This window comes from Prionailurus bengalensis, chromosome A3 (genome assembly GCF_016509475.1).
Source record: "Prionailurus bengalensis isolate Pbe53 chromosome A3, Fcat_Pben_1.1_paternal_pri, whole genome shotgun sequence".
NCBI classification, from domain to species: Eukaryota; Metazoa; Chordata; class Mammalia; order Carnivora; family Felidae; genus Prionailurus; species Prionailurus bengalensis.
In genome coordinates this window covers 128,820,114-129,396,829 of record NC_057354.1, presented here as the reverse complement: position 1 = coordinate 129,396,829, position 576,716 = coordinate 128,820,114, and the positions used below count along the sequence as shown (strand labels likewise).

The window sequence follows — 576,716 nt, the reverse complement described above, 5'->3', positions numbered from 1 at the left end:
ACAGAGCTGATCACACCCACTAACAGCCCCCAGCAGTGGCAACTCCATGAACAACTGTTACCAGTGAAGAGTCTCCATGGGGCCTCATCATCTCCTGCCTCCGGGAGTCTAGTAGTACATAGTGACTTCCTCAGTTCTGTCTAGAGGGAGACTACACCACTGTTCTATGCTACAGGATTCTACTGAAGATGCATTCTTTTTGGAACTAATCCACTCGGGAAGTCTTGATGCACCTCCAGTTCTCTCCATGGTCCCCCAAGGGCCAACCCAAGTTCGTGACACCTCCTGTCTTCAAGTGCTCTCCCAGCCCATTCACACCTCCTGGAAGCACAGTGCATTTGGGTACCCAGGGCTTGGTACCCAGTGCATTTAGGTGTCCAGTGCATTTAGGTACTGAGGGCTTGGTACCCAGTGCATTTGGGTACCCCGTGCATTTGGGTACCCGGGGCTTGTTACCAAGTGCATTGGGTACCTAGTGCATTTGGGTACCTGGGGCTTGGTACCCAGTGCATTTAGGTACTGAGGGCTTGGTACCCAGTGAATTTGGGTACCCAGTGCATTTCAGTACCCAGGGCTTGACCAGAGCCTAACCTCCCCTTTGTCATATCCCTTTCAGCAGGGCACTACCTCACCGATATAAATTGTGCTTCAGAAATCACTCTGGATACCCATAGATTCTCAAGGTACAGATACCTCTATTAGGGGCTACTTGCTTACTGTGTAACATAATTTCATGCTCTATCATAATACTTAAATGCCTTCCTGAAACTTATAGAGAAGATTTAAAAAATGAGCAAAATTAGGCACACATTGTATTATTCCCCCCTCCCCCCCCAACTTGAAGTACAATAGGAAGAAGCACATCCCCAAATCAGACATTTAAATTCTAGTGACCCCCAAAATTTTTTAATTAAAATTTTTTAAAACCTTCATATAGTCTAGCCATTGCCACCTCATAACCTAAAAAGTCATTTCCTACCCATTGGCCCATCTGATCATCATAAAATTCCTGTTAAACAATTCAGTCATCCTAATGTAACTCAAGTGAAAACAAACAAGGATCAGCAAATTGAAGTGATTTTCCCAAGGCCATCTAACTACTGAGTGACAGTCAGTATTAGCATCCAGTTCTGAGGAGGGTTTGGCTCTTAGTTCAGGGCTGTCTTCAATGCACCAATAGCTGAGGGAATGTTAAACTACCATCAAGCATGACCTCTGGTTAGTGACAAATATCATAAATGCCACCAAGTAAAAATATTGTCCCTTGTTTCCCAAAGATTAGTGGAAATAGACAAGAAACCATGAATAACTGCTCTCTTGACCAGTATCCAGCCATCCCATGCATACATGATAATCTATCTCCACAACATTCAACAGTGGAGAAGCTGGCGACTCCCTCACAGACCGACAAATACGTATCACACCATCAGCCTCAAGTTGTTTCCTTGGTGTAGTAAATACCCATTAGAGAAAGATCTGCCTATTTCTTTCAAGGTTGCTTTTAGAAAGCCTCTAACTCTTGGCCCAAGATTCCTAAATTTGAACTGTTAAGAATACTAATCATCCCGAGAGCTTCCACCGAAGGTCTTTGTGGCTGCTACTTCAGGTAGGCTCAATAAACAATGCAGGAAGTAATCGTTAAGGCCCAAACTGTGAAGGATGGATGATGTCTCCACACCTGTGGTGAGGCTCAGATGTCCCTGTGCACTCAGCAGTTTGCACTACAGGAGAAGAGCCCCCAAATTATGAAATTCAGAGCTTATACAGGGACTGCTGACACATCCACCCATCATCCCTCTCAGAGAGAGAGAAAGAGAGAGAGGGAGAAAGAGAGAAAGCCTATATTTTACTCTGGAAGGCAAACAAATCCTGTCAAGGGAGGGGAGGGCAAGTCTCTAACCCAGAATATAAACAATTATCTGTGGGGGAGATGAAAAGGTGTCTCTAAAAAGCGGAGCGAATGGATCTGGAGGAGAGCAGGCATCTTCTCTCTCTGTAGTTGGTCAATTTCTATTGCACAGAAGGCCTGAAATGGGCAGGAACACCAAGAAATCCAGGGAGGATTGTGTTCTAACACTAATCAGTCTAGCAAAGAACTATAAACCCAGGAAACATATTTTTAGACCAGGTGATATCTACACTGCTCTCCAGCCTAAACAAAAAGAAGAAGGAGGAGAAGGGGAAGGGGGGAGGGACGAGGGGGGGAAGGAAGGGGGAAAGAGGACGATGGAGAGTAAAAGGCCCTTGATTTGGGAATCCTCTGACTCAGAGGACTCTCTGAGCTGCTGGAGAGAAAGGGAGGCAGCAGGGAACTTCCTCACTTACACCCTCCAGATCTCAGGGACATCCTTTGCCTGGCCTGATAGCTGAAATGAGAGAAACCAGTGTGAAGGACACTCAACCAAGTCCAAGTTGCTAGTCACACAACTCAAGTTGGGACCTGTCTTTGAGCGCTGCCCTGGCTCAGCCTCACTTCCCAGTATGGATGCCTCCCCCTCGTGTTTCATGGCAAATCATAATCTTCCAACAAGCACTCACTCCCACCGCCTTCTTTGTTACTCAAAACAATCCTGTGAAAGTGGTAGACCCACAGCTAGAACTAGCTCTGTTTTATAGATGAAAATAGATTGTAGCTCCAGAGGAACAAATGACCAACAAGACTGCACACGTGGGTGAATGGCAGCAACAGAATTTAAGCCCATTTCCTGTGTGGAGTTTCTGTGATTTTGTGCGAATGAAACACCACTTCCTGATACCTACACTAGAGCAACACAACCATGAGATGTTAAAATTTAATAAATAATTTTGCCTCCTTGTTGGGTCCTTAAAACAAGTATGATTATTTTCCACAGCATCGGCTTGGCTTGTCATTGTGGTTGCTATTGCTTTAAATATTTAAAAGATCATACAATAATTTTGGTATTATGAAGCTTGAACGTTTCACATTGACATATGAGTTAAAAAATTGGGTTGCATTTTATCCTCCTTTCTTAATCAAGGAGTTAATCAGTTTATTAATAAATGTCAGTTGCAATGCAAGACTGTTCCTAAACTTTGTTCCTAAGTGTGCGAGGGTGAAAGTTATTTCTGCACATAATATATACATAGGCCCAACAAAGACAACCTTAATTTCTGAGAATCAGATAAACACTGTCTTTTTTCCTGAAATAGCAGTTGTTTTGCCATTGTTTTGCACATGTTTTTTGTTCTTTCTTTAAATACACCTGACTTTTAGTTATTTTGCACAGAACTTCATGCTTGTATAAGAAAATATTTCACGCAAAAAGTTGCAGCCTTTGAGTGCTGTAAGTTTGTCCACCAACTGTGATTATGCACTTTACACAATCCAATAAGCCACAGAAGAATCTGGTTCAAAACATACAGTTTAATGAAATGGTAATGATTTCATTAATATATCAAGCCATGTCTAACTTCTTTCAAGGAACCTAAGACAATTTATATCCACTCTGAATGCACAACAAGTTAATAGTGCAATTGGCAATAGATTAAGTGCATTCTCTACAGAGTCTTGATATAGATATTTTTGCAATATCATTAGAGATTGTTGTAAAGGAACATGAAATGAGGTGTAACATTGAAATGGCAGAAAATTTATTTTTGGTGTTTTTTTTTTCTGGTTATAATTATACATGAGGTGAATAATTGAGCCAAAATTCAAAGACCTACTTATTAAAGGTTTTATATTCACAGCTGCCTAACTGCCTTGTTAAAAAGCCAAAGTACTTCCTTTATATCCCTTCATTCATCGTTCCTTGGAGAAACCTTCGTTACAGGGTAGGCAGAGGAAAAGGGGCTGTAGTCAGAGAGATAGAAAGGAAACCAGGATAGTGCACAGACATGGAAATCAAAAAGGGTTGATAAGGCAGTGATACGCTCTGAGGGCCTCTGTGCCAGGCAAATCATAAATACACCATTCTATTTGAACATGATAATCCTATTTAGACTTTACAATTATCACCCCATTTTACAGATAAGAAAGTGGAGGTTGAGGGAGCTGTCCAAGGTCATAAAGCTACTATTGTAGAACTGAAAGGCGAACTTTATTTTTATTAACTCTTAGCTGCATGCTCTTCCTCGCTCTGCCACACTGTAGGACATCTCTCCAGGGGAAGAACTTCCAAAGGGAAAGAGGGTCAACAGTTTTAAACATCCTAAAGTGGTTGAAGATAATGAAGGCAAGACTTGAATTGAGAGTCATGACATTCTCAGTAACACTTTCAGGAACTGATGCCTAGAATTTGTGAATGAGGAAAACACATTGCAAAGGGGTAGGGGGGGGGGGGATGAGGAACCAAGGAGAGCAAACGTAGAAACTTTTCTTTGAAGAGGTGTGTGGTGAAAGGGCAGAGAAGACACAACAGGACCCAGAGAGGATAGTGGACTTGAACGAGACTTCTTCGTGATGGGAGCGTGAAGGCCGAAAGGGGGGCTGGCCATGAAAGCAAGAGCAGTGATAACAGAACAAGATTCCACAGGAAGGGCAAAGGCTCTGTTGAGGAGGATGGTGAGAGGAGTTGGAAGAAAAACAGAACCAGTCAAGGCAGAGAGGGCGTTAGAGACAGAGGAGAAAGCTACAAGGACTCCATTCTGAGAGCAAGGGTAAAAAAGGGGGAGATTGGGAACATACAGTATAGAGTTTGTTCATCTTGCTGTAGGGTCCTCAGAGATGAGATATGACAAGTGGCTTTTACGGGCAAAATAAGTGTTGGGTGGTGTCTCCTTTATTTTGAGACATCCCAAACAAAACTCGTTGGCATGGTAGGGGAGAAAGCACTATAATCCTGCTCACATTAGATCCTGAAGCTATGGAAGTCTGAAGCAGAAAGATGAGCTTAAAATCACTAACAGATTAAAATCAACCACCACTTACCCAGTGCTCTGCACCAGATGCTATACAAAAAGCTCACAATGCAGAGATAAATAAGGTGGTGACCCTGGAGAAGCAGAGTCTAGTGGACGAGGCCAAGGTATAAGTAATTATCACCCATGATGAGTCCTTGAGAGGAGGAAACACAAAAGGGAGTAATCACAGAGGAGTCCATAATATTACGTTACCTCCAGGGCCTGCCGCATAGTAGGATCTGCATTGTGTTGTCGGCTGAATTAATTAATTCTGCCTGAGGGAAGGCTTCAGAGAGGAAGTTACAGGTATCATAGGCCTTGAAGGATGCATAAAACACATTCAGTCTGGTTGAAATGGACTCTGGGGGCCCAACCTAGAGCTAATTTAAACATCCACCTTCCTTGGCCTGATTGAAGGGACATAAAGACTTCTTAGAACAAGCAGATCTAGGCTCACAGGCATAAAGAGACACACAATGGCTTAGCTCCTGGCTGCTGATAGCTGTTGGAAGGCTCTGGACAGCCCTTAGCAGGTTAGGAACACCAGATTCCAAAGGGCCATATGCGTGCCTTCTAACAGAGGTTATCCCAAGGCTCTCTTAGGTCATGGAGAAAGAAGAGAAGCTTTTTAGTCAGGAGAACTGGATCTAAGTTCCACATTAGCCATTGACCACCTGAGTAATCTTGAAGGCTCAGGTTCCCCAGAAAACAGACTCTGAAATGGTGAATTGTGAGCAGATGGTTTACAGGGGACTGCTCTTGGGAATGTCACCTGAACAGAGTGAGGAAAAGACGACTGGGAAGAGGGAGAAGTTGAATGAGCACGAGGCGTCAACAGCTGCTGCAGGAAAGGGTGCCTTGGTTTTCAAGGAGACAGAAGGGTGACGCGCCCAACGATATCAGTCCTGCTGGCCTAAGGAAGGGACAGTCCTTGCCACTTGGAGTCTATATGTTCCTGCTTGCTTGACCTTTCCCAATTGATTTGTAAGAGGCATCTCAAACTGTGTAAATACTCCCAAAGGAAACTCTATATTTCTTCCCCACCCAACCCATTCCTCACTCAGTCCATCCTATCTGTAAAATGGATTCATTGCCCATCAAGCTGCTAAGGCAAAACACTGGAAAATCATCCTTGAGTCCCGTCTTTACCTTTCAACTGCCTCCATGTCCGATCCATCCGAAGATCTTGGCAACCATAACTACCAAGACTTATCCCATGTCTGTTCACTTCTCGGGTCTCTACCATCGCTTCTGAGCCCCGGCCAAGATCCTCTCTCACCTTCGGCACTAGGTGGCCTCAAAACTGCTCTCCCTGCTTCCGTTCTTGCACACTATACCCATTCTCGTCATATCACCTGGAGTCATCTTTTTAATACTGTTAGACTACCCTTGGTTTTTGAAATCTTTTTATTTCATTATGTGTACACATTCACATACATATATAATTTTGTGTGAAGGTTATTATTCATATGCTTTTTTAATTAGTCTTTTTTCTGTTCCTTTTTTGTCTGGTTCTCCCATCTTTCCCCTCTACTACATCAGCCTCCCCACTCCCCAAACATCACAGTCCATGCTGATAAGCTATGTTTCTCCACGTCTGTACCCATGTTATTCTCCATTACTTCAATCCTATGAGATATATATGGGCATATACATATATCTGTATGTATATGGAAGGCATTTTGTCAGTTTCATTTACAAAATAGAACCCTAATATGTATATTTCATGCATCTTGCTTTTCTCACTCAACAATACTTAGTGGGAGGTCCTTCGAGTCAATACCTAATTCATTCCTCTAAAGACCACATAGCATACCATGGTTATAGTCTGTGCCATATGTATCATAATTATGTGCCATCATTTATCTAATGATTGCCTTATGGTGAGTATTCGCCAATTTGTTTCCAGTTTTATTTTGTTGTTGTTTTGCTTTGCCATTATGAATAACGCTCCATGAATCATCTTTATTTATGAGTCCTTATATCTTAGGAATTTAATCTCTATAAGAAAGGTCACCAGGATTAGGTCAAAGAATATACGTACTTTTAATATTAATAGATGCTGTCCATTGCTTTGTAAAAAAGGCTATAAATTTTGAAATCTCCAAGTGAAAACTGAAAGTGCTATTTTCCTTTCATACCTGCCAAACATCAGTTTTATATTTCCCTTTAATTTTGCCAGTCAGTGGGTGTAAAATTATGTCTCATTGTGATTTTAATTTCCATTTCCTAAACTGAGAGCTCATTTAAACATCAGTTAATGTTTACCGGCCACTGGTATTTGCTTTTCTCTGAATTGACAATTTATGCCTTTTGTTCATTTTCTTAGTGGTTTCTTGCCTTCTTATCAACTTGTAAGAAATCTTTGAATATTCAAAATACCCATGCTTTGTGCATTACTGCAATAAAAATATTATCACAGCATATCTTTGGCAATGGACTTTACTTGTGGAGGTTTTTTTTTGTATATACAAAATTTTAATTTTCATATATTCAGATATGCCTTCATATTCTTATACAGCTTTTGGGTTTGCAGTGTTAATTAAGAGGGTATTCCCAGTTCCTACACTATACATGTCATTTTCTATATTTGTCTGCATTAAACTCTTTAATTCATCTGGAATGTATTTTTGTATATGGCAGAGGATAAAATATGGCCTAGGCTGGGTGTCTGTTTTTATTTTCTTTCAGATGAACAGCTGGCTGTGTCAGCACCATTTATTAAATATTAAAGTCCCCCATGTAAAATAGGCATATTTACAAGTTCTCTATTTTGTGTCCCATTAATCTACTTGTCCATTCATAAACTAACCCCATACTGACTTGATTACAGTGGCTTTATGGTCTAAGGGTACCTAGCAAGGCAAATCTCTACTCTCTAATTGGCATGACCTTAACATATAATACTAATTAAGGGTAATTAGCAAGTTTGTGATAGAAAGTCTTCCTAACTAAGAATAATGTATATATTGGGGTTAGGCTGCTTTTTTTTTTGCATCTTTAAATAAAATTACTGTAGTTTTCTTCATATAGATTTACTGCTTTTCTTGTTTCATTTACTCTTAAGTGCTTTAGATTTTTGAGTATTATAAATGAATTTTTTTTCCATATCAGATGAGAAAAGCATCAAATTTTTGTAGGTAACTTCTATATCCAGCCACCTGACCATAGTCTCTTAATAACTGCAATAATTTCACTACCGTCTCTTGGGTTCTCAAACATAAAATATATCATAAGCTCAACAATATAGATTTGTTTCTTCTTTCCAGATGTTTGTTGCAATTATTTTACTTTCTTGTGTTTTGGTGTGTTTGTTGTTGTTGTTGTTGTTGTTGTTGTCATTTTATGTTGAGGTACATTCCCTCTAAACCTACTGTGTTGAGAGTTTTTGCCATGAATGGATGCTATGCTTTGTCAAATGCTTTTTTCTGCATCTACTGAAATGATCATATGGTTTTTATCCCTTCTCTTATTGATGTGATATATCATGTTGATTGATTTGTGAACATTGATCCACTTAGAATCCCTGGAATAAATCCCACTTTGTGGTGAGTAATTTTTTTAATATATCATTGGATTCAGTTTGCTAGTGCTTGTGTTGAGGATTTTTGCATCTATGTTCATCAGAGATATTTGCCTGTGATTTTCTGTAGGGTTTTTATCTGGTTGTAATGGGTGTAATTTTGGCCTTATAGAATGAATTTGGAAGCTTTCCTTCCTCCTATTTTTTTATTTTTTTAAGTTTATTTATTTATCTTGAGAGAGTGAGCAGCAGAGAAGCAGAGAGAGAGAGAGAAAGAGGGAGAGAGAGAATCCCAAGCAGGCTCCTCGCTGACAGCATGGAGCCCAATGCAGGACTTGAACTCACAAACTTTGAGAGCATGGCCTGAGCCAAAACCAAGAGTTGGATGCTTAACCAACTGAGCCACCCAGGGACCCCCTCTTCTATTTTTTGGAATAGTTTGAGAAGACTAGGTACTAATTCTTCTTTAAATGTTTGGTAGAATTCACCTGTGAAGCCATCTGGTCCTGGGCTTTTATTTGTTGAGAGTTTTTTGATTAGTGATTGAATTTCATTGCTGGTAACTGGTCTGCTCAAATGTTCTATGTCTTCCTGATTCGGTTCTAAGAATTTAACCATTTCTTTCAGGTTATCCAATTTGTTGGCATATAATTTTTCATGATATTCTCTTATAATCCTTTGTATTTCTATGGTGGATTTTCTTGTGTTTTTGTATGCACTAAAATCTCCCTGACCATGTTAAGTAATGGAGGGAACAGTAGACAAGCTATACAGTTCCTGATTTGATTAAAATAGCTTTTCCATTTAGAATGATGTTTACTACCAACTTTTCGTTGTTAATATTGCCATGGTTGTTGTGTTCAGTCTTGCTCATACTTACCTAGTTTTATTTGGTTCCCATTTTTCAAGTCTTCATTAGGAATTGCTGCTGAATCTTACCAAGAGCCTTCTCAGCATTACAATGATACAGGTTTCTCCAGCAGTTTTTTGATATCGTGAATACTGCTGACATATTTCGTTGATGTTGAACCTTAGTTTTCTGGAAAACAGCTCTGCCTCATCATCACATATTATTCCTTTGATACATGGCTGGAATGTATTGACGGATATTTGGAATGCTTGTCTTTACAGTAATGAGGGTGGTTGTTTTTTAGTTCTGTGGAGTAGATGGATTACCACAGAAGAAACCAAAAGATGACGGAAGGTCTACCATTGAAAAACTCATCAGGAACCCATGAGCTCCCAGCTGAATTTCATCTGACCTTTAAATAACAGATAATTGCATTGTTTTCTAATCCAGCGACTTTCAAACTTTGGTATGAGTAAGAATCATTCAGGGGGCACCTGGGTGGCACAGTCGGTTAAGTGTCTGACTCTTAATCTCAACCCAGGTCTTGATCTCAGGGTCATGAGGTCAAGCCCTTTATTGGGCTCCGGACTGGGCATGAGGCCTACTTTAAAAAAAGAAAAGAAAAAGAAAAGAAACAGAATCACCCAGGAAACCAGGTGGAAAAAGTAAATAAATAAAATCTGAAGCCCAAACCCTGCTGTACTTCAACAAGTGCAGGACTCGATACCTTTTTTTTTTTTAGTTTTTTTTTTTTAATGTTTATTTATTTTTGAGACAGAGAGAGACAGAGCATGAACGGGGGAGGGTCAGAGAGAGGGAGACACAGAATCCGAAACAGGCTCCAGGCTCTGAACTGTAAGCACAGAGCCCGACGCGGGGCTCTTGAACTCACGAACCGCGAGATCATGATCTGAGCCGAAGTCGGACGCTTAACCGACTGAGCCACCCAGGCGCCCCCAGGACTCGATACCTTTAATTAGCTTTCCAGGGGATCCTGACACACACCAATGTTTGAGAATTTCTGTTCTAAATCATTTAAGATGCTCCCAACTCAGGGCGCCTGACTGGCTCGGTTGCCGATTAAGCAACTGACTCCTGATTTTGGCTCAGGTCATGATACAGCTCAGGTCATGATTTCACTGTTTGTGGGACTGAGTCCTGCATCTGACCCCATGCTGACAGCTCAGAGCCTGCCTGGGATTTTCTCTCTCTCCCTCTCTCCCTGGATGCCCCACCACTACTAGGGCTCTCACTCTCTCTATACAAACAAACGGACAAAAACTCCCAATTCAACTTTACGAAGCCAAAAAATTTTAAGACCAAAATCACATAAATCTAGAGCATTTTTATCTTTTTTAAAACATAAATCAGATTGTGTCAATGTCCTGCTAAAAATGTGAATGGTTTCCCATTGCACTGGAATAAAACCCAAATTCCATACTCTGGCCTATGACGCCCTGCATAATTTCACATGCCATATTCCTCTGACAGCATCCTGCTCTCTACACCACAGCTTTTCTACCCTCAAACCCAACAAGTTCAGTCCACGTTAGGGGCCTTCACAATTTCCTCCACTCAAACACTCCTCTCTGCATGTTGACATGCTCACTCCTTCTCAGCAGTATCAGTACCAGCCTAAGGGCAAGGCAATCTGTCCCTTGGGGCTCCTGGGTGGCTCAGTCAGTTAAGCAACTGACTTCAGCTCAGGTCATGATCTCATGGTTCCTGAGTTCCAGCCCTGCATCGGGCTCTGTGCTGACAGCTCAGAGCCTAGAGTCTGCTTCAGATTCTCTGTCTCCCTCTCTCTCTCTACCCCTCCCCAGCTCATACTCTGTCTCCTCTCTCTCTCTCTCTCCCTCTCTCAAAAATAAATACTTTTAAACATTTTTTTTTAAAGTCTGTCCCTAACTACAGTCCTAAAGTCGGTCCTTATCTCTGATGTTTTCTCTTTTATTCTATCTGCCTGTTTAATTCCCTCTTTCTCTTTCTCCCCTATAGAATATCACCTCCATAACAGCAAGTTGCTCATCTGTCTTGTTCACCACTAAATTTCCAACAACGAGAATAATTCACACTGAGTGAATTAATTCGTTCCTTTATTAGTGTGTAGGCTTCAGGAAGACACACCTTTGTCTGGCTCATATATGTGGCCCCAGAGCCTGGTGCTCAGGAGGCATTAGCTCAGGATATGTGTGCTCAGGAGGCATTAGCTGAATGAGCAAATGAATGCTTGTTGATTTTGTCTCAGCTCCAAAATTCATAGTAGAGGGTAGCTGATTTCAAAATATTGCTTTTAGAGCTTGTCAAGCACTAAAAACTCTCTAAGAAACAGGAGGGGAGACTGGCCTTAGGAAGAACGTCCCTCTAGGAGGGTCCAGCTACAAATTCTCATCAACGTGTCTTCTCCCAAAGGTGAGACTACCCTTAAAACCATACCTGAACTATGAATCTTAAACCAAAATAAGCTGAAAATGGTCATCCGGTACACTCTCTGCCGTCAGGTTCACCATCATTATTTTACTTTACAGATAGAGCTTGTTAGTAACAAAAGAAAATAGAGACCTTGGGATTAGAAAGGGGGGGAAAATGAGGTAAAAATACACAAGTCGAACTAGGGAAATTTCAGCGAACTGTTGGGACAGATAAAGGAATTTGAAGAAACCTATCCCGGGGCCGTGGAATACACCCCTGAGTGTGCTGAGATGAGAAGTACATGGAAAGAGCTGACGGTGTCTGGTCAGGATCTCATGCTATGTGTTGGCGTTCTTGTGTGTCCTGCTCGGGTATCATCAGGTGACAGCAAAAAGCAGGTGAGGGGTGGGAAAATAGAGTTATTCAGAAAGGGGACTGATGACTGGAGCTAATATCATACTGAATACCAAAGATTTGCCAAGACAGTAGATTTCAGGTGCTGTCCTCACAAAAAAAAAAAAAAAAAAAAAAAGGTAACTGTATGAGGAGATGATATGTTAATTTCTTTGTAGTAATCATTTCAATACATATATGTATATTAAATGACCACACTGTATACCTTTAATATAAACAATTGTTATTTTAAAAAAATAAAAGGAAAAAGGATGGAAAGGAAGCAGTCAGAGGACAAACGTGTCTTCCAGCCCCTCTCTGCTGCTGACTATCTGAGAGGCTCTGCCAGGGCCCTTCCCAGTGTTTTCTGTTAAATAAAGGGCAGTGGGCAGCATGGGGAGGGGAGAGCCCTGAGGAAGAGGAAGGGGAGGGGAGAGGGAGGAGAGGGAGAGCAGAAGGGAGAGGAGAGGGAGAGAAGAGGGAGAGGAGGGGAGCAGAAGGGAGAGGAGAAGGAGGGGAGGGGTAGCAGGAGGGAGAGGGGAGGGAGAGGAGAGGGAGAGGAGAGGGAGCTGCTAGATGCTTTCAGCTCAGAGTCTCAAGTCAAATATTTGCAGTATTCTCTCAAACACGGCTGAGAATTCAAGAAGGATATCACCTAAAAAGGATTCATTCTTCAAAAACTGTTGGCAATTTAGTCTTCTGAAAGGCAGTCTTTTTAGTATGAAAACAAATTCAAGCTCACAGCCTCCACAGCTTACCGGGAAGGAAACTTTTCAGCATGCTCTTTCTGCTCTTAATTGATTTAAGCATCTGTCTGTTGTCTTCAGAAAATCATCTTCCGGGAAAGCAAGAAAGTTGATATTTTTAAGCCCAAGTTTTCACCTCAAATCACCTGGAAGATTGTAACAGGAAAAAAGAGCTGGCCATGTTCTGGAACAGCTAGTTCAGGGGGATAGAGCATAGGATGGGAAGGGGACAGCAGAAGCAAGGCAAGGGTTAAGAGAAGGTCAGAGTCTGAACTCTCTGGGCCACAGTCATGCTCGAAGCCAAAGCAGTGGAGCTTTTTAAGTAACGGGACAACTGGTAGAGGTTTGAGCAGGGTAAATCCAAACAAGGACGTCAGAGGCACATACTCTGAACACTAACAAATTGCCAGACACGAGAGTTCTCGCACCCCACCCTGGCCTTGGTGGTGGATCCCTTTCCAGATGCCACAGCCAAGAAGGAGGCTGGAGCAGGTGTGGGAACCCCCCTCTCGGCCAGGATGAGAACAAAGGCAAAGAGGCATGCTCTGTGCATGGGGTACAGAGAGGACTCCAGCTCATGCCCTGACCTTTTCCACCTCTGCATTTCTTGTGTAGAGACATTAATACAGCTTTTAGTGTTCGTGCTCTAGAAGGACTTCTCAGCCTCAGCACTATTGACATTTTGGGTCAGATGACTCTTGGTTGTGGGGCTGTTCCGTGCACTGTAGGATGCATAGCAGTATCCCTGGCCTCTACCTAATAGATTCCAAGAACACCCCTCCCTCCCAGTTATAACAACCCAAAATGCCTCCAGATATTACTGATATCCCCTAGTCAAGAATCACTGCTAGGGGCACCTGGAAGGCTCAGTCGGTTAAGCATCTGACTTCAGCTCAAGTTAGGATCTTGCAGTTCATGAGTTCGAGCTCTGCATTGGGCTCTGTGCTGATAGCTCGGAGCCTGCTTCAGATTCTGTGTCTCCCTCTCTTTCTGCCCCTCGTCCGCTCTCTCTCTCTCTCTCTCTCTCTCTCAAAAATAAATAAACTTTTTTTAAAAATTAAAAAAAAAAGACTGCTAGAGATTATGTGGGTCACCTAGCCTCTCAATTAAGAAGTAGAATTCTGGGGCGCCTGGGTGGCGCAGTCGGTTAAGCGTCCGACTTCGGCCAGGTCACGATCTCGCGCTCCGTGAGTTTGAGCCCTGCGTCGGGCTCTGGGCTGATGGCTCGGAGCCTGGAGCCTGTTTCCGATTCTGTGTCTCCCTCTCTCTCTGCCCCTCCCCCGTTCATGCTCTGTCTCTCTCTGTCCCAAAAATAAATAAATGTTGAAAAAAAAATTAAAAAAAAAAAAGAACTAGAATTCCTAGGAGCAACAACCCCAGCCATTTCTCCTTTATCGCTCCTACTCCCTTAAAAACCGAGTTTTGAGTCTCAGATCTGCCACTAAGCCTCCACTCTATCATTTGATTATAAATGTAAAAGAAGAATAGCATTTCGATATGTTTTCATACAATTTTATAGGTTCTATACTAATATACCAACTACTGGCAGTCAAAAAGTATGGAGAATCAAAAGAAAAAAAGCATTAAGAATCTCACGCTTGGAATTTATGATAACTGATGTGAGACTGAGAGCTACAGAGGTTGTTACCAACCAGGGATCTCATGTAATTAACTGCAGGCCCTGTCACTAAGCAGCTGTGTGGGCTTGGACACGTTGTTTGGCATCTCTGAGCCTCCGTGACCTCATTTTTGACCTGAATTATTTAAGGACCATAATCTCGAACTTTCTACAGTCTGTTAACGAAATCATAGTCAAGCTGCATGACATTCTCAGTGAATGTTACCTGGAGCCCCTCCAATCTTACTTCTGGCTGAGGCCCCCAGACAGTGAATGCCAACTACACTCGCAGGGCATGGTGAGGTAGAAGACTGGGCTAACTACCCACACCAGCCATATTGGACGTCATATAAAGGACAGGGAACACTGGAGAGAGGATTTGGGACAGGCCATCAGTGTTCGATAGTTCTTCCTCCTCCCAAATTCCAAGCCTGTAACAGGGGCTTCAAGACCACCGGGAGAGCTCGTCCCACATCCCCAGAGTTTGTGGGACACAACCCACTCATCCCTGAGAAATCTGAAAGTCAAGGGCACTGTGGCTGACACCTGCCCACAGGACAACCTAGCAAAGAGAAGCTGTGGCCCAGAACCAGAAGAAATCCCCACGACACAAGGTGTGTGACTAGATGGGAACACCATGAGAGAAAACTGGCTGGGAGTTATCCTAGAGCCTGCCCAAAGAGACCTCTTAAAAACCCAAGGATACCTCAGCCAGAAAAATCGTAGACATGTATCCCCGAATGGCCAGGATCTTCACCACTGTTATCAAGAGCCAACCAGAGAAGGGGGCCAGAGGGCAGTGCTGGCTCCACAGTGTGGAAAGAGTTGGCTTCTTTCCTGTCACACTCCACATGGCCCATTGGTTACACGGGTAGTCTGCACCCAGACATTACTGTCCTCCTGGACTGCAGCCTTAACAACCAGCAAATGGACATCCTCTACACTCAAAACAGCCTCCACATCCTAGTCTATACCCCACTCGTCTCAAATAATTAGACTCTTAACTCACTAGTGCCTGGTCACATTTTTTAAAAATTTTTCTTTACATAAGTAATACATGAATATATCTACTTGTTAAAAATTCGGACAAAGCTTATTAAGAAAAATACTCTAGGGCCCGGTGAAACCAGCTCTTCCTCAGGGAAAACACTATTACCAATTTGGTTGTTTTCATTCAGCTTTTCCCCCTGGCCAATCACACAGAAACCGAAACAGAGAGTATGGTTTTCTCGTTGTTGTTGTTGTTGTTGTTGTTTTTAGCATAAATGATACATTGCTCTATATTTTAATTTTTCACTTAATAACATTAGTCCAAGGTCTTCCCACGTCAGCATGTATGGATTAATTCATTCTTTTAAAAAAAAAAAAAACTATCTGTAGTATTTCATAGTATGGTTGTACCAGCATTCCCCGGCTGATGAGTATTTAGGCTGGTGTTTGTTTGTTTTCTTCCAGGTTTTCACTCATAAACAATGCTGCAATGAAAACTCTTGCAAATGTTTACAAGAGTTTATAGATAATTTACGTGTTTCAATGTTTCCTTAGAGCAAATACCCGAGAGGTTGAATTGCTGCATTAAACACGCATACGTATTTTAAATTTAGGTAGAAGTTGTGAAATTGCTCTCCAAGAATTCAATTCATACTCCCACCAACAATAAATGAAAGGAGTTGCTTTTCTGTGCCCTTTCTAATATCTGAAGTACCAATATTTGGGCTTCAATATGTTGTGTTTTTTTTAATGACATCTCATTTTTGTTTTAATTTGCATGTTCTTGGCTACTGATGACCTCAAGTCCTATTCACGTTTGCATCCCTAATACCTAGCAGAGTCACAGACATGAAATCAATACCAGTATTTTTATAAGGTTTTCCAAATGCAATCGCAATGGCAAAAACCACTTACTATATGATATGTTAGGAGGTATGCTAGGCACTTTATATGCATTCCTCATTAATTCCCTCAACTCAATTATTTTTCCTTCCTATTTTATAATGAAAAAAACTGAAGCCCTGCAAAATTAAATAAATTTCACAAGGTCAAGATAATCAGACACTACAAATTCCAGCCCAGGTTGGACTCCAGAAACTGAGTCACATTTCACCTCATCACCCCCAAATCTTGGTTGAGCACCTGCTCTCTGCAAGAAGCTGCAGGGGGGGCCTCAGTTCATTAATGCTGTGCCCACTCCAAGCACAACTAGAAGGGCCTAGAGTTAAGTACTGAGCATCAGCATACAGTGGAAGTTAGCACACAGCAGAGAGCTCACGGCCACCAAATGCTCTCTCCCCATGCACACTTGCTACTCACTGTAATTCCTGACGATGAGAAGGCAGCGCTCCATCCCTATCTGACAGATGTCTGAGTCTCAGAGAGGTTGTGATCTGTCCAAGAACAGTAGTAGGAGATGCCAACTGTCTGTGGAGTGGCCTAGGGTAGGAAAACATTTGGAGTAGCTGAGGGAGGTCCCTGTAGGCTGAGCAAGCAAGGAAGGTTCTGGAAGAACTTGACAGAGGCCTAGAATACGGGTAGGCTTATGAGGGGACATGGAACACAAAGAATCAGTTTGAGGCTTCCAAATGCCAACATCAAAAGGGCAGGAGTATTGGTTCAGATTCATGAAGGTGCTTTGTTCTTCTCTATGGTAGGAGCTATAATCCCTCTTTCCTCCACTACCACTAAAGTCTCTGGACACATCCTGAGATCTTGCCCTCAAGAACCCTCATTGATTTATTTATAATATAATATAATATAATATAATATAATATAATATAATATAATATAATATAATATAAATTTATTGTCAGATTGGCTTCCATACAACACCCAGTGCTCATCCCAACATGTGCCCTCCCCAATGCCTGTCACCCATTTTCCCTCTCGCCCACTCCCCCCCATCCACCCTCAGTGTGTTCTCTGTATTTAAGAGTCTCTTGTGGTTTGCCTCCCTCCCTCTCTGCTTGTATCAATTTTTCCCCTTCTCTTCCCCCATGGACTTCTGTTCAGTTTCTCAAGATCCACATAGGAGTGAAAACATATGATACCTGTCCTTCTCTGACTGACTTATTTCACTCAGCATAATATCCTCAAGTTCCATCCATGTGGCTGCAAATGGCATGATTTCATTCTTTCTCATTGCCAAGTAGTAGCCCATTGTGTATATAAACCACATCTTCTTTATCCATTCATCCGTTGATGGACATTTAGGCTCTGTCCATAATTTGGCTATTGTTGAGAGTGCTTTTATAAACATTGGGGTACAAGTGCCCCTATGCATCAGCACTCCTGTATCCCTTGGATAAATTCCTAGCCGTGCTATTACTGGGTCATAGGGTAGATCTATTTTTAGTTTTTTGAGGAAACTCCACACTGTTTTCCAAAGAACCCTTATTTTAAAAGGTTGGCATTTGGGCCATAAGAGGGCAACATGGGACCTGAGGCATACTGCTTTGGCTCTGCTTTGGCTTTGGGTCTCTTTCTCTGATGACACTAATCATGGAGTCCCACTGGGGCCTGTCACCCCCCTTTATAAATTCCATCAGAGTAGGGACCAAATACTCTTCGTACCTCCCCGCCCCATCCTGACTCTCTCTGCCTACAGGATCCAGCATCACTGCTACCAACACAGGCACAGCACTGCACAGTCACAGGCTTTCTCTCTAGCCAAGAGCGGATATTACTTACCTGATACCGGGAACTTTTACCATATGAGGGATCTGCTACTAAAAAATTAGTATAGAGTAACTCACAAAAACGAGGTGAAAAGGAATAATGATTCGGAATTGGAAATAAATTATTCCAAATTGCCAAGTTTTACAAGCAGACAAATACGATAACTGTCACAAGATCTAGAAAGCAACATAACCATCTGCCTGATACACCCCAACAATCTTTTTTTCTACATTTTGTGGCTGCATGCTCTCTGATCCTCCTTTCTTTTGACCATGGTTGGCTACACCTATTCATATAAAGACAAAAAAAAACTAATGCAATCTCTCCTCCAGCAGGATTAATTAATTTTTTTATTAGTAGTAGTCGGGGCACATAAAACATGGGACTTTATATACAGACATACTTGCTGATTTGATATCCCTGCAGATTAGTATTCTACAAATACAGTTATTCTGCGAAATTCCACTTCACGTGATTCTCATCAAAGTAGAGTGAGTTTAAAATTATATACATTATCGACTATATTCTCAACAGGAAAACTTCCCATTTGGTCACTGAATGAAAACCGGACATCCCACTTAGAGTTTTATGCATCTCATGACTGGAAGAATTTCCCACAGCTTCCGGCTCTTTCCATTTCATGTCTGGTTTCTCCTGTGCCACTCACACAGGTCTGATGCCTGCTGCCACGGAATGTGTTCATACTGCATTATGACCTCTGACCCCACACCTTTGTGTTCTGATCCCAGTTGAGTCAGCATGGGAACCCAAGGAGGGTCACTGGAAGCCCTGACCACCCCCCCCCCCGCCCCAGGGCAAGCAGCAGTAATTTATCCCTGAAAGTGACCAGGATCATGTCAATATATCCCACTGAGCACAGCAAAAGCATCCCCCAAATCAGTCTACTTTGGCCAATCCCACAAAAGCCTGTCGCCACTCCATCCCCGCTCCCCGACCTGAGGAGAAGAGATGAAAAGGAAACCAGGGTGGAGTAAAATGACGGTCTTAACCAGTTACAGGTATAATATCTTACTTTTGCAAACTTTACGGAAAGACCTGATCATGTGACCATAGGGTGAGGGGCCCTGAAGCTTCCTCTTCATTGGCCTCTTGGTAAACCCACCTCTGCTATGGCACCTGGTTCCACGGAAAACGTGAGTAAACCTTTGTAGTAATAACCGACCTCTTGTGAAAACAGAAATAGTGGAAGCAGAAGACCTACATTTGAATACAGACCCTGACTCTGACTAGCCAGGTGTCTGCCTTAGCCAGGGCAGGCGGCTTATCTTTGTTGAAACTTAAGTTTCCTGATCTATAAAATGGGAACAATAGTACCAGTCCAAGGAGCCCTTGCACAGCGCAATGAGAGCGTCGAGCACACAGTGGGCATGCTCACTTTGCAATAGTTGCATATTGAACGAACAGGTTGAAAAGGGACAATCAGGAGGCAAGTCTCGGCTTCCTGTGCTAACAACCTCTTAAGTGCCTTCGGCTCAGAAGCGTTCTATGATTCAAAATCCCCATAGAAATAAGCCGGGGAAGGATTTAAAGAAATGGTTACATATGATTTTTCACAGGCTAATCTGTGGCTCCATGTGGGTCAAAGAAGATTAAGGGCTCCTGGAAATTCAAAGGCTGATTACTTCAAATCCCATCCCAGGAGTCAAGGGGATGCAGTCCAGCTCAATATTCTGTGCACAAGCCAGAATTTTTAAGAGAAGCATTTCAGGGGAAGCTAACATAAGGTGAAGGGTTTCCAGAAAGCTGTGACTTAAAAAAAAAAAAAAAAAACTCCACTGAAGCAGAGAGCTACTCATGGCCTCCACATCACACCCAATCAATCGGTTCCCTCTCTGAGCCTGTGGCCATGTCCCAACTCCAGCTCAGGTGCCCCTGCTACTGAAAACCAATCTCTCCCCGCAGCCTCTGAGGCCCGGGGAAGGCAGAAAGGGCCACCCTGGAAGCCAATCATGTCCTGACTTCGTCACTTCCTACCCAGCTCCTCCTCTAAGCTCTGCCAAAGGTGAGGAGGTAAGGATGTGCTGCCCATAGAATGGGGAACAAATTAAATGGCAGTTTCAATCTTGTAATGGTCAGGCAGATGGTGACATGAGTAATGCCTCGTCAAGAAGGTGATCCACCTTCTCTGTCTCTGGGGAGGAGGGTAGATCCGCAGAGAGGGACAGAGGGGAGTGGCGAACAAGCAATCAGGGAGGGCCTAACCAGTGGGTAGGCATCACTCAGCTGCCCTGCAGGCTGGCCCAGCTCAAGGCTTCTGGAAGACTCCCTGGAGCTTGAAGTACCTATAAGGAGAGAAGTCTGCGAGCCGAGAGGGGGCTCGACAGCTCCTTCCCCAGGGTACAGTGCTACTCATCGCCAGCATTTCCTGCTGGCCCACCGAGAGTCGGACACATTCCTTATCTCACTGAATCCTCACCGCAGCCCAACAAGTATGACCACAGGTGGGAAAATGGAGGCTCAAAGAAGATAGCGAGACTGGTCCAGGGCTCCACAGAGCCCAAATTCATAATCAGGGAAGGATCTCTGATGGGTCTAAGGTTGCAGATTGGCTTGTTTGGTTAAGCAAGTCTTTGCCCAGTCTTAAGCATGTGCCCATGTATGACCTTGAACCCTAAGAGGCTCTGAGGAAGGATAAAAACTTCTTGGAAAATTGGTCAGAACCAGCAAAAAACAGCATGATGGTGAAGTTGTGCTGGCCAGACTCAGCAAACAGACCTGTACTCACAATAACCAGCCAATCTTCAACTATCACCTGAAGGTTTGTATAAACCCACCATCTACGCTTCCTTCTCAAGCTCTGAGTTGCTGCCTTTACGAGCCCCGCCTTTGCCTTTGACCTGGGAGACTGTCCACAGGGCCACTCCCTGCCAGACCTCCCCTCTACTAATCAGTCCTAGGTCTCACAGCTGTCCCTGGTCATTCTTTGAGGTTGAGTCCAAAGATCTCTATCCCGTGGTGCCTCATCCCTCTGAGGGTGATGCTGGCCTACTTTGCCTGGAGGTAAATTCAGCTTAATACTCACAGGTCTCAAATTCTGCTTCTCTTTCATCAGTGGGTTTTCCTTGAACTACTGCCTAATTAAGCTTTCCTCTCCAGGCTTAATCCCCTCCAATCTAACCTACGATCCCTGGCAGATTAAATGTACCAAAGCTTAGCTTTGATCGTGTCAGCTTCTCCCCAGAACCCTTCCACAGGAGTCCCCTTTGAATCAGGTCGGACTCCCAAAATCAGTATTCACATCACTGTGTTCAAGCAGAGCGGAACTGCCTAATGTTCCTTGAGCAGAGAGCATACCTCACGCTGTTGAGATGCTCTGCTCTGCACACGTGGTCTCACCATGATGGCACTCCAGGCCTGGGTGAAGCTAGAGAGGCCTTTCTGGAGGAAGGCATTGCCGAGTCTCCATGGTAGGAGTTTCAGGAACCTCCTCAGGAATCAAAGTAGACGGGTACCAATGCGGACATCTGGGTCCGTCTCCGGGGGAAGCAGAAACCACATACGGGGCAAATAACTGAGATCCAGGAGCATTCTTGCTCTCCCACATTTGTTCTCTGTGTCTGTGTTCTTTTCCCGTAAAAACCCTTTTAACAAAAGTAGCGACAGGGCAGGGGGGCCAGAGGGATGATGTGTCAATATCCCCCTTGTAGGAGGCGGAGGAATCCCCAAGGGAGGCGGTGGTGTTAGGGGAGATCATCATGAAGATGTGCTTGTTGGTCCACCCATGAGGTGGACCTAGGCCATCGGAGGCTCCTCATCTCCCCTATCCTCAAGGCTGTACCAAGGACATAGTCTTGAGAGAGTGATGCGGTGCTGAGACCATCTAGGTGACATACATGACTGAACCCAGCTAAAGCCTTGATATAAACTGCTAGGCTTTGGTGGGCAGGTACACAGCCCTACTCACCTTGCAGCGCCCAAGCCAAGCCTCATATATAAGTTCCCTTGCTTCTTAAATCTGACCCCTCCCCATCTGGAGTGGCCACCTCCTTCCTTCTCTCTGCTCTCAGAGCCCTCAGGCGGGTTACAGGTTATTCCTGGGAAGCTCCCAAAACCAACAAGTAGCTGTTGAAAGGAGAATAAACCAGGGTGAATGGCTCGGGTGAGCCAGAAGGGAAGGCGTCTGGGACAGGGAGATGTCCTAAGTGGCTGAGACATGGGAGGGGCGTCCGGATCTGGTAATTCATTCAGGACAGCAGCGGTCAGTATTCTTTGACTGTATACCAGATGAAGGAACAACTGAATCGTGACCAGAGGAAGAATCCTCTGCTGCCTAGCACCTGCCCAATGGTAGACCTGTGCGAACAATGAGCGTGGCACATTGGTGCCCTTGGTGCCCCTGCACCATCATGATGGTGAGAAGCATTGATGACATTTCTTCCGAGGGCGCTGCCAGCATCAATGTGCTATACCTTTCTTTCTTTCTTTCTTTCTTTCTTTCTTTCTTTCTTTCTTTCTTTCTTTTTTTCTTCCTTCCTTCCTTCCTTCCTTCCTTCCTTCCTTCCTTCCTTGGAATATCTCACCATATGCACAGATTTCTTTCTTTCTTTCTTTCTTTCTTTCTTTCTTTCTTTCTTTCTTTCTTTCTTCCTTGGACTATCTCACCATATGCACAGATTTCTTTCTTTCTTTCTTTCTTTCTTCCTTCCTTCCTTCCTTCCTTCCTTCCTTCCTTGCTTCCTTCCTTCCTTCAGTACTGAATAGAAATAAGCCCTGGGAAGGTGGGATCATTTTCAGGGCTGAAAGCACACGTTGCAAAGTAGGCTTTGAAACAGACTCTATTTTAGTGACTGAAAGTGAAGTGAGAAACGAAGGTGATTTGTGTTTGTGCTTCATATGTTTCTCTATTTGCTTTAAACATGGACAGTATTTAATAGCACATGCAGCTTCTAAATCCTCCTGATATTTTTGGAGCTGAGAATTGCTGGAGGCCTAAGCATAAAAACTCTGTCCAAATTGGTTCCTTTGGTAAGAAGAGGAATAACAAGGAAGGGAGGGGACCCTCAGAGGCTGGTGGCCTTTTCTCTGCATTCTTGTCGGTCTCGAAATGGGTAATTACCATCCTCAGGGTGAGAAAAGGCAGAAGAGACAACGTCATGCACCAGCTGGAGCTGAGTAGTGCAGCATTAGTGACCGCTGGGCAGTTTGGTTCCTCTCTATGATTACACAGGGTGTTGATGAGAATAGAAGAAAGCAGAGTGTGCGGAGAGGGGAGCAGAGAAACAAAATCACTCCAGGAAATCGGGAGAAATAAGTGACATGAGCAGCAATCAGGCTAATGACCAGGGAAAAAAGGAGAAGGAAGGAAGTACAACTTTCACAGGGAAGCTGTTGGCACTGGTCTCATTTGCGTCTCTTCCGAAGGGATGACCCAGGATGAAACCAACTCAACGCCACTCACCAATGCGCTGTGCGTTCTCCAAGGAGAGGAGCCCCGAGGGGCTGTGACCTTGACCACACCCCCTTCCTCACCAGAAGTCATCCCACACCAGGTCCAAGAGAAGCCAGATACCCACAGGAACTCTGGCCTCCTGCCTGATAGCAGTCAAATCAGTAAGTGGAAGAGATTCTGGAATCTTCCTATGTCAATTAATAATTAAATTTGGCAAACCATAACCGAAGACTTAACCCAGAAGCCAGCAGTCTTTGTCAGAAAAGGGCCAGAGAGTAAATATTTCAAGGCCACACGGTTTCTGTGTCAGCTGCTCAACTCTGCCATCATGGCATGAAAGCAGCCAAGACAATACATAAACAAACAGGTGTGGCTGTGTTCCAATAAAACTTTATTTACAAAAACAGGCAGCAAGCCGGATGTGATCCACAAGCTGTCGTTTGCCAACCCCTGAGTTCAGTGATAATAACAAATCCTATTTGACAGCACTTTACCATCTAGGCAGCGTCCTTGCCTCCTCACTGGCTCATCTCATTAAGTTGTAAAGAGGCAGAGTAGGGATTGCTAGACTCATCTGACACACAAGGAGCTTGGGGTTCACAGAAACCAGTGCAGGGCACAAGGTCCCACAGTCTAGAGCTTTCTCAAAGTCAGATGTTAGCATAGCACACACTGCCAAGGGCCTATGACCTACAGGATAAGTCCTACCCTTCTTGGCTCAGGCCACAGGGGTCCCCCGGCTCTGGCCTCTGCCTCTCCATCCTCCACCCTTTGTTGAGATCTCCTAAACCCCAGCAACTTCAAACAGTATGGCATGCCCCAAGTCATCGCCCTGTGGCAGTCCCCTGGGCCTTTGTACATCCTGCCCCTGACACATGAAAGCCCAGCTCCATTCTCCACCCCTTACTCCAGGAGTTCTTAGGCAGGCCAATGTGCTATCTAGAGAGGACCCAAGAATTCTCCCAAGAGTGACAAAACCTGGCTTCTCATTCTAGTTCTGCAAGGGGGTACATGGCCCTCTACTGGTGAGCCAGCCCTCCAGCACTCAGTTCAAGGTCTCTGCCAGAGGATGCCTCTGACCCCACCCCACAGGGCACCAGGGCTCCTGCTCACATCTGGGTGATCAAAGCCCTCTGCACCCCCAAGTGTCAAGTCTTACTGTTCATCATCTGCAAACTTGGGTGTTCAGGCAGAGACCCTCGTGTCCACCTGTGTCCCCAGCACAAGGCTGAGGGTCTGGGACGGAGCCAACCATAGTGAATGGTGGTTGACTGGATGGATAGAAGAACGAACCAGAGGACAAGGGTCACAGATGAGGAAATGGAAAAATTCTCACACGACCATTTCTAATAAAGGGTGAGGCTGAACAGAGGGAAAAATTTAAAATTTCCGGGGTACTTGGGTGTCCTGGTTGGATGAGCAAATGACTCTAGATTTCGGCTCAGGTCATGATCTCACTGTTCGTGAGATGGAACCCTGTGTCGAGCTATGTGCTGACAGCAAAGGAGCCTGCTTGGGCTTCTCTTTCTCCCCCTCTCTCTGCCCCTCTCCTGTTTGCGTGCGTGTGCTCTCTTTCTCTCAAAATAAAAAAAAAAAAAACCATTAAAAAAAATTAAAAATTTCCTTTGCTATGACATAAAATTTAGACAATTCCCCAGTGGTGTTTCTGATGACTTAGATTCCAAATAATAAAATGAGCATTCTATGAGACTGCCTGTTAATATGCTGATGTTGCATGATTTGTAGGTAAGGAAGGGGGAGGGGAGAAGGTCTGTGCATGGTTGAGTCCCCACATTGATGAAGAATCGGTGACAGCTGACTTGACAATAAACTCCCGCTCCGAACCCCCGCAGTCCAATTATTTCAGCTATATTCAAGCCTATTGGTGCTACACATGCAGAAGAATGAACAGCAAAACTGTATTAATGAGGTTCTTCATAAGATAGAAAAATAAATGCAATGTGCAGCAAAACATACTAACAGGGGGCTCAGTGGAGTATAGAATTAAGATTTCACAAAATAACTACAAAGGCAGGGTTCATTTCTGGTGTGGCCAGGGAGAATATGGAGGGGAAAAAAATTAACCTAGGAGTCAGAACACAAGCCTTTGTCCTGACTCCCCATCTCTAGCAAATGACTTTACTTACATAAGACTCAGCTTCTTCATCTGCACAACATGGGTAATGATCAATGCCCTGCTCACCTCACAGAGTTGTGAGGGTTTTAACAAGATGACCTCATTTTCTCAACTACAGATAGCTATAAAGAGGCAAGGTGTTACCCAATGGCCCAGGCTTGCTTCTATTCAACCTAGCAATTACCTTCACTGAAGGACAGCAGGATGCTTCCTGTACGAGATGAATTTGGCCCATGTTTTGCTTTCAACACTGAGACTTCTGTTGGAAATTAAACCTAAATGCACTGGCTAGCACCAAAACATAATTGGGGAAAGGCTAGCATGCCACAGTGAAATGCTACACGTTAACAGGAGCTCCCAAAAGGATGGTGTATCGAAATCAGATTTCAAAAGAAAGAACCCATTCTGCTCAGTTAGCAAAGACTGATCAATTCCTAAATATGATCTCCCAAAATAAATATCAAAATCTCAACCATGTATTTTCCAGCTTTCCAGAAGCATTCCAATTAGACAAATTGATCCAGGCAGCGTTAATTGACCAGCCCCACTGGGTCAGACCCTGTGCTGAGACTTGAAAATACAATATGCTCCGCTCTTGAGCTCCTAGGCTAACAGCAAACCGGTCAGGAAGGGAAAGTATTCTGGAATGGTGTGACAGGAGCTAACGCTGAGGAAGCACAGAGAGGGAAACCATTCTCTGCACATGTGTGGGCAGTCATCCTAACCACCAGGAACACCGATCCACTGGAGTGTCCCCACTGTGCTTTGTTTATCTGAGATCATGGAAAGGTGCTACCCACACCCCCACTCAAAAATGCCCTTCCTGGCATCAGATGCAAGGGCCTGAAACCCATTACTGGATTTCAGATAAAAAATATTGCCATTTCTAATTTTTTCAAATCCCTGCTGGTCTTGGGCTGGGGAAGAGAGGATTGTTTCTCTTTTTTTTAATGTGAATTCTAGTTAGTTAATATACAGTGCCATATTGGTTTCAGGAGTAGAATTCAGTGATTCATCACGTACTGTTTCAAGAGAACTCCAAGTGCATAATCTCAGCCAATCCCCATTGCACTAGAGTGAGATAGGCTACATTAATCCAGTTAGAGAGGAAGGCACTGAAGCTCAGAAGGGTTAAGCAGCTTTCCCAATGTGGCACAGCCAGCAAATCCTGAATCCTCCCCTCTCGAGTCTCTTCAAATACTGCACACCTCAAGCATCACAGATTCCATTCCATCCTGGGACTCCCCACCCCCACTCTTTAGGGTGAAAGAAGTACAGGTGAAGCAAGTGCCCTTCTATTCCTAAACTGCTGATGTTTATGTCAGAAGTAGGTGTTAAGTTTTGCCAAATGCTTTTCATGTCTCTGTTTATATGATCATATATTTTTTCTTCTGTCGTCTCTTAGTAAATTAGTCAGACTCGAAGTGTTAAGCCAACTTTGCATTCTTGACAAGATTTCCACTTGGTGGAAGACTGATTTACTAAAATTTTCTTGAGGGCTGTTGCATCTATGTTCACAAGGATTATTGGTTCTATTTTCCTGCAATGTCTTTGGCTTTAGTAGTAGAGTGATGCTAACAAGGAGCTCGGTGGAGCATAGAATAGAAGACAAAGTCTCTTCTATTTTCTGGAAGAATTTGTAGAGAACTGACATTATTTCTTCCTTGAATGTTTGGTATCATTCACTGGTGAAACCATTTGGACCTTTAGCATATTAATCATAGTTCTCCCTGCAATTCCTCGTCAAATAGTCTCTCCATCTGTGCGGTATCTGTGTTGGATTCTGATGGTTGCTCTGTTTCTTGGGAGCATGTTGTTTTTTCTTGCCTTCTCTTGCCTTTTCACATACTTCATGATCCTTTGTTGAAACCCAGACATGAGCGCAGGACAGGACAGACTGAGGTAAATCATTGTAGGTCTAGAAAAGGACACACCTTTCCTTTGGCTGGGGCTCTCATGTGAGGGTTTGCGTTAATCCAGTCAGGTGCTGGGCTGGGCTGGAGCTTTGTCATTGCGTCTGTCTTGATGCTGAGTTTTGGTCTCCCCATTATGCTGTGTTTCAGAAAGGCTCTCTTTCCATACTCTTGGTCCTCTCCTGTCCCTCCCCAACAGTATCCCGCTGTCATTTGTTACTGAAATCTTAGGTTGGTGGGAGGGATGGGGGTGGGCAGACCCATCTCTGTAGTTCTGATTAGCCTGTACTCAGGCCTGGGTTCCTGGAGTGTGGCCTTCCAGGAGCCCCTGCCTCCTCCCTTCTGCAGTTGTGGGCTCCACACTGGATCCTTCCCTTCCCTGAGGACGAGCAGAATGGCCTTGCTTGGGGCCCCAGATGCTGAGTGACTCTGCAGCAGACATGGAGGGAAGGGTGGGGCCCAGTTCCTGGCCCCTCCAACATGGCCGCTGTTTCTTTCCTTCACACCTTGTGCCCGAGTCCCTCATACAATAGTCGGGGTTCATAGGTCTGTGGGAAAAGCCTGCAAGTGGGTCCAGACCCCTAGTGTCAGCAGCCCCAGAGGCTTGGCTCTGTCCCTCCAGGGCATGCCCAGCCCTCACCAGTGTGTCAGCTGCTCTTGGCCAGCTTATCTTGCTCGTGGGGTGCCTGCCCCATGGGGGATATGTTCTCACACCTCCCCCGCCCCTCCAAGGCACAGCCTCTCCTTGGATTTCCCCCAAGTCCCTACCCGCCATGACCTCGGTCAGCTCTCCACTGGGTTCAAAAGCAGTCATGAGTTTGAAGGAGGCCCAGCCGTCTCTCACTGCAAGGGCGGTAGCAATACTCTGCCCCCTCTCTCCATCCTGGGATAGAGGCCAGATTCAGTATCCTTCTATGGCTAATCTTTATTTTAGTTCTAAGGTTTAATTTGAATGAGCTGAAAACCTACCTTCACTGAAATGTCTTATTCCAATTCACACAAATCGTAAAACTTAAAAAAAAAAAACTTTAAAAACTATCCTCATATGTCTAACTCAGAGAAATATCTTTTAAGCACGGTACTCACATAATTACAGAACTGGGGGGGGGGCGAGATGGATGATCACTTAGACCCAAAAAACAAACTCTGAACATTCCGTATTCTTTAGGCTCCTGAAGCAATTAAAATGAGAATCATTTGAAGGCGGACAGAAAGCAAGTTTCCTTTCTGGAATAACAAGAAGGTGGTGCTCCTGCGTGGAAATAGAAAAAGCGTTCTATTTTTATTTATTTTATTGTTTGCCCCTCTAATACTGGCAGTGGCTTTATTTTTAGTTCACTCCTAATTAGTCGTGCAGAAGAAGTCAGACTCAGTGCAAGGTGGAGAAAAGAGTTATTCTAGGCAACTCCACACTCACGATAACCTGGAAGGTGCTGAGCGAGAGATTTAACTCCCAGTTTGCTCAACGCCAGGGCATTGGTGAGGGGTCACCAAGGAGGTGACTGGGCCCTGAAGGGTTGGGTGCTGAGAGGCAATGTGAAGGCAGGGCAGAGGCCCAGGATCACAGTAAAGGGTTCCAGAAAGACCCATGAATCAGTGAGGTGGGTGTCGGCAGGGGCAGAAGAGAAAGCCAGGGGTCCACCGGAGGGCGGTGTGGGGAGTGTGCATTCCGTCTGCCAGGTGCTCTAAGGGGCTGAATCTGTTGAGCAGGATGGATGCTCAAGGGGTGAGGCTGGCGGTGAAGCAATCAGGGTCTCCCCTCGGTGCTGGCAGGACGATTGAGAGAAAGGTTGGAGAGCGATGACACAGGCAGAGGAGCAAGAATGGCTCGCGCCTGAACTGGGTGAGCAAGGAAAGGAGGAGTCAACGGCGGCTGAGGTTCTGGGCCTCACATCCGCCTTAGCAAAGATGTGGTGCTAATGGGGGACAGGTGGCTGAGGCAGGCCAGGCGGCGGCCGAAAGGGCTGGGCACGGGCCAGCGAGGCGGATGCTGTGCCCTGGGAGGGAGCCCACGCCCTGCAAGCAAGAGACCTGGGCTACCGCCTCAGCTCTGCCCCTTACCAACTATGTGACATCAGGCAAGTTACCCTGCCTCTCTGTCCTAGCTTCCTCAGCTGCAACACGGGGATACTGGTCTCAGAGCATTCTGTATGCCGAAATTAGAAAACTGCTAGAAGAGGGGCTCCTGGGTGGCTCAGTACGTTCAGCGTCCAACTTCCGCTCAGGTCATGATCTCATGCTTCGTGGGTTCGAGCCCCGCGTCGGGCTCTGTGCTGGCAGCTTGGAGCCTGGAGCCTGCTTCGGATTCTGTGTCTCCCTTTCTCTCTGTCCCACCCCCGCTCCCTCTCTGTCTCTGTGTCTCTCAAAAATAAATAAACATTAAAAAAAAAAAACTGCTAGAAAAGGCTTAGCGTGGTGCCTGGTCCAGAGCAAACAGAGATTGTTCTTTAATCCCGTGCCCCGAAAATGTCTATGGAAATCTTCCATGTGCCCAGTACTCTGCCCAGCAGTGGGGCCACGGCAGGGAGGAAGACAGTCATTGTCCCCGCCCTCCGGAGCTCGAAGGCCCCCAGAACTGCCAGTGCAGGGAGAGCTCTGGGACTGGGAAGGAGTAAGCTGGTGCACAGAACAAAACCACCCCTGCAGCGGGGAGAGGAGACAGAGGAGGCGAGAGAGCAAAGCAGCCTGGGTATCGGGTGATGTGTCCCCTCCGTCCACTCCTGACACTGCCTCCCTGCCCTTGAAGGCCCTTGTGCAGGGCAGGCCCAGGCCCTCATGAGAAGCAGCCCCATCTCTCTCCACCCACCTCTGCACAGGCTACCTTCTCCATCAGCCTTCTCTCCGAGGCCAGAAGCGCCAACCGCAGCAGGCTTTCCAGCATCAGGAAGCAGGATGGATCAGCTTCAGGCTCTGCCTGGTACTGACTTTGGCTCCCTTACTTCTCCCTCTCTGAGGGCCACTTGCAGCCTCAATCCTACATCAAGTGCTAACTCCTGTTCAGTCCCAGGTCAGACCGAAGGGAGCCCGGCTCAAAATCCAGAGACCACCACCATTTCGAGGCCGTGGCCCCCGCTCTGCCTGGAACTCGGTTCAACACCACAGCTACTCCCTTCATCCTAAGACCAGCAGCTCAGCCCTGCCCTACGCTGGGCTCTTTGCTGGGCATATATCCCGAGTCCTACACGGACTGGGCGGTGTCCTCACACTAGGGCTCAGCCGGATAAGACACTGCCTCCCACCACGAGCTCTGTCTGGGACGATAACAGGCCACCAGAAGGCACTGTGGTCAATGTGCAGCAGAGAGAAGGAAGTGCTGGGGGACACAGAGGACAGGCTCCCAGCCCAGCCAGGCGAAGGGCCTGGCAGGCAGGGAAAGAAGCCGAGAGGACGGAGGATGGGTATTTAAGGAATTGCACCCTTCTCAGTGCAGCTGAGCCTTTCTCCAAAACCTGGAACGTTGCCTCGATCGCCAGTTCCATCCGGGACTCATCGTCTGTGCCCACGGCTCCCAGATGCCAGTCGTCTGCCTGCCAAGAGCTCAGGTGTCACCTGCTCTCAGACTTGCCACCATGCGTCAGCCACCTGCAGGGGCCACTCTGCTCCCCCGCCCCAGGCTCTCCCATGCCACCACCTGCTTGGGCGGCCTTGTCTCACCTCGTTTGTCACAGTGCTCTCTGGGGCACTGCCTCTGGGGCTTTCCTGTCTCCTGCAGACAGGAGGACCCCTGCTGCTCAGTGGCTCTCAGCTCAGCGCACCAGAACCCAGTGGACCTGTCCGCTCTGTGCCGGCCCCCAGGACATGGCCCCCCTGAGCTGCGACTAGGAAAGGTCTGCCGGCTATGGGCGCCTCCCAGAGGTGGGGGGTGGCTGGAAACAACCCTCCTCCCAGCACTTCGGCACCTCGGGCCTGTGGACCTAAAACAAGAACCCCTAAGCCATTTGCTCTCCGTAATGGTGCTGAACTCTGCCGGTGGAGAACCTGCAGAGACACATGTCCTCCTCCGGGGCTGCCATCGGGCAAGGGACATAAGTGCCCACTGCCTCGCCACACGGGAGCAAGGCTGGCCATGCATCCAGCTGGGGGGGGGGGGGGGACAGGTGAGAGGGGTGTGCAGACAAGCTGGTGACAGAGCCCAGAAGCCAGCAGATACCTGGGGAGCCAACAAAGAGGGACACACAGAAGCTGGAAGAAACCTTTGTCCGTGTGTGTGTGTCAATACCAGAGGCACTGGGGACGCCCTCCCAGGTGCCTGCTCCTGGCAGCCCCAGCCCCGGCCGCAGGGCTGGACGCCTTAGGTGCCCTGGCCTGGAGCCCCCACACTGGATTTTGCCTCCTCAACTGAGACTCTAATCGATGTTCCCTCTCTCTGCACCTCAGCTGTATCATCCATGAATAACCCGAGGCTTCAGCTCTTTCCACAACATGAGGTCTCTGTGACATGCTTTCCACTTCACATACGTCACTTCTCTTCGCTAGTGCTGTCCCGTCACCAGCCCCAGCATAACCCCCCACAACACTCCCTCTGAATGCCCGCTGCATTTGATACGTGCTTCCTAAAAATCTTTCTTTCTCTCTCTCTCTTTTTTATGACTAGGCTTGATCTCTGCTATAGGTCTACAATCCTTTCTCTGAAACCTGAGGGGGCTTCAAAATTCAGAGTTTTCCAGATTTCAGAAAGGGGCAGAATGAACATCATGTCTAAGGTGTGCATGGCACCAGCTACGTTTTAGGAGGCGCCTGGCCACTCGGCATTAGCGACTCCGCAGCAAAGCATACACATGGGAACCTGCACCCAGAATGGGATCAGGGTGACTCAGCTCAGCTCAGAGCAAACACCAGGACTGCTGCTACAGGGTTGAGAGGCCGCGGTAGGCGGTGTGGGTCACGGCAGCACGGGGTGAGCCACGCAGCCCCCTGGAGCCCTAGAGGGCTACAGGCCAGTGGCACAGAGAGTTTGTACAAACGGGGCTGCTGGTGACGCGGCTGCTGGACAGAGCCCAGCCCGGGCATCCGGATTGGGCTCTGCTAGGGTTTTTGCCTGCCCCGTGCGGATGTGGGCAAGTTCTGTATCCTGAGCCTCATTCTTACGTTCATCAAGAGACCACGATACTGCCCACGGGCTCATAATGACAGGAACGAAGGAGGCCGAGAGCGATAGAAATCTAAGGAATGGCGGGAGGGTCCTCTGGGCCTGCCCAGCCCTGGTTTTCTCCACTGGATCATGTTAAGTGAGGGTCTGCTTGTCCCCTCCTACGCAAGCCCCTCAGGGCATGTGCTGAGCTTTTTCTGTCCCTATTTCCAGTACCTAGAAGAGAGCTTTGCAACAAATGAGGATTCCATAAATGTTTGTTGAATGGATGAATGATAGATAGAATGAGTCATGGAGGATGTAGTCAAGGGTTACTTGGTGGCTGAACAATGAACACATCCCACATCCTCTTGTCCCCCTCGTGTTCCACTGTCCTCTGAGCAGCCACCCTTGGCCAGTGACAACCACTGTGTCAACACCTGCAGAACTGACTGTGCATCAGTCAGCAACCTCAGCAGAACTGGGTGATGGGCACCCTGCCAGGTGAAACAGGTGCAGAACGTAGAGCCACAATGGGATTTCATGGAGACATGAGAGAGAAGAAAGCCAGTTACAGACTGTGGCAGGAACACTGATTCTGAGTTGGACGCATCTGCTTGTAAATTCCAACTCAGCCCCTGGCCAGCTGTGGTCCTGGGGCAGGAGCCCTGATCCTCGAAGGGCCTCAGTTTCCTGTTTTCAGTGAAAATAATAACGAAACCTGCCTCCCAGAGTTGTTGTGCATATTAAAGGCACAAAATAAGCAGCCAGAAGGAAGGTGTTATTATTTTACAGTGCAGACAATTGCTCTTTAGAGTGAGATGCAGTCTCATACCATCACCGTAATTAGGTTAATTGCTCTAATATATATTGCAATTAAGGCACCATATTTGTCTCGGGCATTTTATCACATATCACTTGATGCCATTCTGAATGTCACGGAGGGACTTTGATCAAGTCAGTGATTGACAGATGGCAAACATCAATTAAGGAGCAACCAGATTTATTTTGTCCTCCTTGCCTCCTTCTAGAAATACTTTTCGAACCCTCGCAGACTGTTCAACCCCTACCCACTTTTTCAAGGGCCAATTAAAATGAAACGTGCCCTAGGAAAACTTTCTTTCTTGTCCCCCAGCTGTAAATACCCTCTCAGCCCCATGCACCTCCCGTAAGGCCCCATCACTGTATTACCGTGACCGTGGACTTCTCTCATCCCCCTTCTTGATGTGGGGCATCTGGAGGGCAAAGGCCAGGTTTGACTCATCTTTGTCTCTCTGGTGCTCGACACAGAGACTGGCTCTTAAAATACCCTCAGCAACTTCATATAACCCCATTATATGAAGCTGGGAGAAGAAAGAAAATTTCCAGATCCTGAGTTGGGGAAAGCAAACTAAAGCAAACTAAACACATCGCCTCTCAACGAGAAAGAATGAAATCTGGCCACTTGCAGCAACGTGGATGGAACTGGAGGGTATGATGCTGAGTGATAAAGTCAGTCAGGGAAGGACAGGTATCGTATGTTTTCACTCCTATGTGGATCTTGAGAAACTGAACAGAAGTCCATGGGGCAAGAGAAGGGGAAAAATTGATACAAGCAGAGAGGGAGGGAGGCAAACCACAAGAGACTCTTAAATACAGAGAACAAACTAAGAGTGGATGGGGGGGTGGGGGAAAGGGAAAGTGGGTGATGGGCATCGAGGAGGGCACCTGCTGGGATGAGCACTGGGTGTTGTACGTAAGCCAATTTGACAATAAATTATATAAATAAATAAATAAATAAATAAATAAATACATAAATACATAAATAAATAAATAAAAATTTAAAAATGAACACATTGCCTCCGTCTTCAGTGGGACACTTAGGACCTAGCCTGTGCCCATGTGCTCACCTTGACGGCCATAGTTTTTGAGTCAGGTGCGATGGCCCTGGAGATGCTGGGGACTTTCCACAAAACCCCAGGACATGGAGAATGTTGACACAATCAACTTCTCAATCCTGGACTTTTAAATACTCTTTCCTCCAATCCGACCTAAGAGAACAGTTGTGGTAGAGGCTGGCTTCACGGTGCCTCTCTCTACCTCCCCTTTCATGGGCATCCTTCTCCCACCTCCCACCATGCAAGAGAAAGATACACCTCTTCCCCACCTGAAACCCTCCCAGACTGTGCTATCTTGGAGCACGTAACAAGGAGAGTGGAAGCTCTCCGAGTCCAGAGCCTCTTCGGGCATGGGACAACAACCACCTGACCCATCTCGCAAAGACATAGCTTCCAACAGAGTTTACTTTTTACGTTTAGTTAGTAAGCATAAACATTTGTAAGATGCAGCTATATATAAATGGCAAATTAAAATTATTGTAATAGTAATCCAGGGCAGAAGAAAATGTTGACACTTAAGAGCCTTAATAATTAAGGGAATTCACAAATTATATTTCAAAGCATGTACATGTCTTTGTGGCAGAGATGTACGGTAGGGTGATTAATAAAAGACTTTAGGTGTAAAAATACATACTATGTTCACTTAAAACCCTGAAGGGGGGGCACCCGGGTGGCTCAGTCGGTTAAGCGTCCGACTTCAGCTCAGGTCACGATCTCGCGGTCCGTGAGTTCGAGCCCCGCGTCAGGCTCTGGGCTGATGGCTCAGAGCCTGGAGCCTGCTTCCGATTCTGTGTCTCCCTCTCTCTCTGCCCCTCCTCCGTTCATGCTGTGTCTCTCTCTGTCTCAAAAATAAATAAAACGTTAAAAAAAAATTAAAAAAAAAAAAGGGGGCGCCTGGGTGGCGCAGTCGGTTAAGCGTCCGACTTCAGCCAGGTCACAATCTCGCGGTCCGGGAGTTCGAGCCCCGCGTCAGGCTCTGGGCTGATGGCTCAGAGCCTGGAGCCTGTTTCTGATTCTGTGTCTCCCTCTCTCTCTGCCCCTCCCCCGTTCATGCTCTGTCTCTCTCTGTCGCAAAAATAAATAAACATTGAAAAAAAAATAAAAAAAAAAAAACCCTGAAGGGGAAAAGGAGTGGAAATTCAATATCAAGGATAAAAAGGAACAGTATAAATCTGCAGCCGTTAAAAAATAGGTTACTCGTGTTGTAGTTTTAAAGATGAATAATGGTGAGTTAGAATCAGTATGGTTTTTATATTCCGTTAAATACATTAAAAGAAGGGATGGGACATTTTTATTATAAAATGTCAATAGTTTACAGTAAGCCTGAAAATTACATCATTTGTAGCTCTTTTTAAGTATGATTAAAATGTTTAGATATATACATTGATTTTAAAATTGTTTTAGGGCTATGGCATGTTTCTCTGATCTGGATTTCTACATTTTAACAAATAACTCTGTTGAAATCTGAGAAAGCAAAGGCGAAATGGGGAAAATACTGCAATAGGCGATGTCCCACCCCACCCCCTAGATTTATATGTTGAAGCCTAACCCCCAATGTGATGATACTTGGGAAGGGGGGGCCTGTGGGAGGCAACTAGGTCATGAGAGTGGAGTCCTTACAAATGGGACTGGTGCCCTTATGAAAGAGATCCCAGAGAGCTCCCTCCCCCCTTCCACCTTCCGCCACCCCTGCCACTATGTCCCTGAGGACAAAGTGAGAAGGTGGCCATCTGCGAATCAGGAAACAGATCCTTACCAAATACTACCTCTGCCGGTGCCTGAATCTTAAACCTTAAATTTCCAGCCTCCAGACTGCGATAAATAAGTGTTTGTTGTTTAAGCCCCCCATTGGGTTTTTTTACTGTTTACTTATTCGAGAGAGAGAGAGAGAGAGAGAGAGCGAGCATGCATGTGGACAGGAAAGAGGCAGAGAGAAAGAGGGAGAGAGAGAATCCCAAGCAGGGTCCATGCTGTCAGCACAGAGCCCGACAGGGGGCTCGATCTCAAAACCATGAGATCGTGACCTGAGCTGAAATCAGACGTTCAACCCGCTGAGCCACCCGGGCACCCCTGGGCCCTGCATTCTATAACATTCCGTTACAGGAGCCTGAACGGACTAAGATAATACCCATGAAATTAGAAAGTCAAAGAAGTTAATATGGCGTGTGTAGGGGCTAGCCCCAGATTCTTACCCTGGCGAACACCTCCAAGTCACCGTGTGACCTTGAACACCTCCCTTCCCTTCTCTGAGCCTCTGTTCACCCACGAAATGGGAGAAGTAGACAGGAAGTTCTATAAAGCTCTTTGTAGGTTTAAAATACTTCATCACCTAATTTCCTAGAAAGCAGACCCAGCTCAGAGAGGTAAAATAAAGCCTCAACAGATTTAGTTTGAATTCAACTCCTCGGAAACAACTCTCCCCAGTCCTGGATCCTCTGAAGGAGACCTGGTGTCCTTCCTCCTCATGGTGTGGGACCATCTCGAGGTCTAGTGACCAAGAGGAAGGAGGCTGGGGTGCACGTGATGTCCTCCAAGCCTTCCCAGGCGGCACATTTGCCTGAAGACCAATTAGCAAATGAAAGGGAGAGAAAGAGCAGAAAGAATGGACCTCTCTTCTTTCTGAGCCCAACTTCAAATCCAAAGCAACAAATGAGGCCAATTTACCTGTCTCCTCACAGTTAAAACAAAACAAAACAAACAAACAAACAAAAAAAAGCTAGCTGCTGGAGTTTGGAGGCCTTATGGTGCGGTGGCTGAGTGATGTCCCCAAACCAGCCGAGACAATGGCTGTGTCCTGGGGGTCAGTCCCCTTAACACTGGACTCTTCGACGTATGCACTCTTTAGAAGCATTCTGCTCGATATTTACTGATTCTACAAGCTCAGCCTCTGCGCTGAGCTCTTTACACAACTTCTCTTTCCATCATTTCATGTCTCAAAGCTTGAGACAGGTGTTGTCTCTCCATTGCACGGATGAGGAAATGTTTGTTCAGAGAGGCTAGGAAAGGTGCCCCAGGGGGTCAGCTCCTGCAGCCTGCAGTGTTGAGGCCACATCTGCTGGTTGCTGAAACCTGGGTTCGAGTGCAGTTCCACGATTGGCCACTCGGGGACGCACTGACACTCCCAGAGCCCCATCTCCCTGGAAAAGAGGGTAGGCGGCCACCGCAGCTGCCTGTGGCAGAGGGGTGTTCTTTTCCAGTAATGAGAGGATAACACACATAACGGAGTTCTTGTCTCACATCCGCCTTTGGAGTAGGAATTTTCTCCTGTGCACTGTCCGGGTAGGGAAACTGAGGCTAGGGGCGCAGAAGTAACTTGCGTGTACACAGCAAGGGGCCTAACCTGACCTTGAATCCTGCACAGCTGTTATGATAGATGTGTGGGGTGCCCAGTTTAAGGGAACAGATGGGAATTTCACATCGGCATCTCCGCATCACTCAGACGGACAGATGCACACTTCTGATCCTTCTTCTAAGGAACCTCCAGATGGTCCAGCTGAGTATGACATGTCAAGTGCGCTCCCGGATACGTCCTCCAGAGCACCCATTAAACAATGCTTGAAAGCAGCAATTTCTATGCTGAGCTCCACTAACCGCCAATGTGTTTACAAAATGTTAAAACTGACTCCAAAAGGAAAAACAAAGGAAAATTTGGGAGAAATCAAATAAATGTGGGACCGGGATCATCACCCTCAAAGATTCAGAGTGTCCATTAAGATGTTCAGAGGCTTTTTAAAGCCCTGTAGCAAAGGCATTTGTTTAACTGAGCTACTGCCTCTGGCTTTGGCCTATGTCATTCATTATGTCCGGCGTTTGGTAAATGACATTGGTCAATGGCTACCTGTGTGATCTTGGGGTGAGATCGCCTGAAACACTGATATAAAAGGAAAAGAGAGAGACACTAAGGATGAATCATAAGCAATCGGCAATGTTCTAGGGGAGAGCGGAGAAAAAGACCAGTCAAAAGTTTAAGAACCTAGTGGAGATACGATAGAAGAAATAAATACTAAGAGAGAGTGGACGTTTATGAATCAAAGGAGAGAGTTTCAGGAAAGATGCATTAGCACGGTATCTGCCATTGAAGGATGGAGCGTCAGGCGGACATGGGAACACCAGTGGCTCCCCAGACAACGGGGGTGAGATACAATCTCACCAGCTCTTCCTCTGCCTTCTCCTGCTCCTCTTCCTCTCCTCTTCCCTTCCTGAACAATTCAGTCCTACAGCCATTGGGTGGAACTGAGCCAGGTGCTGGGGGGGGGGGGGGGGGGGCAGGAGGAGCCACTGTTCCCGGTGAGGGGCACGGGAGCCAGAGAAGGAGGACGAAGTTTCCGTGAGCCTGGGACCGGGTGGGAAGGGATGCCCGGAGCAGGGAGTCGGAGCCTGAACCTGGGCAGCAGCACAGGCTGGGAGGCCGAAGTCTGGCCAGGTGGGGGGACTGTGTGTGTGGTAGACACGGGTGCAAGGCTGGTTACCCACAGGGCAAAGATGAAAAAAGACAGTCCATTACCAGAGTGGGAGTCGGATTTCTCACTTTCAGGGAAGGGAGTTACAAATACGGAAAGGACGAAAACCAGAATGAACTTTCTGTCTTAGACTGAAATACACCTATTGTGTGAATTTATGGTTTTCAATATCCAGCGTGTCCCGAAATATAGGTATAGTTTTAAGCTTTGATAACTTCAGACTATAAATACTGCAAAGTTACAGAACACAGCATTTGAAAGATTAATCATTTACGTTTCTTTTACATGTTATTTAGTTTGTGAATTTTGAGCTACGAAGCGTCCGTTTTCTCAGTCCTTCTGAAGATGCAAAGCAAAATTTTATAACGTATTCAAAATTTTCATAATTAAGAGAGTGTGATGGAAAGTTAAAGAATTAAACTTTCAAATACTGGTTTTTTGTGTGTGTTTGTAGTCTTTATGCTTCTGACATTATTAAATCTTAAAATGCCACTAAAATCATGGCACACTATATGCAAATGCTATTGGGGTGATACAGAGCTAAGGAATGTGCACGTGTATATGTGTATTTGTAAATACACATATACTATTATACTATACATGTTTGTATTTTTCATCTGCAGATATCAGTGTTCTACATGGCAGAGATGAACACCACTAACACCCAAATCTTGGTTTGTAAATACCATTCTCCATTAAAAGGAACACTATGTATACAGAAGATGCTTGAATAAATTAGCCTTAGAAAACCACAGCTTCACCTCTACTCTATTCTTGCCAAAGATGCATAACCGGAACATAATCGCCAGAGAACATTAGACAAACCTCAACTGAGGGACAGTCACCAAAATAACTGGCCTGAAATCTTCAAAAGTATCATAGTCACAAAAGTCAAGAAAAAGTGAGGAAGTGTTCCGGACGGAAGGAGACTAAGGAGACAGGACACGAGACATACGAAGCAGCCCTAAAAACATTGCATCTGCTCTTAAAGACATCAGTGGAGCTACTGGCAAAACGTAAAAGGGATCAAGGGTTGGCGACTTTTTCCAGTCTTTTTCAAGTTTAATTCAAGTTTCAAGTTAATCAATGTTAATTTCATGGTTTTGTGTGTATGTTGTGGTTATGTGCAAGACTGTCCTTGTCTGTAGGTGTGACAGGGCACCAGGCGGGCAACCTCCCCTCAAATGATTCTGGAAAACAGAAGTGATCTGCACTGCACTTACAACTTGTCCATAAGTTCAAGGCTGACTTAAAGGTTTTCCCAGTGAAATGAAAAGGAAATATTGATTCTGAAGACACTCCATTTATTCACCTGCCAAATGAAGTGTTGGTGGCTGCCGAGGCTTATTGAGAAGACAATAATGTGCATACGTTTTTCTGTTGCCTAGGAAAACACCTTGCAGACATTCAATATGAAGTACAGAATGACTGGAGGGACAGTGGAATACAAAGAAGCCTTGGGGAAGGTTGGATGAGCCAACGGCAAGAAGGAGGAAACAGCAAACCAGTTCTGGAGCAAGAAAGACCTCACGGAATTTGAAGGCAAGGGACTAAGGATGCTGCACTCACTTCCCCATTTTGCTGGCATTTGCCAATATCGGCAAGGCCAATGTAGACTAGTTTCCCCCCTACCCTGTGAATGGCAGGCCCCTTGGGCAACCAAAGAGAAAACACACACCTTTCTGCCTCCTTCCTTCCCTTTAGGTTCCCATATGCAAGGTCAGTGTGCATTCAGAAATGAACAGTGTACCTTTGTTGTAAACACCCAAAATATCAAGTTAAAAAAAAAATTGGTTGAGGGCTGCCTCGATGGCTCAGTTGGTTAAGGGTCGGACTCTTGGTTTTGGCTCAAGTCCTGATCTCATGCTTCATGAGTCTGAGCCCTGCATCAGGCTCTGTGCTGGCAGTGAGGAATCTGCTTGGAATTCTTTCTCTCTCTTTCTCTCTCTCTCTTCCTTCTCTGCCCTCTCCCACTCACGCTGTCTCTGTCTCTCTCAAAATAAATAAATAAACTTAAAAACAAGTGATGGGGAGCTGAGTGGTTGGGCAGAAGAGGAAGAGAGACTATTCTTATACCCTTTGTTATCTTTTCAATGGAAGATCGTGTCAGTAGATCAGTGATTCTCAATGGAGGGGGTAGCAGGCAATGTTGCCCCCTATAGAACATTTGGCAATGTCTGGATTCATTTGGATTGTCACAACTGGGGAGCAGGGGTGGGGAAGAGAGGGCATGGCTGTTACCAGAATCCAGTGGGTAGAGGTCAGGGGTACTGCTAAACAGCCTACAAGGCACAGGACAAGCCACAACAAAGAATTATCCAGTCCGGAGTGTCAATAGTGTGAAGTTTGAGGAACCTGAGAAATATACACAAATTAAAAAAAAAAAAAAAAACTTTGGCTACTGCTTTGAAAAAAAAGTTTTTTAATGTTTATTTTTGAGAGAGAGAGACAGACAGTCAGAGCATGAGCAGGGGAGGGGCAGAGAGATTAAGAGACACAGAATCCGAAGCGGGCTCCAGGCTCCTAGCTGTCAGCACAGAGCCTGACGCGAGTCTCAAACCCACGAGCAGCGTGATCATGACCTGAGCTGAAGGCAGACGCTCAACTGACTGAGCCCACCCAGACTCCCTGGCTGCTACTCTGAATAAAAATAAACATACCAGAGATCACTGAGCAGATGGCTATTGACGTTTTAATGGGCTGAGCCGTAGAGAAGACAGAGGATGTAAGTTCCTATTCACAAGGCGGGCATGACAGGGTACTTATTGTACATACAGCCACTTATTCTAACCTAGGCCATTGTGGTTGGGAGGCAAGATGAAGTCCTTGAGGCACAAATGGCACTGGGTAAAAGGAAGCGGCTGGGATGAAGGGGTCAGAGGCCAAAACTTAATTTGGGTTCTATTGATTACTACTTTCACAGCCAGCCAGGAACTTCCACCTTTCCCCATCTGTAAAAGGCAGCTAATATCCTCACGCGGTCATCCTCTGAAGCCTGGATTCTGGTGGCCCTCACTCCACACACAGGCACCACATAAAAGCAGACCTGGAAGGCTGGCATTTGTGTTAAGCGGCAGCCCACATCCCCCAGGATTCCTTCGCTCTTGTTCCTAACAGCTCCCATTCTCCAAGTCCTTGCTTCAAACACCAGCTTAAGTGTCTGCTGCAGGCCTGTGTGCCTGAGCAATGTTCTAGCCTCCCTGCAGGCCTCCGAAGCCTGTCTCAAACTCTCTGTGCTTGGCCCTGTTTTGGAGCATCCCCCAATCTTTCTGATCCCCAGCCCTTGCAAAATCTGTCACGAGACTGGGGTTGGTGCTGGTTGCACTAGTACATCGTGTTGAGGTGCAAGGGTCACTATAACATGACGGAAATGGAAAGAATCTGTAGACTCAAATATGCTCCACATGTGGGGAAGTTATTCTTGTTAAGACAACCTCTCACTGTGTCCCTCACATCCTTAGAGCCCGGCACAAACCGATGCACAACTGATGTTCAGTAAATGCTTCCTGTTGGTGAAGGTCATGGGTGCAGGGTGGGGAAGGAGGGGAGAAGTTGAAACACAATGCCCAACCCCTCAAAGCTTACACACAGTGAGGAAGGAGGACAGAAGGCTCCAGAACCAGCAGAGAACCCTAACTGGAAATGGACAGGTGGGACAGGTGGACATGTCCCCTTCAGAGACTGTGTCCCTGAGAGTGCCAGCGGCCCCAACATAACCAGCAGAGTCCTCCCTGTGCACGGACTTGATTAGATCCACCCTGGGGTACTGAATTTGTATTTCTCATGATATACATATCCAGAAATCATGCAAAGAAGGCAAACAGGGCTGAGATACTCTGGACTTCTTCCTAGAAGGACAGACTGAAGAAACCAGAGATGGTGGCCCTAGAGAAGAGAGGCATGGACTAGAAACATTCTGTGCAACCCTGGGGCCTGAATTGGGATGATGGGGAGGATTTCAGCTCAACGTCAAGAATTTTCCAGTAATTAGAGTCCTTCCGCAGCAAGAAGGCTGGGCTATGGGGAAGTATGTACTCTTAGATGTGGAGGATTTCAGCTCAACGTCAAGAACTTTCCAGTTCCTCAAAAAATTAAAAATAGAACTACCCTATGACCCAGCAATAACACTACTAGGAATTTATCCAAAGGATACAGGAGTGCTTATTCGTAGGGGCACACGTACCCCAATGTTTACAGCAGCGACTTCAACAATGGCCAAATCGTGGAAAGAGCCCAAATGTCCATCAATTGATAAATGGATAAAAAAGATGTGGTTTATACATACAATGGAATACTACTTGGCAGTGAGAAAGAATGAAATCATGCCATCTGCAGCAACATGGATAGAACTGGAGGGTATTATGCTAAGTGAAATAAGTCAGTCAGAGAAAGACAGATATCCTATGTTTTCACTCATATGTGGATCTTGAGAAACTGAACAGAAGACCATGGGAGAAGGGAGGGGGAAAAATAGTTTCAAACAGAGAGGGAGGCAAACCCATAAGAGACCCTTAAATACAGAAAACTGAGGGTTGAAGGGGGTAGGGGGTTGCAGGGGTGGGGAAAATGGGTGACGGGCATTGAGGAGGGCACTTGTTGGGATGAGCACTGGGTGTTGCATGTAGGTGATGAATTACAGGAATTTACCCTCAAAACCAAGAGCACATGGTATACACTGTATGTTAGCTTGACAATAAATTATATAAAAAATAATAATAAAATAAAATAAAGAAAGTAAAGTAAAGTAACTTTCCAGTAATTAGTGTCTGTCCGCAGCAAGAAGGCTGAGCCACGGGGAAGTATGTACTATTAGTCGTGAACAATGATAATGGAGAAGGATGCTGGAGCCGCTTCAGAGGTCCATGCAGAGGCTGGTCACTTAACACATCAGACAAAGGCCTAATCACGGGTAGGTCCCCAGGACCCCATGCTTGCTGAGTGATGCTCAGTGAACCACCTAATGCCCCGGGGCTCTGCTCCATCCTCCATGAAAGAAGGATAATTGTATCTGTAAGCATCAAAGTGAAAGAAGATCTGCACGTTCGCTCGCCCTGCACAGGGTGTGGACTTGGGTTGCAAGTCTCCCTCCCCCATGAGATGTTCTCCGGAATGCAGCTCTGCCCCACCAGCGTCCCTGGGGGCTCACGTCTCAGGGCCACCATCTGTGCCAAAGTGAAATTTTCTGCGGAGGAAACAACACAGAGAGAGCCCTGGGTTTAATGAACTCAGTGGACTCCCCGGGCTGTCTGCATGAAGATCAGATTTGATTGAAAAGAGGGACATAGTACAGGGCCTGCAGAGCCCTTGAGCCCTGCTCTGACGCGGGCATTCACAAGGCAGGCGCCTTCCTTCCCGCTCAGGGGGTCTGCGGCCATCCCAGCCTTCCAGGGCCAGCGGCAGGTCAGGGAGCACGTCCAGCCAGGTGGGGCGGCGTAAGGAGGACAGCTCTCCAAGTCAGGGGTCCCAGGGACCCTCTCTGAGGCTCAGCGTTTCAACTGTCAAACAAGGGACAGCATCATAATCCTCTTTGAGGCTACAGGGAGGGTTACGGGAGACAGTGCCGGGCACGGAGGCACGTGCCCACTCCCCCTGACTGCCCAGAAACAAAAACAGTGTAGCTGGGCAACATGGGACAGGAGCCTCAAAAGTATAAGACATCGGCTACATGTCACATAAATCAGGTTCGATTATTCATGTCACGTAAATCAGGTTCAATTGTTCATTCAATTATTGTACCAGTGTAAAAAAAATTACAATTATTTCACCTATACAGAACCCTGAGTACTCGCTTCTGAGAGAGGCTGAAGAGGACAGATATGAGGACAGAGAGGGATATGGTGATAAAACTGTGTCCTAGGGGATTTGGAACCAGAGACACAGAGCTTGCTCCCCTGGTATAAAACCCCGCCTAGGTATAGGTACTCGAAAACACACATGTGGGCACAGACACCCACACATGCACACTCACACACACTTGAACCCAAATAGGCCTAAAATGTTCACTGAGAGGCAGCCTGGTGTGGAGAAAAAGCAAAAGCTTTGGAGTCCAAACTACATCCTGGGTTTGGAGTTTTCTTATTAGTTTTATGACTTTGGGCAAGTTTACTCCTCCAATCTTCATGATAACTAATTTTCAAAGTCATAGAGAGTAAATTAAATCATATAGGTAAATCGCCCAGCCTAACGTGTGATTCGTAGTATTTGGTAAGTGGGAGTTTTGGGTGGTAGTCCTTTATTAATGCATGGGATTGCATTAACATGTACTGTGTGTTGAAGAGTCCCCCACGTGGGCGGACAGCTCTGAGGTCACATGGGACACAGTGGTTGGAGTAAGAACCCATAGGTCCCGCTCCCAGTCCTGAGCTCCACCCACCTGCTCCTCTGTGAGTGTGGCTCCGAGGGAGACCCACCAAGTGAGAGAACCCAGCTCCAGCCAGGAGCCCTATCAGTCTTCCAGCTCCCTCCAAGTTATTTGCGCAGAGACAATCCAGCAGGAAGCAATCTCAAATGTTTGTTTATGGAAACCATTTGTTTGCAAAATTCCTTTTTGTGTACATCACTAAAACTCTTCATTTGTAATTCCCCATCTGTGGCTTCCAGAAAAGCAAACCTTAAGGAAACCTTAAAGAAAAGTGTCACATGAGTAAACCTGCAGAAATATACATGAATCAAGAGGGCCTGGCAGGGAGGAAGAAGAAATCCAGGGGCCCAAGCGAGACAGGGTCCACCAGCACCCCCTAGGATGGACAGCGGAGACCCCAGGAAGCCCCCTCCAGACCTCTGCAGTGAGAAGAGAAGGTACCATCTGCTGGGCGTTAGCGGGGCCATCCACGGTTCTGGCTACCACTGCTGTCACCAGTAGGGATAGAATGGGTCCTCCAGTTCGAGCCCCGCGTCGGGCTCTGGGCTGATAGCCTGGAGCCTGTTTCCGATTCTGTGTCTCCCTCTCTCTTTTCCCCTCCCCCATTCATGCTCTGTCTCTCTCTGTCCCAAAAATAAATAAACGTTGAAAAAAAAAAAAAAAAAGAATGGGTCCTCCAGGGACTCACTGTAGAAGAACAAACCTGTATTGTTGCTGTCCCAGCTGCTGGCACCTTTACCATTTCCCCCAAGACTCAGGTTTTGCAATCTCACCTGCCACAGCTTTGAACCAGAGAGAGTATCTTCGCCATTGAGCTTGAAGGCTACCTCTCAGACTATCACCTATTATCCCGTGTTATCACTACACAGAAAATGGACTCGGTCAAACCACACAGAGCAGTGAGACGCAGGGGCTGCCAATGGGGCTGTTTATACTGGAGGAAGGATATTTGAAAACCCATCTCAGAATGTAACCCAGCATGATCCTTTTATATGCAATTATCCCCCAGTTTGGCATGAAATTCAAATAAATGTTTAGAAATGCTCCAACCTCCGGATGAAAGCTATAATTAATGTATCAATGATTTTTTTTTCTAAAGGGCATGCAATCAAAAAGAGGAGCCAGCATATTAGAGCAATTAATGGAAATTATACAGAGTTGTGAGGACAATGGGTTTGCATTCTGGTTTTAAACATTTTCAGGATTTAGACACTGTCAGGTCAAAATCTGTTGTGGCTGGAACCCAAACTCTGATTAATGTCTGTGGCTTATGAAGGGCAAATGGCACAGGCAGGGTGAACTTTACAAATAGTAAAAAACAAAAGACAAGGTCCTGCCACATGGAACTCAAAATCTGAACAATATGTAAACTAAACAGCAGATGGAAGCTGAGTTTTCAATCAAAACAGTGTGGACAGGGAAAGGACACTAAGTCCAGGCAGGGGTGGGGAGCTTCTGGAAGGACGGAAATGGAGCCAAGGTTATCAGCACAAACAACGCCTTGTTGCCAACATTGGGTCCCTGAGCCACGCGTCTTTGCTGTTCCCCAGCAGCCAACTTCCGATGGCTGAGCTGTGCCACAAACATTCCTGTTTATTATATTATCAACGCTCGAACTGCTCTAAAATCACCCTTCTCCTGCCCTGCAGGCAACTCAAGGGCAAATGCCTGACTTTGTATTGTATCCCTCAGCTCAATGCCTGGCAGAGTAGATTCCCAGGAAATGCTTATGAAATCATATTAGATTGAGTGCTCACTTCTCACATCTATTTAATTTTTAGACAGGGTCTTCTCTTTGGGCTTCTAGAAATGTACATGCATCTCCCAAGACTCCCCGTATGTTGCCTCCTCCCAGATGCCTTCCTGAACTGCCACAGCCCATGGTAACTTGACCCACGTCTTAGCTCCAAAATCATTCATCATCTCTATATTTCTTTAGGTATCTCTACCTGACCTGAAAGCTCCTGGCAAATGAGGAGAATGTCTTCTTCATCTTTGCATCTTTCACAACTGATTTTTTAAAATATATTAGATGTTATGGACTGAAGTGTGTCCCCCAAAATTGACATGTTGAAGTGCTAAGCCCTGTACATCTCAGAACGTGTATTTGGAGATGGGGTCTTCGAAGAGGTCATTAAATGAGGGTCTTGAAATGAGATCATATGGGTGGAGCCCTAATCCAACAGGACTGTGTCCTTAGAAGAAGAGGGAGAGACACAGGACTGTGTGCACAGAGTAACGGCCACGTGAGGTCACAGCAAAGACATGCCTATCTGCAAGTCCAGGAGAGAAGTCTTCAAAGAAATCAACCCTGCCAGCACCTTGATCTTGAACCTCCAGCCTCCAGAACTATGGGAAAATAAACTTCTATTGTTTAAGCAAAGGGAGATCAGAGAAAGAGGGATAGATTCAGCCTCCAACTTCTGAATTTGACAAGCACATTGATAATTTCCAGAATACTAGAATCAAGGATATGCATAAGTTAACTGTGAACACCAATTTAGGACAAGGCAGAAATGACTTAAAGTTGACAGACTTTGGAAGGAAGAGAACTGGAGTTGAAGCATAGCTCTGTCCTTTATAGGTCATGTGTCATTTCAAGTCCCAGGACCTTTGTTTGCTGATATTTTTTTCCTCAGGTTTGAAAAATCTCATCTAGTGTAAGCCCGGGACTGCTGTGAGCATTACTGAGTTAATGTGGGTAAAGTATCTACCCCACTACTGGCACATTCCAGACGCTGAATTAAATAGCAGCCATAATTAAGAAGGCACCCAAGGTGGGAAGGAAAACAGAAATTCTGGAGACACCGAGGATGATACGTGCTCAGTATATGCTTTCTTGGAAGGTTCTGGGCCCACATCTCTACTGAGAGCCTTCACTCACGCTGGAGTAAGAGGCAGAAGTGATGAGTCCTGACGAGGACTCTCCTTGGCCAAACTTTTGCCAGGCTCCTCCAAGACCTTGATCCCCCAGGCCCCATCCTGGGACCTTGTCCTCAAGAGCAAGAATCCTGCTACATCAGTGCAGTGAGATTCTCCTACCGTCAATATCTAGTCATCCTTGATATTCGGCCAATTCCTCATTTCCCTTTATCCCCCCTGAGTGACATCCTATCACTCTGGCCTGGCTTCAGCAAGAATCCAGTATGGTCAGCTTAGCAAGAGTTCCCCTACCTTCCTGGTAATTTTCCATCCACTGACCCCCCTCAACTCCATCCCTTGGCTATAAATCCCTTACTTTATCCAGAGGGGAGCCCCATCTCTCTCCCCTATTTACAAAACCCCATGGCAGCGGTCCTTCCAATAAAATCTTCCTCACTGTCTTTAACAAGGGTCAGAATAATATTTTCTAGCAGTCCAAAGCTCACTGTGTGGGCTTGAATACAGTCTCCTCTGGGGGGCAGAAACAGCATCCTAATCATCATTTGAACCCCCGTAACTATCACATGGCAGTTCTGATAAACTATACTCATAATAGTAGCAGTTGGTAAGCATAGGAAGAGAAATCGTCATTCCTACTCAGATTTGCTTTTCTAAACAGCAGGCTGAATTGTTCTGACCGCCCCAGCCAGAAACCACCCCTCAGGAAGGTGCCTGCCCCTGGCTCCTGTCGATGCTGGATACATCCCCATATCTCCCAATGAGAGAAGAATGTGAGGACACACACACTTCGCCTCTTTCCGTCTGGCTTGTCAAAACTCTTGCAGCAGAATGCTCAGGCCTCCCTAAAATAGCTCCTGATTGCCATGCCCAGCAGAAAAGCTGCTCTGGAAATTGTCGGGTTGCCCAGAGAAGCGATTCCATCAGTCATGACAAAAGCCTATGTTGTCCCTCAACCCTCCAGCCTGAAATGGTTACCTTCAGAGCCTCCTGCGTCATGCTAATGAGTTCTTTTTCTGAAAGATCTCCATCTTTCAGACCACCAAGCTTGGAAGTCATGCTCACAGTGGGAACTACAGCTCTTAGGGTTTCGTGAGGCTCAAGAAAAAAAAAAGCAGATGTGGGAAAGAATTAGGGAAGATGGCAAATGTCACCACTGAAACCGTTTTCCAAATTCCGAAGGATTAAAAGCCAGGAGGCTTTTCTCACCTCATCTCTGTAAAATCTCCAGTCATGTTCAGGGAGAAAGATAAATAATTACTTTTCAAGGCTGTTTTTCCTCAGCACCTACATACAACATGGATCCAAGCGCAAAGATAGACCAATGCTTGACTGAAAGTAGAGAAGCATTATGACAGAGAACCAGGGGTGATGCATGGAGCGGGAGTTGGAGTTACCTGGTTCTTGATCCAGATACACCTGGGGCCCCTTGGATGACATCGGCGAGGAAAAGTGCCCCTGACCCAGGTGCACCATCTTTGGTGAAGACCTCCACCATGAGGGGGTCAGAACTCTTTATTTAAAAAATGAATTCACTCGGAGCACTGGGTGGCTCAGTTGGTAAAATGACTTTGCCTCAGGTCATGATCTCTCAGTCTGTGAGTTCGAGCCCCGCGTCAGGCTCTGTGCTGACAGCTCAGAGCCTGGAGCCTGCTTCGGATTCTGTGTCTCCCTCTCTCTCAGCCTCTCCCCTGCTGATACTCTGTCTCCCTCTCTCTCTGCCACTCCCTCGATTGCTCTCTCTCAAAAAGAAATACACATTAAAAAATTTTTTTAGTGAATTCACTTTTTAAAGTGGAACTCGATGGTCTGTTGAATTGCTGTCCCCCATGGGCCTGTTTGCTGTGCAGTGTCCTGGTTTTTTTCTGTAGGTTTCCCATTTGAGGGAAACCAAGGGCCGGGAAGAATGGCTCTACAGCCCATCTCACTGGTGCCCCACATCCCGCCCCCAACAGACCCAGTTCTCCCCTCAGACGTCCACCGCTGAGGCCCCTAATCAGGCCTTGGTTGGCTCTTTTTGTGTGCCTAGGCTCCATCCTGGCCCCTCTCGTAGCATGGATAAAGCTCAAATGCATCCACATTTAGACTAGAGGACTCCACAGTGGCTGCACCTGCTGTTGGCTCCTTGCTGCTCTACAAGCTTCATGTGTCAGCTCCTCAACAAGAGCAGGCACATTCTATGGCTCCCCTGGGCCTCCCAGCCAAAGGCCAATCAATTTTCCTGCCCTAGGTAATGGCTCTGTACCAGGACCACCAATCCCCTGCCTTGGAAAACTCCATCCCCCCTCACACCAGGGTGTGCCCTTGTCTTCAAGGCCCGCACCGCCATCACAGAATAGGCGCCTTAGCACATTTCTCAGTGCACCGGTTCATCACACCTCTGCTCCATTACACCATGACAACATTTCTTTGGAAGACCACAATGGAAAACAGATCCAGTGAAGCTCCTTTGGGAAAAGAAAAAACGGTACCTTCCTAGCCTGCTCCTTTATCTTGCAGCAGCCCACACAGGGCCTCTGATGAGCAACTTAAAAGCCAACGATTCTAGCTCTAATTCTTCACTTTGGCAGACGGAGAAACGGAGGCCCAGGAAACAACATGACTGGCACGAGAACACACAGTGGGTTAGTCGTGAAGTGGGTGTGGCCACAGCATCCAAAGTCGCCCACTCCAGTGTAAACCCATCCCGCATGCTCTTCTGATGACGTAAGATCAACACACCTCCACTGAGAAGAAGGATTTATGTTCCCAACCCAGAGGAAGAGGAGACAGACATTCCTAGTAAGACTAACTCTTTAAACCAGAGGCAGTTTGCCCCTCCCCCAGGGGCAAATGTCTAGAGACATTTTTGTCACGACTATTCTCCACTGGCATTTTGCGGGTAGAGGCCAGGGATGCTGCTCTCCACCCTGCGACATACAAGACAGCCCCCATCACAAAGGATTGTCCAGCCCCAGACATCAACAGTGCTGAGGTCAAGAAACCCTGCTTCAAGCCATGGCAGAAAAACACCAACCAGAAGAAGGAAGACACATGGCTTCACGGCACACTAGAGGGAGGATGTGGATTGGTCCTGTCTAAGAGGACAGTACAATACACATCTACACAGTGTCTTCGTCAGCTGGCAGTGAGGGAGAGAGCAACAAAGATCTAATGAAAACATTATCAAGGGAAAAAATGAAGTGTACTGATTAAATCTTTGTAATCTAAGAGTTTGTAGAGTAAATAGACACGCAAGCAAGGATGGATACACATACGAATGAACATTTGCATTTTTCTGCCTAATTTTTCAGATGGATCTCTAGAAGAGATTCCTGTTTCTAAGGTCCTGGCAATATTTCCTCATTACTTTCCTAAAGTGTCACCAGATAAAACCCCCACCAGCAGTGCATGAGAGTAGCCACCTCATGGCCCTTGCCAATATTTTTTTGCCTTATACTTAATCTTTGTTTATGTAGCAGGTTAAACGGTCACCTTGTTGTGTTGTTTTCATTAACGTTCGTAATGCTAAGAATGCTTTACTTGTTTATTGGCCATTTGCATTTATTCTTCAGTGTATTTCCTGTTCAAGTCTTTTGCTCATTGTGTTCATTAGAGTTTTAGCGTTTTCTCATTGATCAGTATAAATATTTTTATATATAAATGTATGAATCCTTTACCGTGACCGTAAATATTCTTCTAATTTCTCATTTGCCTTTTAAATTGTTTATGATGTCTTAGTAGTAATGAAGATTCTTAAAATTTGTTATTTAGTCAAACCATTTAATTCTTTATGATTTCTTCTAGAGAGAGGACTGCCTCTTTTAACAGTCCTTAACTGCCTCTTTTAACAATCAGGTAAATAGTTTCCTATTTCAACCCTGGTGTTGTCTTTATAGTTTTACAAACATTTAATTATAAATATTTAAAATCCTCAATAGGAAGCAATAAGGGAAATGGTAACTATATTGCCAGTTGGAAGTCACAGAGAACTGAAAATATGATATTGATGTTCCTCATCTACAAATGAGTATGTCTTGGGGAGCCTGGGTGGCTCAGTCAGTTGAGCATCTGACTCTTGATTTCAGCTCAAAGTCGTGGGATCAAGCCCCCCATCAGGCTCTGTGCTGAGTGTGGAGCCTGCTTAAGACACTTCCTCACTCTGTCTCTATCTTTCTGCCCATTCCTTTCATACGCATGTTCTCTCTCGAAGAAAAAAAATAATTTTAAAAATTAAAAATAAAATAAAATAATAAAAAAAATGAGTATGACTTCCCATTGTATTTATGACTTATTTTACATACTCAATAGACCTTTTTAATTAAAATAGAATTGTAAACATCTAAGACATATAAAAATGTATAAGGAATAATATAACAAAGTCTCCTGTATCTCAGCTTTAGGAAATAAAACCATATCAATAGACAGGGGAAGGCACTGGAGGCTGCCCCCAGCCATACCCCCTCCCTGCCACACTATAAGTAACCATAATCCTGAACTTGTGTTTATCATTTCCATGCATTTCCTTTCACTTTTATTGCTTAAAAAGTAACAGATAAATCAACAGAATAGTTCAAAGAACTCAAAAATAAATCCAAGTTCCTATGAAAATTTGTGCAATGTCATAGGAGACATTTTAAACCAATGATAAAAACAATGATTTAATCAAAAATGTTGGGATGACTGGCCAGCTATTTAATAAAACTAGGCTGGATTTCTATCTCATTCCAATATAAAAATTAGTTCCATTTGGATTAATAATATAAACATGAAAGAAAAAGAAGGAAAGAAAGGAAAAGAAGAAAGAAAGAAAGAAAGAAAGAAAGAAAGAAAGAAAGAAAGAAAGAAAGAAAGAAAGAAAGAAAGAAAGAAAGAAAGAAAGAAAGAAAGAAAGAAAGAAAGAAAGAAAGACAGGCACCAAGTGGCTCAGTTGGTTAAGCGTCCAACTTCTGGCTCAGGTCATGATCTCATGGTTCACGAGTTCAAGCCCCGCGTCAGGCTCTGTGATGACAGCTTTGGATTCTATGTCGCCCTCTCTCTCTGCCCCACCCCCGCTCACACTCTGTGTGTGTCTCTCTCTCTCTCTCAAAAATAAATAAACATTAAAAAAAATAAAAAGAAAGAAACAAATATGAAAGAGAGAGAGAGAAAGAAAGAAAGAAAGAAAGAAAGAAGAAAGAAAGAAAGAAAGAAAGAAAGAAAGAAAAAATATAGAGGAAAGAAAAGAATATGTGTATAATCTCAGAATGAAGAAAATCTTTTTAAGAAAACTATGACCACAAAAAATTGTAAGGAAAAATACCAACAAATTATATTTTGTTAAATAAATAATTTTAAAGAATCCATGGGGGTGGGAGAACCATAAAGTCAAAGACAAAGATCTGTGGAGGGAAAGATCTACAACTCATGTGACAGATACAGGGCAAATTTCCATAATAAATGAAGAGCTCTTACAAACTACTATGGAAAACCTGAAACCCACAACAAAAAAACAAGTAACAGATTTCAAGGAGTGTGCTCACACACACACACACACAATCAATGGATATATAAAGAGGGTCAATAGAACTCACAGTGAAAGAATCCAGTATATCTCTTTTTACCTACGATAATGGCAAGGATTAAAGGATGGACAATACCCAGTGTTGGAGAGGATGTGCCACCTCTGTTAGACCCAGGGCCCTTGGGTTCCAAGCCTGTAAGTCTTTCCCCTCTATTCCACGCCAACAGCAAAGGCCAATGTGCCTTCTCTCTCCTGGTGATATACCATCTCACCCATGCTAATGTGGAGGAGGCTGAATGGTAGAAAATATAAAGAAAATGTCTGTGAAAATGTCTCCCAGGATCAGACTTGGATGGGGACCTCCATACCTGAGGCGACTGCCATTGTACTGTGGCATCAGGTTCTCAGATACCTTCACCACTGTTGGCCAAGTTCTCAGTTGAGCTGTCCCCAATGGATTCCTTCAAAATGGCTGTCGCCATGAAGCAGGCTAGTGGAACACTGGTGGCTGTCCGTCAGCACTGATTTAGAGGGCCAGTGCTTGTGCACCCAGTCGTACATTTGGATGTCCTACCCATGATTCCATACTTTGTTAGTCCCTGTTTCACGAAGAAACAGAGCAATATTTCACAACTGCTCAGAGCTTTTAATAGGAGCTGGTAGGGGTGCCTGGGTGGCTCAGTCGGTTAAGGGGCCGACTTCGGCTCAGGTCATGATCTCGCGGTCCGTGAGTTTGAGCCCCGCGTCGGGCTCTGTGCGGACAGCTCGGAGCCTGGAGCCTGTTTCGGATTCTGTGTCTCCCTCTCTCTGACCGTCCCCCATTCATGCTCTGTCTCTGTCTCAAAAATAAATAAACATTAAAAAATTTTTTTTTTTTAAAATAGGAGCTGGTAGGATTGCTGCATCATAATTTAAACAATCAAGAATGAAATTAACAACCTTATTTATGCTATACAATCAAATCACAAATTACACAGAGAAATTCTGTATTTTTCAGTCAAGACGTCTCTCTTTTCTATATGTTATTTCACAAGGCTTACACCACTAGGCTCTGATGTTTTTCCAGCATGTATGTGGTCCAAGCATTTAGTCCAACAAACTTCTTTCTGTGTCAGTCATTTGCTAGGCCCTGGGATACAGTGATATGAATAGGACACCACCCCCTCCTTCAAAGGTGTTTCATGTAATAGTGGGAGCATGGATGAGGTGCTGATATGGTCTTGAAGTGTGTGATGCCTTTGGGAGGAGAGAGAGGGGCAGGAAGGTCATGGAGGAAGTCTCTGGATCATGACTTTGAAAATTGCATGGGAGTTTTCAAGATGTACAGAAAGAGAAAAGACATTTTGGACATTGGGCCAAGCATGTGCAAAGGCCCTGAGATATAGTTGGACTCGCAGAGGCCTAATGCTCAGAGTAGATTGTCAGTAAATCATCTGACAGAATCAAAGTTTATCTTGCAGGCAATAGGGAACCCTGAAAAAGTTTCCAACAGGGAGTAACAAGGTCAGATGAGTAGTTTCCCTATGGTGGCTGGGACGGGAACAGAGCTAGCAGGGGTATCACAGTATTACTATTATGAACAATAATGGGAATATTAATGAAGCTAGCATAACACATTCTCTCTCAGGGCACCTTCTTTTACTGCTAGAAATAAATAACACCTTGTCCTACATTGGGTCTTTCTTTTAGGAAGTTCAAAGAAACTTGTTGACTTTGCCTCTTTAATCTTTTCCAAATTCTCTGAGAGATAGGATGAGGAAAATGACACTTCTATTCAGGCACTCACAAAGACTTTTTGAGTCTAGTGTGTGTGAACTACGCACATGAAGGGCTTTGATCTCTTTCAATATCACCCCACCCTCTTCAGGGGAAGAGGCCCTAATCCCTGGACCTTTGGGGTGAGGACAGAACTTTCAGACTCTAGATCTGACTGCAGTAACTTTCCCAAAGCTTTTCCTCGTAAAAATTTGAGACCACAGAGAAAAAAAAAAATGAAAATCACAGACACAAAAATCAGTAGTTATTCCATAACCCAAAGATGATTACTTTTCACATTTGGATGTATTTCCTTCTGGTCATCTTGGCCACATAAGAAAATCAGGGAGGATCCAGAAGAATATATAATTTTGTACCCTAATAAATTTAGATCTTACACAAAGTAGAGTGGGACACAATAAAATGTGCATTACATAGGGAGGAAAAAGAGGAAAATGTACTGCAGTTTAAGATGACCCAGTCCTGCCAGACAGGAAACTGCACACAAGTGAAGGTCACATCCACAGTAGCTTTGCTAGACTGCTCTCAGCTAGGAAAAGTGCAATGAAGTTTTAAGTTACAGGGGACTAACGAGGTGGCCTCAGAATCCCCTCCAAATCCTGGATAATCTGACTATGAAACCGTGAAATGACAAAGTACCAGATTAATCTCAGAGGCTTTAACCCTGATTAAGTTTGATTCTTCTGAAAACAGGAAATGTGAAATTTTGAATCAAACCAGGGTGAAATGAACTAATTCAGCCGCTTAACCAATGACCTTGATCAAAACACTGAGCTTCTCTAACCCTCAGTTTCCTCGTCCATAAAGTGGGAATGATATTTCCTTCCTCATGAATGTTTAGGAATTTAAAAGAGAGAATACTTAGGCACGCAGTAAGCACTCAATAAAGATGCTCCTCACCATCCTGTCACTTTCTGGTCCCTAAGAAACCAATCAGAAGCCACCACCCACTTTTGAGACCTCTGGTGGGGGTCTATCGGGTCCACCACCTTCATTCCTCCTTTCCACACACATTCCCAAGGACGCAGGACCTTCACGTGCCCTCTACTCACCTGGATCCCTCCCTGTCACCCCTGCCACCACCTCTGGAGCAGCAGAGCCTGAATTATGACATGTTCACTTTCTGAAGCTCTTTTCAGGAAGACCTCCAGTCGTGCTTCCATCTGATGTGCCCAATCCATTCCCGAGAAGTTCTTGGCAGACGTTGCCATCCTCCCCTGGGCTTCTGCTGCCCTCGGCACGGTCCCCCAGGTAGCACACACTCCTCATGTTGCAATTCTCCTATTTCTCAGCCCTCCGACAGACAGTGAGCTCTTCGAGGGCAGAGCTGTGTCTTTGTCATCTCTGTAGAGCAGGTCCCCATCTCCAAGGGCCAGACACAGAGTAGATGGCCAATACCTGCTTACAGAAGGAGTGATGCTTATAATCACTCAATCTGTATGGCATGACTTTTTACATCAGCAAAGCAACAGCTCTTCTTTTTCCATGTTTGACTTTGATATAGAATAAAGGAATAGAAGAACTCAAGCCTATAGAGGTTCATAGTAGATGAGGGGACCAAGGAGCACAAGCCAGATCCTCTGCCCCAGAAGCCAGTCCTGTCACACCACAGACACGCTGGCAATGCTCCAGGCAAGCAAGCAAATAGGTCTTCTCATTCAGCACTAGTGGATTAGGCAGGCTCTTAGCTGGAAGAGGACAGCACGTTCTCCTCCAGAAGACCTGAACCATCACGGTTAATGCCATCTTCTTTAAGCCCAAAGGGCTCCCATACACCTAGACATGTTTTATTAGATCTGAGCTGGTGAGAATAAGACCTGGGTCCACACAGATTCAACTTCAGAGCAACACCATCCTTAAACACTCTCATGTGCCAATTACACTTCCTGCTGCTCTCCACAAACATTGGTCTCATGACTAACACTTGAAGCCCTCCCCAGTTTGGACAAAAAGAGATCTAATTGTTCTGGTTGTCTATTACTGCATAACAAATTCCTCCAAAGCTCAGTGTCTTAAAAAAAGTGCGGGGGCAACAATTGACTATATCTCATGATTTTATGGGTCAAGGACTTGGGGAAGGCTCAGCTGGGTAAGTCTTCTGCTCCATATGGCATTAGCTGAAACTATGCATTGGAATCAGCTGGCGGATGGGCTGGTCTGGAGGACCAGATGGCTTCAGTCTCATGTCTGGCACCTTGGTGGGGATGGCTGGAGGGCTGGGCACAGCTGGGCTGAAGGGTCATCATGTGACCTATCCAGCACGATGATCTCAGAGTAGTAGTCAGACTTCTTACCTAGTGGCTCAGAGCCCTTAGAAAGAGAATTCAAGGAACCCAGAAGTATAAGCTTCCAATTTCTTAAGGTATGTAATAGCATCACTTCCATCCTAGTCTATTGGTCACAAAGCCCACTCAGATTCAAAGGGTTGAGATAGAAACCCTGTATGTTGGTGGGAGGCCTGCCAAAGAATTCACAGGCAACTTTAATCCTTCAGATGGAGAAGGACTATCCTGCAGAAGTGGCCAACTTCTTCCCCCTGAATTCTCTCTGTCTCTCAGTGATGCTTTCACAGCCATACCCACGGTCATCTCTGTGGAGCTGGTCCCTCGCTCCAAGGGCCAGACACAGAATACACAGCCAATACATGCAAAATCCATTTCCCTGTGAACCCAACATCCCCAGGCCTCAGTGGCCTGTGAGGAGCAATGGGGTCATGTTTACTTCAATGTAGGATTTTGACTAGCATGCCATCCCTACCTGTACGGTTGTTAAACCTTCACGGTTCACTCTCCACCAGCTACTTCTGGGAGCTCTGAGGGGCTTCTCCAAGAGGGGTGTTTCCAAGATGGTTTATTCAGAAGTAAGTCCTCCCAGGTTGTTCCTTACCCTTCATTGAGCAACTCGGCCTAGACACAGAGATAGAGAGACAGAAAGAGATCTCACATGCCACATTCACATACCTCCTACCATGTTACCGGGACCATCCAGTGGACCCCAACAAGGCCACTAACACTGCACAGCCAACAGTCCACAGGCTTCCCGGACACTCATACCCTCTTCTGTCCCATGACCTCTTCATCCACGGATGCTACCCAAGAATCCCATTCTATAGAGAGCTGCTCACGAGGCAGCCACATCCTTCTTCAGGCCTCCTCACCGGAGAGAAGCTCTGTGGGCCCGCAGGCTCTCTCTCTTCCCCATCCCATGTAGTTACGGCCAGGGGCCTTGTCCTTATGGACCCGAGCCCAAACTGCCCCACTCAGTGTGTTAGATGCCTGCCCTCATCAACCGGAGTGATACAGGTATGGCTCTGACTGGTTGTGTCCTGAAGCCTAATCGTTTGCGACTTTGGAAGCCACATCGAAGGCCAGCTGTTTTTGTCCACCCACGGAGGTTGCATTTTCCAGAAGGCACAATGCCACAGCCAACAGGGTAGTGTGGAGTCAGGCACATCTGGGTTTGAGTCACAACTCCCTAGACGTGGAACCCTCAGAAAAGTCTTTCACCTCCCAGCCTCGGTGTCCACGCCCGTGAGACAAAGATAACGACATCTGTCCCACGGGGGGATTGCAATAATTAAATAAAACAATTTAATGTAGAATCTGGCTTTAAAGAGTGCTCAAAAATAATAGCTATTAAGAAAGTGAGGGCAGTGGTAGTGGTGCTGGAGGTATTATCAGACCGATTTACCTAGTTCTGACTCCAAGCCCTCTACCGTGCCCGGGGCCTAGGACCATCTGTGACTCTGTGTCACCCACCTCCTGTGCCCGGCTCAGCTCCATCTGCTGTCACAATGATCTGTGTGCCAACCTTCACCCCCTCGCCACTCATCCACCAGTTCATTCACACACAACACGTGCAGAGAGGTAAGGGACAACGTTTCCCCCCCCTTTGAGGAGTTTCTCCTCCTCTGGAATATTTCCATTCACACAGGTCTCCCTGTGGTGGGCATAGCAACCCAGAAATAGGGCAGCAGATATGTGAAGCCTGGGGCAGGTATGTGGGGTAGAGCAGAGGGGAGGTGACGGGTGCCACCCGAGGGGCAGGGGCCAGCCACTCCCCAGTGCTTTCCTCCCAGTACCCCACTGTCCCAGAGCCTTGGAGTGGGTGGGCTTCTGCTTCCTGCCTCCGAGCTCGCACTTCTGTGGCTCACAAAGGGCAGGGCCTGCCTCCCCACCTCCCTATCTCCCCAGCGTGAGCCCTGAGAGGACCCAAAGCTGATGACGGAGTACACAGCAGCAGCCTTTTAGCGTTTTTTAACTAAAAGCTGGGTTTTTGTTCTCCCCTACCCCCGGTTTGTCTGCAAGGAACAAAATGTCCTAGTCTACTCCACATAAAATATGTACCTCCTTCAGCACCATTTGCAAAAGTGTTCTAAAATTGAAAACTGTTGTGGGCTAAGATGGTCTGCCCTCTCCTGCGTTTTTTATTCTGTCTTAGAATTCTGCCGTGATGGAGGAAGCACAGATGTTCAATACAGGTAGAGCCCGCTTTTACCAACATAACACACAGGATCATCAAGCCATTTTCACCCATCACGACAAGACTGGTTTTTCCAGATCTGTACAGATGCATCCGGGAGGGGAGGGGCATTCAGGGGCCCCTGGAATGGCTGAGCAGTTTGTAAAAAACCAGCCTGTTCTCCTGAAGGTGAGACGAGAGAGATGGGAAAACATGAGCCCTGTAAGGATCAGCGTGTCAGCCTCGGCTCTGTGCTTCCCGGCTCCGAGACCCAGGACAAGTGGCTCAAGGTCTCTGAGCCTGGTTTAGCATCTACAAGATAGGAACCAAAATGCACACAGTGGTAGGTTTGCCAGCTAGATCAAATAAGAAAACATATAAAATAGCTACCATGGTAAATAGTACATGGAAGGCACTCTACAGTTGCTTTTGTTGTCATGATAGAAGGAATGTTCAATGAATTACAGCTCTCGTTACGTAATTAATCTATCATTCCCATGATTTGTTCTCTGAAGAGCCAGCATTAGAAACAGCCCCGTGTCTGATATGAACTCTATCCTGCTGACTCCAGATCACCTGCTGGGAGTCCCCATGCTTCTTCAGTTCCCGTCCCTCAAGGCAAGACAGAGATCCCAGCGCTCATTAAACTAACACATCGTACCCTCTATCTTCCCGTACTGGTCTCAGGAAAAGCTGACACACACACACACACACACACACACACACACACAGGAAGAACTTCTCACGGAGGACTGTGTGCCCCTCACCCCCACATCACCCACCCACCTCTCTTTCTCTCCCATTCATGGTGAAAGACAAAATTGCAGAACACTTAGATACTATAAGGCAGAACACATTATGCTCAGGTACTGTAAACCACTTTAAAATTATTCACTATATAAAAATCTATTGGTTGGTTTACTATAAAGATTAATTTTATGTGCCAACCTGACTGGGCTACATACAGGGTGCCCAGATATTTGGTCAAACATTATTCGGTTTCTGTGAGGGAGTTTTTAGACGAGATTAACCTTTACATCAGAAGACTGAGTAAAGTAAATAGCCCTCTCTAATATGGGTGGGCCTCATCCAATCAGTTGAAGGCTTCAAAAGAACAAAAAGGCTGAGTAGGAGGAAACTCCTGCCTGATGGCTTTCAAACTACAACATCTTCCCCCCATCCCGTCTTTGGACTTGAACTGAACTGAAACTTGGCTCTTCACAGGTTTCAAGCCTGTCGTCTCCAGCCTGGAACTAAACCATCAGCTCTCCTATTTAGTCAGAAATTCTCCAGAGAATTCTGACTAGTCCATCACTAGATGTTGTTCTTGTCTGTGCATTAAAACGGGCATCTGAGTAACTTCTAAGCAATACTGGTCACATACTAAGAGGTAGTTAAAGAAGATAAACTGAGGGGTTTTTGAACGTGATGTGTGTAGTCAGGCTTTTCTCCTTCCTCGCTCTGCCCTTCATCCCTAACTGGTCAGGCTAATGGTGTTTGGCTACAGATATTACAGATAAGGAAGACAAAGTGCCCAGCTCGCTTCCCCTACAACAGTGCCCCTAGAGGAAGGAAAATAGTTAAGTGTCCTCGGGAACTCGTCAGCCAGTCACTCTCTGAGGCACCAAAAAAAAAGAAAAAAAGTCAATCTTGAAAATCAGATCCTTTTCAGAAGGACGCTGGCCTTGGTAGAAGGACCGCCACCAGCCAGTGATAGCAAAGGAAAGGAAATGCCAGCTGGTGTGACATTGACGAAAGTGAAGACAGAAGCCATGTCACGTGGAGCTGGCACACATTGACCTGGGTGACACGTGTTCCCAGCTGTTCTTTTTCTAGCTCACGCCTTCATTCACTCCTTCATGTAGCCACAGGACAAACACTCACTGAGCTCCCGTGGTCCCAAGCTCCTGCAGCAGGGACTCAAGAGGGCCTGACTCTGGCTAGCTAGGTGGCACAGGAGCGGGAGACGCAAGGGAGGGGAAATCCTTTAGGACAGGAGGCAGCGTGTGCGGGCCAACAGTGGGTGAGTCAAGGGCAGGGAGCGGACAAGAAAGAGCACTGATCCGGGAAGGCGTCGGGAGGGAGTGCCTGCCTCTGAAAGAAGGAGAGGTGCGGTGGGCGGGCGCAACAGGGATAGGGACAGCTCTCAGGCTGAGAGTCACAGTTTCCCGGTCCAGGAGCAGCAGAAGGTAGCCATGCTCTTGTCTGGAGCCACAGGGCAAAGTGCCAGTCAAAGAGTTTGCACCTGATACATGACTCCACAGGGACGAAGAATTTTGGAGTGTGTCCTAAGAGCTGTGTTTTCAAAAAATCAGTCTGACAGGGGACATATTTTTTCCCAATTTCCTATTTTTCTGTTAAATTCTTTCTTTCTGTTTCTCTACAAAGGCCCTGATGCTGAACATGCAAGACCTTTAAAAGTGGAGAAAAAGGTGACAAGAGGCAGGTGTTTCCCTCCTATGGTAGAGACTTCTGTACATGTTTCATGTTTCCCACTGGAAGGAAGGTTTCTTGAGACTGGCGGCCAGGGCTGCACATGAGCCCCCGCAGAGTCTACGCCCTGCCCCTGACACGTTGCACAGCCGTCTGCAGGGGGGCCCAGCAACTTCCGTGGGCTTTCCCTTGATGCTTCCTATTCAAGCACAGGATGAACCTTAGGACCACAGGATGTTAGATCTTGAAAACATCTCTTCCAATCTTACAGAGGTGGAGACAGAGAGTGGATGTGAACACCACCAAGCAATGAGTCCATGTTGGATCCAAGACAAGAATCCAGACCAGCTAACTTCTGGTTGAGTGTTGTCCTCACTCTACAAACTGACTGGGATGGGAGAGAGGACACCTGCATTCAGGCCGATCGGGGGGCCTGTAAGACAGACGGGGCTCTACCGAGCTATGCCGATCTACGCGGCCAGCACCAGACAAACACAGAGCCAGGGGATCCACCTCCGTCCCCACAGCCCCGTCCCCATGGCAAAATTACTCTCTCTCTTCTCCCAGGAATGTTCCCAGCCTCTGGAAGGCTGGATCTCATTATGCCAAATTACAAATGGTTTTGTAGTGCTTCGTGAACGTTAGAATGCTTCAAGGTCGACAAAATGTAATTGCCTCTCAGTATATGCCCAAATAATTATTTTAAAGTCCCTAATCATCCCGGAGTCACAGAATACTCTGGACCCTCTCTAATCCAATTCTTCATTTTACATATGGGAAAACTGAGGCCTGGGGGAACACGAAAGACTTGAGACCTGCCCAGAGTGGTGTTCCCAGCAGTGGCTTAGAGCTGGGGCCACTGGCTCAGAGACCCACAGACAGCATGTGGCGGGGCATACAAGGCTGGGGTGCGGGAGAACGGGGTGCACTACAGGGTGAGAAGGGCTGCAGTGAATGATCCAGCAGTCGTCCTGACTCAGCTCCAGAAATTGATGTGGGGACACACTGGCTCAAGGTCACAGGGAGTTCTTTCCCCAAAAAAGCTGAAAGTCAGATTTTCCTGTTGTCAAGAGTGAGGATTTTTTTTTAACCTTCTATGGGCCAAAAGCACGTGTCTGTGGGCCAGGGGTGGTAGGCACACCAGGTCCAGCCGTGGCCGGTCTCGTGGTCTCTGCTGCCTTGAGCGCTGGTCTTTTAAGCCTGATTGAGGGGTGATGTCACATCTCTTGAGTCACTGGGGACACAGAGGCTGTGAGTTTCTAACTTCAGCTCTCTCCACCGAAGCTGACCCCCTCAGTACAGGCAACTCGGACCTCTGGGTGCATCACTTCGGCTCTGTAAAGAATGGCTTCCCAGGGACGTACAGTCTTAAGTAACCTTGACATAAGACATCTGCCTGGGGACCATAACGGAATGTGATGGGCTGATCCCAGCATTAACATTCCGGTATCCATGTAGGGCCCAGGTGTTTTCAGTAGCATAGCTGCAGGACAGTCACCCAGCTCGAGCAAGCTATAAAAACCCAAAGAGAAACCGCGAGAACATCCCTTTACACTTACGCCCAAACCCCACTGTTGTAAATTACCAAGACATCTATGAAATGGTGCTCCAAATTGAAAAGTAATTAAAACAGGAAAACATGGCCTCATCTCATTATGTTTCCCTCACTGGGGAGAACCCACCTGAGGCTGTAAAATCCCTCTGGGTAGGTAGCCAGCTAACGCGCCTGCTGCCCAGATGCAGATTTACGTTGACATTTCTGCTGACAAAATGCCCCTCTCCTTATTTGGAAAAGCCACAGGAAGCCAGAAGGCTTTCATGCCGGGGCTCTGCAGCCCTGTAGTAAAGGCATCTCAAACAGTTTTCACCCTGTAGCCTTAGGTAGCCTACACTGTGAGATTCGAGGGGGATGTCCTTCTTGGCAGTCTCCTCCTGCACAGAATCCTCCAGCTGACGCTGTGTCCAGCTAAGTCCTCAGAAGCCCTGAGCTCTGAAAAGAGTATGGTACCTGGTGCCCAACCCTCACCTACACCTGTAATTCAAAACACACTCCAAGCCCTAACACAAACAAAACTTAAGCAGTGATAAAGTCAAAATAGCCTTTTCCTAGATAACTATGGTTAAAAACTTCTGGATAAGTCCATGAAATCGGAATCTTTTTTTTGGTGCCCCAAAATGTCCAGGATACCTGTTGAGCAACTAGCGACTGAGTTTTGCAGAAACAGGGTCTCAGTGAGGAGAATAAACCTGGGCCACCCTCTGACACAGATACTGCCACGAGGGCTCCCTTAGGGGTCATCTAGTTCAGTGACCTTCACCTTTGGCAATGGAAACAGTGGCCCCGTCCCAGTAGCGAGGTGTGAACTTGATCTCAGAAATTTCCAATATGCCGTACTGCCCTATTTTGATTGCCAGTGAGCAAAATGCCCACCCAACAGGCAATTTAAAGATTGCCACGTAAGGTACGCTTTGGATGCTTCTCATATGAACTCCTCATTCCATCATTGAATTGCATAGCTGGTGGTGAGTCAATTTGCATACATTTCAAAAAACTTACCTGCTCTGGCTTCAGGAGCCCAGCGTGATAAATTATGCACCCTTGCCAAAGTAGGGAAGTGCATGCTCCAATTAGTTAGGAATGCAAAACACAATTAATTAGGTATGCAAAACGCAGTGAGTCCTGGACCTGAAACAAAGGAAGAGAAAGGGAGTTCAGGGTAAAAACAGAAAAAATATGCTCCCAAAGAAATGAAGTCATTGCTTCTACTTTTTGTCCCCTCCCCACCTGGATGTGCTCTGCAAATATGTTACAAGTCTTAGTTTTCTTTTTAGCCTTTGACTCGTTGACATTCCCTGTTTCTGCAGTGATGTACTTCCTTCACCAGGTTCAATGCTCCCTAGCTGTGGATGCAGTCAGAACTTCCTCCAATGTGTCCAATTCACGGATAATTAGTCCAAACTAAAAACATAATCTGTTCAGGGTAATTGACTCTATATGAAGTCAGGTTCAAAAAAAAAAAAAAAAAAAAAAGGAAACATGTCTACTTTGGGCTTCACAGATTTGCATATGGCATGATTATTTCTTAAACCAAGTTGAAATCATATGAGGTCTAATCCCCTTTTAGATCTGGTGGGTCACTGCCGAGGGAGGAAGAAGCAAGCCGAGTTCCATAAACAGAGCACTGAATCTTTACGCAAAACTCAGAATTTACGTGGAATTATTCTAACATGTTTTGGGGGGTTACATTTACTCAAACACAGCCAAGTGTTTATTCCTGGCACCAGAGATGTTCAAGGCCCTCCACGGGCTGGCCTAGCCACCTTTAAAACCTCAATTACTGGGGCGCCTGGGTGGCGCAGTCGGTTGAGCGTCCGACTTCAGCCAGGTCACGATCTCGCGGTCCGGGAGTTCGAGCCCCGCGTCGGGCTCTGGGCTGATGGCTCAGAGCCTGGAGCCTCTTTCCGATTCTGTATCTCCCTCTCTCTCTGCCCCTCCCCCATTCATGCTCTGTCTCTCTCTGTCCCAAAAATAAATAAACGTTGAAAAAAAAATTAAAAAAAAAAAAAAAAAAAAAAAAAAAAAAAAACCTCAATTACTGATAGTAATCCAGGAAATGAACTGAAATTAAGAAGGTACTCTTGTATTTCTGCCTAGCGGTGTTCACAAACATGTTCAAAACATACTTTGTAAGTTCCTATAGGAAATATAAATTGGTACAAACTTTCGGGAAAGCCAATTGGCAATAACACTTGGAGTTACTGGAATTACTCACAGTAATTTCACTTCCAGAGATGACTCTAGGAGAGTAACTGGCAATACTGACCAAGAGTTTCTATAAGGAAGTTTATCATAGTGTTATTTACACGTATGAAAACTTGAAAAAATGTAAATGACCAACATTAGAGAATTAGGTAAATAAATTATGTTACAATCAATGGTTAAATATTATGAAGCCATTTAATATGGTGTCTACCAGGCTCCAGGCTCTGAGCTGTCAGCACAGAGCCCGACGCAAGGGTCGAACTCACGAACCATGAGGTCATGACCTGAGCCAAAGTCGGATGCTTAACTGGCTAAGCCACCCGGGTGCCCCTTTTTTCTTTTTAATATAGAGAAACATTGTATTTTTCCAATTCATTACAATGCAAATGTATTCCTCTTATAATACAAAAGAGTTTTTAAAAAGAAAAAAGACAATTCTTTATACTTTACAATACTTTATAAATGTAAACTGTTTTTGAATTATAGATGTTATCAGTCAGTTTCTAGCTACTAAGTTAAGAGACATAGAAAGTGAGCTGTGTTAATTTTAATAATAGTTTCAGAAAGATATACAATCTATGGAACCTTCGTTCCTAGCCAAACTGGAAAATCAGCTTCACATTTGATGGATCTCATTTTAAAACATACAAAAGGACGCTTCTATAAAGTAAAGCCCGTAAAAAAGTCATTTGCTGAGACCTGTCATTCCTGTCCAGTTCGGCCCTGGCTAGCTATTAAGGTAACTGTTTGGAAAGAACATATTCCCCTCTCTGGTAATCAAAATGCATCTTTTCCTCCATCTGTCTCATAATGAGAAGTCATAATCTTCTTTTTATGACATCACCATAAAAGACATCAATGGAACAAAAAAATACCTTGCTCCTGGTAATAATAGTGTTTGTTATGGAAATTGTAAAATGTTCCCATATAGGTGCAATCCCCTTTAATTAAGCCTTGTCAAAGAATACATTTTCAAAACATCGAAATCAGATATCGCAGAGCCATGAACTTGCTGTCTTGGAAAAAAAAATGCACCTCAGGGATTAAGCTTGGGGCTGAATCAATTTTCTTATTAAGAGGCTGCATGGCTCAGGACGTTTGCAACAGAAGCCAAGCCAAGCCTCTCACTTTATGTTCAGCCTAGCAGTCCAGAACTGAGACTCCTTTGAGCTTACGATCTGGGGGCTGATGGTCCCAAAGACTGTGCCAAGCTTCCCTCAGCAGGCTGAACCCTGTGGTGCCCCCACCGGCTCCCTCTGCCGTGCTCTCCTCCAGACTGAGCCCTAATCTGACCGGAGAGACAGGGTAAGAGACCCAAAGGACTCCCACTACTGACTCCGGGATTCGGGAAGTTCCCAGAAGAGGGGAATGAGGCAGTCGTGGGCCCAGCCACATTCTAAGAAGAAACCATAATTTTCTTTTCATGTTACCTAACCCTTTTATTTAAATTTTTTTCAAAAATTTTAAGAGTGACATGTGTGCCCCATGATTTTAAAAAAATTACTAAAAGGTACAGTAAAAATCTTCCCTATGGCCTCTGTGGTTCACCTTTCCCACCCCTCTTAGGTAACCAACAGAGATAGCCTGGAGTGTATCCTTCCTCACTTTCCTCCCATGCTCATAAAACATACATGGGGGGGGGGGTATTCAAATAAGGGCATTCACTTAGTCCTCCAGGCCAATAGCTATAGATCTGGAAAACAGCATTTTCTCTTTTTTTAATTTATTTTTAACATTTATTCATTTTTGAGAGAGAGAGAGAGAGAGAGAGAGAGAGAGAGAGAATGCATAAGTGGGGGAGGGGCAGAGAGAGAGGGAGACACGGAATCCAAAGCAGGCTTCAGGCTCTGAGCTGTCAGCACAGAGCCCAAAGTGGGGCTTGAACTCACAAACCATGAGATCATGACCTGAGCCGAAGTTGGATGCTTAACCATCTGAGCCACCTAGGTGCCCCAGAAAACAGCATTTTTAACCATTCAGTTCTGATCTCCTGAACACTCACTCTGTAACAGGTGGTAAGCTGCAGATAGGACCTGGGTGGGGGCCTCTATCCTGGGTGTTCCTTTGTAGGGGGACAGACACATGCCTGTAAGAATGCCTCAAGGAGGTATGAAGTCAATGCCAAGGAACATCCAACCACATCACCCCAAAGTAACAATGAGAGCTAGGTCCAGAAGGATGAACAGATCTCACCTAGGGTACAAGGATAAAAAGAGCATTCCAGGATGTAGGGGCAGCATGTACAGAGGCATACGGCCATTAAAAGAAACAGTAAGAAGTCTGGTAAATCTAGAGCTGGGGTTTGTGGTGGGTAGTGGGCAGAGCAGTGATAAGAAATGATAATGGATATTTAAGCTAGAGTCAAACCTAGGAAAGGCTTTTTGTAGCAGACCAAGGAATTCACTTTTTATTCGATAGGTAATTGGGAGCCACTGAAGGTTAAGAGCAAGGAAGGGGCCATTGCAAAGGTGGAAGTCAGGAGGAGGGAGGACCCTGGGTATCTTCCTCCCCATCCCTGCTTCCTGGGGCATCTTTGGATGTGACTCGTCTCCTCCAGGGTCTCAAGGCCTACGTGACATTTCCAGACCTGCTGAAGCTGCCACCCTCCAGTCCCTGCTTCTAGATAACTGGTAACAGCATCACCTCCCCTGTTCATCCAGCCCTTGATCTAGAAAGGGATTCCTGCCACTGCTAATCTCTGGGCCGTTCTCCGGATCTTCTGCTTGGCTGTGGGTTCTGTCACTTCCTTCACCCGTGTAACCAATTCCCTGCTGAAAATTCTGCTAAAATACTTAGAGTGGTTCCTATTTTCTGCCAGACCTTCACTGATACATAGTACTTCCATTTTGTCAGGATATTATGAGGCCATTAAATTTGTTTCAGAAAGGGTTTTAGTAAAGTGAAAAGGCATTTATGTTATAATATGAAAAAAATCACAAAATACAGACCCATCTACAGTTATCACCTCAACTATGTTTTTAAAATGAGATTTTTTTAAGACCACAAAGGCAACGTTAAAATGTTTATAGTTGTCTCTGTTTTAGGAAGTAGAATTTTTTTTCTTCTTTTCACTTTTCCATATGCTCATAATTTTCAACAATGAGCATATTTTAAAGTCGTTTTTTTTTTTTTTTTTCCTGAGAAAGTATTTGAGTATTTTTACTCAGGATAAAAGTAGACAAGATTTTTTTTTTTTTTTTGTAAACAAGTGCCTTGAAGTTTAAATTTGTGGCTTATGTTTCTCCAATAGTTTTTAGATAGGTTTTTGAAAAGTTGATTCAGAAACGCTCACATGGTACAAGACCTGTGGAAGGGGATTTGGAATATCCAACAAAGGTAAATGAATATTTGCCCTCAAAGTTTATTTATTTATTTTAATGTTTATTTATTTATTTAGAGAGAGAGAGAACATGGGCAAGGGAGGGGCAGAGAGGAGAGGCAGAATCCCAAGCAGGCTCTGTGCAATCCAGAGCCTGAGGTGGGGCTTGATCCCACGAACTAGGAGATCGCGATCTAAGCCAAAATCAAGAGTCGGATGTTTAACCAACTGAGCCACCCAGGTGCCCCAGCCCTGAAAGTTTATTTTGTAAAGCTGTCGTCTCCTGGACGGAGTCCGACTGGGAACCAGGCACATAGCCCATGACTCCCCGCTTCCCCAGCTGTGCGTGAACAGGCCGGAAGGAGCCACGCCGCGTCCCCTGCCCCGGCCAGCCCTCTCTCCCGCTGTCTCCCGCCACCACCAGGAGGTCTGGAGCGAGCAGGACCTTCCCTGTGCACATTAATTCCCCTCCCCCTCCCCTGATGAACATGGCCCGTGGTTCAGTCGGAGGCCACGTGGTCCCCTTCCCCCAGGCCCTGGCAGGGAGCGTAAACTTCCCCTGAAAGCTGGACATGATTACCTCGTGGGTGGTTCTTCCCATCTGCTGTTCTGCATCCCCACCGCCATCAGAGGGCAGAAGGATCACAGTGTCTGCGAGCCCATAGGAGGCTGTCCCAGAGGACGGGTCTGGAAGCAGTGCCCGGGTTCCCCAGCCCTGGAGCTGCCCTGACCCAGCACAAGCACAGGCCACGTGAGGCTTGACGGGGGGCAGACACTCGGGTCTGGACTTAAGGCACCTGGGCCGGGTGCCAAGAGGCCTATCAAGACACAGAGCTTGTGGCCTACCTTTGGATCAGTTCTGTCAAACCAGCTTTTCTCGAGATGCTTCGCTTTAACACAAAACAATAGCTCGGCTCAGCCATACAAATATGAGCAGTTGCCCTCAGCCCCAAGGTTTTCCAAGCCCCACATTCACTGCTTTGCCTTTTCCAAGTCAGCTGGTCCTTTAACATGAGATGGAATACTGCCCCCCCCCATTCACCAGCCGATCAAAGAGAGACAAAGACAAATTAGGTAATTAACAGCCCTTCCTGCTGTGATTCAAAGCCACAGCTGACATCCAGACCCAGCCTCCTGGGCCCCCAATGCAATCATTAGTGGCCCTCATTGAGGCCATTCTGGGGGCCACAGGAAAACTCTCTGCAAAACCAGTAAAAAACGAGAAAGATCTTTGGACACTCAGAGACAGTCCTGCAGCCCAGGAGCCCTTCTTAAGGCCATCCCAGTGCTTCACACCCCCAATCCGCCTTGCGGAACCCACAGTCTCTGAGACCAAGGACTGTCTGCCACCCACAGACAGCAAGATGCCATGCCACCAAGCACCTGTGACACTCGGGAGCCGTCAGCAGAGCAGGAAGGAGCAAAGAAGGGACTGGGTTTGCATCAGTAGGTCTGAGGCTCAGTCTGAGGGTTTGTTCCCTGAGCTCTCGGTCGTGATTCTCATAGGCCATCAGCCACTTCACCCACGATACAAACTTGCTCTTTCTGACCTCCCTAGAATCGATTTATTACCATCGCAACACAGACAAAACCAGGGAGATAATCTTCATTGAGAGTGAGCATGGGAGAGAGACGCACAAGGAAAGAAGGAAGGAAGTGGAGCCTAAAACAAGGGAATGGGTGAGATTTGGATGCATAGCCATTATTATAAAGGTAATCCGTCTACTCTGAACATACATGCCTTTGGCTTTAAGAGTGAAAAGTGTTCAGAATATGGAATTTTTAAAAAAGTCTCTTGTTCTTCCTGCCGCAGCAACATGACCAATATTACACACAGCTACAATATGGCAACACGGCGGTAAACTAAATTGCGTTCTTTGTCAGAAATAGCTTTTGGAAGATACACCAAAATTTCTGTGTAGGAACATTTGGGGGAAATGACATTAGAACACATTCTATAGTATCAATGTTTTTCCAGGCAGTTGAATTAAAGTGTGGATGTCTCCAACATGTCCCGTTTCATGGATTTGGATTTGAGGTGTTTTATTCCAGAGCCGCGTGCCTCCTACAGTTGCTCAGGTTGTGCACTGCACAGTCCAGAAGGCATCGTGCACGTTTTAGTCTATGGGATGTGTGCCCCTGACACTGTGCAGTGCACATTCTGGGACCATGATGTAGTGACCTGAAATGACACATGGGAAGAACTGATTTATATAAGCCATGAATGGAAAGTTGTATTGGAGAAGATACAATCTCAACAATCAATTCTGTAATAGTAACTGTGTTTTATGGGAACACTACAGAAACATAACCAGGAGAATTGAAAAACAATTCCAGAGTGAGGTTACAGAGATAGCATCACACATGAAATTTATCCACAGCATCATTTACCAGCAGGCTATCGCAGCAAGGAAATATAAGACACTATGTGCACATAGTGTCACAGAATACCATTCACATGATTATATATAAGGGGAAAAGGATATTTGAATAGTTGAATTTTCACAAGTCTTCATAACGATGTAAGGTATGACCATGAACTTCTTTTGGAACGCACGGTGTACTTGAAATAGTAACTGAACTAGAAGATGGGTTATGCATTTTTCCTTCACAAAGAGTGTCAAATTTGGCGACCTTTTCTGTGATGATTCAGTGGCTCTGAGCAGTGTGCCACAGGTTGATTTTTTAAAAAAAATAAACACATTTAATCTGACCCTTTGGGGTGAAGAGTGAGTGATGAAGTAACTGCTTTGCTAAAGGAACTCAGACGGAGAAGAATACTTTTGAAAGCATTTCCATCCCTATGTGATTTTCTTACCAATATACTTGATTATCAACTATAACAACATTCACATGTGCACACTTAAACGGATGTCTGCAGCCTGCTTAAAATCTTCCAGATGAAGCTTCACTGGGTTTTGGACCCATTTGTTTAAAAATGTAAAAATGAAATATCTTCCAATTAGTTTGCAAGAATAACTGCCTGACATCAGGAAGACGGAAATTTACTAGCCCAATTTCAACAAAAACCTTTGCATAATTGGTGGATGGCACTGAAAAATGAGAATCATGATTTAGTAAACACAGCCGCCAATGCCCTTCTTTCATGTGGATGGACGCCTCTTTGTAAGGAATCCTTTTCAACTCTGACAGCCACTAAAGCCAAGTTTTTTTTCTTTTTTTTTTAAGTTTATTTATTTTGAGAGAGAGAGAGAGAGCATGCGGGAGGGACAGAGAGATAAAGAGAGAGAGAACCCCAAACAAGCCCGGCATCACCAGTGTGGAGCCCAACGCAGGGCCTGAACCCACAAGCCGTGAGATCATGACCTGAGCTAAAGTCAGGTGCCCAACTGACTGAGCCACCCAGGCGCCCCAAGCCAAGTATTTTTTTTTATAACTGAACTTAGAACTTTGCTACCTTGCTATGTCATCTAATGTTAAAAATTTGAAAATGAAGCATATCCAGCCTCAATACTGGATAAAATATCAATTCTAGGGGGAGCAGGGTGGCTCAGTGGTTAATCATCCAACTTTGGCTCAGGTCATGATCTCATGGTTCACAGATTCAAGCCCCACATAAGGCTCTGTGCTGACAGCTCAGAGCCTGGAGCCTGCTTTGGATTCTGTGTTTCCCTCTCTCTCTGCCCCTTACCCACTCATGCTCGCTCGCTCTCTCTCTCTCTCTCCTCTCTCTCTCTCTCGAAACTAAATAAACATTAAAAACATCTTTTTAATAAAATCAAATATTAATTCCAGTGCAGAAAACAAAAAGTGGCAGATAAAAAAGGATTTTATAAGGCAGAACCCCTGTAGAAACTCATTTCCCTGAAAGATGATAGAGGGTGGAAGAAGAAGGTTCAGGAAGGAAGGTGGACCTCAGTCTTCAGCGAATAATCTGAGGGCTCCTGAGTACACAATCCATCTGTGAGAGTACAGATCACTGGGGCTTCTCCCTAACCCTCCAGAGGATGCCTCTGCATGGCTTTGGGGCCATTTCTCATGCTCCCATGCTCAGTGACCTGCCCTTCAAGACCCATCTCAAATGTCCTTTCCACGACGTTCTCTAAGCCATGAGTTGGAGGTGAGTTCCACTTCCCTTCAACCACCCTGTTCAGCAGCACAAGTATGGCCTGTTAGTTAGGGAAATTCCGAAAGAAGAGGATCCTACGTGTCCAAGGGTAACTACCCACAGTGACATGAAGGAAAACCTCAAAATCGTGAGAGAACACGCAGGTTCAAAATCAAGGAGGCAATAAAGCATCAAGGTGGTGGGCTGATCCAGGTGCGTGGTCCAGGACTGCATCCATACACGACACTCTCCACCCAGGCTGGTGTGCTCCCGTCCCTATCACTCAGTATGCCGGGGCGGGGGGGTGGGGGGGGGTGGGGGGGGGATCAACTTGTAGCCATACATCCATTTAACAATATTTAAGAAATATAGTCAGATATTGTCAGATGCAGGGCCAGGCTGGGCACTTTCTACCTGATGATGTAGTTATTTCTGCTCCTCCCTGAATTCCCCTACCCAACAGTGCTCCTATAGGGCAGACCTCTGTTCAGATTCACAACTCCATGGGGTCTAGGATAAGGGCCCTCGCAGGTTTGATGAAGAGAGAGGGGATCTGTGAGCCCATCGTGAAGCCAAGGGACTCTCTCCAAAACGAGAGGCAGCTGGCTTGATTGCAGGTTTCAGCTACCCTAGGATAGCTCTCTCTGTTTCCTCCCCCCACCAAGACTAGTTTTTGTCTTCATGTCAGACTAACCTAGAATAAGTGCAAAGAGCAAAAAGATAATGCGGTAACAATTCCAAAGTGTTTTCCTTGTCTCTACCCTTGTCTGGACCTCTGCTCTGGCCGGATAATCCATAGGCCTTGAACCAAGACTCAGTCAGACTGTTTGGAAAGAGGTCTTATTTGTTGAGGCTTACAGCTTTTGGAGGGTTGCATGTGGAACATTGAGGAAGGAAGGAAGGAAGGAAGGAAGGAAGGAAGGAAGGAAGAAGGGGAGGGAGAAAGGGGAAGGGGAAGGGGAAGGGGAAGGGGAAGGGGAAGGGGAAGGGAAGGGAAGGGAAGGGAAGGGAAGGGAAGGGAAGGGAAGGGAAGGGAAGGGAAGGGCTTGCCCAGGCCAGCCAGCAGCCAGTCAGTCAACAGAATCACCCTGATCATGGGTAAAGAGGAAGAAAATCAGTCTCACATGGGTCTGCTCCCAACACAGCCATGTTCTTAAGCCTCCCTCTGAACCTTCAGTCCTGTTGTCTGTGAGACTAGAATGTTCCTCTGCCCTCTTTCACTGTTGTGATGGTTAACTGTATGTGTCAACTTGACTGTGCCATAAAGCGCCCAGATTAAACACTATTTTGGGGTGTGTCTGTGATGATGTTTCCAGATAATATCAGCACTTGAATCATGGACTCAGTAAAGTAGATTACCCCCTCCCCCAATGTGAGTGAGCATCATTCAATCCACGGAGGGCCTGAATAGAAACAAAGGCAGAGGAAGGGAGGATTCCTTCCCTTCCTGTCTGTTTCTTTGAACTGAGACATTAGTCTCCTCCTGCCCTTGGACTGTGAATTACATCATTAGATCCCCTGGTTCTCAGGCCTTTGGACTAAAATTACACTCCTGGCTTTCCTGGGTCTCCAGCTCACTGAGAGCAGATGGTGAGACTTCTCAGCCTCCACAATCTCATGAGCCAATTTCTCATAATAAACATATGTCTGTATATCTACCAGTTCTGTTTCTTGTGGAACCTTGACTTATATACATGTCAAGCTTCCTTTTGAAAAATTTTACTGATGCCTCACCCTAAAAGTAAGGTCCATATTCAACATCATTACTATCACCTGAGGAACATCTTAAAATCCAGATTCCTAAACCTACTGATTCTCTGGCAGGTGACACATGCATTGAAGTTTGAGAAGTTTTATTCTATTCATTCAAAAGGCATACACTAGGCACTTAATCTTTGCCCTCACTGTACTAGGTTTTTCCTGAATGTCTTCACTTAGTATAATAGTTCTTTATCTTCCCCCACTATTACATTGCGAGATACTGGGGAAGAAGGACCATGTCTTACATTCCTTTGTATCATTGGGATGTCTGGCACAGAAAAGTTGCTAACTAAATGGTTTTAGATTAAATGATTAATCAAAATAATGTCTCTATATCTCTGGAGAAGCTGTATTTTTTCACCTGAAAGTTTCATTTCAAGAGTTTAATTCAGGGAGCCTGGCACTGGTCCCAGAAATGAAGGAAGTGCAACAATTATGGTCTGGTCAGAACAGAACTGTCACCTCCATGGTCTACACGGCTTACATACATCACACGTCCAAAAGAAAAGTTAGCTATTTTGAGGACCATATAAGTTTATTATTATGAAACTGACTAGCAACTGAAGATCATGATGGTGTTCGCGAAGCAGCTAAGTCCAGCCTTCCTATCTCCCCCATTGTGCACCAGTGAGAAATTAGCTTCTGGATGGAAGGTAGGACTTGTAATTATGCGTTCATTTAAGAATCACTTATTGTCCCTCTAACCTGCACTCAGCTGTCTGCTACACTCTGAGATACAGAAATAAAAGACAGGCTTCACTTCCAGAAGCAAACTATGTCACAGGACCACTTATCTGCTACATTTTTATTAGACTGAGGATGTCTCAGCATAGAAAAATCTTTCTGATACTGCACTGATTCGGTCACCCAAAGTTTTTATGGTCCCTCCCCACTTTCTAGAGGGTAGGAGATATCCTCTATGGCTCATTGAAGACACCATTTAAAATCCATTAAAGAGTTCAGAACCAAGGACAGAACTCTCTGGCACCTGGAGACAAAAATTCAGGTCTAGTTTAATGCAAACATTTAATTAGCCTCTACCTACTAGGTATTTCAAGCTACTCGGGATTCAGGGATTAAGGAGGCACAACCACAATCCTATAAGAAGCCCCCAAATATGGCTGTGACAGGGACACAGCACACATCTACAGTGTGATGTGACAATGATCATCAGTCATGTTCAGATGATATTTCTCCCCTTGTCCTCCAAGATCGTCAGAACTTTGTCAGTCGTGTCCTTTTCCACAGAGAAGGCTGGGGCTTGTTTGGAATCGAAGTTGGCAAAATATTTCACAGATTACGATTGTCTTTTGCCTTAGGCTACATCTGTCCAAATTGGATTTACTTGAACAACGGGATAGCTATTACAACGGCAGTCTTTCAGCCCTGTAATCTAATGAGATGGCTTTGGATACTATTAAAAGTTAAATCAGTCGATAAATGAAATATTAAAATCACCAGAGAATTGGCCCAATGTACAAAATATTAACACTGCAAGCTCTAAATCAAGTGCTGAACATGAATTTTAGCCAAAGCCATTAAAAGAGTGTGGACTCTGTCCTGAATTTTGGAGCTGGGCCTGAGGCGAGTTTTTCAAAACCTCAGGTTCTCCTCTTGTTGGAGCCTTGGTGTGAGAGAGGTCCACACCGAGGGCTCCCTCAGGACACTTGACACTGGAAAATCTCTGGAGCCCACGACATTTGGGAAATGGTGCATCAAATCATAGGGCAATGTGACGAGTGCTGTATCTATTAGTCATCACATTGCCCCACTAGACCATGATGGCCTCGAGGACAGGGGCTGGGTCTCACTCACCTCTGTATGCCCTTCTCTTAGCGCAGTGTCTTTCGGAATACAGGTGCTCACCAAATGTTAACTTCAATCTCCTTCCTCTGATTCCTTCTCTCCCTTCCTCCCTCCCTCCCTCTCCCTTTCTCCCCTTTCTCTCTGGGTGCCACAAGAGCTCCCTGTCAAAGCTGTATGCACCCTTTAAGGCTCAGTTCAAACCCCACCTCTTCTTGGTGTCAGAATCACACTCTCTTCCACAGTCAACCCCTCCTCACATGGCTTGATGTTTGAACATTTCTTGCACCATTTTTTTTTCCATTGAGTTACAGTTACCTGTACAAACACATATCACTGTCTTTTTTCAGGTTCTCCTAGACTCAGGCCCTGAGACAAGGATCCAAGTTCAAATGGTTTACTTGGCAGATGGAAGGAACACTTGAATGGGAGCAGCCTAGAAATACAGGAAAGAAGGGTGGTAAATAAAAAGTGTGGTACCAAGCCAGTTGCCAGTAGGTGACTGGTACTTTATCTCAAGAGACAGCTCTGAAAAGTGGTATAAAAACCATCCCTCCAAATTATCCACCTAAGGGGCAAGATAGCTGGGGTATTTATACACCAGCTTCCAAAAGTTCTTACTTAAGGACTGCTCCCAGAGATTGCTCCCCAGTACATCTAACCTGCCACATTACAGCCTCCTTCTGTAATTCCAGGGGGGAAAATTCAAGCACAGGGTAGGCTAGGTCTCTTCCCCCTACCACCTCCAAATTCATATGTTGTAAGCCTTAACCCTAATGTTACTGTATGTGGAGATAAGGCATTTAGGAGGTAATTACAGTTAAGTGAAGTCATAAGGATGGAATCCTAATCCAATAGGATTGGTAGCCTCAAAAGGAGAGAAAGAGAAGTCTCCCTCTCCAAGTGCATGCACCAAGGGAAACCCATGTGAGGACACAGTGAGAAGGCAGCCATGTGCAAGCCGGGAAGAGAGCATTCAGCAGAAATGAATTGGCAGGAACCTGAATCCTGGACTTTCTAGCCTCCAGAGCTATGAGAATAAGTTTCTGTTGTTTAAGCCACACAGTCTGTGGTATTTTGTTACAGGAGTCCGAGTGTTTGGAGGGTTGTACACTGAAAGGTCAGAAGAATATGGGAGGGACACTGAAGGTATCTCTTTTGTCCCATATACAGGACCGTGAGTCCAAGAGCTTCAACCATGCAATGTTGTCTTCCCTGAGTACAAACCAGAGAGAGAAGGGAAGCAACACTTCTTGAGCCCTTACTACATGTCAGGCACCATCCAGACATTTAAAAAAATCTACTTTATTAAGGCATCATTCACACACAATAAAATGCACACATTTTAAGTGTAAAATTTGGTGAAATTTCACTAAGGTGCATAGACATGTAACTCCCCCCACAATCAAGATATGGGACTCCTTCTTTCACCCAAAGATTCTCTCGTGCCCCTCTCCAGTTAATTCCTACCCCACCCCTGGTTTCAGGTTACCATCGATTTCTTTCTTTCTTTCTTTCTTTTTTCCTTTCTTTCTTTCTTTCTTTCTTTCTTTCTTTCTTTCTTTCTTTCTTTCTTTCTTTCTTTCTTTCTTTCTTTCCTTCTTTCTTAGGGAAAAAATGTGTATGGAGGAGGGACAGAGGGAGAGAGAGAGAGAGAGAGAGAGAGAGAGAGAGAGAATCTTAAGCAAGCTCCACATTCAGCATGGAGCCCAATGTGGGACACAATCCCACAACCCTGGGATCATGCCCTGAACTGAAATCAAGAATCCAGATGCCCAACGGATTGAGCCACCCAGGTACCCCACCACTGATCTGCTTTCTATAACTACTGATCAGATTTCTCTTACCTAGAGTTTCATATAGAATCACATAATATGCAGTCTTTTCTGTCAGGTCCCTTCTGTCTGCATAATGTTTTTTGCGAATCATCCATAATGACTTATGTATCAACAGTTCATTCTCTTTAATGCTAAGCAGAATTTCATTGTATGAATATATCATAATTTATTTGTTTGCCCACTGGTGGACTTTTGGGTTGTTTCCAGTTGAAGCTATTGTTAACAAAACTCTTATCAATATTTGTGCATAAGCTTTTCTGCAACAAATGCTTTTATTTATCTTGGGTAGCTTCCAAAGAGTCAAATTGCTGGGTCATATGGTAAGTAAGTACATGTTTAACTTAATTAATTAATTAATTAATTAATTAATTAATTAATTAATTTTGGAGAGAGCGCATGAGTGGGGGAGAGTGGCAGAGGGAGAGAATCTTACCGGCTCCATGCTGTAAGATTGGAGCCTGATGGAGGGGCTCAATCCCACAACCCTGGGATCATGACCTGAACTGAAATCAAGAGCCAGGTGCCCCAGTGCATGTTTAACTTTGTGTGAAATTGTATGCTAGGAATTCTTAATTTATCTCATTTAATTTTTTCACCACTCAACAATGAGGGTATAATTAGTCCTGCTTTTTGAGTACACTGAGGCTCAGAGAAGGGAAATACTTGCCTAAGCTCATACAGCTGGTAAGGATGGATTTGGGATACACACCCAAGTTTATCTATCCCCAAATCCTGTGTTTTTTTCATGAAATCAACCTGCTTTCCTTTACTGACTCAGCAAGGAGGACTTGACGTTGAACCTCCCCCCACCCAAAAAAAAACAGATAAAGACTTACATCCTTCTAATCTCTAAAACTACCTAGTCCAAGAAAGGTTAAATGATCCCATTGGGGTGAGGCAAGCTTGGGATGGAGAAAGAAAGATGATTACAGAGGCAGAGAACTTGGCTGGGCCAGACTTAGGACAAGCACAAAGATACTACCAGCTACCACAAACGCTGCCAAAACGGAGAAGACAAGCTTATACCTACCAGTGTAGAGCTCCTAGTTCTGAAAGCTATAAGTGATTTCCTACAGCCTGACAGGCTGAAAATATAACCAATGAATAATGAAGATGAAAGAACCAGTCCTTGCTTTTCAGTCAGCATCTGAGAAAGAGTTTTAAAACTCTGCCAGTGTCGAGGCAGCAAAGTGATTGCTGACCAAAGCAATCTAATCAATTAAAACCTAGTAAATACTCCTCCACACAGGCTTCAGAACTCACAAATGGGAGAATCTATTCACTGGAACGAGGAAGTAGTTGGGGTCAAGTTCAGATCTCTACAGTCTGTAAGGGTGGAATTGACCTGTATGGCAAATCTGTTACTGCTAAAGATGCCCACTTTGGCTAAAGTCCAGAAATAGATACTATTAAAAATGCATTAGAATGGCCATGTTCACATCTCTATGGCCAACTGAAAGCCTCTGCTCATATAAAATGAAGCCCCCTCTGTATATTATAGTCTTTCGTGCCTGTCAATACACAATAATGTGCTTGAATTTCATAGAATTAGAGTTCTTGAAAAAGTGGGGAATATTCCGTGAGTGCATGGCCAGTATAGGAGATTAAACATATACATTACACAACAACAACCAGGAATCATACATGTTAGTGTGACCCAGTCACCCTGATGAATCACATAACTACTGGGGGTCTCCGCCTTGCCACTTGGAACTAAGGGAAACAACCTCTAGGCAACTTACCTCACGGGATGCTCTAATGTATGCCAGAAGGTGCTTTGGGAATAAGTGGTGCTGTGTTAATGTAAGGTTTTTAAACATTTAAATTGCTTAGCTATTAAGTGCTTCTCTGTTTGTGTGAATTGTTCATTGTTAAGATGTATTTCTGGCAGATGGAACACGTGTTAATCCCTTTCCCCTCGAAAGGTCACTAAAATGGCAGCAAAATCATTTTAAAAGTGTGAATCCACAGAGACGAAGGGACTAGTACAGGAAACCACTGGAAGTAAGAGAAGTCGATTAATTTCCAAAGCTGGAGGAGAGGCTAAGGGAAGCTTCACTCAAGGACTATATATTTTTTAATATGAAATTTATTGTCAAGTTGGTTTCCATACAACACCCAGTGCTCATCCCAACAGGTGCCCTCCTCAATACCCATCACCCATGATCCCCTCCCTCCCACCCCCATCAACCCTCAGACTGTTCTCATTTTTTAAGAGTCTCTTATGGTTTGGCTCCCTCCCTCTCTTAACTTTTTCTTTTCCTTCCCCTCCCTCATGGTCTTCTGTAAAGTTTCTCAGGATCCACATAAGAGTGAAAACATATGGTATCTGTCTTTCTCTGTATGGCTTATTTCACTTAGCATCACACTCTCCAGTTCCATCCACGTTGCTACAAAAGGCCAGATTTCATTCTTTCTCATTGCCACGTAGTACTCCATTGTGTATATAAACCACAATTTCTTTATCTATTCATCAGTTGATGGACATGTAGGCTCTTCCATAATTTGGCTATTGTTGAGAGTGCTGCTATGAACATTGGGGTACAAGTGGCCCTATGCATCAGTGCTCCTGTATCCCTTGGGTAAATTCCTAGCAGTGCTATTTCTGGGTCATAGGGTAGGGCTATTTTTAATTTTTTGAGAAACCTCCACACTGTTTTCCAGAGCAGCTGCACCAGTTTGCATCCCCACCAACAGTGCAAGAGGGTTCCCGTTTCTCCACATCCTCGTCAGTATCTACAGTCTCCTGATTTGTTCATTTTAGCCACTCTGACCGGCGTGAGGTGGTATCTGAGTGCGGTTTTGATTTGTATTTCCCTGATGAGGAGTGACGTTGAGCAACTTTAATGTGCCTGTTGGCCATCTGGATGTCTTCTTTAGAGAAGTGTCTATTTATGTCTTCTGCCCATTTCTTCACTGTTTTTGGGTGTGGCGTTTGGTGAGCTCTTTATAGATTTTGGATACTAGCCCTTTGTCCGATGTCATTTGCAAATATCTTTTCCCATTCCGTTGGTTGCCTTTTAGTTTTGTTGATTGTTTCCTTTGCTGTGCAGAAGCTTTTTCTCTTGATGAGGTCCCAATAGTTCATTTTTGCTTTTAATTCCCTTGCCTTTGGAGAAGTGTCAAGTAAGAAATTGCTGCAGCTGAGGTCAGAGACGTTTTTTCCTGCTTTCTCCTGTAGGGTTTTGATGGTTTCCTGTCTCACATTCAGGTCCTTTATCCACTTTGAGTTTATTTTTGTGAATGATGTAACAACACTTTGTCTCGTTTCATCCTTCTGCATGTTGCTGTCCAGTTCTCCCAGCACCATTTGTTAAAGAGACTGTCTTTTTTCCATTGGATATTTTTTCTTGCTTTGTCAAAGATTAGTTGGTCATATTTTTGTGGGTCTAATTCTGGGGTTTCTATTCTATTCCATTGGTCTCTGTGTCTGCTTTTGTGCCAATACCATGCTGTCTTGATGATGACAGCTTTGTAGTAGAGGCTAAAGTCTGGGATTGTGATGCCTCCTGCTTTGGTCTTCTTCTTCAATATTACTTTGGCTATTCGGGGCCTTTTGTGGTTCCATATGAATTTTAGGATTGCTTGTTCTAGCTTTGAGAAGAATGCTGGTGCAATTTTGATTGGGATTGCATTGAATGTGTAGATTGCTTTGGGTAGTACAGACATTTTAACAATATTTATTCTTCCAATCCATGAGCATGGAATGTTTTTCCATTTCTTTATATCTTCTTCAATTTACTTCATAAGCTTTCTATAGTTTTCAGCATACAGATCTTTTACACCTTTGGTTAGGTTTATTCCTAGGTATTTTATGCTTCTTGGTGCCATTATGAATGGGATCAGTTTCTTTATTTGTCTTTCTGTTGCTTCATTATTAGTGTATAAGAATGCAACTGATTTTTGTACATTGATTTTGTATCCTGCGACCTTGCTGAATTCATGTATCAGTTCTAGCAGACTTTTGGTGGAGTCTATCAGGTTTTCCACGTATAATATCATCTCATCAGCAAAAAGTGAAAGCTTGACTTCATCTTTGCCAATTGTGATGCCTTTGGTTTCCTTTTGTTGTCTGATTGCTGATGCTAGCACTTCCAACACTATGTTAAACAACAGCGGTGAGAGTGGACATCCCTGTTGTGTTCCTGATCTCAGGGGGAAAACTCTCAGTTTTTCCCCATTGAGGATGATATTAGCTGTGGGCTTTTCATAAATGGCTTTTATGATGTTTAAGTATGTTCCTTCTATCCCGACTTTCTCGAGGGTTTTTATTAAGAAAGGATGCTGAATTTTGTCAGATGCTTTTTCTGCATCGATTGACAGGATATATGGTTCTTATCTTTTCATCTATTAATGTGATGTATCACATTGATTGATTTGTGAATGTTGAACCAGGCCTGCAGCCCAGGAATGAATCCCACTTGATCATGGTGAATAATTCTTTTTATATGCTGTTTAATTCGATTTGCTAGTATCTTGTTGAGAATTTTTGCATCCATATTCATTAGGGATATTGGCCTGTAGTTCTTTTTCCTGGATCCCTGTCTGGTTTAGGAATCAAAGTAATGCTGGCTTCATACAATGAGTCTGGAAGTTTTCCTTCCCTTTCTATTTTTTTGGAACAGCTTGAGAAGGATAGGTATTATCTCTGCTTTAAATGTCTGGTAGAATTCCCCTGGGAAGCCATCTGGTCCTGGACTTTTATTAGTTGGGGAGATTTTTGATAACTGATTCTATTTCTTTGCTGGTTATGGGTATATTCAAGTTTTCTATTTCTTCCTGTTTGAGTTTTGGAAGTGTGTGGGTGCTTAGGAATTTGTCCATTTCTTCCAGGTTGTCCAATTTGTTGGCATATAATTTTTCATAGTATTCCCTGATAATTGCTTGTATTTCTGAGGGATTGGTTGTAATAATTCCATTTTCATTCATGATTTTATCTATTTGGGTCATCTCCCTTTTCTTTTTGAGAAGCCTGGCTAGAGGTTTATCAATTTTGTTTATTTTTTCAAAAAACCAACTCTTGGTTTCATTGATCTGCTCTACAGTTTTTTTAGATTCTATATTGTTTATTTCTGCTCTGATCTTTATTATTTCTCTTCTTCTGCTGGGTTTGGGGTGTCTTTGCTGCTCTGCTCCTATTTCCTTTAGGTCTGCTGTTAGATTTTGTGTTTGGAACTTTTCTTGTTTCTTGAGATAGGCCTGGATTGCAATATATTTTCCTCTCAGGACTGCCTTCACTGCATCCCAAAGCATTTGGATTGTTGTGTTTTCATTTTCGTTTGTTTCCATATATTTTTAAATTTCTTCTCTAATTGCTTGGTTGACCCACTCATTCTTTAGTAGGGTGTTCTTTAACCTCCATGCTTTTGGAGGTTTTCCAGACTTTTTCCTGTGGTTGATTTCAAGCTTCATAGCATTGTGGTTTGAAAGTGTACATGGTATGATCTCAATTCTTTTATACTTATTAAGGGCTGTTTTGCGACCCAGTATGTGATCTATCTTGGATAATATTCCATGTGCACTCGAAAATAAAGTATAGGTTCCATCGTGTAATGGTTAGCACTCTGGACTCTGAAAATAAAGTATATTCTGTTGCTTTGGGATGCAGAGTTCTAAATATGTCTGTCAAGTCCATCTGATCCAATGTATCATTCAGGGCCCTTGTTTCTTTATTGATCCTGTGTCTAGATGACCTATCCATTGTTGTAAGTGGAGTATTAAAGTCCCCTGCAATTACCACATTCTTATCAGTAAGGTTGGTTTGTATTTAATTGTTTTATATATTTGGGGGCTTCCGTATTCAGTGCATAGACATTTATAATTGTTAGCTCTTCCTGATGGATAGACCCTGTAATCATTATATAATGCCCTTCTTCATCTCTTGTTACAGCCTTTAATTTAAAGTCTAGTTTGTCTGATATAAGTATGGCTACTCCAGCTTTCTTTTGACTTCCAGTAGTATGATAGATAGTTCTCCATCCCCTCACTTTCAATCTGAAAGTGTCCTCAGGTCTAAAATGAGTCTCTTGTAGACAGCAAATAGATAGGTCTTGTTTTTTTTATCCATTCTGAAACCCTATGTCTTTTGGTTGGAGCATTTAGTCCATTTACATTCAGTGTTATTATGGAAAGGTATGGGTTTAGAGTCATTGTGATGTCTGTAGGTTTCATGCTTGTAGTGATGTCTCTGGTACTTTGTGGTCCTTACGACATTTCACTCATAGAGTCCCCCTTAGGATCTCTTGTACGGCTGGTTTAGTGGTGATGAATTCCTTCAGTTTTTGTTTGTTTGGGAAGACCTTTATCTCTCCTTCTATTCTGAATGACAGACTTGCTGGATAAAGGATTCTTGGCTGCATATTTTTTCTGTTCATCACATTGAAGATTTCCTGCCATTCCTTTCTAGCCTGCCAAGTTTCAGTAGATAAGTCTGCCACTAGTCTTATGGGTCTCCCTTTATATGTTAGAGCATGTTTATCCCTAGCTGTTTTCAGAATTTTCTCTTTATCTTTGTATTTTGCCAGTTTCACTATGATATGTCATGCAAAAGATCAATTCAAGTTACGTCTGAAGGGAGTTCTCTGTGCCTCTTGGATTTCAATGCCTTTTTCCTTCCCCAGATCAGGGAAGTTGTCAGCTATGATCTGTTCAAGTACACCTTCAGCCCCTTTCTCTCTCTCTTTCTCTTCTGGAATTCCTATTATATGGATATTTTCCATTTGATTGCATCACTTAGTTCTCTAATTCTCCCTCATACTCCAGGATTTTTTTATCTTTTTCTCAGCTTCCTCCATAATTTTATCTTCTAATTCACCTATTCTCTCCTCTGCCCTTCAATCTGAGCTGTGGTAGCCTCCGTTTTATTTTTCACCTCATTTATAGCATTTTTTAGCTCCTCATGACTATTTCTTAGTCCCTTGATCTCTGTAGCAATAGATTCTCTGCTGCCCTCTATACTTTTTTCAAGCCCAGCGATTAATTTTATGACTATTAGTCTAAACTCCTGTTCCATTATATTGCTTAAAACGTTTTTTGATCAATTCGTTAGCTGTCGCTACTTCCTAGAGTTTCTTTTGAGGAGAATTCTCCCGTTTCGTCATTTTGGATAGTCCCAGGTAGCAGGGACCTGCAGGGCTCTTCCCCTGTGCTGTCTGGAGTAACTTGTGTTGGTGGGTGGGGCCACAGTCAGACCTGATGTCTGCCCCCAGCCCACCGCTGGGGCCAGTCAGACTGGTGTGTACCTTATCTTCCCCTCTCCCAGGGGCAGGACTCACTGTGGGTGGTGTGGCCCATCTGGGCTGCTTGCACCCTGCCCGGCTTGTGGTGCTGCTTTGATGGGATCTGGCGTATTAGCCGGGGTGGCTCCACAAGGTGCACAGAGGTGGGAGGGGCAGGCTCAGCTTGCTTTGCCATCAGTGGTCCCCTGTGGGAGGGGCGCTGTGGCACCAGGAGGGAGGCCGACCCATCAGAGGGATGGACCCACAGAAGCACAGCGTTGGGTGTTTGCACAGTACAAGCAAGTTCGGTGAACTGGTTCCCTTTGGGGTTTCGGCTGGGGGATGGGCGAGGGAGATGGCGCTGGCCAGCGCCTTTGTTCCCCACCGAGCTGAGCTCTGTCTTCCAGGACTCAACACCTCTCCCTCCCAGTGTCCTCTCGCCCTCCTGCTCTCCGAGCAGAGCTGTTGACTTTTAACATTCCAGATGTTAAGTCCTGCTGCCTGTCAGAACTCATGGAGTCCGGCCCCTCCGCTTTTGCAAGCCAGACTTCGGGGGCTCTGCCTTGCCCAGTGGGCTGCCCCTCCACCGCCCCGGCTCCCTCCCGCCAGTCCGTGTAGCACGCGCCTCCTCTCTGCCCTTCCTACCCTCTTCCGTGGGCCTCTTGCCTACGCCTGGCTCCAGAGAGTCCATTCTGCTAGTCTTCTGGCGGTTTTCTGGGTTATTTAGGCCAATGTGGGTGGAATCTAAGTGATCAGCAGGACGCTTGAGCCCAGCATCCTCTTACGCCACCATCTTCTGAACCTCTCCAAGGACTATATCTACAGGAAGTCACCTAGGAGCTCAGGACATAGGGTTACCAGGTCCCCTGAAGGCAGGTGGGAGGCATAAGGCACAAGACAAGGAAGGAAGGTGAGAGTCCACACAGAGAGGGCAGATGCCACTGGAACTCTTCCCTTCCAGACATTTATTCTTTGATCAGATGTACACGCCCCAGAGGGATGATACGCAAGATAATTCACTGGGGTATGGGAAGAAAATACTAGAGCTTCTATTTCTAGTTTTTCTTAACAATGAAATAAAACTAGGCTCTACTAATACTTACTACACTGATCGGGAGTCATACATGTAAGGCGCTCATATATATACAGAGATGGACAGCAAGACCAAAGTCAATGTTAGCTCAAGAGAAGTTGGACCAGAGAGTTACAGCCTGTTTGCCAGAGTAAGAGAGACGGCCTGTAAACAGTGGCATTACATGAGTCTAACCACCGAAGAGTGGAACACTCTGACCCCCTTTCTGTGTCTAAGGAAATACTTCCCATTCAGGAGATTGGAAGGTACCTTTCTGGAGAATATGGTCAACTGGAGGGAAGATCAAATCATACTGACAGTCAGTGTGCCCCAGTGAAAACTGTTGGAAACTCAATGGTTCCACTTGTAGACAAGCCCTCTCCCACTTGTATTGTATACAAAGACACAGAGAAAACTCCATTTCACTTTTGATGTCACTTGTAACTATGAACAGACAACCTGAAAGAAACAGAAATCTGGGGAAAGCCTCTAGCATGAAAAACAAGGACCAAAATAAAAAACTTGAAGGAAATAGAAACAAAAAGACAATACAATGAAGAATTCCAGAATCCCAAAATGATTTCTGGGGACAAACAAAGCAAAACAAAAATATGTGTAAGAAGAGAAACAGGAACATAATATACGATTTGAGTATAGAAATAGTAATTAATAATGACTCCATCGGGAAGTAACTATAAGGCAAGAAAGGAGGGTGTGTGAGTGGGCACTGGGTTGTAAGGAAGGTAAATTCCTGTCCGCCATACTGGGAGTCAGTAGGTGATGCCTTAACATGGCAAGCCATGAAATATAGTACAGGATTCTGGGAAGATGGCAGTGAGATCAGTGGTTTTTAAAATCTAAGTCACAGCTCTAAAAACACATAGAGCAACTAAGGTGGAAAACATAAAAACCCACATATGACCTCTACAACAAAACCAGGTGTCAGGATACACCCATGAGCTCCCAAGTTATGAGTGGGTTGAGGACAAACCACATGCAGGCTCTCAGCATCTGTGCCGAAGGACGCAGTGCAGCAATGGGTAGATGCAAGAACTGTAAAGTAACCAACAAGCACTCACCAGAGAGCTCAGAGGGCCCATGTTGTGACAGCCAGAAGCGTGAGGGGTTTACACACCCCAGTAGCACTTGAGTCCATGGTGCCCTCCATATGCTGGGAGGGGGATGGGCCAGTCCGGGCCCCATGAATTCTCAGAATCACTCAGCCAAAGTTTCTTTCCAGGAAGAAGTAACCACAGTAAAACCACTGCTGGGAACAGAACCTACACTGAGGAGGACAATAAAGGGAAAAGAAAAAAAAAATAAAGTCTAGATAAAACTGGAGAAGGAGAACAGAGCCAAGAATGTTTAGAAAGTACTTAAGTCTACTTGCACAAAAACAATAGAAGAGGGAACTCTCAAGCCACAAAATTAGAGAAACTCTCCCAAACCAGCTTACTTTCTGATAGTTCAAGAAAACTAAATCATTAAAAAAAAAGAAAAGATCGCCACAAGGCATCAAGACAAAATACAATGCAAAGTTATAAAAAAAAAAAAGAAAAGAAAAAAGATTAGAATAACATCACTAAGGATAATGAAAGCACACCAGAAAGACAACTCAACAAAACAGATAAACACTACAATTTAATATCTCAAAATGGGCTAAAATATATTGAAAGGTGGTACAAGCTATGAAAGAATAATATTATTCAGAAGCATAAAAACTCACAAATGAACTAAAGAACACAGAAAATCAGACATTTGTAAAGTTCACTTCAGAAACGAAGGCAAAACAAGGAGGAATAAGCACAATAGATAATGCCTTAAGAGAAGCAGACCATTAAAGGAGGGGGGTTGGAAGGGAAAAAAAGTTTTTAAAGAAAAAAATGAAAAGAATTGCAGATTAAAAAATATTGAGAACACAGGTAATGAAGAACATATATAATGGAGGACCTCAAAGACCAAAAACCTCAATAGGGGAACAGATTAAGTTCTAGATGTAAATATCGATTTATAGAAAATACAAAGATGGAAGAACACATTAAACTATACTGTGGAAATGCAATCAGCAAAAGCCCAACTGTGGGAAACCCAACAGGACAAATAATCTAGAATCTCCCTCAAATAAATCACAAGGAGGTCAACAAAATGGAGAGGGACTCCATTAGCTGCCAGAACTGCCATAACAGAGTACCACAGATTGGGGGGGGGGGTGCTTAATCAACATAAGTTTATTTTCTCGCAGTTCTGGAGGCTGGAAGTCCAAGATCAAGGCGTTGGTTTCTTCTGGAGCCTCTCTCCTTGGCTTGTGGATACCCACCAGTTCTGCCCTATATCTGTGTCCTAATATCTTCTTATAAGGACAGTAGTTACATGGGACTAGGCCCCCATCTTAATGACCTCATTGCAACCGACCACAGCTTTAAAGAGCCTAACTCCAAATACAGTCACATTCTGATATACTGGAGGCTAGGACTTCAACATATGAATTTGGGGGCGTGGGGGTGGACATAATTCAGGAGCCTGTAGATTAAAAGAGACTTAAAGGGGCACCTGGGTGACTTAGTCAATTGAGCGACCAACTCTTGATTTTGGCTCAGATCACAATCCCAGCATCAGACTTCACACTGAGCATGGAGTCTGCTTAAGGTTCTCTCTCTCTCTGACTCTCTCTCTCTCCCTCTTCTTCTGCCCCTCTACCCCACTCAAGATCTCTCTCTCTAAAATGAAATAAATAAATAAATAAATAAATAAATAATAAAATAAAATAAAAATATAAGAGACTTAAAATTAGCACCTTCACAAAGTAAATATTTGGGTGATAAGACTATTAAGAAAAATAAAGACGTAGAGACAACAACAGTTAGGATAGCAAATAATTTAGGGGGGAAGATCAGGGCTGTGTTTGGCCATGGGCATGCAGAAAGCATGGAGGGTGACTCCAACTTCTATCTCTTGACAAGGGAGGGGTTTACAAGGGAGTTCCTCTTCTAGATTTTTTTCTTTAAGTAACCTCTCTACCCAGCACAGGGCTCCAACTCATCACCCCGAGATCAAAAGTCGCACGCTCTGCCGACTGAGGCAGCCAGGTGCCCCTGGAGCTCCTCTTGTAATAGTTCATTATGCTGTACGTGTTTTATATAGTATTTGTGTTATGCTTAACAAAAATAAATAGAAAAATAAATATGTTGGTATTCTGGAACATGATGATAAATATAAGAAGTAGTTGAAAGGATCAGAGTTTTCTGCATTTGGGAGAAATGGAGGCAGGAATTGCACATACATACTTCAATGCCTACAACATAAATCCTGTAGTTGCTAAAGGCTTTTCATTTACCTATAGTATACCCTTATGAAAAGTAAAAAAAAAATTTAAATTAAAAAGCATATATTCCCATTTGGGTCTGTCTTAGTAAACCGTGTATACTCCAGTGACTAGCCCATTGCTGGAAACTTAGCACACATACCCCATAAATAGACTTCTAACACATGGACACTTGATTTCATTCCAGAATCAGAGATAGACAGTATCTAAACCCAGGTGTGCCTTGTTTACCTTGGAAAATGGCTTTATTTTTTTATTTTTATATTTTTGAAAATGGCTTTAATCTGTGCCTAGAACATGGGCACATCCATGTAAGAAATCAGATGCTAAAACATACAGTAGTAAGGTCCAGAGCTTGGATTTGATTATTTAGGCAAAGTCACTTCATAAATGGTATTGTGGGGGAAGATTTGATTATACTTAGGATATGTAAAAGTGCCCAACACTTTGTCAGTCTCATAGCAGATGTGCAAAAAATTTTCAGTAATTATTAATAGAGCCACCAACCTAGGGCCTCAGCGAGTGACACTAAAAATGGACAATGAACATTGGCCAAAGCTGTTCTTTTACTAAGTCACAATCCATATATAGATATTTCCAGGCCAATAGCTAATCTTCAGCCCTTTGTGATGCTTGAAAAGAAGGTTCAAGAACATCTTCTCACACACAACATATAAACTAAGTTTTCACAACCAAAGACTGTGAGGGTATTAGCCACAGAGAGTTGCAAAGATGGGCTGATGTTCAACTCAATTCTATTGGTCTTTAGGTAGTACTCAGCCACCTTTGGGTTTTCCAGACTCCACTGAAATGATGGTCCTGCTCTTCATTGACAGGTATAGACCCCCGCGAAGGCTCACAAGGAAATTTTCTTTTGAAAAGACATCAGTCAGCTCAGGCTGCCACAACAAAATACCATAGATTGTGTGGCCAAAACAACAGAGCATTTATTTTTCATGTTTTTGGAGGCTGGGAAGTCCAAGATCAAGGTGCTGGCCAATTTGGCTCCTGGTGAGCACTCTCTTCCTGGCTTGTAGATGGCTACCTTCTCACCATATCCTCACATGGCCTTTACTCTGAATACACACGGAGAGAAGGAGACCACTGGTGTTTCTTCTTCTTATAAGGGTGCCAGCCCTATCAGATTAGGGATCTGCCCTTACGACATCATTTAACCTTTATCACCTCATCATGGGCCCTATTGCCAAATACAGTCACACTGGAGCTTCTACAGTGAATTTTGGGAGAACGCAAACATTCAGTCCATGACAAAGGGCATCATCAGTAACAATCGTATATTGATAACTTACATGTTGTAGCACTTTACAGTTTACAAACACTTGCACACCCTATTTTCGTTTGAACCTCTCAGCAGAAGGCAAGCAGTGAAAGGATTATTGCATCACATTTGCAGATAAAAAAAAAGTCTTGGGATGTTTTAAAAGATGCAATTAAACCAGCTACCTTTCAAGAATTTCTTGATTTAATGCATATACAGGTTGGGTGTTTTTATAAGAAAGAAAACAAAATCACATTAAATATGTATGTTAAGCTCATTTTACCATTCCAGCAAAAAAGAGTTGGAAAAGTGGAGTGATCCTTTTTTCTTTCTCTCATGAATTCTCTTATTGGTTTTTTTCCCCACCAAGACCCAGTTTTCAAATCAATGCTCTACAAATTAGACACAGTACAGGAAGTCATGCTCCTCTGCTATATACATCAGCCCTCACGTGGCATCTGGAGCCATGCAGGGTCAGTTCATACACAGCCACAGCTTGAAGGTCTGGGTCAAGAAGCCGTCTACCCCCAGTACCACACTCACTGGGGCAACGGAGCCTGCTCGAAACAGCTCAGCACTCAAAAGGCAGCTGGCCTACCCCAGTAGGCAGGAAATTAAGCCACGGCCACTCCAGGCCAATTTCCCTGCCTTCTATCCAACCCATCCACTCTAGGACCTACAGAGGACAGACTTTTCTCATCCGGGACTCAGCTCCTCCTCTGCATCTGATGGCTACACCTCCCTGACTTCCCTGAGGAAGACCTTGCAAAGTATGTCCCCTCAGAAGGCCGGTCTCGAAACTTAACCCCAAGAAGAAAAGGAGACTCTATTGAGAAGTCTGGAAGTTCTTGTCCGAGCAGAGTCAGACATGTTCCTAACTGCTGGCCTTCTCAGGGCCTTTGCTGTGCGGATGCACTGATCTGCTAAAAGGAAAGCATTAGAGGGGCGCCTGGGTGGCTCAGTTAAGTGTCTGGCTCCTGATTTTGGCTCAGGTCATGATCTCACTGTTTGTGGGATCCAGGCCCTCGTCAGGCTCTGCGCTGGTAGCCTGGAGCCTGCTTAGGATTCTCTCTCTCCCCCTCTCTCTCTGCCCCTCCCCTGCTCATGCCGTCTCTCTCAAAATAAACAAATATTTTTTTTAAAAGGAAATCATTAGAATGTACGCTTTTCCTAGAGTGTTGGGGATCCCTTACAGGGGACAGTAATACCTCTTCCCACTCCTAGGGCTGATGTCACCAGAAATGCTTTCTGAGAAACACTGTCCTGGGGGGCAGGGACTGCACTGCCTCCACCTGCTCTTCCTGTCTGTGGGCCACCCTTGGCCTGTCCCAGATTCGCCCCAGCCTCGCCCATCCTCTCAAGAGACAGGGTGCTGGGGCCGCACAGGCACCTGCTGGAACATTCTGTGCCAACATTCTGCTATGCAGCCGGAGAGCAGCCAGGACTGGGCCACCCAGGAGGAGAGGCAGGACGGCAGAGCTCTGCTCTCACTCTGCCCTGGGTTCGTCAGGAACTGGCTTTATTAACAGGAAAAAAGAAGCAGTTCGTTATTGACCGGCCCTAGTCATTTGCTGCCTCTTGCTCTCACTCACAGGACGCCCCTCTCGACCCTGACGGTGAGCAGGGGAGGCCTTCAAGGGCCTGCGCGGACAAGGCAGACACTATTGATCCTCAAGTCTTTTGCTATCGCTGGCTCTCGGCCTGAGGCAGTCATTAATCAGGAATTTTGCGGGCAGCTGGACCAGCACGAGTTTATCAATGAAGTTCACCGTGGAAACTCCTGCAGAAGTTTCCATGTAGACCAGACATGGGTTTATGCTCGGCCACTGTCGTCATTAAAGGACATGGAGAGGGGCGCCTGGGTGGCTCAGCCGGTTAAGCATCCGACTTCAGCTCACATCATGATCTCACGGTCCGTGGGTTCGAGCCCTGCGTCGGGCTCTGCGCTGACAGCTCAGAACCTGGAGCCTGCTTGGGATTCTGTGTCTCCCTCTCTCTCTGCCCCTACCCCACCCACACTCTGTGTCTATCTCAAGAATAAGATAAATGTTTTTTTAATTAAAAAAAAATGAAGGACATAGAGAGCCCCATGTGCCCCCCACTGCCCGTTTTTGTAACCAGGTTGCCACATGGTGTCTGGCTGGCGGAGGGAGGGGGGAGTCAGATGCTCTCAGTTCCAGGCCCTACTGTCAGGAAGACCTGGCGGCTCTGCTCTGATGACGTGGGGACTCCTGTGCCGCCACGTAGAGCTCATCGCCCTGCAGGAGGGACTGCGTGGAGAGGCCACGTGGAGCGGCCACAGAGACCACAGAGAGCGGCACCGCATCCCACCAAGCCCAGCCTTCCAGCCTTCCCAGCCAAGGCGCCAGACGATGAAGAAGCCAGCTGGGTTGTACGGGTCCCCACAGACATCACGTGGGACAGAGGTGAGCCAGCCCCACCCTGCCTGATCCAGTTGCTGCCCCACAGGAGCCTGAGAGTAATGAACGTGATCACTTTCGGCCACTGCATTCTGGAGTCGCCTGTGAGGCAGCCGTAAATAACTACAATGGAGAGCAAGCCAAGGGTTACAGACTTTGGAGTCAGGATCCCAGAGCCAAAGGGCGAGCCAGCCGGAGGGGGTGGGGTCAGCAGAGGGGAAGGCTGAAGACCCAACGGGCCCAGAAAGGGACACGTCACAGAGGGGCTCAGACTCAGCCCAGACAAGTGCTCTGTGTCTTCTGTTTCTTTTAAAGTTTACGTATTTATTTTGTGAGAAAGAGAGAGCACGGGCACAGGAGAGGGGCAGAGAGACGGGGAGGAGAAAATCCCAAGCAGGCTCCGCGCCCAGTGTGGAGCTCGACGTGGGGCTCAATCTCACAATAGATCACAACCTGAGTCGAAATCAAGCATCAGACACTTAACCAACTGAGCCACCCAGGAATCCCAAAAGTGCTCTGTGCTTCTGGCCGAGCCTGTGGTCTGCAGCAGGCAGAGAAGGGAGGGGCAGGGTCTTAGGTCTGGTCACGTCTCGTGGCCTCATGGAGGAGTTGGCCACACCTGGCACGGAGTCCCTGCCGTCTAAAGAGACACACGCTCCCGCACTCTCAGCGTCTCGGCATGAAACCTCACACACACACATGCTATCAGAGATCCTCAACCCAATCCTTTGTGGCCGGCAGTGCCATCACCCCATTTTATGGCTTAAGAAAGGGAGGCTCAACTGTAAGTGACAACCTGGAGGCATCGGACAGTGCACAGAGCTGGTAGGACTCCCGCCGGAGTCCTGGATGTGGGACATGTGGCACGTCCCCTGTCATCGCTGGGCAAAGGAGGTGAGGTCACTGCTCATTACTTCTTCCCCTGGATGTGGGTCTGAAGGGCACACACTGGAAGTCCAACCTTCCCTTTCTTAAAATAGCTAACACTGGCAGCATGGGTTTGGCTCCCAGCTCACCCCTGACCCACTATTGGAACCCTGGACCACTTATCTGAACTTTCTGGGCCTTTGTTTCCTCCTGAGTCAACACGGATGTCGATAGTATTTACCTTATAAGGTGGTTTCAAGGATTAATTGGGTGAATATTTGTAAAATACTTGTAGCAGCGTCTGGGCAGAGCAAATGTTGTGTGTTTGTTAAACAGGTAACGGTTGAGAGCGTCCTGGTAGCGACTACATTCTAGATAGAATGTAGCCTCCAAGGTGAGGCAGGGACCCCTACAAGCAGCGTGCGAAGGGTGTGGTATGGACCCCCGTGGTCCGGCTCAACCTGAACCAGCTGTGGGGTGTCCCAGGTCCAAGGAAAGGGCTCAGGTATAAAGGAGCTGAAAGTGGGGGGAACCTGCTCTTCCCTGGTCTGCTTGTTTACACCAAAGGTCAAGTGCAGGGTTCCATCAGCCATTGGGAGCAAGTGCACAGTTGGGCCTCCGTGGCCCTTCCTGTGAATGAGGTCAGAGAACCCAGGACAAGCCTCCAGCCCCACTCTCTGTGGAAGGTGGGGTAGCCAGAATACATTTTCCTCCGTGCCATCTTCCCCACAAAAACTGTGATGTGCACTACCATGGGGTTCTCTAAAGTCTTCGAGAAATGCAAGAATACGATAAGCAGGACAGAGCTAACAAGTGCTGAGCACTTAATATGGAGACTGTGCATCCAGTTCGTGTGCATTACCTCCTTTCTTCTCCACCATAATCCTATGGGGTCAAGACCATTATTATCCAGATGTTTTGTTTTTTTTGTTTTTTTTGTTTTTTTACAGACGAGAAAGCTAAAACTTAGGATAAGTGACCTGCCCAAGGTCTTGAAGCTAATACCAGGGCTGTTACTAAAATCTGCTTTGAAGCTGGTACTTTGACCCACCACATTACATCATTATTGGTGATCGAAAGGATAATATCAACAGCAAAAACTACTGGGATTTTAGAAGCCATGTCTATATGATATGGCAGAGCTGCCCGAGGGTAAGTGCACTTGGCTGTGGAAAGGGCTGGGACTCAGGAAACAAAGGGACCTTGATTGAAAATACAGGCTGCCCCTACAAAAGCTCTCTTCAGGGCCTTTAACAGCGGCAGAACTGAGCACCTGTGGGGTTCCCGGTGCTCGAAGCCCTACACCATTCATCCACAGACCTCTGTGCATAGAAGTCACCACCCCTTTTGCAGCAGAGGAAACTAACAAAAAGGTCACCAGCCAGGAAGTGGCTGGGCTGGGGCAGGAACGCAGGAAGTCTGTGCCCCTCCCCCACACACCTCCAGCCCATAGCTCTCTCTGGTCTGCCAGCTACCCATGAGGAGGGAGGGCAGGGCTCAACTGTTTCTGGAGGTCCTGGTGACCAAAAATGTTTAGAACCCAATGTGGGGCTTTAGGTGGGCAAGTTTGAAGGACAGCCTGTCAGCCAACCGAGCTCCAATCTATGCCTCCTAAAATCTGAAGGCCCTCGGTCCCACCGGCGACACCAGAAGCTAACAGAGGCTGACCATGAACATGTTTCTTTTCTCACTTCAACCAGCGAGTGCCTGTTCCATGTCAGGGTATTGGTTGATAAACATTCTTGGCCACATTCAATGCCCACCACACACCTACAACGTGGATATTTGTATCCTCATTTTAAAGCCAAAGAAACTGATGTTTCGAGATGTAAGTGACATACTCACGCCTGTTCCACTCCTCCCTCGCATTCTTTCTACTCTAGGTGTGTCCGAGGGATAGGAAAGGGTGGGTTAATCCTGCCCAACCACCTGAGGTAGAAAGCTGCTATATTCTCACTTTTCAGGTAAGGCAAGTGAGGTTCAGTGAGGTCAAGGGCTCCTAAAAGCCCCCAGATGTGAAGTGAAGGATTTAGGATTTGACCCTGAACCGTCATCTGACGGTTTGACCCTCATTTGACCGTCATTTGACCTTGATTCCCTCTGCATCATCCCCTTCAAGGGCAGGGACCTGGCTTGTCCCCCTTTGGCACTCCACGCGTCAATGTGCCCTACACAGAAAGAGGATGGAACCCGGGAAAGACAAGAAGGAATGGGCACTGGGCAGGGATGTGTGACACAGTGAACAAAATGTGTGAGGAATATCAGGCAGCCCACAGCCTCCGCCTCCCTGCCACGCTGGGGGCCACTAAGGCACCCCTGAGCTTTGCTTTGCTTCCACAAGAGGTATCTCTGGGCCCCGGCCTTTCTCTCCGCACGTAACCTTTCCCCCAGTAGGATGCCTTTTGCCACTGTCCAACGGCCTATTCCCAGCTCTCCTCAACCTCTTTCATTCCTTTTTGGCTTCCACAACATCTATGTTTCACTCAGCCAATAATTTTGCTCAATATCTAATTCATCTTCTGTCTTGATAGGAAGCCAAATGGGGACGAGATACAATTATTTGTGGATTTCCAGCCAGCCCATATGTCTACCAGCGTGAGGGTCGGGTTTTCCTCGCGGGCAATCTTTGTTTTTCGTGGAATTACATTCTGAGACAGTGGCCTGCTTTGACATCCTAAAGGACAGGCAGGACACATCTTTCATCCCTCGGTGCCTCGTAGCCACGGTGCTTAAAGCCCTTCTGTAGCCAGAGTCTGCGGCCTGTCGCTGTCGCCACGACCAAGGCGAGAGAGGAGTGTGCCCAGGGGACGGTTGAGGGAGCAGCGGGCAGAGTGTCACGTGAGCCACGGCTGATGTGGGGATTCCTCTCCTCGCGCTAGCAAAGGTGGGAAAGGCCGGAAAAGGTTTCAGGTGCACGCGAAAGCATTTCTTTCGTCTACGGAAGTGAGCAGCAAACCAGGAAGTGTAGCTAGCCACGCGACTTCGCCACCATAGACATGCAGGTATGTTTATATCGTGTGACAGCGACTGCAGGTATATCAAAAGATTTTTCACGCACGTGACTACTTCAAGCTGGTGGGAGTTATCACATCTAAACCAGATTGTGCTATTAAGTTTGTTAATAGAAGCACAAATAGGACTAGATCACAAATTGAGGATTTAAAAGTTTTTCTCTCTAGCGTATCAACATAATCAAACATTATTTATGTCTCACTCTCTGTAATCCTACGTAGTGTTTTATTTTGTGCATCAGGAGACGCTACTTGGAGAAGCAGATCCGCAGGCTTCATTGGACCACCAAAGGGGCCCACGGCGCATCAGTGGTTAAGATCTTCTGCTCCAAGGGAAGACCGAAGCTCTTCTACCCCCTCTCCAATGGGACGTAGAGAAAGAAAAAGGAGGAGAGAAAACAGAAGGAGGAAGTGAAGGAGAAGGAAGAGGGCTGGAAATGGTACCAAAGGAATCCAGAGGACCAAGAAAGAAAGCAGATTTGGAGCTGTACAAAACCATTCTAAGAACATAGCAAAAAAGACTCAGTGAAGGAAGGAGAGATTTAAAATAAAGAATCTGAAAATAAATCTTAAAACTCTACACTCGAGTATCTACTGCAAGACAAACACTGAAATGAAGAACCAAACACCCAGAGGACCCCGCTCTTGTTCCAGGGACTCCTAGAATGGCTTCTGCCTGAACCTGCTGAGGCCAAGGCCAGAAGGAGGAAAGTTCTGGGTTTTTCATGGGATCCTCCTGTGGAATGATAGGACCTGAACGCCTTCTCCCCTGCCGCAAGCAGCAGAGGATATAATCCGGCCGATGAGGTCCCGGATGACGCCGAGCTCCAGCTCAGTCCTCAGGGCAGAAGTGGAGTCCCCCTGTGCCTTTCTACGGGGGTGGCCCAAAGCAGGCGCCACCACTGAGGCAGGGGTGGGGGTGGGGCGGGGCCGTGGGCTGTCGTCCCGGCCACACAGGTTCCGGGTCAGAGCAGCTACTGGACCAGCACCCTGCCCTCTCTGTTTCCCCTTCAGTGTTTGCGTCAGATCAGACACAGCCTTCCAACACCGATGTAGCCAAGGGGGCTGCTGGGACCAACGCCCCTATGCCCTGCTTTCTAGCATCGTCCCCCACCCCTTTCACAAAGGGAAGGAGGTGGAGAGAGACCTGGCCGGAGATCAGGCTCCCCGGAAGCAGACCCTGACAGCAGGTGAGGGGTGAGGGGGACCACAGACAAGGGAAGGTGGGCAGAGGACTGTGTTTTCAAGCCAGCCACTTCCGGGGGGGCGCAGCGCTCAATCCCACTGCGGGAACTCTGCAGGCCTGTAAGCGACCCACAACTCAGTTACCCCACAAGGAGCCAGGGAGCTGGGGTACAGATGCCCCACATCCTCCCAGGGCCTGGCTGAGGGCTGACAAGGTGGCAGTGATGATGGTGATTGGCTCTGGCAGCAGCAAGAGAAAATCTACCCGCCTAAAAACGCAGGTGCTGGCATCTGGAAGCCAGCTGGTCAGCACTTGAGGAGGGACAGGGTAGAGGATGGCGGGGCCCCAGCAACAGGGCTCCGGGGCTGAGATTTATTGAGCTCTTATTAGATACACACTCTCCAGAGTGTTCTACACACTTTTCTTTTCATCACGTCCCCGGAGGATGAGCACAACTGGCTCCACTTTACGAAGGAGGAGTCGGGGGCTCCCTGCTCTGTGTCCAAGGTCGACCAGCCTGTAACATGCAAAACTCCGAACTGACCACAGGCTTGTTTGGCTAGAATTCGGCTCCTTGATTTTTCTGTCTGCGTCTCAGAAGGCCCTGCGGCAGGGCCGGCTTCCTGGGCATGTGACCTGCGCGTTCACACAGGGCTCTGGGCTCCGAAGGGCCCCCTGCTTGGTTCTGGGCTCTGCAATTTCACCCTCTTCAAACTACTTTTTGAACAAGGGGGCCTGCATTTCTGTTTTGCGTTGGGCCACAAATGACACAGCAGGTCCTGACTCAGGGCCGTGCCCACCCAGGCTCTAATTTCTCTAAGAAACGCATCTCAAACCCTTAGCCACTCAAAACCTGACTGCCTTGACAGAAATTGAAAAATCCCCATCATATGGATGATAATCTTCCTCCCCAAAGGTACACCGAGAATTAACAGGTGATAATGGTTTAACAGCACACTCCCAGCAACAAAGACAGGCCAAATTATTTCTCAATGGCCCTGGCTGTTTCTTTAATCTTCTCACTTCTTCTCTCTGTCGTGGCACAGCAGTTAATAACTTGCAATAAATCCAAGCAGCTGTGACTTGAAAGCTACCGAGGCCCAACCAAAAAACAGATCTATATTTTCTTTGAGGGGTGGCATCTAGGTTACCTGGGCCCAGCAAGGATTCCTCGATATTAAGGCTGTTCTTTTAAGACCCACACCGACATCTCTACAGTCTCACCCAGGGACTTGTATTTTTCCTTTTAATCACCTGCACCCACCCTTCTCCTCTAACCTTTTCAGCCGGCTTGCTCTTTAAAGCGCAGTAGCTGGATTATCAGACAGCGGTGATCACAAACATGGCGTTGAGGGCAACAGTCGCAAAGCCTGAAGATGTGGTCCCCCCAAAGACCGTGTTCGAGTCCCATTCTGGGGCTGCAGCCATCACCCGGGGTAGCTGGACACCGATGTGCACAATGTTGTGTGACTCCAGAGGATTTACTGAGGCCAAGAAGGCATCACGTACACCTCTGCGATTGCAATTTCCCCGTCCGGCAAAGCCCTCTCTACTTGTTTCTTAACATTTATTTATTTTCGAGAGACAGAGAGAAACACAGCATGAGCAGGGAGGGGGAAGAGAGAGGGGGAGACACAGAACGCGAAGCAGGCTCCAGGCTCCGAACTGTCAGCACAGAGCCTGACGTGGGGCTCAAACTCACAAACTTCGAGATCATGCCCTGAGCTGAAGTCGGACGCTTAACCGGCTGAGTCACCCAGGTGCCCCAGCCCTCTCTACTTACAGGCTATGTGATACAAACCAAGTCTGAATTACTCCCCTGTCCGCCTGGCAGAGTGTATAAACAGGCCCCTTTATTCCCTCCAACCGAACCCTGGAGAACACGAAAGGGCATTCCCAAGGGACCACAGGCCCAGTCTCTCATCCCCAGTTCCAACATCAAAAAGCTCAGAAAACTAAGTTTTTCTCGACTTATTTGGATTATCAGACAGCGGTGATCACAAACGTGGCGTTATTTGATCAAAACCTGTCCTGAACGTGACTGCAGCCGATACTGTCTTTAAAGATCTCTTTATAAGGAATATTCCCACTTTCGCAGCAGAAGTATTAACAGTTTGACTACAAGGTCCCACCCCAGACCTCCAGGGCTATTCCATGATACAGAACACACGCACCAGGTAGCGGTCCAAGATCCGAAAATTCCAAGTTCCACACCACATGCATTTCCTGGGGTTCGGCTAAACCCTTAACACAGCAACCACAGGGCACTCACAGCTCAGGGCATCCTGTCAGGCAGTCTCTCGTCCGAGAGAAGGGATGAGACACATTGCTGCTGGGGAACTTCCCTGGTGGCATCTCAGACTGGCCCTGCACTCAGAAGGCTGGATACGGAGGGCAAGGAGAGGTGGGAAACAGAGGCAGGTCCCCCCTGGTAGGTCAAAGGTTCAATAAGCGAGGAAACTTACATCCAAGGCTTGTCTTGGGCACCACGAGACTCTGCACCTCCCTAAGTCTTAAAAGCGTACAGAGGGGCCTCTGGGTGGCTCAGTCAGTTAAGCAACCGACTCCTGATCTCAGCTCAGGTCATGAGCTCACGGTCTGTGAGGTGGAGCCCCACATTGGTCTACCCACTGCCAGTGCCTGGAATTCTCTCTCTTTCTCTCTCTACCCCTCCCCCACTCATGCTGTCTCTGTCTCTTTCAAAATAAACAAACTTAAAAAAAAAGTGTATGTAGAGGCCTTAACTGAGTTCAGCCATGTACAATGTCCAGATGGTCACCTTGCTCTCTCAAGGCTGCATCTGTGAAATCGCTCTGCTGTGGGAACGCTGGAGGAAATACACAGGGAAGGGGGCAGGAATCTCCGATTGCCCGGGGCCATCTCGCAGGTCACCCTGTGGTCATGTCCCCCGGATGACCTCTACCGACAAACACGCATAAATGAAGTATACAAAGTAGGACACCAGCATTTCTGGTTTGGGGTGGGGGAGGGGGAGTGCTTCATGGAGGAAATATAATGGGACCAGGAGATGGCCTGGGAAGGGGAAAGTCATTCCCAACCAGGCAAAGGCATGGAGGCCGGAAGCTGTGGGGAGATGTGGGACAAGGGAGGTCACTTTCAGAGAAGCCAAAGGTCTAAGGGAGAATAGGAAATAAAGCTGGAACGCCCACATGGGAGTGGGGGGCTTGAATGCCACACTGAGGCCAAGCTTGGCAGGGCCACTGGGGCCGTTTTCGGGAAATTAAATCCTGGCAAGGCTGCAAAGAGCCCAGAGTGGCCGAGTGGCCAGGAGGCAGCTTCTGGAATCCCATGGAAAAATGACTAAGCCGTGGCCCAGGCCGTGGCTGGCTGTTGGAGTCAGGGGGAGCACACGCTGGAAAGACGATAGACGGCCTAGACGAAAGGGGTCTGGGAAACATGGGCAACCCCGGGTCTCGGGCCACAGGAGCGGGACATTTGTGCCGCAGCTGCGTGGGCCAAGGCACCCACGGGTGGGCGCCACTCCCCTCGCCGTGAGCTCATGACTGGTGCACCTGTGGCGACCCCGCCGGCTGCACCCGTCAGGGCTCAGTACCATCAGCAAGGCTTTTCTTCATTTGTATTTCTCTCCTGACTTAGCCAGTGAGGCCTAATTATTTAAATCTCAATTAATCTCCGAAAGGGTTCTTGCATGAGAAGTTTGTTTAATTACCTCCTTTAAACTCCCTGTTGCACATGGCCTTGTTTGGCTTATTGATCACTCGGCCTCCACACTTCTCCCTCGGGGCTGGCAGCTCAGTGGCTCAGAGGACATTCTTCAGCAGCACATCCGCGGGTTACCGAGCTCTTCCTGTTACTGCCCAGGGTGCACCCCGATGGAGGACGGGGCTCGGGACAGCCATGTGGTAGAAAACGAGGTGGAGGGGCGCCCGGGGGGCTCAGTCAGTTGAGAGTCCGACTTCAGCTCAGGTCATGATCTCGCGGTTCGGTTTGGGAGTTCGAGCCCCGCACTGAAACAGAGCCCGTTTCAGATCCTCTGTCCCCCTCTCTCTGCTCCTCCCCTGCTTGCCCTCTCCCAAAAATAAATATTAGAGAAAAAAGAAAAGGAGGTAAGAGTCTCACCAGCAAAGGCTCCCACCTCCTGTAGCCACGAGCATCTCTGGCCAGCACCAATGATCCATGGGAGGCATTCCACGCCCCCTCATGCTGGCCAGACATAGGTCCGCCCTGTGTCTGTGCCCCCACGGACTCTCCCCACCACTCGGTGTGCCGCCTACCCTTTGCCCATGTGAATCCCTCTCTTCCTCCAGGGCCCCATTCATGCCCTACCAGCTCCAAAAGACCTCTCCTGCACACCCGCCTTCCCGTCACCTCCGTGTTCCCAGAGCCTTGCTCAGCACCTGGACGGGCAAAGGGACCCCTGCTCCTTGGAGCTCTTGTTATGGACTGAATGCGTGTGCCTCCCCCCCCCCCATTCACCTGTTCAAACTCTGATCTGATGGTATAGGAGGTGGCTGCATGTCTACACAAGTCTGCCCTCTAACACTCAGGCCAGACTGCAGCATGCATGTCCAGAAGCTCTGAGAGATGAGTTCAGGAAGCCACCTCTGCCCTCTCACATGAAGGGGGCAAAGGCAGGGGAGGGGGGCGGGGAGGAGGAACTCAACACTGAGCTCCCCAGGCAACAGGGAGCTTCTGAGGAATCTGAGGAGAGGGGACAAGCAGGTTACAAAACAGTATGGCTGGGACCATCCCATTTTTTTTGGTAGAAGGGTGTGTGTGTGTGTGTGTGTGTCTGTGTGTGTGCAGGTGTGCGCGCATGTATGTGTCTTTGTTAGCTGAATTCTAAAAATCAGCATATATAACTTTCACAACAGAGAGTGAAACAAATTCACTTCCTTTTCCAGCAGGTGCTATGTGCCTTTTTGAATGACTGCTGTTAAGAGCACAGAGTACCGGTTAGAAGAGACTTTCAGACTCGTCAACAAGATGTGTGTGTGATTTGAGCAAATCTTCCGCAGAATTGTGAGCAAACCACCTCCACACCCACCCCTCTGCCCACCTCCACACACCCCCCCTCTACCCACCTCCACACCCACGCTCTACTCTTTATCATGCACATATGCAACATTCCTCTCCATGTCTCTTTCTCTGTTATGTACTGAATGTGTCCCCCCCTCCCCCACCCCCGCCCCAAATTTAAATGTTGAAATCCTAACCCTCAGAGCTGATGGCAGTAGGAGGTGTGGCCTTTGGAGGTAATTTAGGTCACGCCTCCTACTACCATTACCAATTTAGGTAATGAGGGGGAGCCCCACAGGAATGGGATCTGTGTCCTTTAAAAAGGGACCTCAGGGAGCTCTTTTGCCTTCTGTCTGCCCCACGAGGACACAACAAAATGCGGGCAGTCTGTGACCTGCAAGAGGGTTCTACTGGAACCCAGCCTGATCTCGGCCTTGCAGCCTCCAGAACTGAGAGAAACACATGTCTGCTGTTTAAAGACTGCCCAGTATGGTCCTTTGTCATAGCAGCCCTCCCTGACTCTCGCTAGGACTCTGGCTCTCCCCCTCACACGCACACATCACACGTGCACACGCAAATCTCTAAGGTCCAAGAAGAGAACGTCCTAGAAGGTCAATATTCAGACCATCTCAAAAACAAGAATGGAGCACCTGAATGCAAGGATCCTGACTTCCGCTGGAGGCACACATGCCTGTGAAGCAGACGGATGGAGACATAAACACCGTGTTACCTGTTGGACTCCAGGCTCACCTGGGGCTCAGAACTGGGGGGGCTCTTCACTCTTTCATTCAAGTTTCCCCACCCCAAATCACACTGATGACACTACTTAAATCATTTGCTTCTTTATGGCTTTTATATCTACCCCCTTTTTCTAATAGTCTATTTAAAGCTGGAAAATGAACCTCATTTTTTCTAAATGTAATTTGAGCAAATTTGCATGATACACGCAGTAACAAGTGGGTCCTGAATTATGTATGATCCTTCTAATGGGCCGGAGCTTGTTGGGAATGTGTGATCTTATAAACTACTGGGTTTGCTTTTTATGGCAAATTGAACACCATTCCCCCCCTCTTGCTTTACATATTCTCCTAATTAGGGGAGATAAAATAGATTTTAGACCTGAAAAAAGTGATTTCTTTCCAAGAGCCTACATTTGTATGGAAAATTAAGCTCATTGCAGTCAGCTGCACCCTCTAATTTAGAGCTGTTGTCAGCATAAAGGATAATCATAAAAGATTTCCCCATCAGGAGCTCTTACGCAGTCGAGATCCTAAGGTGACATTTTCAAGTTAAGTAGGGGACCGTGAGCTGTGCTCCTGCGAGCGGCCTCAGAGACTTTGGGATGGGACTTGGATTTCACTAAGGAGGATTGATTTAAAGTTGTTCTACATGTGGCTTGTCTATTCCTCAGGAAGCAGAGTTAAGTTTGAAATTATGAACGATTGCTGCCCCTTACTGAACGCTGACAGCAGGCCAGGAGAGGCGCTAACTGCTTTTGTGCTGTGGTCTTGGACAGGAGGCGGTTCGTTGACGGCACAAGGCCACTCAGCAGTGACGGAGAACCCCTGCTAGGGATTCCAGGGGATTCTGGAGTTGCAGTGGCCTTTCTTGCCCTTCTGTACAGGGGGAGAAGTAGGGTGGGTGAGGGTGGAGGGTGTGAAGAGGTGCAGGCACGGTGGGTGGAGGAAAGTCTATAATTATCCCCAAGTATTGCATCATCATGAGCCTGGTAGTGGGGTCACTTCTTTCCGCTTTCACCCCAAACAGGAAGACATTCTTTCAGAGACTTTAAAATCCCTTCCCCTCGCTACAGGCTATCAACACACCCACCCTGCGGAGAGACCACACACCGGCTGACTGGGTTCAAGGGAGAAAGCGCCAGAACCCACCACCATTCTCAGGGTGAAAGAGGCACAAGCCTATCCTTTCCGGGGCCCATGGTGGGGGCCTGAAGGGAGATGCTGACAGTGTGAAAGCAGTGGCTTAGCCTCCGGCCCCTCGAGAAGAGAGAGGAGGAAGAGGCTCCCTCCTGCAGCCTGCCTTTTCTGGCCTCGTTTTCAACCTGGGCAAGCCCTCCTGTCAGGGCGGCTGCCAGCAGGACTGTCTTCTCCTTCAGGAGGGACCCCATAACCACACAGATAGTCAACCCCAACAAGACAGTCACAAAACACAGTGGTATCGGCCAGGGGGTGGCAAACTACCTCTGGGAAGGGCCACATAGTAGATATTTTTGGCTCTGTGGGCCATACCACAACCGTTCAGGTGCACCACTGCAGCAGGAAAGCAGCCATAGACAATATGTAGATAAACCAGTGTGGCTGTGGTTCCAATAAAACTTTATTTATAAAAGGGGGCGGTGGGCCGGATTTGGCCCATGAGTCAACCCCTGGTCTAGACATCCTGCATGTCTCAATGGTAAATAACATCACACCGAGTATACTAATGATCTAGCCATGCTGTTTATGGCCTCTTCTCTAGTAATAGGTGAAAACCTGCCCGTCTTTCTGTGACACTTAGTATCTTGTCTTGATTGTCTGCTAAAAACTACTGTGAATAAGAACATTCATGTCCCCCAGGGCAAGCAACTCTTGCACGGAAGTCCATTCCACACTCAAGAGAGCCACGAAACATCATAAGATGTGAGAAAAACACACCAGCTTCTTAGAACACAGCTCTGACTCCTACAATTCCAAACAAAAGGACTTTTCTGAATCAAACATCTGCAGTCAGGTTAATGGCTCCTTCAGTTTTCCCCAAGAGCAAATGGAAGGAGGGTCTTCACTTTGCATTTCTGTAACAACCTGCAGAGATTTCTCTTGGGAATAAAAGCATCATCTTTGCCCAAGGGAATTCACCTCTCTACCCCTGGGAGGGGGGAAAGTGTGCTCACAGCTATTCATCAGGATTCCAGAAGAAGTCTCAGGATTCTGATGCCGCTACCCTGACAGACAATAAATGGGCCCAGGCCCTGGGGCAGAGCATGGGCCAGATTTGGGGCTGGAGGAGGTCACATCTGAGCTAAGATTGGAGGGTAGGCAGCAGTTAGGCAGGTGGAGGGAGAGAGAAGAGAGGCTCAGGTCGGGGAAACAGCAGAGGCAATTTCTCTCCTTGAGGAGAAAAAGAGCCCAGAACCTTCTAGAATCTCAAATAGGTTCAGTGGGGCTTGAGGGAGGAACTCAAGGGTGGTTCTGAAGAGGTAATTAGGGGTTGGGTGATGCAGGCTGGTGAAAGTCGAGTTATATGATGTTGGGAAGAGGGTCTGTGAAGCATTTTAAGCAGAAAGGTGATGTCATCACATTTCGCTACGGAAAGAACAGCGATCAGAATTCATGGAGCATTCTGCTCTGCACCAGAACCTGCGCTCCGCTTTTCAAACACTATTCCGTTTATCCCTGGGAACAGCCTGGTGTAATGGCGAGGAGCACAGGGTCTAGAAGCCAATTCCGAGGCCACACACCAGCAAGGGAACCCCAGGCTCCTGGTTCTCCTCTAACCTCAGACCTCAGAACCGAGCTGTAGGCCTTTTGTCTTCAAAACAATAGTTAACAAATGAAGAGATCAGCCCCCCCCCCCCAATATTCAGAAGATGCTCATTTCGTGGCTAATTTCTTCAGACTCAGAATGCATCACTTTTGTGCAGTTGCTGAAAGAGACCCCATCAAATCATAAAGAGAATTTATTCTATAAAGAGTAGGATAATTAAGACACATTAGTTAGCTCAGCGTGAAACAAAGAAGCCACTCAAAGAATTCACCTTTCCCTGGAAGAAAAAAGAGAAAGAGAAGGTAATCTTTTGTTTGCTCCCTTTTGCCTCCGAGATGCCAAACTTACTTTTCACATCTTAATTTTTCTGCTGATTTTTTTGTTTGTTCTTGGAGGGTAGGAGGTGGGCGCTGTTTTTGCTCAAGTGCCCTGGCCTGGATTCCGGGAGCAAGGCCAGTGTGAGCTGCAAGACAATGAAGTAAGTTCTGCCTCTTTCGGAGGCTTCAACCACAGCGTGACAATGACCCCAGCTGTGCCTCTCCAATTTACTTTTTTCCTCTGAAATGTCACAAACACAGGCCATTATCATCTTTTTAAAAAGTAAGAGGCTTTTTAAAACTACCAGAACGCTGGGGGTGGACAGCAGTGGGCAATGCTTGGAAAGAGAAGGCAGAATGGAGATTGTGAGGGCGACTGAAGACCGTCTGATGTCACCAGCAGGCCCGGCCCTTCTGCCTTGACTTCCAGAAAGCTCAGAGCTTGACCCTGTGTGTAAGTAGTGTAGGTATGATTTTAAGATAGTAAGTGTGGTTTTAATGTGAGTTGCTGTGTGTTTTACTTTCTGCCTGTATGTGTGGTTTTTGATCTTCTGTGTGGGGTGTGTGTATGTGTGTGTGCATGCCGTATGGAAAGCCACCTCAAATCTTCTGTGGAACTAGGCAGGAAAGAGACATTTTAGAAACCAAAGAATCCTGCTGCCTGCTGCGGTGACCATTTGTTAGCCCCATTTGTGAAACGGAACCGTTAGCCCCATTTGTGAGAGGAACCGTTCCCCGGAAACTGAGCAAGGGTCCTTGGCCCCCAATCAGTCCTTCAGGACTAATAGCAGGGGTATTAGAGTGCATGCCAGCTTGTGTTTTACAAGCCACAATAAACCTGCTCTTCTTTTTTCTTTTTTTAACATTTATTCATTTTTGAGAAAGAGAGTGAGCAAGCAGAGGAGGGGCAGGGAAAGAGAGGGAGAGAGAATCCCAAGCAGGATCCACGCCATCAACACAGAGTCCAACGTGGGGCTCGAACCCACAAAGTATGAGATCATGACCTGAGCTGACATCTGACCTGAGTCAGACCCTTAACCGGCTGAGCCACTCAGGTGCCCCCCACCTGCCCTTCTTATAATGTCACGTTGACATTCTTCCCATGGAGAGGAGAGATCTGTTTCCCCTCCTGGAATCTGGTAGGTTTGTGGCTACAGTGGAAGGCACGCCATGTGGCTCCCTAGGTGAAGTCATGAAGGTGATATATGACTTGTGTTCAGCTCATTTTTGGACACTTGCTCCTGGAACCCGGCCACCACACTGTGAAGCCCAGGGAGCCGCATGGAGAGGCCACATGCAAATGCCCTGACCCCCAGCCCTCGCAGAGCTCCACCAACAGCTAGCCTCCACGTGAGACGAGGGATGGGTTTCCAGATAATTCTACCTTCCAGCTGTCACATCACCCCAGTCTTCCAGTCTTCCCAGCTGGAGCCCCAGACAACATGGAGCAGAAACAGCCCTTCCTGCTATGACCTTTCCAAACACCTGACCACGGGATCCACGGGCGGAACACTCTGGGGGTTGTCTGACAGTGCCTGTAACTGGCACACAGTGGAAGGGGAAGGGAGCGTGAAGTTTCTCAGCACTGTCGACCGTTACCACTTGCTGACCTCCAACAAGTCATTTCACCTCTAGGAGGCTCAGGGTTCTCATCTGCAAATGGGAATAATACCTCCCTCATGGGGACTTGTTCAGAATTTTGTATAGAAAATTTTGTATGGAAAAGCATTTGATAGATATCAGGAAGCGCTGTTCAAAGAGGAAGAATTATTATCTTTAAATTTCAGAAATGTCACCAGTAAGCCAAAGGCAAATTCATCAGGAATCTTATATGACTGTGGGTGACAAGGCCGGATGGGGTCATTAGGACAGGGTGTCTCTGTCCCTCAACTTTTAACTGTGACCTAAAAGGTAGTCATGAGAATCCAGGAAGTGAAAGTGTACGTGAAAAGCATTTAATGACATAGTCCTACTAACTAGCATTGTTTTGAGTATTAAGTTGTAGAACACGTTTACATTAAGGTTGAAAATAGAACATTTCTGGGCCACCTGGGTGGCTCAGTCGGTTGGGCGTCCGACTTCGGCTCAGGTCACGATCTCATGGTCCGTGAGTTCGAGCCCCGCGTCGGGCTCTGGGCTGATGGCTCAGAGCCTGGAGCCTGCTTCGGATTATGTGTCTCCCTCTCTCTCTGCCCCTCCCCCGTTCATGCTCTGTCTCTGTCTCAAAAATAAATAAAACGTTAAAAAAAAAAATTAAAAAAAGAAAAAAGAAAATACAACATTTCTTAGGGAAGCCCACAAGTTTTCGCTTGTAGCCAGGAGTATACCCACCCCAGTAGGAGACTGGGGATTCTTCTCCAGGACAAATGTCCAGGGTCTGGCAATTTCGTAAGAGTTCAGTAAATGTGGACCATTGTTTCTGGTGCCATCTGACGTGGTTTTATTTCTGTGCAGAATATTTCTTTTGGAGGAAATCTCCCTCTTGGGGATTTCCTGGATCCATTGGCTAGCTCTTTTTTGGTCCTGATTTCTCCCTCCTCATCCCTTATTCCTTCCTCCTATGTCCTCATTTCCTCCCTCCTTATTTCTCTTTCTCACCCTCTCCCTCTGTCAGTCTCTCCAATTTGGAGTTTTGAGTTGGTACAACTCGCTATTGTGAACTCCCCTCTCTTCGGACTCAGCTCCTGCCTGTACAGTGTCTTCTCTGAGCTCCACACTCCCCCGCGTGCGGGCGCACTGAATCCCGGTGACTGGCGAGGTAGGGATCGCTGCTCCCATTTTACAGATGAGAACAGAAAGGCTCAGAGAGACTTGTGGTTTCATCCAGAATATACCACGAGAGAGGCATAGCTTGGATGGAAGCCCAGGCCTCTGACTTCACTGTTCTTTCCTCCCCATTCCAGCTAGGCTGAGGGCACGCCCCCCTCCTTCGTCCGCTTCTACCTCCATGTTCTAGAGGCTTGGGATGACGTCACTGCGTTTTAAGTAACTTCAATTAGCCCCTCAAACTGAAGCAGGAGGAGCGTCTGCAAGTTGGTTTTATGAAGGCTAGACTCATTTTGATACAGAACCAAGATATTTCATGTATAATGTTGGCATATTGTCGATTATCCACAGAGTCTGTTTTTTCATCACAAGCCCAAGGGTTCCCTTTACCAGATTACACTCTTTCCCCAACAAGAAAGGGGCTGGTGGGTACTGGAGAGGGTTCGTGTCCGACGTGACTGAGTCGGGCATCGCACAAACCCAGATGTTATTACATCTGGATGTTTGTTTGTTTGTTTTTATTCCTGGAAAGAGAAATAACGAGCTCTTGAAATTCAAATTCCCATGGACTCTGAAGTCATGAACATATTTAAAACCAGTGTGAGGCTGTGACATTTACAATCACCGAATTCATGTCGGAGAATAAATCCGGAATCACCTACATATGGAATATCCATTCATCTCCAGCCATGTGTTGGGCTATGTATGCTTCAGCACTGAAAATATTCAGAAAAGGTGACAGGCTCGTGTTCTGGAGGTAACCACCCTCAACCGCCAGCCTCTAGACACTCAGCAACATGTGCTAAAAATCAGGGGAACCCAGAGACACAGCAGCAGGGAGGAGAGAACGGACAGCGGAGAGAGACAGGGCCCGGCCGTTTGTCAGCTCCTACCTGAACGGGCGCACTTGGCTTTGCCTGGAGACACAGGTGTGTGGGCTGACCGCAGCAAAATGAATGTCACAGCCGGGACGGGCATGTGAGTTTCTCAGCCAGAAACGCATCCCCATTAAAACCAAATGAGGCTCCCGCAGATGACGTCGGGAGCGCTCAGCCGCTACTGCCACAGAGGGACAATTTATTGAAGAGCTAAAGATGCTCACCTCGGCGAGGCTGACAGGCAAACACGTGAGGGACGCTTCACTGGCCACCTACCCTTCCGAAGAGACATCTGCCAGCCCTTGCTGTGTGAGTCATCCGGGGAGGCCTTGCTAAAAGCTCCAAATACAGGTTTATTTATGCTGCTACCTCCCATTGTCTGGGGGGCAGGCTGTGAAAGCTTCCTGTCTTCCTCCTCTCCAGCCTCGTCCTCCTGTGTCTGGAGAGGGTGAGGAACCCACCATGGCCGGAAGTAAACACCCCGTGTCCAGATCTCTCGAGAGCACCTTTGTTTCACTTTCTGAACCTGTATCTGGCACACTGATGAGAAGAGCGAAAGCGCTGGAACTTCAGAAGAACCATTTCTCCACTTTTCTCATCGGTTTTATGCCTAGAGGCCAAGAAAAGGAAACCCAAATATTCATCCCGCCCTCCCTCAGCAAGTAATTTTTGAGCACTAGTTCTGGGGAGCAAACAAAGTGAGCCACAGATTACCTCCACACAGCTTCCTCCGCTGAAATGTGCGCATGGTGGTTTTCTGCTTTCAGAGTGTGTCTTGTCACCTCAAAGAGAGCGGAAGCTTCCGGAAGCCCACCGTTGTCTACTCCTTCGGGCCCCCCGCAGAGCTTGGCCACGTGTTCAGCACCCTTCTAGGATTCCTTATCTCACTTAAGGCCACAGCCACCCTGTGAAGTCAGTTAGGACCCTCGTTTTAGAAATGGGGAATCTGAGCCTGGGGAGCCAGTGGTTCTGCAATGGACTGATGTTTGTGACGCTCTGGTCCAGGTCTCTGAGCCCAGACTGTGCACTGTGTTCATACCGCAAGGCAAGGAAGACACAATGCTGATGAATGGAGAGAAGTTTTGATCCCGAGGCTCTTATAGTTTAATGGGCAAGTCAACTGAACATCAGGAGGAGGACTGAAGCTGGGAGAAGCCCAAAAACTTAAGAATAAGGGTAAGGGGAGGGCACCTGGGTGGCTCAGTCGGTTGAGCGTCCGACTTCAGCTCAGGTCATGATCTCACGGACTGTGAGTTCAAGCCCCGCATCAGGCTCTGTGCTGACAGCTCAGAGCCTGGAGCCTGCTTCAGATTCTGTGTCTCCCCCTCTCTCTCTCTGCCCCTCCCCCACTCACACTCGTCTCTCTCTCCCTCAAAAATAAACTTTTAAAAAAAATTTTTTAAAGGTAAGGGGGGGGTGCCTGGGTGGCTGAGTCAGTTAAGCATCTGACTCTTGATTTCCACTCGGGTCATGACCTCACAGTTCCTGGGATGGAGCCCTGCTTTGGGCTCCACACTGAGCCTGCTTAGGATTCTCTCTCTCCCTCTCTCTCTGCCCCTCCCCCCGCTCATGCTCACGCTCTCTCTCAAAATAAATGAATAAACTTAAAAAAACAAAAAACAATATGGGTAAGTCTGGGAGCTAAGGTCATTGGCTCAACGCTCCATCCAGGGGCCTCGTCTTGCCACCGGGGCCACAAGGACCGCGTCTGCTTCTCTGCAGCCCGTCAGAGGTTTGCCAGTGGTGGCTCTGCCCCTCCAGCTGCCCTTGGTCGGACTGTCATGTCTTTCACTGCCTGGCCCCGGGGCTCCCATGCTCACTCTCCCGCACTTGGGCACACATGACACCATAGCATGCATTCCACACATCAGGCAGTGTGGCTTCGGGCCAGGAGCGCCCCTCTACCCCAGCTGCCTTGACAAAACTTCCAGAGCCGTGTGCACCAAGGCGGTTTCCAGAACTCATCCCAGGAAAGCCTGTCACAGACCCAAGTGTCAAAAACGTCACTCCCTCAGAACTCCTGGCAATCTCCGAATCTAGTTAAAGAAAGGTAAGATTTGTTTACTAATGGAATGGCCTCTGTGTTTCACAGGTTTTATTACCGACTCGACTAGGGTCCCATTCAGAAAGCCCATATTGAGCAAATGCCCTGGGTGGGGCAGGGTGCAGGTGCTGTGGCAGTCGGGAGGCCAGGACACAAGCCTGGCCCTCCAGAGCCCCCCCGCCTCCCGCAAGGCAGAGGCTCACTGTGCGGCCATGACACAACACGTCCCAGCAGCCCACGGCTGCTGGCTTTGCTTTCTGTGTATTCATTGTTTAATAAAGGCAGCAGAATAGGAAAAAGTAGGGGGCTTGTAGTCAGCCAACTTCCCGCCTAGGGCCTGACACGGCCTGATTCCTCAGAACACACTGGAGATAGTTGCTCTCTCTCCGTGTAGTCAAGGCAGCTCTGTGCCCTGCCTGTACCCATCACCTCCCATATCCGTAGCCCCGAAACACAGGGCGGTTGCTGGGATGTTGAGAGACATAATTATCACATCACTTCATGAGCGAATTAGGAGCAAACAACTCATTTCCTGGGTCTCCTGTCGAGTTTAAATACAAGACAGCAGCCTCAGACCGGGAGAAATCTGGCAGATCTTACCTGGGGCCCGAAGCTAGGCTAAATACCGTCTTTGAAAAAGAATGAAAAAGGCAGAGGTGAAGGTGTGTGTTTCCAGACTCCTGGCACCCAGCTCTGTGCCAGGGGCGGGAGGGGTGGCAAGGACCCTCATGCCTGCTCTCTGTGCCCCTGGGAACCAGCCTGAGGTGGGGGACTAACATGACACAACCGGAGACCCTCACTGTGTGGTGCCGTGCTCCAGGGACTCAGGGGGTGGACAGACTCAGGTCCTGCCACTGAGGAGTTCCTGTGTAGTAAAGGACACGCAGATGTCCGTGGTGACTACAGTCCCCGCAACGAAGACCCAGGTTGGGGGAAGGCGAGTGGCAGGGCCCTAAACCCAGTCTGGGGGTGTCCAGACAAGCTCCCAGCAGGTGAAACATCACCTCAATTCTGGAGAACAAGACAGAGACGAAGAGGAAAACATTCCAGGTCTAGGGCAGCACTTACGAGTACAGGACTGGGGACATGTTCAGGCAAGGGGGTGCTGGAGGTTTACCGGACGTGGGGTCTCACCTGATCCTGAGAAGCCACACAGGAGAGGACGCTTGACTTGTGTGAGCCCTGGGGCTGCAGCTCCATGGGACACCAGTGGCTGAGGCCTCCCTCACACCTGTAACTGCAGCCTCAGCAGGATGGCAAGACGGCTGAAATCCTGGCCTCATCACAACTGATGGGAGATATACAGAAAAGAAAGAATTAAGAATAAGAATACCTGTAGCCTAGAGATTTGAGATTTATTTCCTTATGTAAGTTCACAGCAATCAGAGGAAATGACCCAGAGAGAATCTTCCATGGCTAGTCTTCCCATTGTAGGAAAGAGAAAACCTTCTTAGATCCCAAGCTCTGTGGCCCATCAGTATGGTTTCCTGAGCGTGGGAGATGAACCTGGCATCGAGCATTTTGGTTTGTATCTGGGAGCGTTTGCCTGGATGGTCCCTGGTAAGCGACTTACATCCAGCTTGCCTAAACCCCTGCTCTAGGAAGGCCTCCTCACTTACCGAACCCCTTGATCCTTTAGGGTGGACTAGAGCCACAAACTTTAATCCTAAGGTTCTAAGACTACTCATTAGGCCTTGTTGGAGGGGGGGTCAGGGGCACAGGCTTTCTCAGAGCCAAGCCCATCGAAATCACTGCACACAGCCTTGGGCAGGACTCTCTATAACTGTCTATAAGATGAAGGGGGGCAGGCAGCTGAGTGGGGTGTGGGAGCTCAGAGGGCATGCACGGGGTACAGGGGAAAGGACAAGGGAACAAGAATGAGACAGGTCTGGGTTCAAGGTCCAATCTCTCCAGCTTACAAGCTACATACCTGCCGGAAGTCAGGTGACCTCTTGGGGTCTCAGTTTTCTCCTATGTCAGCTTTCAGATAGCATCCGAACTCTTATCAGGAGGTAAAAGCTTTGTATTATAGCCAGAAGACAGTGTCAAAATCTGGTCAGTTCCCAGGACCCTAGAGCACAGGGACAGTCTTGTGTAGATGTTAACTTTACTGACCAAAGGCCCTGAACAGGCTGAAAGGCCATGAGCCAGGTTCACAGAACAGGAGTCAGAAGCCTGGTGCCCAAACCCCTGCTAACAGAATCTCCCCTGAGGAGAACCCAGGAGGCTACTGGCTCCAGAGCGAGGAGGAGCAAATCCGATTCTCCTATGAGTCTGAACGAAGATATGTCCACCCCAGTGAGTCTGTAGCTGAGCCAAATATCGTGCACCAGAACGAGAGTGAGGCCTTCCCCACTAGCTCTCCCTTGGCTCCACAAGATCCAAGTTTTTGGCAGTTCTCTTCTTTTTAAATAATTTTATTTTTTATTTGAGAGAGAGAGAGAGAGAGAGAGAGAGAGAGCGAGCGAGCGAGCATGCTGGGGAGAGGGGCACAGGGAAAGAGAGAATCTGAAGCAGGCCCCATGCTCAGTTCATAGCCCAATGCAGGACTCAACCTCACGACCCTGGGATTGTGACCTGAGCTGAAATCAAGAGTTGGATGCTCAGCTGACTGAGCCTGCCGGGCACCCCCCTGGCAGGCCTCTTCTGAGGCACCCTGGAGTGTGTCTGTTCCAACAAAGGGTCCTGCTAGTTATGTTTTGCTAAAAAAATTATGTTTTGCTGAGTAAATCTGAGGATCTAATTGGCTTTATTAAGTGATTCATGAAGCGGACGGCATTCCCTCCAGCAAGCAGATGGGAGCTCCACAGAGGGGCACCAATGGACGGTTTTCATAGGGAGGAGAGCAGGGTACGAAGGGATTAGCAGAAGAAAAGAGGGTTCCAGGCAACATCACCTTCCCTGAAGGGGAAGGGAAGGGGGTCTTTTGGGGGGGGGGATCTCCTCATCTTCCTTCAGAGGATGGAGAGAGCCCACGTGACAGATTACCTCATTGGTGCCAACCAGAAAATTCCAGATTGACTGGCTTCAAATTTCTTGCCTGGAGAGGTTGAGACTGCAATTAAGTCTTGCTTTGCTGTCCTGGGGGTCAAGTGACTCCATCTTGGGCCTGTGGCTTTGTTTCTAACAATTTATAGCAAGAAAAGCATTTCCTTCTGAGCCAGGTCCAGTCAGCTACAAGAGAGTGGGCACCTTCCAGCTCCTCCCTTCCTGTCCAACCTTGCCCACCAGAACCGTCCTTATTGAAACAAAGGCACGAGGGACAGAAGTCAGGGTTGAGATCTGCAGCCAGTTGGGACGGAATACACGAAACACGGTTAAAGGGAGTTTCTAGGCTCACACAGGTTATAGAGCAGGACTGAAAAAACCTCGCCAGGATTTTTCAGAGCCACTTCAGGTAAGAAAAAGTATGGAGAATGATTTCTGAAAGCGAGGGAAGACAGAAATTCAGAAGCTCCAGCCCAGTTAGCTCGATGTCAATTCTGGGCAGAAACCTGTTGATGGGGATCAGCCAGGTGCGTGAGTTTGGTTGGTGACACTGACATTGCCCGTCTCACTTTAGAAATGTGCAATGGGCAGAGTCCAGCTTCTTTCACCCAAATACTTGGTAAAATGCTTTTTTCAAAGCAAGATGAGGAAGGAGAAACTGCATAATGTGCGTTGAGGTAGCCATTCACAGCGTGGAGCTGTCCCTTTGGAAGCCACTTCGTGGGAGAGCTGACCCACTGGTTGCTTTTGCGTGGAAATCCACGAGCGGGTTTTATATGGTGGCAACTTTTGCCTCAACTTGCCAACAATCAGAGCTGTTCAATAATACACTGACATCCTCCGAGAGGGAGCTCCCCGTCACAAAAGGTATTCAACTAACATATTAACATCTGCTAGCATGGCTCTTAGAGGCGCACACAGTGTCGGGGTACAGAACGAAAAGACCCAAACGCCAGGATTTACTTGGCCGATCACCACCTCCGCGACCTTGGGAAATTCCCTTAACCGTTCGAACTCTCGGCCAACTCTTATGTAAAATGAAGATAATTTTTTATAGGGAGGCTGTGAGTTCCAGGAGATGGTAAGTCATAAATTAAATGAGATAATGTCCATAAAAGCATTTTATAAACTAAAAAATGCTGTACTGATGTGTGTTATCATTAAGATTTTAGGGGCTTGGAAATACAGGACTCTTGAGGCTGGTAGCATTTGGTACAGATTGCAGTATTTGGTGCTGGCGCTCTGAAGCCTGGATAGAAATAAAGTGCCGTGAAGCAGATCACGCCAGCTCTGGCATGTGGTGCGCAGATTATTACTCAAACTTCTCATTCAGTCGTAATGATTATTTTAAAGCATCAAGGCCAGGCTAGTTATATCGGCTTGCAAGTTGGCATATTTTTATCTTGGACTATTCCAAGTTCGAAAAATGATATATTGGGTACGCTCTAGGTCCGGCGACAGTCCAAGAAATCCCCTACCTAATTAAAGAGGTTGACAGATGGAAAGGAGTTCGGGACGCGGTATCCCCAGCTCGCTGCTGGGCTTGGAGCAAGGTTGCCGGCTGTGCACGGAGTCTCTGTGGGGAGAAGGATGCCGAGCTGGACAGGGTGGCTTTCCTCCTTCTGTCTCGCTGGGGCTACACAGGCACTGCGTCCGGGGTCGGCTTCTCGGCTGTGACTTCTGGCAACCGGCCTCAGTTCCACCGAGAGCTTCCAGTTGGGAGAGTCGGGCGCTGGCATCTGGGGCTGTGAATCCTCTTGATTCTCATTTGCTGTGTGCCGTCTTTCAACGACTGCTCTACCCAGCAAAGCTTTCGTCTCTTCTGAATAAGACTTGAGTGCGGTCTTGTCCCAACTCAGCACCTTCTAGCCCTAAAAGCCACCAGAAGTGAGAACGGAGTCACCAGCTGACCCTGCACTCACCATTGTCCTTCCGTTCCCTTGGGTTCTAGCCCTTCACCCGTGGACGCCATGAGGGAACCAGGCCCGGGGAGGCAGGTGAATTCCAGTGACCCAGTCTATCTGGTGGTGGAGCGAGGGAGAAAACACTTCAACAGAAGACGTTGCTTCCATTCTCTGGGATCCCCACGCTAAAGGATGGCTGAATTGGGTGATTCCTGAGGATGTTTCCAGCGCTCTAAGCTATCGCACATTTGCTGCTGAAGAAGAATTACATTTCTAAAATATCATAATACGATATAGCAGAGAAGCACCAGCTTGGGGGGCTGTCACTTGACTGGCTGAATATCCTTGGGCCAGCACTTGGTCTCTCTCATATTCCATTTTCCACCAAAAAAAAGAGGATGAAAGTCTTTGACTCCCAGAATGAACTCAAGTTCTAGAGAAAAACGGGTATGTCAAGCCCTTAAAAGCTTGAATTGCACCTAATAGGGGTTCAATAACTCCTTGTTTGTTCCTGTCCCCTTTATCTCCAACAAGGGATGGACAGCATTTTTTTTAAGAAAGTGAGGACTCCTTTGTCGGGAGGCCTGACAGATAATGTGACAGGAAAGAAGGGAGCTGGAAGGACCAAAGTCAAGTGAGAGAGATCGAGGCTCCCGTCTCCTCCACGGTGGGGTGTTTCTAAGACTACCAACCCCTGGCGGCCGGGGGGGGGGGGGCTCCCTTCCCACACTCCATGTGAGTCCCCGGGGGGCTGGTGCCATTTCCTGGTGGCTTCGAGCGGCACTAGATGCCCCTTTCCTGAACCCAGGAGCAGGCAATGTCCCACCACGACTCCGGACGGCAGGGCCACCCACTTCCAAGCTGGGCCGTGTTCCGGACGCTGCATTTTATGGCACGGTATTCGCAAGGCTCTGCATTTCTTGACGCGGTGAATCTTCCTTCTTCTTCCTGCAGAAGGAATTGCCATACGCGCATAAAAGTGACTGTAGGAGAAGTTTTAGGCGTCTCTCTGCCCCTTTCCCACCGTGTAAGCATTCCTGCGGATCCCGGCTTGGTCGCCCAGATGGTCTATGAGAAGAAATCCACAGCAACTCATCACCGGGCGTTTCTTCTTGCCAAGATGCACAGAAGGTTTATGTCTCACGATGGAAAGGTAAGTATCTCGAACAAGGCAGAATCCAGGGTAATAAAAGCTCCTTTTATTTCATATTCTCTTTCGCAGTGGTGGGTTCTATTCTGAATCTCACTAGACGCTTGACAAGCATAAAAAGCAACCGTTTCCTGCCTTAAAAATGTTGCCTTCTGAGGTCTTTTTGTTCCCTTGAACCCAGCCAGCCTAGGTTCTCCATGGGAGGGCAGAGATGCTGAGAAGGATACCATTGTTTGCACCGGAATAGCAGCTGTGTGGGGTGGGGGTGGGGTGGGACCTCTCCTACAGGCAGGGCGACAGGTCCCCTGGCAGAGGGTGGCAAAGCTTGTTTGTTTTCCTCAGGTATCTGTGTGTGAAGCTAACCCGTGTGACTGCCGCAGCCTTCTTTCCGTGCAGGGGCCCTGTGCCGGGCACACACTCTGCATACCGGATGCAATGCTGGTGCTTCCAGTTCTGTATCCAGCCATTTGCGTCACCCTCAGAAAGGTTCTCATCCACTGTTGCTGGATTTCAGAGAACCCAGAGAAAGCCATGGGCGTCTTCCTCCTCTCTCTTACACACACGGAGTAACAACGCATGAAATTTCGTGGATTCCCTGCGCCCCCTTCATGAAGCCCATCCATTAACCCACAGGATACTGGACCTCCGAGCTAAGAAGTTGCTCTAATGTGTGCCCTATCTGGGAAGTAGCCTCCAAAGGCATCTTTCCCCCTTGAGTGTGAGCTCTGTGGGAGCAAGGTCACCTCACATTCAGCTCCGCGTTCCCCACAGCCCATTAACCCAGGACCAAAGTGACAATGAGAGATAGATTCCAGGTCCAAGTCAGCAAGGGCATTAGGACCCACCAGATGACTCTGCTTAATCCGTGACTGAAAGAGATTCTGCCCACCGAGCAGAGGGTTGAACGATAGCACAGCTTAGGCAGAAGCCTCTTTCTCGGCAAACCCTTCCCCCCCAGATCTGGCGGCCAGCGTCTGCTCCAAGCACCTTCACAGCAAGCCCCTGCCTTGCATCTGCTTGCGGGGACCACGTCGTCATCACCCAGAGGCCCCCTCCTAGGGCGACTATGGTACTGATCCGGCCGAGTTGAACAGGCCATGACACTCACGTGTCTTTTTCCATCAGAAGCAAGATATCTAAGTATTTCACAGAAAGCTTCATCGAGCCCATTTTTTGACCCTAGAGATGAGAGCCGGTCTGTGAGTGTCACTTGGATAAGCCAAGGTGGTCGTGACAACTGTGGGAGGCCCAGGGAACAGAGGCAGGGATCTGGATGTAAATAGCCAGTTTCCATCCCCACCCTTCTGTTGAGAGGCAAGGTGACCCTGTCCTCACCTCCGTTTGCTCATCTGGAAAGTGGGGATGACAGTACTTCCCTCGCACTGTTGTTTTGAGAATCCAAGGCTGGGGATGGGCCTTGATACCTGTGGAGAGGGCTGTACGGGAAGAATATGAAGAGCGCCACCCTGAGTGCACAGCCCCAGCCTCTCTGCACACCCGGAGGGCAGGGGCACCCCGCCTGCCAGCTCATCCCACAGGGTGGGGGCCCTGAGCCACACACTGATTCCGGAGACCCCGATCCCTGGGGACAGGACATCTCCAGGTCTCCTCCTCCGGGACCAAGAGCGCTGACCTTACCCAGCAATTACCCTTCCCTGGTAAAGCTCTCCGGCTCCCACAACTCGAAGCCCCGCAGTTAACAGCCGGCAAGAAGCTAATAAGCCCCGAGCAGTGAAGAGCCCTGGCCGCAGATCCTGTTGCCATGGCAACTCCTGCAGGTGTTCCTGAAAGGAAGGAGGAGGCCAAGGGGTTCGGGTTGCCTTTGGCTCCCTTTCCGAAAATCTAACAGTAAGAAAGGTCACCGGGTGAGAGAGGCCTCCTCGCGTGGGCAGCAGACACAAAGGCCCTCGCCCGGGGTTGCACGGCTAGTAACCCGCACGGAGCGCCGCCATCAAATCTGCTCTTCCCCGCTCCGCCCGGGCTGCCGTCGCCGGGAGTTGGGGAGACTGTCTCTGCCGCCCAGGCCTCCCACCTTCTTGTCTAGGTCTGCAGACACCTGTTCCCTCCCATTCCCTGTCACCATCCAAAGGAGATCTCAAGTAGGACAGCTGCTGGGCCCCAGATCCCCACCCCTGCCCTGGATGAAGGGGGCACATTCCTCCTGGTGTCCCAGCCATTAAGACTAAGCCCACCAGGGGCTACAGGTGGCCCGTGAGCCCTGCCTTGTGGAAAAGGACCAGACAGAGAAACCCACAGGCAGGGAAACTCACAGAGGGTTGGTAAAAATAAGAGGGGCTCTTGTCGCGTCTGAGCCCCTAGATCTGGTGTTCCCAGAGGTCCCCTACACCCTGCCCCTTCTGTGGTTGGTTACGGGAGCAAACAGTCGCCCCTCCCATTGGTCTGAGTTGTGTTCTGTTAATAGCACAGCTCCCACCCCCCACATCCTCTAAGGCTGTGGAGACCTCAGCTTGGTGTGGGGACAGTCACCGTGCCTTTCTGCTAGATCTTCTGTCTCCTGCTCCTGGCACCTGAAAGCCTCCACCCCAAGGAAAGGCTTAGAAGGAGCATCAGGAACAAGGAAGGAAGAAATTGGGGCTGGGGCTGCCTCTGGGGAATGCCTTTCCACATCCCTAAAATACCCTGCAGGCAGCCAATCACCTGCAGGGGATACGAGCAACATCACGAAGTCTGGGGAACCAGGAGGTGATTTCGGTGCAGAGAGCTCTGACACTCACAGCAGGGGGACCTCACCTCTATGTGCCTCAGTTTCCTCATCTGTAACAACACCCACCTCACAGAGTTGTAAGGATGGAAGTTGAAGAATGGAGATGATGCACAGAGTACCAGAGTTTGGGCAGGATGTACATGGGTGCCTAAGCCCTGCCCCGCCCCCCCCCCCAGCACTTACTATAATCGACAAGGAAAAACAAGGGAGGGGGATGGTACCCCAGACCTCAAACCAGAGAAGTCCAGCCACCTGTTGCAGACTTAGAGGGGTAGCAGCTTGTTACAGAGCAGATGGGGCCGGATTGAAGGAATGTGGCAAACACGACTCTCAGTCCCTCAGCCCTCCACAAAATCCATGCAGGCTCCCAGGAGGTGGTGGAGGATGCTGGCAGAAACTCACTGAGCCCTTGGGAAGACAGCACTGAGTGCTGGAGGTGAGGGAGGGCCACGCAGAAGCCCCTCACAGAGTCAGGAGTTGCTCTCGGACAGTGGGGGAAACACCAGGATCTAGAAGTTAATGACGTATGTCTACGGACGTCACAGACACAACTCCTAAGCAACTTTAACCAACCCGCAGTAGCAGCAGGTCAGAAATGAGTGGGAATGCGAACATGATAAATCAAAACTTAGAAGATGAGGCCAAAGTGACCTTTCAACCACCCAAAACACCCCAACGAACTTCAGTTTGCCTAATCGAGAAAGAGGAGAAAACCCTAACGCACAAAATCAGAAATGATAAATTGTATATAACAAAAAAATACAGACACAGAAGACAAAATCTTTTTATAATTTTAGGCTATTATCTTAAATCTCGAGAAATGGGTGATTTTTGAGAACAATACTAATTTACCCCCCAACTGAGTCAAGGAGTAGAAAATGACTCTGAAAAGACTGATCGCCATAAAAAAAAAAAAAAAAAGAAACAAGAAAAAAGAAACAACTGAAAATGTTGTCAAAGAATTAACTCCATAAAAGATACTAAGTCTCAATGGTTTTGAGTGAGTTCTTCCAAACTTTTAAGATTCAGTTAATACTCACGCTAGGTCAGTGACTTTAAAGCGTTAAAAATACTTTTCATTTATAAAGCCAGATTTAGTTCATCTAAAATCTCAGACCTTGATAAAGAGAATCTGGATGTGCACAAACACTACAAGCAAGTCTCATCTATTATGAAAAAATGTACACCTTTCACATAAAATACTGTGGTTGCACCCAGCGCTAGAGCAAACAGATGATTCACTAGAATCCCCAATTAGCTCTTATCGAAGAAATGCAAAGAATTTGAAAATAGGCAGAAAATGCAAGGTTTCATAGTAGCAGAGTTACCAGTTCAGCTCTTCAATTGATTGAAGAAAAAAAATTTGTAAGATTATTCTATGTTGAAATACATTTGATAAAATCAATATACAACCATTTCTGACTTAAAAAACAGAAGCAAAAACCAAAAACACCTCTAATGTTTTAAAAAGATTCCTCTAGGAGTAGAAGAGCTCTCCCTTACCGTGATGGAGGTAAAACCCAACTGTCTTTTGAGCTGACGGCCAGTCTTTTTCCCGGGGCCCAGGTTCCTCGCCCTCCCTGGCAGTCCACCTCCTCCCCCTCCCTCCAGCCTCTGCCCCTCCAAGTGGGAATGGGTCTACAGGTCAGAGGCCACCTTTTCAAGGGGGGCTTGAGGACTCACGTCTGCAACTTGTAGGCCTGTGCTCCCAGGATTCATTCACGGTGGGGACTCCTACTGCTGGTACACTTCCAGATCACCAGCAAGCTCTCTTTCTGGGATTTATCCTGGCTCCCCTGGGGCATAAGCCATCCAGACAGAATCCAGAATGTTTCCCCCTGCAGACATTTGCCACGGAATAATATTACAACCTGGAATAGATGAAGGCGGTGAACACGACGTTATGACCACTGCTCAACACCCCCCACCCACCCCAGCCCTACTCCCAGCTCACTGTAGGCCTTTCCACACGATGGAAGAAGGCTCCACTTTAAAGGAGGGAGATTCTGAAATATGCTGCCACACGGAAGAACCTGGAGGACATCATGCTGAGTGAAATAAGCCAGTCACCAAAAGGCAGATAGTATGTGATGCCACTCATGTGAGGTTCCTAGAATAACCCAACCTACGGAGACAGAAAGTAGAAGGGGTAGTTGCCGGCTGGGCAGATGGGGAGACGGGGAGTTGTTGTTTAATGGAGTTTGTTTTGCCAGATGAGACTACTGTGGACAGTAGTTGCACGATGTGAATCCACTTAACGTTACTGAACTGTGCACTTAGAAATGGTTAAGATGGCTAATGGTTTTGTTTGTTTGTTTTTACCATAACTAAACACACACCCTGCTGCTGCTGTTACTACTACTTGGGACACGGGAGTCAAGTGGGAGTTTGAGGCTCCTGTCACCTACTGGCTGCGTGATTTGGGGACACTATTTAAGCGGTGAGGCTCACTCTGCTCTGTAAAATGCGTTTTAAAATGATATTATCCAGGGGGGCCTGGGTGGCTCAGTCGGTTGAGTGTCCTACTCTTGGTTTCGGCTCAGGTCATGATCTCACAGTATTGTGAGTTCAAGCCCTGCGTTGGACTCTGCACTGGCAGCACGGAATCTGCTTGGGATTCTCTGTCTCCCTCTCTGCCCCTCCCCAACCCATGTCATCTCTATCTCCCTCAAAATAAATAGACCTTATAGAGAAATGATAATATCTAGCATCAAGCTTGCTGTGGAGATTACTTACAAAGAATGTTGCACATTACAAGAAAGTCACCAATCCAAACATGATGTAAATAAAAGGCTTTGATTATCATGCTAGGGAGCTTATCTTGTAGAGCACAGAGAGCCACTGGAGGCTTTAAGTTGGGGGATGACAAGATTTGCTCTGTTTTAGAAAGATGGCTCTGCTGGTTGTGAGAAGGGTCCCTGAAGTAGTGAGAGTGGAGGTAAGGACACTGGCTACCCTAGTGTGGGATCCAGGTGACGATGGGGGTCTCCGTGCCCACTGCAGTAGAGACAGCAGCTTAGGGAAACACTCAGGGAGTTGGCCCAACACATGTGGGCAAAGGTGTGAGAGAAAGGAGGGCTCGGTGGTGCTCACTCGAGCATCACAGCAAGGTCCCCTGCAAAGGGAGATGCCAGGCATGTCCAGAGGATACAGCAGAGGGCTCAGGAGGCACCCTATGCCCGGGATGAACGGCGGGGCAACCTTCAGGCAGAGGCTGGGCCACCTGTCAAAGGCACCGAGCAAGGAAAGAGTCCCAGCGGGGGGGGGGGGGGGTGCTGAGAGGCTGCAGCAGGGGACCTTCAGAGATCCCTCCCACCCACAGGGCCGATTTCCTGCTCCCTCACAGAGAAACCAATCTCATCCCATCTACTCTAAGGTATTTCCACCAACTGTGTGCGTTTACTGGGAGTTAGGTCTCCAAATGGGAACATCCCTCCTCTGGGTCAGGAGGATAAAAACGTCCACTCCAGTAAGAAGTTAGGGCTCAGAGGACTTCTCTTTCGCCTAACAGATCCTGGATACATTTTGGATCATCTCCTCTACACGAGGAGACCTTCTGGCTGTGGTCGACCCCTTGGTTCAAAGTGCGTGGCCACAGACTATTAACAGGACATGCGACACCGGGACTCTCCAGGAGTGTAGAGTCACACAGAAGTTAGGCTCTGGAATCAGACTGGTGTGACTGGTCCTGACCCTCTCTGTTCGGGCGACCTTGGCCAGGTCAGTTAGCACCTCTGAATTCCTCTTCTCGTACGTAAACGGGAGACAGTACCTACTTGCCTTGCCGGAGTGGTTCACGGAGATGAGACCTTGCGCTACATGGGTGCTCAATAAATTGTACTTTATCTTTAGGGTGCCTGGATGGCTCAGTCGGTTAAGTCTCCGACTCTGACTTCAGCTCAGGTTATGTTCCCATGGTTTGTGAGTTCAAGCCCCACATCAGGCTCTGCACTGAGTGTGGAGCCTGCTTGGGATTCTCTCTCTGCCCCACCTCATCCCCCGGTCTCACTCTCTCTCTCCCTCAATAAATAAATAAACTTAAAAACATTTTTTTATGTTTATTCATTTTTGAAAGACAGAGAGAGACAGAGCATAAGCAGGGGTGGGGCAGAGAGAGAGGGGGACACAGAATCCAAAGCAGGCCTCCAGGCTCCGAGCTGTCAGCACAGAGCCCGATGCGGCCTCTTCCAAAGAATAGGGCAAGAGATCCCATGGACCGAGAGATCATGACCTGAGCCAAAGTCGGACACCCAACTGACTGAGCCACCCAGGTGCCCCTAAAAACATTTTTTAATAAATAAATACATAAATAAAATAAATTGTACCTTATTCTTATTGCTAATAGTAGCAAAGAGTAAAATTCTTCAGTTAAAGCAAAAGAGTTATAAAAAAAAAATGGGCTACAAGCAAATTTATCAAAGGACAGGAGGAGGCCTTTTCCAGTCTCCCAGGAAGAAGACGTGAACAGTGGGGCTAACTTGGACAAAGGGAGGCAAGGGAAGCCAGCGCGGGGAGGACAGTGCTGGAGACACGCAACACTGGAGCCCTTCAAGTACCCAGAAGAGAAAGTCAATGTCTTTTCTAAGAGACAAATGTCTCAGGGATAGGGTGGCTTCACCCCCCGGCCTGGGCCACAGGCTGGGGGAACAGAGACCCTCTTGGAGTGGCAGCAGAGACCCACGTGGCTCGGCTGCCGCCACTTTCCTCAGAGCCCAGGATGCCCCTTGCAGTGTCCTTGTTGGTACACAAAGGGGCCACCTGCCTCCTCCCACAAAGAGAATTCTGAGCATCCTGACTGCTTGCCCTCAGCCCGGCTCAGGCGTAGCGGGGGGGCCGTGACACTGCAGGTGCCAAAGAGCAGCAGAGGAGATCGGGGAGGTCACCTGAGGGTCTTGGAGACCACTCCCGGACCCCAGCTGTGCGGACTGTCCGTCCTGGTGACGAGCCGTCTCCGCGGCTTTCCTCTCCTCCGGCCTCTGCCCTCATTCTGACACACCCTGCCCTCCCCGAAGACCCCACGGGAAGCACTGCCCTGCTGAACGGGGGCCTCCCAACGATGGAGAGGTGGAGTCAGGAGGCACACAGAGAAAGCCAAGCAGGGAAGCTGCCCAGAGTCACGAATTAGGCAGGCCGGTGCTCAGACCCAGATCCCGGCTCCAAACCAGTCCTTTGGCCCAAGCGGCCCAGACTCGGCAGCAGGCCCGCCGTTCGGTGTCCAAATTCCATCAGGAGAAGGGCTGCCTGTCTACAGCGGAGTGGAATTTCCACGCTGGCCCCTTCCCATTGTCAGATGAAACATCAGGAGAGCCCCCGCCTCTAGAGCCTCTCCAGGGCCACCTCAGTCACCTCTCCGACAGCTTCCGCCACTGCCCGGCTGTCGTTGAGGGTCTTGGTCTCTGAGATCTGCCTCGTGTGCTCTGAGGTCCCCTTTCAGGCCTCTGACAGCCACCAGGCAGGAGCTCACAGTCCAGGAGTTGAACACCAGCATCCAAACCAGACGTTACACGTTACTCCTGAGTCTGATGTGCGCACGGCTGGCTCGCGACCCTGAGCAGGTTGCCGCGCAGTGGCTCTGGGGTCTGCAGCATCCGACTGTAGGGCCTTTGCTTCTCGCGTCTCCTATGGCCGGTGGAGAGAGAGAAAAACCAGCGCGTGGCTGCTCAAACAAGACCCTTCCTCTTCTTCTTTTCAAGCCCCGGAACAGATGCTAGCCTATTTTCCCATTGTCTCATTTTCTAAGCCATCTTCAGTTTATAATGAGTTTAAAGTTATTAAGAAGAGATACGGAGTCCCAGGCGTTGGAGCACAATGACAGCACAGAGCTGCTGCGTTTACAGTAAGCTGGAGAAAAAGGCAGCCTCTTCCAAAGAATAGGGCGGAGCTGCCTTTGAATGCTCTCCTGCTACACTGACCACGATGAGTTTCTTTCCAAAGAGAGAAGGCCCGGTTTTCAAGGGGAAGGTTGACGTGCCACGGGCAGTGCCGTTCGGACACGGGGAGCCAGCTGATTCCGGCCGCCTCGACTCCACATCTAAATTTAGTGGCAGGTTAAGCAAGTGGTGGGTCTTTTCATCTTCCTGTGAAGCCACTTCCCTTTACAGGCAGCACATGCTCACCTCGCAGGTGAGGGCCTGCCAGAGTAGGTGGTGCTGGCCGGCACTTCCAGACCAAGGACTCCAGCCCCTCGTGCTCCAGGCCACCTTTCCAGAGTGAGGCTGGTGTGGACGGAAGAGCCACATTCCGATCCTGTCCCATTCCTTGTTTGCTTCTGAGTGAAAGGCAAGCGGGTAGGGACACGGCCAACGAGAGACAAGAAGCCAGTGACATAAATCTGCTTCTCCCGTTGGCTGTGGCTTCCCGTGATTTGGTGCCTCACCCCTGGATAACAGTCGGCGTCACGGTGGGGGTCTCAGCATCAGTGAATTTTAAATTCTCCTCAGGTTATTCTAATCTGCAGCTTGATCCTTAACCACAGGTCCTGACGAACTTCAAAGTGGAGACGGGCGCTTCTGAAACCCTTGGCTCATCCTCCTTTTAGTAAGCTAGGTGATGCCCCAATAATTGTCTACAGACAACAGGCATGGTGGCCAAAGCCACGTGTATGGTTTGGGAAACATGGAATGCCAGGGAAGGTTTGAACAAAGGCCCCTAGGTATTGTGTGGGAAGTGGGGGAGTCTGGACATTTTCGAATCTGAGCTCTTGAACAGAGATCTCAGAAGGCTGGGATACCAGCAGGCAGCTGGGAAGACTCAAAGAACATTCCACAGACCCCTTTGCCATATGATCAGCTCATGAATGGAAAAGAAAGATGGAAAATACAGCCCAGTGCCATTCAGATGCCCGCCAGGAAGTTCACCCGGGTTCTTCAGCAGAGGGAGAAGGCACCACGACAACTGGGGTTTTACCCAGCAAGTGGCCAAGGTTGAATCAGACTACCTCAGATCGCCAGGCAGTTCCATTACTTACTAGCTTTGTGTCCCTGGGCAAATAACTCACCCTCTCTGGACCTCATTTCCTTATAAGGTTATCATGAGGATTAAATGAGTTAATGCATTTCAAACTTGGGGTATATGTTTGGGGGGAACTCCCTCGGCTGAAGCAGGGCCCAGCACCACTGACAGAGAGGAGTCCTAGGCAGACGGTGGGTTCAGCAGGGCACAGAGCAGGCCACGTGGTATCACCTTAAATACCTGGAAGGCATTATTAGCCCTACTTATGCGTAAGAAGACGAGGCTCTGAGAGATGAAGTTATCCGCTGAACGTGGCACTGTGTTCACACCAGGCCATCAGATACCAAAGGCTCACTCCCTACTCCGCCCACCGTTGGGTCCACTTTCCAGGCCAGCAAACCTTTAAAATCTGGGTGTGAGGGGGCCACGGCAACCCTTTCTTATTCTGCTTCGTGTGCAAAGAGGAAGGTTTTGAGATAACTACTAGGAGCTTTTTACAGGCTCTGTGCTCGCGGCTCGCAGAAAATAAATTATCTCCTTTAACATACATGGTGCACATCCTAAATACTGACACAGAGACCACCTCAGTCTTCTAGAGTATTTTATGCAGTTGGGAGGAATCTGGAATGCATTCCTTCATTTTTTCTTTCCTTCATAGAAACTGTTCAAACTTTGCAAATTTGATTTCTGGTGAGGACATGAGTCAGATCAGAGCAACATAGTTTATATGAAGGACTCCCTTCCCCCCTTTTTTTAATATAAGGGGAAATTTATTTTAGTATTATTTATAAAAAATCAGACTAAAATTCCGACAATGAGGACATCATTACATTATTACAATTGGCTTACAAGCAGGTATTAACCTGTTCTAGAACAATTTTAAAGATAATTTCCATGGTATGTATGTATTTAATATAATTTATTGTCAAGCTAGCTAACATACAGTATATACAGTGTGCTCTTGGCTTTGGGAGTACATTCCCATAATTCATCACTTACATACAACACCCAGTGCTCATCCCAACAAGTGCCCTCCTCAATGTCCCGTCATCCATTTTCCCCTCTCCCCTGCTCCCCTCCCCAATCAACCCTCAATTTGTTCTCTGTATTTAAGGCTCTCTTATGGTTTGCCTCCCTCTCTGTTTGAAACTATTTTTCCCCTTCCCTTCTCCCATGGTCTTCTGTTCAGTGTCTCAAATTCCACATGAGTGAAAATATGATACCTTTCTCTGACTTATTTCACTAGCATAATACCTTCCAGTTCCATCCACGTTGTAGTAATGGAATTCATTCTTTCTCATTGCCAAGTAGTATTCCATTGTATATGTAAACCACATCTTCTTTATCCATTCATCAGCTGATGGACACAGCCACTCTGGAAAACAGTGAGGAGGTTCCTCAAAAAATTAAAAATAGAATTTATCCAAAGGATACAGGAGTGCTGATCCATAGGGGCACATGTATTCCAATGTTTATAGCAGCGTTGTCACCAACAGCTAAATTATGAAGGACTCCCTTCCACATAAGCACTGCACAGTGGCCGGCTAGGGATGTGGAGACCCACAATTGGCTGTTGGCCTCCAGCAAGGCACTTCAGCCCTCTGGCCCTCAGTTTATCAGTCTATAGAGTCATGGTGTTATGTTCATGTCTAGGGCCTATAATTCTGCAAGTTGGAAGAAAAACATGGCTGGATGGATTCCATTCAAATGGTATCTCAGAAGAGTGCTCACCTTGTTTTCAGTCACCTGAAATGATGGAAGGTATCCGGAAGGTTAGAAAAAACCCATGTGACCAGTAGGCATGCTTCCTGAGAGAGGCTTGATCAATGCCATCTGGTACAGCTGGTGCCCTCAGAGTTCTAGGAAGGCCTGTTTGGCCTTGTGGATCTCTCTGGACAGGTGTTCCCTAACTGGAGAGAAAAATGTTGACCCCTTTCCTTTGAAGCATTTCAGAGGCTTGTGTAAGCCATTCCCAAATTCCAGGTGCTACCAAAGGTTTGGACAAGGAACTCAGTGCTGGGGTAGACAACAGGTCAGGAGTCAGGGGAGTGGGCTATTAAGCCAATAAATCTCATCCAATGATGAAAACTTTTTGTTGTTGTTAGAGGACTCTGTGGCTACATCCACAGGAGTAGAAATGAGATGAAGCCAATGAGGAGGACGATGGTAGGGAGTTTACGGTAAAGTGACATTATTCTTACAGTGCGTGCCCAACCAGGTAGGACACTGGTGACAGTGTGGGGAGATGTGGAGACTAGGCTGCCCCGGTATGCCACATGCCGAGACCCACACTGAGCCACATTACACGCAGCCCACAGGCTTTGACAGAGCAATGTAGAAACGGACCATCAGTTACCTTTTCAAATTAATCAAAAAATTTTCCTTATAACAAAGGATTATCCTATATAACATCATCCCATCTGTCTAAGTTAAACCTTCTTATTAACACACGGCCACCTCCCACCTTCCCTCCTGCCACGCACTTCTTTGGAGTTGGGGTAATGACCAGTGTGCGTCAGATGGGGCCTCACCTGGTCCGCTGGTCACCAAGTTGCTGTGGCTTGAATCTGGTGTGAGGCGGTCACAAGCGCAAAGTCCAGAACTTCCATACCAAGCCTCCACCTTCAAGCACCCACTTCTACAGCGGAAGCAAGTGCCAGGGAGTCATTCATGGGGATCCTTATCCCCCTGCACGGGAAACACGCCTTCTGTGCGGGTTTTCCTGAGTGTGTTGCCATCCACACCTTTGCTATTTGCTAGGATCAGCTCTATGCAAATTAGTGATCCCCTCACTAGGAAAAGTGTGCACACCAGTTAGCCCACCCACCTGGTTATCTAGGTGTCACAGACATGCAAATGTGCCAACCTTAGTACGGTGATGGTGTAAGTACGGGGACCCCTAATGCAGTAGGCATCTCATATGCTCGGGTTGATCTGGCTGTGGCCTCAAAATCATGATTCACATACTATAACACTAATGAGTGAGGGTAACATTTCTTGGGCCCCTACTATGTATCTCACAGAGCCTAAAGCACACAACCTCACATAACTCAACAACCCTTGGCACAAAAACAGACACTCAGATCAATGGAACAGAATAGAGAACCCAAATTGGACCCACAAATGTATGGCCAACTAATCTTTGACAAAGCAGGAAAGCATATCCAATGGATAGTCTCTTCAGCAAGTGGTGCTGGGAAAAATGGACAGCGACATGCGGAAGAACGAACCTGGACCACTTTCTTATACCATACACAACAATGAACTCAACATGGATGAAAGACCTAAATGTAAGACAGGAAGCCATCAAAATCCTTGAGGAGAAAGCAGGCAAAAGCCTCTTTGATCTTTGCTGCAGCAACTTCTTACTCAACACATCTCCAGAGGGAAGGGAAACAAAAGCAAAAATGAACTACTGGGACCTCAACAAAATAAAAAGCTTCTGCACAGTGAAGGAAACAATCGGCAAAACTAAAAGGCAACCAATGGAATGGGAGAAGATATTTGCAAATGACTTATCAGATAAAGGGTTAGCATCCAAAATCTATAAAGAACTTATCAAACTCAACACCCAAAAAACAAATAATCCAGTAAAGAAATGGGCAAAAGACATGAATAGACACCTCTCCAAAGAAGACATCCAGATGGCCAACCGACACATGAAAAAATGCTCACCATCACTCATCATCAGGGAAATACAAATCAAAACCACAATGAGATACCACCCCACACCTGTCAGAATGGCTAACATTAACAACTCAGGCAACAACAAATGTTGGCGAGGATGAGGAGAAAGAGGATCTCTTGCACTGCTGGTGGGAACACAAGCTGGTGCAGCCACTCTGGAAAACAGTATGGAGGTTCTTCAAAACATTAAAAATAGAACTACCCTATGACCCAGCAACTGCACTATATCCAAGGGATATAGGTGTGCTGTTTTGAAGGGGCACATGCACCCAATGTTTATAGCAGCACTATCAACAATAGCCAAAGTATGGAGAAAGCCCAAATGTCCATCGATGGATGAATAAAGAAGATGTGATATATCTATACAATGAAGTATTACTTGACAATCAAAAAGATTGAAATCTTGCCATTTGCAACTACGTGGATGGAACCAGAGGGTATTATGCTAAGGGAAATTAGTCAGAGAAAGACAAATATCATATGAGGACTCATAGGAGGGCTTTAAGAGACAAAACAGATGAACACAAGGGAAGGGAAGCAAAAATAATATAAAAACAGGGAGGGGGACAAAACAGAAGAGACTCTTAAATATGGAGAACAAACAGAGGGTTACTGGAGGGATGGTGGGAGGGGGAATGGGCTAAATGGGTAAGGGGCATTAAGGAATCTACTCCTGAAGTCACTGTTGCAGCATATGCTACCTAATTTGGATGTAAATTAAAAAAAACCAAGAAACAAAAAAACTCAACAACCCTAGGACATAACACAACCCTCATTTTACACATGGTCGACTAAGGTTCAGGGAGTAGAGAACTTTGCCCAAAGTTGCATAACTAACTTGAGGCATTCCTCCTCCGTCCCAGGACATCTGCTCCAACCAGTGACCGTCCCACACACACTCCGTTTCTAGCGCAGCCCTACCCACCTCCACATCCAAATGTCTTTATTCGCTGTATTGTATCCAGAAAAGACGGTTCTGAATAAAGGGTGAGGAGTTGAGTCGTCTCTTAGTCAAGAAGAAAGTACGTTGACCGGTCACGGCCAGAAAGAAAACGTGTACACGACGCTCATCACTTATATACAGCTTTATTTGCATTTTTGGAACCACTGAGAACGATCAGCAGGTGCACACGTGGCCCATGGAACAGCATTTGGCTTTGGGGTTCCTTCCCACCGGGTGGCTGAGAAACCTCGACCACGCAGGCCCAGACCGGACTCACACCCAGTGCTCTCCCGCGCTGAGCGCCGCGTTGAAGGTTCGCAAGGCCCGGTGCGTTCCCCGCAGGGCCAGAAGGAGCGACCCAGCTTCGGCTCCGTGGCCGGCCTCTCGCAGGTGTCTGGCCAGCCCCTCCGCATCCCAGGGCCCCTGCTGCGGGCTGGCTAAGAGGTGCTCGATGATTCGCGGGTAGAAGGGAGTAGAGATGCACTTGGCCAGCAGCCTGGCGTCCAGGAGCAGGGAAAGAAGTTCTTGGTCGCAGTTGGAGTCATTCACCTTCAAGAAATGAGACAGGCAAAACATGAGAGGGGTCCTGCTCACTTCTTCCTGCCAGAGAACTCATCACGCATACCCCCCACTGGCTGCTCCACGCCGCCTTTCTTCCCGCTTTCATCATCCTGCACCCTTCACCGGGGTTCACGGCGCTCACGCCAAAGAGCACACACGGGGGCGCGAGCCTGAGCTCACACACACACGGGACCACAGACACGGTTCCCCGGCAGCAGCAGACGCAGCCACGTGCCAAGAGCCCCGAGCCGCTGCCACAGCTACCAAACACCGAGGGCCAGAAACTGCCAACTGTGTCCCCATCAGCCCTGGAAGTCACGGATCAGGGAAAGGAGGGGGTAAGAACGCTGGCACACATCGTGGCAAGTCATGCGGCCAGGACGGAAGCTGAATTCAGGCCAGTCTCGACTTCAGAGCCCAGGCTTTCAACAACCACAGTTACCATCTCGTTGGTGCTTCGCCACGGCCCATTTTCTTTAACCCCAAACCTCTGCTGTATGTAGAGGCCCAGGCAAACAATTCTTTCTACAACAGAAAAACCTGTTTTTTACTCCACTGAGAAAATCTATCCATCAACCCCACTGATGTAACTAGAAGACGGACAGGAAGGCTTTAGGTCGTTCTTGCTTAAGCCTCTAGAAAGCTCAGTACCCAACTTACCTTTTTAAGACATTTTTGTATTTTGGAGACCAACGTTATGTGGCCTGTTTTACAGGCTCTTTCAGCTCGGATATCCTCTGTGTTTCCTCCCTGGTCTTCTCTGCTTAGTCTCTGTATGGTTTTCGACAGGGTTGACACTTAGCATACGCTTTTCTATTTTCTATTATTTCCACATTTTTTTCTATAAGGAATCAAGTCAACATTCGTCGCACGTCAAAATCCGGAGCTCCTCATTTACGTGGGGCTGTCATAAAACAGCTTGATGACAGTCCTTCCTAATGTCACTGAGCATTTTTAGCAATTTTGGTTGTAGGGACCACAGGAATAATGTGGCATTTCAAAGCCAATGAACTAATGTTTGGGCCAACTATGTTATACAACTGTTCACAGGGTGCTCGTCCTGCATGTTCTGTGACAAGGAGGAAACGCTACTGAAGACGAGGTCAACTGCATCTATGGACTGCAAGAATGAAAGCAAGAGCTGTTCTGAGAATGAGAGTCACCGCCCGCTGTCAGAGAGCATCAATCTTTCCTGCAACTTAGTGACCCTTTAAAACCAACCGCAACGTCAGTCTCATCTCCTGGGTGACATTTTCCCTACGTCTCTCACCTAAGCTGATTCCTCCTTCCTTACAGATGTTCTTCCCGCGGGAGTAATCTGTAGGTCTGGCTCCCTTGCCAGACTGGGGGCTTCTTGAGGGCACAGAGGCTTTATCCTCCTCTCCCAGCATCCAGTTTAATCAACTGTTGTTACAAGGCTGGACGAACCCGCATCATTGAATGCTGTCACACTTTTGTCAATGGCACAAGTACATCCTAAGAGCGCTATCCCAGCAGAGGATCTGAACAGAGCCACGTTCCAGGACTGAAGAGTCTCTTGCAAACCCTGGGCCTCGTGCTTTTGTCAATACGAGCACATGCAGCTCATCCACTTCGGACTCAGGAAGACACTTAGGTTGAGCTCAGTTTAGCATCTCTTGCTGGTTTTTGTTTGTAGAGGTGGGATGGTGGGAAAGGAAAGGGCTGTGGAAGACCGGTGAGCACTCTCCACTGGGGTCTGCTTATGGGTTCTGTGTCTCTTCTTTCCTTCCAGCTTCCCTCCCTCTCTTCTTCAGAGCTAGGAAACAGGAGTCTTGACCCTATGTGAGTGCTGCCCCCACTGTCACAGTGTCTTCCATTTGCTGAGGGCCATCCACGTGCCAGTGAGCACTCAGTCTCAACCTTAAAGCATCCTTGCAAGACAGTTACAATCTCATTTGATGGATGAAGAAGCCAGTTCAGTGAGGTCAAAGTCAATGTGCCCAATGTCATGTGGCTGCTGAACGGTGAGCTGGACAATGAGCCCTCATCCTTGACTAGTTGTGTATTATTTGTTTACCTCCAGAGCAACGATCTCGTCTTCCTTGTTTATCCCCGCATCCCCCATGGCCAGAACAGTGTTGGCCACAGCTGGGGGCTCAGCAAGACTTGTAGGATGAATCCAAGAATGAGTAACCCTAAAGCTCTCACCCTTTCCTTGAACACTACTGCTTTCCTGAGCACATGTGCATGCACACACATAGGGCATCTGAGTTACTGTGTAATTTTTTGGTTCACCCTTAAAAACAAAGAATCCCTGCACCCAGCCCTCTAGGAGGGAACAAATGTGTGCCAGGATGCTACAGGCAAATGTTTGATAAAATAGACAGATAAAAGACTCGGAATCCAAACACTGCAGGGCAATACCTTCTCCACTGCCCTGAATAAGTCTTCAAGGCTAGGACACCTTTATTATTCTCTCTGTTTCCTCACGAACCCTTCCTTTGGGGGTCTGAAAGACTCCTAGAAAGGGAGTGATGGATTTTTTTCAGCTTGAGGAAGAGACAGGGGTTCTGTCAATGCTCACAGTTACTGCTCCTCTTATCCCTCTCTTCTGTTTGCTTCTCTCCAGGGCGAGGACATCCTAGAAACCGGTTTCCTGCTGGCCAGGTTGGGGTCAGGGGCGGGCGGCTAAGCACTGAACCTCTCAAAGCTCTCGGTCCACTCCCTTGCCTAAGAAAACAGAAGGGGTGCCTCGGTGGCTCTGTCGGTTAAGTGTCGGACATTGGCTCACATCATGATCTCATGGTTCCTGAGTTCCAGCCCCGCATTGGGCTCTGCACTCTCAGGACAGAGCCTGCTTTGGATCCTCTGTCTCCCTCTCTGCCCCTCCCTCGCTCATGCTTGCTCTTTCAAATATAAATAATAAAACATTAATAGAAAGCAAGCAAGCCAGCAAGCAAGCAAGCCCAAGGCAGAAGTCACGGAAATGAAACACAATGATTCCCCTTGGGCCCTGGCCCACTCAGATGTTGCTGACCTCCACTGAGCTCTGTGGTGGCCCGGCCAAGGCCTAGGGGGAAATTCTGGTTTAGCTTCTCGTAATCAGGTCCTGAGAAAATGGGAGTGGCTGCCTTTGTTCTATTTCCTTTCTCTGACCTTGCACCTGGCTCTGGCCCTTTGCAAAAGGTACAGAATGGTCAGAGCATACTTTGTAATTGTCACGCACACAGGAAGTACCGTGTAGACACTTACACTGTGCACATTTGGGACAAAATAGAGAAAGAACACAGAAAGAAGGATGGCCTTTGTGAGGACTCGTTCCAACAACTGCATCTTAAGGAAGAGGGGCCTGAAGGTCAGAGAAGAAATGGACTGGCCAAGGTCCCACACCAGGCCTCCTGCCTCGGGGCCGCCAAGGCCAGACTGAGTCACTGTCCTCAGTCCGGCAGGGTGCCCGGCGGTGCCCCAGACCTTCCCAAGCATGACGGCCACATTCCGAGCTGCCCGCTTAATGTGTTGAGCTTCAACTTTTCTTCATGTTTCTTGTTTTTGACTGAAATTCTAACAAAGTACTACAAGTCCGGTAGCCACCCATCCCTCATTCTAACCCAGTGCGTTTTCCTTTTTCAAATCAAGAAAAAAAGAAAAGGTGGAAATAGTTTGAAAAAACAAATCCTCTATATGTGGATCCCACAGGAAAATGACTTCCCTCCTTTCCTCTCTGGTAATTCTCCACGTGCAGAGATTTTGTGGTCTACTTCATTCACAATATATTAAAAGATTCGTAAGTGTTTTTACACAGGTTTCATTCTTAAAGATCGCAATGGCTACAAAGTAGTCTATTGAAGAGAGAGAACAGTTATATACCTTCTCCTGCTATGGATATGTCAGTTGTTTTTAAATGTCTGATATTATCGAAATACCAAAAATCAATTTTTTTATGTAAATGCTTTCTGTGAGTTCTAGAACTTAAATTATCAACCCTGATTTTAGTTGAAATAAACATTCTAATCTGTTTGCTATTCTGTTTTTATTATTTGTTTTACAGAAGTTTTACATTTTTATAATGTCAGGAAAAAAACTATTCATTTATGATTTTTTTTCTATTGCTTTAAATATTAAAAGTTTTAGTAGAATTCCTCAAAGGCTCTCACACACACACACACACACACACACACACACACACACACACATTTTACTGACTTTTAAAAATATGTAACTTTTTAATTGATCAAGACTTATTTTGGTATACAGTCTGTAGAAAATCACACATTCCTGACATTTGCTTGATTGGTGCTTTTAGAGCTTGAGGAAAAAAATATGTTCTGTCATTTCTGGACTCAGCTGGATGTTGGAAATAAATATGAGACAAGTCCAGGAGGATCAGCTGATTTAATTCCTCTGATCAAATAACTCGGAATTCGAGTCAGAGGCAGTCTGGTCTTGGGAAGAGAAGACAGACTTTGGGCTAGAGACTAATTTCCAATCCTGGTTTCTTTGCTGGACAGCCGTGTGACCCTGTTAAGGACAATCTCTCTGAGCCCCAGGCCCGTAGACCTCAGACTATCCCTGCGGGTTGTGATAATCTATGTTTTTAAGTGCCTAACACAATGCCTGGTGCAGAGTTCAAGTTCAGTAAATGGCCGAAGTTGTTACAGTCAGACAAACCAGGCAAGATGCATGTTCCAGAAGGAGAGGACATCCATCTATCATAAAATGACTAAATGCTTGCCATCTCGGTCACTGATTGTTTCTTCTGTCAGTAATTAATTTTTGAGAATAAAAGAAACTTTGCAGATCTTGGGAAATAAATCTATTAAAGCACAAAGGGCTATCATCTTCCAAGCCATTAAAACGTTATCTTCTTAATTCCAGTTTCAACAACAGGTAATGAACTTTCTCTGAATTAAAGTCTCCGACTTTATGGATCTATACAAAACCAAGAGTAATTATAGTGATGAGGTAAGCTGAAATTCGGTAGGTACCTGAAATGTATGCAGGGCCTCATTCCGATAATTCTGCAGAAGATTATGTACTATTATTTCACTGTTTGCTGGAGGACAGGGTGCCTGTCTCATTTTTACATATACTGCTACTAATAGAAGTTATTGAACATCAACTGCAAGGGCAGAAAAATAAAAGGGCAGCACGAGTGTATACTCGGAGAAGGAAAATGCCTGCAGGGTTTCTTTTGTTTTCTGTTTATTTGAAAGATATTCAGACTCCACTTCGCAGCATAAATACCAGCCTCTCCTAGCACGGGATTTCACAGTATGCCTCTTCTCAGTAACCAAAATGAGGGCAAATCATCTAACTTCTGCTCTAACATTGAGAGAGAATCTTTGAAAAGCCGAGTCTGATCGCTTCTATGACCACAACAAACACTGCATCGTGGGCCCTGAGTTTTGCAGGTTCCACACTCTGTACTTACCCTGTTCCTACCTTCGTTTCTTGTGCTGTTATCTCACATATGAATCTCCATATCATTCCTTTAAATAGAGGATGTGATTTTATTTTATCTTCACAAACATCCTGCCCATTCCTCACTCCTACACACACTAACAGGCTAGCACAATGGATGCTTAGCACATCTGCTCACACTAAGTAAGTCAATCAACCACCAATGAGGCCTAGAAATCGAATAGATTAACTGACAGGGAGTGAGCTGCCTGTCACCAGAGGCATTCAGCTGAGAACTGTGAGAAGGCAGTATTGAGGGAGCTCTTCAGGGTGGAACAGACTCTCATCAGGGAGGGACTAGTTGGAAGCCTGGATAGAGTTAAAGAGGAGACAAAGAAAGGAAGAAGGTTTCTTGGTTTTGCATAACAATGTTAATCCAAACGTCTTTTCCTGAGCATCTTTAAGGCTCTCCCTCCTCCGATCTAGACACAGTGCAGTGTAAGTAATGTCTGTGGGCTCCAGTGCCTTCAAGGCAAGACAAAAGAGGCTAAGAGTCACCAATGCTAAATATGTGAAGGACTGTCCATGGAGGCATCTAATATCCTGAGCAACTCCATCGGGCAGGGCCAAGATCAACATGTTCAAGGTAAAGGTGCAGCTTTCAGTCCCAATCCAGAGGTGCTCTCTTACTATGAGGTTTATCAAAAAATGGCCGAGAGCACCCCGGGAGGTGGTAAGCTCTCGGCCCCCAGCAGTGCTCACCCAAGACCCAGGTTTCCTAGTTGGGTTTGAAAAAGGAAGCCCTATAGTGTGCCACTTATTAGACCAGCTCAGAGCTAATATGATTCTAGAAGCTCTCAGCAATTTCATTTCTCTGCAGAGACAACCCGTTTCCAGGACAAGACAGCCTGCCTCGTCACATGAATGCAAGCAGCATTACAGGCTTTGAACACTGGATCTACAGTTTAAATTTCAGCTCCAGCCGTTCCTAGCTGTATGACCTCTGGGTGTGTGTTTCCATCTGTGAAACTAGAATGCCACCTTTTCACAAGATTAGTAAGAAGATAAGGTGAGGATGTGCCCGTAACGATGTCGGGAAAAGAGCCAGTACTGGAAAGACACGGGTTGTCACTAGCTTCAGAGAGGAATGCTTAATTAGGTGACAAGGTCTGTAACCCCTCATCTGTCACCCCTTGAATTCTTCTTTCACTAGGCACTGCAGTCCAGGACAGGCCCCAGGATGGAGGCCGGGCAGAGGCGGTGAGCAGCACTGACGAGGAGGAAGGAGTGACGAGCAAAGCTACCACAAGTCCGGAATTATGAAACGGGGGGTTTCGGTATACAGAACTCTTGGCGATCGATGTCTGCTTACTCTGAGGAAATGAGCGAGTGACTTTCCCAGTGCAAAATACTCCAGAGACGAGATTCGAACACAGCAGCAGGAAGATTTTTCTTGGAGAGAAGAAAGTTTTGGAGGTGAGCTCGAATCTCACTGGGGCTGATGGACGAGGGAACCCAGCAGTCCATACCGACCGCCCCTGACTCGCAACACTCTTACAATTTTTTGACTTCACAGTGGTGCAAAAGTGATACACATTCAGTAGAAGCACCACTTTGATTCTGCATCTTTTCCTGGGCTAGTAATACCCAGTATGATCCTCTCTCATGGTGCTGGGTGGTGGCAGCGGCCACGGCTCCCCGTGAGCCACACGACCACGAGGGTCAACAACCAATATGCTGACACATCTTCTGCACCCGGACGGCCGTTCCGTTTCTCACTTTCAGGACAGTCTTCAGTAAATTATATGACACATTCATGCTTCGTTATAAAGCAGGCTTTGTGTTACATGATTTTGCCCGACTGTTGGCTAACAGAAGTGTTCCGAGCACATGTGAGGCAGGTGAGGCTAAGCTCCAGAATTTGGTAGGTTAAATGCAGTAAGTGCCCTTTTGACTCACGATATTCCCAACTTGCGATGGATTTATTGGGACGTAAGCCCACGGTTAGCTGAGGAAGATCTGCACCATGCGGGGGTTTTAATTATTCATCGACAATATAAGCTCTAAGAAAGACTTTCTCTTGCTCCAGGAAAGAGGCTGCTGGCCATTTGTAAGAGGTTACATGCTGAACACTAGAGGCGGGCAATTTCAGAAAAGCTTCGAGAAGGAAATGAAGAAATGTGGTCCAATCTCTGGCATCAGCACTTAACGCACCACCCGCTGAGCTGTAAACACCTGTAAAGCTGTCAGCTTCTTGTAACCAATAGTGAAGTAACACGTGCCAACAGCAAGCACGTGGCGCTGTTTTCCCACGTGGATCCACGTGCTGCGCAGGCGCGGCTGCCTACCAGAGGAGTCCCTTGGTTTTGTCTTTTAATGTCAACAGGAACTACCGTCAATAACCACAAGGGAGAAACTGAAGTTACTAATGAACCCAGGCCCTCTACTAATGGACAGAGTGAATAGCAAAATAAAAACAAACAAAAAAGCAAACGTTATTACGTTTTTCATTGCAATACCACATATGATTTCAAATAGAAAAAAAATTTAATAAGACAGAATAAAGACAGCTAGTCAGGAGTCCTGTAAAAAGGCCTACTGAAACTCTGCCCTTAGAGAAGGGTCACATGACCTTTTAATGGTGCTGGGAGAGCAATGATGAACTACAGCTAAGTTCTTATTTCATTTATACAGCATTCTTGAAGTGACAAAGTGACAGAGATGGAGAACAGATCAGTAGTTGTCACAGGTTGCTGGGGGCGGGGGGGAGCATGTGGGGGAGGGAGAAGGTGGCTGTGGCCACAAAGGGTCCACCACAAGAGATCCCTGGGATGCAACTGCTCTGTGTCTTGACCGTAGTGGTGGTGACACAAATCTCCATGGGACAATATTGCACAGGACTTCACACCCAAGTGAGTGCCTGTAAAACCACTGCCATCTGAATAAGGTCCAGAGATTGAATCAGAACATTGCACTACAGCTCTGCAACATGCTACCATCAAGGGAAACCATGTGAAGGGTACAAGAGATCCCGCTGTACTATTTCTTCCAATTGAATGCGAATTTAAAATTATCTCAAAATAAAAAAGTTAAAAATTTTTAAAAACTGGAAAACCCTGCCAAACTTCAGCTCTTGGGAGGATGCACAAGGTCTGACGATACTCAGCATTTCCATGAACACATTTTAAGGTCACAGATGGGTTGGCCTAATGTAAAAACTCAACCTCAGTGCAGGGAATTACAGTTAAGTGCCATTACCAACCTCCCCCAGGTAAGGGCCTCGGTGGTCGGTAAGTAACTCACCTCAGCAACTGACATCTCCGGTTTTGATTTGTGGATCTGAAGGCCACTGAGGTTTTGGGTGTCATCATCACAACCCCAGACAAACCACCCACAGTCTGAAGGGCTATTTCACAACCACAGAGCTTTAGCCCAATGCTGCACATGACACGGAAGTGTTATGGAGGTAACTCAGCACCATTTACAAATGACTTGGGTGTTGCAGTGTTCCCACTTGGTTTCTTACTGTGATAGCCAGTGGTAGAGGGTGTGCGTGGGTGTGCGTGAGTGTGTGTGGGGGGGGGGGGGGAGAGAGAGAGAGTATATGTGCGTGTATGAGGGTGTGTCAGGGGTGTGTGTGTGTGAGACTATGTGTCAAGGGCGTGTGTGAGCATGTGTGTGGGGGGGTGTGCATGGGTGCGTGTGTGCAGCAAAGCCAGTCTGCAGGTGGGGAGCCCCAGTTCTAGTTGCAGTCCTCACGGATGCATCCGGGATGAAGAATCTTTACAATGAAACCTGATCTACTCGCCTCTGGAATTTAGGAGGCACTAAGGGAGCTCCATGCAGGATGAGTGCAGAAGGGTGATGGATAACACGTCACTGTAGTCTTCTCAGAGAGGCCCACGGCCAATTTAGTGGGAACGCCTAAGCAGAGACACTAAGACCGAGACGACAGCGGGGAGAAGGAAAAGCGCTGAAAACATGCAGCCTGATTTTGTTTCTCCCTTCTTCCTAATTTCTTGGATTTGCAATAAAAAATGGGCTAAAGAAAAAAAAACCATTGTAATCCATTCCCAACACCATGCAGGGTTTATCTGAGCACAGTTGGATGGGGGGTTACAGCAGACAGGCCCCTCCACTCCCTACTAATGCCTTGTTTCCAAAGAGGCCCCTGCTATGATCGATCATCAGTGATAATGAAGAGTGGTCATAAAAATGTTTGCAGAAGCTTTATATTATTTCAGAAATACATCTCAATGAATAAATGCATTAGATTCTTTTCATTTTGCTCATTATGACAATTTCCAAATGGAATTATTGCCTACTTTCTGTAACCATAGACCTAACTTTCTGTATCCGTTGTCATTAAATCTCTTCATGGTCTTGTTTGGCAAGTATGTGCCCAGGTTCTAGAATTCTCTTCTCCTCTCTTGTCCCTAGAAAACATCCTCTAACATTTTTGTTAAAAAAAAAAAAACAAATATAATTGTGTGTGTGCGTACATGTGTGTGAGTATACACGCATACCTAAAATTCGATCTGTGTGTGTACACACTCACATAGACACACACACACACACACACACACACACAAATTTTACAGTGAAAGAATGATCTCTACAGAAGGATTTCAGTAAGGATCATACAATGGAATTCATTAAAACACAACTCTGAGCTACCTATTTCTAAAGTGTAAAATTTGAAAAGGGAAGTGAAAGTTTCTTCCTTAATCACGATAACAAGACAACCAGCCTTGAGGGAGAAATCTCAAGCCTTGACTTTAGTACGTCATTCCTCAAGCCCAGACACTGCTTCAATGGCACGTTAGTTTGCCAGGGGAAACAGGGCTTGAGATTTTAGAAGGTGCCAGTAAACATTACCTGCAGCCACTGTCTCACCTTTAATTAGCAGGCAACCAAACACATACATCCAGGCACAGAATCCTGCCTGACGCGACAAATTCCTGTGATCTACATTTCAAGTGGCAAGGACACGTCCACTTGTCCTGGGCTGCTCTGACATTTCTTTAAAGGGTATGCAATACACTGGCTTCTCCAGAGAAACTGCTTCATCATTCGGATTTGTATTCTCAGCACATGAACACAGAGTCTGGTTCATGAGAGAGGTTTAGTAAATGTTTATAGAATAAACAAATATTTACTTCTTAGACAAAACAGAAACAGCGTGGTCAGAGAATACTGCAGACAAAACAGCCTTAAATCAATCACGGATGTTATTTCTGAGAATGACAATGCTAATTCGTTTCTCCGAAGCACAAGCAACGGTAAACTCCACCGGGGATACCTGGACGAACGCGGTGATGTGCTCCAGCGCCGTGGTGTGAAGGCCGTCGTCCTGGCTCTCGAGGAGAAGCTTCAGGGCTGGGAGCGGCAGGGACTGGCTGAGCAGCAGTGAGCTCAGCGCCCTCACACCCTGGAACCACAAGGGCAGTTACGTGAGCAAGCAGGCAGGAGGCACCCCGGATGCCAGGCGCTAATCTGGCGGCGTCTTTCCACACCTTTTCTAGGAGGGTGTGTGCAGAAAGCGCACACGGGACCACACGGATTGTTTGGTATCTGCTTCACTCACTTCACCATGTATATTGTAAACATCTTTCGGCCCTATCAGATATTCACTTGATATTCACCAGATATTGTGTTTAACAGCTGCAAAGTCTCCCTCCGGGCGGACACAGGACTGTAATCTATTCTCCTAATCTCTCAGAGCCCTAGTTTCCTCACAAGTAAAATGGAGGTAATTATATCTACCTTGCAGTTCTGTGCCTGCATGCGTGCGTGCGTGTGTGTGTGTGTGTGTGTGTGTGTGTGTAGACACTTAAATGATACAAATGATTACAGGTTGTTAATATTATCACCAAGATCCAGTTATCCTCTGCAACAATAAGAGTCAGCAACTTACCTACTGAAAAACGTGTTTATAATTCTGTCAAGGTGAACTGAATGTTTCATGAAAAGTATCTGTAGTCCAAAAAACTGAACATGCATTTGAATTTTATTCTCAGCCCTTTATTACCCTAGTTGAACCTGTCATCAGAGAGCAAGAGTTTATACAAGATAACAAACGATGGCCCTTCACAACAAAAGTACAAGAACACAGGATATCTGCAAGCTCTTCCTCTCTGCAGAGCTATATGCTCCCCCGGTGTCCTGAATGTAGCTATAACAGAAAGAACAGAACATGTGCACTGAGGACCAGACAGAGAGTGCAACCTCCTTACACAAAACAGGGGTTGTTTTTGAAAACTAAGAATCCCTGTCCCCCATGGGACTGGCCTTTCTCCTATGCTACTCCAACAGCAGCATTCCAGAGAAGAAACACTCTAATTTATGACATTTTGATAATTTCTTTACATTATTATAAAGTCTAGATAAAACAAGGGTGACACGAAGAAGCTCCTATTCAAAGCCCCCAGGAGAAAAGCGTTCTTCAGAATCCCACTCACTGGAGTGTTTTACCATTTTCTCCTTAGTACATCTTTGCTGGAAATCAGCAAGGCCTTCAATTTCAGACTGGAAGGTTGTACTACGTGAACTTGGGTGGAATGATCAATACCGGCAGGGGAACACGTTTGTAGAATGTGCACTTCAAGCATCATGGATTCTACCTCACATTCTGTGTGCCCTAAAGCACACGGTCCTACAAGGAACCTCACCGAGCTCCTGGGCCAAAGAGAAATGCGGATCTGCCTTCTGGGATGCCACAGCCCACAGAGAGTATTTGGGAGGAGGAAATACGGACTCTCACACACGACAATTTCACGCAGCTGTCCTGCACCAACTTGCTTCTGTCACCCTCCACCTCCTCCTCCTGGAATGTCACAGCGATGTTCCCCCACCTGCACGTTGCTCAGACAGCGCTCAGACCGCACTGCCCAGGAGACCTCGCGGCCACGACAGACTATTCTGTCCAACATGGCAGCCAGGAGCCTCACGCTTATGAGCATTTGAGATCTGGCTGGTGCAACTGACGCACTGCTTTAAAATTTTTATTCCATTTTCCTGAATTTAAGTTTTAATAACTGCAGGTGGCCAGTGTCCTGACGGTACAGCTACAGTTTTGAGTTTCTGCAGACCTCTGGGTCTGTGCACAAGAGGTGACCTCTGCTGTTTCTCTTTCTAATGGACCCCTATTGGTTCATTGAGTCTCTGCTGAAAAGGGCACAGGAAAACCCCATCTCCTACCAAGCTGCCTCGGATTTCCGACATTTGGCAACTCCTATATTCCGACTACACTATTTGTCATCTTGCAATATTGTAATTAACTCATTTGTTCAGCTGCCTCACTTGAGGGCAAGGATATTTTCCCTTCTCTGTATTCCAAATTTGCTTGGTAGAGACTATACCTAAAAATATTTGTATATCACTCCCTCCCAGCACTCATATTTACTAAGTTCTCTGTAACAGGTAAACAGGTATTTCCCAGCAACTTATGATATTTAGACTAAGCGTATCACTTGGCTGACCTTAGCTTTGATGACAACTTTTATCAAAATAACCTGTATACCCTTCTGAGCAGGCACGATGGACAGATTATGCCAAAGTACATGTGCCTAACTGTCTGGGACATGGTACTTAAAGGGACTTACCTTTCCCTTCGCCCCCACTTCCCATCCCCTAAGTTCCCGTATTTAGAAGGTTGTTTTTTCTTCGTGGCTCTTTAGAATGCATTTATGTCTAGCCCGTTACTGCTCATGGTACTTGCTGACTTACGGCCATGACGGTTTTGCTGACAGAAATACACTTTACCTGAAGTATAAAGTCAAGGACATCCAAGAATGGAGGAGTACTTTTTGAGCTACTGAGTACTTTCTATCTCTTAGCTAACAGTTACTGGCTAAATACTTACTCTGTATTTAAATACTCTACTAGGTCCTTCGGTATGTTCCCCTGTGTTACAAGAAGAGTTTATCGGGAGATTTACAGGGGGATCTGGGAAGCTCTAAGAAAGGACAAAGTAGCAAAGAGAACCATAAAATACCTCATCAGCACCTTCCCAGCTCAAACCTGTCTGGCCATCAGGATACAGAACGAGAGGCCTTGACTTAAGAGGAACAGGTGCATCTGGGCCCAAAGCCAGGCCAGAACCCCGCACAAATGTGATTCATGGTGATGTCCCCAAGGCATGGTCCCTGTGGCTGATGGTTGTCAAAGACGCAGGACCGGTCCACTAATGGTCCTTCTGTCCTTGCACAGCCCTCCTGCTCGTCCTGGGGTATCCTGCACCCAAACGTGCTGCAGGATCTACAGCAGGAGCAGAGGGGCACAGAGATGCAGGTCATCTGATCTGCAAATCAACTCTAGACTCTATCAAAAGTACCTCAACTATGAGAGAGAACAATCACACTGAGACTTAGAGGCTGCAGATTAGCTAGGCTCGCTCATTAGCTGGGCCTTTAACTCCCAAACACCTGACCCAAAGCATGTGTGACTCTAGTTCATGCTGTGCTTCAGCAAAACCAGGGGCTTTCAGGGTCAGTCACAAAGAGCTGCAACTTGGAAGTTTAAATTTGTAAATGCCAAGAATCTGTTTTATGCTGGTTTCTAATTCTGAATATCCCCCATTCCTGAGAATGCTTCATATATTGCCATGGATACAAGCTAAGAAGGATACAGAACTTTCAAGACTACAGAAATATAATCTGCGAGCAGCACTGATCTTATCCTTCTGGTAATATTTTCCATCAGCAAAACCAACATGGCGGGAAGTAAACAAGAACCAGGAACAACGGCAGGGATTGCATAAAGACATTCTGAAGAGTCACGAAGAACAGAAAACAATCTCTAAATACGGGAACTCAGTGGGGAGACAGGAAATGTGGAGAAGTACCCTGTCCTAGACAGTTGGACAAACGTACTTTATAAACCACAGAGTAGAGCAACCAAAAGTAATAAATTTTAAAAAACTGAGTCATGGATCATTTTACCACCAGAGTGATATTTAATATTATGCACTTCTGAAATTAGACAATGTAATTTCCAAAGGTGGTAAAATAAACTTAAGAAGACATTTCCATTTCTTAATTACCATGTTCCTTCCTCTGTAACCATTTTAACTCACATTTGAGCACCTTTAACAATCAATAAAAATAGTACCTAACATTTGCAAGGTTCTTTTAATCATGGCATCCTAAGAAAAAAAAATCTGTAAACATACCCAAATTCAAGACAGAAGTGAGGCATCGTAAGGAAAATAAAGAAAAGTCACTGTGGCAACACAACTCGTTTGATAATGATTATCTTTCACCTTATCAAACCGGAACAGAGAAGCGCTAATGGCTTACTTCAACATGGGCTTTAATCCAGTACCTTCCCCCCTGCCCCAAGAGAACCGGAGGCTGATGGAAACTCGTGATTAGGTGCTTTGGGTGCAGTTGGAAATAGCCTCCAGTCAGCCTCCTCAAAGGCCTAGAGACCTTGGGGAATACTCAGAACTAGAGTCCCCTCGGAGATCACATGATCTAACTCCTTGTTTGTTTCCGGGGCCAGAAAAGGGAGGGGCAGAGCATCTGGTGCTTTTCTCATGGCCACAGATCACGCTGTGGCCCAGACCGGAGAAGGACAGTACAATTTGCTGCATCACCAGGGCTCCTGCTGCTCTTGTACATCTGATATCCCCTGCCCTTCAGGTGCTCCCAGTCCCAAGAAAGAGGACAGGCTCTAATCCCCTTCCCTGGTGTGTGAGGAATACTCTAATAGACGTGTGCTTCAGGCACTGTGCTATGTATTCTGAGTTCCTTAAAACACTCGGGAAGCATTGGTCCGAAGATTCTGAGATTAAGCGGGACCACTGTAAATAAAATATTATTCCATTTGTCAAGGCACCTCAACCTGGCCGTAGAAGCATATTAGGGAGCTGAATCATTATAGTTATTTAACTTCTCGTTCAATCACCAACTCTTTCTTTTTTAATAGGAAACAGAGCATAATTTACAATGCGTTAGTCAATAAAAAGAAGAACAGCATACTTCTCCCTGCATGTCCTCGAAGGTCGCCCCTAAACTTCACATGCAATGCTGACAGCTCTCACTACTGCTTTGGACACTCAGATATGTTATTACCCGCTGCCGGGTGGCTGCAAGATAACACATGTAACTGTTACTGAACCTCAATTATGTAATGAATGGTATGATGTCAAGGTCAAAGATGCAGTGGCCATGTTCTCAGGTAACTTACATTCCTTGCCTCAGAACTAACGGTAGTAAAACCAAACCAGTGAGGATATTTAAATAAAAACCAAATTCTCCAGGTAATGATAGAGATCTCGACACACTAGAGCTAACACACTACAGGCCATTCTTGAAGGAAGTATCATAGAAAAGGGGGATGACAATGAAGCTTATACAAGCACATAAAACATGCACATTCAATATGCAGACACCCCAAGCGTAGGAAGCATGGCTCACTAGGAAGTATTCATTTTCCAAGCATTCAAGTGGAACGTAGGTTTGATGACCAGATCCCCCCTTTGTTGCCCGAGTGACCGGGAGCCAGACCTTTGCTCTCAGAGCCTCAGTTCCATCAGCTGTTAACTGAAGGTCAAGGAGCCTCCTTACCGGTGGTGGAGAGGGTTAAGTGGGACGATGGAAGTGGACGCCCAAGAGTGGTAGCAAACGCTAGTTTACTGCCATTACCACCAGCTTGCGATACAGAGACAGTCGGCCCTAAATAGTGCTTCCCTAACTCAGATTCGGCATAACTGGCATTTCTGGGATTTGGTCCTGACCTAACGGTGCTTGATCTTAGGTTATGGTAAGGTGAAGGTGAACCCCTCATCACGTACATACCACTCACCCTGGTGAGGGCAATAAACTGTGTTGAGTCCCCGCTCCACACAGTAGGTTGAAACCCGCTGCAGGTGAGTGATAACACAGCCACGGTTCCCACCCTTCCAGTGCTCACAGCGCAGTGCGACAGATCACAGGTAGGTAAGAAGCGGAGACAAGCAAATCACACACTCTGGCATAAAGGGAAGTTATTTCTGCTGTTGGTACTTTAAATATTTTATAGAAGAATTTTGTCATTCTGGTGGTTGGAAACCTTTAAATGGAGAAAATATTTTAAAATTCGATCAGAAAACACTTAGCCGGTCCCTCATTCAGAAAACAATCCATTAAATGTACATTCATAATGAGAATATCTTCCTTGAGTGATTACTGTGAGGATTCGAAGCATCATATTTACAATTTTATTTTCAAGTTTACCTCCTATGTGGCAGGAACCTGAAAACCAATTAATCAATTTAGTGCCATTATCCAAATGCTTATATTTAAGACATGTAGAAGTTGCTCAAACAGCACACTGCTGAGGTCAGATTCACAGCAGGGAGCTGTAATTAATACGTACTTATTTGAGAATGTACAAATTTACATACATTAAACAAATGCCTCAGTGACAGCCAAATTATGGGCTCAGAGAGAGAATGGTGGTCAAAATGGAGGTGGCTGAGTCTTTATCGTGTTTACAGAGATTAAACATTGTGGTTATGTGATCTTCCTACAACAATGGCAGAAAGCACGGAAAAGCGAGAGCGGCTGGCCACCTGCCCAGAAGGGTGCTAACGCTTCCCACTCCATCACCTGGTCCGGTTCGGGCAGAGACAACACAGGGGCTGGCTACGCAGACCCCTGGGGACGTAAGCTTGAGTTAGACATGAAAGGGCATCCAAGAGGAACTGGAAGCTGAGTCACACCCTAAGATTTGCAAAGGGAATCGGCTCAGAGCATCCTTTCAATACGACTTTTCTTCATTTGATCTACTGGAAATTATGGGCCTTTGCCTACTGATAACTTCAGCCAAGTGTTCCTCAAGCAGAGTCGCTGATGACTGCTTCTAATAAAGACTTTGGACAAGGAAAAGGGATGCCCCCCGGGAAAGCCACTTGAAATACTCGCTTACCTCTACGGGGAGCATCTGCTTGGTGTCATATAAAGAGCGGCACATTCTCAGAACCTCATTCCCCAGTCCGTCCTTGTTCTCCGATGTGCACCTGGTCAGCATGGCTGTTGCCAGTCTCACCCACGGATTGCTGGTTATGCTGGACCTGAGGGAGGAAAACACGAGACACTGGGAATGGATGATTAACGCTCTAACAACTGCGGTGCGGAATTTTTAAAGAGGGAAGAAATGCCACCTTTTGAAGCAAAATGCTTTGGGCAAACTACAGTCACAATCTAGATGCTGCGTTCCTCCTTCAGGTCTGTATTGTAGAAGGGAGAACATCTCACAGAGAAAACAGCTTGCTGTGGCATTACCAAGTGCCTAGCAGCGTGGAGGCCGTGGGCAGACACTATGAGCAGAGGCCTCCCTCGGGCCAAAGGCCGGCTCCCTGGCTTCCTACTTGGGTGACTCAGGGAAGTTACTGAAACTCTCTCTGCCTAGTCATTTAGTGCTGGGGAAGCCACCCAACCTCTCTGGGCCTCAGTTCTTTTTCATTCTGAAAGAGCAATTTAATGTGTTCTTTGCAAAATTGCTTTATTCAATGAATGATGTTTGTAATTGTGAATTATCGCTCTTAATTGCAGGCACATTTCACTATCTACTACCTAAATAATGGCTTTTGTTTATCATAGGATTATGACAGACTCAGGGGTCAGGGCGGGGCTGAAGGACACAAGGGCGCAGCAGAGGTCAGCCTGTGAGCACAGACCGAGGAAGCAACACACAAGAGGTAGAGACATCACACTTCATACAGCTTCCTTATTTCTGAAACATAAAAGCATCCCAAAGTTTGCTCTGTTTCCTTCCTCTGGATGTCAGGACCTCATGTTTCATACCAACATCACGATTTACATTTCAACAGACAAGGTGAAGGCACATTCATCCCATGGCCTCAGGAACAGGGTACCAATTTTACTTAGACACATTAAAATAATTTTCCTATTTATGAAGATTCTGTTGTCTCATTAGAATGGCTCTAGAGTCTAGACACTGAACACCTAAGGATGGTTCTTCCCTTGAAAGGGCCTTATCCCTCGCCCCCTAAGGAAAATGTCACGTGTAACAATGACAAAGGGACTCACTAGCCTCTGGCAAAGCCTTTGTGTCTCAGCTCAAATGAACAATGTGTGAGGACAAAGAGTCCTGCTTATTCAAGGTACAAAGCTCTGAGAGTGTCTGGTAGACTGAGGAGTCTTCTTACACGCGAGGACCCACCCTCTGCTTTCCTGTTTCAAAGTCTGAATTCCACCTTTCTGGGTTTTCCCTACCAGGCCGCCTCACTGCAGTAGGAACACTGGCCTGCCCAAACAGTAGGCCCCGATGGGCCTTGTGGCATTGACGACAATTATCAAGATGTACTTTGCACCAGCCAGCTTTGATACACTGGATGAGAATTATACATGTCCCATAAGTACGAATCTATTATTCTTCCCATGCATTTTCCCACAGGGGAATAAAACTAAAAAACCAAAGTTGGTTCCAGTAAATTACAATCACGTGGATCAGGCAGATTTCTCAGTTTTTACCTTTATTGTGTTAACTGGCAACATTCCGTCATTGTCACACTATCCTTCCCTTCCTCCTGGCCTTTCCTGATTTTTCTCCCCTCTTTCCTTAACGGGGGGTGGGGGGTGGTGATTTTGGAAGTGAGGTCACACATTTGATTGTCTGGGAACAGAAAAGGGACTCAAAAGTACTCTAAAGAACCTATTGGTAAGGTGTCCCATCATACAGTGTCTTGTGGTGAAACACAAATTCGGGAAAGGAAAAAAGCCACAAGAGACCACTTTATTTGACTTATCTTCAGGTACCCGCTCGGATGGAGACACAGCTGGTCAGAGGGGTTAGGCAGACTGGTAGTGCATTGTTTCGATTCTAATGATTTCGTAAAGGAGGTTTTTAGAACACAGGTCAGCAATTTAGTGATTTCACTTCATTCTGGCTACAAAAGAATATACCTTTAAAAACTGAGGCTTTAAAAACCTGCTAATGCATTAAATGTTTAAAATGCAATGCATGCCTTAAGCGATTAAGCTGAGTTCACTTCGTGTGGGTAAGCCAGTGTTTCGAAATGGTCACTGTTCTAAACGTCACAAGAAACTGTAAAACCACAGTAAGCTCCTCTACTAGACGGTATCGTTTTCCGATTTTGAAAAACTCTCTTTAGACCGAGAGATCTGTTTGGAGGGTATGAAGGAATCCGCAACGCAACCCTGATCACTTTCTTAAAAAGCAAAGCGTTACTGACAATCTAACTAGTGAGTGAACCGCACACCATCATCACATAAGAGCTGCTTGGGAACTGTCCAGAGAGGCAGGCTCAGCAGGCCCAGCGGGGGACCCTGCTCCCAACGGGGACCCTGCTCCCAACGAGAACCCCTGGGCTCCGGGGCAGCCCCGCCATGACAGCTGGGACCCAATGGAAACGCTGCTCCGATACACGGTCACGTGGGAAACTGAAGGCTTGAGTGTGAGAAGCTGTACTGCAGGGCTTCAAATAGGGAAGGTGAGACCCGAATCTGAAAAGTTACACATCCGCATGTCATCTATGCCACAAACGGTAGAGATCAAAAGAAACGGTCTTCCCCCTTTCTGAAAACACTCATTCGGACACAAAACAAAACCACCGCTCTCCTTGGTTGGCTTCAGAAATTCCAACAGGCTCACCCTGGGGTTAAGAGAGAGGGCCTTTGCCGGCTGTTTGGTAGCAGTCCTTCACAAACTGCACACGGAAGAATGACTCTTCAGGGAAAACCTCCGTTAGCTCCTGGGGGCACAGAGGTGCGCGCTGGCCCGGGCAGAGCCAGTTGCTGGGCCCGGGGCGGTGGGGGGAGGGGGGGGAACAGCTGAGTCGTGGGGCAGGCGGGCCTGTGGAGCAGAGGCACGGGTGGGCACGCCTGCTTTTTGCCAACGAGGAGCAGCAGTTCGTCACAGACGGTGCATGTGCCCAGAAGACAGCTGGCCGTCTTCCATGGGCATCCTTGGCTGACAGCACGGGGACTGCGTGACTACCGTGTGCGGCCCTGAGTGGCAGCTGCGAGCTCAGCACGACGTGCAGGAAACATGGGCTGTAAGGGCGGCCGGTCGTCAAGTGAGACCTCTGCCTCATCCACTTACTGACCACGTGGGGCCGAAAGTTCTTAGACTTCTGAATTCCCACTCCCTCTTTAGAAAATTAGATGAGGTCACTCTCCATGCAGGTTTACTGAATGAATTAAGACTAAGCGTAAAACGCACGTAACACTGTGTGTCCTCACTAAATGGGAACTATCAATTGATTCCATTCGGATTCTCAAGTCGGCACTGCAAGCTGTGTTAAAAGAGACTCAGAACATTTCCTGGTGAAAATACTGGAATGGAATTATTTTGCTGACGTTATAAATCAGATGTTATTATAAAGCACTGATATTTTTGAATAAAATATTCGGTTGTAGGGGCAAGGAGAAACGGAAAGAAACAGCAATATTTCCAAAAAAAAACCAACAAAACAATTTTAATTTTCTCCAAAGGTTGATGCTGATTTTATACATTTCTTCTCACTGGCTCCTTTGAAGTTACTGAATTAAAAAATTTTTTTTTACTCTTTATTTATTTTCAAGAGAAAGAGACGGAGTGTGAGTGGGGAAGGAACAGAGAGAGAGGGAGACACAGAATCCGAAGCAGGCTCCAGGCTCTGAGCTGTCAGCACAGAGCCTGACGCGGGACTCGAACTCATGAACCGTGAGATCATGACCTGAGCTTAAGGTGGCCGCTTAACTAACTGAGCCACCCAGGCTCCCCTGAAGGTACTGGATTTTTAAATTTTTTTTTTTTAAAGTTTATTTATTTTTGAGACAGAGAGAGACAGAGCATGAATGGGGGAGGGTCAGAGAGAGGGAGACTCAGAATCGGAAACAGGCTCCAGGCTCTGAGCTGCCAGCACAGAACCCGAGGCAGGGCTTGAACTCACTGACCATGAGATCATGACCTGAGCCGAAGTCCGACGCTTAACCGACTGAGCCACCCAGGCGCCCCCTGGATTTTTAAAAGTAAAGAACAGACCAAGGAAATTTAACTTGATGTTAACACTCACACAAGGTCGTGTTTCATAGGCGGCCAAGCTTGCAGGAGCAAAACCAAGTGTTGAAATTCAACCTCCTGGTGGCTACATTCCAGGAGCTCCACGAAGAGAGAATAGCGGTTTTCTTCATTCTCGATGTCAGCTATGTCCACCTGGAAGTGGAAATACACACTTGACACTGGTGGCAAAGGCTACTTCACTGGTTTATAGAAGAATTTGTATTTGATGACTTTGAGGAAACATTCTTGAAAACTTTTACAATGTGTTGGGAGGTAAGATTCAACACCACCACCCTCACCTCCTCCCTACCGCCCCACCACCCGCAAAAAAACCTTCAAAAGCTCTCTGCTTCACCCAGCTTAAAATGTTAACGTTAAACACTGTTTAGAACATATCACAGGAAAGTTCTGAATGTTCCTTACGAAAATAAATTTAAACAAGTAGATTTCCAGAGAGCTGGCTTAGTGATTTCCTAATACACGTTAAGTTAAAATATAGAATTATTTTATATGAAACTATAATAATTTGTCTTACTTAACATTAGCCAATTTTTTTTAGTTTAAATTATCCTCCATGTACTTCTACTTTTCATTTTAGCATTTTTTTATTGCTGAGTCTTCATGTTGTCTAGAAAATTTCTCTAGACTTGACTAAATTGTATTTGTTATGATTTTTGTTACACATCAAAATAAAGCAAAATATCTTTTATTTGAATCTCCATTTCTGATGCAAAAGAAGTCCTGATCAGTAAAAAACACTAATTTTTCCTCTCATCGAATAACTGAATATTTCCTTTATTTACACTGAGGCAGTCCTGAAACGAATCACATCTCCAACACCTCTGTGGGTGAAAATGTTTGCTATGTTAAGTTAGAAAGCAGTTTTAAATATAAAAGTAAGCCAAAAGCTGGTTTGCCTGTTCCCTAGCCTCTCTTAACACAGATGCCCCGCATTCAAGTACATTAGATACAGATGATGATAGAGGCCTTGAAACGATAAAAGAATGGATGGTTACCTACACATTTGTTAAATTTTCTGTATAAATACATATTTCCAAAGCATTTAATTTAATGGTCATTCTGGCTCTGGTCCCAAGTAGCCACCTGAAAAGTCACAGCATATAGTCTGCATTCTCACAAAAGCTGATATGTACTATGAAATGTTCAGTAATTATAGGGGAAGTGCTGCTCACATGGTGACCTGGCAGATCAAAACCTGCTTGAAAGCTCCACATCCTTCTTCCATGGACTAATAACCCAAAAGCATTTTATAGTTTGGGAAATCATTTCATGACCCAGGAAGAGTTCACCCTTATAACTGTTTTGGGTGGAGAACAGCACAGGTGTTATCAGCATCCCTTTATAGATGCAGAAACAAGCTTATCTGTCCCAATAACAAGGCGAGCAAGTGGCAGAGCCAGTAGGTAATTATGATCATATCAGAATGTTCTGGAATTAGAGGACTCAATAAGCTAGACAAGCCCTGAAATATTTAAATAGGGGGTCTAATTGGGAGTTAGGCAACATTTTCTCACCTATTTATACAGAAATGTTTAAAAAAATTCCAAACTGAAGAAATCCACCTGTTTTTCACCTGACCTCCCACCTTCAACTCCTCTCCAGGCTCAGGGTCTCTCAGATCGTCTGCATCCACCACGTGCACCTCCCCTCGGGAACTTTGATCTTGTTTTCTCTGCCTGCCACATTCTCTCTGCAGATGTCTGTATGGTGCATTCGCTTATTTCCTTCAAATTCCTCAAATGTCACCTCATCAGAGAACGTGCTGTGTAACTGTCCACCTTGAGTAGCATATTCCCCCACACCATCTGTCTCCCTCACCTTGTTTTGCACTTACAAGGATGGGACATGTTTCATATGTATTGGCTGATTGCCTTTCTTCCTCTATAAGAATGGAAGCTCCTTGAAAACAGACACTTTCACTTATTTGTTCACCGGTTTATCCCTACTCCTTAAAATAATGCCTGACAGACAGCAGATGCAGAATACTATTGAGTGTATGAACTAATGCGTATACAAATGAATAAATGAAGACAATCCATCATTTATAAAACATTTTAGCACAGAATGGTGATACTAAATATTCACGAGTTGCCATAAAGTTTTGGCTCTTCTCTCTCTCTTTTTTTTTTTTTTACTGGAGACAGACATGAGGCTTAAAACGAAGACGCCAGTGAGAAGGGGATCACTAAACATGACTCAAAGGAGGCCCGCGTATTGACATGATGTCTCCACCAACAATGCCCTGTGGCTACTTGTGTGATTTCAGTGCAGTCCCTCTCTTTGGGTCCTATTTTCCTCATTTCAAAAATGTGCTCCAAGAAGCCCTGAAGTTTCAGAAGATCTGAGGAGGTGCCTGAAGGTCTGTGAGAGGGAAAAGGGCAGGTAAATGGCTGCTCTTGTCGGAGTTACAATCCAAGCTTTTATAGCCTTTTTGTAGGAAAGGTTTTGTGGGTTTTTAAAAATGTTTATTTTTGAGAGAAAGAGAGAGCGTGCGCACATGTGCAAGCGAGCGGGGGAGGGGCAAAGAGAGAGGGAGAGACAGAATCCCAACCAGGCTCCACGCTGTCAGCACAGAGCCCCACGTGGGGACTGAACTCATGAACCATGAGATAATGACCTGGGCCAAAGTCGGATGCTTAACCGACTGAGCCACCCAGGCAACCCATGGGTTTTGCATTTTAAAAATAGTTAAAAACAACTGAATGATGCCTCTAGTGTCAGTCCTCCAGTTTCCATAATCGACGACTGTATGATGAATAACAAGCAGTTGCTCCTTGACATGAAAGGCAGAGTCTACATAGGTTTCCTGAGGACACCATGAAAAGGAAGAGATTAGGAAAAAGTGATTCTTGCTTCCAAGATCATTTAGATTTTTTAAAATATTTTTTGAGAGAGAAAGAGAGAGAGAGAGAGAGAGAGAATCCCAAGCAGGATCTATGTTGTCAGTGCAGAGCCTGACGCAGGGCTTCATCTCCTGAAACATGAGATCATGACCTGAGTCGAAATCAAGAGGCAGACGCTTAACCGATTGAGCCACCCAGGTGTCCCAAGATCATTTAGGTTTATTTTCAGAAACTGTAACAGCCTGTAAATTTTTAGGAAGTGTAGTGTATCTAAAAGGAGAGAAAGATTTTTAAAAAACTGTAAATTAGGGGCGCCTGGGTGGCTCAGTCAGTTATTTGGCTCAGGTCATGATCTCATGGCTTGTGAATTCGAGTCCCGCTTTGGGGTCTGTGCTGACAAGCTGGAAGCCTACAGCCTGCTTCAGATTGTGTCTCTCTCTCTCTCTCTGCCTCTCCCTGACTTGTGCTCTCTCAAAAATAAACATTAAAAAAAAATTTTTTTTAATAAATTAAAAAAAAGCAGTTTTAAATTATCTATTACTGTAGCTGCAAAAGCTTCACCTTACATGAGAGAAGAATGTGGGCCTGAAAATGGACTCGAGTGCCTGTTTTTTTAACACGAGAAAGAATACGCCTTGCCAGATGATCAGTACACACAGTAAAACCTTAGATTATGAGTAACTTGTTCTGTGAGTGTTCTGCAAGACAAGCAAACCTTTCTAATAAATTTTAACTTGATGAACGAGCAGTGTCTTGCAATATATATGCAGTATATGACAACAAATGTCATATGATCACCAACTGAGCCAATGTTTCTCCCTCTCCCCCTGCCTCTCTCGCTGTGGGACTGTGGGTGATCACCAATGCAATGTCACATTTCTGCAAAATCCTCAAAAGGAGGCAAAAGCAAGTGTCACTGGCCAGGTTCCTTGTTCAAGTTGCACTAAAAGGAAAAGATTCCACTGAGCGATAGATAGCAGTGATTCCATTAGTGATAGTGAAAGTCGTGCTACACAATAACCCTCTTCTCTCGTCTCCCTCATACCAGCCATGAAGGCTTTTAAAGGTAAGTGCAGGTTCATTTGTTTACTTTTCTTTATATTTTGTATTTTCTTTATTATTTTGCATTATATTACAGTATTGTAGTCATTTTTACGTGAGTATTTTTGGGTTGTGGAACGAATCATCTGAGTTTCCATTATTTCTTGTGGGAGAATTTGCTTTGATATACAAGTACTTTGGATTACAAGAATGCTTCCGGAACAAATTATGCTTGTATACATATTAAAATATCTAAATTGATCTAAATTTACCAAGATAATATAAGCTTATCTTGTTTATCATATCCTATAAGATTTTAAACATAAATTCAGGTAACCAAAACAAAATGAATTTTTGTATAAAGAAATATACACATTTACAAAGGACTTACAGCCTGAACAAAATGGCTTTGACCCATTTTTCCCTACTCCTCTCTTAAGCACAACTATAAACTTTGGAAATAACGAGAGAAAACAAAAGAACTCTTAAAGGTGGAAAAAAGAAAGTTAACTAGTTGGGACCTGAAGACTGGACAAACAACACAGGTCTGGGGTCTGGCATCCCCTCACCCAACCGAAGGATACTCAGACTCAGTATTTCCTGACTCCTGATTGAAAAATACAAGACAGGCCAGGTAAGGTCATTTCTCGTCAGAGTTCCAGAAGGAAGGGAGAAAGAACGTGGAGTTTAAAGAGTATTTTAAGAAGTAACATTTAAAAACATCCCAAATCTTGGGGCGCCTGGGTGGCGCAGTCAGTTAAGCGTCCGACTTCAGCCAGGTCACCATCTCGCGGTCTGTGAGTTCGAGCCCCGCGTCAGGCTCTGGGCTGATGGCTCAGAGTCTGGAGCCTGTTTCCGATTCTGTGTCTCCCTCTCTCTCTGCCCCTCCCCCATTCATGCTCTGTCTCTCTCTGTCCCAAAAATAAATAAACGTTGAAAAAAAATTAAAAAAAAAAAATAAAAACATCCCAAATCTGGTGGAAGACATTAACCTACAGATTCAAGAAGATGAGCTAACCCCAAACAGGGGTTAGTGAGTCCAAAGAAATCCATGCCCGGACACATCATAATTAAACTCTTAAAAATTAAAGAAAAAAAAAAATCTTGAAAGTGGCCAGAGAGAGAATACAGTACCTATAGAGAGAAAAGCAATTTTAATAACAGTGTATTGCTTATGTGAAGCCGCAGAGGCCAGAAAGAACTGGCCCAATATTTCTCAAGTATTAAAAGAACTGTCAATTACAAATTCTATATACAGTAAAACTATCCTTTAGGAAAAAAAGGGGGAAATGAAACCATTCTCAGGGAAGGAAAACTAAAAGAATCTGTTACAAACAGCCTTCGTCTTAAAGACTGGCTAAAGAAACTTCTTCAAATAGAAAGGACATGGGTTTTGGCCCAATATATTTTTCTATCACAACTAGTAACGCTCATTAATGGCTGCAAAAATTAAACAATCTTAAATTGAAGAAAATCACTGTGTCATATATCTGACAAATTATCTGGAAAAACAAAAGAGGGAAGTATTGTTTTGAGTCAGTAAAAGAGAAAGCAATGGGTCTCAGAACCTGCAGAAGTCATGGGAACATGAGATCAACATTAATACCACAGGAATTTAAATTCTCCAAAATACGTGGACACAAGGTGTTGCGTGAACATGAATGCAGACCTAGGAAACAATCAGATTCTCTCTTTTCCAGAGGGTAGCACAGTTCCTATTCAAATATGTATTCCCAGATCCTAAATATACTTCAGGCAAGGGTGAGCAAGCAATACAGTATCTAAACAGCCACAAGATGAAATGGCCATAGAACATATTTTAACATAGAGGGAAAACCAACTGGAGGTGGCTAGCAAATGCTTCCTCATACCTCACCAAGGAGACTGTAAAATAATAAATTTTGCTGGACCTTTCTGACCTTAAGTGCCTCTTCTGTAAGATGAAGGTAACATAGTGCATGATAGTTCTGGTTATTAAATAAGAGAGTGTGAATAAAATAGGCTGCAGAAAGACTGGCCCATTGTAGGCACATAATAAATGACAGGTATGATTTATATTACAGCTCCATATAAAAATATGGGCTGTGATTTCTTCTAATAAGAATTGGGTCAACAGATTAGATGGGACAGGAGAAGAACACAAAGAAATGTGGCTGTTTGGGGATAATGGAATCATGGGTTAACTTTCATCCCTTTTTAGAATCTCATTTATTTGTACAATATAGGATTTGCAATGGCTTTATAGCATGTCTTCTAGAGATGAGTGAAAATAATTAGCAATTTCTCACAAGTTTTTCTTCTATGTTTTGTTTGATTTTATCCTTTTTTCCCTCGAGAGAGAAAGTAATAATATGCCTCTGTCTCTCTGAGTGAGCGGGGGGCGGGGGGGTGGTGGTGAAAATGTCCAATATTTCACAGGCACCCTATAGTTCGCGATGATTCCATACAGACACCTCGAACTGAACATTACTGGATTTTAAAGGGCAAAATTCACATGTGAGTCAAACATAAAGATATCTCTTTCCCTTTTGTCTCTGAAAGCGATGCTTCTGTCTTCACTGAATTAGGTGACTTTAGCCCTTGCTGTAAGTCAATTTGTCAAGTAGCTACAGCCTCCTTATCAGACATTGAGTCACTGTCCTTGAAAAAGTGGACTGAGTCACCTATTCTCAGATGAAAACAGCTTTAACTTGAAATTCCTCTGTGGCCGCGGACAGTGAACATGACTGTCGTAAACTGAGGCGCCCCTCCTGAAATCTGCATCTTCCCCCAGGCACGGACAACGTGGCTTATTTGATCTTCAGATATGTGTGAATATGAAATCAGTATTAATGTACATAACCATACTATGTGAACAGAAAATAATTAGCGTCACATAAAGGATTATTCTCAATGTACTACCATCAATCACCACAGTCCTACCTTCCATATGGGCTGATGAGCTGTTACACTGCCTCTACGATTTATGAAATTTTGGGGGTAAATCTGAAATTATTTCAAAACTAAAAGTTAAAAGAAACAAACAAGAGAAGTCATCCCCAGCTACCTCATATCCTCACCACCCTGTAAGATGCAAACGCTGGGATGTCTCCTGCCTCTCCTCCCCTTCGTCCTCCAACCTTTCCCTCTAAGCCCGAGAAGGAAGGAAGGGACAGCACTGCTACGCACGACGTCAGGAGCACCACCCGTGTGGTGGCTGAGGTTCTTGCACCTCTAGGCAGGAGGCTCTGGATGTGATTCCCCCTCTACAGACAGAGCCGAAGAGGCTCCCCAGCTGACCTGGCCCTGGGGGAAGTGTCCCGGGGTGGAGGAAGCAGTCCCACCCAGGAGCAGTTGCTAAACCCGAGTGTGCGTCCCAGGAAGAGGTTGCCGTGACCCAGGAAACGTACAAGGCTCTGAAGAAGGTCTGCCTAGTGAAGGGGAGAAGCAGGGCCTCCCCATCTGACCACACCGCCCCCCACCCCCCAAAAACGTCCTTTTGAGTGAAAACACAGCCCTGACCTCCAGTGTCTTTCTCCACAAAACTAGTTTGTCCTCTGCTCTTTCCTCATGCTGCTCTGTCTTTAGCAACTTAAGCAAACCTCAGAGGGGCACTAAATGTGTTTCTTGTCCCCCCACGTCTAAGCAGTCACCGGGCCCCTGGGATTAACTCCTTCAGCTCTCTTTACCCTCCTCTATCTTCACAGCTGGTACCAAGTTCAGGGCCAAGTTTGGGCAACCTGACCCCTGCTTTTGTCCCCTGCCTGGCACCCTCCAGTCTGTTGTTCGTGAAGAGGTCAGAGGGTCTCTCCTAAAAACGCATCTCTCAGGGGCGCCTGGATGGTGCAGTCGGTTAAGCGTCCGACTTCAGCCAAGTCACAATCTCGCGGTCCGGGAGTTCGAGCCCCATGTCGGGCTCTGGGCTGACGGCTCAGAGCCTGGAGCCTGTTTCCGATTCTGTGTCTCCCTCTCTCTCTGCCCCTCCCCCGTTCATGCTCTGTCTCTCTCTGTCCCAAAAATAAATAAACGTTGAAAAAATAAAATAAAATAAAAACGCATCTCTGATCATGCAGCTTCTCACGTCTCTCTCCCACGCGGTCTCCGCACCACCACGGTAAAATGTGCACAGGACACTGGGGGCTCTGCTGCGCTGAACTGAGTTCGGGAATCACCTCCTCAGAGCAGTCTCTCCTCACTGCCTCCAGGCAGGACGACTGCATGCCCTGCCCTGAACCCTATGCACTGTGCAGACTCTTAACAGCAGCGTTAGAGCCTTCGGGGTACGGACTTCTTTGTGCGCGTATCTACGTGCTCTGCTGGACTGGGATCCCCACACAAACAGCGTACATTTACCTGGACCAGAGTTAGAGATACACACATACCATCCCATTTAGTCTTCACACATCCACGCATTATGTCCGTTTTACAGATGAGGAAACTGAGGTTGTGAGAGGTTTAGTAACTTCTCCAAGGCCACAGAGCGAGTGAGTGGTAAAACTGGGATCTGAATGCAGTTTTGTGTGAAGCGCCCAAACGCTTTACTGCTAACTGTCTGGTCTCTTGTCTATCCCCAGAGTATACAGGGAATGGTGCATAAACCATGCCGGAAGAATCTTCGATGAATATTTCACAGACCACGGTTACTAGGCATGGCATTTTTCAGCACGTTTTAATTGAGCAGCAAAGAACATACGCAGTGCTCTGTACTGAGCCAGGGAAAAACGCTACTAGATGAAGCAATGCTTTCTGTTTTCTTTTTTTTTTTCTTAATTTTTTTTTTTCAACGTTTATTTATTTTTGGGACAGAGAGAGACAGAGCATGAACAGGGGAGGGGCAGAGAGAGAGGGAGACACAGAATCGGAAACAGGCTCCAGGCTCCGAGCCATCAGCCCAGAGCCCGACGCGGGGCTCGAACTCCCGGACCGCGAGATCGTGACCTGGCTGAAGTTGGACACTTAACCGACTGCGCCACCCAGGCGCCCCTCTGCTTTTTTTTTAAGGTTATTTATTTTGAGAGAGAGAGAGCACAGCCGGGGAGGGGCAGACAGAGGGAGAGACATCCCAAGCAAGCTCTGTGCCATCAGCGCAGAGCCCGACGCGGGGCTCAAACTCCCGGACCGCGAGATCGTGACCTGGCTGAAGTTGGACGCTTAACCGACTGCGCCACCCAGGCGCACCAATGCTTTCTGTTTTCTGAAGCAAGCTCCTCATTCCCCTTGCCTAGTCACACTCAACCCAGGCAGTCACAAGCAGAAAGACAAGATGAACAGAACACGCGTGACATGGTGCAATGCTACCCAGACGTTAGAGCTGAGTATCTTTCCCTGGCAGATGGGAAGAAGTGCGGTAAAGGGCCAAGAAGACAGGCATTGACATCAGACAGAACCAGGTTCAAACTCCAGTACGATCGTTCACAAGCTGGGTGACCGTAATAGGTTATGTGACCTCATCTCAAACAGAGACTGGTAACGACTTTGCAAGCTGTTCTAAAGAGTACACGCAGTAATGTGCACTTAATACACATTCCTCAGTCCCATCTTCTTCCCTCAACGATGCCCATGACAAGAAGGAATATCTTTAAAGGAAAGGAGCCCTAAGTCATCAAGAGAGGCCTTCCGAGGTGCCTCTTCCAAAGGTGGAAGGTGCCTCTTCCAAATAGTTGCAGAACCCAGTAACACTGACGCTCTCTCGACCTGAAAAGGCACATCAAGCTCTATTAGAACATTTCAGATCTCTTGCTTCTGTCCAGACAAACATGCTTGTGAATCATTTGCTTCCATACAACAAGCAGCCGGCTGGTCAGAAATCACTGGGAGCAAAGTACAGCAAATTAATACAAAACAGTATCAGTCTAAAAGCACCAGGCCACTTTGTAAGGAAACCTTTCCATTATTCCAAGGAAATCATTTTGCTTGTACGTAAGTGGGAAGCAGCATGGTCTGAGCCTTCATCATTCACGGCAAGAACAGCAGATTGAAGCTCAGGGGTCCTGGCCTTGCCATTTTAAAGGTGACCTTAGGTAAGTTTTTAAAAATTGAATATTCATTTATTCAGCAGATATTTACCGAGTGTCCTTAAGATCCATGTTCTCATGTTATTTATATTCTAATGGAAGAAGAAAGACATCATATAATAGAATGACAGACAGAAGGACAGGCAGGGAGAAGTGAGCAGATACTGGTGATCAGAAGAAAACTAAGAGGTTGTGAAATTGATCGTGACTGGGGCCTGATTTAGGATGCAGTATTTTAGAAATGGTGACATTTAAGCTAAAATCAGAGGAAGTAACTTCTTGTTTCTGGACAGCATGTCCTTTTCTATAAAATGTGACTTTGGAATTGGCATGCTTTTGAAAGTCTCCTCTGGTTCCAGGAATCGGTTTCCATGGCTAGCAAAGATGTATTACATGTACGGGTAATTCACATGTGTGGGATATATTATATGTGTGTGGGCACATAGGCACATATATTTTTAACATCAAATCTTATCCTATACTTGATTAAGCAAACCATTTAGGGCAGGGAGTCTTAGCTTTGAAGACATTTAAGGTGACAGTAAATTCTTTGTAAGAAACTAAATCTAGCTTTGCATCCTGAAGCTGTTCCACTGGTCTTGGTCTGATAAAGAAGTGTGTATTTTGTTAATGTTTTGGCAAAACGAAGCCAAACTGGCCTTTGACCAGAGGAGTTAATATGTCCTTGCATGTTTCAAAGTAGACAAAATGCATGAATTTGTAATAAGATTAGGAGTTTCCTTAAACTAATTTTTCTAGTGATCACTTACAACCACAAATCCAGACAGATCGAAATTTTAAAAGGTGAAACTCGGGGCGCCTGGGTGGCGCAGTCAGTTAAGCGTCCGACTTCAGCCAGGTCACGATCTCGCGGTCCGTGAGTTCGAGCCCCGCGTCAGGCTCTGGGCTGATGGCTCAGAGCCTGGAGCCTGTTTCCGATTCTGTGTCTCCCTCTCTCTCTGCCCCTCCCCCGTTCATGCTCTGTCTCTCTCTGTCCCAAAAATAAATAAAAAAACGTTGGAAAAAAAAAAAAAAGGTGAAACTCTAAGCCACATGTCCCTTTTTATACAAAAAAGAAAAAACAATAAGGTGAAGGGGTATGGAATCTTTTAAGGAAACATCAGTATTTTGACCCATATTTTTCATGCACCAGTTAACCAGAAAATTACAAAACCTGAAAAACTCAGATAAATTATACCAAGGGAATTAATACAATACATTCCTCCCTTCCCCCTCCTTAAGTCTTCCCCCTTCCTTCTCTCCTGTACTCCATGCTGGGGTACTTTTCTGGAATGGAAAAGGAGGCCTCTCAAGCTGTTGAAAAATGAGGGCCTCTGAATTTTTAATTCTGTTAACTAATCATTAGAAAACTAGGAATTGCTGTCTCTCTGAGAACCAGTGAGGTAGCAGGCTCCACAGACTCTGCGTTTAATTTTGCAGGAGCTGGCTGGTTTCCCGGCAACACATTGATTTGTAGGGCCACTACTTTGGGCACCTCGAGGATAATTAAATATTAAGTCCCTCTTTGATGTATGCAAAGTCTGCCTAAGAGGATTACCAGCCACAGCGAAGGTAGCAGTCCTACATTTTCTGGTAATTGAACGTTGCAATATCATTATCTAGTCTTATCTTTGCTCTGTAAGAATCTGCCTCTACCCTTAATATTACCTTTGAGAACAGAGAAAGGGGTAGGGAGTGGAGAAAACGAGAGCCTGTGTAATCAACATTTTGGGGTCTTCTAGGTGTTTGGGATATGGAGATGAAGAAGACTCTAATGTGTGTGGAAGAAAGAAGAGTGAGCAAACCATCCTCTGTCTCCTCCAGCTCAAGGTTCCATTTTGCACACCAAGAAGGCAAGGCTCACGGTTTAGGAATCTTTTCCAAGATGATGAAGCAATGGAGGTGGGAGGGTGGCCAAGATAATAGGCTTCTGAAGGATTTGTGCACCAGCACCCCGATCTTTCTACTGCTCGAGTGAAAGGTAAAACAGTTTTTTAAAAACAATAATGGAGACAGCTTCAGATTTGAACTAGGAGCGTAATTCTGTAACACTCTACAAGCTGCGGTTTTTCCCACTGTGAAGCCACAATTTTTCCACATTCGCTCTCCATGTAGCAGTTATTTACAATGATAAACAGAGTGCCCTGGCCAAATACGCTTGCCCTCCAAAACAGATTTCACACAGCAATGCCAGACTGACACAGAATACTTAATTTTTATAGGAGGAGGAGATACTCACTGATTTGATTTATTTTGGAACACTATAGATGAATGACATAATTAAACTATGGTAGTTTTGTTATTTCCACTACCAAATACTTCAAAGAAACTCAGCTCAATAGCTTCAGAGAACAGGGAAATTGCTCTTCTATGAGGACAAAGTAAGAGGGGGAGAACCGAAAAGGGGTAAGGAGGCACGGGACGAGTTTTACTGGAGCCAGGGGCGTTGGGAGAGAGGTTTTCTAAGGGCCTGAAAAAGTTTTCGCCACCAGAGCAAACAGTGGTGAAATGAGACTCTCCGTACACACCGTGCAAAGGACAGAAACCAGACTGCGCTCAGTGAAATGGTCAGGTCAATTCAGAAAAGTACACGGAAGAGGAATCTTAACAAAAGGCTGAGCTCCCTTAAATCCTGTATTTGGAAAAAGTTTTGCTATGACGAAATTAAAATCTCAGAAATACCCAGAAATCACTGAAATCATATAAAAGATGGTATACCTTTTATACCTTGTTCTCTGGGTAACTGGAAAGTTAAGAAAAGCTTAAAAGAAGAAATCATGGTTATACTCCTACTCTTTCTGAAGCATTTTGGCCCAAATACGCAAGTGTGTGTTCTACTGTTTCAACATGACAGGTAAGATAGATGTTCTCCCTTTCCCTGGCCTCCACGTTGTTTGGTAGTATTTTTGGTATATTGATCTGACGTAACGCGAAGTGAGGCTCCGACCGGAGAAACCGGCCTCATCGTTCTGGCAGGCTTCAGCCAACAGCGAAGACGAAACTGAGCAAGGTTGAGCACTTGAAAAATGGAGGTTCTGTCAGAAAAGTACCTAACGGTAGGGGCGTTCATTTGTTTCAGAATGAGTCAGAATCCAAGATTCCACGTGGCAAAAATAATATGACCTAATTTTGAGTTTAACTCAAGAGATGCTACGTGAACCTTCCTGTCGCTAGAAACAAGCATACTTCGAACGTCTACTGTGCCGGAGACCTGGAATATATTTTGTAGCCTATTGCATCTGTGTTCATAGACCACTCTTTAAAAAGACGGTTAGTGATCCCTTCATGTAATGCAAGGCAACATGTTGAGACTAAGTATGTTGGTAAGGTCATGGGGCTTCAGAAAGAGTATTATTCAGATACCAGTGACTTTTAATACAACCCATTTCAGGAATTTGGCAAGATTAAGAGAATACCTGATAATCCATCTCTTCTGAATCTCAAATTCTCTAATTCTAAAGAATACATAAGAGTAGTTACCCGTTTCTCTCATGTAGGAAAATAAGAATACTTAAAATAATAATTGTGAAGTTCTGAGATGAGTCTCAAGATATTCTTAGTATCTGATGCATTTTTTAAAAGAAAAATTCATTGTTCTTTCGATGTAGTAATAAGGACATAAACATTAATTAGAAAGCGAAGCTTTAAAATTAGAAGGTACATTGAGTTGCAGTCAGACTTCCAGGAAAGTCTCCTGCAGAGTAGATTATGTGGGAAGCCTTATTCTTTTGGCGTATGGTCTGCAGGCTGACACACTTGACTGAGATTACTGATCCTTACATCCTATGTCTTTAGGCTGCATCAATTTAGAGTTTGAGCCAAACTTCAATGGCTACCGTATTTCTTTGATTTAGGAATCAGTATTCTCATTTACTCAATCAACAAATATTTGAGCTCCCAATGTGTGCCCAGCATACTTAGGGGAATTCAAAAGACAATATATCCTCCAGGGCTTCTGAATTTTCCACAGTAGTGGGGAGACAAGACAATAACAGTAACAACAATAATAATTATTATAATTATATTATAATTATAATTATTATATATAATAATTATATACATAATTATATATGTATAATCATAAAATATATATAATTATATATAATAATAATAATAATAATAATTATTATTATTATATAGCTAAAGCTCAAATGTGTGGAATTCAAGGTTTAATTAAGTTTGAAGTGGTCAGGGAAGGTTCCAGAGAGATGGCAGACCAAGTGAGTCTTGAAGGATGAGTGGAGAAACTAAGATCTTGTGTGTGCCTACGTTGTCGATATAGGGACAGAAGAGAGAGGAGGGCACCTGCCTGCCTGGGTAGAGTATGAAAAAAGTGAATTAGCTAAACTGCACACTGAATTTCCATTTAGATCCGCATTTCTCCAGGGACAGGGAGAGTTGCGATAATTAACGGATACTGTCAAGAATCCTGACTATATCCTCTGAAGAGAAAAATGCCACACACATGTGAAGTGAATGAGACATCACTCCAGCACCTATGCACGTCCAAACACATGGAAAAATCCAAACCAATCCAATCCAATCCAATCCAATCCAAACGTATTTAACTACTAAACAGCTGGACTGAGGAACACAGTGGAAAGTCTGTATTACCAAGCTGATTATTCACTGGAGGGTGGTTTAAAGTAATCGAGAAATAACCGCCAATTATTTTTAATAGGGAAAGCATGCAAAAACCAGTCGGACGCTCCCTTACCTGTCTCTGGGGCCAAGCGGCTTTGAGAATGGCTTCCGTTCGAAAGAACACAAGGAGCTTGCCATCCTCCTCAGTCAGGTTAAATGACTGTCCCAAAATCTGCAGCACTTGAATGCGGGGCCTCACGGGCCAGGTGTCATCAGCACAGAAAGGCCGCAGCCACAACAGCAGGTCCTCAGAGGAAACCAGGTCTTCCCTGAAGGGCAAAACCAAGGGTTAGGCAGAAACTCCTAAACCTTCTTTAAAAAAAATTCCAGTAACCCAATATAGTGATTGAGCCAAAGACTTGTTTGTTGGGTGACCTTGCCTTTTTTCCTATTGAGAAGAGAAATTGAGGTTCTTCTTTTTTTTTTTTAATTTTTTTTAATGTTTATTTTTGAGAGAGAGAGAGAGACAGAGACTGAGACAGAGACTGAGTGTGAGCAGGGGAGGGGCAGAGAGAGGGAGACACAGAATCCGAAGCTGGCTCCAGGCTCTGGGCTGTCAGCACAGAGACTGACGCGCCGAAGTTGGACGCTTACCTGACTGAGCCACCCAGGTGCCCCAAGAAATTTAGGTTCTAAATGGCTTAAAGAAACCATATTAGGTATTTAAAAACTATGTAAAATGAATGTAGTTTTTACATATTTTATAGTATCATATTGAGTTACATAAAGCAGATGAAAAATAACCATGTTCTTAGCTACTCTATTTCTTATGAAAAGCTTAATAAGTATGTATTTCTATTAATGCTACTAACAGAAGTAGGCATCATTCTAAGTAATTTTAGGTAAACTAGTTTATCTAAACGAGTTGACAATACCTATGCAAAATCATTATTATAAATATTCCATTTTATTTAAATTTTTTTCCATTTGCAGAGATTACTGACATAACATCATACAAGTTTAAGGTGAATAATATAATGGTTTGATATATGTATATTGTGGAATGATTATTAATAAGTTAACATCCATTACCTGACATAGTTACAAAATTTTTTCTCGAGATTAGAATTTTTAAAATCTACTCTTTTAATAACCTTCAAATATATAATATTGTTAACTGTAGTCCTTACGCTGTACATGTAAATTCCTTTTTATAGATGAGGAAATAGCCTTTAAGGAAAGGCTGTGATATGCCCACACACATCTAGAATAGCGCAATATGACCCCAAAGTCCATGTTCTTTCTACACTTTTCTCTCTGATAGAATTTCAATACAGGGTTAGAGTATCAAGTTTTCTACTAAAGATAAAATATGAATGCATGGTTATTAAAGACCTGGGAAGTCTGAAAGGCTTCAGAGAAGGGAAGATTTGTACGACTTTCTATCCAGTGCTAGAATCTATTCCTTTGTAAACCCAAATGGGCCATCTCAGGAAAACAACTCCTTTGATGATGATGTCAAAGAATTACTATTGATTACGGTTAAGAGGCCTCATATAGATACCTCACGTGCACAACAGCCCCAGAGAGTAGTGCTACAGCACTGACATACAGGTTTTGCTGTAACGACATCCTTATGAGGCTTCCAGCAATATATCACCAAGTCCCAAATTCCACGACCCAACAAGACCACAGGATGTTTTTTAAAATTCTACAATACCACTGAGTGTTTCTGTTACTACACATTCTATAATACACTTGTCAGTACAGTTTCATGGAAATTAGATTTAAAAAACAATTCATCACTTGTATTTAGGAATAAAAGAAATTCTAAAACACCATGGAAAAGTGGCTTAAGCATTTTCTAAATCTACGAAGTCGTTTGTCAGTTTTAACTATGTGAGCCCTTGACATGTATCAAAAACGGCAAAATCGGGGTGCAAGAGAAGTAGATTTCTTGGAAATCTATGTGCAAAGTGAGCAGATGGTATCATGTCGGGGAAAAACATTTTGGGGAAACGTGATGGACCTGTGAGCCCTGGCCCCACCATGTGCTAACAACTCTAGATAAAAACCATGAATGTCATCATTCCCATTTTATAGTTAGGTACCAGAGGTCCTGAAAGTCTGTCTCTTGGGAGTCTGTGAAATCAAGATAATGTATAGAATGTACTTAGCCACAGTACATGGCACAGAGGAAGTACTTAATAAATAGTAAGCATCATCTGCATAACGATCATTATGATTATTATCAGTATCATGAAAGCACCAGCTTGTGCATGATGACACAGGGATGAGAATTATAGGATTCCTGCCTTCAAAGAACTAACAATGGTCCAGAAAGATTTTAAAAGTGACTACTATTCAAATTACTAATATATGTAAATATGAACAATCATTTTGGAGGAACAGAGAGTAGGGCCAGGGAAGGCTTCACCGAGGTCGTGGCATTGGAACGGGATCATAAAGGTCAAGTGGGCTACATGTCAATGGCAAGGTGAGAAAATATCATCCAGATCAAGAGAACAGCAAGAAAAAAGAACCAAGGATTTCCAAGGACAGAGCACGTTCAGGGAGCAATGCAAGTGGGCGGTAAAAGAGAGGAGAGAGCTAAGGCAGCACAGGCCTCCTCACCTGGGTAACCGAGAGCATGCACCCCCGGCCACAAAAGCAGTGCAGCTTCATGCTTTGACAGCACAGGATCTGCAGCTGTCAGGCTCACATTCAGCTCCCAGAATCCCCTCTTCCTGACAGCGTGCCAGTGACCGGGAAGTCACTTAATGGCTCTGAGCCTCAGTTCCTCATTAGTAACTTGGAGAGAAGTACAACCCCTTACTTTTGAAGCTTTTGAGAATTAAACAAATATGTAAGTAATAAATTTCAAGCACATAATACATTATCAGACCTATGACTAAGTGCTTCGATTAACTGGCAACCATTATTACTGAGGCCAATATTTGAACTTGGATTCTCTTACTGCCATTATGAATGACTACACGATGCTCCCGAACCAAATAGGGGATATGTTCCAGAACACTGTGGCAGCTGATTAAAATTATTTAGATACTGATGTGATATAGAAAGATTATTATAATGTTTTCCAAGTCAAACTGAGTTCGATTCCATTTACATTAGAGGTTATCATGCAGTTGATAACACTTGATATTTTGGAGGAATCTGCTCTAACTGTGGGTTGACAGTTCAAACACATAATGAAGTCGGAAAAATTCATCCCCAGAACAGAAATGCTGTGTTCTGGAAGCACCGTGTTCCAAATGAGCTTCACTGTATGTCCACGTGAATACTGGTGTTCAATAAGACCACACAGAAACGAAAGGCAGCTCTATAGGAGAGCTACCCAAGGACATGGCCTGGACGCTATCTCCCAAAGACATCAACTGCAAAATGGTTAACATTTTAATTTCAATCTGAGTTTTTAAAGTCTGTAGTCAGTCACTCCCATGACTCATCAAATACACATACACACACATACAGAGAAAGAGCAGGATTTTTGATAAAATGGTAACAAATTGGCAAATCAAGGGGAAGCGTACATAGGTATTATGTTTTTCTATCCTTACAATTTTTCTGTGGGTTTGAAATGTTTGAAGTAAATAGGTGGGTGAAAAATAACCAATTATGACTTTTATAATGTCAAAAAAAAAAGACTGAGAAGAAGGAAAATGATTCCATTTTTAGAGTATCTTATGAAGGCAAGGAGAGGATTTAATGAGCTTAGGAATAAAAAGAACATTGTTTCAAAACATTTTTACTTTATTATGAAAGTCATACAAATGTTTTTAAAAAGTTATAAACAGATAAAAGAAAAAACTGCTCAGAGTTTCACTGCAAATACATAGACATTTTCCACCTTTTTCTCTATAATGAGTATTTTCTGGGGAGGAGGTTTTTTATACTGCACAGAGTAACTTACTACTCTATTTAAAGAAAAATTAGGGGCGCCTGGGTGGCTCAGTCGGTTAGGCTTCCGACTTCAGCTCAGGTCACGATCTCGCGATCCGCGAGTCTGAGCCCCGCGTCGGGCTCTGGGCTGATGGCTCAGAGCCTGGAGCCTGCTTCCGATTCTGTGTCTCCCTCTCTCTCTGCCCCTCCCCCGTTCATGCTCTGTCTCTCTCTGTCTCAAAAATAAATAAAAACGTTAAAAAAAAAATTAAAAAAAAATAAAGAAAAATTAACAACTACTGGAAACACGTTCATACAATCGGTTTGGGATCAAAAAACAGAATCCTCTGAAATAGCTCTATTAACGGAGAAGGACAGCAGCAGCAACAAGAACAACAAAAATATACTCGCCAAACAATTAGTTCTATAGTGGAGCATGACAGGATACTCACTAAAGGAAGGGAACTGTCAACAAACAAAAGCAATTATTGAATCAAAGCAAAAAGACAGATTTTGAGAAAATTAGTAAGCCAATCCTTGGTAAAAGAATTTTCAGATTCTGCCTGGCATACTCATACGAGGAGAACTCAACCTTGCAGTTAAACAGTTAAAGTACATGAAAAGACATGGCAAACACAAAAAGCACTTTACATAGTCTTGATGCACTACACAAAATGAAATTACCGTTCTCATTTGAGAACGGGGGAAGGAAAGATACTGCATTCAAACAGGAAAAACACAGACCACTGTGATTTCTTGTAAACATGAATGTCACAGAATCTGAATGCCTAAAGGGAACAGAGGGTCACTTAGTCGAATCTTCTATATTTGAGTTACAAACTGGCAGCCAAATTTGTGTGTTGCCTTGCACGGCATACGACAATGTTTCAAAATTTAAACATTTTACAGAAAAATCAAGATTTTCCAGTTCCTTTTCCCGGCCTCCCCCCAGTTTTACTGAGATACTAGCGACATACGGAGCTAAGTTTAAAGGTGTAGAGCATAACGATTTGACTTACATGTACTGTGAAATGATTAAACAGTAAGTTAACATCCATCACCTCATTGAGATTTAAAAAAAAAGGGGGCACCTGGGTGGCTCAGTCGGTTAAGCGTCTGACTTCGGCTCGGGTCGTGATCTCACGGTTCGTGAGTTCGAGCCCCGCATCGGGCTCTATGCTGACAGCTGGGAGCCTGGAGGCCTGCTTCGGATTCTGTGACTCCCTCTCTCTCTGCCCCTCCCCCTGCTCGCACTCTGTCTCTGTCTCTCCCAAAAATAAATAAAACGTTAAAAAAAAATTTAAAGAAAAAACAAACCTTTTTCTTGTGATGAGATCTCTTCAGATCTATTCTCCTAACAACCCAGCCCCTCTTGAGAAGCTGAAAGAGGACAAGCGGGCCACTGTTTCCTTTAGACAAGGCGTGTGTGAGCTCCCGTGCCCCTCAGCCTCCACCACCCCCAACCTCTCCTCAAGCCCAGCCCACCTTGCTCATGTCCGTTACCTGCCTGGCCTCAGTGGGGAATGAATGTGCAAACCCTGATCTGTAAAATTCTAGGTGAGGTTAAAAAGGGAGGGAGGAGGGGCGAGCAAGTAAACGTAAGTAAGCAAACAGTGACAGACACCAACACTCATATTCTAAGTAGGTCCCTTGACTCAAGTAACTGACCCACACACCACGTACACTTTGCTCCCTGCATACAGAGCTGGGTGGGGTGGACGCTCCCCAGTGTAGTACCTTCTGTTTCCTGGCTCCCATGAAATAACTGGGGCACCCGGCAAGGAACAAGAGAGAACTGCAAATAAATGAATGCAGGGACACATCAATGGTATTGCAGGAGTGTAGAAAGAAGTGTGACTTTTCTTCAAATAATTAACAGAATTAAATTCTATGAAAACTTCCTGCAAATGAAATCATTTCGATGTGCATACAATTCCAATCTCAAGTCTGAACTTTTGACAAATACTAAGAACCTCTTTGTGGCTGCTCTTGAATGTATGCAACCCAGAATCTCTTCCTCAGGTTCATTTATCAGTAAAAACCTGGGTGCATCTCACTATAATGAGGCAGGAGTGACAGCTATGAAGTCTTAAGCAGAACCTGAGCTGGCCTCGAGAAAGACCACAGTGGGAGGGTGGATCCGCCGTGCTGCCCGTTGACCGGGGCTGTTGGCAGGGCTCAGCGTCGCGGCACACGATGTTCATGCTTTGGGGGCACTCGGCGAACATCTGATGATTTACTCTGTCCCACAGAGCACGAAGACTAAGAAGAAATCAGATTCTATTTGCTTTAGTGGGCTTTCTTTCTCTTTTTTTTCCTTTCATTTTCTGTGCTTAAAAATACTGTGAAATCGCTAGGTAATACCAAAGAGCTCAATGCAGTCTGAATATCTGATGCTGCTGAGTATACATGAAGCTTTTACACAGCTAAAGCTGGACTGTGATCGAGGAGCAATTTAAACAAACAAATAAAATCTTCTAAAATACCCCAATACTTTTGGAGGAAATCTTTCTTCCTTTTTGAGTAGCGTGCAGAGGAATTCCTCATTAGTTATCTGTTTTCTGAGTGGATTTATTTCTGCACGTCCTTTTGAGAATCACTAATATGCCGGTTCACACCCGTGGGCCATTCCTGTTAGGAAACTGTTTAAAGGTATACAAAGGCAGGGAACAGAAGAGGGAATGAGGCCAAGGCAGAGAGAAGTAGACAGAAAAGGCGAGAAAACTGAGGGAGGTAACGCCTGAAGACCTTGCTACATGAAGTTCAGTCCCTGGATGGAGGAGCACTTGGGAGCTGGTTACAAATGTAGAATTTCAGGCCCCACCCAGACCTACTCTAGTAAAGTCTGTATTTTAATAAGACCCGCAGGCAATTCCAGGGCACGATGGCATTTGAGAGGTGCTACCTCACTCACTGTCCATTGCAGGCTCTTTAATGTCAGAAGCAGATGAGATATGGTGAGAGAAATTCATAGCATGTCGTTAGCTGGGCGACCCCGGAAAAATAACAAAACCTGTCTGAGCATCATTTCCTAATCTATAAAATGGAGACAACAATAATAGAATAGGGTGGTTGTAAGGATTTGGTGAGTTGCTGAGAGCCATTCCGGAGATCTTGCCACTGACTGATAGATGCTCGTTAGTTTTTTGTTTTGTTTTTGTTTTTTTTAATTTTTTTTTTTAACGCTTATTTATTTTTGAGACAGAGAGAGACAGAGCATGAACGGGGGAGGGGCAGAAAGAGAGGGAGACACAGAATCGGAAGCAGGCTCCAGGCTCTGAGCCATCAGCCCAGAGCCCGACACGGGGCTCGAACTCCCGGACCGCGAGATCGTGACCTGAGCTGAAGTCGGACGCTTAACCGACTGAGCCACCCAGGCGCCCCTACAGTTTTTTGTTTTTAAACACATGATGATATTTTCTTAATTACGGGTTTACCAAATATATTCTTTTAGAAAAATATTATTTTAGTTATTGGAGGCTTTTAAAATCCATTTATCTTAAGCAATCTAATCAATTAATTCTTAACTCAAACAGGACATTTGGATTCTATTCTTAAAATGTTATAGGCATACATAAAAAATGGGAGAAAACATACTCATCAATTTAATGTGCACGAGCCTCTCAATAATTAATTACCCTAAACTCGTCTTCAATTGTAGAGGTTGTACAAGATTTTTGACACTATTTCAAATTCTTATGATACTCCCCCCTGATGTCCGGAGGCAAGAATGCGGTGAAACTGGAAAGGAAGTCCGTCTGTCCCGACACTCCACTGGTGGCCTGTCTGGGTGTGGTGGCTGTGGTGGCTGACACTTAGCACAGACGAAAGAGGAGGGAAAGAGGGCTTTACGAATGGGGCAGAAGCTGTGGGTCAATGGCAAATCATACTTGTACCAACATAAGGAGTCAAAGGAGGACGTACCCACGACGCCATAAAACCCAACACGTGGTGGTAGCCACGACTCTCCGTATGCAGTCTGCCTGCCAGGACACTATGGGATGGCGTATGCCTAACCTAAGAGCACGTGAATGTGTGTGACAGCTGACAGTGTGCAGAGAAAGAGGTGACTGGCTCTCTAAACATGCCATGGAGGGCAGTGGATGTTCAAGTTTGGGGGCGGGGACCGAGGGAGGCTGATGGTATGTCCCTGAAATACCCAGGCCTGGTGTGGCCTCCTGGGGGTCAGGCAGTCAGGTCAGGCTAAGTAGTGAGTGACTGAGAGGGTTACTTCGAAAGGGTCCAAGTCCCCATGTCGCTCCAAAGACCTCACTGAGAGCTACGTGGAAAGGAGGGACTCCCCCATGTGACGCTGCTGGGCAGAGTTTTGGGAAGAGAAACTGAAGCCAAGGATTTGGGTTTAAAATCCTTGTGGATCCAAAAACTACCTGTCAGGAATAAAAGTTATGACTTTGTCTTTCTTCCTCTTTTTCTTTTTTAAGAAAAAAGAAATTGTTCACTGAAGTTTTTCTGTTGAGAAGACTTTGTTATTCTGTGTCTCTGGAATAAAAAAAGTAAGATCTCGTTCTGTTTCTCCATTCCCCAATGTCTTCCTCTTTGGAAATCAAAGCTAAAAGAAAAAAAAAAAATAGTCTGTATGCAAGACACCCGAGTTGGATTCCTGTGTATCTGTGGCCGGAAACCCACTAAGAAAAATACTGCCTTCTAATCCCTCTGTGACGTGTCCCCTGGAAGGGGCTTAGTGCCCTTCCAGATCCCTGTCATCCCGCGAGGCCAGGCTCCGGGGCGTCCTGCCCTGAGAGCAGCTGTGCTCTGACAGGAGCGGCCGGCAGCGAAGGGGCGGCCGGGCAGGTGCGAGGAGGCGCACGTCTGGGAACGGGGCTGAGGGTCTCCCACGCGGCGTCTCTGCTCTGCCACATCTGCAACGGTTCTGGTAGTTTCCTCAGCCCGGAGTACCGTCACCCTCTTCCTCGTCCTCACAGACTGACATTTCACAGACCAGGCCCAACGTGGCCCCTTGTGTATCCTGCTCTGACCTCCCCAGGCAGAATAAACTGCTCCCTCTACTGTGCTCTCTGTCTAGCACCTGCCCCTCCAGAGTGTGGTAACCAGGGCTGGGGGAGGGGCATGGGGGGCTCGTCGCCCCTGCAAGACTGAGCTTCTGAGGTTGGGGGTTATTTCCTCCCCGTATCTTACTACTCGTGACTCAGCACATGGTGCACATGTAGGTTATCTCATTTCTCTTTAGAACGAGAGGTAAATCGGCCCCTGCTGTGGCTTCCTTCTTACTGAAAGACCCACTGAAAGAGCAAAGGGGATCAGAACAAGCATGTGAGGCAAAAGGCTGAGTCGGCAGAGGGCCCTGACTGCCGTGTTTTCCCACTTTGACCAGTATGGCTTATCCTCTGTCTTCCACTCAAACCTCGGGCACAGAGCAATGCATGGAAATAGGCTGCAAAGGCATCTAAGAGCTGAATCATGACTCAGAGCCTGGCTGGGATCCTGGTTCCATCTCCCAGGCCTACGACTGGGGGCAAGGCCTCCTCCGAAAATGGCAACAGCGTACGCAACCATCAGAAATAATACTCAGGGAAGCTACAAAGACCAATGGGAAGACTCACAATAGCAAGCAAATAAAAAAAGAACAGGAAGTGTTTATACGTTTTGATTGAAGCTATATAAAAATACATCTGTACCTGCACAATAACTAGAAGGTAATGTACAAATAAAAACAATTACAATACTCAATGAACTATGAGGAATTTTTGCAAATATTTCTTCATTGGTATTATTATATCATGTTTCCTATTTAAAAAAACGGAGGGGCGCCTGGGTAGCTCAGTCAGTTAAGATTCCAACTCTTGATCTCAGCTCAGACCTTAATTTCAGGGTTCTGAGTTCAAGCCCCACACTGGGAAACCTATAGGAAGGAAAGGAAAGGAGAGGGGAGGGGAGGGGAGAAAAAAGAAAACTGAGGGGCGCCTGGCTGGCTCAGTCAGTAGAGCATATAACTCTTGATCTCAGGTTTGTGAGTTCAAATGCCATATTGGATAGAGAGATTTTGTTAAAACAAACAAACAAACAAACACACAAAAACAACATAAAAAAAGGAATTGGGGCCCGGCCTTACAGGGATGACATGAGTAAAAGCCACAGGAAAGATGTCTGTAAACTCTGGTGAATATATAACCACCCATTTGATGCTATTAACGCTGTCACTGCCACTGGACCTAAATGAAAACTTCTTTCTAAAAATGGCATTAGAGACACACATCTTTCTAGACTCATAAAACCTGTACACTCATAGTCCTCCGACAAGACAGACCTAGCATGTATAAAGCTCTAAGAAATATATAAACATTCTAGAAATTTCCATACTTCACTCAGTCCAGCTAACCTCTCGGAGATGTGAACCTCTCTCTCCTAAGAAGCTCAGAGCGGCTCCCCCTCCTGGCCTCACTCAAGAGGTGGCGAGAAGAAACCATACTCTCCCTGCAGACGGGGCTCTGGAGAGAAGGGGGGTGTCCTGCTGGAGCTGAGGAGTGAGAGAGCAGCTGCGAAACTGTGTCTCCAGATGGAGAGCCTCTGTAGTGACAAAGTTCTCAGCAATTCCTTCTGAAAACACCTGGGAAGACTGCTTCCTCTCGGCAGTTTCATAAATATGGATATTCACGATAATTCTAAGATCCTGCGGAGTGCCACGAAGTGAGACACGCGAGCCGTTCTAGGCTTACCCCTTGTCCACGCTGGCGTGGACGGCTGCGACAACACCTTCCAGGACCTGGAGGGGGTCCCTGGGCCCACCGAGCTCAGCGCTGCCTCCGCTGTGAAGGGAGAGAGAAAGAACCGGTTCAGAAGGGGGCTCCGGGCTCAGCAAGCAGCACGGCGTTCGCACTCGGAGCCCGGCTGGGCTGTGGCAGTGCATGCTGCCGGCTCCCAGCCACGCGGGCTGCGTGTGGTCTGCGAGGGCACTGAGCCCTACACGACATGCCAAAGGTGTGGAAACGAAACACCTTCTGCCTTTAAGATGCTCACGGTCTCATATGTGCTTGTTTTGCTGGCAAGAAAACACAATCTACCTGCCTTCTGTCCTCGAAAAAACAGTCAATGGACATTATTATATGTGTGCATTAAATACATAATCATCCAAATTCTCCAGCTGGACTTAAAAAAACCCTATTATTTACGTGACGCTCACTAGGTACAAGACACCGTTGAATGCTGTATGCACATGTACCATTTAATCCCCAACAGCCCACAAGGTAGGTACTATTATTATGCCCATTTTACGAGTGTATGTATCTGGGACTCTAGTAAATTTTGAAAAAAAAAGCAACAGAAGACAAGTTTTAGCTGAGTGTTCTGAATAATTTCAGCGGTAGGACTTAAATCAACTGCTGGATTCAGTTCTTTACACGCCTTTGTTGTTTCATATCTACCAAATTCTACTAACTTTCTAAAAGGTGAACGTTATGGATGTTGTCAGTAGCAATTTCTTTTCCTTTGAAAAGGAGGTAGCTGAACTTCTGAAGTTCCCTCTCCTCCCACTACTGAAAGATTTAATTCACATTTATTGAATATCTTCTGTGTGCTAAGCATAACGTTTATTAGGTGAGAACCAAATCTTAGTAAGTGGAGCTGGGTGCAGGGAAGGAGAGAGAAGTGTAATTTCTGGCACAATTTTACAAGGGTAAAAATATCACATATTTTCATTATCTACAAAAATAGGCAATTTTTAGGAAATAAATTCATCAAAGCACCGATTTTTCAAAATGTTTTGTTTTTGTGAGGTTCATCTATAGTTTGATTTAAGAAACACTAAAAAGATAGCTATGAATCAAAAGGTGCAAAATGTGACCGAGTATCTGTCATCAATGAAAAAGAGGAAAGGGGCGCCTGGGTGGCTCAGTCAGTTAAGCATCTGACTTCGACTCAGATCATGACCTCGAGGTCTGTGAGTTCGAGTCCCGTGTCCGGCTCTGTGCTGACAGCTCAGAGCCTGGAGCCTGCTTCCGATTCTGTGTCTCCCTCTCTCTCTGTCCCTCCCCTGCTCGTGCTCTGTCTCTCTCAAAAATAAATAAACATTAAAAAAAGAAAAAAGAAAAGAAAACAGGAAAGTGGGCGGCTCTTATAACCACCACCACCACCACCAAAACATAGTAAGCTAGTAACAGAATACTGCTTTATTAACTTGACGTTTGTTATTTCTTACAAAGTGTTATATTTTATTTCTCTATCTCTATCTCTGTCTCTGTCTCTCTCTAAAAATTACCAGATACCTCAGATCATTATAAGGTGAAAACTGTATGAGGCTGGGGTAATTAAACTGATAAAGGCTCATTTGATTTCAGTTCAGCTGTGGAAAACTGACACGCATTTAATCAAAAGTTCCTCAAGAGCAATGCAGAATTACAAAGAATGCTTAAAAGGAGAATACATTAAACACAACCAAATCTTTCAGCCTAATTGCATTATTCACAGAAAGCACTTCATGCCTCATTCTTCTTTTAGCTTAACTTTCCCCCTTTTCTAACCGTCCCGGATGCATTCCCGCGAAGACACCCGCATACTGACATAAAGCTAGAATTTCTCAATTGTTGGTTTCAGGCCATTAACTGCAGGTAAATAAAACTCTAAGAGACTTAACAGATGTCTAACTTCTTCAGTATACGATTAACCCTGCCTTGTGTATACTTCGAAAGAAACTTCTGGGAGCCATTTTGCAAGCTCTGAAAAGAAGTGTGAGTAGAAAAGTCAGGATGTGTACATCTACCGGGGGTCACGTGATGACCTGACATTTAGCTACCTGCTGATCTTGGCCCTTCCCTTACTTCAAGAATTATTTGGGGATGGGGACGATGGCGGGAGGAGGGGGAGCGGCAAGAGGGTCTAACCAGAAGTTAATTTCAGGGTGGGTTACACACAATACCAATGGGGAAACACTTTCATGGTTCTCCACCCTTGAGGTATTTTAAGACACAAGACTTTGAGAAATCTGATAATAACCTCTCACTTTTATGAAGTACTTCCTAGTGAGTAAGATGCTTCCACATACATGATCGTATTTTTACCTTCGTGACTGTGAAGCGAGGGCCATTACTGGCAAACTAGCGCCTCGGCTTTCCAGGGACTCTTTTCTGGCTTACCTCAGGGCAGAAACTATTCTCCTCACTGCATTCTGCACTACGTCCTTGGGCGAGATGTCGAGAGGGCCCACGGCCACCTGCAGCAGCTTCTGGATCATTCTCAGAGGCAGGCCATCTAGACACATGGCCACGGCTTGATCGTGAACTTTCCCCTTTTCTGATCGGGACAGATCATACAGGCAACTGTATTTCTGCAGCGCTTCCTGAAAAGATAAGGGGCACAACACCTAAACATCAAGTAGAAATAAGGTGTGGCCACATGTACAGAGTGAAGCAGGTTTAGACGACTCTCAAACCCAACACACTCGAACTACAAAGGCCACACGGAAGGAGACGTAGTGGTTTTCAAGAGCTTGGGCTTCCCGGACACCAGGCTGGAGTACAAATCCTTGCTTTTTCGCATTTATTAGTTGATGAGCCTTCGGGACCTGCAAAATGAGGATGATGACAGAGATTCTTGGGAAGAGAGGGTGTTGTGAATGTTACATGAGATCATATAAGAGCCAGGCCTTTGCACAATGTCAGACACAAAGTGAACTCATGAAGTCTGAGTTTCTTGATTATTATTACGGTGATTATTATTATAACCACATAACAGCTCTGATCTGCACAAACCCAGGTAGTACACGTGTGTTACCTAATTTAATGCTTAGAGTGAGCCTGCAAAGAGTTTTAATTAGCTCCGTTTTACCAAAAAGTAAATTGAAAACCAAAGATGTTAAGTAACATGCCCAAAGGCACACGGGGATGTTCAGGGGGACGAATTCAAAAGACTAAATCTCCCCACCCCCATGCCACACAGCCTGCCCCTCTTCGATAATATCTGTAAAAATTAATGTGACAACAAATAATTTATGAAATGGGCCACAAACTACTATTTTTCATCATACCAAATGTGGTCACTTAGTGTTTAGAATGCTTTCCAGGTTCTTTATGCTTCTCAGGTAACCTAGAATGCACTGTTTTGCTTTTCAGAACCACCATGTAAAAATCCGTTAACTGGACAGTTGATGATACTGAAGCAATACTGTTCATGTTTTGATTGTGATAATGTTGCAATGGTTGTGTTCACATGTATCCTTTGAGAAAAAGATAAGGAAATATTTACGGATAAAATGAAATGATGACCGGGATTTTCTTGAAAATAATCCACAGGAGTGGGGAGAGGGTAGGGGAGGTGGGCATGAGATGACGGGTCACATTCTGATGACTGTTGATGCTGGGAGTTGGGCGCATGACATTTCGTTTTACTCTTCTCCCCACTGTGAGACTTCTGATAACAGAAAATGCCCGTGAGTTCAACAGAACAGTTACTCAGGTCCCTGCTGAGCAAGAGGGAACTGAGGCGTCACAGGATAAAAACCTCGAGTTAGACCGCGCTAACGTAGGGTGTGGGGGATCTTCTTTCACTGGGTGTAGAATTAAAGAGGTGAAAGTTAAAGCCTGAACTCAAAAGGGACAAATGTATGGGGATAAAGGTTATTTCCAGTGTTTGCTATGAGAGGAACTCTAATAAAATCAAATAGGGTCCAACTTAGGAACCAGAAGAGTATCCTATTATGGACCATCCACGGTCTGACTGAATAGCATTTGCAAGCAGTCATTTGGTACCTTTAAATCTCAGCCTATTTGAAACAAACAGCTGTTTTTGTTAATAACCCCTCTGGCCCCACAGATGTGATTCAAGTCACTGAAAGATAATACTTGTTCCAAGGACAGTAATGACAATTCTCCAGATTTGAATACAGCATACTTAATTAAAAAACTAAGCAAGACAAGTATGTACATTTTTATACTAATCAGCATAATCATTTTAACTTGGAGGAATTCAAATTTTACCCTAGTTCTTATAATTATGGATTACAGTTCTCTACATGTCAGTAGGATAAAATCAAGATTGGAAAAGCCGATCCGTTCCCTGCAAAGGCTTCTATCTGGCTTGCACATCATTTAATGTTATTCATTAGGCAGGCAAATAGCACTGAAAAATACAAAATGAAATAAAACTGCTATCAAACTTTTGAATTCTGCTCATTATCTTTTCCACGAGGGTTTGCATTTATGCGTCTCCTACACATTTTGAAATCTTCCATTTGTTCATTATCTGAACTGCTCTCCACTGACCGATCTTTCTAGTCAGGAATATTTCTTTACAAGCCAAGAATACGATTCAATCAATATGTAAGGTTTTAGAAAAATAAAAGAGGAGATTAGTGGCCACTTACAGGTTCATTTACCGTAACATTAATGGGGCAAATGAAATATTGCTTATATATCTAAACATTGTTTTTACCTATATGAATCCATTTACTTATTGATCTGGCAACTTCTCAGTTATGGAAAAGAACAGCTTAAACTCCCTCGGCTGTAACAATACAGAAGAAAAACTAGAAAAGCTACAGAGGGTTCCCTGTACAGAGGGTGTGTTGTCCTAACACCCTGTCCTAACTGCCTCAAGAATCATCCTGGGCAGGGGGCTCCTGACTCTCACGAGAGTATTTTCTGAGACACCATGAGGGTCTCAACTAGAAACCATGTAGGAACAATTGTATCAGCCAAAAAAATGCATATCGATAAAATTATGTTGGAAACAGAAAACATAAACAGGATGGGGCGTATAATTAAAAAAAAATCTGGGGGCGCCTGGGTGGCGCAGTCAGTTAAGCGTCCGACTTCAGCCAGGTCACGATCTCGCGGTCCGTGAGTTCGAGCCCCGCGTCAGGCTCTGGGCTGATGGCTCAGAGCCTGGAGCCTGTTTCCGATTCTGTGTCTCCCTCTCTCTCTGCCCCTCCCCCGTTCATGCTCTGTCTCTCTCTGTCCCAAAAATAAATAAACGTTGAAAAAAAAATTAAAAAAAAAAATCTGAAGCAGGCACGGATGGCTCTTTCTGGACTTTTTGGAAAATTCGGGGGAAAAAAAATCTATCATTTTTCAGTTGGAGAGCAAAACACCTACCGGCTAGAAGCAGGGCTTGCAAACCACCGACCCCATCCTTTCTCAGCCTCAGTGACCACTCCCTCCCCCAGGCGCCCATCCTGGGCCATACCCCCTGGGTGCCCATCCCCCACCCCAACCACCTTCTGTCCCTCAATCCCGTTAAGTGGCCCCAAATCCTCTTCAAAGAACCGCAAACCTGCAAATGGGAGTCCACAATCAAGAGGTGATGAAGAGGCTAGAGGATAAAGGGTTGAGGGACATTTGCCAGGACATCTGCAAGACTGAAACCCCTATCAACACCACTAATACGGCTCTAAAGGACGAATGTAAGCCCTACTGAGGTTGCCAGAGGGAGTGAGCATGGAGAAGAAGTTTTCCCTTCATTACCTGCTCACTATTCCTCAGAGAAACAAGGAAGCTGTGGTTGAGGGTTTCCAGGTGAGCAAGTGATTTCTCCAGATGGCCCCGGGCATCCACATAGGTGATTTTACAGTCACTAGCTTCTTGAATGTCGTCTTCTGAACTTCTTTTCCGCGGCTTCTCAATAAAATGCTGGACTGCCTGGACAGCCTTTCTAGTCATCTCTTTGCGTGCTTCCACGGACAGCTTCAACACAAAAAGGTATTGAACGGCAGTGAGACAAACCGGCCCTGCGTTTGCATTCAATACGGTATTAATAAGGTGTATTTAATAAGGTATTAGCGAAGTAAAGAGAACAAGAGTGAAACGTTGATATACAACTTTAATTGGTGTCTAGGACTTTTGTTGTATTAGTTTTTCTTCTGTGAGGAGAACAACAGTGAGGTGCCATATGCACTATTAAGGTAGTAAATCCAGATTTTTTTTTTAATGCTAAAATGCAAAAGTAGGTGGTGTTATGATGAAACTAGCATTCAGATAGATTACTGGTTACAATGCAGAAATGAGGAGTCATTTCTACAGTTACAATTCCCAGTTTCAATCATTTATTACAAGGAAATGATTAAAAAGAAGAAAATTGTATAGGCATAATGATTTCAACTGGAATAATACTCTAAAATAAAATCTCAAAAGCAACCTAATTGCCTGGTAATAACAGAAATGGTAACTAACTTATGATAAATTACGAGATAGAACATTATGCAGCCGTTAAAATTAGATATAAAATCAGTATTAGCAATTTGGAAAGTGCTTATCATGAAATGTTGAATTTTAGGAATCAGAAATCATAAAACTGTCTACACCACGCTCGTATTAAAATCCGAACGAAACCTGTATGGCTGAACAGAAAATACACACACACACACACACACACACACACACACACACACACAAACACAGACACCAGTGACTGCTATGTTAGGGTTATGAGCAATTTTGTTCTCAATTTTGTCAATTTTCTACACTAATGTATTCATTCAATTACTCACCAAGTATTTGAGTTGTGACACGCGAAAGTCACTTTCTTAGGTATGCACGAGTTGTCTTTTTCTCATAATATTAAAAATATTAAGCTTGCTTGGCCTCAAGTCTAAACATAACCCATCTTGACGGATGCACCACAGACTGGTGAGCCACGCTGGGCTTTTTGAGGCCCCGCTGATTTGCGCTGTTTTGGATCTTAGATTTAGCCTCATGTCAACTACTCAGGCACATTTTTACTACAGCCTTAAAAGGGCTCTGTGTTGATTTAAGTAAATAAAATAAAAAACAGATGAGGAGTCTTAGGACAAAATCTTATCTTTATTTTCTTTCTCAACATCAGGTACCCTGTGTGTCTGGTTATTCTGAAAAATACCACAGACATCAACATGGCACCTGCAACCACACCAGGAGGCAAACCCCGCTCAACCCTCCCCACCAGCTGCCTCCAAGTCACTCTGTGTAGAATTCATGTGGCATAATGAGGACAGCTGACATTTTCTTCGGTCTATACAAATATGGGTAAAAAGGAACTTGAGGAAAGTACTATTTCCACTGAACTGTAATTAAGTGTGTGCTTTGCAAATGCAGCTTCAAGTAAGTTTTGTGGCCAGACTGCTACCCCCAAGCACCTTGGCATACAACAACATCAGAAGCCACTACTGACCATCAGTATCAGTTCATCATTCTCCTCCCTTGCATACCCCGTGAACTCTTTTCTGTGGTTGAGAAATACAAGATCACAGAACTTGTGTTTAGTTCAACAGCCCTCCTTACTTTCCCCCATCATATGGATGGAAGGACTGAGCCCTGGGGAGGTTCTGTGATATGTTGGGGTTCCTCGCATGAGTGCAAAAAGGAAAAGCCAGAAGGCAGGGGCCTTGGTCATGGATCTGGTGCTCCCCTTTCACTGCACGTCACACAGCCTCCACTTTGCCATTTCTACCCCCTCACGGGCTCTGACAAAGCGTATGATGGGTGCACACTGGCCGAATGCTCAACAGAAGGAAAGACAAGTAAGAAAATGGCCTAGAGAGTCCTTCCTTTCCACTCACTCCTGTCTGCTTCCCCAAGAAACACGGGTTTGGGGAATGTTTGGATATCCAGCTGGCCAAATGTCTATGCTCTCCCAGCCCATCAAAGGGCGTGGAAGGTTTCCACAACAGACTGGCAAGAGAGTAGGAACAGGACAGGCAATTCCCCTGTGCGGAAAGCAGCGTCCTGAGAGAAACCACTGGCCTCTGTGCCCTGGGAGGAGTCCAGAGGCCATCTTTGTTGTCCGAAGTCAGTCTTGTGACTGTCAACCACCCCTGGAATAGTTGGTAAGTGTAGGGAGAGCACTAACCTCACAAAACCCGTGTTTGATTTTTACTACCGGGGTGACACTTGACAACATGCTTCAAGCCTTCGTTTCTTCATGCATAAAATGCAAAAAAAGTCATCTGCCACACAATGTCATTCTGACCATTTAAATGAGAGAATATGCAAAACAATCAGCAAAATGCCTTACCCATATAGTAGGAAACTCAGGAAATCGAGGCTCAATTCTAATTTGACCAACTGATACACCACCCAGGCCGTCATCTATTTGTTAGGTTTTTATCTTCCTAGTAAATGTGCCATGTAATCTCTTTTAGAAAAACCTTTTCATAAGCTCCGCAAGTTCCTTGGCACGGCAACCCGAGGACTCTCCCAAGCTGGCCCCAAGCTATCCCTCTAGCCTCGCAATGTAACCGTAGCCCACACTCTAGGCTCCACACGCGGAAGCTTTTCTTCATTCCCCAGTGTCAACTGGTATCTTATCTCAGTGAAACACTGTCTCTTCTCTTCTTTGCAGGGCAAATGCCCGGTCATGACTCAATACCGAGATACACACAAGTCACCCTGGACTCGGTTTCTTCAGCCTCGACAGCTGGTCCACTGGCAGGCCGTCTGCCCCAACAACCAAGTGCATACTCCATGCCGACATGCGTGTGGACCCCAGCTGCCCAGCAATACTGAGCACAGGCCTCACACTGACATCCGTGCTTTCCTAGAATCTGCTATGGAACCGCCATGGAACAGCCAGTAGAGGCGAGTGAATCCTCTAGGAGTTTAAGTTGTTTGACCTCATCACCAATCTCATCAGAAAAGTACCTCCCCCCGTTATTCTTAATGATCTTTCAAAATAAGTAAATAACCACGGTTACTAAGAATACAGCATGTAAACAAATGTAAACGTAAGTTAATTTTCCTGAGGGAGCCGGGGCCTGTACAAGAGGCAGAATGATATGATAAAAGATGCAAGGGCTTTTACTTGCCTGGGCACTGTGCTTGATTGGATATTTAAGCTTTTCACTCTTTGTGAGAACAGGTTCATTGCTGAAAGTCCCTAGGGTGAGGGGCGCCAGGGTGGCTCAGTCCGTTAAGCGTCTGACTTTGGCTCAGGTCATGATCTCACAGTCTGTGAGTTTGAGCCCCGCATCAGGCTCTGTGCTGACAGCTCAGAGTCTGGAGCTTGTTTCAGATTCTGTTTCCCTCTCTCTCTGCTCCTACCCCATTCGTGCTCTCTCTCTCAAAAATAAACATTAAAAATTTTTTTTTAAAAAAAGACTATAGGGTGAGATTAAATACAAGTTTCACACCGAGTAAGTCTATTAGACTTATTTTGCTTAAACTCTTCCATGATAGAAGAAATAAGTAGTAAAAAAAAAAAAAAAAAAAAAGATAGACAAATGTACCGGAGAGAAAAATCACAGTTTCTTCACTGACCCTAGTAGCCACAAGGTACTTCTGTTCCTAACCTTCTATTCTGAAGCCCACGGCATTAACACATCACTCATACACATATTTCTATAATTAGAAATCAAAGATTTTGTAAAACTATCCCCTGACAGCAATTAGTAACTACTTACTATTTAAGAAACTGTGGGTTGTATAAAATAAAGTTAATTGTTCTAGCACTCAGTAAGTATGTACTGTGCATCTATTTCGTAGGCCCTGTGGAAAAACAGGAGCCAGGCTCAGAGAAATCCCATTTAGTATAGGAGATAAGCTGGTGGGAAGGGGTTGAAATCTAGGAGTCATCCCCAACATCCCTGAATCTCACTGGGTCTACCTTTGAAATATATCCAGGTCTACCCAATTCCCACCACGTTCACCGTCACCGCTCAGTTCTAGGCCACGTCACCCCTCTTGTACTGCAATGGTTCTGACTTGTCTCCAGATGAGGCAGAGAGTGCAGCAGTCAGCAAACACAAGGATTCCGTGCATTCTACCACATTTGCCAATCCCCCTGCAGCTAGGATGAGTCGTGTTCCAGGCAATGGAATCTGAGCAGAGGTGACATGTTTCTTTTCTGAGCCAAGGCAACGTATAACCCACATGCGTCATTATCCAGTCTCCCTTCTTTCCCAGCCATGGCAGAGAGTGCTGGTCCCAGATGGCACCAATACAAGATGGCAGAGCTCCCGTCAGCCTGGATCCTACGTGACTTTGTGGTAGACAGCCCTTTGCAGTCTCTTACTGGATTGGGAGCACAAGGGAATATTAACCTTGGTTGTGTTAAGCCACTGTGATCCTGGGGCTAACTGGGTACTCCAGCATTACCCAGTTGCACAGTGATGTTTTAAAAACATAAATCTGGGGCGCCTGGGTGGCGCAGTCGGTTAAGCGTCCGACTTCAGCCAGGTCACGATCTCGCGGTCCGTGAGTTCGAGCCCCGCGTCGGGCTCTGGGCTGATGGCTCAGAGCCTGGAGCCTGCTTCCAATTCTGTGTCTCCCTCTCTCTCTGCCCCTCCCCCGTTCATGCTCTGTCTCTCTCTGTCCCAAAAATAAATAAAAAACGTTGAAAAAAAATTAAAAAGTAAATAAATAAAAATAAAAACATAAATCTGATCACGTCACTCCTCTGCTCAAAACTATTTAACGGCTTCCTAATTTACGACAAATAAAATCCAGCCTTCAATGCCCTGTGAAGCCCTATGATTTGTTCTTCACCCCACCCTACCTGTCTAATCCTACTTCCTTCCTTTTTCTACACTCCTGCTCCGCTCCAGGCAGACTGGTCTCCGTGTAGTCCGTCAGCGCCTTTCCACATGTGGGTTCCTCCGCTTGCGATGTTCTCCTCCAGGCATCCTCACGGCTGGTTCCTGAGCTTCGCTCAGGACTCGGCACCGATGCTGCCTCATCAGAGAGGGCTCCCCTGGCCACTCTACGAAAGCTAGCACCTCCTGGTGCTCTCTGTCCTTATTCTGTGTTCGTTCTTCTTCATAACTGACACCCTGTCTTTCCATCTGCTGGCTGCCTCCCTGTCACTTACGTTCCTAGAGCCCCAAATCCAGAATGGTGGCTCGTAGGGAACAGCTGCCCAATATGTTGAATGTACAAGTGGGTGAATGACAACATTTTATCTATTTATTTTTAATGTTTATTTTTGAGAGACAGAGTGCGAGCAGGGGAGGTGCAGAGAGAGAGGGAGACACAGAATCGGAAGCAGGCTCCAGGCTCTGAGCTGTCAGCACAGAGCCCGATGCAGGGCTTGAACTCGTGAACCACAAGATCACGGCCTGAGCCAAAGTTGGATACCTAACTGACTGAGCCACCCAGGCACCCCTCTCGGTTCCCATTAAATGGGAACACATTGCCAGACAATCTTACTTCAAAGAAAAATATGAAAATGCAGATATCTGAGGAAAAAACATCATCCTTCCTCAAGCCTCCCCTCATCTGTCCTTCCAGAATCTGTTCAGAGTTCACACATCTGGAAGCGTCCCCTGACATCACCTCTTCTCGGGGTCATAAACCACTCGTAGGCGCTCTTAAAGCACTCTACGTTCATCTGCCTTGAAGAACATATCGCACCACATTCACATCGTTGGGTTACTTTTACATCTCCTTGACTAAACAAGGAAATCCTTTCAGGGTAGAAACTGTGCTTTTTAAAATCTCCGTGTTTCCTACCACCTAATTCAATGCTCGGCACATTGTAGACAGACAAAAAACAGCTGTTAGATTACTCAATTCTGATCAACGCGGTAGCTGGGGCTGGGGGAGAACCTTCAGAGGAGCAACGAAATGACATGTTCTCAATACGTCCCTAGAAACCTGTGGTCCAGAATGGGGCCAAAAGGCTCCAATTTACTGCGGCGTCCTGTTCCTGTGAGAGGGCCTTTGGAGACTAAAATTGCAAAAGGATATTTTAAAGGACTCGAACAACAAAAAAAACCGTGATCGGATGTGTGCCATCAGGACAATGCCACTTGTGGCAATCGGAAGCCATGCAGGAAGAGACACCGGGACATTAAACCCGGGGCGACCTTGAGCGTATGCACTGGATGCACACCCGGTGAACACACGGTGTACGTGTGCCTTGGGCCGGGTGCTGGCAGCACAGACAAAATTAGATCAGGTCCGGGTATCTAGGAGACGGTGCACAGGCCTCAGAAGGGGCGCCCCGGCTGACCGGAAGTGAGTCTTCCGAAGGCGGCCACTGTCAAGGCCAGCCTCTGCGGTGCGTAGGCGTGAAGACAGGCCACACATCCCGAGGGGTCAGCAGGTCAAAGGGGCAAGTGGGGAACCCGGGAGTCGGCTGGCTCGGCTGGAATCCGGGGTGCACGCAGAGGTCCGCCGGGGAATGAGGAAGAGCCGAGCAGGCGGGGGGCACACGGAGGGGCCCGCTCACCAGGCTGGCCGGACGGCTCTCTATCGCCAACTGGGGAGCAGGGGAGCTGAGGCAGAAGTCGACACAATCAGTGCTATCATTTTCAGGTAATGGCTTGATTCAAAATTCACCAAGACAACTCTCCTCATCTGCGCGTACCTGAAGGCTGATAAACCTTGCAGAGCAGAGACCGTTTGCTTTCTTTTTAAAATGAACACAGCATGGTTTTGAAGATAAGGCTGGTGTTTAGCAAATGGCAGGTGACTCAAGAAAACCCAGTTGCTACTTCCAGTCAGCTGGAAAAATCAGCGTCTGCATATACCGTTCACGTTGCTAATAGTAACTACATAAGACGATGGAAAAATCAAGGGCAAAATTCTTCACTTTTCTTTTTTTTAACATCACAGCAAATATGACAGAAGGAAGAAAATCTCTGGCTGATAAAGGACAGACCTATAGCCTCTCTTTTCAGGTCCCCATTTAAAACCTGTACTTTGAGGTGCCTGGGTGACTCTGTTGAGTGTCCAATTTCGGCTCAGGTCACCATCTTGCGGTTCGTGAGTTCAAGTCCCGCGTCGGGCTCTGTGCTGACGGTTCAGAGCCTGGAGCCTGCTTCTGATTCTGTGTCTCCCTCTCTCCCTGCCCCTCTCCCACTCGCTAGAGCTGGTCTTGGCACAGGGGATACAAAGGCAAATTAAGACACAATCTCTACCTCTGAAGAACATACATCGTACTGGGAAAGCCAAACACAAAATAAGCACTTCTAAAATGTAACAAGTATAAAACTAAGCACGGGGGGGGGGGGGGGGGGGGGGGGGGGGGGGGGGGGGGGGGGGGGGGGGGGTGTATCAAGAAAAAGGCAGGAAAGTCTTTACAAAGGAGGTAACATCTGAACCAGAACTTGAAGGATGAGCAAGAATTCACGTGGATGAAGCGGGTGGGGTGGATTTCAGGCAGTGACAGCAGCATAGGGACTTTAAAGAAAGGCTTTTATAAACGAGAATGTTCTGCGGCTGTGACTCTAGAACACCTGAGGGATGGAATACCTTCCCCCCACAACCAGCGGCTCACTACCTCAAAGAATCTCAGGGAGGTGGAGGAGTGGGTACAGAGCACCAGCCAACAGTGCATCTGGGAAAGGAGGAAGAAGTGTTTTTGAAAACAAGTGGTCCCAGGACTTTGATGCTCCCCGGCTCCCCCACAACCCCATCCCCACAAAAAACTAGGCACTACCTCCTCTAGCGTCACTCCCGCACGAGACCTGGACGGTCACTGTTCGAGGGGTGAGGAAAAGCCCACGGTGGTGTCCACGGAGAGTCTGCGGGTGCTTGGGCAGGAGACCATCCTGCAGGGGAACAGATGCAGAGGAGGGCTGGGCTCCCCAGGGGGTCCACGGTGAGGAGCTTACACATTCTCCTCGTGGCCAGTGAGCCGCACACAAAGCTCTTCTGAAGGGTATGCCCGGGAAGCGAGTGTTAAGGGAATGAGTTTCTAAATCTTCACCTTCTCTAAACCCTCTGTCCTAAAACTGATCTGGAGAACACTCTGGAAGTCAGGATGTCAACCTTATTTCTCCTTCTCGACTCTCGTTTCACAGAGGCCTTCCTCCACTTACATAAGAAAGACACGCACCACATTTTTCCCGAATCTGACTCTGCCGCATGGACCTGGAATCTACAAAGTTCCAGACCACCAAGCAAGGGACAGCTGACAATCCTGGTGTGTGACAGGCCTCCGACAACTGGATAATGAATGTCTTTTCGCACACAGCACGGTTTCCCCTTCTTTTGCTTTCAACAAAATTTATGAAAGATTTAATGGAGTTGTCAGTTGATAAAGCATTAAAAATAATTTTTAACAACAGATTGACAAAGCTCCTTCCCCATCCACTGTGAACAAGGTTTTTAAATATTCCTATCTCTGAAAATGTAAAAGGGAATGAACTGATGTTGAAGGCAATCTCAATTTAGCCATAACTAGCGCTCATCAAAGGGCACATAAACTAATTAAGAAGCAATATTTAAAGCCCTAAGCATCTCATTAAGAGGTACATTTTAAATACACTTTTAATGCTATGATAAATTCTTATGGATCAAAAGTTAACACATTTATGTTGTTTTCATCAAATGTATGGCTGAAACAATAATACAGAAAAAAATTTTTTAAAAAATCTCAGAGTGCTTTGGTCACAAGAAAAACTTTAAATGTTAATTTCTCTCTCTACAATTCTTTTTGATGCAGAGAAAGGACTTGTAAGTATAAAGACGTATACTTTTAAGTATAAAAACACTGCATTGGCACAAAACAACTCAGTGTGTTCATTCACCAACTCCCAAACTCCTTCACTAAGAGACCCGAGCAGACTACTGTGAGATCTAGCAGTTTAAGTCTATGTCTCTGTCTCTAGGATGACCAAAGTCTTTTTTAATGTTTGTTTGTTTGTTTGTTTTGAGAGAGAGAAAGACAGTATGAGCCGGGGAGGGGCAGAGAGAGAAAAGAAGACACAGAATCTGAGGCAGGCTCCAGGCTCCGAGCTGTCAGCACAGAGCTGGATGCGGGGCTCAAACGCACAAACCGCCGAGATCATGACCTGAGCCTACCTGACCCGACTGAGCCACCCAGTGCCCTTAAGGTGACCAAAGTCTCTCTTAAGATTCTTTCCCGAGAAAGCTCAAAACTGCCAGTAGAATCTACTGTTTATTTCAGTCAAAACCCAGAGATAGGCTGATAGGCCCCTGAACCCTTCTTGGAGCAGTGACTTTAGAAAGCTTGCCATTATAAATCCTCTCTCTGCCGCTTTGAGATGTAAATCTGGAAGCATCTCTTTAAAACACAGACATCCAAGGAGACAACCAAGGAGGTGGTCCATGCTCCCAACCCCGTGGCAGGGTGGGGGGCACAGCGTCAGTGAGCCCCTGCTCCACCCTGCACACTCTCTTCCGTCATAAAGACACAAGGAGTTGTTTCCCTTCTGGGTACGCGTCAATTAGCAAAGAGAGAGCGGCCCAGTTCTAGAAACCAGCCCCTGACGGCCTTTCCTTTAGCACACCCCAGTGTTTAGTCTCCTGCCTTTCATTTCAGAGAAGCTGAGCTCAATTAACACGGGCTGTCCTCCCTGTGGCAATAGTTACCGCTAAATGAAATCTGTCTTGGGGTGCCTGGGTGGCTCAGTTGGTTAAGCATCCAACTCTTGGTTTCAGCTCAGGTCATGATCTCATGGGTTGGTGGGTTCGGGCCCCGTGTCAGACCCCACGTCAGGCAACGTGCTGAAGGTGTGGAGCCTATTTGGGAATCAATCTCCCTCCCTCCCTCCCTCTCTCTCTCTCTCTGCCCTTCCCCAACTCACACCGTCTCTTTCTCTCTCTCAAAATAAATAAACTTAAAAAAAAAAATCAGTCTTTATTGCCTTTAACTAGTGCCCTTTATTTCTTGTTGACAAAAGAAACAGAGTACAAGTCATTGGAAAAGAACACGACCTTTCCAACGCTAGAGATGTGCTTGTTCTTGTACTTTTTTTTTTTAATTTTTTTTTCAACATTTATTTATTTTTGGGATAGAGAGAGACAGAGCATGAACGGGGGAGGGGCAGAGAGAGAGGGAGACACAGAATCGGAAACAGGCTCCAGGCTCCGAGCCATCAGCCCAGAGCCCGACGCGGGGCTCGAACTCACGGACCGCGAGATCGTGACCTGGCTGAAGTCGGACGCTTAACCGACTGCGCCACCCAGGCGCCCCAAGTTTATTTATTTTTGAGACAGAGAGAGACAGAGCATGAACGGGGGAGGGGCAGAGAGAGAGGGAGACACAGAATCGGAAACAGGCTCCAGGCTCCGAGCCATCAGCCCAGAGCCTGACGCGGGGCTCGAACTCACGGACCGCGAGATCGTGACCTGGCTGAAGTCGGATGCTTAACCGACTGGGCCACCCAGGCGCCCCTGTTCTTGTACTTTTTAAAGGGACTGTGGTAGTTATCAAATCGCTGTGTGATTTGTAGATGACTCTGGACACAAACAGAGCTACCTAACAGTTTTACTTTAATGCCAACATTTAAAATATAGAAAATTACATCCTCCTTTGTACCCATTTAAAATTATGATTAAAAAAAATCTTAGATAGCAAGTGCTATCTGAATGTTTGTGTCTCCTCAAAATTCAGATGTTGAAATCCCTTCCCCCAAAGGTGGGGCCTGGGGGGGGGGTACTTCAGTCATGAGGGTGAAGCCCTGGTTAAAGGGATTAGCGCCTTATAAAAGAGGCTCCAGAAACCATAAAAGACTCTTAAAAACTGAGAATAAACTGAGGGTTGATGGGGGGTAGGAGGGAGGGGAGGGTGGGTGATGGGCATTGAGGGGGGCACCTGTTGGGATGAGCACTGGGTGTTGTATGGAAACCAATTTGACAATACATTTCATATTTAAAAATAAATAATAATAATACAAATAAAAAGAGGCTCCAGAGAGCTCCCTGCCCCTTCACTATGTGAGGACACAGGAAGAAGGTGCCAACCGTGAGCCAGGAAGAGAGCTCTCACCAGAACTCGATCATGCCCGTGCCTTTATCTTGGATGCTATTTCCCTGAGGTGTGATTTTTAGACCACGTGCATTGAAACAACCGAGCGCTACTGCAAAAGTGAGAATCCCCGAGCCCTTGCTAGACTTACAACTCTCTCTGTGGAGTTAGGGAAGGCACTGGCACCGGTGGGAAGAAATCTTTCCTTTGCACAAGCTTCCCCAGGTTAATTCTAATGGTAAAGGAAGCGTGCGACCTCTTACTGTAAGCTCTGGGGACTTTAAACTTCTGAAGGACCCAATCAACTGGCTGATGGAGAATGTGGGGTGGCTGGAGGTGGCTTCTGGGATGGCAGCTGAGGGGCAGGAAGGAGGTCACTGCAAGAGTCCAGACAGGTCGGGAGAGAGGGGCAGGGGGAGACGAAAGAAGGCGGCAGTTCTGGATTTAGACATTTGTAACAGAACTAAGGGATACCAACACGCTGTCCTGGGCTAGGTGCCCAAGGATGTGCTTCCCCTGGTATATGTAGCCAGGTGCCTATCAGCTGACCCAGCAGCTTCCAAACCCTTTTGTCTAAGACCCAGAGTAAGAAACACACTGCATACCAAAACTCACTGTCTGTATCTATAATATGCACATATTAAAAGCAAACAAAAGTTTCCCGAAACAATACAACCCCTACTCTGGTGGGACGCATACTGACATTTTCTGATGTTAATCTAAATACTAGTCTTTTTTGGTTTGATTGTTTTTAATACCGATCACAACACTTAATTACAGGCCGCACTAATGGGTCATAACTCAGTCTGTAAAACACCTGCAAATCCGCTCCAGCCACAACAGGATGGTTTGCAGGGGCCAGCAAACATGGAGGCTACAAAGTATCAAATTGCCTAAGTCATATTGAACTGACTTCATTAAAGAAGAAATTACTTTATGTTTTACCAATGGCATAACACTAATTTCGGTGTGGACACTGAATGCTGCACAGATGTTTTATTTCTAAGTCGGCTTTCCTTATTAGATTATGAGATCCATCAGAGCGGGGCCCATATCTTCTTCATTTTTTATTCCCAATGCTTAGATAGCACTTTAAGCACCGTTTTTAAGTTACAAATATAAAATATTATGACATAGTATCTTAAATATCATGCAACAGAAAATGAAAAATGAGAAGTCTTAACAATTTTGCTTTAATATAGTTAACCAGATATTCAACCACAAAAATAAGAAGGCATGTCTTGTCACATTCGGCTATATACTTCACAGAAAATCAATGTTATAACTTTGCCTTTTTGCTTTAACTATCAATTGCTTATATAATAAAAATGAATGATGCAGGACACAGAGGCCACTTTATCTCTGCCTTTTGCCTTGTAAAATAACCACAGAAATATTATTCTTCAGCAAGTGTGAATAGCCCTATCTTTTTTACTATTCACGTTCAGTGGTGACATAAGCTTCTCCATTCCTAAGTTTTTCAATAGCTTGAAGGTCACTTTTATCTCAGTAGGGAAAGATGTGAAGAATGCTAGAAATGAGATGAGACATTACCGCAATCGGTAATGAATGCTACCGTCCACCGCTGTTGTGCGTATACAGGTTTTAGCAAGCTCTGAAAGCACACATTCACACTTCCATTTAAAAACCTTTTCCTATCATGTAATTATTAAGATCACTTTACGTAGAGCCACTAAATTTATATCACAACCAAATGTAAATTTGAAAATCCAGATCTTAATCCAACACTTACAACTACACAGGGTCATTTAAAACCAAAACTGTGGCTAGAGTTTTCAAATTGGACCCAGAAGAAATCAATGGGTATTTCTTGTTGTTGTTTTGTTTTGTTTTTACCTTCTAGGTAAGAATAAAATAGAGCGATAAATAAAAGCAGAGGGGAACCGACTAATACCGCGTACCTACTTGCACCCAGATCTTTATAAGGGTTATTTTATTTAATCCTCACAATAGCTACACGTGAACATGTTCCAGATATCGTGGGCATCTTCCTGATATCCACTCAAAAGCACGTGTACCAAGAGCTGACCGTGCAGTCTGTAAAGGACCCACTCAGTGCTGCTCTGGGGAGACTTCAGGTAGATCATTCAGGGGACCCCACCCCTCTCACCACAGTGATTATTAGTGCAGGTAAATCCAGATCAAAGCCAGTCAGGACCTGGCATACCAGGGCCACAGGGGTTGGTTCGGGGGTGATCTTATCAGCGTAAACTTAAAATTTCTGTGCGGTGCCTGTGGGGAGCTTGCTCACTCGATCTGCCTGGATGTAAATTAGGAAACAGCATAGCCCCCATTACTTCCAGCCATCACACTGAAGCAAAGAACCTTACGATGAAGCTAACACCATAAGACAGCGGGGGGAAAAGAGATGGAAAGAAATTGGCTCCTTGATGACCACTCACTGCTGGGTCAGATGACCCTGAAGTCAGCCCCACCTCTGGACCTTTCAGTTCATCAGCCAGTAAATTTTCTGGTCCATTAAGCCAATTTAACTGGATTTTTTACTTGTGTCTAAAAACATTCAAAAATTAATCTGTATATATATAGTAGTGATTATTGTTCTCCATTATACAGTGAGGAAAACTCGGAAGATAGAGTAATTTTCCGAAGGCCCAGCCAGATGGCAACTCAGGAAATCTGACTATAAACTTGCCTCTTTCTCCATCACCATGCTACCATCAAAAGAACTTAAGATGCGTCTAAGATCCATCAACACGTCAACATTCAATTCAACATGTTGAGAAGCCACATTATTAACGTATGACACTTTTCAAATTCCTGGGTCAGTGGTGATTTAAACTTGCTTTTCTCTGTTCTCCTCATGAGAATTTTTGACATCTGCTGATCAGTGGCATCAATGTCTCATAGTCTTTAGACAGAGAGGTGGCATTAAATATCCCTCATCAGACCAGGTATACTGGACAAAAACTGGTTATGCTCTGATTAAGGAACTCTGCTAGGTGATTCAGTGAAGACAAAGAAAAATAAGGTTATATAGTATGTGGAATTTCCTCACAGGATGTTTAGAAAAATGCGCTACAAAAACAAATACATACAGCACATATGCCAAAACTACAAAGATGATCACAAGTCAGGTGAGTCTGGTGTTGATGCCTTACCCTGGTCCGTCACCATCACCCAAAAGACACTGCAATGACTATCAACAAAACCAAAAGGCAACTTACTGAATGGGAGAAGGTATCTGTATATGATTTATCTGATAAGGGGTTAATATCGAAAGTATATGAAGAACTCATACAATTAAACACCAAAAAACCACAGAAAATCTCATTAAAAAACAGGCAGAGTACCTGAACAGACATTTTCCCAAAGAACATATACAGATGGCCAACAGACACATGAAAAGATGCTTATTAGTAATCATCAGGAAAATGAAAAACAAAACCACATGAGATACCACCTTATGCCTGTCAGAATGGCTAGTATCAAAGAGACAATAAATAACAAGCGTCCAAGAAGATGTGAAGAAAAGGAAACCCTCATGTACAACTGATGGAAATGTAAACTGGTGAAGCCACCGTGGAAAACAGCATGGAGGTTCCTCAAAAAATTAAAAATAGAGATACCATATGATCCAGCAATTCTACTACTATTCACCCAAGAAAAACAAAAACATTAATTTGAAAAGATATATGTACCCCTATGTTCCCTGCAGCATTACCTACAATAGCCAAGATATGGAAGCCACCCCAGTGTCCACTGATAGATGAATGGACAAAGATGTGTTATATACACCCAACAGAATATTACTCAGCCATAAAAAAGAATGAGGTCTTGCCATTTGCGACAACATGGATGGACCCAGAGGGTGTTATGCTGTGTGAAAAAAAAAAATCAGAGAAAAACAAATTATCATATGGAATCTAAAAAACAAAACAAACAAAACCGAAACAGACCCATAAATACAGAGAACTGGAGGTTGCTGGGGGGTGGGGGTGGGGCAGGTATTAGGCCAAATAGGTGAAAGGGATCAAGGGCTACAAACTTCCAGGTATGAAATATGTAAGTCATGAGGATGAAAGTATAGCACAAGAAATACAGTCAATAATAATGCAGCAACTCTGTATGGTGACAGATGGTAACTATACTTACCGTGGTGAGCACTGTTATCATGTACAAAATGGCGGAATCACTGTGTTATACACCTGAAACTAACAGAACATGGTATGTCGACTATACTTCAATTTAAAAAAAAGGAAAAAGATGTTGCAGTGGTTTCACATTGGAGTTTCCCTGTCCCCAGGCTGGTGCCATAGGTTCCTTCTCCAATCGTCACCAAACTAATCTTTCTTTTTTGTTAAGTTTATTATTTAGAGAGAGAGAGAGAGAGCATGTGTGCACGTGTGCATGTGTGAGCCAAGTGGGGGGAGGGGCAGAGAGAGAGGAGACAGAGAGTCCCAAGCAGGCTCCGCACTGCCAGAGCAGAGCCTGAGGTGGGGCTCGATCTCACGGTTTGTGAGATCGTGACCTGAGCCAAAATCGAGTTGGACCCTGAGCCACCCAGGTGTCCCCAAAGTGATCTTTCTAAAGTGAGAATCTAACAGCATCACTACCCGGCTTAAAATTTATGTCTGATCCATGACCAGGACAAAATATAAACTCTTTAGTCAGGTATGTGAGAGTTTTCATTACCAGGCCCTGCCTTATCACTGTAGCCTCATTCTTACCCTCTCATTCATACCATATTTCTTGTAGTTTACTGAAGGTACTAGGTTTTGGGGTTTTTTTGTTTGTTTGTTTATGCCTTTATGACAACTACTATATCTGTCTGGAATGTTCCTCCATGGTACTCAAGCTTTCCCTCCGTGGTACTCATGACAAAATATCCTCATTTATTAAGACTCAACTCGAAGACTCTTCTTCTCTGGGGCCTTTCCTGGCTATACCCCAGCCCTACTGACCATGTCTACCTTGCTTCTTCCACATGACGAATCACATATATCAAATCATCAATTACGAACCTATCACAAATGTATCCGTTGACCATCTTTCTCCGTGAAGAGTACCTCCAGCTGTCAAGTAGACAAAAACAACCAGTATCCCGAGGTGGGCGTAATGACACCGGATCTTCCCACCGGTACCAAGGCTCAGAAAAACCAGTAGGCAATAGCTCAGAAGAGGGGGCGTGGCTTTTTATTCCAAATTCCTTTGCTGCACAGGCTGGAGAAAGTATTCATAGAAGAGCGATTAGGAGGTAAATCCGTCTACAAGTTTAAGCAGTACTAAAATGAGAGAACGGGGGCGCCTGGGTGGCGCAGTCGGTTAAGCGTCCGACTTCAGCCAGGTCACGATCTCACGGTCCGTGAGTTCGAGCCCCGCGTCGGGCTCTGGGCTGATGGCTCAGAGCCTGGAGCCTGTTTCCGATTCTGTGTCTCCCTCTCTCTCTGCCCCTCCCCCGTTCATGCTCTGTCTCTCTCTGTCCCCAAAATAAATTAAAAAAAAAAAAAAAATGAGAGAACGGAGTTTACAGGATGAACAAAGAATGGAGAAGTCAAGAGAAGCCAGGGCACTGAGGAATTACAACCGCACAAGACGCGGTTCGGAACTGGGGGGTCGGCCGGGGAAGAGCATTTCAGTAGGCACGGTATTTTCAGACTTCTCCACTGCTTTATTTTCATGGTAAAACACGCTCTGGCATTTGCGGCACATGATTCCGAGGTGGCTTCTTTATTCCCGGGTCATCCCCACGACTTCCACCCGCTGCGGACTCAGAGCCTGCGGCCTTCCCTGCAAGGGGCGTGCCTTCCTTCTTGCACTTCCTAACGGGGAGGCCTGCGGGGGCCGCAGAAACACATTCCGGCTCCGTGTCCCGCCAGACTCGTCTTCGGGAGCAGGGGCACCATCATTTATGATTGGGCTGGCCAATTTTCCATCTCTGTCACTAATTATTACTTTAGCCAATTTGAAATAATTTTCCCAGCACAAACAGAATGCGTTTTCAGTTTGCCAGTCAGGCCAATAATTATGAGCGCCCCAGATGGGCTTCCTGCAGCCAAATTTTTCAGGCAAGGGAGATAACAGAAAGCGAGATTTTGGGAGCAGGCCTCTATGTAAATCCTGACTTTGCCACTTTTAGCTCACAAGACACTGGGAGCTGTTTTTCAACTTCCCTGAGCCTTCATTTTCTTTTCTGTAAAAACGGTGATAAAGCATTCACTTCCCAGGGCTGGCTGGACAATTCACAGAGGAACATTACAATCAACACTGTCTTCTTTCTCTTCTGGCATCTGTTTGGAAGGCTGGATGTGAAGGGGTAAGTGAAGGCAACTGGTCCACCCATACTAGTACTCAGCCCGGAGGATTATGGGTAGACTTTTGGAAGGGAATATCAGTTCCCCTTATTGTTGGGGGGGTGACGAGGACACTGACTGATGTTTAAGGGCCAACTTTTAGACTCCTGCATGTCCCAATATCCACGGCAAATGCACGTCCACAATCCTCCTTTGAGGAAGCAGCCAAAAGGAGCCTGTTAAAAATAGGTTATCTGCTTGGCTTCATAATCTGAGCACAGCTGATGGCACCAGAGACTAGCACTGCGGCCAAAGGCAGCCACAGAGGTTGGACGGTGAGACAATTAAAAAGGATCGGGTCAGGGGCAATTTTCATATGCACGGTGTGGGGGTTCACACCTCCAAGTCATGACTTGTGAGTTGTTCACTGAGAAGTTTCCTTCACTCACATCCTCAGTGGACACAGTATTCTTACTATCATGTCCCATAAACTGAAGTGATCAGACTTGGGGCGGGTGGGGCGGGTGGGAGGGGGGGTGTCCTTACAGCCTGAAAGAAACCAACTATCACAGAATTCTAAAGCAGAGCTCACTGTACATCTGCCGTAGCAAAGAACATGTGGGACTGTCCTTCCTTAGGTCCCTGAGCTAGTGCTCAAGGCTAACTCCATGCACTACATGGCTCCGTTCTGAGCCACACACGTGTTTACAAATAAGATGTACCAGGCCACCTGGGTGGCTCAGTCAGTTGAGCGCTGACCTTGGCTCGGGTCATGATCTCATAGTTTGTGAGTTCGAGCTCTGCATCAGGCTCTGTGCTGACAGCTCGGAGCCCGGAGCCTGCTTCAGATTCTGTGCCTCCCTCTCTCTCTCCCCCCCTCCCCAGCTTGTGCTCTGTCTCTGTGTCTCTCTCTCAAAAATAAACAAACATTAAAAAAAATACAAAATAAACAACAAATAAGACGTACGGAGCACGAGCATGAGGAAAGCGGAGGCTGATCTCCTCCTGGCAGTTTATGCTTTCAAATGTTTTACACGTGGAGCCATTTCCAGGTTACTGCCCTGACAAAAGCACCTCAGTTTTATATTTTAGTGACTGTCCCCTAGCTGCCCCACTACCCTGCACAGACGATGTTATCAGTTTAAATTAAGTAAGTGAAAATAAATTTGTAAAATAGAGCTACAGTTTTTGTATAAACAGCATATTCAGAACAAGGTTTCAGAATATGACAAACTTAAAGTCGACTCCTGGTTCTGTCACTCAGATGCTAGCAGTTTAGGTTAAGTCCCCTAGCTTCTCTGAGCCTGTCGTATGCACCATGAAAGAGGGGCGGCATCGTCTACCGCACCTGGTGGTTACAGAGAGCGGATGAACTACACTAGGCACCAGCACCTGGACAACCGGGCACCAAGCCGCTACCTCTCTCCCCTCCTTCCGCGGTCCTTCCCCAGGCTGTGGCCCTTCACAGGCGTCCACTGGCTTAACTTCATCTCCACGTCACATTCAAAATCACTGGTCTTTAGGGGACTCTTCATAACAGAGGCCCATTTGGACCAAACTCTCCAACTTACTAAAGTTAGACTTTTTATGCGTTTGTGAGCCTACAAAATAATGATGTCCTGGACCTCACTTATTTCAGCTCCAGTGACCTTCCTTCTCAGTTCCTAAAGCAGAACTGTGTCATGTGATCACCGTCAAGTCTGCAATCGGAAGACCTGGGTGTGAAAATGGGATTGGACCCTTAGTCCTATTTAAAACTCAGGACGGTGATCCTTCAGGAATCTGACCTTCCCACTGGAGATGGTAATATCTGCTCCATCACCACCCCTCTAAGAGATCTGGGACTGTAAGATGACCTAACGTACGGGGAAATTATTACACTCAAAAATCCATGTTCATTTTCATGCTGCCTTGAATTCCTTGCTCTGTTTTTACCAATGTTTGCCTTGTCTTCCTAGGTCGTTAAGGCCACTGAAAGTGGGGATCACATCCCACATTTCCTTAGGGTTTCCTGCAATGGACCAGCACAGGGCTCACTAACAACAAAAGCAGCCGCAGCAGCAGCATTAGCAACAGTAGCCAACATTAACTTTAATATTTACTGTGCCCAAGCATGGTTCAAATCACTACACTGGTATGAAGTCATTTAGGTAAGGAAGCCTAATATTTGCATTTCATCGTACAGAAACTGCTGAAATGAAAAGGAAAAAAATTCTAGTATATGTTTTATGAACATATAAACCTTATTAAGAATAAAAATAGGCATCTGGCAAGAGGAGAGTCAACCGTAGGGTCAAAGCCAAGGCTCTGTAGTGGGGGTAGGTGTGTCCAAAACATGCAGATTCTAGGGATGGGAGACTTATTAACATTTCAGGAGCTCATAATCAGGGTTACAATGAAAAACTGGGAGAGGCACTTATTAAAATGCTAGGAGGTGGGCAGCAATCGGACGACATTTCCCTGTTTTTCCCACTCTCCTATATGATTACTGCTTCGTACCTTCTCCTGTCTCAAGTCTCCACAGTCCTGGGGTGCCTGGGCATTCAGCCAGTTAAGCATCCGACTCTTGATTTTGGCTCAGGTCACGATCTCACAATTTGTGGGTTCGAGCCCCACATTGGACCCCGCAATGACAGTGAAGAGCCTGCCTGGGATTCTTTCTCTCTCTCTCTCTGCCCCTCTCGTGTACTCTCTCTCTCTCTCAAAATAAACTTAAAAAAAAAATCTCCACAGTCCCTACTTTATACCCATACCGAGTTTTCTTTCTTTGCCTCTTCGCTGAGAAAACAGAAGCAGCGAGAAGCTAATGACTTCCATCTCCTATCACATCTGTGTCCATCGGTTCTGCCTCCCTCTATCTGCTATCATGGGAAGCAGACAGGGATCTTGGCCAAGGCCAACCATTCCATCTGGCCTCTAGGGCCTGTCCAGTCTCACTAATTACAACAGAAATTAGTACCATTTTTTTTCCATTCATTACTATGTCTTTTCCATTAATGAATAGAAAAAAATTTTTATATTAAAAAAAATCTTAAGTCTGCCTGTCAGTGTTGGTTCTTCCTCATCCTCAAGTCCTAATGTTGGAGTGCCCTGCACTCTTTTTTTCTTCTCCACCTACTTGCTCCCGTGGGAATTATACCCAGCCACCTGGCTTTGACTCCTCTCTATATGCTGACAATTCTGAAATGTATTTCTGCGGCCCAGACTTTTCTGTTGACCTCCAGATTCATACTGACAACTTCCTGTCAACAGCCTGACTTGAATAAGAACCACATGGTCCTCTCAATAGATGCAGGGAAAGCACTTGACAAACTACAGCATCCTTTCTTGATTAAAATCCTCAAGAAAGTAGGGATAGAAGGAACGTAACTCAAGATCATAAAAGCCGTATGTGAAAGGCCCACAGCTAATATCATCCTTAATGGGGAAAAACTGAGAGCTTTCCCCCTAAGGTCAGGAACACGACAGGGATGTCCCACTCTTGTTCAACATCGTGTTGAAGTCCTAGCCAAGGCAATCAGACAACAAAAAGAAATAAAAGGCATCCAAAACACTAAGGAAGAAGTCAAACTTCTGCTTTTTGCAGGCGACACAATACTCTACATGGAAAACCGAAAAGATTCCACCAAAAAACTGCTAGACGTGATACTTGAATTCAACAAAGTCGCAGGGTATAAAATCAACGTACAGAAATTAGTGGCATTTCTATACACCAATAATGAAGCAGCAGAAAGAGAAATCAAGGAATCGAACCCATTTAGAACTGCACCGAAAACCATAAAATACCTAGGAATAAACCTAACAGAAGAGGTAAAAGACATCTCTGCTGAAAAACTATAGAAAGTTATGAAAGAAACTGAAGAAGACATAAAAAAATGGAAAAAGATTCCATGCTCCTGGATAGGAAGAACAAATATTGTTAAAATGTCGATACTACCCAAAGCAATCTACACATTCAATGCAATCCCTATCAAAATAACACCAGCATTCCTCATAGGGCTAGAACAAATGATCCTAAAATTGGCATGGAGCCTCCGCTCCCGTTCCTCTCCTCTCTCATCCCCCTTCAGCCACAATGGCCTCCTTGCTCCTCCTCCAGCACATTCCCTGTCAGGACTTTTCACTTCCCCGTCCATCTTACTTTTGCTAACCAAAGAACTTGTTGCCGCCTTACTTCCTTAAGATGTTTGCTTGAATGTTACCTTCTCAGTGAGGTCTTCTTTAACCATCTTATTTTAAATTGCAGCCACCCTGCCCTCCTGAGTCCTTTCCAAGTTTATTTTTCACTTGTACTGATTGCCATCTCACATGTCTGAACTTAATCATCCTTCTTTATTGTCTGGTTTCCACTTGTCCCTAATGAACGGTCCCTAAAGTCCCAGGTGCCTGTCTATTCTGTTCAGTGCTATACAGCCAGCAATGAGAACAATTCCTTATATGCAGTAGGCGCTGATAATGACTTTCCATTGCTGTGTAAAAAATTACCCAATTTTAGAAGCTTATTTATTATCTCATAGTCTCTATAAATCATGAGTCTGAGTGTGGCTCTGGATCAAGGTCTCTCATGAAGTTATGATCAAACCATTGGCCAAGACTGTGGTCTCACGTGATGATAAGGCTGGGTGGCAGGAGGAGATCCACTTCTATGCTTACTCCTGTGGTAACAGTAGCTGTGGTCTCTTGTCAAATGGAGCTCTTCACAACATGGCAGCCACATCCCCCAAGACTAAGTGACCAAGAAGGAAACCACAGTCTTTCTGTAACTGAATTTTATACATGGCATCCCATCATTTTTGCCGTATTCTGTTCATTAGAGGAAAATCAATAAATCCAGCCCATACTCTAGGAGAGGGGATTACACAGGGGATTAAATACTGGGAGGTAGGGATCATTAAGGGCCATCTTACAAGCTGTCTTCCCAAGCACTCGATAAATATTTGTTCAATGAATGAACAAATTAACCAACGATGTACACTTGAAAAAAAGAAGATCCTAAGCCAAATGGGAAAATCAGATTGACTTCTCTAGGAACTTATGGATTTTTTACTCTTAATAAATGGGAAAAGGGCAGGTAGGACAAATAATCAACTTTGGAAGTATAAACACCATGTAAAACCTTTACGAGGGGAGACTTTCTTTAGAGTACTGTGATAAAAGGTCATTTTTCTCAGGACTATCTGTATTTTATTTATATATGAGTAAATTGTGTTATGTTATATCATGTTTCAAAAACTATATTCTCTATCCTTCAAGTATTCTCTGTTCCCATTTATTCTGTGCCGTTGACAGTCATAATGGGAAAAGAAAAACAATTCCTTTTTAAATTTCTTCTTCTATGCTTATCTCCCAAGCTCCTGGTTTGTTTTTTTTTGTTTTTGTTTTTTTTTTTTGCATTTTTGTCAAGATAGGATATGCTTATCGGACTAAACCCTCACCCTTGAAAAGAGAAGGACATAGTTCCTTAAAAGCAAAAACATTCAGGAAGAGGAATGGAAAGATAATGTTCACAATGACAGTAATATGCACAGGCTAGCTGAAAGTCACATGGGAGTGATATGCTCTGCACATTTGAAAATCTGGAAACAATCGTCACTACTGGGCATCATTAACAAACATATGCCTGAAACAGAAGGTCTTCAATAAATGTTGGTTGTGTCTTCCTTTCTACGCAGAGCACTTATTAAATGCTTCAACAGTACTTTTTACATTAAATTATCATTCATCTGTTACACATGCATACATTTGCGCCAATCAGCCACGAGCTTCTCAAGGGCAGTCTTTTATTTACAGCATCTAGAACAATGGCAATGAAAAAGCGCTCACTTAAACATTTCCTCAATGTATCTGGTATGAAAAAAACTCATTCAGTTCAGAATCAAAGGAGTCAAATGATGACTATACCATAACCAGAGATCAATGGGAGAAATACTTACTATGAAATTAAAAAAAAAAAAAAAGAGTTCACATTTAGTCATCTTGTAACACTGAGTAAACATTTTATAATACTCATAGTCGAGCTTAGTATGATTATAAAATAGCAACAGTGAACACCGTAAAATTTGGGGAGGGGACTGACACATAAGTATAACCCATGACCTTTGACAAAGGAGCAGAGGAACTATAACGGGACGAAAGTCTTGTCAACAAATGGTGCTAGAACTGGACATCCACATGCAAAAAAGTGCATCTAGACCCAGATCTTACATCCTACACAAAAATTAACTCAAAATGGACCACAGACCCACCCATAAAACATAAAGCTATAAAACTCCTAAAAGATTACAAAAGAAAAAAAATCTAGATAGCCTTGGATATGGCTGAGAATATGGCTGTGAGTTTTTCAAGAGTACCAAAGGCAAAATGCATGAAAAAAATAATTGATAGCCTGCCTTCATTAAAATTAAAAACTTCTGTTCTGCAAGACAATGTGAAGAGAATGAGAAAAGAGTCACAGAGTGGGAAACATATTTGTAGTAGTCATATTTGGTAAGGGACAGTTCTACAAAATACACAAGGAATTCTTAAAACAATTAAAAAATATTGATTAAAAAATGGGCCAAAAGATCTTAACAGATACCTCGCCAAAGAAGACATAAAGATAGCAAATAAGTACATAAAAAGATGCCTCACATCATGAATCTTCAGGGAAACACAAGTTAAAAGAACAGTGAGATAGCCCTATGCACCCACCAGAATTGTGAGAATGACTTAAAATACGGAACAGAGACAACATCAAATGTTGGGTGAAGGTGTGGAGCAATAGGAACGCTCACCTGTCGCTGGTGGGAATGCAGAATGGTGCAGCTGCCTGGGAAGACAGTTGGGCAGTTTCTTACAAAAGTAAACATACTCCCACCATATAATCCAGTTACTGCTCTCCTTGGTATTTACCAAAAAGAGTTGAAAACTTACGTCCACATAAAAACCTGCACATGAATGTTTATAGCAGCTTGCTTCAAAACCACCAAAACCTGGAGGAGACCAAGATGTCCTTTAACAGGTGAATGGATATATAAACTGTGATACATCCAGACAATGGAATACTGTTCAGGACAAAGAAGAAATAAACTATCAAGTCGTGAAAAGTCAGGGAGGAAACTTAAATGCATATGACCACGTTTAAGAAGCCAATCTGAAAAGATCACATAGTGTGCAATTCTGGAAAAGGCAAAACTATGGAGACAACAGAATGATGTAGTTGCCAGGGATTGAGAGTAGAGGGTGAATAGGCAAAGCACAGATAACTTTTAGGTCAATGAAAATATTCTGTATATTATAACGATGAGTAGATGGGTACACTGTCCACACCCATACAATAAACAACGCCATGAGTGAGACCTAAGGCAGACTACGGACTTTGGGTGATGATGATGTGTCAATGTAGGCTCATCAGCTGTAACAAAAATGTACCTTCTGCTGAGGGATGTTGATAATGGGGGAGGCTGTGCATGGAGGGGGGCAAGTGGCATATGAAAAATCTCTGTACCTTCCTCTCAACTTTGCCGTGAACCTAAAACCGCTCTTAAAAAAAAAAAAGAGTCTTTTTTTTATTTTTTAAACTTTTTTTTTTTTAATGTTTATTTATTTTTGAGAGAGAGAGAGAGAGATTGAGAAAACAGGGAAAGGCAGATAGGGAGACACAGAATCTGAAGCAGGCTCCAGGCTCTGAGCTGTCAGCACAGAGCCCAATGCAGGGCTCAAACCTACAAACCGTGAGATCATGACCTAAGCTGAATTTGAACAGTTAACCAACTCAGCCACCCAGGCGCCCCCCCCACCGAAAAACCAAAGTCTTAAAAAACATAGGAGTATGCCACTTTCCACCTAGAAACAGGAGCTTCAGAAATGCAGTTAGTGCTTCCTAAGACAAATGTGGGTCAAATATCCTTTCAATTTTAAAAATCTTAACAACAGGGGAGCCTGGCCGGTGCCAGTCAGTGAAGCACGCGACTCTTGATCTCAGGGTTGTGAGTTCGAGCCCCACAGTGCGTGTAGAGATTACTTAAAATCTGTTTTAAAAATTATAATAAAAAGATCTTCATTTAATATTCCAATAATTATACATAAAAATCCCTGTGGTTCTTTCTCTCTCTATATATATGAATAAATAAATATATACATATATGCATACATATACACACATCAGAAGTTAGAAACAGGTACGTGTGGTTTATTTTGCTTTAAAATGTTATATATTGAATAAACTAAAATCCATTTACTTACAGATAAAAATATATTTCAGCTTTGAGTTAAATATTTTTTTCATTTTCCCAGTTTGGTTTTAACTTCAGGTTTTTTTTGTTTTGTTTTGTTTTTTCTGTAATCTCTATACCCAATGTGGGGCTCAAACTCACAACCCCAAGATCAAGAGCTGCACGCTCTTCTGACTGAGCCTGTCAGGCACCCCTAACTCCAGTCCTTTTTTAAAACCTTATTATAAAGCCTATAAGGTCTCTAAGCCCTGAGTGTATGTAAAGGTATAGGCAGGCACAATTATGGTTCCCAAAGAGGTCTACACCCTAATCCTTGGAATCTGTGAATATGCTCCTTAGATGGCAAAGAGACTGTGCATATGTGACTAACAATACGGACCTAGAGATGGGAAGACCATCCTTCGTTATCCACACAGGCTCCAATCTCATCACATGGATCCTTAAATGTGAGAACCTTTCCTGGTTTTGGTCAAGACAGGAAGATGGGAAGACAGAAGGGTCAGAGACAGGCTACTGCTGCTGGCTTTGAAGATGGGGACAAGGAGCCCTGAGCCAAGGAATGAGGGCAGACAGCCTCCAGTTATGCATAGGAGAAGGCAAAGAAATGGATTCTCCCCAGAAGCCTCCGGAGACCTTGGTTTCTGCCCACTTCTATCTTAGCCCCGTGAAATCTTCGTCTGGCTTCTACCCTACGGAAGTGTCAGGCAATAAATTTGTATTGTTTATGCCACTAGGCTCCTGGTAATTAGCTACAACAGTGCTAGGAAACTAGACACAGAGAAACCTTCTCTTTTTCTTTTTGTTTTCTTTTTCTTTTTTTTTAAATTTTTTTTTAAGTTTATTTTATTTATTTATTTATTTATTTATTTATTTATTCCAACGTTTTTATTTATTTTTGGGACAGAGAGAGACAGAGCATGAATGGGGGAGGGGCAGAGAGAGAGGGAGACACAGAATCGGAAACAGGCTCCAGGCTCCGAGCCATCAGCCCAGAGCCTGACGCGGGGCTCGAACTCACGGACCGCGAGATCGTGACCTGGCTGAAGTCGGACGCTTAACCGACTGCGCCACCCAGGCGCCCCAAGTTTATTTATTTTTGAGACAGAGAGAGACAGAGCATGAACGGGGGAGGGTCAGAGAGAGAGGGAGACACAGAATCGGAAGCAGGCTCCAGGCTCTGAGCCATCAGCCCAGAGCCCGACGCGGGGCTCGAACCCACGGACCGCAAGATCGTGACCTGAGCTGAAGTCGGACGCCCAACCGACTGAGCCACCCAGGCGCCCCTTTCTTTCTTTTTTTTTAAAGAGGAACACATAAACTGTTGAGGACAAGATGAATCGATGTAAAGTTTTGGATGATATGAGGCATAACTTATTCTATTACCCAAAGAGCAGTCATGAGGAGGGCAGGTGGCTCTACTCCTCAGTAGTTACAGAAAGGAGGGATCAAGAAAGCAGACGTGGAGCCCATATGAGAGAGTAACAAATAAATGGGCCCAGTAAAGGAACAGGTTGCCTCCGAACATAGCGAGTGGGCCCTGCCACATGGGGTAAAGACGATTGTTGGCTGAAGACCTCTAACATGCCGTAGGTAAGACTAGGAATGGCATTCTGGCTCAGCCACTAATTTGCTTCTGACCTTGAACAAAGTACTTAACCGCTGACCTTCAGTTACTCATTTCTAAACTGAGATTGAAGGCTTCATTGCAGGGCTTTCACGATTAGTAGAGATAAGGTGAAATGTCAAGCCAGCACCTGGAACCGATGGTAAACAACCAATGGTGGCTATTATTACCATTATTGTGTAGCGGGGGCAGTGATTTCTGGAGATGAGAGATAACGGCTCAGGTCTTAGAATTTATTATTATTTAGCTGGACATCCATCTCGGTATGTGTGGGAGGAAGAGTCTTCTCCTGCTCTGGAGTGCCTACCTTAGCTGTAAAGCAGAAAGTTCCCTTTGACGCCAAGAAAGTAAATGGTGCTTCCAATCTTTCACTTCTCAAGACAGGAGGAGTGACACCTGGAGCCACAGGGAGAAGAAACTGATGACGGGTGGCTAGTCCTTTTCTTTCCTTTTTGAGACCTGTCTGGCAGCGGGGAGACTACATTTTTCTTCTGCTCTTCTCCTTCCAGTGGTAAACACTTGTGGGTCAGGCCCAGACTCCGGTTCCCAAGAAGCATTATCCGTCCGACACATTCTTGTGACTAATGAGTATCTGAAATGTAACTCGTTGGAACTGATACGTGCTTTAATTTAGGTACACCCTAGATTTCAAAGACCATTAAAAAAAAAAAGGATCAGTGTCTCATTACTATTTTTATACTGATTCCATGTTGAAATGATAATATGTGGGACAATTTCACCTATTTTGTTTCACTTTTTAAAATTTAGCTACTTGAAAACTTCAAATTCCACACGTGGCTCACATCATATTTCTACTGGGCAGCCCTGATCTAGAGGCCACTTCTCTGGGCCCCACAAATAAAACTCAAGTTGGGAGACTGCCCTTCTGAGAGAGCGTATAAGCTCTGCAGCCCTAGAGTGTGCCCGGCAGAGCCGTCTGAAGGCCATCTGAAGGTCTGGCACAGGGAGCGACACGCGGAACCCCGATGTGGAGGGTCGAGCCACGTCTGTCACTCCCAATTTGACCAAAAACAAAGCTGTGATTTCCAACCACCTGATCTGTCTCTTAACTGATCATAACTTGAGAAGAAAGGATGTTATTTCTTGTTCTTTCCCCATCAAACCCCCAAAACATGATTGAAATATTTCTGTTCTCATGAAGTAGCAAAAACATAAACTCCGGGTACACGTACCCAGGGAAGGTAGTGTAAAGGTAGTGGTCCTCTTTAGGTCCAAGGGGGCACGGGCTTCAAAAACATCTCCGTTGATTTCAGCGGAGGGCGGTTTTCGACCAAAATGAAACGTGGGCATGAATGGCAAACTTCCCCAGGAAACTGGTTTCTGAGACACGTGGGACTCTGCAGCAAAATGGCAGCATCAGCCGTGGTGGGATTCGGCTGAGAGGAACGCAGGGCCTAAATGATGCAGCGGGAAGCAGGAAGGCAGGGTGACTACCAACAGGGACACGCAAAGTAAATCCATCTCGGACAGGAGGCAGTACGGATGGGTGGATTTTCCTTCCCGCCTGATGAACGTATGCCACAGTCAACTCCAGACAGGCGACTTTCTCAACCCATCTCCTTGCTTGACTTCACCTGGCATCCTGGCAAAGCTAAATCCGGAGGGGTTCCCGTGTCTACTCTCCTTCCCCCCGTGTCACCGAGCCACTTCTGTGCTCTCCAGCATTCTAGGAAGGTGTGTCTGGATTGAACTGAAACCAGGCCTCTAGAACCATGTTTCGCTTGGCTGTTTCATGGCTGGTTAAGTTGCATGGCTATGGAGCTGATGCTGATATGATTTTATTTTTTTCTATTTTTAAAATGAGATGAAGAACTGCAGGTGGGATTAATGTAACTTCAGATGTGCTGAAGAAGCCCCACTGCTCCAGTGAAAGAAAGTGTATTTTGCTGAAGGAACCTGCGATTACCCAAACACCTAAGTCAGACCTCTTTGGCTACGACGGCAGAAACCAGGGAAAATCATCCGTGGCCCTTACCTTTGTGAACTTAAGAATTTTGTATTTTGATGTAACTGAACTCTAACTAAAAGGGCAAGAGGCTTTGATTTGGGGGATGTCAGTTTTTCCTCTGGGAATTTAAATTGCGACTATTTTACAGTTGCTGACCTGTATTACTTGGTGTATTTTCTATTCTCGCTTAAACTCCTTGTTTCATTTCTGAGGAGTTTTAATTATCAGTCCAGTCGGGCAAAATCTGAGAGGAATTGATGCCTGAATCTGGTGTTCTGTCTACAGGGAGTCAGAAGAGTGTGCTCCTCTGATCTATTTCAGAGCCTTCTGGAGGCAAAGGCCACTACGGGTCTCAGGAAGACATAGCATGAAACTCGTCTGTGTGAGAGGAATGGCCTCGTGAAGTGGGAACACCAGGACCAGGTTCTGAAAGAAGTCGGACTCCTTTCTCCCCTTGTTGGTAACAGCTTTTGCGATTAAGCCTAATCAGGTAAGGGAACAAAAAGCCCACTGCCCGTGCCCCATCCTCCCCTGACAGGGAGAAAACTTCACTCCAAACAACGGACAGGAAACTACAGGAGGAATGTTTGTGGCATCTCTCTCCTTCTCCCTCCATAATCTCCCCCACAGGAGAGGAGCTGACTGGAAGCCATGGGGAGTGTGGCTGCCCCCTGGCTGCGGCCTGGCTGTCCACAGAATGACCTTCTGGAGCAGCTCTCAGGAGTCAAGTTTCACGCAGGTGTAAACGTGACAGAGAGGCCATTGGGCCGCAGACCCAGGCCACACTCTCCAATGCCAGCTGTTCCAACAATAGCTATTAACACTTATTGATTGTGGATGTTTTTGCTTTCAGCTTTCTGAATCCTAAAGTGGGTGTTAGTGAAGTAGAGGAACATATTTAGGCATCACCCTCAAACACTGCAGCAAAGAGACCTCAGAAAAATCACCTTTTCTCTGATCTGATACCCTGGCCTGGGAACACAGTTGAGGGTCTCTTAGGAGACGCCCCCTCATCCAAGCCCTGTCTCCTTTTGGATACATCTCTCGGTCACCTCCCAGAGAACTCCCTGCTGAGCTTGATTAACAACAAAAGATGATGTGCTAATCAAAAAAATTAGAGACTAAACTGTGAAGAAAGAAAACTGATAGTGCACAATTCACAAGTTCAAAGGGTGGTGTAATGGCATTTCTAGGCACACATTCCATCTTGCATTTTCAAATTATTTACAGAATCTCCACATCTGGACACTGATAAGAAATTAATCTCTTTTGGGGCGCCTGGGTGGTGCAGTCGGTTAAGCGTCCGACTTCAGCCAGGTCACGATCTCACGGTCCGTGAGTTCGAGCCCCGCGTCAGGCTCTGGGCTGATGGCTCAGAGCCTGGAGCCTGTTTCCGATTCTGTGTCTCCCTCTCTCTCTGCCCCTCCCCCATTCATGCTCTGTCTCTCTCTGTCCCAAAAATAAATAAACGTTGAAAAAAAAAATTAAAAAAAAAAAAAAGAAATTAATCTCTTTTAAGGAACTGAAAATTTAAGGCAATCCTTTATGCATTCATCAGAACAAATCTTCATGATTCTTATTTATATCATAAATATTTAGGAAGCTGAAATGATCTCTCACATATCAAAGACAGTTGTAGTTTTAAAAACAATAACCTATGACAGTGGTTCTCAAAGTGTGGGTCACAAACCACAAGACTCTATCAAGGAGTCTGCTGAGTCAAAATTATTTTTAGGACTCTAAGACATTATTTATCAGTTTTTACTGTATTGACATTTATAGGTTGGTAAAAAGGCAATGGTGGACAAAAGTGTGGGGTCTTAGCACAAATCAAGGGAGTGGCACGAGACTGGACTAAGAGTCACTGTGTTCTTTGCTGGCAAAGTTTCACTTAAGAGTGTTGTTATTCTTCTTCTTTTTTAATACATATATTTATTTTTATTTATTTATTTAAATTCAAGTTAGTTAACATACAGGGTAGTATTGGTTTCAGGAGGAGAACCCAGTGATTCATCACCTACATAGAACACCCAGTGCTCATCCCAGCAAGTGTCCTCCTAATGCCCATCACCTATTTAGCCCATCTCCCCCCCACTCACCTCCCCTCCATCAACTCTGTTTGTTCTCCGTATTTAAGAGTTTCTTATGATTTGTCTCCCTCTCTGTTTTTATCTTATTTTTTCTTCCCTCCCCCTATGTTCATCTGTTTTTTTCTTTTTTTTTTTAATGTTTATATTTATTTTTGAGACAGAGAGAGACAGAGCATGAGTGGGGGAGGAACAGAGAGACAAGGAGACACAGAATCCAAGCAGGCTCCAGGCTACAAGCTGTCAGCACAGAGCCCAACATGGGACTCGAACTCACGAAGCCTGAGACCGTGACTTGAGCCGAAGTCAGACGCTTAACTGACTGAATTACCCAGGCACCCACATCTGTTTTGTTTCTTAAATTACACATACAAGAATGTTCTTGATGAAGGAGTAAAAATTACTAATATTATTAAGTCTCAAACATGGAGTGCACGGGTTTTTAATATTCTGGGTGAACTGACATATATACACAAAGCATTTCACTGTATACCAAAGCATAATAAGGAAAAAGCATTTGTGTGATGGTTTGATTTATGAACTGAAGTAGTTTCTTTTTGCGTGCATGATCATTTTTGCTTAAAAGAACAACTAATAGAAAACTCTGGTTGTTCAGACCTGGATATTTCACAGACATTTTCTCCAAAGTGAACAAAATGAGCCTGTCACTTCAAGGAAAACGATTCATACTATTTGTTGCCACTGATAAAATTTGAGCTGTCAAGCAAAAAATTAGAATTTTGGAAAACTCGTATCCACCACTGTGAGACTGACAGCTTTCCGATACTTAAAGACTCATCTGCTAAGAGGAGTGCTCATATTAGTACATGTGACTGTCGATACTGCATAATGCAATTTATCAACATCTGGTTGATCTGCATAACTCAACGGATCACGATTTTCCAAAGGCCTAACGCGTTATATTACAAGCCACACATGGGTAAAAGATACACCCAGAGTGCAACATAGACCAGTGGTCTTAATGTAACAGAGTACAAAGGGTTCAACGATATGGTTTTAGATTCCACACTGCAATTGGCCTTTAAAAAATCTACCACTTGTGGAGTTTCAGTGTAGGATCAAAGGAGAGCACGCCAACTCATAGGCTATGAAAGCACTCCTCCCTTTCCAACCTCGCATCTGTGTGAGGCTGGGTTTTCTTCATTTACTTCAACCCAAACAACAAAAACTGAAGGCATAAACGCGAGAATCTAGCTGTGTTCTCTTAAGTGAGACATGTAAATATAAAATAATGTTAGTCTTTCATTAATCTTTTTTCTTTTGGAAGCAGTTATTTTCCATTAACATATGCTATTCATGTCAACCCACGTAATGGGTCTATTATTGGTAGTTATAAGCGAATTAAATAAATATTTCTAAAATTTCTTCATTTCAATTTCTAACATGATAAATATCTATAGCTATATCCTCAATAAACAAACTCTTTTTACAGTTTTCAATAATTTTTAAGAATGTTAAGGCACTCAGATCAAAAGGTTTTACCATCACCAGTTTTGATAATAACTGTTTAAACAACACTGAAGGAGTTCCTACTTCATACTGTGCTAGGAACTGGAGAAGTAGATAAAAGGCAGCATCCCTAGCCTCAAAGAATTTCTAATTTCATGAAGAGTGTAATTCTCAATTATAACAATTTTACTGTAAAAAAGAAAAAAAAAACATTTCAACTTTCTTAGGAATGTATTTACATCTTGATGTTCTCAATGGCAACTAACCTTGTATATGGCACACAGCTGATATCTAAATACTTAGTGATTCAGTCTGAATCTACATAATATGCATTTGATTTGTGCATCAGAAAGTCCTGTATCTGCCACATACTTAGGAACTGGGCATTGCCTAAGCATTTTTACATAGGATTCAGACACTGACTGCTCTTTAAGGTGACAAAGGTGCTCCGTCCTTAGTGAAAAGACCCTGAAGTTACAGCAACAGTGCAGCCTTCCACTGAGACAAACCTTAGGAAATAAATTTTATTTTTAGGTCATATCATGGTTTTTAATGGTTTTTAATCTTCCAGATTTTATATCAAATAGTCTGGATAACAGGATGAGGGAAGAAACGGTAGCTTATTTCAGGAACAATCATAACATGAAAAAGAGATTCCCTTATGCTGTTTCCATAGCTCTAGAAGGCAGAACCGAAAGGTGGAAACTATAAGGAGCCTGAAAAAAAATGTGGTTTTACACACACACACACACACACACACACACACACACACACACACACACGGGGCAGTAACTTAATTATCAATAGGTATGATGCTTGAGGGTCAGAGGTCAGACCTATTTTTCTATTTTCCCCCACTCTACCCCAAAGGAGACAGCATGTTTCCATCAGAAACAAATGGTGGGAGTTGAAACAGAGAGTGCAACCAGGGTGGGGTGAGAGTGGTCAATGTCCATCCAACTTCAAGTTGAGAAGCACCTGGCAGGAGGCAGAAGGCCTGTGTTAGTTCTGTGATTACCTGGGGCTCTTAAAGTAGGGTCCTAGCAAGCTCCTGGGCAGCAGTTCGTAAGTGAGCAGAGGATTTCTCACGTCGTCACTTAAGGATGCAACCCTCCCCGCCATTCCCAGTGCGTGGGGGTATAAAAGGCTGGGAGTAAGGAGAAGGCTGAGGTCGCACCTAAGTCCCGTCTTAGCACATCACATCTGAACCAAGCACACAGTGTTTTGACCCCAACTGCAGCTTCTTTGATCATTTTCCTGGATTTCTAACCCACTAACTTGCTCTCTGTCCCTTCTACAAAATGTATCTAATTGCTCAACCGGAAAAGCAATAGGAAAGCAACTCTTACCTGACTCCACAAAAAAACAAACAATTTGGATTTGCAGCAAATGAACTTTAAACATTTGTGTTCTCTGAAGCTTCTGCATATTCATCACTTCAAATGTCATGAAAATTCAATCTCTGCCTATATGACATAATACCACTTTGTGCATATTTTCCCCAGAATTTCCACGAATTCTGCCAATGCAAATGGCAACTGAATGACAATGATCTCGAAGGCAAACAGCCCTCTCTGGCTTATTTTGTCGGGGGAAGGGTACAAAGTGCAGGCTTCTGGACCCTCCTGTCTGAATTCTAGCACCTATACAACAGCTTCGTGCTCTTGTCCCGCACTCTAGAACTAGCTCACCAGTTCCTTCCACAGTTCGGTTTGGAATTAAACGTGGGTACACATTTGAAACCCGCACACCACATGTGAGCAGTACAGACTTATTTTACATTTTTAACATCATGTACGAGCTGTGGGAACATCTGGTGTTTTGCAAATTTGGCCAAATCCAGCTGCACTTCCTTTTCCAAACGTGTCCTCGGACATGTAAGGGTTGTATTTCAATTTGAATTTCTCTCGCTCTCTGTCTCTGTCTCTCTCTCTCTGGCACAGTACTGTGGGACTTCAAGCAAGCACCGTACCTAAACTTTATACTTTTCCTCTCTCAAAGGAAAACTGAAAGCTTGCCAATTAATAACATGAGGAAAAACAGCTAGACCAAAGATGTAAAATTAATTTTAAATGCTTCTCTCTCATTTTCCTATAGCTTGCCTCAGTAGAAAACCATCTCTTTTTTTTATATTTATTTAAGCAATCTCTATCCCCAATGTGGGGCTCAAACCCATAACCCCAAGATCAAGAGTCACATGCTCTTTCCTACTGAACCAGCCAGGTGCCCCGAGATAGTTGACTACACAAGGGTATCTTGCTAAGGATGACACCATCTGAATGGAGAGAAAGCAATGCCATAGTTATTGACTCACTCTTTACTGGGTCAGCCAGACATGTTCTCCTCAGGAAAAGTGCACATGTGTGCACAAACAATTGGGTCATACGTTTTCAGGTGGTTGGAGAATGTGCTGTAACCGAAAATCATCGGACTTGAAACTTCATAAATAACAGCTCAAATTCGGAGTGGATTCTATGTCCATGTCTTACGTTTAATCCTGAGTAAATCACTGCTGCTGGAAATCTAGACTCATCTGTCCCCTTCCATACACACACTCGCAATTAGCACATGGCCTCGGCGATGGCATGCTACTCTTTGTCCTGCCCTCACATAAAGCGTTGAAAACCCACATCAGGCTGAGGGGAAAGAAACGGCCTTAGAGCGAACCCCCCCCAGCCCCCCCACCCCCCCCATCTTCCTGGCTTCCTGTCTGGTCTGTTTGCTTGTCCAGCTCCTGTAGCCAGTTCATGGTCCCACCTCTGGAGCCTTTTCCTTGCACCTCAACTCCCCACTTGGTTCCTTCCCTTCCCTACATGTGTACTTCCTTGGACTCCAACCCTCTTCTCGTTCCGGGAGATTCCAAACCCACGTTTGCCGGACTCTTGCCTTTTTCCCATACTTGCCAGGTTCCTGCCCACCCTTCTTTGTTCAGACTCAGCCCTGCTCCGGGCACATCCCAGGACAGGCTACTCCACTTGGACTGAATGTCCCTGGGGTTCTCTAGGCCCTGCTCCCCTACAGCTCCTACAATGGCCCCAGGCCCTTGACTCTAGCTGCTGGTTCCAGGGCTCCTCACATACAGTACAGTTCGGGGGTTAAGAGCAAGGACTCTGGAAAAAAGCCTTCTCGACTTCACACTGTGGCTCCTCTATTACCAAATTAACTTTGTAGGCCTCACTTTCCTCACCTGTCAAAATGGGGGTAATAATATATCTGTACCACAGATTACTCAGCCACAAGGAGGGAGAGGTCTACCAGATTCCTTAGTCTAAACCACAGAGGTATTAAGTTGCTGGTTCAAAGTTCAAAACCAGGTTCAAAGGACTTGAAACACGTACTCTTTTCAAATATATGAGGCTATCCTCCTTTAAAATCATTTTTAGTTGCTTCCTTGGAAACAACAAAAACGATCATTTCCTTTTCGTAGCAGTGCTTGTAAAATTTCTTTATTTTAATGTTTGTTTATTTTTGAGAGAGAAAGAGAGAAAATGTGAGCAGGGGAGGGGCACAGAGAGGGAGACGCAGAATCCAAAGCAGGCTCCAGGCTCTGAGCTGTCAGCACAGAGCCCAATATGGGGCTCGAACTTGCAAACCGTGAGATCATGACCTGAGCTGAAGTCGGACGCTTAACCAACTGAGCCACCCAGGCGTCCCTGCAGTGCTTGCAAAATTTAAAACCAAGTTATTAACTAAAGTGCTTGAGTTCTAATAGTCAGTGATGAAGTCCTTGGTTCCATCCACAACTGTTAATCGAATAAGTTAGTTAGAACTAGAATTCCCCACAGATGTTTGAACCTCTACCTGTATCAACATCCAAATGAATGACTTGAATTCTTAGCCTTTACACTAAATTTTCAGGCTAATATGAGCCATGTGAAAAATACTTGTAATATAAAAAAAAAAAAAAAAAAAAGGAATGCATCTCCAAAAGAGATTCAAAAGAACTGTATCTCCAAAACTCTCTTTTTTCCAAAAGAAAAAAAAAAAAAGTACTCGCAATAGTGGGGCACCTGGATGGTTCAGTCTTAAGTGTCCGACTCTTGATTTCTGCTCAGGTCTTGATCTCACGGTTCGTGGGATCGAGCCCTGCATCAGGCTTGGGATTCTCTCTCTCCCTCTCTATCTGTCCCTACCCTGCTCACTCTCACTCTCAAAATAAGTAAACTTTAAAAAAAAAAAGTTTAAAAATACTTGTGATAGGGTACTGGGCAGACTTGCCAGCTTGGAGACGGGGAGAGCAGCAGCAAAGACCGTCAAGCAGAGGAGGAAAAAAGTTCCAAAGGCAACAGAACTCAGCAGTTGAGACCAGAGGTGGGAGGTGTTTTCGGGAGAGACATTCCCCGCCACCAAACAGCGAGAATTTTGTTTTACAGTAAGGTCCCGAGACGGCAGGAAGAGAAGGAGAAGGACTCACGTTATTTACTCTGTATGAAACTAGGTATTGTTGAAGGATCCAGAGCAGGAATTGGGAGTCCAGTTAAAGGCGCTCAGACCTAAGCGTGGAGCAGACATTAGAAAATGTCTACAGAGACTTCTGTGGATAATTCTATCACCAAGTCATACACTACATGGAATTCATGCAAAAATTTTTAGGGGCTCGATTTCACCACAGCTGAGCTGTCGGCCTGCCACTGAAAGCAGGTAATGTGGGTGGGGCACTGGACGTGCTTCCCGCTTCGCAACTGGAAAGAACAAGGTGGCGTATTCACTGTGACACAGGAGAACCGTAACGTGTACAAGACGCACACGTGAATCAGAAAGAGTCAAGTCAGATTTAGACTACTTGCACATCTGTGACAGAGGAAAACGATTTCCCAATTAGAACATCTCGCCATCTCGCGCTTAGCAAGAAACGAAAACGCCAAACACGTTAAGTATTCTCCATCCCAAGAACGGAAATAAAAACAATCTACTGGATTTAAGAGCCATTTTGGTTTCTTCTACAGCATTCAATGCACTTTCAACGATCTTTTCAGTTACCTTGGTCACAGCTTTCGGAGAAAATGTAATGGCATCCACCACCGTGAGGAGGTCGCCCGGGTGGAGGCGATCAAAGTACTTCACGCAGACGTCATAGGCGCGGAGCCACTCGGGTGAGGACTCCGGGACTTGTTTAATGAGGTGCGGGTCTCCAGTCCAGAACAGCTTCTGCAGCCAGATGGCGTACAGAGAGCTCGGGGAAAGCATGTGTCCATCCTTTGCGGGGATTTTGGGAACAAGTTTGGAAATAGATAAGATATTTTGACTTGAAAGAACTGGCTCCAGGGCTTCAAGAGGATTCGCGCTGTCATCGGTCAGCTTTTTGTAATTAAGACCTAATGGAACGAAAAGAAAAAAAGGGAGTGGGTTCTTTCCAACATAAACATACAGGAGCTTTCACACACACACACACACACACACACACACACACACACGCACACACACAGCCCTCTGGACTGCTGAAGGGAAAATTTTATCTACCAATTTATAGCAGATATTCTGTCGATTACAGAGATCAGAAGATGTGAGCTCCTGTCCCAGCCTGCGAGGCGGTCAGCTGTGCGGTCCTCCACAGGCCACCCGCTTCCGCGTGCCTCAGGTTTCCTGGCGTGCACGCTGGAGAGGGCTTATCCTCTGGCTTCCTCCATCCTTCTACGTCCTTCCACGGCACCTATATTTCCTTTGACCAGCATGCTCATCGCACTGCATTCTATTTCCCCATAGTTCGTCTGCCATCCCATCAACTACCTGCAGGCAGGGATGCAATTTTGCTCCTTTTCTTGCATCTGGTCCAGCTTCTAATTTGGTTACTCGGTAAACCACTGACAGACTGAAATAAATTCTCACAACTGTTTTAAGTATTGAATAGAATATAGATTTCAAAGTAAATTATAAAGTATCATACAGACTGGAGAGGTATTAATGTGTTTAATGTCTTCGTTAGGAGCTTAGAGAGACAGGGATACCATTCTAAAGACTGCCACCATTTATCAAAGGTGCAAATGCTCTTATTTTAAGGGTTTCACACATCCTTAAAACACAGTCTCCAGTGAGGTGAAATTCGGCCAAATTGCCAAATGTGAAGTGTCTCAGCCCTGTCCTTTCTATAGATAAAATAGAACCACTGGGAGTAGGGAACAGACCTCTGGAGGATTAGTCAAAAACTCCAGATCTCAGCACCAGGCCTACTGTAAGACAAAGTCAATGTGTGACTTTCCATAGGTCTCTTATAGTTTCTTTGGTATTTAATTCCTTAAACACAGTAAGTAAAGGAGTTGCAAAGATAATAACTAAAGTCAATTAGCATCAGATCCTGTGATTTCTGATCTCTGCCAGTCACAAAATGCACAAACATGACTGTGCACAAAAAAAATTAATTCCTGGCTTTAGTTTAAAGAATGAGTTCAAGCAGGGAAAGGATCGTCTTACCTGCAGCAACGACCTTAAATTTCTTCAGCAGCTGAATGTGCGTTTCTGGCTTAATGGCATATTGTGCCAAATCTGCACAGCCACAGCTTTCCAGAAGAGAGAAATAATATAGCAACCTTTCGTGATCAAAGCCACCTATAGCAGGGTAAATATACTTGACCATGTGCTTGTGAAAGGCTTCAGGATCAGTCTTCAAAGTCTCAAAGAGATGAAGGGCTTGGGCTCGATTTTCAATTTCTACTGTGGACAAACTGAAATTAAGGAGAAAGAAATTGTGTTAAGATTTGGTCCCTTTAGTAAACAATTTGTTGTTGCTTTTTTCCCCCCTGACTGAAAAAGACAGGCTGCTTCTTACAAGTCCCTTCTTCTTGTCAATCAATTTCAGCAAACCACCAGAATGTGGGCTGTTTATATAAGGGCAAATAGGAGTGTTAAATGCTTACTGTTATACAATTTTCACGTTCTCTCATATGGGTCACAGCAACCCTGTGAAGTAGGGTTCACATTCCTTCAGATGGGAGAGTCACCCAACGCTTAACATCCAGGAGATGAACCCAGACTTGTCAGCTTCCGTTATGCATTATTTATTCATGTCACAAGAAACACTTAAAATCTGAGCTTCATTATAGAAATGTAAACAACCTTATTATTTCAGGAATTTAGGAAATGGTGGGGGAGAAGAAACAACTCCAACTTTGAGGCATATAAGTTTTACACCCAAGAGCCCCGAACTGCTATGCAACACACCCAAATTTGATACTGTGTTCAAAGAGAATTAAAATGGGAAAGAACAGATATGTTCACTTGACTTATCTGTGGTAATGAATGCCATTAGAATGAGCACACTTCTTGGTATTTTCACCATGATTTAGAGGTCTTTATAATGTAATAAAAAAAAGGTCATTTAAGGTTAAAGTACTGCAAACAATTTTTAAGGAGTCTTAGTTTGGTCAATCAGTTTTTATTTCTGGGGGTAAAGGGGAAGACTTAATTTTGGTCTTGGCTTCTCCCCGGACAGAACATAATGCCTCCAGCCCGGTGTAACCCTGATGCCCCGTGCAGAGTAAGTCAGCACTCATAGAAATGTCCAGTCTCCGGGGCATTCAGCAGTAGCATACAAAGGATGCGAGGGGTGCCAGAGAGACTTCTGGTGGAATCAAAGTTAGATCACATACAATTGAAAAGCAGCATCTCTGAAATATGATGCCCTATTTAATGGAATCCCACTTTTAGGAAATGCCAAGACATGTTTTTTGGTTTAAGGACATAAAGTTAATACAAATTATGTTTTGAAATTTTTATAAGGGTGTGATGATACTTGGGATACCAGCAGCAATCCATAAAGTGAAAATATCAAGTAATTTTTTTAAATACTCTTTTAACTGTCACTTCTCGAGAAACTGTTTTTCTATTAAGACATAGTTCAAACATCTATACAAATGTCCCCGAATGCCTCCTCTGAGCACCCTTCTCTTCTAGCACTCATAACGTGCTGTAACTTTTCATTACCTTGTCTGTCTCCCTCACTAGGCTATGTACCACTTGATGGAAAAGATGATACCAGATCTTCATCTTTAGTTTCTCAGTTCCAAACACCAGTGTGTGGTAAAAAGGAAACATTCAACATGTGTCTTATGAATGCCAAACAGATGGGTGGATGAGCAAAACGTAGGTGTCCTCCAGGGACCAGGCACCCTGCTCATCGTGGGGGGAGAGTATAAAGATTTACAACAGGGGCGCCTGGGTGGCTGAGTCGGTGAAGCATCCAACTGTTGCTTTCAGCTCAGGTTATGATCTCACGGCTCCTGGGTTTGAGCCACACTTCCAGCGTGGAGCTTGGCTGGGATTCTCTCTCTCTCCCTGTCTCTCAAAGTAAATAAATAAACTTAAAAGAAAAAAAAAAAAAGATTGACAACACAGAGCTCTATCCAGCAGTTTGAAAAGCTAGTTGAGTTCTAAATACTTAAGAGTTAAACCACAATGCAAAATAATGATAAGGACAAAGGCCACACAACCATATTCTAATTAACAGTAGGATCCCTAAAGCTGTATCTTGAGAGGAGGTAAATGTCAATGTTAACAGAAGGCTTACTGAAGGAAGCACTTGAGCTTGGCACTGAAAAAAGGAATGAAGCAAAGAGAGTTTAACAGAGGTATCGAGACAAGAAAGCACAAGGTCTGTACAACAAATGAGTATAAACGAATGGCTGGTCAGAAAGCAACCTTGATAGTATCACTATTCAAAGTATGCAATGTCACCTCTGAAATATACTGTACGCGCCGTCATGTATGAACGCAATTCACAGAATTTCTGATGTTTCTGCATAATTTGTAAAACGAAGTCTGCAGTAAACAGCAAACCGTGTAACCCCATGAAGACAGGTCATACGGATGAAAACTTCCAGGCAGAACAGCATGCCGATGGAGGGGGGAAGGGAACACACGTGCACTTCTTAGGCTGATTCCTAAGCAAGGCAAGTGAAATCTAAGTAATTACCAACCTACAGACGAGAAACTGCCATCAGAGAGGTTAAGCGACCTGCTTAAGACAAAGGGTCCACATCTGTTTGGACTTGGCGTGTGTTCTGCTCAGCTCATCACAAAGTAGCCTTTGACTAATGAAGGTCAAGTGTCTGCAGTACCAACCATGTCAAAAACAGGAGTTTTTCTGTAATGAACATTAGTTCTCTCTCCCAGCGGCAATACTCTCAAAGAGTTCTCCTGTCATACTTCATTCTTAACACCCTGATAAACAGAATACTTGAGATAGACTCATCTACAAAGTGGCCAGTGATTAAGCCCTAACAGTTTTAGTTCACTGGTGATTGGCTTCATTCTGAATATAGTCTCTCCTAACCAACACGACTTTCCCCTTTGCCCACCCACTTATTCTTCTGTGCCTACAATTCGGTTTGTCTGATGTGCAATTTTACCTACTTATCTTGTCAAGAGAGATCTGGAATACCTTTAGTGATACATGATTAAATGCCAAAACCTGCCTCTTCAGTAAATTACAATGTGCTAAGATCTTTTATAGACGCCAGTAATCAATAACCCATTTTAACAGTTTCCATTGAAAGAAGCTGTTATCTTCCCTTTGGAACAAGAAATGAAAACTCTGCTTGGAAAACAATTCCAAAGAACCCACATTCAAGAGAATAGGAAGAAATACCATGAAACCACTATGGACTTTTCACTAATCAAATTAATGATTACCCTTGAAAACAGTTTAAGTGCTTTATCTTGAGCCTAGTTTTAGCCATAAAGCAGCTTATATATATAATGCATATTTAGCTTTCAGAGATTAACTAAAGGAAGAAACTAGCATGAGTTGTACCCGGTGCACAAGGAATAAATTAATAGCACTAATCCTTTGATTAGTGTTCTGTAATGGCTTCAAGTTGTCAATCACCCAAAAACGTGATTCAAGAACAGCATGTATTGAAAGAACTTACATTCAAATAGGAAAACAAATTTATTTAAATATGTTTTTCTTTACTCAGTCTGAGACTGATTGATAATAAAGTTCTATTACCTGTCTGAACAATACCGAGAAGAGGAAAGGAAGAAAAAAGGACAGTGGGACAGGAGAAGGCAGACGGCCGCTGGGAAAGGCAGAGACAAAGGGATGGGGATATGGCTTCACACAGTCCAGATGTACTAACTTCCAGGCATTTCCGCCAAAGACTAATCCTAAAAGTTTAAAGACATATGGGTCCAAATTCATGACCCTGATCATGAGCGAACAGGGTTCCTCCACTGATGCCTGTGCAAAGAGACAATTCTACCCTCTAAGTTATAACTACTCTGACCTGAGGGAAACAATCCAAGGTATTCACCACACAAATGCTCAGAATGAACTTGACGTGGCCGACTTGATGTGCAATGCTGCCTGACAGTTGCACATGGGACTACAAAGAGAAAATAAGGTCAAAATAGCCGTGGCGTTTTTCAGTTTTGCCAACATTTTGGCCAAGTCTTTGTAAACTGAAAAATGGAATTTAATTTTGTAAGTTCACCTACACAGTTGATGGGATGACCAATAATGAGCATCTCTGTCTATTTCTTGTCATACAACTACTCAGATCCTCTGCGGAATGTTGTATATGAACAGAGCATGATGGGGCAGGCCATGAGAATAGGCTTCGTCTCCTCTACAATGACAATCCTGACACCTTAGATTCTCACTGGTTTATATAGTCTCATATTATTACCTAACAAAAAAATATTTTCAAAGACACCACAGCACAGAAATAGATGAATAGGTACCATTTACTGAGCATTTAGATGTTAAGTGCCATGTCAGCTCATTTATTTCTCACAAAGCAGATACCTTATAATTAATGTTGACTTGAAAAATAACTATTCAAAGATAAGATGTACAATGTTGGGCTAATACTGGTCATAGGATGGGTTTGGTGTATATGATCTGTTTCCAGAATTAACAACAGCTGTTTTTTGAGCACCTACCACATGTCAGGTATTTTGTATAAATCTCTGAAATCTCACAGCAGTTTTGTCAAATGGAATGAGAAAACTCATTTTGCAGACAAGGAAACCTAGGCATACATACAGGGCTGAAGCAACGTGTCTACCTGGCAGGAACACTTTAGTAGGAAGTCACAGAGCCAGAGTTTGAACCCAGGATTCAGAGTCTGAGCACTGTCCACCAGATGGAAACAAGCCAAAGTGCATTGTCTTGCTTACATTTTACGCCAGTGTCAGGAGCTTTTGACAGTTTGGGAGAGAAGTGGCCTTAATGGTCACAACATGGAAAGGAAGGTTGCAGATGTATGGAAGGAACAGCTTCCACTTTGGTAATGGTGGTAATCAGTTCTTCCACTCTTAGGAATGGCAGGTTTCTTCTTAGGCACAATGCAAATCGGAGTATGGGTCATGATCCACAACCCCCCGCCCTTAGGCCAAAAGAAAGATCAAAACCAAATTTAACGACTACAGAAGGCCTATGTCCTGAATATCTATATTCAAACTTCCTACTCTAATATGGATTTTTTTTCCTGGTCCTGAGTTTTTATTTTATCCTAATTTTCAATGTTATGAGCTACTTTTAGTAAGCCGAGCTACCTTAAATCCTCTCTCTATACGCTAACTATTCTCACACTAACTCCTCAACCAAGCCAGGCTTCCTTAAGGGAGGAGACAGAGAAAAGGCCAGGATTTAGAATCCTTTACAGTGTGGCCGTGTGGACACAATTCTGCCTCTGAGCAGCAGCAATCCTGGGACACAAGTCCCGTGTATCTTCTGTTTCAATTCAGAAAGAGACAGATGCCTTACAGTTTATTCATCCTCCCACAGCTAGAACTTGCGCTGGTTCATCCCTGTACCTGAGAACAAAAGAATCCTAACAAAGAATATGAAACTGATTGTGAAAAATAGAAGAGTGCAGGCAGGTTCCATGCGCCAGGGGGCCCCTTGCCACGCATCTAAAGGAGACTGAGAAGACGGTATCGTGATCTCTGACACTTGGGTAATCACCTGGTGATTCAAAGGTGGCTATCAGAGTGAAATGAAAATGCAGGATGAAGGCCTTCAGATCTGCTGTTTAATTAAGAAGGGAAACAATGGAGAGTGTCACCAAGGATGACAGTCGAAGGGAGTTCTGGCCCCTACTTAGTTCTCCAGTGCTAAGGTGCCATATGCTCCAGCCACAATGGTTTTCCTTTAGTTATGCAAAATACCAAGATCCCTCCTGCTCCAGAACCCGTTCCCTCTGCCTAGACTGCTATCTACAACTTGCACACTTCCTTTATGGTACTTACTAGGACTAGCAATTTACTTTTTGGCTATTTTCAAGTGCGTGCATGCGTGTGTGTGTGTGTGTGTGTGTGTGTGTGTGTGTGTGTGTGTATGTGTGTGTGTTGAGAGTGGGCACGTCTCCCCTATTACAATATAAGCTTTGTGAAGGTAATAATGTGTCTGTCTCATTCAGCACTTAAACCTAAGCTTAGAATAGGAAGACACTATAAAAATAATAATATGTAGTGAGTGAACAAATGTGGTACTATTCAATCGTCTAGAAGCATCCTCTGGTATTTTAAAAATGATCTTGTGTCCAAAACTTAAAGGTGCTCACAGAGTCAGCAGAATTGACAAGAATAATAACAGGAATAATGCAACAGTATGACAGAGCGGCCAGGCTATATACTTCCCACAGATCCTCTCTTACCTTTAGAACCTTACAAGGTAAGGATACTGGTCGGATCACTGAGGAAACAATGACTCAAGAGGATTAAGAGGCTTGCTCACAGCTACATAGTTGGGGTTATGGGCAGCAGATGTGGACCAAATGTGGCCAGACTCCAAAACCCGTGCCCTCATGCTAAGCCACACATACACTGGTAGTTGATGGTGTAAGTATTTCTGCTGGTCTCTTCTAAAACGTCCCTCTTCTAAAACATCCAGAACAGCCCAGAAGTGAAGGTGGCCACCGAGGCTGTAGTGGGTGATAGATATACATCAGCCCTGAGCATGGGGAGCTGAACATGCCCTGCAGAACAGCCGGGGTGTGCCAGCTGGAAGGGACGCCAGGCACACATGGCCACTCAAAGTCATCACTGATATTTACAATGACTAAGAAGAAAACAATGGGGGCGCGGGGGAAATAAGGGGAAGAAGGAGACCAAGAATTCAAGTATGGGTGTTTACGATGATTATCTCCTTCTCACAGGAGTGAAATTCCAGGAATAACTGCCAGTAATGATGTACTGGTCATGTGAAAAGGGGTGCACGTTTGATATTTTACCGTGAAGTCATTTAATTTTTGTTATCCCTTAGAGTTGAGGAAAATAAATTCCCGAGAACTGAATGACCTTGCATCGGGACATACAGCTAGAGACTGACAGTTAGTATTTGATCCAGCTACGGTGATTTGAAGGCTTATGCTCTACTGCATGACGTTGCCTCACCCACGACGGTGTGCACCCCTCTGTATGTGAGCTGGGCAGGGAATATCTCCAAACTCAACCAACAGGAAAGAGAATATAAAATTATAGGAAAATCAACTTTTCAGGGAAAATGACTTTTTAAAGGGACAGAAAAGCAAAAATCTTCAGGAGAGGAACATTATTTTTCTGACCTATTAACTTCTCATAGGCATTGACTCAACAAGTAAATGTTGGGCAATCTCTATTCTATTAACAAGGCTGGTTTCAAATGCCTGTGTTACCAAGTGTGATTAAACAGTAATGTGAACCACATCTTTTAAGTAAGGAATGAGGGGCACCAAACACCACTTACTAAATCAATATTAGGTGTTTTGTCACTCACAAGTAATGATGCCAGGTGGTAATGATTTCCTGCTTTTGTAATTGCTGTGCGTCTCCATAATCACACTGCTATCAGGTATAATGATATGCTGTGAACAGTCTTGCACATTACTAGATTGCCTGATAATTTATAATAAATTCAGACCAATGGACCAATCCTGCTTATATAGATATGATACCCTTTTATGTAACGTTCAATGAAAGGAAAAAGATATTTAATAAAATGCCAAGATATTTTTTAAATGCCAATGTGCATAACAAACATTTATTTGAACCTATTACTGGACTTTAAAAACGGTGCAGTGCAATATTTATCACAGATAAGACTATCACCCGTGTGGTCATTTGTTTAGCATCATCCAATTATAATCTGTCGCCCACGCTAGACTACAGGTTCCAAGACAGCTGGGATGCCAGTGTTTGCTGACCACTGTAACCTGAGTATCAACACTGTTCCTGGTACATGGTAGATTCTCAATAAAAGCAAACAAACAAACGAAACCTCTGAATAAACACACCAACATTACAGTAACTCAGGGCTATTATTACTGAAAAACAAAAACTAATAAACTGTTGTTGGAATATGGACGTATCAGGAGACATATAAAGGGAGAAGGTACAGATGTTGGTCTACTACAGGTCAAAAGGAAAGGTGAAATTGCACTTCACAAGGTCAAGATCCTTCTAAAATAGAACGGAGAAAAGACAGACACGGAAATAAACGCACATCTGAACCGTGCACTTACCCGCTGTCCGTGAACAGGAACTCCAAATGCGTCATGAGAACTTCCCAGCGGGAGACACTGTAACGCTGTGCCAGAGAAAGGGCAATGCTGTAGACGTTCTCCTCAAGTGTTCTTCAAGAACGTCCATCAGCCACAGGGAAGGGAAAGAAGAGAAACACATTACCCTTAATCAGCAACCAAACTATTCATTAGGACTCTCTCCAGCTGCAAGGGGTGCAGCCGGCACGGGCCTTAAAAAGACATTTCACAGCAATTCAGGAAATGTACTTCCCAGGCATGTTAATGCTCCTTTCTCACCGCGGTGCACTGCAACTGACCAAGGAACTGTCCGGAACGGTGGTTCTCCACCGAGGGGGATTCTGTCCCCCAGGGGACATCTGACAGTGTCTGATTATCATGGCAGGAGAGGAGGAGGACAACGCTACTGGCATCTGAGCGGCGAAAGGACAGGGATGCTGTCGAACTTCCCGCAAGGCACAGAAGGCTCTCCCACAAGGCATTATCCAGTCCAAAATGTACGGAGGTCAAAAAATTCTGGTACAGACACCAGAGCCTACAGGCCAACAACAGTGCAAAGGAAATGTATCCCTGCCCTACGGGCATGTATCTGAGAAAGCACAGTCACTCAACAAATGTTTGTTTTCCAGACTGCATCAGGTATTGTGCTAGCTCCGTGGGACACAAAGACAAACAAGACATTTCTTGAGGAACTCACAGCCTAGTGGAGGATGTGAGATGTCAACCAGGAACCAAATACAATGGGGGGGGGGGGGGGAGGGGGGGAGGTGGGGCTCCCAGAGGACTTCAAATACTGACAGCAGAGATGAGGGAGTGACCGATTTGAGCTGAAGCCTGGAGGATAAAAAAGCAGAACTGAGGGAAGGTAGTTACGAGAGAGAAGAGCCAGAGGGCTTCTGAGAGAGAAGGCATGGGGGGTGGGGCAGGAGGTGTTCCTGCCAAGGGACCTGCACCTTATCCTACTGGCAGTGGAGAGCCAGAGGAAGGTTTAAACCAGGGCATGGGGTCACCAGACTTGAGACCTTGTAGGTTTATGAAGAATTCTGGGCCCCAGCACCCACCATGAAGGCCATTCTGCAAAGACTACGGCAGCACTTCTATTTCCCAGAAACAGAGAAATTCTAAGGATGAAATTCTCGTTTGGAAGATTGGTGGACAGAACCACAGGAACAGAAATGAAATATCTGTTCTTATTAAGGGATATTGCTAAGACTATATACATGCTAACTGAGAAAAACAGGACGTTTACTTCTATGTTTGATTAGCCCAGAGTTGGTAAACATCTTCTGTGAACAGCAAGACGGTAAATCTTTCAGGCTTCGCGGCCATACGGTCTCTGTAGAAAATTCTTCTTTTTATTATTTTTTTAAATTCTTGTTTTTCCACAAACCTTTAAAAATGTAGAAACCACTCTGTGTATGTGGACTGTAAAACACAGGCCCAGGGCTGGAATAAGTCTGTCACTGCGTGAAGTACTAGGTCATTGCCGATCAAAAATTTCTTCAAGTATTTACTGAGTATACTCTATGGAATGAGAAACCCTTGAGAATAGCGACCATTAGCAATTCATCCTTTCTCTGAGGGGAGTCTGACACAGTGCCTGACCCCAGGAATGTGCTCACTAGGTACCGGTACCTTCATCACCTGAGAAAGGTGGGAAGAAGCCAAGCTCTGTGTGCCCTCCTCCAGGTTAGCCCAACGAAGCACCGAAACCTATTATCTAAGATACACGGGCAATAAGGGACGGATAAAAGGCACTTATAGAAGGCCAGTGCCATCAAAATGGATGCACGATTCGCAAGAAAACGAAGACTGGTCACGCTGTGTACAGTGAGGGGGCGGAGGGGGGGCTGCAGAACAGGAGGAAGCAGACGCGTCAAGGATTTTTGTAACACACTGAATGCCCGCCTCCAAATCAGAACTGCGAACTCAAAAACGCCACACCCACTCTGACATTTTAAACAAGCCGTTCAGAGAATGTTGGATATTTTTCTAGGTAACAAATTGTGGAGAAGGTTCTATGGTATGTTTGTCAAAAGCATGTATTTGTCCTCTAGGACACACTTCACATAGCATCCTGGATACTTACAAAAGAAAGTAAAGGACAAAAACCCCAGCAAAATGTAACAGATGATGTTAAGACATGCCTTACCTCCTAACTGCATTCTGCATAATAACCTTCTTCTAAGAAACCATGAGCATGGGTGGCACCCAGGATTACCAAATGCCCGGAGGAGAAGCCCACTGGACTTGGCAACGGGAAGCCGAGTCTCACCCCTGGGCTGTGTGACCTCGAACAACTCTTTAAAGTTCTCTGGTTCTCAGATCCCTCTTCCGAAAGTGAGGAGGCTGGATTAAGTGACCCCTTCAGTCACTTTCAAATTAGACATTAAACGGCTCCACGACATTGTGAACCTCCAGGAGAACAGAGGAGGAGAGAAAAAACTATTCCACATTTCTCTTAACTAAATCCCACTACAGGCTGTTCTTACTATCTTTTCTTTGATCTGTCTATTCCCCGCCTTACTCTAAAGAGAATTTGGGGCGGAGGGTGCCTGGGTGGCTCAGTCGGTTAAGTGTCCGACTCTTGATTTTGGCTCAGGTCATGATCTCACAGCCCGTGAGTCTGAGTCCCGCATTGGGCTCTGTGCTCACAATGCAGAGGCTTTGTGGTATTCTGTCTCCCTCTCTCTTTGCCCCTCCCCCGCTTGCTCTCTCTATCTCTATCAAGATAAATACAAATAAACTTTAAAGAGAATTTGGGGTGCTTATGGTAGGAAAGAAGCTTGGGCTCATATAAAGTTATTACAGAGTGCCAAGGGTACTTTGCCACTTTCTTAGAGGTTTAAATAATAATAACGAAAAATAGCATATACTACAACCATAACCAGGGCTACATTTGTTATTTTAAAGTAATGTAGCAGGAAGGAAGAATAATCACTAAATATAGGCAAAATTTAACCTTAGCTTCAAAGGCTGGAAGCCTAGACTGCATTGCAGGCCTCGCTTGCCTGGGAATACAACCGTGCATCGGGGGTAGGGAGTGGGCAGGGGGGGGGGCGCACAGGGCGTTGTGAAGATGGGATGGCTTTGATAATTGAGAGACCAAGGCCAAGATTAATATCACGGTGATGATCCTTACCACCCATGTAAACTTGGGCCAGTTACCTCACACTCCCGAGTCTCACGTTCTTCAGCTATAAAATGGAAATACCATTTTACGCCACAGGGTTATTATGTTCGAGGAGTAAAAGAGACTTACAAAATAAGCTTTATAGAGCACCTAACACAGCTCCTTGCCCATGGGAAGTGCTCCACAAATTGTGATGTTAAGAACAAAACAACTCTACTTAATAACCATTATGGGTGAACACGCTTTCCCGCTTTCTTTTTTTAATTTGTATTTTTTTCTTTTTTTGTTTTTTTCCACTTTCCCACCTTCTGACATGTAACTAATTCTCATTTGATCTCAGCTAAAAAAAAATGGAGACCAGTATTAAAACCAAGGGGCATCCCACGCCTCCGAAGAAATGCTTCTCACTGGGCCTTAACCTGTACTGCCATCTCACATGGGGCTTGCTGCTGGAAGGGGTAAGCGACAAAGGGAAAAGTGGCAGGTGCTACTGGCTTCCACCAAGAGAGACTGCTGGGCCTACCTGGTCAGCTCTCCTTCCTCTGGAAACCCATGACAGATACAGGTGCCCTGAATCTAGACTCTGGGTCCTTCCCCCGGTACTCAGTCAAACAACATCTCATTCTCAACACACGGGGGAAATTAAGCTGCCCCCTAGTTTTCAGTGAGACTTCCAGGAATAACAGGCAATCTTTTTAAACGTCTATAATAAGCTTCACATTTTTTATGCCGGTCATACCCTCACCCCGTTAACATGGTAAGAATGTTGGTATTGGGCTAGCCAAATCATGGGAAACTTTTAAATAATTCCCACGCTTATTATTTAAATCTGCAGGTTTAAAACTTTGTCCGCCATCAACTGATCCAACTGGGAACAGCCACGTGTCCATCACACCCCAGGAAGAAGGAAAGTCCTATTTATAACAACCACAGATGTAAACCTTCAAAGGACAGTGTCCTGACCATTCAACCTGTTCTTTTAGGCTTTAAATCCAACCCTTTAGGAGACAAAGGTATCCCTTACTCTGCCAAACCAAGGATAGTTTCCCTTTTATACTGGTCATCTGCCGTAAACCGCTGTACATCCACACCCTTCCGGAGGCCCTGAAGGATCTGGGCCTGCGTGAAATCCAGGAGACGTTCGTTGTAGTAGTGTAACTGCTTGGTCAGTGAAACCAGGTCCTCTGGCCAGGCGTCGTGTCCGTATCGAGTCACATGCCTGGTGACCATCTTGATGAGCTCCTTGGGATCAGCCTGTAACAAAAACAGCAACAACAAAAACAAAATAAAATAACAACAAGACGACCACGTCTCCTGGGCAACCTGTTTGCCTCTTCCCCTGCTGCCATTTTATCAAGGCTCACAGCCACCCTGAGAAATCAGTGAAGGTTCACAGCCACCCTGAGAAATCAGTGGGGGAGCCAGTGAACTTTGCAGACCAGAGAGACAAGACACAGAAAGGAGTCTAGAAGGAGTTTTCTGGACGCCTGCTCTGTTCTTCCACCTTAAAAATCTCCACCCGTTGAAAAAATAATGTACATTTGCTTTTTCAACTCTCATCACCCTACGTTAGATTGGGGGCCAAATTACCTGATCATTTATAATAATTCACCCTGAAGTAATTGTCATCTTCAATTTTCTTTGGACCATGTAAGTGTTCTCAATAACTAAGATGCAGCTCAGTAATGCCACTCTAAATACCAAGACAGCTAAGTAGAAGAGTGTTTTCTCCAGGGATAAGTTGGGGGGAGGGGGAACCCATCCCTGTTCCTAAAATCACAAAACACTTCTAGTTGCATAAGAGAGCATCCAACCAATTTTTCTTCTGCTCAATTTGGAGCTCAGTGGGATATTGCTCTATAATTCTTTACAGCTTCTCTAACAACAAAAAAATTACTCAAAGAGAACAAAACCTGGAATCTGACAGCCAGCAGGAAAGAAAAATAAGTGATGAACTGGCCACATTTATTTACATTAAAGTTGGTCAGGGTGTGTCAACGAAGCAAAAGCGGCTCAGCTATGATTTTGGAATTGTTTAATAGGGAGCCTAATACTTGAACAACAGTAATTCGATCCCTCAATTCCTAGGAAGACATGGTATATATTTTAATATAAGCAAATTAGGGGAAAAAACTTCAGAATCTATCTTTGGTTCTTAGAAACACACCTAATTATAGGAAGCTGTCAGCATTTCTAACGTGTACGCCATTATTCTGAGGTACACAGGAGATTTGTCAACGTCGAGTCTGTATTACCAAACCTAGCCTGACATTTCTCTCTTGATCCTATTAGGAAACATTCTGAGAGAACCGATAAAAACCAATTAGAGAAATCTTCTCGGGTTCCGGTAGGTGGATCTGAGAAAAAGTCAATGTTTTTTCCCTACCTCTATGCACACACTCGGTCCTGTTGCATAAACCACAGATTAAGTCTCAAGTCAAAAGGCCTGGGTTTGAAAACTCACTCTTCAAAGTAAGCTATGAGACCATCTTTCATTCATTCAACAAATATTTCTTGTGCACCTATTATGTGCCAGTGAGAAGATATGACCCTCTCCTCTAGGGATGCAGTCTCTGGAGAGAGACAATCAAGCAAATAATTGTAAAATGGTACGATACAGGTAAGCACAGGGTTCTGTGGGAATTCAGAGGAAGTCTTCTTGGAAGATTTAATGCCTAGACTAACCACTCCGGTATCAGCAGTGAAAACGCCAGGAAAATCTAGGGAGACAAAGTGCAGTGAGGGTTCAATATGCGCTAAGGCCTGGGGAGCTAAGACCTGACGGAAAGATGGCAGGAATAAAGCAAATCTAACTGCAATTAGAAGAGATTTGGGAATCGGCTGCATATGGATGGTGTTTCTGGCAGTGGATTTAGACAAAGGGGATCCCACGCCTCAGCACTTAGTGCCGCCTCCACAGCTGCCATCGAGCCCCACCCACTTTCCGCTCAAGGGCTGAAGCCTCGGGGCAGCACCCTGAATCACGCAGCAAGGGCTCAGCCGGCCCTGAAGTCACGCGGCACAGGGCCACTGCTCCAGGGCCAGCGAGCCCATCCACACCTGCTCTGTCCCCGCCCCCAGGTGGGCACCGTCCTTGCCTGTTTTCCCAGCCTCACCCTGTCAGCACTTTCTGGCCTCGCAGCAGAAGAGAGCAAGAGCGCATCTCCAATGATCAGGTTTCAGGGCGGCACAACTCTCCTGTCGTGGCCTGTCACCTTGTGCCCCGATCCTACACCCTGCCAGCAAACCCATGCTCACCACCAAAGGACAGCTTTTCCCCCACAGACGCTCTGACCCGGCGGTTTCGGACCAAAGCCCTGGGTCTGCACTTGCCCGCTCCGCTGCATTTGGAGGAGAGGCTACGAGCATCCCGCCATCGGGCTCTCCGAGCCCCTCTCTACCAGGCTGTGGCTCCCACGCCTGCTCGTGGAGTCAACCGGTTCCATTCTCTCAAGGCTTCTCCCACAGGTCTTGTCTCCACATTCATTTTTCACTTTGTTTCCTGGCATCTCAAGGATTTGGCACCTGTATGGGGGGAGCGGCCTGCATACTTTTCACTTGACCTCAATAGCATAACGCCTCCTGCTTTCTATTCTCTTACACTTTAACACTAATTCAAATTTACAATTTACACTGCTTTTTCTTATAAATATTACATTATAGCTTATTAAATTATGGCAGAGACCACGAGTATTTCGTGAATTTGTCTTTTCCAGAGCGCAGTAGCCTCTCTTGCACAAATCAGGTACGGGGTAAAAGGGAAAGACGATGAACGGCAGTAGTGGCTTTTGTTTATTTCTTTATTTTGAGAGAGAGAGACAGAGATTGTGGGCATGTGCAAGAGAGGGAGCGGCAGGGAGGGAGGGAGGGAGGGAGGGAGGGAGGGAGAGAGAGAGAGAGAGAGAGAGAGAATCCCAAACAGGCTCCTCGCAGGCTCCTCGCTCTCAGCATGGAGCGCGACGTGGGGCTCGAACCCACAAACCACGAGATCGTGACCTGAACTGAAATCAGGAGTTGGATGATTAACCGACTGAGCCACCCGGGTGCCCAGGTAGCAGTGGTTTTAAAGGCAATAGTCCTTCTATTCCAGGTCCCTCAGTCAGTAGGGATGCAATTTGGGGCAAGTGATTTCAGATCCCCACTTCCTCACCATAGGACTCGATGCGCACACCGTCCTGATGGTTTGCTAAGAGGCACAGATAAATAAGGTATGTTAAAGTGCTCTTTCTCTATCATTATAAGAAAGCAAACTGGGCCCAGGGCTTACTCGCAAGCAATTAAGAAGCAGTGGCTGGCAAAGATGGGCACATAAGCAATTCACAGAAGGCATCTGCATATACCCACCATTGCCGAGTCACAAACCCAGAGTGCCAGGGAGTGGCAGAGTGCAGGGAGCAATTACTCCTCTCTGGACTCTTCTGAGGCTCAGCTTCTTCAGATGTATAACAAAGGAACATCACCAGAGGATCGCCTTTCTCAGGCTAAAATCCCATGAATGTAGAGGAGTTCAATCATAAAAATAAAACAAATCCTTGTACATCCCTCCAGGTGTGGAATTGGGGAAGTTCCACACCTTTCCTCATGTATGCCTCCACTAAATATTCAGAGCAGATTTCTTGGTTAAAAGTACAATTTTAGGCCAATGAATTGCAGTCAGTACATTCCTTCATAGTTTAAACAACTGTAATTTCTTTTACTAAGTAGAAATTATCTAGCCACTCTGGAATTTTTATTTCATGTTCTTTATACATCAAATGTGTTCGCTTTTCTAAGAAATATTTAAGAACAAACACCTAATATCTTTCGGTATTGGAGACCTAAAAGTCTTCGGTATGGAGACAGGCATAGAGCTAAACATACGTGAAGTGAATCTCACTTAAAACTAACCATTCGGTGGGACCAGTCTGCTAGTACCATCTGTTTTTACAGAGGCATTGGGGGGTGAGAAACTTGACCAAGGCCGCTGGGTTGAGTGGTGGTGTGGCATGTGACTCCCGAGCATAATGCCTCCCCAAAACCATCCTTGTATATTTGGCATGCAGGGGAGGGGATCTCTTGAAATTGTAAGGATCCTGACGAGACCAGTGTATACACAGCTCCCCCCGAATGTGACAAAGTCATGGCACCAGAGTCCTTTTACAAACGATCAACTGTCACTGATGGACTTAATGCTGTCATTTGTTATTACATCCAGATTGGCTTTTTTTTTTTTTTTTGACACATAGGTACATTCTCCCTCACAACCCTTTTATACATGTATACACATGTGTAAACACAAGCGACCATAGAGGACACACAATGGTAGGTGTTCAACTAAATACCTGATTCGAGCTGTATCTTCAAGTCTTTTGGTTCTTAATTCTCTAATGACAACAGAGAGAGTTTAGAACACCATTTTCTGTTAAACCCCTTGACATAAATATACCTTGTTTAAAATTCTGTCTTAATAAGGTGGTGAGAGTAGGGGCATACTATTAACCCTCTGATGATGACTTCCAAGTGTCTTCAAGCTTATGGATCATCAAATCTCTGTTAAATGTACAGAAAGGTTTTCAGTACTTCAACTGATTGTGTAAAACGTAATACTAATGAGAAGGGACAACTCACAAAGGCTTCTAAGAAAAAGGAAATCAGATATGGGTAAAAAACCACAGGAATAGGCGTCAAATAACCTGGGTTACTGGTTCTTCTCCCCTGAGCCTCGGCTTTTCCATTATTAAAATGGAAGCAATTTCTTCTTTATGGAGCCCCCATAAAGATTAAACGAGGCTAGATGGATTAGCATGTTGTAAGTTCTAGCCCTCTGTGTAAATTATCTTCTTACCATTAGCATTACTACCTCTCTCTCTTCCTCAAGGAACTTCATTGGTCGTGATTACTTCCAAAATTTGATTTAAATTTTAATCACCATTCTTCCCCTGAGCTTACCACAATTTCTCTCAAAATATTCCAAAGCATCCCCCACTCACCCCGACACGTTATTTCACGCATTCAAGCGTCTAAGCACTCTGGCACGAATGTCATTTGACCCTCACACCGGCCCAGCAATGTGCACAGGAGACCATGGTTCCCATCGCAGATATGCCAATCTGCACAGCAGACATCCTCGGCTAGGGGCTGACAGCAAGGAAGTGAGTCAAGCCTCTTGATTCTCACCTACCGCACTCCTTATGCTGCTGACAGGTCCCCACAAATGTTCTACACCCGAACTTACATCGCAAATCGCTGTCTGTGTGTGTGTAGACAGAGCCCTCCCTCTTCTCCCAACTAAGTTCAATGATGTGACCCAAGCAAATGAAAGCTTTTAGCTTCTAAGAAGCTTTTGAAGGACTTTACAGGTAGCCTCAGAATCTCTCATATTTGGCATTCAATGTGATATTGCAAAACATCACAGGCTGCAAAAATAACCACATAAAAAGGCATCAAAAATTTTAAACGGAAAAGTGTGGAGAATTAAATTATTCTAAATTTTTCCCCGAATTTGGCAACACAGTTCTTCAGGGGGTGAATAAAATATGATTTCTTTAAAGAATATGGTCAAATCCCTGTAAAAACAAAATATGCATAAATATTCATGGCTACAGAATGCTCGATGACTTAATCTACTGCTTACTAGTAGAGGTAATAAATCCATTCCAGTTTAATAGTCTCCATTTCTTGGTAATATTGGTTGGAAAGTTTTAAACAGGTGGTGCGTTTCCCCTCTAGGGTTGTTATTTGCTTGAGATAATTTTCTACTTAGTATTTTCAATTAGTAGCTTAAAAAAACCACATTTAGAAATGGTCTACCATAAAGTTTTGAATTTCATCCCCTGCTGGGTTTGCTTCTCTAGCATATAAAACTGAAGGGCATGTTTCCATTTTTAACTGATTTTATCTTCTGAAACTTTAAAAAAAATGCTAGCAAGATCACACTTACACAGATGCATTTACAATAATTATAAAGGTAAGGTATAAATGCAAACAAAATCAAGGTACCTAACAGTGGGTATATTCACATTTGTATAAAAAACGTTTCCATAAAGACGTATATCCATACACCATGTCTGGAAGGAAACAAAAGGGAACCACTGACTTTCTGCTGTATACCATTTTCATCGTTTGAGTTTTGTGGCCACATATGTGTTATTTCTTAAACATAAAAACAAGTCAATCAGGACAAACACAAGGAGAGAAAACTCTCTCCAGCTGACCATTTGTCAATTGTTACTATAGGTCCCTAAAAAGAAGAGTTGAGGTAAGGTGGGCTGCTCCAAAAACGATCTAGAAAAGCCCCAGGAGCCTGTGCTGGCAGGCTTAGGATAGTGCTTCCATTAGGGTGCACAGGCCTTTTGTCAGAAATAACCCCTCGAATTCTCTCAGTACCTGTATTCGAACCCAGTAATCATCCCGCAGCTCAGAACTCGGGTTGGGGGGGGGCGGGGAGAAGGAGAATTCCTGAGGACTGAAAATTGAAACGAGCTGAAGTGGCGAGTGAGGGAAAGCTAGCTTCACTGAGTGCTGTTATGTGTAGGCAACAAATCGAAACCACTTTGATTCCAATTTCTACGATGACTCATTGGGAGTTTGTTATATTTAATTCCAAACTCAGCAGTGTTGTTTTATGCAAAGGAAGATGCTGAAAAGACTCCAACAATGAGCCGCCCTGTTGCCGGTGGAAAACTCTATGTACTTAAAACACACAGCTACTGTTTCCATCCGCAATTCCTTCAAACCGAAGAGAGCGGGAACTTCAAGCCGGAGAACTCGGGCCTGAAGGCCGCCCTGACCCACGGCAGCTGAAATGCCTCCTGAAGCTATTCCTGTGCCGATAAACACCCACCGAGCCACTACGATGGGTGAGGTCCCGGGGACTCGGAGAGAGATGGGGTCCCTGTCCTACCACAAGGAGAGGGGGCAGCTGTGTGTCACCTACAGTACCACGGAAGAACTGCTCGCGGGGCGTCCACGCTAGAGCAGTGAGACATGGAAGGGACCCGTGTGTGCTCAGAGGCAGAGAAGGCTCCACACAGGAGGCTCTTTTGAGTCAGACTTATCTGCTGAGAGTGGGAAGAAGGAGGCACTTCAAGCGGGCAAACTACATCTGCACAGGCACAGAGGTGTGAAAAAGGATGTTAAATGCAGAGAAATATAAATTCTGAACAGCTAAAACATAAACTTCAAAAGAGCTAGCGTCAGGATCGTGCTGGCGGGGTAACGAAGAGCCAGTCAGCTCAGGGAGGGTCGTCTCCGTCACACAAAGGAGTTTAGAGTTCACCTGTAGCCACAGCGGAGCTTCCCGCAGCGACTGACTCATTAGACTGCACGCCAGAAACCGCTCTGGTGCAAGCAAAAAGCAGGTAAAGCCTAGAATCAGGAGCTTTAAGTGACAGGATGTCACTTTCCACCAGGGCAACCTGGAGTGAGTAACTGGATTTCTCCGAGTCTTATCTTCTGCAAAATGGGCTTGCTCAAAGGATCAAGTGACAGAATAAATGGGAGAGGTACTTTAAGACAGCCAGTGCCTTCTCAGGGTTAGTCTGATCTTTCTAGCGTCCACTGAAAATTCCCATAGGCCAGACCCTTGCTGCTACTGCCCCCCCCCCCACGCCTTTTGACACTTTTTAGCTGGACAGAGGAGACCCTGCTGTCACAATGAGGTCTGGTCACAGACTGAATTTCTATCCTTTCCATCTGGGGTCAGGCAACTCTTCAAAGCTCTGAGTTTTATAGAGTAAAATTTCAATACTATCTCAAATACTTTGTGAAAAACTGCCACAGTATGCAGGATGGGTGCAGGGATGCTTCAGTACTTCCGTCATGCTATTCCCTTTGTTTGGAAGGCTCTTCCCCTCCCATCCTCCTGGCTCTGCCCTCGTCTTTTTGTCCTGTCAAAAGTCACTTTCTGAATTGAGGCCTCTCCTGAGCCTGTTTAAATTGTGCTCTCCACACACACGCGCACGCGCGTGCTGCTTACTCTTCTTTGCTTTTTGTTTTCATAGCTCTTACCCCCATTTCACAGAGTATATATTGTATTTACTTATTTTGTTGATGGTGTCCTTTCCTCAATGGAATGTAAGTCCCAAAAGGGCAAGGGTTCTTATGTGTCTTGTGCGCTTGTGTTTCCCCAGGATCTAGAACATGGCCTGGCATAATCACCTGATAAATCCCTGAGCGCATGCGCTCTCTCTCTCTCTCTCTCTCTCTCTCTCTCTCTCTCTCTCTCTCTCACACACACACACACACACACACACACACTTCAATCATTTCACATGTGCTGAAGAATTATTCATTAATTTTCAATAATCTACCCAGTGAAGATTTATTTACTCCTCTTTATTATCCAGGTCCTGCTCTAAGCATTGGGAAAAACAAATACCACTCAGACACTGGCCTCAAACAGCTCATTATCTAGTGAGATGAAAGATACATAAATGCAAGACGAGAGTGTAAGCACAATGACTGGAGTAAGTACAGGGCACTACAGATGTCCACAGAAGAGCACCAAACACAGCCTGGGAGCACTGCCGAGTGACGGCAGGGGACAGGAACCCAGCCTGGGCGAGGTAACACCTGAAGCAAGTAGCTAAGCAAAGAAATGCTGGGGGAAAACATCATAGCAAAGAACACAGGTTTGAAGACAAGGAAAGAGAACGCACAGGGCATCTGAGAAATTTAAGTGGCTTGGTATGGCTGGGCAAAGGAAGATGGAGTTGGAGAAAGAGGCAGAGGCCAGACCGTGGGGGACATGCAGACCTTGCCCCGACAACAGGAAATCACTGAGGGATTTTAGGCACAAGGCAGGGTGACCAGATCTCCATTTTAGAAACACCACTCTGGCAGGTGTTTGGGAAAGAATACAAACCTAACAAAAGCAAAGACGGGGTGGTGTTTATGAGACGGTTACAGTGCTCCAGGTGAAGAACCACGGAGCCCGGAGACTGAATTAATTTGAGGACCTGGGGCAGAGAGAAGAAAAACAACTGGAGAGGTGTTCGACCTCTCCCACTCCCTTTTAACACATCTATCTGGAAGAATTTCAGAACATCTTTGCATCTTGATGTTAAAAAAAATCATGGGTACTTTCTACCTCTTCAGCTCACCTTTCAGACTACCAACCAACCAAATGCTTTCCACAGAACTGCCACGAAGTCCCTGGAGAATGGGCTGGCCCCTGAGCCGGCCATGTGCTGTCTTAACGCTACCGGAAGAGACACCTGTTTCTGTCTGCAGCAGCCGAGAAGTTAGAAATCATGTGTTGAAGCAAACACGCGGGGCTACGTGGACTTTACTGTTTCTGTTCCCACGTGGCTCTACTGCAGTTTCCTGAAGAGAGGACCCTGAACAGCAGCTGCCTTTTGCTACCGGGCCCAGAGACAGAGGAGGAGCAGGTGTCCCGAGCCACGCCACGGGGTGGATGAAGAGTCTAACAACCAAGAATCAGAGGCCCAGGGCTAGGGCAAGACAAGATAGCTCTGAGGGACATCTTCAAAGGAAGGATAGTTTGATAGGAGGACGGTGACGGGAACAAGGCCCAGAGTTGACGGGTGGCGGGGTGACATGAGATGGAAGGAAGAAACAGAAATTGTGGTTAAGGGTAAGAAAAGGGCAAGAATCAAGTCTCACTGTTCTTCTCACTGTGATGCCAGGCTCCAGGTCGTTCACACTGGGCACTTGATAAACACTGGATCTATGGCAGGATATACAAAATACAAGATCTGGAAATAAAATGTTCACACTCCTACTCAGTGAAAAGAACTGCTGGGAACACGGAGGAAACCAAGATGGAAGCACCTTTACTTCTAACCCTGAGCTTTCCATGTTCTTTGTCTCTTCCCATGGTTGAGTTGGGGAGACTTTCAATGGGGCTCCTTATGGAGTGACTGCAGGATCTGAAGAAGGAAACAGTGACTGCCAGATATAAAAGTCGGGGTGGACTTGAATGGTTTTCTCCCAACTCACCTCTCTCACAAACAGTACAGGATTTAAGGACTTTCAACTTTTGTTACAAATAATTTTTTATAAAAATAATTTATTATCAGGGAAAAGAGGAACATACGTTGTACTAGAATTCTCCTCCAAGAGGACTACTTTTGGAGGAGGACTACTTCAATTAAGATTTTTTAAGAAACGAAACTGAAGACTGGGCCAAAATGTAGCTCTACAGCAAGCTCTTTGGCCCTTACGGGCCCAGCGAGTCTGTGGTGCATCGGTCTGCAGCGCTCTCCTGCAAAGCCCGTCCGGTCCCCTGCATGTAACTGTCTTCTCTGCATTTATAGTAAGCGGCCGGTTCATGGCGCTCAGGCAGCCATATTCGTCTTTTCGTCTTAATGCTCAGAGCCCACGGCACTCTGAGCACGGCTCAGAGGCCACGGCACGCACCCAGATGACTGACCTTTCAATGCTCTGTATTCATGGAAAGTGCAGCACAGTGCTAGGCACACAGTGTGATCTTGATACAGAGTACGTACATGGGAACAAGAGAGGGCCATCCGACTCCAGCACTTGGATCCCATGCCAACGGCACCCACTTAGAAATTGCGGTCAAGGAAGTCCTGAGGACACCACTGACTTGTGTTTGTAACAAGGCACAATGCTTTGGGTCAAAGTAAAGCTTCACTGTGTTTCAACACGCTTGGTGTTTTGGAGTAAATTACTTGTTGCTTATGTATGTGCCCAGCACTAACGAAAGACAGACACCGGCAAATCTGCCGCGCACATTCTCTGACGGCCACCTAACATAATAAAGACAGTGAGTACACTGTTCCGGAAGGACATTCGCCACGCTTTCACCTATGTGATCACTTCTGTCCCTCAATTTACAGCACAGTGGTTCAATTTGTTATTTCACACAGAAACATACCTGAGACATAAAAATAAAACAAAGGAAAATTACTAGAGCATGGAATCAAGTCACTGCACAAAGCAATAGCTATAAAAGACAAAACAAAAAAATTATATGTATGTATACACACACACACACACACACACACACACACACAGAATCCCCAAAATAAAGTAATATATTAAGTAGCTAAAAAGAAGAAAACGTTCCTTACTTGGCCAACTGTCATTCATGATAAAACTATGCCTGAGGACAATACAGGTCTAATAACAGTATGCCCTTGCAAGATTAACGTGTGTTCTAGATGATCCCCCCTCTTTCTCTTTTTAAAGAAAAATGGATGAATGAGAGCCATGAATTTTTGCCACAAAGGGAATGTTTTCATGTCCTTGTAGATTCCTAGAGATGTTTGGGAAGGCTGAGGCAGCTAGAACTTTGATACACACTTGGATTGTAAAAGTACTTCTTTAAAGTGTGCTCTGAGGTCAGGACAGAAAGAATCCTGCCACGAAATTTGACCTTTTATCTGTACACATAGTGGATTTCAAAGTCCGATTTGCTTATCTACTCTTAAAGTAGTAATTCTCTTAAAAATAGCTCAGTACAAGGGCACCTGGGTGTCTCAGTGGGCTGGACGTCCGACTTTGGCTCAGGTCATGATCTCACCACTCATGAGTTCAAGCCCAGCATCGGGCTCTGTGCTGACAGCTCAGAGCTGGAGCCTGCTTCTGATTCTGTGTCTCCCTCTCTCTCTGCCCCTCCCCCACTCATTCTCACTGTCTAAGTATAAATAAACATTAAAAAAATACACCAGTACAAAAAAAAAAGGTAGATAATTTCCCAAGGCTGATAATTAAAACTGGTATATATACAAGTAAACCTGGAGGGCTTTGATTTTCCCGTGGCATCCGTAATAAGTCTGTGTCCACAAAAGAATGCACACATAACTTGAGGCCACACTTTATAAGTTATGTAAAAGTTGTCTGGAGCTTGGTGGCAAGTAGACATAACATGTTTCAACATTCCATCGGCACAGTAACTACTCTCGTATTTCTGGCTTAAAAATAAATAAAAGTACAGCACTGCTCAAAGAACTACATTGCCTACTGTCCTAAATTAGAGCCATCTTCCTTTCGGGAGGTGAATTAAACGCTCAATTCTCCATTTCTCCTCTCCTACTACTTTAACCTTTCCTAAGAAATTGTAAAATAAAATAAATGACAGCAAAGTTGTGGGAAGAATCAGCATTCACAATGACATGAGAAACTACCTCTTCCAGTGCCTGGAAAAGTTATTATGTCCAACGCTGGGAATGCATTCTGGATATAAAGCACATCAGTCCCTCCAAAGATAAACATGTGTTTTAACTATTTTAGACAAGTCACTCAGCTCTGCTTGTTAATAAAGTGGAAACGAGGAGGACTCACCCTGTAAAGAGGATGGCACTTGTCCCTGAAACATGGAGCCAGTCGGGCATAGATCTGGAGGCTATAGTAATATGCTGCCAGCTGGAGAGATAAAGCAGAGTGGGCCTGCTTTTCAAAGCACTTGTTAGCATCTAACACCTAGAAAGGAACATGACAGAATGAACTCAGCTGAAAGGAAATTAAGAAAATCATCATAAGCCATTACATTTCTAGTCATCACTACAGAATTTATGTTCAAAGTCTCCATCACATCAATGCAAGCTCACGCTCAACTGAACAGGACGACGTTAAAATTCAGAAGACACTGTAAAGGCAGATCCTGTGATGGAGAGGCAGATTTTGAAATGAACACTTCAGCTAAAATGGTAGAATTTGCTCTCTGAATACTGACACCACAGTCCTTCCAGCACATAAGAACAATCAGAAGCAAGTGAGACATATAACAACTTATTTGGTGAAAAATCCCCAGGACAGATTTTTTTGTTTGTTCATGAAGTCCCTTCTTGGTAACGGCAAACTCACCTGTGGTAAGGCCAGGAGGTACGCCAGAGCCAAGGTCATGTCACTTGGTAAAGCATCACTTGCCAGCTGCAGGAGAACTGAAGGCAGGGGAAAAAAATGCACGATTTTACTTGAAGATCTATACGACATTCATGGTTACTACGTGCCATGTTTTCAGTCCTACATGATTTCAACAGATACCTAGCTTGAGAGGACTCTCTGAGACCTTTTACAAAGGTCTATGCATACCATCTAATACAGATCACATGAAGCCATGCTATTAAATAGTAACCTTACCTTAACTCAGACAAACTGTGCTATTCATTACACTTTTAAATAGGAGAAAATTCTGTTAGTGCAGGTACAAAGTCTAAGTGCAAAGAGATCAGTGAGGATGGTTTCTTACAGCTAATCTTTTGGTTATAAAGGCCCAAGCCATGCTATAAAATTATATGTATCAATGACAGCTGACATGGTAACTGAGCATATGAGCAACAAAGAGCAAAGCAACAAGAAAGCTATGTGAGTGCAAATTTAGGATAAATCTTTTGAATACTACAATGAATAGGTTTTGTTCCTTCCAAGAACATCCCTCTTCATCACACTCCACAAAAAGCCCTTGCTTTGATTATATAAGATCTTAAGATTCCCAACTATTAACAACTTTTCCACACATTTTTTTTATATAAGCGACAACTTATCAGTCTCATGGCTTTAATAAAAGAGAGCACACTGCCAACAAAGCCTGTGTTTATGCGTGGTGTGTATTAACACGGGATTCATTTAGGGTTTTAGCGACAAATACCAGGTAGTCATATGTAATCACAATGTAAATCCTTTTATTTTTAAAGGACACAGAATCTCATGATCTGCACTAATGAAGGAGAACTGTTACGTGGATAATCCAAAGTAAATGATATTTGACTTCAGAAATACACCATATAATGTTTTTCCAGAAGATTTACCTTCCTAATTGTGTCTCACTTGAACTAAAATTTAAGTCATTTATATAATCTGAGTTTAGCTAACAGTCTGGACAATGAGACACTGGTGGGGCGAGGAACCACCTACAAGTGGATGAAGTGTCAAAAGCTGACTTAGAATTCAGAATCTCCTGTGGAGGACTCACGGGAGGGATCTAAGCTTTCTCTGCTGCACCTTACAGAGGCAATATTGGTTCTCTAAATACTCATTTCCTCGGTATTCTCCAAACCTTACGGACCAAACTGGACCACCAGTCAGCCTCAGGACTTCCGAGGAATCGCACTATTTTAGAGAGGTTTTCTACTCAAAAGCTACTCATTTCAAGGCCCATCTGCAAATTCATTCCTTCATTCCGTGGCAATGAGAATCTTCTCTGAACCAGACATTGCCCCAACAATCAGTCTCTGCCCTTTGGGATAAACACACTAGGACAAGAGAAAGTCTCCAAATAAATAACAAAAAATACAATGCAAAGAGCCCAAATCAAATTTTCTACAAATAATTGAGAGCGAAGAAGAAACAGTACTGGTGAGTGTGTTGTAGAACACTATTAAAACTGAAGGATGAAGGCTTAGCTCTATCTTTGGGACGCCAGAAGATAAAGCAAGAAAAGCATGTAAGTTTAATCTGCGAACATTCTGGACAATATGCGGCAAATTTACTTCGTGTCTAGAAATTGCATACTGTACACACACACACACACACACACACACACACGCGCGCGTGCGCATAAAACCCCTGGGCCACCATTTTGACTTCTACCTGCCTTATATCTTCTACCATTTGATGCCTGCCTAATAGTCCTCCAGGATCCATGTTTTGGAGGGGAAAAAAGTCCGATAGTTTCACATACTAGTGATTTTTCCCTTTTAATTTTCTTTCTTACATTATTTCTTATAAAGTGACCTACAATCTCACCTAGTTTTTTCCTCCTCCCATTCTGTTTTCAGATACCTCCTTTCTTTGTGCACAAGGGAAACCAATTTTCTTTCTTTCTTTCTTTCTTTTTTAATTTTTTTTTCAACGTTTATTTATTTTTGGGACAGAGAGAGACAGAGCATGAATGGGGGAGAAGGGGCAGAGAGAGAGGGAGACACAGAATCGGAAACAGGCTCCAGGCTCTGAGCCATCAGCCCAGAGCCTGACGCAGGGCTCGAACTCACGGACCGCGAGATGGTGACCTGGCTGAAGTCGGAAGCTTAACCGACTGCGCCACCCAGGCGCCCCGGGAAACCAATTTTCAAATAAGCATATCTGAACCCACTCATCAAAAGAGCCCAGTCTCCTCAAAGTTCAGGAGCTTTTATTCAGGTGTGTGGCTGTTTCTCTGGCTATTGAAGGACCGTCCCTCTTAAGAGTTGTGACAGGGGCCAATCTGACGCCTATCTGTCATAATACCAGTTCCATTACTATCTTCCAGTCAGATCTATTTTTTTTAATATCACTGACTTCATCTTTCACTCCATTTAATGTGCATATTTCTGTGTCCCCAAACCAAAGCACCCTCCAGTGAGGAAAATACTCCAGGAGATATTCCAATGAATATGCTACAGACCCTGAAGGAAATTCCAAAACAAAAACAACCCAACAACAAACTAAAACGACAGAAAGGAACAACTGACAACATAATTGAAATAGATGCAGAGTCCTCAGGAAAGATCATTCAAGGGGAAGATCTTCATCTGAACACCTAAATTCCAGCAGGTTTATTTTAAGAAGTTATATTATTACAAAGATACAACTGACAAGATGATCTCTAGCATTTCTTGAACATATAATAACTGAATACAAAGCTTATTATAGCAGGAAAGATAAAAGAAATACTTCATTTCCATTAGCTCGGAGTATGACAAAAATCACCCTCAGAAAAAAGTCTAAAGAATCATCACTGTTACTTTTACCAGCAACAGTAATCACCCTAAAATATAAATGTTTGCTTCAAGTGAATAATATCCACACAGATTTTATTTCATATGCACAAATGTGTTATTCTTTTTTTTTTTTTTCCTATTTTATGATGCTTTGACATTCTGGGTGTTTGATAATCCTGGAAAGACTGCCCTTTCTCAGAGCTAGAAATTCCTAAAGATACCAAACAAATTACTCTGAGCACATCTCTGATATGCAAACCAACCAATTTAGAGCCAATACTCTGAACCACCTTCTCTCCAGTGGCTTTTATATTCCTCCACTCTAACCACCCCAGGGCCAGCCACTGGACAACCAGAGAAAACTACAGCCTGGAGTCTTACAAAATTATTCAAACAATCTATTTTAGGCTCGCTCAAATTTGCCTACAATCCCTCCCCTACTGTTCCCATGGAAAGTACAATAAAGACTTTTGCCCAGGCTTTCCCCTCACACCTCCGCCTCCTCTGCCTCTGACCCCAGGCTGACCCAAGTGTTCCCCGGCAAGAAGTGATTTAAAAAAGGCCAGCCAGGTGTCCGAGGCCGGATACTCTCCTTGCATGCTTTTGGCTTCTGTAATCCTGCTTGCCTCTTGCATCAGCGAACTGCCCACATAGCACAACTGATAACGCCTCCCACCCACCCCTTGCAGCCAATAGAAGGTTTCCAATACCCGGAAGCTAGCCAGGCATAAAAGAAGGCCAGCGCCAGGGCTCACAGCTCAGCCTTTGGAGGTGACTCCGCTGGGTCAACCCTGGTGCGAAATAAACAGTCTGCTCTGATTCCCCGAGTACATGTCGCGTGTCTCTTCCTGGGCGTCAAGTATTTGCTGTAACAATGGGGCCCTGGGTGGCCTGTCCTGCCTCCTATGTCCAGGGATCTGCAAGTAGAAACTTCCTTCATGACCATCATTTCCACGCCTGGGTGTCTTACCATACCTAACATAAAACCAAAATCCCAGGTACATTTTGGAACAACTAAAACAGCATCTATAAACTATAAAAACAGGCAGAATGATACAGTAATTTGGGAACCATCTTCAGAAAGAGAACCCAGACCCACCATTGATTTATTGCATGGCTCTGTGTCCCAGAATTCAGAACGTTCTGAACTTCCAGGAAGTTATGCTAGAAATGTATCACCTATGACATGATACCTTCAGCACGTTCTGAGAGCACCCAGAATCAAAGACATTACATTTCTGCTGTAAAACATTTGAATGCTCACACTAGATGAGATAAAGCAAAGATTAAATAACCTCATGTCAGTTTAATTCAGGTTTTGATGCCAAACAAGTTATAAGAAGTCCTTTTGGTTTTCGAAGCATTGTGAATTTTAGATCAGAGCCTTAGTTTTCAACGCGTATCATCTCTTTAGCATATAGAAAGCATCTAGAAGTTCCCTCCCGCCACCCCCACCAAACAGTATAGACTTGAGGGAACAAATGACTTTCTTCAGTTAGGACACTTTTTGATTCCCCCCCAAAGATGATGGATAATAGGTTCTTCTGTTAAGAATTGCCAGAGCGGTAACAGAGGCAATTACTTCCATTTCATATAAATCATAATAATTAGTGTTTTTTTAATGTTTATTTATTTTTGACAGAGAGAGAGAGACAGAGCACGAGCGGGGAAGGGGCAGAGGAAGAGGGAGACACAGAATCTGAAGAGGCTCCAGGCTCCAAGCCATCAGCACAGAGCCCGATGCGGGGCTCGAACCCACGAACTGCAAGATCGTGACCTGAGCCGAAGTCAGACACTCAACTGACTGAGCCACCCAGGCGCCCCTAAATCATACTTGTTAATGGATTAGCTGCTGCATTTAGGCGTGGAGATGGGCTGCAGCAGGACGACAAGAGCAGACATGCACACACCCGAGTAGCGGGTGCACTTCTGCCATCCCTGCTGTTACTCAGCCTCTTCTCACTGGGACCCGACCCTCACTTAGCTGCTCCTCCCAACCTGTCTGTGGAAGAAGTTCGCGGTTTTCCTCAGTCAACAAAAAAGAAAGTCCCTTTCTACTGGTCCTGTGCCAACACATAAGTAAATCACACCGGTCCTGGGAAAAAAGGTTCCTCCCTTGGGAGCTCTCCCTTCTAACCCACTCTGCAGGCCTCGCCATCCTCTCTCAGATCTCGCCGAACCACAAGGCACTGCCACCTGGTCCCTCCTTGGCTTTCAGGGTCACAGCGTTCCCCGCAGCTCTCCTCAAATGACCCTCCTCCGTGTCCACGTCACCAGATCGCCTTCTCCTCGACCGCTGACTATGGGAATTCAGTTAGACTATTTCATCCCTACCTGTCAACTCCACTTCACAATCTCTACCCAGGAGAACTCAGCCGTGTTCTTCATTTCAGCTGAGACCTCAGTACTTTCCTAATCTTTATCTCTAGAGCCCTGATCCGTTTCCTACGACTTATATTACCGACCGGTTACTGTGACACTGCCACTCAAATATCCCCCCACGTTACTAATTCTCTCCTCTGTATCATTCATATTTCTGAAAAGGGTGCACTATTCTTCCCGTTAGCAAAACACAAAATCCCAGAGTCATCCTGGACTTCACCCTCTCCCCTGCTTCCAACCGTCAGCCACCCAAGCAGGCTGATTCATTTCCCAAGAACTCATTCCCACAGACTTTCTACTTCCACTGCCACACACTCTCCTTTAAAAACTGGAATCTTTCAACCCTACTTGATGCCTTCCAATCCATTCCAATCCATTTTAAAACCGTACTTTCATACTAACTTCCTGTTATTTTTCATCAAGCATCAGTGTAATCGTGTCTCAACAGCTTAAAACACACATATACACAAACGCAATGCAGATATGCAGCTCTTCAATGGTTTCCCATTTCCTGAAGAATGAAAATTAAATTTTATTTGATGTTCAAGGTCTCAATAAATATGGGCCAACCTTAATTTACAGTTTTAACTGGTATTATCCCTGTCCTACACACCAGCTAAATTAGTCTGAATCTCTAATGATTTATATGCCAACTCTTTGCCTGCATTCATGCCATTTCTTTACCCAGCAATAATTATTAGTAGTATAAAACAAAAATACCTATAATTTTTAAAATATCTGCTCCAACAAGCCAGATATGAGAAAGATGCTTTGCATGAATTAGCTCTAATTCTTTTTGCATCACAAAAACCCCCCAAAGGAGACAGTGTTATCTTGCTTTCTATGCGGGCTTGGAAAGCTAATGTAAATCACCTACACTCAGAAAAGTAGCTAATTTGTAAAGACAGTGTTGTGAACAAACTGTCTGTGCTCCCTTGAAATTTATTTGTTGAAACAGCAATCCCTAGTGTGACGGTATTTGGAGATGGGGCCTCGGGATGGTAATTAGGGTTCCATGAAGTCACGCCTCTGGGCATTAAAACCTTCTAGGCAGCATGGAGACTCCAGGACTTCTGCAAAGTGAAAATCAAACCCCACATACAGGAAGTTGCTCAGTCTTTGAATCTGAAGCCACTGAAGAACATTCGACAAAATTATCAGTGAGGATGTGAAGTAGACTGATCCCAAAAGGTCTTACTGGGATTCACCAGGTGTCATGATGACTACAGACTGAGTCGGCGTGATTTTACTGTACCATTAAGGTATATGGGGGGAGGGGCGGGGGGGGGAAGCCTGCCTTACATTTAAAAGTGTATATGAATTTAATTTGCAATGCTGGCTCTAAAATCTTGAATATAATGCATTTTCTAAACAAGTTATACAGTCAAAATCAGATGAAATCTATGCATAAGCCTCCAAGCACTAATTCTGTGCAAACTAAGTGCCTCTGGAAAGCACTCTATGATAAATTTAATTCCAGAACTAAATTCACATAGGAGAGCTGCCCATATTATTGATTTGGAAATCATTAGCCATTAAATCATTCATTTAGCTAAATAAATAATGATCAATTTTCTTCAGCTAGTCTCCATAAAAACCTTTTCATCAACTTTATTAAAAAATTCTGAAAAGCCAGATCATATTGGGAAATTTAATTTGTATTATGACCTATTTCTGAACCAAAGTTAGAAGTCATATTTTCACAATTTCTATTTTGGGTCAGCCTATATCACTCTTCAAATCTGCTGAGTTTCTGACAAATATTTGATTTTATAAAGTACCCAAAGACATCTATCTCAGATAAAATAGCATTATCAAGGGATGTCAAATGTTGACAGTGCTTATGAACATGCATCATAAATTGCATCCCCAGATGTAAACTAAGAGATTGTTAAAATCACCTCTACATTTTAAAAATAATTCCATTTTTAATATATACAAGCATTCTGAAATCTTTTTCCCACTCAACTGAATAATATTGGGAAAAATTTTTAATACTTCAACGGACTTGGATTCTTTCCCTTGGTGGAGTAGTAAAATCTGAGCATCAGAAAAGATAATTTGATGAAACACCAGGACACACACACACAAAAAAAACAAAACACCTGCAGTCCCACTAAAATCTCACAGACACTACTAAGAACAGCGCACACGCCCCTGGGAAGTTAGAGTCAGATTCGCCAAGAGCGTGGTCTCAATTCCTGTCCCAGCAACTGACGCACACACGGTGCTCACTCTTGTCACCGTGGAGACGCTGATTTCACGTCTGCCATATGGAAAACCTGAGCAGGCCTGTACACCTTAGAAACAGATAGGACACACAGGATTTGACCCCAATGGGAAGAGAACAGACACAGACATAACAGGTATCGATGGCATTCTCCGGATTGTCAGGTGAGAGGTTTACAAAGCAAGTGTGTCGGTTTGAAGAACAGACACGTGATGGGTAGGGAGATGCTAGCGTGTTAAGTGAAACTTCCAAAGGGTCTTCACCATGGCTTCCCAAGTGAATTGCCTTAGGAACTCTAAAAATATTTCATGCATGGGCTGCACTTCAGACGTTCTGAAATACAAGGTCTGTAGTGGATCCCAGGCATCAGCACTTCTTAAAAATTTTTCCAAGGGGCTCTAATGCGAAAACAACTCCCCCTGCTCTTTTGATCTACGTTGCCCTTCTTCATCCTTCAAATCCCAGGTCAAGTATCACCAGCTTGGAAGCCTCTTCAGGCCACCTTTCCACGTGGCTGTCACACGTCTATAATCCCAACACCTCTTGCGTCTGCTCTCATAGCCCTTATCACACACAAATGTGTCTGTCTTGTCTCCTCACCTGGACAGTAAGCCCTTGGAGGACAAGACAAGGTCTTCTGTGACTTTATATTCCAAGTACGGGGACAATGCCGAGCACACAGGTGGCTCAAGGACCACTCCTTCAGTGAGTAAAGGACGTATGGTGAGAAAAGGCACTGGAAGGGGTCCCCTGGTCCATCATCAGACACGTGTCCCCTGCTCCACACAGTGCCTGAAGAAAGTCTCTCTAACCTGCTTCATGTTTCAAGATCACTTGAATGTCCCATCATTTAGTTACCAAGTGCAGCAGAGATGGTCAAGTACTCTCAAGACCCTATGAAAAGGGGAGGCCTACTAACCCAGAAATCTGCACCTCATGAGGAACTTTCACTTTCTCAAAAAAAAAAAAAAAAAAAGAACACAGCTCTGGAAAATAGCAGAAGCCTTAAATACACTGAGAAATCAGTCTGAGACGGGATGCTTGCTCTAAGAAGGCATCTGCAGGTTGGACAATGTGATGCCACTGTTTTGCCTTTGGGCGAAGCATGCCTTTTGTATGACAGATACTCTCATCAGCACATATATGTATGATGCAAGCTAAGCAAAACACTGTATCAATCCATGTTTCCAAACTTCCCGGTTATGATTTTAGTCCATTATTATGCCAATCAATGGGTGATACACCTCGACATCCAACCCACTATTTTCCTAAGGTCTTAGATTCTATCTGTGCAAAGCAGCTCAATAACCATTCATACTTTGATCCACAAGCAAACAATTACAGAGAATTTATCCAGAAACAGGTCTGAGGAACAAATGGGTGAAACAGAGGACACTTCCTACTCCTCTGGTATCCCTGCAGAACATGAGTATGGACAGGTCACATGTGATGAGATGAAAAAGGTCACGTGTGATAAGATGAAAAAGGAACAAACAGTGATTCCATTTTGAGATGCTTTTACTCTTCAGGACAATTTTTTCTCCTGCAAACTCCACCCTGCAAAAAATGGTATCTTCGACATATTAACAAATTTTGAATAGAAAATATCAAACTAGGTGACACTGGCATGTTTTTGTTCGTTGCTGTTATTATTTTTGATTCAAGGTCTAATGCAGCCCCCTGCAGAGGCTGGTAAAATAGGGAAAATACTACCCACGGCAACGATCAACGCTGAATCTGAACTCAGTTCAACCAACCACTGGCTGCGTAACTTAAAACAAACAAAACAAAAATAAAAACAAAACTATTCTTATCTCCGAGACATGCTTCTTTACACTGTAAAATACGACTGATGGTAACTATCAGGTGGTCTGTTATTCAGATTAAATAAAATACTGTACTAATAGCATTTGATACGGGGCTTCTCTTGCAGCAGGCAAAGCAAATGCCGCCTACCAATAAACGTCTATGGAACTGAAAAAAAATACTTAAAAGACAATCAAAAAAAGAAAAGCAAGCAGTAATAAAGAATAATTAAAAGGGGAAACAGCAATGTAACTACACTCTTCATGTATATTCAGCATTCTTTCTAAGATGTGCCATGAATTTAATAACAGCTTTTTGGAGAAAAGCAAACAAACAAAAACGTACTCATCGATTGTGAGACACCCTGATTTCAGAAATAAGAGGTAAAAAAAAAAAAACATACATTCAGAACTGAAGGAAAAAGGTATACTTAATAAAAACCTCTAGTATTCAAGAGGCCCACACAGTAGATAGAAAAGTGGTATTTGTTCCCCCTCTTTCCAACTACATATAAATACTGATTGAAAGAAAGATTATCCAAAAATGAGTGACAAGAACAGGATTCTGGGAAAACAGCAGTTCTATTCCACATACACATTTTCCCCAATTTTATCCCATACATCGATGTGCTCAGTTAAGACAGCATCATCCAGATTTACTGGTGGTGAGAGACAGTCAGAAATATGTAAGTGGCAGGTGTGGATAGGTCTGCCAAGGACACAATGTTTTGCCCTCCCTCCTCTTTTCTTCTTACTGATGCCTGGAATATAGACAAGATGGCCGGAACTCCGGCAGCCTTTAAATCATGAGGTATTCACTATGGATGACAGAGCAGAGAGACAGGGAAATGAAAGAAAACAGTTGAGGCAACTATCCTGGAACCTTAAAAAGAAGTAAGGAGATGAAAGAGAAAAAACCACACAAATGGTAAGATGCCATTGGTGAACTTGCGTACACTGAATTCTTTTCAAAAAATTCTACATGGAAAGATATGCTGCCACACAGAAAACTCTTAAATGAAATACACATCTACGTTCTGTGAAGCAAATACTTCAGAGTTCTTAATTAACACATAAAATCGGAAAGCATCGAATATTTATTGAGCACTTTATACCATTCACTGTAACAATCACTTCACATAATTAGAAACTTAAATACAGGAATCCTATCATCCTTATCCTTTTAAATCCTCAATATTAGTAAGTATCCAGAAAACGGAAGGTACTCAATAAATGTTTTAAATAAGTGAATGGTGGTGTCAGGTTAAGCTATTCAAAACTACTGAAAACTTATATTCTTGTTTTTCCCAACTTCCATTCACTCATATAGTTTTTCACTTACGGATCTCCTAGTAAGACTTACACACAGTCAAGGAGCTGGAACTTTCTTTCATACCTTCTGTTGTTGGAAATACCTCCTCCCCTTCAGTTTTCGTCTCAGCCAGTTTTCCAGTTCTTAGCAATACTTCTGCAAAGCTTTCTACTGGAACGTGCTGATACGGGTCACAGGTCACTGCAGACTAGACAGAAGCGGTTACACCATTTAGTAGGATGTCTTTTCTTCTATGAAGATGTTCTAAGAACAGAATCATAGGCTTTTATATCTTCTGATGATGCGAATTATAACTTCTCACTTACTAAAGCACATTATTTTATGTAAAGTTTCAAACAGATTTTAATCTCACAATATGGCATAATAGACACAAGTCATATAAAACCAGTGAATAACATGAGTACGAAGCCAAAGATGTACATTTTCCACAATATTTTAGGTTTTTTTTACTGAAATGCCCACAAGAGCATGACAGTTGAGCCTACGTTCTTAGGCGCACTGTCCTTACCTCTGTGACAAAGGGATCGGAGAGGACAGATTCATAAAACGGATGGTAGCCTTGTCTTTCTAGCCCTTCATTGGCTATGGTTCCCATTGGATAAGCACCGCCAAACTCTCGCCCCTAAATAGAACAAAGTGAAGAACAGTGGGTAAGAAGAAAGGCCCTGGGGGTGGGGGGAGAAGGGAAGCAGGGGTGACTTCAGGAGAAACTGACCCACGTGCAGTGTGTTAGAGCTACAGACAGTGTCACAGCGACACAGACACCCAGCAGAGGACGTAGGAGTGACAGCTGCCCTCTAAGCGGCGTTTCTACCTGACCCTGCAGCGCCTCTGGATTCTCCGGTCACTTTGACATCAGGCAATCAGAAACAAAGAAGCAATCAGTGTTCGACTCACGGCAAGGTCTCTAGCCTACAGTCAGAATAACCTTCCTCAAACATCACTTGGTACACATAGCTCCCTTGCCCAGCTTTGAACAATACCAACAGGCGGCAGCATCAAGTCTAAACCACGTAAAATAACACTTAAAGTTCCTGGAGGTTAGTTAGCATCATTAGTTAACATCGAAGGCTAATTCTTCCCTCCAACCAGCCGATCTACTACACGCATCGTACCAGCTCCTAGGCCTTTCTTCCACTAGGAGCGGCCTGTCCATTGCTGACTGCCTCGTTAACCACCCCCCCACCCCCCTGCTTGCAGGCCTGCCTCATACCTCACCGCTGAAAAAGTGCGCCCCTGTCACGTCCCCGCTCATGTCCCCGCTACCCCACACCCCACCGTGTGCCAACCATGACCTTGGGCAGCAGCAAAGGCCCTTCTGTACATGACGATGACAACTACAACGGACACTTACCAAAAATGATCCAGTATCAGGCACAGGGCTAAACATTTCATCTGAGACACATACCCCCAAAAGGTCCACGAGGGGAGACAGAAAAGTGACCAAAATCATAACCCCAGTGACGCACACCACGATAGGAGACGCAGGGCCGTCCCCCAAAGTCAAGCACTCTCCATCGCAGTCAGTGGTATGGACATCTACCCAACCATCTCGGCCAGGTCATCCTCGGTTCTCCCCTTTCCCGCAGAGTCCACACCCAGACCACCCACAGGTCCACAAAACGCATCTCTCACTTCCTCCCTGGCTCTCCAGTCACCCCAGCACTACCTCTCGCCTGGAGCCTCTTTGCTCCTACTCCTGACTCACCCGGCCAGCTCTCTACACAGCACTCAGATGACCTTAAATGAAGGTGGATCACACGACAGCATTGCCTGCACTCCACACCAGTTCCCTGTCCTACTCAGAATAAGACCTGTGGACCCCACCAGTGTCTCTACAAGGCTCTGGACACCAGCTCCTTCCTCTCATCTCCTACCGTTCTTCCTGCTGCTCACTCTGTTCATACTACACAGGCCTCCTTTCTGTTCTACAAGGATGTCAAGCACCTTCCTCCGAAAAGGGCTCTGCATGTGCTCTAAGTGGCTCAGTCAGGCTTCTGCTGAGAGTGCGTCCTGGGAACCCCACCTTCTATCCACGTCGGACATCAGAACTTCTCTCTCCCCAATACGGATCCTTCTCCCGCCACCTTGCAGAAGCCTCCTCACCGTCTGCATGACTGCCTACCGCTACATTACTGCACAATTACTTTATTGGCGGGTCTGTGTGCAGGCTCTGCCAGGCGAAGGGCTTGCCGCCCTGCTCCCGATCACTAGCTTGGGCTCTGGCACAACGAAGACGCCTGAAGAGTAGTTGGACAGCAAATAAACTGAACGCTACACCCAGAGAGCATCTGGGGTGACCTGGTAAACAGCATGTTTCTCTTTCCTCTGAGCTTTCCGGAGAGCCCAAGGACTGCAGGGTGAGAACGCACGGAAGTCAGCAGAGGAGCAGTGGGTTTCATGCGTCACAGAGAGCACAATCGCTCAACAGCTTGTCCTGACCTCGACTTCCAGAATGGGTGAAAGAGGCTGGTACGCTGCTCTCTTTACCCAGAGCACCTACTAGAAACTGAATGTTCGTGTCACCTGCTGAAATTCACATGTTGAAATTCTAAGCCCCAACATGACAATTAAGAGGTGGGTGGGGCTTCTGGGTATATATACATGATGAAATATTACTCAACCATAAAAATGAATGAGATCTTGTCATTTGTGTTGACATGGATAGACTTAGAGGGTATTATGCTAAGTAAAGTAAGAAAGACAAATAAAATATGATTGCACTTACATGTGGAATCTAAAAAACGAAGTAGCAAACCAAAAGAAAAAAATAAAAAGGCATAAACAGACCCATAAATAAGAGAACCGGTGGGGGCCAGAGGGGAGGGGGTGGGGGATAGGCAAAATGGGCGAAGGGGAGTGGGAGGTACAGGCTTCCAGTTACAGAATGGGTAAGTCACAGGTAGGAAAGGTACAGCATAGGGAACATGGTCAAGGCCACTGTAAGAGTGTGGTATGGTGACAGATGGCAGCTATGTTTGTGGTGAGTACAGGATAGCGTATAGAGTTGTCAAATCACTATGTCATACCCCGAAAAAAATAAGAGTTGGGACCTTGCAGAGGTGGTCAGCTCTGGGAAATGGAGTCCTCATGAATGGGACAGACCAGACCTCTTATAAAAGAGGCTCCAGAGGGCTCCCTCACCCCTCCCACCATGTGAGAACATAGCAAGCAGACCCCCGCAGACACTGAATCTTCCGGAGCTTTGATCTCAGACTTCCCAGTCTCTAGAACCATGAGGAAGAAATGGTTGTTGTTACGCCCCCCAGTATGTGGTATTACTGTTACAGCCGCCCAACCACCTCAGCCTTCCTGCCAGCTTCTAGCGCTTTTTCACGACTACTGGCCCACAGAAATACAGCAAAAACAAGTAAGCATTGATGGCATCATTTTCCTTTTCATCCCCCTAAATTCTAATTCTGACATCTAATCACACCTAAATCTGTAGCAGTGTCTTTTGCAAGACCCTACAAAATTCTATAAAATAAATGCCACATTCTATAAAATAAATTACTCTTCCCCTGGATGATGGGAGGCTTAGATTTCTTAACGCATTATTTTAAGGATCTAGAGAAGAGAAAGCTGTAACAACATGAACACAACTGAAAGCCAGTGCTGAGGGACTGACACAAGCCACACAATGGGTCTTCAGAAAAAAGAGGCATCGCTTACTTGAAGTGGCCGAAGGTAAGTTAAAGACTTCTTCCACCACTGCCCATCACTCACGGCCTGCAGCACGGCCTTGGTGGTAGTTGTGGTGCTGGACAGGACTTTCATGGTGGCCGCGGTGCCCCAGTGGAACAGGTCTGTGTTGCTGCCAGGAACGCTGGCTTCACCCTAGTTAGAAAAGAAAATGGCAAGATCAAAAATGTAGGCTGTCACTGTCGTAGGAACAGAGGGTGATCATGAGGTTACTGACAATTATCAGACACAAAGATACATTGTAAAATCCACCTGTGGGGCACCTGCATGGCTCAGTCGGGTTGGGCGTCCGACTCTTATTTTTGGCTCAGGTCATGATCTCACAGTTTTGTGGGTTCTAGCCCCGTGTCGGGCTCTGTGCTGACAGCAGGGAGCCTGCCTGGGATTCATTCTCTCTCTTTCTCTCTCTCTGTGCCCTTCTCCCACTCATGCTGTCTCTCAAAATAAATAAACTTAAAAAAAATAAAAATAAAAAATAAAATCCATCTTGGCTAGCAACAAAAAAACGGGAAATGAAGCATTATTGGTATATCGTACCTCCTTGGAGCACTTACAAAAGAAAATTTGATAAAGGAAAAACCATCATGATGCATTGTCAAAGAATCCCCTTCAGAAACATTTATAAAGCAAATAACGGGTTCTTGATTTTTTACCAATCTAATATCCTACAAAGACAAACTCCCATTTATTTCTTAGACATTCTGAAATATTTGTTATTTAGGTTAATTATGAAATAAATTATTCATTTGAACAATGCTACTATGACCCAGACAAAGGGAGAGAATTCAGAGGGCCCATCTATACACGTTGAAAGGTATTTTGTTTTTCATCTAAACAACTTGATGATTAATAGTGTTTAAAAGGTTTATAACATGAAACTTCCTGCCAATCTTGAAGCAATCAAGCGAAAATTCTGACTCCCCATTTACTCACCTGAGAGATTCCATGTGGAGAAAAATGCTAATATATTAACTTCATTTTAAATGGAAATGACAACAATCACATCTGCTTCTGATCAAAGAAAAACATTACTTGTTCTATAAAAACCAAGTTCTTGGTTTAGTGTTAATCTACTTCCGCTTATTTTAAGTTTCCCATTTAATAGAAAGCAAAAATTGAGGCCTAGTCCCACTATTTCAATAATAGCCTTCTTAATACTAATAGAAGGAGAGTTTAGTTTGGCTATTTAGATCCATATCACAGCACAAGCAATAAAAAATGTAAACTATGTAATCAGTCAGTAGTCTCCAGGGCATTATCACACCACAAATAATGCACCATTGCAGACTATCCGGCCAGTTGCCCTTTATGGTAAGTAGCATTAAAGACCCCCAAAGATGTCCGTGTCCCAATCCCTGGAACCTGGGAATACACTGCATTTCATGGCAAAGGGACTCTGCAGATATGATTAAGGACACTGACCCTGAAGTAAAGATTATCCAAAATTATTGGTCCTTTAAACGAGGCTTTAATCACACGAGCCTTTAAACAGAGAAGCTTTCTCAGTTAGGGTCAGAGAGAGGGTGTCCGGGACATGCCATGGGGGAAGAGGCAAAGAGAAACCTGAGGCATTGGAGACTCAACCCATCGTCGCTGGCTTTGAAGATGGAGAAAGTGACCACAAGCCCAGGCATGTGAGCGGCATCTAGAAGCTGCAAACAGCTCTGAGGTGACAGCCAGCAAGGCTACAGGGACCTCCGTCCTATGACCACAAGGAATCGACTTCTGCCAACACTATGAGTGAGCGTGGAAACAGATCCTCCTTTGAGGCTCGAGAAGAGCACAGCCCTGTGTGCACCATGATCTTGGCCATGTGAGACTAAAGAGAGACCCATAAAAGTCTGCCAGATGTCTGTCCTGGGGGAATTAGAAGATAACTTATTTGCATTGTTTTTAAGTGGCTGAATTTGTGGTAATATGTTACAGCAGCAATAGAAAACAAATACATCATGTTAGGATACTTAATTTCTAGAAAACTTTGTGAACTTTACTCTTACTTCCAAAAGGAAATGAATTTAAGCTTTACTAACCAATGCTTACAACTTAACTTATCCAGTTTTTGTTTAAGGCTTCTGGTAAGATTCTCTAAACTGTGCTTTTAACATGAAAAAAGTTGTGTCCCAACACTAGAAGAAATGATAATTAGGTGACAGAGTAGTGGTGTTAGCTAAGCTATAATGGCAACCATACTGCAATATAAATATGCCAAATTAATAACCTTATGCTAAAACAATGTTTTATGTCAAATATATCTCAATTTTTAAAAAGTTTTAAAAACTGTTTCTTGTGGGCTCTTTGGACACTGAGAAAAGTATAAAATACCAACTCAATGTAATCATTGTCATTTGATTATAAAAACAACATAAACACTGGATGTAAATATGGAAAAAAATCACATTAAGTTGCTTGTATACTTATAAGAGCAACAATGTTAAAAATAACTGAGGTTTAGGTGCCAGTAAAACACAATACCTCTCCTGGGTTTCAGATCATCTCAGATACTGCAGCTTGGTTCACTGAATGCCATTCTGCCCCTACAAACTGTCCTACTACTGTTACAAGTTGATACGTTAAAGACTACATCTCTCAGACTCCCTATATTGGCATTCCACACATAATCTAGTTCTCCTCTCGTAAATGCACCTGCTGCATGGAATTTGGGAGGCGGAACTCTAGTAGAGACCACACCTCTGTTACTTCTGCCTTCTGCTGCTTTCCTTCCTTCCTTCCTTCCTTCCTTCCTTCCTTCCTTCCTCCCTCCCTCCCTCCCTCCCTCCCTCCCATAGTCTTAGTTATTCTTCTACAACAGTGGTAATAGAAGCCCCAGTGCCCAGACTCTAGTTTTATGCGTGTAAAGGCTGGCTTGTATCCTGGTCATCAGTTACCACTGGAGCCAACTGATAAGGAGTGGCTTTCTGCTTTCGCAGCTTATTTATGGCAGATTGCAGCTCCCCTAGCAGGCAGGTTCTGTCATTTTTCTAGTAGTTGGTCTTAGAAACACATCTAAAGCCTGCTCCTCCAGTCCTCTCAGTGATTTTTAGTCCCAATCTCCATAAAGCCCCTAATTTTCCATTAAAAAAAAAAAAAAAAAACTCCTTCTGCTAAGAGCTAGAATATTTTCTGTAACCCACAACTGAATCTTGCATGATTTTTTTAATTAAAAATATATAAGTAGGAATCAGAGAAATCAGCAATACTATCTTCATTCTGGAATAGAGAACATGGCTTAAATCCACTGTCATAATTAGGCTAAAATTTTTCTGCAAGTCTTGGAGTAACTTTTCCAAGGAGGAGTTGAGTCTACAGAGTAGACAAGCCTAACCAAAATCACCATGGCAGCTCAGAGGGAAACTGAGCAGAACGAATACCCAGAACTGCCTCAAACCAGTGCCGTCCAACCCATTAGCCATAGTCATGCGGGGCTATCGCACACTTGATACGTGGCTATTCCAAAATGAGATGTGCTGTAATGTACCACACTGGATTTCAAGGGCTTTGTACTAAAAATAACAAATAAATAACATAACCCTCATGTGCGTAACCTCAAGGAACAAAGATCAAAGCAGAATGCACCCTTTGTGTGGACAGGCATAAGCAGGAGGGAGCCCAGCTGGGGTGGGGTGGGGTGGGGTGGGGGTGCTAAGCCTTACATTTCCAGTTTCTTCTCTCAATTTCAGCAATCAGGACAATTACACACACCCCCTCTCCTTAGCATGTGTTGGACGGAGGGGGGGAGAGAGTGGAGGGAGAGATGATGAGAGACTTAAACTCATCATCCAAACCTCAAAGGACAAGGCAGGAAGTCCTATGTAGGAAAAACCAGACTTCTCCCTTCAAGAGTAATAATGATGGTAGCTTGCTATGTGCCAGCACTTTACAAAGTGCTTCAGACATGTATTGGGCATAAGAACCAGAAGGAAATACACACACACACACACACACACACACACACAATAGCTTCAGTGGTAGCATTACTAGAATTCCTTTCTGTCCTTAATCTCTTCGCTATGTGAGGAGACAGCAGTGGAGGCTCATTTAGTCACCGCTTTGGTACCACAAACAGCTGGTTCATCAACGAAGAAAAATAAGCTGATTCCAGCTCCTGCCCTGCAGAGGCCCCTCTTCGCTAGTAAGGCCACAACCCCAGCCAAGGAGCATGTGATGTCACACAGTGGCAATGTTACCTCCAGCTCCTGTCCCGCATTTACAGGGTGTGGACTTAGTCCCCTGGTCCGCCTGTCATCGTGCATGTGACCCACCAAGTCCGGCCTAAGCACACCTCTCCGGGCTACCGAAAGCCCGTGCATACTCTGCTTCATTCTGTGTCTAAGATCCCCCCACTTGCCAACCGTGCGTGGAGAGGAGAGAGCTCTATGTGTCCCTGTGTGAATAACACTGCCAAGAATAGTTCTTCACCAGAAATAAATCTCAGAAGGAATCTGAAGTATACATTGTCTCTCTTTATATAGATATAGGAGATACAGATATATATGTAAAACATACAGTAAGCAGCTTGATTTATTGGCTATATTTCTGAATTACTTAATATTTACAACTGGAAAAAAAAACACAGAAGCAAATTAGAATTCATTCACTTAACACGGCAGTTACTGCGTGACTCTCATTCGGTGTCACGCCCTACACCAGGCAATGAGGTGACAAAAACAGGGAAAACACAGTCTGTGCTCTCAAGCTGCTCAGAAACCAGGGAGGGAGGCAGACATGTGGACACAGCCCTGCAGTACAATCTCAGCCTCTAAAGTAGACAGACATCTACGGTGCCACGCGGCACGAAGAGAGGCCACACCTCCTCTGCCCAGAGGCGCAATCACAGAAGGCTTCACACAGAAGGTAGTATCTCATCGGGAAAGAATGTAGGCCCCCCCCACCCCCCAAAGGAGGAAGAGAGACTTTCAGGCAGACTTACACAAGAACGAGAGCGTGAAATGAAACGACACAGCAAACTGGAGGAATCTTGATCAAGTCAGCGAAGGTGTGGACAGTGGCACGCGAGGGCAAGGGGCCGATCGATCACCAGCATGGAGGGACAGAGAAGGAGCTGGAGCGAGAACCCCGCTGACCAGGCCAAAGCACCCCCGCTGCCGGCCTGACAGACGGGAAGCCACTAAAACCGTTCACGCAAATGGGGTGGCAAACTCAGATCTGTGTTTTAAAAATATCATTCCAGGCACAAGAATCCAGTCAGGAGGTTGGTGTGTTAGTCCAAGCTTAAAATAATCACGGGCCGAATTAGGATCATGATGCTAGGAATATATGAGGTTGCCATAAGGGTATTTTGCCACCTGAATGCATATATTAAATTCAAATGTTTTTATTTCTAATTCTTCTCAAAGTGGAAAGGGCCTGAGGTAAGTCAGATAAGCAGAGAAATTCAAGGATTCTGACTCCAACTTTCTTTTTTTTTTTTTAATTTTTTTTTCAACGTTTTTATTTATTTTTGGGACAAAGAGAGACAGAGCATGAACGGGGGAGGGGCAGAGAGAGAGGGAGACACAGAATCGGAAACAGGCTCCAGGCTCCGAGCCATCAGCCCAGAGCCTGACTCGGGGCTCAAACTCACGGACCATGAGATCGTGACCTGAGCTGAAGTCGGACGCTCAACCGACTGCGCCACCCAGGCGCCCCTGACTCCCAACTTTCTAAGAAATAAAGTACATGGTCACCAAGCTGGGTCTTAGTAAAGAGCAGAGAGAAAGAAGAAAAGAACAGAAGATAAGTCAGGAACCCAAGCAAACATTCATGGTTAGCTAAGCAAGGTTAGATGTAGTGGGGGAAAAACAATGAACAATGCAAGTTACTGAGAAAGAATGAAGACAGGACCAGGTTTGCAGAGAGGAATAAGAAAGATCAGGGGGCAGCTGGATGGCTCCATCCGCTGAGCATCTGACTTCAGTTCAGGTCATGATCTCAGGGTTCGTGGATTCGAGCCCCACATCAAACCCCGCACTGGGCCCAGCACTGACAGTGCAGGGCTTGCTCGGGATTATTGCTCTCCCTCTCTCTCTGCCCCTCCCCCACTTGCGCTCTGTCTCTCTCAAACTTAGGAAAAAAAGATTATATATATATATACACACACACATATACATATTTTTTTTTCTAGGAGTGATGTCTAATAGGAGTCTGGTTTTTATTACATAAGAGACATGACGGCTACCATTTACTAAATGGTTCCTATGTGTCAGGTGCTGGGCAGGTGCTTCCTCTGGTCATTCCTGGGTTTTAGAATAACACTGCAAGATAGGTATGCGGAAGCCATATGATGCACAAGTAAAGTGCAGATGCTGTCCACACGCAACTGGCCTAGGGGTGTCTCCTCTTCCTGACCAGGTCGGGCTATCAAAACATGTGGTCCACTTGTTCTGCAGAGGGATGTGACACACGAGTAACATCACAAGCACACACGAATGTATTTGAGAGTACTTACTCTCCTGTGTCATGAAAATACGATCTCATTAAAGATGGTTTGAAAAATTCAAAAGGTTAGGGGGAAAAGAAGATAGTACTTAGTCACAGCATCGCAATACAAAGACAATACTGCCAGGATACAGTCTCTCTTCCTGTCTTTAATCCAGGCTTAGAGATCTTTCTTTAAAACCTTTTATCGAAGAAGAAGATACATTAAAAAAATGTATGCACGCAAGCATACAGTTTGGTAAATTGTAACACACTCATGCAATCAGCACTTAGACTAAGTCACAGACCATCACCAGGATCCCAGATGCCGCTTTTGAGATCACTTCTAGCCATCCCCGTGGCCGAGGTAGATGCTATTCTGACTTTTGGTAGTATAAATTAGTTTTGCCTATTTTTATACTTTATATGAATGGAAGTGTGTCTTGGGGTCTGATTTCTATCATTCAACATAAATTCATCCATATTCTTGCAAGTAGTTGAAGACTGTCCGATTCGTTGTTAGTATAATATCGTTACACTGTTAATGTAACAGTGTTACATAGTGTGAACATATCAGAACTTACTTATCCTTTTTTTCTATTGATGAGTATTTGGATACTCTCCAGTTTGTAGCTAATACCAATAGTGCTGCCTTGAACATGCTAATAGTTATCTGTTGGTGAATATATGCATTTCTGGAAACAAATCTAGTAGGGGGATTACTAAAACATAGAGCATGCATATGTCCAGACTTAGTGAATAGTTCCAAACATTTATACTCTAACCAGCAATTACAACAGTCTGGTCACTCCACATCCATGCCAACATCTAGCATTACATGTCTATTTCCTTTTAGCGGTAGCACTGAGGATATAATAGTATCTCTTTGTGGTTTTAATTTGAATCTCTCTGATGACTAATGAAGTCGAACTGCTTTTAATAGATCCATTGGTCATCTGACCATCTTTTGTGCAGTGTCTGTTCAAGTGTTTTGCCTTTCTTCTGTTGGTTATCTGCCTTTCCCACTCACCTCTAGTTCTTCGCACGTTCTGGACACACATCCTTATTACATGTACAAATTGTGAATATGTTTTACTACTTGGCAGATTATATTTTCATCGTCGTAATGTTGTCTTTTGATTAATAGAAGTTCTTAAATTTTACATTACTCTAATTTATCATTTTTTTCACTTTACGATTAGTATTTTTTGTATATTTAAGAAATTGTTGCTTACTCCAAGCTCACAAAGATGTTCTTCTATATTTTTGTTGACCTGTAATATTTTTGGTGTAAGTAAAATCCTGTTAAGACAGTGTCCCACCCTCTCTCCTATGCACCTGGAGCATTAGATGCATCCTTTCCATGCACTTACCATAAAATTTTGATAATCTCATTTTTTTTTGTTTGCCTTCCCAACTAGACAGTAGCTTTTCAAAGGTAGGGATTATGTTTCTTTACCACTATATCCTCAAAGCATGGGAAAATCCCTAACTTATAGTGTATATCTGTAGATATGTAGAAGTCTGGCTTTACTGCACTATTGAAATGTTTGAGGATACATTTTCTCAGGCCTAATATGTTGTGCCTATAGTAGCTAATGTTATTCAAATAAGACTTCATGCCACATTTCAAATCTTGTTCACCTTTATAATCTTCTTAATTGAGAGGGTGTATTGAATGGTTAAACTGTCATCAACTAATCCAAGTACAGAATTAAAACTACAAACAAGGTAAGAAATAAACGGCACTTGAACAGAATGCAACTTCACTCGGAGGAAAATCAAGTCAACTGAAAGATACCAAAAAATACAGGCTATAAAACAATCATTCCATTTCATAAAATGAACCTAAACTTTACTTCTCTATTTCATACAGATAGGCTAACTTCAGACAGGACATTTAAGACCTATGAAAATTAAAAGCTTGTTCCAGAAGATAAATGAAATTGACATGCTCAGAAATGTACGAGATAAAAGGCTTGTAAGAGATTCCCTGATGAGAATTACAAAAAAGAAAGTAAAATAAAAGGCTCATTTGGACCACAGAAGAAGCATCGAACTTGGGGACAGTCTACCAGAATTATACTCTACCTAGAATAATTAATGGGGAAAATAGTTTTCATTCAAATACATATAATGGGGGGGGGGGGGAGGCTGGGCAAAATTTACTCCTGAAACGATCACTACTGGCACTTTTTATATTCATAGTTGCACACTGTTAATTAACTTAGAATGTATAACAGCAGAAATAGATTAATCCCCCAAACCAAATCAACAACTGCCAGCATAAAATTTAACATGAAATCTCATTAACATCAGTATGTTACACAGCTCAGAGGTTAACTTACAAAGCACTAATATTATCTCTCAAATTCTACCACAGACACCATTACCGACCAGGTTCACGAGAACAAGAATAGTTCCACATCTCAAGTCTGGCTTACAGAGTCTTGTTGATCAAGGACTATAATGAATAATCTATTTTGGAGTTGCTATCTCTGGTATCTGGTAACATAAGGGTTAGTTTCTGAGAAATCTGTTTGCCTCTATAAACTGAGTTGGTGGTACACATAAAATAGGTAAGGATTACAAATAGCGCTCGAACTGAACTCATCCACCATCCCTTCCCTTCCAACAGATCTTTAGATGCTCCAAAGTTCTTCCCTGCACCCAACGCTTCTAGCAAATTTCACCCTGAACCTAAAATATTAAGAATATAGTCTTTATTATTACTGGTGATATTACTTTTAGAAGTGTCTGAGGGAAAAGAAAGAAAAAAGAAAAGAAAAGAAAAGAAAAGAAAAGAAAAGAAAAGAAAAGAAGGAAAGAAAGAAAAAAAAGAAAGAAAGGAGAAAGAAAGAGAAGAAAGAAAAGAAAGGAAGGAAAGAAAAGAAAGAAAGAAAAGACAAAATAAAAAGAAAAGAAAAGACAGAATGAATCTGTCAGAAGCAGAAACAGAAAAATACCTCATGGAGCAAATCGCTCCAAGGTCTGACTCTGCTTCAGTTCATCTGCTAAGTAACAGGTCAGGTTATATAATTCAGATGTTTTCACCTTTGCGAATCATGAACCCCTACACAATTCCGATCAAAGCTGGAAGTCATTCCTCCAGAAAACAGAACGCACATGCTGTGCACACACAGGAACACACAAAGTCACATACACAACCCCCCCCCCACACACACACACAACACACACACACACACACACACCCAAATACAGCACACTACTTCAGGGGCTTTGGGAATCAAACCCTTCTTGAATCTGCTGGCATTCCTGGACCAAGATTAAAAGACCTGTAGTTAGGAAAAATACAGGTATGTGAAATATATTTTTATTTTCTTTCAGCATGCCAAATTTTTAAATCTCTTTTGATTAAATAATTTGGGGTTCTAAATCCATCCGCAAAACAAATTTACTGAACATATACCTCTGGCATGCTTACTATGTTTAAGACCCAGTGCTAGGCAACAGGGTTACCACAATGATTAAGACATTGTCCCTGCTCTCAGGAACTCACAGTACATCAGGAAAGACAGGCAAACAGGAAATTTGCCTTATTTCACCAATGAACTGAGAACTTATCAAATTGGATCCCACTGGAATATTCCTCCCCTTATAATAAAAGAATTTATCCACACCCATCATATCCACATCTTAACCTTCCTCATTTATTTTCTTCACATATTCAACAAATATTTGGACATCAAATACAACAAGGACACTTGTAGTAGATACTGAAAACAGAGCAGTGAACAAAACATGACTCCTGCCACCCAGAGCTCCTCTTGTATTCCAAGAGGAGATAAGCCAAAGATAAATATAAAGCATGTCAGAGAGGTGTATCAGATAAATGACAGGAAAAGAGCTAGGAAGAAAAATAAAGCGGTATATTGGGAGTAGGGGGAACACTGTAATTGTGTATGCAGGGACCGGGTAAGCTCTCACTGAGCAGACATTTGAGCAGAGACCTGGAAGGAGCGAAGTCAAGTCACTGAATCTGTGAGAGAAAAACACAGCAAGGATAAGGACCAGAGGGAATGTTTAGAGAATGGAAAGAAGGGCAGTATGCCTGGAGTACAGTGGGCAAAGTCAGTGGGGGGTTAAGGAGAGAAGAGATCAAGTCAAACAGGTAGTAGGGAAGATAGATCACGGGTGTCCTCATAGGAGATCATAAAAGCTTAGCTTGTACTCCACGGAATGTGGCGCGATCTGACATATTTTTAAAGAATCACTCTGGCTGCCTTGTTGAGCACCAGCTAGAGCAAGGAAAAGGGCCGAAAGAAGCAGACAAACAGAACGCTACCGTAAAACTCTAGGTGAGACACGGCAATAACTTAACCAGGGTGCTGGCGGTGGTGATGGTAAAATATGGTCTAATTCCAAGTCCACTGGGAGAGTGGAGCCACCAGGCTTTCTTGACAGACTGCTTGCGTTACACAGGACAAAGAGAACTGAGGACGATGACAAGGTTTATGACCTAAACAACTAGAAAGACGGAGCTGCCATTTTTTGACATAGGAAAGAGCACAGAAGGAACACCACCGGTAGCCGGGGTGAAGGGTGCGATGCTAAGATCAGTGGCTCACTTTTAACACGCTGAGATGCGATGCCTGTAAGAAAGGGAAGTACAGATGCCAGACTGGCAGTCGCGCACACAAGCCTGGAACGCAGAAGATCAGGGCTCAAGCTACACGTAGAGAATCATCCGCACAAAGTTGCACGATCACAGGTGCAATCATCTAGGGAATCGGCAGAGACAGAGACGAGATTAAAGACTGAGACCTGAGGTATCTAACATTTAGCTAGAGAAATGAGGAAGGACCAACAAACACGGTGAGAGTAAGTGGCCAATGAGGTATAAAGAAAACGAATAGACTGTCCCTGAAACAAGTACGTATCCGATGTTACTGATACGTCACATAAGATAAAGACAGACTTGACGCGTGAATTTACCAATAGGAGGTCACTGGTGACCCAAACACAAGCTGTTCTGAGGAAACAGTGAGGAGAAAAAGACGCATGGAGAGCACGCAAAAGACAACAGGAGAAAAAGATGTGGCCACTACTGTGTATAAAACCAAAGCGTGTACACAAAGCCCCTCAGCATGGTACAGATGAGCCCTGTGTTCAGATCACAAGGCCTCCTTAAAAGGAAAGGAAACTGTCAAATCCCCCAGATTTCACTGAAACTGAGACATGTTATTTGAAAAGTATCCTTTGCAAGTGAATTTAAATCCAAGTCTAGATTAAAAAGTAAAAAAAAAAAAAAAATAGGGGCGCCTGGGCGGCGCAGTCGGTTAAGCGTCCGACTTCAGCCAGGTCACGATCTCGCGGTCCGTGAGTTCGAGCCCCGCGTCAGGCTCTGGGCTGATGGCTCAGAGCCTGGAGCCTGTTTCCGATTCTGTGTCTCCCTCTCTCTCTGCCCCTCCCCGTTCATGCTCTGTCTCTCTCTGTCCCAAAAATAAATAAATGTTGAAAAAAAAAAAAAAAAAAAAAAAAAAAAACCCAAAGTATTCTTTGTTACTGAAAGAGTCAAAGAAACTTAAAGAAACGAAACAAATGTATTAGAAATGCGTGTACTGGGGCGCCTGGGTGGCGCAGTCGGTTAGGCGTCCGACTTCAGCCAGGTCACGATCTCGCGGTCCGTGAGTTCGAGCCCCGCGTCAGGCTCTGGGCTGATGGCTCAGAGCCTGGAGCCTGTTTCAGATTCTGTGTCTCCCTCTCTCTCTGCCCCTCCCCCGTTCATGCTCTGTCTCTCTCTGTCCCCCAAAAAATAAACATTGAAAAAAAAAAAACAAAAAACAAAAAAAAAGAAATGCGTGTACTCTGTGAAGAAAGGGCAGGATGGAAGAAAGAAGAGAACCTGGAACATGAGTGGCAGAGTCCAGTGAGGAGGCAGCTAATCTAAGCCTCTCTGAGGAATGGAAATCTGTGGCCCCGATTCTCCGAGCCAATCAAAGTGACAGGATTCACAGTCCTCACCATCAAGCCGTGGACCGAGCGATCACAGTCTCCTACAAGCATGCCAATGGGCAGAACACGCCCTCCTTCGGTCAGACCTCAGTGAGAGAGGAAACACCACATGGTGAATGAAATGCAGGAGTCTTGTGAATCGTGCTGGCTCTGCATTATCATCCAGTTCGCGATGTCACAGATCACCATGAACTCAGTCTCACGTAAACACTCATTAGGCAATGTTATCAAAAAAAAAAAAAAAAAAAAAAAAAGTGAATAAGGACCTACTCTGTTCCCAGTGATGTGCTGGTGTCACAACAGTAAAGAAAGCAATCAGCACTTAACAAAGTTATGGAGAATACATTATAAGAAGATAGGAAATTCTCTATCTCAGGAGCTCATTCCCACCACTTTATCCCAGAGCAATGCATGACTACACAAAATGTGCATGTAAAATGTTCACTGCGGCTCAGTCTAAAAGAGAGGAAAATCAAACATAATCTAAATGTTCAAAAACAAAGCAAAAGATAAATTTTTGTACATACATCAAATGACTGCTAACCTGCCATTATATAAATGGTCTGTATATAAGGAGAAGGGCAGCTATCTGTGACAAATAACATTACGTGGAAAAAAACAAGCTTTAAATTAATACGCAGGGGCACCTTGGTGGCTAATCGGTTAAGTGTCCAACTTCAGCTCAGGTCATGATCTCACAGTTTGTGAGTTCAAGTCCAGCCTTGGGCTCTGTGCTGACAGCTCAGAGCCTGGAGCCTGCTTCAAATTCTGTGTCTCCCTCTCTCTCTGCCCCACCCCTACTTACACTCTGTCTCTCTCTGTCTCCCCAGAATGGGTAAGCGTTAAAAAATTTTTTAATGTGGAATTAATATATGCAGTACGAATCCATTTTAAGTTTACAAAATAATAATTCTCCAGGAGATAGACAATAGCTATCCAGAAAATCTGTTCATACTCAGAAAAATTCTGGAAGATATATATAAACTTAAAAATGTTTACCTCTAAGCAGTAGGCTTCATGGTATGGGTAGAAAGAACTAAGAGAAGAAAGAGAACTTATATACTAATGTACTGCTGATTAAATTACTTCATAATTTATTATTTTTTTAATGTTTATTTATTTTTGATAGAGCCTGAGCAGGAGAGGGGCAGAGAGAGAGGGAGATACAGAATCCAAAGCAGGCTCCAGGCTCCCAGCTGTCTGCACAGAGCCCGATGTGGGGCTTGAACCCACAAACCATGAGATCATGACCTGAGCTGAAGTTGGACACTTAACCAACTGAGTCACCCAGGCACCTCTATTTCATATTTTAAAAAGTAGAAAGGCCAAAGCTACCATAAATTTCCATGTACTTCTTATCAAAAGTTAACAAATGTTATTAATATTTTATCATAGATGTTTTACATTTCTTTTTTCTTTAACTTTCAGGAATAAAATATGCTAAATAGAGTCAGTTATCTGAACCCCTGCCTCCTCTTAAATGGATTGCTAAAATAAAAGATTGTGTTATTTCTGTAATTAAGAAAGCCATTATGAATTCCAGTCAGGATGGAGCAGTGAACTCCTGTTGCAATGTGCTCGTGGTACTCCAGAATACTAAGGGTAATTAAAAACAAAAGTAGAAAGGCACTCACGTTCAATGGAATTCAACATTTGGGGGCTCGGAACTGAGATGCTGACAGTGCCTGTGAAACGCTCCTCTCAAGGCAACTGTGAATCGAAAGGATCCCCTGTAAGAGGATCAGACCCACTGCCTGGGATTATGTATTTATATAAAATTGCAGGAATAAAGAGGCAGAGAACTAACAGGGCCCAAGTCCCTCGTTGGCTCCATGCCTGGATTCCTCAGATCCTCAACATTACAAGAGGTTGGGCGTCCCACGTCAAAAGGTATTAATAGGACATGACATGTTCTGGACTGAAGCACTAAGGGTACAGACTGAGGAAAACCACAAAACTCTATCCTTAGAGAAGGTCTAGGGAGATAAAAAGTAAACAGAATGGAATGACCCCCCCCCCCCCAATGAACTTGGAAACCAAAATTCTAAAACACATCGGGGGCGGGGGGGGGGGTGGTGGATAGTAAAGTGATAATTTTAACAAAAATCCATTCCAGATGAAACTCTTTCTTTTCAAACTTCAAAATATTAATGTCTTTGTGCATTCCAAATATGAAATTTAAAATCCTTGGCATGCCTGCATGGCTCCGTTAAGCATCCGACTTGGCTCAGGTCATGATCTCACACTTTGTGAGTTTGAGCCCCACGTGGGGCTCTGTGCTGACAGCTCAGAGCCTGGAGCCTGCTTTGGATTCGGTGTCTCCCTCTTTCTCTCTCTCTGCCCCTGCATTGCTCACACTCTGTCTCTCTCTCAAAAATAAATAAACATTTAAAAAAAATTTTAATTCTTTATGAAGGAATAAGCTATCATAAAACATAAAAGAAAACAAAACAAATACCATCTCAATGAACTAATTTTTGTGTATGTTAAGAAGCTCTAATTCACCTTTTCGTATATGAATATTCCTCAAGCCTACAGTTATTTCACACAAAAAGTGGATTATTACTTCCTTATCAATAAACACAGGAGCCAAAACTATAAAAAAAAAAAAGCATAGGCATAAATGCCCACACTCTTGAGTTATGCGTCTATTTCTTAGATACAATACCACAGCACAAGCGATACAAGAGTACTACTGGTAGGCTGGACTTCAGCCACATTAGACATGTTTGCACTTTATGAAAATGAAAAAGTCAAGTCACACACGGAGAGAAAAACATTTTCAAATCACCTACTCAAGAAAGGATTTGTAGCCAGAATTTTAAAAAAAAACAAAACAAAACAACAAAACTCTTACACCTCAATAAGCAGCAGCACAAAAACAGATGTTCACGATCATTAGTTCTTTGGAAAGAGCATACCAAAATGATAACGAGATACCACACACATCCCCCCCTAAGGATGGCTTTTGTCAAATCCAGGCAGGAACAAGCATTATGAGAATGTGGAGACGCGGGGATCTGAACACTTCCTGGTGGGAAAGGAAAATGGTGCGGCCACTTTGGGAAGCAATCTGCCATTTCTTCAAAAGTTGAACACGTATATGCGTGCAATGTAGCAGTTCCTCTCCTATACACCTACATGAGAAATCGAAACCTATTTCTCTATTTCCATATTTTCCAGCAAATAGAAATAACCCACATGTCTATCACCTGGTGAATGGAAAAAGAAATGGTTTCCTAGGATACTGAAAGCCAACTGTCCTTTTGCTCACTTTTAGAGATTTCTAAACAGTCCTTTTATAAATTTGAAATCGCTCTATGCTTAGCCCATGCCACAGTTATAAACATTAATTAGTCTAGTTGTATAAATCTATGGCCACTTAAAACGCTCATAACAAGTTTTCCCACAGTGAAAATGATTTTTTAATGGGAATCTTATATATAATCCATTTCCAAATCTAATTGGATTTATCTGGGGGGAAAACACCATTGGCTAAGTGATACAACTAATACTAGCTAAAAACAAACGTTAATATACTCTAAATGGCGAAATACTGCTACATCTAAAAAGCATAATAACCAACATTAATAAGAAACTGGAAAATTGTAATTTTGGTAGTTATTCACAAAATATGCATTCTGGTCTATTTATACACTAATATCTTGTTCATGGGGACAACAGCCAATATCTTCAAACCTGTAGGCTCTACTTGAACTAATGCAAATGCTACCGCATAGCAATTACATCTTTACTTTGCTTGGATATATAAATAAAAATTATTATTTTCACAACTGAGTAATGAAAGTCTTGAGCATTAAGCAGATTACATATATAGTCAGCTCTCATTTATGAGTTAGAATTTAGTGTGGCTATTATAGCTACTGTTAATGTGTAACGCACAGCAACCTACAGCTGAGCACTGTATTTTAATCTAATAATAGTAGCTATAATATTCTGAAATGTGCTTCATGAATCAAAGCCATAATGTGTTCATTGAGGGTTTAGATTTGCACTTCATGAGATCTAGATTTTCTGCAACTTGCTGAGAAAGGACACACGAAGACAAGAAAGCTTTTTAAGGAGCTACAAAAAAAAGAGAGAGAAAGATTTTAAAAAATAAATAAATAAAATAATCATTTTGGAAGAATCCCTTTTCCTTGCTAAGTAGAATGTGTAAAAGACTGCCGTGTAAAGGTGGTCTCCTTCATTCACTAAAGAGACTAATGGAGCAGGATGTGCCCACTTGTGGAGACACAGCATGTCCTTCTCCAAAGAAGCCACTAAAGGGCCAGGTTGACACTTTGTAATTTATTGAAGAAGGAGAAAATAGGAAACCCAACGTCACAAAGGCTTTTCATGGATTTTATAAAGGACGGGGATTCAGAATAAGCTTAGAGAGCTGAACTCAGCAGAAACACTTTGCAATTCTATACTGAACAGAGAAATCACACACCCCGTACGCTGGCCAAAACATAACAGATCTCAACAGCCACCACAGCACATACATATGAGTTAAATGGGAAATTCCTTTTATTTTAAGCTAAAATCTACTTTATAATTAGTTTTTACCACAGAATAACCCGTATGCAGACGGAGTTTCCAAGCGGGCTTTGTCGAACATTTCCTACGCATCCGCCATGTGACAACCCCGTTATGGACGGTGCAAAGATAAATGACCTACTTCCAGTGACCACGGAATACCAAAGCACACCACGCACATGCTGACACGATGATGTGAGAATGTGTGGGGGATACAGAAGCAACAGTAATTAGAGAACTCGAGGAAAACCTGACGAAGAAAATGATACTTCAGATGGGCTCAAAGCGTAAAAGAGATGACCAGAGCACAAGGCAAGAAGGGCAGCAGAGGCAGCCAGGGAAGTAACACCAAAGGTGTGACAGAGGCAACTCCGGAGAACGCTGGCAAGGTCAGTAGGACTGCAGCCCAGCGCATGTTTGGGAGGCGTGAAAAGAGACAAGGCGAGAGAGACAGACGGGAAGGTGGGAGATGTGGCTGAACCGCTGGAGAAGCACCAGAGGCTCAAAAGATACAAAACTTGGGATAAAGAAGATCTCACTGAAAGTAGGTCTTCACCTGGACCCTGAAAGATGGCACAATTGGCCAACTTCCTCCTGATACACAGGACATTCGGTGACTGCTGGCCACAAGTGTTCTGAGTCCCACGGAGAAAACACCACAGAATTTAATGTGCTCTCACATCCAGTGAAAACAAATGGTAATCAGTACGACTACAAGGCAAAGCATGCCAAAGAAGAAACGTATCCACCACACTCCAGGCCCCTAGAAAACACTTCGGCTTCCATCCAGAGGGAGGAGTCCCACGACAAAAAAGTCCACCGTCTGCAGTGTTGACGGTGGCACACAATCCTCCACCCGGTGTCTAATCTTCTCCAACTGCGATACCTAATCTGGTAGCCAGTAGCCTCATGTGGCTATTTAAATTGAACTAAAATGTAATTAAATTTAAAATTTGATCCCTTCGGTGTGCTAGCCACATTTCGAGTACCCACAGCATATGTGGCTGGCGGCCACGGTGGGATACAGGACGTCTTCCTCACTGTGGAAAAATCTATTGGTGGATGCTGTCCTGAAGTCACCATCACAGGAAGAATAGGGGAAAACTCCCAAAGCACAAAAGGATCTCCCATTCTGAGATCCTCAGATCACTTGGCACTGAACTAGGGTTACACCGGTATATTCAATAGGTTTGTCAAATTGAATTTTAATAGAAAAGAACGAACTGCGGAAATGGCGTAGTCATACATAACCCACGAGGAATAATATCTCTCCAGAAACTACATAAATAGATTCTGCAACTGAAACTTTGTATCCGATGTCTAAAAGTAACTATATAGTACACAACTGCAAAGGAGTTTGGCAAAATGGATACAGCCAATTAAAAAAAAAAAAAGAAGAAGATTAGGTGCACCTAACGCTCCACAATAGATGGCTTCCAAAATAGAATGACGTTTCAGAAAAATGAATGACTTTCCACATTTTGTAAGTGAAGCTTAGGCGCGCCTGGGTGGCTCAGTAGGTTAAGCGTCCAACTTCAGCTCAAGTCATGATCGCGCTGTTCCAGAGTTCGAGCCCTGTGTCGGGCTCTGGGCTGACAGCTGGGAGCCTGGAGCCTGCCTCAGATTCTGTGTCTCCCTCTCTCTCTGCCCGTCCCCCCCACTGCCGCTCTGTCTTTGTCTGTCTCTCTCTCTCTCAAGAATAAACATTAAAAAAAAAAAAAAAGTGAAGCTTACCATTTAAAGGAATCCTGTGGAAAACCAATCTATAAAGAGAATTACTATCTCTTAATTGACCCAATTAGAATGTCAAAAACTGGGCTACTTTCTTCAACCTAAAAAAAATGACAATTTTATGTTTTTAGAAGCAGGTCTGGAGAGTGAATGGCCATGGAGCCAGCACTGACCAAAAGAAAAACGGTGTCAGGGCGCAAGTATTCTTCCTTTCTCTCCCAGGACGAACTATCCCAAGGCACGTACACACTTAGGTGGCTCAGACATATTTTATTCACAAGAATCTCAGTGAGCCAAGGGAAAAGGAGAAAAATTCTATAGAAAATGGGCAAGAGAACTGAACAGACACCTCACAAAAGAAGAGGTCTCCAGAGCTAATTCCATCTCATTAGTCATGAGAAAAATGCAAACCAAGATCCCAAACAGATACCGCTAAATACTTAAGAGAAGAGTTAAGATTTTTAAAAAGCTAACAAGGCCAAATTGCTAGATTGGAATAAATGGCAAACCCAAACACTGCTCCTGAAAGTGCAGTCGGGGGCGTCTGGGTGGCTCCGTCGTTGAGCGTCAGACTCTTGATTTTGGCTCCGGTCATGATCTCACATTGTGAGTTCGAGCCCCACACCAGGCTCCACGCTGACAGTGAGGAGCCAGCTTGAGATTCTCTCTCTCCCTCTCTCTGCCCCTCCCGTGCACGCGTGCATGCTCTCTCTCTCTCTCTCACAAAATAATTAAGATAACATAAACTTGAAAAAAAAAACAAATTAAAAAAAAAAGAGCAAATGGTAAAACACCTTTGGAAAATCATTTGGGATTCTTGACGGAGGCTAAACGTACAGACACTGGCTAACATACGCTTCCAGGCCGAGGTAAACAGATGCCGGACAGAATGGTATGCACATGTGCGCCAGCAACACGTAGAAAATGCTGATGCAGCCTCATCTCTAGTAGCCAAAAGTAAAAAGACACCAACGCCAGTCAACGTCGCAATGGATGAACTGTAAAATACGCACACCGCAACTAATTTCTCCACAGCAGAACAGTGAATAAACTATACACGTGTAAGAACATGAAGGAATCTCGCAAAAATTATGGAGCACAGCCATTTCTATTAAGTACAAAAATAGGTCAAATCGTATTGGGAGGAGTGTGATGGGTATTAAAATTCCTTAAAATAAGAACAAAAGCCACAAAGATCTGGTGTCACAACGCTGGTGATTTCCGGAAGGAAAAAGAAGAGCTAGAAACTAAGCTGGGACAGGGTGCAGGGGGACTTGTGGAAGGCTGGTCATACTAATTTCTCTATCTGGTGGCTTCATGGCTACTTTCTTTGTGATAATTTATGGAGCTGGACACTTTTCTGTACTTTTTCTTTTTTTAATATGAATGTTGTATTACACACACACACACACACACACACACACACACACACAAAACGTTTAAAAGAAAAAGTTTTCCCACACACACACAGCCAGGCGACTCCCATTTCACTCCAATCATGGTCACCTTTCAAACTCCTCCCTCGCAGACTAACTCACCTCATGGAGCGCTTTACTAATTAACGGTGAAACACTGATACTCTCTCCTCCTTCTGGATGGATCTGGACATTCACTTTTTGATAAAGAATCTGAAAAGAGAACATGACATACTGTAAAGGAACTGTTGGTTTTGTTTTTTTTTTAATGTTTATTTATTTTGGAGAAAGAGAAAGAGACAGAGCCTGAGCAGGGGAAGGGCAGAGAGAGAGAGGGAGACACAGAATCTGAAGCAGGCTCCAGGCTCCAAGCTGTCAGCACAGAGCACAAAGTGGGGCTCGAAGTCACGGACTGCAAGATCGTGACCTGAGCTGAAGTCAGACATTTAACCGACTGAGCCACCCAGGTGCCCCTAAAGGAACTGTGTTTTAAATTTGCCTCACTTTACAACATAGACTGGAAATTTTAAAAGCACTCTTTTGAGGAAAAAACTGGTACTTCATAATGAACACTTTTTGGTAACAGGCTTACTTCAGGACTTTCTGAATGGCTTCCCAATTTGAGAAGTGGGCACCGATGGTGAAAAACCTGGTGTATAATGTACTGAATGACGAGGATATGAAAAGGAGAATTCCAGAATCTCCTCCTATATTCTTATACCCTCTATTTATTTCTTCTATATTTTTTGCAACAAAAGTATTATCCACTCTTAGGCAGATCCCGTGAATTTTGGGAAACTGAGCATCTCCCCAACCAAAACTCCGTCCTCCGCCATTTCCAAAGGACTTCCAAGTTCCCTGGTGGTCTAGTGGTTAGGATTCGGCACTCTCCAAACGACTTCCGAGGGATGGTATCACCACTGGTTTTTAACATATTTTCCATGACCACTTCTCATGTTTAATTCTTGACAACGCTAATTTCTTCCATTATATCCAATAATTTACCTCTTAATATTACCTCCTACCTTTCTCCCTTACTATAATAAGCCAACAACACTACCTTCTATCCAATATCTCCAAATCCCTTTTCACATAAGTGACAAGCTATTTTTCTTCCATATTATTTAAAAAAACAATCGCAAGATCTCAGATCCACACACCCAACAAATCAGATTTCCTACAGTTTGGGATTTACTTTACTGGAACACTTACTTCTGTCTGCAGATTGCTGCTCGCTGCCAGAAGAAGTTCAATGCTGCCAGGAGGGCAATGTGTCAAAGCAAAAGCCATGAGCTCCTGACGCGTGGCCAAGTCCTGGTAATTTTCTGATTGTCCTAACTGGCTACAAACATCCCAACTCTTAGAATAACCTATAAAATGAGCAAGAAAAAACAAACGGATTTTCACCAGAAGAAAAATCTCCAATCTAACATGAGAAACTCAGTGGATTTCTGCTCAGGTCTTGTGTCACCAAAGCACAATCTTGGTCATTAGAGATGCATAACTTTTTTATAAGCAGTAAGAAACACATAGGATCTAAAGAAAAGTAGAAAAGAAATACTGGGCTGGCTTATTATCCAGAAAGGTTAGCAATATCCCACCTGTTTTTCTGATAAACTCTGTTTCCTTTTAGAATACCTGACAAGGACTACCCGTCATCTACTTAGCTTTGACAGTGAGTAAAAAGCTAAGTCAGAGATCTGAATTCGGAAGACCTGAGGATACAGCCCAACACTGCTATTTAGCACTTGTGTGTGCCTGAGAGAGTCCCAGATGTCACAGCTCCTTTACTACCACAAAGGGACAGTAATAATACCTTCCTCCTTGAGTTGTTGAAGGATTAAATCACGTTTATATTTAAAAGCCACTTTGTAAACTTGCCAAGTGTGAGAAAAGAAAAACTATTACAGGCAGCTACACAGACACATTCACTTTATAGAAGACAGAGATCCAAGGACAGCTCAAGGCACGCTGTCCGTCGTGGCACTAAGCAGAGATGTTTGCTGCACAATGTTATACTCCAGTAAAATATAGTTTTATTTGTCACTGAAGGAGTTCTAGTTTGAAAGGGTTTGTTTGTTTTTTCTAAGTACTAAGTTCTATTTTGAAAGGGTTTGCTTTTTCTAAGTACAAAGGCCTGGGTCCAGAACAATTTCTCTAAACATATAAACTAAAAATCCAGGTACTACACCTTACGGGAATAAAATTCTTTAACAAAGCTTTCAAAATAATTTTAGAATAATACACGTATTTTTCAGACAACCATAATTATTCTGAACTTAATGTTACAAAGTCAATATTGGTTAATATCAATAGTGGCTTAATAACTGGTTAATGTTAATATTGGTTGGTATTCTGAATGTAGGTAGCTTTTATGAAACGGATTTTCTAATGCTGATATTACAAACCACAGTGTTTTCCCCTAGACTTTTAAACATTTTCATAGATGTACTGAAAACAATTTTTTCTTTGACCAAATATTAGGCTCTGTTGAAGCTTCTTCACAACTAGGCCTACACCTTGGCCTGGCTGAGCCTGCATACTCCAGTTTCAGCAATAATCCTACAAAAAAGTCAGTTTAGAGAGAATCTCCCACCCTTGACAACTGATCATTGCTGATATGTGAGCAAATTCCCCATCCCTCATCCCTGATATCTAATCACCCTGGCCTGCCTTCAGCAAGAATCCTGTTAAGGCATGTCAGAAAGAATGCCACGAACCTTGATGTCTCGTGCTAATTTTCCATCCACTGACCCCCTACCATGCTCCTTGGCTTTAAGTCGCCAGCTGTCTTTCTCGTATTTGGAATTGAGTCTCTTCTCTCTCCCTTAATGCAATAGTTTTAACATCTATTGCAAAAGTCCTGAATAATGTCTTCCTTACAATTTTTAAGAAATGACAGAATATTTTTCTTTAACGGTATACACGAAGTGCAAAACTCTTAAGTGCACGCCCCATCAGTTATTACGAGGTGAAGCACTACATTTTTAACCACTCGCTATGAAAACAAAGACATTAGGTAAAAAGATACGCTTGATTTTTTTTGTTTTTTAAATATGAAATTTATTGTCAAATTGGTTTCCATACAACACCCAGTGCACATCCCAACAGGTACCCTCCTCAATGCCCATCACCCACTGTCCCCTCCCTCCCACCCCTCATCAACCCTCAGTTTATTCTCAGTCTTTAAGAGTCTCTTATGGTTTGCCTCCTTCCCTCTCTGTAACTTTTTCCGCCTTCCCCTCCCCCATGGTCTTCGGTTAAGTTTCTCAGGATCCACATAAGAGTGAAAACATATGGTATCTGTCTTTCTCTGTAGGACTTATTTCACTTAGCATAACACTTTCCAGTTCCATCCGTGTTGCTACAAAAGGTCAGATTTCATTCTTTCTCATTGCCAAGTAGTATTCCATTGTATATATAAACGACAACTTCTTTATCCATTCGTCAGGTGATGGACATTTAGGCTCTTTCCATAATTTGGCTATTGTTGAAAGTGCTGCTATAAACATTGGGGTACAAGTGCCCCTATGCATCGGCACTCCTGCATCCCTTGGGTAAATTCCTAGCAGTGCTATTGCTGGGTACTAGGGTAGATCTATTTTTAATTTTTTGAGGAACCTCCACACTGTTTTCCAGAGTAGCGGCACCAGTTTGCATTCCCGCCAACAGTGCAAGAGGGCTCCCGTTTCTCCACATCCTCTCCAGCATCTATAGTCTCCTGATTTGTTCATTTTAGCCACTCTGACTGGCTTGAGGTGGTATCTCAGTGTGGTTTTGATTTGTATTCCCCTGATGAGGAGTGACGTTGAGCAACTTTTCATGTGCCTGTGGGCCATCCGGATGTCTTCTTTAGAGAAGTGTCTATTCATGTTTTCTGCCCATTTCTTCACTGGATTATTTGTTTTTCGGGTGCAGAGTTTGGTGAGCTCTTTATAGATTTTGGATACTAGCCCTTTGTCCGATATGTCATTTGCAAATATCTTCTCCCATTCTGTCAGCTGCCTTTTAGTTTTGCTGGTTCCTTTGCAGTGCAGAAGCTTTTTATCTTCATGAGGTCCCAATAGTTCATTTTTGCTTTTAATTCCCTTGCCTTTGGAGAAGTGTCAAGTAAGAAACTGCTGCAGCTGAGGTCAGAGACGTTTTTTCCTGCTTTCTCTTCCAGGGTTTTGATGGTTTCCTGTCTCATATTCAGGTCCTTCATCCATTTTGAGTTTATTTTTGTGAATGGTGTAAGAAAGTGGTCCAGTTTCATTCTTCTGCATGTTGCTGTCCAGTTCTCCCAGCACCATTTGTTAAAGAGACTGTCTTTTTTCCATTGGATATTCTTTCCTGCTTTGTCAAAGATTAGGTGGCCATACTCTTGTGGGTCCAATTCTGGAGTCTCTATTTGATTCCATTGGTCTATGTGTCTGTTTTCATGCCAATACCATGCTGTCTTGGTGATTACAGCTTTGTAGTGGAGGCTAAAGTCTGGGATTGTGATGCTTCCCGCTTTGGTCTTCTTCAAAATTACTTTGGCTATTCGGGGCCTTTTGTGGTTCCATATGAATTTTAGGATTGCTTGTTCTAGCTTTGAGAAGAATGCTGGTACAATTTTGTTTGGGATTGCATTGAATGTGTAGATTGCTTTGGGTAGTATTGACATTTTAACAATATTTATTCTTCCAATCCATGAGCACAGAATGTTTTTCCATTTCTTTGTATGTTCTTCAGTTTCCTTCATAAGCTTTCTATAGTTTTCAGCATACAGATCTTTTACATCTTTGGTTAGGTTTATTCCTAGGTATTTTATGCTTCTTGGTGCCATTGTGAATGGGATCAGTTTCTTTATTTGTCTTTCTGTTGCTTCATTATTAGTGTATAAGAATGCAGCTGATTTCTGTACACTGATTTTGTACCCTGTGACTTTGCTGAATTCATGTACCAGTTCTAGCAGACTTTTGGTGGAGTCTATCGGGTTTTCCATATATAATATCATGTCATCTGCAAAAAGTGAAAGGTTGACTTCATCTTTGACTATTTTGATGCCTTTGATTTCCTTTTGTTGTCTGATTGCTGATGCTAGCACTTCCAACACTATGTTAAACAACAGCGGTGACAGTGGACATCCCTGTTGTGTTCCTGATCTCAGGGGGAAAGCTCTCAGTTTTTCCCCATTGAGGATGGTATTAGCTGTGGGCTTTACATAAATGGCTTTTATGATGTTTAAGTACGTTCCTTCTATGCCGAACATAAAAAGATATGCTTGAGCTTTCCTACACTCAGAGACAGCTACAGAAAGCAGATCATTTAGTAGAGAGTCTATGATCAGACAACATCACTTCCTACCCCATGGGGGAATATGTTCTTTCATAGTGAAATTATTCTACACACACACAGACACACACAAATCTGATCTTCCAGAGACTGGAATTTTCATTATAGAAAATTTTAGGGTTGCAGACTACTTTCTAACTTCTCAAGATCGGTTTGAAAAGCACTATGTTATCCTTTTTTAAAAAAAAAATTAAAGACTAGAAACATTAACTACTCACAAATCATAGATAATTCAAAATTTTTAAATTTTCTTTTATATAACAAATACATGAAAAGGCATTAAAATATTTTATATAAAATTGTTCTTAAAATTATGAGCATATTTTTAATAGACAATGGAAAGCAACCAAAATCTCAGCTAAAATATAACCCCTCAGCCCATTAAGTACTTACATTAATATATAAGCACAAAGAATACAGACTGATTAGTGCTCCTAAAAGGTTTCTCAAGTCTTTTGAAGAAAATGTGCCTGGCTTCCCAATCAGGCCAATTGATTTCAGAACAGACCTTTTCCATTACTCATCATGCAAAGCGGACCTGGGCAAAGTGTTAAGTAATTTGTCTATTTCACCTGTGGCCATCAGCTCCTGACAATGCACATTGGCTGCTTTGTAGTCATGGAAACGAAGTGCTTGTTCCACTAGAAGGATCAGAACTTGTCCACGCCTTTCTTCTGGGTCTTCACCTGTAAACACATGCAAACAACTTAATGATTATGGCAGCATCAATTAATAAAACAGCTCATTAACATTGTATTTTGAATTAATTAAAAAATAAAAGGTAGAGATGAGACTGATTTTTTAAATGATTACAGGACAAATGTCAAGGCAACTTTGACCTTCCAATCTATTTATTAATCCTGGAATTAGCTCTCATTCTCCTAAGAGATCAATGATCAGTATCAGCCCCAGACCAACCATTCCAACCTAAGTGGGGAGAGAAAAAGTTTTCCTCCCAGTAGTGGCATTAAATATTTTGCTATTTTTTTAATTAATTAATTAATTAATTAATTATTATTAACAAATGACAAATACAAAGAGGGGAGCCTTAAACACACAGTAAATTGGTTATAACTTTATGGTTTCACTAGCAGTACTATCTTTTATTTATCATAGTAAGCATGCAGGCTCTCAGAAAACATACCAAAATTCAGTTTGCGGTAACACAAGATCTTCATCTCTCAAAAAGATTCTTAGAAGTCAATTTAGATGTGATGTCCTTCTTTGACATCTCTACACTTTCTTCACGAAAAAGGTATGGTTTAGGTGACCTCCTACATGTTTCTTCACTTTTCATTTTCAGAATACCAATTTATTGGGATTATTGTTTTAAAAATCTACATCTAGTATCAGAATTTAAGATCTCTCAAGACAGGGGTCCCTTCTCTTGTTAAATTCTCAGTACCTCCAAGTCATACATATAATTGGGGTTCAAAAAAAATACTCAGTGAAATGAGTAGAGATTCTATTATAATTCAAAGTTACAACATAAACACAATTTGTACACTTAGACAAAAAGTAAACAAGTTATATTTTAATCAAGTAATGAAGCCTTAAAATTATTTTCAATATTTCCAAAAAGAAAAAGGAAAAATGCAATGATCCTTGCATTTTTAAGCTATAATGCAGTTTGGAAGAAAAAGTAAACATATCACAGAAAGGTTTGAATGAAAGTTTTAAAATATGTTACCGTTAATATCCATCCTGTGTTTCACAGATTTAAAATCCAAGTATTGGCCTAAGCTAATTGAAAGACATTAGGTTTTGTTTTTTTTAAGAGAAGATAGAACACTATGATTCATAATAGTATTATTATTAGAACAACAAACCCATGTTCTGTAACACTGACACATAATACTGGAAATGGAACAATATGCACAAAGTTTCTCAAAAATACATGCACATATCACACTTAATATAAAACCTATTTCCTAGATAATCCTCTCAAAATGTTTGCATTTATTCAGAATATCTAAATAAAAAAATGAAAGGACCAAGGGTGATTTTTTTTTTCATAAGACAGCTTGGCTAGGTGGCAAAGATATTTTGCAGATATAAAGCCTCTAGTCAGCTGACTTTAAGGATCCATTAATTACCATCATCCAACAATAACAAAAAGGTGGAAAGAAAGGATAAGAGTAAAGGATTCAAAGTGAGAAACTTCTTAACTGTGAAATCATCAATAAATTGTTTCACTTCTTTATCCCTGTTTTCTCACATTCAAAATAAGAGTCATATCTTTGCTATAAGGGCAGTAACAAGTAACTTAGATAAGAATAAAAGCATAAGGGGAGGATTATTATTGTAGTTAATGTAAACTTTTATATGGAGATAGGTTAAATGGTCACCTTCAAGTCCAAAGTTCAAATATTTAACTGTTTTTCTTTCTAGAAAGTTCCAATCTGAACAGGTGGATTAGTGGGAAAACATAACCAAAAACAGCCTAAAAGAATGATCTAGAAAAATACTGCAAACAAAACAAAACGAAACAAATTCTTAACAGCCAGGAGTATGGCCAGACAAGACATCTATTAAAGGAGCTCTTGGGTGGCTCAGTTGGTTAAGCATACAACTTTGGCTCAGGTCATGATCTCACGGTTCTTGAGTTCAAGCCCCGTGTTGGGCTCTGTGCTGACAGCTCAGAGCCTGGAGCCTGCTTTGAATTCTGTGATTCCCTCTCTCTCTCTGTCCCTCTCCTGCTCATGCACTATCTCTCTCAAAAACAAGTAAACATTTAAAAAAAAAAAAAAAAAGACATCTATTAAAATGATTCTGATATTTAGTCTGAAAGAAAGAACATAAATGGTGGCATGATAAGGCTTTGAGTATATGAAATATAATTTAAGCCACATCCACAATTTCTCTGACACTCCTTTCTAAAGATGGAGCACAGTGACCCTCCCATTGACAGGGACTGGTTACTGATTTACTTGACTAGACTTCCAAGACTAGGTCATAAAGGACACGAGGGCTTCCTCCTCAGTCTCTCATGGTTCAACTGTTTGAGGAACAATTAGGTGTCATGTTGACAGAACAGTTAAGGAGCCCTATGAAGAGGTCCATGTGGCAAGGAACTGAGGCCTCTTGCCACCAGCCAGGAAGAAACTGAGGTCTCTTCCAACAGCCGAGTAAGCCAGCTCAGAAGCAGATTATCCGGGCCCAGTTAAGCCTTCAGGTGGGGCCCATATGTGTTTCCCTTATACTTGGGAGGGCCCATGTGACTGCCTCCATGAATAAGACACAATGGCAATGAAACTGGCCAAATTCCAAAACTGGACTAGAAAACTCCATGAAGCTTTTTCTGGTTTCTCTCAGAACACTGACTCTGGGACCCCTCAGCCATCACATAAGAAGTGCTGGGACTCTGAGGCCACCATATGGAAAGACCACAAGGAGAAACCATAAAGAGAAGAGACAAGACCCCGACTATTTTATCCCCCAGCTATGTAAGTCTTCCCAGACCATGTGCCAGGCATGTAAGTAAAGCAACCTTTGAGATGAACCCATCTATCCCTCGACACTATCTGAGTGCAATTTCATGAAAGATCCTGAACTGCCTGGCTGAGCCCAGTCAACCTCCAGAACTGGGAGAATAAAAATCAAATGATTTTGCTTTAAGTCACTAAACTTTGGGGGTGGTCTGTAAGGCAGCAGTAGATAACCAAACACCCTGTGTGTTTCAGATCAATGTCACCAGCTTTGTGATTCCTTTCTTAATTACCCTCCTCACTGGGAAAACTATTAGCATTGCCTTTCTTCCAACCTCTGTAACATTTGGTTGCAGAAGCCAGGTACACATCATGTCCTGTGTTGCAGCATAGTTATCTGCTTCCTCAGCCCTCTAAGATTCCAAATGCCCGGAGGGCAGAAGCTGCGTGGAACAGAACTTTGTATCCAGAGTACCTAGCGGTACTACTTTACCTCTCTGTGCTTCCGCTTCCTCATCTGTAAAACGCAGGGAACAAGAGGTTGTTGTACATCACCGAAGAGCTACTATGTAAAAAGGAGTATCCGGGCACCTGGGTGGCTCAGTCAGATTGAGGATCGAGTCCTACACTGGGCTCCACACTGAGCATGGAGCCTGCTTAGAATTCTTTCTCTCCCTCTACCCCTCTCCCCAGCTCACGCTTTCTCTAAAAATTATAATAAATAACTTTTTTTAATGTTTATTCATTTTTGAAAGACAGAGACAGAGCACAAGCAGGGGTGAGGCAGAGAGAGGGGGACGCAGAATCCGAAGCAGGCTCCAGGCTCTGAGCTGTCAGCACAGGGCCTGATGCAGGGCTCAAACTCACGAACTGCGAGATCATGACCTGAGCTGAAGTCGGATGCTCAACCGACTGAGCCACCCAGGCACCCCTAAAAATTATAATTAATTAATTAATTAAATGAAAGAATGAATAGTACAGAAGGGGACTGAAAGAATGTCAATACCATTAAAAATTCCTACAATTTACCAAGATCACTGATATTCCTGTTTCGTGTCAACATGACCCAGGACAAAACGGGAAATTAGTCTTAGTGGGTACATAAAAATGCTGGCAGTATCCCTGAGCTGCTTCATTCATTTCTGTGAAATTTCCTTACGAAAATGTTCCCTGATGAACAGAGCGCTTCAAAGTTTACGAAGTGCTTTTATAGGCATTAACTCCTTCAGGGATCCTGTAACTTGGAGGGTGAAGCAAGGGTATCATTGCCAGTCACCAGAGACAACAGCTGGAGCTAAAGCCACTTTGCAAGCGTATGGGACAGTGAGGACTGAAGCGGTTTTCTGACTCCCTGCCCCCAATTTCCGCCCCCACCCTGTCATCCAAATGCCTCACGATGGGTGACAGGTCCCAAAGCTGCAGCGGGCCCGAGGGTAAAGATGCTAACTCTCTGCTTTCAGAACTAGAAGAGGACAATGACACAGGACAATTTACTAAAACTGTAGCCCTTAAGAGTAAGTCATTTATATTAAGATTTAAAAACATTTATAAATGTATGTCCCCTAAATATACTAGATATATATGTTTTTAAAAGTTCAAAATATAAACAGAAATCTCACTTACTTTTGAGCCTATACTATGTGGTTTGGACAAGTCTAACTTCAAACCACTGCTTATAAAACATATGGCCAACAACTGTTTTTGTGGAGATAAGCTTAAGTCAAAAATACAAAAGAAAATTATTAACAGACTCTGGTAAGCAGAACAGTGTGGTTAAAGAAACATGAAAGAGTCAGAAAGACTCCTCAGAAGTCAGGCTCTGCTATTTAACCCTGCTGAGCCAGATATTGGACTTCTCTGATCCTTAATTCCCCTTATAAAATGAGAAAAACACCATCATCACCACCATTTAATAGGAGATGAAGTAAGATCACCTATGTGAAAACCCCACCAAACAGTAAATGCACGCATTTTTCTAAGAAATTGTTCAGGTTCAAAAACGCCACACCAAATCTGGGCACCGAAAGTGACCTGGTAGGCCTGACCTGTTCTACACTTAGGCTTTCTGGTGATAAATGCTAATCCTGGCTGCTGCTCTTTGTAGCATCCTGAATGAGCCTGTCCTCATTTAAAGGACCAGCAGCTCAGTATGGGTACCCATTTTTATAACGTGCCAATCTTTGCAGAGAAGACAAATCCTTGCTCAAGAACAGCTCTCTGACACCTGGAGGTAGATTTTCTGACTTTTGCCTGGGATGATGGCAAAAATAACATAGAAACCCTACTCTGCAATTTAGCATTCAAAGCTTACCTGCTACCCTCAGCAAGTCAGCAAGGCCCAGAAGCTTGGCGGACTGTCTGTAGCACGTGGGGGATTGGCAGATACACTCCTTGATGAGCCCGATCCGATCAGAGCACAGTCGCACTAAGGAAGAGAGACATACTAAAGACTGGTAACCAGGGACATCACGGAAGAGTGTCATGACTGTCCAAGTTTTAGGTAAGTGAACACAATGAAAGCTTTCAGCCTCCAGATCAAAAAGAATTAAGACACGATTGTTTTTAAAAAATTACAATTGTTGTTGCTTTTGAATAAATAATGTACAGCTTGGATCTTTTGTCACCCAGCTTCTGAAAGAGTGAAGGCGCTGACGTTCGGGAGCTATGACAAAGCGTCACCTTTTCAACTGCCACGTAAGGCCTCGGAAAATTTTAAAGAATTCACTATCTGTCTCTGAAAACGTCAGATACTTCCTATCACACCTGCACCCCCATTCACCTAACCCCTCCACCCCAAAATCCATCCCATATTCCAAACATCCATATTTCTACCGCCACGTCATCACCCCTGTTTTTAAAGGGCAGGGATCTTTCAAGTGCTCACAGTTCCAATGTATTAACCTTTCTCCAAACCGGCCCTATCTTCTCACTTAAGACAGATATTAGGAAAATAAAACATGTCTGATCACAGTGATTCACACTATAAGATAATTAAGGACACTTAAAGGGAGAAAAAAGCTTCAGCAAAGAGTATTATGTATATGCTACGAAGAGATGTTTTTTTACTTAAGGGAGAGGTATCAACCTTTAAGAAGCATGTCACTATCGGGGAGGCCAGGCCCCCATAATTACAACAGTAGGAACTATAATGACAGCAGCTGACATTCAGTGAGTATGAGCTATATCCCAGACACTGTCATAGGTAATTTACATATATTAACCCTACAAGGCAGAACTTGTAAGGCAGATGCTATTATCTTCAGAGGAAAAAAAGGTACAGAAAGGTCACTGAAAAAGTGATGGAACCAGAATTCAACCCAGCCCCTTAAAATGTTTTTCATACCTTCATTCCTTTACCCATTCCCAAATCCATGGCTTTATCCCATATATTCTGGGTTCTCCCAAAACTTCTTATAGGTAAGCGGCAGGGGGTCCAGGGGTTGGCGAGATAAAGGAGAGAGGTAGTAGTTTTCTTTGGAATGGGCCCTTTTATTGTACGTTTTCATTATGATTTAATTTCAAACTTACAGAAAAGTTGCCCGAATGATACCAAGAACTCTGTACGTTTTGCCAAGAATAACCAATTGCTAATAATCTGCTCCATTTACACATGCACGTGTGCAATCATGCAGGTGAGCACTCCCTCTCCACACATATACGCACACGAATGCCTGTGTGCACACGTGCGCGCGCACGCTCACACACACACCTGTTTTTCCTGAACTACTGAACTACTTGCGAATAAGTTGCATATGTCGCATCCTTTTATTCCTAAATACTTGAGTGTACACTGGGTTATTTTAAGAGGGCTATTCATGCATCTGCTAGTACAGTAATCCCTTGTGGCCTTCACTATAAAACGGAAGGTAGACGTAGACTTCAGTTCCTTGCTTCACAATGAGCCGTGCCCCAAATACCCACCTGACGTTAGACTTAGGCTTGGTCATGTGATTTCTGTGGCCATATGCCACATCTGAGCAAATGTTTAAGAGTCACCGTGGGATCCCACTCCTTATCTTCTTCCCTCCCGTGAGAACGCCACTTCACAAAGCCGAGCTGCAGAAATGCCAGTGTGCGAGAACTCACCTTCTATTCCGTGGCCCTGAGGCTTTCGAGACTTTTCCTATAGCACAGGCTAGCAAAAATTAACTGATACAGCGTTCTTCAAACTTTTCTCAATCAAAAAATTGTTTTGTTTTTTTTCTTAACATTTGCTACTGTTTTACGGGTTTTCTTCCTTGTATGTATTTTACGAAAATGTATATTACTACCTCATTATTTCAGATGCAATTACTATGAGAAAGGTACTTTCTGCATGTTTCTCATTTGATTTTCCAAATAAAACCTGCCCTACCGAGATATCATGGTCAGTCTACATATGTAAGAACCTGGGGTTTCTGTACACACTTTTATAGCCACATTTGATGAATGCTGGTTCTCTCGGGGAAACCCTGGTTTCAATAACTCTAGTAAGCTGACTTCCTTACTATACAGCCATTCTTTCTCTAGTTCAATAAAATCAAAGTTCTACTTTTTCAGTTTTCTAAACTGAAGTCACACATAGCAACAGATCTTCATTTTCTCTGAAGTTCCAAGTTTGGTTCTTTGTCTGTTTCTTGCCCGAAGCAAGGCATAACTACTAATATTTTAAGGACATTAAGTAAATTTGCAGAGTGGAATTCTAATAGAGTGCAATTGCCTTATTCAAACGTCTTTTTACTTTATTTATTTCTCTATTTTTTGAGCCTCTGGACAATCACTAGACCAATTCTCTTTTACTGCTTATTGTAGGACATGCTAAATTATATCTCAAAATGTGATTTCTTGGTTAGGCAAATTCAAGACTTAGATGTTATTATATTTCTATGAAGGAAAGGAGTCTCCGACGCTTAAAATTCCTTTTCAAATGGAATTAGTGACCATGAAAAAGATATACACGTATGCATCTTTTAATAGTTGAGGATCCCTCATTTTCCTGTGGATCTCACAAATATAGATCCAGTGTTTTAAATGCACACACACACACACACAACTATAACTCTCACAGACACACACACATCTCAGACCTAAGAAGCTCTGACCGACCAGCTACACACATGCCAAACGCTCTCATCACGACCTTGTAAGGCACAGACAGGGAATCATGCCCAACAAACCACAGATGCAAAATACCACTTTCAGTCGTTCACGAATGGCGCCAGATGTACACAACAGCACAGGCAGTTACTCGTGACATTGCTGAAGTACAAATCTGAATTGGACAGGGGAAGAAGGTGACGATATGCAGCAGTCACTTAGCCGATGAGCAAGAACACCTGAGTTTCCTTATTCAATCTTTTACTTTCACACCACTTCATCAGAAGAGTATGGTCCACTCTTGACAAACACAGGTTTTTGTACCAAACTATCTCGCTTTGAATTCTAGCTCCATCTCTAACTGTGTGACCCTAAGCAAGCTATTTAACCTCCTCTATTTTGATTTCATTATCTGGAAGTTGGAAACAATAATAGACACTACTTCATAGAGGACCTTTGAGAACAAATACATATACTTAGAACATGAAAGCTACTCAATAAATGTTAGTTGTATTACTACTACTGACATATGCACAGAAATACTTGTGAAGTATGAGATCCTCTAATGTAAAAATTCTCAATGTTTCAAGACAGAGTTTTCAGGTCTATCTACAGAATATTGTATTATTATCTCCAACTGAGGAAGGGGACATTCAAAAACACGAAGATGCCACAGGTCACAAAGCTCAGAGCAGATGAATCAGAATTTAAACTCCTACGTGACACTCGTGTGACTCTGTCTTGTTATCGGTGTTAGTCCCCCCGAGTCAGAAGTGTGCCCTATTCTCTTCATCATTTCAGTTCCTAGAATAGGGTAAGAAGCTAACTTGGGTTTTGAATGGAAGGAAAGCAGAGTAGGAACACGAGAGTGAAGAGATGGTGGGGAAGAGGAACAACGACAAGCAGGTAAGACCACTCTAATTCCACCACCAATTAGACACTAGAACCTCCATGTAAAATAACAAAGATGACACTTGATGCTTGCACGGCCCTTACGATATCCCAGGCACTGTGAACACATGGCCTTCATGTCTATTAGCAATTCTAGAAGTTGTTTGTTAGCATCCCCATTTTGTGAATGAGAAAACCTAAACAAAAAGAAAGGTGAAATATGTGTCCAGTCACTAGCTGGACAAAACTGGCTGTGGGTGGCTTTAACCACAGTGCTGTAAGACTGAAAATGATTTACCCTACTATAGAAAACACAGGGGACAACTGAAATATCCCACATCTGCCCATGTGAATATTAAGAATAATTTACATAAAACATGAATTTCCAAATGATGGGGAAAAGCAAACACGTGCGCACGCACACACACACACACACACTCAAACGTAAGGAATCATTTTTACATGCTATTTCTGTTCCTGTTTTCTATGAACTCTTTAAGTGTCACTCAGTACCCTTAGCCTTCACTTGGTGACCAGTACCAACTCCTGGAGTGTAGGCCAAGGCTTTAAAACAAAGCAGAGTGACAAAATAAACTATGTACGCTATAAAAAAAAAAATACCTGGACCTTAAGTGTTTAAATACCAAGTTATGTGGTTTGTCCAGTATCCCTGATGACTACAAAAGCAGCTTAACCCTAAATTGTATCTACGGCATAAACACAACACACAGGATACAAACGCAGCATCCCATGTCCCCATCCAGAAAATTTTCTGACATTCATTCCAACAGGAAGCTCCAAATCAATATATCAAGCTGGAAAGCTGTCAAGACATGAAAGCAAATGTCCTTCTTAAAATACTCTTCAGTCAGGAAATCTCTCAGAAGTAACAGCAGGATAGCAGGTTCAGTCGCAGATTCTCAAACCCATCAGATGACGTGCAAACACTGCCAGCAAAAGTCCTGCTAATGGAGCACCACGGAAAATTACGAGCTCGATTTGTTATTTCAATTCAATTGACCGAATTCATTTGCATTTGGGGAACTGCAAGAAAATGTTTTTTGTATTACATCAATCTGCCTGGATTAAATAAGCAGCTAAAATACACTCATAGACAGGGGAGCCTGGGTGGCTCAGTCGGTTGAGCATCCCACTTCGGCTCAGGTCATGATCTCACAGTTCGTGAGTCCCAGCCCCGTGTCGGGCTCTGTGCTGACAGCTCGGAGCCTGGAGCCTGTTCGGATCCTGTGTCTCCCTCTCTCTCTCTCTGCCCCTCCCCCTCTCATGCTCTGTCTCACTCTCCTTCAAAATAAATAAACATTAAAAAGAATTTTTTAATAAAATACACTCATATACAGAGTCAAAGCTATGAGGCCTTGGCCCAACCAGGGAAAAAGTTTCCTAGTGCTGTATACTCTCCCGGGCTGACGGGCTGAACACCTCAACTGAAAATATAAGTGTTTCAGGGGAGACAAGTAATGATTTAAGACATCTCAGAATAAAATGAAAATGGTTTTTAGTAACTCTGATTAATCTTCACAATTTTAAAAAGCTTTGAGCTCAAAAAACACAATTTTCCAGTGATTTAACAATCTCCATAAATGTACTTGTTTAAGATGCTACAGGATATGTATAATCACCTAGAAATTACTTCCAAACAATAATATTCAAGGTAACACAAATACTACCTTTTTCAAGTCTAATAAATTTATCTGACAAACTCTAATTTGTAGTAAAACTACAATGGAAACCCACATGAAAACACGAGAAGGTCTCAACTGACTTCTATCCCCTAAGATCCATCTGACTCAAACCCTACACAGGACAAGGACACCAAGGAACCTGTAACAGGACACCACTGTCCAAAGGTACAAGGAGTTTTAAAGAAGAAGGAGGAGGAGGAGGAGGAGGAGGAGGAGGGGGAGGGGGAGGAGGAGGGGGAGGGGGAGGAGGAGGGGGAGGAGGAGGGGGAGGAGGAGGGGGAGGAGAAGAAGAAGAAGAAGAAGAAGAAGAAGAAGAAGAAGAAGAAGAAGAAAGAAGAAGAAGAAGAAAGAAGAAAGAAGAAGAAAGAAGAAAGAAGAAGAAAGAAGAAAGAAGAAAGAAGAAGAAAGAAGAAAGAAGAAAGAAGAAAGAAGAAAGAAGAAAGAAGAAAGAAGAAGAAGAAGAAGAAGAAGGGGAAGAAGGGGAAGAAGAAGAAGAAGAGCCAATGCTAGTGAAAATGCATCAAAAACCAGAGACGGAAACAACTCAGCTATAGCTTCCCCTCTCCCAATTCCCAACATTTCCAGGTATAAGAATAAAGATAAGAAATTACATGGAAGGCACCAAGCATACTGCTAATGATCAAGCTACCCGCTTTATTTAGGGCACAGAGGTCTGGAGTTCAAGGCAACAGAAAATCTATCTGCCACTTGTCACGTAAGGTTCAGGACACTAGGAGACACACACTGTCCTCACCGCACAAAGTACACAAATGATCACAAGCGACTGTGTATCAGCAGGCTTGTCTTGGGTGGTACTTACTCAACCTGTACATTTAGGTAAAAGAACTTGAGCATTGTTAAGATATTGCTAGGAATTAAACTCTAATCAAGAGCTTCCTGTCATTCTTCCTTTTAAAAAAATAGTATCAACTTAAGAATAGTCTGTACTGAGCATAACAAAATAAACTATGATCATGTACAGCTACTTAAATGTATGCAACTGAAACAAAATACAGAAAAACTGCATCATCAAAAACTGATGAAGATCTGAAAGTCTATCTGTAATCCCCCATTTCTTTTTGTTTTTATCGAATAGCCTCACAGCTGTTACTAACGTTATTCCTTTTAATGGCATAACTGAGAACTTAAAAAATAAATTTATAGTAAGACATCGGCTCTGTTTTTTTTAGATATCCACTTAAGATTTCATTTGAAAATGGGGCAGAGAGTAGGATCTATTGCTAATGGATTAAATGGCCAAAGGTAATGCTAATAATTCAATGCAAAACAACTGAATACTAAGTTAATAATGCAACACTAAATGGAAAATTCACCTTGCAAAGGCAGGATCTTTACCCCAAATTCTTCAAGACATCCAAGGGCTTGGATAAGATCGAGCTCCTCTTGAATGGCCACAGGTCTATCTGTTATCAGCTGTAAGCAGCACCTAGGGGAAACCAGGTAAATTCTGTTGTTTCGGGTTTTTTTTTTTTTTTTTTTTTAAATAACACACGTTTGGCTAAGTTGCCTTTCTGTATTCAACAATGTGAGATCCAACACACATTTATCAAATACTGACTCCATGCCAGGTTCTGCTAGATGCTTTCTATTACCTTCCTGAGTCCTCATAGCAATCCTGTGTGATAGGCAAATAGCATCACCTCCTTTCTAAGGAAGCCAAAATTGAAGCTCAGAGAGGTGAAGTAAGTCGCACAGGGTTATGCTGATAGTAGGTAATGGTACCACAGTATGAAGCAAAATGTGTTAACTCTGCCTTTAACACTCTTTTTACTGCTGACTCCAAAGGTGATAATCATACAGGAAAGGTTTAAAAAAGGAGACAGATTTCAGGTAATTTCCACTTATTCTTCTAGGGAAAACAAACATCTTGTTTCGGTGACAATTTTGTTTCCCAAAGGAAAAAAGACTAACCTAAGAAACTGCACAAAGGACATTTTTCTGATCAGAAGGAGGAGTCCGTTGGTAATGCAATAGTGAAATGAAAGCGAAACAGGAGAAAGTGACTTTGCTAAACTAAGAATTTGTGATACCCTATGGAGGATTTTAAGCAAGTTTTTAAAAATCCAAACAAAGTGTCCTTAATAAATATTTTAATTAACCAACTTTCTGAAAGGTGCATGTGGAAGGACATTGAGACACAAGCCTAGAAAGACTGGTAGAGATCAGGCCAGGAAGGGCTAATGGTGCTAAAATCATGGACCACCTGATGAAGATCCCATGGCCCCAGTACCCATCTGTATGATGGATACAGGTCTACCTTGCTTGCAAAACTTTAAAATTTAAATAAGATGAGCACTAACATATACTGCTGACTCAAGACGAAAAGCGACAGAACCTTGTGGTATCTACCAAAATTCTATCTTTGAACTATCTTTGAACCCAGGAATTCCCAGTTCTAGCAATTTATACTACAGACAGACTAGCACACGCCCACACGTAAGTAGGGATGCTGAGTATCATGGTGTTTTTAAAATATAAGAGGGACACCTGGGTGGCTCAGTGAGTTAAGCATCCAACTCTTGATTTCAGCTCAGTTCATGATCTCATGGTTCATGAGATCCATGTATCAGGTTCAGGAGCCCATGGCAGGCAGGCTCTGTGCTGATAGTACATAGCCTTTTTGGGATTCATTCTCTCTCTCTCTCTCTCTCTCTCTCTCTCTGCTCCTCTCCCACTCATGCACGTGGACACGCTTTCTCTCTCTCAAACTTTAAAATATAAGACAATGCATTAAATCACAAGCTAATCAAATAAATTCTAGAAAGTCAAACAATGGAATATTCTACAACCATCAAAAGAGAATGAATCAAGCCTACAGGCACTCATGAAAAAACCTTCAGAATAGATCATAAGTGGAAATAACAAGATGCAGAAAGGTATGCATCCATTTGTGACTTAAGAAGAGGGTAACGTTCAAGAAGATATTTTGGAAAGATACATAGGAAAATGACTTAAAAAGATAGCTAAGGGATAAAGTTAGGGCAACAAGAATGAAGAGAGAATTATCAGAAATATCCTTTTTTCTATTGCTGAATATTTTTATCTCATTGGATGTATTACTTCCTCAATTAAAAACTAGTTCAGTGGTGTCTGGGTGGCTCAGTCGGTTGAGTGTCCAACTTCAGCTCAGGTCATGATCTCATGGTTTGTATTTGAGCCCCGCACTAGACTCATTGCTGTCAGCACGGAGCCCGCTTTGATCCTCTGTGCCCTCTCCCCCCACCTCCTCTGTCCCTCTCCTGCTCATGCTCCTTCTCAAAAACAAATAAACATTAAAAAAACTAGCTCATGATAATTTAAACAATAAGAATGTAAGGGCTATTTTCTATATTAAATATTACTGTCAACATTTCAATATACCCAGCCTTACAGACCATAATCAGTCTGGTGCCACCTTACACACACATATGGCATCTTTTCCAAATTAACGTGTGTCCTTGTGGGAGAAAAAGGGATGGAATGAAAGGGAAATATCAGAAGTGTAGATTTAAAAACAATCTCTGAAAACTCCTGCCAAAAAGATTTAGGTCAAACACAACTCCCAGTTTTAAAAGCTATTCTATTTGATATTTTCATCGTCTGAAATAGAAACACAATCCCTTAGGAGAGAAGAAAAAAATAATTTACTATTTTTAACAACTCTGTCAAGTCCAATAACACGGTTCAAGAAAACATGGTTCTCTCTGTAATAAGATATCACTGGTGGGGGGAAAGTTTCCTTTAAGCTTTTAGCTACTAGTCATTTGGGGGGGAAATTAATCTAAATAGGTACCACAATCACTACAACCAAATTAATTCCTAATGGGCCTAAAATTTCTATGTGAAAATATAACTATCAAAGTAGTGAAAAACAACATGAAAAACTCTTATAATGGTCTTGGGAATTAAAGGTCTTTCAAAGGATGACACACAAGATAGAAACTATAAAAGAAAACAATCAAAATCTTTAAAGATTCTGAACAGCGATTTGAAAATCATACATAATAAAAACTTGGCAATGTGGTTAAAACATGTAAGAGATGCAAAGGGTAAATGTCCTTTATGCACAGAAAGCTCTTAAGAATCAACAGTAAAAAGATCAACACTAAATCTCCAGGACAACAGGCCAAAGAGAAACAGAATTCACAGTCCAGAAATTTCCACCTGGAAGGGACTTTGAAGCTTTATCATCTAATCAGGTCCCTCATCCCCAAACAGAGCAAAGTCATGCAAAGCATATGGCCATTGCCTAAATGTGCTAAAAATTTCCAGAACTTGAATTTACAGGCCATCTCATAAATCCTTTCTAAGAGAAAAGATATACAATCTTACAGATCATCAGCAAGAAAGACTGGGAAAGTATGCTGGAGAAAAGGGGTCACGGGAAAGCTGATGAATATTCATAACGTAATTATCTTTCTGTATTCAAGCAATAAGTAACTGTGCCCCATGGAGGACAGTCAATCTGAGCCTGTGGTGGTATATTTTGTAAAGTAAAGAACAAAACCAACAGTGGAGTCTGTGTATTCTGACTTCCCCCCTCCCTCTTCTGGAAGAACGTGGAATTACTCTACCTGGCCAGATCCATGCAGCTATCCGTGAGGCTGGTAGAAGCGTTAAAGTACTCTCTGCTGGCGGCCAAAACCAAGTCAATACTTCTTTCATAACTGACCCTGCACTGGGTCTTTCCTTTACGGGCCGCGCTAGCTGGCGGATTTACCGAACAAGCACTGCAGTGCATCATGTGACCAGCTAAGTGGATGTTTTCAAGGCGACTGGAACACAAAAGGCTTTCTGTAAATATCTGGGGGAAAGAAGAAACTGGAATTAGCCTCAAAGAGGGCAGATACAGTGCTCCTCAAGAAAACGAAGGCTCTGATATCCAAACGAAATAGATTAAAAAAACATTCATCGTACAGGTAGCAGTTGCACAAGTGAGACTGAATGCACTAAATGGCAAGGAAGTACGCTTTAAGTGGTTACTTTTATGTCATGTGAATTTCACCTCAATAAAACAAACTCATCTTTTAGGAAGAAGAAATCGTTTAACTGAACGCACTAATAGGAAGCATAATACAGTTGACCCTTGAACGACACAGGGGCAGGGGTGCTGACCTCCCCACGCAGTCAAAAATCCCAGTATAACTTTTGACTCTCCCAAAACTTAACTCCTAACAGCCTACTGTTAAGCGGAAGCCCCAGTGATAATATGGACAGGTGATAGACACATATTTTTTATTTACTGTATTCTATAACTATTCTTACACTAAGGTAAGCCAGAAGTAACATTAAAATCACAAGGAAGAGAAAACACATTTACAGTACTGTACTCGCCAAAACCAAAAACAAACCCGTGTATAAGTAAGTAGACCCGTGTGGTTCACACCCATGCTGTTCAAGGGTCAACCATACCTCAATGTGTACAATGAACATTTGAGTCAAATATCTGAAGTTCATGTTCATTAAAAACAGGATTCCTTAGACCTACTGTCCCATACTCAACAGGGCCTACTCTGCTTAAACTATTTATAATAGTTCAATTTTTAAAAGAAAATCTCTGAATATGACACCTATAATTTATGACTGCTTAATGCATCTGAATTCAGGCTTACATACTAGCCAAGCTGCAAATATAACATGAACTTTTTTTTTTCCAATCTGCAAATTAAAAACTATTGAAATAAAACAAGAGCCACTGATAGAAGGTAATCATGCAAACACTGTATTCTACTAGGCAACTAATAGCATCAATATAAAATTTACTGTATAACTGAGATTATGTACTTATTACTTAGTCCAAAAAAAGTCTTAAAGAGATTCCTTTAAATTTACACTAATAACGTCAATATATAATTAGTATAACAACTTCCCCAAGAATGTTCTTCCCTCTTAGGACTCCTCTGTAGGATAAGGATAGCACAGAAACAGAAGCAAGAGTTGAAAAAAGTAGATTTCATGGAGAATAGAGTTTTCTTACAATTAAGGCGACTACCCAATTTTCATGGGATTCCCTCCTTTTCACTTGTTTCTAGGCCTCTAGGGAAGGTAGTATTTTCAGACAGGCCTTTATTGAAATGACTGATAAGGTTAATATTACTAATATCTACACGGGATCTGCTATAAAATACATATTGTGACAGAAAGCAAATTACCAACAAGCAGCTGTAATCAGTTACAGGCGACAAGTGAAAATGGCTTAATCCAAGGGACCCAAATGACTTAGATATGACAGTTTCTCTATTCCTTTGGGTTATTCAAGTAAGCCATAGAGAGTTAATGCCAAGTATTGAAAAATATAATTCACTCACTCTAAAATTTAAAAGTTTTTGCTAAAATAAACAATATAGATTTCTGCTCTACCTGCTGTATCAAAATGTTTAACATTTTCAAAATTGTGCCATTGAGCTTTCGAATATCTCCCAAGTATTGTTGAAAACCCCAACATAATAGCCAAGAGTCAGCAGGATAATATAGCATAACTTAAAAGGTACTAAAATAGTATTTAAAAATGTAAGTTTGAAAAAAAAAATGTAAGTTTGCCAAATCTGTATTACCTTCCTCTATAACCATTTCAAAACTGTTATAATATGCTTTCAAATGTTTTCTCTAAGAACTGAGACTAATGGCCAGAAGTCATTAAAATATCAAAGTCTAATAAAAAGGTGTTAAAATATAAAACAATTCAATATGTCAAGCTGTTATGCAATTATACAAGAGCTAGTTAAGTGTAATATACTTATTGCCAATTTTCCAATGAAAATCAAAAACAGGAAAATAACAAAACAATGCCATCCCAACTTAAAAACACTACTTCAGACATATTCATGATGGTTAGGTTTTGGATCCCATGTGAATATAGACTTTCTCCTGGAACTGGATTTCAAGTTTTCACTTTAGACACAAAAGGGGAAGCTCCTGGCAGTTATATGTACGTGGTCTGAGACTATAATCATCAATGTAAACTCCATTCTCATTCAAGCATTTAAAAACCTGAAGTTCAAATATAAAACGATTTCTTAACAGTCTATATTAGCACTGTTTTGTTAAAATCACCTTGAATAAAAATGCCAACCAATTTCACAGAATACAGACCTATATTTATAACTCTCATCAACAGGTCATGCTTTGCGATGTCAGAGCAGAGCAACACAAGAAATATTCTATACAATTTCATGTCTGGTTTACTGACAGAAAAACTCAAAACAGGAATCTGCTTTTAAACTATCTCTCACTAAAAGTGGGTTAGCTGGATCATTTTTCCACACGGACTATGAGTAATTGGGTGGTATGACACATACCTTCCAAAAATAATCATTCAATCCCCTGGGCTACATCCCTAAGTCAATTAGCAACCATATCTTAAGTCTCCTTTGTGTTCTGGACATTCCAATAAGCACCGGGGCACAAGAGGATGAACATGAATACGGTAATGCCTACCCTAGGGGCCCATGACCAAAGGGAAGAACCACATGTGGAAACAAGTTACCGCATTTGAAAGACCATAACAGAGACAAGTTACATGAAAGGACAAAGGAAGGCATCCTAGAGGGCATAATTAGTGAAGTGAGTCCTAAAAATTACCAGCAATTTTCAGATAAAGGAAAGAGGGATATATCCAGGCAAAGGGAACGATGCTGGCAGAGTCACAGAGACGTGAAGCTGCATGGTGCGTGCAGAGTCAGGGCAGGTGTGGTGGACGTAGCGAAGGACGGGGTACACGGCGACCCTTGCGTGTGCAGAGTAACACAGGGGAGAGCGGACGGGAAAGCTGGTGTGCTGTGGCTTTCTCTGCCACGCTAACAAGCACGGCTACTTTCTGATGCTGAATGGAGCAAGCACCAAATGTGAGGAAGGGGCGCGTCACGAGAGGATGTGTTTTAGAAGAATGCTCGGAATCAGTGTAGATGAGAAATACGGAGGTCGGGACACAAGAAGAATTACAATTTAGCAGAGATGAAGACAGGACAGATTTGACAGACCTTTCCCAGGTACATCAAATACGCTTTAGTGACCAGCAAAACCGAGAAGTGAGAGGAGACAAGGATGTGTCCCTTGGCCCCACTGGGGAGGAACGCACTGAATAACAAAGACAGAGAAGACAGGTGGGGAAGCGCTCAGCTTGGAGAGCCCTACCAGGGCACCTGGCTGGCTCAGGCCACCAAGCGACAGGCTCTTGATTTCAGATCAGGTCATGATCTCATGGTTCCTGAGTTCAAGCCCCACGCCAGGCTCTGAGCTAACAGCACAGAACCTGCTTAGGATCCTCTGTTTCCCTCTCCCTCCGCCCCTCCCATACTCTCTCTCTCCCTCTCAAAAATAAATAAACTCAGGGGGGAAAAAAGAGAAAAAAGAAAGCACTACTCCCTTACTCAATAGTATTACTTATAATGAAGCCTATGGCCATCACCTTTGTGTCCGATAAACACACTGTAACAACGAAACCTTCCGAATTAAGAGGTAATAATTCCCATGTGTAGAGTTACCTCATAGCAAGCATCAGAATCCAGGCAGGTGTAAACATTCTGCTGCATAGTTAACATGTCCTGCAACAACATTCTCCAATGAGACTCACTGACGGGAGGCTGCCTGTGGAGGGCAGGGAGGGAGGGAGGGAGGGAGGGAGGGAGAAGAGGAGCAGAAGAAGAAAATAACTCATGAAATCTCTCTTCGATTGGCCAAAAGCAACAAACAAACAAACAAACAAACAAAACCATCGGTGTCACCATTCTATGTGCCACACAACCCGCAAGTGATCAACAGATATAATCTCATTTGAATTTCCAGGAAACAACTTGGATCCGAGGAAGAGTTGAGCGGCTCTGCATCAATGCTAGAGGCTTCCAGAGCTGCCTCGGTCACAGGCCGCCTACACTCCAAACCGGAACAGCATTAAGTGATAACAGCAAAGCTAAACAAGCTATGAGTTTCTGAGACAAAATAAAGCACAGCAAGATGTAGCAAGGACAGCACTTGGACACCAGAGTACTATTGCAGATTCATCTTCATCACACCACAAGGCCCCACAGGGGATGCTCTGGACCCCGCCCACCCCTGGCGTCCGTCGAGAGGCTGGGGACCCCGGCTCACCAGCAGGGCAGCGCCAGTCGCTCCTTCCAGTGGGGTCCCTGCGGCAGTCCACAGAGCGACCGACCGGGCACCACAGGGGTTATGCTCACCCGGGTGACAGCCCAGGTGCCAGGCGACAGAGCCTTAGAGGTTAGTGGCAGGAGCTGCCCTGTCGGCCTCAGGAGGAAGTTTCATGCCCCACAAGAATCAGTATCTTTCATAACAACTCCATAGGCACAGTTTTCAGGGTCTCCTCAAGGACATGTCAGTGACCACCCTCAGGAAAGCCCAAAGCACAAAGCCCCTCTCAGGTTTCCCAGTTCCTTTCCAGTTCCTCCGGGTCAGAAGCAATTTACCAACCAGGGATCAGTTTTACACAACCAATGAGGCATGCACAATCTCATTGATCAAATACCATTTTATGCTGGAAACCAGGGTTACAGAGTTTGAGAAGTCAACGGTTCACATGGTCTTGCAGCAGGCCAAAGGGTTTGTTAAAAATTTCACTAAGAATCACATATTAGCTGCATGATTATGAACACTGAATGTTCCTGAATTTCAGTTTCCTCACTTAAAACCCATCTTGGAAAGTGATAAAAAATGGAGATTAATTCTTATAAAACACAGGCATTGAAGCAAGATGTTCCTAAGTTTAAAAACAAGCTCAATCACCTATATGGATTTGAAGAGGTCTCTGAATTTCTCTGAGCTACAGATTCCCTTGTTGTGCACTGTGAGGATTAACTGAAACTAGAATGTATGAAGAAACACTCCCTCCGTTTTTCTGGTATAAAGTAGTATTCAATAAATGTTAATGAATGAATCTGAAAGTTACAAACACATTTCTTTGGTTTCTATAGTTATATACACGATTGCTAATATTGTTTAGCAGGAAAGAGAAAGTTCTGTAATTCTCTCTGCCTCCCCCAAAAGTTCACCTTCATTGAATATACATGAATTTGGAATCATTGTTTGTTTACTTGCTAGTCTTGTCATTCTACATAATCATGAATCTCATTGTTTGAAAAGGGCAGGTTTTGTTTTATTTTGATTGGCATTTGTCATAAACCAACTGACCGTTTCTTTACCACACATCTTCTCCCTTTTTAATGCATTAAGAATGGGACAAATGGACTATTTGTGTATAATATCATTGCTATAGGGAGAGCCTGTGTTTGGGATCATTGTCGTCAAATCTCTGGTATCTAGGAACCTTTTCACCTAAAAATTTTTATAAGCATATGCTTCATTTGCTTACGGTAGCTTGTATTTATTACACAAAACATATAACTTGTATCCCATATGCAATAAAGCATAAGAGAATGCATTTCTCCCCCAGAAAAAAAAAATGACACATTTGCACATTTTCCAGGATCATCCCTGAGATGTGTCCATTACTTAGACCTTGGTAGGTTGAACTCTGTGGCTGAACTTCAAAGAACTAGAGGGCTCTTTCAGATTTGGCTTGCAGGTAAATAAGTTGCAAAATGTTTGAAGTGAGTGTCCATCTTGCACCAGCTGGATAAAATCAAACCTAAGCATTGTCTAGCTGAATCAAATTCTCATAGCCCAGCTGTTCTTCTGGAAGCCATCAACAATGGGACAGATGGTATTAATGTTTTCTCACACATGGCTAGCCATAAGTACAGGTTCTAATTGAAATAAATTATAAGACATTATTTACAATGGCCTTTGCAGAATACATTCAGTAAATATGAACCAAAAGTAGAACCTGAAGGCACTATACCAGATTTGCAAATTAACAGAGAGATCCCTAAATACAAACATGATGTATTAGTTACAGCCCTGGAACAAAGGAATATTTTCCAGGGAAAAATAGCATTGCATTCAAGATGGTAAAACTTGATTTGTGTAGATTCAATGAAATCTGCTACCATTTAAAATATGCATAAGGATATTCCATAGATGCTGAAGGCCAAGCTATGGTAGCATACATGAAATAATTAGGATTCACTTCAAATTAACTAGTTTGAAAGAAAAAAAAGAGGCCATATTCTCTTACATATTCAAAGTAGAACAACCATGAGAGATGAACTATAAGGACTTCAGAAGTATTTGAGGGACTCAAAGGAAGGACAGGAAGTAATCTAGCTGCAAAAGCAAGGCTTTCTTGAAGACGAGGTTCTAGAGTCAACATGATCAGAAATATTGACCATTTGTTTATAGTTTTTTAAAAAAAATCTTAAGGGGCACCCGGGTGGCTCAGTCGGTTAGGCGTCCGACTTCGACTCAGGTCATGATCTCACGGTTTGTGAGTTCGAGCCCCGCATCGGGCTCTGTGCTGACAGCTCGGAGCCTGAAGCCTGCTTCGGATTCTGTGTCTCCCTCTCTCTGTTCCTCCCCAGCGTGCACTCTGTCTCTCTCAAAAATAAATAAAGATTAAAAAAAAAAAATCTTAAGACTTGAGTTGTGAAAACTTTTTAAATTATTCATTTAATAATTATTGGGAGAGGACCATCGATATATGAGGTCCTTTATTAGATGTATGGGAACTATAACACTTGCCCCAGAGAAGCTTATGATCTCAAAAGGAACATAAGGCACACACATCAATCACTATGAGTACACTAGTGAAAAAGACAGAGATAGGGAGAGACAAATACAAAATGCCAGGGGATTTCTTAGGAAGGAGAGTTCCTTGAGCAAACCACCAAGCAGTTTGCTACTGTTGACTGGGACAGGATTCCCGGAGACATCTGGGTGGTGTATGTTCACCCATCTACCATCTCAAGGTTGTTATTGTTTATAAGTAAGTCTGAAGGGTCTTAATGCCCTTACAGTCCCACCATAACTATGTGGCACGTGGCAGGTTGGCTCTCTCCAGCTCAGACCTTGACAGAAAGGCCTAACTTATGTATTACCTACAAAAAACACACTTCAAATACAAAACCATAAATTAATTAAACGTTAAAGGTATACCATGCTATATACCAAAAGACACATCATGCTAACACCAATAAAAGGAAAGAGAGAGGAAAATTGTATACAAGGAACTAGAGCTGTCTCTATTTGCAGATGGCATAATATTCAGGAAAACCTACTGGAACCAACGCAGGAGTCCAGCAAGGTAGGAAGACACAAGCTCAATATATATCAAAATTTTTAAAAATATATTTTAACACATACCAATAACTCTATACACTAGGAGTGAGCAATACAAAAATGAAATTAAGAAAATAATTCTATTTATAATAACACAAGAAAATAAAATATCAGGAATATTTTATGGTACATGAATATTCATAGCTTTAGCTGTAAAAGCCAAAACTCAAAACAACCCACATGTCCCTAAACAGGTGAATAGGTCAACAAAGTGTGATAAAAGTACAGATCAGTGGTAGTCTAGGGTAGGGGTGAGGGAGTGATGGGGAGAAGCTGAAGGGAGGGGAACATAAAGAGGCAAAAAGCAGCTTTTAAGAGTGACAGATATATTTATTACCTTGATTGTGAGATGGTTTCATGAGTATATACATATATCAAGACTTAACAAATTCTACACTTTAAATATGTGCAATTTATTGTTGGTCAGTTATAACTCAATGAATTAAAAAAAAAAGAAAAATACTACTATTTTTAACCATATACAAGTATTGATTAATTCTGTTCATTACTTACTTCCGACCAGTATGCCTGGTCAATCTGACCATCAGCGCGCGGGCCTCTTCTGAACTAGACTGAGTGTTCTTAACAAACGAAATCGGTTTCTCAAGTCCGTGTTTCTCCAAAAGCTCTGACACACTTAAAGTGAGAAAAGGATATTTTAAATTTTTTTTAATGTTTTTATTTATTTTTGAGACAGAGAGAGACAGAGCATGAGCAGAGGAGGGGCAGAGAGAAAGGGAGACACGGAATCTGAAGCAGGCTCCAGGCTTTAAGCTGTCAGCACAGAGCCCAAAATGGGGCTCAAACTCACAGACTGTGAGATCATACCTGAGCTGAAGTCAGACGCTTAACCAATTGAGACACCCAGGCGCCCCGAGAAAAGGATATTTTAAAGTCTTCTTACCAAACCAAAAAATCTAAGAATCTTATACATGTAGCATTTAGGTGTTTAGTATTTAAAAAAATATATAGCATACAGAATGACCCAATTTTACAAATTACATTAATTCTCAGCCAAAAAAAGTTAACAATTATGTATCCAATTTTATATCCCATACTCTTATGACAATGTACTTAGAACTAGTAACTATTTTTTCAAAAGTATGACATGTCTTTATCTAAAAATAGTTTTTGTAATTTTCCTGTACTCTAAAAGCATCAAATCAGTAAAACAAGCAAAATCTATCATTTCAATACCAAGCTTTAACTCTGAACAAACCTGCTGAGTAACTTATTATAGGCAAGGCTGTTAGAAAAGCAATAAACGGGGCGCCTGGGTGGCTCCGTCAGTTGGGCGTCCAACTTCAGCTCAGGTCACGATCTCGCAGTCTGTGAGTTCAAGCCCTGCGTCAGGCTCTGTGCTGACAGCTCAGAGCCTGAAGCCTGTTTCCGATTCTGTGTCTCCCTCTCTCTCTGACCCTCCCCCATTCATGCTCTGTCTGTCTCTCTCTCTCAAAAATAAACAAACGTTAAAAAGAAAAAAATTTAAAAAAGAAAAAAAAGAAACAATTTTAGAGTTGGAGCCCCAGAAATACCACAAGGCTTAATCTCCCTCCAAAATCTATTCTATAAAAATATAAAATATGTCACAAATTCTGTCTCATATGAATCTTCTTGAGACCTGGTTTGCCTCCCCGCACCTCACATTTATGAATTAACTACTACTGGACTCACAGAGTGACTGGTTAGACTTAACTAGCTCTTCATGAGAATGGGTTTCATGGGTCATGTCACCTGGTATTAGGTACGCTAAAACATTTTTCAGTAATTGGTGGCTATGAAGTGGAACAGAAATAAAAAGTCCTTATTTTAAAAAATGACTTAAACTAAAGAGGCAAAGGCATGGGTACCATCCAGAAACTGACAAAGGGTTACTGTTTCCTTGAGGTTCTAAGAGCATAATGTGACATCAGGACCACTCATGGTTATGCCCAGGGAACATATGGTGAAATATACTGTGTTTATTTTACTGTATCTTTTTGAGATAACTGTTCTCAATTTCATTAGACGAAAAAAATTGTAATCCTCAAATTTGTAAGGAATGATTGTATAGTGGTTTAATCCACTAAGCTTTACTCAAAACGATGCTCAACTTTTCAGGGACATTGGGGACAGAAGAAACACAGCCAACCTAAAATAAGCAAAGCTTGAAAACAAAGAGCAAGCTTGATTTATTAAGCATTTTTCAAGAAAAAAAAAAAAAAACCTGTAACTTTCAGAACACAAAGTAACACCTTTCAGTCTAGGCAATAATAAATAGAGGAAACAGAGGTCTAGAGGCAACTGAACAATTAATTCTTCATTAAACTCCCATACATACACAGCACATAAAAACACTGTTTCCTTAAATACAACTTGAAACATTTTTATACTCAAGCCCCTGAAATTGAATGAATAAAACTTCTAATTAGTAGACTCCAAATTATATACTTCACTATTTTATCACCACTATAAAGTGATGGTATTACCTATTATTCTATAATTATATATATTGGAAAAATTCTTATCCCTAAAATTTTAATACAGATATTTAAAAATTACTCAAGCATCTTCATATACACATATAAATACTAGTAAACAGCACATGACTTCCTAAATACTAAATTGGGAAATTTCAGGCTCCAAGACAAAGTTTAATGCTTCATTTTGACAGTAAAGAATATGACTACAGAGTTACTTGAAGGCTTTAGTGCAGTTTGATCTAGTTCAGATAGTCCATCAAGTGCAATATGCCCAAAAAATGAAAGTCAGGAGTATAATAAATATTGTTTGCTGAAAGATACAGTAATTGCTGCAGAAACTAACATTTCTGCGTAGGAGGCATTTTAAAAACTTCATCTAACATTAATCCCATAATCTCCATGAGTTTGAAATTCTAAAAAGAAAGCCGAAGGCTCAAGTATCACAGAGGCTGTAAGTGGCAATGCTTAGATTTGAACACAGGTCTGCCAGTCTTCAACGTCCAGGCTCTTACTACTCTACATAGGCTAGCTGTACATTTGCATTAAGAAAATGCACTCAAATATAAAGTCGAACTGGAAATACACTAGACATACTAAAGGTAGTATTTCTTGGACAGACCTCCTCCCTCAGCACAAAGCCAACAGATTCATTTTTCTCACCTGAGAATTTGTTCCAGTTGGTCGACCATATCATGAAGAGCTGCGGTTGCCTCGGTTTTAGGACTAAAGGATTAAGAGGAAAAAAAATTAACAAGTTTCAGGAGTAGCTTCTTATATGAAATATAAGACTCAATGAAGTGAAAAAGAGAAACGATGTTTCCCTTATAGTTAATATACAACAATATTACACGGCCTGGGCAAAATTTTAGTCATCTCCTGAATGCATTCAGCCAGCATCTTTCACAACTCAAGAGATGAAAATTAAAAAAAAAATATTGGACTAGAATGATATTCTCTATTACTGATTAGCATGATATGGACAGGTATTTACTGAAGAACTTTTTGCTCAATTCTGCTAAAAGCAACAAAGAATTATAAGTCAATTTTAGTCTTTTCTTAAAAAAAAAAAAAAAGAGGTAGAAAGTAAAATCACCATTTGGTTCTGTTCTTTTAACCAAGAAAACAGGTTAGGAAGCATGGCCCTGCACATTGGCTTTCTCCTCCACCTGTCTATATCCCTACCACCCCCTAGAAGTTTCCATCAGGATTCTATATACTCAGAAGATTTCTTCTATGTCATCATTCCCTCTGCACCCACTTCAATATTAAGGAACCAAAAAGAAGCAAGGCTATCATGTAGATAATCCCTGGAAGGTAGTGGAGATAAAAAGCAAGGCCTCTCTGAGGAAGCATGTGGACAGGGGACTAGGAGAAACATTATCATGGCAAACATCATACACTAATACAAATGTGGCTGGTAGATTTAGTATGGAACAACACACGTACAAGTGAATGCAGGGATTTGGCACAAAGGCTGAGACACTACTATTAAAGTCCCCTTCCATCCGGTACAACTCTGTGTCCCTAATATGGAGGGACTGCCCTCAGCCGAGCAGCACGGCACCTGATGCTCTCCAGTGCTCCCCACCCCAATGATGCAACTGAATCCCAGCCAGGTCTTAGGGTTTTATTAGTAAGATGACCGAATAAAACTCTTCATCTGAACTTAGAAAATTAAAAATGCCCTAACTTGAACCCCCAAAAATACTCACTATAAAACTATCAATCTTTCCTGGTCTCAATCTATTTGGCAATTATTTGTGCAATTTACAAAGATTACACTATCCTTCAAAACCAATTTGAGGCCTTGACCTAGAGTGTTAAGTTAGGGTATGTTCCACTTAAAGTCCTTCAGAAGGTCAATTGTCACAGCTACCTTCTATTAACCCATGACAGTAATTTCTTAACTATCATTGTGTAGCTCTACAATAAACATTTGTCACTGACTTTCAAGAATATGGTGTTCCTCCGTTGTGAATTGATATTCACGAACATAGTAAGTTTTTTTTTTTTCAGCCAGATTGAACATGCTGCCTACATAAGGTACACGAAAAATTAATGAGGTTAAATAAGTGTTCATTTCATGGTGAAAAAACACATAGTTTACCATTTGGTAAATAATCGTGTAACTGCTAAAAACAAACAACTAATCACAGGAAAATACAAACTGACAAACTTGGCATGAAGAACAAAGAGAACCTCAGAAAATACTCTGAGGCTCTGAATTTTAATATGGGGCTAATTTAAAATGACATGTTATTTAGAAAATTATAAATGTGAAATATAATCATTAAGAAATAAATGGAAAACAAGAGAGTATCAGGCTATTTTTTTTATTTACAAAAAAAAAAATCTGTTAGATCAAGTATCATTAATCTAAAGCCAAGACATTTGAGACATTTCTTAGCCTAGACACTTCAAAACCACACTAATTCTGTAATGTAACTGTAATGTCTACATTAAAAAATGTTCTTTTAATATCATTCCACTGATACTTTACAGTAGGCAAATTACTGTTCAAAAATTAATAGATAGGCTCTAGTTGATATTTATGCTTATTTTATCTTCCTGAAAAACAAAGTCTAATACATTTATTCCTAAAAATTACGCACATTACTTGGACGTCAATGAGTTTGACTAGCAGATTCAAAGACCACAACAGAGGCACAGAGCTGAAAGACAGACCATCAAGTTTCCCAGCTGGGCCATCGAAGGGAAAAAACTCCCATCACTCTGCTTCCGGACACAGATGTTAAGAGAGGCCTCTGCGTCTCTTGTAACCCTCTGCAAAGAGTAGTTTTACTACTAACACCCTGACAGCCACTGGGTTGAGGTTTCAAAATGATGGGTACAAAATCAGCTACTACATTCGGTAACCGAACGTAGGTTGCTACAAATCGGTTACTACAGTCCCTTTACCAGCCTTCTGCTGCCTAGTGAAGGCCCATGGCTCTCAGGGGGGCCCACGGTTCCCACAGACACACCTGCTGTTCCTGTTGCTCTTGACTAAGGATGGGAGGTGGCCTATGGTCACAGCTGTATAGGTCTGGGTAAGACATATGTGCAGAGTCACTCCGTGATTTACCTTTCCCTACATGAAGATTCCTTCAACTGAGACCAAGGAAGGAAAGGATGTATTAAGCACTACTATGGTCTCCATTTAGCTTTACTTTGACAAGTCTCATTGCCTGCATTCCTTCTTGGTGGTCAGTACTGAGACCCTTGCTGAGGGGAGATGAACGATCAAGATCTCCAAACTACCCAACATCTCTACGACATAATGGACAACATCTGAGAGCACCACAGACACAAAACATTCAAAACTGAAACCTGAAACAAGAGGACAAATGAGGTGCTCACACACAAGGCCACCCCTCAAGCACTCCTACCATGAAAAGGCTTCAGCCTGTCATAGGCTGCCAGACAGCTTTTTCATGTCTTAGATATAAAGTAATGGCCAAGAATCACTGGACATGAAGGAAAGTCCCTAATGGTAAAAGCAGAGATACAAACAAACAGGATATGAATACTGAGAGACCATGGTGAGAACGTGGGTAATGCAGGGAACAGAGGAACAGGTACATGTGCATCTCTGAAACAAGACTAGGATACTATTTTATTTTAAATGTTCCTGGAATTTAAATAAGAAAGCCAAACTAAATTTTAAAATTTGAAAGAGGGATGAGAAGATAAAACTGAAGACACTCTTAGATCATTTAACAGAAGATCAAAAAGTGGGCAAAAGAATAAAAGGGGTAGTAAACAAAGAAGAAAGTGCAAAAAAAAATAGAGAAAGAAAAAGAGTAAAAAAGAAAAAAAAAGGGAAGGAAGTAAAAATAAAATTACCAAGGAAACTGATTAGGGAAACAATATAAGAAAATTTCCCAATGATCTGAAAGACAAGAGTTTCCAGACTGGAACAGACTGACTAAATGAACACCACAACAATGCATTTAGACTCACAATAAAACACACCCTTACGATACAGAGATGAAGAGAAGGTATTGAAATATCCAAAAAGGAAGAAAAGCCATATATAAAGTAACAACTTAGAATGATATGGGACTACCTGACAATCCTGGGAGGAGAGGACAAGACGGATGCCTTCAAAACTCACAAGGAAAAGATAATTATAAACCTAGAACTGCAGACACAGCCAAGCCTACTATCAAGTTTAAGGGGGCAATTCTGGTTATCTTTCTGACATGGGACAGTCTTCAAATCAAAATGCCTCCATGTAACCTTTGACAGGAAGCTATTAAGATTTTGCTCCATCAAAATGAGAGAATAAGCGAAGGAAGGAGAAGAGAAGAGATCTCAGAAATGCAATATGCAACACAAGAGAGGCGCAGCAAGTCCCGGGATGGCAGTTGCTCAGAACACACAACAATTAATTCACATCAAAGCAAGAGAAAAGACAAGTCCAAGACGGAGGCTTCAAAAGGAAGACGGGGGAGAGAAGACAAGAAAAAGGGAAGGAACTGAGATATCTTTGTAAAGAAGAGTTTTACGTTCCGTCGGAAGACTGAAGGAGATAAATGGGCACAAAGCAAACAACAAAAAAAGAAATGATCCAATTCAGGGACAACAAAACGCTGCAAAAAAAGGAAATATAATCATACCCAGCTCTGTAGAAACAACATTTACTAACACAGTGATGAAACTACGGCCTTAACCACACTGACAGAACAGTAGGACAAGCAGGTATGAGGAGAGGTAGACCTCCATGAAAGGAAGTCGAGAATCATGTAGCACTGCGGCAGCAGCATGAGCCTACTGTTTTAGAGGAGGCAGGCAAAGACCAGAAGAAAACCGTTATCTACACAAGTGTTCCTGTTAGAAGACAGGTGTTCAAGCATGACGAAGGGGGGCAGCAATCAACTGTTTATCGATCACAAGTCTTTCAATTCCTTCACTTTCATGATGTGCATACATTGCTTTATAGTTAAAATTTAGGAGATGATGATGTCCGTTTGGACTCTCGATTTTAGATCGGCACCTCCCACCCCCACTCATTTGTTTCTCTCCATGACGCGGGCTTTTCAAAGTGAGAAGACCAGTTGACTTGCAGAGTGCCTCACCCTCCATATGTATCTGTTTCCTTCATGTGTTCTTGGACTTGCTCCCCTATCCCCGGATTTACTGTAAAGCAGAAGTTCAGCTCAAGGACTGTAGATTCAGAGTGAACAATTTTACTCGTAATGCATCTCTGCAGGAGGCACAGAACACCAGGCTGACCGTGATACCACACGTGGTAGCTTGATTAAAGATGGTGGCAGTTAGACTTGTACTTTATAAAGCTAAATCTCCCCTTTGAAATAACAAAAGAAATATATTAAAAATATGCTGAGCTAATACTTTGGTATCACGCAAATATCTTTTACCCATCAATCTTTCACCTGACCGCAGTCCCGTGAATGACTGCATGAAACCATTATTTCACACTGGGATGCAAAATTGGTGATTTCTATCATTCATTTCACAAAAAATAAAAATCTCCTTAAAGGAAAAGAGAGAGGGAGCAGCATTAGTCACAACAGTCAAGACATGGAAACTACCTAAGTGTCCGTCAACAGATGTATAAATCAAGAAAAAGTGCTATTTACATGTACACAGTGGAATACTATTCAGCCACACAAGAGAAGGAAATCCTGCCATTTATGACAACATGGATGGGATTTAAGGGCATTATACTAAGAGAAATAAGTCAAAGACAGACAAATACTATAAGACAGTCTCACTTATATGTGGAATCTAAAAACCACCACCACCTCCTCATAGAAAAAAATCAGATTTGTGGTTACGGGGGATGGGAGTGGGTAGAGTGGGAACCGAATAAAGGTGGTCAAAATGTATAAAACTTCCAGGTGCGAGAGAAGTACGTACAGGGGACATAATGTGCTAAGATGGTTATGAAGCAACATGTTCCAGTCAAGGAACAATCTGGGCAAACAACTGAAACCAACCAAAACACTGCTGTATGCTATATTCAGAAGAGTAAAAGATCTCATCACAAGGTAGAAAACTTACTTATTTATGTATGTATGTGTGTATGTATGTAACTGTAGAAGATGAGGGATGTTAACCAAACAGACTTGTCGCTTTACAATGTATGGATATCCAGCCATTACGTTAAACACTTCAAACTTACATGGTGCTGTATATTAATTACAGCTCAATAAAACTGAAAGAAAAATAAAGTAAAATAAAATTATTTATATTCATCCATGATTACTTAACATGCTTATTGTAGGCAAGGGCCCAGAACAAATAATTCATAGATTACCCCAAGCCCATAAATGTGAAAAAAGCTTCATGAAAAACACAACTGAAAACAGAGATATCACTGTCTATGCACTTAAAATTAAGTATTTTTCATCGTGGTGGTGGTATTTTTGTTTGTTTTTTAATGGATAATTTATCCAAGTTGACAAAATTACAGTGACTGCTCATACACTGTTGGAAAAACAAAAGTTTATCTCTAGGCTACAGGTTTGCAGATGATTTCATTTTCTTCTGTACATGTTTTTATATTCCCCAAATTCTCTCTAATGAACACTCAGGGAAACAACATTTTCGTTTCAGCTGTTAGGACAAAAAAGACGACAATAAGACTGGCACACTGTGGATTCTCACCCGTATCCTCTTTGTGGAAGACATTCTAATATGTCATAACAAAGGGACAGCTGGTCATTTCGTTCACAGTTGTAGATACACTCTAGAGCGACTGCCATCAGTTGGTCCTGATCAGGAATAATTTTTTGCTGCAGCTACAGAGAAAATAAAGCATGCTGTAGTAAGAGTCAGATTTATAGTCCGTTTTTCCCTAGCCCAGTACAACTGTCAATAGAATATTAAATAGTGCAATTAATCACCTGCAAAAACAAATCTTGATTTTTCTTTAGCTTACAGACTTTTGGGGTCTTTAATAATTCTGAATGAAATCACATTTTAATTACAGAATCAGCTAGAAAAGATAATTTGTACCCATAATCTTTGCATCTGCTGAAAACAGATTCTTCAATTTATGACCCATTCAAGATAAAGTGGATAGAAGAAACACAGTGAATTAAAAAGGCACTTCATTAAAAACATTTCTAACCCTAAAGCCAAGTTTTATGTGTTTCAATTACAAAAATATATAAAATTCCTTAACTAATATTCAGAGATGTTTGAACCTACTATTTTTCAGTATGCATTATATATTAGTCATGTAACTAAATAGCACTGACAGTCTATTCAAAAGAAGTCACACTGTAATGCAGTAATATTCAAATCACAGAGCACACTCTGGTGCAGAAAGAATGGCTACTTTGGGTCACTGTCTTCTATAGGACACACCCTTTCCATCGCAAATCAGACTCCCATTCTGGAGTATTTTCTAGGATATAAAAATACTGTATTTGTGCCTTGTTTTTCTCATCTATACAAATGGATATTAACAACTCTCCATAATGTCACAGTTGTGAGGACTAAATAAATTAATACGTGAAGAACGCTGACATGATTACCACCAAAGAAATGAAAATAGAAAGCGGAAACTATATTCTTAGAGCCCTATTCAATGACAAAGTAAGTTTAGAGCCCTCAATGACAAAATAATTTCCATAATAAAGACCTAGTGGGGTTCAGCATTTTAGCAGAAATTCACAAAACAGATAAGAAAGTGATGGAGAGAAGCTACCAAAGGCATCTATCGTCTCGCTGGAAAAATCACATGGATGGACGGAAGAAGAAACATTCAAGGTTATGAGGAAAGTACAGTTTTCTGAGGTAGTATGGTTACAGGAGTTCTACAGATTTCTTCAAGGTGTTAAGAGAAAAACATCCCATTAACTTGACATCGACACGTGACAGTTATCCAAGGTTGCAAAGTGACAGACTGGTTAAAGAGACAAACAGGGCACAGTAAAAGTCATTACTGTTTAATTAAAATCGCTAACTTTTCCTGATTTCTTACTGTGTGCCAGGTACTATTTCTATGTGCTTCACATGCATGAATTCTCAATTCCTCAAACCACCCTGTAAGGTTAATACTAGTTCTATTTCGATTCTACATAAAGGGGAAACTGAGGCCCCAAGAGGCCCTATAACTTGCTCACGGCACAAAGCTGGCTGTGGTCAGGCCAGGAGTCAAATGCAGGCAACTGGCTGCAAGACCAGGGCTAAGGATACCTGCTCTCACAGCCCCACAGCCTGCAGGAACAGGCCCGCGGGAACATTTCACAGTAAGAATGGGAGAGACTGACAAAAACTACAGTATTCAACAATGCAACTCCTACAGGAAAATGAAAAAAAACAAACCAGTTTGAATGAAAAGGAATAAATGGAAAACCAACTGCAGCAGAAGCCAAACTCTTTGATGTCTCCCTGGATTCCCCTGCTTCCTTTCCTGCCCTCCCTGCGACACTAAAGAATCACTTGGAAGTTAAAGGTTCTAAAGTCCATACTTGATCATATGTGTTCAAAATCTCCTGCTGAAAACCCTTTTGCAGTCCTACGATGTGAAAGGTAAAAAATGAACTTTCTGCCTTCCACTCAAGTCCTTCGTGCCTGGTGCCAGCTCACTGTTCTGGTCCTACAAACCTCTATGCAAATTTTAGTTCACTCAAATTCAATTACTTGCCTTCATCTAAACATGCTATTAGTCTGATTATGTCTCCTTGTCGTAGTGTACTTCTCGAAAACTCAGTCTTGCCCTATCTACGACCTCCCTAATAATCCAGTTGTATCTCTGCCTGGCTTGAACTTCAATTGGACTTGGCCAGATTCTTACAGCCTCTTACATATGCTCAATAAATGTTAATCCAAAGACTCTATCCTCATTCTACTCTGATACATAAATTATTTTTTCCTCTTTATATTCCTATGGCAGCTTTTTGTTTGCTTCCTGTGCCATTCAGTATATCTTTCCTAATGCAATCTATTAGCACATAAATTGTAATGATCACCATTTTAAGGCACTTACCATTCGTGCTCTGTTCATCTACCTACAAGATGTCTAGCTTCATGAAGTGTAAAACACACTTCCTCTTATTTCCATCAAGCCTGCCCTAATATCTCAGTAGTGACTATTAAACCATCATTTGCCCCACCTCGAGCTAACAAAAAAGAGCCCCTTTAAAACTTTCTAGGAAGTCAGTGAGTCTTCCCCACCATGAGTAGCAGATTATTCTCCATGCTACACAGCAAGGTAAAGTGTAGGAAGATTATAATTTTGTTTTAAAGAACAGTCTTGGGTGGCTCAGTTGGTTAAGCGTCCGATTTCACCTCAGGTCATGATCTCACGGTTCATGGGTTTGAGCCATGCATTTGAACCTGCTTCAGATTCTGTATCTCCCTCTCTCTCTGCTCCTCCCTCGTTTGTGCTCTGTCTCTCTCTCTCTCTCTCTCAAAAATAAACAAACATTAAATGAATGACTGAATAAATGGATGAATGAATAAATGAATTATAAATAAATAAATAAATAAATAAATAAATAAATAAATATCTTAAAATTATGCGCTACAGGCAAGTAGATGAGGAGCAGATGATAAGACAGGATATCTGGAAAACCCCAGAGAATAAAGCAATACAAGAAACTAGTAAAGGGGCAGAATACAAAATTAACATACAAAATGAATAGGTTTCATATATAAAACCAACAAACAGAGGAAGTGAAGGTAGGGAAAACTTAATTTATAATAGAAAAAGAGAAAACTAAAGGCTTAGGAATAAATTTAACAAAAAATGTGCACAAGCTACATGAAGAACATTTTTAATACACCTGAAAGACAGTAAAAAAAAGACAGAATAGAATGATACCCTCTCTTTTTTTTTTAATATGAAATTTATTGTCAAATTGGTTTCCATACAACACCCAGTGCTCATCCCAACAGGTGCCCTCCTCAATTCCCATCACCCACTTTCCCCTCCCTCTCACCCCCCATCAACCCTCAGATTGTTCTCAGTTTTTAAGAGTCTCTTATGGTTTGCCTCCCTCCCTCTCTGTAACTTTTTTTTTCCTCCTTCCACTCCCCCATGGTCTTCTGTTAAGTTTCTCAGGATCCACATAGGAGTGAAAACATATGGTATCTGTCTTTCTCTGTATGGCTTATTTCACTTAGCATAACATTCTCCAGTTCCATCCACGTTGCTACAAAAGGCCATACTTTATTCTTTCTCATTGCCACGTAGCATTCCATTGTGTATATAAACCACAACTTCTTTATCCATTCATCAGTTGATGACCATTTAGGCTCTTTCCATAATTTGGCTACTGTTGAAAGTGCTGCTATAAACATTGGGGTACAAGTGCCCCTATGCATCAGCACTCCTGTATCCCTTGGGTAAATTCCTAGCAGTGCTATTACTGGGTCATAGGATAGGTCTATTTTTAATTTTTTGAGAAACCTCCACACTATTTTCCAAAGGCACCCGTTCGCATCCCCACCAACAGTGCAAGAGGGATACCCCCTCTTTTTGAATAGGATGACTGGATGTTATAGAGATACTGGTCTCTTGCTCTCTCTGCCCCTCCCCAGCTCATGCTCGTGCATGTGCATGAAATTAATTAACTGAACCTTAAAACTTCAATAAATAAATAAATATTAGTCTTGCTAGGCTAATTTACAAATTTAATATAATCACAGTAAATATAAGCTATTTTATGGAATCAAACAAGTTGTACTACAGTTCAGATGAAGAAACAAACTTTTATAAGAATAGCTTAAAAAAAAAAACAAACCTAGGGAGAAAAACTATAAAGGAACACCACCCTTACCAGACTTTAAAAGCACACTATAAAATCTCTATAATTAAACAGTTGGTCCCAGTGTACAGACAAACCAGTAACAATATAAAAACTCTAGGGGAGCCTGAGTGGCTCAGTCAGTTGAGCATCTGACTCTGGCTCAGGTCATGATCTCACAGTTTATGAGTTCAAGCCCCGCGTCAGGCTCTGTGCTGACAGCTTGGAGCCTGGAGCCTGCTTTGGATTCTGTGTCTCCCTCTCTCTCTGCCCCTCCCCCGCTCACACTCAGTCTCTCTTTCTCAAAAATAAATAAACTTGCAAAAAAATTTTTTTAAGTCTAGAATTAGAACTAAATGGAAATCTGATATAAGACAAAGGTGGCATCTCAAATCACTCTAGAAAAGACCAAATTTGTAATAAATGGTGCTGGGACAACTAGGTAGCCATCTGAGGAAAGAAATTAGACCTCATGTCACCACACAAAAAAATGAACTCCAAGTAGATTATGGATCCACACAGAAAAATAAAATCACACAAGTACTGAAAGAAAATGAGTGGATTCTTCTTTGACCTTGGAGGAAAAGGCTTGCTCACCATGACTCCTAATACAGAGGCAGTAAAAAATTGCTCAATTTGTCTACACATAGAGATAAAAATTCTGGCTGACATAACCCACCAGAGACAGAGTCAAAAGATAATCTACCAACTGAAAGAAATGTACACAATCCATACCATTAAAAACGGGGGTAATTATGCCAATGTAATTGAATTTCTACAAAAACAAAGCACAAAGGAACAAAAATCCAAATGAAAAACGGGGAGAAGACAGGAATGGACAAATCACCAAAAAAGAGATAATCCCCTCAAATACATGAGGACATTTCAAGTTCACTCATAATTAAATGCAAATTAAAAAACCCCTGAAATACCACTTTCCACTTCCCACATTAGTAAACATGTTAAACTATGGCAATGAATTCTGTCCACAAAACTGTAGAGTGACAAGCATGGTCTTATACCGCTGGTAGGAATGTCAACTGGACCAACCATCCCCCGTCCCCACCGCCCCGAAGGAAACTCTGGCAATGCCGACACAACGCTTGCCTGTAGGCTCAGGATGCCCATCGTAGGAACACACCTTGAAGGCATACCAAAGACACAAAAACCGGGGCACCCAGGTGGCTCTGTCGGTTAAGCGTCCGACTTCGGCTCAGGTCATGATCTCACGGTTCATGGGTTCGAGCCCCACATCGGGCTCTGTACTAACAGCTCAGAGCCTGGAGCCTGCTTCGGATTCTGTGTCTCCCTTTCTCTCTGGCCCTCCCCTACTCATGCTCTGTCTCTCTCTCTCAAAAACAAATAAATGTGGGGTGCCTAGGCGACTCAGTCGGTTAAGCGTCTCACTTCAGCTCAGGTCATGATCTTGTGGTTCATGAGTTCGAGCCCCATGTCGGGCTCTGTACTGACAGCTCAGAGCCTGGAGCCTGCTTTGGATTCTGTGTGTCTCTCTCTCCCACTCACGCTCGCACTCTCTCTCTCTCTCTCTCAAAAATAAACATTAAAGAAAAATTTTTTTAATAAATAAATAAAATAAACATCAAAGACACAAAACCACATGGGAACAAGTTCTTCACTATAGCATCGTTTGTAATTACAAAATACTAGAAATAACAGAAAGCTGGGGAGACTGAATAAATGAATTTTTAATTTTATTATTTTAATTTATATAGCCTCACATGGCTAGAGGTTACCATACTTAACTGCATGGTAGAGTATAAATTTTTCAGTTCCCTAAGGTGTATGGGCCAAAATCAGGCAAGCAGGAAATCGAAGACAAGAGTTTAAAGTGTTAAGTAGACTTTCCCATTTATGCCACTGCTGGGATACAGGGCCTACGTCAGCACCCAAAGCTTCCAAACTCAGGCCTCTGGAGGACTGCACCATAGAAATACAGGATAGCTGGAAAGAGGAAAGTCCTTCTGAACCTTGAAACAGTTTGATTCCCCATCAGATGAAAGTGACCTTCATCACTAAGAGAATGACAGGAGGAACAGAAAAACAGGAGTGGGAATTATTTGCAGCATATAGCATGTGGATTTCCACCAGAATCACTGGATAAATCGTCAAGTGCACATTCCAGATCCCTACCCCCCAAATTCTCATTATATCTGGGCTGGGCCTAGAAAACTGTTATTTTTCTTAATGTTTATTTATTTTTGAGAGAGAGACAGAGAGAGACAGAGAGAGAGAGACAGAGAACAAGTTGGGTAGGGGCAGAGAGAGAAGAAGACACAGGATCCGAAGCGGGCTCCAGCCTCCAAGCTGTCAGCACAGAGCCTGACGTGGAGCTCGAATCCACAAACTGTGAGATCATGACCTGAGCCGAAGTTGGTTGCTTAATCGATTGAGCCACCCAGGCGCCCCCCCACTTTTTGTTTTAAAGTCTTGGGCACCTGGGTGGCTCAGTCAGTTAAACGTCCAACTCTTGATCTGCTCAGAGTTTGTGAGTTCGAGCCCCAGTGTTAGGATCTGCGATGACAGTGCAGAACCTGCTTGGGATTCTCTCTTCCCTCTCCCTCTGTCCCTCCCCTGCTCACACTGGCTCGCTCACTGGCTCTCTCTCTCTCTCTCTCTCTCTCTCTCAAAATAAATAACAATCAAAAAAATTTAAGTTCATAGTTCCCATACACAGATGCATTTTTAAAATGCTAGTACAGCAGACAGAGAACATGTGAAGGCAGAACATTTTATTCCCAAATCCTCTTCATCCAGACTTGCCCAAGTTCCTTCGTAAGTTCTGCTTTCCAAAGGGCCATTCAAGCAAAGAACAGCAGCTTAAAATCACAGAGGAGTGCTTAAAATCAGGATGTTATACAAAAGAAGAAGAGTTTGTAGCATACACTACAGTTAAAAGGGCAAGTATGTATCTGTATTATTGTCCCCAAATATGCACTCCCTTCTTCCCTGCCTTATTAACATCAGGCTTGGCCACAGACTTCCTCTAGCCTGTGAAATGTGACCGGATGTCACGTGACATACGTTGAGCTGAGTTTTAAGAGTCACTGTGCGGTTCTACTTTGTTCTTTTTCCCTGTGCCACAGCTCGGCAAAGGGGGCCTGCTCTTTTAGCCACGTCCCAGAGCGAACAAGACATGGAACACAAGAGAAGCCCAGCCACAGCCTGTATGACACTTGCAAGTGATGAATGTCTGTTCTAACCTACTCATTTGTTAATGCAGTGTAACTTAGTCCAAGCGGTCTGATACAGAAATCACTGCTCCCGTGATATTACTGTAAATACTCTGCGCCTAACACATGGCAGATCTTTTTGGAAAGGGCCAAGTAAAATAAAATAAAAACAATGCTCCAAGCACAATCCTCATAAGCAAACAAATGGAATCAAGTGACCTAAAGCATCATAATGAAACCCAGTTTCAGTCCCTCGTTCATCATCTTCCCTCACAAAATTTACTGAGCACCTGCTCTCTACAAGGCACTGACACTCTGGCAACACACAGATGCAGGGGACATAGAGAACACACATAGGAAACAAGGGTGGGAGAGACAAACATGAGTGTTTTAATAAAAATAAATAAACACCAATTATGAGAGTGTGGCATGGGTTATTACAGAGGCAGGGACAAGACCTGTCATAGCACAGGTAAGTCACAGGTGTCCCAGCAGAGGGAATCTTAGACAGCAGGATCTTGAAGGGCAGGTAGATGTCTGCAAAGGGAAGGGAAGAGAAGTTGACCATCCCTAACAAAGGAGACCGGCTATTAAGACATAAAGAGGCATGAAAGACCGAACAAGGTGAAGACAGGGTGAGTAGTTCAGTGTGAGTGAACTAGCACATTCCTTCACAGAGGGAAACGAGGCTCAAGAGGCAGACTAGAAACAGACCACAAAGAACCCGCTAGAGAGCCTAACGTTTACCCTGTGGACATTGGTAAGCCACTGGGGGCTTCCCATAGATCATGATCCATGAACATGAGCAAAGTTCTGTTGTGGAAAGATAATATTGTTAGAAAGATAGAGGTTGGATCAGAAAGGAAGAGCCCAGCAACCCCATTGTTCTCTGCTTTGATGTTTACATATTTCAACAAAAGCAAATGACCGTATGTTTTATTCAAAAGGCACATGCTAAATTGCCAAGTAAAAACAACAAAAAGCTGATGACATACAAAGGATTTACAAGACTCTGTAAGGAAGAAGTATCACAAACAAGATTACTAGAAAGAATTTAAAGTCACTTCCTTCTTCCTCATAAAACATTCATTTTCAATCCATCCTGCTTCTCACATTGTGTTCTGCGGTCTTAAGCAACCCACCCTTGGCTCACAGTAAACCACCCCAAATTCAAAACCAGAATACTAAACGGGAGCTGCTTATGAGAAGATAGAAAATTTTAGAACACCAAAGAATAGATATATTTCTGACAAACGACCCTTTCAGAAACCAAAAAATATGTAAGGTTAGCTAAGCAACATTTTCCTTTTTTATCTGGATTATAGGGCTTAAGACCATACACTTCAGAAGACTTCAGACTGCAATAAAGGTTAGCTCAAGGAAGTGCACTCAATTCGAATTCTGGATTGGAAGAAGGCTTCAATGGCCTCTGGCTTGAACCCCAATCCAACCCTTTGACTCTCACTACAAAGTCAGGGCGTTCGAGTGGCCATGCCACCCCGCTTGAGCCACTGCCAACAGAAAGGGAGCCAGTATCTCTTAAAACAACATATTTGATTTATGGCTAAATTAAGAGGTTATTTACTTTGCTAAAGTATACTGTACTTAACAAAATGACTTATTGCCAGTGAATGTGAACAACGACTTGAATTCTACAGCAGTACAGAGCTTTAAACACAGCTGACCCTTGAACTGTGTGTCCACTTATATGCCAATTGTTTATAAATACGGGACAGGACTGTAAATGTATCTTCTCATCCTTATGATTTTCTTAATGACGTTTTCTTTTCTCCAGCTTACTTTATTATGAAGATACAGTACAGAATACATCTAACATTCAAAACGTGTTAACCGGCTATTTATGTTATTGGTAAGGTCAACAGTAGGCTACTGATAGTTGGAAGTTTTGGGAGAGTCAAAATTATAAATGGATTTTCACCTGCATGGGGGGGTGGGGGTTGGTGCTCCTAAATGCTGTGTTGTTTGAGAGCCAATATATAGTAGTCTTAAGCAAATACAAGAGATATTAAGAAAAATCAGAGTTCCTTATGACATCCTAAAGATTTTCATAAGTATTTTGAAGGCCCTAAAGGGTCTGAATCTTTTCTTCTTCTCCTGGCGTTAGGGTAAAGCACACTGGTTAAGAAAACAGCTGTGAAATTAGAATACCTATGTGTGAACCCAGGATCTACTCCTAACCTTGTGACCCTGGACAACTGCCTAACCACACTAGATCACAATTTTCTTTCCCTCCAATATTAATAAAAAATATCTACATCATAGGATTGCTATAAGGATTAAATGGGTTAACACTTGCAGAGTGCCTATCTATAGTAAGAATTCAGTATCTATCAACTATTAGTTTTTTTGGTATTGATATATATCTATATATATAATCAATATAATAGAAAGTCAACAAACTTATGAGTAAATAAATCAAAGTACATATAAACTTCCAAAAAATTCGTGGACTGAATTGTTGAAACATTTTTAAAGAATAATATGACAACCATTTTCTTGTCTGTTTCAAGTGAAGTTACTTGCAAAGCCTATTATAACAAACTGACAAATAAGACATAATTATGCAGAGGAAGAAGTGCAGAGATTTTTGTTAGAGTTTCTACTTACATCTGGTTTGGAGTGCTGAAATATCTTCAGGGGAAATTTTAAGTCCCCTTTAGCTAAAGTTACTAAATATTCTTTTAATAGCTCATTAGCCACACCAGGAGACTGTTTCTCACAACGATGAAGGAAGGGAACCATCCACTGGTAGGCACTTGTCACATACTTGTCCTCAGAACACTGAAAATACAATGAACCAAAACAAACACACATTAAATACCTATCATACCAGACAACAAGTTCAAGAGACTGACGTTAAAGAGTTGAAGGCCAACACTTCCTAAAACAGATGCTCTGGTTCACCTCTCCCAGGCAGCCTGAGAGGTAGCAGAATGGCCTTCTGCCTGGGGCTTGTACAGTGGACAGCACTTGGGGCCCTCTCTTCAGGACCAGGGCCACTCTGGGTCCCTCACCGCCTATGCCCAGCTCTGGAAGACAAAAATGTTACTACTACTGCTCCAACATGAGGTCTTCCAGAGTAAAGAGAGGTTCTACCTACAAAAGTGTGTGTGTGTGCGTGTAAAAGATGTCTCGAGAGATGGAGAGAGAACAAGCGAGTCCAGAGATGGGAAGAATAAAACAGAAAAAAGCAAAGAGACAGAGGAGCATAAAAAAAGCTCTAGAAGGGGGGCAGCTGGGGCTCAGTTGGTTGAGCATCTGACTCTTGGTTTCAGCTCAGCTCAAGATCTCACAGTTCATGGGTTCAAGCCCCATGTCGGGCTCTGCACTGACAGTGAGGAGCCTGCTTGGGATTCTCTCTCTCCCTCTCTCTCTGCCCCTCCCCACACTCTCTTTAGCTCTCTCCCAAAATAAATAAACTTAAAACAAAACAAAAACCTCTAGAAGACAACTACTTCAGAATAGTCTCTGAATCCCAGAGTCTCTCCTTTCCTTTTCCTTTTCCTGTTTTGTTTTTCCCCTTTACATCCACCTTCACAAAACTCCAAATGACACACATAATTTTACTCATTCTCCCTGACGTTATACAATTCCTTCTTTCAATTACCCCAGGAGATACACCTAAATCCCCTAGGAGGAGTCTTACATGTAACACAAATCAATTCTCACTGGCTGGATAATCGGTGGGGGCAAAAAACTAGTAAGCAAAATGGAAGGCAGGGCCAGAGGGAGAGAGAAAAGGCTGACTGGTAAGAGGGAGAAAGAGGACAAGAGAGAAAAAGGAAGGAAGACGAAAAAGAAAGTACATGAGAAAAAAAGAGAAGAGTCGGAGAGAGAGGAGAGCGCGTGGGGCAGCGCAGGGACAAGGATTCCATGCCTTCCCGGGACGCTTAGAACCAGTCTGGCCTGTGACAGCTGGCCCCCCACAGCCCCACCGTTCTGGTCTCAAAGGTGCCTCTCTATTCAGTGGGTTCATGAGAAACCAGGTTCTAACGTTGGGGGGTGTTCCTCCCCAGGGTGACCCAAGAAGAATCTAAAAGTGGCTGGGCAAACCCTCCTGAACTTACGAACCACTAAGCCAAGATGTTTTCTTCACACAAGCACCCAGCCCTCTGAATCCAGTACTTTCGTGTAAGCAAAATAGAGAAGTAATTGGGAAATTTAACATAGTGAAGGCCTAGAAACATGACTCCTAGAATGACCAGCTAGTTTAGAAATCTGCTAGCTAAAAGAAAGAAAGACGTTATATACAGATGATTGTGAATAAAGGGCAAGCAAGGTACAAGAACAGCCAAAATAGTTTGGGATGCCTTCAGTAATTTATTCAAAAACTGGATTTTATTTATTTATTTATTTTTTTAAGTCAAGAAACCTTCCTTTATTTACTAAATTCTCAGGTTTGGAGGCCATTTTATCTTTGGCTTTGAGACCCACGTTAATCCAAGTACACAGAAAGTTGAAATAAAACGTACACTACTCATCAGCAATCTTAGTTTTTCAATGTCTTTCATCTGCTGGAGTTCTTTCAAGGTTAGGGTTAAATCGCACCCGGCTTCATAAACCAAGGCTTCCAGGGTAACCAAATTATCACAGAGAACCAGCAAACCGGGAATGTTCCGCTCCATTCCGAGTCGAATGAGTGACAATGCACAGTCGACCTGAAACAGAAAAGCGACAGGAAGACTGAGTGTTTCATCTCCCACATCTTCTACAGTCAAAGCCTCCTGTACAGAATCGGACTCTTGTGATCATCTTCTATAAGACTGCGTTCTCAGTAACGTACATTTATTTAATACAAAAACATTAGAGTCCTTTAGCAAATATATCAGCAAACTGTTTCAAAAGAATCAGTAAGAAATACTGAAGATAATGAAAGACAAACATCTTAAATTCATAGAGCATGACAGTTTAAGAGCAATTTCATATATATTTGTCTATTCTTACGACATTAACACGGGGGGGCGAGGGGGAGCTATTTAGTGATAATGCCAAATTAATCCTACTTTCACTATATCATTCTGCTCCAAAAACAAAATGTTTGCTTTCATATTCCTGTTCACTACCTACCCTTCCACAGTGCCTCCTATATAAAAAAAACATTCAATAAATACTTGCTGAATGATGAACTCTGGTAGACACTTTCTCTGTCTCCATTCAAGTATTTGCCCTTCACTGAGACCAAGAGGAAGAATGATTTTCCTAGACATGCTCAGGACACAGCAATTTGACTCCCTATCACTTGATTGGGTTTATGAAAGGACATAATTCGGGCTGATGGCAAAATCATCTAAGGTGGCCTTAACTCACCGCTTCTCGTACTGCTCCCTTACACGCTCATCCTAGACCACCAGTTATTTACTAAGGACCTTCCGTGAACCAAGCACCATTCTAAGTGTCAGGAATAGAAAACTGATGAGGTCTCTTCCTTCAATGATCTCCACCTCATAGGAAAACTCACCCAGTAAATCAAAGACTGAAGTAGAGCAAGGATGAGTGGGGCCTCAAAGAAGGGGGCACGTGGCCCCACCTGCGAGTGTCACCAAGTCTCCCTGAGGGAGGAACACTTAAAATGTGCTGTAAAGAATCCGTGGAGGGGCGCCTGGGTGGCGCAGTCGGTTAAGCGTCCGACTTCAGCCAGGTCACGATCTCGCGGTCCGTGAGTTCGAGCCCCGCGTCAGGCTCTGGGCTGATGGCTCAGAGCCTGGAGCCTGTTTCCGATTCTGTGTCTCCCTCTCTCTCTGCCCCTCCCCCGTTCATGCTCTGTCTCTCTCTGTCCCAAATAAATAAATAAACGTTGAAAAAAAAATTTTTTTTTAATTAAAAAAAAAAGAATCCATGGATACTGGGGTCCCCTCGGGGGCTCAGTCGGTTAAGCGTCTGACTCTTGATTTCAGCTCAGGTCATGATCTCGTGGTTCGTTGAGTTCGAGCCCCACATTGGGCACTGAGTGAGGAGCCTGCTTGGGATTCTCTCTCTCTCTCTCTCTCTCTCTCTCTCTCTCTCTCTGTCCCTCTCTTGCTCTCTCTCTCTCACTCAAAATAAATAAATAAACTTAACAAAAAGAAAAAAAGAATCTGTGGATATCGGCAGGTCACAAGGAAGGAGGGCAAGAGAAGAGCATGGAAGGCAGAGAAGCGTCCCATATTGTGAAAGTACAGTTTGTTCTGCAGGATCCCAAAGACTGGAGGAAGCGAAGCAATGAGCAAAATGGCTGGGGCAGTAGGGAGGCACCACAGAACAGAGAACACTGTTTACTGAGCTAAGGAAGGGGCAGATTATCCTGAAATCCAAACACAGCCAAAGGATTTTGAACTGAGGCATGTCAGGAGCAGATGTCCGCCCGAGAAAGAGCATTCGTTTAGTAAGTACGTGCTGAATGGTGGGCCGGAAGTGGACTGAACAGGAAGCAGGCAGACCGGTTCAGACAGCTGCACTTACTGGTGTCAGAAGACTCTCTACTAGCGACAAGAGCAGCACCCTGGGGGACAAAGCCAGAAGAGATGGGCCACCCAGGAGAGATGAAAACGAACGGCTAAGACAAGGATGAGGGGAAAGCACGAGGGCATCACAGAAGCCACACAGAGGAGCCTGCGGGAAGGAGGAAGCAGTGGTGTCAAAGGATGAAGCAGTAAAGTAACAGAGGAAGGGGACTTGACATTAAGAAGCAGTTTCAGTGGAACGGCAGGGGTGGCCGGACTCCAGACAAACGAGGAGCAAAGAAGCGTGGAGAAAGTGATCGCAAAGAGGGGAGGGGACTATGTCCAAGCTGAGCTGCGACAGAAGGAAGGCAGCTGCAGCCAAAGCCAGGGAGAATATGGCTCTAACTTTGTTGTTGTTATATTTAAAAAAAAACAGGAGTGATTTCAACTTTAGGACCGAAAAAAAAAAAAAAAAGTTGACAGAGCAGAGAAGGAGAGGTTGAAGACACTGAGGAGAGAGAAAAGATGACAGACAGAACAGCCCTGAGCAGGGGGGAGTGTGGACTCCAGCAGCCTGAACGCAAGAGAAAAGACCTCTTTCTCTGGGAAAAGCCAGAAAGAGGAAGGACAAAGGGAAGCGAGCTCTCAAGTTTCCCAGTGAAACACAGGCATGAGAACGAGGCCGAGGTGGTAGATCCGGGAAAGCAGAGAAGGGGGAGGGGCAGCGCATCAAGGCGAGGCAGGAACAGCAGTATTAAAGGACCACCCTCCAAGCCCTTCTAATAAGACCCAGGCACTGACTGGTACAGATGCAGTGAACAAAGAAGAAATGCACATGGTGCCAATAAACACAAGGGGGAAAAACCGTCTGTAGGTAAGGCATGAGGCAAAACAGGAATGATGTGGAAACACCTCAACAGATAAAGGCGTTTTTACCTAATTTCTAGTAATAAAAACACAGGTCATGTCTGAAAAGACAGATTTACCTGTATATCAATTAAAAAAAAAAACTATCACATGTGAATTTTCAGAAAGCATGAAGAAAACCTGATGCATGAAACACAACTCTGTGCAACTAATAGTTTGAAGACATACACAGCACATTAGCCATTTGTAATACACTCACCAAGTTTGTGATCCAGATTTGTTTTTCTAATATCGGCCTTGAAGTTGTGGCTCTCCCAGATACTTACTGAAGTACAAAAGCTTTGGAACCAAATTACTTGACACCTTAAATGAAAGTGGGCTCTAATACAACTTCAATTTGGCCGTGTACCCCAAGCCCTCACCGGATACATTTCACATTATACACATTCTCTAATCCAACAAACAAGTTCTGCTAAAGGCATTTGTAGGCACTAAGGAAAAAGAAGTCCCACATCAATTAAGTCTCTAAAAATGAAAAAGATGAAACTATGTTAGATACACTTCGTAGCATAAGCCACATGAAACATTAGTAAACAAAATGGAGCAAAAGAGCAAGACTTCTGATAGAAGGGTTTTTAAATGAAGGAAAGGGATGAAGGAATACGAAGCAGATAAATAAAGCACCCCCAAATCACTTTGCTTCCTTTATAATTATTCCCAATTCCTCAAGTGATGAATTTAAGATGTCTAGGAATTATTGTTAGACTGTCAAAAAATTTATATTTCAGGGGTGCCTGGGTGGCTCAGTCAGTTGAGCATCCGGCTTCAGCTCAGGTCATGATCTCCTGGTTTGTGGGTTCAAGCTTCACGTCGGAGTTTACACTGATGGCATGGAGGCTGCTTGGAATTTTCTCTGTCCCTCGCTCTCTCACTCTCTCAAAAATAAATAAACATTAAAAATTTTTTTAATTTCAAAGAGCCCTGCAGTCTCCTTTCTGTTTATTTTTTATAGACTTTACCTTTTAGAGCAGTGTTAGGCAGACAGCAAAACTGAGCAGAAAGTACAGCAACTTCCCATACAGCCTCTACCCCCACTTACCCACAGCCTCCCACACCATCTACATCCCCCACCGACACGGTTCACTTGTTACAATCGATAAACCTGACGCATCACTGTCACCCGAGGTCCAAAGAGGACAACGGGAGCACCTCCAGAGGTTCTCTTCCAGCACCTTACGATTCTAGACATTTTCAAACATACTATGGTCCTTAGCCATCTTCAAAAACCTGGAAAGTCCATCATAAATATTCTTGGCCCGCCCCCCCCCCAAAAAAAAGTATGGTCTATAATAGTGCCATCAGCTCCAATAAATAATTCACCTTCAATTCCATGACTACTAAAAATAGGAATGAGATGGAAGCAGAAATTCAAGAAGACTATCAAATGGAGACACAGAGCTGTGCCAATCACTAAGTAGAAATTTAAACAAAGGGATGGAAGTTCCTTCCCACAGTGCTGCTGCTCATCAGACCTTTTAGAATCGGCCTTCCCGTGAAGTGGAAAACTGATGGTAGGACGGGTGGTCCAAAGCCAAGACCACAAGTAAAAAGCAAAAGTCATGCATCGGCCAGACCCTGAATGAGGTTTCAAAGTGCCTTCTGCCATTCTTCAGTCTGAATTGCCAACTTCTGTCCTCTAAGCCGAAGACAACTATTGCTGATATTTGCAAGGCCCTCAATTAGCAGAATTGGTAATGTTCTCTCCTGTGTATTTTCTTTGTTTCGTTGACCTTGGTATAAGAAGCAACCCCATGAGGGGCGCCTGGGTGGCTCCATCGGTTAAGTGTCCAACTTCGTCTCAAGTCATGATCTCGCGGTTCATGAGTTCAAGCCCTGTGTCGGTCTCTGTGTCCAGAGCCTGGAGCCTGCTTCGGATTCTGTGTCTCCCTCTCTCTGCCCTTCCCCCACTCACACTCTGTCTCTCTCCCAAAAATAAACAAACACTAAAAAAAAAAAACTAACCCCACGAACAGGCAGAAAATAAACAGGCAGTAAAGGTAAGTGGCAGGTTCAGAGTTACAAGGCGTGTTAGCAAAGAGTTAAGATGAGTATTCAGATCTCCTAAGCTTCCGTACAATCTGCTCTCTTTCTTCCACAGCCCCTCTCTGATGCAGTTCTTATGTGGCTCCAAAAAGGCACAGGGGAACGGACGGAAATTAGGCTTCAACTTAAGGAAAACATTAGAGACAGAGCCTCAAACCCAAATTCCTAAAAAGCAAAATAAAAATCAGCTGCCTTACTGCAACGTGACAAGGAGCTAATCAGGCATTTCTGGGGTGATACGGTCTTTTCAACTAGCATGGTATTAAGCCTATTAAAAATCTTTGGAAAATCTGGGACACCACTGTCCCATATTCTGTCCCATAGTCCCACCATACTTCGCAGCTTACATTTGATTTCAGAGTAAGGTTGTGAACAACTTTTCTTACGTGTATTTGCTCTTTAAGAATCCCCAGAAAGGCCACAAGAGCTTCTGAGGCAAAGGAAAAAAGAGCAAAAGTAGTAAGAGAGATTCATCTCGTCTCTGCAAACCAAATACAGGCTCCCTGGCACCACCGTCAGCTGCCACGACGTGCCCTGAATCCTGAGGGCCTGACGCGGCTCTGCCAGCACCGCGGAGTTGCGGCTGTTGTCCGCCCCTCACCTGTCGAGCATAATGCTCTATTTCCTCTGCTCTTGTCTGATACCAGTCCACAACCTTCTCTACCGTGAGCGGCGGCGTCCTGTACCTCAGCAACTCAGGCTGTGCGGCATACAAGAATTCACTTTCATCTTGCAGACGCGGCTCGACCACCATTCTGCGAGGCACAAAAGGAACAATTAGTCACTGGAATGCTGGGAAAAGTTAGAATTTTGTGCAAGTCAGAGAGAGAGAGACAGGAACAGGGATGGGAAGGGAGCGGTCACAGAGATGGGGGTATGGTGTATGTGTGTGTGTGTGTGTACAAAGGGGAGGGTGTCCGCGTGTATCTTTTCCCGTATCTATGTGCACACTTACATGATAAATGGGACATGTGGGGGATGCCTAATCTTTTTCCCTATTAGGCTTCCCAATGTAAAAAATCAGAATGGACGATACACCAAAACAGCTATGCCACAAATCAACCCAGTGAGTATTAACAAAATCAAAATCAGCCTGGGAGGCACATTTTACGAAATGCTTATAGCTGGGTGCCGGCCACAGGAGTACCAAATCAAAATTACCTGTGATGGCCGGCCAGGCCTCGTTCAGGTGAAACACCTCCAGGCGATTCTGACTCAAATATAAATTCAGAAACCTGGTTTTCTCTGTTCATAAAAACCAAAGGAAATACGCCTTATTTACATTGATAATATACTGTCAGCAGGCATCAGCAATGTAGTACGCTACTGACATTTGCAAAGAGAGGAACGACTTCAGGCCGGTTGCCGTAGATTAAAAAGAAGAAGGGGGGGGGGGTGGAGACCAAGAGGAATGTGTGCATGGATGACACCTGAGGGATCACAAATTATGAGGAGTTTTTGGGAGGATGATCCCAGCCACGTGGACCATCAAGGCAAGGGGCTTTGGGGTCAGAACTGAAGTGCATGCCATTGCTGAAAGGCATGAAACTGCACAAATTACAGAGCTAACACTTCTCTTAGATTCATTTTATTCAGATAAAATGGGTAAATACTATGCCAGAGTGTTCAAATAACGTAAAGTAGACATAAAACATCGTATGACGGAGCGGGTGCTTAATTTTTTACTTACAGGTATTATTGTTGTTGGAATTGTTAGTGCAGACACAAAGCCCATAAAATATCTGGGCATTTTGGCCACATGCCTCAGACAGCGTACTGTGCTTATAGCCAGCAGCCCTCTGCCCAGCTGGTCTCACAACTGACATTCACTTTCTGGCCAGTGGTTTTTCCCATCACTGCCACGAGAAGTCACATACATACCCCGAAATCATTAAAGCCACACATGTCGGCAGGGCAAAATACCCATGAGCAACTCTGAGGTCCCCTGGTATTTTCTTCAGTCCTTAGTATTTCCCTCTCAGCACCGTTTGATGGAATCTCACCACGTTCTTTCAGAAACAGGCTCCCCTTCCCCCACTCCAGTATGCGGTGCCGCCTGCCGTCCCTCGTCTTCCGGGTGGCTCCTTCTGGGTCACCTCTGCTCGGAGAGCCCCTCCAGCTGACCCCTGCATCCTGGCTCCTCCAAATTCCCAGTCTGGCTCTCTCCTCTCTCCTCACTGTGGACTCTCCCTTGGTCTCACCTCTGACTCTACAATATCAACTACCACACACATTATTACAACAATGACCATGTTTCACCCCGAACCCACCCTCCGCTCAGAAGCTCTGAAATCCTCCTGCTTTTTGCTCCTCAATGGTTCACAGGCACTTCAAATGCAACAAGATCCAAACTGAACTCACGATGTCCTCAGGTAACAGAGTTACCTCTTTAAAAACAGAAACGTGGCTACATCATCCATGCCTACTTTTAAAGCCTGTGATCCGCCACAAAATACTCTAGCCTCCTCTTGGTGCCAATCTCACTCTTACCCTGGGTGCTTCAGCAATCCACGTCCTTGTTTTGAGTCCTGAAAGAGGGCACCGCCTTGAGCCTCCTTCCAACATGCTCTTCCCTCTGCTTAGAACACGCTCCCTCTCTTTTGCCAAACTCACCCTCACTGTTCAAATCTCAGATTTCACAAGATTTTGCCCGGGACAACCTTCCCTGTCCTCCACCAAGTTGAGATCTCCCTGCTACAGGCCCCCGGCACCCCAGCCCTTGTCTTTCCTAGCCCTCATCCCATTAGTCATCTACAACAGGACCATTTTCCCCGCCAGGTTATAAGCCTCACGAGTTACAGGGACCGCATCTGCTTTTCTTTGGTATTCTCGCATCTAACAGAGGACAGACGCCAATTAAATGGATAAGCAACACGGTATGTCCTGGAATACTGAACATCTGTACCATCTTCAAAAGCATCTTTTCCTCTGTGAAACTTCTGACTTTTCATTTCTAGTTTTAGGAGTTCTGGCACAGCAAGCCTGGCTTCCGTTTCGGCTCGCCGTGGTCGGTCTGAGAGGAAATGCCCTCGTGCCTTTCATCTACCTAGAATCAAGCAAAGGCGCAGGCCGCGGGGACCTGGAAGCGTGGGATGAAGGGTGCGATGCTCCGCCAGTGCTATTCTCTCAAAAGCCCATCCGGAAATGAGAGAGCTCACTGTCAACGGTGTCTCTGCACCTCTGCCTACCACCCTGTCACTGACCTCCCGCCGTCTTCGGTTTCCCTACCTCTTCCACCTCTCATTACAATTGTTAAGTGATGACTTCTAGTCCAATATGGTGGATGAATACCGTGCATTTAAGCTCCACTTTTCCCTGCAACACCCCTGAAATGGCAGCACAGGATCGTTAAGGGGTGTGGGGTGGAGGATGTCCCACACACTCTCAAGAGCTGCAGGGTACATGCTCAGCCACTCCCTTCCCTTCTAGAAACCCACAGGTAATGGCCAGAACTTAAAAATCAACAAGTAGCTACACAATGGTTATTCAGAGGTACGGAACACAAAAACTATCATCTACAAGAATTAGAAGTAATTGCTTCTGGAGAGCAAGAAATGGGAGAAGGAAACAAAAGACTGAGGGTTTGGGTTTTGCTGTTTTGTTTTTTTGTTTTTTTTAATTGTCAAGTTATTTAACATACAGTGTGGTCTTGGCTTCAGGAGTAGAACCCAGTGATTCATCACCTATGATACTAAGTCCTCATCCCAACAAGTGTCCTCCTTAATGCCCATCACCCATTTAGCCCACCTCCCCACCAAACCCCCTCCAGCAACCCTCAGTTTGTTCTCTGTCTTTAAGAGTCTCTTATGGCTCGCCTCCCACTCTACTTTTATTTTTCCTTCCCCTCCCCTGTGATCATCTGTTAAGTTTCTCAAATTCCACTTATGAGTGAAATCATTTGATATCTGTCTTTCTCTGACTTATTTCGCTTAGCATAATACCCTCCAGTTCCATCCACATTGTCACAAATGGCAAGATTTCATTCTTTTCCATCACCAAGTGGTATTCCAGTGTGTGTGTGTGTGTGTGTGTGTGTGTGTGTGTGTGTGTGTACATAGGCTACATCTTCTTGATGCTTTTTTTTTAACCACAGCTTTGTAGAAAAATTTTAATCTACTTGCAAATATATACAACTCTGATTTTTAAAAATGAAAATCAAAAACAGCTTTTAAAAAGCAAACAGCAAAAACACAGCAGAATATTCAACTGCTATTACACTAAAACTTTTGGGGGGTAATAAAAGGTACCTAAGAGTTACCTACTCCATTATCTCAGATATCCAAAATACAACAAAACAAAGAGAAATGGCCAACATTAGCATGAACATTAGAGAGCTTTCGAATGTCATCTGCAATGATCGACACTACGGGTTTTTATCATTTATCAGATAGACCGTACATATACATAGCTTCAAAAATCCAAAAGCATGAAAAGACTCCTATCAAAAAGCCAGCGATTCCATACACAGTTGACATCTTTGTCCCCCTCCATGTCTTTCAGCCACGTTCCTGGATTTTCCTCTACACATCCAAACAAACAGTATGTGGGTGGGACTGTTCCCTGACTTCTCTACTCTACCTGCTGTTCAGCGGTCTTAAACCACAACCTTCCACTCCCCTTACACTCTTTCCTCCCACTGTGGCTATATCACAATTTGGATTAAACCACTAATTATCTACATTCTGATCTTGTGAATGTTACCTTCTCCTGAGCCACGTGGTACATTATCATAACTATTGTTCTTTTTGAATAACTTTTCATTTTCTGGAGTTAATAAACGCCAGTTGTCCTACGTGTCTCATTCACTATCATATGCATTCATTGCTATTTTTCCAAATTCTCCAAAAGATGTATTAATAGCAAAATTTAAAAGCTTTCCCCAAAGAGTCAAATACATCAGACAATACACCAGTTCCGTTTTTAAAATTTTTCCAAGACACCTGGATCTTGAAGCCATCTACCCCCTGCCCAGTCTGTGCTGGCTGCTCTCTCACCCGACAAGAACACAGCTGTCATCCCAGGCCTTCTCACTGCCATGGCCTATGTTAGAGCCCAGTTCTGAATCTAATGGCTTTCTTTTTTTCAGTTGACTCCTTCATTTTAATAAAACACATATCCTATGGCTTCCTGGAATGAGATGTACACGGATGGTAAATTTTACAAGACCTTACATGATTAACCTCATACTTGAATGATGATTTTAGCTGCATCAGGATTCCCGATCAAAAAGTATGTTCCAGCAAAAGTTTTTCTTCTAGCTCCTAGTGCTGTTCTGGAGATGTCTGAGGTCATTCTAATTCAAACTTCCTTTTATGGAATATGTTTTTCTCTCTGGTAGACTGTGTCCCTGATATTTGGGAAGGTCATGATTGTATGCTTTAGTGTAGTGGGCATTTCAGTGTGAAAACTCATAGCCTTCAATTCTAAATACTAGACTTGAAATATTTCTTATTTCTTCACTTCTATGATATGTCATCTCTTTCTAGAATGCCTGTAATTTGAATATTAAGCTTTTTTTTTTATCTTTGCTTGCTTATTATCTAGCTCTATAATAGTTTTATTCTACTTTCTGGGAAAATTCTTTGCTTTTATCTTTCAACTTTCCTAATTGTTAGACACCAACTATCTTATTTTTTTATTTCCCAAAGTGCTCTTAGTTCTCTGTCCCTGTTTTATAAAATCCTTTTGTTATTTCACAACTACAGTATCTTATCTCATGGGCAACATTAATTATAATTTTTGAAGTTTTCTTTTTGTGTGGTCTCTGACTTCCAGTTCCACCTTCTGTTGGCTTTGCCTTTCCTGTCTGTCCTGCCCACTGACGCCAACCCTCAAACGTCCGGGAAGCTCAGTGTGCTGACAGGACTCGTTCTTTTGCTGGCTTCGCTGTGACCAGGTAATGCACTGATCTTCTGGGACTAATATCTCAATACCTGGAGGCCTCTTCTCAGACACGATTCCATTTCTCTAGAAAAGAACTCTCCCAACTTCTACTTGGGGACTATGCCTGCACTCTAGGAGCTCGGAGGCGGCGGGTACCCCTAGGCTCCAACATTCAGACATAGATTTTAACTCTCAGAATTTCAACCCCAGCACTCCACCCCCACCCTGCGCTGTGCCTAATGCCCAGGCAGCTGGAGGATTTCCGGATCATCCTGGAGGTTCTCTGCCTTAATTCATGAATCCAAAAAATAAACATCTGATTTCATGCAGGGGAAATACAGAAGGCTAGATGGTGACAGAACATTTTCCTGACCTTGAGAAGTGAGGACTAAGGGAATTCAACTGCTTTCAGCCCCAAACCTCCTCTCCCACCCCTTCACCAGTAGTTGATGCCTCCACATTCTCAGGCTTTCTAAGGTTAAGTCTCACAAAAATAAAAATGCAAATTGAGGTTATGGTAGAAAATGGCAGCGTAGGAGGACGCTGGGCTCACCCCTCGTCCTGCTGATCACTTAAATTCCATCTACACCTGCCTAAATAACCCAGAAAACCGCCAGAGGATTAGCAGAACGGAGAGGCCCACGGAAGAGGGTAGGAAGGGCGGCGAGGCGGTGCACGCTCCACGGACTGGCGGGAGGGAGCCGGGGCGGAGGGGCGGCTCGCCGGCCAAGCAGAGCCCCCGAGTCTGGCTGGCAAAAGCGGAGGGGCCTGACGGACTGTGTTCCCACAACAAGCGCGACTTAGCGTCTGGGAGGTCATAAGTTAACAGCTCTGCTCGGAAAGCGGGAAGGCTGGAGGACAAAGGGAGGGAGAGCTGCTGAGCCCCCTGACAACAGAGCTCAGTTTGGTGGGGAACAAAGGCGCTCGCCAGCGCCATCTCCCCCGGCCCATCCCCCAGCCGAAATCCCAAAGGGAACCGGTTCCTGCCAGGGAACTTGCTCGCTCCGCGCAAACACCCAACTCTGCGCTTCTGCGGAGCCAAACCTCCGGCAGCGGATCTGACTCCCTCCCGCTGCCACAGGGCCCCTCCTGAAGTGGATCACCTAAGGAGAAGCGATCTAAGCCTGCCCCTCCTGCCCCCGTGCACCTTGCCTACCCACCCCAGCTAATACGCCAGATCCCCAGCATCACAAGCCTGGCAGGGTGCAAGTAGCCCAGACGAGCCACACCACCCCACAGTGAATCCCGCCCCTAGGAGAGGGGAAGAGAAGGCACACACCAGTCTGACTGTGGCCCCAGCGGTGGGCTGGGGGCAGACATCAGGTCTGACTGCGGCCCCGCCCACCAACTCCAGTTATACACCACAGCACAGGGGAAGTGCCCTGCAGGTCCTCACCACGCCAGGGACTATCCAAAATGACCAAGCGGAAGAATTCCCCTCAGAAGAATCTCCAGGAAATAACAACAGCTAATGAGCTGATCAAAAAGGATTTAAATAATAAAACAGAAAGTGAATTTAGAATAATAGTCATAAAATTAATCGCTGGGCTTGAAAACAGTATAGAGGACAGCAGAGAATCTCTTGCTACAGAGATCAAGGGACTAAGGAACAGTCACGAGGAGCTGAAAAACGCTTTAAACGAAATGCATAACAAAATGGAAACCACCACGGCTCGGATTGAAGAGGCAGAGGAGAGAATAGGTGAACTAGAAGATAAAGTTATGGAAAAAGAGGAAGCTGAGAAAAAGAGAGATAAAAAAATCCAGGAGTATGAGGGGAAAATTAGAGAATTAAGTGATACACTAAAAAGAAATAATATATGCATAATTGGTATCCCAGAGGAGGAAGAGAGAGGGAAAGGTGCTGAAGGGGTACTTGAAGAAATAATAGCTGAGAACTTCCCTGAACTGGGGAAGGAAAAAGGCATTGAAATCCAAGAGGCACAGAGAACTCCCTTCAGACGTAACTTGAATCGATCTTCTGCACGACATATCATAGTGAAACTGGCAAAATACAAGGATAAAGAGAAAATTCTGAAAGCAGCAAGGGGTAAACGTGCCCTCACATATAAAGGGAGACCTATAAGACTCGTGACTGATCTCTCTTTTGAAACTTGGCAGGCCAGAAAGAATTGGCACGAGATTTTCAGGGTGCTAGACAGAAAAAATATGCAGCCGAGAATCCTTTATCCAGCAAGTCTGTCATTTAGAATAGAAGGAGAGATAAAGGTCTTCCCAAACAAACAAAAACTGAAGGAATTTGTCACCACTAAACCAGCCCTACAAGAGATCCTAAGGGGGACCCTGTGAGACAAAGTACCAGAGACATCACTACAAGCACAAAACATACAGACATCACAATGACTCTAAACCCGTATCTTTCTATAATAACACTGAATGTAAATGGATTAAATGCGCCAACCAAAAGACATAGGGTATCAGAATGGATAAAAAAAACAAGACCCATCTATTTGCTGTCTACAAGAGACTCATTTTAGACCTGAGGACACCTTTAGATTGAGAGTGAGGGGATGGAGAACTATTTATCATGCGACTGGAAGCCAAAAGAAAGCTGGAGTAGCCATACTTATATCAGACAAACTAGACTTTAAATTAAAGGCTGTAACAAGAGATGAAGAAGGACATTATATAATAGTTACAGGGTCTATCCATCAGGAAGAGCTAACAATTATCAATGTCTATGCACCGAATACCGGAGCCCCCAAATATATAAAACAATTACTCATAAACATAAGCAACCTTATTGATAAGAATGTGGTAATTGCAGGGGACTTTAATACACCACTTACAGAAATGGATAGATCATCTAGACACACGGTCAATAAAGAAACAAGGGCCCTGAATGAGACATTGGATCAGATGGACTTGACAGATATATTTAGAACTCTGCATCCCAAAGCAACAGAATATACTTTCTTCTCGAGTGCACATGGAACATTCTCCAAGATAGATCATATACTGGGTCACAAAACAGCCCTTCATAAGTTTACAAGAATTGAAATTATACCATGCATACTTTCAGACCACAATGCTATGAAGCTTGAAATCAACCACAGAAAAAAGTCTGGAAAACCTCCAAAAGCATGGAGGTTAAAGAACACCCTACTAACGAATGAGTGGGTCAACCAGGCAATTAGAGAAGAAATTAAAAAAAATATGGAAACAAACGAAAATGAAAATACAACAATCCAAACGCTTTGGGACGCAGCGAAGGCAGTCCTGAGAGGAAAATACATTGCAATCCAGGCCTATCTCAAGAAACAAGAAAAATCCCAAATACAAAATCTAACAGCACACCTAAAGGAACTAGAAGCAGAACAGCAAAGGCAGCCTAAACCCAGCAGAAGAAGAGAAATAATAAAGATCAGAGCAGAAATAAACAATATAGAATCTAAAAAAACTGTAGAGCAGATCAACGAAACCAAGAGTTGGTTTTTTGAAAAAATAAACAAAATTGACAAACCTCTAGCCAGGCTTCTCAAAAAGAAAAGGGAGATGACCCAAATAGATAAAATCATGAATGAAAATGGAATTATTACAACCAATCCCTCAGAGATACAAACAATTATCAGGGAATACTATGAAAACTTATATGCCAACAAATTGGACAACCTGGAAGAAATGGACAAATTCCTGAACACCCACACTCTTCCAAAACTCAATCAGGAGGAAATAGAAAGCTTGAACAGACCCATAACCAGCGAAGAAATTGAATCGGTTATCAAAAATCTCCCAACAAATAAGAGTCCAGGACCAGATGGCTTCCCAGGGGAGTTCTACCAGACGTTTAAAGCAGAGATAATACCTATCCTTCTCAAGCTATTCCAAGAAATAGAAAGGGAAGGAAAACTTCCAGACTCATTCTATGAAGCCAGTATTACTTTGATTCCTAAACCAGACAGAGACCCAGTAAAAAAAGAGAACTACAGGCCAATATCCCTGATGAATATGGATGCAAAAATTCTCAATAAGATACTAGCAAATCGAATTCAACGGCATATAAAAAGAATTATTCACCATGATCAAGTGGGATTCATTCCTGGGATGCAGGGCTGGTTCAACATTCGCAAATCAATCAACGTGATACATCACATTAACAAAAAAAAAAAAAGAGAAGAACCATATGATCCTGTCAATCGATGCAGAAAAGGCCTTTGACAAAATCCAGCACCCTTTCTTAATAAAAACCCTTGAGAAAGTTGGGATAGAAGGAACATACTTAAAGATCATAAAAGCCATTTATGAAAAGCCCACAGCTAACATCATCCTCAACGGGGAAAAACTGAGAGCTTTTTCCCTGAGATCAGGAACACGACAGGGATGCCCACTCTCACCGCTGTTGTTTAACATAGTGCTGGAAGTTCTAGCATCAGCAATCAGACAACAAAAGGAAATCAAAGGCATCAAAATTGGCAAAGATGAAGTCAAGCTTTCGCTTTTTGCAGATGACATGATATTATACATGGAAAATCCGATAGACTCCACCAAAAGTCTGCTAGAACTGATACATGAATTCAGCAAAGTTGCAGGATACAAAATCAATGTACAGAAATCAGTTGCATTCTTATACACTAACAATGAAGCAACAGAAAGACAAATAAAGAAACTGATCCCATTCACAATTGCACCAAGAAGCATAAAATACCTAGGAATAAATCTAACCAAAGATGTAAAGGATCTGTATGCTGAAAACTATAGAAAGCTTATGAAGGTAATTGAAGAAGATTTAAAGAAATGGAAAGACATTCCCTGCTCATGGATTGGAAAAATAAATATTGTCAAAATGTCAATACTACCCAAAGCTATCTACACATTCAATGCAATCCCAATCAAAATTGCACCAGCATTCTTCTCGAAACTAGAACAAGCAATCCTAAAATTCATATGGAACCACAAAAGGCCCCGAATAGCCAAAGGAATTTTGAAGAAGAAGACCAAAGCAGGAGGCATCACAATCCCAGACTTTAGCCTCTACTACAAAGCTGTCATCATCAAGACAGCATGGTATTGGCACAAAAACAGACACATAGACCAATGGAATAGAATAGAAACCCCAGAACTAGACCCACAAACGTATGGCCAACTCATCTTTGACAAAGCAGGAAAGAACATCCAATGGAAAAAAGACAGCCTCTTTAACAAATGGTGCTGGGAGAACTGGACAGCAACATGCAGAAGGTTGAAAATAGACCACTTTCTCACACCATTCACAAAAATAAACTCAAAATGGATAAAGGACCTGAATGTGAGACAGGAAACCATCAAAACCTTAGAGGAGAAAGCAGGAAAAGACCTCTCTGACCTCAGCCGTAGCAACCTCTTACTCGACACATCCCCAAAGGCAAGGGAATTAAAAGCAAAAGTGAATTACTGGGACCTTATGAAGATAAAAAGCTTCTGCACAGCAAAGGACACAACAACAACAAAACTAAAAGGCAACCAACGGAATGGGAAAAGATATTCGCAAATGACATATCGGACAAAGGGCTAGTATCCAAAATCTATAAAGAGCTCACCAAACTCCACACCCGAAAAACAAATAACCCAGTGAAGAAATGGGCAGAAAACATGAATAGACACTTCTCTAAAGAAGACATCTGGATGGCCAACAGGCACATGAAAAGATGTTCAGCATCGCTCCTTATCAGGGAAATACAAATCAAAACCACACTCAGGTATCACCTCACGCCAGTCAGAGTGGCCAAAATGAACAAATCAGGAGACTATAGATGCTGGAGAGGATGTGGAGAAACGGGAACCCTCTTGCACTGTTGGTGGGAATGCAAATTGGTGCAGCCGCTCTGGAAAGCAGTGTAGAGGTTCCTCAGAAAATTAAAAATAGACCTACCCTATGACCCAGCAATAGCACTGCTAGGAATTTATCCAAGGGATACAGGAGTACTGATGCATAGGGACACTTGTACCCCAATGTTCATAGCAGCACTATCAACAATAGCCAAATTATGGAAAGAGCCTAAATGTCCATCAACTGATGAATGGATAAAGAAATTGTGGTTTATATACACAATGGAATACTACGTGGCAATGAGAAAAAATGATATATGGCCTTTTGTAGCAACGTGGATGGAACTGGAGAGTGTGATGCTAAGTGAAATAAGCCATACAGAGAAAGACAGATACCATATGGTTTCACTCTTATGTGGATCCTGAGAAACTTAACAGGAACCCATGGGGGAGGGGAAGGAAAATAAAAAAAGAGGTTAGAGTGGGAGAGAGCCAAAGCATAAGAGACTGTTAAAAACTGAGAACAAACTGAGGGTTGATGGGGGGTGGGAGGGAGGAAAGGGTGGGTGATGGGTATTGAGGAGGGCACCTTTTGCGATGAGCACTGGGTGTTGTATGGAAACCAATTTGACAATAAATTTCATATATAAAAACAAAAAATGCAAATTGAATCAAGAACGAAATTAAAGGAATACTTTAAAATGAAAAGAGCTGCTATATAAGGATCATTTGTTTAGAATATTTACTTTGTAGAATTTAATATTCTTCCATTAAAAAAACCTGTAACATAGGACTGCCTGGGTGGCTCAGCTGGTTGGGTGTCCAACTTGGGCTCAGGTCATGATCTCGTGGTCCGTGGGTTCAAGCTCCGCGTCGGGCTCTGTGCTGACAGCTCGGAGCCTGGAGCCTGTTTTAGATTCTGCATCTCCCTCGCTCTCTGCCCCTCCCCCTCTCATACTCTGTCTCTCTCTCTCAAAACTAAATAAAAACATTAAAAAAAATAAAAAAACAAACCTGTAACATAATGGAGTAAAATCAAGCCAAGTGTTTAAAACAACCGCACCTGAACTCCCTACATCAGGGACCACCGTCAAGTACGTGATCGCTGACCACATGCCACGTCCACAGGCCCTCTGCGTGCCCCTCCCAGAGGAATGAAGGTCCCTCGCGCCAGCTCACCCTTTACCTGCGCTCCGGCTCCTCACACCAATCTTTCTCCCGGTGTTTGTGTTCACGCCAGGGAATGAGCACCAAGGAGTCTCCGTTATAACTTAAATGAAAAAAAAGAAAGTATTTGAAATACACATTACCTCAGTGACTGGCTACACAAGGAGCATGATGCAAAAAGTTTCTCCACAACCTTAAACCTCCACTCCCGTTTATGACATAGCAAGTCAAACACAATACAGGCTACATATAATACGTAAGTGGAAAATACCAAATGGTTGATCTCTCTTGCATCAGAAAATGGTTCAAGAAGAAAAGGATAATTCAAAACAAAAAAACTGGCAAGGAACTGAAGGACAACGCAGGTATATGCTCATTCACCCATGTCAAAGCTTTCATCAAGAGCCTGTGTTGTACGTTCTTAATGTAAACGTAAATGTTCCCATGCCCTCGAAAGGCTTAGTCTAACTTCTTGTGATCGTAGAAATGTTCTGTAACTATGCTATCTAACATAGTAACCAGTAGCTACATGCACGTGTATTAAGCACTTGAAATATGGCTAAGAGAACTTTATTTAATTTTAATTAGTGCTAATTAAGATTTAAATAGCCACATAAAATTTAAATTTAAATGGTGGCTACCGTATTTGACAGTACAGACCTGGAGGGAGGTAAGTATTGAGGGAAGAAATGATTTTGCAGGTTAAAAATAACACTAAATGCTAAAAGATGCAGATTTCCAGGAAAACAGCACTAGGGATGGAGGGTACAACATGACGAGAGAGTTCACCCTGCTGCAGGACATATGGGGAAACTGTTAAGTCAGTAAATCCCGAGTGCTCGTCACAAGGAGAAACATTTTTTTCTTTCTCGTCTTTCCTTTCTACTTTACCTATAGGAGGTGATGGATGTTAGCTGAGCCTAGAGCGATTATCACTTCACAATGTATGTAAATCGAACCATCGTGCTGTGGACCCTCAACTTCTACAGGAATGTATGTCATTTATTTCTCGATAGAAGTGGAAAGAAAGTGTATCAGCAAAAGATGATAGCAGGAGAACTAAAAAAGGCAAAAATAAGGCCGGATTGGATGGAATTAGGAATAAATTTAGACAGAAAAGCGAGATAAAGACAGTAGGGTGCGGGAACAGAGCAGAGCAACACGCGCATCGGGAAGCCCGGGAAACAGAAGGCTGGCAGCGTCTCGGAGAGCCGTGCGGTCCTCGGCACAGGCCTTTCGAAAGCGAAGCGCTCCAAACGCGAGCTCAAAGGTCCCTTTGGGCCCTAATAGTCCATAAGCCCATGACAACTGAAACATCTGGAATTAAGACAATTTTTTTAAAATGTTTATTTATCTTGGGAGAAAGAGAACAAACACACACACACACAAGAGCATGGTTGGGATAGAGCAAGAGAAAGAGAGAGAGAGAGAGAGAGAGAGAGAGAGAGAGAGAGAATGAGAATCCCAAGCAGGCTCCACGCGGTCAGTGCAGAGCCTGACCTGCAGCTCAATCCCACAAACTGTGTGAGATCATGACCTGAGCCGAAACCAAGAGTCGGATGCTTAACCAACTGAGCCACCCAAGCTCCTTCCCCAAGACGAAAATTGTAAGAACAAATTTCAATTGCTCTGCTTTATAGCTCAACAAAACATTTTCTCTACTTCTGAGTATTCATGGTAGCAATTTTCTAAAATTTATCATAGCCCCAGAGAAAGGACTGCACTTCCTGATATCAGGTTGTATTTTGTACTTTCCTCTCTTACTAGGTAATGTGGCATGCCTTGCACAAGAAATACTTTGTAAACATTTGAATACTACGTAGATGGAGGGACTAGTCCTCTGGACAAGCCCGTGGGATGGTTTCAAGTAGAAGAGGGAAGCCAAAAGGTCTGAGAACGGGCAGTGTTGTGCATCGATCAACAGCATTCCCATCAAGTTATTACTGGTGCAAATTATCCAAAGTCAAAACTCCCCTCTAGATACAGACAAAAAGAAATATACTTTACTGTATTTTTTAAGCACAGTATTTTACCCGCTTCGTAGCTAACGTGTACAGATCTTGCATACTGTGTACCAGATACATTTTTGAAGGTATCTGAGTTCGTTTCTTAAATTTCTGCATCACACAGATGATTATTTAGCATGGATGCCACAATCACACTATTTGTCAGCCAATAAAAAACTATTTTATTTCCTTCCATGTCGACAGCTAATACTTTACCACAGGCTACTGAAATGGAAAGCAGAAGAGAACATGGGGAAACAACAAAGATGACGATGTTCACTCTTCCAACAGAAGAATAAATTGTAGCAGTGAACTGAGGAACAAGGGGGAAGAAAAACGAACAAACGATTACCGCCTTTTCTAATTAAAGCAGACACGGTTCCATAGCTACACAAAATGCTTTCTCAAAGAATTTTAGAAAAATGTATCACAAGTTGAGATTTGTACTTTCTATACAAAGTGCATATTAGATACAAGGGTTATTACTAAAATGATTAATAGTGGCGTGGGCCCCCTCAGCAAAATAATAATTCATTTGGTAAAGACTAGAAAGCTATAAAACTTTGTGAAGCTTCACTGAACAGAAATGGGTATGAAAACATACCTATTTTTATCAAAACACGTATTAAAGGCAAGTTCCAGCTCTGAGGTGCACTCCAAAAAGTCGTCCTGAAGAGTCCTGAGTTACTAAAGCATTTTTGCTGTATTTTCAAGGCAGAGCACAACCGAAGGTTTCTAAATGTGCTGATCACCACCGACACGGTAACAGCACTACTCGCACTACCGTTAGCATACCCCCGATGATCGGCAACATTTATCAAGCTCTTACTATGGACTAGACAGGATGAAATGCATTTAACACACAACCCTCATTTAGTCCCGCCAATCTACTGCAGTTCGTGATATGATCTTCCTCATGTCACAGTGGGAAAACTGAGGCCTGGCTTAACTTGTCCATCCTCATAAAACTAGTAAATGACAATCAGAACCCCAAACGTGGACGGACTTCCAGCTCGCACACTAGACTACCTGTAGAAAGGGCCCAGGGGCTCCAGTGTAGCCCCCAGCCACAAATCCAGTCTCTTGTCACCACTGCCTTGGTCCACACCTATGAGTCACCAGGCAAGATCTGTAGGTGGCAGGTAGGGGTCATTTGAGCCTTCCCGAAATTTAACTTTAGACAACCCAGTAAGGACCAGTTGCATGCATATTTAAACTACAAAATAAAACCAAACTTAATACGAGTAGATTACTAATATGATAAAGCTAGCTTCTACCACATGCGGCTAGACCTTAGGTCTGATCACCAACACTTATGTAAAAACAAAACACAAAAACCTTCCTTCCACTCTCTCATTTCCTTACAGAATGTTTCAACAAACCAAGTTATTTTAAACAAATTTGAGGAGTTTAACATGCTTGCTATAAAAATACTCTAAGTTCTTTATCCTGCTTCAAATAACAGCATTTCAGAGACAAGATCTCCTCCTCAACCAGAATATAAATTTCTTGAGGGCAGAACTTTTGTTTATTTTGTCCACTGCCTCAATAACTAAAATAGTGCCTGGCATTTAGCAGGCTCTAAAATAATATGTCAAACGAATTATTCAATAACAGCACAAAGATTTCTTAAGTGAGCACTATATCTCATCTATAGTCAATTCTTTCATGAAAGTGCTCTCTTGAGTATCACAGAAATTCAAAATTGGAATAAAGCAATGAAGGGGCACAATCTAGTCATAAACATAGATATGCCACGGAAGTGTGTGTGTTTGCGTGTGTTTACGTGTGTATGGAGTCTGCAGAGCTGCGAGGGAGAACACGAATGCTTTCCTGTAGAGCCCACGACCCTGATGACACAGCGAGCCATGCCAGTGACGGCTCACATCTCATCTGGGCAGCTGGCTGGACATGTCGTGTTCTAGGGTGGGGGGGGGGGGGAGAAAATTTCAGAATACCTATTTCTCTAAATCTCACCATTCTTCACACTTGAAAATAACTGCTTATACCATTACTTTTGTTAACATGCCCAAGTTTTAGCTACTTATTCTTTCATAAGGTAAGTGGAGTGATAACATTTCATTAATTCTGTTCACACTGAAGATAGGAATCATGTGAATCAATCTGTAAATGAGGTCGGTGACACTGTGGTTCAAGAAAACCCAGAAAACAGTCGTAGGAAGTTGAGTGACTTGCAAAAGTTACACTTTGAATCTCAAGTCCCATCAACACAGAACGTGTACATACACTTGATTTCATTTTGGTCCTTTATTGTTTCCACTTGGCCTAAGACATCTTAAAACCTAACATGTATCATCCCCCACTAAAAAAAGGAAGACCGTGGTAAACTTAAACGACCTCTTTACAAAGTAACGGCTGCTTAATTTTAAGATTCTTTATATGAGAACTCGGCTCATTGTTTTATTCCAAACAATGAACATGCTGGTTTCATCTGAAGGTAACATTTATTTGTCAGCAGGAAAGGAATGAGTATTGCAAGTTCTATTATGTCCGACTATTCTCTCACCAGTGATTTCCCACCCTAAGTATAAATGTTTTATTTCAAAGAAATTTTATGAAGAATAAACTTACAAAAAGTTCTTTTGTTTGTATTCCATGACTTGGAAACAAAAGGATAAATACACTGCATGTTACTACTAATTGCTACCTTTTATGCAATGGTTTTAATATGTAGAGTTAAATTTATTTCTATTATTTAGCACAGAAGAAAATGTTCTGGTAAATAAAGGACAAAAAATAATAATTTGAGCCCACATATATAACTACTCTGTAGTTACCATCACTGAACAAATCAAACTGGTCTGAAACTCAATGGGAAACCAATCAAAAAGCTAGTTATCATTCAGAATGCCAAGTTGCAAAAATGCTATCTAAAGGCATCATTCAGAGTTCTCTTCTGGAACAACAGGATTCAGTTTCATTAATAAATGACTTAGAAGATCCAGCAGATTAAAGAGCTATCTTGAAACTTCCCAGTATTCTCGGATGTTAGCAATGTGTGAGAGAGACCACAGTGAAAACACCACCACTCCAGGACTTGGACTCTCCCCCTGTCCCCACCAGCTATATCCCTGGGACCCACCTGTGTAATCTATTTGTTAAATACTGTAATATTATCTGCCCCAAATGAAGACAAAACTAGACAAACATTCTTGAACTCTAATCCATTATAATTAGGAGAATGCTCTCCAAAGTCTAACCTCTGTGACAGAACGCCACCCTGCACAGCTGTGAGGTCTTGATCAAGTTATTCAACCTGCCTGTGCCTCAATTTCCCCATGAGTGAAATAGAATAATAGTATTAGACTCATTTGGATTTGGGAAGAATCAAATTAGTACATCTAGAGACTTTAGAGTAGTACCTGGTATATAAAAAGTGTCCAACCATTATAAAAAGCATCATTATTCCCAACACCAGCAAGGTTTTCATGGGCAGTGAAGTACAAGATCGATGTAACTGGGTGACGTTTCAAGATCTACCTGATGATGAGTAGTAACACCACATAAATAACATCAATGATTATACTGACAAATACCTAACAAGTGCAATAAAGTCTGCGGACACCGGCCTCAATAGATGGCACCTGGCCAACGCAATGCGCAGTGATAAGAAGTGATGAGCTGATCCATGAGGCAGAAATAAGCAACAACATCCACAAGGCATCATCTCTCTCCCAAATGCTTCACACAAAGTTTGAAGATAAATTTTTTGAAGATAAAATTTTAGAGAGAATAAAAGCAACACTCTCCTTTCACATTACTTGAAGATAACAAGACCCTGACAAATCTCCTTTGGTCTATTAATTAAACCAGAAGAACCTTCCAGGACAAAGATAGAAGTATATGACATCTGAATTTGTCAAATACAAAACTGAAGAAATGTACCAAAATGTTTATGAATTGTATCACCGTATATTACAAGCTCTGACCTGTGTAAGGTTTTGGTGCTAAGAGACTGTGAACGAAAGGATTAGAGAGGAAAAGAATTTTTTTACCTTCCTTTTATTCATATAACCAAAGAAAACGGCAAAATAATGCCTGTGCAGATCCCAAGCCACAGGAAGTGTAATTTCCCCACTGTCACCCTTCAAGATCGTGCACAGTCCTACCTCTAGACCTACACTGAATGGACATTTCAGACATAGTGCTTACTATGTATGAGCACAAATATAAAGTTGTAAGCAATTATACATATTCATGAATACATGAAGTCAACAGTCTCGAGAGACAGACATTATCTTTGCCCTTTTACAGGAGAGAAAACAGTGGCACAGAGATGTTTACTAAGGTGCAAAGTCACACAACTAACAGTTGCAGCTGGATTTGAACCCAACAGCCTGGTTCCAGAGCCTTCGTTCTCATGCACTAGGATATCCTACCCATCTGACTCCCACCTGTTCCTGCTCAAATCCCCGCCTCTCACGGATGTTCTCAGACCATCCCAGGCCAGACTGCTTTCTTCCTAAATTCTCACTATTAATAACTAGACAATTCATCTGGCATTTACTCCTATTTAACCTTATGATAATATACAGGTAGTACCTTCTTCTCTGATTTTCCTGGAGTACTTCTCTATTATGTTCTTAAGTTCCTAGTATATATTTTGTTTCCCCATTAAAAGTAAATATTCCAGGGGAACCCCGAGTGGCTCAGTCAGTTAAGTGTCCAACTTCAGCTCAGGTCGTGGTCTCACAGTTTCTGAGTTCGTGCCCCACATCGGGCTGTCTGCTGTCAGTACAGAGCCGGCTTCAGGTCCTCTTTGTCTCCCTCTCTCTCTCTCTGCCCCTCCCCCACTCACTCACTCTCTCAAAAATAAATTAAAAAAATTTTAATGTAAATATTCCACTCTTGTAAGTACTCCTTTGCATCCATCACAACTCCTAGTTATATAGGCATAGTGTTACATGAATAATAATTTACAAGCGCATTATTTCATTTCCTCCTCAAACACCCCATAAGCTACATATTACAATTATAAATTTGCAGGAAAGTAAACTACATGGACTCAAAAATCTTCACTGACTTACTGAGTGAATGCATAAATGATTTATCAGTAGGAACGGATCCAGTGATGTTATCTTAATTCTAAAATCGGAGCTCTCAAAAACAAATAGCAACAACAACAACAACAAAAACCCTTAAGAATTGGAAAGGTAAGATTTAGTCAAGATACAAAACTTAGTCTGAACCACATGAAAAATTGCTCAATATCACTAATCATCAGGGATATGCAAATCAAAACCACAATGAGATATCACCTTACATGTGTCAGAATGGCTAGACTCAAAAAGACAAGCAATTAACAAGTGTTGGCGAGGATGGGGAGAAAAAAGACCTTTCTTCATGCAGTGTTGGTGGGAATGCGAATCAGGCATAGTCAATGTGGATAACACTACAGAGGTTCCTCAAAACTATATGATCCGGTAATTCCATTACTGCATATTTACACAAAGAAAATGAAAACACTAATTTGAAAGGATATGTGCACTCTTATGTTTACTGCAGCATTATTTACAATAGCTAAGATACAGAAGCAACCCAAGGGTCCATCAATAGATAAACGGATAAAGAAGACTGTACACACACACACACACACACACACACGACTATTACTCAGCCATTAAAAAAGGTTGAGATCTTGACATTTGTGACAGCACGGATGGGCCGAGAGGGTTTTGTGCTCAGTGAAGTGAGGCGGAGAAAGATAAATGCCATATGATTTCACTTATATGTGGAATCTGAAAAACAAAACAAATGAATACACAAAGGAAAAGTAGAAAGAGACCCATAAATACAGAGAATTGATGGCTACCAGAGGAGAGGTGGGTGGGGGATGGGCAAAATGGGTGAAGGGGAGTAGGAGATCCAGACTTCCAGTTGTGGAATGAATCAGTCACGGGAATAAAGGCACAGCACAGGGAATATAGTCCATGGTATTGTAACAGTGCTGTATGGGGACAGACGATAAGCACACTGCAGTGAGCACAGCATAATGTATAAATGTGTCAAATCACTATGTTGTGAAACTAATTTGACATTGAAACTAATCTGACCCACAGTGTGTGTCAACTATATTTCAACTTAAAAAAGGAAAAAAATTAATCTGACCAATAAATGAAATCTATAAAAGTCAATTAAGCCGACATAGCTAGGACTGATTCCTTTACAGCATATACCTCACTGCTACTGAGATTATCTGTACACATGGGTTTCAGGGTAGGGGCACTTTACACCCTCAGTACCTAACTTGCAGAAAAATCTCAGCAAAGTGATTCAATCAAGTAATTACTCAGCAATGCTTCACAAGGGAAGCATTGCGTTACTCTAACTCTTGAAAAACTCTTCAAAAAAAAAAAAATTTACACTTTGGAAGCCAAGTTGTATACAGTGGCAACAGGAAGGAAAAAAATGTAGATTGATATTTAAAAAGGCTCATAAAAATTATAAATTCAGCACTTTAACCTGATCTGAATGGATAGAAAAGTAGTCTTGATCCATGAAATGCATATTTACAATGTTGTCTTTAATTGGGCCAATCAATGCAGTGATCATTAGAAGAGAAAAAAAACTGAAACCTTCTGTGATGTTCCCAGATCAAGCCTCCCTGACTTTCTTCCGTAAGACTAAGCTTTGTATGTATTCCCGTTACTGCTGTCATTGCACAGAATTACAGATAGATGGTTCCACTTAGAATGGTTCAATTTATCATTATTTTACTTTACGATGGTGTGAAAGGGATATGCCCTTGGTAGAAGCTGTACTTTGGATTTTGAAGTCGGGTCTTTTCCTGGGCTAGGGTCATGCGGTAATGGTCCTCTCTCACGATCCTGGATGGCGGCAGGGAGCCACAGCTCCCAGTCCACCAAGCGATCACGGAGGATAAACCACCAATTTACTTACAACCCTTCTGTAATCATGTAACCATTCTGTTTTTCACTTTCAGTACGGTAGTCAATAAATTACATGAGGAGGCTCACCACTTTATTATAAGACAGTCCTGTGTTAGATGATTCTGCTCAATTGGAGGCTAGCATTAAGTGTTATGAACATGCTTAAGGAAGGCTAATCTAAGCTATGATGTTCAGTAGGTTAGGTGTATTAAATGCATTTTTGACTTAGTATTTTCAGCAATGGGTTTATCAAGATATAACCTCATCATAAGTAAGATATGCACAATTATTTACTTGTGTCTTGCTCCTTCACTAAACTATAAGTTCTTTCAAAGTGTTAGTCATTTTTATATTCTTAGTACAATACTTGGCATTCATTGAAAGCTCACTAAATACTTAGTGGATGGATAGATGGACAAACTGAAGGACCAAAGGATGAATTTGAATAAATAAGTAAACAAAAACAACCACTGAACTACAGGGGTATTTACAGCTTAAGATCATTATGCTTGCTCTGTGGCTAAAGATTTAGACAATGTACTTTAGTGTTCTTTCAAATGTTTCTGATTTAAGATTTCTGCAACAGACTGTACAACTTCCTATTGTATATCGTGCCCTCAGGAACACTGTAATACTGTAAATTGCAGGTGACTCTGGGCCTATGTGTATGGGTACGCATAAGCACAGAGATGTGAAATGTCCTAAGCTTTAGACAAAGAAGCACAAAGGTGGTTTGCCTTAAGATGTTGCTGTATGTGTCTATCCATAGCCTTTCCGTCATGAGTTCTTTGGGTCTAGGCCAAATTACACTGCAGACTGACTTACAGTCACAACTAAAGAAATGAAAACCCCAAAAATGAAGAGGGAGAGGCTCTCATGTCAATTGCACAGGCTGTGGTTAGAAGACAATGGTCCAGGTATCTGTAGTGCAAGTAATTCTAATACATCTCTACTGCTGATGAAGTTCAAAGTTAAACTAGAGATTGTAGGAAGAGAAAGAAAGCAACGTGTTGGAGAATTTGGAGGAAATGGCATTTCTTTTTTAAGTTTTACTTATTTTATTTTTTAATTTTTTTTAACATTTATTTTTGAGACAGAGAGAGAGCATGAACAGGGGAGGGTCAGAGAAAGAGGGAGACACACAGAATCTGAAACAGGCTCCAGGCTCCGAGCTGTCAGCACAGAGCCCGACGCGGGGCTTGAACCCACGGACCGCGAGATCATGACCTGAGCCGAAGTCGGACGCTCAACCAACTGAGCCATCCAGGCGCCCCTTATTTATTTATTTTGAGAGAGCAAGTGAGCAAGTGAGAGCGAGGGAGGCGCAGAGAGAGAGGAGAGGGAGAAAATCCCAAGCATGCTCCGCGTGTTGTCAGCACGGAGCCCAACGCGGGGCTTGAACCCACAAACTGCCAAGACCGTTACCTGAGCCGAAATCAAGAGCTGGCGGCTTAACTGACTGAGCCACCCAGCAGCCCCGGTCTTATATTTTTTATTATAGATTCCTACTACTTAATAAGCACTCATCCACCCAATCGGAAACAAGAAGTACAGTAAGAGGTGAGGGAGTTGACCCTGGAATAAAAACAGGCTCCAAGTTATTCACTAACAAAAAATATCAAATAAATAGCCCTATACCTGTATTGCTGGGTCATTTTCTATAATTTTCAGATTAAGGAAACCCATTACAGATTAATTTAACCCATTGTAAATTAAGAAATCCTTTTGGATCAACTTCACAGAGAAGCTAACTTTAGAGCACACACAGTGTGATTAAATAAAAGTGCATTATGGGAAAGGACAAAGTATGTTCCATAACAACCGGGATAGGAACTCAACTAGTGAGATGAACAAACCCACATGTCCAGCATCCAATCAAAAATACAGATATGTAAAAAAGCAGGAAATTATGGCCTGTAACCAGGACAATTACCAATTTATTTAAAACACCAATATACCATGCGGTAGACATAGAGAATTTTTTAAAAATCCAAATCATACTCCAAGGAATGAAAATTCAGCAGCAGAGATGAAAAACGCACTGATAGCATTGATAGCAGACATTGCAGAAGCAACCTATTTACAAAGACATAGTAATAGAAACTATTCAAAACGAAATGCAGAAAAACACCGAAAAAAAAAAAATGAATTGTAAGACAAGATCAAGTGGCCAGCACACGTGGAAGCGGTGGTCCAGAAAGAGGGTGTGTTTTAAGGAGGGGAGGTGGAGTGAGAAACGGTATCTGAAGAAGTACTAAGCACGTAACTCCTAAATTGGGTGTAGATCCAAGAAAACTCAATCAGCAGCAATGAGAATAAACACGATGAAAACCACGTCAAGGAGCATCATAATCAAACAGCTCAAAACGAGTTATAAAGAAAATCTTAAAAGCATCCAAAGAAAATAAGACCCACGATGTAAAAATGCACAGTTAAGAATGACAACTGACCTCATGGAGGACAACGGGAGATGGCAGTGCAGGGAAACCCTTGAAAGACTAACAGGAGAAAAGTGACAGCCTCGAATCCCACACCCAGCAAAAGCATTTTCCAAAACAAAGGCAAAAGAAAGACTTCCTTGGGCATACAAAAGCCGAGAACGCATCACCGGCAGATTAGCCCTGTAAGAGATGCCAAACAGAGTCTTTCAGACCGCACAAAATTGATACCAGATAGAAATTTGGATCTACTAAAAGCAATGAAGAGCAGCAGAACAGTAAATACATGTGCAAATATAAAACACATTTTTAATTTGTTATATTTCATTCTTATTTTATTTTTTAATGTTTATCTTTGAGACAGAGTGAGTGAGCAAGCATGCTAGCAGGGCAGGGGCAAAGAGAGAGGGAGACACAGAATCCCAAGCAAGCTCCAGGCTCTGAGCTGTCAGCACAGAGCCCGACGCGGGGCTCGAACTCATGAATCTCAATATCATGACCAGAACTGAAGTCAGACGCTTAACCAACTGAGCCACCCAGGCACCCCTTAGTTGTTTTGTTTTTTTTTAATTTATCCATTTATTTTGAGAGACAGAGACAGAGAAAGAGAGAAAGAGGAGGGGGAGGAGCAGAGAGAGAGAGAGAGAGACAGAGAATCCCAAGCACGCGCCACATTGGCAGCACAGAGCCCAACGTGGGGCTCCAACCCAAGAATCATGAGATCGTGACCTGAGCCAAAACCAAGAGTCAAACGCTTAATTGACTGAACCACCCAGGAGCCCCCATTTTTACTCATCAAAGCAAAAATGATAAAAAGGTATAGTTCATAACATATATAAGAGTTAAATATATGACAACAGTCATTCAAAAGCCAGCAGGGAGAAAATGGAAAAATACTGTGGTAAGGTTCTCATCTTGTACTTGAAGTTCTATTATACTATTTGACAGTAGACTATCATAACTACAGAAGTGTAAATGCTACAGCAACCACCAAAAAGAAAGTACAGCTAGTAACCCAATAAGGGAGATTAAATGGAATTCTAAAAGGAACCAGTTCAAAAGAAAGCAGGAGGGGTGCCTGGGTGGCTCAGTCGGTTAAGCGTCAGACTTCAGCTCGGGCCATGATTTCAGGGTTCGGGAGTTCGGGCCCCACATCAGAGTCTCTGCTGTCAGCACAGAGCTGGCTGCAGGTCCTCTGCCCCCCCCCCCTCTCTGCCCCTTCCACACTGGTTGTCTCTATCACAAAATAAATAAATAAGTAAACTTAAAAAGGGCAGGAAAAGAGAAAAAGGCAAGCAAAGAAAAAATGGAACAAGTGGTAAACCGATACCAAAGTGTTAGCTTTAAACTGAACCGTACTGAACTATGCATTATATATAAACAGCCAAAGCATGACCATCAAAAGGCAGAGATTCCCCGATTAGATAAAACAGCAAGATTCAATTACAGTCGACCCTTGAACAACGCCGGTTCAAACTACGTAGGCACACTTATATAGATTTTTTTCTGATAAATACAATCTCGTCCTATAACTATTTTCTCTTTCCGAGGATTTTTAAAGTAACATTTTCTCTCCATAGCTTACCCTATTGTAAGAATACAGTATATAATATAGACAACATACAACGTGTGTTAATTGATTGTTTTTGTTATTGGTAGGTGCTCCACTCAACAGTAGACTATGAGTAGTTAAGTTTGGAGGGAATCAAAATTTAAATGTGGATTTTTTTTTTTTTTACCATACAGGGTGTCAGTGCCCCTAACACCCACATTGTTCAAGGGTCAACTGTATATTCTGTCCATAAGAAACACACGTTAAATATAAAAGAACCAAAATATCAATGTACATCCAGCATTAGAAAGGTATTCAATCTGAAGGACATCAGAAATCTCATCTCTGGTGCACGCTTCGTGACACATATACTGCAATTGGGACGATACAGAGAAGATCAGCATGGCCGCTTCACAAGAATGACGCCCAAACTCATGAAGTGGTCTGTTTTTTCCAACAAGATATAAAAAGAAAAAAAAGAAGAAGAAGAAGAAATCTGATCTCTGTTGAGAGGAGAGAACAGCGCTCACAAGCCACTCCGTTTGTTTCACAGATGAAACTAGGCTGTGACGTCAGGAGTCAGGACAAGCGGTCCTCTCGGATGAGAGGACTGCAAGATGGTAACAGGAGAGGGGGTAAGAGATGCTGATAACATCTTTCTCGGTCTCATCCAAATATCCAGCAAATTGTGCGCTTACGATTTGTTCGTTTTCCTGTATGTATCATTCAATCAAAAATGAAATTAAAACCTTTAACTGCATTGGAAATAAGGTTCGCTAAGCAACTTCTGGAGTGATCATTTGGAAACTCGGGTACCTGATACCAGGATAAGGGGTCCTGTCCCAGAGGAGCAATCCCAGCATCAGTGTCATCAGGGAGGAATACTCCCTGTTATACACATTCTGTTTATTCATCAGTGCACTAGAAGCTGAAAGATATCCGTAACTAAACATTCTTATCGACATGTACCCAAAACACCGGTACGGCTGCTGTCACTGCTACTCCTTTATCCTCTGCTACTACAACCACTGCTGTATGCTGAACACCAGCGACATGCCATCAGTGGTGACAGACGACAGCTCTCTTCGATGACTTAACCATCACAATACCTCCACAACGTCCCCATTCCACACCTGAAGAAACTGATGCGCGGCAGTGCCATGTCACGTGACCCCAACATTTACGTATGTCATGGAGTTTTTCTCCTACAGTCATTACAAATAGTAGCTAAACTTTTAGGATTAAAAATGGAGTACACATGGAGGTCAAAACATTTCTTAAAATAATGCATATACTTTGTGTATGAAATACGAATTTGATTCTTAATAGAATTTTTCTTATTACAAATACAATATTTAAACAGGCTTGCCTATATCAGAAATTGGGAAAGTGTCTCACAGGGTTATTTATATGTTAATTAAATATAGTGTGATAAAGAGATTCACTGCTGTTACAGACAAGTATTTACATATTAATGAAATCTTGACTGGAAAAGACATTGTGTGATCAAGAAGAATTATAGGGACTATTTCCCTAAGGTAATTCAACCATTCAGAAGATGTTATAATCTACTTAAGGATCACATGTACTGAATTATTGGTCAGGAGACTTAAACTTTGGAGGAAAATGAATAATGAAAGAAAAATCTCATCTCCATGAGAAGAGTATCATTACCACTAGCTAATGCTGAATTTAGTAACAGATTTTTAGGAGAATGTATTAGTTTAAAAAAAAAAAGTACCCCCTCAAAAAGATCTTAATTTCAAATAAATCAGAAACTTTAACTGTTTTAAGCCATATTAAAAACATTGGACAATGTTACATATACATATGTAAAATGATAATGCAATTAAAATTATTTTTTAAAATTCCCTATTTCAGCAAATATTTCAACTAATGCCTTTCAAATTTTCTGCCTGAAGGCAGGAATAGAACTCCCTTCTCTGCTTATCCCATAAACATGCTGTGAGAATTACATGTGAAACGTAAAACTGGTTTGTAAATTAAAAAAAAAAAAAAGAGTCCCATGCTCCAAACAGGAAATGAACAAATCAGTACACCTTTATTTCTTTAGTACTTCTCAGAGTACCAAATACACAACAAGTATCAACACACTTTCCAAAGCCCATACAAATTCCTCTGAAATAAGATTCACTTCTACCTTAATCAAGGAAATTGTCCTAAATCCATTTTGTGGTTTTAAATAATCAGAAAGACAAAAACTAATGGAGTCAAGATCTAACGTGCCCACAGTGCCAGGAGACATGCAAACCAATCGCCCCACTGCCAGCTCCAGACCCTATTCCCAGACAGTTGAGGTGATGAGCCTTTCCTTTCTGATCCAAACGCCAAGTTATCTTTGGATCCAGAAAGTGCCAACATATCCAACATTTGTAGAGGACTCTATATTCTTCTGTACTGATAGTCACCACAGAAGACCAGATACTTATTCCAAGCCTAAATACAACCCAATGTATTGTTCTTTGTTCACAGCAGTTCAGAAATAAACTGTACCTATGGGAATTGCATTCTGATTAGGTAACTAAGCAACTTTTCAATGTGAAAGGGAAAAGAAACACTTTTATTTTTCTCTTGAAAATCAAACAAATGAATGCAATGCCCTAATTTTTTCCATAATTATTTCATCATGCAGGCTACAGTTCAGATAATATTTCCATTACAACAACAAAAATATGGTGGGAATGACCAATAGAATGACCAACAGAAACTGCTTTTTAAAAATTTCACAGAAGAAAAAAGAAATCTTTATGAACAAGAGCAAGCTGCATAAAAACATAAAAAGAGATTCCTGATTGTTTTACTGGAAATCCTCTGCATTAATTCATTTCAACTAACAAATTAATTGGCAACATCTTTTGTACCCCGTGACTAAACAGTATAACACAGGTGAAGACTCAGGTAAAGACTGGGTAGGTAACACAACTTCATGTTAAATATTCAGATGACTCTTTCCTCTTTGAATTTCCCAATATCAAAATCACACTCAACTTTCAAGATCTAGAGAAAACCTTCCCTCTTCCAAGAAGGCTTTCCTTCCAATAATAAGAGAATATTATGAGCAATTATATGCCAATAAGTTGGGCAATCTGGAAGAAATGGACAAATTCCTAGAAACATGTAACCTACCAAAACTGAAACAGGAAGAAACAGAAAATTTGAACAGATGGATAACCAGTAAAGCAATTGAATGAGTAATCAAAAATCTCCCAAGAAACAAGAATCCAGGGCTGGATGGCTTTCCAGGGGAATTCTACCAAACATTTAAAGAAGAGTTAACACTTATTCTTTTGAAGATATTCCAAAAAATAGAAATGGAAGGAAAACATCCAAACTCATTCTACAAGGCCAGCATTACAGCATTACCTTGATTGCAAAACCCAAGACCCTACTAAAAACGAGATCTATAGACCAACTTCCCCAATGAACACGGATGCAAAAATTCTCAACAACATACTAGCCAACCAGATTCAACAACATATTAAAAGAATTATTCACCACAATCAAGTGGGATTTATACCTGGCAGGGCTAGTTCAATATCCACAAAACAATGTGACACATTACATCAATAAAAGAAAGGACAAGAACCACATGATCCTCTCAATAGATGCAGAGAAAGCATTTGACAAAACATGGCATCCTTTTTTGATAAAAACCCTCAAGAAAATAGAGATAGAAGGATCATACCTCAAGATCATAAAAGCCATATATGAAAGACCCACCGCTAACATGACAGGGATGTCCACTCTCAACAATGTTATTCAACATACTGTGGAAGTTTTAGCCTCACCAATCAGACAACAACAAGAAACAAAAAGCATCCAAATCAGCAAGGCAGAAGTCAAACTTTTACTCTTCACAGATGACATGATAATCCACGGGGAAAACTCAAAAGACTCCACCAAAAAACTGTTCGAACTAATCCATGAAATCAGCAAAGTTGCAGGACATAAAATCAATGTACAGATATTGGTTGCGTTTCTATACACCGATAATGAAGCGGCCGAAAGAGAAATCAAGGAATCAATCCCATTTACAATTGCACCAAAAACCATTAAATACCTAGGAATAATCCTAACCAAAGAGGTGAAAAATCTACACGCTGAAAACTATAGAAAGCTTATGAAAGAAATTGAAGACGACACACAAAAAAAGGAAAAATACCCCATGCTCATGGATTGGAAGAACAAACGTTGCTAAAATGTCGATACTACCCAAAGCAATCTACATATTCAATGCAATCCCTATCAAAATAACACCAACATTCTTCACAGAGCTAGAACAAACAATCCTAAAATTTGTATGGAACCAAAAAAGATCCCAAAAAGCCAAAGCAATCCTGAAAAAGAAAACCAAAGCTGGAGGCATCCCAGTTCTGGACTTCAAGATGTATTACAAAGCTGTAATTATGAAGACAGTTTTGTGTGAAGACACAAAAACACATCAATGGAAAAGAACAAAGAACCCAGAAATGGACCCACAAACCTCTGGCCATCTAATCTTTGACAAAGCAGGAAAGAATATCCAATGGAATAAAGACAGTCTCTTCAGCAAATGGTGCTGGGAAAACTGGACAGAAATATGCAGAAAAATGAACCTGGGCCACTTTCTTACACCATACACAAAAATAAACTCAAAATGGATGAAAGTCCTAAATTTAAGACAGGAAGCCATCAAAATCCTAAAGGAGAAAACAGGCAAAAACTTCTTTGACCTTAGCCACAGCAACATCTTACTCAACATGTCTCCGGAGGCCAGGGAAACAAAAACAAAAATGAACTATTAGGACCTCATCAAGATAAAAAGCTTCTGCACAGCAAAGGACACAATCAGCAAAACTAAAAGGCAACCAACAGAATGGGAGAAGATATTTGCAAATGACATATCAGATAAAGGGTTAGTATCCAAAATCTATAAAGAACTTACCAAACTCAACACCCAAAATACAAATAATCCAGTGAAAAAATGGGCAAAAGACATGAAGAGACACTTTTCCAAAGAAGACATCCAGATGGTTAAGAGACACATGAGAAAATGTTCAACATCATTCATCATCAGGAAAATACAAATCAAAACCACCATGAGATACCACCTCACACCAGTCAGAATGGCTAAAATTAGCCACTCAGGCAATGACAGATGTCGGCGAGGATATGGAGAAAGAGGAATCCTTTTGCACTGCTGGTGGGAATGCAAACTGGTGCAGCCACTCTGGAAGACAGTATGGAGGTTCCTCAAGTAATTAAAAACAGAACTACCCTATGACCCAGCAATTGCACTACGAGATATTTATCCAAAGACTACAGGTGTGCTGTTTTGAAGGGGCACATGCACCCCAATGTTCACAGCAGTGCTATCGACAACAGCCGAAGTATGGAAAGAGCCCAAATGTCCACTGACAGATGAATGGACAAAGAAGATGTGGTATACATATACATATGAAATCTTGCCATTTGCAACAACATGGAGGGAACTAGAGCGTATCATGGTCACTATCATATTGGTCAGAGAAAGACAAGTATCATATGACTTCACTCATATGTGGAATTTAAGATACAAAACAGATGAACATAAGGGAAGGGAAGTAAAAATAATATAAAAGCAGGAAGGGGAACAAACCATAAGAGACTCTTAAATACTGAGAACAAACTGAGGGTTGCTAGAGGGGGTATGGGTGGTGGATGGGCTAAATGGGCAAGGGGCATTAAGGAGGACACCTGTTGAGATGAGCACTGGGTGTTATATGTAAAGGATGAATCACTGGATTCTACTCCTGAAATCATTATTGCACTATATGCTAACTAACTTAGATGTATATTAAAAATAAATATTTTTAAATATTAAGTAATTAATTAAAAAAAAGTAAACTTCTGCCTAATATTTCAGTTGTGAAGAATGGAAACAATGTCATCTGATCTCTTTAAGGACAAATTATTAATCATTTAAGTTATAAGGCAAATCAATTTGACCTAAATCAAATTTGTCCTACTTGGAATTTTAATAAAATGCATATTGATGTTTTGCTATTTTAGGACCTAATTTTTATGTTATTGTAATTACAGAAAAAGGCTCCATGTTTGGCTATTCAAACACAAGTGTTAGAAGATATATTAGATATATTTTAGATATATTCCAAGTTCCCTTCAGTTTGCACACCCTATTTATCACCAAGAGATGGAGAAGAGGCTCTCCACAGGAAGTCCAGCAATAATGGTAATGTAACCTTGCATCTCAAACTAGAGTTAGTTCGTCCTCATCCTATTCTTTGTTCGAGAAGTACTTTCGCAGCATAAACAGAAACATGACCCAGAGATGGCAAGCCACTCTAAGCCCTATTTAATTGTAATATTAATTTCACTGAAAGTATAGGAGTATGCCTTGAGGATATTATACTAAGTGAAATAAAAGAATCATAAAAAGACAAATACTGCATGACTCCACTTTTAGGAGGCACCCAAGAGTAAGCAACTTCACCCAGACACTAAGCAGAATGCTCGTGGTCAGGGGCTGGGTTGGGCAGAAAATGAGAGTTGTTTAACGGGTGCAGGGTTTCATGAGGGTAAAAAGAGTTCTGGAAATTGGTTGAACAAGGGGAACAGACCTACTAGGGAAATGTATGCTGAAAAATGGTTAAAATGGTAAATTCGATGTTGTATGTTTTTTTACAATTCAAAATTTTTTCTTGAAAAATAAAACAAAAACATTATAATGGTCAAATGGTCTTAACAGTCCCTGCACTTAACAAAGCCAAAAATACGCAAAGCTCAAAATACGATTTACAAATGCAAGACAGATCTAGTCATTCTGAATCGGACTGTTGAAGAACACAATCGGTCTATCACCATGCTGCGTTATCAAGTGGGGCAGAGAGCACCAGAAAGGGATTCAGGCCTAGGAAAAGCAGGAATGATTCAGGGTTCGCAAGGGAATAAAATGCCAGGGACAAACACGAGTTAAAGTACGCGCGGCACAAAAAAATCCCAGGTCTGCAGGTCACAGGAAGAATGCTTCTGCCCATTAGGTGCTCGTACAACTTATACTGTTTTTTCAAGGTGGCTCCAAATGAACACAGGCGAAAGTGGTTTCCAATTTCTATGCTCTAGAAAAAGAGCAGTTTCTAAATAGCCAGGTATATACTGACATGGGATGCGGCTGACCTCCTAGATGATCTAAATAGCTGATCACTTCACATCTTTTAGCCAGCCCCTTTGGATGTTAGCCTTAACGGTACGTCACATAAATTACTGTGGAACTAAAGGCAGACAGTGATTAGAAGTCAACAAATAATTCTTACAATCACAAATTCAGAAAAGAAATTAGAAACGTCAACACATTTTTATGGTTCACACAAGTACAATCTATCCACATGTTATAGCACACTTTCGCGGTCCAACCTCCAATCGCCAAATAATTAACAAAACTCAGATATTTATAAGCAAACGAACTGCCAAGTTACCACAGTAACAGCTCGTCTAGGAGACAAATGTAGTGTGCCGGAGAGCTGGATAGTCTACTTCCATCAACAGAGTTTTACCACTTACAATTATAAAATAGTTTAAATACAGTAATATCCCCAAATACACTAAATAATGGAATCTTTCCTTGCTGATTCTGGAAATAATCCAGGAATATAAATATGAGTATCAATTTTCATTATCTAGCAAATACATGTGTCAAAGAATTTCCTGACTGACAGATATTGAACAGAGTTTATTTCTACATATTAAAAGCAAATGAAATCTAAATGCAACGTGGTATCCTGGATTGGATTCGAAAACAGAAAAAGCATATTAGTAGAAAAACTAATTATAGCCAAATAAATCTGTCATTTAGTTAGCAGTATTGTGCAGTCGGTTCTGCTATCCTGTTTTGAAGATGCAAATTTGTTCCAGTGATAGATATGAGGGAACAACTTGGGCATAACACAAGTTTTGCATTTGCTGGTGCCAAATTTCATCCCCAAGAAACACTAAGTGCACACAGAAAACCGAACCCAGCCATGTCAGGCTACGCGTGCAGAGACGTCCAGACAGTCACCAGAAACCTCGGATCACAGAGTATGTTAGGAAGCCCCCATCCACATCTGGTGACACCACTTTCCACCAGATTTCCAACCACCCTCTTCCTCCACTTCCCAGTGACGCAGGACCTGCAACTCTCCCGACACCCACTTCCACGTGCAAAGTCCTTCTAAGGTCTTTTTCAACATAAGTGCCATATTTTAGTATTTGTGTGCCTATTAACCCTTTAACACATGTAAACAGTGTTAGTTAGGACTTTCATTTAGGTTCCTTTTTTTCACCGAACAAAGTTTTTGAGTCCTAGACCACTAACCCCACTGTTCCCATAAGCCCTGTGGTTTTCACTGCAGGATCCCACACAGTCAGTGATTTTAGGAATGTATAGGTCATGTTATAGCAGAACTGACTATTCCAGTGATAAGTTCTTAGTTTTGACAAATGTGCTATGATTATATAGGAGAAAAGGGAAGCTAAGTGAAGGGTATCCAGAACTCCCTGTATTTTCAACTTTTCTGGAATTATAAAAATATGCCAATTAGTTTAAAACAGGAGGCATGTGAAGTATACAAGGCCAAGGTGCTAATATAGGATTCTACCCTAACAATAGTTGCTAATACTTAAGTAGCATTTATTTGGTGCCAAGCAATGCATTAGCTCATTAAACATTCTCACAATGCTGAGGACAATTCATGTCCATTTTACAGGTGAGAAGACCAAAGTGCATTTAAGAAAGTTATCCAAAGACATGAACTAGGCACTCGGGCTCTAATAGCAAAGCTCCTACCCCTCTTCTGCCACGCTACTTCAACAGACAACCGTTCAAAATACCACTTTTTAAACTAGGTTACTTCCATCATTCTGGAAAACATTCTACACTAGGGAAAGAGGCATAAAATGAAAAATCTAAATAATCTTTCTAAAACATGCCACAAGTATCAAAAATCCCCAAAATAAACAAGAATTTCTTTTATAAAAATCTCTATTAACACATATTGTGGGAGCTAATGAAGACAGTAAGAAATGTCACCTTTGTACTTTCATACAGTCAAGTACACTATAAAGTGGAAACATTTTATAGCAATGATAAACTAAGGATAGACAGCTAATAAAAGGATGTGGCATCTATGATGGAAAACGTAATTTCAAAGTTTAACAAAACCTGGTCGCATTTCATCATCGTCAAACACACATGACAATTTAAGAATGACAATATAAAACACAAGAATACCATACGCCACAGAAGTTTCCCAGCAAGCATAATCATCAAATTTGGTGAGATCAAAACTGGTTAACCAAACTTTGGTTAAATGTCAAAGCAAAAGTTCTGCCTACTGGATCTCAACACAGGGTAGGTAACAGGTCAATTTGCTGGCATAACCTGCTATCACTTTCCAAAATATGACACAGCTTGAACTCTAAAATGCAAAACGCTACCTACCCTCCCATGTACATTCTACACAGGGGAACAAGACACGAGGTCGTTCCCTTACGGATTTGATATTCAAATATTCATTCATTTATTCAATCATTCATTCATTCATTCAACAAGTATTTACTGAGTACCTACAATGTGCCAGGCAATCTTCTAAGTGCAGGGCGGGTAAGGAAGGGAAAACACACAAAATCCCTGTCCTACCGGGGCTGCTGTTTTACTGGGGTGGGCAGGGGGCGGGGGGAACAAAATAAATGAGTAGAACACAAACTAAAGTAGGAGTGCTAAATGCTAGGAAGAAACTAAAGCACGAAAGGAGGATTTAAAGTGAGGGTAAAATCGTAAACAGGATGGCCGAGGGAGATCAGATAAAGTGGAGAAGACAAACGACCACATAATATGTCAGGTGTGAGTGCGATGGAGAAAAACCGGGTCGGGCCGGGCAAAAGCTGTGGGAGGGAGCGGAGGCTACCTGAAGAGAGTGGTCAGAGAAGGGGTTTCTGAAGAGGGAGCCTTGGAGGGGAGACTCAGAAGGAAGGAGGAGGCCCAGTCACATGAAGATCTAGGAGAAGGGCACTCCAGGCAGGAGGCACACTGGCCACACAACCAGCCCCACGGCCGAGGCAGGGTGGCGATTTAAGGGACAACGAGAGGCTCGTGTAGGCAGGAGGGAGAAAACGGGGGACTGTATGCCCTTACCCTGACAGCAAGCTGAAGACTGAGCAGAAGTTGCACAGCCATTCTGCATTTTGGGAGCCACGCATTTAGAGTGCAGCGACTTGTTTCAAAGCAATTTAACAGATTATTGAAAAGTCATTATTACTTGCAAAAGACAAGTTGAGACAATGAAGGGCACTTTATAAAGCAGGATGAGCCGGGGGCTCTGTGGCTGAACAGTACATACAGCCAGAAAAAAAAAGGCATGTGCACAGAAAGTTCTACAGTCCTTGAAGGCAGTAAATGAGGAAGTGGGAAGATCATGTTACTAGTTTTCAAACACTGCAACTGAGGGGGGTTAAAAAAAAAAAAAAAAAAGGCAGAAAAAGCTTCAAATGTATTTAGAGTCTTTTCGGCTCATTTCTTGCTCAGTTTGAAAGCGTGACGCTGTAAGCAGGAATTTCTGTTGATATATAAAACATACCTGATTAGTCCTGTGAAAGAACAATATTTTACGTGCTTCGGAATCCCTCCCATAGTGCCAGGCACAGGGATGGTGTTCAGCAAACAGTGAGCGGGGAAGTAGAGGGGAACACTCATACTCCAACAAAACAGACACTTTGTGTTCATCTGACTTGAAAGTGATTTAAAAATAAACGAACACCAAGTATTCAAACAAGAATAAACTTCCTCAAAAAGGAAACAATTCCTATAACTAGATCTTCCTGATCCAGGCATCCCTTAGAGTAGAACTTCAAACAGGGTAGAAGAACAGGGCTTCACCCACAGGCTAAAGGAGCAACGGAGTTGTGAATGAAGGCCGGAGTTGTGAATGAAGGCCGTGAGAGCCTTGGTGGAAAGTTCACCAGGGCGCCTCCCTTGTTCAAGGTGAAGTGTATTCTACCGCACTCCCGTCGGGACAGCTTTTGATCTCTTTTATAAATGGCCACAAGGCGGATCTACTTTATCCAGTCAGCAAACATTTTCAGACACTCTACTGCACAGGTACAACCCTGGACTGTGAGGATCCAAAACTAATAAGAGATGGTCTGTGCCTTAAAGAGTTGGTTTCGGGCTTCGGGTTGGATATTTATTAAAGATGGAACAAGAAGGAGAAGAGCAGAAATGAAAATGACTGAAATATATTGTAAAAGGGGTTATGCTACAAGACCAAACAGAACGATCAGAACACAGGAAAAGGAGGACGTTTATGGAAGAGGCTCCTAGAAGAGGCCCCGCCCTGCTGGATGTCCCACAAAATTACGAGGAGACACAGACACAGGTTACTGTTAAAACTTATTATTTTTCCTCATGTTTTCCACCTGGAGCAAAATATACTCAACATGACCTTGAGAAACAAAAATTAAGCAAAAAAAGAAGAAAAAACAAAACTTTAACTATATTCATTTTAAACACATGGAGAAAGTAAAGACTCATAAGAAACCAATCTTTTCAAAGTTTGTCTAAGCAACACATCCCAACACAATGATCCCACGTAACTTTATCTTCTGATTACCGCCCCCCAAAACACCACAGCACTACAATATGATATACCTAACATATTTCTTGCAATTTAACTTGGTAACGGCAGCTCCAGTAAAGGAACCACGGGCATTCAGAGATAATCCAACGCTGGGCATTTAAAAATATTTTGCAAACCAATTCTGAAATTTCAGAAAATCATATGGTTAAGTAGACATCAGAAGACGACAACCATAAAGGAACTCAAATTACTTTAAAAAAAATTTTTGGAACAGTAGCCCCCTCTTTACTTTTAAGGGATAGCCCTTTATGTATACTAACAATTTACAGTAGAAAAAAGTCATTTCTATTAATATTAGATCTATTTTTGCCAAGGGGCAGAAAATAAATTATATTCTAAAACACTGGTAAATATAAATTCACAAAATGCATTTTACATATCACTATACAGGAGTAAAAGAAATATGAAGATGAAAAGAGCACCTCAAGCTTCTTTTTGTTCACTTCTATCATCAAGACTTTTTTTTTTTTTTAGCTTTCAGAGAAAAGCAAACAAAAAAAAATAAACAAAGAAAAGTTCATGTTCATTAAATTAAGGTCATCCTGTTAAGCTAGATGCATTTTGGCTTTGAGATCATTTAAAAATAAAATAGAAATAATTTTATAATCAGAAAAAAGTTTAAGTAGATTACATTAAAATTACTTTTGTTTAATACAGATTATTCAGCATGAGACAAAACACTTATTATTTAGAAAAAAGATAAAATTCAGTAAACAAAGTCACATACCAAGCTTCAGGCAGCAAGACAGAATATTCATGTGGAGAAGTGGTCTCTGGGAAGTTGGAGAGAATCGCGAGGCGATGAGGAAGCAGGTCTGATCCATGATAAGTGAACAGAATTTCTAGGGCTTGTACATTACTTTCCTGTACAAACGGCAAGGGGTAAGTTTCCAATGTAAACCTCAGAAAAAAAGGAATGATTTTGTAGGACAACATCCAAAAACCTAAAATTAGCTCATTATGCAGTTCTGATATAAAAGGTACTTTGAAATATTTCCAATTCTTCCTAGTCTGCACCACATATCTCAATCTAATGCTATGAAAATTACTTATTTTTAAAACTCAGAATGATGAATAAACATTTGTAAAAATATAGTTCCAGGAGTGCCTGGGTGGCTCAGTCGGTTAAACACCCAATTCTGGCTCATGTCATGATCTCACGGCTCGTGGGTTGAAGTCCCGCATCGGGCTCTATGCTGACAGCTCAGAACGTGGAACCTGCTTCAGATTCTGTCTCCCTCTCTCTCTGCCTGCCCCCCCTGCCCGAGCCCGGCCCTCCCCCATTCATGCTCACTCTCTCTCTCTCTCTCTCTCTCTCTCTCAAAAATAAACAAACATTAAAAAACTTTTTTTAAATATGGTTCCATTTTCTCTACATTAATACTACAACAAAAAATGAAATAATGGCAAATGCATGCAATAACATTAACCGAACGGCTCAGAAACTTAGAAAGTGTTAATAACCATAATTATTTTATTTACAAAAAAGAAATTACCCGAGCATAAGTTCTTGCTGAGAGAACAATATTCTGATTCCTGAACTTCTTAAAGAATTCAGCATCATATCTCTGTTCAGATGCATGAGGTACTCCCAGGATTTCCTGAGGGGAAAGAGCGACTTAATAATGAAAAGGCTTTTAAATATGGGTGACAAGAAAATATTAAAAAACCTTTACAACTCTGCCTCCCTAAATAAATAAGCCCTGAATTAATTAAACTATCAACTGTTAACTGAAGTAGTACATCTGCATTCTTGCCTTTATTGTGAAAATGGCTGTATTTATAAATGCTGTTAATATAAAGGAAAATTAAAAAGTAAATGAAATAGGCAGTAAAAAATTCATTAGAGTAGGACAACCAAAACACACCACCTGCTAAAAACAAATAAGCAACCATTATACACAGCTGTGTAGGACATGCACCTGTGTCTGTAGGGGAACTTTAGATTAACCTTACTGCTGCTGGTGATCTATATAAAATGCAGATGGAACCATTCATTCGTTCAACAAATATTTATCGAGTGTCCACTATGTGCCAGGGGCGCTGTGACAGGCAGCAGCGATACAATGAACGATACACTTGCCCTGCCCTCCAAATTGCTTAAAACCTAGTAGGGAAGACAAATGAGCAGCTAGGAACAGAGAAAGGGAAACACGCACACATAGGAAAGGTGCTATGAAACTAGTTTTGGGAGGACGGAGAAGGCTTCCCAGAAGTGGCACCGAAGCTGAGACGTGAAAGACAAACGGGAAGGAGTCAGCCAAGGAAACTGCAGGTGCAGATCTCCCCTCTGCCACGTAGGACACAGGGCTCACATCTGCCATGTTTCACGCTGAACCCCAGATACCTAGCAGACTGCTTTCACATAATAACCGATAAATAATTTGTTGACTGAATTAATGTACTGAGGTAGGAAAGAGAGAAGAATGAGGAGGTGTGGAGGAGGTGAGGGAGGGAGGATGGAGGGTTGAGAAGGTCACTTGCAAACATGTTGGGTTTGGAACTTTAGCAAGTCTAAAAGAAGCTTCCCAGAAGGCAAGTGGATGGATAGATCTGGAGTTCTGGGGTAAGGTATGCGTTATGTAGAGAATGTATTGTAATTAATACAAAAGTGACTATGACTTTTGGGATGAGCACTGGGTGTTGTATGGAAACCAATTTGACAATAAATTTCATATATTGAAAAAAAAAACAAAAGTGACTATGATTTCGAGGGGGATTAAGTTGAGTGAAACCAGCCTTAAGGAGCAACACCATTTAAAGGATCGGCCAAAAAAAACAAAAAGTAGAGTAGTGGGGGCGAGAGGAATCTGCACCTGAAAAGCAGATGGAGGAGCCAGAGAAGGAAGGGGGAGGGGGAGGAGTTTAACACATACTCATGGAAACCAAAAAAGCAAGCAAGCATTGCAAAAGTGTTCTCCGCTCCCCGACCTCATCCACAACAGTCGTTTCCTTTATTCCCTCAGTTACACATCCTAGGACCGCCCTGGATCTTTCTTACCAAGAAGGAACTCTCTGGACACCTCCACGTCAAGCACAGACTTGTGAGCGACTGCTCCTTCCACCCACCCAGTCCCTGGCATTCCGGCAACTCCCCAGCCTCACGGACACATCCAATCCACCGACCCTAGGCTTTTTACCTGCTCTCTCTCCTCAAAGTCTCTTATCCCTTCTAACCAACTTAATCCCTGGCCCATATTATACAGAGATTTCTTTAATCCCTTGCTTCTTTCCCTTTATCATATTCACCTGGCAAAACCTAATCCTTAGTCAAAGGCAACTATGAACCCTGATTACAAGTTACTGGAAGTCTCTGCAGAAATACTACAAAACCAAGCTGACAGTTCTCATTTCCAGATCTCAACACCGTTAGGGTTCCGATTCAAATGAACTCACTGTAAAAACATTTCGTGAGGCAACCTGGGAAAATTGAATGTGAGGCGGATATCAAATGATGTTAGGGAATTACTACTCATTTTGTTAGAAATAATACAGTGCTATTGTGGTTATTTTTTTTAAAGTCTTTACCAATTACAGACACTACTTAAGTATTTACGGGTACAATGATAAGACGTCTAGGATTTGCTTTGAAATGACTAAGTGAAAGAAAAGGCAGGAGTGGAGAGTAAGATACGAGATTGGTAAAATGGTTGAAGCTGGGCAGTGAGTACATCCAGGCTTATTATACTCTTCTCTATATTTTAAAGAAAGTTGGAAATTTTATAAACTCAATTCAAACATGCTGTCCCACAATGCTACAACATTTCCCTAACAGGCTTTCTCTCCTATTCTGTTAAGAACTTTTCCACAATTCTTTCATTCTTTCCAAACCTCCATCACCTTATTCCCATCTCCATTCTCGACTAAAAACTTGCTTCCTATACTTTAACTGACACTATTAGATGGGAAAGCTCTCATTTTCCAACCCACTAACACTGTACATCTACCTGTACCGATACCAATAGGATTTTCCTTCTGTCAGTTACAACAGAAAAATTATATACATCTGCTCCCAAAACAGCCTCAAACCCCACTCAAGCTCCGGATCCCATTTCTCCTATTTCTACAATCATGCAATTATCTCTTCTTTCTTCTGTTCAGTAAATTCCTCCTCACCCTCCACTGGTTCATTCCCATTGGTATACGAACAGTAGGTCTTCTTCCTTCCATGAAAAAAAAAAAAAAAACAAAAAAAAAACCTCCTGATTTTATATACCCTGTAGCTACCCCCACCTTCTTGGCTCCCTTGAAACAAAATTTCTTGAAAGAGCTGCCCACAACTGTCTCCACTTACCCCCTTCCTGTTGTTCCCTAGACCCACTCAATCTCTAACAATTCAAGTTCTTACACAGCATGAAAGTCCTTTCATCATGTATCCAGAAGCTATTCTAACCACCCCTCCTCCTTTTGGTCTATGCTGCCCCTCCGCCCAACCCCACGAGCTGTCTCTGCCAGGTGCACCCCATCTTCTTAAATGCCGCTAGGCCTTTCCTCATACAGCAGGCTGCTCATCAGCACTGGCTACTGAATACAAGAGACTTCATTAGGAGTTCTTGCTTTCTACTCAAATTACCTTCCTTCCCCAAGTCTCAGTTTTCACATCCATAAAACTGGAAGGATAGTACCAGCTTCAAAGGACTGCTGAGAAATAATCTGGATTAAGTTCACAGCACAGTGGCTAAGTCCTCAACAAATGCGTTGGTATTTATTAAGGTATTGTCTGACCTACTGATTGCTTCAACAAGTATTTGCTGAGCTCCTCAACGAGCCAGGTGTCAATCTGAGTTTAGGGATGTCAAGACAAACAAGACAAATCCCCTATGCCTTTATGGAACTTCTATCATCATGTGCCCCTCATGGTAATCCCCCCCCCCCGCCCCTAAAACCCGCCTGCCTTTTTTTAAGCACTAGTTGCACTATCACTTCCTTTGAGGCATCTTCTTGGGACACCCCCAGGACTCCACTATGCCCCCTCACCAGTTCTTTGCACATTATTATAGTCACTTAGTGCCTACAAAGTGAAGACCTCCACCTCCCGCATGACAGCTGGTACTTACCAGGCACTCGCGTGAACTTTAAATGAATCCATTTTTATCTAATTCATCACAGAATTAATAAAATAAGCTATGCACTATGATTAAAATGCAATGCCTGTCTCTACCACTATCCAGCTGGTTAGCCACTGTATCTGAACATCTTCATTTTTAAGTTTTAATAGCCAAATTCATCAATTTCACCTACTTTTCTGAAAGCTTAATTAGCCTAATTCACTAAGAAAGTGGGCTCGACAAATACTTTAAAAAATGTAATAGTACCTCCTATTATCAAATCGGAAATATTACCAAATAGGAAATAGCAATTCAGTAACTAAAGGGCAATAAAAAAAAATTAACTGCATAGTCAAACTCTGAACATTTTATGGAACTCCTTAAGATCTCAAAATCAGTAAGATTTAGTAAAACAAAGGCTAAGAAAAAATAATAAACTATATCTGTACCGACTTTTGCAGTTCATAACACGCTTTTATGTATTACCTCAAAATATACGTCCAACACAGGATGCCTGGGGGGCTCAGTCAGTTAAGCGTCTGACTGTTAGTTCCGGCTCAGGTCATGATCTCACAGTTCATGAGTTCAAGTCCCACATGGGGATCTGTGCTGACAGCGAGCCTGGAGCCTGCTTCGGATTCTGTCTCCCCCTCTCTCTCTGCCCCTCCCCCATTCATGCTCTGTGTCTCTCAAAAATGAATTAATGTTAAAAAAAAAATTTTTTTTTAGAAGAAAAAGTCCAACACAGTAAAAGGTAGGCTTTAAAATAATATGGCCATCCAACAAACTAGCAGTAGTTACAGACAAAAGTATTTTCACTCTTATGTGGATCCTGAGAAACTTAACAGAAGACTATGGGGGAGGGGAAGGGGAAAAAAAAAAGAGAGGGAGGAAGGCAAACCATAAGAGACTCTTAAAAACTGAGAATAAACTGAGGGTTGATGGGGGGTGGGAGGGAGGGGAAAGTGGGTGATGGGCATCAAGGAGGGCACTTGTTGGGATGAGCACTGGGTGTTGTATGGAAACCGATTTGACAATAAATTTCATTATTAAAAAAAAAATTAAAAAAAACAAAAAAAAGTATTTTGTATGAAAATGATATATTCACTACTATGTTTTCTAATAACCATAAATAGCCCTCTTTTGTCATTGGTATTTTGTCTGAAAACACTTCTATTTTATTACCAGGTGGGAAATCAAAGTCTCTTGGATTTGCCTGCAGGTAGGATAAGGATTAAATACCTGCGTATTAACACAGGGACAAGATCACATCATCAGGTGTCACATTTACTGGGCGTCTGCTGTGCCAGTACCAAGGCCCACAGAAAGGAGGCTTAACACAGACCGAGGAAGTAACCTGCCAGGGAAGCCAAACTTTGAAAGTTGGAAATTTGTATTAGTTTCTGGGTAATTTCGGCTAAAAGGGTCATGTGAAAAAGCCACCTAAATTATTTATATTTGCTGAAATAGTTTTAACAACACTTGAATCGTGCTACTGAACGTGGTTTGAACATCAGGGTTTGTGTCCCCGAAAGAAATAAATATAAAGTATACTTTTTTAAGTTCAAGTGTCTAATTTTGGCCATAATTAGAATCAAAGTTCAACCAACTAAATTCAACAAATCACTGAAATAAAATGAGTAAGAAATATTCATATTAGGGTTATGAAAACCCAGTATATACTGAAAGTTGGCTAGAGACAGCTACACACCATACCTGAAAATAAAAATGTAAAATAAAAGTAAATCAAAAGGGTCATATATCCAGAAAACATATATACCAAAACAGCTAGTCTTTCTATTCCCTAGACTAACACAACAACTTGTGCCTTCCACAATCTCTAATTTTTACCAAAGCTGGTATGCAAGAGAAACTGCTTCTGCACAAAATGATATTTTCGTAAACAACAGTTATAAAGATCAGATCTGTCAGATATTAGGGCAGCCGTAGCATCTATAATAACAGATCGAACAAACATAATTGGTTTGATTAAAACTACTCCTCACCTCGTATGTTGCAAGCCGATCTAAGTAGGTTAATAATTTCAGTCGACAACGGCAAAGTTCCTTTTGCTCCAGTGTTAACCTGTTGTGAATAATATTAGGCCACTTATATTAACACAGAAGCACAGTTCTCTAGGAGTTAAAATAGAATAAAAATAACCAGTATTCCACTAAGCCCCAAACTGACAGAACAATACACAGAAGCACCAGGGTGAAATAAGAGCAAATGCATTTGATGGAAGTTGCTGGAATAATTTAGAGCAATTAATCCTAGTAAAGAACACACTTAACTGACTAGTTATTTTAAAGACAGTAGCAAATGAACAGCAATAAATCATTTACTTCGAAAAGTTTACTAATGTAAGTAGTTCCTGTCTCCTCTTCATCTCCTTCTCCTTCTTATTCTTGGCAGACTCTTCATCAGGTGGTGAAAGCTCTTCATAGGGGAGATTGTCAATGTCTACTTCACCAGGTAATGTGAATCTGCACGAAGAAACAGAAGACCCAAAGCTATTCGTGAAAGCAGCTTTCTCCTACTTTGGCTGACTACTTTGGCTGATTTTATTACTAAGTTGATTTTCACAGAAACAGAAACAACCAATTATTTGAAAGAATGCTTTTTGTATTGCAGGCAAAGAGATGCACACGCTATATCACAGGATGAGCAAAACGTCATCACTAATCATCACATGCAGAAATTTTAAAATCATGACAATAAAAACTACTTAGGAAAACATGGGAGGTTATATTCACCCAAGGTGAAACGGCCAATGAAGAAAATGTTGCCCAGAGTTTATAATCTGAATCACGTCTTTTTAAGGTTTTAAAATGGTAATGAATGTCCGTCTCATTTAAGTTATTTATTTATCAAATACACAATCACGTTTGTAACTTTAAAGAGTTCCAAATGTCTGGTGAGCAATGCCTCTTGTCAAGTAACTTTACTACTATTACTAACAGGCATTTGTGTGGTACTTAAAAGCTTATGAAGTGCTTTTGCAAAACACATAACTTAAGCACTCCAATTCTCTAAAGAGGGTACGAGGCCAGAGACAAAGGGAATGAAGCTCACACTTGCCCGGGGGGTGCTTCTGACTAGTGAGCACACCCAGGTCCGTGCCTTCAGCCCACAGCTTAGAAACTGCCAGCATCCAGTAACACTTCGTAGAACTTGCTCTTTTCTTAGCACCAAGCTCTCATATGTACAATACGTAACTCAAAGTAAAGAAAGCTGTGACCTCAGATAAGGGAAGCATTGATCGAAGGCAACTGTCTCATTACAGGATAAACCTAAATAAAGAAGTTTACCTTTCACCACGTCTCAGCTTAAATGTTTTCACAAAGTCACCTTTATTCCTGAATCCAAGTCTTTCTGTGACCAACCTGCCATCATCTGCTCCTTTCCCTATCGCCACCAGGGCCTCCAGGTCCGTGCCTTTCAATCCATACTGAAGCAGTTCCTTTGCAGCGTCCACATTTTCGGGAACCCTTTCCAAACACTCATGAAGAACCCAAGATCGTTTCTTTATTTTACTCTGGATACAAATAAAAAAGAGGCATTACAGAACCCATGACATGTGACAGCACCTAACAGCTGCCTTCTAGAATTGTAAAGCCATACCTAAGGGAGTCTAGCTACCTATGCCCTTGGCCCACAGGAAAAGGAAAATTCCCCAACAATGATTAAAATGGGACGTAGAGAATGAGATGCCTACAGCGTTCCTTTCTCTTCTAATGAAGAGAAACCCAAAGCTGAAACCCAAAGCTTCAGGACTCTTTTTCCGAAACATAAAAAAGATCTGCCCAGAGTTTTATAGCTGCTCGTTAGTTTGCATTTGGGCTATATAATGGAGTCGAAAATAAGGCAGAAAAGCAAAATAAGATATATCCTATTGTAACAAGCATGTTTAACTTTGAAACGAAACTAACGAGGCATAGCACATCACAGTTCTGTATTTCCTTGACCATGAGATGTATCACAAAGTGCGGATGATAATTTAATCATCAAAGTCATAATATGCTATTCTTTGGAAAGACCAAGGGCCTATTCCTCCCACCCAACTGCTTCCTCTGACTCCACTCAAAATCCCTGACTTTCCCTCCTCTTAGAGTCACTGTGGTTATAAATTTTAAGTGACATTTGACTTTTACCCTTTATTCTCTTTACATATTTCATTCTATCAATTCTTCCTTCAAATGTCTCCTAACTCACTTCCTCTTCTCCAGGTCTATGGCCTCCATACCAGTCTATGTCATCAACACATAACATCTGTGACACCAGAAGGGTCTCTTGCCCTTAGAGGGTTTCCCCACCATCACTCCCCTTCCACACCAACTCGTCTTCTACACCACCTCCCTCAGCACCTCCACAGTCAAAAATCCACAACACTTCCTGTTACCCTACAGATAAAAAGCTTAAGTCATCACAAGTCTTCAACATCCTCTGGAACCCAAATCAATGTATCTTTCTAATCATATTTCCCCAAGTTCACTACTGTTGAATACCAGATCCAGCAGATTGGTTTACTTACAGAGCTCATTTACTCATCCAAGAAATAGCTAGTGGGCACCTACTGGGGACCAGGTACTAAACTAGACACGAAGCAATGATTAGGACAGATTTAGTCAATGCCACGGGTCATGCTCATTTTCTTCTCATTTGCTCATACCATTTGTCCCATGAAGAATGCCTTCCAATCTTTTAACTCCAGGAGGCCTGCTCTGAATTCTCTCAAACCTGCTCAAAACATCTTCACTACAAAGGGCCTTCCATAACCACTAGGTCTAAAATGATTGCTACTTTCACTGGGTTCCCACAGCATTTATCTGGAATCTTCCTGCATAGTTATTTATATTTATTTTTTTAATTTTTTTAAATGTTTATTTATTTTTGAGACAGACAGACAGACAGACAGACACACAGCACAAGCGGGGAAGGGGCAGAGAGAAAGGGAGACACAGAATCCGAAGCAGGCTCTGGGCCCGGGCGAAGCAGGCTCCAGGCCCCGAGCTGTCAGCACAGAGACCGACACGGGGCTCAAACTCATGAACTGTGAGATCATGACCTGAGCCGAAGTTGGACACTTAACCGACTGAGCCACCCAGGCATCCCTAGTTATTTATATTTTAGACATGAGGCTTACCTTCTCAGAAAGATTATAAGCTCCCTAAAAGGGAAGGTCATATCTATGTCTCTCCTGTACCCCTTTCACCTCCCCTCGCCAAGTGCTTTGACTCTTAACTGCCTATTTATTTCACTGAATTAAGTATTTCTCCCAATAAAAAAATGTACCTGCTCTCTCTTAACACCTGTCAGCTCCTTCAGAGACCAAAACTGTCCTCTACTGTGTTCCAGAAAAAGCCCTAAGCGGGTATACATAAACTCACAACTCACTGTCTTGATCACAAAAGAAGAAAGATAATATAGCTTTGGTGTTCTGATATTCTAAAGAATATACAAGCAACTTTTTCTCTGTATTTCATGATCTCTCACGCTCTCTCTTCTCTGGCGTCTTGTACTAACAGTTTATCTTCCAGTTTTATTGAAGCATCAACTTCTTACTTACAACTTTTTCAGATTTTTATTCTTAATTACTCGTGTACGTAAATTGTAAGGAAAACAATTACAACATTTTCCCAACATTTCTTAGATCTTCCTACAGGCAAAGGTATTCTCTTTTCTAAACGTCACATGAAGAACCACACGCCTCTCGAAAGCATGCCAGAAACCCAACCTCTCCCTCACAAAGGTGCCAATGGTACAAATACACAGGATACAACACACGTTAACTCAGGCAGCAGGAAGCAGGAGGAATCCAGTTGGAAATTTTACACTTGATCTTAGCCAAAAGGCCGAGAAGCAATTCCAATTGGAAAATTTAAACACAAAGGGAGAATTTGGCAGGCTTGTTACATCGCCTCTCAGCTTCAAAAGTTCTCTTCACGGCTATCTCTGGGATAGACAGGAGTTCCATTTTTTAATGGACAGAATATCAAGCTTCATCGGGAGAGGGCGCTAGAGGGCCACTGTGGAGGAAAGGCTCTGGTTTCTAGTCCTAACAGGCTCAGGTTCTAAACTTCTTGCTCCTGTGGCTTAGCAGCCAATGCATGTAGGAGCCCTCCAGAGTGCTTACTCCCCGCCTTGCTCTGCTGAACACAACTTCCCCTGAATGTCAGCTGTACTCCTATGGGCAGATTCCTTCCCAGTGAATCTCTCAGGCACCCAGCAGAAGGGGAGGTGTCTTTCCAGACTATCTCCACCTGCGTAGCAGGACCTTTTTCTTTTCAGTCATGGCCATGGGTCCTTATCTGAGGTCTTCCGACCCCTAACCTCCGCTTACTGTTGCACCTAGCGGCAGGCATCACTTTGCTCATCCATCCTACCTTTTCCTACCTGCCAACCTTGGCATCTAAGAACCAACCCTGGCCCAAGACACCGCAGAGAACTCTTCCTGCCGATGTGCTGCAACCACTCTTCAGTGAGGTCTGAATCCCAGCTCCCTTCCAAGTCTGTTCCCTCCTTGGGTATGCTCCTTCAGCCCTAGGGTAGTCCTTAATGTTCTCTTTACCCCTTTATAGGAAATCTCACTAGAAAATAATGTTCCAGGGGTGCCTGGGTGGCTCAGTTGGTTAAGCGTCTGACTCTTGATTTCAGCTCAGGTCATGATCTCAGTGGATGGAGCCCCACGTCAGGCTCTGTGCTGACAGTGTGGAACCTGTTTGGGATTCTCTCCCCCTCTCTCTGCCCCTCCCCTGCTTGCATGCACATGCTTTCTCTCTCTCTCCCAAAATAAATTTTTTAAAAATGCTCCATATTAAAACTTTCCCTGTCCAAATTACTAGGTGGTTTCTGGTTCCTGATGAGACCCTGAATGATGTAGGTGAAGAAAGGTAAGTGAGGTAGAGGAAGAGAAAGGATTAGACCAAAAAACCAGATAGTTAGCTGGCTTATCAGTGAATATTTGTTCACACATCTTCAGCACCAAGGTCCAGCTGCAGGGCCAATACAACCGGGTAACTCCTCCAGGTTGAATAAACTTTAGAAAGGTCAGCAATATATAATGCTCCCCAAAAAAGGCCCATAACCAAAAAATATCCCATAATTTGAATTTTACCACGTTACGAATATATGTAAACATACCAAGTAACTCTGAATGGAAGCAATGTTGACCGCGGACTTCCTCCACTGTCTCTGATACACTAGGTCAGTGTCCAGGCCGTACGTCTGAGCCAGAGACAAGGCTTCCTCATATTCTTCACTTTCAATCTTGGGACAAGGAAATGGGAACAGGAACGTGACATTACTGAAGCGCCCACGGTGTCACTATCATGATGCGATCACCTTAACCCTTACAGCATGTTATGCATTCCCAACTATTCTCATAGGCACTGTGGCACCAGGAGCCCAAAACCTTGAGTGGCAGACAGATCAAGCGCTTCTTTCCACTCTTTAACAGACAGCTGAGAGACAGCTGAAATGCCCATATTTATGGAGTAAAATGATGGCGAAACCAAGACAAGGAGAACCGACAGCCTGACTCCTGGTCAGAGCCCACCCCGGACACTACAGCACCCGGCACAAACAACTAGAACGCTCAGAGTGGACCAAATCTGCTTCCCAAGCAGATGCCTGATTAGAAAGCAAGTCTGCATTTCTTCCCTCACCATCTGCAGTCTGAGGAGACAGCTGCACTGAACACAGATAAGGTGAGTGCTGAAGGCCACGTGAAGGGCAGCAAAGACCCAGCTAATCCACAAAGTGGACCAACGGTCTCAGTGAATTCATCTTTCATCCACTGTTTTTATTTTGATTCCTCAGGCACAAAAACCAGCATTATTTTCAGAAGCTCTATAATACCAATATCTCTAACAGGTCAATGATAGGACGATCCCTCTTTAAATTTCTGTGTTAAAAAAATTTGTTTTTCTCATTCCAATAAAATAAAAGCTGGATGCCTATGCACTCTGACAGCGATAGGACGCTCCCTCACCTTTCTCTGATAAAGCTCTTCTGGAGTCGTGGAGCGCAAACTCACGAGGCGGTAGTTTTTAGTAATGGTTCGCGGGCGTTTCCGGGGAGGCGCAAATCGCTCCATCTCCGTCACCAGGTACAGGCCCTGCTTTATGTAGCCGAAGTAGCGAGCCTTCGCGGATATTTCCTGATCGGAATCAGAATCCTCTTCACCTTCATCTTCGTCTCCACCCCTAGTCTCCAAACGAGATCGTTTGGGAGCAAGTTTAATCTCACACTAAATTGAAAAAGGAAATGTTAAATCAGTAGTGAGGAGCTGAAGACAAGCTTTAGAGTGAGAAAAATATTTTTAATTCTGCTCTGGTTCAATGCATGACACGAGCCATGTGATTAAGAGTAAGCTTCAAGAGAACCCAATACAGACAGTATATACATCAACACTTCCAGAAAGATCCTCTGTCTTATTGGCTCCAAATCTCCAAAACCAAAGCCTGTTTTAAAAACAGCTCATTAATATGATCTCCCAAATATATGCCTGGCAATTATTTTAGGGAAACAAAAAGAATGTCAATATCTTCACTTTGGTATTTTTGTACCTGCTGCAGAATAAACAGGAGTTTTTCATCTATTTAGAAAATGAACATGAAGGTATTTATTTGCTTTACTGAGACTAGCTTTCCTGCCCTCCCTCCCTTTGGGGAAAAAAAAATGTGTAACAGCTTCATAAAGTTCTGAGTCCGAAAGCCTGACTGTTGAAGATAACTTTCATTCCAGACTTAACAGAGTTGGCTTAGATTTTAAGCCATGGTTCTTTTTAAATCACATCTGTAGACTCAGTAACAAACTTTGAGATTTAAAAAAAAAAAAAATACTTGTGAATCTGCACTGAAATGAAAGCTATTGAAGGTCATTACACTTGAAAGACTTAGAATAAGAATTGTTCATGATAAAAACAGAACTTTATGGGACTAGCCTCAATTTTCAAGTCTTCTGTCATGACAAACAAGCTTTCTTTACTAAAAGAACCAGAATTTTTAAGTTCCCAAACTTCAGGGAAATAGTTTGTTAAAGACCATATCTAACTAGAAATCTTTTACATTTTAAGATGTCCAATCTAAGAAAAAGAACAAAATATGTCATGTCCGTGAAGAAAAAATGCTTTTACAAAGAGCAAAATGACTCCATTTTCTCCATTCTTTTACAGCGCAAATTTGTTAATTGACTCAACAATAGATCTTTCTTATTATCCTCACTGAATCTCTGATTCCAGTCACAGGGTTATGTTTTTAAAAACAAGATTAGATGATGGGCTAGCTAAAATTTAAAAATCAAACGTTTATCCATACTTCAATAAAAATAATGGACAAAAATCACTAAAAACTAAATCAGGTGTTTGGATTTTTGGTGAAATACAGGTTTTCTTTCCAACACACTAGCTGCTCCAAAAGGGAAAGCATTACCTCCAAACTTAAAAATCCTCCATCATGGGTAGCAGTGACTTGAGGTGATGGTTCAAACCACTCACAGGATTTTCCCAGTAAATTCTTCAAAGTTTTCACCGACGAAACCGTCAAAGCACCAGAACAGCGAGCCAAAGTCACTGCACCGGCTGCCCACCAATTTACATCAATCAGTGGGTAAAAGGACTCTTTATCTAATGGGGAAAGTAAATCAACACAAGCGCATCATCAATGTGCATTAACTACAATACATTTAGTCCAATGATCAATTTAAAAACCATATTTGGGCCCTAAATGTGTTCAATAAGAAAAAATAAATTAGAAGTCGTCACCCAAATTTTTACAAAATGGTACCTGAGTTCCGACAATTTGTCAAAGTTCAAAATTCTAAGGATGCAGGAGCAGTAAATATTTTTAGGTCTTCCCTCTCAAAAAATGAAGTCTACCAACACATGTCAACAGAACAGGTTGAAATGTCAGTGTGTATGAAGCATACGTATCATAAATGTTCTAAAAGGTTTTGAAAAATGTTCACGTATCCCTTTTCAGACTAACAATAGGAGAGAATCATACACTTAAAAAAAAATTTAAGACAGACATATAATAGTTTTCACTTCTAAAGTTTATTTTGAGGGGGGAGGGGCAGAGAGAGAGAGGGAGAAGGAGAATCCTAAGCAGGCTCCATGCTGTCAGCTGAGAGCCCAACTCGGGGCTCGGACCCAAGAACCATGAGGTCATGATCTGAACTAAAACCAAGAGTCGGACACCCAACGACTGAGCCACCCAAATGCCCCAATGCTGATTTCCTCTTAAAGATTTGAAGGAGAGCAGGACTGCCAGCTCAAAATTGACCAGTTTGACATAAGAAATATTTTAAGATGCAGAAATGAGTGAAACTCAAAGTTCTTTTTGTCTTGGCACTTAATAATTTTATTGCTCCCATGATAAGACGCTGCGGAAAACCAACTTCCAACCAACCCTCGGAGTCACTCATTTCTGGGTACTACTCCCAACGTACATGCTGGTAACTTCGGTTTTGTTTTTCTCCTGTTAATCTGTCTTCTGTCAATCTAATTTTACAGGGCTCCAGCCAGAGAACCGTGGAGGGTAAAAAGAAAAAGATTTGTTTTCATCCCCTACATATATCATCAAGGAGCACCTTTACTATATAATTACTGTCTCATAAGGTTTCAATTATCATATTTCATACAACTCACCTTTGATTTTTTTTCTCTTCTCAGGAGAGAGCCTCCAGTCAGGATTAAGGTCGTCATAGCCTGGCTAAACATGAAAAATATGCACAGGACTTCTTGAGTCAACAATGTAAGAAAATTATAAGAGCATCACTAACAACTATGGATTTTTTGAAATAACAAACTATGGAAGCGATGCTTTCCTTCGATCTCTTAGTCGTATTCTACCTAGCTGTAATCTATTCCTCTTAATAACCTTGCTCTTACACTTAAAATGTGCACCTGGAACCACTGTAACTCAATTTAATGAAGAAAAGAGCATGCAGAAGAGAGCGAGTGTGCAATTAATATGATGAGAGCAAGACACACGAACCTTCGTTCTGTGCACACTCACATACACACACTTACACTCCGGGAGGAGAACGGCTATGCTGTGGTGAATACGCACAAGTCTGGGTACAAGTCCTACTCCTGTAACTTGTAAGTGGAGTGACCCCTCCAGGCCTTAGGCTCCACGGTTCTGAGATTAGACTCTGCAACCTCCATGTTATCCCCGGTTCTAACTTCCTAGGACTAATTTACTACAGAAAAAAATATAACCATGCGATTCTCAAGCTGCCTCCATTCATATTCTAATTTCATGGAACATAATGTCATGCCCACCTTTGAGAAGGTGACGACACATCAATCTCTCTCCACTATCATACAACAGCTGAGATGAACACACTGCCAGACCCCCTCTGGGCTCACTGCTAATTACTGCATCTTCAGAATTACAGCAGTATGGGAAAAGACCAGCAAAAATATCATTTGGCTATGTGAAATCTTAAGCCTAAAAAAAGTAATGCTATATTTAAGTCAAAATGTGCTTTCTCATTTAATATATACTTTATCAACAATTTCTCAGTGGCTAAGCCTTAAGAGTATTAAAATTGATACTTCTTTCCAAGGCCTAAAAGAATTTCCTGATCTCTACTACTATGATAAATCACTCACAGCAGTCACTGAAAACAGAAGATATAATTCTTTAAACTTTACCCAAAAAGTCACCCTAAAAGCCTATTTATATATTAACAGAAGAAATAAATTGTCTCAGTTTACTTTCTCATAATTAACTTTCAAAGATTCAGAATACCAGAAGGTATAGATTACTGAAACTAATCAACTCGGATTCCTTGGTCACTTAAGGGCACTTCAGACATTTATAGGTTCTTTGGTCACTTATAGGGCACTTCAGACGTTTTTAGGGCCTCGAAATCATCAGCTGTACGTGCTCCCACAGCACCTTCGTATGGGGACATGTGTGCTTCCCTGCTGACATCGTGGAGTACACAAGGGGAGGGTGGAGTAACACTTTAAGTCCCACAAACAACAAGGATGATTCGGCCTTGGGGGAATTGAAGTACATACAGATCACAGTGAAATTTAACAAGAAATCTCCAAAATTTTTTCAAACGAAACCGTCTCACTAGTATAAGTACATTGAGAATTCAAGGTGGGCTTGTCTTCATCAGAGTTAATGATGAGGAAGAGCACCGTGAACAAGCTGCACCAGTCCATGAGGGTCAGTTTTCAGACATTTCGGGACTAGACTGTTCCGTGCAGATGGCTTTAATAATGGATGTCTCTTGTGAATTTGATTTTAAACACAAGACGAAGATGTGTTCTTCCGCAGCCAGAACTCTGTCAGAGTCATCTTTGTACTCCCAGACCTATCACAGTACTCACCTGTCACGGTAGCTAAATGCTGAATAAGTGAATCAATTACTTTTTTTTTTTTTTAATGTTTATTTATTTTTGAGACAGAGGGAGACAGAGCACGAACGGGGGAGGGTCACAGAGAGAGAGAGACACAGAATCCGAAGCAGGTTCCAGGCTCCAAGCTGTCAGCACAGAGCCTGATGTGGGGTTCGAACCCACAAGCCATGAGATCATGACCTGAACCGCAGTCGGATGCCCGACTGACTGAGCCACCCAGGCGCTCCAGGAATGAATTATTCTTTTAAATCACTGCACCCTAATTAGAATGGCTAAGCTATAGGAAAATTAGCTTAGTACTAGTATTCCTGCAGCCTCTCAAAGGTGTGGTCTCTTCTGCTATTTAGTCAATGAACACTGTGCACTTACACTGTGAGGGGGAAGAGAAACCATACATTACTGGCCGCACAACTCAAGCAGGTAGAGAGCTAAGAAACAGATGTGAGTGACTATAACCCAAGTTCAAATATAACAGCTGCCCAAAAAGAGGTATAGATAAAAGTGGAGGGGTCTTCAAAGGGTGAAGAGGTCATTTTGAATATGGCCTCGAGAAAGACAAAGGGGGTTCAAGAGGTATAAAGGAAGTACTACACTGGGTGCCATACGTTCAAGACTGGATAAAATCTGGATATGGCAAATGGGTGGAGGAAGACATTCCAGTCAGCAAACACAGAATGAAAAAAAGTACACCGGTAAAAAAAAAAAAAAAAAAAAAAAAAAAAACGAAACTTATTCAGGAAAACAGTGGGTTAGTTTAACTGAAGTACAGGATATCCATTCTAATTATCTGCATTTTTGCTTGTCTTGGGGTTTTGGTAAAAAGATGGGACTCGTGATGCCATTTTTTGTTGTTGAGCTAAAATTCACATAATGGAAAATTAACCATTTTAAAATGAACATTCAGTGGCACTTTGTACGTCCACAGTGTTGTCACTTCCATTTAGTTTCAAAACATTTGTGTCGATCCAAAATAAAACCACTTACCCGTTAAGCAGTGATTTCCCACTCCCCATCCCCTCAGCCCTGTCCGCTACCAATCCACTTTCTGCCTCAGTGGATTTACCTATTCTGGATATTTCGTATAAATGAGTTCATACAACACGTAACCCCTCGTGTCTGGCTTCTCTGGAGGAGCAGAAGGTTCTCAAGGTACATCCATGTTGTAGTATGTATCCGCACTTCATTCATTTTTACGGCTGAACACAGATTCACGCTAGATATCTGAACTAAATGTTTACTTTCACAATATGTGGGAGTTGGATGAAACTATCTGCACAGTACATTTAAGACAGAAGCCCAAACATAACTCTGCTTCAGGCAGAGGTGACCTACCAGACCAGTATCCTGACACAGCTGTGCCTCACTACTCTCAAAGCAGACATTCCCACTGCCTCCCTTCATACGATCCCAACTATTTATGGACAGGTCTCCTCAGGCAAGGGATGCAAGAACAAAAGGAAACTATTGGGACTACCCCAAGATAAAAGACTTTTTGCACAGCAAAGGACACCATCCGTAAAATGAAAAGACAACCTACTGAATGGGAGAAGTTATTTGTAAATGGCATGTCCAAAAAGGAGCTAATATCCAAAATATATAAGGAAATTACACAACCCAACACCAAAACCAAATAGTCTAATTTAAAAATGGGCAGAGGACACGAATAGACATCTTCCCAAAGAAGACAAAAAGATGGCCAATAGACACATGAAAAAAATGCTCAATTATCATTCATCATCAGGGAAATGTAAATCAAAACCAGAATAAGATCTCTCACCTCACACCTGTTAAAATGGCTAGAAAAAAAAGACAAGAAATAATAAATGTTATTAGGAGCTGTTTCCACTGTTGGTGGAAATGCAAACTGGTCCTACCACCGTGGAAGACAGTACGAAGTTTCCTCAAAAAGTTAAAAATAGACAAAGCACACATTCCAGTAATCCCACTACTAAGTATTTACCGGAAAATGAAAGTAAGCAATGAAAGAAGAGAAAAACACTAATTTGAAGGGATATAGGAGCCCCATATGTTCACTGCAACATGATTTATGACAGCCAGGATATGGAGGCAACCCAGTGTCCGCTGATGCACGAATGGAGAAAAAAGATGTGGTGCATACGTATGATGGAATATTACTCAGCCAAACAAAAGAATGAGATGTCGTCATTCACATGGCAACATGCACGGGTATTATGCTACGTGGAGTAAGTCAGACAGAAAGACAAATACTACACGATTTCACTCGTGTGTGGAATCTGAAGAGAATATAAATTGACTCATAAACACAGTGAACAAACTGGCAGTTGTGGGGATGGGGAGAAATGGGCAAAATAGGTAAAGGGAATTAAGAGGTAACAAAACAAAACAAAACAAAAAAAAGCTGATATTCCCATTGCTTCTCTCATCCTAGTCAAACTGGGCCAGACTTCCCATCCTTCAACCCTAAAAACTCTAACTGTGAGGGGCCCGTGATCTGGCCATGCTTTATGGTATCTGATACACACGCTGTAGGCCGGTGTTTTGAGGGCAGGATCACCAAGGACCCACGGCCCCTGTGAAAGCACTCCAGGGGTGCTCACTCCTAGTGCCATGTTGATATATTCTGAGAAGCAACCTCCCTGTCACTCCTCTGTGGGTGACATGCCACCTCATGACTGAGAACATCCTACAGTGACAGCGATAGCACTGTTTTCTTCAGTGAGGAATTTTGATTGTTGACTCTCTTTAACAGCTAGAAGCTAAACATAATGAAGGCCACTGCCTCCAACAGCATAAAAGCAGCCTTTCAACTGCTTATTCATTCCACAAACACTTACTAGTATTTTTTTTATGCCAAGCTCTATGTTAGGCCCCGTGGAACAAACATATATTCAGGGTCTTTTCTCCAGGAGCTCACAGTTGAGTGAAGCTGTGAGGACAGCTGTGGATTGTGTCAAGACCAATCACATTAACTGTCATCTTCCCACTTATCTTTCATTGACTGATCCATTTAACAAAATCTGTCCAATACCTACTATTGTGGCAAAGAGCAAATTGTAGGAGAAACAAAACTTATCTTTCCTATTTTATCATAGGATGTACAAATAGAAAAATGATAAAACTTCTTCAGACAAAAATTAAGGCCAAAAATGAGATGGAAATATATAAACATAACATATGGGAAATGTTTGAAATGAAAATCACTTCAGCAATTTAGCAATTTTACTATATTCCACACATGAACAAAACTTAATACTCACAGATTTCTAGCCAGATGGATTTTCATATTGACAATGAAAGCTGAAGTATTTAATCAACTCACAACTGGGTAGAAGTAAATCAGAATAGGCACTTCCACAACTATCTTTAATCATTAGATTTTATAGAGAAAATACTCAATTACACAAAGCATATTATGAAAACTAATAAAGTAGTGAATTACATGAAGAAAGCCCCAGATGAGCTGAATTCACGGTTTGGTAAAAGAGGCTACAGTTGTATAGGGCAACAGTAACACTAGCTTCTTCTCAGACAATGTTTTAGCTAAAATTATAAGCTGGCTCTACACTATATGTTACCATATAATCTATTTTAAACATACTGGCTTGGCCATTTCATTTCCTAGAACAGCAGTAAGAGAGGCAGAGCCCTGTCCTACCTGGCTGACCCGAGGTCCCTTGACTATTGCAGGATGAGTGAGAAAGGAGCAGCTGTTCAAGGGCTCAGCCAGTGATGAGTACACAAAATGACACCACTATATTTGGTATATGACTTGTTAATAGTTTCGTGTTTCCAGTGTCTCTGCATAATGAATGCTGAACTCCAGAAGCATCGTTCACATCAACTGCATGGACTCTCTCCCTGTTTTCCATTAATATCATCACTCGTACCTAACTCACCCAGATAAAAGTCACGATCTAGGGGTGCTGACTTTGGCTCAGGCCACGATCTCACAGTTCATGAGTCCGAGCCCCATATCGGGCTCGCTGCTGTCAGCACAAAGCCCGCTTCAGATCCTCAGTCCCCCTCTCTGCCCCTCCCCTGCTGGTTCTCATTCGCTCTCTTTCTCTCTCTCAATAAATAAATTAAAAAAAAAAAAAGTCAAAATCTGTCAACATAAGGGCTACAAAAGATACTCTGAAACAAAGGCTTAACCTATGAAGTCCAAGAACCTGAGTCCAACCAGCATCTTGATTCTCCTGCAGCAATGCAAGTTTACTTCTTTTTAGCACTATTCCCATCTATTAGAACACAAAAACATTTGTTACTTACTAGGACTGTAGTGAAGCAATTGAAATAGGTTCCTGTCACTCAGGGTGGACAGCCAAGCCTTAGTAGACAAATGCTACTTACTCCCAACAATCCTTCCCCCCAACTGGATTATGAGTCTTTCCTCTGAGCTTATCTTTTCATAATATTAACATGTTACTCTGTTGATTTGTTTATAATTCCCCTTGCAAGACTATGAGCATCTCACTGGGACTTACTGCATTCTCTACTCTAAAACTTGGTAAAGATTCAATAAAGAGATGAACTCTATTATTTTATAATTATTATTATGAATACAGTAACAGCTTACTCTTTATAAAACTGTTACACACAAGCTTTATACCACTTACCGTGGTACACTAAATTTTGCTGACTCCCTTCATATAGTACCCATCCAAATCCAAAATGGCCAAGCCAATGTGATGAACTCCCAGGATACAGGTGAAAGACTCAAGCAAAGTATAGTTTTTCAAACCCTTTGTGCTGAAGAAAGAGTTACCACTCTCACATACTCTCCCAGCACATCATAAGTACTGCACAGATCTATTGTAAACTTCAGGGTTTACCAGCGGGAAGCTATGTCAATTATTTACTCCAGTTTTTGGTGATACACACTAACTGGCTCGAGAGTTCAACACATGTGAGAAGGCTGAAGACATCTGTGTTCTATTCACTGGGAAAAAAGATTTATCTCTGTTCTTCTAAAGATCAAATAAATAAAGCCTAATAAATATATTTTCCACCTTTTAAAAACTGTATCTATTTTTGCACAGGGAAGAGCATCAACATCAGAGTCAGAGAGAGATGAAATCTCTCTGAAATCTCAACTCTACGGCTTACTTGCTAAATAACTCTGAATAAGTGCTCAATAAATAACTGAGGTTATTATTACAGTAAATTTTGTAAAAGCTACAAGAATACTATCTACATGAATCGTGACCAGAGCTACATAAGCCTAAAATGTGTATCAAAAAACAAAAAACAAAAAAAACAGAGTGTTCTGTGAAAATGATGAAGCCTCACAAGAATTTGTTTATGACAGAATGAAGAATGACAGAATGAAGAAAGGATGGGACAAAAGCAGGGAGCAGGGAGAGGAAAGTTCAGGAAGCAAGTGTGAAGCAGCATAATGATCCAGGTAAACAAAGGAGTTTGCATTTTGACCACAACTTTAGAATTTTAAAGAAAAGAATAGATGAAATTAAAGTCTTGCTTTTCAACCCTGGACAAAATTTCTTTTGAGACTAGAATGAGGAGTCTCAAAGCAAGATCTGTTCTATTCAGCTCCAGTCCTTCCCTGTGCTGAGCGACAGCGCGAGAAGGGCGGGGCTGACCGCCACAGGCCCCGGATGGGACGAATTCGGGAATAAGGCGGTGTGCGGAGCAGCAGGAGAAATAGCAATAAAGGTAGGATTAGGTTCAGTAATTCTCACTAAGCCACTGTTCCCTCAGCAAGGGGTTCTACCACCTACGAAACGTCTGCAGTGATGGCAACCAGGTCCATGGTTTTCAGTTTTGTGAGCCCCAAAACCTGTTTGGTTTTTTTTTTTTTTCCTGGTTTGCTCAGGCATTCGAGGGAAATAATTTATGGCGACCCAATCTGAAAAACACGGATATATTACCCTAAAAATTGTTCAGTTTGTAATAATAGCTAGAACTGGCTTGAGAATCAGGCTACATCAACAGACAGCCTCTACAGACTGTGCGGTGGGCGCTAAACCAGAGCCACAAGGGGCGAGATGGAAGCACACCGGGGCACAACAGAACAGTCTAGAGCAATTCCTGATGAGCTGCCCTTCTACATTCTCAAGGGTCAAAGAGTCTCCCCAGGGAAACACAGGAGACCAACTTCTGGCATAAACTCTTCTCTCTTCCCACCATAAACCTCTTTTGTCATTTTCTAATTTCCTTCCTTTCCTGCCCCATTACTCTTCTGATGGCCTATTCCAAACTACTGGGATACTTACATTTACTCATTCAAGATTTTTAAACAATTTTTAAATTATTTTAATAGAATCACTATAAAAATCAAAAAAATTAATGAATAATATTAATGAGCTAAAGAGTAGCGAAATACAATGATACTGATTGGCAACTAATGACAAAAAAATGTCTAACTACTTAAAAAGTTGAGTGTATGCCAATAAGGGTTACAACAAATGCAATTTATCTTCACAAGAAGGGTATCCAGAATTCCAGTAAACAAAAGAGCATACTCATAAATTTTGCCTAAATAGTCCTTACCCTACATGTATGCCATTCTAGAATACTAACAAAATCAAACATTAAGTGTGCTTCAAACTTGATCAATATTTCTATTAGGTGAATGAAATAATTTAAGAAAATGAGTAAACTTAAGAAAAAAAATTGCCCAAATGTAAAATATTGGAAAGAACAGAGTCTTTCCAAATGCAAATTTATCACTATACATTAATAGCCACAAAAAATACATGGTACCTTTTGGATCAGTTATCCAGTGTGCATGGCTAAATATGTTAAACAAATGGTTTTAGAGTTGATCCACTCCACTTCTAGAGGGAAGATATAAATCAGGTTAGCTATCAATTCCGAGGAGAGAAAAACAATGTTCCTTGTATTTAGCTGCTGAGATTGAAGACTGAGGAACCCCTCTTCTGTTTAGAAAAAATCGAGATCCAGGGCCAGAGTGAGTGGTAGAGGTACAGAGAACAAATTAAATTCAAGGTGAGTAGGAACTAAGGGGAAAAAATCTTGCCAAACTTGTGTATTAAAACAGAAAAAAAGGGGTGTCTGGGTGGCTCAGTCGGTTGGGTGTCTGACTTTGGTTCAGGTCATGATCTCACGGTTTGTGGGTTCGAGCCCCGCATCAGGCTCTGCTGACAGCTCGGAGCCTGGAGCCTGCTTCGGATTCTGTGTCTCCCTCCCTCTCTGCCCCTCCCCCACTTATGCACTGTCTCTCTCAGTCTCTCAAAAATAAATAAATGTAAAAAAAAATTTTTCTTAAAAAAAATGAAGAATAATAGCAAAAACAAATTTAAGTCTGTGAAAAGTGTAAGAAAATATACAGCCAGTTTCTCTTTCCCTCTGCTATTCTGGGAATAACAAAATGCTCTTTGCTTTTCAAAATTGTTTTAATAGCTCAGATTAACTGATGAAATGAAATTAAAAAGAATTCTGAAAAAAAGACATCAATCCATTCAGACCATTCAGGGAAAAGGCTCCAGTCTTAGAATCACAAAACTATTCACCAAAGCTGGTGAAAAGATATTCCTATAGAAAAGGGAAATGGAGAAGTGAGAGGAAAAAAAATTAACCCATAAGTACTGAAATGCCAAATCACCATCAGAGGAGTAAAAGATTTAGAACATAAAGTTGTATCTAACTGAGGTCTTTCTTTTCATCTTCACTCTATCGCAATACACAGCATTATATGCACAGACCTTATTTGCCCATCATGATTTTAGAATATAACAAATGATGATTCTGTTACTAAACCACTAAGCCTTTTCATTCTTAAAACCAGTCATTTCAAGACACTAAAAAATTAATAGACTGCATCTTCACTCCCTACCTTTTGAGTGAAGAGGTCTCCCTTCAAGCCTTAAGCAAGCCCAATATTACGTTAGTGTTGCAAGATTTGGGAAGAACTGTAGCCCTTTTAGAATACTGACCCTCCAATTTTTTTACCATATTAGTTGGCTTTTGCTACAAAATTAGTGTTTCCATTCTGTATTTTTATAGTAAGAAAAAAGGAGAAGGGGGTGGACAGATTACAGTCAGTATACAGAATGTACTGCACTACAAATTAAAGTCAGCACACAGTGCTACTCTGTTCTTAATTTATCCTACTATGCTGATGATATTCTAATTTAACTAAAGCTTTGGCATGCTGAGCATGAATAATAGCTGTGAGCTGCAGTCAAACATCAACCAAATGAAACCATTATTGTCAGTACTCAGCCTTAAGCGAGAACCATTCTAATAATAATAATAATCAACAGACATACCTGCTCATTTTGATTCCATTCCCCTTGCTGCTTCAGAGACGGAATGGCCCAGATGCTTAGTTTCCCTGAGAAATGAATGGCAGCAAGGAGGGTCCCATCTGGAGAGAGGCTCATCTTAAAGATCCCATCCTATATAATAATATTACATTAACGTCAGATCAAGGAACTTGTAGCTGAATAGAAGTAACCTCCAGAATTTAATAACACTCTTTAGAGGGTGCCATGTCATAAATGATCTCTCATAATAAAGGGTTCCAACAGCTTCATACACTATAAATGTGCTCCAGCATAAAGAAACAGAACTCTTACCCTTAAGGAGTTTTTTTTCTTTTTAACCTATTTTATAGTGTTATAATTCACATATAACCAAAAACCCAAATATATGAGCATTATAAAAACACTCCTTTACATCACACGTCAATTACCATGAGTTCTCATTAACTTTTACGGGTTGATATTGACCAGATGGTGAATTTCCTGGATTTGGGGGTTCACATTTTCACAAGATTCTGTATGTGCACAATATCTGGAATATCCTGTCACAGGCCACAAATTTATGCTGTGTGGATGAAAGGGAAGGGAAAGGAGGAAGAAGAGAGTTGGCAGAAAAGAAGGTCCAATGGTGATGGGAACAGAGGCAGCAAGGGGGGAAATGCATTCCTTAATTTAAGGGGCACCAGGAGTGTTTATTTTCCAGATTTCCTGGTAAACATGAGGAATCTAATCACTGCTACAGAAAAGAGAAATTTTGTTAATACGCTGATTTTACATGGCCAAGCACGGGGTGCACAGAGAAAGTCTTGTCTTTTCAAGGCCTACTTGTCCACACAATCTCTCAGTCCTTTCTTGATGAGAAACCAGACAAGCAGAGATGTCCCCTGTTCATCGCCTAAGCAGAAGCAGAAGAATCAAACCAACACTAACTGGACATCTATTGCCCACGCAAGCATTTACTGAAAGCAGCGTCTAAGGTAGTTTACCCACAAATAATAAATCAGACCTAAAAATGACAGCCTACAACCATATGTGTCCTTAGCATTTAGAAAATCTGGCAACACGAGAGTCCACCACCACCTTTTAAGGGTGAGTGTGCTACCCGGTCACACCAGGGCAATAATCAGGTGGGGCTGGACAGCATATGCATGCTTAAAAGGATCATAAGCTTTCCAGTAAGCCAAAGCCCCCACCATTCTTGGTTATGGCCCTATGATTAAGGTCAAATACTAGCTATGATCTGAAACTTACACATGACTATACTAAAAAAAAAAAAAAAAAAATTATGCCTGGCTCAATTCACCACATTATCTACCTGGTCTCTACAGACACAAGCTTAAGTCCTCAGGTCTACAATGACTAAGGCGTATTAGCCATCAAAAGGAAATAGAACAATTTCAGAAAGTGAGAAACACTGCTGGATGAGTACATAGATGAGAAGATTAGCATCCTCTAATCTCCTCACTAAGAACTAAAGTCACTTTAACTGGATATAACACGTCTATCCCAGATTGCCAGAATTAAATGTAAGAAAGATTAAAATACAAAAAGAAGCAATAAAAGCAAAAGCACTGAGAGCAAATGTTAACTACATCCCATCCCCTCCTCTGTGACGGAGAGGCGGTCAGGAAGAGAAGACAAAGGGCCTAGCACCTTCCATTCACAACTCTGGTCAATACGCTCCATGGTTTGGTAGAAGGTGGGATCACAAGCATAAATTTTCATTCTCAAGAACTCTCCCTGCATTCTTCAGAGTTTGCAGACAAAGAAACTGAAGATCCCAAAGGTTCAGAAACTTGCTGAAGATCATTCTAGTATAGATAGCAGTACCTGAGCTAGATGCCGCCTTCAGTCCCAGCCCAAGTCACTTCCACCGCACGGTGACCACTGCCCTCCCCGGTGCCGCAGCCTTTCCAGGAGGCTCCATGCTCCTCGGCAGCAATCATGATCAAGTATACTTTACTGTTTTCTCACCTAAATAATTAGTCACCAGTGGTCTGTATGAGAACTCCCTGGTATTATAAATGCTTCATTAACCAATTAATAAAAGTGCTCTGAAAGCAAATGGGAAGTTGATGAATCTCTTTAACAAAAGACAAACAAAAGTATATTGAATAATGTGAATAATTTAACAATAGCCTTGTGATCTAGAAAATAATAAATGAATATGCTAAATTATCCTTTGTTTTAATCCTTCTCTCCCTCTTACCTTCCTTTTCTCTCTCGACATGAAGAACTAAAATGCTACCACTTGCTTTTCAACTGGTGGCTTCTTGAATCCCCTTAAGTTTCATTTGATACTATGATCTCCTCGCTGAAAACTTAACACTCCTTTCTTGAAGCATTTTGCTGTAGGAATTTGCACTTACACCCACATGTAGAAACTAGAGTATAACGAATACCCATGGAACCAACAACCAGCTTATCAACAAATACCAACTTTTCACACTTGCTTCACAAACCCTTCCCCAATCACCACAATGTTCTTGGGGTTTTTTTTCCCCCTGGAGTACCGTAAAGCAAATCCAGACATTAGGTGTATACACATTACGTATGCAGTTCTTTAAAGTCCAAGTTACCCGTTTAACTTTCACATACACGCACAGTGAGAAGACAGTTCTCAGCAGCAACCGAACTGCAGCCTGTCAGACATAGACAAGCCACCTATGTTACTTTAGAAACACGATGTTTTCCTTCTGAAATAAAAACTCCATTTTATTTGTAGAAACATTGCAGAGCGTCTACAGCACACAAAGTATCTCTGGCTCACGGAATAATTTATTTTCCTGACAGTAGCTGTTACACAAGATCTAAAGCCACAGTTAGAAAATCCAGGCTAAAGTCTGTGAACCGAGCCTGCAGTATTTGGAAGTCAGAATGTTTCTTGCGTGGCTGGGGAGAGAATTTCTTTCAAATTATTTGGAAATAAGAGGAAATGGCTTTTCAATCAACTGCACATCACGCTAAAAGTAAACCTCAAACCTTCAAACCATAATTCCTCTTACCGTATTCAGATTTCTCAGCATAAGTGAATAATAATCGTTCTCTCGTCTTCTCTATTTGAATTAAGTAGTTCCAAAAGCAATATAATTTAGCTGCAATTTTTACTTCAGTTAAAATGTGTTTCAAAAATAAATAAATGTTAAAAAAAAATTTAAAAAAAAAAAAAATGTGTCTGGGTTTCTTTCATATTCCTCAAATATGAACATCATGTTTATTTTAATCATTACAACAGCTGGAATGATGGTCAAAAGTATGTAACTTGGCAGTGAAAAGAGGGAAGCCTTTTCTCTGACAACAAGAACATGACAAGAAAGCCACTCTTGCCAGTTTTACTCAACACAGTACTGGAAATCCTAGCCAGAGCAATTAGGCATGAAAATAAATAAAAGGCACACAAATTGGAAAAGAAGTAAAATTGTCTCCTTACAGATGACATGGTATATTTAGAAAACCCTAAAGACTCCACCAAAAAGCTGTTAGAATAAACAAATTCAGTAAAGCTGCAGGATACAAAAATCAACATACAAAAAATGACTACTGTTCCTGTACCCTAACAGTGAACTATCAGAAAGAGAAATTAAGAAAACAATCTGTTATACTAGCATCAAAAAGAATAAAATACTTAGGAGTAAATTTAACCAAGGAGGTGAGAGATCTATACAAGAAAGGCCATAAAATACTGATCAAAGAAACTGAACACAAATAAATGGAAAAATATTCCATGTCCATGGATTTAAAGAACATTGTTAAAATGTCCATAGTATCCAAAGTGATCTATAGGTTTGATGCAATACCTACCAACATTCAAATGGCATTTTCCACAAAAATAGAAAAAATAATCCTAAAACTTGCACGGTACCACAAAAGACCCTAAGTCCCCAAGCAGCCAAAGCAATCTTGAAAACTAAGAACAAAGCTCTAAGTATCACCATTTCTGATTTCAAACTACTGTTACAAAGCTATAGTAATCAAAATACTACTGTATTGGTATAAAAACAAGCACAAAGATCGATGGAACAGAAGAGAGCTCAGAAAGAAATTCATGCATAAATGGTCACTTTACAACAAAGAAGTCAAGAATACACAATAGGGAAGGGATACTCTTTCAATAAATGGTATTGGAAAACCTGGATACCCACTGGACCCCTACCTTACACCATATACAAAAATCTACTCTAACCAGATGAAGATCTGGAGCATAAGCCCAAAAACCCTAAAACCCCTATATGAAAACACAGGGAATAAGCTCCTTGATATTGGTCGTGGCAATGATCTTTTGTATTTTTCACTAAGAGCAAGGTCAAAAAAGCAAAAATAAATAAGCAAAACTACATCAAACTAAAAACATCTGCACAGCAAAGGAAACCATTAACAAAATGAAAAGACAATTTATGGAATGAGAGAAAATATTTGCAAGCCACATATCTGATAAAAATATCCAAAATGTACAAGGGACTCCTACAACTCAATAGCAAAAAAACACAAATAACCCAATTTAAAAATGAGCAAAGCATCTGAATTGACATTTTCTAAGTAAAAAAAAAAAAAAAAAAAGACATACAAATGGCTAACAGGTACATGAAAAAGTGCTCAACATCACTAATCATCAGGGAAATGCAAATCAAAACCACAATGAGGTATCACTTCACACACATCAGGATGGCTATTATGAATAAGAAAAGGCAACCAATGCTGGTGAGGATGTGGGGACACAAACACACAAACTGTCAATCGGCCTTTAAAAAGGAAATCCATGGGGTGCCTGGGTGGCTCTGTCAGGTTAAGCATCCAACTTCAGCTCAGGTCATGACTCATGGGTTCATGACTTCAAGCCCCACGTCAGGCTCCGTGCTGACAGCTCAGAGCCTGGAGTCTCCTTCGGATTCTGTGTCTTCCTCTCTCTCTGCCCCTCTCCTGCTTGCACTCTGTCTCACTCCCTCTCTCAAAAATAAATAAACATAATAAATAAATAAATAAATAAATAAATAAACAAACAAACAAACAAACAAAAAAAAAAAAGAAAGAAGGAGGAGGAGGAGGAGGAAATCCTGTCATTTGTGACAACATGGATGTAGCTGGCTGGCATTATGCTAAGTGAAATATGTCAAACGCAGAATGACAAATACTGAGTATCACTTATATGTAGAATCTTTAAAAAAAAAAAAAAATCAAACTCCTAGAAACAGATAGTAGAAAACTAGCTGCCTACCAGAGGCGGGGGAGTGAGTGGAGGAAGTTGGGAGAGGTTGGTAAAGGGTGGAAACTTTCAGTTACAAGATGAAGTAGGTTTGCAGATAATGTATAATATGATGACTACACTTGATTAACACTGTATTATGTAACTGAAACTTGCTAAGAGAGGAGGACCTGAATGGTTCTTACACACACAATAAAAATATAAATATGTGAGGTAGTGGATGTGTTAACTCGATGGGGCAAAAGCTTCAATCATCACATTATACACTTTAAATATCTTACAATTATACCCCAAAGAAGGCGAGGAAAAGATGGGGCACTTGGGTGGCTCAGTCGGTTAAGCGTCCAACTTCGGCTCAGGTCATGATCTTGAGTTCAAGCCCCGCATCTGGCTCAAGCCCCACATCCGGGCTCTGTGCTGACAGCTCAGAGCCTGGAACCTGCTTCGGATTCTGTGTCTCCCTCTCTCTCTGGCCCTCCCCTGTTCACGCTCTGTCTTAATAATAAATAAATGTTTCAAAAAATTAAAAAAACAAAAGGTGAGGAAAAGAAAGAAAGAAAATGATGAATTTCACTTACTGCCTGCTTCAGTCTACTCTATTCCATGAGTATCTACTGAAAGGCAGTCTTACCTTGTAAGTTACGATGGAACAAAGGGAGTTGGTTGACAAAGATCATTTGCATGGTCTTCTTTCACCATGAATTCATCTATGACCCTTTTAATTGAGCATATTATCAATTCTATTTACCTCCTTGTATCAAAATCTCTTCCCACAGCTTTCCAAAAGATACTTTCCTCTTACCTCACTGAATCTCTTGTGTAGCAATGTGATACCAATACTACTGAAATTAATAACATGAACAGGATTTTAACTTTCACCTCTATTTCTCATTTATTAAACTACTAGCTCAAATGTCCATTTGATCTTTTGTTAATTAAAAACACTAATTAAAGCCTCTACTACTGGCAGCAATAGAGTAGGAATTGTGTCTTCTCTCAAACACTACAATAAAACCTTTAACTGTCCTTTCTAAGAGAGTAATTCTTTTAAATGTTAAGTATCAGATCTTAGCACGAAGAGTACTTTAACTTACCCTTCTTCAACTGCATATCTACACAGAACAATTAAAAATGAGTGATTTCCTATTTCATTACACCTTTCAAATGTACACGCTACATGAAAATTAAAGTACTGAACTCTAGTACATACATTCAAAATGTTCTGAATTACTACATAGTCTTAAAGGTGAATTCGTAAGTGCTGCTCTTCCCACATTCAACATGAATAAACATATCCAGTAATACAGATTATATGCCAGGTATGTCTGACACTGTGGGAAGCTAGCAGCAAGCAAAACATAAATCCTGCCCTTAAGAAGTTGAGCTGATATTCTTGCCCACTGTGGTTTAGAAGTCTGACCTCCCTAAATAAATAAATAAATAAATAAATAAATAAATAAACCATCCTCAAATGCCTGATTAACAAACCTGGGGCTACTGAGCAGGGGGAGACACTGCAAAAATACATAGGAAATAAAAAGCCCTTGGGAAAAAAATTTTCCAAGACAACATTCTTTATAAAAGAACACACAGAACTTTTATTATTAATATACTCTTTGAAAGGTAATACTATATGCCAAATAAAACTAGTGTCTACAGCCCAGCAAACTGGAATGTTCCAGCACTCCCCTCTGACACTTCCAGGACTTGGCAAATGCTGCTACCAGGCTGGAAATGTCCAGTGTCCCTCTTTCTCTGTGAGGAACCCTCACTTCTAAATTGAGTATCCTCTCAAGAATGAAAGGCTCCCTCTTTGTGCACCTCAATGGTACTTCATATTAAGTTATAGAAGGGGTTATAAAATGCATAAGACTGTATTATTTCCCAGCTGCTTCTGTAACTGTCTCCCCTACTACACTGAGGGCTGCTTGAGGAAGTGCAATGCATTTTATTCATCAATTTATTCTCAGCTCTAACATTTTGCCTGGGCTCAAAGTGAGTGCTGACTGACTGAAAAAAAAAAAAAAAAAGAATAAACACTGAAATGACATATAATTGCTTTAATAAAGTCAACAGAATTTTAAAAGTGAGTCATTTAAGATTTGTTAAAGATAGTAATTTAGATAATATTAAAGAGAATGCAGAAAGGATGCAGGAAGAAAAAGTAAAATAATGCTATCATGCACTAAAATGGTAACAGATCAACAGAGGCGATACAGAGAACTAAGTCCATGGCAGAGGCCAAGCCATTTGATCTTTCATATGTTTCTTCATCTGCAAAATGAAAACAAACTCCATGAAATGCCTGAAGAGAATGCTAACTGGAAAACAGTGCCACCATATGGGGATTCAACATGAAAGTGACTTTCCAGACATCAACAGCAGTGGTAGTGCTCACTTTTGTAGAGACAATGCCAAAACAATCCAGAATGCATGACTTAGTTGAAGTCAATGGCAGAGAAAGAACTCAAACTTTAAATATATTAAATGCAAATGCAGCACCAGAATGCTCATCTGATTTCTCAAGATTTCTGTACTTTCTTGTAATTTCCCTCGGGTAAGTAAAGAAATTGAAGAAACAGAAAAATGAGGCAGTTTGAGTCACCCCAAAACAAAAAAGATAAGATCCGATGCTTCCATATAGGCCAAGACTCTCGTGAGAGCAAGACAGAGAGAATGAAGTAACCATCTCCATCAGAGGCAGCTCCTAAGCACCTCACTCACATCAGGAGGAAACTGACAAACATACTTGTCAAGGATCCATGCATCTCTTGGAAAACAGTATAAAATGGTTTTTGAAGCCCAGAATCAACATGGCTTGCTTTTTCTTGGAGTTTCAATAATCTCAGATTTAAAAAAACAAACAAACAAAAAAGGATATATTATGGACAAGGAAGGAAAATTTGCAAGTAAGATAAAATTTAAAAAAAAAAAAACGTCAAACATATAATGGTTCCAGGAGATTTGTCTTCCATTCCCAAACTCAAGAGGACTAAGTTCATTCCTCACCCTTTTTTTTTTTTTTTTTTCAAATCTTCGTTATTGAGAGAAGAATGATATACAGTAAAACACACAAACCTTCAGGGAATAGCTCCAGGAATTTTTACTTATGGATCTGTCCACGCAGGGTACAATTAAGAGCACACCCAGATGAAGATCTATAACACTGAAGGTTCATTCCGTTGTGCTTTAAAGGTACTCTGGTGAAAATATTTGAGAAGCACAAGGTTAAGCTTGTGAGTTACCTGTTCTTGTCCCGGGCGACTATAAAACTTGACACTTAACATCCTTAACAATCCCAGGGTCTTCGGTACCTACAAAATAAACGCACATCACACAAAGAAAAATTAATGGAATGCTTCCTTGCTGTAAAAATCCTTTTATCGCGAAATGAAAACTATAAGAAATCTAACATTTTAAGAAATAGTTAAGAAAACCATCAATAGGTGTCAGAGATGTACTCACAATAGCCAATTTATTAAGGAATTGATCTTATGCTTCAAAAATGCCAGAAAAAAGAAATCAACATTTAGAAACCAGTATTTGAAATAATAGGACACAGACTCTCTTTAGACTTAACAGATGCATTTATAAAATCAAGAGGGAGAGAAGGGTGTAATTTAAGAAATTTAAAACAACAAGTATTGTTGAAGATGTAGAGAATTTAGTACGCTGCTTGAGGTGGGGAGAAGTAAAATGGTACAGCTGCTGTAGACAAGTTTCATGGTTCCTCAAAAAGTTTAACATAAAATTACCCTTTGACCCAGCCATTCCATCCTAAGTATACGCCCAAAAGAATTGAAAACAGGTATTCCATCAAATAATTATACACAAATGTTCACAGCAATACTATTCACAACAGCCAAGAAGTGGAAACAACTCAAAAGACCATTAACTAAAGAATGAACAAAATGTAATATATCCACACGACAGAATACTGTTCAGTCATAAAAAGGAATGAAGAAGTGATAGATGCTACAACTTGGATGAACCTTGAGAACATTATTCTAATCAAAGAAGTCAGAAACAAAAGGCCACATATTATATGATTCCATTTATATGAAACAGAATAGGTAAGTCCATAGAAACAGAAAGCAGACTAGAGGTTGCCAGGAGCTGGAGGGAGGAAGAATAGGGAAGGACAAGTTAATGGGAATGAGGTTTCCTTTTGGGGTGATGAGAATGTCTTGGAACTAGATAGTGGTGATAGTTGCAAACATTGTGAATGTACTAAATGCAACTGAATTGTATATTTTAAAATGGTTAGTGGTTGGTTTTATGTTTTATGAATTTTACCTTGAAAGAAAAAGGCAAAGAAGAGTACAGTTTTGTTGAGCTTAAAAATTTTCCTATCAGAACTTCTGAGTAGTTAAAGCCATCAGTGGTGGCTTAGCTCCGTATCTCCCAATATTTCCTCCAACAAAAAAAGAAAAAGAAGGGAAAAATATGAGGTGCCTGGCTGGCTCAGTCAGTAGAACACGGTCATGAACTGAAGCCCCACACTGGGTGTAGAGCTTACTTGAAGAAAAAAAGTGGGGCGGGGGGGTGGGGAGTAGAAAATAAATCTATATGAAAATCATGTCCTCACCTTAACTTGAAGACAGAAGATAACACAAACTTCAAAATAACTGTAAGTAAGAAAGACAAAAAACACCAAATCCCAGGGTGTCATCTCCACTGCTCCTGCCAACCCCCATGTCCCCATGATGCCTACTACCAGGCCTGGTGTTGAGCAAAAGCAGATTGTAAAAATACTGCAGGGTCAAGGAAGGACAGATGAGGGAAGATAGCAAAGGGATCATCTAAAACCACTGTCAATGAAGCAACAGAAAGACAAATAAAGAAACTGATCCCATTCACAATTGCACCAAGAAGCATAAAATACCTAGGAATAAATCTAACCAAAGATGTAAAAGATCTGTATGCTGAAAACTATAGAAAACTTATGAAGGTAATTGAAGAAGACTTAAAGAAATGGAAAGACATTCCCTGCTCATGGATTGGAAGAATAAATATTGTCAAAATGTCAATACTACCCAAAGCTATCTACACATTCAATGCAATCCCAATCAAAATTGCACCAGCATTCTTCTCGAAACTAGAACAAGCAATCCTAAAATTCATATGGAACCACAAAAGGCCCCGAATAGCCAAAGGAATTTTGAAGAAGAAGACCAAAGCAGGAGGCATCACAATCCCAGGCTTTAGCCTCTACTACAAAGCTGTCATCATCAAGACAGCATGGTATTGGCACAAAAACAGACACATAGACCAATGGAATCAAATAGAGACTCCAGAATTGGACCCACAAGAGTATGGCCACCTAATCTTTGACAAAGCAGGAAAGAGTATCCAATGGAAAAAAGACAGTCTCTTTAACAAATGGTGCTGGGAGAACTGCACAGCAACATGCAGAAGGTTGAAACTAGACCACTTTCTCACACCATTCACAAAAATAAACTCCAAATGGATAAAGGACCTGAATGTGAGACAGGAAACCATCAAAACCTTAGAGGAGAAAGGAGGAAAAGACCTCTCTGACCTCAGCCGTAGCAATCTCTTACTCGACACATCCCCAAAGGCAAGGGAATTAAAAGCAAAAGTGAATTACTGGGACCTTATGAAGATAAAAAGCTTCTGCACAGCAAAGGAAACAACCAACAAAACTAAAAGGCAACCAACGGAATGGGAAAAGATATTCGCAAATGACATATCGGACAAAGGGCTAGTATCTAAAATCTATAAAGAGCTCACCAAACTCCACACCCGAAAAACAAATAACCCAGTGAAGAAATGGGCAGAAAACATGAATAGACACTTCTCTAAAGAAGACATCCGGATGGCCAACAGGCACATGAAAAGATGTTCAGCGTCGCTCCTTATCAGGGAAATACAAATCAAAACCACACTCAGGTATCACCTCACGCCAGTCAGAGTGGCTAAAATGAACAAATCAGGAGACTATAGATGCTGGAGAGGATGTGGAGAAACGGGAACCCTCTTGCACTGTTGGTGGGAATGCAAATTGGTGCAGCCACTCTGGAAAGCAGTGTGGAGGTTCCTCAGAAAATTAAAAATAGATCTACCCTATGACCCAGCAATAGCACTGCTAGGAATTTATCCAAGGGATACAGGAGTACTGATGCATAGGGCCACTTGTACCCCAATGTTTATAGCAGCACTCTCAACAATAGCCAAATTATGGAAAGAGCCTACATGTCCATCAACTGATGAATGGATAAAGAAATTGTGGTTTATATACACAATGGAATACTACGTGGCAATGAGAAAAAATGAAATATGGCCTTTTGTAGCAACACGGATGGAACTGGAGAGTGTGATGCTAAGTGAAATAAGCCATACAGAGAAAGACAGATACCATATGGTTTCACTCTTATGTGGATCCTGAGAAACTTAACAGGAACCCATGGGGGAGGGGAAGGAAAAAAAAAAAAAAAAAAGAGGTTAGAGTGGGAGAGAGCCAAAGCATAAGAGACTGTTAAAAACTGAGAACAAACTGAGGGTTGATGGGGGGTGGGAGGGAGGGGAGGGTGGGTGATGGGTATTGAGGAGGGCCTTTTGGGATGAGCACTGGGTGTTGTATGGAAACCAATTTGACAATAAATTTCATATATTAAAAAAAAAAAAAAAACACTGTCAAAATTATAATCCAAGAATTCTTGCCAGAAATAGAAAAAGATATATACGTTGAAAGAGCCAACGGGGATTCTCTGAGAAAATTAACCCAGAAAAATCAACTCTGAGAAATATCCTAGAAAAGCTATTAAATTTCACAGACTAAAAAAAAAATCCTCAAGGCCTTCAAGTATAATGGCCAAATAACATTTGTATATTATTTGTATGATTCCCTTTGTAAGGAAAATAATTTAACTTCAGTGAGAATTTTCATATTCCACATACAAAGCAAAGCAATAATGGAGTAGTGGGTTTTTTTGTTTTTTGTTTTTTTTAAGTTCAATGAAAGAACTAAGGATTTTATATCCACACGTTTTCCTTCAAATACTAGACTACTAGAAAACAATTTTGAACATACAAGAACTTAAGGAACTCTTTCCCCATGAGCCCGTCTTAAAACATCTTCTAAAAGAGGGGCGCCTAGTTGGCTCAGTCAGTGGAACATGCAACTCTTGATCCCAGGCTGAGTTTGAACCCCATGTTGGGTGTAGAGATTACTTAAGAATAAAATCTTAAAGAGCATGTGTGTACACACACACACACACCAACACACACACACACACACACACACACACACACACACACACACACACACATCTACTAGAAGATAGTTTCATCCAACCAAGAGATGACTGGGAACACTTCAAAACAAGAAGTGACAGCATTCTGAATCAGAAATGGACATCTAAGACACTAAAGAAAGGTGAGGATCAAGGTAGAAACTAATGTGCAAATATTATGTGTTTTGTCAAAGTAGCAGTAGTACAAAAAGGGCAGAGAACGGAAAGGAAGAAAGGAAAATAAACTGATTTTTGTAGAAGCAATTAGAAGAGATTAAAGAATACCAATAAAATTGATGCATGGGTAAAATGTTGGGAGGCCACTGATAACATCAATAGGAGTATTTCAGTGAAATGATGGAAGTAAATCCCCATGCAACAGAATTCGAATTCAAGAGAGAAAAGAAAGAGGAAGTGCAAGCAAGTATAGACGACTCTAGAACATGTTAAAGAAAGGGAAATAAATGGGGTGGTAGCAGGATTTAGTGGGGTCTATATCCCCCAAAGGCAAACAAAAAAATGGTTTTTATGATGGAAAAATAAAAGCATGTTGTACGCTGATAAGTCTAACAGACAGCACAATTCATGGTATAGGAAAAATATTCTTCCGTGAACAAGTGTGAGATCTGGTAGAAACACAGATGGGTTGGCCGTAGCCGGTACAAGGACAGTTTGTCTGCGATAACGACAGAAGAGGTACAGATGCAGGCAGGTGGTGGGGTCTTATGGAAATATTCCTCTGATTACTTCTATATTCTGAGGGAAATAGGATTTCTCAGAGAAACGGGTTTCCAAACAGCCTGTGTCCCTTCCACAACAGCCTTTACCAAAAAAGCGGCATAGCAGTAACATAAAAATTAGTTTTGTTCCTTTTTATACTTTTTCTAAAATTCTGATCTTAAAAATACAAACATAATAACAATGAACACTCTAGATCACCGTATGGCTTATCAAGTGCCTTCAAATATATTACCTCATCTAATTGTCGCAAAAGCCTTACCCACAGAGGTGTAAAGTGTTGAGGCAGAATTCCCATCCCAGACTTCTGACTCCCGAGTCTGGGTTCTTTCCTTTCTCCCAGTTACTGAATTCAAACCTGCTGTCTGTTATAGCTTATTGCCTCCATTTGTGGACACAGCTATATCCTCCCATACAGTAAACCCCATGAGGGCTGCTACCTCTCTATTCCTAACACCCAGCAGTGACTCAACGTTGAACAAATGAATACATAAAACTACCCAACATTAATTTGAAACTTTGGTCAATGCACATATTGAATCTTGCACCGTCTCTTAGACAACCTGGCAGCCTTGTGAGAGACTAGAATGTATGTGTCAGCAGCATTTTTTAGTCAATATCCACCCGAACACAATAGCAACCTTAAACAAACAAGTTCGATGAGGACAGTATCTGCCACCTGACAAAAGGAACTAATCCCAAAACTCAAATTACTCTGAGGTAGGGGCAGGCTATGTAGAAGCACTGGACGTTTAGCTGCAAGACATATTTAAGAGCCACTAACGTAATTAAAGTACCCTTCGAAGAAATTAATCATACAGCCGAGCATTCAATTTGCAATTTAATGTTTTTCCCCACTTATTCTGTCAGGGCACGGGCAATTTTCTTTTAAGAGACTGCAATACCAAAGCTTCAGGCTGGGGAGGGAAGGGCCATAGCAAAGCAGATTTCAATACTTCAGTGAGGAGCAAAGTGAAAGCACAAGAGAATTCAAAGAAGCCAAGGTGAAAAGAGGGTTCACGGTATGCGAGAGCACTCTGTGACTCTTCGTCTCCCAGACCCCTCTGCCACAAATGCGCTCGATTATACTGAACTGAAATGGACCTCCACAGTTCGCCTGCTTCATCTCTCCTTGTATCCTCCACACTTAGCCTATTTTTTCTCTTTTGCCCCTCAACCTTTGACAAATTTCATAGCTACTGAAAAGCGCAAGTGATGGTACAAAGAAACACCAGTATACCTTTCGCTTGGGTTCACCAGTTATCGATGCTTTGTCATTATCTATGTGTGCTTTATCTATGTGTGTGTGTACACGTCTTTTAAATTATGGTTTTGACTAAACCATTTAAAAAATAAGCTGCAGACATCACACTTAGATTCAAGAGCCAAAGCTGTTCAAACTCTTTCCAAGATCTGCCCTGAATATCTCACATAGAAAACTACAAGCTGGGTATGAACTACATCGAGAGAAACAGGAAGAACTTCCTGCAAAAACGAAATAATATGTTTAAGCAACTCTTACCCCTTTATGAATTATGGGACAATCACAGACAAATCTGACAGTGCCACTGAGACGGGCATAATCTCACACGGGGAGTGGGGGAAGGCGCTCAACGGAGTCTAGAAGATCCGTTCCACCTGTGTTCCCTATTTTTAGTCATGAGATCTTAGGCTCCTTATCTGTGAAGTGTGGCTACCAAACCCCAATCCGGACTCCTCTGGGTCCCACAGGAGAAGAGGCAGGAAGTAGCATCAGCAGAGGGTAGCACATGGAAGGAACAGCACAAAAAACAGTCCTCGATTATAAACTCATCCAGAAATACAACCAGATACAGGGTCTAGTGTCACATAAACCACTAAGTTGAACTAAATTAAAAAAAAACAAAAACAAACGGTGCCTGGGTGGATCAGTCAGTTAAGCATCCGACTTTAGCTCAGATTATGGTCTCACAGGTAATGAGTCCAAGCACTACTTTGGGATTCATTCTCATTCTCTCTCTCTCTCACTCTCTCTCTCTCTCTGCCCCTCATGGGATTCTCTCTCTCTCCTCTCCCTTCCTCACTCACCCTTTCTCACCAAAAAAAAAAAAAAAAAAAAAAAAAAAAACCCACATACCCAACCCTACTTTGTTGAGCTCAATTCACAATAACATACTTCAGAATATGCTGAGAACTAAAGACAAAAATGAATGGGAGCTTACAATAATTGCTTAAGATTTTCTTTTAAAAGCATTTCTTCATTAGTTCCTTTTTAACACCAGACATTTAACCATTCATGGTTTTAGGGTATTATTTTAAAATCAGTGTATCTTAACACAGAATTAACAGGACAAATACATTCACTATAGGAAAAAACAACATGACACATTCCCTTATACTGTGCTTTACTTTAATTTCTTGGTTTCTTCCCTACTGGAAAAAATATCTGAGCAGCCACTGGAAAGAAGGCACTGTGCTAAGAACAGGATACATAATTTTGATCAAGTGCTTGACTTCCTGAAGTTTACATAAATAACCAAAACATATAACATTACAGGGTGGTCAATATGGCCGATAAATTATTCACTAATATCTCATTTTTCTTGGCTTTCTGGATACACAGAAAAAACAATTTTTCAGGCCCCTTACAGGCAGGAAGGGCCATATGATTAGTTAGAATGCATGCACTGTGAGCAGAAGTAACAGCAGTTCTGGTTTAAAAAGTTCCACCTTTCAGCCCTCTCTTCCCTCTTCTACAAACTGAGACAGTGGAACCTCAAGAGGTCACCAGCCTCTGTGTACTCTTCAGTCATCACTTGGAACAAACTGTTCAGGGGAGTCATGGCACCAAGAGCAGGCTCTGCCACAAATAAGGGATGAGTTGTTACCCGGTAAAACACAGAAATGTCAGGAGTTTTCGTCTATGTAACTGTTTTTATTATCACAGCAGAAGCTAGCCTATACTGACTATTCCAGCACACCAGAATACTCTGCTATACAACAAATGAATGAATGGCCAGGTTTATCACCCAGGTGAACACAGACGAAAATGTCAGGAAGTGTAGCATGGTGGTGAAATCTTGAACAGGGGAACTTCCGTTGTATTCTGCCACTTGCTAGCTCAGTGACCCGTGGTAGTTACTTAACTACGCTTTACTTTTGCCATCAACAGACAGGCTAGTAACAATACCTATCTCAAAAAGTGGAGGAGAATTAAGTGGGCTAATACATACAATAGCACTCAGAAGAGCCGCCAGCACAGCAAACACGTGGAATGAACGTTAACGTTTAAATAAGCAAATGTAAGTAACAGGACTACTGTTGTTCTTCTAACATCTGCTAATACCATTACTAAAAATGAGACCAAGTTAAACACAAAATGCTTTAGATAAATTTGATGTTTGGAAGAAGTACCAAAATTTCACACAAAGTCACCTTCCTCATCCAAGACAAATTATTTCCTCCTCTCCTGCCTAAGCTCTATTAGCAAAGTGAAAGGCCATAACTAATACTTACTGCAGTGACCCTGTCTCCACCATTAGTAACCTGCTTATAATAAGGCGATCCTGAAAGAACTCTCCAGGCAGATAGGCCATAGCTAGACGCTTTGGATGTGCCCACTTCAGCAGTTTCGCATCCACCAACCAGTAAAAGTCTAGAAAACAGAAAAATAAAAAGAACTGATAAATTGTAATATGAGTAAGAGGACATCAAAACAAGGAGAGCAGAAACAGTCACCTTCACAAAGAAAACTGAAGTAAAAGTTGCTATATACTAAACCCAGAAGTAAAATATTTTAGAAGAAACAACCAGAAGAAAACCAGATGGTTTTTCACCTAGAATTCCACCTTCACTTATACAGAGGTAAGGCTTAAACATTCAAGTACCTGAAATCCAGATGGGAACCGTAAAGAAAGAGTAAAAGTGTTTTAAGGTTGGCCCCTGAACACTGAAGAAATGGTCTGTATCAACACCAATAAACTTCATATCCAGATGCGTCCCACACCCAGATATAGGTATGTTCATCACAGCATTATGCACAGTGAGGACACAATTACAGATGTTAGGGATGACAGCCAAAAGTGCTGTGGATAGGACAGTACCCTACAATAATAACGACACTGAAACAAGATGACGCGGTAGTTTACACGCACGTTATGATCTGTTTCCTCCAGTTGTTCTACTTTGTGAACAATCAGAGGCAAGCTGCCAACAGGGCAAACAGTCTGACATATACTAGAAGGTAAAAGACTGTGACACTACACAGACTAAACTCATTAATAATGAAAACCAAACAGTCATGATGTTTTTATTGACATATAAATGATACATAGCATATTAGTTCAGGTGTACAACATAAGGATTCAAAATTTGTAATATACTGTGAAATGATCGCCGTAGCTAGTTAATATCTATCCCATACACAGTTACGCGTTCTTTTTCTTGTGATGAGAGCTTTTAACATCTACTCTGTTAGCAACTTTCAAATATGCAATACAGTATTTTTAACTGGAGTCAGCACCAACAGTCATGATTTTTAAAGTCACAGCATTCACTAAATCTAGCCGAGAACTATGTAACAGGCATTATAATCATCTATCGAAAAAAAAATGTTTAAAGGTAAAATTATGATAAGTTAAAGGAAGCACTACACCTACCAGTGAATTATTCATTGTTCCCAATGACAATAAAGTGGAACACTAACAGAAAAGAGAAGTCACAGTTTCACTGGTCTTGTCCATGTAACACTGCCCCAACATGATCTACCACTGTCCCAAATGACAGAAAATAATTATCAAGCTCCCTTTAAAGCAAAACACTCATATTGTCACCAGGCTCCCATTTTGTCAAAAAAAGGAGGTACTTCATCACACAAATTAGTCCTTACCTTTTTCTAGACCATGTTCATAGAAATAGCAAAACTTAAAAAACTTTAGTTTCTGCATAGAAAATACAAGGTAAACGAAAACAACACTTTAAAAGGCTCTTTAGAGTTGGTGTATCAAAAGGATTTACTTAAAAAAAAGGGTAGAGGAATGACCAGGGATATACCTATGAAACAAGAGTGGCCACGAGTTTACTGTTGAAACTGAATGACAGGCACAAGGAAGTCAATATATTATCGTCTCTATGAACACGCTTCAAATAATCCACAATGAAATTTTTTTCAAAAGTCATTTTGTTTAAAAAAAAAAAAAAAAAAGCAGAAAACAAAAAAAAACTCTGGGAGTGCCTGGCTAGCTCCATCAGTAGAGCATGCGATTCTTGATCTCAGGGTTGTTGAATTTGAGCCTCACACTGGGTGTGGAGATTACTTTATTATTTAATATGAAATCTGTTGTCAAATTGGCTTCCATACAACACCCAGTGCTCATCCCAACAGGTGCCCTCCTCAATGCTCATCACCCACTTTCCCCTCCCTCCTACCACCCCACCCTCCCCCCCCCCCCATCAACCCTCAGTTTAGTCTCAGTTTTTAAAAGTCTCTTATGGTATGCCTCCCTCTTTTTTTTTTTTTTTCCCTTCCCTCCCCCATGATCTTCTGTTAAGTTTCTCAGGATCCACATAAGAGTGAAAACATATGGTATCTGTCTTTCTCTGTATGGCTTATTTCACTTTAGCATAACATTCTCCAGTTCCATCCACATTGCTACAAAAGGCCAGATTTCATTCTTTCTCATTGCCACGTAGTATTCCATTGTGTATATAAACCACAATTTCTTTATCCATTCATCAGTTGATGGACATTTAGGCTCTTTCCATAAATTGGCTATTGTTGAAAGTGCTGCTATAAACATTGGGGTGCAAGTGCCCCTATGTATCAGTACTCCTGTATCCCTTGGGTAAATTCCTAGCAGTGCTATTACTGGGTCCTAGGGTAGATCTATTTTTAATTTTTTGAGGAACCTCCACACTTGATCTCAGGGTTATGAATTTAAGCCTCACACTGGGCATAGAGATTACTTTTTAAAAAATCCTCTGAATAAACAGAAACAAAACAGGTAATCCTGAATATTGATATTTCTGAATATAATCTCAGTGTTTTTTCAAACAGAAAACATGTTTTTCATAAAACATATCTTTAAAAATTAGCAACCTATCATTATAATAAACATAAAAACACTAAGAATTCAACAAATTCCCAAAAGACCAGGATAACTAAAATATTTTCCTCTGCTCAGTGTATAACATATATATTTATATTAACAACAGTATAATTCTTTTCTCAAAGGATTCAATATTATTATTTACTCTGCACTACTATGTCATGGAGGGGACATACCTAATTTTCAGATAAAAAATGTACACAGTTTTTGGCTCTCGGCTTGGAGGAGGCGAAGGTGCAACTCTCTTCAGTCATCCAGAATCCGGGTTTATCCGACACCAGCCGCCTCCACCACGCCGCCTAAATTCAATCCCAGTAAGATCTAAGTTGTATACCTAAGGTACACCAGTGGGGAAGTCAGTGCCACATCTGCCCTGACCCCCAAGACTGCCCCGAGTCTGTCTCCAAGAAAAAGTTGGTGATGACATCTCCAGGGTAACCTGTGATCAGAAGGGTCTGAGGCTGACAATGAAACTGACCATTCAGAATAGACAGACCCGGATTGAAATGGTACCTTCTGCCTCTTCCCTGATTATCGAAGCCCTCAAGGAACCACCAAGAGAGAGAAAGAAGCAGAAAAACGTTAAGCACAGCAGAAGTATCACTTTTGACAAGATTGTGAACATTGCCCGACAGATGCAGCACCATTCTTTAGCCAGAGAACTTTCTGGAACCATTCGAGAGATCCTGGGGACTGTCCAGTCAATGGGCGGCAATGTTCATGGCCACCACCCTCATGACATCAGAGATGCATGAACAGTGGTGCAGTGGAATGCCCCACTGAAAGAACTACAAAGGAAAATTTTTCAATAGAGGATCATTTGACAATCAAAAAATAATAATATGTATACATACACACGTATATGTATAAAACTAAGTTGCCTGACTACTGAAGAAGGAGATACAGAGCTAACTGAAATCTCAGATTTCTTATGTCTTGTTCTTCATGCTAGAAGACATGTCCTCGCCATGATTTTTGAGAAATATCATAGCCATGTATACATCAAACTGGCTACATGCAAACTCCATTAAGAACAAAAGAGATCCAGGGACGCCTGGGTGGCTCAGTCAGTTAAGCGTCCAATTCTTGATCTCAGCTCAGGTATTGATCTCGAGGTCATGAGTTCAAGCACTGCACTGGGCTCCTCACTGGGCATGGAGTCAACTTCAATCAATCAATAAAACAAAAGAGATTCAATACCTGCTTCCAAACCTTTCCTCCATTAATGCCTAATTGAGGAATAAGTGGAAAAAGAGGCAGAATGATAGAACTAATCACATACCGTCCTCACTAGATGATAAAACCATGTAACTTGAATGAAAACAGTCAATGAAAAAGAAAGAAGTCTGAGGCCCAGCCCAGCACAATATACAAAGTAAATGTTTCCTGAGTAACTGAATTTATTTTATTTATTTATTTTTTAATTTTTTCAACGTTTATTTATTTTTGGGACAGAGAGAGACAGAGCATGAACGGGGGAGGGGCAGAGAGAAAGGGAGACACAGAATCGGAAACAGGCTCCAGGCTCTGAGCCATCAGCCCAGAGCCCGACGCGGGGCTCGAACTCCCGGACCACGAGATCGTGACCTGGCTGAAGTCGGACGCTCAACCGACTGAGCCACCCAGGCGCCCCAGAGTAACTGAATTTAAAGCTCCAACTTTCTCCTTAAGTAGCACAGTGAAAGGTGCCAGAGCAACTCCACTTCCCCCTGCCAGTCCCCAAGCTTGCTGGTTCCAGCAGCGAGGTGTGAGAAGATGAGGCAGGGAAAAGGGGAAAGGTCAAGGCCACAGCGGGGAGGGAGAAAATGGGGGAAGGGGATGATTCACTGATAAAGATAGAACTAAACAAGGCTAAGCCGATAATCTGATAAAGGAAAGTGTTAAGAAAAAAATTCCAAACTATTTATGAAAGACTAAAAGCCATGAATACAGAGAAGAATACCATGTTCTTTGACACACCCTCAATACCTGAAAGAAGTCAATTCTTCATCTATAAATTGAATGCAATTTCACATAAAATCCCAACAGAATTTTTCATGGGACTGAACACATACTAAAAGTAGACAAATCTAAAACTTACACGAGAGTGAGCAGTTCTAAGAAAAGCTAACTCCGTTCTCACTGCTAATCATTCCCTTTGTGAGCTGTGCTTTGTGCGTCTTCATCTGCAAATACTTTCCTACCTGTGGTCATTAAGACATTCTCCTTCAAATTCCACCATATTACACCTAAAACTTACAGGGGTGCCTGGGTGGCTCAGTTGGTTGAGCGTTCAACTCTTGATTTAGACTCAGGTCATAATTCCAGGGTTGTGGGATTGAGCCGCACATCAGGCTCCATGCTGAGCGTGGAACCCACTTAAGATTCTCTTCTCTCTCTCTCCCCACCGCCGTCCCTCCCCTGCTATGCTCTCTAAAAAAAAATTAATTTTTTTTTTAAATTTTAAATTTCTATTTATACAATGAAAAGATAAATCACACACCAGATGAACACACAGAAGTAACAGAGTATTAGCAAAGAATGTATATGGATCTCCCATAATCAGCCCAAAACAAAAATGGACAAAGCATTAAGCAAGTCACAAAAGGAGAAATCCAAAAGTCAGTAATGCATATTAAAACAATACAGATTTAGGGGTGCCTGGCTGGCTCAGCTGGTAGGGCATATATGTGACTCTTGATCTTGGCATTGTGAGTTCAAATCTCCATGTTGGCCACAGATACGTTAAAAAAAAAAAATGAGTAAAATACAGAGAATGCTTAAGAACACAGTTAAAGTACTGGTGAAGCTTCAAATTGGAAGAATCATTTTGGAGAATGATGTGGCAAACCTAACAAAAAGACATACCTGACAACCCCATAAACTATGTTCTAAGGACACTCTAGAGAAATTCTTGTACAGGTATATTTATCTCATGGTAAAAGAAGATTTTGTGCAGCACTATTTATAATGCAGGAGAATTAGATGTATTTTAAATGCTTAAAAGGAATGGATAAATTCAACAAATTATCCAGGAAAACATATACAACAGTAGAATGGATACATAGATAAGATGGTAGGTAAAGAAATGGGGGGGGGGGGGAGGTATGCACCAAAATCTTGAGAGCAGCTACCTCTAGAAAGGGATGAGGAGACAAAGGAATGGAAGGAAGGAATTTGGGGAATTGTTTGTACTGTCTCTTTTACTCATGTATGTGCATGTACACGGACACACACACCCCTTAAGTAAAAAAGAAAACGTTAGTATTTGTTAATTCTGAGTAGTAGATACTTAGGTATTCATGACCTCATTCTCCGTACTTTTCTCTTTAACTTAAAAACGGGAACATCGAGATACACGTATCCCAAATCATGTACATAAATTTTGCCAGTTAGTGAAGTCCAGGAAAGAAAATGCAGTAAACTGGCTTTAGCACATAACACCCACCCACAAGTCTAGTCAAATACTGAAAATAAAATCAGCGTATCATTTACTTTGTGGCATTTAGAGGTTTTCATACATTAATGGTTATAGCTTAAGCATTCCGTGATTTACTGCTGAAAGGATCGTTAGATTTTTGCAGAAGTCAGCCCGCACACAGATAATACTCTAGAAAATAATTTACAGCATTAACATTGTTCTGTTCCAGTGAATTCCTCCACCCAGAATAGTTCCTTAAATATACTGGATATTTGGCTTAAGTGCTTACTTTAAGAATCATATTTTGAAGTAATGGTTTTAAAATTTTTCTATAAAAACATAAAGCAAAACAGATTTTCTACAGTGCAAATTAAGTTCTCTAGATTAAAGCACATGATGTGTGGGAGTTGTAACTGTACTTCTTGACAAAAAGGAGAGAAAGACTGACCTTCCCGGTAATCTGCAACCTCAAAATTTTGTGGAAAATAGGAATATCATAGGTCTAGGTATCAGGCATCAGATTCCAGTACCTCTGCAACAAAGTAACTATGTGATGTTATGCCATCAATATTTACTAAATGCAAATTGTGTGCTAAGCAATGCGGAATATGGAATTATGGCAAGCAACTGAAGAAGCTTCATGATGAACCGTTTATAATTCTTCTTGGAATCCATTTGTAGTGTTACAGTATCTCCCAGTTCATCAGCATCGAGCACGGGGTGGCTCTTAGGGCCGTGCTTTCGATCCCCACCTGCTTTCCTCTGCGGGCCTTAGAGGTACACTGATCGGCGGGAATGAAAATGAGCAGCCCCACTCCTGGGGGGCGGAGGCGGGGGGGGGGGGGAGGGGCGGGGAGCAGGGAGGGACAAGTCAACACAAACCACTGCCGCACAGGACCTCTTCAAAGACCTCGGAGGTAGGTACAAAGACAGCCAACAGGACAGTACGTGGAGGAAGGAGCCAAGGAAGGCTTCACAGTGAAAAGTTTATCTTTTAAACAATTTCCCGAATAAAGGGATCAGGTAAAGAACATTCCAAGCCCTGGGAATTCAATGTCAAAAAGCAGAGTGTCGTTTGTGAAACGGTGTTTGGAGAAGAATGAATGCAGTGTGTGCTTCTAGCCTATAAAAAGGGAAGCAGGAGGGGGAGAGAAATTTCAAAGGGGTCCTGAACACTACAGAATAGTTTGTCTTGCTCCCTTCTGGGCACTTGCCACCTTCCACCTTACCTTCTCTACCAGAAGTTATTTAAATCACGCCTCCATTAGCAAACTCGGAGCCACTTAGGAACAGAGATTGGATGTGCCTCCTTCATAGCATTTACCACAATTGTTTCACGCAAAACACATCTATCTGTGCGCTATGTGCAAAGCACTACAAGGAACAAAGATAAATAAGACACAGTCCTTGTCCTTGGCTTAACCTCCCCGGGCTTCAGCTCTCCCACCTGAGAAATGAAGGGGCTGAACCAAATGACGGATGAACCTCTTCCCCAGCTCTGACATCCTAAGAGGCTCAAACTCAGAGCAGGAACACAGGTATCAGACAACAAAAATAAACTGTGACAAATGGAGCCAAAAACACAAGAGGTGAATTAAATGAGCAAGAGTAAAGGCAGTGGCCGAGCAGAACAAGGGGCAGCAATACATACGGGGGTGGTCAAGGCCATCTGAGGAAAGGCAGCTGGGGACAGAATGTGTGCCCCTAGGCATCGCCCCACATGTGACACTGATGAACCGGGAGAGCTCCATGTGACACTACAAATTGTTTCCAAGAGGAACTGTAAATCGTTTAAGAAGGTCCTTCAATCTATAATTGTTGAAAGAATCTGCCATCTAGTGGCTCAAACTTCTGAAAGCGGAGGAAGGAAGTTTGAAATAGGAGAAACAGCTGTATATGCTCCGTCCAGTGACCGGTGGGCTTGTGGCATACAACCCACAGAAAGGGAAGAAGGAAGAAAAACACTACAGCTCTCAAAATTTTAAAGCGCCTAAGATCATGCCTGTCAAAATAAGGGCTCAAGAATTGTTACCTACTGCTTCACAGCTAGAAGTCACTCCTCTCTTGGGATAATGGAAAATGTTCTCCTCATTTTAATTCATCTTCAGTGTATCTTACACATTCTTCATTTCAAAACCTTTACTACTTCAAAACTTAAGATTCCGCTGATCTCTTTATTAGATTAAGACTTATAGGAAGAAAACACACATAATTGGAACTCACTCAACAGCAATGGTTTTCAAACGTTCATATGCATCACAATCACCTAGAGTGCTCGTAAAAACAGACTGCTGGACCACACCTCCAGAGGTCTAATCGAGTTGGCCAAGGATGGAGTCCAAGAATCTGAGTATCGAACAATCTCCCCCAGTGATTCTGATGCTGCTGGTGCACAGACCACACTTTAAGAACGCAGTTTTGTATGATGTTTGAATCTATGACTGGAGCTCTGGAGGACACAGCTCACTAGAAATCAAATTATGAAGCATGGCATGCTTAAGGATGATCACAGAAAACTAATTTTAATGAATGGTTAGTTTTTAAAGGCAAAACAATGAGAATTTTTCTTCAATAGGAAAAACACTATAAAAGACTGGTTAGTTTAGTAATAAAAAATCATTCCATTTTCCTACTAATTAGGCATTTAATATATTTAAAATTGAGGGGTACCTGGTTATAAAGTCCTTAAAACACAATTTATAATAATTCAAAATCAAGAGGTGTGAGGAAATATATAAAGTTCAATACTCTTTATTTTAGATCTTTCAAGCAGAACTGAACCCATACTGAGATAGATGGTTGGATGGCATAGAACAGAGGTCAGCCAACATTTTCTATAAAAAGCCAGAGAGCACATATTTTAAGCTCTGTGGACCATAAATGGTCTCTTTCACAACTACTCAATCACAGTACAAAAGAGCACAGACAATATGTTAAAAAAAAAAAAAAGCATTACAAAGTTCTAATAAAATTTTATTTGTGGACACTGAAATTTGAACTTCCTATAATTTTCATGGATCATAAAATTTTGGGGGGGAGGGGGGTTTCCATTTTTTAAAATGTAAAATCCATTCTTGGCTGATAAGCTACCTTAAAGCAGGTCAGATTTGGCCCACAGCCCATAGTTTTCTAGACTCTGGTACAGAGAAAAGCTTACTGAGTGTGAGTATCAGACGACCTGAGTTTACCACGTAGAGTTGTATCATCCTAGGAGACACTATTAACCTCTCAGAGCTTTGGTTTCTCCAACTATACAAGAGCAGCTATAATACCATCTTACTGGATTGAAGATTGAAATTCAATAAATATCTGGTAGTCTGTAAAGACTCTAAAATTTTTCAATTATAACCTTAATACCTTCAGGTTTAGTCAATTCAGTATCAATTCAGGAAGCGCCTTCATTTTTCAAGGTACTGTGCTAGTAGTGTTAAGAAATGCTTCGTAGGGAAACCAAATTTTCCCTGCCCTGAAGGAATTTACAGTCCCATGGGGTAATGGGGCTGTGATTTCACCTAAAAAAGGCTTGAAAAAACCTGTTTCAGGCCTTCCATTCATATAGTTGTTTAACCTGAGCTGTTACATTTTAATTCTTCCATTCCCAGGCTTTCATTCATTTACTCAACAAATATTTCATTGAGCACCCTATGCACCAGGCCACATGCTAAACTCTGAAAAAAATAGCTACACATAACACAAAGTTCCTGCCCTCATGGAGTTTACATTCCAGTGCATCAGTATTGCTTCTCCCCTCTTTCATGCTTTAACAAAGCCAAGTAAATGTTGACAACTGAACCATAATTTACTGATATTCCATGCAAAAAAGCATTGCTATAAGCATTGATAATACAGTGCTAAGACCAGTGCAGATAAATGAAGGAAAAAAAAAAAAAAAAAAAAAAAAAAACAAGGACATTCCAAGCAGAGGAAAAAAGAAGAACCACGAATACCTTTAAGAACAAAATCATTTTGAGAAATCTAAGAATATATATATATAGGTCTAGAGTTATCTAGAGCAAGAGTCAGTAAACTACAGTCCCTGGACCAAATCCAGCCCACTGCCTATTTTTGTGAATAAAGCTTTCTTAGAACACTGTCATGCTCATTCATTTATATATTGTTATGGCTGCTTTCAACACGGCAGTGCAAGAGTTGAATAGTTACAACAGAGACCATGTGGTCCTTTACAAACAAGGTGTGCCAATCTTGGTGTAGAGCAAAGAAACATGAGGGGATGTGGCAGAAGGTTAGAGAGGTTAAAAGACCAAATTATAAAAGGCCTTTAATACACTGGGGCATCTGGCTGGCTCAGTCTGTGGAGCATATGACTCTTGACGTCAGGGTTTTGAGTTCAAACCGCATGCTGGGTGTGGAGATTACTTAAAAATTAAAAAAAAATTTTTTTTAAAGGCTTTTAACACTAAATTAAGGAGTTACATCTGTATCTCAATGGCTAAAGGAAATTAGAGGATTTTTAAGTAGGTGATCAGACTTATATCGGACTTGTACTCCGTGCTGGAAACACAACAGAAAAGAAATTAGAGGAGACCAGACAGGAAGCAGGGAACACACTTGATAAAGTGGAGAGTGTCTCAGCTAGAAGGATGGCAGGAGAAATAAAGAGGCAGAGACAGATTTAATACATTGAAGAGAAAAATAATCATCAAGTCGTTAAGATTCGTAAGAATGAGTTAAGAATTATCTAAAGCAAATCTCAGGGCACCTGGGTGGTTCAGTTGGTTGAGCATCTGACTTTCGCTCAGGTCATGATCTCACAGTGTGTGGGTTCGAGCCCCACATCAGGCTCTGTGCTGACCGCTTGCTCGGAGCCTGGAGCCTGCTTCAGATTCTGTGTCTTCGTCTCTCCCTCTGACTCTCCCACTCTCTCTCTCAAAAATAAATGAACATTAAAGGCACCTGGGTGGCTCAGTCGGTTGAGCGTCTGACTTCAGCCCAGGTCATGATGTCATAGTTTGTGGGTTCGAGCCCCGCATCAGGCTCTGTGCTGACCCCTTGCTCGGAGCCTGGGGCCTGCTTCAGATTCCGTGTCTCCTTCTCTCTCTGCCCCTCCCCCGCTCACGCTTTGTCTCACTCTGTTTCTCAAAAATAAATAAAGGTAAAAAAATTAAAAAATAAAAAAATAATAAAGCAAATCTCAGGGTTCTGGCCTGGAAGAAATGCTATATACCAAGATTCAGGAATACAGGAGAAAATGCACATTTGGAGGTAAAAAGCGATTAACAGAATATAATTGAATATGAGGAACTTGTGAGCTAGCTACCCAAGAAACGATGTTCTGTAAGCAAGTGAATAAATAGCTGTGGCTTACAAGTAACTTATGGGATACAGATTTGGGAGATATCACATACGCATTTAAGTGCTGACTGGTTTGCTTAAAGCTGCCTATAAAAATATATAGAATAGGTAAGAAAAACAATGGCCAAAGGACTCCACTGAAAATCTACTAGAATTAATAATCAGGCTCAGCATGGCTATAGAACACAAGACCAATATACGTAAATCAATTGTATTTCTATATACTAGTAATAAGCACTCGGGAAAAAAAATTTAACTTTTCCAAATTTTCAGACACCAGTGTGCCTCTTTCAAATGATTTATGGCACACAAAAAAAATATTATTTATAACACATTTATTTAAAGTCAACATGCTTTTCTTTTTAATTTAGCTTGGTCATAATCACAACTCTGTTGACATCATGGATTTTCTATACAAATTAGTATCAAATAAAGACTTGTGCATGTCCTACCTAAAGCCACCACACATGTACCTGTTACACTTTGGGAGAGACAACGTAAGCAGAATAGAAAATGACACGTAAGATGGACGAATTTCCCAGATGCCCAGGTGACAGTGGTGATCCCTGTCATAAGAGGTACAAGGGGACACACACAGGTTTTTGGAAAGGCAGATGTTCTTGACTGAATGCACCGGTGTGCAGGTCTTGTAACTTGTCCCAGGCCAAACTGGGGAGTAGGGAAGTGATGGCAATGCTGCGTAGGTTTTTCGATGCACGTGCACACACGTTATACACATACAAAGAACAAACACGCTCTTAGGAGGTAGAATTTGGATACAAAAGTTCTACTGGCAAAAGCCAAATACGTTAGATGATGGCTGTTTTAATTTATTGACGAGGGGAATTCTTCCACGACGTATCCATACACCAAATCATCACATTACACACTTTAAAAATACCTTACAATTTTGTCACTTCTACCTCAATAAAGCCGGAGGAGGGAAAAACAGCTCTACCGGAAAGGCTATTCTTACCATAGTCATGGAAAACTCCAGGCACTTCAGCTAGGTCTATAATGCCCTTTTTCTGTCTGTACTTACTGAACAAATTTTTTATTATATTTGGGCTTCCCATATCGGTCTGTTGAGACAAGTGGCCTGGCTCATGGGAGTTCATTTTCAAAATAAAATATTAAGTTTTGAGTTAATATTTGCCAAGACTTTAAGGTCTGTGTCTAGATTTTTTTTACACGTGGATGTGCGGTCACTTAGCACTATTTGTTGAAAAGACTGTCTTTGCTCCATTGAACTGCCTTTGCTCCTTCATCAAAGATAAGCTGGCTATGGGCACCTGGGTGGCTCAGTTGGTTAAGCATCCAACTCTTGATTTTGCCTCAGGTCATGATCTTAACAGTTCATGTGACTGAGCCCCGGGTCAGGCTTTGCACTGACAGCATGGAGCCTGCTTGGGGTTCTCTCTCTGTCCCTCTCTCTGTCACTCCCACCTACCCACCTCACACATGCCCTCTCTCTCTCAAAATAAATAAGTGAAATAAACTTTAAAAAATTACCTGATAAAAAAAACCCACATAAATATTAACATCAATCTTTTGAGCTTGGTTAGTTCCTGAGGGTGATATACTCTCTGTAAGCTGAAAAATTCAGTTGCTGGGGCTACAAAGCCAGAGTATTCACTGGGGTAACCTTGCTAAAGAAATGCTTGCTCACTGGTGGAAAACTGTTCGGGTATCAAATCATGCTCCACGAACTTTTGTTTTACTCCTGTTTGTCATCCCTACACCCCACCAATGCCTTAGCAGCCTGGCACGAACAGGCTTCCAAGGAATATCTACAGGCATAGAATAAACACACTCGTATGTTCTCTCCCCCCGCCGCACCCCATGGGGCTACACAAGAGAATAAAACAAACCACCGAGCTGTGTTACTTCTACACCTATGTCCTACACAGTCAGCTCCTGACAGGCTCAGGTCTGGCCTCGGAGCACTTCTCAATCCAGTATTCCCAGCAGCCACAGCCTATGGAGAGGAGAGACACCTAAAATGAAATTTATTCCTATCCTTCATTAGGACAACTTCAAAAGCAAGGATATCTTGTATTCATTTTATTTAATCTTTCAGAGCTTTAGCGCAAAGGTTCTCAAGAGGGATGGGGGATTATAAAGCCTTTTAACACATGCTGAGATCCCATCCTACACCTTACCTTATCAAGCCTTCAAGGGTACAGCCTACATATGCGCATTTTTTTAATTCTCAATAAGTGATTCTGTTGTCCACACCTCGTTAACAACCACTAGCCTAGAAAGCAGAATGTCCATAGAAATACTAATAATTTAGATTTCCCAGATGTCCCTGACCCTGTTTCCTTCCCTCAACCCACAGCTGATGCCAATGGTCATCTAAAGACTTAACTCCCTCCCAATCCTTAGGATGGATTTAAGCAACTCTTCTGCAAAAGCCCAGTATGTTCAGCATCCACCCATCTGGTCAATTTCATGCCTAACCTTGTATCCAGATTTCAGAACTACCCAGGTTCTGAAACTAAATTCACCTTCTACTCCAACATTAGTAGTTTAATTAGTAAAGTCTTTCTCAAACTTGTTTGTTCTCTCAGGAAAAAAAGTTCTCCCTTTGAACCCTAGCTCCCCTCTCTAGTGAGCCCCATGGACTGCAAGGTATCCCTGACAATGGGTCTATCTCTAATGCCTACTACTAAAGTCCCTACCACAATCTTCCTCTGTTAAATGCTCCGTAGTAGTCTATACTAGACCGAAGGTACTTGAGCAGCTTATTTAATGAAACCATCTACTGTCTGTGCCCAGTGCAGCGCCAGCAAAGAACAGTCCGGAAAGAAGGACTTGCCTTGAGATTACACAGCTCAACAGTAGAACCAAGAACAGAATTGAGATCTCCTGTCTCCTAACCCATTACACATTCTACTATGTCAGAAAACTATATATTTTTTTTAGTTTTCTATTTGCCCATAAAATAAAATTAAACATCACTCCTTCATTCCTATAAAATAAGCTAAAGAGTCTTCTTTTAGCTCTCTACTCCCAAGAGGAAGGCACAACAGCTATCATAGCTCCAAGTAGAAGCAAAAATTCAATCAGGCCCAAGTTACTTCTTTAAATTGCATTTCCGTAAATCTTTGCAGAGGGATTGTAGAGTAGTCCTTATAAGGGGGGAGAGGGGCAATAACTAAAGTAAAAGAGTTATAAAGGTCTTTTATAAAGACCTTTTTATACATAATTGTAACATAAATTGTTTTTAATGTTTGTCTATTTTTGAGAGAGGGAGAGACAGACGGAGCACAAGTGATGGAGGGGCAGAGAGAGAGGGAGACACAGAATCTGAAGCAGGCTCTAGGCTCTGAGCTGTCAGTACACAGCCAGAAGCTGGGCTCAAACTCACAAACCATGAGATCATAATCTGAGCTGAAGTTGGACACTTAACGAACTGAGCCACCCAGGCACCCCTATGTAACTGTAACATAAAGGGGATGAGCCCCTCCTATCAAAGAATCTCCAAACTTAGAAGTCTTCAACTTAAAAGACAGCCAGCTTGGTGTGCACCTGGGTGGCTCAGTCGATTAAGTGTCTGACTCTTCTTTTTAGGTCAGGTCATGATCTCATAGTCCATGGGATCGAGCCCCACATTGGGATCTGTGCTGGTGGTGCAGAACCTGCTTGAGATTCTCTCTCTCTCTCCCTCTCTCTCTGCCCCTCCTCTGCTCACTCTCTCATTCTCCCTCAAAAATAAAATAAACATTAAAAAAAACAAACAAAAAAGACAGGGGCGCCTGGGTGGCTCAGTCAGTCAAGTGTCAGACTTTGGCTTAGGTCATGATCTCACAGTTTGTGAGTTCGAGCCCCGCATCAGGCTCTGTGCTGACAGCTCAGAGCCTGGAGCCTGCTTCAGATTCTGTGTCTCCCTCTCTCTGTTCCTCCGCTGCTCGCAACTGTCTCTCTTTCTCTCTAAAAATAAATAAAGATTAAAAAAAAAAAAAAGACAGCCAGCTGAAAGCTGCTGAGGACCAAGAAACTGCTGAGTCACACATGACTACCTATCTGTAACATATTCTGATGAAAACAGATCACAGGATACAGCCAAGACACTCCATTTCCCTGTCTCTCTGAAGACAAGTGCCTGTAAAGCCAAAAAAATTTAGTCTGTGAAGCTCAGAAGTCCCTTATTCACATCCAAAAGCTTTCACCTCTATGAGACAACACAGCTTTCTCTACAGACAACAGCACCCTTGGTTTCTCCTCAAAAAAACTGACCTGAACTTAAAGAAAGGAGAATTTTCTCATGCTGGAGAAATGAGAAATTGAGAGGTAAAATGAAAAAATCCTTAATATAAGGTCAACTCGATTACTGACATTCATACTTCTCAGGTACAGTCTGCACATTAATCTCTCAAATGCCAATAGCCAGTACATTATCACAGGCCAAATGTACTCTCACTGCAGTGGGAGATAATCAGCAATGATCAGAACTACAGTATTCTTTTCTAGACGCAATCCTTCATAAAGCTATTAATCTTACCTAGTTAGAGTTTAGGAAAAATTCTTAACGCAATTATACCTAACTGGTCCTCCAGCTGTCAATATAGCCTATCTTTTCTAAGTTTATTTATTTTGAAAGAGACAGAAACAGCGTGAGTGGGGGAGGGGCAGAGAGAGCAAGAGAGAATCCTAAGCAGGTTCCACACCATCAGCACAGAGCATGACATGGGGCTTGAACCCACGAAACCGTGAGATCGTGACCTGAGCCGAAACCAAGAGTCAGACACTTAACCAACTGAGCCACGCAGGTGCCCCGGCATATCTTTTCACTTAGCAATGCCCGGATTCTTACAGAATACATATGACCTTAAGAACCAGAAAGATAGGCACTATTACAGCAATGTAATGTCTGTGAAAATCCACTCACTGACTTCCAAATGCATCTCATAGGTCTAAATAGAACTTATACCTCCTAGGAAAATAAAATTTGCCTGAGCCCTTAGATAAACCTTTAAGGTAAGGAACTCTCAACGCTACTCTCTTCACAAAATCAAATTTCAAGATTTATGGGACTCACCTCCATTTTCCCAAAGGTGATATATGAAGAGACTGGCCCTTCTGCATACGCTGCTGAACCCCTTCCCAATCTATGTCCAAGACTCTTTTCCTTCCATTTTGTGCCAGTGAAGTTACCATCCTGTCACCTGAGAACTCATCACACCACAAAATTTTGGACTTCCCACTAAGTACTAGCTTTTTTTTTTTTTTTTTTTTTTTTTGGACTACTGCCTTTATCCCATGGGTATAAAGCGTTCATGTATTTAAAACAGCTAAGGTTTTGTTTAGGGGAAATCAGAAACCCACATGAGATGACCAGATCAACGCGCATAAGGCATAGCCCTCTAACACTTCAGGATGCCATTATTTAGAGGTATTCCTCAGTCTCCTCTGAAATGAACAGCTTTCTGCAGACCATGGCCTCCCTATACCACCTCTGAGCCTCGCTCGAAATAGCAGCAGCTCCAATCAGTGCATCAGTTACCTAACTACTCTACAACTGGAGTCCTTGTAATCCGTAACCTACTTTAAGGCAACCATAGCTTATTATCCCCTGGAAATGCTGTTTCAAGTTCCTTCTATTCAAACTACATTTGCCCTAAAATAGTTGATTAAGATGAAAAAAAAATTATGATCATCCAAATGCTTGGATTCTTCCTTTGCACAACAGTGACACACATTATTTATTAGTCATGGTTCTTTTTCCACAGACAGGAGTATCTTTCTTAACATAAACATGAATAGCTTTCTTAATATAAAAAAGGTTCAAATGAAGTCTTCTTTAAATGGTCTCTTTTTCTTTCTTACTCATCCTTTATATATTACAGTTTTACTGAAGTATGATTTATACTCCATGAAACTTGCCAGCAGGAGAGAGAGTTAGGGGTAATGGAAATACCCTAAAACTGATTGTAGTAGTGATTGTACAATTATCTACATTTACTTTAAAAATCACCGAATTACACACAAAATCAGTATCAAAGAGTCATCAAGGATTCAAGGCATGGGTGGTTCTCTGAGGCGTCGGAGAAGGCACGTTCTCAGAGACTTTTTGACACTGTTGAGATGTAAATTAGAGTCTAGTAAAAGTTACAAACACTCTTTGCGTAGTTATCAAGGAATTTTTCAACATTCAAAGTTGACTACATCAGATTTTGCTTACAGAAATTACAGTGGGGGCATCTGGGTGGCTCAGTCGCTTAAGCATCGGACTTCAGCTTAGGTCATGACTTCACGGTTTGTGGGTTCGAGTCCCACATCGGCTCTGTGCTGACAGCTTAGAGCCTGGAGCCTGCTTTGGATCCTGTGTCTCCCTCTTTCTCTCTGCCCCTCTCCTGCTTATGCTTGGTCTCTGTCTCTCAAAAATAAATAAAAATGTTTAAAAAAAATTTTTAATTAAAAAATTTTACAGTGAAGTTAGAAACAAAACTTTTTAAAAAAAGTGATTGCTGTTGAAAGTGGTGTCATTTAAAAATAGATGAAGTCTTCAATTTGAACTCAACTCATACTGAGCACCCTTATTTGTGAATAGGACTCCCAAAATAGACTGGACATAGCCAGAGGAGAGACACTACATCTGAATCTCCACCACTGAGCACAGCACTCAAAGCAACTGCGGTCCCTCTAAGAATGCAGAGGGGGTAAGAAATTCCTCTTAGCTGTAATCAAGGTGCCAGCTAAGCCAAAATTAACAAATATTAAAAATAGAAATGAGGAGGCAGGGAGGTATTGGGGTGGGTCTAGAAGGGGAGCAGGACCAGTAAAGGAGGCAGAGAGGTGGATAAAATACATTCATTAGGCAGTGAGGACATGTAAAGAAGAAAACGGCCAAAATCAGCAAATCCATACAGGTAACCTGAAGCTACTCAATTAACTTATGTTTCATATTACCCAATTTACCACCTCGATTTCTCTTCTTCAACAGTGCTCACAGCATTAGGCAAAACAATGAATTTCACAAAACCTTGAGTTTGTACGTTACCAATTTATTCCAACTCCTTTCTGGCTGATTTATTTCACATTTATAAAATCCTTGTAGATGATAAATATCACAGGCTCACATTACTAGAGCAACCAAAAATAAATAAAAATGTGATGAATATTTCAGCTTCTTTCATTTAAGAAAAGACTGCATAATGGAAAAAATAAACAACCTAGCAATATTTTTGTCAGGCACAACAGGGCATTTACATGTAACATACGCCTTGCGTTGTAACAATTTTCATTCAGAAACCTTAACGCAGTCATCCATCTTCAAGCTGACTGCTCTCAAGAATCGTATATGATTGCAGAACCAACAATAGGCCTTCCTTCTGTGGTGTGATAACATATTTAAATTTCTAAAATTTTTAGAGACCGCCCCCCCCAAAAATAGGGTGATCCTGGGCCAGAAAGTGAAAGCCTTAAGAGTAATAAATGGAATCCGACTTATGACAAATTGTTACGTAAGAAGTATTCAGTGAATGATAATTTCGAACAGATGGTGCCAAGAGAACCCCACTTACCCTCCAGAAATAATGCCAGAAAAAAAAAAAAAAAAAAGAAATCCAACATTGGCCTTTATAATAAATCAAAACGGTGGAGAAGACCATAATGAAATGAACAAAGCAAAACAAACAAAACAAAGTATTAAGATAGAAAATACGCTTCTTTTAAAAGGGGCAAGAAAAATAAAATAGAAATGTGAGGGACGAATAAGAACACAAAATAGAAGAAAAAAGGAAGAGAACAATCAAAACAAACTTAATTTTCCTTTCCACTCAGGCAATTAAAATTACTTATCCAAGAAACCCACAGAGGTAAAGTATCATTCAGCAAAACAGAATCTTATACTAGACATGGGGGCTTCTAGAAAAACGTACACTACACATTCTTTGCCTTCAGGTACCTGACATTCCAAGGGGTGACAGAGGATCCATTCACCAAAATAGAAAGAAAAATAAAACAAGAGGTGACTTATACATAAGTGGACATAGCAAGTCCATGCAAGAAAACAAATAGGCTCTCATTGCCTGTGGCCTGAACTGGGACATTATCAGCAGAGACTCACCCAGCCTCTAGCATCTCCCAACCGAACCAACATTCCTCCAACAAAGCTGATCATATGTTCTCGTCTCAGAAATCTGAGTTCCCTTAAGAACAAGCTGCCACTCAAGCTCCCAATTATCTGATCCCCAACTTGCCTTCCCAAGGCCCCACCTCCCATGGCGACCATCACTGCTCTTCCCCTGCCACACACGCCCTACATTGGCAGTTAAACTACCCCACCTGCCATTTCCCCAAAGCGTACTGTGGCTTCCTTCCTCTGGTCACTGTTCACACCATCACTCTGTCTGGAATATCCACCATGCCCAGATTGTATCCATTCTCCAAAGCAAATGCGAGTGCTGCCTGCCACAGTCCTTCCTTGAAAGACCAGGGAAGTATCTCCTTCATCTGGATCCAACACCTTTTTAAGGGCCCTAACATATACTGCATTCCAGTATACACACATACCCACATAATACATACACACGTACATATCTGTATGCACATTTAAGTAGAGAAAATGCATATTAGACATTAGAAGTATATGTATGTGTATATAACATATGCGTATATATCATTTCCCTCAAGATCTTGAGGTCAGGACCGTCCTTCACCCTCACATCTTCCACAACACCTAGTGGAGTGTGTTGCATGCAAGCCACAATAAAAAAGAGTAATGGAAAGCAAGCCAAAGATAAAACAGACTTTCTACCCTCAATCTTTGTAATGCAGACAACTCCTCTAACAGAATGCACTTTTCAATGGAGGACAGATTAAATTTTTATAAATGTATGTATGTGCTAAGAAAGGTATAATATAAAATCTTTATAAATGTATGTATGTGCTAAGAAAGGTAGCATATAAAATTTTTAAATGTATAGAGGTACCAAGAAAGGTATTAATACCTACGCTTGAAAACAACAAAATCAGGTTGAATAAAACAAAGACCTTGAAAGAGCAAAACAGCAAAACCTGGCTTGAACATAACAAAATAAATAAAATAATAAAACACTGTATCCAAGAAGATGCAAACAAACAGGTCACCCTCAACAGAAATCAAACCGGCCAGCAGAGCATCGTGGGTATAATACACACACTGTCCAGGCTTGGCAAAATTCACAACGGAAAGCTGAGCGTGTCAAAGCAAAAACACATGCTTACCCCCCTTCTAGTGGCAAAATTTAAATTCAAGACTTAACGTGAAGCTATGCAAGGAAAACACAGTATCTCAACTATAAAAACGTACATTAAGAGGCCACACTTCATATAAGTTGACAAGAATAAAATAAAAACAACACAATTTTCTTATTGTTGTAATGTGTTTATTTTATAATCAAAAGAAATGTTTTATGAAAATGGCAGCAATTTGCAGCACATACAATTACATTCAGTTTTATAACAACGTAAAGACCGCTAACTGTGCATGTGGTCACTCAACCATAGCCAAAATAAAAGTCTATTATTTCAGATTGGAAAATAATATGCTAAATACAATAAACAATTTTTTTTAATTCTTTAATTAACTAGACTTGCAACTGATTTTCCAATTTCTTAAGGAGACACCAAACCGACTCTTTAAGGCAAGAGCCATACAAACTAAAAGGAAGAAATTAATGGTATTATATCTACTCACTACTATCATTTCCTGAGTACCTACTATGTATCTAATCCTCAAAGCCACTAGTGACTCACTGAATACTCATTTCAATTCCTTTCTTCCCTTAAGAGAGATTCATAAAATAACTACAGAAAACTTCTAGAAAGGAGAAATACAACAACTGAAGCAAAAAACAGAATGCCTAGCTTAAAAAGAGGAGGCATATGGGATGCCTGGGTGGCTCAGCCAGGTAAGCCTCCGACTTCGGCTCAGGTCATGATCTCACAGTTCATGAGTTAAAGCCCTGTGGCAGGCTCAGTGCTGACAGCTCGGAGCCTGGAGCCTGCGTGGGATTCTGTGTCTCCCCCTCTCTCTCTGCCCCTCCCCTGCTTGTTCGTGTTCTCTCTCTCTCTCTCTCAAAAATAAACATGAAAAAAAAAGAGAGAGAGAAGCCATAGAATTAGTAAAAAGAAAAAAAAAAGATATATCAGAAAAGATTACCAGAACAGATTTTTCTTTATAAATAGGATATCATATGTATCATTAATTCATTGTATTTATAATATATCTCAAAAGTGCCTCAAACTACTTTCGTCATTAGTGTCCATGTTTACATGGAAAGAATTAAAACAGCCTCTTCTTTTTTTCAACAAAAAATAAAGGAGAAAAAAAGAGTGAGAATAAAGGGGAGTCCAAGGAGACTCAACATCTAGAGAACAGACATCCCAGAGAGAAAAGAGAAAACACAGGGGAAGAAACAATCAAAGAAGTCAGCAAATTTTCCCAAAAGCAAATATTCAAACTGAAGGGTCAACACTGTGGGTATAACAAAACTACTCTAAGACATTACATGGTCAAGTTTCAGAACACTGTGGGAAAATAAAAAAGAATCTGAGCTTCCAGAGGGAAGGGTGTCAAAAAAAATAGAGAAAACAAAGAAAAAAGTGTATCAGAATTCTCAAGGGCAGCACTAGAAGCTAGACGACAATGGAGCAGTCTCTTCAAAATTCTAAAAGGAAAATTATTTCCAGCCTACAATTCTATCCAGGCACATTATCAATGAAGCATGAAGACAGAATAAAAGCCATTTTCAGACAGGCAAGGCCTGAAAAAATATACGCTTCCCATGGACTCTTCCTCAGGGAATTACAGAGTTTCACCAAAACAGTGAAATAGACCAAAAAAGAAAAAAAAAAAAAAAAAAAAAAAAACCATAGCATCCAGGAAACAGGTGATGTTACAAAAAATAACAACAATAATAACAAAAGCAATTCTCAGCATGATGATGAAGTGAAATTCTTAACAGAAGTTGCAAACCCAAGTCAGAGCAGGTCAGAAAGTGCTGAGAAAAGACTACAAGAAGATGACACCTACAGAATATGATGTACTAAAAGGGGGTCTACACTAATGGGGGTGAGTTTAGGGTTAGGGCAAACAAACAAAAAAATTAACTACAAGAATACACACAGTTAAGAAGTTCCCAAACAGATCTTACTATAACCTACAAAGCCCCTCTATGATTTAGTACTCACCTCATCTCTTTCAGATCAGTATATTACTCTACTCACTCGGTCAGCTTCAGCCAAACTGGCCTCCTTGCTATTTCTAGAAAATGGCCAGTACACTCCCAACTCATTTTTCTTTGGCTATTCCTTCTGCACAGAACATTTTTCCCTCAGAGAGCCAGATAAGTAAATACCCTCGCCCCTTACAGGTCTTTGCGCAAATGTCACTTTCTCAAGGAGGGTAATCAGTCAACCCGAATTAAAATTACAACCCGTGCCCTACTCCCCACCGCGTCATGGCCACTGTCCTCCATCCCTGTTGATCCTTTTCCCCAATGCACATATCAGTTCCGCAAACACTGTACGTCCATTGTTTGTCGTCTGTCACCCCTTCTAGAAGTAAGTTCCACAAAGAACATACCAACGTATATAACAGCACGTGGCACAGAATAGGAAATGAATGAAGATTTACTAAATGAATGAATGAGTGAATAAATGAGTCAACGAATATTTAAGGATGAAAAGGCAAGGACACAATACTACAGAAGGTTCTGGTCTCATCTGTGGATAGCATCTAACCATAATATTCATCCTACAAAATCAAATGCAATAGGAGAATAAGAGAATACTCGCTTTGTGTACGGGAGACAGACTGAGTTAAGAAAACCATACATGCATCTTCCATAAAGGGACATTCATAGATAAGGTGTAAAACTGAGAAATTAAGAAGTAACAACATGGGGCGCCTGGGTGGCGCAGTCGGTTAAGCGTCCGACTTCAGCCAGGTCACGATCTCGCGGTCCGTGAGTTCGAGCCCCGTGTCGGGCTCTGGGCTGATGGCTCAGAGCCTGGAGCCTGTTTCCGATTCTGTGTCCCCCTCTCTCTCTGCCCCTCCCCCGTTCATGCTCTGTCTCTCTCTGTCCCAAAAATAAATAAACGTTGAAAAAAAAAAAAAAGAAGTAACAACATAAGCATTTTATTTTTATGTATGACAACAGCCAAAGCTATCAAATAAAATAGCTACATAAAATAGCTCAAAGTAGTTATCTTTGGAAATAAATTGGGTGAAAGTTTTTAAAAATTATTTAACACTTGAAACCACACACAACTATAACTTGTTAAAGATAAATTGAAAAAATTATGTTGGAAGAAGATACTCAATAGGCACATAATCCAAAGTTAATATCTAGATCACACTAAGAATGTCGAGACCAAATACCCAATAAAAATTAAGCAGTTATCTAAGAAAGCATTTTGTAGAGACAAAACATGAATGGCCAATAACTTGTAAAGGTGACCAACCTCATCAGTAATCAGGGAAATGAAAATTAAAACCACACAGTCAGAGGGGCAGCTGGGTGGCTGAGTCGGTTAGGTGTCCGAGTCTCGATCTTGGCTCAGGTCATGATCTCACAGTTCATGGGATCGAGCTCTATGTCGGGCTCTGTGCTGACAGCATGGAGCCTGCTTGGGATTCTCTTTCTGCCCCTCCCCTGCTGATATGCTCACGCTCTCTCTCTCAAAATAAACCAACTTAAAAAAAAACCCACAATGAGAGACTCTTTTATACCTACCAGCTCAGCAAATATTTAAAAGTCTGGTATCAAGAACACTAAAGAATATGAAACTACAGAAACTTTCATACACTGCCATTGTCCACTTGCAGAACCATTCCGAAAAACATTTGCATTGCCTAGTAAAGTTAAAGATGTACCTCCTCAACAACTCAGCAATTCCACTTCTACTTATATATCCTACAGAAACCCTTGCACGTATGTGTCAGAGGAATGCATAATCATTCTGGCCACAGTACAATTCTTATCACAACAACAAAAAAAAAAAAACCTGGAAACAAAACAAATTTTCATCTACAGAGAATGAATAATTATGCTGCAATATATTCACAACATGAAATATCCTTTTTTTTTTTTGATGTTTATTTTATTTTGAGAGAGAGCACACATAAGCAGGGGGAGGGGCAGAGAGGGAGGAGAAAGAGAATCCCAAGCAGGCTCCACGCTGACAGCACAGAGCCCAACACAGGGCTCAATTCCAAGAAACGCGAGATCATGACCTGAGCCAAAATCAAGAGCTGGACGCTTAACCGAATGAGCCACCCAGGTGCCCCCCATAACATGAAATATCGTACTGGTAGTTAAAACTGAATCTCAAAGTAAGACCTGTGTGTCTTTCTTATGATTCCATTTATATAAAGTCAAACAGCAAAACTAAATATGAGTAAGCGGTAAAACTATCAAGAAAACAAAAGACTGATCAACACAAAATTCAGGACAGTGGTTCTCTCTGGTGGGGAGGGCGTCAGGGAAGAGTACAAACTGGGCTCTGGTGGATGTGGGTTCCTTTGCAGTACGAACATTTCATAATAAAATTCTTTTTTTTTTTTTTTTTTTTTTTTAAATGAAGACGACATTTATTTATTTTTGGGACAGAGAGAGACAGAGCATGAACGGGGGAGGGGCAGAGAGAGAGGGAGACACAGAATCGGAAACAGGCTCCAGGCTCCGAGCCATCCGCCCAGAGCCCGACACGGGGCTCGAACTCACGGACCGCGAGATCGTGACCTGGCTGAAGTCGGACGCTTAACCGACTGCGCCACCCAGGCGCCCCTCATAATAAAATTCTAAACACAAAAGGTCAGACCTAGGACTGAACAGAATACAAAAAATCCATACCTTTTTTCATCCAAAAGACTTAAGTACAGAGAGGATCAGAGAGTTTAAGGACTTGCAAACAGACACAGACTCACTGTCAAAATTCAGAATGCAAGCTAGGTTTGCCTGATGCACAACTTGATATTCTTCCCATCTAGAAAACCAAAAAGTTTGCGTGGCTAACTTAAAAAATAGATGGAAATTTCATTCTCAAATAACAAAATTAAAGGAGAGCAATCACTGAAGTAGAAAACGCCCAATTTTCAAGTAACCCTCAACGTAGGTGGCCAATACATGGAGAAGTGTCATATATGAAGAATGGGCGAGGGCTGTAGGAACGAGCTGTGCAGCAATGAAAGCAGCTCGGACCTGCTGAGAAGGAGAGGAGGAGGGAAGGAATGTCTACTGAGACGTCTTGGGCAAGGGTACTTCACATGCACGGTTTGAGGAGTTCTCTCTCGCAACACGCTAGAGTTAAAAGTTAGCTATATACTCATTTCACAGATGAGAAAAGTAAGACTAAGTAAGTGAAGAGAGAAGAAAGGCTTCCTCATTGAATATTCCCCGTGTCCCATCTGGCTCAGAGCTGTCCGCCAGATGAACAGAAATGCTCACACAACGATTACATACATATTACAGATATTTAAGATACCTATGCACGAGAGGAAGAAACGAAAAAGCCAAAATAATCAAAATGGACAATTTCTCCTCTCTGAAACAGTGCCAAGACGTCTACATCCACCTAATACTCTACCATATAAGAGAAGAAATGGTTACTTACCTGTGACCAGGATGGTAAATAGCTGTGTTGATTCCATGAGGATAATGACTACTGAAGCTGAAACAGTGACTCTCTTGATAGCTCTGATTTGTTCCAACACTAAATTTAAGAAGGTAAATAAGAAATAAATACCAGTAAGGCACAGTGAGAGACCAAAAAATACCCACTGAAATGTCTACACTTAAAAGACAAACACCACCAGCGGTGCCTGGGTGGCTCAGTCAGTTGAGCGTCCGGCTTCGGCTCAGGTCATAATCTCACAATTTGTGAGTTTAAGCCCCGCGTCCGGCTCTGTGCTGACAGCTCAGAGCCTGGAGCCTGCTTCGGATTCGGTGTCTCCCTCTCTCTCTGCCCCTTCCCCGCTCATGCTCTGTCTCTCTCTGTCTCTCAAAAATGCATAAACATTTAAAAAAAAAATTTTTAATAAAAAATAATAAATAAATAAATAAATAAAATACCACCACCAAATACAGCTGAGGATGTAAAACAACCAGAACTCAGATACATTATTTGTGGGAATATGAGTGATACAGAAACTCTGGAAAAAGGTCTAGAAGTTTCTTACAAAAATAAACGGTATCTACCCTATGACTCAACAGTTCTACTCAAAGATAGTGACCAAAGAGAAATGACAATGTATATCCACAAATAGTTAAATAAGAATGGTCACAACAGCTTTATTCACTGTAGCCCAAAACTGGAAATCAGAATTCCATCAAAAGAAGAGCGAATATACAAATCGTGAATGTTATGGTCTGAACGTCTGTGGACACCCCTGCCCACCACGGATTGAATGCCTGCGTCCCCCGTAACATTCCTAAGTTAAAACTCTGACGCCAGTATGATGGTATTTGGAAGTGAGGTGTTTGGGAATTAATTAGGTCATGAGGATAACACCCTCACAAAAGGAATTACTCTTCTCTTAAGAGGCCAGAGAGCTAGCTAGCTCTATTCCCACCACATGCAAACAGCGGTCTGCAAGCCAAAAGACCACAGCCCAACCATGCTGGTACCTAGAATAGAATTCCACCCTCAGGAAGTGTCAGCAGTAAATTTCTGTTGTTGATAAGTCACCCAGTTATGGAACTTTGTTGTAACAAATCAAACTAAGACACATGAAATATTCATACAATGAAACACAATGTATTATAATAAAATGGAATAAATGGATACATGAAAAAATGCAAATAAATCTCAAAATATGCTAAATGAAGGAAGCCTTAGACAGAAGGGTGCATACTATGAGTCCATTAATGTGAATTACCAGAACAGGAAAAACTTATCTAGAAGAAGAAAAAATAAAAAAACAGCAGTTGCTCTAAGGGTGGGTGTAAACGGATTCACTGGGCAAGAGCATGAGGGAACTTTCTAGCATGATGGTAATGTTCTGCATCTTAATGGAGGTTTGAATTGCACAAGCACATGCATTTATCATAATTCATTGGCTGGTACACTTAAGATCTGTGCATTTCATTTCATCTGCAAATTTTACTTCAAAAGAGAAAACTATAAGCAAATATTGAACTTTAATTAATGACATGATGTGGAGGTATTTAAGTATTAACTCTGAAATTAATTAACAAAGAACACTGATTAAATGGCTAAATAGAGGGATGGACAGAAATGTGATATAGCAAGTATAATAAAATCCTCATTCTAGAATTTAAGTGAATGTATATGAATATTCACTATACAATTGTTTCAACCTTCCTATTATATTTGCAAGTTTTCACAGTAAAATGCTGAAAGAAAAAAACAAAACAAAAGCTGACACTAAGCCAGAGAAATAAACATTATGTCAAACCGGAGTTCCCAAATAAAGTATATTTTTACCTTACAAGGTAACTTTTAAGTTCTCCTCGGTAATTGATGACCAGGAGTTCTGCAGACCACTGTGCACTGGCTTTATATTCTAAAAATATCAGCCCAGCAATGGCACAGCTCAAATCACCTGCTAAACTGGATGCCTGCAGAAAAGAGGTAAATTAAGTCACTAAAAAGATACCACACAGAAGTTAACATGTGTGCAATTGGAAGACGTCCCAGACATTGGCCCTGCCAGGTGCACATTAAGACAGCCCCAGAACTGATCTGTATACTAAAGAATCATGCAAATTAGAGTGCCTAGAACCAGACACACAACTCTAGACCTGCCCTCCCAATCAAAGGCTAGAAGCACACAATCCTCTTTGGATGAGAGATTCTCCTAGATTCGTGAATTTCTGTTCAGACTGTACTTCTATTGTGTGTATGGGGGGGGGGGGGAGCAATGCCACAATTCAACTTCAAAGAACTCTAAGATACTTCAGATTCTGTGTCTCCCTCTCTCTCTGCCCCTCCCCCACTCATGCTCTGTCTCTCTCTGTCTCAGAAATAAACATTAAAAAAAAAAAATTTTTTTTTTTTTTTAATTTTTTTTTCCCAACGTTTATTTATTTTTGAGACAGAGAGAGACAGAGCATGAACGGGGGAGGGGCAGAGAGAGAGGTTGACACAGAATCGGAAACAGGCTCCAGGCTCTGAGCCATCAGCCCAGAGCCTGATGCGGGGCTCGAACTCCCGGACCGCGAGATCGTGACCTGGCTGAAGTCGGACGCTCAACCGACTGCGCCACCCAGGCGCCCCAAAAAAATTTTTTTAAATAACTCTGAGATACAGAACTCAGATATCACCTTCCAAATGTTGATTTGCATTGCCTGCAGGAAACAATGCTTCAAGAAAAAAGCCTCACTTAATTCCCATTTGCCCCATCAACAGCTAAAAGGAAAAGGCACTTAAAACACTCATTCAATGGCAACCTTTTTCCATTAACTAAATATCAGGCTATATTGCTAAGGATTTGAAGGCATGTGCACCCTAGGAAGCACACATAATAAAGTTTATCACCCTGAATGACTCCTCACTGTCTAGAACCACCAAGACTGTGACCACATGTGGCTGCTGAACACTCATACATGGCTAGTCCTGAGATCGGCTACAAAAGTAAACATGAAATTTCAAAGCCTTGGTATCAAAGAAAGTATCTCATTAATACTCTTCACATGGATTACATGCTGAAATAATATTTGTGATATACAGGATTAAATATTAAATAAATTGCACCTGTTTTCTTTTACTCTTAATGCAGCTACTAGAAGATTTAAAATCACACATGCGATCATATATAAAGTTCACATGACTTTTCTATCAGATAGTGCTTAGTCCAGGAAACAGGGATGCAAACTTCCTAGTTTGATTCCCCAGGACTTCCATAATAGGAGCCTAACACATTTTTTCAAGTTTTTCCACTCATTATTTCTGAACAAAAACCATTCTCTATATCATAAGTTCTTATCCCCAGCTTCTCGTTAGAATCAGCTGAAAAACCTATAAACAGGGGCGCCTGGGTGGCTCAGTCGGTTGAGCGTCTGACTCCAGCTCAGGTCATGATCTCATTGTGAGTTCCACCATCAAGCTCTGTGCTGACAGCTCAGAGCCTGGAGCCTGCTTTGGATTCTGTGTCTTCCTCACCCACACCCTCCCCCGCTCACTCGTGCTCTCAAAAATAAACATTAAAAAATTAAAAAAAAAAAAAAAACCTATAAACAATATTAATTCCCAGAACCCACTCCCATCAATTAAATCAGAATTTCTACGGGTCGAGTCTAGAAAATCAAGTAATTTTTTGTTTTTCTTTTCCTTATAAAGCTTTCCAGGCAATTCTAAGATGCAGCCAGAGTTAGAAATGCTGTTGTACCTGTCTCTGTATCTTGGGTCATTCAAGGAAGAAGGACACAAAGTGAAAAGTGCTGGGTCCCTGAAATTGTTTCACTTAGGAGCTGGATTGCCATGGCAACAGCCTGGCCCCACCCCCGCCCCCGCCCCCAATTCAATTTTAGTTTTCAAAACTGTAAAGCGCAGATAATACCTGTCCAATCTACTCGAAGCATTCTTGTGAACATTAAATGAGAATATATGTCAAACTCATTAATAAAGTATAGAGCACTACACAAATACAAGTTATTACTACCAGTCATTTCTTCACTCTCCCTTTCAATTTCTATCCTTTTAGGATGACAGACGCAGCTCCTCTGAAAGCTGTTCCCTATTGCAGCAGCCCACTGACTGCTCTTCCCCCCTGGAACTTCTCAACAGCTTTCCATACCTCTGTTTAGCATTTACTTCCCACCATGGTTTTTTGGGGGGGTTGTTGTTGTTGTTTTAAGGGTTGTTTTTTTTTTAATGTACTTATTTTGAGAGAGAGATAACATGAGCAGGAGAGGGGCAGAGAGAAGGGAGACAGAGAATCCCCAGCAGCTTTCACACCATCAGCACAGAGCCCAATGTGGGGCTTGAACCCCCGTCGAAACCAAGAGTCAGACACTCAACCGACTGAGCCACCGAGGCGCCCCACTTCCCACCATGTTTTGATGCCAATGGATTACCTCTGAACACCACACTACAAGATACAAAGGAAAAATATTTCATGTACAGATATCTACCTACTAGATTCTGAATATCTTAAGTTCACAACTTACTCAGACTTACATTTCTATTTCCCCTCTTTCACATTCATTCAAGCACCTTCACATACTTGTTTGAATGCCTTTCATGTAATGAGCTTCCGATTACATACATACCGGGGTAATAACAAAGAGTTCGCTTCCCATGAGATCAAACACCCTCACGGTTCCCGTACTTTCAGCGTAGGCCAGCAGGGTACAATCGTAACTCCACGCTACACGTCTCCACTGGGGTTTTGGGTCTTTTGGAACTATAATGAAAGGAAAAGTGGTTGTAACAATGTGTTATACAGATAGTTTAGTTGCAGTAACTATAAATGTAAATTATTCAACTCTATTACATCCTCTCCCAAGGATTTCTAATGCTTCAGTTCAATCGAAGAGAACAGTTCCCAGAAAGCCACTTCAAGTAAGAGTGGGACATATGAACCAGAGCCAGCTCTGCCCCGCTTACTCCCGAAGGAAAGACTGTGACCCCAGTGGTCTAGTGAAGGCTGAGCATGCCCTGGTGTGGCAAAGGCCTGGGAACAGCGCACCTCAAAACACTCGCGAAGTTAAAATGGATCAAAAGCAGAGAGAGTGGGCAGAAAATAATTCCAATCCAGTGAGTTCCGCATCTCTAACAGCAAACAATGAAAATTTCACCTGAAATCTTCTAAATATACCAAATACAGATACCAAGGAAATACAACGCAGTATTCTGCAGAAGAAATATACACACGCGTGTGTAATACACAGACACAGATATTAGGTAAATCAAGTACTATCCTGGATCAGTCATGCAATTATAATATTTTAATAACCAATCTTAACAATCTAACACCTGTACTTTCTCTGTTCTGAATTTTTCAGTACAATAATGAAGAAAAAAGCTGTCAGCTACAAAAAAACAAACAAAAAAAGGGACAGTGAAACTCTCAACTCTGTTAGCTTTGTTTGAGGCTTTTGATGTTTTGTGGGCTTCAGTTGTCCCTCATTAGAATGCCAGCACTGAAGAGACAGGGCCACTGCCTTTTCCTTTACCAGCAGGGACTCCAGATGATTAGGGGACTGACAAGGTGACATCGCGAGTCAAGAGCAAAGCAAGCCCTGGACCTACGTGTCCTGCCTTCCCAAACAGTGAACACTTCACCACCACACACTCACCGCCTCTCGGTCAGAGTTTGGACAGGGCGTCAGGACGGCCTCAGAAAGGCTTCCAAGATGCACTGGCTTCTCTCTACTCCCCTAACAGAATCGCCCAGTTAAGGCTTCGCTGTCTCTTGCGGAGACGCTCACAACAGCCCCCCCCCCCAAGTGGTCTCCTCCCTTCCATTTTCTCCCCAATCCTTCCCCAATACTCTCCAAAGAGATCTTTCTAAGGGGAACAGATCCCATCCTGCAGCTGCATGGTTCTCCATTTCCAACAGAATCAAGTCCAAACTCCTCCACATGCACCAACGGCCCCATACAAAGAGCCCCATCACAGCCTTCCAGTGTCCCCTCCTACCACTACCACCTCCACATATCCGACGAGCCAACGACACAACTGGCAAAAAAGCAAACCACGCACACTCGAGTCTCAGCCTTTTGTACACATTGCTACCTCTACCCAGAAGGTTCTTTTTAAATTTTTCTTTAAACATTTATTTATTTTTGAGACAGAGACAGAGAGTGAACAGGGGAGGGGCAGAGAGAGAGAGAGGGAGACGCAGAATCGGAAGCAGGCTCCAGGCTCCGAGCCGTCAGCCCAGAGCCCGACACGGGGCTCGAACTCACAGACCACAAGATCATGACCTGAGCTGAAGTCGGCCGCTTAACCGGCTGAGCCACCCAGGCGCCCCAGAATGTTCTTCTTTAGTACTCCTCAAATGGTTCTCTTTTGTTACAGCCACCTGTGTTAACAAGTGGCTACCTCCTCCTTCCTGGACATTCTCCCAAACTGACTGCTCTCCTCTCTGTGCCCCAGATATGCTGTACAAAACTCCCCCATAGCATTGATCGCATCGTATGATGTTGTTTCCGTGACTGATGCCCCCACCAGTTTCTGAACTCCACGAAATCACAGACAGTGTCCTACTCAACACTGCCATCCTGGGACCTGGAACAGAAAGTGATTAGTTTCACTTTCTAATCTTCACTAGTAAGTGAAGACTACATCTTTCAGAGAAGTCTGTATTAACAGGACAAGGTAACAGTAAGAGTTTAGCATCCTTCAAGGACTACCAATTAAACATGAATCACATAACTGAAGACTTCTTTCCACCTAAAAGAGGTAACACAGAATTCAGACTTCCCTCTTATCTCTGTAATACCCATAATATATGTTCTTTATATGAGGAAAGTGTACCAGACATCAAGGAGTTTCTCTATTTATCAACAGGTAAAAAGCATACCAAAAAAAAAAAAACAATCCAAGGGGGTCTTTGAATACAGGAGGGTCTAGTGGATTTATTAAAGACTAACAAAATACTACATACACTCTAGAAAAGCAACTTTTTTAATGATAATAAAATGAAGAAAAATATCAGTTCTCTGTCTTTATAAAGCTAAAAAAAATCCGAACTTGGAAGTAAACCCAGGCACAAAATGATAAACAACACAAGACCCACATACACACAGATGCCACATAAACACCAGCAAGAGGACACTTTAATGCCCTGAAAAATATTCATGTGCTCAAGAAACACAGCAATATTTTTCCATTATTACTGTTTTACCTGTGATAACCGGGTTTTTTCCTCTTATTTCATTTTGCTAGGATAAACAGATTTATGCTCCACATTCTGTTTCTGTCTAAAATAGGTTCCATCTAAAGGGGATTTGTTTTTACTATTACTTCTAGTTATAGCCAGTAGCTCCAGAAAACTCCGCATGTGTTTTGACCCAGATAAAGACGTTTTCATTACAAAACAGGATTTCACATAACAATGTGAAAATAAAGGCTTTATCAACAGATTCTTCCAGCCGACTGTGTGGTTTTGGAGAGGAACAAACAGTCCAGATTTAAGTGTTAATGGGGTTGTCTGAAGGGTATTCAGAAAGGCTGCTGGTCAAGTTAACCAGCAGTCTGACAACCTCCACGTTCATGGTCAGACTGTTCATTCTGGCTCATATCTTGCACCGGCTGCAGTCCCTTCAACCTGCCTGGGTGCCAAGTTCTTTCCCACCTTACGCTTTTGTCTGCGCTGTTTTCTCAGCCTGGAACCCTTTCCCTAAGCCCTCTCCTGGCTCCTTTTCATCTTTCAGGTCTCACTTTATGTACCGCTTCCCCAGGATGCGTTCTCTGACCACCCTGGCTAAAGCAACCCAAGGCCCCATTATTCGCCACTGTCCACTGGTTTCATTTCCTCCACATATCTGATCCCAAACGATTATGCACATGTTTGTCTACTTTTTATCATCTGTCTATTCACTTAAACTATAAATTCCAAAATGCCTGGGCCTGGGTCCATCTTGTTCCGAACTGCCTCACCAGGGCCTAGCACACTGGTGGTAGCAATCAGCACTCAAGCGCTAACAGAGTACACGCTAATCCAGTGCTCAGCCGCCCGGATTAGAAACAGACACAGGACAAGATTACGAGGTAAGGAACACTGGGTTCTCTTCTCAGTGCTGCCATAAAACCAAGGGGTGTGACCTTGGGGAGATCACCAAGGTGCCGCTTGGTCATTTGCAAAATGAAGGGTTGAATGAACAATCTCTCCCGGACTCACTCTGACTGCTAAATCGAGAACCAGTGAGCAAAAGCAAACTAGTGGGGCTATGAAGACTTGGAGTCTTGAATGTTTGAAGTAAGTACTGGCAAAGACATGAGAAAAATCTTACAATCCTAGAATGAGAAAGGTCTAACCATGATGAGAAACTCTGAAATTATACAGGGAAAAGAAAAAAAAAAAAAAAAGGCAAATGTAGTCACAAGAGAAAAAACAAAACAAAACACCACCACCATAACAAATTTCAAAGGAAATCAATTGGGTGACAATATTTGTAACATATGTGACAAAGTATTAACATTCATACTATCAAGCCAATAAGAACAAGTAAGCTAAGGGTAATATAGGCAAAAGGGTACGATCTAGCAATGCACAAAAAAATAAAAATAGCCACTTAACATATGCTCTACCTAATAACTAAAAAAAATGCAAATTGAAAATGAGATACTGATTTATCCTTTGCCAGTGAACCTAACAAATACTTCTTAAATAGGTAACAGCAGAGCAAAAAAACTGCTTCCATCATACCTTTTTCATAGTTGTATATATAGGTGGAACCTTCTGGAAAGAATTACAGCAGTAGCTATTTGAGTACTACACCCAGACACAAACAGGATGTCTTTCCAGCGCTGGTGAAGAGGGATGGGGGAGAAGATGGGTAAGAAAAAGAGGAAGGAAACAAGCCACTGTAAACAACGTTAATTTCTATCAAGAGGAGAACAGATGAATAAAATGCGGTTCACATTCTTACAGGGGAAGACTGTGGCTACGCCGAAAAGACTGAAATGCATCTGTACGCACTGATTAGGAAAGACATCGATACAGTCAGAGGGAGAGCAAGCTGGGAACAAAGTCCACAATAGGATCTCGACTTGTTAATGACAAAGTCAATCCATATATGTACAGGTTTACAGAAGCAGAGGTTTTATATTAAATCATTAATATAAGTCCCCGTGAGAAATGCAAATGGAAAAGAAACTTTACGTTCTCTGCCTCTGCACTGTTTGAATTTGTTACCTGTATGTACTGCTTTTGTAATAAAATAAACAGGGTAACTAGTTCCAGACTAGATCTCCTACCGTGAAAGAAAAATATGTCAAAGACCCGTTTCAGATGTCAAAGACCCATTTCAGGCATTATCTACAGGCAGTGCAAGACTGTGACCCCAGGGAGAGGCTGCTTTCAGCCGATAGGCACCTTCTGGACTAGGCACCTTCTAGACACAACAAGGCGTTGTGTGAAGAGAGACCTCCAGCTGCACGTGCAAATCTCAAGGAACTGAGCAGATAAAGAATGGAGTCACAGAGCTACACGGGAGCTACAGAGCTGAAAACCACCTGAAAGGCAGCTTTCCAGAGGGAAGTGAGGGAGGCAGAGAAGGAGACTGAAAAATGTGCGGAGATGAGCCCTGGGTCTTTGGCCACACACACACACACACACACACATTCCACAGGGCCACACCGCCAAGGAGAAGGGGACTGACTATCGGCAAAAGCGACTTCCAGAGGTGGGAGAGGATTGGGAAATGTTTGAGTTCCACCTCATCAGAGTGGAGAGACGTTCATGAACACTCGGAGCTTTCATAAGACATCCCAGAAAGACTCCATCATAAAGTAGGACTAACCTAACCCCAAAATAAAAGCTATTCTAAACCTATGTTAGAAGACTTTAAAAAAAAAAAAAAAAAAGCCTTAAAAAATTAAGCTGATTAACTACTTCCCAGAGCAAACCTCAATACTCTAGTAGGGATGATAACAAGGCTCGCTAACTCAGCTCCATAATGTTGAGCATACAATCTAAAGTGCAGGAAAATATACACAATCATGGGAAAACCCAGACAATATAAACACGCCCAGAAATGCTACAAACTGAGGAATGAGAGACAAGGACTTCAAACCAGCTATTATAGCATAGTTGGGAATTCAAAGAAAAACATAAACATAGGCAGTATATAGAGAATGTCAACAGAAACGTGATGGAAGCTACGAAATATCAAGATATCGAGCCAGGTTCTAGAAATACAAAAACACAAAAGACAGTGTCTGGGCCTGGGCTGTCATGGGGCCCACCAGGCCACCAGTGCACTGAGGGAACCTCAGCTCCTCACAACAGGCGAACTACTGCTTGGTACCAGAAGCTCTGGTTTACAGGATCTCAAAATCAGAAATAGGAGAAAAATCTCTTAACATAGTACAGCTCTAAAAAAAATTTTAAAAAGTTTAAAAAAAGTCTAATTCCTTGTGGTAGTATTTAGGTCACTATTCAAGACAGGAAGAGAAGACTAGTATTTATGGCCTGGCAAACAGAGCCAAAACAAGTTGCAACCCACATTTAAAACATTCTCAAATGGCATATATTTTATAAAGCAATAATTGAAAAATATCAAAGTGGAACCAAACAGTTCCTATTTTAGTTTGCAGACTCTGCAATATGTAGTTTCAAAAATGCATTAACAACAATCTGGCTCCTTTTCTCCAGGCAGACACAGGAAATCTCATTTGGCATATGAGAGTTATTCCTATAAAGAAGAGTCAGATAATAAGCAAATGATCATTACCTCAAATTATATGAAATGGAAAGAAGCCATTAATGCAGCATTAAGGTCATAAATTCATACATTTGGAAGCCAACAAAATAAAACATTAGTTCGCAAAGCATTATTATCCCATCCATGCTGCCACATTAACTGTATGCACTAAAACCTCTAACAAATATTATAATTTGTGTGAAATACAGAGGGATAAGCTTCCTATTTTCATGTTAACTTGTAGATCTTTCAGTTTACGTACTAGTTAAGAGTGGGTGTCTAATGCCACAGCTCAAAAGGACCTTGCATGTCTGAATCACTCCAACATGCTGAACATGCTTCTCAGCAGCTCACCACGGGCCCCCCAAGCCCTCACCCAACAGAAGCACAGCACTGGGAAAATCATAATTGAATCTCTATCCCTAAATTATCCTTCTGGGAACATCTTGATCCTTACGCATTATTTAAGCCAGGTCTGGTCTACTTTAATAAGCGCTGGTGAAGATTACTGAGACTAAATTCAGAAAATGCTAGTACTCCAAACTTTAGAAATGCACACACACCACTCTCCTTCTATTATTCTCAACAGGTTACTAAGCAAACAGGACCTCTTATCTACCCTTATTGTTTGTGGCATGTATACACATTTGTGTGCAGTAAGAATAAAAGCATGGTGGGGGCAGGGGACACCTGGATGGCTCAGTCAGTTAGGCTTCCGACTGACTATTCTGGCTCAGGTCACAATCCCAGGGTTGTGAGATCAAGCCCCATGTCAGGCATAGAGCCCGCATAAGAATCTCTCTCCCTGTTCCTCTGCTCCCCACCCCCCACTCACTCAGTCTCACTTTCTCTTTCTCTCTCCCTCCTTCCCTCTCTCTACATACAAATTATAAATCTATATGTATATACAGTCATGAACTTCTAAAACTAACTCACAGGAAATAGACAAATACACTTGGTTCACACACAAACTTACAAACATTATTGTAATAGTTCTCAAGTGTCATTACCCATTTGATAGGGTCAAAAACCGTGTGCCTACTATGGTGTTAGACACCATGCTAGGCACCAGGAACAAAAAAAAAGCTGAATAAGATGGGAGCCCTGCCTTCAAAGAATTTACAGTCTAACCGGGAAACAGACAAGCATAGCAACAACTAAGGGGAAAAAAGCAGATTAGCCTATGTATGGTGATACATGTTCAAACAAGTCCAAGGAAAACATTAAGAAAGATGCACAAATGAGGAGGAAGCAGGCAGGGAGGGAGGTTTCCCAAAAGAGCTGATGCCTGAACTGAAATATGCAAGACTCGTTAATTAAATATAAAAGTGAGAGTTTCTAGGCAAAAGGAACTATCTGTACCAAGGCGTGAAAAGCACGGGGCCGGGGGGGGGGGGGGGGGGGCCGGAAAAGCACAAGAGGCTCTGTGCTAGAACACGGGATGTATGGCAGGGAGATCTTAAGGGACACACAGACTGAAAGGTCAGAAAAAAATGAGCTGTACTCTACAGTCAGTGGGGAACAAACGAAAGATTTTAGGCAGAGTACCAGTACTGGTAGCAGTAGCAAAAGCGATCACTTAAGGTCTCCTAAGTACTTAGCATACATCAGACATTATGCTAAGAGCTTTACATATATTAGCTCATATTGTTTCCACAACCCAATCTATAGTATTATGCCCATATTACAGATAATTGAAGCACAGAGAGGTACAGTAACATCCAAGGTCGCATTTCTAGAAAGCAGGGGAGCCAGATTTGAAGGGTAACCTGATAGAATTCTCATTTAAGAGCAATGAATCTGGTGTGAAGTGTGGATCTGTTGAGAGGCAAACAGAAGAAAACCTTGTCAGGAGACTTACTAAAAAAAAAAAAAAAAAAAAAAAAGACAGTGAAAATGTTAAAAACCAGTGCTAGGGCTGTGATGGCAGAAGTGCAGAAATGGAGGCAAGAGATATTTTAACCGGTTCCCAGAGCTTGGTGACATTAAGCTAAGGCAATGCTTCCCCACTGTGTCGCTCACTACAACTGCAGTGAATTATGTGTCTCTTCCCCTGATGGACTGACTACAAACCCTTAAATCCAGGTCGTCTAAGGCTTACTCCTCACTTCACATGTAGCACCCAGGAAGAGTGTCTGGCACACAGTAGCAGCTTAATAAATACTTGTCAAAGAAGACAGAGAAGGAAAAAGGAGGAGAAAAGGAGGAGAAAAAGAAAAGAAGGAAAAAGGATTACTGACTTGGTACAGCTAATGGTATCATTGACAATCTAGGGAACAGAGCCAAAGAACAGATTATAAGAAGGAGAAATAAGTTTATATAAACAAATAGGCAATGTTACATTTGCTTTTAAGTTATAATATATACTATTTGTAAAGACAACTCCATAAGAACTCTATTACTACCTTACCTACTAGCATACGTGGAATTATAAAATTATTAGAGCAGTTCTGACATACTAAGAATATCGCCATTCATATGAAAACTGAAAACATTTTCCAAACATATGATCTTTAATTTTCAGAACCGATGTGCATGGCCAAAATGGCAAAAATGAGAAGGAAACTCGCCCTGAGCCACTTACTGAGGGTGCATCTGACAAGGAGCTTAAGCATTTCCTTGTGGACGTTGGGGAAAATCCTCGATATAACCAGTATTTTGTAGATTTCAAAACTATTCATGTCTTCCTTCTCCTAGCTTTCTTTCGTTGTCGAGGATTTATTTTACCCTAATGTTACTTTAAGATAAAATATGGGGGCGCCTGGGTGGCGCAGTCGGTTAAGCGTCCGACTTCAGCCAGGTCACGATCTCGCGGTCCGTGAGTTCCAGCCCCGCGTCAGGCTCTGGGCTGATGGCTCAGAGCCTGGAGCCTGTTTCCGATTCTGTGTCTCCCTCTCTCTCTGCCCCTCCCCCGTTCATGCTCTGTCTCTCTCTGTCTCAAAAATAAATAAAACATTGAAAAAAAAAATTTTTTTTTAAAATAAAAAATAAAAAATAAGATAAAATATGTACACCATGTTCTTCCAACTAAATGAGAAAATGTAAGTGAAACCCTAAATACAGTGGCTGGCACAGAGTAAGGACACCATACATATCTGTTGTCACCATCGCAACAACCACGATTACCATCGTTCTCATTCCTACAACTACTACACTAACTAACTAACCCAAGGTCAGACAGATGGAACTGCAGGTCAAGTAAGACACACATGGTGGTTGCATTTATCTCCTAATTTAGCGTCCTCCTAATTCTTCTCTTCCTGTAAGGTTCCCTCTGCCTTTTCCTCCTGCTCCTGCAGAAAGAAACACGCCCCATGGCTACTCTTCTACTCCTCCTTCAGGCTGATTTCCAAAGTCACTTTTTCTTAACAATCTTGTCACATAGCCCCGGTTAAACTCTCACTCTGCTCTGTATTTTTCCTTCATCAGATTTGTCACAGTTTGTACTTCTATTTTGAGTGTCTATATACCTCATGAGGTAGGGGACAGTAACTTTTTGTTCACAGTCATATCCCTAGTACCCCGCAAAATGGTTCATATACGTAAAGGATAGTAATTGGTGTTGAATGCGTCACCAGAAGAATGAGTAAATTCCAACACCTGACTTATACATTTTTTTGTATTGAATTCAAAATAAAAGACTAGAGGTGCCTGGCTGGTTCAGTCAGTACAGCATGTGACTCATGGATCTTGAGGTCATGATTTCAAGACCCACACTGAATGTAGAGATTAAAATTTTTAAAAAGTCAAAAAAAAAAAAAAAAAAAGATTAGAGACACAAATACTTTATCCCAAAACTGGCACAGACTTTTATTTTAAAAACAGCTTCAATTTCATATCTCTTCAAAATGGTCCAAAATGGACTAAGCAAAACATTTTAAGACAGTAAGAGAAATCAGTTAAGATGTTTTAAAAGTATTTAATAAAGTCACAACAATCTTTGTTAATATTTAACATCTATTCTGACTTTTAAGAAATACTATTAACTGTTGCAACTTTGAAACTTCCCTTTTGTAAATATTTTGGAAACTCTTACCTTGACATTTCCCAATGATGGATGTAAAATCATCTTTTGCGGACCTGCAAAATATGTGTAAAATTAAGCCAATAGTTTCACCATCACAACATATTTTGTCGTACTATGAAACCCCACAAAAAGGATACGAGAGACAACTTGTCTGCACAACACTAAACCAGTCCTTCTCTCAGACATGGATTTGTGCTCAAACAAGACCCTTTCGTTGGTGACATTTTCTCCCAACCTTATCTCACCAGAAATGGAGCTATACCTAGAACACAGCAATACAAGAATGAGATTAAGCATGGTCTTTTAATACAATAGAGACATTGGCCCCCTCCCCAGAGATTCTGATTCAGCAAATATGGAATGGGATCCAAGAAACAATGTTTTTTTAAAGCTCCACAGATTGATTTTGGTCACGAACCACGGTCTGTATCATATTACAAAGTTTAAATCACTTAAGAAAAAAGATCAGGGCACCTGGCTGGCTCAGTCGGGTAAGCATCTGATTTCTGATTTCGGCTCAGGTCATGATTTCATGGTCGTGAGTTCGAGCTCCACATCAGGCTCTGTGCTGGCAGTGCAGCTTCGGATCCTCTGTCTCCCTCTCTCTCTGCCCCTCCCCCACTCTCTCAAAAATAAACATTTTAAGAGAAAAAAAAGGTCTTGTTTTAATAAATCAAATAGCTTTAATAAGTGACCATATTTGTTACCAGTGACCTATTTAAAATCTGTGATCTTGAAATATATGCCTAAGTAGTTTAATTATTATATGTTCAAAAATGAAAAGTTGGTAAACCATCTAGAAAATAATTTAGTAACAATTATCTAAAACCTTAACGTCTACGGTCATTTGATCCATTGCCTCAATTTCTATAATGAAGTTATCTCTAGGAAATAATTACAGATACACACAGATCTCAAGGAAATTCATGGAGCCTAATTTATGAAAGAGAAAAATATACCCAGTATAAGATTAGATTTTGCCAACTGCACTCAATGAAATATTATGCAATTACTATATGTGACATGGAAAGATGTTCATAATTTTCAAAACTTATCAAGAGAAGACGTATCAAATAGAATGCAGAGTATTGTTAGACTAAGTATTACCCACACATACACACACACCCACACACACACCCACACACACACACACAGAAAAATTCCAAAGAACATACAACATTTGGCTGAACTGTAATTTGTAGTTCTTCTTTCTTGAATACTTAACTACTTTCTAATATTGGTAAAGTGACTAAGCATTACTTTTAAAACAAATTTTAAACACTAATATTTTTAGCTATTTATTAAGATACTGTATTATGACAAAAGCCAATTATAAATATGTTAATAAACTCCCTCAAGAAATTGAGTATTCAGCCTCCACAAGGAAGAGAGAAGAACATGGTCTTTGAAGTGAAGCTGACCTGATTTCAGCTCTATCTGAGTAACCTGGACAAAATATTTAATAGGAGTTTCATCTTCCTCTCAATAAAATGGGATGGGTAATATCACCTTCATTGCTTAGGGAACGATTAAAGAAGACATAATGCATAAATTAGCACAAACTAGACCTAAGTCAGTGTTCATTTCTTTCATCCTTAATACAGATCATCACAAATAATAATTGCTCTTTCGCTGAGAAAGGTGAAGGAGAGAGACATAAATTTGGTTTTGTCAAAACTTCGCAAATGTATTCACTTAAGCAAATTTGGGGGCGGGTGCCTTTTTTAGAAGAGTCCCTTACTTTAATGCTTTTTACTGGGTTCTGTGATGGTTCCTAATTCCCATATTTGTAACAGCCCATAATCATAAGAAATTGTTACTTCACTATTTAGGAAAAAAGGAAACACACGTTAGCCACATAATACCTACTTACTGCCAAATTACAGATTAAAGTAGCAATTCACAACAAGTCACTTTCCATCCACATGAGCCCCGCACACAAGCAGGTTAGGTGTGCCAGATAAGAGCAAGTGACTGGGGCCACCTGCCGCTCACCACACACACACACACACACACACACACACACACACACACACACACACACACAGCGGCCCTAGTCCGATCTTACAAAAGGCAGGGCTCTCTCTACACTAAAACTAACATGTGTTTCAGCTTTCCATCTTTTTCCCTGCCATTTGCTATTTATGACTCCTTCCAAGTAACGAATAAGGACCCGAGACACTAGAGTTATCACTCATAGTCTAATACCATCAACGGTATTTCCCGAACTCCAGCGGCCTACTCCTATCACGACTGCGCCAACCTTGCATCGGACGTGTTCCTCACACCGGAGTACAAAATACACGTGGAAGAGCAAGAACAAAGGTCTTAAGTATTCAGGTTCGGCCACCGTTCACAGGGTTTACTTTGAGGATCTACCCCACCCCTTTTTCTTTAATGATGACTCCACATCTTCGCTCAGACTCTCCTTTCAGGTCCCTACAAACTGTGTGTGTCTGTTAATTCAGCAGAAGGAACGGACTGCCAAGGCTGAGCAGTCAGCGGACTATACCCGGTGAGGCACTCCCCGCGTCTGCTGCCTCTGTCCCACTGGCAAACACCTTACTCATTCAGCAAACATCAACTAAGCACCGATTATGTTCAAGGAAATATCCAGTGCTCGGGAAAACAGACAGGGCCTGCTTCCAAGGCACACAGTGTAGCTGGACTCACAGACACCAGAGCCCATTCACACTGAATTTTGAGGAAAGGACAACCCTGGGGTTGTGCAAAGCAGCGGCGCTAACTAGACCAGGGGAAACCCACATGTAAAAATACAAGCATACATGGCTAAACAACGTGACCAAAAGGTAGTATGCATTCCTGGATAAGAGCAGGAAGACCGAAGCTGGGACAGCAGACTTCAAATCCTCAAGAAAGAAATTTAACCATTTGTGTCAGCTTCCTCATTTCTAAAATGGAGAAAAATAGCAAAAGCTACCTCACGGGGCTTCTGCAAGGATGAAATGAATTAACACCTGTGAAGTACTTGCAAGGGTGCCCAACGTCATCGGTGTTATCTTATCACAAAGTACAGTACTGTGTTGATTATTTCAGGAGCGTAAAGGGGAGGATCCATAGGAAGTATGTTCCTGAAAGGCTTCCTGCTGGAATTCGTGCTCTACCACGTAAGAGACCTCAGATACACTAATGTGACCAAAAGCTTTTGCAAATTACAGACCAGATGACCAAGATTTCGATGAGCATCACTTCGGCTGCCTGGAAATCCTCCCTCAGCCCCTCATCTCGATCACCACCTACATGAATGAATTCCTAGAGCTGGATGTATGTACAAGTTTTATAAATATTTTACACTCTACCAATCCAGTAGCAAAACCTTTTATAAAAACAAATAATTTTTTTATTCCTTTCATCAAAAATGTTATCAACAAGTTCTAGAGACCCCCGGTCAAACTCCTCTTCACTGGCCCAAATATCAGTCCCATCCCCACACGCACATTCTGACCCTAACACCTAAAATCATTCCACGGATGTTCTCATTTCACGGGAGAAAGATGGAGGTTTTGACAACTAACCGCTGTTTTTGTACAGTCACACCACAAGTACACATCTCAGACAGATTTCACGTCACTACAGCACACGGAGAGCAAGTGCAAACCCATTTCTACCAGCAGTGCCAAGTTCAAAACTGTGCCAGCTTGACGCTCACTGATGCTGTGAAAAGAACAAGGGTCTGTTTTTTAAAGCCATGCCAAATTAAACAATGCAGTTTTTTTTTAATGTTTCTTTCTGGGGGGGGGAGGGGGGAGGGAGGGAGGTGGGGAGAGGGGGAGGGGAAGGGAGAGGGAGGGGGAGAGAGAGGGGGAGAGTGCACGCACACGTGCAAGCAGGGGAGGGGCAGAGAGACAGACAGACAGACGGACAGAATCTGAAGTGGGCTGCAGGCCCTGAACTGTTAGCACAGAGCCCCACATGGGGCTTGAACCCACGAACCATGAGATCATGACCTGAGCCGAGGTCTGGTGCTTAACCGACTGAGCCACCCAGGCGCCCCAAACAATGTAGTTTTGAAAGCCTGTCATTAGTGCCAGTCCTCTCCATCCTGAGGATTTCAAGAGGGATCACAAAACAAAGCCTCCCCATCTGAAGTCAATGCCCCAATGGGGGCAAGCCCTCTGTCCACTCCCCAAAAAGGTGAGGGGTCCAGTTCTGTTTGAGTAACTGGAAAAAGAAAGAAACTGCACAAAAAGCTAGCACTGGGGTAGGAACAACTGAATGCACGTTATACTATGTTTAATCAAAAATAATGAAGTATTGGTAAAAAGTTTTGACCGATATCCTAAAATTCTGATCTCCTTACTTATTTTTTGAAAACCAAGAGTCAGGCCTTGCCTGCAGAAAGAAGTAGCCTCGAATTTTAGAAGTGCAACACATTTAGTCTGCTAGTGCTAATTTCCAAAAAAAAAAAAAAAAAAAAATTAACTAATTTTCCTGAGTTACTTTCTGTTGTTGCTACTTCTTTCACAACTGATATATTACTTAAAAATAAAGTACGTGAAAAGCTCAGCTTAGAGAAGACTTTCAGATGTGTATATAATACCGACGAATGTCTCCAAGGACAGAGAATATCACTGGTCTCAAGTAATACGTACTCTTCGTCTTGCAGACTCAAATTCCACGTACAGCTTTAGGCCAACAGAGCAAGGCGGCCCCTACTTTTTCAATACCTTCTTGAGCATGTGTTTTAGTGGACTTAGCAGTGACCAGTCAACCAAGAGTGACTCCCAGAGTTCTGAAGATGTGCCTGGTCTACTGAAAAAGTAAAACTGCCCAAGGGAGAAGAGAGGGATCTGGGGAAGTAGACCATGTGACTCTAACAAAGCATCCTTTGTCCTGTAATTGGCAGAAGTTGCCGTTTGACACCAACCCACAAAATTATGGGAGTTAAGAGCAAAAGCCCTTTAAATAAGCCCTTCAAAAAACTTAGTTCCCATAAATGAAGGAAAATTTTCTCAAGGGAAAATTCTGAATAGGAGTAATATTAACAATTACCTGATCTCCACACACTGATCTTGAACGGCAGCCAAAATTTTTCCATTGCTTTCATAGAGAGGGGAAAAAAAAAAATTACGTGAATATTTGTAGCCGTCTTCAAAGATGAAATTATTCTAAGAAGTTAAAAATTATTTTTTATCTTTTTCACACCTTCAATTATCCAACTTTTGACCTCAAAATTAAACGAGCATAAAAGGTACCAAAGTGTGCACAAAGTGATTCAATACAGTGGAATTCATTGAAGAGACACAAATAATATGTAACAAATATGTAAAAGGAATTTATATACAATAAAAAACAAAGAATGCAAGACAAAAGGACCCCAATATCCATAACGAAACTGAAGTGCTAACCCCACTAAAGAAAACTATCAATTTTTAATACCTTACCTTGCAAGTACCAAATGCCAATGTATCTGTTTATTAACCAAGCGAACCAGTCCATCAGGGAGCAAAAAAGGCACAGGGCTGAAACAACACATTAACCAACTTAAAATCTAATCAGAAAAAATACATATAAGTAGATAAATGTTATAAAAAGCATATACATCTATAGAACAAGAGAGGATTTTTTTTTCCATTAAAATATAAAATTCGAGGGGCGCCTGGGTGGCGCAGTCGGTTAAGTGTCCGATTTCAGCCAGGTCACGATCTCGCGGTCCGGGAGTTCGAGCCCCGCGTCGGGCTCTGGGCTGATGGCTCAGAGCCTGGAGCCTGTTTCTGATTCTGTGTCTCCCTCTCTCTCTGCCCCTCCCCCGTTCATGCTCTGTCTCTCTCTGTCCCAAAAATAAATAAACGTTGAAAAAAATATATATATATATAAAATTCGAATATGGGCAAACCTAAAATCCAAAGTTACTAATTGCTTATCTGAAACTTCTGACCAGGTACATAACTCTTTTTCCAGAAAAACATGGTGGTATATTCAAAAGTATAAATGTTACAAGCTTTCTAAGGAAAGGTTATGGAGGATGCCAGTAACATAGCAGAGGTGAGCTTGTAAGAAACCCTTCCTTCTATGCTTGCCTAGAAATTCTGACTCAACGGTAACAAATTTCTTAAGAAAGAAAGAGAAATCTCCAAGCACTAGAAATGAAAAGGGAACTTAAAGTTAGAATTGGCTACAGGTATGAAATTAGGAGGGAACACCTGGGACAGAAAATGAGCCAAGGCGCACAGAAAGAACAGGAGTTGGAAGGGAGACTCCTGCGAAGGCCAGCACCCATCAGAGACTGCACGTCACTCGGTGACGGAAGAGCCGGAGCCTACCCAGGGCCCCGGGGGAGGGGGGGAGGGTGTTCTAGAAGCTCATCTGAGTCTAGAATTTGGTCTATGGGGTCATGGGAATGAACTCCCCTGTGAAAAAACAAAACCCCAAGCCTTTACTACATGCAAGATCAGACCGCGATGTCAAATTCACTCAAGTGGTGCAAGAGTAGCTAAGCGGAAGCTCATACTAACATCATTCACAAAAGACAGGAGGGAAGGATCCACCGCGGGTGCGTGAGCAGATACAACAAAGCAAGAGTGACACAGGAGGAAAATCAAGACAATAGGTGGAAAAGAATAAAGAAAATAAGCTAGTGAAAGAAAAAAAAAAAGAACAAAACAAAAATTGTGTAAAATAGAAAACAAAAAAAGTAGGCTAAAAAGATCTGTAATTAAAATATGTCGGTGGGCGCCTGGGTGGCTCAGTCTTTAAACATCTGACTTCTGCTCAGGTCATGATCTCATGGTTCGTGAGTTCAAATCCCACATGGGATGAGCTCAAGCCGCTTTTCTCTCTCACTCTCCTCATTCTCTCTCTCTCTGCCCCTCACTCACTTGCGCCTTCTCTCAAAAAAAATTTTAAAAAAACAAAATAAAATGACAACACTTGTTTTAGATAAATAAATAAAATATGTCAGTAATGGGGCTCCTGGTGGCTTAGAACCCACTTGGGATCCTCTCTCTACCTGTCTCTCTGTCCCTCCCCCACTCGCACACACTCTCTCGCTCTCTCTCAAAATAAATAAACTTTAAAACCAGTTAAAAATATATATATACATGTATATCAGTACCATATGTTCAGTGTACTTGCATTCATTTCTAAAACACAAAATATTTAATACCATGGTAGTTACAGAAATACCATAACAAAGATAGGAAACACGCATGTGAGTGATAGCATCAACAGATGGAAGAGAAGAATACCCATCCTCTCCAAGGGAAGTGAGGGGTGGGGGCACCTCAAGTTGTAACATTTTGCACAAAGAGAGAGAAGGCTATCTGGAGCAAACAACTGCCTAAATCACATGGAGGCATATGTGCCTACACAAGTAGATAATATAATAAACCTGTTATAACTTACAGTATCTATAATTCTGTTTGTAATATTCCATACTTAAAAGAGAAAAAAACACTTTAAAAGAAAAAGCCACTTGAAACAAATATTGGCCCCAAAACCTTTAGTTTTAATTACCATAAACTGAAAGAGCAAAAACTGAACTTTTTTCAGTTAACTTCACAGTTACTTATGAAAGTAACAAAACATATCCTCCGGAAGATCAGACAATCACTTCAAGGTGCACTTGCCTATACTGGATATTTTCTGCCCACACTTCCCAAAGATGTTCAGGACTAGCAAGCTAGATCACCCAGTGAGCTCAGGAAAAAATAGCCTACTTCTAAACTCCTCTCCCATCCTTGCCCCTCCCTCCACTCTCATCTCTTTACCCTATCATACTCCACAGCCCCTAAAAAACAAGATTAAATTTACACACACACACACAAAGCATAAAAACATCAGAACTCATCCTAGAGAAGAGCTAAAGGTCTCTATTATCTCTGGAGCGTTTAAGATTAAATGTCCTTAAGGAAAAAAAAAAATCTGTGTTAAATAAATCTATAAAACAATCCCTATATACCTATCTAAGAGCAGAACTGTATCATTTGTCAGAATGATCATTTGTTTCTTTTAAGGCTGAAAATTTGCACCATTCCTAAAACATCCTTAACACTAAAAAGAACTAAAAAGTCCCCAAGAACAGAAACATAAAGGACCCCCTGCCCCCCCATGCACAGCAACTGAATACTGATCACAAGAGTTGTTGATCCAGTAAAAAACAAAATTGTTCTTAAAAAGATCCCCAAGCTACAGACACATCATGTGGGCATTCAAGATAAGGCTGAGAATACTCAGAGAAAGCAGAAGTCATCCTGAGATAGTCTTAATAAGGACTAAGGAACAAAAATTACCCTAAGTCAACTGAGCTACCTTGTCACTTTATCAAATGTTTGAGAAGGTCTATTTTATTCACCGGAATGTCAGCATCTGTATCACAATTTGGGATTCAATTCTGAAAACTCAAATCATAAATAAGATAATATTTGTATTTGACATTCATACTATTCTCTGAAGCGACACTCACCTGTACCAGATGTATTGGCGTAAAAATAATAAACGATCTGTAATAAAAATAGCAAAACCAAATATGAATCAGCTATTCTTTAGAAATCACTTTCAAAATAGCTTCATCAACAATAAACCTAAAATATACTGCTGAATCATTACAAAATATGTAGAACAAAATTCTTAAAATAAGGGAATATAATCTAATATGCACTGTAACTTTTATAAGATCATGTACTTTTTTATATTAAGGCCCAAATTTTTGTCACTCAAAACTCTGAAGGATTTTCTAACAGTATAAAAAAGTAAAGGTGGTTTGAGATGTAAATTTCACCGAACAGGCTTTAATAAAACCATACAGTAGAAGTCACAGTAACCACCCTTTAAAACCAAAATATTTGTACAAAAATTAAGATACTATTATATTTTGCAGCAAAGATTTTAAAAAATAATACCTAAAATGCAGAAGTCAAGCAGACACAAATCTCTAACACACTGAAAATAAAGGGACACCTCACTTAAGTCGAGTCAGGAGGCCAGAAGGGAGAGCAGTACCACTTGACATTAACAAGAAGAAGCATCAGACCTCAACAGAAGAGTCATCAACAAGAAAATATCCTGTTACAGGCCCCAACAAGGAAGAGATGTACTGTCACATCGCCAATAAGAAATCGACTACCTCTGCAATTCGGGCAATGAGAAACCATCACCACCCAGAACTCTTTTCTCCAATGGCTTTTTAGTTCAAAACAACTCCTCACAACTACTTCCTCCTCCAGAAAATAACGTTCCCCTCCTCTGTTGAACTTGGCTGTAGTTTTGCTGTAACTTGCATGTCCTGAATTGCAATTCTGTTATTCCTGAATAAACCCATTTTTACTGGTAAAATAACCGACAATTTTATTTTTAACGTTAACTATCCTATTGACAAATAATGTTTTATATGATCCTATCAAAATATGTATGTGTGGCAGCACCTGAGTCGCTCAGTCAGTTGAGCATCTGACTCTGGATTTCAGCTCAGGTCATGATCTCACAGTTTGTGAGATCGAGCCCCACATCAGGCTCTGTGCAGACACTGTGAAATCTGCTTGGGCTTCTCTCTCTCTCTCTCTCTCTCTCTCTCTCTCTCTCTCTCTCTCTGTCTCTCCACTGCTTACACACACCCCCTTTCTCAAAATAAATAAGCATTAAAAAAATTGAAAAAAAATAAAACGTGTATGTGTGTGTGAACATATAGATGTGTATCAATGAAAAAAGATCTGAAGGGCAACAGGTTTCCTCTGGGTGGTAAAATGAGAAATTGTTCATTCAAGTTTGTGGTTTTCCATATTCTCTAAATTTCTCTAAATGAATTTTATCACCTGGGTACATTTTCTAAATTTTCAAAATTTCAAAACATTAGTCACAATGAAAACTGAATATGCTAGCACTTGTATCAGAAAATAATCTTTATCAGGAGATAAAATAGTTAATTTCAAGTACTCGACTCCTTTGAAACTGAATCTTCTCTGTGTAAGTAGCTCAAATTCACCAGCGGATGAATTGAGGATGAGCTTTGGAGGCAGAAAGACATGCAGTCAAATTCCAAATGAATAATCCTGGGCAAATTTCCTCATCTAAAAACACGAAGTCATAACAGTACCTACCTTGCTTGTCTGGTAAAGGACTGTATCAATAAATGTACATAAAGTCCCCATAGCACCAGCTTAGCAACAAGTGCTGAAGACTTGCTCTGATACCGTGAGCTCGTATGTATATGTAAACTCTGTCAGCAGTTACATGAATGCTCTGATTGATAAAATATTTAATCTGAAGAACTCTGGCCAGATGTAGCAGAAATATCGTGTAAACCACTTAAAACAGCTGGTCATTGCCTTTTCACTTTCAATGTCTAGACTCTCTGGGACCCACACTGGATTTGATTTTCTTCATTTCTTCTAGAATACATTCATAATGGTTAAAGTTAAGCCATATTTTAGCTCTCGACTGCATTAAAAATGTGTGTATGCACACATATATCGGCATATACACCTATATACCCATATATCATACATAATATGCATACATATAAAAAATTAAATTCAGGTAACATGTATGCTATTCACTTTTATCAGGCTTTCCGTTATAAGTCTAAAGAACATTTTTAAAACTCCTAAAGTTTCAAAAACAATAAAGTTACAAATGAAATGGGAAAAAAATTATCTGCTCTTATCATTATATAGAGAAAAATAAATAAGCTACATTACCTCTAATTGCTTTGGTGATGATAAAGGATGCACCATGTTTTCGGTTGCCTCTAGACTGCAATTGGAAAGAAAAATGTATTACATTTGAGAATTTTCTTGTGATACTTACACAACATGTAAAATTATATTCTTTTGCTAATGCTCAGTACAGGGCACAGCTACCAGTATTTAAAAACTACTATTCAGAGACAAAAGAAGGAAAAGCAGGACTGAAAACAGTGGGAGCAAAACTGAGCACAGTGGAGTTATAGGCATTTGTCGGCACAAACTTTGCTAGGGAATACAAAGATTCAAGATGGAAAGTCAAATACCAAACATCACGTAATTAATTTTTCTTTAACATTTATACATTTTTGAAAGACAGAGACAGAGCATGAGTGGGGGAAGGGCAGAGAGCGAGGGAAACACAGAATCTCAAGCAGGAGCCAGGCTCCAGGCTCTGACTCGTCAGCACAGAGCCCGATGAAGGGCTCAAACCCAGACTGCAAGATCAAGACCTGAGCTGAAGTCGGACCTTTAACCAACTGAGCCACCCAAGTGCCCCTCAAACACCAAACAGCAAAACACCAGCCCAAGACCATACTAGTTGCCAGTCCAGCACAGGCTATTTGGGTGGGTTACAGTGGCCTAAAATAAGTTTTGCTTGGAAAAGTGGTCATACGGATTAATAAACTCGTATCTTGGGAGGCAAGCTTATTATTTGTTGTAGGCCCACAGAGGAAATCCCACTAACACACTGATATACAATTGCTGTATTAAATAGTTCCTTAAGTATAGACTAAACCGAGTAGGGTAAACAATCGCAGAAGCAACAAATAATGAATAAAACGCACTCATGTACTGTTAAGGAAGGAGCAGTAGGGGCAGACAGATAGGTCTTAAAAGCACAGAAAAATGATTCCATTCCACAAACATGAACTGATTATCCGCTTTGCAGTTAAGACACAATTTGGTCCCGGGGAGGGTTATAAAGATGAATACGATGCAATTGCCCTTCCAAGAGCTTGAAGTTAGACAGCTGAAATCAATAGAACCAAAAAAAAAAAACCAAAAAACAAAAAGTGCTCCGAGGTTTCAATGTAAGCTGATACTCTGCTTCTTTTTTTTAATCAATTTAAAATGTTAAGCATTCTGAAACATTCCTGTAATTAACCAGTGGGTGCTACGCAGTGAAAACCAGTATTTGTTCAACCAATAGCAGCAGCAACAACATCCTAGCTGCAGGACCTACAATATTCACTCTGTTCAAGACAAACATAAACTAAGTAAATACTGTACTCAAAAAACAGTAGTATGTATGCAGATCTCTGCCAGCCTAAAAAATACATTATTCAAGACAAGCAGAAACTGCAAGGGGGAAGGAGGTTAAAGAAAAACTACAAACTTTATAGGAAAATGAGTAGTTTCTCCAGTAAAGAAACACCCAGGAAAGATGTGAAAAAAGAATCCATATGGTGGGACTGCCTGATTTTAATAAAAGTCCTTTTGGCCCTTGCTGCATCCTCTGAGTCGAAAACAATGACTGGCACAAGTTAGGCACTCAAAAATGTGTTGAATAAATGTGGGTTCCTGGCCCCTACTATTCACCTTGCGCTGAGAGGCCCCTCTCTACGGAATGACTGCAGACCCTAAGGTCCAGTGCAGGTTACCAACCTCTAGAACCCCTTCTTTAGCAGGAAACCTAACTGCGGATCAGCACCTCCTCACTTTTCCCTCTGGCAGCATTCTGTTCACACCACCAGCACAGCGCAATTACGCTAAGTGATGAAAAATGTTTACTGGACTAGCCCCAGTCTAGACTGCAGGCACCACAAAAGTTATTCACCTTCCTATGCCCAGCGCCCAACACGGTATTTGGGACACGGACGGACATACAAGCACACTAAATGCTTCTTTACTGAAGTACACAAGAATGGGCGCAATTCAGCCCCAAGGAGGAGTAAAGGTTTCAGTGGCGGCCCTCCAGCTGCTGAGATGACTGTAGGGTCCTGGAAAGTTCTCCCGCTGCAGATGAGGCTCAGCCCTGCTCAGCTCCTGCCTCGCCTTCCCGAAAGGACCACCCAGAGTCCAGACAGCAGAAGGGCCCTGGAGTCCCAACGCTGTGCCTCCCCTCCAAATACAATGAAACTGAGACCCAGAGCCCGAGGTTCTATCCCGACAACAGAATTGGGAGCCCAGGAGGGATCTCAGGTACCCCTGCTTTAGCGGAACCAGACCCCAGATAGCCCGCGGTGCCGTTGCCAAGGTGACGGTACAAGCGGCGGAACCTTGCTCCCCCTCCCACCCAGCTCCACTCCCCTACGTGGCTCTAGTTTACGTGGCTCTGCTCGGACAGCGTCCGCGCCATGCTGGCCGCAGCTCTGGAGGGGCCTGGTTCACCTGCACTTCTGTCTCCGAGGGCCACTCGGTGTTGACCAACAAGTCATAGAGAATCGTCTCCTCCTCAGCCTCCGCGGTGCCTGGATTCACCGCCGGCGCTGACTCGGAGGCCGCCATGTTCGCGGGGCAACTGAGCCACCGGGACAGGGCCACTACGGCATCCCGCCAAGGACAAGCTTCCTGCACCGCGGCTGCTTAAGACTCCCTGGGAGGGGTGGAGTTAGCTGGGCGTGGAGCTGGGCGTGGAAAGGAAGTGCTAGATTAACCCTTTAATGAATAGGAAGGACGGTGACTTTGGCTTGTCTGGAGTACGATTTAGGTCCTGGTCCCGGTGCACTGCCTGTTTATTAATCTGCGTCAGATGCGCCAAGTCTGAGCCCGTGGTATCCAGCCAGCTTCTATAAAACAAAAATGGTGAAAGTATCTCCCTAAGATGCTAACATTCATTCGTGTATTTGTTGGCAAATGCATAGAAAGAGTGCAAACTGGTTTTTTTTAATAAACATCAAAAATGATGCAACTCGGTAGATACTAAACCAATGATTGCTGTCAGACGAATAATGCTATAGGAGCTCAGAAAAGGCAACAAAGTTCAGAGAGTCTGGAGCGGCTTCCCGGAGGAAGTGGAGCTTGTCCTGGGTCTTTAATATTAGGCAGAATTAAGGTTTGGGGAGAGCGTCTCAAGCAAGTTGAAATGGGATGGGCAAAGACAGGCAGAAAAATATACAGTTGAAAGAGCACAGGCAGCTGAATAGAGCCCAAGTGAGAAAAGGGCATGGAGGCAAGAAACTGGCAATAATACATTGAGAACCTACTTGGAGGGAGCTAAAATGCCAGCCTCATTTGTTCATTTATTCATTTAACAAGTGCCTCTATGTGGAAAGCCCTGTACTTGAAAGCAGAGCTTATTGTAAACCTAATGAATGTACAGTGTGCAAGGAATTAGCCTGTCTCACATTCAAAAGAAACACAAATACTGAACATTTCCTGCAGGAATTAAATTGCACAATATCCATCAAGATGCGTTAGGCAATAATGCAATTAAAAGCCTCAGCTGGGAAGCCTAGGCCTCCCATTTATTTCCAAGTTAAATGACCTTAAAGCCTGCCCTATTTCACCTACCAGCTCCCCTTGCCTCTCATCTCCTCGCCTGCTCCTCCCCCCTCCTCCCACCACCTTCAGCCACAGGGGCCTTTCTCCTTCTGAACACACCAGGCACATTTCCCCTGCAGGGACTTTACATGGGCTGTCCCCTCTATTTAGAAGGTTTTCTCCCAGATATTTGTCTGTGTCTCTCCCTTATTTCTAAGTTTTTGCTCATATGTCACCTTATCTCTGAAGCCTATTCTGATTGCTTGTTTTTAAATTTGCAACCACCTGCTCTGAACTGTAGATCTCCCTTAACCTTCTCTGCTTTTTTTCCGTAACACTTATCACCCAAAACGCTATATACTGTGTTTTATTGTATTTGTTTATTGTCTGTCCCCATTCACTAAAATGTAGACTCCGCCATAACAGAGTGCACTACTATATGCATACAGATGTTAAAATGGAAAAAACTCAGCTTTTCACTTGTGTAGGGGAAATCCAGTTCTTCCCTACTACGTGTGTCTTCCCTGCGAGCCTCCTACTCACACACAACACTTCTGGTTACTAAATGTGCAGAGGTTTTTCCCCACACCATCAAGCAATTCTCAGACCAGCAAAGTCTCCAAGAATTCAACACTATCAAACCAGAGATAGAATCAGATTCCACAGGTTAAGGGCTCAATCTCACAAGACTTACCCCTGTCCAACACACACACACACACACACACACACACACACACACACACACACACTCCCAAACATACACTTCAGATGCCAGTTGCAAGCCCAAGGTATCACCTGTGCTTCTGTGTAAGTACTGCATGCTAACCAATTATGCCATTGGAGCACCTTATCACTTGTGCTTCTGACCAACCAGCTATAGATCAGAGATTCCAAAGACACCTCCCCCACCTCAGGTCCAATTAATTTGCTAGAGCAATTCTCAGAACTCAGGAAAACACCTCGGTTTACCAGATTGTTAAAGCATATGATAAAGGATACAGATGAACAGCCAGATGAAGAGACACATAGGGCGAGATCTCAGAGGGTTCTGAGTGCAGGAGCTTCTGTTCCCCTGGAGTTGGGGTACATCACCGCCCCCCCCCAGTGTGGTTGTATTCATCAGCCTGGAAACTCTCCAATCCCCTGGCTACTGAGATTTTTATAGAGGTTTCCTCATGAGACATGATCAATTATTAATTCAATTCAATTTCCGGCTCCTCTCCTCTCTCTGAAGAATGGAGGATGGGGCCGAAAATTCCAAGTTTCTAATCATAGCTTGGTCTTTCTTGTGACCAGCTGCCATTGAGGAGTCATCCAGGGGCCGACTCAGACTTACTTTCGTTAGAACAAAAGACACTCCTCGTGCTCTTATCACTTAGGAATTTACAAAGTTTTAGGAGCCCTGGATTAGTTTTAGGAGTCAAACACAAATATTAGAACAAGAGATACTCCTAGTATTATCATTTAAGAAATTATAAGGGTGTTAGGAGCTCTGTGCTAGGAACCAGGGGCAGAGATCAATACATGTATTTTCTATCATCTCACACACACTATATACATCCCTGCCACATCCCCCAGAAGATATTAACAGCACCTGGCACAGAGCGCAAGACAAAACACATATTACTTGTTGAATAAATGAAAAACTTCCCCCCAAACCTTTTTTTATATGTTGTTTCCCCCTAAGTACTTTTCTTCAGAGCAGCAGACACCAGACATGTGCATGCAGATGTTGTATGCAATAGAATACAAAGGGGTAGGAGCTCCATTTATTCAGAACACACAGTGAGGGTGGTCCCTGAACTTGCGCGGCCTCGGTCCTGCCCTCTCCCAAGTCTGCACACCAGGGCTATCCACTCCTCCCTATCTAATCCGAGTATTTTGGACAGAGAATGAGATTGCTTTCTGTTTCATCCATGCCCTTCATGACCTCCACCTGATCAAGCACACAAGCAGCCAGGGGGCTCCTGGCCAAGCTGACACAGGTGCTTCCTTCTCAGCTGGTGTGTGAAGAGAACAAGTGCAAACATATCACCAAGAAAATGTGCTTCTTTTGGCATCATCGCACTCTATTAATTGCATTATCCATCGTCACCCCGACCCCACTTGCCCGAGCTTATACAACAGAACAGGAAACATAAGGCCATGCCTAAGTGATCCATGCAAGCCTCTATTCTGAAGAAACAAAGAGCATGGGCTGAAACTACATTATTTGACTGTACATTTAACTCGGAGCAATTTCCAGAGGGGAAATTCCACTCCCAGAGATGCTCTGAGCAGATAGATAGGCAGGTTATGAAGCCCTCTTCATCACTATTTAATATCTGGAAAAGCCCAGGAAAGAGAAGGTGAGGTGACCACTAAAAGGAAAGAAAATGGAAAGAATATGTCCTGTATGTCCTGAGAAGAGCTCCAAGGGTAGAGCATCAGACACTTGGGTGGACAGGAAAGGCAGAGAAGTGATCAAAGTTCAAATCAAAGTTCAGCTGAGTCTAAGGATCAGGATGATTTAAGACAGATGGAGGGCTCAAGCCGAATTGCTAATTGATTTTCAGTAACTGTCTGGTTAGTTGTCCAAACTGAGACACTTTGAGAATGAAAAGATATGATTTTAATAATTCTATTAGGAAAATAGGCATGAAACAGGACTGCCCTGGGCAAACTAAGAGGATGGGCACACTAATTTAGAGCAAGAGAGTTGTGATAGAGTGAAGAGGGTGTGTGCATTTCATAAGTACAGCAAGACTCTTTTCCTGATTCTCTTAGTGTGACTGATGTAGTGACAGCGACCATTCTTTTTTTTTTAATTTTAGTTAACCTATGGTATGGTATTGGTTTCAGTAGAATTCAGTGGTTCATTATTTACATACAACACCCAGTGCTCATCATAACAAGTGCCCTTCTTAATCCCCGTCATCCATCTAGCCCATCCCTCTCCCTCCTCCCTCCATCAAACCTCATTTTGTTCTCCACCTTTAAGAGTCTCTTGTTAGTTTCCCTTCCTTCCCATATGTTTTGTTTCTTAAATTCCTTCCCATATGTTACCCCCCTTCCCATATGTTTTGTTTCTTAAATTCCGCATATGAGTGAAATCATGTGGTATTTGTCTTTCTCTGATTGACTCTTTTCATTTAGCATATAATACATTCTAGCTCCACCCACATTGTTGCAAATAGCAAGATTTCATTCTTTTTGATCGCCGAGTAATATAATATTCCAGTGTGTGTGTGTGTGTGTGTGTGTGTGTGTGTGTGTGTGTGTGTCACCTCCTCTTTATCCATTCGTCAGTCAATGGACATTTAGTCTCTCTCCATAGTTTGGCTATTATTGATAATGCAGCTATATACTGCTATATACATTGGGGTGCATGTACCCCTTTGAATCTGTATTTTTGTATCCTTGAGGTAAATACCTAATAACGCAATTTCTGGATAGGAGGGTAGTTCTATTTTTAGCTTTTTGAGGAACCGCCATACTGTTCTCCAGAACGTCTGCCCAGCTTTTAGCTTTTGGATAATTGTCTCAATTGCTCTCCCTTCACTCAAGTCATGTAATTCTAGTGGGGCTGCCAATCCCCAAACTCTGCCTCTTCAATCCATATCTCAGAGAGCCCCATTCCTCTGACCTCAAGCACTGGGTGGAGAATTCTTCCCTGGGATGGATGGATGGATGGATGGAAGGATTTAAAATGGAAATGGAGGAAAAAGCACCTTTATTTTTTGGACCACAGAGTTTGAAGGACACAAATTGGGAGTTTTAGCAGTCATCTTACCACACACAAAACCCTATCTGCATGCAAAGACAATGAAGCCAATGAGAATGAAAAAAAAAACAGAGAGATAAAGACTTCATTTGATATTAACATGCCTGAAACAAGTGACATCTGTGTACTCCTGTCTTCCTAGCTAAGTGAGCCAGTGCATTCGTCTTAAGTTAATTTGAGTTGAATTTCAACACATTAAAATCACGTCTTTCAACATTTCTACCAACTGAACTTGCAGATTTATCTAATTTAGAATCTATATTTACTATATAGATATCTGCAATGCTGCTTCTGAGTTATTAATAATATATAAATGGTATTACTGCATGAATACATTGATAGTATTCATGGCTTATAAAACTCTCATCCTCATGAAAAACTGAAGCTCAGAGCAATCCTAGATCACAACAGATCCAAAGTTCAAACACACTTCATCAGGTCTTGATCCTGTGCACTTTTCCCCGCACCATAGCACATCACCCAGGGTATAGATGGAGCCCTTAGATGGTTGAAAGTGGAAATGCGTTGTTTTGGATGACAAGTACTAACATGTGGAATGAGAATATTGTCAACCTGTTGTGTCGCTAGGGAAAGTAAATATATTGTGTATTAGACTTTGTTTGCCAAATGCTACCATGATCATCCAACATACTTCTTAATTTAGCTGAGAGTCCAGGCCTGGTTTGAAGATGGTTTCAATCATGAATAAGTTATTCTCAAAGCACATTATGTTTTCCAAATAACTAACACAGATAGTAACTGTGAGCTGCTAAGAAGTAAGATTGAAATAAAAATTGAGACAATTCCAAGATAGGCATTTTAAAAAGAAGCAATCTGATGTTTTTATAAGCCTTTGTTGAGGGGAAGGTAAAAAACAGGAAACAATTGTTCATTCTGAGGTGCCTGGGTAGCTCAGTTGGTTAAGCATCTGACTCAGCTCAGGTCTTGATCTCAGGGTCATGAGGTCAAGCTCTGCATTGGGCGCCACCCTGGATATGAAGCCTACTTAAAAAATTTTTTTTTTCTTTCTTCCTACCCTTACATCATATCATTACACCTCAGATGAACTAAAATATAATTCCCCTTCACTTTGCTGATAGCCATAGACATTTCTACCTTAGAACCAGACAAAAGTTATGTAACAATGTCTTATGTAAAGGAATCATTTTTTTCCTATTAATTTTTCCATGTAGAGCGATCATTAACTGATAGATTCATTTTGTAGTTTCTATTAGCTAAAAAGCCTATTATTCCAAAAGCCATTAACAATTCAGCATTTAACCCTTTATGCTTCTGCATATTAAAAATCAAAGAGATTAATACATCATATGAAGTTGCTTCCATTTTTAATTTGAAATTGCATAGAATTGAATTTAGACACTTAAATGCTAACCTGTAATAGGTGTCATACATTTGTGCTTGACTGAATGGTAAACTAGCTCTTTATGAAGAGAATTGTAGTCATAATAATGAAATAATATTGAGTGCAACTCAAGACATTCTATTTCCTCCAGAAAACTTGCAGAAACCCAGTTTATTCTTCTAAAACTATTCTAAGTCTGCCATAACATCTCTTGGCAGCCAAATAGACATCATAAAGTTCATAAATGGTATCAGGTAAGAAAAACTCTCCAGCCCTTTATTTAAAGATCCTTTACTCCAACTTGCTACACAATTCACACAGGCCATTCCCCCCACCCCCATTTTCCTTGCTCACAAATCATATGGAACAACAACTTGGGAAGAGGCCTTTCAGACCCACATACAGTGACAAACACAAACATAAGCAGCAAGTGTGAGAGGTGAGCAAATAAATTGGTAAAAAAAAAAAAGATACATTAAATGTATTTAATTTAGATAAATTAATTTATATTAGTAAATAAGTCAATATTGACTTACTAGTAAGACAAGCTATTTTCTTTTATTTGGTTTAAAAACAAAGGTAGGGGAGCCTGGGTGGTTCAGTCAATTAAAGCATCTAACTCTTGGTTTCAGCTAAGGTCATGATCTCACAATTTGTGGGATTGAGCCCTGTGTCAGGCTCCTTGTTGACAGCGTGGAGCCTGCTTGGGATTCTCTTTCCATCTCTCTCTGCCCCTCCCCCACCCACACTTTCTCTCTCAAAATAAAGAAACTTTAAAAACAAAGGTAGATGATCTGTAATATACTCAGAAGCATCAAAAAATAAGATAAAGTGATGGATGGATTGAGGCTAAATAAATGGAAAGATGTAATAACACAATTGTGGAAATATTAATGATAGAATCTCAGTGGTAGGAATATGAATGCTCACTGTAAAATTCTTTCAACTTTCTATGTATGAAAACTTTTGTAATAAAAGTTGAGAAACAAGTCTGCAATTTTAGATAGCTCGACCAAGGGAAATGGGAAAAGGAAGTCCGATAAATAGTGTGGTAAAGTTCTTTCCAATTTGGGAGCAGGATTTAATACTAAATAACTTTAGATTTATTATACTAAAATATTAATAATATATTAATTTAATAATATATTAAAATATTATATATTTTCTTAAAAAGTTGGGCACCTGGGTGGTTCAGTCAGGTAAGCATCAGGCTCTTGGCTTTGACTCAGGTCATGGTCTCACGAGTTTGTGGGTTGGAGCCCCACCTCGGGCTCTGCACTGGCAGGGCAGACTCTGCTTGGGATTTCCTCTCTCTGCCCCTCCCCCACTTGCACTGTCTCTGTCTCTCTCAAAATAAGTCAATGAACTTTTAAAAAAATTTAAAAAAAGAAAGAAATAAGACCCATATCTTGCAAACTAGAAAATGGAATAAAGGAAATTTTAAAAACTATCAATTTGAGGCAGGGAAGAACAGAATAGTAAGAAAACATAGACCAGAATAAAGAGAAAATCCTCCCACTTGAATAAAGTGGTACAATAATCATTTAGCTAATGCCACTCACACACACACACATCCATCCACATGTATGCCACGCACACACTACATACTGAGTTCCCATCTCACTTTGTCTCATGAAGAGTAATTTCAGAAGTTTGGGATATCATTTCTTCCCTGATCCATTCATTTGTTTTAATCACATATAGGAAATTTCTCGGTCATCACATCTTCAAATATTGCCTGTTCACCATTGTCATGAGAGCCATGACGGACTTTTATTTTTTTTTTCAATATATGAAATTTATTGTCAAGTTGGTTTCCATACAACACCCAGTGCTCATCCCAACAGGTGCCCTCCTCAATACCCATCACCCACCCTCCCCTCCCTCCCACCCCCATCAACCCTCAGTTTATTCTCAGTTTTTAACAGTCTCTTATGCTTTGGCTCTCTCCCACTCTAACCTCTTTTTTTTTTCCTTCCTCTCCCCCATGGGTTTCTGTTAAGTTTCTCAGGATCCACATAAGAGTGAAAACATATGGTATCTGTCTTTCTCTGTATGGCTTATTTCACTTAGCATCACACTCTCCAGTTCCATCCACGTTGCTACAAAGGGCCAGATTTCATCCATTGTGTACATAAACCACAATTTCTTTATCCATTCATCAGTTGATGGACATGTAGGCTCTTTCCATAATTTGGCTATTGTTGAGAGTGCTGCTATAAACATTGGGGTACAAGTGCCCCTTTGCATCAGCACTCCTGTATCCCTTGGGTAAATTCCTAGCAGTGCTATTGCTGGGTCATAGGGTAGATCTATTTTGAATTTTTTGAGGAACCTCCACACTGTTTTCCAGAGTGGCTGCACCAGTTTGCATTCCCACCAACAGTGCAAGAGGGTTCCCGTTTCTCCACATCCTCTCCAGCATCTATAGTCTCCTGATTTGTTCATTTTGGCCACTCTGACTGGCGTGAGATGATATCTGAGTGTGGTTTTGATTTGTATTTCCCTGATGAGGAGCAACGCTGAACATCTTTTCATGTGCCTGTGGGCCATCCGGATGTCTTCTTTAGAGAAGTGTCTATTCATGTTTTCTGCCCATTTCTTCACTGGATTATTTGTTTTTCGGGTGTGGAGTTTGGTGAGCTCTTTATAGATTTTGGATACTAGCCCTTTGTCCAATATGTCATTTGCAAATATCTTTTCCCATTCTGTTGGTTGCCTTTTAGTTTTGTTGGTTGTTTCCTTTGCTGTGCAGAAGCTTTTTATCTTCATAAGGTCCCAGTAGTTCATTTTTGCTTTTATTTCCCTTGCCTTTGGGGATGTGTCGAGTAAGAGATTGCTACGACTGAGGTCAGAGAGGTCTTTTCCTGCTTTCTCCTCTAAGATTTTGATGGTTTCCTGTCTCACATTCAGGTCCTTTATCCATTTTAAGTTTATTTTTGTGAATGGTGTGAGAAAGTGGTCTAGTTTCAACCTTCTGCATGTTGCTGTCCAGTTCTTCCAGCACCATTTGTTAAAGAGGCTGTCTTTTTTCCATTGGATGTTCTTTCCTGCTTTGTCAAAGATGAGTTGGCCATACATTTGTGGGTCTAGTTCTGGGGTTTCTATTCTATTCCATTGGTCTATGTGCATGATGGACTTTTATAGCCTCTGTTTGTCACAACTTCCCTCTCCCACCTTGTATCTCTTTTTTGTGTTTCTGTTCTGAATTCAGTATAATTTCTATCTCTCATCCAGTCCACTGTAGTTCACTTTCCAGGTTAATCTATGTGTAACCATCCCACCAGGTTTTTAAATTTTTTTACTTATTTTTGAGAGAGAGAGAGAGAGGGAGAGCGACAGAGCATGAGTGGGGGAGGGGCAGAGAGAGGGAGACACAGAATCCCAAGCCATCTCCAGGCTCTGAGCTGTCAGCACAGAGCCTGACATGGGGCTCGAACTCATGAACTGGGAGATCGTGACCTGAGCTGAAGTTGGATGCTTAACTGACTGAGCCACCCAGGCACGCCCCAACCAGGTTTTTAATCTCAATTACTACTGATATCTTATTTCTGGAACTCATTGTCTTTTAAAAATCAAGTATGCTGGCCATTTTGTTAGTTTGTTACTTCTTATGTTCCAAATCCTACCTTTAGAAATACGTCAAAAATAATTTGTATTCTCTACCTGATTTCTAATACCTAAAGTCTTTAAGGACCTTTTTAAAATTTCCTGCTGACTCTTGCTCATGGTGACTTGGTTCTTTATGCATTGTGTGTGTGTGCGTGCATGCGTGTGTGTGTGTGTGTGTGTGTGTGTGTGTGTGTTACTGTTTGCCCATATGCTTTGGAATCCATTCTGTGAGCATTTTCTGAGACCTGGGTTGGATGGTGCCTTCCCCTGGGAAGACTTGCCTTCACTTTTGCAAGGCGCCTGTGGGACTTGGGTCCACTTTAAATTAAGATTCTGAATTATTTCACATGTTACAAATACTGTAAGTTCAGGCCAACTGTGACCACAAATTCTTAAAGGAAACTTTTATATCCACTCAGATTCCAGGCTGAGTGGACAAGTTTGTTTGCTTTATGCCTCTGGTTTAGGAGATTTTATTGTAATAGTGTTGCTAATCACAGGTCATGTAGATGGATGGATACTCCATATCCCCTCCCCTCACGGGCCTGACGCTTTGACCCCAGCTTCTCTATCCCACCACACTTCTATCATCTGCCCTGAAGTCAAAACTCATCCCTAAAGCAGCTGATGACCTCACTGCTTCTTCCACAAATTCTCCTGCCTGTTGCCAAGATTCAGGGTTTCTTCTGCTTTCTGACAAACTCACCCATTTATTTTGTTTATTTATTTTTTATTAAAAAATTTTTTTTAACATTTATTTATTTTTGAGACAGAGAGAGACAGAGCATGAATGGGGGAGGGTCAGAGAGAGAGGGAGACACAGAATCCGAAGCAGGCTCCAGGCCCTGAGCTGTCAGCACAGAGCCTGACATGGGGCTCGAACTCACAAACTGCGAGATCATGACCTGAACCAAAGTCTGATGCTCAGCCGACTGAGCCATCCAGGCACCCCATCACCCATTTATTTTAAAAGTTCTGTTTTTGCTTTTATATTTCAGCTAGCACTCTTGGTGTTTGTAAGTGTCTTTTGGGGTGTCTTGTCTGACAAGTTATCTGAAATGAAACTCTCTGAATGTTACAGAGGGACACACATGGGGGAAAGCATTCTCCCCAGCTTTGCCACAAACAGCCACGTGGCTCAGATGTGCAAACCACATGGAGGGGATCAACAGTGGCTCCAAAGGGAGCCAACTGGCAGCATCTAAAAGAAATGGTGTTGTTTGTCAACATGCATAAGACACCTCTGGGGCTCCCCAGAAGTATCTGGTAGGGGAGTTTACAAAATGGCTGGGGGTCCTACGTCACCAACTGGGGGCAAGACCAGTGAAATTATGGTGTTTCATGTTACGATGATGATTACCATTCATGTCCTCAGTCTGGGGACACCTAGGGAGTCTCAAATAACACCAATAATTCAAGAATTCAAAAGGCAACTACAAAACCAAAATACTATAATTTTTGTGGACAGGAACAATGGCTTTTTAATCTCCATAAACCCAGCTTGAGGGTTGGCCCTGAATACATTTTTCTTGACTGCCTGAATTATTCATGATTGTGTTTGTCACTGTTACGGATTAACCCTTTTTTGCTTAAAAGAGAGACTGCAACTTATTTTCTCCAACAAAATACTAATTTTCTCAAGGAAAAATTCTCTGGATAAATAGCCCTTTTGTGAGCTATAATTTTTTCCCCTATGGTTGTATTGAAATTACGGTCAAGTCCAGTTTATCCTTGAGTTTCCACTAATGAAAACCTACAATGGAGATATTAACCAACAGAACAAGGATTCAATGAAGCTGACGAGAAATTAATAATGTGTTTGGTAGGGCAAAGTATGAACTGAAAATGTAGAAGCTATTACACCAGGATCAGACACTCTCTACAAAGCTAAATTAAACACCGAGGATTAAGAACCATTTGAGGTAGAATTATTAAATGTCTCTCAATTTTAATGATGTTAGCTCTTCAGTGGAATTTCACAGTCAACTGTTTCCTGGAAGTCCTTATCATTTTAGGTTTCTCTTTAAAGAAAAATGTATACCAGATGTTAAACTCTAAAGTTTTTTTTAAGTTTAAATTGTTATATTCTGATACAGACATGAGATTAATGATTTTAAAAAGAAGCTTTCCAACCTAATTAAGTCCTAAAGGAATTAATGAAGAGAAAAATTAAAGGCATTTTAGAGGAGACACAAATCTTTACCAAATTTAGGTCACCAAGTAAGAAAATAGTATGTTAAAATCAAATGTACTGATATGATAGAAATTGCTCTAGAATTAACATTGAATCCAAGAGATAAAACTCAATAGTTTTGTAGAGATAAAACTCAATAGTTTTGTAGTGAATGCACATTTATAGAATGTCATTTCTTCGACCCAGTGGATCTTGTACAATCTTCCAATTCCTTCCCTCCCTCTGGCATAAACTCTAGAGTCTGGAAAACCTCCTTTTGAATCACAGCTCTGTTATGGAATAGTTTTACTATTGCTTTGCACATTTCATTTAATCTATCTGTGGCCTGGTGTCCTAAAGTAGGAAGACCTAACGTAAGGCATTGTTCCCACAAAAATTTTCTCCTTGACCAAACTCTAGATGGGCTCTCTGAGTCTTCTTGACTGAGCCTCAACCTCAGTCTATTAAAATCAGTAGATTCCCAGCACAAATGATCTTGTCAACCACCTTCCCCTGCCATTAAAAGACTTAAACACTAAAAGTTGCTAACAGCTCCAGACACATCCCTAAGATGGTTCTAACCCACCTCTCCCCCACCCCAACGTGCCCGTTTGAGACAGCCGGCCAATGCCTGGGTAGGTCCAGACCATTCTCTCATTCTCTAAAATGAGCTTACAATTGGGAATCCTCCCTCCCATCGTCCCTTTGACACATATATGTAGCTCCTGCAACTCTTTCTCAAGGACCTGAAAGCTTCTCTTTGAAATATAATCCTCAGCAAGGACAGGGCCTCTGTCTCCCAGTCTCTGTGCAAGATAGAATCCTAACTTCTGATAACTGGCCAGCTAACTGACAGATGACCTGATGTGCATCTCCACTGACCAACCTTTGCACTGCCCTGACTTTGCTCAAGCTTCCACCTCTGCCATTCCCTATCCTCTCATTTGCCCTTTAAAATGCCCAACCACTTCTGCATAAGTCGAAGTTTGGTCTGGTTCATGCAGGACCCTCTTCTCTAAGGCAACAGTCTATTACTGATTAAAACCTGTCCTTACCACTTCAGTGCCTGTTTTTATTTTTTTTTTATCTTTGACAGTTTAAGATGTGAGAAGAAATTTAGTAAAATAAAACATAAAATGAAGTAATTAAAATAATAAAGTAGACATCTAAGAATAATGCCATGAAATCAACATGACCGAGCAGGTAAGCTCTAAAAATAACAACAGAAAAATGAATTCTAAAATAATCTTTCTACATATGCGGTCCAGGGATGCCTTCACACATCAAAACGTTTTTATTTTTAATTTTTTTAAAGACTTATTTTGTGAGAGAGAGCATGCATGGGTGCATGCAGGTAGGGAAGAGGAGCAGGGGGGCGGAAACAGAGAGAGGAAGAGAGAGAGAATATTAAGCTGGCTTCATGCTCAGCACGGAGCCTGACAAAGGGCTCAATCCCATGACCCTGGGATCATGACCTGAGCCCAAACCAAGAGCTGGATGTTCAATGGACTGAGCCACCCAGTCGCCCCCATCAAAATGTTTTTATTTGGGGCGCCTGGGTGGCACAGTCGGTTAAGCGTCCGACTTCAGCCAGGTCACGATCTCGTGGTCCGTGAGTTCGAGCCCTGCATCGGGCTCTGGGCTGATGGCTCAGAGCCTGGAGCCTGTTTCCGATTCTGTGTCTCCCTCTCTTTCTGCCCCTCCCCCATTCATGCTCTGTCTCTCTCTGTCCCAAAAATAAATAAACGTTGAAAAAAAATTTAAAAAAATGTTTTTATTTATTATTATTATTATTATATGAAATTTATTGTCAAATTGGCTTCCATACAACACCCAGTGCTCATCCCAACAGGTGCCCTCCTCAATGCCCACCACCCACTTTCCCCTCCCTCTCACCCCCCCATTAACCCTCAGTTTATTCTCAGTTTGTAAGAGTCTCTTATGGTTCATCTCCCTCCTTCTCTAACTTCTTTTTTCCCCTTCCCCTCGCCCATGGTCTTTTGTTAAGTTTCTCAGGATCCACATAAGAGTGAAAACATATGGTATCTGTCTTTCTCTGTAGGACTTATTTCACTTAGCATAACACTCTCCAGTTCTATCCACGTTGCTACCAAAGGCCAAATTTCATTCTTTCTCATTGCCACATAGAATTCCATTGTGTATATAAAACACAATTTCTATATCCATTCATCAGTTGATGGACATTTAGTCTCTTTCCATAATTTGGCTATTGTTGAAAGTGCTGCTATAAACGTTGGGGTACAAGTGCCCCTATGCATCAGTACTCCTGTATCCCTTGGGTAAACTCCTAGCAGTGCTATTGCTGGGTCATAGGGTAAATCTATTTTTAATTTTTTGAGGAATCTCCACACTGTTTTCCAGAGCGGCTGCACCAGTTTGCATTCCCACCAACAGTGCAAGAGGGTTCCCGTTTCTCCACATCCTCACCATCATCTATAGTCTCCTGATTTGTTCATTTTGGCCACTCTGACTGGCGTGAGGTGATATCTGAGTGTGGTTTTGATTTGTATTTCCCTGATGAGGAGTGACGTTGAGCATCTTTTCATGTACCTGTTGGCCATCTGGATGTCTTCTTTAGAGAAGTGTGTATTCATGTTTTCTGCCCATTTCTTCACTGGATTACTTGTTTTTCGGGTGTGGAGTTTGGTGAGCTCTTTATAGATTTTGGATACTGGCCCTTTGTCTGATATATCATTTGCAAATATCTTCTCCCATTCTGTCGGTTACCTTTTAGTTTTGTTGATTGTTTCCTTTGCTGTGCAGAAGATTTTTATCTTGATGAGATCCCAATAGTTCATTTTTGTTTTTAATTCCCTTGCCTTTGGGGATGTGTCAAGTAAGAAATTGTTGAGGCTGAGTTCAGAGAGGTTTTTTCCTGCTTTCTCTTCCAGGGTTTTGATGGTTTCCTGTCTCACATTCAGGTCCTTCATCCATTTTGAGTTTATTTTTGTGAATGGTGTAAGAAAGTGGTCCAGTTTCATTCTTCTGAATGTTGCTGTCCAGTTCTTCCAGCACCATTTGCTGAAGAGACTATCTTTTTTCCATTGGATACTCTTTCCTGCTTTGTCAAAGATTAGTTGGCCATACTTTTGTGGGTCCAATTCTGGAGTCTCTATTCTATTCCATTATTGTTAAAATATCAATACTACCCAAAGCAATCTACACATTCAATGCAATCCCAATCAAAATTGCACCAGCATTCTTCTTGAAACTGGAACAAGCAATCCTAAAATTTGTATGGAACCACAAAAGACCCCGAATAGCCAAAGTAATATTGAAGAAGAAGACCGAAGCAGGAGGCATCACAATCCCAGACTTTAGCCTCTACTATAAAGCTGTAATCAAGACAGCATGGTTTTGGCACAAAACAGACACACAGACCAATGGAATAGAATAGAGACTCAAATTGTTTTTAAATGCACATTCCTGGACTACATTTCAAATGTGAGCAATCAAAATCCTTGATGGCTGGACCCAGGAATCTGCAGTTGAAAGAGCTCCCCGGAGTAATTCTGATCTACTTAAGTTTGGAGATCAGTGGTCTAATTGATTAAGTAGAAATGTACAGGTGAAAACTTTCTTCTAAACGAGCAGATAGGGCATAGTACATATTCTGTTGGCCTTAGCACTTATTAGGTAAGATATCTCATATAAAACTGGGGGTGGAGGGAGGGGTGAAAAGGGATCAGGTATGGAATTATGCCCATTTTCAATCAGAACCTCAAAGCACCTCAAGTCTTCCAGTCCTTCCATGGGGGGATACGGTCCCTTGGATAAATGCATGAAGCGTATATGTCCCCTCTTCTTGAATCTGCACTGGGTCTATGCATGACTGTTCTTACATCAGAGCCCAGACTTCAGGGCCTAGCAGCTTGTTTCCTTCCTCTTAGACTCTGGAGCTGCCAAGAAGTCCCTGCTAGGCTACTGGAGAGAGAGGCCCAGCAGAGAAGCTCCAAAGTGAAGTGACTGGCAGCATCCCAAGGAATGGACTTATTCATCACCTTGCTGCCCCTCCTGTAATCTTCTTTCTCAGCTGTTGCTAACACCATTCACCCAGCGATCCCCACTAGAAACAGAGCGGTGCCAATGCCTTCCTTCCTCTCTCATTTATTCCTCTTCCTCTACCTACCGCCCTCTACCTGCCCCCAGTCAAATCCAACTCTGCCAGGTTAATGATATTGCCCCTACCCGTCCCTTCCTGTCTGACATTCTTTCGTTGTCCTGGTTCAAGTTTCAGTTACAACTTACATGTGCTACTGTGATAACCTATTAGTGGTTTACCTCCACGAATGCATTCTTCACAAAACCACCAGAAAGAGTTATAGAAAATAAAAATCTGATCAGATCACTCTCTTGCTTGCTTAAAATCTGCTTCATCCACAACAGTGGTTCTCAAATGGTAGTTCCCAGACCAGCAACATCGGCATCATTTGGGAACTTGTGAGAAATGCAAATGATAGGTCTGCTAACCTCAGACCTACCGAAATCAGAAACTCTGAGGGAGGAGGGCCCCGTGTCTGCATTTTAGCCAGTCCCACAGGCGATTCTGATGCACAGGGAGGGCTGGGAAACACTAATTTACCGTATTAAACCAATCTTCTTCATTTGATATACGCAGTCCTCCCTGATCCAGTCTAGGTCCAAATGCTTTAGGCTTCTTTGTATCCATTTTATGATTTGTACTTGACATCTAAAGAATGGAGAAATAGTAGTTATTTTCCGGTGTAGGAGCTCATCTCCAAAACTGTCCTCCTAAAATCCCAGCCTCCTTTTTTCTAGCCCTTTGTAGCTCGTCCATGTAACCAGTAGGATGTTGTGGCAATGATGGCATGAGGCACAAGGCAGGGAAACAGGGAGTGGGTAGTCGAAGAACGTAGTTGCAAATAATAGCTATGACCACATGACCAGTTTCAGAACTGTGGACTACAACTGCCATGAGTATTTCTCCCTTATTTTGTTATGAGTGTGTGTATGCTATATATATGCACACACTAAGCTAATATCTTTATGTCCTTTCCTCTCTTATCCCTTTGTCATGTAACATAAGATGTACTTACTTCATGTCATAGTATTTAAGAATTGCTAACTTTACATCACGATATTCAAATTACATGATATCAAGAAGAGTAAACGTCATGTAAGGACTTTGCATCCTCACCTGGGGAAAGGGTCAGTGAGTTATCAATAGTTATACACAGGACGGTTGTGCCATGTTAGGCGGGAGCATGACCTTGTCATTGTCTTAGGAGATTAAGCATAGTTTAAGAAGATATATATGGGTGCCAAGTTGACAAGGTGGATTTGCGATGCTTAACGTTATGCGTCAACTGGTCTGGGTAAGGTTGGGCCTCATCCAAACAGTGGAAGGCCTTGACAGAACACGATGCTGACCTCCCTCAAGCAAGAGGAAATTTTGCCAGCAGACAACCTTCAGACCCGAACTACATTATCAGCAATTCCTGGTTCTCCAGGCTGATAACCCATCCTTGTAGATTTTGAATTTGCCAGCCTCTGTAATTGCATGAGTCAATTTCTTAAATCTCTTTCTTCATATATACACATTCTATTGGTTTGTTCTCTGGAGAACTCTGACTAATACATGGTCACACAAATTTATACCCTGTCCCACGTGCTTTTCTTGTAATGAAATGTTGCCACTCATACTTCAAATGCTACTATCTAGAATCCCCTTGAACGTGGACAGACCTTTGTAAATGCCCCAATTAACAGAATGGGGAGGAAGGGATACCGCTCAACTTCGGGAGCTTGGTCATTAAGGATTACCTGGTCCTTGGGATGCTGCCTTTGGAATAGAACCATTATGCTGTGAGGAAGTCCACATGGAGAGGCCACTGCTGGCCAACAGCCCCAGCCAGGGTGTCAGTGACATGAGAGCATCAATTAGGGTGTGTGAGTGAAGGAACCTTCAAGTGATCCCAACACCTACTCTTTGAGTCTCTCAGTTGAGTCGACAGATATTGAAGAACAGAGGTAAGCCATTCCTGCTGTGCCCTGCACAGGCTTCTCACCCACAAAATCTATGAGCATCATAAATGGATATTTTATGCCACCACATTTTGGAGTAATTTGTTATGCAGCCAAAGTAACTGGAACATCACTATTCAGAGCTATGCTTGAAGCAGCCTCCGTGAATTCCCAGTCCCATTATTGTAACATCATAGGAACCTATGTCCAGGTAGTATAAATTTCCATATTCAGAATTATTTTCTCCAGGCATTTTGAAGAATTCTTGGCCATCTTTCTTATTGGCCCTGCTTTTTGTTTTTTCAATATAGAAAGTTGTGTTGTTTCAGCCAAGTTTAAATAAAAATCACAGACCTTATTAACAAGAAAACCTGTGATCGGTTTCAGAGACAGGAAGGAGGTACACGGAAGTGAGGACACTAGGAAGGAGGCTAAGAAAGCAAGCCTGAAGCCTGTGTGCAGATGCAAGGATGGCTCTCTTCCGTAGGTAATGGAACTCAGGGGTCCTAGCAGATTCTGGGCATCTGGACTCAGAACATTTTTCTGGTGCATAGTCTGTTCTTAAACACCCACAACCTCCAGGCCATGTTCTCTTGCTCAGGCTCCAAGTACAGCGCTATCTCCCCAAGAGCCATCGGCATCACTCACCGGGGCTGATGAGCACTCAAGATGGCGGGCATGGGAGAGAGAGTAACATTCATGCCTGCCGGCCAGTCAGCACCCAACCATAAATCATGTCCTTGCCTGGCTTGCTTATAATGAGACCGGCACAGTTAGTGAGATCTCTTTTTCTGTTTTACAGTCCCTCTGAAACTCATCTGGGTTGTCCTTTGTCTCCCTCTCCTCATATATCTGGAGTGATGGACTTTATGGCCACTTCTTCAGGGGATAGAGAATTATAGATCTCTGGATTTATGTCTGTTTGCCAGGCCCCCTCTGGTCTCTGCACCATAAGGTGAATGCTGGGGCAGCGAGAATGATGTTGCATTCTAATAGATCTGGACCAGTTTCTGACAGCTTATTTTGACAAAAGCATAAAAATTCAATGATTGTTGCTTGGCTTAGAAGCTGCAGGAAATTCAGAAGGAAAAAAAGAGGATGTTTAAATGTGAACCTCCCTTTCTCCAAACTGCTTTCTGAGTCAGGAAAATTGAGAAAAACCAGGTAAGCTAAGCCAACAAATTTAATGACAACAATGGCTGGTCTAGAAGGAACATGATTTATCCCAGAGGATGCTGTAAAAACATACTGTTTCCTGATTTTGAGGGATTACCACCTGCTACGTGAACAAATCAGAGGTCTGTTAGGGAAGCAAGGGGCGGGGGGGTGGTAGCTGGCCTCGAAGATGGCCCCCAAATGATCCTTATCTAACTGGTATTCACACCTCTGTGTGTTTCTACACTGAATAGGCCTTTGTGACCAATAAGCTATTGCAGAAGTGACTGTGTGGTTTTGATGGCCAGCCCATGAAAGATATCACTCACTCTGCCTTGTTCTCTAGGACCACTTGTTCTGGTGACAAGGGAGTGGGGTTGGCGGGGTACCAGCAGCCATATCATGAGAACTTTCAAGCAGCTGAGGAAGAGGTCTATGTGGAGAAGAACAGAAGCCTCCTGCTAGCTGCCACACAGTCATGACAGCAAGCCACCTTTATAAGCTGAGCCTCCCTCCCTAGCCCCAGATGACGGCAGTCCCGGCCAGCAGACCGACTTCAACAGCCTGAATGACTCCCAGTGGAAGTACTCAGCCATGCTGCTCCTGAAGTCCTGTCCCACAGAAACTGTGAGTGACAATAAATGTTTACTGGTTTAAGTCACTAGATTGTGGGGCAATTTGGTTTGCAGCAAGAGATACCTAACGGGGATATATAAATTGGGATTAGATTTGGCTGTGTGGGACAAAGAACCCAAAACAAACAAGATAGATGTTTATTTCTCCCCCATGTAAGAAATCTAGAGTCACAGTTTTGGCTAGTATGGTGCTCCTCACAAGGAACCCAAGCCACTTCTCTCCTTTTGTCCTGCCATACTCCGTATATGGCTCTCTTTTCGTGGTTCAGTTTGGCTGCTCAAACTCCAGGCCAGCCAACAGGAACGAGGAGGAGGAAGAAGGATCTACGACCTCCCTTAAGGACGCTTTTGCGTATATGCCATTGGCCAGAACACAGGCCAGTCCCAGGGAGGCTGGGAAGTCCTTATTCTGGGCAGCCAGATGTCCACCTAAGAGTCAGAAATTTAAGAAAAAAAAAGAAATAAACCTCAGGGCAAACTAGCAGTATTTGCTAGCTAGGGATTGGCGTTAAACAGGATTTGCTGCTAGGTGGTAGCTTAGCTAAGTCTCCGTAATAACCAGGAGTGTGCCAGGAAGATAGGTGTGGTTATGCCACCGATGTCCTCAAACTCTTTGCCAATTACTGCATCAAAAGAAGGGGCTTATTTCCCCTTTCTATGAGTCTAGGTTGGTCATGTGATTTGTGTTGACCAATAGAATTTGACAAAAGTGACATTTACTATTTCCCAGGCCGATTTACGAAATATGCAACATCTGCTTTCTATTTTTAGAACACATCCTCTGGGAACCCCACTGGCACCTGAGAAGTCTTTCTTCCCTGGGACTAACTTTGCTGTGAGAAGATCCAAGGTGGCCTGTGGAGAGAGTGAGTCCATGTATAGGAGCACTGTGGCCTCACACATGGCTGTGAAGTCTTCTCAGATCTTCCAGCCCAGCCAGACTCTAGCTGATGGCATGCGAGTGAATGACCCCAGGTCGTGCCACTGGAGCAGAAGGACCAGCCAGCTAAGCCTTGCCCCAACTCCTGACTCACAGAATCATGAGCAAATAAACTGGTTGTTGTATGAGTTTTGGAGTGGATGTTACACAGCAACAGATAACTGAAACTTAAAAGGAAAGGCTCTTCTAAGGAGAGGAAACAACGTAAGAAAATACACAACGGTAAGAGGCAATCTGGTGTATGCAAGGAATCCTACATAATTTATTACACTAGAGGGTGAAATGACCCCAGGTAATAAGCCAGAAGTAAGCAGGAGGCTGGGCATGGAGGGTTTGGTGTGTGGCATCCTAAGAAGAGTGGGTGCGGGAGCCTTAACAACTATGAGCTGTATCAGAGGAAAGGGAGCTTCCTGGTGAAGGTTGGTCACATCAGGTTTACTGAGAGTGGGATTCAGGATCCGAGCCAAGTACTCTGGAGTCCTCCCCTCTCCGTGGGGATGTGAAGGCAAACTCCCTGGGTACCATTTGAAGAGGAAGAAGCTTGTGGTTTCTTGTGTGGAATGATGGGTGGGTTTGTATCATATGAGGAAGGACTTGGGTTTATATAGTGAATTTATCGCCTTATCTGATCAACTTCTTTTACATTAAAACAACTTCTCTCCCTTATTGCTTCCTTCTTCTTGGAGGCTGGATCCTTAGGAACTAGGCAGCTTGTTTATCTTTATCAAGAGCCAGAATGGAGTCTGGGAGGGGGATGGGTGCCAATGAAAGGACAAAGTAAACTATCTGATCTGACTTCTATTTCCTAGCCTGGTTTCAGGGTGGCTTCCTCCACCATGTACGACACATTTCATTCTTATTTTTGGTTGTAAGGAAATGACCATACATTCAAACATTGTTTTCGATGGTGCCTTCACGATCCAGGCCAAAATGTCTCCTCCTTCTTAGAGTCACTGTTGGTTGCTTATCGCTGTATTCTAGATCACTTGAAAAAAATTTCTGAAGGATTCATTACACGAAATCCATCCCGATGAATGCTTCATCTCCGTTCTTTTCTGCACCAGTTAGGAATGTGTTGGGCTGCAAACCAGAGAGAATTATCAGTGGCTTAACCACATAAGGCATTCTCAAACCACAAGAGGTCTAGAGGTAGACGGATCTGGGCTGGCAACTTGTATTACATTGTCACCAAGGATCCAATCTTCTCCCGTTTCATATTTCAATAGCCATAGCACGAAGCTTCCAACTTCATGACGCATTGCCGCCTGTACAAGTCCCGTGTCCATGTGCCAGGAGGAAGAAGGTCACATGCCAGTCTGGATATTCTGTTTTAAAGAGTCCTTAAGTGGGGTTTCCACTTACACCTTTCCAGGTGGAACTGGGGCTCACGGATCTCTCTCTCTACAAAGGAGTCTGCAAAGTGATTGTTTTGTTTTGTTTTGTTTTTCCCAGTCTGTATAACACAGAAAGGGAAGGAGGAAGAGGACAGCGTATGGCTTTTGGGTGGCCAGTCTACAGAGTCCTTCCCTGGGCCCCTGCTCTTTATGCTGTCCATGAGAAAGACATTATTTCTCATGTCTGTCTTACTTGCAAAATCAACCACGTGTTTTCCCGTGGAGAAGAATAGCTTACTTGAAAACACACAGCACAATCTTTCTGGGTGCATGGGTAATGTAGTAACATTCCACCATAACATGATTAGCACGGTCATGTTACATAATACCCAAGTACATAGAATGTGGGGTTCTATGTAAGGTTATAGAAATAAATCCCCAGGGGGTGGGGGGCAGTCCCAGCTGGTAGTTTTAAATCCAGTGCAAACTTTACTAGGCTTAGCTGCAGTTTGGGGCCACCTAGTGGTGGCTGTCCTCCCGCCTAATTATCTCCTGGTAGCTGGATTTCTGGAAGTAGGCCGGGATTCTAGCACTGTTTCCTAATAGTAGGCCTCCATTTTATCAGATTGTTCTGGGAAGGGTAGACCAGCAGGATGCTGGACTGGGAGCACCCATCCTCTATTTCTTGGTTTAGTGAAGGAATTGCCTGCCACTTCTTTGCCTGGCCTTGTCCTTACCTGCCAAGGTGGGTAGCCAATCACATTTTATCCTAACTCACATTATTGAGGGTATTACCACACGCAAACACACACACACACACACACACACACGCACGGTATTTATTAAAATTGTATATTAAATGAGATAAACTTGATAAGGCATAAGGAGAAAACATCATTCATCACCTTGAAACTCTCTCCATGGGCTCTTTTCCTGACCTAGGTAGATGCCTCTGGCATCTTCTAAAGCTTTTCTGGTTACTCTCAAATAATGAAAAGTTGTCTGGTTACTTTCATCACAATTGTAGCCTCATTTCTGTAATTAAACTATCAAGGCCAGGGGCACCTGGGTGGCTCAGTTGGTCAAGCATTCTGACTTCTGCTCAGGTCATGATCTCACGGTTTGTGAGTCTGAGCCCTGTGTCGGGCTCTGTGCTGACAGCTCAGAGCCTGGAGCCTGCTTCGCATTCGGTGTCTCCCTCTCTCTCTGCCCCTCCCCCCTCCCCCCCCAAAAGAAATAAACATTAAAAAATTTTAACTATCAAGTCCAGTGTCATGATCAAAATTCACAACTTTAACCCAAATTATAGCTTCCTTCCTCCCCGGTTGGCCATAGGGTGGAGTGTGGTCAGTCTCTGCTCTCCCCTCTCCCATTAGCTGTTGTTTCTGGTGTCTGGTGAGAGATAAAGTCATGTGTGGTGGTGAAGGTACCTACCTCCATCCGGCTGGTGTCATAGTGATCTGGTTCTGGTGCTTTCTGATTTTTTTCTCGGAGGGGGTACTTTCTAAAGGTGTTTTGGAGATTCTTTTGCTGGTATCTTCCAGGTCTAACTCACATAAGGCAGGTGATCTCTCTCCTCTGGTTAGAAGATTAGTACAACAGGGTTCTTTGGGAGTCCCTCTGCTGTGTCTTTTAGCTTCTCCAGGCAGCTCTCTTGAGCACATTGCCTTTAAAGATAGCTTCAAGTCTATTCCCAGAGGTCCGGTTGGCCCTTGGGAGAAAAATCTTATGTGTTTCTGCCTCAGGTGTTAGAAATGTGGCCCGCTCCCTCAGCAGCCTGGTCTTCCGCTTTGTCCTTTGCTGCCACATCTTCTCACAGCATGCTTTATGCTTCCCAAACCCCAGAGATGAAAAGGTCTCTGAGTAGTGCCCGGAAAAATACTTTCACTCTTGAGAGAGGAAAAATGCCATAGGGTGTCAACGGTTGTCTTCAGAGAGACCTTTTTTCTTATACCTTCAATCGTCTCATACATATTAGGTAGGGAATGGCTAAAGGACCAAAAAGCAGATTTCAGATTTCCCTTTTGCAAATGCTGCATGATATGGGAACTTCTGTCTGTCTTTGGAATGTGGCATCTATTCAGAATTGCCACACTGCATAACTCTCAGGGGTATCATTTGTAGAAATGTATATAAAACGTATGACAGCATAGAATATAAGGGAAATGGTGCCCCCTGGAGGTGTGAAGCTGCAGGCCTGAATGTATTGTCCCTGGCTGTTGGAGCTTCAAGAGAGTCCCGTTACATGTAACAGTAATAAAGCTAACACTTATATATTGTTACATGTGCTATGCTTTACCTACTTAATTCTCCCAACAATCCTGTAAGACAGGGACAATTATTCATGGATAGTTTACAGATGAGTAAACTGAAGCCCAGACTTGCTAAGGTTACACAGATTACTCAAGGAAGTAGGGATCCTGAAGCTGGACGTCTAACTCCACCCATACATCTTGCCTGAGGGGTTTCCTTTTCTCCAGGTCGTTCTGTGACCAGCTAAAGATGGTCCAGCATGCACCCTGGAGTTAAGCAGATGTGGCTCGGATCCCCCGCTGCCGTTTCGTAGCTGCAGGTGGCTTTACGTGAGTTACTTAACTTCCCTGAATCTCTGTGTCCTCATCGAAAGATACTGATACTTCCTGTGCGTAGAGGGAGGATTAAACATTGATCTACTTTTCCCATCTCTCTGCAAAGAGAAAGGAGTCAAAACTGTATGGAAGTCAAATAAACTTGATATCATCAGTACTACATCAAACAACAAAATGGACGTTGGGAAACCTAAATCAAAAGTATTACGTGAATGCCTACTGGGTGCAGACCCTCACTGGTATAGGTTTTGCGGGCAATGAGCGCAGCGCATCCTTCCCATCGTTCACACACCACAAGGCCCTGCTTTTTCAGAAGTCGGGGTGCTGAGTGAGGCAGCGGAGAGGGCAACGTCTTACCCCCTGATCATCCAGGACCATTGTGTGACCTTCATCACATAACGTCTGCTTCCTCACATGTGGAAAAGTGGTCCTGATGACACATGGCATGCTCTAAACAGCAGATAACTATTAGCGTGGCTAATGACGACGGGTCCTGGCTACCTACGCAAGGCGAGGTCCGGCTGAACCTGGTCAACGCGCTGCGGGGTCCAGGCCGGGCCTTCCTTTCGGCCGGAACCATTCTCCCCGGCCTGAGGTCCTACCCGGACTGGGAAAGCTGCAGGCCGAGGGCCGGAAGCGCGCGCTGCCAAGGCGAAGCGTGTCAGTGCGGAGGGAGGGAGAGCGAGCGGAGCCGCGCGGGACGGGGCGAAGATGGCGGCCTTTTCTGGTGCGTCTTTGGAGCGGGGGCTGGTGCGGGCGGCTCCCTCCACGCCGCGGCGCCGGCAAGCGGGCGGGAAGCCACTGGGGCGGTGGGGGCGGTGGGGGCGATGGGGGCGGTGGGGACAAGTGCGGCGCGCTCCGGGAGGGAGCTGTCCGCAGCGGTCCCCGAACTGCGGGGGGACCAGTGGCGGCCTCCGCCTCGGTGTTGGCGAGTGCCTTTCTCTGCAGGTGCTGCCCGCCGGGCCTCCCCCTGCACCCTCTCGCCTTTCTCCCCCGCCGTCGGCCGGCCTGCCCGGGCACCCGCGGCAGCGAAAACGACGCGGCGGCGTAGCGCTAGGCCTCCGGCCTGTCGTACGTGGCAGTGGCGCTCGGGAGCCCTCTTCTGCCCGCGCCGGTTCCGGGCCTGGCCAGGCCGAGAAGCAGCGGGGCGTGGGGAAGGGTCAGTCGGAAATGCCCGTCCTGCCTCTGTCCAGTCTTTTCAGGCCTTCCTAAAACGAAAAGTCGCAGGCACACCTCTGATCATTATTTGTTGCCAAACGCTGATGTAGCAACATTAACGTTCTATGTTGAAGCATATTCGCAGACACACCAGCCCCGCATACATTTTGGAAACTCATTTGTTCTTAGTTCGCGGTACGATGCCCTCCTGTATTCCAAACAGTGATTTGAGGTGGCTGATCTAACCCCAAAGTTGTCGCTTTCCCGTCTTCTCTGTCCTCCTTTTTACATCCAGTTTTACGAAGCTGCCATAAGCCTTATGTATACCAAAGGTGGCGAATTTATGTAGCCATATACGTATCAAGTGAGGCCTACTGTCTTTTAATGCACTTAACCTATGAAGATGACTTCAGATACAACACAGTACTGTACTTTCTTCGGCTTACACCTACAGGAAGATTAGGAATTCCACGCCTTTAGTCACGAGAGGCGATTTCTGATTTGTTTTAGTTGCATCTTATAATAGGAGGCAAGGGAAAATGTACTTAGACCGGTAGCTGTTTTTCTTCGCCCAACTGTCCTAGAACAAGATGTTAGCACCAAGGTGCGCAGAGCAGTTTCAGATTGTCATTTTATTAGGTTCACTTCTTTGGGAGTCCTGCGCAAATTTCAGTGATGTTAGGGTGAAGGACTAGAAGAGTGTGTGATATGAAATAAAGACAAGTAGGATTACAGAACATGAATATTCCTATTTTTCCCTTAAATATTTAAGCGTTACATTTATAGAAAACGTGGTTTCGAAGCAAACATGCAGAGAACATGACCAGAATGAAACACGCAGTTGTCCGGGGTTACCCGGCCCAGGTCATGATCTCAGGGTTGATGAGTTTGAGCCTCCTTATCCTGCTCTGCACTGATGGTGTGGAGCCTGCTTGGGATTCTCCCCCTCGCTCCCTCTGCCCCTCCCCTGCTCCCTCTTGCTCTCTCTCTCTCAAAAAGTAGATAAGCTGATGGGGTGCCTGGGTGGCGCAGTCAGTTAAGCCTCCGACTTCAGCCAGGTCACGATCTCGCGGTCCGTGAGTTCGAGCCCCGCGTCGGGCTGTGGGCTGATGGCTCAGAGCCTGGAGCCTGTTTCTGATTCTGTGTCTCCCTCTCTCTCTGCCCCTCCCCCGTTCATGCTCTGTCTCTCTCTGTCCCAAAAATAAATAAACGTTGAAAAAAAAATTTTTTTTTAAAAAGTAGATAAGCTGAAAAAAAAAAAAAAGAAAGTTTGGAACTTGCTGAAAGCAGTCTCTGGTTACTACTTGTGTAACAATTTCACCGGCAGCCTCAGCTTGCAGTATACTGAGTGCAGCGTATTTAAGACTGTCTCCTTTTTTCTAGCAGTTTGCATTTTAGAGAGAATACAGCTAGACCCTAATGGGAACAATTCTTAGGAAGGTCTGCTTGGGTATACAGCTTTAGATCTTGATTCCTTTTTTGATTTGTGGATTTTCCTGGGGAGATTTAGAGGTAGGAGAACCTTTTTTGGAAACAATTTTCCTACTTTCCCATGTCATTAGTACTTATATGAACTAGTTTACTATGTGCTAAAATTTTAGTGTTCTACCTATTTTGCTGTGTTACTTGCTAGGGTGATTCTTCTCACCTAATGCAAAGAAAAAGCAGTTTTCGCACTGGATATATTCAATTTATAGATTTATGCCATTTCACAATTATAAGAAATAAAAAAGTTCCCTTAAAAATTAAAAAAAAAAAAAATTCCAAATTGGTTATCCCTGGGGTTTAGGAACGTTTGAGTATTATTAAATTTTTCATAAGAATATATGTTTTTGTAATAGTAATAAAAGCTGCGTTTTTGTAAATGGAGACTTAAAAATCACTTATTTGGAAGGGAGGTTTACACAATCCAACTAACTACTCCGTGTGTGCCAGCTACCACAGTTCATTTGAGAAATGACAAAATTCAATCAGAAATAGCCCAATCTATTCATTTAGGACTGGCTTCAAAGTGAATTATTTAAATATGAGAACAATTAAGAACAGTAGTTCTTCAGCTGCGATTTCTAAGTATCCAACTTTTCACAACCGGCCCCTCCCTTTTCAGTTAGTCCGAGTTTGATCCCGGCTGCCAATAAGCGTGGGCCTCTCTCTCCACTTGTCCGTTCACTTTTCTCAGGTCGCTGAGGCTAATCACATGGTTCTCAAATAGTGAAGGTGCATAACTTCCACATTATTTCTAGATGAAACAACCAAGACGTTGCTCAAGATAGAACCTTCTCTCCAAGTCTGGTAGATTTTTCTTCACTAGCCCTAGGAAGGAAGGACTGGTGGCTACTGTGTATCGAGTGACGACCATGTATCACATATTTTCATCTATAATCTTCTGTAGCTCTACAACGCAGATACTATCAGTCTGATTTTATGTGGAGAAAATAGGTGTATAGCTTTGCAAGCTGTAGAGCTTGCCAAGGTCACATTGCTAGTAAGTGAGAGTTTATTCGTGAACTCAAGTCTTTCTCCCAAACTATACTCTTTTAATGGTGCCGTTCGCAGGAGGTGCTGAAGAACAGCTGTGCTTCAAAGCCTTTTCCCTGTTCCCTGAACAGTCCTTTTAAGAGCAGTATGATTTCAATTTAGTGTGCTCAATTTCTTACAGTTCATTTTTGTTTTCAGAGATGGGTGTTATGCCTGAGATTGCTCAAGCTGTAGAGGAGATGGATTGGCTGTAAGTACATAAAACTTAAATGCACCTGGGACAACAATGTTCAGTAATTTAAGGAGTTGCTACAGATTCTATCAAAAATTTTGGAGTCTAGTTGGTGCGTAAAATTCAGTTTTTCGTAGGATTCTCTTATTCTCTAGAAAGCTTCCCTTTTATACTCTGATATATTTTTAGTTGGAAAAGATGGGTACTGTTTACCAAATAAAATTCTCTTTCAGATTTATAGTTTAGCATGACTTATTTAGGTTTTTTACTAACGAAAATTCTTCGAAATATGATTCTTTCAGGCTCCCAACTGATATCCAGGCTGAATCTATTCCACTGATCCTAGGAGGCGGTGATGTCCTTATGGTATGTTTACATTTGGTGAGGTCTTTCTGGGTTGAGGACACACAGTTCTGGGACTGTTTGTGACCACTTTAAGAACTCCCCAGGCTTAAAAATGATACTTTCACCGAATTACTTTTATTCATACCCTATTCAAAGTACTGAGGTAGAAGTTGTAGGGAACACAAAGGTGGATTAGATATGCTCTTTACTCTTGAGAAGCTGAAACCCTGTGGCACAGTAAGACAGGTACACAGGTAAGTGTTGTACAAGAGGCTCTACTTGGGGTAAGTAGATTTTGGACAAAGGAAAGCTGAAAGAGAAAACCTTATATGTGGAGAGCGTATCAACAAAAGCAGCGAGCAGGAGGATGCAGGAGTTGACCCCTGAGTAATTCAATTAGATGGTAGCATAAAATGTGTGTGTTGGGGGCGGGGTGTGTAACTTGAGGTAAGATGGGAAGTACATAGTGGGTCAAATTACTTGGGCTCTTTCTCAAGTATCATGTTAAAGAATTGATATTTGTTGGCAGTGGGGCTCATTGGACATTTTTAAGTGGGGATGTGTTACATAGTTGTAACCGCGTCTATGAAGACTGATTTGGTAGCAGCTTGTAGTATAGCTCAGAGTTTAGATACTGGTAGGATACTTCTGTAATGATCTAGGGTAGAATGATGAGGGCTTGGATTTGAATGGTAGCAGTGGGAAAAGAACGGGAGAGCAGATTCTTGAGCGATGGGAGAGAAGTGACAAGATTGGCAATAGAGTTGACTGCAGAAGCCTGAGTCATCTGGAGGCACTGTGACAATAAAGGTAGCTAGTCAAGTCTCAAAGATTTCTATGTAGTATCATGTTAATTTGGCTTTTCTAATTGGCAACTTAAATGATACAATCAACTTTTTTTTCCATTTAGGCTGCAGAAACAGGAAGTGGAAAAACTGGTGTAAGTAATGAACTTAAATTGATTTACTTTGTAAGAGTTGTTTTTTTTTTTAAGTTTATTTATTTATTTTGAGAGAGAGAGTGCGAGCTCACATGCGCAAGAGCAGGGGAGGGGCAGAGAGAGAGGGAGAGAGAATCTCAAGCAGGCTCCGTACTCCATGTGGCTCTACAACTGCGAGATAATGACCTGAGCCGAAATCAAGACTGAGCCACCCAGGCGCCCCTGTAAGAGTTAATTTTTAAATTAAGTTTGAACAGTAGTTTCTGCTTTGAAGTATTTAATAAAACAACCTTTTCCAAAATGTAAGGAATTGAGGGGCACCTGGGTGGCTCAGTTGGTTGGGCTTGCGACTTTGGCTCAAGTCATGAGTTCCGGCCTGCTTGGGATGCTGTCTCCCTCTCTGTGCCCCTCCCCCACGCTCACGCTGTCTCTCAAAAATGAATAAACACTTTAAAAAATGTAAGGAATTGATTGCCACCGAGGGTGATATTCTTGTTGCCCCCTAATTCTGAAATAGGATCTACAAGAGTATACCTTTAAGAATAGTACAGTTTTAAACTGGTCTTGTATAAAGAGTTGTAGTATCTTCTGTATTTATACTTATTTCTGAATTTTAGTGCAATGGCTCTATAATAAACAGGCTGACAGTAGGGGTTGCTCCCCTGTTGGCCTGGACCAGAGAAGTAGTATGTCAGCCTGGAAAGTAGTTTCCTGCTTTAATTTAGGCTCATTATGCAGGTCCCCTTTGTGTATTGTTTTGGGCTATCAGCTGTCTCCTATTGCCTTCATTTAATCAACTCTCTTATTACCTTGCTCATGTTTTGGGTTTGGACAAATGAAATTAGAGTAGCAGTCTGGAATATGTAATTATTGAATGTGCATGCATAGCTTCTGTAATGTCTATTGTCAAACTGTCATTAATATCTGAATACTAATGTAGAGAACAATTGTTTCTTTGATAGGCTTTCAGTATTCCAGTTATCCAGATAGTTTATGAAACTCTGAAAGACCAACAGGAAGGCAAAAAAGGAAAAACAACAATTAAAACCGGTGCTTCAGGTAACTTTTGCATAGTAATATTTACCTTTTGCATAAAAATAGTAATTCTCATTCTTGGCATTGACAGATGGGAGGTCAGAGTGTGCGTTTTTATTGTCGATACCTGAGGGGAGGGGTAAAGGCATTTGGTGCCTTGGAAACCAGGGATACTGAATGTCATGTACAGTATAAACAGTGAAAGATTGTCCCTCCTAGGGGCGCCTGGGTGGCTCAGTCGGTTAAGCATGAGACTTTGGCTCATGTCCTGGTTCGTGGGTTCGTGCCCTGCGTCAGGCTCTGTGCTGATAGCTCAGAGCCTGGAATCTGCTTCAGATTCTGTGTCTCCCTCTCTCTCTGCCCCTCCCCCACGCTTGCTCACTTGCTGTCTCTCTCTCCCCGAAAAATAAACATTAAAAAAAAGATTGTCTCCTAAAATACTAGTAGTGCTCTCTTTGAGAGAATAATACCCTTATGTCTAATATTGAAGATATGTTGGTGCAATATTTTACAAAGATATTAAGGATTTTATTAAAAAATTGATGGAGTAAAAATCCATGATGGCGGGAAGTATTGCCTTCCGCAGGGAAAAGAGGCATGCATTTTCCCTTTAAGATAAGAAAGGGGTCCAGGAAGTTAAAATGTAAAGTATAAATTTTAAACTCAGTTTTAGTCCCGTTTACTTGGAGACTGGTCTTTTATTAGGATTTCGGGTCCTATCTGTGCCATGAACAATCTTACATCAATTTCCTCATCTGTAAATTGTGTCGCTTTTGTTAAATGGTTCTGAATTCCATTCTACCTTGAATAATTTATGGTTTTGTTAATACTTTGACAAAATTTATTTTAAATTTTAAATTTAAATTTTTATTTAAAAAAATTTGATGTTTTAAGTCCTATTTGTTTCATGATACAAAACAGAATTGTGGCAAAATTGCAAGCTTAAGTGGAGTGAACTGGGTATATCAACATTTTTCTTCTCAGTAATTTAAAGATACAATGTTGCATAGTTCGTAGAATGAACTCATTTGTAGAGGAATTGCGAGGTAATGGATATGAAGTCTTTAGACTGTTGGCCTACTTGAAAGTAGTTTCAGAACTTGTAACAACAGTAAACCATCATTTATGAGAGATGGTGATCCAGGAGCATGCTTCCAAAGGAGGATAACCAGAATGGTAGTAGTTTTGAATATCATGGACTGTGAGAAATAAACAAATTAGATATTTATTGATTTAAAATATTTATTTATTTATTTAGAGAGAAAGCACGCGAGTTGGGGGGAGGCAGAGTGAGAGGGGGAGAGAGAATCCCAAGCAGGCCCTGCCCTATCAGCATGGGAGCCTAGTCGGGTCTTGACACCTTAAACTGGGAAATCAAGAAACTAGATGTGTAAACATAGAGAAATAAATACAAAAAGTGTTGGGATAATTGTTAAATCATTGAAATCATTGAAGGGATCTGGGGAGAAAATAATTGTTCTAGAAAGGAGCAGGACTAATTAGAAATAACCTAATGAAGATTTCTGTGTAAATACTTACTAATTAACTCGATTGAGCCCACAAAGAAAGAGAGAGCCTCAGGGGAAGTTACTTCTCCATCAGAGTGTTGAAGCAGACGATAGATATCATTTGACCACAAGTAATCTAGGAAAGATTTCTACATTGGTCAGGAAACTGGGCCTGAAAACATGTAGAGTTCTCTAGCTATTACAATTCTTTGGTTATCCATAGACTATTAAGGTGTTTTAGAAAAGGAAAATGCTGATCCCATGCAAGGGAGGAGGAAAAAAAAATTGTGACTTTTGAATGGGATATTGATTTAATTAAAATAAAGAACTTTTCTTTTAAAAATGATAGTGATACTTAACTAGATCTTGATATGTTGGTCATTTATTTCCATTATGATTGTAATCAGGTTGTTTAGTTACCAAAATTCATTTATCGGTGCCTTCATAGTTCTTACAGGGATCAGTGCCTTCTCCTACAAAGTGCAGTGAAGGAAGTGAGGAGAAAAGGTTTTAGCCCAGAAGGCCCGTGATTATTGCCTTTGACCTGTTTCAGTTTTCACTTTCAATTTTGCCTTGAATAAAAACGGCAGAGCTTTAACTTGTACGTTCCAAATAATGTGTAAAGCCATATTAAATCTAGAGGAATTAAGGTATGTAAAATATAAAATATTTGGCTTGTTTTTTAGAGAGTTTTCAATTTCATATGTTTGTAACTTATTTTTAGTGCTCAACAAATGGCAAATGAACCCATATGATAGAGGATCTGCTTTTGGTAAGTGGATAGATTTTTCCTGACCCAAATAGGAGACTTGGAAATTGCAAAAGGTAGAGGTGTATTTGTTTAATATTTAAAGACATATGTGTAAGAGATACCACAGAAGAACGTCAGTAGACAAAAACAAAAAAGTGCAGAAAGAACACTTGCAGTGTTGATGACGGATGCAGAAACCGTATAAAATGGCAAGGGGTCTCATGTAGATAACAAGTTACCTGTTTGGTAAGAAAGATAACCCGTAAAGAAAGTGGCTGAAGGATGTGAATCAGCAGTGCCCACGAGAGCAGATCCAAATGACAACAGTCGTTCAGAGACAATGTTTACAGACAGCAGGTAAGTGGAAATTAAAGTTGCAATGAGGTATTGTTTTATACCCATTTGATTGGCAGCAGTCAAACAGAGTGATAACCAGCCTATCAAATTACTGCCTTTCTGGGAAGCAGTTTGGCATTGCTAGTTAAAAATATGTGTATACTTCTGGAAGGTCTAGGTATGAGTGCCCGTATGTGAGGATATACATACAGAGCTGTTAGATGTGGCGTCACTTGTAAATGGTAAAAACTGACGAGAGGATGAATGCCATTACTGCCCAGAGATTGGTTAACAAAGATTAGGGTGTATCCGAGGACCATCGTGTGGCCTTTATAGAGAATGAGGCAGAACTATAGTGTTGACTTGAAGAATTTTCGCCAGGTGTGGGTGAGAACCGAAGCAGGATACCAAGAAGTAGAGGGAGTGTGAGTAATCACGCCCCAGACAGACCCACAGAACATGTAAACTGCTGCTCTCCACCACGTGACTTCTAGTTTGTATAAAGTTTCCATCTGTATGCATGCGTAAAGAATTTTAAATGTAGAAATTTTAAGGATTTGCCATTGCTTAGATAACTTTTTAAAGAGTTTAAAGTTTTATGGAACGTAGTACCCATACGAATAAGAATTTATACTTTGAATAAATAATTTAATTTCTGACGAGTGAAGTAAAATGTGTGATGAGATGCTTTTCTTGAGGGTTTGTTGTACGTTCAGGTAGGGAACTGGGGTCGTAAGCCTGAGCCGGGACGGAAGTTACAGTTTCTTTCCAGGACAAACGAAGGCTGTATGCTTTACTTAGAGCCAGTAAGCGCTGACAAGCACTGTGACTGCCCATGAGGTATAATACAGAACATCGTTTAGTAGGGTCCTAATATTAGCGAATAACAACCACGGGTTTATTTATTTGTGCTTTTCCCTGCTTTCTCTGCGGTTTCCGGATCTGTGGATTGGGGAACGAGCCAGAGATGGTTGCCGTTTTCCTTTTAGTGTCGTATTTGCTCAAGCTCTAATTTAAGCATAAAGTCAGAGCAATAGGTATTGATGAGTGAGTGCTGCATCACCTCGTAGTATCCATTTCTTTAAAAGACTCTAGACAAGGATTGTCTGAACACATTTGTGTTGGTGATGCAGCTGAGTTATCGGTGTGAGTGAGATTAGGTGCCGTGGTGACTCCTTTCCAGACTCGATGCAGTAAAGTCTCATCTGAGTTAATAGATGATAGTGTAGATAACAGTATAGAAACTAGTCCGCCACATGGCCAGGGCCTTCCAGGGGATGAATAAGGGTGATTACCTGTAGGGAAGATCTTGTTACTCAGGATCAGTAAGTCTCAGCGTCTGGAACATTGCAACAAGTGAAAGAATTATTTTATTGGTGAGACTGAATGCTTAATTTATATAATTGTACTGACATTTTTTGTGTGTTTTTCTCAAATCCAGCAATTGGGTCAGATGGTCTTTGTTGTCAAAGCAGAGAAGTGAAGGAGTGGCACGGATGCAGAGCCACTAAAGGGTTGACGAAAGGTATTTAAATGGCATTTGTACTTGTCTCAGCTTGTGAAGTAATGTATTAATACATGAGCTTGCTTTCTGTAGCTTTAAGTAAGGATCTGAGAAGATTTCTAATGTTACAAAAAGACAGACCGTTCTTCATTTGGAACATACAAATTGTAATTCAGAAACAATGGGAAAGTGGCTACATGGCAAATGAATCCTAGGTGTGTATAAATCTCGGAGTATTTGCCCTTACAGGAAAACACTACTATGAAGTATCCTGTCATGACCAAGGATTGTGCAGGGTTGGCTGGTCTTCCATGCAGGCTTCCTTAGACCTAGGTAAGCATTTCTAAGATAAACTGAATTTACGGATTTATATTTGTGGATTGTTGACATTTATTACAGTGGGGAGCAAAATAAATAAGCATAACCATATAAAGTTTATATTTTAGAAACTTGGAAATAAATGTGTGTATACTCACTGTGTTCCAAAAGGATTTGAAGTGTTCAGAAGTACATACTGTAACGGTATAAAATGAGGAGGAACAAAGTTAAGAAAAAGAGTGAAGTCGGTATGAATAAATATGTACCACACAGCGTAGCATAGATGCTTCAAGTTCTTGTAGATTTGTGAACTTCTTTTATGGGCGGAGTGTTTAGTTTTACGTTTACTCTTAACCAGTAAATAACGTATATTTTAAAATCTAGGTACTGACAAGTTTGGATTTGGCTTTGGTGGAACAGGAAAGAAATCCCATAATAAACAGTTTGATAATTATGGAGAGGTAAGTTGTATTCTCGACCTAATCGTGGCATTGCTAAGTTCTCTTGCGTACTTACTTGATCGCTTGTGACATGACTGAGGATATAAAAGTGACTCTCAGATTCAAGTGGATTTCCTGAATGTTTTCCTCAGAAAGTTCAGATTTGGACTTCAGTGAAGAAATGTTACAAAATGAGCTAAATATTTTTCCCTGTGGCCATTTATTAGCCTTTCCAAATATACTACTTTGTTTTGTTTTCATCCATTTTGATTTTGGCTTTGACTTGAATGCATTATGTTCTTCTCATTTCTTGTTTTTGATCATGAAAATCTAATCATGAATCTAAATGTAGTTTTTAATGTGGATGAGCCCGAGTATCCTGTTGATTCTAAAAAGCCTGTCAAGATGCCTCTGCTGTTACATATGATATGCTGTAATAGGCATTTTTGTTTGTTTTGTTTTTAAAGATTTTATTTTTTTCAACGTTTATTTATTTTGGGACAGAGAGAGACAGAGCATGAACGGGGGAGGGGCAGAGAGAGAGGGAGACACAGAATCGGAAACAGGCTCCAGGCTCTGAGCCATCAGCCCAGAGCCTGACGCAGGGCTCGAACTCACGGACCGCGAGATCGTGACCTGGCTGAAGTCGGACGCTTAACCGACTGCGCCACCCAGGCGCCCCTAAAGATTTTATTTTTAAGTAATCTCTATCCCCAACATGGGACCCAAACTCACGACCTCAAGATCAAGAGTTGCACGCTCCACTGACTGAGCCAGTCAGGCCCCCAAAATAATAGCAGTTTTAAACACCTACATTAGGGCCTCAAGGAATTATTTTAAAGAACTGACGTGTACTTTTGATGTAGCTGTACGTGAACTTGTAACTTTATGATTTTGCTTTCTGTTAACAGCACTTGACTTTGTGCTTTTCTAGGAATTCACTATGCATGATACCATTGGATGTTACCTAGATATAGATAAAGGGCATGTCAAGTTCTCCAAAAATGGTGAGCTTTCTGTGGATTGTCTTATTAGAGAAAATACATGATAACAAATATTTATAACTTACAATTCCCTTACCCTCCTCTTCATTTCTCCCTCCCTGTCTTACCTTTGAACCAATACTTACTGAGCATTTCCTGTATGCCGGGCACACGGGGAGGTGCTAAGGATGAGTAGAAGATGGGATAGACAAACACGTTTAGTCTTGTGGGGCTTACCTACCGGTGGGGAGAGACAGAGGCATAATGTGCCAGGTGGGAACAAGTGCCCCGAAGGAGATTGTAAGCAGGGTAGGGGGATGGAAGGTGATAGCAGTCTAGGGCTATGCTACTTTCACAGGGTTGTCAGAAAAGCCTCTCTGATAAGGTGACATCTGAGTAGCAATCCGAACGAGTCGGGTGGTGAGCTGTGCAAAAGTCTTCCAAGTGTTTCAAGCAGAGGGAACAGTAAACGCAAAGGTCTTGGGAGGAAAGTGTGCTTGAGGTATTTGAGTAACAGCGAGGAGGCCAATGGGGCTGGAGAACACTGGGCGTGGAGAGGGGTGGTAGAATGTTAGGTCAGTTGAGGTAGTGAGGCCAGGCCATGTAGGATAGGGCCTTATAGGCCATGATACAAACTTTCTGAGTGAGATTGGAAGCCTGATTGGTTTTGAGTAGAGAATTGACATCTTTAACCATATCATTATGGCTTCTGTGTTAAAAACAGAGTGGTGAGTGAGGGTGGTGGCAGTAGATAGGGAGCCATGTGGATGCTGGGGTTTCTATTTGGGGTGTATTAAATTGGAGGTACTTCCTACACATCTAAGTGGTAAAGCCAAGTAACTGGTTAAGTGTGTAAGTCAGGAGGTCAGGGTTGGAGATACATCTTTGGGAGACATTGGCTTAACGATGAATTTAAAGCTGGAAAACTGGATGAGATCCCTTAGGGAAGGAGAATAGATGAAGAATAGGAGAGATCTGAGGCCTGGGGTGTTCCTGTGGTTAGAGGTGGGCAGATGGAGGAGAATGCAGCAGAGGCGAATGAGGAGGAGAGCCAGCAGGAGAAGCAAGAGAGGTTGAGGTCCTGCGGTCCAGGTGAGGAAAGTATTGGAAGGAGGAGGGAATAGTCAGATTGTGTCCAGTGCTGCCGATGGGTGTAACCTGGGGAGGTGACGGATGAGATTTGCCACCGGGTTTGGCAAGAAGGTATCACTGATGAGCTTGAGAAGGACCTCTTCTAGTGAGCGTGATGGGTGAGTTGGGGGAGCCTGATGGGGAATCACTTGAATAGAGAATGAGATGAAATGAAGTGACATGGTGAAAATGGCGATCAGGGAGTTTTACTACAGAAGAGAAAGAAAATAGAAGGTGAATGGAGGAAGATGTGGATTCAAGGAGGTTGTCTGTGTTTTAATATGGGAGCTATTGCAGTGTGCTTGTATGCCATGGAAAGTCTGGTTGAAGCGTCTAATGGAAGTGATCCAGTAGGTAGGGAATGTTTAGAAATGTAGGGGGCAGAAAGGGCACTTCTAGGAGTAAAGCAAAAAAGTGAAAAAAGTGAAAGGTCTGGCATTGGGCAGGACGATTTATCCATGGGAACAGGACACGAAAGCATGAATGCAGTTGGGTTGATAGTGGTGATGGTGCGAGTGAGGGGAGGTTCTTTTCTGATAGTTTCTCTCTCTTTTTAAGGAAAAGACCTTGGTCTGGCATTTGAAATACCACCACATATGAAGAACCAAGCCCTCTTTCCTGCTTGTGTTTTGAAGGTAATTAGAAAAATGTTGCTATGATTCTAAGCTACTCTGATCTTCACTGTTTTGTATTAGTGTGCTAGTAGGTTAAGAATTTTCCTTTTCTTTTTCAATGCTAGAATGCTGAACTAAAATTTAACTTCGGTGAAGAAGAATTTAAGTTTCCACCAAAAGATGGTTTTGTTGCTCTTTCCAAGGCAGCGGATGGTTATGTTGTCAAATCACAGCACACAGGTATTGCCCCTGAGAGGGTAGCAATTTCAGGAATGGGGTACTGGCAAGGACTCCATTAAGGAGGCTTCTCGTAGTGAGTTCCGTATGCTCCCTTTGCTGGTTTAGTCACACATCTTTGCGTACCATGTCAGTAAAATCCAGTTTCAAAACCCAATTCATAAACTCTTGAGTATTCAGTGTCAGCGTAGGCCTTTTGGGGAACCTGATCATGATGATGATGTCTAGTGTTTCTGAACTTGTGTGTATTCAGTGCCATGGGCACCGTGTCAAGTGCTTTACACGGATCGGTGTTCACTACCCTGTAAGGTAGCACTCTTCCCACCGTACAGACGAAGACCTCGAGGAGCAGGGACTTGACGTAACTTGCCCAAGGTCACACACAGCAAGTGGGAGAACTGAATTTAAACCCAAGCAGTTCGAGCCCAGAGCTCGTACTCTTACCCACTGTATTATTTAAAGTAAATTTCATAGCTTGTTTACTTTATCACAAAATATATAATCAATTGCATCTATTGCAAGTAAATTTAAAGAAGCCATAGTTCATTTTAGGAATCTTAGCTTTATTTTGTTTTATGACCACCTCCTATACTTTTCGACAGTTATTGAAAATTCCGATATTGGAATATTTGCGCTGGTGCTTTACAAGTAAAAGTATTGAGGTGTGATTTGAACGTGTTCCAATCGTTTCTGTTTTCTTAAGGTAATGCGCAGGTGGCACAAACAAAGTTTCTCCCCAATGCTCCGAAAGCTCTCATCGTTGAGCCCTCCCGAGAGTTAGCTGAACAAACTTTGAATAACGTCAAGCAGTTTAAGAAATATATTGATAATCCTAAATTAAGGTAAAGCTTCCTTTTGCGCTCACGTGCCTGTTGTTTTTAGGTTTGAGGTATTTTGGAAGAAGAGTGAGATAGAAAAAAAAAAATGAGGTAGAAATTCAGTATGCATTTGAATGCACAGGTGGGAGTGTGTAACGATTTAACTTTGATACATAGTAGCAATTATTTTTTTCTCTTTGAACATTTTTATTACACAAAATAATGTTCTGAATGTACACCATTTAGTTTTGTAAGTTTCTTCCAGTATGTTTACATACTATATAAACATTAGGCAAATAATACTGGACCATTTCTCCATGCTCAAAATGTTTAATTTTCATTCATCCCTAAAATTTTATGAACATCCCATGTATTACATTTTATTTCTAATCCTGAGCGTGTGGTTATTTAGCATCCCATGTTATTTCATTGTTTTTGTTTTTTTTTAACTTGTCTTATTTTTTTATTTTTTAAAATTTACATCCAAATTAGTTAGCATATAGTGCAACAATGATTTCAGGAGTAGATTTCTCAGTGCCCCTTACCCATTTACCCATCCCCCCTCCCACCTCCAGTAACCCTCTGTTTGTTCTCTGTGTTTAAGAGTCTCTTATGTTCTATCCCCCTCCCTGTTTTTATGTTATTTTTGCTTCCCTTCCCTTATGTTCATCTGTTTTGTATCTTTAAGTCTTCATATGAGTGAAGTCATGATATTTGCCTTTCTCTGACTAATTTTGCTTAGCATAATACCCTCCAGTTCTATCCACGTAGTTGTAAATGGCAAGACTTCATTCTTTTTGATTGCCGAATAATACCCCATAATATATATGTACATATATACATAAGTTTATGTATATAAGTTTATGTATATATATATACATAACATACATATATATACATGTGTATATACATACATATACATATGTGTATATGTATGTCTACATATACATATATATGTATGTGTATATATACATACATATGTATGTGTATATATACATATATATGTATATACATACTTGTTTATATACAAGCTTATGTATATATATATGTATATATGTATATATATATATACGTATATATACCACATCTTCTTTATCCATTCGTCCATTGACGGACATTTGGACTCTTTCCATACTTTGGCTATTGTTGATAGTGCTGCTGTATACATGGGGGTGCACGCACCCCTTCAAAACAGCACACCTGTATCCCTTGGGTAAATGCCTAGTAGTGCAGTTGCTGGGTCTTAGGGTAGTTCTATTTTTAGTTTTTTGAGGAACCTCCATACTGTTTTCCAGAGTGGCTGCACCAGCTTGCATTCCCAGCAATTATTTTTTATATAAAACTCCTGTTTGATAAGTTCAATAGAAAGTAAATTGGGGGTGCCTGGGTGGCTCAGTCAGTTGAGCATCGAGTGTCCAGCTTCGGCTCAGGTCACGATCTCACGGTTTGTGAGTTTGAGCCCCACGTTGGGCTCTGTGCTGACAGCTCGGAGCCTGGAGCCTGTTTCAGATTCTGTGTCTCCCTTCTCTCTCTGCTCCTCCCCTGCTCGTGCTCTGTGTCTCTCTCTCTCTCAAAAATAAATAAACATTAAAAAAAAAAAAAGTAGATTGAGATTTTGCTCTTCCATGAAGTGTCATGGTTTGCAAAACAATATCAGAATAAAAATTAAATTTTTGAAAAATGTTTATATATTTTGAGAGAGAGAGCGGGCAGAGAGAGAGGGAGAGAGGAAAGAGAGAAAATCTCCAGTAGGCTCCATGCTCAGTGCAGAGCCTGATGTGGGGCTCCCTCCCACATCCCTGGGATCATGACCTGAGCTGAAATCCAGAGTTGGACGCTTAACTGGCTGAGCCACCCAGGTGCCCTACACACTTTTTTAAGGGAACGTTTCATTCGGTGCTAGGATGCGTCACTTCATTTGCATAGAAGGTGTATCACTATTTCTGGCATGTTGGTAAACAGCTTGGGGTGGCTGAGTCCAGCCTGTCTCCCGGGGATGAGAACTTTCCATTCGGGCCCTCGGACCGCTCCCTCTCCAGGCAGAAGGCGCTTCCTTCCAAGACAGCTTGGTGTCAGGAGCATAATAATGAGAAAGTTTTTGCATTCCCGGAATTAAGTGTGGGAATGTGGGGATGGTGTGAAGGGGAGAGAAACAGCAGAACAAGTTGGGTAAAATGCCTTAGGGATGAGGTCGGGGGACACAACCAGGGTATCTGCTTCGTGTAAGGGACTTGGAATTTGTAAGAGAGTGTTTTTGGAAGAAGTAAAATGCTATTGTGAATTGATTTTTGTGCTACAATTAGGTGTAAAGGTTAACATGCCTATGGACAAGGACTGGAAGGGAAGATGACTGATAAAATCAGTTTGTTTATTAAGATGGTAAAACTGTGAGAATACTCATTAGTATTCTGTGTAAACGAGGCTTCCTTGAAAACCCGGCTCAAGTTCCCGTCTGTGAAACTAACCGAATCGTACCAGCCCAGTCCTTTCTCCTTCCTTAGATACCACTGACTGTAAGCCTTGCCTTAACCCTTACACACGGTCATGTGCTAGCGGTCCTTGTTTTAAATATGCACGGCGTTGCTCATCCTCGCTTGCTAGTTTTACACTGCTTAAGGCAGGGGCTGTTCTTTTATATTCCTCAAGCCTACAGTGCTCTGCACACCAGCATAGATTGGTGTGTGTGTGTGTGTGTGTGTGTGTATCTTCTGCTAAATTTATAGGGATCAATATATCTGATTGGGATTATGGATAAGAGTCAAGCATTGTAGGAGATGAAATGATGCATCTAGGACCATAGTTTCCAAACCTGGGAACTTTGGGGCCTTATTTAACGATACACATAGATTTGTTGGTCCTCTCCTGAATGCACTGAGTCAGGATTTCCAGGGAAGAGGAATTAGAACTTTTTTGTTTTCTTGAGGAAGAATGGCAGCTCCTCTGGGTGATCCTTTTAGAGACCTTCTGGAATCTGGTGTTATCAGACTTAGGAACATAATGGCTCTAATGTAGTAGGTTAGGGAATATGCCAAGGTCATGCACGTTCATAGGCTAGAAGTCTCTTTGTGTTGTTTGTTTTTACTGCCTGAATTGCTCAAGTTGCAGATAAGAAACCATAAAGCCAATCTTTAATCAGCCATAGAATTATAAGACTCTCTTAAGGTCACCTACTTGCTTTTTTTTTTTTAGCTGTTTAGGGAATAAGTTTATTACTGTCTTTACATGAAAAATCTTCGTAGCAAATTGTGGTTTTGGTTTATTGGCTCTCAGCAGCCCTCTCCTGAGCTCTTAAGGAAGCTTGCTTCTTCTGAGCTACCTGATCTTTGTTCCAGGCAAGAGACATTTTGGGATGGTTCCACCTCTCTTTTTAACTTTCTTAGGCTTCTTCTCATAGATTGGATTCTCTTGGGTAGCACTGTGAGCTTTCTTACACATCTCCTCCATCATATCTGGAGTTATATTGTTCTTCGGTGTTCAGAAAATTGCTTCTCATAAGTATCTTCATCTTCTTCCACTAGGTAACACATATAGTCTGCCATGTTCTGACCCAAGATGTGCTTCTCATGTCCTTCTGCACTGAATTCCTTGCTCTCTGAATCATAATCAGGGAATCGTTTGGTACTGTGAGGAATAGACAAGCCTCCATCCACAGCTCCCTTGGGGGCCCCCAGAGCTTTATCTCCAGTAGCAGTTCTGGCAAGCCCTTTATCCAGATAGCAGGCGAAGGCACCGTGTTGAGCATCAATGCTTTCCACATTGTGTTCATCTCTGTCACCTCCACTTGGCCTTCGTAGATCTTGTCCATGTCAAACCTGTTGAGAAGCCTGCAGGCCAGCAGCAGGCCGGTACAGTATGCTTAATTTCTCAGGCCAGTCTTCACACCATGCTTTGGAAGTTTGTGAACATGAGCTGCACAAACTATCACGTCTCCTTCTGTTAGGGCACAGGCAATCTGACAAATGGTCTCCCTATTGGTTACATGAGCTATCATCCTGTATTTAGGTGTGTTATATTTACTCTTATCCCAAGTTTCCAAGTGTTTCCAAGCATAGTAATCAGTTTTACCCTCTCATCATCTTCTAAATTTCACTTGGTATCTCTTGAGGTAAGCCTTATTCTTGACAACTTTAACAAATTTCATCCTGCAGAACAGAGACCCTGTCATTTATTTCCTTAATGTTTTCTAGTCTTTTTTAAAAGATTGATCAAATAAGAATAAAATAAAGATGGTTGGTCGATACTTCTGATTGAAAGTTATCTGGCTGCATCAGAAAGTAATTTTGTCTGCTTTATAAAAAGACAATCTTGGGGCGCCTGGGTGGCTCAATCAGTTGAGCACCCGACTCTTGATTTCAGCTCAGGTCATGATCTCACGGTTCGTGTGCTCTAGCCCCATTTTGGGCCCTGTGCTGAGGGTGTGGAGCCTGCGTGGGATTCTCTCTCCCTCTCTCTCTGCCCCTGCCCCAGGCCCACACTTGTGTGTGTACGTATATGCTCTCTCTCTCTCTCTCTCTCTCTCAAAAGTTAATATTTAAACAAAAAACACTGTCTTTTTGCAAATAGCTTTAGTGAGATCTAATTCACGTATACAATCCATTGCTTAAAGTGTACAGATTGCTTTTAGTTTTTATTCTATTCACAGAGATGTGCAGCTGTCACCAAAACCAATTTTTAAACCTTTCATGACACTCAAAAGAAGCACTGTACCCATTGACAGCCATTCCATGTCCTCATAACCTTCCCATCCCTAGGCAACCCCTGGTTCATTTTCTGACTATAGATTTGCCTTTTTTGGACATTTTACATGAATGGAATTGGATGGTATGTGCTCATTTCTGACTGGCTTTTCTCACTTAGCGTAATGTTTTCAGGATTTGTTCACGATGCAGCATGTATCAGTGCTTAGTTCTTTTTTATTGGCCCAAAGTATCCCATTAGATGCATGTGCCACATTTTTGTTTATCCATTTGTTGGCTGATGGACATTTGGGTTGTTACCACTTTTTGGCTGCTGTGCTGTGAACATTAGTGTACAGGTTTTTGTTTGGACGTCGTTTTATTTCTCCCGGATGTGTACGTAGGAGTGGAATTTCTGGATCACATAGTAGCCTCACGTTTGATGTTTTCAGGAGCCGTCCAGCTGTGTTCTCAAGTGACACCCCTGTTTTACTTTCCTACTAGTAATGTATGAGTCAAACAATACAAGTCAAACAGTAAAGCGCTTTAATCTTTTTCTTCATTATCATGATGGTATTTATTTCAGGGAGCTTCTGATAATTGGAGGTGTCGCAGCACGAGATCAGCTCTCTGTTTTGGATAATGGGGTAAGTTGTACTTTTAATTTCTAAGAGGTGGCATGATGGGTTGTCATTTTCGCAGTGTAGTTCTGTTGTGCTTCAGGAAAAATCAAGTGAGGCTGAAATTAGAACAAGGTCAAGTATGTATTCGGAAGCACCTTGTGGGGGTGTCTTTTCTTTTCCTAAGAGTGTACAGCAGTTTCTTTGCACCCCTCACGCAAAATTCAGCATACAGGATGTTTGGTTTTTTCATTTACCTTTTGAGCACTTGAGGATTTTCTTCTTGCTTTCTCATGAATTAAGAGTCCTTTCTTTTGGGGATAATGGAGAAAGAAGAAAGTAGTTAAGGATAGAAATGGAGATCAGCTGGATTGCAGAGAATGTAAAAGTTGTCGCAGGGACCCAAAGGAAGGATGAAGAACGATACAATGTGGCTCCAGAAGGAGGGAGAGAAGTTAGATAAGGGTGGGGGGAGTCTCACAGACTGCTCAGGCAGGCAGTTACAAAGGACAGAGCTAAGACAGTGATCCTCATTATGGGGGAAGAAGCTTGGGATATTCTTAACTGTGCTCATCAATTCTGTGAAGCCAGATATAGATAGGACTTCATAAAATATTTCATGTGTATGAAATAACTTGCTCCTTTCAAATTTCTCTTCCATTTCCTTCCCTAAATATTTTATCATTTAATCTAAACCTCCTGATACTGAGTCACAGTGAGGAAATATGTCTGCTTCCTCCAGGCCCATTGGTGTCTCTATCAAATGAAATTTTATGCCAAATGGTTTGCATTTGACCTGGTATGACATGTTAAAAGCAAAGAATCCCATTGCTATACTTGTTAATACTGGTCTAAGGTAGTAATATTGCTTTGATAGGTTTTTATTTGCTGTGTTATATTTTTTAGGGATTGTAAGAGATTTAATATGTTCAGGGTGCCTGGGTGGCTCAGTGGGTTAAGCATCCGACTTCGGCTCAGGTCATGATCTCACGGTTTGTGGGTTCGAGCCCCGCGTCGGGCTCTGTGTCGACAGCTCAGCTTCAGATTCTGTGTCTCCCTCTTTCTCTGCCCCTCCCTTGCTCGTACTCTGTCTCTCTCTCTCTGAAAAATAAATGAATAAATTAAAAAAGAGAGAGAGATTTAATATGTTCATTCCTATTCTTGGTTTCTCAAACCCCAATCCGTTTTCCCCGTAAGTTACTAAGCTTCTTAACTCCTGTTTTGCAGCTGCAGAGCTTTTAGGGAATTCCGTATGATTTGTCAGTCATCTAACATTTGGTACTGGCTAAATCCAATGGCAGAGGTAAAGGCAGTGTTATTCCGTAGCTTTCTTGACCAGATTTGCTTCCATTCTACTTAGCGGATCTCGTATGTTCTCTCTCTGCTCTTCTTTCCACCTGTATTCTCTCCTCGTTCCGTCTCCCGTCATCCTGTGGCTCAGCCCTAGTCCTGTGTTGTATCTTACGCTGGACCAGAAGTCAGCTTTGGAGTAAGAGAGTAGAACTGTGTAATTTAAAAAATATTTTAGAGTTGCACAGTAATGCAGCCTGTGCAGCTGAGGCCTAGGGGAGTGGTTGGAGCTCTTACACAAGTTATGTAAGTATTTCCAACTTAACTGACTTTTTTTCTTTAAACCTGTGAGACCTAGTGTCTATATTTCATGTAAAGTGAGTTTTTTTGCTACTGAAATAGAGGAGAGAGGAAATTCACATGTGGGTCGGAATCCTATGGTAAAGAGATGTTACATACAGAGTCAGAGTGATATTTTGTTCATTGCCCTGTACAGCCCATGTCACGGTGCTTGGCACATGGTTGTTCTTAACACACTTGAACAGGCCTTTATCTTCAGATTTTCAGGCAATATTCTCTACACTGAACTGAAATTTGCTTATTGTTATCAGTACAGATGAAACAATTGCTTCAGAAATGTCAGTTTCATTTTTCATGGGACTATAAATGCCTTCTGTCGGTTCAAATTAAAAGCCAACACAGGATTCTGCTTCTTCAAGTGTCTGTGAGATGTTGAAGTAATGAGACTCCGGTGATAAATTTGTTAGGAGAAAATTATGTTTTTAGTCTACAGTGGAGAAAACAAATGAAGAATAGGAGTGAGTTTTCATGCCGATTAATCGAGTAGAAGTTTTGAGTTGTCTAATTGAATGGTTTGATGTAATATTTGTGCTCACACATAGATCTATATATACACTTTAAAACAGTTTACCTTTATTGACTGCTTTCTAGAACTGGACCAAGCCCAGCTAAATGCTTACCTACATTGTCTTATTCAGTTCCCATGGTAGCCTTCTGAAATGATGCTCTTCTCCATTGTTACAGACTAGGAAGAGGGCTGATAGTAAATATTAAGGCACTTGCCCAAGAGCTTATGCCTCACCAGTAGACCTTACTTCAAAATCCATGTTCCTGATCACTTTACCTTTGAGCTTGATTAAAAGACATGTGTGTGAATGGAAAATGTTTGTTATTTGTACTGATGTGGGGACTTATTATTCTGTTCCCTGTGTGTATACTTGAAAATTTTTAGAATAAAAAGTTAAGTAAAACTTGTTCTTATTTGACTTAGACCTTTACTCAGGTTTGGACTTTGAGTTTGAAATTTAGTTTGGGTGCTTTGGAGCTGTATCATTTAAATTCTCATGACTTCAGTATTCTAAACTTCAGTTTCCTCATTTAAAAATAGGAATAAAGATAGTATTGTTTTCTGTAGTGGTCATGAGATGATACAGTACTTGTAAAACATTAGCACTGTGCCTGTTTATTATAAGCACTTGACAAGGAGTCATTATGATTGCGTTCCTGGGTAGTCAGAGCATCATCGTTGTTAATTATAACTGCATTTATTGAGCACCTGGCACACAAACTGGGCATCGAGTGCCTTCTGTATCTCATCTCTCAGTTGTCACAGCCATGTTGCAAAGCAGATTCCAAAAATGAGAAGATTGAAACTAGAAGAGATTAAGTAAGTTGAGGTCATCCAGCTGGCTAACGGCGGAGGTGGGAATCGAGTCCTGGTTTGATTTGAGTTCCCATAAGATGCATCTGGTTTTCACTTGGAAAATATTTATGTATTTTATATATTAGACTGTAGTTTTATAAATTATTTTATGTTAGATTATATATATATTATTTTATGTATTAGGCTATATCAGTTAAGGATGTCAAAATCAGCTACTAAAATCTTCATGTTAATTTCACGCCAAATACAGGTTTGGTAATAGGGCATTATCTATAGTTCCTTTTCTCTGAATTTGGAGCTGTCACTGCTTCAGTATGCATGTTTTCATGGTAAGTAGACCGTTATTGGTTGCTGTTTTATGGTGATTATAATAGTGCTTCGGTTTTCACTGGGTTCTTCTTTTGATATTTTTCAGGTAGATATAGTCGTTGGCACCCCAGGAAGACTAGACGATTTGGTGTCAACTGGGAAACTGAACTTATCCCAAGTTAGATTCCTGGTCCTGGATGAAGCTGTATGTTGGACTATAGTCATGCTTTAAAAAAAAAAAAAAAAAAAGTTTGCTTATGTGTTTGGAGGTAAAAATATGTAGAATGATGGAAAAATACAGTTCATTCATGATCCCAACATGTAGAAATAATCATTGTTACCAGTTTGGCATATTTTCATCCACTCCTTGTATTCATGTTAATATTATTTTATATAGTAAATCAAGCTGTGTAGGATCTGGGAAATCTTTTTTTTTTCTTTAAATGTAGTATTATATGTATTTCACATCCTTACTTGTAAATAGATTTTAAAGGCTGACTAGTGCTCTATTACATGGATACTTCATGGTTTTGTTTAACTACTCTTCTTACTAGATATGTAGATTTGTTTTTTTACTCCAAATAGTGGTCTTTGTTGGTACATAAATTACACAGTACAATTATTTCTTTATGTTATAGTTGCAAAATGTGAACTGTAAGGATATTAATGTCTTGACAGGCTTCTAAAGTATTTTCAAAATGGATTGAGTAGTTTTATAACACTGAGATGATTTTTGTTTTCATTTTTGCAAATTAAAATCCTGTGTTTAAGGACATGTGGTAGGAGCTATTAACTCTCATATTCATTCTAGAACACTAGAGTACAGATTTTGGGTTGTTTATTGTCAGCTTTTTTCATGTTTTAGTTACATGGAATTTAAAGCTGAATTTATAATTTGTCTTTATCCGTTAGAAAATAATCATTTTGGTAATATGGTGGGGATATGTATGCTTATGAATTTGTTTCCATTATCTTTCTACACTTGATTTACAAAAGAAAGATCTAGGTGTTGATTTAAAAATTATGCTTTCTTTCCTTCTCCTTCAGGATGGACTTCTTTCTCAAGGTTACTCTGATTTTATAAATAGGATTCACAGTCAGATTCCTCAGATTACCTCTGATGGGAAAAGACTTCAGGTATGAAATGACTGATATATCCTAAAATACATGTAGACAGTTGTTACGTGTTAATGCTTTTTGTTTTCAAAACATTTTTAAGCATTTGTTTGCAAATGTTTTTGAAATTTGTTTTAAATTTTTTTTTTTTTTTAACATTTATTTGTTTTTGCGACAGAATGAGACAAAGCATGAACGGGGGAGGGTCAGAGAGAGAGAGGGAGACACAGAATCTGAAACAGGCTCCAGGCTCCAAGCTGTCAGCACAGAGCCCGACGCAGGGCTTAAACTCATGAACCGCGAGAGCATGACGTGAGCCGAAGTCGGACGCTTAACCGACTGAGCCACCCACGCGCCCCTATTTTCTTTTACATTTACATCTTGTCTTAGTGTCTTCTGATTAAGTTAACTACTGTAGAAAACATTTTCTTTGTTACCTGATTACATAGCACACACAAAGAAAGAGTCTTAAAAGCTGCCCGTAGAAATGAAGGCGAAGGGAACTTGAGGAAATTAGGTCGCTGAGGATGATAAGGAAAACATTCTTAGTTGGTTTTTCCTACAGAGCATTAGAGTTTATATTCCAGACTGAGCACTGCTTCCTCTTTGAGGGGAAAATATCTGGAGCTGTTGAACAACAGTGGTTTCCTTTGTAATTATTTCTTAAGATGTTACTCTTGCTTTTCTCACCCTTCTTTCCTAGGAAGAATTTGAGAGGTGTAGAGGCTTCAAGGGGAGGGAAGGGGACACACAGTAATTTAGGATTTTAGATCTTCAAACACCTTCTCATCTTACCTAGTTTTTGTCGGGCCTTGTGGAATAGAGACGTGGTTTATGCAGGGGTGAGGGGCTGCGGCTCTGAGACCGACCTGCCTAGAGTCATGCCACCAGTTGTTGCTTAGATGCCAGGTTGACATACTTTGGGCCTCACATTAGGTGGAATTGTAATTAGAACAGTTTAGCTAAATTTTGATTTTTTTGTTTCCCTAGGTGATTGTTTGCTCTGCTACTTTGCACTCTTTTGACGTAAAGAAGCTGTCTGAGAAGATCATGCATTTTCCCACGTGGGTTGATTTAAAAGGAGAAGATTCTGTCCCGGATACTGTGCACCATGTGGTTGTCCCAGTGAACCCCAAAACTGACAGACTCTGGGAAAGGCTTGGGAAAAACCACATTAGAGTAAGTACTTTACAGTGTTAACATTTGTGTGGAATAAAACATCCATAAACTAGCTTAACCTTGGGCTCTTCGTGATTCTTACAGCCAGATACTATACCTAAGAAAAGAGGAGTCCCGCACATGGGCCAGAAAAGTTCAGGCCTTGAGGGCACAGAATAAGCGATGGGCTCAACTTTTCTTTTTTCCTCTGTGAGAGTTACTTTTATGATCATCTTGATGTAATTTTCATAAATAAGTAGGATTATGTATGTATGTAAATCTAATTTCAGATACAGTGGTTTTTAGTAGTGTTTTGACGTCCTCTTGAGGTTCCTTATTTTCCTAAAAATCAATTTAATGCGCCCATTTAGTCATTTTCCCACTGAGCGTAGATTTACCTGTATAAAATAAGGGTTTGTAACATATTGTAAATATATGATATCCTAAGAGCCACCTTTGCATTCTTATTATTACATTTAAAATTGATTAGTCTTACCTCATGAAGATACAAAGCTTCTGCACAGCAAAGGAAACAATCAACAAAACTAAAAGGCAACCAATGGAATGGGAAAAGATATTTGCAAATGACATATTGGACAAAGGGCTAGTATCCAAAATCTATAAAGAGCTCACCAAACTCCACACACGACAAACAAATAATCCAGTGAAGAAGTGGGCAGAAAACATGAATAGACACTTCTCTAAAGAAGACATCCGGATGGCCAACAGGCACATGAAAAGATGCTCAACGTCGCTCCTCATCAGGGGAATACAAATCAAAACCATGCTCAGATATCACCTCACGCCAGTCAGAGTGGCCAAAATGAACAAATCAGGAGACTATAGATGCTGGAGAGGATGTGGAGAAACGGGAACCCTCTTGTACTGTTGGTGGGAATGCAAACTGGTGCAGCCACTCTGGAAAACAGTGTGGAGGTTCCTCAAAAAATTAAAAATAGACCTACCTTAGGACCCAGCAGTAGCACTGCTAGGAATTTACCCAAGGGATACAGGAGTACTGATGCATAGGGGCACTTGTACCCCAATGTTTATAGCAGCACTCTCAACAATAGCCAAATTATGAAAAAAACCTAGATGTCCATCAACTGATGAATGGATAAAGAAATTGTGGTTTATATACACAATGGAGTACCACGTGGCAATGAGAAAGAATGAAATATGGCCCTTTGTAGCAACATGGATGGAACTGGAGAGTATTATGCTAAGTGAAATAAGCCATACAGAGAAAGACAGATACCATATGTTTTACTCTTGTGTGGATCCTGAGAAACTTAACAGGAACCCATGGGGGAGGGGAAGAAAGAAAAAAAAAAGAGGTTAGAGTGGGAGAGAGCCAAAGCATAAGAGACTCTTAAAAACTGAGAACAAACTGAGGGTTGATGGGGGGGTGGGAGGGAGGAGAGGGTGGGTTATGGGTATTGAAGAGGGCGTCTTTTGGGATGAACACTGGGTGTTGTATAGAAACCAACTTGACAATAAATTTCATATATTTAAAAAAATAAATAAATAAAAATAAAATAAAATTGATTAGTCTTAGACCCACAGTTAATAAAGGGTTTTTCTGAATCTGAAGAATGATTTTGCCCACATACTTTAAAGACATATGTCTGTATCTAAAGTTAGATACGCTTTTCTCTTTAAGAAAAAAAACGATACCTGTTTGGAATCCTTACTTACCCACTTGCCACCCTGTTTTTCTCCTTTTCTTTTCATAGACGGATGATGTACATGCAAAAGATAACACAAGGCCTGGTGCTAATAGTCCGGGTAAGTTGAATGAGCGAACAGATGCATGCATGAGTGAGTGAATGAATGAATGAATGAATGGGATTGAAAGATTTTGAAAACAAATTGATTTGTCTTACTGAATTTATGCCCTGTCTGTTCTCATGAAGGATTTGAGGTGACCTACAAAATTAGAACAGGAATTTTGACAATAAAGGTAACAAAAGTAATAATAAAGAAATGGGGGAAAATTGACTGGTGTCAGTCAACTTAGAGCAGTATTAATCACTGAATTTCAGATGTTAGTCTCCTGACATCTAAGTCACAAGTATTTTGGATTATGGAATTCTTATTGATTGGAGGATATCAGCAGATTTCTCTGGCAACAGATTTTACATTGGCCCTGAATCCCAGGAGAAACGTCACGTAGGTTCTTCATTCGGGGAATTAACAAAGAAAAATGTCTTTAGTTTACAACTTTGTGAAAGATACAGAAATTATCTTGGAATCGCTTATCTGTTCTTTTTGTGTGCAGTAAAATATTCCCAACACAAAATTGCCCACTTTAACCATTTTAAAGTGGTCACGTTCAGTGGCATAAAGTTCATCCCTACGTTGCAGTCATTGCCGCCATCCATCTCCAGGACTTTTTCATCCTCCTAAACAGACACTCCATATCATGAAATATTTACCAGTTTTTAAAAAGTCTAACATTAAATCCTAATTCTTTGAAGATGCTTCTGTGCAGAGCAGAGACGATTTCAGGTGTCTCATGTTAAAGATCTGCGAAGGTACGCTGTATTGGAAGGATAGTGCTCGTCCGGCCTAGAGTAGGTCTCAGATGTGTGGATTCAGGTGTCTCAGGCGGATCGTTGGGAAGGGTTAGACTGCATTTACTTTATGGTTGGATTCATTGGTAGGTTTATGGCCAATATCTAAAAGGTGAATTCTCTGAAATCTTGATTAAATAGAGTTCCTTTGAATTTGGTTTTATGTGCAGTTCCAAATTTATAAGGTGCATGCTCGACTAGCCTTATCGTTGGAGAAGAGCAGAGACCTTGCTAGTTCAAAATAATATATCCTCCCACTGTTAGGGAATGCATATCATAAAATAAAAATTTTTACTTCTTCGAAATAAATTTTTTCTTATAAATGTTTTGCTTAGTTTATACTGCAATTAGGTATGACCGGAGAGCCTTTAGAAATATGGTGGATTACAGAATTAAAGTTTTGCATTAGATAGTTGAGTAACTGTAGTGTAGCTTCACACTGAAAAATAGAGATTGGGAGGATGATGACTAAGAAATTACCGAGTTCGACATACAGTTTTTATTCCGTTGAGAAGTATGAACTTTCTGGTGTTAGATTGATTTAAAAAGTCCATTAATTATTTTTAAAAGGGGTTAAAATAATTGACTAAACATCTCCATGAGAGGTAAGAGCAAAGTTTTGTTGTGGGTATGAAGTTCTGTTTATTTGTGTGTTTATACGTCTGTTTTCCTTCATAAGAGGCGTGGCATAGGTGTTTTTGGCACACTATAAAATGGCATAAACATACACTAACAGAAATAGAAATAAATGAGTTGGGGTGACTCAGTGGCCCAGTGGGTTAAGCGTCCGACTCTTGGTTTCAGCTCCAGTCACGATCTCCCAATTTGTGGGATTGAGCCCCACTTTGGACTCTGTGCTGACAGTGCAGAGCCCGCTTGGGATTCTCTCTGTCCCCCTCTCTCTGCCCCTCCCCCTCTCACACATGCACCCTCTCTCTCTCGAAATAAATAAAAATAAAACTTAAAGAAAAATGAGCGAATGGATATTCTCACCATTTCATCCTATCTTAATATTTCTTATTTTTGTCTGTACTACTTATATTAAAGCAGAGTTTTTTTTAGGTGGGCAAAGCAGTAAGTCTGTGACTGTAATTATGTGTGTTCATAACAATTTTAGATTGAAATTCTTTTTTTTTGTTGTGGTGGTGGTGGTGGTATTCAAGAGATGTGGTCTGAAGCTATTAAAATCCTGAAGGGGGAGTATGCTGTCCGGGCGATCAAGGAACACAAGATGGATCAAGCAATTATTTTCTGTAGAACCAAAATTGACTGCGATAACTTGGAGCAATATTTTATGCAACAAGGAGGAGGTAATGTTTCCTCACTTGAAATAAATTGTGTTTATTTCCTCACTTAATCGGTTATTAGTCTCATGTTGGTGCGGTCTAGAACGCGTGCGCTGAATTTAAAGCAGTAGAGGCGCGTTGTCAGTGTCTGTGCTTGTCCAGTACTTTTCCATATGATAAGCCCCAGGAAAACCGCTTTTCACGCAGGCACAGTTTGATTCCAGTGCTCTGAGGCGCTGCTGTCATTTGGAAGAAAGGTAATGGTATTATTTAATATTAAAATTTTGAGGGTGATTATTAAGTAATAGAGTGTATGTCTTCTAAACCAATAAATGAGGAGTAAACCTTCATATGAAAAAAGGCTAAGAAAGGAAGAGGAAAAAAAATGGGAAAGAGAATGGTTAGAAATTACAGAGTAAGACGGCTGGTGGAAAAATCTGTATGAGTGAACGCTCGCTCTAGTATTTATCAGTGCGCCAAAGCCTTCTGTTAAAAGGCATACGTTGTTAGACTGGATAAAATCTAACCGTATACTGTTTACAAGAGACATACTTAAAACCTGAGGTCATGGAAAGATCAAAAGGGGCTGAAAAAATGTATTAGCTAAACTACTAATCGAAAGAAAGTTGGTCTATCTGTATTAATAAGAGATGCAATAGAATTTAAGACAAAAATATTAGCTAGAAATAAAGAAGGTCACTCTGTAATAAAAAATCTAATCTACAATGACTATATGATGATTCTAATATTATGCTCCTTATGACATGATATATATGAATCAACATGAAATAATGCCCAACGTGATCTGTCATTAGGGAAATGCAAAATCACAATGTAATACCACGTACACTCATTGGAATAGCTAGATTACAAATACGACACCCGATTTTGGCAAGGATATGAAGCAGCTGGAGTGTTTGTATGCTGCTGTTGTCCAGGCACCTTGGTAAAAGGTCTTACATGTTTTAATAAAATTAACATTGCTGTCTTATGGCTTAGTAATCCAACTCCTAAATATTTACCCAAGATAAGTAAAATTTACCCAAGATACAGTGAGAAAAGATATAGGCAAGAATGGTCATGGCGGCTTTATTTATAATAGGCCCAAACTGAAAATACACTAAGTGGGCATCAGTGGGGGAATGGCTTAAACCAGATGTGAACTATTTATACCGTGGAGTCCTGCCCGGCAGTACAAAGGAATGGACTTCTGGTGGATGCAGCGACTCTGGGTGAATCTCAGACATGATGCTGAATGAAGGATTTCTTACACAAGAGTGTATATGTGTATACTGTATGATTCCACTTACGTGAAGTTCTGGAAGAGTCAGAACTAGTCTTTGATGGAGAAAAAACCCGCAACAGTGGTTTCCCCTGGGACAACGGGAGTGGGGTTATCTGGGAAAGCATGTGGGTTCTTTGTGGGATGACATTCATATTCTCTATCTTGTAGGGCTTTGGGCTACATAGGTACGTGCATTTGTCAAAACTCAGCAGATATACACTTAAGATTTATACATTTCCTTGTATGTAGTATTTCACGTTAGAGGAAAACAGTAAAACCTAACCAAATAACTACATTCTAGTTAATGAAATGCGTGCTAAACTGTGTGTAGATATTTGCAGCTTACAGTAAAATGCATCAGAAATATAAAAATGAATTGATAGGACAGAGGGACAGATATGGAGTAAAGCAAATATAGTAAATGTTAATGGTATAATCCAGGAGGTGAAAATATAGCTGTTCACTTTTAGAATTCATTCATTGTTGCTGTGTTTGAAATACAGTAGGGGCGCCTGGGTGGCTCAGTCGGTCAAGCGTCTGACTTCGACTCAGGTCATGATCTCGTGGTTTGTGGGTTCGAGCCCATGTCGGGCTCTGTGCTGACAGCTCAGAGCCTGGAGCCTGCTTTGGGTTCTGTGTCTCCCTTGCTCTCTGTCCCTCCCCCTCTTGTGCTCTGTCTCTCTCTCTCAAAAATAAACGTTAAAAAAAATTTTAAGAAATATAATAAATGTAAAAATATATAAAGCAAAATTTGACAGATGTACAAGGTAACAGGTAAATCCTATTTTCATAATGGGGAAAACTCTAACATATCTCTTTTTATAATTGTTGTATATCAAGGAACCAGAAAACTCTAAAATAGAAAATATGAAAAATTTGAAGTAATGGTCATATAAAGAACATGTTACATCGTTCCTTACAGTGAATAGTTCAGTACCTTTTTTTTCCCCCAAGTCATGGCAAACAGACTTGCTTGGTTGGTTGAGTTACAGAGACTGATTCGTAATAAATACTTCTTCCTGTCCATGTTGGTTTTGAATGGAGGATTTGATTATTTGGTTGGGAATGCTGTTAATCAAGCAGTACTATTCCCTAGTTCCTTTCACCTTCCTTCCCTAAATAGTCTGGATACTTTTACTTAAAAACCAACTCTCCCAAACCATGATTAAAACCAAAATAACACAGCGTATACCAGACTTCAGAGGTTGAAGAGAGGGCAAAATGAAGGATCCCTCCCTTCGCGATACACAGCTCCACCGAGAGTAGGAGTGTATCTAGGATACTTTCCTCAGCCACTCGAGCTCGGAATGTGGCAGACCAGCTGTAGGTTGGCCTGCAAGTTCTGATTTGCTGTCATCTCTCCTCTGCATGGTTAGTTCTTGTGTGAGTCATTTTGGGTGGACGGATAGCTCTTCATAATATGTTTTTCCTTGAATTCTGAAGTATATCGTATTGAACCTAAAATTTGCTATGGAGAGTAGTTATGGCATACTTGTTACCCTGGGCTACCTCATAGTGGAGCCTGTACATTCTATTAAGTTCCGGAAGGTTGTTTGCTCTTACTGTAGTCTGGACTCTACTGCTTTTGTTACTGTATCTGCTTGAGTTTCTTTTCGGGATTGGCTACCACTGCACTGACTCTATTGTAGTTCCTCTTCATCTGACCAATTTGGTTCTTCTAATCTGCTTCGGTCAGGGAACCGGATAACTAAGCTGCTTAGAACACCTTGAGGAGGGTAGGGTTATGGGAGTGACCTTTTAGGTAAGGGCCTCAACTTCATAAAGCCTGTTTTGGTTCTTCCAAGATTGATCTCGGATCTACTTTTTGGTTCCTGGCTTTATATGGGATAGGTGAAGTTCCTGGTATACACATATGTTTTCCTTTCACTAACACAGTTAGTTGGTACACTGTTCCATCTACTTCTGTAGATCAGGAAGAGTGACTAAAAATGTCCTTCGAAGCAAATCAGTTTTAATGCTCATAGAGTTTATTTCAGTGGCATTTCACCTATGATAGAAATTGTGTTAATCATGGTTTATGGCAGATTGGGGTATGGATTTCTGTGGAATTATATGGTAACAGTGTAGTCTGAATGCTATTGGTTTTTTGACATGGTCTTAGGTGTAATGTTTTCCAGGGTTAACTGTTGAATGTGCTTTTCACTAGGACCTGATAAAAAAGGACACCAGTTCTCATGTGTTTGTCTTCATGGTGACAGAAAGCCTCATGAGAGGAAGCAAAACTTGGAAAGATTTAAGGTACTAATATTTAGCTGACTGCATTTCTTTAATACTTCAGAGGGGAATTGTAGCCAGTTTTAATTAGTTCTGGTAAATATCATTAAAGCAATTGTCCTAGAAATTTCTGAAGATGTTTACCCTGTTGGTATATCCTTATCATGGCAGGATTTAGTCATCTTTAGCAGTCAAATGGTAAATTGTAAGTTCTCTGTCAGCACAACACCACTGTAATAAGAATTTTCAACTTAAGGAATTTTAGACTCATTCTTTCAGGTAGCTCTTTTTTTTTTTTTTTAAACAATATTTTTATTTATTTATTTTTTTAATGTTTATTCATTTTTGAGAGACAGAGAGAGACAGAGCATGAGAGGGGAAGGGGCAGCGAGAGAGGGAGACGCAAAATCCCAAGCAGGCTCCAGGCTCTGAGCTGCCAGCACAGAGCCCGATGCGGGGCTCGAACTCACGAACTGTGAGATCATGACCTGAGCTGAAGTCGGGCGCTCAACCGACTGAGCCACCCAGGCGCCCCAAGGTAGCTCTTTTTTTAAGAGAAGCATCATGGGATAGTTAAACCGTGTCTGGGAGTCTTTTTTTTTTTTTTTTTTTTAATAGTTTGTGTAATATCCATAGAGAGTTCATAGATTGATTAGGATAGGTATCAGAATACGGTTTTGTGGAATTAAGACTATTTGTAATTGTTTGGGGCACACCGTCCCAGTTCCATGCTTGCAGCCCGTGACCGGGTTGTGTAGCTCTTGGTGGAGGTGGGTTGGGCTTGAGCCTCCAGCCACAGCATTGTCCCTGCTTACCAGTGTGTTTGCCCCAGTGCAGAGTGTGAATATCATCTTCTCTCAGACCCGTCATGTGAGTAGAGGGTGGGAAGTGCTGGGTGAGGGACTTTGGATTCCGCTTCCGTGCCGAGCAGAAGTGACGTGGGTAGTGAAGCGCGCTGCGTGGCCACACTTGAGCCACGTTGTGTGCCCTTCTCCGCCCTGGACCTTACCCTGGGCCCCAGGTCAGCGTGTCCTTCCCCTTCCTGTCTCTCACTCTGTGCCTTGGAGCACAAATGACACCCAAAAGCTAATTTGTATTTTTTTGGTGAGAGCACAGGGGCCCCTTCTAGGTTCCTATCTCTTTAGGATTTTTGTTGTCACAGAAAGTGTAACCTCAAGGGAAAACACCTAGTATTCTGAGTTTATTTTAATACAAGGGTAAAGATAATACTTATGTTTTAACATTTTGTTCTATCTGTCTTTTGAATTACCAGTCAGGATTTCTAAAGATAAAGCCACATTATAGCAGTTTAATATTTTTGGTGTGGGAAAAAAGAAAGTAAAAAATGAACCCAATTATTGATTTATTCAGTGTCTTATTTTAGCAGATCATGACTTAAAAATTTAAGACATGGCCCAGTGAATTATGAATATCTGGACCTCTAGTCTGATAGTAACACATTAGTTATCAGAAGTCTGTCTCATCCAGTGGATGACCATATTCGTGTTTATTTTTTAGTATACGTACCAGTAAATTCCTTCTCTGTTCTCTCTAGAAAGGAGATGTGAGGTTCTTGATTTGCACAGATGTAGCCGCCAGAGGAATTGACATCCATGGTGTTCCCTACGGTAAGAAGAAAGTTCTGATCCCTGCGGTTTACATTTTATGGAATTCAAAGTAAACCCTCTAATACGTTTGAAATATTTAAAACATCAAACATCTAATACGTTTGAAAATTGTAGAACTAATGGCGACTGGTAATAATTGTTCTTATTTTCAGTTATAAATGTCACTTTGCCTGATGAGAAGCAAAACTACGTCCACCGAATTGGCCGAGTGGGAAGAGCTGAAAGGTGCCGCTGGAGTTTCTCTTTTGTTCTTTTAATATTTGCTTGCTTCTTGAATAAAGTCTAATAAGGACTCTAAAATCTTTCAGGATGGGTCTGGCCATTTCCCTGGTGGCAACAGAGAAAGAAAAGGTAATCTTTTCAGCGCTGTATTATATTCGCTGTTTGTGTTGTTTTAGATGTTGGAAATGAAAGCAGTTTGATTTTTCCATTTACACTGAATTCAGTTGCATATGGAATATAATTGAACATTTTTTTTGTTATTTAAAAAAATTTTTTTAGTGTTTATTTGTGAGACAGAGAGAGAGAAGGAGAGAGAGAGAGAGACAGCACAAATGGGGGAGGGGCAGAGAAAGAGGAAGACACAATCCGAAGCAGGCTCCAGGCTCTGAGCTGTCAGCACAGAGCCCGACGCGGGGCTCGAACTAGGAAATGGTGAGATCATGACCTGAGCCAAAGTCAGAAGCTCAACCATCTAGCCACCCAGGCGCCCCTGGAGTATAATTGAACTTTTTAATGGCATCTTTTTTTCTATATTTTCAAATGGACCAATAATGAGATGAAGTATAGAAAGGAAAATGCAAACTGTGATTTTCACTAATAGCTTTAATATATATGCTCGATTTCACCAAAAACTATTTAAATCCTCTCTGACATTATGCTACAGAAAACTCTTATGGGAGAGGATGGGGACTTATCTGGAAACACAATTTGATACAAATTTACAGAAAAGTTGCAAGAATAAGGAGCTCCCACACACTCCGTGTTCAAACCGGCCGTTCGTTTTGCTTTTTATTTCTTATAGAAAACATGTGGACTTTATTTTTGATATAACCTCAATATAGCATTCTCTAGCATTCACTTGTTCGCCCTTGTTTTTATCTGAGAATTCCTTTCTATAATTGACATGCATTCTAGGAAAACGTCAGGATTTTTCTCCAAAAGAACTCTTTCAGCAGACCGAGTTAACGCGTTCCTGAGGGCCAGTAGTGAGTGGACCGCATGTCACGCCTGCAATTTCTCTTGTTCCTCGGGGACAGAAAATACTGCAGAAACTAATTGAGAGTAAAGATAACTAGTGTGTTTCCGTCTCTACATGTTAGTGTTTTTCCATCTTTAACGTAGGTTTGGTACCACGTATGTAGCAGCCGTGGAAAAGGGTGTTATAACACGAGACTTAAGGAAGATGGTGGCTGTACCATATGGTACAATGAGATGCAGGTAAGACTCGTAAAAACGTACTGAAATTGGCAAAGATAGACTGCATTTAATTATAAAAATTATACCCCGGCGTTTATCTGTTGGTTGGTTATGAGGAAAAGTAGTGATTTATTACAACGTCAGAGTTTGTAAATTATAACTTGTGAGTTTATCTCATCAGAAATCTAACTTCCACTTATTCTAAGGATTATAGTCTTCCTGGTTTATTTGATGCTATTAAAATTCAGCTCTGTCAAAATGAGATTTTTCCTCAAAAATGCTTTTTGTTTCCTTTCCCTTCTTAGTTGCTGTCTGAGATAGAAGAACATCTGAATTGCACCATTTCTCAGGTTGAACCAGATATAAAGGTCCCAGTGGACGAATTTGATGGGAAAGTTACCTATGGTCAAAAGAGAGCCGCTGGTGGTAAGCTTTGAGTTACTTTTATTTCTGTTCTGAATGTGAATGTGTCCTTTCTGAGCTTCATTGTGTAGAAGAGAGTAGGTAATTTCATCTCATGCTGAGTGTCTGTTTTAGCAGATTAATCATTTCCTCCTATGACTCTCGCAGCGGTTTATCTGTACCTGTCTTGTCACATGCTTTGGTTATGTGATTTGTGTGCCAATGAAGGACAGCAGCTTACCTGTGTCTCTTGAGGTATTCGTGTCATAGAGTAGTTGAACATTTATGGAATTATTAGGAAGCGAGAGAATAATGGCGATTTTGAACAAAATTGAAAACCTTCGATTTAATTCAAGTGGTAACCCAGCGCACGGTTGCTCCTTTGGCCTGGAATGCCCTCAGCTCATTCCTGAAAATTTTTTCAAAAAATTCAGACTACTAAGCTAGTGCTTTCCAAACCAAAAAAGAGCAGAGGGGAGGGGTTGCTAGGGGTATTGGGACACTATTAGTGAGGCCTAACCATTTATTTATATTGATTTAACATTTTTAAAACTCACTTTTGGAGATAACTTGCCCAGTAGTACATTTTTATTGCTAGAAGCAATGTTTAAACGGACGTGATTGAGCCAAAGTATTGCTGACAAGTTTTTTCAAGCCTGTCATTTACATGACTTTATAATTTGTGTGTGTGATGCAGGTGGAAACTATAAAGGCCATGTGGATATTTTGGCACCTACCGTTCAAGAGTTGGCTGCCCTTGAAAAGGAGGCGCAGACATCTTTCCTGCATCTTGGCTACCTTCCTAACCAGCTGTTCAGAACCTTCTGATTTTAACGTAAACTGAGTAAGATTTGAATAATAAAAGTCTGTAGTCTTAAAACTCTAAAACCCATGTACTGCTTGCAAGCAGCAGTATTTATAGTAACATAAGCCATTAATGCTAAGTCTTGCATGTCAAGAAACGTTACTGTTAGGAATTCTTCATAAAATGGCAGCCTAATGAGAATAATAAATTCGATGACTATATTTTTATGAAGGTTTGTGTCTTATTTTTAAAGTAACTTGATAGTTTTTCAAGAAGACGGTGGGTTTATGAAGTCAAGTTTATGGGTATGTGACTTTGCTGGAGGAGCTGTGTGGAAACACCGCTGGGTATCTTGAGTAGAATTTTTCACAGGAAGTGGTTCTAAATGGAGACGTTCTTGAGATGGTTATAGTCGTCTAGGTGGACGTTGAAGCTAGAGGAGACTTGTAACAGGAAAGAAAATTGGGTGATGCCAAGGCAGAAGGACAACTTGCTTAGTTTTAGGGGCCTGGAGTTTTTGAGAGAGGCAGAAAGGTTCTGTGTCTGAGGATTGAGGACTGATTTGTGATGGTGACAGTGAAGATGTATCTTGGACGGTTTACCTTCTTCGTAAGAACCTTTCTTTGCAAATGATAGTTGCCTATGAAGATAAAACTATTCTGCTGTCCCTCTAGGTTTTAAAATTAAACACAGTTCTCTGGAATACATTTCCTCAATCCCTTTTGCCTAAAATACCAGCAGGAAAGGGGAACATTTCAACATGTACAATTGGATTGTTATTTTGTGTCTTCATAAAGTGTTATTCCTGCCTTAGGATTCCTTAAGCACACAGGCTACTCTAAGTTCTTGTGTGATGGTTTTCAAACCTCTTAGCCCCAAAACAGTTTCTTCAGCCAAAATCTTGAGTGAGACTCAGTGTGGACGTTAACGGTGGAAAACCGCTGCCCAGTACATTGAGTTGGCCTGTGTGAAGCGAGGAGGGGGTCCCATTCTCGCTTAGGTTTTGACCACGTTCTTAGGCGATTTCCTAGAACGACCCCAGCCGACCTCGGAGCCATGCGGTGACAGCTCTCTGTAGTCTGCACACATGCATCACTGCTTTAGGAAGGGGTTTTTAACCAGTATAATGGCAAAGGAAAGACTGAGATCCGGACCATTTGCACACGAGCCGGGGCAGGTCTGACCTTGCTCGTGTCCTCGTTTTCTAGGCACAGCCGCACAGTTTGCAGGAGCGCGTGTCCACGTGGCCCGGTCTGCAGCACTGGACCTGCAACCTGGCTTCCCTGGGCTCAGCTTTCACTCCTTGTGTGCTTTTGGAAGGTGGTCCTCCGGGACAGGCGGGTAGGCCAGCGAGCGCGGCCGCCAAGAGCTGGGAGGCTGTGGGAGGGGCGACTGCGCTTTTCCTCCTCAGACGACTGTCCCGCTGCCCTGACCTGGGCAGCAGAGGTTGTAAAGGGCAAGCTGTGTGGAACCGGGCCTGGACGCCCGGCCTGCCCTTTCTCCTCACATCGGTAATCCTGCCCTTCACTCCTCGTCCCTGCTTCCAGAAACCCTTTCCTTCAGGCCTCTGGATTCATGCTGAGAATGTAAGCAACTGTTAAAAGTCTGCTTGAAGAGACGGTCACTGAACCACGAGAGATGCTGATTGCCCCCTTATTCCTTTTAGAAATAGCACCTCCTGAGCTTGAGTCGGTCCCAGATCGCCTCGCTGGAGACTCTCTCTCCCAGGTACTGGTCAGTGGGGTACGAGTCAGAGTGATGGGTACAACTTCTAGGTCACATCCTCTACCTGCCCTTTCTCTGCTCTCTCAAGCTGGAACTTGGCTGTGGTATTAGCCAGTGTCCACATTAAGAAAGTGTCACACTTAGGGTACGGCAGGGCCACCAGACAACCTGGAGGACCTTGTAGGGGACCTGCACCCTCTCTGGCCGGCCTGGTACAGTACGTTGACATCTCTGAGCCACCCTATGGTTAGGCCTCCACCCCAGCTGATACAGGACTCTAGGGGCACGGCAGAGTCCAGAAAATGTTAAATATTAACCATCACCTGTTAGTCTTTCTGACTCACAGCTTCAGTGCTGTCTACGCAAGGGTAAGAGCTTAGAGATGTACCCGCAGACCTGTGCCTGTGGCTCTGCCGTTGGTCTCCCCCCTGCATACTTGCCCCACCTTCCCGTGTCCTAGACCTGGCCTGGGGGTTTGGGAGTCTTGGCACATTCCTCCACATTGTCTGCCTCGCCATTCTCTTGGAAGCTAGCTTCGGGCTTTGATTGCTAGGGTTATGCTTTCAAAATGACTGGTTTTGGGGGGGGGGGGGGCTTTTTTTCCTATTTCAAATTTTAATAAACTGAGCTGAGCTTCTCTATTTCCATTTATGTATCCACTTTAAAGAGAACTGATTGTCAAGGACTCTGACCAGCGGCATTAGTTATAAGATGGCCCAAACCTTGCTTTCCTCATTAGTACCTATTTTCCAATTATAAACAGAAATGGGAATTTCAGGTTAGCTGGACCCACCCTCCATACTTTTGACTTCTGTTGCCACTCTCAGAGGGAATCACTCAATAACACTGGGGTTCATTTTTTTCTTTGAGGTCTTTGGTATACAGGTTAGGTCCTACTGTATATACAATTTTGTATTTTCATTTGACCTAAGTATTTTTCTTATTGTAAATAATGGCTGTGTAGTCCATGGAATGTGCTGTGATATATGTGACTTGCATTCTGACTGCCCTTGAGCACCGAGGGGATTGAGGAGGGTGTGAACGTGGGTGCGAATCCAGCCCTCACCCACGCGAGCTGGATGACAGAAGGCCAACTCCTTAGCCTCTCTGATTTAGTTTCTTTGTGTGTAGAAATGGCAAAAATAACTCTCATCATTCAGGATTATGTTAAGCATTCAGCGAAGCCCAGCAGATAACAGGTATTCCTAACCATGTTTTCTAGTGTTTCTGCCGTTCGCTGCTGTGAACGTCCTTGTTCTCTCTGTGGATTGCTTTCTACCGGATTCCTGGAAACTGGATTGTTGAGTTAAAATGAATGATGCTTATGAACATCTGTCAGGGTCATGACCGGATCACTTTCTGCAAGGGTTGTACTGGGTGCCATTCACACTGACAATATAGGAAGAATTCTGTACGATTTGTTTTCTGGACAGATAGTACTTGTTGCATTTAAAGTCCGGTTCCACACTGGCTCTTTGTACGGTGCGTGAGTCGGTAGTGGGGTTCAGAGGTTGTCCACATGTCACATGAGGTTTCTTGGCACACGACTCCTTACTGACCCCGCCCCTCCCCCCCCCCAATCCTTGTTCTACAAACAAGGTCCCAGCTTGCTGTAAGTAAGGTGCAACTCTTCTTTTCTTTCTTTTTATTTTTTAAGGTAGAAGTGTATGTGGCAGTGACTGAGAACAGCCCAGATTAAAAAAAAAAGAAAGAAAAGTTGGTTCCCAGCCAGTTCTAAATGGGCAAAACCATTTAGTTATATTTTTCACCTTATTCTGATGTAAGAAGCAAGTACACACTTTCCTGCAGCCCGTGTGGGAGATGTGAGACTCGAGAGCCGTGCAGGGAAGTACATCCTGAGCTCTGGGGGCAGGTTCCCTTATGCAGCCATTTTATTATTTTCTTACAGATGCTGACACCTACCAGGGATTTTTCCAAATGACCTTATTTGGGGGAGAAAGGGATATTTGTTAGAAGGGAAAAAATGTAGTGGAACAGGAAGGAAAGGGAGGGATAGTATTTTCTGCTCTACAGTAATTGATAGAGGATTCCTTTGGAGGGAGGAGTGCTAGGGAAGTTTTGCTGTTGTTTTCCATTCTTTTGTTTTAAATAATTACCTTTCGTTTAGGATCATCTAAAGCTCTGCTTTCTCTGACGGGGGTTGCACTTTCACTGGTGAAAAGTGTTGAGGGGATTTGGAAGAACCTGGAGCCGGACAGGCCCGGATCTGACCTCGGCCGCCGTTACCGACTTCTAGTTAGTTAATCACACGCAGAGGTCGGTGGATCGCAGGTGGGACCCAGGAAGGGCATTTTAACAAATTCCCCAGAAGATGGTGACACCCATGCGCCTTGAACCACAGATCAAGAAACACTATTACAGAGAAATCGCTCTTAGAACTATAATTCTCACTGCAATCTTTTACCCTAAGATTCAGGCAAGATTGACTCAAACTGTTATCTGAGAGAGAGGCTTGCGGTCCTAGAATCATCATCCAGTGCTGTTCTGCTGCCTTTGTACGAAAAGTGATACCTTGTTTCCTTTCCTTAGGTTAGTGCTTCTCATTGCTGGCTGCACATTGGGATCACCTGGGAAGCTTCACAAGACAATCCCGACGTCCGTCCTTCACCTCCGGACATTCTGGTTTTATCGTTCTGGAGTGGGGCCTGGGTAGCCCAGGTGATGCCAATACGCTGCCGGGATGGAGAGCTGCTGCTTTAAACTGAGCCTGACTCTGGGGGTTTCTTGATCCTGTTGCAAATCGCGTGTGCCCTCTGCGCATGCCTAAGCTAATACGCGTCTTAACGTTAAATATAGTTTAGGTTCAAGGAACCCTTGCTATTGTATTAGGGAGAGGAGGTTATTGTAGAAAAAGCATTTCATAAAAATGGTATCCTATGTCCGTTTTGAGAAACGAAGGTTATTTTTTTTTTTTTAATTTTTTTTTTCAACGTTTATTTATTTTTTGGGGGACAGAGAGAGACAGAGCATGAACGGGGGAGGGGCAGAGAGAGAGGGAGACACAGAATCGGAAACAGGCTCCAGGCTCTGAGCCATCAGCCCAGAGCCCGACGCGGGGCTCGAACTCACAGACCGCGAGATCGTGACCTGGCTGAAGTCGGACGCTTAACCGACTGCGCCACCCAGGCGCCCCCGAAGGTTATTTTAAAATTAAATTTTGTAGCCAGAAGAGTTCCGTTCCCTTCCAAATAGTTATTTTGGGGATTCAGGCAAATCTTTGAAGGATGCTTCCATTTTTCAAAACCCATTTGGCCTTTTAATTGTTTTTGTTTTTGACATCGCTTGGTTTTTACTTACAGCATTTCTAATGCTTTGCAGCTGCCTTACAGACTTCTGCAAAATCATTGCTTCAACCCGTCATTTTACCTCAGATCTCGTTCCCCCGCCTGGTACCTCCTCCTGTCCACCACAAGAAGGGCTGGTTGGCTGTTAGCTGTGTGTTTTCTTAAATCCCCGTCAAAGAACAGGTACTGGCTGCTGCCAGAGTAGGACTTTGAAGAGGCAGCTCAGGTCGTCTCTCTGTAAGGTGGAACATTGGGTGTTTGGGGCTTCTCTGTTGTTTTGTGTGTGGTGGGTCAGGGTCTCCGGGAAGAGAGTCCAGCTTGGGAAATCCTGGTCAGAGTAGGAATCGCCAGGATGGAGGTTGGAGGCAGAGGGAGAGAGCCGGCAGGGATGGGGTCGGTTGAGTGTGGGAGCATCGGGGTCTGTTAATGAGTTTGGGGTTTTCTTTTCTACACGGGGATCCCCTTGAAATCCTCAAAAGTTGGCTACCTTGTTGTCAGTGTGAATTGGGCATCAAAGGGAAGGCTCTATCCGTGTTTTGACAAAGTGATGTTGGAGGGTGTGGGATTTCGTGAGGACCCCATCCGGTGGGAAATCGTTACAAATTGCAGGGGGCGGGGGACAAAAAAACCCTCTCCGGAACAGTCGTCTACACCAAAGCTTAGAAAGATGACACTCAGGCTTAGGGGCAGTCAGGTTTAGCAGTGTCTACGAACTCCCAGGAATTCTTAGACGGACTTGGGACAGAACTGGCCAACCTGCAGTCACACAGGCTGGGAGCTGGAGGTACCTTTGTTGGGCTCCTAAAAGGCCAGCAGTTTGGAGACATTGGATCATAGCCCTCTCATTAAATACTGTTTGTTCACTTAAAATATTAGTTCTCTTGGCTCTAATGACAAACTCTATCATAGGCTTCTGTCCACAAATTACTTCCTTTGCCACTTCCATCTCAGCGCCCAGCACCAAAAGAATACTCTCCTCCAAGATGACCCTGAATGAACGCAGTAGGGCCCCACCTACACTAGCTCTCGTGGGTCTGCGCTTTGCCATGTCCCCGTAAGTGCAGCAGGTGGCGCTAGTGTCACACCGTGAATACCCACAAAGAGCTGAACGCTTAGGCTGGTGTATTTTTACCGCTTGGGGTCAGTTAAGGATTACCTGACTTCCTTTTTTTTTTTTTTTTTTTTTTTTTTTCTGCTAAGCAAATCATAGATTCAAAGGAATTATTGCCCATTACATCTGTCAGAGTCTGTGGTCGTTTTCTCTGGATCCCGAAGGCCAAGAAATGTGCATTTGGATTTTTTTGAGTTGGCTCCACACCGTTTGTGGTCGAGTGGTTTCTCCTGTCACAAAGCACTCACAGGATCGTGGGCACCCATTTTGTCCTGGACCCAGCGTTTGGAGTTCTCTGTACAGAGAACATCCACGCGTGTCAAAATCGCATTTATGCTAATTGCCCTTCTCATTACCATCTCTAGAATGCAGAATGCTTTTCCTCAGTCGTTTCCTCTGATTCTGCCTATCTCTAGAGGCCCAGATCCGAATGAAGTGAGGTGGGGAATCGTGTTCACGCCCACTCACCTTCCTGCCACTTCTCCGCTGATCCTGGGGATTACAGCGTTGCCCTTGGAGAGCACGGTGGAGATTGGCGGAATGATCCCCAGTTGACTTTGCCTGCCTGTGTGTGGGTGGGTGTGGGTGGGGGTGAGGGCAGGATGTGTGGGCTGAGACAGACAGCCCAAACAATGAGCCTAGTCACTTCAGAAAGTAGCTCATGGCTACTTAATTTGAGAAGTCAGAATGATCGGACACCCCAAGTGCCAGTCTCCCTGCCGACCAAGTGACTTCATGGGATTGTAAATTGAGAGACCAGCAAAATGACCAGATACATGATCTGCCGTATTCCTTCTCCTTTTTTCCAAAGAATACCATCTTTGAGGGGTAGAGACAGGAGACTTGAGTCACTATTCAAGAACAGCCCTTTCTGATGTAATTTAAAGCTATGGCAGGAACTCGTTTGATTCTATCATTTTCAACTTATAATTAATCTGTGTCAACCTCCATTCAGGAACCTGCAATGGGCCTTTATCTCCTTAATTAAGTCCAGACTAACTTGGGCACTTAAGGTTCTCCTTGGCCCCATTCTTCCTACTGTCATGTCCTTTGTTCTGTAATTCATACTGAACCTCACTCCCCTCCATACGTAAAAAAAAACAGGTAACATTGGGGCGCCTGGGTAGCTCAGTTGGTTAAGCGTCCAACTCTTGGTTTCAGCTCGGATCGTGGTCTCACAGTTCATGAGTTCGAGCTCTGCATCGGGATCCGTACTGACAGGGCGGAGCCTGCTTGGGATTCTCTCTGTCCCCCTCTCTCCGCCCCTTCCCCCCCCCCACCTTCTCAAAAATAAATAAATAAGCAAAAAAAATAGCCAACATTATCTGACCGTTCACCATGTACCAGGTATCCTATGTGTTTACTCGTCTATGAATTCTTCTAACAATCTCAGGAAATAGGTTCTATTAGTATTTCCATTTTACAGATGAGGAAGTTGAGGTACCTGGCAGTTACTGCTTGCTTAAGATGACCTGGCTAATAGCAGTGGAGCCAGCATTTGAATGCAGGGTCCTAACCCACATATGTGCCCTGCTGTTCCTGCTGTGGGTTGCGTGGCTGCTGTTGCCTCCTGGTAAACCTTCCCACCTCCCCTCTGCCTGTCAGGACGCCACCCATCCTTACGGATCTGAGTCACTTCTGCCTCCTTCGTGGGGGCAAGAGAACACCACGTTTTTGAATACCTACCATGAGCCAGATATTTTATATTCAGCCTCATGTAAGAGCCATGGTTTTGGGGTGTGTGTGTGTGTGTGTGTGTGTGTGTGTGTGTGTGTGTGTGTTTCCATTGCAGATAAGACATTCAAGGTGCAGAGAGAGAAGTCCAGGTCCATCAGGTTCTGGAACCTCTGCTTTTCCGTCCTAGGCTCTGCCCCAAGGAAACCTTCCGGCATGTTACTCTTTGTTTTGCCCTTATACTTTAGGTAGCTCTTCGTTTTTAAAAACTGGTTTGTGACTCTTTTTCTCAGTGTTTTCAGGTGAATCGAAAGCTCTTCCAGTGAAGGGTAGGTATGTCTGGGCTCCCTTCTCTCTCTCTCTGCAGTGTACGTAGTGAGCGCACAAGTGTTATTGATCAGCCTATTTTTCAGGCTATGAGGAGAGTCCATCAACCCACCCGATGGCATCAGTTCTAGAGACTAAGACCCAAGACAGAAAGATACTTCGTGACTTTTAACCCTGAGCAGGAACTGTTATTCTGTGGTCTCATCCAGGCCAGGATGGAAGAAGACCAGCACCACTTTTAATAGGAAAATGTAGCTTTTAGCTTCTTCAAGAAAATCTTGACCAAAATACGAGCATGATTTTGAACATATGGGGCCCAAAGCTCCAATTTCCTATGGCTGAGATTTCAGTGTTATGGTGGACCGATACTTGCACAGAAATATGTGAATTCATCATGGTTATTTCTGTAGCATTGATGTTGGCAAACTTCCAAGTCAAGAACTTTCTGCCTGTGCAGCTCTTGGTTATTTGAGGTTGATGACTCACTTTGTGTAACATCCTCTTGTTTTCCTCCTTTTCCTCCCAGGGGCCCTCCTACCTGAGGGGACTGGCGGGGCTGGGGGGGTTACGGGACTCCAGCCACTGTTGATGACTTCTTTTCGGTTTTGTTAACATTTGTGGGGAAGCCGTCTTGATCTTGTCTTCTTCCCCGCCCAGGCAGGTCACTTCCCTCTTCCGTGGCCTACAAACCTTTTTACGCCTTCACTGGAGCGTTTGTATGCCTATATTTTATTTACCTGCTTACATGTCAGTGTCTCTCCCCAGATAGGATATGTCTTTCCAGCAGGTCTGGTTCCATTATCTTCCGTACTTGGGGCAGAGTCTGGCCCAGAGAATATTCGCAACCATTTGTTGAGAAGGAAGGGAGGATGATTGGATGGATGGATGGATGGATGAATTATTACAAGAAACTTCTTTGAGGGGATTTTAGACATTAACAAAATAAATGAGGAGAAGTTAGGATTTATTTGCTACTTAGTTTTTGTTTGGGACGGGAGATCTGCGTATCTTGAATATAGGACAACAGGAAAAGACAGGCTTTCTCTTTAAGAGGGCTTATGTTTTTGACCCACCTTTGGAGGAAATCCTCACCCCTCCCCCCCTCCATTTGCCATACTCTGTCTGGTCGTGCTGCAACATAGCTCCGTCCACCACGTGACAAATGTGCTGCCACACTTTACGTCTTTTATCCCTACACCTCTGAGACAGGAACAGTTGTTTTCTCCCAAGGAAACAGAGGCCCAAGGAGGTGATGTAACAGTTCGGCAGTCCAACTTGAGAACTTCAAAACCCCACTCTTAACAAAAGACGGAACAACTGGACAAGAGCTGAATGAGGAAGTAGAAGACTTGAACGACACTAAACTGGACCCGACAGGCATCTCTAGAACATTCCACACAACAACAGCAGAATACACATTCTCCAAGATAGACCATATTCTTGGGCATAAATTAATCTTCTGTACGTTTGAAATTATGTAGAATATGTTCTTCAGTCACATCGGGGTGAGACTAGAAATCAGTAACAAAACTTTGGGAACTTGGTGAATTAAACAGCATATTACCGAACCACCAATGAGTCCAAGGAGAGATCAAAGGGGAAAAGAGAAAATACTCTGAGCTCAAGGAAAACAGAAGTATGGCACAGGAACTCTTCTGGGATATAGGTAAAGCTTGGAGGGACATTTATAGCTGTGAGTGACTGTGTTAAGAAGGAAGAGAGATCTCAAATCAGTCCAACCTTCTCCTTTAAGGCACGTTGGTGGTGGTGGTGGTAGGGGGTGGGGATGGGGGACAAAATAACCCAAAGCAAGCAGAAGGAAGGAAATAATAAAGATGAGAATGGAAATTAGTGTCATAGGAAATAGAAAATCAACAAAACCAAAGTTGGCTTTTGAAAAGATTAACAAAGTTGACGAACTGTGGTAAGAAAGAGGTAATTTCCCGGTGTGACCCCAGTAGTAAGCAGCAGAATCAGGATTCCTGGCCAGGGCCCTTGGATGCCAATGTTGGGGTTGTGGGTCTGTCCCTTCCCTGCACTGTGCCTCAAGGGCCGGGCACTTTGCCTTCCTCATCTGTGGTCCCCACTGCCTTGCCCTGTGCCTGGCACACGCAGGGGCTCAGGAAATGTTTGCTGAACTAAAATGGAAAGTAAACCTCCTCCCCACCCTTAGCCAACCATCTGTGTGAGATGATAAATTATGCTTCCCATGCAGATCGGGCTGAATTGCACTATTTCTGATGAGAAACGCTGAAAACAGCAAACTGCTTGTCCTTAAAAATAAACCCTCAGCTTCAGGGATTTGGCCCAGAAATGAACCGTGTTACAGCTCAAGCCCAACGATTGAGTTTATGACCCTGGAGCCAGGGGGTGATGGGGCTTCCGACTAGAGCCAGAAACTCGATCACCTTGACCTGGCCCCCGGGTGCGCACTGGCTGCCCGGCCGCCCCTCTCCCCCATCCCCGTTACCACTCATGGTGAGGGCAAGCCGGCTCAGGAGGCAGCTGATCCCAGGACACAAGATGCTGAACCTGGCCCCAGACTGATAGGTTAGCAACAGGGGTTCAGCCTCGGGACCCCCACGGAGCCAGACCGGGCTCCATGTGGAGTCTAGCTTCCTGACATTTTATAAAGGGTGAAATGTGAAGAATGTTGACTTTAATTAACCCAAGTGCATGTTGATACGTCCCGAAAGGCCGAGGGGAGAAGGTGATCCCAGGTAGATTATATGCCAGAATGCTACCACATGTTCAGGCCGGAGTGACAGGGCCACCTGTCCTGGGGGCGGGGGAGGGGGGGAGCTGAGTGCCTTCACAAAGGGCAGGTCTCCTTGGACCGACAAGCGCTGTGTGAGGAAGGCAGGATGCAGGCCGTTGGCCCACTCTCCAGAAGGACTAGACGAGGCCCCTAGAAGTCACCCGTGGACGCACAGTGGGGAGGGAAATGAATCCATTTGGGGACTCCCAGGTCCAGTGGTTTCTGGCACACCCCTGCCTGTTGGGAGCCTGCGCGAGGAACAGCGTTCATGAGTTTCCCATGAAGGGCATGTGTGTGGTGCGGGGCGGGAGGGCGGGCGCTGTGCACACTCATGTGTGTGATTTCCCCGGCTTCTATGCAACAGCCCCCGTTTTTTCTTTTCTTAATTTAAAGGTGACTCTCCTGGAAGCCCCAAATGTGGAATTGACCCTAAATTGAAAAGAAGATCTTTTTAGGGCAAGAGCTTTGTTCTTGTGAATTTTCTGCCTCACCAACCATGGGGAATGTGAGCTGGAGGAAAAGTCTGTTAAAGAAGCTGTTCATTCATTTCAAGGGGCCGAGGAGCTATTTTGCGGGAGAAAAGTCTCCTCATTCTTTTGGCCTTTTGATCCACTCAGGCTCCGTGGCAGGAAGATGTGGAGGACCACCCGGAGCCCTCCCACCTGCTGCTGATGGGGCGGAAGGGACCAGAATTAAGCATAAGGAAATATAAGCTTTAACTCTAACTTTAAAATTAACAACCTCTAATTTCCATACCATAAAATCAGTAAAATAATACCCCCCCCCCGCCTTTTTTTTTCGGAGAAAGTGAGGTAATCGTAAAATGTCTCCCTCTCCTTGTTCCTGTGTCCACATCTCCCACCGTTATGCCGCCTGGATATCTGGCGCACGCGCACTGTTCCAGATGTCGGACACGGATTTAGAATTTTCATTTTATAATTAGAATAAAAGAAAGACCTATTATCAATGAATATTAGGATAAAAACTTGGTGATAACATCAGGACGAGGCTCATTTACATCCAGCAGTATATTCAAAATGGTGGCTTAAACACAAAGGATTTGTTGTTGTTGTTGTTGTTGTTTTTAATATAACAAAAGTGTGGAGGCAGGCAGTGTGAAGCCGGTGTGGTTGGTCCTTTACATCACAGATCCAGGTTCCTTCTCTGCCATACTGAGCTCATAGCTTCCCTCCTCAAAGATGCCTCGTGGTCTTAGTTTGCTGCTGGGGCTCCAGCCATCACATCTGCACCAAAACCAGCAGAAAGGGGAGAAAAAGAAGGGCCAAAGGGAACCCCCTACCTGGTTGTCATCCTTTTGAAGAGTCTTCTCAGGGTCTGACCCAACAACTTGTGTTTACATCTCGTTAGCCAGAACTTGAGGTCACATCTCTGCAAGGGAGGCCAGAACATGTAGGTTTTCTCTTTTTTCCTTCCTTCCTTCCTTCCTTCCTTCCTTCCTTCCTTCCTTCCTCCCTCCCTCCCTCCCTCCCTCCCTTCCATCCTCCCTCCCCCACTCCTTCCTTCCTTCCTTCCTTCCTTCCTTCCTCCCTCCCTTCCATCCTCCCTCCCCCACTCCCTTCTTCCTTCCTTCCTTCCTTCCTTCCTTCCTCCTCCCTCCCTCCCTCCCTTCCATCCTCCCTCCCCCACTCCCTTCTTCCTTCCTTCCTTCCTTCCTTCCTTCCTTTCTCCCTCCCTCCCTTCCAGCCTCCCTCCCCCACTCCCTTCTTCCTTCCTTCCTTCCTTCCTTCCTTTCTCCCTCCCTCCCTTCCATCCTCCCTCCCCCACTCCCTTCTTCCTTCCTTCCTTCCTTCCTTCCTTCCTTCCTTCCTTCCTTCCTTTCTCCCTCCCTCCCTTCCATCCTCCCTCCCCCACTCCCTTCTTCCTTCCTTCCTTTCTTCCTTCCTTCCATCCTTCCTTCCTTCCTTCCATCGTCCCTCCCCCACTCCCATCTTCCTTCCTTCCTTCCTTCCTTCCTTCCTTCCTTCCTTCCTCCCTCCCTCCCTCCCTCTCTCCCTTCCTTCCATCCTCCCTCCCCCCTCCCTTCTTCTTTCTTTCCTTCCTTCCTTCCTTCCTTCCTTCCTTCCTTCCTTCCTTCCTTCCTTCCTTCCTTGAAATCTGGGCATATTGGCATTCTGTACCTAAGCCACAACGGCTAGGTGATTTTTGAGGAGGCAACTAACACCCTCTGCGACATACACTTTATATGTTTGATGGCAGCATTATGTGAATCTGGTGTCCATGCATGTGAATTTTTCTCATCGACTCTGTCCGTCATCTCTTCACTGCTTGCTTGCACCGTGCACACAGAAATGATTTATACCCAGTCCTTTCCTCCTAATGTTTGGGAGATAGACAAGTAGGCAGAGTACAAAAAGGAGCCACAACCGTGACGATAGAACACGGAGAGCCCGGAGCCCCACACCCAACCTGGGGGGTTCAAGGTAGAGGAGACAGAGGAGCTAGTGTTTGGAGATGGGAATATCAACTTATTTGAACAGGTGTGTGTCAACCAGTGCTCTCTGTCAGCGTGCAGCCCATCACCACCGCCTCGGAAATATCCTGCGGGCAATTCCTGCTTCACTCAGATGGTATGAGAGAAGATGAGAGGCTTCGATGTGCATCAGTTAGGAACCTCCCAGTCATAAGAGACAGGAAACGCAAGTCGACCTGGCTACAGCCTAAAAGAGAATGCATCAGCCTGCGTAACTGAGAAGCCCAGGCACAGAGCGGCCTCAAAGGGCACTTCATCCAGGGGCGCACACGAAGTCAGTGAGCCTTGGTTTCTCTGGGCGCTGGTGTTCCCTCTGTTGGCTTTATTCTCAGGCTGCGCATGGTGACCTGTGACAGTCCCGGGCACAAATCCTCTGAGTCCAGCCAAAGCAGAGAGCTGATCTGCACAAGACCCAGATATATTATGATGATTTGAGCAGTTTGGATCGTATGCCCACTCATGACCAGTCACTGTGGCTGGGGTATTTGGTACGCGATTGGCCAGCCCTAGGTCACACGCTTGCTCGGGTCCCCACTGCAAACGAATGGGCTGAGGAAGGAAGATGGCCCCCAAGGGAAGCGGGAGAACCGTGGCTGGAAGGAAGGGCCATGGAGAAGGTGACAAACACCCAGTAGCCACTACAGATGGGCGTTGCTAGGTGCGGAAGGGATTGGTGTGCATATCCGCCGATGAAAATGATCAGGTTCGAAGAGGTTAGATACATTACCCACCATCCGTGGCTGGTGAGCAGCAAGTTGGGATCTGGGCCCCGGAAATCAGGAAAGGCGTCGGAAGGTGCCACTAGCTTTGTGTCTCGAGGGGCCAGTAGTTGCTGATCAGGGGAGGAGACTTTTCCATTTTACCTTCCAAACAACATGGTAAGGAGATGGCCATCTGGGCATGTCTGCCTATGTCCACATCTCGTAGGTGAAGCCACAGATCCCGCTGGGGAAAGCAGTGCTAGGTGTCCTTTGCCGAGGGTGGACACCCGCCGCATCTGAGGTGGCCAGTGTTCCGGGGGCAGAGTCTGCCCCGTAGGCGTGGCGCTTAGCTAGGTAGGCCCAGCACGCTAGATTCTTCTGGGCGTTGAATTTTTTTTTTTTTTTTTTTTTTTTTTAGGAATGGGTTGAGGCTGTGCCTCTCGCCTGAAAGCACTCACTAAGCAGCAAATGCAACACCCATCAGCAATGACACCCTCAGCACGGGTACCAGTCCCAGGGGCTAGTGCTGGTGGGCCTTCTAGAAGGACAGTCCTGCTGCCATCAGGAGCTGGGTGACGCCTCAGGCAAGGGTGACTGTCCCCGTGGGACAGGGATGACTGACACCGTAGAGATCTGCAGCCTGGTGGCTTTGCTCAGGGATGCTACTGAAATGGACTTTAGAACATGGAGAGGAAGAAGCTAGCCTGGCCAGTGCCTCAGTTTCCCCATCTGCATATTGATCAAAATCCTCTGAACGGTCTGTCCCACTCCCCTTAGGGCACTTGTTGTCTCTTAGGATTTTGGTCACTTAGACCTGTGGACACTCAAACCACACCCCACGTATTCAGGCCCTGAGTTCCCTAGATGCAGAGCTGACCGACCACTGACGCCTCCTTCAGGAAGGGGCTCCCGTGTGGACAGGCCCGAGTGGGCACGGTCCGCTTGTCTCCTTGCCACTGTGCCCGGGCTCCTGCTGGGGGGACAGAAACCCCTTTCTTTCTCTGCTGGGTGCGAAGGCCCCTCCACACAGAGCACTGCTCGAGGACAGACCCCCAGGCCTCAGAGTTTCTGAGAGCACCCATGTCCTAGCCTGCCCTGTGGTGACTTCCCACTGGTTATGGGGCCTGGCACATGGCAGGAGCTGGGTGGGCCCCAGGGACAGCCTCCGGCACACCGGGAAAGGGATTTTATGAGGGACGTAGCTGAGGGCGGTGACAGGAAGGCAGAGGAATCTTCTGCGGGATTGTACTTCCTCCTGCTGTGGGAAGGCTGCTCCCCAGATTGTCCCCAGGGGCGCCGGCTCCTGCCCAGCCTCCCAGCTGATCCAGGCGCTGTGATGTCTGCGGTCGGCACGGACAAGGTTCTGCCAGGCCTGCGGCCCCAAGTGGCTGCGGCAGCCCCGGTGACCATCACAGGATGCCCCGCCAGACGAGAAACAGGATACCGGGCCGGGGAGCCCTGAGAGGGACCAGAGCCAGGAAATGCCTCTTCCTGCGGCAGGGACAGCTCGGTGACCTGGAAAGGTGTGGGCCGCCACGCTCATGTTTCTACGGTGACATCACCTCTGGCGCGGACCTGAGGCTCGGCGTCTCGGACCTCGTGGGCACGCTCAGCCCGCGCTGTTGGAAGGGGGACTGGCAGCCGGTGCTTGGGTGTCTGCACAGGCGCATTTGCGTTGCACCCTGAGGGTTTCTCCGCCGGAAGAATTCAGGTATAACCGCAGAATCTTCTCTCAAGGATACGGAAAAAGAGACAGGGATTCGCCCCTCCCCGCACGCACGCGGTGTTGGCTCATCCCAGTCGCATGCTTCCAGAGACGGGAAGCTCACTCTGTGCCAGGCCGTGAGTTCACTTCTGGGCCAGTTCTAGCTCTGTGTTGAAATATAGGTTCTATAGTTCCCTCCACTGCTCTTCACTTTTCCACCCCTCAAAACCAGATAAATCTCTGCTCCTTCAAGCCCTTCGGAAATACCTCCCACTGGGCTGCTTTTCTCCAGAACAAAGAGTCAGCACCCCTTTAATGGGGCCTCTTTTTTAAACATCAAAAAAATTGGTTTTTTAATGTTTATTTTTTGAGAGAGAGAGACACACACACACACAGAGACAGAGACAGAGACAGAGTGTGAGCGGGAGAGGGGCAGAGAGAGAGGGAGACAACACAATCCCAACCAAGCAGGCTCTAGGCTCTGAGCTGTCAGCACGAAGCGCTAGGTGGGGCTCGAACTCACGAACCACGAGATCACGATCTGAGTAACTGGGCCTCTTTAACATGACCTCCAGGTCCTCTTTGTCCTGGTCACTTTGGTCTGAATTTTAAAGTGGCAAGAGATGGCACCCAGGACTGATGCAATGCATAAGTAGCATCTGGCTGGTGTGGAATGAAGCAGGGTCCTCACCTCCTCAGAACTGGACATTTGACCTCTATTAATATAACCTAGGGTGGTCTTACATGTTGGCAGCTGTCAAGTCTCAGGAGCAGCCCAGCTGCCTTTCCATCCTACCCCTACCCCTTCCCAGCCAGTAGACTGTCCTCCTCAAATTGGCATCTTGAACCCAAATCGGTGGCTTACCCTGGTAGAGATTACCTTGCTGGTCGAGAACATCAGGGCTCCACAGCTTTGATTCTGTCTTTTCTCCTAGATGTTTTGCTTTTCACCTCATAGAGGACAATGGCTCCTTCCTCCAGTTTTTGACCATCTAATCTTTGGACCCATCTTTCCTGGGAGATACAGCGGCAGACCCACTGTGAGCTGTGGGTCACACTTGGCTGCAAAGCCGTATCTGGCGACCTCTAGCGGGGAGGAGGGAGGCCAGGGCTGCCCGATGCGCCTGGGGCTCCTGGCCTCCCTTTTTCCTTCCTGAACCCCAGGGCCTGACGGCGCCTTCTTGTTCCTGTAGATGATGTGAATTCGGTTCTTTCATATTTTCTCTGTCTCTGTTTTCATATGTTAGCTCTGACTCTGCCGGCTCAGTCCTACATTTATCCTGTGGCCGATTCGCATACCAAGCACCGTCTTGACGTAGAGCATCTCTCCGGGGCTCACAGGGTTGGGCCTCTCTCTTTTTTTATCGCTGCCAAGGACTTACCACATGGAGTGGACATTGTCAGACACATTAGTGACTCCTGGTAAGGTGCAGGAAGCTGGAATAGCCAACCTGGAAGGGCCAGGAGGGATCGTCCGGCCCTACCACCTCTGGGCTGCAGGGACTTAAGGGCAGACCTGGATCATGACACAAAACTGGGCTATGAATGAACCAACAGAGATGGTTGAGGATCGATGTACACTGGTGTGTTGGGACCAGTGCAGGTGTGCCTGGCCCAGGAGGAGGCAGAGGGGAGCAAGTCCCTCTCGCAGTGATGGGGGCCTTCTTCACGTGCCCCATGTGTCTCTCACCCGATACCATAGGCCCTGATTTGACCATTTGTGGGAGCTTTGTGGCACCCGCCTTACCACTGCTTCTACACTTTTGCTTTTTCTCTCTTTTAAAGAAGACTAACTTCACAGGCAGTATCTCTTCCAGCTCTCTGGAGTCTTCGGTCAAGTTCTCGTGCACGTCACTTAGGTGTTAAGGAAGACTTGATTGTAGAGAACCCCTACCAGGTGAGGCCAATGCTCCCCACCTGATAAGCCTGTCTGCCGCCTGAAGTTGCGGGAGCCCACCTGCCTGCCACGTGGCTCGGCTCAGAGGGTTCAGGTGCACAGCAGGTCCAAGGCAGAGTTGGAATCAAAAGTCAGTTCTCCAGCCCTAGCTTGGTGCTTGGCGGCAGGATGTGCTGGCTGGCCACCTCGGACAAAAAAAAATAAGCCCCATGGACCTCCCTTTCATTCAACTAAGCCAGGCTAGAATTTGGGGCCGATGATTAGCAATAGGGCTTTTGTCACAGGGCTAGTTTTCTGTTTAAATAATAATGACGGATACATTTTATTGAGTGCCTTCCCTAAAGCCGGGGCTCTAGACTCATTACGGAAGTAGGCCATGCCGCCTCCATTTTACAAATAGGGAAACGGAGGCTCAAAGAACTGTCGAGAAATGCCCCCAGAGACTCTCACCTGGTAAGTCTGCACGTGGGGTTAGAATTCTTGGATCTCTGACTCCGAGCTCCTGTTCTTTCTGCCATCCTGCTCTGCCTCCCTGGAAATACTACTGAAGAACGTCCTTCCCCCTCCCAGCTCCTCGCCTTCTGCCGCCCACCAGGCCTCTACGCCTGGCCCCATCTCTTTGTCTGGCCCTCCTGGGCCAAGCTAGGCACGGCTGGTGATGGGAGCCCCTTGGGAACGGGGCAGGATGGCCACACTAATGCACTCAGCTCTCAGGCCGGAGATCAAACAGGCCAGCCTCGAGAGTAGCACCGCACGTAAATCAGCCCTCAAAGAGACACGGTTCCAAATGACCAGCGAACTTGACAATTCCCACAGACATCCAACACCGCCATCGGGTCCTCCCTGCTGCCTCTTGGGTGTGAGGTGTGTGTGTCTCACACACCCTGGGAACCCAGATGCCGAGGTCTCACGGGCTTCAGCCCGCCCTGTGGGATTCTTCGGTGGCCGAGCTTTCGATGGGGGTGCCTGCAGTAATTTAGCGCTTGCACACCGTCTGTGACGTGGTGGAGAGTAACTGAGCCCAGACTCAAAACTTGCAGCCCCCTCCGGGCTGTGTGATGTGAGACAAGTTACAAACCACCATTTGCAACAGGGGGACGAAAAGAGTTACCTCGCGCTGTTGTTGGGAGATCGACAGGGATAGCTGATGGGTGGTTGACACCTAGGGGATGCTAGTGCCCTTCCCCCCACCAGCTCCCCACGAAAGGATTTCACAACCATCGCCTCATTTAAAGCTCACAAACCCCAGCGTGATAGGCATACGTTGTCTCTGCCGCCCGAGGACTTAGAGATTCCATGACTAAGCCAAGGTCACTTGGACGGGCAGCGTCAGCCTCAGGACTCGAATTTGGCCCTCCCTGACCCCCAATTCCCTCTTCTCTCCCTGCCTCTTGGGTTAGCTTGGCTATAAGAGATTTATGCTTAAAATGGCTAATAACCTTCCGAATAATCTCCCCCCTAAAGTAATAGCACCAGTAGTGATACCTAATGCTTCATTCTCTCACTGTCTTGAGAGGCTGGAGACCAAAGGGTTTTATTAAACACACCCCGCAGACGTGGCGCACGTCCTCCTCGAAGGGGTTCAGGCAATGCCACCCACAGCCCACAGCCGTCGGTGCCCCTTCTGGGTTCCTCGGAAAAGCTTGGGTGCTGTCAGAAGACCTTCTCCTGGCCTTTTGGTGACACACTGTGGCTACTGATTTGGCAGGCAGGGTTTCAGCCTTTTCTGGGCCCCCACATGGAGGTGGCTGCACAAATGACCCCCCTCCGTGGCCTTCACACCTCCCGTCCAGCTCCAGCAACACTGAATTCTATGGGAACCAGAGCTGTGGTTCCTGCCCCAGGGAAGCTGGGGGTCCCAGCAGACCCACTCCCCCCCGCCCCGGGGCCTGCTTCTCATCTCCTAGCACCACGGGCAGTAACCCCTGGTCCTGTGAAAGCCAAAGAGGGAGGAATGTCACATGAAAGGTGCCCGAGGAGGCCTGGCCAGTGTCAGGCCAGCAAATGGCAGGTGCCGGGGGTTAGCATTAATGGAGCACCGAGGGGGTGGGGGCTTGAGTCCGGAGGTTTCCTGGGGAGGGAGCCGGTGCCGTCTCTGACTGCCCCCTTGGCCGCGGTCACCAAGGAAGGCCTGTGGAGTTCCTCTCCTTACCTCCTGCACACACCTCCTCACCTGCCCTCTGCCACAGCGACATCCTTCTAGCATAAGCGGTCGTCAAGATGGCCTGACTCCAGGCTCCAGGCTCGTGCCTCCGCGCTGCCACCCTGCTCTTCCCGAACCACAGTCTGAGCCTGCCACTCTTTCCAGGGAGCCCAGCGTGGCTGACCAAGGCCTCCAGGCTCACGGCAGGGCGCCGGAGTCTATCTGTCCAGCCCGCCCTCCCCTCTCTCCGGCACCTGCCATTGCTCTAACGCACTGTGCTGCCCACTGTGCTTGTATGCCCAGCACCTGTCTCTTCCGGCATCGAACGCCTTACATGATCAGATGGAAGGAAAGTGTGCTCCTGTCGGTCTTACCAGTTCGGCCGGGGGGCCTCCTGGGCAGACAGTGGGCCCACACTAGGGCGAGGGGTGCGGCTGCCTCCTCTCCCTCTGGGCAGCAATTTCCTGAATAAGGTGAGAGCCCATGAGAAGGTGTGAGTCAGGAGTGCGGAGGCCTTGGAGGGAAGGTAGAGGTGCCTGGGCGTCGGTGGTTATTATTGGAATATGTCAGTTTGAAGCTCCCCCTGTTCCCTCTTGATTGAATAGAATGTTCCAGATTCAATTAATCCCTGAATATTTATGAGGCTTCATTATTCTATTTTCCCTATTTTGAAACGTTTTAGACAGTTTCCAGAATACACAGTAAAAAACAAATAAAAAAAAAAAATAACAGCCTCCACTCCCTCCCCGCTTCCCCCACCAGGCTGTCCGGGCCTCTTCCTTGAGGTAAAGCAACTTTTATCCAGATTTCTTTCCCATTCCTACAGAATAAAGGCCAGCTTCCACAGCTGGTGTTAATGCCCTTTCCAACCCAGGCTGCCTTTTCTTCCCCGTTCACATCCCACTGTGACCTCGCTGTGCCCCGCGCTCTGGCCACTTGGACCCTTTACATCTCTCCGTCTCAATTCCTACGTCCCTTTCTCTCCACCTGTGCTCTGGCCGGAGGCGGGCAGACGATATGATCTGGCAGGATCTGGAAAGGCTTCACGCAGGAGGTGTGTGTGGGGTGAGCTTGAAGGTGAAGCAGTGACACCCACGCCCCCAACAGCGGCTGCGGAACAGAGTGGGGGGCAGGAGGGAGGGCCGGGCTGCTGGGGGGGCCGCTGGGGGCCACTGGGGGCCGTGGGAGCCTCTGTTCCCTGGCAGTGGGAGCCACAAGGTGGTTTTAGCAAAAGGGGGAGACACTTTTAGCTTCATGTTTTGAAAAGATGATGCCGACAGTTCTGCGGAGAATGGCTTCAGAGAGGGAAGACAGGACTGGAGGGAGGTTAGGGACTGCCCCAGTCCAGGTGTGAAGTGACCGAGCAGGGATCCTCAGCTGGGCTTAGTGACATGGGCAAGGGAGGTCCGGGGCCTAGGGCATCTCCTCTGTCCTCACTGGAGTGAGTGGGGTGATGCGGAAGAGCTATGGGTGGAGAGAGGATGCATTCACTTGGAGAAAGTTCCCAAATTGTCTTTAAGAAGAGTCTTCTTAAAACTTTTTTTTCCCCGTGTTTACTTATTTTTCAGAGAGACAGAGACAGAGCATGAGTGGGGGAGGGGCACAGAGAGAGGGAGACACGGAATCTGAAGCAGCCTCCAGGCTCCGAGCTGTCAGCACAGAGCCCGACGCGGGGCTCGAACTCACGAACCGTGAGATCGTGACCTGAGCCGAAGTTGGATGCCCAACCGATTGAGCCACCCAGGCGCCCCTTTAATAAGAGTCTTCTAAGGGCACTCCATGAAACCACATATTCTCAGGGCCGGCCACAGACCTACGGAATATGGATACTTGGAGAGAAGGGGCTGGAAATCCGTGTTTTAAAATGCACCTAGGATGATTCTTAGGATCAGACGAATCTGGGAGAGAACAGTCACAGGGGATGGCATGCTGCCCGGCTAACGCTGGGCCTCCTCCCTGGATTGTGAGCCCCCCGGCCAGCAGCCGCCCCCTGAACCTGCTCCAAGCCTCCCCGGGCCCACGATCAGCGCTTGAGGAACGAATGAACCGATCTCCAGCCCGAGACAAAGTATTTCTTCTCGTAAGCTGCAGCAAATTTCCAGCCATGCCTTTTGACTCCCGGGGTTGGTCGGCCATTCCTATTGCATGATTTGTCCAAATTTTAATCAAACTTTCTTATTGGATCCTGCCATCTGCCTAGTAGCTTCGAAGGTTTCCTATCAGCAGGGCAGTCCTATGTGTGCCATATTTTCAGATGTGAACCACCAGAGAGTCTTCTACCTTTCGGTTAACTTGAACAATAGTGAAAAATAATTGCTTTTTTTTTTTTTTTTTTCCCATAAGAGAGGAAATGTTACCAATGGCAAGGTCTTCAAAAGGCCACTTTGCAAATTCAAAATTTACTTGAAAGCACACAATCTTTTGCTGGAGGCCAGGCTTGGTATGTTTCTGATTACACCGGTGACCTTCACCCTGAAAAGGCTTTGTAGATGGGCCTTTTTTCTAGACAACCTACTGATGAGCAAATGATCTAACACATTTCACACCACATAAATTTAAGCCTAATAAATGGCTTCAAATTCAGAACTCCTAATTCTGGGTTCAGAGAGGTAGTCTTCTTACAAAAGCAATCATGTAGACAATTAATAAACCCACACACGGCACTGGGAAAGAGTGAATTCTGTCCCCTTCCCCTGATCCCCTGTCCCCAAACTCCAAATGACTAGCTTCCGGAAATGTGAATTTGCTTTGAGTTTCTTGTAGGGGCAGAAGACGTGTCTATGGTAAGTTTCCACTCAGCTACAAACGTCTTCTGCCCCATCCGGTATGGTAGCCACATGTGGCTCTTTCAATTTACATTTAAATTCATTAAAATAAAAAATTCTGTTCTTTAGTTGCACCAGCCACGTTTCAACTGCTCAACAGCCACACGTGGCTAGTAGCTACTGGCTTACAGCACAGAATAGAATACTTCGGACAGCACTGATCTATTCTTCAGGCAAAACCTCCCAGGGCCCAGACTGCTTCTGTTTTGTCTCAGTTATCAGTAACTGTTACCCCCCGGGACTGTTTTATTACATTAGCCTAGGTAAGCAGAATGAAATGAAGTTCATACTGAAGAAAAATGTAGATTAAAAAAAAACCTATTGTTAATGAGAAAGAAAAGAACTTTGTTTTCAATCTGCTGATGAGCTCATTTTCTTTCAATTCTTTGCTATTTTGGGTGGCATATTTACAGCTTTGGGGATGAACGATCTCGATTATTCAGGGACAGAAAAATAAAATCTGCTTTCTCATCCCAGTAAGATAATTCCTCTGTCTGAATTAACTAGGTAATTGCTCTGGCTGGTTGTCCTTAGACAACATCAGAGCCTAATAGGGGCAGTCAGGGCCTTGGAGAGCCCTGAGGTCACCGGCCCCATGTACAGCTGGCAAAAGTAGGAATGTGGGACGAGGGGGCTTATCCAAGGCCACATGACTAGCTTGTGGCAAACTCTTGTTCCCAGCTCATTCTCTTTAGCAAACCATGGACAACCTCTCTCTTGACCCTTGCACCTTGGTCTAGTTAGCTATAAATGGGGGAAGACTTGCCCTTGCATGTAGGAGGAGCCAATTCAATGCCAAGCCAAATCAAGAGATTGTGGGACCACAGAGGTCCTGGGAGATGTGGGCTTAGATCCAAACTGTTGTAGGCCATCCCAAAGCTGCTTTTCTTGGCTTCTACAGTGGGAGGTGGGCTTTGCCTCATTAGATGAGGGATTCTTCAAACTTGGAAGGGGGTTCAGATGGGAAAGAGCCCAAAAGAATGACAAATGCCCACTAACCTTTATCCATAGGTGATGATGCCCACTTATACAATTCCATCCCAGGCCTCTCTTGTAAACTCCAGACCTCTGTAGTTTACTTCCTGTTTAACATCTTTTGTGGAGGTGTTTTAAAGACACCTCAAACTTAACGTATTCAAAACTGATTCTTAAATCTGAATCTCCCCAATATTCATTAGGTCAGTGAATAACACCGTCACTGTCTGAGTTAGACCACCTGGAAGTCCTGGCATCATCTTCAACCCCTCCCTCTCCTTCTCTTTCCATAGCCAATCTATCACCAAACTCTGTAAGCTTGACCTCCCGAAATTCTCCTGAGTCTGTTCATGTCTCTCCATATCCTTGGTCTCAGCTACTGTCATTACCATGCTGGGTTATTGCTATAGGCCAAGACTGGTAAACCAGTTACCCATCCTGATGTATTCTCCCCACTGAAACTAGAGTGACATCTTTGAAGTGAAATCTAATGGCGTTGTCTCCCTGCTTTCCATTCTCTAAAGACTTCCATTGGCCTCGGGAGAAGCCAAAGCTCCCTGGTTAACGTGAAAACCTTATATGGCCTGCCTCTTCTCTCCTGATGCACCTCTCCACCCCTCTCTGCTTGTCCCCATTTCAAATATATCCGATGGCGGGTGTCAGTCTCTCACAACCTCACTCTTCTTTCTTCCATAGAACCTTGTAGTTTCTTCTTCCTGAAGTGCTCCTATCCACCTCCCAGGTCCTGGCCATCACCTCTGTTCATATCCCATCTCCGCTCAGGCATTACTTTCCTAACAGCATCTTTTATCACCTCTGTGTCAAGGTCAAATCCCTAGTTCAGGTTCTCATAACACCACAGACCTCTCCTCCAGAGCCCACATTACTGCTGCAATGTCGTTTTCCTTTGCGTGGTAACTGGACAAACGTCCTTCTCTCCCATTAGATTGTAAGCTCCATGCTGTCAGGGACCATGTCTATGTGCTCACCAAAGAACCCCTGGTCTGACATAGAATAAACGTTGTATAATGCTGAATGAATGAATGAATGAATGAGACACACCATTAAGTAAGTCAGACTTGGGTTTGAATCTTGGTTCCACTACTTCCTTAGCTGTGATCTTGAACAAGCCATTTAATCCTTCTGAGACTCAGATACCTAATATGCAGAAGAACCTAATAGCTGCTTCAGGAAGACAAATGACACGGTGTGAGAGGTTCCTGAAGTAGCCCTTGTGTCTGGTACCCAGCAGGTACTCAAGTAATGCTTGTGGTCATCATCCAAACGGCCTTCCCAGTGGAAGACTAGATGTCCTACTCAACATCCTATCAAGTCCTCTTTTTGGTTTATGTCGGTTTGTGTCTGCAACCAAAAATCCTACATGGAATGTAGCTCTAGTCTAGACCGACAGAATAAAAGCATCGCATCCCAAGTGCACACCATCACCACTTCTGACATTAACTCATTCACTTCCATAAGCACGTCAACCCTCTGGGGGGTGTGCTATTATTCTTGTCTTACCCAGAGAAAACTGAGACCCAGCAAAGCTAAGTAACCTGTAAAAGGCCACACATCTAACGAGTGCCAGAGCCAGGATGCAAACCCAAGCTGTCTTTGCTTTTCACTCTTGCACTCTGCTATTTCATCTATATTTTGGAGAATTAACCCCAAAGCAGTTAAAAGGTGAACGAACAAAATGCTTGCAATATGTTACATAAACCACCCCATCCATTACCACCGCCAAGATCCAAATTACGTAAAAGAAAAACATGTACATATTCTTAATACATGCATAGAAAAAAAGACATGAAAAGAATATACCAAAACAACGATGATTTCTGAGTGATAGAATTTGGGATAGTTAAAAATTTTATAATTTTTTTTAATGTTTATTTATTTCTGAGAGGCAGAGAGAGACAGAGCACAAGGTGGGGAGGGGCAGAGAAAGAGGGAGACACAGAATCCCAAACAGGTTCCAGGCTCTGAGCTGTCAGCACAGAGCCCGATGTGGGGCTCAAACCCACAAGCTGTGAGATCATGACCTGAGCCGAAGTCAGTCACTTAACCGACTGAGCCACCCCGGCACCCCTTGGATAGTTAAAAATTTTATTCTTCTTTTGTTTTTCAGCTATTTCCTACATTTTTGACAGTATAAAATACAATTATCATCTAAAAAACAAACACTGTTTTTCTGAAAAGTTCATTTCTTTTTTTTTTTTTTTAATTTTTTTTTCAACATTTATTTATTTTTTTGGGACAGAGAGAGACAGAGCATGAACGGGGGAGGGGCAGAGAGAGAGGGAGACACAGAATCGGAAACAGGCTCCAGGCTCCGAGCCATCAGCTCAGAGCCTGACGCGGGGCTCGAACTCACGGACCGCGAGATCGTGACCTGGCTGAAGTCAGACGCTTAACCGACTGCGCCACCCAGGCGCCCCTGAAAAGTTCATTTCTTATTAGTAAATAAGAATGAGAAAGAGAGGGGCGCCTGAGTGGTTTAGCTCGCTGAGTGTCGGACTCTTGATTTTGGCTCAGGTTGTAATCCCAGGGTCTTGGGATTGAGTCCCACTTTGGGCTCTGTGCTGAACGTGGAGCCTGCTTGAGATTCTCTCTCTCCCTTTGGCCCTCTGCTCTGCTTGCATGGTCTCTGTCCCTAAAATAAAAATAAAAATAAAAATAAAAGAGAGAAAGAAAGCAAAACGCACCACTCAATCCAACTCCAAACAGGAGAGGAAGAGAAGAGAACGTGACTTTGAGGTACCTGGAGTTTTGCTGATGAGCCCATCTCTGTGGACCTGAGTTCTGGGCCTGAGAGCAACAGCTGAAATTCTCATTGTCAGGCAAAGCTCTCTTAGAATTTTCATTAATAAATAACTTTGGACCACAATTAGCTCACTCAGTATTGAGCAGTAAGAGCGTAGTTGAGCATGAATTCAATGTCTGCAAAAAGCCTTGAGAGGGCATCTTGGGCTCCAGCTTGAGCGTGGCTGTCCCCTCACCACGTGCCTTGGAAAATCTCTACCCTCTTCTTCTGCCAAAAGGGAAATCTGCCAAAAATTGAGCTGTATCTGCTTGATCACCTTTTGAAATCTGCCGTGAGTTGCTAGAAGCTCAGTGAATCCTTGCGGTCATAAGTGTTTTACATGGACCCACTCACGTAAACTTCAGGACAACCCTGTGAATTAGATAATAATACCATCCCCATTGTATGAGGAGGAAAAGGAGGCACAAAGCATTGAACGGACCTGCCCAAGGTCACATGATTGATAGGCGTAGAGATAGGACTCAAGTCCAAGCAGTCTGGCTGTCTAGTGAATTGTGTGGTTGTGACCGCTGCATTGTGCCAAGGGACACCTTTCGGCTTGGAATGAGATGCGATACAGAAAAGAGCTTGGTACAGCTCGAAACACACACACACAAAATGCAAGCTGTTAGTTTGGGCATTTTAGAGGAAATGGCTCCTTGCTTTGGGGCAATGTTTTAAAGTGGTTAAAGATTAGGAAATAGGTATAAGCCTAGGAAAAGCTGCACATAAATAAAACATTTCCACCTCTCATTGGGGAAAAAAAGTTTCCACCAAGAGCACAGGAGATTCCCCAAACAGGAAGAGACACTCCTTACCCAATAAAGTAGTGATTTTGTGTTCGTGTGTCTTCCCTGGGAATCTGCCTTTCAGATGGCAGATATATTATGCAGTTGGGCTTATGAAAATTGCTTGGGCAAAACAAGCTTGAAACTCTCTCCCCTGTCCACACATCTATTTGCCATCCATGCATCTAGGGAGCAGAAATTTGGGTAAGTCCGACACCCCCAAACTGAGTTGTTTGCCTCCGGTGGTAATCGGATATTGTCTCTAAGACTCCTTGGGGGAAAAGACCTAAATGGTCACCTGGTTGCCCTGTTTCCCCACTTACTGTCTTCCACCTAAAACTATTGCCAACGGATGGGGTGACGTTCCGTTTCAGGGACCTCCAGGGAAGCGGAGTATCTGGCCTCCTCCTGGGAAGCCCTCATCAGTCCTGTAATCAAAATGTTTAGGGCCCGTGGGAGAGCCGCAGCAGAGGCCAGCTTATCAAGGTGGGATTTATTTACTTACTGTCCAAATCATTTCACATCAGATTGGCTTGTCGCTCTCTCCACTCACCGGCTGGAGAGCGGAGGTGACAGATGACTCCATTGCTTACTTAACCAACCATAAACAGGACTTGAAAGAAGGGGGTTCGCTGCGCATGGCTCATCTTTGGAGAATCTGACAAGCATCAAATTGATGGCAAACTTCTGCTCATTATTGCCCAAGGCCTCTTCTACTCTTCCCTGTTTTCTGTTCCCAAAAGAAGGCATTTACTCAGCAAACGCCCCAGTTTCACTGCAAAGAGTAGAATCTATGCCAGAAAGTTGTGTCCAGTCTAAGTGGCCTGGGGGCCGTTGAAGGCTTTCTTTCCCACCTACGTGGACCTCAGGGTAGGAGGCAGCTTTCAGAATTTGGTGGAACGTTCAGTTTTTCAGTTTTCCAAAACCCATCAAAGTGGCTGTTGAATGGTGTCTTAGATTTATCTACAGTTTAGACTACAATGAGATTAAGTTCTAATGAAGTTATAATATCTGAAATAAAATTTGTGATTTCTGCGACACATATACAGGAGTAACACGTTCCACAGTTTATGGAATGATTTCAATTTATTTTGTTCCTTTTTTCCTTCCCCTTCCCCCAACTACCCCCACCCCCACTTTCCTCCCCAGAATAAGAGAGAAAACAGAATGCTATTTATCTCAAGTCAACTTCTGTGTTGGGTGTTGGGCTTTTAGAAACATTATTTCATTAGGGGCGCCTGGGTGGCTCAGTTGGTTAAGCGTCCAATTTCGGGCCAGGTCATGATCTCACGGTTTATGGGTTTGAGTCCCGCATTGGGCTCTGTGCTGTCAGCCCGGAGCCTGGAGCGTGCCTCAAATTGCTTCAAGTTGCTTCAAATTGTCTCCCTCTCTCTTTGCCCTTTTCCCATCCACGCTCTCTCTTTCAAAAATAAATAAACATTAAAAAAATAATAAAAAAGTAACATTATATAATTAAATTCTCCTAACAATGTGTGTTGCTGAACCACACTTACATGGTTGGTGTTGTAGCTGAGCTTTAAGCCCAGGTCTAGTGATGCTAAAACCCAGACTCCTTCTCCTGACTCTGTCATATCTGTTAGACCATAGGGACTGATTAGTGGTCAGAGAGGTCAAGTATGGCTACCAGAGGCATAGGCAGGCATAGGTGTGTGTGTGTGTGGGGGGGGGGTAAATGTGTGTGTATGTGTATACGTCTCTGTGTGTATGTATGTATGCATGTGCATATGTGTGTGTATGTCTCTGTGTACGTGTGTGTGCATCTGTGGGTATGTCTGTGCATACGTGCATGTCTATGTGTGTTCACACATGTGTGCATGCATGTGCTTGTGCGTCTGCAGGTATGTATGTGTGCGTGTGTGCACGTGGGTGTATGTCTATTTCTGTGTGTATCTGTGTGTACATTTGTGTGTGCATGCCCATGTATGCATGTGTGTGCGTGTATGTGTGCATGTGTGTGCACATGTGTGTGCGTGTGTGTGTGTGTGTGTGTGAAGTGGCTGGTGTACAAGAAGCTAAAGGATTAGAGAGGAAATAGGGGTGCCTGGGTGGCTCAGTCGGTTGAGTGTTCAACTCTTGATTTTGGCTCAGGTCATGATCTTGTGGCTTGAGAGTTCGAGCCCCACATCGGGCTCTGTGCTGACAGCACGGAGCCTGCTTGGGATTCTCTCTCTCCCTCTCTCTCTCAAAATAAATAAATAAAATTAAAAAATTTTTAAAAAAAGTGAAAATGAAGGCTAGATTAAAATATGCTGAGAGAAATTACTTGGGGTATGGTAATAGAATACAGACAGAAGGTGAAATAAATACCACAGCAAAGGGAAACACGGACATGATAACATTATGCTTGATTTAGCAACAGTTTGCATCAGACTCCTTTGCCAGGGAAAGGGTCTACAAGTGGGGACATACACATACGACAATTAGCACTGAAGATTGCACGTGTGTGGAACTTACCATGTTTCTAGAATACTACAAATACTATTTTAATGTGATAGCATCGCCTTTGGGAAGAAGATAAACCCTTTTGGTTAGGGACAAAAAAGTCACCACGGTGTCCTTGAGCACGTGATGTCAGAAGCCGTGTGCTTCCCTGACTGGCTGGAGCCCGGGGGACACTCCCCTATGGGGCACAAAGCAGAGCAGCAGCTGCCCAGGCCTCAGCTCACCTGCCGTGTGGCATTATCTAGAATGTCACTTAATTTGTTGAGACCTTCTTGGGGCCCTAGGAACTCATGCCATGCCTTCTAGATTCTCAAGTCACTGGGGGTGATGGAAAGAGCGAACTGTTTCAGGGCGCCTGGGTGGCTCAGTCAGATGAGCGTCTGACTTTGGCTCAGGTCATGATCTCGTGGTTTATGAGTTCGAGCCCCGTGTCGGGCTCTGTGCTGACAGCTCGGAATCTGGAACCTGCTTCGGATTCTGTGTCTCCCTCTCTCTCTGCCCCTCCCCCACTCGTACTCTGTCTCTCAAAAATGAATAAACATTAAAAAAATTAAAAAAAAAAAAAAGAGTAAACCATTCCATGGCGTAAAAGGCCAGGTTTTAAATCCCTGACATACGTATCTGGTGTGACCGTAAATCCCTCATCTTCCCGGTCTGTATGATGAGGACGATAGTCCCTGTAGTAGTGGGGGGCTCCCTTGGGGGCAGTGGGAATTAGGTGCCTGGGGCCTCGAATGTTCACTTCCTCCCACCTTTGAAAATGTCAGGTCCGTGTCTTATCAGAACTTGAAATTTTGAGTGAAAGATGTCTCTTCTCTCCTCCACTTCTTACCAGGCACGAAGACCACAGCAAACGGTTTGGCCTTTCCCTAGTGAGTTAACCAGAATCACCATATGGCTCGCCAGTGCTACTCCTAGGGCTGCACCTCGTGTTCGAACAAAAACTTGTACAACTTCCCAGCAGCACCGCTCACGATAGCCGAAAGGTCGGGACGGCGTAAAGCTCTGGAGGCTGATGAACGGCTCTGCAAAATGTGGTCTGTCCATTCAGTGGGGGAATATTCCACCAGAAAGCAAAATGCGGTCCTGATGCGTGCTGCCACACAGTGGGCCTCGATCAGATGCTATAGGTGAAACGGGAGGGACCCCTAAGTCACATATCACGCGATTCCATTTATATGAAACGTTCCGGCACGGCCAGATCTACAGGACACAGGGCAGATTCGCGATTGTCGGGGAGAGCGGAAAGTGGGGGCTAATGAGGACAAAGGATTCCTTTTAGTGCAATGGCAAAGTTCTGGACGTAGGCAGTAATGAAGGCTGTACAACATCATGAATGTACTAGGTGCCATTTTAAAATGGTTCAAGTGGTAAATTTTATGTGCATTTTGCCACAATATTAAAAAAAAAACAAGGATGTAGCCTTGAAGGCTCTATTATACTCCACGGTTGTGTTGGTGAATGTTGGGTTTGAAATCTGGATGGAGCCTTCCCGGAGGGCACGTCACCGCGTAAAGATGTCTTTCCTCACGGCTGGGCCTCGAACCGGCTCTGGGCAGGGATCCCTCTGCCTGAGGCCCCCGGCTCACCCAGTCTGTGCGTATCCGCCCGCCCACCCGTAGGGTCTCCACGCTGCTAGACAAAGCCCCTTTCTTTCCCCGTGGTCAGGAGGAGCTGAGGGGCACAGTGGATGCATAAACACGGGCAGGAAGGCAAGCCGCCTGAAAGCTTCCAAAAGCCCCTTTCTGACAAATGAAAAATGTTGGTGACTTTAAGTCACAGGCCAGGCTTTTAACAACCCTCGGCGTATTTATTTAACCCAGTAAATATGTTTATTAGCAAGGCCGCCTCCTTTGTAGAGCAGGTAATGGATTCCCCATATGTTTCTGCTTTGCAGACCGGGGCACAGCGGCCAACACCTAGCCTCCTCCAGCCTCCGAGGTGAAGGCCTCGTGTGTTGCCTCTTTACTGCCCTGGCCCCTCCGTGTGCATAATTACAGCCGTTCCCAGAGAGAAGGAAATCCCCGGGCTGCGGCCTTAACTAGCCTGGCGTTCCACGACCAAAGGGCATGTCTCGGAGGGGGGAAGAGAGGGGTAATAAAGCTTTCACATTATTAACTTTTTCTTTCTGAAAAGAAGCCTGAAAAATACCATCGCACCACATTAAAGGCCTTACGTGAGAGCAGCCTCGGCCTAATGAGGGGCTCGGACCCCGGGCCACATGCGAGCGCTTCGAGGGCCCCTTTTAACGGAACCTTGGTGCTGTGCCAGCCCCGAGGGGCTGGGCAGGAGGGAGGGCGGGGGTCGGCCTGAGGTTTGCACCTGACTCCGGGGACCCAGAGCGACAGGGTGTCACACGTGCACAGGCGTCGGTTCCTTCCCTCGGGGACCTTAGAATGCCGTGCAGGAGGTGACAGGGTATCAGGCTGGGGCCATCGGAACGGCCAGCGTCAGAACAGGTGTGGAGAACACGGAGCGGCGGGGCTGAAGGTGTGATGGACCACCCCTGGGCGAAGCCTGCACCCCCGGAAAGCACAGCACGGGGCTGGCGAACTGTAGTGTGGCCAAAGACACCCCCCACGGTCCTTTCCCCAGAGCCCAGCCATAGATTCCCAGCCAGCAGAAGGATTTCTAGCTGTTGCGATACGTTTGGATGTTTTGACGGCGGGTGAAATTTCCTCCCTGGGCATTCCATTCCAGCTAAGTTCGGCGCTGGCGTAGATGCGTGTGGGGCGGCAGAAAGAATGGGGCCAGGAGCAGGGACGTCCAGGTCTGGCCTCAGAGATTGTCTTACACGTCTCATGACCCTGGGTGGGCCTCGCTCTCAGGCTCTTAGGGCCCGATGGGCTGATTCTGAGCTCCCTCGTCCACGCTGCCTGGCTGTGAGCTGAGGAGGGGGTGGGGGCCAGCAGGGGACAGCAGCCAGAGGGCGGCCCCTCCTCCACCTCTTCCACACCCTCCCACGGGCCTGAGGACTCACATCACTGGGTGAGAAGAAAAGCAGGCAAGGCCTTGGGTCTGGAGATCATGGAAGAGCCCGTCTGGATCCTAGAGTCCCGGTGCTGGCAGCCTGCCAGATCCAGGGAAACTTCACCAGCCCTGCTCTCTGGAAATGACCGCCCCCTCTCTGAGAGCTCCTAGCAGTAGACAACAACGTTCTCACCTTCTCGCTCATTGCAGTGCTGACTTCATGGTCCCACCCAAAGTAGGCCCTGATCTAGAACTCCCGGGTCCAGTTGTGCAGGCTGTGCACTGACCATTCCCTGGTGGAGTACGGGCGGTTCAATAGACTCTGATGTCTATGTGATGGAGCCTCGTAGACTCATGCAGCGTGAAAGCCCTGCCCATCAACTGAACTCTTGACGTGGAGAGCCCACAGTACCCACTGCACACCCGGTGTGGATGGGGAGATCAAAGGCCAGGGAGGTCTCTTCGTTCAATCGGTATTTAATTTGCCTTTGCGATTAAGAAAACACTTTTGCATGTCTTATCTCATTTGATTCTCTTTGTGGGAGCAGGCGGACATTAACAATTCCATTTGACCTCCGGGTGCAGCGAGGGCCACACAAGGCGAAGAGACTTGCCCAAGATCCAGGCATGGCAGCTGCAGGGTCAGGAACCGGGTCGGCCGATGTCCTGTCCGGTGCTCTGGCCACAAGACTGTGGGCCGTCCGTCAGGCTGACCGCTCATCCTCTCTCCTTTGCCGGGGAAGGACCCTCAAGCATCTCTGCCTTGTCTGCATCTGTGTGTCCCTGGACGGGAGCTGCTTGCATGAACCTCAGAAGTCAACCCTGGGTTTAGGTTCTGGCTCTCCTAGCTGATTGCTCATGAGTAAGTCACCTCATTGATTCACTCACTCACTCACTCACTCTCTCACTCGTTCATTCAGTAAGCACTTATTGGGTGCCTGCTGTGTACCAGTCATGCATCTCGGCCCCGGGGATACCCAAATAAACAACACACACACAGATCCCCGCGCTAAGTGCCCCATCACCGTTAGCCACGCCCTCCAGGCTTGACCTCCACCTGCCCATTTACCTAGTGCTTTGTAGGCACAGCCGTGCTGTGACCGCTCCCCAGGGATCAGAGGAGGGGTCAAGCTCCCTCTCTGGGCAGCCTCAGCCCTTGGGAGCAGGCAAGGGAGGCATGGGAAAACTATCCATTCATCCCTGCGCCTACGTTTCCTGGCCTGGGGTGGCTGAGCATTGTCATGCTTGAGCTGGTGATAATATATTCCAACCACCCAGTGCTCATAACATTAACATCCGCGCTTGTCTCGGTGAATGATTTTCCCTGATACACAGAGCATTTCCTGCACCAGGCACCGAGGGCTGTTTATTTATAGGGTCACTGAAGGAAGGGAGATGCCAGTTTCCTCACATGTACAATGGGGGTGGGGAGGGCTTTGGGACGGTTCTTAATCCATAGGAGAGAGTGTAATCGTTCGACTAAAATGTTCCTGTGAACGATCCCAAACAGCGCTCGGTGTGTAGCAGGCAAGAAGAAAAAAAATGCTACCTGTTTTTACGTTTATTATTATTGGAGACACCAAATTCCATTCGGGGAAGGAACATGTCTTTGCCTGCAGAAGACCAAAATGCCTGCCCAGCTCGGTTCCGTCATTATTGCAGAGGGGGACCTGGCAGGCGAGGGCTCGGAGAGAGCGGTTGGGTGGTCTCGGCATGAACCGTCTGCCTCCTCTGCGCGCCAGAGACACAGCACAGTCCCCATCAGTCTCCAGCCGCCCCTGTCTCCCCCAGGAACTTTCCTGACATTGAAAAGGGGGAAATGGGAACAGGCACGCTGAGCTTCTGGGCTGGAATTCTGCGAGGCAGCCGCTGGGTCCACGTTTGCCCATCAAAGGCTGCATGTTGGGACAGTTGAGGGTTGGGAGATGAGAAGAATTTGTGCGGAGCAGGGAACGGGGAGGTGCGCAGAGGGACTGCTCAGGAACGTGCCCGGGGAAGGGAACGGTGAAGACAGGAGCAAAGTCTGCTCATGTCACTTTCATGGTGGGAGAAGGTGATGCTTCTGGAAACATTACAGGGGCTTTTGCGTTCATTCTCTAGGACACTCAGAGAGTGACACAACTTCATGCCATGTCAAAACAACAGCGAGCGATTGGTGATTCTTACCCTCACTTTGCAAGCGAGGAGCTGAGACCCGAACAGTTCCGGGTGAGGCCCACGGAGTCAAACCGTGTGGGTTCCCATCCCCGCTCCGCCACTCGTTCGCCACAGATGACTCTGGGGAAGTTATTTACTCCCTGTGCATCAGTTTCCTCATCTGCAAAACGGGGATGATAAAATAAGACAGGTTTGTTGTTGTTGTTTAGAACGGTGCCTGGAACCAAGCAGGCGCTGGGTAAACGTTGGTGATGACGATGGCCTCATCACTGGGAGAAAAAAAGTGGAGTCAGGCTATGAACCGAGGGATCCAGACTTGTGCTATTTCCGCAGCCCTACACTGCCTTAGACTTTGGCAGAAGAGACTGACGAACGTTAAGCAAAAATATCTCATCCCAAATTGAAACCAAAGTAGTTTGCTCTACCACTTGTGTTTGGGTGTGCACCACTGGCCAATCAGGAAAAGATCTGGTTGGAGTGGCCGCCGATCAAGGCCTTCAGCTCATTTGAAATCAGAGCCACCACCGCAACAAAACCTTACAGTATCTGAAAAGCCCCATAACAGCTTCTCAGCTCACAGAACCCTTTACTAAGATTAATTCTTATTATTCTTTAGGGGCAGTTTCCTGAACTCCCTTTCCCACATCTCTGCTGTGCTCCTTCTGTTCCCTGTGCCTGGAATGTCTCTTTTTCTCTGAGTCCTGCCTATCCTGCGACACCCAGCTCAAGCCGCACCTCCTCCAGGAAGACCTCCCTGACCATCTGGCCCACAGGGATGGCCTCCTCCAGAGCAGCTGGGTGCTCACTTGGCCGGGGACACGCAGACTTGTGAAATGTGAATCCTTTACATGCATCCAGAAGTCCTCTTCTGGAAACTAGACTGTAAGCTCCCTAGGACTGGAGCCCTGTCCCGTGTCTTTCTGTATTTTTTTTTTATCACTTTTGACTACGGATTATTGAATTTGTATGAGCTCACACACTCATATGCTCATTGAGGTCTAGAATGCTGGATTGACATTCTATTTTTTCTTTTGTTGGTTACAGCATCTTATCACAGTGCCTCCCTCCAGTAGACATGTGTTCAGTCAGTGTTTCTTCCATTGACCGAACAAACATGGCCTCAAGACCCATCGGGTGCAGGGTCTAGGCGAACAGAGATGAAGGAACCAAGTTCATGGGAGCCACCACGGTGGGAAAAACCAGACGTGAACACGAATGATTTCAACACGCTAAGGATGGAGATAGGTGTTTGGGAACAGCCTGAGAGATATGAGTTGCCTTGAAAACCGGTGTGAATTTGTTATCAGAAAAGTGGGGAAGGATGCTCCAGGCACAGGGAATGGTGGGATGCACGTGTGGTCTTGGCTTAGAGGAGCCTAATAGAATTGGGGGATTGATAAGCAGGGGGATGTGGTCGGAGAAGGAAGTGACAGCAAAGAGTCAAGTGAGGAAGGCCTCAAAGAAGGTACAATAACTCGGTGTTGGGCCAGTTTTCAGGATGTTAGGCGGGGGATGTGATCCGTTAATCTGATGTGATAGGTGGGGGAGCCTCTGTCGATGACGGTGACCTAAATGTCAGTGAGTGGGGGACTGATGAAACCTTCCCCAGGCAATGACAAGAATGTATAGCATGGTCAGCCCCAAATGGTCTTGATTCGCCATGGCCCTTTCTGTCCCGTCTGGGAGGAAGGTCGCATCTCTGTGCTACTGCCCTCCTCCCGGGAAGCTGTCTGTCCTGTGAGCCAGCAAGTCCGATGTTTTTGTGCTTGAAAAGCCCGCTCTCGTCCACCACAGGCGGCTCATAGCTTTCAGCAGAGGATTACTTAGAATAACAAGTTAGTGACTGTCCTCAGATCAGGCGAGCCTTGCTGGAAGAAACAGGCATGCCCAGAGCTCATTTCGCTCAAGTCTGATGGGGGTGGGTTGAGAAAACACATTGCAAATTCCATTCTAGGAAAAAAAAGAAAAGAATTCTTCACCCAGTCAAAGCAGCATTTTAGAAGTAGTGTGTGGGAACGGGGCATCATTTAAAAATCTAAAGGCAACTGTAACGGTCTCTGGAGTATGGCGGGGTGACTGGGTGGCAGGCCTGCCTGAGGAAATGGGGAGTAGGCTGTCGGCTGTGCTCTTCTTGGGGTCAACTGATCTGGGGCCCCATAGGAAACAGCTGGGAAATCACGTGTGATATGGAGTGGGGAGACAGGGAGAGGGAATGGGGAGGAGGGTGTAGGCGGTGGGAGGGGGCAGCTGAGGGAGGGCAGGGGTGAGGGTCTGCTGACTCTCCTCCATCAACACTGGAGACCACCAACAGGCCCGGGCTTCTGCTCTGCTCCCCGCTGCCAGCCCCAGGCCAGCACTGATGATGCTCTTCTAAAAGTTCTGAAGGCGTCTACGCTCTCTTGTAAATTCACTCAATAAATATTTGACGTCCTCAACCTATGAAGGAGAATCAAGGGACACAAAACCTCTTTGCCAAATGCTAACTCTGAAGTCTGCAAAGTCTGTTAAGGCACCAGTGGCTGTGAATACATATACAGGAAGAAACACAGCATGTGTGTTTTGGGGCGACCTAGGTGACTGACTTACAGTGCGTCCCCACCTAAGAAAAGCGCCAGGGCACTGAGGGTGCTGAGTCAGCTGGTGTTCTAGAAACTGGAAGTGATGCCTCAGGGCCTGAAAGACAGGTGGATATGGAAGGCGGAAGAAGGACAGCACTGTGCTACTGTGGAAAATGTGTGCTTATGATGAGCAGGCCCTGATGACTCGTTGCTTCGAACCTTTAAACCAACCCAGGCAATTCTTGCTGAAGGGAGGAGGTGGGGCAAGATATCAGACCCCTCCCCATGCATCGAGGCCACCACTGCAAATGGTGGGGTAATTTACCCCTAAATGGTCCACTATTTATTATTATTATTATCATTATTTTAGTTTTATGGTTTTATTAGCACAAATACAATGGGCGCATAAACTGTCTATTCATTTTCTTTGCCGTGTAGCCTGACATCGGGATTGGTGACCCTGGTGGCCAACTGGGCTGCTCTTTCTGCAGTGGCTTGGTGGGTCTGGGAGGGGACATTGTGAGCAATCTCTGTGCAGTAAGATTTGTTGTAAATCAGCAGCACTTCAAGCTCCTTGATGTGGTGGACTAGGAACTTCCGGAAGCCACTGGGCAGCATATACTTTGTTTTCTTGCTGCTCTCGTAACCAATGTTGGGCATCGAGATCTGGCCCTTAGATTGTCTTCCCCGTTTCACCAATGCCTCTGGGTTTCCTCCAGTTGCATTGACTTTTGACATGTGGGTCTGGGTGGCGCCAGATGAACTTGTTAGTCCTCTTTTTAACAATCCTGGGCTTCACCGGAAGTCTGAGGGTGGCCATGATGCCGAGTAAAAGATGGCTGCCACCGGCATAGGCAGTGCTGAGGGAGAGAGGGGAAGCCCACTATTTTTAAGTAGGACAAAACCGAAGCTCAGAGAGGTTCATGTGACTAAGCTGTAGCTGGTAAGTGGCAGGGTTGAGACTTGAACCCATTGGTCTGACTGTCACCCATGCTTCCATCCAGTGCTCCGTGAGGAAAGGGCCTCCTGGGTTGAGCCGGGGACTAGCTTAGGGGCACAGAGGGAGCTAAGGCTGGGAGCACATCCAGGTGCAGCTGGGAGGCCTGCACAGGAGCTTGCTGGGGATGCAGAAGGAAACGGGGATTTCCAAGCCCCACTGGAACGGAAGGTTTAACCTAAGTGTGGGCTCCGGCTCCCTGAGTCCCCTGAGGTCCCCATCCTTCCTCCTTGGCCTGGCTGGAGACTCTGGCTCTGAAACCGGAAGTTCCTGAGGGGTGAGAGTCTGGAATAGTCTGCTGGGAGTTGTATACAGGAAGAGGAAAATGCAGGTAGAACTGGAAAAGGTATAAACACATGACTCAATGCTTTCCCTGGTCTTCTGGAGACTGGCTTGGCCTGACTGCCTGGGGGGAGGCCTCAGCTCTTGAGAAGAGCCTCTGAGATGCTCTCTTCTGCTGGAGATCGAGTTCTGAGATCCCTCCAACCTGGGAGGCTGGAAGCATCCTCTTTGCTGAGGGATGGTGTCTGTGAAGGGGGCCTAGTGGAACAGCAAGCCTGCTGGCTTTGATGTCAAGGATTCTTGGGTTTGAGTCACAGCTCGTTCTTTTTTTTTTTTTTTTTTAACATTTACATTTACATTTATTTTTTTGAGAGGTAGAGAGAGACAGCATGAGCAGGGGAGGGGCAGAGAGAGAGGGAGACCCAGAATCCGAAGCAGGCTCCAGGCTCCGCACTGTCAGCACAGAGCCCGATGTGGGGCTCAAACCCACGACCCGTGAGATCATGACCTGAGCCGAAGTCGGACGCTCAACCGACTGAGCCACCCAGGTGCCCCACAGCTCATTCTTTTACTGGCTGTGTGACCTTGGGCAAGTTGCTTAAGAGTCCCGGACCTCAGTGTCTCATCGATTGGAACCAGAGGGGACTGGAAGGTGGAGGTTAGGGGTTATAAAATCTGTAAGGACTGGTCACTTATCCAACACTTTTAATTGAGTTATTACCCTGCACAGGCAAGGTGCTCATGCTGGAGATTTTGAGCTGTTATGTTACTGTTATCTCAGTAACATAGATTCCTAACCAATGATGGTTACTTTTCACAGTACACAGTAGAGGCTTAATAACTGCATCTTGTAGTAGATAGCCTCCGAGGTGGCCCCAACGATCCTTGCTTCTCACTAGTCACGTTCCTGAGTGGTCCCCTCTCACACTGAATCAGGAGGAGCTGCCTCGGAACAATAGAACATGGCCGAAGTGATGACATGTGACTTCTGAGCCCAGGTCATACAAGTATCAAAGGTCCTGCCCTGGTCTCTGGAATCATTCACTTGGGAAAGGCCGGCACCATGCCATGAGGATACTCGAGCAGCCAGTGGAGGGACCTGCATGTAGACTGGCTGAGGCTTGTGACCGATTCGCCAGGCATGTGTGGGAGCCGCCCTTGAGAGGGTCTCCCAGTTGGCCAGCTCCAGCTGGCATCTGACCATAATCTCATGAGAGGGCTCCCCAGTCCAACCACTTCAAAATTCAAACTTCTGGAAAGTATAACGGATAATAAAGGACTATGGCCACAAAGCTTTGAGGTGATTTATTTCACGGTGGTAGATAACTCATGCAAGATACCCTCTTCTCTTTCCCCAAGGCCCCTCTTTGCTTCTTTGGTCAGTTCACTTGTCAGTTGATTTGGGGGCCGCCCCTCTGCCCTCACCGCCCCTCTGCCCTCTTTGTTGGCTCCCTGGGCTGCCCAGTGGACAGTCCTCCGTGGTTCCCAATACCTAAGCTCCCTGGAACACGGGTGGTATTCACTATGGCAGCCTCTTGTTGACCTGCACCTACGTTCTCGGCTTGCTTCATGTTCTTCACCCTCTCCAGCAGCTTCTCACCAGCCACTTCACAGGTAAAGAAGAGGCTGCCAGCAGGGCCTGGCTTATTAATATCCTTTTCATTTCCTTACAAATCCATTTTTTTTTGACCTAGCACGCAGACCTGACCATGCACTAATCAACTTGGAATCTCTCCATGACCCTCAGGATCCAGCCTCAGTGCCTTCGTCCGCTGGCAAGGAGCCATGTCTCCCAGTGCCCACCTTATTGTCTAGTGTTTCCACTGTGCTTCAGCTCAGCTGATAAATATTTTCACGTGACATCATCATTTGGAAAGAGTTTGAGAGGTGGAAAATGAGGATCGAGGAGGGCATCGCAGGGACCCTGTGTCAGAGACGGTAGTCCCCCTCATCAAGAAGTGCCTTTTGTGCCACAGGGAGGAAGCTTGGAAATGCTTCTGTAGGCAGTAGCATCCATCAAAGATTTGGGGTCCGGGGAAAGAGTGCAGAGAGATAAATAACAAGGATATCAATGGCTTATTTCATTGATGATTATAACAAAGTGCTAGGAAACAGATCTTTAAACACCTCCCTCTGAACTTATACTAGTAGAGCCACTTCTGTGGCCTCTTTCTTGCAGAGGTCAGGAAGAACTGGGGGTTGACCTTCCCTGAGCAACCGTGAACGTGCACGGTAAAGATCACTCCAGCAGGCTGCAGTGAGTTTGATCATGTCTAAGGCATTGGGCGAAATGGTCAGAACTGCCACCAGCTGGTCACTGACTTTGGTCCCTGGGGAGGCAGAATAAGCCAGACAGATAAAGGTCCAATCCTGACTCTGCCATTTACTGGGGTGGTCTTGGAAAATCTGAGTGTCTTTCTGAGCCTCAGTGCCTTCATTTATAAAATGGGGATAATGAAAAAAAAATGGGAATAATGATGCCTGCCCCATGGAGAGTACATGGCATACTGTATATAAAGCAGTTGGAACGTAGCGAGAGCCAGTAAGTGCTACTTAACATCAATCCCCATACCAAAGTGACAGCTGGAGGCAGGGGAAAAAAAACCCCATACACACAACATCAAAAAAAAAAAAAAAAAGAATTCCTTTTGAAAAAAAAGAGAGAGAAGAGACAGGAGCATTGGAGAGGAAGAAAGGAATTAGTGCTGTCAACAGCAGGCCAGTTTGTCTTAAAACCTTTCAAATTGTGGAAAGAACTGAGAAATGTATTTCCTGGGGCAGGGGGCAGTGGGCTGAGGGCTGTGCACCCCCCGAGGTGGCCTGCACAGAGCATTCCAGAGGGAGGGGCGCCTGGTGTTTGGGAA

At 43.3% G+C, this 576,716-nt stretch overlaps 2 protein-coding genes, 3 long non-coding RNA genes, 1 other non-coding gene and 3 pseudogenes across 7 annotated transcripts; 4 read left to right on the top strand and 5 right to left on the bottom strand.

The window, feature by feature from the left end:
- Positions 1-134,226: 134,226 nt before the first annotated feature.
- On the bottom strand, positions 134,227-473,421 carry NBAS (NBAS subunit of NRZ tethering complex). 2 transcript variants are annotated; one of them, XM_043604496.1, is made up of 52 exons: positions 473,220-473,421; positions 470,841-470,895; positions 468,611-468,647; positions 465,591-465,668; positions 465,199-465,246; positions 460,195-460,238; positions 450,054-450,187; positions 447,268-447,401; positions 445,435-445,533; positions 419,524-419,662; positions 411,280-411,348; positions 402,841-402,969; positions 392,873-392,936; positions 391,656-391,849; positions 390,215-390,472; positions 389,365-389,490; positions 385,608-385,759; positions 384,567-384,707; positions 384,228-384,306; positions 378,670-378,774; positions 377,901-378,037; positions 352,614-352,697; positions 340,380-340,533; positions 334,862-335,047; positions 332,997-333,170; positions 323,084-323,217; positions 317,108-317,170; positions 314,499-314,621; positions 310,280-310,382; positions 306,371-306,600; positions 303,131-303,243; positions 296,438-296,551; positions 291,271-291,384; positions 286,592-286,749; positions 285,503-285,592; positions 265,272-265,436; positions 262,108-262,221; positions 261,663-261,786; positions 251,016-251,092; positions 250,494-250,631; positions 238,267-238,496; positions 234,092-234,202; positions 226,059-226,309; positions 224,631-224,965; positions 186,852-187,070; positions 183,528-183,730; positions 181,116-181,205; positions 170,651-170,846; positions 156,049-156,188; positions 151,935-152,079; positions 145,324-145,452; positions 134,227-134,648 (listed from the first exon to the last, which is right to left on the bottom strand). In XM_043604496.1, the coding sequence occupies exons 1-52, from the start codon at positions 473,334-473,336 to the stop codon at positions 134,373-134,375; spliced, it is 7,122 nt and encodes a 2,373-aa protein (XP_043460431.1). In that variant the 5' UTR covers positions 473,337-473,421; the 3' UTR covers positions 134,227-134,372. The 2 variants fall into 2 exon arrangements, with proteins under 2 accessions (XP_043460431.1, XP_043460432.1); XM_043604497.1 differs by lacking the exons at positions 419,524-419,662; positions 447,268-447,401; positions 450,054-450,187; ... (4 more) ...; positions 470,841-470,895; positions 473,220-473,421 and having other exon boundaries at positions 445,435-445,510.
- LOC122497452 lies at positions 159,717-178,991 on the top strand. The gene is made up of 3 exons (XR_006301118.1): positions 159,717-159,965; positions 167,676-167,914; positions 178,863-178,991. It is a non-coding gene; the product is annotated as an uncharacterized LOC122497452 (long non-coding RNA).
- On the top strand, positions 365,850-365,955 carry LOC122467369. Its single transcript, XR_006292912.1, has one exon. It is a non-coding gene; the product is annotated as a U6 spliceosomal RNA (small nuclear RNA).
- On the top strand, positions 420,077-423,374 carry LOC122466894 (annotated as a pseudogene).
- Positions 473,422-493,142: 19,721 nt separating the features above from the next.
- On the bottom strand, positions 493,143-498,314 carry LOC122497453. The gene is made up of 2 exons (XR_006301119.1): positions 496,727-498,314; positions 493,143-495,038 (listed from the first exon to the last, which is right to left on the bottom strand). It is a non-coding gene; the product is annotated as an uncharacterized LOC122497453 (long non-coding RNA).
- A 199-nt stretch (positions 498,315-498,513) lies between these two features.
- Positions 498,514-535,418, top strand: DDX1 (DEAD-box helicase 1). Its single transcript, XM_043604499.1, has 26 exons — positions 498,514-498,607; positions 501,715-501,766; positions 502,051-502,114; positions 503,004-503,033; positions 503,996-504,092; positions 506,301-506,348; positions 508,105-508,188; positions 508,417-508,500; positions 508,870-508,946; positions 509,860-509,932; positions 511,598-511,674; positions 511,779-511,893; positions 512,594-512,732; positions 517,971-518,031; positions 521,394-521,492; positions 522,335-522,424; positions 523,394-523,582; positions 525,298-525,349; positions 527,301-527,447; positions 530,876-530,967; positions 532,499-532,571; positions 532,724-532,796; positions 532,880-532,922; positions 533,916-534,011; positions 534,296-534,416; positions 535,090-535,418. Exons 1-26 carry the CDS (start codon positions 498,592-498,594, stop codon positions 535,218-535,220), a joined length of 2,223 nt encoding a protein of 740 aa, XP_043460434.1. The 5' UTR covers positions 498,514-498,591; the 3' UTR covers positions 535,221-535,418.
- Positions 515,902-516,858, bottom strand: LOC122497451 (annotated as a pseudogene).
- LOC122497454 lies at positions 527,417-529,758 on the bottom strand. The gene is made up of 2 exons (XR_006301120.1): positions 529,646-529,758; positions 527,417-527,662 (listed from the first exon to the last, which is right to left on the bottom strand). It is a non-coding gene; the product is annotated as an uncharacterized LOC122497454 (long non-coding RNA).
- A 37,569-nt stretch (positions 535,419-572,987) lies between the features above and the next one.
- LOC122497448 lies at positions 572,988-573,393 on the bottom strand (annotated as a pseudogene).
- Between the last annotated feature and the right edge of the window lie 3,323 nt (positions 573,394-576,716).

Coding starts and splice junctions, on each gene's coding strand:
- DDX1 (XM_043604499.1), top strand. Junction 523,583..525,297: donor TTGGGAAAAACCACATTAGA/GTAAGTACTTTA, acceptor TTCTTTTCATAG/ACGGATGATGTACATGCAAA. Junction 530,968..532,498: donor AAAACTTGGAAAGATTTAAG/GTACTAATATTT, acceptor TGTTCTCTCTAG/AAAGGAGATGTGAGGTTCTT.
- NBAS (XM_043604496.1), bottom strand. CDS start 473,336: ATGGCGGCCTCCGAGTCAGCGCCGGCGGTGAATCCAGGCACCGCGGAG. Junction 378,775..384,227: donor ATCGGCTTGCAACATACGAG/GTGAGGAGTAGT, acceptor CTTTCCCCTCAG/GAAATCCTGGGAGTACCTCA. Junction 303,244..306,370: donor AGCTGCATGGATCTGGCCAG/GTAGAGTAATTC, acceptor GGTTTCCCCTAG/GTGCTGCTTACAGCTGATAA.